This window comes from Cyprinus carpio, chromosome B12 (assembly GCF_018340385.1).
Source record: "Cyprinus carpio isolate SPL01 chromosome B12, ASM1834038v1, whole genome shotgun sequence".
NCBI classification, from domain to species: Eukaryota; Metazoa; Chordata; class Actinopteri; order Cypriniformes; family Cyprinidae; genus Cyprinus; species Cyprinus carpio.
This window is the reverse complement of record NC_056608.1, coordinates 8,187,888-8,764,603: the sequence shown is the minus strand read 5'-3', so window position 1 is coordinate 8,764,603 and position 576,716 is coordinate 8,187,888. Positions and strand designations below refer to the sequence as shown.

The window sequence follows — 576,716 nt, the reverse complement described above, 5'->3', positions numbered from 1 at the left end:
CATCGACTGCATTTGTTCAACTAGTGTGTATTCATGTATAGCTATGTCACAACAAAAATTAAATTTAGCTTGTTTTACTAAAATGTAATTTTAAGTAAAAAAAAAAAGTAATATAATTATTGGTTAGCATTTATCATTATTATTGTTCGTAAGTGTTGGGGTGGGGAAACGATGCAATTCATTCTGCGATAATCTGAATTTTTAAGCAGTAATACTTACATTTTTAGAGTATAAAATCAACAGTCTTCTCCAAAGTCGAGATCTTTGAGCAGCTGCCCGACATATCCTTTGTCCAGGCATTGCAAACGCTGAGGAAAACCTTACTAGATTGTTGAGTTAGTGATGCTATGAGCGCACCTGTCCCTCTTTATTCTCTAATTATATCTTTCAGACTTGCATCCTCGGTAGTGACTAATGATTGGAAGTTTGGATCATTTCACCGACTTGGACCTTTGAGTCTCATTCAGCAAAATGAACAAATCTTTTTTTTTTGAGTCATTTCGTTCATTTTAGCAAAATGTAATTAAAATGTTACGTGTTACTTCCCTAACACGTCTACTATTTACGCAAACGTTGATCAAACTACAAACAATACAAAACTATAATGGTATAATAAACAGAAAAGATGAATTAATTATTTACCTGGGTCTTTAGCCTATGATTAGCCCACCTCACCTCTTATCTGACAAGTCTTCGTATTTGAGTCGTTCGTTCATCACGTGACAGCCCCAGAAACTTAACCAATGCAGTCTGAGCCGGAAAGAAAATTGATTAGTTCACGATTTGATTCTTCTGGTTTGAGTCATTCATTCATCACGTGACAGCCTCATAAGCTAAAGCTATGCTGTCTGAGCCGGAAATAGAACTGATTAGTTCATCTTTCGAATCGTTCAAATCGTTTGTTCTTTTGTCACGTGATGTGCCAGCATTGGATAGAGATATTAATTTCCTTACAAACGGGTGCATAGTTATTATTATTATTATTATTATTATTTTTTTTTTACATTTACAGTTACATGATTCATTTCTGGTCTCAAATTGTATCTTTTTATTTCTTACAGTTTCTGTAATTTCTATTGATGGTTTTTTCCATAACACTGAATGTGGTAACAAGGTAATAAAGAGTTGGTTTTTATTATTAAGTCTCTTTCTGGCTCAGACTGCATAGGTTAAGCTTATGGGGCTGTCACGTGATGAACGAACAACTCGAAAAACCCAAAGACTCGAAACAGGGCTGCGTTCAGCCCCGACAAAACGTTGGAAAACGTTTTTTAAAACGGAAACGGTGGCGTGTTGAACACCCTGTTGTGATGACGAAAGCGTTGCAACTATGGCAGCTGAGAAGGCCATTCTCTGTGTTCTTTTTGAAGAATTTTCGGAGCCTGATGATATTGATATAAATACTTGTTTAATACTGCAAAGTACCCTCTATGTTACAGTCACTGCCCTTGCCGTCCAGAATGAAAGAGAACATCTTACCAAATTCTGACTGAAAACAAATCTATTTTATCTCCTGGTAGCTAATCAATTCTAATTTAAATTATTTTATTTCTAGTTCTTAATTTTTAAATACCTTGTATTAAATATCATTCTCATTTTTTGTAAAGCACTTCATTACCACTGTGTATGAAATTTGGTATATAAATAAACTTTGCCTTGAAATGAAGTTAAAAATATAAACAACTACATCATCATGGTGATATGCTATATTTTACTATAAAACTCTTACGGCAAACATGTCTTCTAATGTCTTCAATTGTTGCATATACCGAGCTGCAGCGGACACATTTGTAAACTACTTTACTAGGACCCATTGTGCGAGGTGTCTCTTTAATACCGCGTGGTTTATATACATGCTGCCGCTGATTGGGCCGACATTTCTGACACACACCACCAAACAAGAGAAAACGCATCTCAAACCCGTTGCACACCGTTGCACACCGTTTCCAGGAAACGTGTCGTTCAACCCGGAAAACGTAGCAAAACGTTGCGCACCGGTGTGAGCTTGAACGTGCCCCAGGTGAACTAATTTCATTACAGAACCAATAGGATGTTGCGCATTTTGACTGAACGAATCACTCCCCGAGATGACTCGTTCGTCCCGAGTCACATTAATGATTCGTTCAAAATGAATGAATCATTCAAGATTGACACATCACTAGTTCAGACTTCGCAAGTTCGACTCGGGAGTGTGAACTCCCACGTACGGGATGACGCAAGTCCGGTAATTCTGCAAACAGCAGCGTACTTGATAACGTCAGTCAGCTCGCCTTGGTTACTGCAATTTTCCTCACTGTGTACTTACAATAAGTAAAATTATATTAAACACCACTGCCTCTTTTCGGTTTCATTTAAACAGCAGAAATGTAGTTCAGGGATAGCTTACATACATTACAAAGAAACTAAATATTATATCAAACAGTATTGCCTTTTCATTTTAAATTTGTTTTCTTTTCAATTTAACATATTAATAGATTAATAGAATAAAGACCAAAGATTACCTGTTAGATATACCCAAAACAAATGATATCTTATGTTTAACCACTACAGTATGGTGCCCATGAGCTGACATTATAACTTCTGGGAATGTGATAATATGTAGTGGCCACGAGATATTAATTTGTGAGAACGTCATATTAACTTGTGGGAACGTGATATTATGTCATGGCCACAAGATCATTTTGTCAAGGTTTTGTTGACTTATGTTGAGGGAAGGACATATTTTTCTTGTGACCACGAGGACAATACCAAAACAAACCATTGTGACTGTAAAGGGTGTTAAAATGTTTATTCAATAATTAATTGAAAACTGATACCTCCCTATTTTTTTTTTATGTGAACACCAATAGTTCAGAATCAGTTAACCGCCATGCCAGCGGATGGCGCTTGAGCGCTCCTGTGAAGCACACTATAGAGACTAGTTTTTTCCCGGGTGCGACCTCAGAAGTAAACTGACGCACCAAAGGAACGACACTCATTTTGTCTGTCTCTTTATTTATTCACAGGTAAAATAATATGCACTTTAAACATTCTTCTGATTGTTCACATGACTATAGGAAGGTTTAGGAACGTAATTGTGAAGTGTTTTGAGTAACTTTGTCATGCTCTAATGTGTTTTATGCAAATTGAATTAACTCAAGGGTCTTAAATGCAAACGATTTATTGTTTAGTAAATGCATTCAAAAGTATTGTTATACAGCATTGTGGTGATGTTGGAGTGCATTGGCAGTGCAAGGGTGTGTGTTATTTTTGTGTTTTAATTGAGTAGTTGAGTATATCTGTTGCATTAACAATTCAATCGCCATTTTGAGTGCTTTGCGCACAAGCTTAATGAATGACACGAGTCAATCTGGGAGAAGTGGTGTATGTAAAATGGTGTTGGATTTTAGTTTACACATTCTGTGTGTTTAAGTGACACATTTGTCATCTTTCTAGTAATAAGTGACATTTATGTGAGTCTTTATTGATTTATTTTGTACACACTCTTCTTTCCACATAATATGTAAATTATATATTGCCCTTATGTGAAACAGGCTATGGAATGCAGGTGTGTATGTATTCATATATCTTATGTGTACACCACAAGTTAATGTGCAGATGAAGTTATTTTTGTATGTAACTAAAGAAGTGTTTACAATTACTAAAGTTCTAAGATCTCAGAAGTAAACTGACGCACCAAAGGAACGACACTCATTTTGTCTGTCTCTTTATTTATTCACAGTGTTTTCACAGATACACAGTGCTTCACTGCCTGTGTGTCCTTTGTTGCCAGCCCAGATATCCCCTAGGTCTTTGGCCGGTAACATGACCATAGCAACCCTGGATTATCAGAAATGCATTCATTAATATTTTATTTTTAATTAAGAAATTATTATATTATCTATTATAGAAATTATTACATTGTTAAATTATTATATGAACTATAGGTCTTGGCTAGCGGACTGTATTATGTGTGATAATTGAAGTTTATCATGAATAAATGTTACATAAAGCACATTACATACATTACACATTACATACATACAGCAATTAATTTACGTCTCTATGATGATTGGTTGATATACCATAAGGGAGGCTAGCCTCCCCTACGAGGGTTTCTTTTCTCAGCACTCCTCAGCGCTGAAAGTGAACCCCCCGGCCTCCCCCTCCCCTTCTCTAAAACCTAGCGGTTGTAATTACATCAGCAGATTCGACACATTCGCAAATAGAAAAGCAGCGCTTTCCAACTTCAGCAATATGTTATGGTATTATAGTTGTGAAATTACAAACAAAAAATACACATTCTGAGACATGAGCTGAAATGAATTGTGAATTTTATCAACATTAAATCGTCCTCCTCCCATTTTCACCTCATAATTTTGGGGAAGCTGTGCCACCTGTGCGTCCCCTGATGAGGCGCCATTGAATATTTGTATATTATTATTATTATTATTATTAGCCTATTATTATTCGTTATATTTTTATATTCGTTTATATCATTTTTTTCCCTTCACTTCAATCTCTTTACTTAACGTTCTGGACACTTTTGTAAATAATAGCCTACTGTAAATGCTTGAAATTTTTGCTGGATTGCAATTTAAATTTAAAGGGGTGGTTGATTGCGATTTAACTTTTTTAACGTTAGTGTGTAATGTTGCTGTTTGAGCATAAACAATATCTGTAAAGTTACGAAGCTGAAAGTTCAGTGCAAACAGAGAGTCTTTTAAAATTCTGGCTACAAAAACTTGTTTAATGCTTGCAAAAACGACTGGTAGGGACTACAACAAGTTACTTCCCGGTTTCATGACATAACAAACCCAGATAAACCATGCCCTCGGGAAAATACAGCAAAGGGACAAGGCCATGCTGTGCTGCTTTAGAGAAGAGGAAGAGAAAACTAGAGGTGCACATAAAAATCTATTCATATATGAAACACGATTCTGTCTTCTAACGATTCTAATGGATTCACAAGTTTCAAAATCAATGTTCTAAAGCAGTGGTTCTTAATACTGTTCCTCGCGTCCCCCTGCTCTGCAAACACTCTGCATCTCTCTCTCTCTCTCTCTCTCTCTACACACTTAAAACACAACACGCTTATTTATCATCACACATGGGCATAAATACAATCATAAAGTCAAAACTTTATTGGCATAATTGTCAGGTGTTTATTTGCAAAATATATGGTGTGCTAGCAAATACTAGCATAATTACACAAAACGTTAACTAGGTAAAGTGATACACAAATTGAAAGGGGAAATAAGTATATATAACAATAAATATAAAAATATATCTCTAATAAGTTAATGTAGTAATAATAATAATAATAATAATATACAAATCGGGGACAAGCGATTAGTCAACAGAATAGACTGATGGATGGGCGTAAGTGTTTTGTGTAATACTTGTTTATAGAGCTGCTGTTTGAATTACATTATTACTTGCTGCTAGGAAGGAATATTTCATTTCCTGCCTATTTCTACTTTGCATTTTCATTGGCATTTGTATTTTTGATTGCACTTACTGGTAATTATAATAATTGCCCTTGCTAAGAAGGAGCCTGTGTAATTTGCATTGGACCCTTCCAGCATTAAAGTGTGAACTGTAGCTTCGATTTGAGGAATTGCCCTGCTATAGGCTATTGGCTGCGATAATTAGAAGGCGGACACAGCTGTTTTCACTTTAGTGTCTTAGACTGTGGAATTATCTGATGTCTGTGCGCTGACACGGAAGCATCAGCGGAAGCATTCAGCCCTATTTGTGTGAAGACCAACGAGTGTAAAGACCTGCGACTTCACCGAGCAACCAAACCAGCAAGGCACTTAAGTATATTTTTATCTTCCCTATACACACTCTTCTCTCCTGTCCTCGCTTTTCCACCTCTATCATATGTTTCCAAAATATCCCGATTGTCTTTTGACAACGCTCTAATGTCACACGCAGACGGCAATGCAATCTTGCTAACCTGCATCCTATCTCTACATCCTCTACTGCACATCTTTCTTTCTCTGTGGGTTTCTGGAATTGTCAGTCAGTTGTCAACAAAGCAGACTTCATTTCTGCTTTTTCTTTAAACTCCACACTCAGCATCTTGGGCAACCACAGCTGCTCTCTCTAACAATTTCTCTTTCTCTCACACACCCCGTCAGGTTTGCCCTCCTGGGCAAAATCTATCCACCTTCCTAGAGGAGCTGGATGGGCTGCTGTCCTCTTTCCTGGAGGATGGCAGTCCACTTTTAGTCTTTGGTGACTTCAACATTCATCCGGACAAGCCTTATGCTACAGATTTCCATTCACTCCTGGCTTCATTCGATCTCAAATGACTTACCACTACAAGCACGTACAAATCAGGCAACCAACTTGACTTAATTTACACACACAATTGTATTGCAGACAACATTCTGGTAAAACCCCTACATATCTCTGAGCATTTCTTCATTACATTTAAACAAAATTTTGCTACCTGTGTGCCACCAACCCCTATACCAGTTACTTTTAGACAAAACTTATGCTCCGATTCCCCCTGCCATATTTCCTCCGTAGTATCCTCCTCTTTTCCCTCACCTACCCATTTCTCATCTCTGGATGTGAATGCAGCAACTGACACTTTATGCTCTACTTTAATCTCTTGTCTAGATGATATTTGTCCTCTCTCCTCCGGGCCAGCAAAGGGCTGCCCCTTCTAACCCCTGGTTATCCGATGTTCTTTATGAGCATCGGACCAAACTAAGGGCTGCAGAGAGAAAATGGTGCAAATCAAAATATCCTTCAGACCTGCGTATGTATCAGTCTCTGATTTTTTATCTTTCTCTGCTGAAGTCCATACTGCCAAATCTTCATACTTCCACAACAAAATCAACAGTGCCCAAGACACATTTAATCTCTTCAAAACATTAAATTCTCTCCTCTGTCCCCCTCCACAACCTTCCACCACTTCTATAACAGCCGATGATTTCACCACATTCTTCACAGACAAAACCAGAACAATCAGTAGTCAATTCACACACAAGACATCAAACCAACCACACCCACTGCTAAAACTCCCATCTTCTCCTTCTGTCCCCTCACTGAGGTAGAAGTATCAAAACTCCTCTCTAGCCACCCTACAACATGCCCTCTAGACCCAATCCCTTCACACCTCCTCCAAGCATTCTCTCCTACAATATTACCAGCACTCACACACATTATCAACACATCTCTCCACACAGGCACCTTCCCCACTGCATTCAAGCAGGCTCGGGTAACCCCACTGCTCAAAAAAACCTACATTAAACACTTCACTTACAGCTACAGACCTGTCTCTCTCTCCTTCCAGTTTTCAAGCAGGTATCATTGTTTCTCCGTCTCATTGGTAGGTCTTTCATGGTGGCCTGGGGAGGGGAGGTATCCAAAGCACATCAACTGATCACTGGGGTTTGTCAGGGATCAGTTCTTGGACCACTCCTCTTCTCCACATACACAACATCACTGGGTCCCATCATACAGGCACATGGCTCCTCCTACCATTGCTATGCTGATGACACACAGCTTTATCTCTCATTTCAACCAGATGACCTAACGGTAGCTGCACGGATCTCAGGCTGCCTGGCAGAAATCTCGGCATGGATAAAAGAATATCACCTACAGCTTAACCTGGCAAAGACTGAGCTTCTTGTCTTTCCTGCCACTCCAACTCTACAGTATGATTTCTCCATCCACCTTGCAGGTTTGCATTGCACTAAATCAGAAAGATCAGGCCCTTTCTAATGGAGCAGGCTGCACAACTTCTTGTCCAGGCCCTTATCATTTCTAGGCTGGACTACTGCAATGCTCTTCTGGCTGGACTTCCATCAAGCACAATCAAACCTCCACAAATGATTCAGAATGCAGTGGCACAACTGGTCTTCAACGAGCCCAAAAGAGCCCATATTACACCTCTATTTGTCTTCTTGCACTGGCTACCGGTTGCGGCTCGCATCAAGTTCAAAACATTGATGCTTGCATATAGAACAGCGACAGGCTCAGCACCTGCCTACTTCCACCCACTACTACGTATCTACATCCCCTCCAGAAGTCTGAGATCCGCTAGTGAGAGATGCCCCGTGGTACAATCACAGAGAGGGTCAAAATCACTTTCCAGAACATTCTCATTCACCATTACTGGCTGGTGGAATGATCTTCCCACCCCTATCCAGAACGCGGAATCCCTGAAAATTTTCAAGCAATAGCTGAAAACTCATTTCTTTCAAATCTACTTGACTTAATCATAAAAAACAAAACAAAACAAAACAAAACAACTGTCTTTCTCTTTATTTATTCCTTCTCTTTCTACTTTGTAGTTATTTGAACAATGTCTAAAACTTGGTATTAGACTGAAATACTTTTAAAACTACATTTCATGACACAATAACAGTAGTATTTTTAAAAAAATATGCAAATAAATGGTGGTTGAAATACAATGCTATGTGAAATCAACCAATCTGCATGTTCAGTGCCCAAGTCCCACCGAAAATTCCAGACCTTTGAAAAAGAACTACTTCGCGAACAGGGCCTTTCTGAGGTGCAATGTTTTTACCCGGAACTTTATTTAGATCCTGGTTCCTGCCCTGGAAACACATTGTACACTCCCCTAGTTCCTGGGGAAAGTTCTTGCGGTGGAAACGGGGCTATAGTCAATAACCTTTAAATGTACATCACAAATGACAAAAGCTTGATTTTTTTCTTTGAGAAACATTTTAATAACATATTTTAGAGGTTCAGCAGTGCAACAATGTTATTTTGTTGCATGACAAAACAATGTGTAATACAAGTTATCTTTTCCATGTTGTTGTCCTAAACCAGTAGTTCTCAGCCACCTGAATTAGGTATATTTGATTAAGGAAACATGCAAAACGTGACCCTGACGAGTGACACTGTATGTTGTTTATTTTTTATTTTCTGTTTCTGTGCCCTAGCATTGGACCCAGCCAACACAGAAATCTCAGTGGACCAAAGTATCACTCTTCATGTGTATTAAACAGCAAACGTCGACTTGGAGAGACTGACCAATGAGATTTTCTAGCAGGATAAAACTTGAATTGCTTTATGGCGTTACACTTTAGTGAAAATATGTGGACTTAATATCTGACTTTGTAGTAATCCTTTTATAAAAGTAATAAGATATTTGAGGCTGTGCTAAAAATAGCAAGTATACTTTTTGTCTAATAATGTCCTTTAGCAGAAAATGTATTCACAAAATAGTACAACCTTTTATTTCTTAATTGATGGTTTCTTAAGTGCTATTTTCAGAATTTTGTTAGGTCAGGAAATTATAGCAGACTGTTTTGTCTTGAAATATTTTTTAGTATACGTATAAGAAGAAAAGTAATGACTTGAGTGAAGAAATGAGAAGTGAAGACGAAAACAGGCTAAGTGTTCGTGTCAGATAAAGTCATGAGGTTTGTAATAGTTTCATCATTCTAAAAGACTCTTTGAGGCCTCCACTGATCTGAACTTTGACAGGGAGTGAGGGCTACATCACTGAAAGAGAGAGAAAGCGACAGAGAGAGAATTAGAGGGTCTCAGCAGGGGAAGAGAGATTCTCAGCATGGCAGGGACAGCTCTAATTGAGAATAATTACTGTGTTTGTTGCTCTGTGGTAAACATTAGAATATCACTAAATGAACTGTGAACATGTTTGAGCATTTTCATGTTTGTACTGCCTCTGCCAAAAGGCGTGAAAAGATGAATATATTTAATAAGCATTCAGAAATGGGAAAATATGCATAATTCCATTTATTTGTCCTCATAACAGAAATCTACATCTAAAATTTATTTTATTAATGCATTAACTACATGCCTAACGACGTGTCTCATGAGCTATGTTATAAAACAGTGGTTCTCAAAAAGGGGGCATCTTCGTGTTGTGAATGTTTTTCCTGTGTACACAGGTTGTAAATAAAAAAGTTAAAATTTATATAAATGTTTAAGGAACAGTGTTCATTTTAGGTTCGATGACTACACAATTAAATATGTTTTTCATGATTATTCAGCTTTTAACAGTAATGTATTAAATAATGACGTGACAAATAATTACTGAAAGTACAAATAAATCAAAAAATGAAAGAAAAGTGTGGAATGTTGGTCACTTCATGCACATAACTGTTGCAGCTTTAATTATGTACTAATTATGTACTTTATCAATATAAAAGGGACTGTACTGAATTGCATTCTGTCTTTCTCAATACAGAGCTTCTCTGTGTTGGATAGACCATTCTTGTAAGAAGTAAAGGACCAAAGACAAACCCTAGGACTGGCTTTTCACTCTCTGTCTCACATTTAGTAACAGATTTAGAATTTTTCCACAACACAATATTGTCACGATTCACTGGGAGGAACGAGGAGAACACTACAACTAGATTTTAATTCAACAAACAAAGGGATACAAACACAAGCACTTCAGAATGACGTTTAACAGCAGACACAGACTCAGGAGGGAAACACAGGGTTTAAATGCAAGGGGCAAACGAGATAATCAAACACAGCTGGATACAAATTAACACAATGTATACAGGAACAGAAAATATGACCAAAAAAGGAAAAACAGGAACTAAGACAGGGTAAAACAAGTAAACACAAGTCCACAACATTACTCCCCCCTCCCGGAAGGCGTATCCAAAAGGCGCGTCTCCTTCTGAGGGGACAGAAGGAGAACACAGGGAATACCTCCAGGGCGGATCAGGCAGTCCAGGTTGCCATGATGGCACAGGGAGCTCGGGGAGCCATGGTGGAGCAGGCAACTCAGAAGGCCATGGCCGAGCAGGTGACCCGGGAGGCCATGGCGAAGCAGGCTCCGTGGCCTTGACCTCGTCCCTCAGTCTGGCCACTATGACTGGAGCCATACTACCCCCGACTAAAAAAATAATTGGGGGGGACTCCGAAGCCCTCCTTAAGATGGATGTGGGAACAGGATTGGGCTCTGAAGGAGAGGGTTCTGGAGGGCGCTTTCAAGGAGCGGGGACTGTAGCCCTCTCTAGGCTGGATTTGGGGACTGGAGCCCTCTCTAGGCTCAGCGGGGGATCAGGAGCGCTCCCTGGGCTCAATGGGGGATCAGGAGCCCTTCCTTGGGCTTAACTGGGGATCTGGAGCGAGCTCTGGGGCTGGAGCCGACAACCTTTTCCTCCTCAGGTTTCTTCTTTTATTGATGGTGAGGTAAGCAGTTGCTGAGGGCTTGACATCCGCACTGCCATTGGGCTTGACATCTGCGCGGCCATTGGGCTTGAGTCAGTGGCGGCAGGAGGGCTTGACTGATGGGCATTTTTGGGCTGAGGACAGGGACGGTGCTAGGAGGAGACGGGTGGTCAGAACATTTGGCTGGGTATGTGGAGGGTCCTGGCGAGGGGTGAGCTGGTGAGTCCCAGTGGTTTTCGGGAGGGACTGGATGATGATCGCTCTGAACCCTTTCTACCTCTAGATTAACACAAGTACTTCAGAATGTTGTTTAACAGCAGACACAGGAAAACACAGGGTTTAAATGCAAGGGGCAAACGAGATAATTAATCAAACACAGCTGGATACAAATTAACAAAATGAGGACAGGAACAGGAAACATGACCACAAAAGGAAAACAGGAACTAAGACAGGGTAAAACAAAGAAACACAAGTCCACAGCATTGACAAATATATAAGTCAATAATAAATGGAATGACTCAATTCTCTTGCGGTATCTGCTCGTCTCTGGATTACAGTAGTAAGGAAAGTATGTTAAGCTTATTTGAACCCAAGTATTATTCTTTCTCCATTAAACCCCTTTAAGAGCACATCAATTCTGTTAAAGCTTGAATTTACTCTGAATCAATCGTGAAAGTATAATGTTGGTCCATTACCTTGTTTGGGGTTTCTTTAACACTATTACCGTAGTGGCATAAAAGATAGTGAACACCAGCGAACTCCATGTTCCTTAATGAACTCATGTTACACTTAACTGCCCCTTTTAACCATAAAATACAAAGAAACAAATTAACTGTTACTCTTTACAATTTATTTTGCGTAGATCTTTGCTCATTGTGCACAATAATAATACTTCACAAGTAATTAAAACCCTGTTTTGGTGATCAAAACAACATCAAAGTGCAAATGAGAAATGTTCATGGATGCTTTAACTTGTAATGTATTGACTTAGTCTTACTTGTAAGAAAATATATAACAACATAAAGTGAACAACAAACGAAGCATCTCAATTATTTGCGTTATCTGCTTGTCTCTGCATTAACTGTAGTATCAAGTATGTTCTTGAAAAGGCCTAGCAGTGAGAGCTCCCCCTAGCAGTTTGGATATATAACATCACTGTATACACATATATAGATGTATTCCTGCAGACCTCTACTGAAATAATAAACAGGAGCCCATGACACTTTTCAAATCTTTTCAGTCTAGGTAGATTATCACTTCTAAATGGAATTGTATATAGCTTTCACATTTTAAATGGGAGGTCTGCCATTTTCAGTACACTAGTGCCAACAAAGTGTGTCATTTGGGACACAACTTGTATCTGTATCTGTAGCAATCTCAACATTATTTGTGTTTGTATTTGGACAAGACTGGAAATGGAATTATATGAATTTTTTTTTTTTTAAATATAACTTTGTGACACTGTCACACAGGACACTTGTTTTAACCTGCTCAATATATTATAATGATTTTATGTATATTTGAGTTTTAATAGGTTTTCATGTTGTCTTAGCCATTTTATTCCTCTTAACTATTTAAATATGTGTATGTCTTTAAGTGACTCTGAGTCTGCCTGTCATGTGACTGATAACATGGCAGGAAACAGGAAATGGAAAGTATAAAGGAGGCAGCATGTCACGCAAACATGGTCGTTGCTCACATTACAATCAAGTGATGATCACTTGCAAACTGGAATAGTGGAGATACCCTTATGGACTTACCTTTCCAGCACTTTGGATTATCACTACTGTGGACTTTTGTATATACACCGGTGGACACTTCTGGGACACTTTCACATTGGGACTTACAGCATGCTAGGATTCATAAGGAATGTTTTATGGTTTTATGGTTCACTTCTCGAGGCTTCATTTGCTAACAAAACCACCAGGTGGCCAAAGAGTATAAAACATGCAGATACATTACAGATGACCTGATACACTGTTTTTTTTTTCTGTTTTACTTAGAAATAATGGTGAAGGAAAAAAAATCTATTTCCACATCTATTTATGTGAATATAATGTGTACTTTATAATGATTGTATAACATAACACAACATAATTGTGTAATAAACTTATTGGCTTGAAATGAATGGAGCTATCAAATGTGTGTAAATCAAGTTTTTGCTTATAATAGGCAGGAGGGGCAATATTATTAGTCTAAAACTGGAAAATGGCTGGATTTAACAGGGCAGAGGATTGTGAATTTACAAAATTCAAACCGCTTCCTGAACAAGTCAGGCCAAGCGAGGCTTTGGATGTAATCAATGATGTCATTGCTCTAAAGCGATACAAGCCTCGATATGCACTTCACTGAAAGCTGCCGGGATTTCTTGACACACGCTCTGAAGCCTTGGCACAGAACGTAACATTACTAGTATGGGAGTGAAAGACTCTGTGCTTTTGACAGCCTAGGTTTTCTAGTTTTATTGTGTTGTTTAAAGTTCCATGTGGAAATTGTAAATTCAGTTTATTTAACTGTTGTACATCTTCTCTTTTTAAACACTCAATGTTCCCAAACAGTATAATGACCCCATTTTAACAACCGTAACATCATCCAATAAGGCCAATTGTTACTTTTTAATTTTTTTTTTTTTTTTTTAAATAATGTTTATATAATTATAAAATTTCCTTAAATCTTATCTTGTTACAACCACAACCTCAAATAAGAGGACTTTATAGAACATGGAAGCTGAAAGAAAGTATTCATTGGTTGAAACCTGATAAATCGTTTTTTTAGTTTACTTTATTCTAAACAAAATATTCTGTCAGGATCCACATGACCTTTGAATCTTGCACACTTTTTTGAAATCACAGTCTCACTTACTACATGTTTATTTAAATATATAGATATTTTTCTTGTTTGTGAGAATTCAGAATTAATTTATCTGCAGAGAACAATTGGTACTGCTAGACAATATCCTTATTTTGCAACTTGGAAGTTGTGAAAGTGAAAAAGATCTGCAGTATTGTTCAAGTACTGTTGTATTAACAAATACTTGGATAATCTCTTTTTCGTGGCATGGGAGAATTGTACAATAAACAGTATTGAAAATGGATTGTCATGCTTTGATGTAATAAAACTGTCTTCCTGTAAATTTGGAGTTATGTTATACTGCTGTACTACTCATACCCTTCTCAGACTTTTCTTTTGGGTCTGGATTTCCAAGATGCAGCATCTATTATACAAACACATGATCTTTTGTAATCAGAGCTAGTTACTTTTGAAGGAAGTAATGTTGAAATGTTATCGAAGTCTTAAATGTTATCAAAATTTTTTTGTATATCTGTTTACCCCTTTTGTTCCCACATCTTATGTCTGAAAAAAAATACCTTGCCTAAGATGAGAGAGGTAATTACCATATAAAACATCAATTTTTCTCACCCCCCCCCCCCCCCGACCCTTATTCTCGAACCCCCACTTCAGCATACTGCTACCCCCAGGCAAGAATCTCACTTTTAATATTTTAGTAGTATTAAAATGAGCCATATGCTCTTTAAGCATTCACCCAAAACACAAAAAAGCTCACAGAAGGAGATTGTTTTTAATGTTTTAGGATCTAATGACTTTTAATTACAGGCACACTACCATTTTAATGCGTGCTGTGACATTTACATTTTGCCTGAAGTGTCCCTGAGATCAATAAACAGGTTCTAAAAAAATATTTTGTGACACCAAACAATGCAATCTTCATTTGCAATTTTCATTCATCTTTAAAAAATCAGTTCACATGATTCTGTTGAAATTTACAAACTCACAATTGTCATCCTTAATGATAGTCATATAAGGAATCTGCCAATTTTCACATCATGGTAATATACAAATGTATGTATGTGTCTCAGTGATTTTCTTTTTTTAGAGAAAGGCAGTGACTGTCATTGGGGATAATATTGCGAAAGGCTTGGAAGACTTGTGGGAGTCTGGCTTAATTATCATTATAGTTTCTTTTTACCAAGCACAACATGGGTGTCTACCCAAAGGATCTGACAGAAAATGGCTGAAAACTTTTCACAGGAACAGAGCCAGGAGCAGACCTGAACTTGATAGATATGTGGTCTGTGGATCCAGTTTTCACCCATGTCACCACCCTCGAAACCACTGTCTTCTTCACTGCTCCCGTCCAGATATTTAGATGCTCCAGTCCTGTCTGGAGATCTTCCTCCTTCGATGTTCCTGTATGATTTCCTGGTTCCATCTCCTCTGTAAGTTTCGGCCAGTTCTCTGGATCCATTGGTCCTGCTGGCCCCACTTGGCTCTGCCCTCACTACTAGCTCCATGCAGCTCTGCAACTTCACATTGGGTATCATGTCCACCTGGTCAGCAAGAGGCTGACCATCTCCACGTCAGTCACACAAGCCAGCAGCTGCACCTTGGAATTCTAGGCCATCGATGTCGCCCTGATCCATCTGCTGCTCTGCTTCATGGTTCCAGCCAGGTTCCACCCAGCCTTTCAGCCAAAGCTACACCATGTTTTCTCCTCCTTTCAGCTCCACTGTGGCCTGCTCCTTCTAGTTGCTGTCCATCACCAGCGCCACGCTCTCCTTCTCCTGGTGGACAGACTTGTTACATGGTTCACATACTTTGAATATCAAATTTATTTGTGTATTTTTATTTATTTATTTAATCAGGGACAATACACATTAATAGTACATAAATATGTAAAATGTGCCAGATTTAGCCAACACTAGCTAATTTTCTTCCGTAGTCCCTTTTGGCAGGTTGATGTTAAGGACAGGAAGAAAATATAAACAAAGAATATTAATACACCAAATTAAGAATAAGGAGAAAATAGTAAAGCAGAAGATCTTAAAAATAAGTAGCAAATTAGTTAATATGCTACAATGGTGAAAACTTTTTGAATTTTTATCCAAAACCTTAAGAGTTTGTTTATAAATAATTTCTGGTTTAAGAAAATTTAATTATTTAATTATGTATGTAATACATACAATTATGTATTAATTTAGATATTTGATTATTCTGGAAATCTCATACTTTCAAGTATTTGTTCATTAAGGACCTGGCCCCATTGGTACTTCGGTATGATCTATCCTAGGCACAGATTGGAGGAGAGTTCAGAATAAAACAAATATAACATTTTATTTGTCAGGTAAAAAAAAAATATTATGCCAGTTACATAAAGCAGCAGAACAGAATTCTTCAAAAGTTTTTAGACTTTCTCATAATATAAGTGACTACTGTGAAACCATTTTACCAATCACACAGATACCTTTACAATGATACTAAACATGAAGGGGAAAAACAACACATTCACAAGAAACATCATGTGTGGTACATAGATATTCTTAGTGAGTGTTCAGTGAAGCCTTTTGGTGGAGAAGAGGGAGAGGGGAGAGGGGGACATAAATGAGCAAGGAGGGAAGTTTGGGCAAGATGGTATAATTTGCTTTCTTTGGAGATCTCTTCTCCAGATTAGTTTTATTGTTTTGTTGCATGAAGTTTGGTTTCATGGGGAGATCATTTTGGACCTTACACATAAAGAGTATACAAAACAAAACACAACATACAAAACAGTGATTGAACACACAATGTCCTGGGGATATGCATGTTCATTCATTGAGGAGGTTGTCTATGAATTAATGAAGTAACCAAAGGAAATAAGAGCGCTATAAATGCAGGGCTATGTGGATCACATGTTAAAAATCAACCAACAGACAACGAAGACAGAACTGATAACACGTGTGGCCCTCTGGGACTGATTGACCACAAAGTCAAACAAACAATTTGAAATAATTTATATGTTGACTACACCACCTAGGGCCTATTACCCCAGGAATTTATCAGATTAAATTTTCTGTAAAGATCACACAGGTTTGTTATCGGAGAAACAAACGTTAAAAAAATCGACTTCACCATCCATCACAGTAAAAACTCCTCATCCTCAACTAACTCCTCCTGACCTATCATCCCGGGGAATACATCAGAGGAAGAATCCTCTAAAGGAACATCCTGCCCCAAACAGACCTTCAACAATGAATGGTGCACACGCCTTACCTTCCCAAGATCATCTCTCGGATCAATGGTATACAGTGTATGATTTCGCACTGGGGTAAACAGGAAACCCAGTCATTCTTCCTCGGGGTAGGCAGGGTTCGCACGAGGTTATGAAGAGTACGATTAAAGCTCTCGCACTGGCCATTTTCAGTGGGGTGATTTGGGGTCATCCTGGATTTCTCAATTTGATATAAACTGCAAAACTGTCGTATGAGTGGCGACTTAAAGTTATGCCCCTGGTCAGAATGTATACTACATGACACACCAAACCTAAAGAACCAGTCAGCCACCAACACCTGAGCTACGGTTTCCGCCCGCTGGTCCCTTGTTGGCACGGCTAGGGTGTATTTACTAAATACATCTATCATGACCAACACATTTTTGGGTCCCTAACGGGCTGGCTCCAATACCCTTTAGTCAATATCCACATCCTCATTGGGTTTCGCTGCCAACACGTGTCCTATAAATCCCTGTGCTAATGCCTGAATGTTCTTGGCTACATGACAGTGCTCACATTATTGGCACCATTGCCACTGCAGATGTCATTCCTGGCCAATAACACCTTTGGCATACTAATTCTGTTGTGCACGCCATGCCCTGGTGCTCATGTTGTTGATGGAGTTATATTAGGACCTCTGCCCTTAAGGCAGCTGGCAAAACCAACTGTAAACTTTCCTCACCCCCATAAGGGCGAAACACCCTATGGTACAGCACCCCATCCTGCTTCACCAGCCGATCCTTGGATGAATAGTACTTCCTGCTGCCAGCTGCCCCCCCCCCCATCATCACCCCCCCCCATGCTAACACCCTGGTTTTGCCTAGAAAGCACATCTGCATTTTGATTGTTATGACCCAAGAGGTATTTCACCTCAAAATTGAACGAGGCCAATTGAGCAGCCCACCACTATTTTGTTGCACCCAGTTTAGCAGAAGTTAAAAGGCTGAGAGGGTTGTCTGTGTACACCACGCACTGCTTGCCCAGCAAATACTTATGAAATTTTTCAGCCATGGCCTACTTGAGCGCCAAAAACTCCAACTTTATAGAGCTATAATTACTCATATTGTGCTCAGTGGGCCTGAGGCTATGGCTGGAACAGGCAACCGGCCAGACCCTCCCTTCCTGTTCCTTGGACAGAACAGCCCCTAACCTCCCATGACTAGCATCCACTACAAGAATAAACGGTAGAGAAAAATCTGTGTATGCTAGCACAGGGGCCGTAGTCAGCTTATACTTCAGATCCTCAAAACTTACTTGGCACTGCTCAGTCCATGTATCACCAAACTCCTGCTTTGTTCACATTCCAGGCCTTGTCCTAGTCCACTCCACCTGCAGCCTATATAGAGAAGCTGCCAACTTGGCAAAGCTCTCTACAAAACGGTGGTAATAACTAGAGAAGCCTAGGAAAGAATGCAATTGATTGATTGATTGATTTATATTTTATTGATCCTTTACAGGAAATAAAATTTTCACGGCAGCTTCAACACACAAAACACATCACCACACATAACAAACAAGTCATTTCTAACTCTATAAATATGTGCTATAAAAGCGAGAGAATAGAGTGCAAACAATAATATAATTAGAAAACTAGACTGTACTAGATCTTTACTATATATACACAGTACCAGTAATTAATGTTATTATCACAACACAGGCCTCTGCTGCACTCAGACTTGGTGCAACTTTGGTGAAATAATTCTGTGACTGAACGTGCTACTATTGATCACCCCCAGAGCATGAAGTGGATGTGAGGGATTATTCATTATCGATCTCAGCTTAGAGTGTGTTCTCAGTTCTGCCACCTGCTGGACCGTGTCAAATTCCACACCGACAACAGAGCCAGCCTTCTTGATGTTTGTTGACTCTGCTTAGATCTCCCATGTGGGCACCCTCTCCTCAGCACACCACAGCAAAGAACAGAGCAATAGCCACCACTGTCTGATAGATGTTGAACAATAGGGAATGGCTGATGTAAAATGACCTAAGCCTCCTTACAAAAGAAAGTCGGCTTTAACCCTACATGTACACCATCTCCATATGTCTCATCCAGTCTAGCTTGCTGTCAAACTGCACACCAAGTTATCTGTGGCTGGAGACCTTGTCCACCTCGATGACCCGGATGGTGATGGAAATTGATTGTGTCCTTCTCTTCCTCCTGAAATCTACAACCATCTCCTTGGCTTTTATGGTGTTAAGATGGAGATAGTTGTGGTCACTCCAGTCCACAAAGTCCTTAAACATTCTCCTGTACTCCTCCTCCTCATCCCACTTAACCTGTTAACCAGACCCCCCCATTATGGGACTCACAGCTGAAAGTGCCCTACCTAACTTAAAATTGCAACAGTTCCTTCAGTGTTTTACACACATCATTTTGGTGTATTTGGAAAGAAGACCCTTTGGGCTTTACTTTTTATCAACCAGAGTTGATAATGCTCAAAAATATTAAAAGTTATAGACACTGAAGTGCTTTGAAAAAAATTGTACCACACTGATTTATATACATACATATATATATATATATTAAATCAGTCCTAGAGCAATCTAGAAAAGAAATGGGTTGGAAGTTACATGTCTCATGAGTTTCTTTTTCAAATCTGAAGATGATACCATGAAAAATTAGATTCCTGCAACCATTTTTCTGATACTATGTCTACCCCCACCCCCAATATAAAAAAAATTTACCAACTGTATTGAAGGGTTCTACAAACTATTTTAGTCATTAAACATACCACTGCATAGTTTTTCCAATTATTAAACAATAGACAGAAACTCATAAAACAAATAATTTATTTAATCAATAAAAAAAAAAATACAATAAGAATAATTTGAGTAATAAAAATAAAAAAAGATTTAACTATGTATGCCAATTACAGTACATCCTGAGATTACTAGAAATGCAGCACTTACAATGATTTCTGCTCATATAGTCAATTATCACGTGCTGACATGCTGATGGCCAGTTATAGAGATGGTAATCATACAGATGCGCCATAAAGTCAGTAATCACACTTTATTCATATAGACGGCGCTCATATTGATAGTTACACAGCAATAGCGTGCTGATTTGCGCTCAAACAGATGGTAATCGTGCAGATACATCCACATTCCCCACAAATCACACAACCTCAATTTTACTGAGGTCAGTAGAAACCCCTGACGTTTATTTATGTGTGCCAAAGCCCGATCACTAAGTTACGCCTCTATCAGATGACAGGTGCATCACAGCTCACGTCACAAGCCGTCACGAGAGAGCACCAGAATTCAAATAAACAATCTTCCGCCTATCTTTGACTTTTTTTTTTGTGGATCATCTCATTCTGTTTGGGACACTGTATGCTACAAAACCATGCTGTTTTTTACTACCAAGAAACAGTTTTCGGAGCGTGAGTTATTCCATAACGGACACAAACAATACTGTCCCCGAAGAACTGAAACGTAAACAAAGGAATTATCATCATATTACAATGTTATTGCTTCGTTGGACTAAACATGCACTAAGAGATGTCGTTCAGTGGGCCCTTACCTTTCTAACTAAACCAGGATTTACAGCTGTGGATGTGTTTATGACTCGCTATTACGACGAATCTGGTATGTACTGCGTTTTGATTCTTCATATTTTGATGTGTACTGCTTACACAAATTTAGCAAATACATTCTTTATAAGCTTTCCATTGAAAATACAGCATTCTGTCGTCGATGCTTGAGGCTTAGATCTTTATAATGATAAATAGTTTGTCAAGATTAATTTTGTCTCGTTTCATTTAATCTGTTCGTAAACATTGACACGTGCAAACAAAGAGGGTTCAGTGCACCCGCGTCCAGGTGTGGGTTAACAGGTTAATTAAGCCGACAACTACTGTATCGTCAAAGAATTTCTGAAGGAAACAGCTATCAGTATTATACTGGAAGTCTGCAGTGTAGATGGAAAACAAAAAAGAGGCCAAAACAGTTCCTTGTGGCACTCCTGTGCTACTCAGAATAGTATTAGAGACACTATTCTGTAGACGCACATACTGTGGTCTGAAGGATAGAGAGTCCATACACCATAGGACCAGTGATGAATCCACCTGCATTCTCCTCATCTTTTCACACAACAGTTGAGGCTGAATTGCATTGAAGGTGCTTGAGAAGTCAAAGCATGTGAACCTCACAGATGCATCAGGAGTGTCCAGATGTGCATAGGTCCTCTCTAGCATGTAAATGAGAGCATCATCTACAGCAATATAAGCTGTATCTGTAAAGCTGTAAGCTGTAAACTGTAAAGGATCCATGTAAGTTGACACGCTAGCCTTGATGTAAGAGAGGACCTGTCCCTCAAACATCTTCATAATATGTGAAGTGAGTGCTACAGGTCTACAATCGTTGAAGTCAGTAGGGTGTCTCTTCTTGGGAACAGGGACCAGACAAGATGTTTTCCACAGTCCAGGGACCTTCTGTAAATACAGGCTCAGATTAAACAGGTATGTGAAAATACCACACAACTGTGCAGAGCAGGTCTTCAGCAGTCTGGGACTAATACCATCTGGCCCCACTGGTTTCAGTTGGTCCAGTTCCCTCTTGACGAGAGATGGTTGAAGAATTATAGGTGGAACTACTGACAGAGAAGTGATAGAGGAGAGAGGACTCTGGGGAGATAATATTATGAGTAAGTTGGTGGGAGGAGGGGCAACAGCCACAGACTGGATAAGGCAGGCTGGGGTAATATGGGGTTGTCAAATTTATTAAAGAACTCCCCCCACTTCATACCCGTGATCTTCCTCATGCCAGCCCAAACCCGCTTCGCTCCATCCTGCTGCAGTTGGTGTTCTAATTTGGACCTGTATGCTTCTTTCCCCTCCTGAGTCTTCACCCTCAATTCTCTTCGAATTGTTTTTAATTTTTCCCTGTACCCCTCTCTAAAAGCCCCTTTCTTCTCATTTAACAGGGTCTTCAGGCTACTAGTTACCCATGGTTTATTATTTCGGAAACAGCGAATTTTTTCTTGAGGGCATGATATCATCACTACAAAAATTTATATAATGGGTAATGGGTTAGTCCATCAATATCATCCCCATAAACCTCACAGAAAACAGTCTGTTGTTTCAGAACAGTACTTCAGGGCTTCATCTTTCCCCAGGGGCCAGTATTTTAATGTTCTGTTGGTGACAGGCAGCCTCTTAACCAATGGAATATAGGAGGGAGAAAGATGTACCATGTCATGGTCTGATTGACCAAGATGGGGCAGAACAGTGCATTTATATGCATCGTTCCCATTACCATACAAGAGATCCAAGATCTTATCTCCCCTTGTTGTACAGTAAACAAACAGCTTAAATGTAGGCAAAGTCTTAGAGAGAAAGACATGGTTATAATCACCAGAAAGGAAAATGAACTTCAGTCACTCTACCTGGCTGCTTCCATTTTACCACAGCGTCAATTTTACTGAGGTCAGTAGAAACCCCTGCTGCCGATATTATACGCCCTAAATAAGTTACCGCACACTAGAAAAAAGCACACTTTGATAACTTAACCTTCAACCCCTCTTGTTGCAATCGACTCAGCCCCACTTCAAGATGTTCTATATGTTGGGTGACCGAGGATGAAAGCACCACCACATCATCCAGATAGAGCAACAATGGATGATACTGCTGGTCCCTGAACAACCTCTTCATTAAGCATTGGAAGGTGCTCGGGGCATTGCAAAACCCAAAGGGCATGCGATTACACTCGAATAGCCCGAATGGAGTACAAAAGGTAGTCTTAGGGTGATCGCTTTCCATGACGGGGACCTGGTTATACCCACTGGCCAAATCCAGTGTGGAAAACCAACAGGCCCCCGTCAGGGAATTCAAGGTCTCCTCAACATGGGGCAAATGGGAAAGCGTCCTTCCGAGTCTTTGCATTTAATTGATGGTAGTCCATGCCCATGCAGAGACTACCATCATTTTTCTTGACCAAAACAATCAATGAAGCATATGGGCTACAGCTTTGCCTTATAACCTGTGCCTTCAACAGCTAAATGATATGGGCCTAAACTACCTCGTACTCCATTGGGGGTATCCGCCAATGACATTGCTGAACTGGGATATCATCTAGTAGGGGTATCTCATGTGATATCAGGTTCGTGCAACCCAAATCCCCCTCATAGCTCGAAAATACTGAACTTAACCTGTGTAACAATGCCCTTACCTGACTCCACTCTTCAGTGGCTAGGATGGACAGATCCACAGCCTCAATCTGCTCTTGCATCTCTAAACTCTCCTCAGTACCATGTGAATTAACCGTGGCCACCACTGGTGCCTCTGTAACCCCAGTCGGCAAACTCACCACACACACATTAACCAAGGTACCTATAATAGAAAGAGGGTAAAGCATTACATCAGTAACCTCAACATTAACACTCTGGAGTCTAAGGGTATTTTTGGGGCCTGGAGAAGTTTTGTCATGCCCTGACATTTGTGCTTTTTTCAGTTTCTTATAAATATCTAAATGGCTAAAGTCTAATCTCACTGTAATCAGCACAAACTAGGCTATAATAATATGTGAGCAGCATGTATGTACATGATTGTGTTTTTGAGAAAAAAAATGTTATGCGTGGTTAGTGAAAAACTAAAAATGTTAAATCACTTGAAAAAGGCAATAAAACACATACAGAAAATTGGTTCCCAGGAATTTTGAGAACTGGAGCTTGTAGCCTAGAATTTTTTTTTTCTAAATGATGTGAAAATCATCTTGTTTACTCACTTACAGAAAACAATATATTGATTTAAATTTTCTAAGACACTTTTTGTTGGTAAAAGTCATATGCGAGTAGGCGTCAACTATCATGAATTCACACCTGAGAAGACAAAGACCTGCATAATGAGCTGCATAATGAGCCATTCAGTCAGCTCTGTCACTGAGAGGGATGAGTTACAAGAAAGAATGTGAGGACAAAATAAATCTATTTAATTTTATGTTTGTAGTTTATTTAGAATATATTTAATTATCCAACAACATAATTTAATATTCACTTGTGAGTGCAGTTAAACAGTTTATTAGGAACAATCAAAGCTGACTTTCAAACTGAATTTTTTGCATCATTACTCCAGTCACACAATCCTTCAGAAATCCTTTTAACAATCTTATTTTCTACAAAAAAACATTTATTGTTATTATTATCATTATTATTATTATTATTATTATTATTATTAATGTTGAAAAGAGCTGAGAATATTTTTTTTTTTAGGTTTTTTAGGGGGGATAAATTGAAAGAACAGCAATGATTGTTACATTTGTTACAGTTACATTTATTGGTACATTTATATTATTTACATCAAGCTTTTGAATGGTATAGTAGTGTATATTGTTATTGAAACTTCATAATATTTCACTTGATTATACATTTAGTCAGGAATTATAGTTTGGAAAAAGTCTTTGGAAAAAGTCTAACTAGTAAAATGTTTACACGTTATGTGAAAAACTAGTACAAGTATATAAATCAATAAAAAGAGACTTACTCATGTTTATGATCTCTGCTGAATAAAGTGCTTCATTCTTTTTTTCTGAGGAAATCCAAATCTCAAATCCTCAACCACATCACATCTTTTTGGGGTGAATTACGTCTTATTCCTCTCATCGCGAAGCAAACAGTAAAATAATAAAAACTTGAAGAACAGTCTTGCTGCGTTGTCTTCTGTTGTGTGGGCGTATTCAAAAGCCGCGCGCTTCAGTGAAACATTTGAATCTCAAAAGCGCGCTCGGCGCGGGGGCGTGGTCGCATTAGAAGATAATGAATGGAGACGTGAAAAACGGACATCGCGTTGTTTTCATATGGATTACTTTATCACAGAATATTTGTTTTCAGCAGCACTTGTTTAGTCTAAAAGTAGACATGTCAGGCTTTCTATAGATATCTCTCTCATGTCTCTGTGTTGAGTATTCACTGAGTTACAGTTCATTTTAATGACGCATTTGTATCTGAAGATCAGCGCAGACAAAGGCTGCAGACAGCACTCATTGTTTGTTATCTTTATTTTATAAGTGCACAAAGTTTTGTTGTTATTATGTCTGTATACAAAAAAAAGTAGACCCTTTACAGATTCGATTGATGTATTGCACTTATCTGTACGATCAAAACTGAAAGTGTAATTTAAGTTCTTTTCGGGGTTATCAGGAGAAAATACCCCAAAACGCCCATACACAATAATCAAATCCATAATCCCAACAACAAGATGTAACAGTTACCCTGTTACAAGGATGAAAGTTTTCATCCCTGCCTCAAGAGGGCAACAAAGAGAGGAAATGGTTAAGGTTGAGGTAGCATAGAGGGAGAAAAAAGGAAGCATGGTGATGGTTTGGGGAATGAGGATGGATAGAGGCTGGAACATATTGTGTTAAAGATGTTTGCAGAGAAGCTCACAGAGGACTCTGTAATGGGGCTTTAGAGGAGAAAACGAGAGTTGTGATGATATATACTTTTTACCTGTGTTGGAGTATACTACCTGTGTCAGCTTACACCAGTGGACTTATTTGAAGTAATTGCCTATCTTCACTGCCTGCTGGGACATTGCAAAGACTGGGACTTTCTACAACATTCAGATAAGAAGATTTGCATTACAGACTGTATTTCTTTTCTCATACTGCAGTTACACCTTCCAAACCCCATTTAGCTTGTTTTCTTTTATTTGTGTTTTGAGTTTGAGTGTGATATGTTTATTTGTTTGTTTTCAGTATTGAGCTTGGTTACGTGAAATGTGGTTTTGGGTTTCATCAGTATGTTTATTGTTATTGGTATTACTCAGTTTCAATATATATACTATGTGTTTTCACTCCCTTTTTGAGACTCTTAATTAATTTGAACACAACTATTGGCAAAAGTGAATTCCTTTTTTTTGTAACTTATAGTCTAGGAAATAAAAGGCGAGATGGTTACATGGTACATTAACAGTCCCCCTTACTACCTGTACTAAGGCTGAAGGAGCTAATATCCCAACAGGGAGCCCAAACTCAGGGGTTTCAAAAAGTACTACTTGGCAAGCATACTGACCCGAGCAGGTAGCTGGAACAAAGTTCATTGTACCTCCTGGAATACAGCATGACTGATGGCCTTGCACCTTCACCCTACCTCTACTATCTCCTTCAGATGAAATGGTAGCTGCTTGGCAATGCTTGTGAAACAAAACTCGGAGCTGTAGACAGAGCAGGTCCATGTTGACCGAAGAGTCCCCGATAGCACTGGCTTAGGACATTCATTCCTAAAACACCTGGCACTTGATCACGCAGATCTCGACCAACCAACACCCCACATCGTGGAACCAACCATCCACATAATATGACATCCAGCTCCATATACCCAATATAGGGAATCGGGAGGTCATTCGCCACTCGAAATTGCAACCACTGACAAAAGCAAACACACACATTGGCAATGAAACAGTGGGACGAAACAATGGTTTAGGCTTAGTGGGATAAGCCAAACATGGTGGTTATAGAAGCAACAGGACAAAACAGTCACGCAAGATTATCAGAAGCAGCCAAACACATTAAAGATGAAAGCAGCAGGCCGGAACAGCAGCGCTGCCCAGACACTGCGTACCCTGGTGATCACATTAGATATGCAATAGGTATGCTCCGCTGGATCAAGGGACACAACTGCATGTTATTTCACATGAAAATGTATTACCTCATAACAGGACCAAAAGGAGCTACCCATATCCACCATGAGACAGATAATTTCCTCACATAACGAATGCACTGGCGCGGCGACATCTCCAAATTCCAAACGCCACTGACTCTGCAATCATACACCTTGTGAGTACACATGCACTGCCAAACATGCCACAATCATTGGTAAACACTCACCAGAACGAGCAACCAGCCAACCCCAACTTAACCAGTCCTTTAGGCTCGAATGGTTAGCATGCTACCTCCTAATCTGTACTAATATAAACACAGATAACAGTTACAACTTTCACACAAACAAACAAACAAACAAACAAATACTTACATATACCTTTTCCTGCAACTACTGAGTCCAAACACACAAACCAAGATGGGTGGGTGTTACAATCACTCATGTCCTGCAGCATGCACAAATCCTTTAAATACCCTCTTCCGCTTCATGATAGGTCCGCCTAACACTTGAAATCAATGAGTGACCACTAAGCTATATCTCAAGCTAAGGCTAAAAGAAGCTCATACATTTACGAATTTAGCAGACGCTTTTATCCAAAGCGACTTACAGTGCATTCAGGCTAACATTTTTTACCTAACACGTGTTCCCCTGGGAATCGAACCCACAACTTTTTGTGCTGCTAACACAATGCTCTACCACTGAGCCACTGGAACACATAACTCGTCTATTTAGGAGTAAATTTTAAAAATAATGGGCGTGTCAGTCCTAGATTTAGGAATCCTAAATTTTTGCTCTAAGAGTTTTTAACAAAGTGTTTTAGCACTAAAACTAGCTCCTAAATCTATGAAACATTAGGAGTAGTGAAGAAGACTCCTAAATCACTAAGACTAATCACAAACTATCCTAAAATTGCTGTTGCCGGCAATCTACCTTGGAATGTAAATATTTTAGAAACGTTTGATGATAAGGAACTTTTAAAAAAGTAAGGCCTATCACCTTTGGTTTTGGTGGTTATCCCAACTCCAAATTTTCCTTTGATTATATCCTTGTTTTCATTAACCAGCTGGGCAAGAAGTAAAAGCTGTTCTTGAATCCAGTTTGGTTTTCTTTTGCGACTGCATGTCTTACTTTCAGCCATGATTATTCTACTCTGTTAATTAAAAGGCTGTTTGTATAAATATTAACTAATTGTTTACGAGAAGCATACATGTAAGAGGCTGACAATTAGCTTAATACTTGTTTAATAAATGACACATAGCCTGCATTTTAAAGTCTTTATTTGAATGTGGTAATTAACATTTTTATTTTTAAATCTTTTTTTTGATGTGGCAATTAAGATTTGTATTTTTAAATTGTTGTTTGAATATGGCAACATAATATCGCGCTCTACAATATTTCTATAAATAAATCTCTGACAGAGACTATGAGCCAATCACTGTATACATAGTTAGTAATGACATCATCCATAGCAACAAGGTCAACCCGCACTTACTCTTAGCTTAAGACCTCTCTCTATTCCTTTGTAAAGTTTGACTCAGCAGCTTTGTGAATAGGATATAAGAGAAAAATCTTAGCTAAAAAACTTTTACTGCTATTTAGGAGAACTCGTAGTGGTAAGATAAAAAGTTTTTTGAATATAGGCCCTGAAGTACAAGACACATGACTAGAACAGGAAGTCACATGACACTGTAAGACAGGAGTCTCTTTATTCATGAGTTCATGCTTACATATAATTAGCTGAAGTATGGTAATGCATATTTGGCGTGCTGTCCGGGGAAGGGCTCCGAGTTTGAGAATGGCCCGAACCTAGAGTACCCCCCGCCCAGCAGCGTGATTGTATAGCCCTACCAGGAGGGCCCGAGTTGCCTCGACTGGAACAGCTCGCGGTTTCTGTGTACAGGCCCTACTGGCTGACAGGCCCCTGCTAATCAGTGGGCAGAGCGCAAAATGGCTGACTGTGAGGGCCCATGAAGCCTCAGACTGGATATCAAGACTCAGGATGACGGACGTGTGGGTCCTCTCAGTTTGGCAGATAAAAAGGCTTTGGGTCATCCGGCATGGAGGACTCTTGCGACATCCGACGGGAGATCAAGACTCACGGCATTGGATGGATAAGTCTCACTTGCAGGCGGCAAGTATCGAAGCCCAACTGGGAGTACTCTCGGAGACACCGGACGCAAGATCAAGACTCAAAGCATCATAATGCTAAGACACATAAAACTAAAACACAAAAAAGAAAAATCCCCCACCATCCGATGGGTTATCAGACCCAATCGACTATCTGACTCAGAACACAGAATGGGTAAGCCTCACCAGGTGGGGGAAAAAGACGTGAGGCTAGCTGAGAGGGCTTGGACAGCGTTCTGCAGGAGGTCGAGACTCATGGCATCGGACAGCTGAGCCTCGCCAACCGTCAAACGGAAAGGTAAAGTTATGTGGCCGGGAGACTCTCACCGACATCCGACGGGAGCTCAATACTCACGGCATCGAACGGGTAAGCCTTGCCAACCGTAGCATGGAAAAGGTAAAGTTGTCTGGCCAGGAGACTCTCGCCGACATCCGACGGGAGCTCAATACTCACGGCATCAAATGGGTAAGCCTCTCCGAATGAAGAACGGAAAGGTAAAGTTGTATGGCCAGGAGGCTCACGCCGGCATCTGACAGGAGCTCAATACTCACGGCATCAGACGGATAAGCCTCGCTGACTGTAGAAAGGAAAAGGTAAGGTTGTAGTTGAAAGAAAACATTCACTCTACCGGGAAAGCTCTCGCAGCATCTGACGGGAGTTCAATACTCGCGGCATCAGACGGGTAAGCTTCGTCGGTAGTTGGACATAAAAGGTAATGTATGCTCGACTGGGGGGCTCTCGCTGCATCTGATGGGAGTTCAATACTCATGGCATCAGATGGGTGAGCCTCGCAAGAGCCTCGCAAGAGTCAAAAGAGAAAAATTTTTGCTCTACTGGGAGCACTCTTGCAGGACCTAACAGGAAGTTCAATACTCAGAACAATTTGAATTGTCTAAAAGGGTAGATGCTATGAGAATTACTTTGCATAATTGTTTGACAAATCCAATAAGCTGCTTCCGATAATATGTCAGAAAATCTTTGTGCTGCTTTGCATTCAAAAGTTAAGCGTACAACAAATTTCCTGAGCCAGTGTACCCCAAATAAGTGCCATGAATCTGGATGGATAGACATAGCTTTGAAAGCTGAGGTGATGTCGTGCTAAGATCCATGATGATTTTTTTTTTTTATTATTGATTTTTTATATTGATTGCATGAGCAGTGTCCTACTATTGAGAGAGAGATTTCATCAAGAGCAATTGAGGTGATTATGCTTGAAACGGAGAGTTATGCGGAGCTGACAGATCGATTAGAAGGTGTTTTCTTACCCGAGAAATTTCCTAGTGCAAAACTGAGAAGGCGAGGCATCAAAAGGGCTGATCATGATCCCTTGTTTAATTCACGCTGCCTATAGATAACTCTGTTACCCAATAAAACATTAGTGACGGCCTTAGATAAGGGGTCTATGTCCACACCTGCCACGATTTGTGTTTGGATGTTGTGAACCACTAGAGGTGGCTCCGAGGCAACAGCATTTGGTGGAACGGGCAGTGATGTTGCAATAAAAAGAGAATATTGTGATTTTAAATGAAGTAGAGAGCTGTGAGGGAGAGGAGCAGGGGCCGCAATTGTCAGGGGAGGCAGCCTCATGCTTAATATCGGCCTCTGGGGCTTGAGGTGGGAAACAGAGAAGCGTAAGAGAAAACTGAAGGAAAATAAAGAGATGTGTTGTCTGTGTTGCAAGCAGAGGCAGCCTCACGCTAATGTCTGCTATGGGAGCTGGAGGCCACTGAAAAGGAAAAGAAGGGTTATTAGTAGCGGAAGGAAAAAAGACTGAGATGTGTGGGCCTGTGCTGCATGCGGATGCAGCCAAAGTATTGAAAAGCTAGCCAAGCGGCACGTCGGCTAGAGACTTTGAGAGAGGTGCCTAGTAATACTCAAGTCACATGTGAATTAGGTTGCTAATTTTGATGATTAGAGCTTTCATCTCATGAAAGTCAAAAATCCAGTATCTCAAAATATTAGAATATTTCCTAGTGAGGTGTGGCATGGTAGCGACCAAACAGAAAAATTCAAGTTCTTTAAAGTATGTTAATTTATGCACTTAATACTTGGCTGGGTCTCCTTTAGCACAAATGACAGCATCAGTGAGGTGTGGCATGGTAGCGATCAGCCTCGGGCACTGCTGAGGCACTATTGAGCCTTCAGTTCGTCTGTATTGTTGGATCGACTGTTTCTCATCTTTCTCTTAAAAATATACCATATATTTCATATGGGGTTCAGGTCAGGCATGTTGGCTGGCCAATCAAGCACAGTAATATCATGGCCAGGAAGTGGTTCTGGCACTGTGGGCAGGTGCTAAAGTCCTGCTGGAAAAGGAAATCAGCATCTCCATAAAGCTTGTCAGCAGATGGAAGCATAAAGAGCTCCAAAATCTCCTGGTAGACAGATGCATTGACTTTGGACTTGATAAAAAAACAATGGTCAAACACCAGCAGACGTCACAGCAATCATTACTGACTTTGGAAACATCACACTGCACTTCAAGCTGCTTGGATTCTGTGCCTCTACAGTCTTTCTCCAGACCTTGATTTCCAAATGAAATGCAAAATTTACTTTTATCTGAAAAGTTTCTTTGGACTACTGGGCAACAGTCCAGTTATTTTTCTCCTTAGCCCAGGTAAGATGCTTCTGACGTTGTTTCTGTTTCAGTAGTGGCTTTTCCTGAAGACGTCTGAGCATGGTGACTCTTGATGCACTGACTCCAGCTTCAGTCCACTCCTTGTTAAGCTCTCCCAAGTGTTTGAATCGGCTTTGCTTGACAGTATTTTCAAGCTTGCTGTCATCCCTGTTGCTTGTGCACCTTTTCCTAACCCAAATTCTTCCTTCTAGTCAACTTTGCATTTAATATGCTTTGATACAGCACTCTGTGAACAGCCACCCCTTTCAGTAATGACCTTCTGTGAATTACCCTCTTTGTGGAGGGTGGCAATGCTGACCATTGCCGAGTTAGCAGTCTTCCCCATTATTGTGGTTTCAAAGAACAAGAGATACCTGGTATTTATACTGTAGGGATGGTCACTGAATAATGGTCATAATGAAACTCAAATGTAAATATTCTAATATTTTGAGATACTGGATTTTTGACTTTCATGAGCTGTAAGCTCTAATACAAAATAAAAAAATAATAATAAAAAAAAACATTTTCAAATGAATTAATGAATTTAGAATACATGAAAAAAAAAATAGATATTCTAATTTATTGAGATGCACCTTCTAAGCATGTTATGGTGGACTGTGTTAGTCCCTTACCTCATACAAGTCTGGTAAACAGAATCTCTTAGAATCAATAATGTGTACATGTACACATTTTCCAGAGGCAATTCCTCTGTTGTAAATTGCTGAACCTGTGATTGTGAAATTGCTTCTTAATTTTTTATCAGTTGTTCTCCTTTAGGGGGCCCTTTGATTTCCAGGGGAAGACTTGGCAGATCCTTTCATCAGAGATGGTGCCAAATTCGTAGGAATGCACCGAATGTTCGATTATCGAAATGATTCGGAAATAAAAGACCTAATAAACTGTAATGAACAATGACGTGACGCAATCAAATAGCAACCAGCGTAGCGTGAGAGGCAAAATGCAATAAACATGTCAGCAGTGTGGAAGCATTTAAAACTGCACAAAACTACGTCTTTGATGAGAAGAGGAAGGGGTGATTGTTGCTGGTTACTGTATGATGACTGAAATCACGAAATGGCCTTAAACAATTAGTAAATAAACTGCAGAACATTATGTTTTCTAATACATGCACAAATTTTATGTGTTCAAACAGCGCTGCATGAGCTCGTGGCGGATCTGCTTGTTAACCAGGGTTCAAAGTTCAAAACGCGAGGAAAATCTGCGCTGAAACATTGTTACTTGTCAGTTGCATTTTATGATTTTTGAAGGCACGTGACAATGCGATACGTACAACATATTCGTAATGAGACTCATTTATAAATCTGCTGTTGTCAACAAAAAGAAACGCTGAGGTCTTCCTACGCGTTTCCGCCAAAGTAAAAGTTGAGAAAAAGCAAGAACTACATCACCATTCATAAATGTTAGTATTGTAATTTTACTGTTTTTCTGTAAAATAAAATAAAAAGTAAGACAATAATAATGATAATGTCAACAGCTCTGATAATACATTTATTATAACATTCACACATAGTGTTCAAATTGTTAGCTTTTAGTTGTATAGTAAAAAATACATGCCTGATTCAAGAAGGGGTCTGATTGCCAAAAAAAACTTTTTAATTTTATGTTAAATTGTGCTTTGCTGGTTTAATGTCTGCTAGAATGTTAAAAAATGTCAGTGTTAAATATTTTTAAATTGTTGTTTTGTCCAGGTCTCTGATCCTAAGGAAGGGTAAAGTGTCCGACCGTTTCCGCTTTGCCCTGGGAGAGACCATGATTCCATCAGTGACTGAAAAACCAGTCAAGAGCTTGGGGAAGTTCTTTGATAGCTCCCTGAAGGACTCAGCTGCCATAAAACAAACCAAGTGAGACCTGACTACCTGGCTCACAGCGATTGACAGATGTGGCCTCCCCGGAAAATTCAAAACCTGGATCTACCAGCATGGAGTCTTGCCAAGAATACTCTGGCCCCTGTTAGTCTACGAGGTACCAACATCAACAGTCGAGGTTCTAGAGAAGTCTATCAGCCAGTTCCTCAGAAAATGGCTGGGGCTCCCTCGGTCCTTGAGCAGCATTGCCCTTTACGGCCATTCCACCAAGTTGCATCTTCCTTTGAGTGGACTATCAGAGGAGTTCAAAGTCACCCGCTCCAGAGAGGTATTGATGTACAGGGACTCCAAAGACACAAAAGTCGCAGCAGCAGGAATCCTTGTGAAGACCGGGAGAAAATGGAAGGCGCAAGAAGCCGTCACTAAAGCTGAGGCACGACTAAGGCACAAAACGCTGGTGGGCTCCGTGGCAATGGGACGAGCAGGTCTTGGTTGTTTTCCCAAGCCACGTTATGATCTGGCTCGTAGAAAAGAGAGGCGCAAACTGATTCAGGACGAGATACGATCAGAGGTGGAGGAAGAACGCTACACCAAAATGGCCAGCATGTCCAAACAAGGAGCGTGGACCAGGTGGGAACATGCAGATCCACGCAGAATAACCTGGGCAGAGCTCTGGAAAGCAGCAGCCATTTCGGATCAAGTTTCTTGTCCAATCCGTCTATGACGTCCTCCCAAGCCCAGCTAACCTGCACACCTGGGGCCTGGCAGACACTCCTGAGTGCAAGCTGTGCAAGAAAAGGGGCACACTGGAGCACATTTTGAGCAGCTGCTCAAGAGCGCTAGGGGAAGGGCGGTACCGCTGGCGCCACGACCAGGTGCTAAAGGCTTTAGCGGACTCCATCTGCACAGCGATCCAGCTCAGCAAGACCCAGGCAGCCCCCAAACAAACAATCACCTTCATTAGAGCTGGGCAGAAGGAACAATTCCATCGGCCTAGCTCTACGGGGGGGCTCCTCTCCACTGCTCGTGATTGGCAGCTTCAGGTTGACCTTGGAAGACAGCTTAAGTTCCCAGGCAACATCACAGCCACTTCTCTCCGCCCAGACATGGTGCTAACGTCTGAATCTACCAAGCAAGTGCTTATCCTGGAACTAACTGTCCCCTGGGAAGACCGTATTGAAGAGGCCCATGAGCGTAAGAGGGCTAAGTACGCAGGGCTCAGCTCGGAGTGCCAGAACAACGGCTGGAAAACTCGCTGCGAGCCAGTCGAGGTCGGGTGCCGAGGCTTCGCTGGCCACTCACTGCTGCGAACCCTCGAACTCCTTGGAGTGAAAGGACTGCAATTGAAAAAAGCCACCGCAAACATCTTAGAGGCCGCAGAGAGGGCTTCTCGGTGGCTGTGGATCCGTAGGGGGGATCCGTGGAGCAACATGCCACTTGGACACAAGCCGGGGACTGATCACCCCCGGTTGGGTCGCCCGGGTGAGGGTGTATGAAGATTAAAGACCCGAAACACCCTATGACCCCGGGATTTTCACTGATGACATGTCCAAGTAGCACCAGAAGGTGTATTCAAACTCTTTGTAATTGATTTTTTCTTTGAAAAGCAAGACAAAACAGTAAAAAGTACATTTTGCCTATTTAATTTGTGCAATAGTGGAAAGAATTGGCAAAATACACAGAGAAAAAATAAAAAAAAACTTGAAAAACCATGTTTGGCCTTCGGCCTAGTGTTTAATTTTGTACCCTTCTTGAGTTTAAAGTGTAGCCCTATCATCATTGTCCCAAAGAAAGATGAAACCCTGCAAATCTAAAATAATTTTTGTACAAGCCTAATTGATTCTTACAAAGTCTGATGCATACCTGTTGCCACAAATCACAAAAGACCTGCTAGAGAGAATTGGCCAGTCCTAGTATATGACACCAGTGGAACTCTGTAAGGGTTACTGGCAGGTTCCCGTTGAGGAGGCATACACTGCATTCAGGACCCTCGCTGGGACAATCCCAAGATTCTTCTATTCGGGTTACAAAGGGCATAGGTCACTTACAAGATAATAAACAACCACTGTTATAAAAGATCTTCACCACATCATCATGATGATGCGACCAACAAACTAATCAACCAGAAAGAAACATCTCAAACACTTTAGCAGTTTAATTGTTCTGTTGAAGTAAAGACAATGGCCTGATATTAAACCTGGAAAAATATGAATGGGCGAAGCAAGAGCTACATTAGTTATTAGCTAGGCAATGGAGAACTAAGACTGCAAGTAGATAACGTGAAGGCAATATCCCACAGCTCAAGACCAAAGATGAAGATGGATATCAGAACCTTTTTGGGACTGGGACCTTTTGATTAAGGACCCAATTCACTGGACTGAAGACTGTGAGACAGCATTTAACCCTCTGGGGTCGACAAAAGCGCTGACACATTTTATTGCTTTTTTGAAAGCCGCTACATGAACTTAAATTGTTCCTTTAGTTTTGATCATAAAGATAAGAGCAATACATCAATCAAATCTGTAAAGGGTCTACTTTTATTTATATAAGCACATAATAACAACAAAACTTTGTTCTTTAGTAAAATAAAGAATACAAACAGGGTGCACTGTCTGTCCCCTTTGTTTCCATGATCTTCATTATAAACTCCTTAATAAAATGAACTGAAACTCAGTAAATACTCGACAGACAGACATGAGAAATATATCTAAATAAAGCTTGACATGTCTACTTTTAAACAAAGCAAGTCGTATCAAAATCAAATATTCTGTGATAAAGTAATCCTTATGAAACCAATACTCAGAAAAAGACGCGCTGAGATGAATAAGCTTTGGATTACCTCAGAAAAAGAAAAACATGGCGGCTTGATCCAGCGGAGATCATTTACATGAGTAAGTCTTTTTTATTAACCTACTTGCATGTTGTCACATAATCTACACATTTTACTAGTTAGACTTTTTTCAAACTATAATTCCTGACAAAATGTATAATCAAGTGAAACATTATTAAGTTTCATTCACAGCATCTAAATATCTCATGATACCAGGATGTTTATTATTTTTTTTTATATTTTATTTTATGTTCTATAAAATAGACAACAATACGATATAAAAGTAATAAGAGTTATAATGTTAATGGCCTAATGTTAGGGTAACAATGATTAGACTAAACTTTACTTTTACTTTTATAGTTTCCCATATATAAAATGTTTTTGTATTGTATAATAGGCCGACAAAGCATGCTTGTGTTTGTGCCTATAACTAAGCTTCTGTTCGTGAATATCTGCTCTGGTGTAAATGTTTTGAATGTTTTATTCCTGGTCATTGTTTTTTTTTTCTTCTTCTATAAATTAGTACTAGTATCAGTGACCATCACAATAATGTTAATAATGTAGTTTATTTGTGTAAACAGCATGCTTACTTTTTTATGTCAGATGTGAGAATAGCAGTGCAAAAGCAGTGCAGCCCACTCGGTCATGGAAAACAGTAGAGCTGAAACAACTAATCGATTTAATCGATTAAAATCGATTATTAAAATAGTTGTCAACTAATTTAGTAATCGATTCGTTGCTAAATAATTTTTATTTGCCTTAAGCGGCTCATTTCGTGCATATTTTAAATCTGCGGTGACCAAAGTGTGGCAGTAATGAGCCACCGGAGGTTTTACTCAGCCAGTACAGCAGGAGAAGTAGCGAATAGCCAATAGCTGGCCTCGTTTTATGTCACGTGCTTCCCGCACAGCGTCTCTCTGCAGCATTCAGCGTGATGGGTGAGGCAGGCGGCAGTGGAGTAAGCTCGAGAAAGAAAAAAGCGGAAGATAAAACTAATCGGACGAAGTCATCCAAAGTGTGGGAGCAAAAAGAGAGCAAGCCTCACTGTTAAGCCCTGAACATTTGGACATGTTGACCTTTTTGCACTGCAATGCAAAGTTTTTCTCAAATAATGAGTGAATAGTGTTCTGCCTCATTTCCCACAGGTAGTCGAATTCCTGTCAGTTCAGGCATAAGCTGTTTTGTTAACATTTTATCGCTTTATTACATTTTTGAATTTTGCACTGTTATAAGGACCACTACATATTTAAATCCGATGAAAATCACAGTGTGCAAAGACTTTTATTTGTGCAGATTCTGCAGTACAATGTTGTTTGCAAATGTTTAGTCGTAAAAGCTGATAACATTGCTTTTTAACAATTAACATTTAAAGCTTTGTCGTTTACCAGTTCATAATTCAGTCTTGCAGCCTAATTATGACTGACTGAGAGAGGTTAATGTTTAAATGTATTTGAAATGCAAGTATTTACTGCTCTTTTTCACACAGCAGGTTTTTTGTGTGTGTCCAATTTTTTTTCTGGACAACCTTCTGATGGATTTAACTTTAAATTTTACTTTAAAATGTGAGTTCCATTCAGGTTTCATGCCATTGGCACTTTATTGAAAGGATTGTTTACAATTTCACAGCATAAGCTATAAAGCTGTTTCCCTGGTATAAGCTGTGTGTTTTACAGGAAAAAAAATAAAATAAAATGCAATTTACTGCAATTTTAATTCTGTTTTATTCTTATTCTTCCTGATAATATGTTCTGAAAGATTCCTTAATAAGCTTTGTTCGGGTTGTTAAACTACTTTAGGAGCCCTAAGGACTGCCACGGTGAAAACATTATTTGAAACCTCCTTGTGAAATTTGCTAGAGTATGTATGGGTCAGTGTTTTGATTGCAGAAGAGTTCGACAAAGGATAACTAACACATAATAAAACACAACTCCAGGTATGTTTCTGATGAGGATATGACAATGCAAAATGGTTAAAATCTCTAAAAAGTCTATGTTGAATGATAAAGACCCTTTGTTAATAATTTACTTGGGGAAAAAATGGGCAAAACTAAAATATAAGTACATAAACCGATTCATCAATTAATCGTAAAAATAATCGACCGAAAAATCAATAATCAAATTTTTTTTTAATACCAAAATTACAAAACAGAGACTGATGTTAACATGTTCAACAGGCTCTGAGTTTCCTGCCTAGACAGGAACCTGGACCACAGCTAAGACCATGTGATGCACACAATCCTTTTTTTTCTTCAGAGCACATAAATATTATACACTTTGGAAATGGCAGATATGTGATGTTCATTTATATATTTCAACATGACAAACACTACCAGTAAAAAGTTTTTGAACAGTAAGTTTTTTAATATCTTTGTAAAGAATTCTCTTCTGCTCATCAAGTCTGCATTTATTTGATCCAGAATACAGCAAAAGTAGTAATACTGTGAAATATTTTAACTATTTAAAATAACTGCTATTAATATATTTTAAAATGTAATTTGTTCCTGTGATCAAAGCTATATATATAAATTAAAACTTTTATTTAGCACAAAAGTGATGATAAAGACATTTATAATGTTACAAAAGATGCTGTTCCTATGAACTTTCTATTCATCAAAGAAACCTGAAAAAATTATACTCTGCTGTTTTCAGCATATTAATAATAATAATACTAATAATACATGTTTTTTGAGCAGCAAATGAGAATATTAGAATGATTCCTGAAGGTTCATGTGACTGGAGTAATGTTACTAAAAAAATGATGCTTTGAAATTCAGCTTTGATTGTTCTTAATAAACTGTGTAACTGAACTTGCAAGTGAATCTCAAGTTATTTTGTGTGATAGTTAAATATATTCAAAATAAACTACAAACAAAAATATATAAATTTATTTTTCTTGTAAGTCTCCCCTTTCAGTTACATACCTGACTGAAAGGCTCATTATGCAGCTCATTATGTGGGCCTTTGTCTTCTCAGGTGTGAATCACACTAATATTCATGATCATTCACACCTCCTCGCATATGCCCTTTCAAAACAAAAAGTATCTTAGATAATTTAAATCAATATTTTGTTTTCTGTGAGCGAGTAAAACAAGATTATTTTCACATAATTTTTAAGCAAAAACGTCTCAGGTTACGAATGTAACCATGGTTCCCTGAGTAGGGAACGAGACACTGCGTCCTCTAGGGGTCGCTATGGGGAACACCTCGTCGTGACCCATGTCTGAAGCATACAAATGAAAAAACACCAACGAGTTGGCCGGCGACAGCCTCTGACGTCACTACCGGTGCGACTATAAAACAGGCACCGGGAAAACACGTCATTCACTTCTTCGTCTGAAGCTTGCGTCCGAAGCATGGTAGGGAGCTAGAGGACGCAGTGTCTCGTTACCTACTAAGGGAACCATGGTTACATTCGTAACCTGAGACGTTCCCTTTCAAGGGAACTTCAAACTGCGTCCTCTAGGGGTCGCTATGGGGAACAGTATACCCACGCCGCCATGCTGAGGGGAGTGCAGGCCAGAATCATGGCGAGCACTAAGTACCAACTCTACCATTTCAATGGGAGTTGCCCCCGGGACGTTTAGACGCCCTTCATTGACAATACCCCTTACGGCCAAAGGCCTAAGCTACATACCCAACTTAATTGTTAGGGCCTCGGCCCGGTGGTAGAGCTAAAGGCTTAGAATCAGGAAAGATTCCTTTAAAGGGATACGGCTAGGAACCTAGCATTTTATACTAAGTCTAGCCTGTCACACAGGGGCTACAGCTTGCTTCCGCAAAAGCTTGCTGAAGGAGCTGTCTCAACAGATCTCCAGTAGCAACACCCTGTTTAGATAGGTATCCGAGGATACATGGGTGGAGTGGCGCCCAAGATGAACGGGGCTTTTACCAGCTCAAGAAAGGGCACGAAGCAACCGCGCGAAGCCCTAACCATATAGGATTTTATAAAGAACGCAGAGTACTAGCGTGCGAACTTACCACAGTGTGGATTTCAGAAAGTGTGCAAAGACTTCACGTGCACACTTACCATATCATGGATTTTCAAATACTGTTCTAAGGAAGGGCTCTCGTCGCACTCTGATAGAGCAGCTCATAGATGGAATGGTCCATCTCAAAAAAGTATGTTTGAGAGTCATCAACTCGATCTGTGGAAATAATGCTGGAGCGCTCTGGGAAAAACAGTGAACTCAGTCTCATATGAGAGGAGAACTCCTGAATCCAGAGTAGCACGCTCATAGGCGACCCTTCTTGGAAAAGGGGAGCGCTGCTAAACTACCACGAGAATCGCCCGAATAGCCCCTCGTGTTGAGGGAAGCGATGCTTGAAGTGTATAAACAAATACACACTGGCTGAATGGAGCCCAAGGAACCAAGGTCTAATCATCTCAAGAAAGGGAACGAGGCGGAGCGCGTAACCCTTACCATACAGGATTTCAGAAAGTGCGCAGAGTCTTGCGTGCACACTTACCAATACGTGGATTTTTAGAAAGTGCGCAAAGTGTTCACGTGCACACTGACCAACATGTGGTTTTCAGAAAGTACACAGAGCTTAGTGTAGCCGCATTGGGTAGTACGTTAACGTTAGCTCAAATGATATATAGGGAATTTTAATAATTAATCAGGAATATGATTAATATATATATCTCGCGTAACAGTTACATTAAAATTATTGAAGATGAAAAATAGGTCAATTGTATATATCAATAACTCATTACAAGGCACTGTAATTTACTCATTAATATGTCAGTATTCCATTCTTCATATCAATTAACGTGATATCTTTTACTGGGAATTAATGCAAATCAAACAGTGGTTTGTCCAGCAAACGGCCGTAAGATTAACCCTCTGGAGTCTAAGGGTATTTTTGGGGCCTGGAGAAGTTTTGTCATGCCCTGACATTTGTGCTTTTTTCAGTTTCTTATAAATATCTAAATGGCTAAAGTCTAATCTCACTGTAATCAGCACAAACTGGGCTATAATAATAATAATAATATGTGAGCAGCATGTATGTACATGATTGTGTTTTTGAGAAAAAAAATGTTATGCGTGGTTAGTGAAAAACTAAAAATGTTAAATCACTTGAAAAAGGCAATAAAACACATACAGAAAATTGGTTCCCAGGAATTTTGAGAACTGGAGCTTGTAGCCTAGAATTTTTTTTTTCTAAATGATGTGAAAATCATCTTGTTTACTCACTTACAGAAAACAATATATTGATTTGAATTTTCTAAGACACTTTTTGTTGGTAAAAGTCATATGCGAGTAGGCGTCAACTATCATGAATTCACACCTGAGAAGACAAAGGCCTGCATAATGAGCTGCATAATGAGCCATTCAGTCAGCTGTGTCACTGAGAGGGATGAGTTACAAGAAAGAATGTGAGGACAAAATAAATCTATATAATTTTATGTTTGTAGTTTATTTAGAATATATTTAATTATCCCACAACATAACTTAATATTCACTTGTGAGTGCAGTTAAAACAGTTTATTAGGAACAATCAAAGCTGACTTTCAAACTGAATTTTTTGCTATCATTACTCCAGTCACACAATCCTTCAGAAATCCTTTTAACAATCTTATTTTCTACAAAAAAACATTTATTGTTATTATTATCATTATTATTATTATTATTATTATTATTATTATTATTATTATTATTATTATTATTGTTGAAAAGAGCTAAGAATATTTTTTTTTAGGTTTTTTAGGGGGGATAAATTGAAAGAACAGCAATGATTGTTACATTTGTTACAGTTACATTTATTGTTACATTTATATTATTTACATCAAGCTTTTGAATGGTATAGTAGTGTATATTGTTATTGAAACTTCATAATATTTCACTTGATTATACATTTAGTCAGGAATTATAGTTTGGAAAAAGTCTTTGGAAAAAGTCTAACTAGTAAAATGTTTACACGTTATGTGAAATCTAGTACAAGTATATAAATAAATAAAAAGAGACTTACTCATGTTTATGATCTCTGCTGAATAAAGTGCTTCATTCTTTTTTCTGAGGAAATCCAAATCTCAAATCCTCAACCACATGACATCTTTTTGGGGTGATTTATGTCTTATTCCTCTCATCGCGAAGCAAACAGTAAAATAATAAAAACTTAAAGAACAATCTCGCTGCGTTGTCTTCTGTTGTGTGGGCGTATTCAAAAGCCGCGCGCTTCAGTGAAACATTTGAATCTCAAAAGCGCGCTCGGCGCGGGGGGCGTGGTCGCATTATAAGATAATGAAGGGAGACGTGAAAAACGGACATCGCGTGGTTTTCATATGGATTACTTTATCACAGAATATTTGTTTTCAGCAGCACTTGTTTAGTTTAAAAGTAGACATGTCAGGCTTTCTATAGATATCTCTCTCATGTCTCTTCGTTGAGTATTCACTGAGTTACAGTTCATTTTAATGACGCATTTGTATCTGAAGATCAGCGCAGACAAAGGCTGCAGACAGCACTCCTTGTTTGTTATCTTTATTTTATAAGTGCACAAAGTTTTGTTGTTATTATGTCTGTATACAAAAAAAAGTAGACCCTTTACAGATTCGATTGATGTATTGCACTTATCTGTACGATCAAAACTGAAAGTGTAATTTAAGTTCTTTTCGGGGTTATCAGGAGAAAATACCCCAAAACGCGTATACGCGTTAATCGACTCCAGAGGGTTAACTTATCAACTTCAATAAAGTTATCACTTCTTATAATTCCAGGAAAAATAGTTTCTGGCCATGAAACCATTCTCCCGTCCTTATAAAATTTAGGTTACTGAAAAGTAACAAATAAGCTTTGCAGCTAAGATCAAACATTTCATTGACTTCGTAATGTGAGCATTTTAGACAGAAGCAATCATGAATATATTGGCTTTTAATAATTGAACTAATAATACATCAAACTACGATTCACACAGAGTAAATATGCGTATAACAATACAAACAGTAAAAACAAATACAATACAAAACGAATAACAAAATGAGAGAGAGAGAGAGAGAGAGAGAGAGAGTGAGTGAGTGAGTGAGTGAAAGAGTGAGCGAGAGAAGAGGTGAGAGAGAGAGATAGGCAGAATCATGCAGAATGATCGCGCAGTATGGCAAAATCACATACAGTAACCTTTTTGAAAGACAACAAGGAATCAGATCACCTTGAAAAGGGAATAGACAACCTTAAGCAGCGTTTAAATCTCTATAGAAAATAATACTTGCATGTGGGGATCTTTGTGCCTGCTAAGAGGAGCGTGCGTCGTTCTTTTAGAGCTGGGCGTGTTCTCTCGTGTCTTCCGGGGCGAGCAGACTCGCGCGAAGTTTCAAAGGTTCAACGAACGTGGAGTTACCAAAGAAATGATTCAGAGTTCATCTCCCTCGTGTAGGGAGAGGCAAATATGAGAATAAAACTTAGTAAAGAAAAGAAAAGAAAAGAAAAACGGAGATGAAAGCTTCCTAAGGAGCCATCGCGACAGACGTTCTCTCCGACGAAGTGATGAAACAAAAGTGCCACGAGAAAGTTCTGTGTCAGTCTCTTATGGAGCAACTGGGTTCACGCCTCTGTTCGCGCGAACAACCAATGAACGTCCACGATCTGAAGCGGGAAAAAGTTCCTTTGTCTCTGGGGGAGACACCCACTCGAGTGAGTTATGGTGTTGTCAGAATTCAGCAATTATATACCAGCAAGATGGTAATTCCAGAATAATACATTTTACTGTAATTTCCTATGTATGAGTGGTTCGGTCAAAGCAAGACGGTTAAACAGATACCAAAAATGACAGGCAAAGGTAAGGAGAAACATAAAGTTACATTCATATGCAGAATTACACACATTTAAAGTTTGATTAACACAATAAAAATTGTAGATACTCCAATTTGATATGGAAGACATCTAAGCACAAAAAGGAAATACAGTCAATACATTTAGAAAAATTTACTTTCCTTTTTCCTTACAAGAATTCCTAGTGAGCTGGGCTTTTTCTGTTTCTCCCAGTTGGGGTAATAAAGTTTTACGATCTGGTCAGGAATTTAAACCCAGCCATGCTGGCACCAGGCCGGCCATTTAGCTTGCAGAGAGTTTGATTTACCTGCATGAGTTCAGGGGCTAAAAGCTTTGGGTTTTAGCCAAGGAATGTGCATTGTTTTAGATTCAACGAGCCATGATTCATTAATTCAGAACCAATGAATGAATGAACTGCTCATACGCTACATTAGCGTGTGTACCTAAAGGTTCCTAAGCATCGCAGAGGCGCTGAACCACACGGGAGAGGCAAGCTCGAATTTTATAAACCTCTAGCGAGGGGAGCATCACCTGAGGCAGCATATACAAGAAGACTTCTGTAACTGCCACCTTCACTTCCCGCTGGATGCGACAGCACCTAAGCGGCCAGGAGACCCCTCAGGGTGACCTGGCCGGACATCCATGAAATTCCCTGCAATGCTGTGCCAGGCCTGATGATCAAGGAGGCTCCCGCAGAAACCTGTGATCTCAGCCGCCTAAAACCGGAACATGAAGCCGGATGGCTGGTGCTGACGAGTGTTTAGTAAACACTGTAACTGAGCACTTCAAAGGAAACTCACAGAGTTTATTAGAAGACATATAACCACCAGCAATTTACACATAAGTATATACAGAAAGGGTTATTTTTATACTCCCACCCTCCTGCGCTGGAGCCCCGCTCAAGGGGCGCCTCCTTTTAGTCCGGACCATCAGTAAGGTGGTTGCTATGAACATAGAACCAGCCAAAAACATTATAGGTCCAGCATAGGAGACTGTTATGCGTTAGAGGTTTCCACCTAACCTCGATCAGGTGGAGAGCTGGTGGTTACAGGGGAATTAGGAAGGGGAGGATAAAAGCAGAAGTTAAAAATCCCTAAAGGGAACGAGTAGATACCTCAGTATCACTCTGACTCAGACGAGAACGCTGCCTCGTCTGGATCACATCCCTTAGGTTCTGCTTACCCCCTTGTGACCCACAATTCCTCTTAACCCTGCCCGCAGGTGGGGGAGGAGCGTGAGTCGCGACACTAGCCTTCTGTGCCCGTCTTTGATCCTCAGATCGAGACAGGCCAGGACCCCTATGTTGTTCGGGCTCAGACGAAGGATCTGAAAGCAGCAGAGTGCGCCTTCGTCTCCCCGAACTTCTCGATCACTGTCTCAACGGAAATACCGAAAAGTTCAAAAGGCGAAACCTGAGCATCAAGAAGAAAGCCTTTTCTTTCTTCCCGATGTCTGCCAGGTTCATCCACAGATGTCTCTCCGCCACCACCATGGCCGCCATAGTCCTGCGCTTGGCAGAGGCGGCCTGCTTGGTAGCCCGGAGAGAGAGGCCTGTGGTGCGGCGCAGCTCGGCTACCTGATCAGGAAAAAGGCCTTCGCCTCTATCCAGGTCTCTTAGCAGATCAGTCTGATATGCTTGAAGCATTATTTTGTAATAAAGCCACAGCCTGACCTGCTGCTGCATATGCCTTGCCATTTAAGCAAGATGCATTGCTTGAAGGGGCTTAGATGGCAAGGAGGGAGATTAAGAGAGGATGTCTCCGCCCGCAGAATGAAAGCTCTTTCTGCAGGGGGCATCTTCTCATAGCCGTTTTCGCGCATCGCCTCGATGTCGGCAAAACTCTTATGCTGAAACCGATGGATGCGAGAAGAAAACGGCCTCTTTCATTTCCTTTCGATCTCTGTATGGAGATCAGGCAGAAATGGAAGGCTCACCTGAGCTGGAGGGCTATGGTCGGAAAGATAACGCTCATCGAGGCGCGATCCATAAACTCCAACAGCTCTACATACGCAGGGCAGGAGAATTGAGAAGGCTCAGCCTCAGCTTCTTCACCATCCTCAAATATCTCCTGCTTTTCCTGGGTAAAAACCCAGCAGAGCACTAACCTCAGTATCAGAAAGTGTTAAATATATAACATCATCCTCCCGAGGCTCTCTCTCGTCCTCCGCCATTTTGATCGCGAAAGGGAAAGTCCCTCTTTAAACCATTCAGACAGATCCACCTGAAATTCTCACGAGCTCATTCTCCTCCGTGCCTCAGCAGCGGCGGGCAGATGGCTGCCTTTTTTTTTTTCGGAAAGAGAGACGAACGAGAGCGGAGCTTTTTCCTTGAAAAAATGCTCGCAATGCACGCAGATTGCCTCCTCAAAGACATCGCGTACGTGCTCTTTACCCAAACAAATCACGTAAAGATCGTGTGTGTCATCGGGTGTCAAATAACGCCGACACGGATGCACACATTGTCTAAACGCTTGCTAGTAGTCACCATGATAGATAGAGAAAGAGCACTCTTACCGGTTCTTTCAGATGCATGCTTCAAACAAAACAGTCAGTGAAGACGAAGAAGAGAATGACGTGTTTTCCCGGTGCCTGTTTTATAGTCGCACCGGTAGTGACGTCAGAGGCTGTCGCCGGCCAACTTGTTGGTGATTTTTCATTTGTATGCTTCAGACACAGGTCACAATGAGGTGTTCCCCATAGCGACCCCTAGAGGACGCAGTTCGAAGTTCCCTTGAAAGGGAACTCTAGGCTACATGATCCAGATCTCAAAAGTCTTGTGAACAAATGATCTATATATTTTTTATGGCCTTATTTCAGTGACTTCATTTTTTTTTTCAAGTTTTCCACTAACCACGCATAAACGTTGCTTTCTCAAAAACATGTTCAGAGATGTCCAAACCTGCTCCTGGAGGGACAATATCCTACAGAATTTAACTCCAACTTGCCCCAAAACACCTGCCTGGAAATTTCTGTAGTTGCCAGAAGACATTGATTAACTGGCTCAGAAGTGTTTAATTGGGATTGAAGATAATCTTTGCTTGACAGTGGCCCTCCAGGAGCAGGATTGAACACCTGGGAGGAGGCTCAATTAAGTTTTGGGGCTGCTTTGTTGTATCCGGCACAAGATGTCTCGGATCTGTATGGGGAACAATTAAATCTCAACAGTATCAAAGCATTGTGGAGCAGGTGCATCTCATAGGTCCTCCAAAACAATAATGAAACGACACATACAACTGAAAGTACCCAGAATTCTTAGAATCACTAAGAACCATATTACTGGACTATTTTTAAGTGATCTGAATCTGATCTGAAGCCCATCAAACATGTATGAAAAACCTTGTAGACTTAAGAGGGCATAAAGTTCTTCGAACCAGAGAAAGCTGGAACAGTTTACTCACAAATAACAAACCAAACAATAATCAAAATCAACAGAAAAATGTAAAAAATCTACATGACGATTGCTTCTAAAGCCACATATAATCTACAAAAGATTGCCTCTTTTTATTATTATATTAACCGTTGTATTATGTCCTGGGCCAATTTGACCCATTTAGATTTTCGAGCTGTCTGAAATTCCAGTTAATCTGTTATTTTATCCTTGATATTTTGTGACTTTTTCTCATTTAGGGCCATGAACATGCATCCAAAGTGAGGATTACACTGATGTGTTTTGAAATGCACAAACATAAATTTGTTAAGATTTTCATGTTTGCTGTTCAATTTGATCCACTTTTTTTTTCAAAGCAACTATACAGATCCATATAAAGTATATTTATTGGGTATATGTTGTTGTGTTGGTGTTTTACTACCCTGGAAAGGGAAACAAATTGTTTTTTCTCATTTTCAGTACTGAAAAATACTTTATTTCTGTTTATATTTTCAATGCAGAAGTCTTAGGGCATTAGTATTTTCACCAAAAAAAAAGACCTATATATCTTATGCTGTAATGTGTCAATATCAGTTCACATTTCCAAATATTCCTTTTGCCATTAATTGTAATAGTCCAGTTAATTTTTCCTATGCACAAGGAGGCAGCCAGTGCTCCACGCAGAGGTCTGATCTCACCATCATCCAGTCTGTCTGGAATGACATGAAGAAACAGAACAAACTGAGATAGACTTAATCCAGAAGAACTGTGGCAATGTCTCCAAGATGTTTGAAAAAACCTACCTGCAAAGCTACAGTACTGTGAAAAGTTTTAGGCACTTGTGCACAAATGCTGTAAACTGAGGATGCTTTCAAAAATAATGTCATAAATAGATCTTATTTATCAATTAACTTCAGTTAACTAAATCAAATCAACAGTTGGTGCGACCACCCTTTTTGTTTAAAACAGCTTTTGTCTTAGGTACACTTGCACATAGTTTTTCAGGTAGCTTTTCCGGTCGGTTTCTTGAAGTGAAGTGTTTTGGAGATGTTGCCACAGTTCTTCTAGATTTAGTCTCTCTCAGTTTGTTTTGTTTCTTCATGTAATTCCAGACAGACTGGATCATGGTGAGATCAGACCTCTGTGTGGAGCACTGGCTGTTGTCAAAAATTTCAATAGATTATTACAATTAATGGCAAAATGAATGTTATTTCCTACTAACACCCTACAGCAAAAGATAGATATAACAGGTGTTTTTTTTTGTTTTGTTTTTTGTTTTTGGTGGCCTAAGACTTTTGCACAGTACTGTATATGAAATACTATTTGACTTATCCTTTTCTTCCATATATATATATATTTAGGGCCATGAACGTGTCTAAAGTTGTGTTCCAAATTTGAAACTAAAAAAAAAAAAAAATCCTATGCAATTTTTCCTATGCAATTTTGTTTAGGAGTTATACCAAAACTAGCCACTGGGTGCCATTCAAACTCCAATGAATTTTTTTTGATGCAGTTTTTGTCTCACAAATGTATACATTTCTCTCTCATTTTTCTCAATATTCAAGATTTCTATCACAAATAACTACCAATTTATTATCACAATTTAAAATAACAGTTTTCAGTTTAAGATTTTTTTTTTTTTTTTTTTTTTTTTGATGAACAAACAGTTACAAAGATCAGCATTTAAGTAAGAAGCTTTGTTGCTTGGTACCCAAGAATAGGCCTCAGGTTACGTATGTAACCATGGTTTCCTGAGAAGGGAAAGAGACACTGCGTCCTCTAGAGGTTGCTATGGGAAATGCCTTCAGCGTGACCGGTGTCTAAAGCATACATCTAAACACGACAATAACATTGGCACCAAACAACAAAAGATCTAATCAAAATTACATACAAAAGTAAAAAATTACGCTGTGAGAACACGTCATCTGCTTCTTCATCTAAAGCTTATGTCCGAAGCATGGCAAGAGAACTAGAGGACACAGTGTCTCGTTCCCCTCTTAGGAAACCATGGTTACATACGTAACCTGAGATGTTCCCTTTCGAGGGAACTTTGAACTGTGTCCTCTAGAGGTTGATATGGGGAATGGTATACCCATGCTGCCATGCTGAGGGGAGTGCATGCCAGAAACCACGGCGAGCACTAAGTACCAACTCTACTATAGCCATGGGAGTTGCCTCAAGGACACCTTGATGGCTGTGAGTGACATTATCCTCTTCGGCCAAGGGCCTGAGCTGCATACCCTAAAAGAACTTACCTGTTCAGGACTGGGCTAGGAAGCCCAAGCCTAGGGCAGAGTTCAGGGCTTGGAATCAGAAGAAAGAGATTCCTTTAAGGGGATATGGCCAGGTATCTAAAAAACCATACCAGACCCTGGCCTGCCACCCAGCGGGGTGACTCAACAGATCTTTGGTAGCAACACCCTGCTCAGAAATGTATCAACTGAGATACATAGAACCGGGGCCTAAACCAACTCAGAGAAAGGGAATGTGGCTGACAGTGCATAACCCTTACCATACAGGATATCAGAAAGTGTGCAGAATGCTTAGTGTGCACACTTACCACAATGTGGATTTTAGAAAGTGCACAGAAGCTCAGCATGTGCACTTACCATAGCATGGATTTAGAAACACCATTGCTTAAGGGGTAACCAAAGTTGTATTAAACCATCCTAGGAACTGTACGTGACTGTGGCATGCTTACAGAACAGACTCTGAAGCATCTGTTCACAGATGCCCAGAAGGGAGTGATTCGCTATCAGAAAATCCTTCAGAAATCCTTCTAATATTCTGAAAAAAAACCCCCCCCCCCCAAAAAAACAAACAAAACAAAACAAAACAAACAAAAAAAAAAAACATTTATTGTTATTATTATTATTAATGTTGAAAAAAATTTTTTTCATGTTTTTTCAATAAATTGAAAGAACAGCATTGTTTGTAAGATTTATTGTATTAATCGTTTTTATTTATCATCACGTGTGTGCTAAATAAAAGGTTTAATTTCTATATATACTGACTCCAAGCTTTTGAATGGTATAGTGTATGTTGTTAAACTTGGAGTAAGACTGGATCGTGAAAATTTAGCTTTGATCACAGGAATAAATTAAATTGTAAAATATATTCAAATAGAAAGCAGTTATTTTAAATAGTAAAAATATTGAACAATATTACTGCTTTAGCAAACTGGTATTGACTGGTATATAAATGAACATCACATAACTAGCATTTCCAAACTGTATATTGTTTATGAGCTCTTAAATGAACTTAAATGATAAACTACATTATTAACATTATTGTAATGGTCACTGATACTAGTAGTACAGTAGAACATTTAGATGATAGCTAAATGTGGTAGCACTTGCTTAGTTTAAAAAAAGTAGACATGTCAAGCTTTCTATAGACATATCACTCATGTCTCTTCGTTGAGTATTCACTGAGTTACAGTTCATTTTAATAATGCATTTCTAAGTGAAGATCACCGCAGACCAAGGCTGCAGACAGCACACCTTGGTGTTTTCTTTCTTTTATAAATGCACAAAGTTTTGTTGTTATTACGTGTGGATACAAATAAAAGTAAACCCTTTACAGATTCGACTGATGTATTGCTCTTATCTGTACAATCAAACTGGAAGTGTAATTTAAGTTATTTTTGGGGTTATCAGGAGAAGATGCCTCAGTAGCTAAACCCCAGCCAGACAATGGTGAAGCGTACTGATATTTCAAAAAGCTTTTATTTTCTTACATCCTTTTCTTCTTGAAACACCGTAAGAGCTACAAAACAGATAAATAGCATAAATTAGCTCTTACGAACCCAAACATTAGCCGAAGGCCACATTAAACAGTATATTATATATATATATATATATATATATATATAACAATATATAACAACATTACAAATAGCCATTTATAAAACCCTTTTTATGACGTTACTGCAATCAGTATTAACAATGCTGAAAGGCTTATGTTAACATAACTTCACATGACAAGTGATACACATTTAAACACTTCTTCAAGTTGAATAAATTAACCTACATATTAATGCACATAAACATTAAACAAACTAAACACAATACCTTGTTCCCGTTCCAGCTAGGTGCTTAATTATCCCCTCCTTTTCTTTAGAACTTTACGATTTCAGAGTGTTTTAAAGCAACACGATATTTTCCTTCTTTTTTCCGTGTGTCCGTCTCACTAACCAGTACCACCTTTTCTAGATGCGAAAATAAGGTTCCACTATAGAGGCGGAAATAAAGGACTCATTACATTAACAGAGGAGACTAATAAAATAAAGTTCAAAAGTAATTATTACTTATTTACTCTTTCCTTTGAGTTCGTTACACTCCCACCAATCATGAGTGTATAATGGGATGGTACACAGACTACCTTAGACACGAATGATTTTAACTGAAAATTGCCTTCCCTGAGCCCATATAGGAACAAAGACAACTTATGCCAATGTTGAAAACATAACTATAACTATGTAATATTTTGCACTATGGAGGGAAGGAGCAGATTTATTTAGTCTCCAGCAGCAGAACAAGCTTCTGGACTGGGCGCTCAACTTCGGACACCTTGTGAAGACGCTCACCCTTCTTGCCAAGTTTACTGTCACCAAGCTGGATTTTAACTCTCCGTACAAGTCCATCTTTGTCAATAGTGGTTTCTGAAACCCTAACCAATCTCCACTCATTCCTGTGCACATCCTCTCCTTTCATGATTACAATATCTCCAACTTGTAAATTTCTTCTTGGAGCATGCCAGCGCTGTCTTAGAGCAATGTTGGCAAGATATTCCTTTCGCCATCGACTCCAAAACTGTTCTGCGAGGTATTGAATATGTCTCCACCTTTTTTTTCCATACACATCTTCTCTGATGAATTCACCAGGGGGAGGCAAGGCCTGGACAGATTTCATCGTCAGAAGATGATTAGGGGTGAGTGGTTCAAGGCTATGGGGGTCACTGAGATTATCAACAGTCAAAGGACGACTGTTGACTATAGCCATGGCCTCATAGAAAAAGGCCCGTAGCGAAGCATCATTTAATCTACCAGAGGAAAGGGCAAGAGTGGACCTTAGAACGCTTCTCACTGTCCTTATTTGTCTTTCCCACACTCCTCCAGCATGGCTAGAATGGGGTGCGTTCATGCTGAAGTCGCACTGCTTCTCTGCAAGAAATACAGCCAGACGGTCTGCATCGACTTCCTTTAGAGCTTCTCTAAACTCATTTTTGGCTCCTACGAAGTTGCTTCCTTGATCAGACTTGATCTGACGAACAGTACCACGGATGGCAATGAAACATCGAAGGACATTTATGAGGGCATCTGTCGTCATGTCTTCAAAAATTTCAATATGAACAGCACGGGAACTAAGGCAAGTAAAAAGAAGACCGTACCTCTTGTTCTCTCTCTCTCTTGTTCTCCAACCGATCAGGGGGTAGATCGGCCATCCTTTGCTCTTCCATAGGTTTGCGTTGCCGTCTACAGATGACACATTGACGAATGTAGGATGCAACCGCCCGGTTGATTCCTGTAATCCAGTAGCCGCTGCGCCTTATTTCATTAATGGTAAAACCTTTACCTTGATGTTTCATCTTCTCGTGATGATAGGCAATAATCATCCTCGTGATGTGATGATCTTTGGGAATGATTGCAGGGTGCTTGATGAAGTTGGGAAGAGAGGAGTAGCATAGCCGTCCTCCCACCCTGAGGACACCGTCGTCGTGGAGAAAAGCGTCAAGGGCATGTAACGGATTGTGATGTGGTAGAGGGATCCCTTTGCTCAGCAGTTTCAACTCTTCATAATACACATTTTTCTGCAGATCTTTGATTAAGCAATGTTCTGCCTCTTCTCGTTCTGTTACAGAGGTGAGCTGTTTGATCTGTTCTTGCTTATGCGCCTGAGAATGCGTGCAACTGCTCGCGTAGCTAGCGACCAAGATGAGAACTTAGACAAGCGATCAATGAGGCTCACGCATTCAGTGGTTTTGGTACTGAGCGCTAGAGCACTCCTGACCTCTGGATCTCCGATGGTTAACTCTGATATTTCATCTGTAGCCAGCTTTATTTCCTTGTTCCATAGGAACTTGGGTCCAGTGAGCCAGGTAGACGACAAAAGCTCACTGGCAGTTAAGCCTGGAGAAGCATGTTCAGCAGGATTCTCACTTGTCGGGACATATCGCCACTGTTGCGGGGCTGAACTGAGCTGAATCTTCTGAACCTGGTTAGCCACAAACGTGTGAAATCGTCGTGCTTCGTTTCTTATATAACCTAAGACCATTTTAGAGTCAGTCCAGAAGAACTCCTCGGCATTAATACATCCCAATTCCTCCTTAAGCATGTTGCTTATCTTCACGGAAACAACTGCTGCTGTCAATTCTAATCTTGGGATGGTTGTTACCTTGGTTGGAGAGACACGTGATTTTCCTACAACTAAGGCACAATGAATATCACCCTCTTCGTTTTGGAGTCGTAGGTATGAACACTGGCCGTAACCCTTCATACTGGCATCAGAGAAATGATGCAGCTCTGTCTTTGAGACCCTTCCAAATCCAGCAGGTGAGTAGGTACGATGATATGGTGAAATTATCTAAGTGGGCTAGATCACTTCTCCATTGTTCCCATTTTGGGCGAAGCTCGTCAGTGAGAGGATCATCCCAGCCAGTGCCCTGTCTGCACATCTCCTGGAGAATGATCTTCGCTTTGAGGACGACTGGCGCCACAAACCCAAGAGGATCGTACAGAGAAGCCACTGTAGATAAAATGCCACGTCGTGTCGCTGGCTGTTCCTTGAGGCTGACGTTAAGCCTGAAGCGGTCAGACTCCACATCCCATTGAATCCCGAGAGCTCTCTCAAGTGGCAAATCATCAAATGCGAGATCCATATCCTTCAGGTTGGTTGCTCGTTCGGAGGGTGGTATACTCTCTAATACCTTTCTGTCATTAGACACAAACTTATGTAGTCGGAGACCACCCATGGCGCAAAGTTCACGAGCTTCCCTGGCAAGCTGAATAGCATCTTCAGTGTTTTCAACACTCGCAAGCCCATCATCTACATAAAAATCCCTCATAACAAATCTCGAGCCTTGAGTGTAGATGTCGCGATTCTCCTTAGCTAGATGTTTCCTCCCATAGTTTGCACACCCCGGAGAGGAAGCTGCACCGAACAGATGCACTTTCATGCGAAACTCGCTGGGCTGTGAGTTCAAATCTCCTTGCTTCCACCAAAGAAAGCGCAGGAAGTTGCAATCAGCTTCGACCACATGAAACTGATGGAACATTTTCTGAATGTCGCACATCAATGCAATGGGGTGCTGTCTCGGAAATGGATGAGAACTCCACTTAAGTTGTTCAACATGTCAGGCCCAGAGAGGAGGTGATCATTCAAGCTTGTTCCTTTGTATCTGGCTGAGCAATCGAACACTACACGAAGTTTATCTGGCTTCTTCGCATGATGCACACCATGATGGGGAATGTACCATATCTCTCCTTCACTCCCACCGTCCCTGACCTGCTCAGCATCTCCGTTTCCAATGACTTCCTCCATGAACTCAACATAAAGCTTCTTAAACCTTTCATCCCGTTGCAATTTCCTTTTAAGGTGAAGGAGGCGTGTCATAGCTGAGCCCTTGTTGTCAGGCAAGCTGGGTCTGGTTTTGAAGGGCAGAGGCATCTCAAAATGGCCATGTATATTTTTCCTTATTCCCTCATCCAGTATGTTGAGGAATGTGATGTCGTCTTGTGACACAATTTTGCTGTCGTCACTGCCATCTTTGAAGTCAGACTCTAAAACGCGAATGACGTCGGTAGGAGTTATCGGAGGTAGCTCCTTAACTGTAATTCTGTGACACAAATGATATGTGCTCAACGCATCATGGGTTTGTAGTGAGCGCCCTACAATACTCCATCCTAAATCCGTCCTTACAGCGTAGGGTTCCTCGTCTTCTCCTAAAAGGACTTGCCTTGGTGCCATAGCTCTTGAGCAGTTGTAGCCGATCAAAAGACCTACTACACTGTCCTTCAGTGGTTGGATTTCATCCACTATTTCTGCAAGATGACTCCATTGTTTAGCAGTCTCACAAGTGGGAATGTGAGAGCGGTTAACAGGTATGCAGTCCTTTGTATAGGCGACCGGAAGATCAACTTGAACTGCGAAACTATATCCTCTAACACGAAGTCCAGAAACACCTTTGCTTGTGAGCACTGTATCTTTACCACTCATAGTCGTCAACTTCAATTTCACTGGATACTTGTCAGCATTAAGACCATCACTCACTTCTTGGTCAATAAACGTAGTGTCGCTTTGAGTGTCGAGTAGTGCATAGACAAGTTTCTCAGTCGTTGGATCATTTTTAGATGAAACCCAGACTGGTATCACCATTGATGTGTTGGATGAGCCTTCACCTGCTACACTGAGTGATGTTGCAGCAGCGCCTCGATTTGTCTCTGGTTCTGATGTAGACCTTTCTCTTTTATAGTTGTCATCATGCAGGGCTGTAGGATGCTTTCCCTTACAGTGGTCACAAAAATGACAATGAAGACAGTTTCTCACACTGTGGCCGGGTTTCAGGCATCCGTAGCAGAGTTTCTTCTCCTTTATGTAGTTGCGTCGCTCAACCAACACCATCTCAGTGAACTTGGAGCATGCATGAAGCTGGTGTCTATTATTTTGACAAAGAATACATGAAGTCTTAACCTTCCTCTGTACTGACTTGTGGTTTTCATTGTCAGTGACTGTTTGAGTGGTAAGAACACTAGCCTTGTTTTTCTTCACGTCTCTAAGATTTCTCTTCTCAGTGATAGAATCTGATGAACGAAGGGCATGAAAGGAAGTAATGGAATCCCATTAGCAATCTCGGCTTCGTTTGACATGAATCTAGCAAACTCTTTGAAACTTGGGAATTCTTGATTTTCATTTAGGCTTTGCGTGACTTGTCGGTTCCAACTTAAAGCTGCCCAGTCTGGCAATTTGTGAACGAGCTTCCGATTCTCCTCCCAGTCATTTAATATGTCGAGACCCTTGACATAAGGCATAGCATCTTGACAAGCATTCAGAAAATCTGAGAAGCGTCTCAGTCCTTCAGCATCCTTTGATGGAATTCTCGGCCAGTTGGTGAGCTTCTCTCTGAATGCTCTCTGAATGGTGAATGGCTGGCCAAAGCGACGATTTAGTTTGTCCCATGCGTCTTGGTATGCTTCATCGTCATTTCGGTAGAAGTTGCCATCTAAAACCTGCCGTGCTGGGCCACCAACATATTTTTTCAGATAGTATAGTTTTTCAGCTGGTGTGATTGCCCTTTGGTCAATGAGTGAGATGAATGCTGCCTTCCATTCAATGAATTGTATGGGATCGCCATTAAAGACAAATGGCTCAGGAACAGGAAGCCTATTTAAGGCTATGTTGTCTTGCAGGATCTGAGTAAGAGAGGGAATGTCTGTACAACGGGGCAATGCAACTTGAGAGAGAGACACCGTAGATCCAGGCACATTCTTTACTTCCATGTTCCTTTCCTTTTTAACATAGGTAGCATCCTTGTGTTCTGTCTCCTTTTCATAGATCTTCAACTTGGCTTGAGCTGCCCGTATCTCTTTTTTTCTCCCTGCAATCGCTCCAACTCACGCCTTTGTGCCTCTAGAGCCTTGCGTTGTTGTTCCTCTAACTCTCTTATGGATTCCTTTTGCCTTTCTTCCTCTAGCAGCATTTGATAATTTGCTTCTTTCACTGCTAGTTCAGCTGCTGCATCTGTGCGTTTTGCTGTCATGACTGAAGTTATGGAGTAGTGGTCAGACTGGCTGTGACTTATCAAAGAAGCTGCGGATCCATAGACAGACTTTGCATAGTCATGGCGGAGCAGTTCATGAAGGCGGTGTCTTTCCTGCTGCTCATTAAACCCGCTTTCATCATCTATAGCTCTGCTGTAGGCAATGTTGATGATTTCTGTGGTCACCGATTCACACGTATCAACTCTTCTTCTTACGTCGGTGGAAGGTGTAGTGAGATTTCGAATTTCATAATAAATGTTCATTACGTCTTCTTTATCTTTCTTAAGCTCTTCAATGAGAGGTCAGAGCTGACTCTCTGACATATAAGTCTTTAGCTGATCTCTTGCCTTCCGTGTGTGGAGCTTCCACCGCTCGTACATGGCATACAGCCTTTTCTCTTTTTTCTTGGGCTCTTCATATTGATGTGCGCGCATCTTCTCTGTAGCATGGCGTGGTGCGTTCAGAGCGTCTTGGACCTTCAAGAGCATTATCATCCTTGTTAAGCTTGCCTTGGAGATCAGTTGGACTTTGTTGTTTAGCTTCATTTGTTTCCTTCAGACACGGTCTCTCTGATGAGTCTACCATTATGTGGGCTCCACCTTGTAAATCTTCATGCTGATAACCAGCCATCTGCTCCTCCACCTCTATCTCATTACCTGACTCTGACATTATCACCTAAAATTTTTAAACTCTAATGGCAGAAGAAGACCCCTTAGCAGATATAATAAAGCCCTCGTTATGAACTGAATAAGCATAAAATACCAGAACATCAGTTTAAAAGTGGCTAACACATATGCATTTACATATAGACACTCAAATAACTGTAATAACTATCAGTGTAAATACCACAATAAACAAAGTTATCAAAGTTCTTAAATCCAAAATGCAAGAAATGAAAAAAGTGAAATCCTCCAAAAAAAAAAAAAAAAAAAACAGTTCACTAAGTCGATAAATGCAAAGTCCAAAAAATAATAATAATAAAAAAAGGTCTATGTGTCCTTAATTAGAAAGAGTCCATGTGGATGCACACAAGCATGAGTGCAAATGTAAACACAGTTTTTTGTTGCTCTAGTTGACGAGCCGGTAAGTATTAAATGTTCAGTCCGAGAAGCCGTTAATCCGTTGTTCGCCTTATTGCAGTATTATAGACTGTATTAGTGGGTTAATACTCACAGACCTGCATCAATGTCCATGAATGAGGCTGTACTTGACCATTGCACCGAATCCGTGAGACCGCTGTCAAACGTAGGTCAGGCGCGAGGCGTGTAGATGCAGCTTGATGAGTCCATGATGACACGATATAGCAGAAGCTGTAGCCGGCGCCGTGAAGACCCTCCGTGGCCCGTCGTAGACAACACGTCGTCAGTATCGATGCGGGTCAAGCTCTTACTATAGCTAAACCCCAGCCAGACAATGGTGAAGCGTACTGATATTTCAAAAAGCTTTTATTTTCTTACATCCTTTTCTTCTTGAAACACCGTAAGAGCTACAGGACAGATAAATAGCATAAATAAGCTCTTACGAACCCAAACATTAGCCGAAGGCCACATTAAACAGTATATTATATATATATATAACAATATACAACAACATTACAAATAGCCATTTATAAAACCCTTTTTATGACGTTACTTCAATCAGTATTAACAATGCTGAAAGGCTTATGTTAACATAACTTCACATGACAAGTGATACACATTTAAACACTTCTTCAAGTTGAATAAATTAACCTACATATTAATGCACATAAACATTAAACAAACTAAACACAATACCTTGTTCCCGTTCCAGCTAGGTGCTTAATTATCCCCTCCTTTTCTTTAGAACTTTACGATTTCAGAGTGTTTTAAAGCGACATGATATTTTCCTTCTTTTTTCCGTGTGTCCGTCTCACTAACCAGTCCCACCTTTTCTAGATGCGAAATTTACGTTCCACTATAGAGGCGGAAATAAAGGACTCATTACATTAACAGAGGAGACTAATAAAATAAAGTTCAAAAGTAATTATTACTTATTTACTCTTTCCTTTGAGTTCGTTACAGCCTCATAACGCGTATATGCCGGGATCGACTCCAGAGGGTTAACAATCAACCTGACGGGGGGTAGGAGATTGCCAGCTGCCTGGCATGACAGTTATCTGGAGCTCAAAAAATAGAAGGGGGACTCAGATGCTCAAATTGAAAGGGGAGTGCTCATATGAAACCTCCAAGGGTACTGCTAAGCTTGACTCACAAAGAGAGCAGCTCAACAGAGAGGCGGAGAGGGGCCTAACAACCTGAGGCCGCTACTCAATGGCGCTCAAACGAGCAGAGGACTCGATGAGAGAAGTCCTCAGACACTCAATCGGTCCCATGTAACCAGACCCGAAGAAATAGCAGGACTAAATAACCATTCATGCGTACAGAGCCTACTGGTCCTCAGAGCAGAAGCATACAAGAGGGGTTTTCGCAGAAACACAAATTCCCCATACCTCAGGGAATGCAGTGTACTCAAGCCCACTCCACAGAGGGTGATTACTGGTTCGACCATAAGGGCAATGTGACAGTGAGGACCCTCAGGCCTGACTGTCTATGGAGTGTTGATCCCCTCAACGCCTCAGTGAGAGGAGCTCTAGCTCAGAGAACGTCCATAATGGTTAAGGAAATACTCAAATCTTAGCAGACCCCTCAGAGTGAGAGATGAGTAGCGCACCCTGGCCAGTTTAGGATAGGGAGCATGTCACGAAGCCTGTACTCAAGAGTACCAGCCTGCAAAAAGGACCCATGGGTCCTTAGGTTGCAGCGTTATACTGGAGACCTGATGCTGGGAGGCTTCTGCAGAAGCCCAGGCTGCGTGTCCAAACCAAAGATGAGGGCTATCACCAGCCTGGATCCAGTACTGATGAGTAACACCATCACTATAATCGGTCAACAGCAGGAGGTCCTGACTTAGCGATTTTACTCACCAACCAAGGCATGACTCAGGCTCATGGATATAGACTGGAGATGAAGTCAGAAGAGCACTTGGGTCTGGACCATATAGATGTAGAAACTAGCCAATACATCATAGGCACTGCATAAGAGACTGCAATGCAAGCACAGGAGGCTCCTGCCTAGCCTCAGTTAGTAGGAAAGATTTTTAGGGGAATTAAGTGGAGGATGAAGAGAGCAGATGTAAATACTCTCAGTGGGAGGTGAGTAGATAGCTCAGGTTTTACTCTGGTCCAGACAAGAGTGTTGAGAATGCCTAGTTTGGACCACCTCACTTAAATCTTGCCTGTCACCCTTTGACAGGCCCCTTTTGAGCCGTACCCGCAGGTGAGGGTGGTGCGCATGTCGCAACACTAGTCTTCTGAGCCCGCCACTGATCCTTAGATTGAGACGGGCCAGGACCTCTTTGTTGTTTGGGCTCAGACCTGGACCTTCGTGGAATGAAGGAATTAAAGGCAGCCGAGCATATCCTTAAACTTCTTGACCACCATCTCGACGGAAGTGCCGAAAAACTCAGAAGAGGAAACTGGCGAATCAAAAAGAAAGCCCTTCTCTTTTGACCCGATATCCAACCGATTCACCCACAGCTGTCTCTCTGTAACCACCATGGCCGCCATGAATCTGCCAATGGCAGTGGTGACCTACTTAATGGCATGGAGAGCAATATCTGTGGTGCGACGCAACTCAGCAACCTCATCAGGATAGATCCTGACCTTCATCCAGGTCTTTCAGCAGATCAGCCTGATAAACCTGAAGCACTGCCATGGTATGCAATGAGGCTGCAGCCTGACCTGCTGCCGCATATGCCCTCCCATTCAAACGAGATGTATCCTGACGTCACTTTCTTGGCCTGCTTCCACGGCAACCCATAACCATGTGACTCATAACCTCAAGCAGCTCATCATGTGCAGGGCAGGAGAACTGGGAGGACTCAGTCTCAACTTCTTCATTCTCATCTGACATCAAAACAAAAACAAATCCACGAGCCAGCAGAGCACTAGCAGCTGGATTAGACGATATAAGGTCAAAAAAACAAGCAAAAACCCAAAACCAGAGAGCACAATCCAACAACGTTAAACAAAGATAAATGCACAGGAAAAAGAAATGATCAAAAATGTACTAAAGAGCTACAAGACTTTGCTAAGATAGAGAAGAACTCCAGTGCTGTGTTCGAAATCATTCTTATACCCTCATTCACTATTCCCTGCTTCCAAAAATATAGTTCAGCTGAAGGAGTGAATATAAATGAGTGAGTGAATTCAGACGCTAAGTGAACCGGAAGGGATGCCACTTGTGCAAGCTGTTTAATAACCATTTGAAACTTAGCTCACTAGCAGCTCCAGTAGAAATTATTTATCTTGAACTCATGAAAACTAGCATGTATAAACCCCCATTAACTCTTTCCCCGCCATTGACAAGTTATCTTGTCATTTAGAACACTTTCCCGCCAAAGATGAGTTTTTAAGGCTTTTCGTGTTTTCACTGTTATACACTCGGGGGCACTATTACACATCTTTTAGATGAGTATAAAACCTCCTGAACAAAAAACACACGTGAACAGGATGGAAAAACTAGCAATCTCTTATTTGCATATAAATGAAAACTTCATAATGTTATGGAGTAAAATGATGATCCAGGAAGTGGTATATGGCTGTGCAAGCTTTGAAGGTGTTTTACCATGTGAGGGTGTTTTTTGAAGGTGTTTTCCAGTGATTTACTATGCTTTGATAATCGTATTGAATATTATCCAGATGTACTTTTTGATAAAAATATGATTTTCTCACCTTTTTGCTCAAAATTATATTTTTTATGAAACCTAGCTATATAAGTGTTGATAAAAAAAAAGAATGCTTTAAGCTAGAATAAAACTTATTTATTATGTTTAAAAGTAGAGGCTTTGATCTTTATTTTGGCGTATTGCATGTTCAAATATTCATACAGCAAAATATACTGCAGGCTATCAAATTTTAGTAAAAATCATCAAAATCGCAGGTGGTGGCTGGCAACTTTTTTTAAAATACTGGCGGGGAAAGAATTAAAATTATTCAATAATCAATTAAAACTAAATTCATATCTGTATAATATTAAGCTGTGCTCCCATTGGACCAGCTGTTTGGAAATGTATGTGTCACACCCTTGGACTGTTTTTTTTTGTGTGTGTGTGTGTGTTTTCTCCCTCATGTGCCTGTGACCTAGTTCAGTATTCCAAATATGGCTCCTTTTATGTGGCAAGTGAGTGGTATGACCGGCAGGTGCAGATGTTACACATATGTGTGAAACTTGTGCTCATCTGATCAAAATTGTCATTGATATGTAAATTATTATTGTAAAAAATGTATTCTAAATATAGAAAATAGTATAAGCATACTAAGATTAAGATTTACACCTAAATAAAATAAAATAAAATAAAAAATAAAAATAAATAATAATAATAATAATAAAAATAAATAAATAAATAGAAAGATGCCTTTCATAATCCTTCTAAGTAACAAAATCTCGGCTTTTGCACTGTCTGCCACTGATTTTAATTTTTTTTCCTTTTTAAATACTTCAGTCTATGTCAGGGGTGCCCATTCTATTCCTGGAGATCTACCTACCTACAGAGTTCAGCTCCAACCCTTTTCCAGCACACCTGTCTGTAATTATCAAGTCCTCCTGAAGATCTTAATTAGCTGGTTCAGTTGTGTTTGATTAGGGTTGGAAATTAACTTCACAGTTAGGCAGATTTACAGGAACAGGATTGGGCACCCACGGTCTATGTGAATCATGTTTCTTTTTTCATAACTACATCATTTGGGACCAAAAGGGATATTTCTCTATTGAAGGCTATTCCAAAGCAGCTATGTATTCTGAAGAAACTGAATTTTGTCCCAAACAGTTATAAATGTTTTTCCCTGTCTGATGTCCCATGGCTGCAATTATTAAAGCAGGGGTCTCCAACCCTGTTCCTGAAGAGCTACCAACCTGCAGATTTCGTATGTTGTTTAGTTGTTTTCTGGCACACTTGTTATCAAATGTGTTCACATCATGAGCAGCAGGTCAGAGTGAAGCAGGAGCACTGTGTGAGCACCAGTGCAGGGAGTGTTTCAGAGCAGAGTCTATTTTTGCTCTGCTACTCATGTTCAATTAAAGAGACATTGTTTGCACAAGTTGACATTGTTTGCACATTGTCAATGGATTAAATGAATACAATTTGAATCTAAAAAGTAAAAACTGCACGAAATGTATGCATTTATTTGTAGTTTAATGTGTTTTGATATGAATTAGAGAAATTAATGTCAGTTATTTAGTTACCATGGTAACTATTCAGGTTCATATTTGCTCCTCTTATAAGTAAGATTTCACAATAATTAAGTTTGTAATACTTATCAATGACCCACTTCTGCTATCAATTTTATGTCATTATGGTTGTTTTAAATTTTGCAGAAGGCAGAGAAAATAATAATGATTAAAAAAGAGAAAAAAGAAAAAAGAAAGGTAAACAGCCATTTTTCCAGTCTAAACTAATTTTGTGCCTCAGTGAAGTAGAATTCAATAAGCTTTGAATTGTGTAGAGAAAAACACAAATTTGCACAAAAGTATGAATGAATGTGATAAGAAAAGAGGGAGAAGATAAATCTGTGACAAAGGCAGAGAAGACAGAACAAAAATAACAAAATTAATGTGTGTGAATATTACACTAATTTGCAGAGGCTGCAAAGACAGATGAGGCTCAGTGACAAAGTGGAAATCTGGTGGACTGCAAGTCTACAGCATGCTGGAGATTTCAATTTTAAACAATTAGATAAAAATAAAATGTTTCTGTGACTGCAGAAAGGATCTCTGTCCTGTGTATCTTGTGTGCTAGTGGCTTTATGTAATTATTTAACATTGTCAAATAAACTGTAGCCTACTTATTTGCAGAGGCAGAGCTTTTTCAAGTGTCTGTACTTTGTCAGTGTTTTTTCTTTAGAAAACTTTTACTTAGCATAATATTGTTCTTTTTACTGCACTATGTTTCATATCAGATATCATTTAATACTTAATTACATTGAAAATCTAGTACTTTCTTACTTTTACTGAAGTAAAAGTAATTACACATGTTTACATGAGTACAACAAAATGCTACATTTTTAATGTTTTTAAGTTTAAAAGGTTAAAAAAAATATTTTTTAAATGTAGTGCAGTAAAAAGTACAACATTAAGCTTTGGAATGAGGAAAGCAAAAGTTTTCCAAATAAACACACTCTGATAACAGATAATTTTTAAATTTACTTTTCACAGCTGTGTACTGTGTTATATGTATTGTTCTGCTTTATTACATTAGAGGTATTAATTATTTATAAGGGGCCATATGGTTTCAGTGATTAAAACAGCAAGTTATGATTGCTAGTCATTTGTTAAGACATGCACTAAAGCGTATGAAGATGTTTTTATGCTTGCTCCTATTAGTTGCTCTTAATGTTAGTGTCACTTACTGGATTCAACCTGAAATGCAATATCTTGTAGAGAATTAATCTTGCCTGTGTACATATTTGAGAACCTCTGCTGTATTGGGCCCACTTTCCAAAGGTGCTTCACCCTGCTGTTGTATTGGCCATTTTTTCATAATATTTAGACCCACAGACATTTATTGTATAAAAGACTCAAAACTGATAATTTTTGTGATAGTTAGGTGCAGAATATATATATATATATATATATATATATATATATATATATATATATATATATATATATATATATATATATATATTAGTAGAGTAGAAATTTTTCTGGTTCACCAGAAAACAAGATGAACAAGATGTGATTTGATATGGTATATCCAAGCTTGAAACTGTGGTAAAGACATTAGAATTCTTCTGTTTGACAGCTGTATCTGGTTTCTTTGTGACAGGGATAGAGAGCTCCAGAATGCTAATGTTACAACCATCTGGCTCTGAGTGAAGTAACATTACCAAAAAGGGGAGGCTACACAGAAGGCTAAGTTTAACAAATAAATATTTAATCAAGAATAAATCAAATAATATAAAAAATTAAGTATAAGTAGAAAGAAAGAAACAAAGAAAGAAACAAAAATAAAACAATCCAGGGCTTGAAAGGGAAGATGAACGGCAGCCCAGTCCAGAACACACTCTGCTCTCTGAATCTCCATCATTTAAACCCAAGTGCCAATCACAGGTAACACTCCACACCTGTACCTGATGCTCTCTCTGAAAGAGAGGCAAAATCACGGAACACCACCACCTAGTGGACAAATATTAAAAAGAGAACAATCTGGCCAGTAACACCTCCCCTCTTGAAACAGAGGCCCCTAAAAGGGAACTCTGCATACCCCAATGATACTATAAACCAATAAATAAATAAATAAATAATAAATAAAAATACACAATCACACAAGTTTACCCCCAACAGTCACAATCTGTGGGCTGTCATACAAATGCCACTTACCCTCTGTTCTTTTCCTCACCTACCCCAACCTTATTGTTCAGTATCTTCAGGCACCTTGAAAACACTAAACAAAGAACTAAGGTCAAGGGCAAACAACATTTAACAACAGTTTATTTTACTCATCAACCGGAGAAAAGCGACAAGGCATCCGCCATAAGATTATCTTGCCCTCCAATATGGCGAATATCTAAACTGTATGGCTGTAATAATAGAGCCCAACAGATAAGTCACTGATTAGGACTTTTTTCAAAGATTATAAAAACGTGAGTGGATTGTGATCTGAAAATATGACTACAGGCATTGAACCACCTCCCACCTCCCACATACACATCGAAGTGCTGCAACACCCAGTGTTTCTTTCTCAATTGTAGAGTAATTTAGTTGATACGAGTTAAACTTCTTAGAAATAAAACTAACTGGTCGATCAACTCCATTGTCATCTTTTTGTAATAATACTGCTCCTGCACCCACCCGGCTTGCATCTACTTGGATCTGAAACACTGGATCCTACCGAGGTGCAACTAGGACAGGAGCAGTGCCCAGCAGAAGTTTCGCATTTTCAAACACCTCTCAAACTTACATTTAGCCTTCAATAGATCAGTATGCGGCACAACTACAGTCGAGAAATTTGCACAAAAATTGTGATGATATCCAATCATCCACAAAAATCTCATCAGCCTCCTTTTTAGTAGTAGATCTTTTTTTTTTGTTACAAAAATCTCATATCACAATATAAGTCATATCATATACCGATAACAATATATATCATGATACAGTACCTTTTCTGTAAATCCAATCAATTAATAGTTTATATAGTGACCACATGGAAAGGACTATTTCTTTTTTTACATTTTATATACTCAAAAATGTATTCATATGTGATTATTTTTCTCACTTTATTTAGAACTTCTGGGCAAAGGATTAAGTATTATTATTACTGATTAAGAATGTAGAAATATAAAATAAATATTAATGAAATATAAAACACTTTTCAAAAACTAATGATTACAGCCCCAACATAAAATATTGCTAAATAAAATGCAGTATGTGACATTGTACTTTCACAATTTTAAAATGTATCAGCAATATAAGGCTCACAACATAAATAAAATATAACAAGAAAACAAACACACCTTTAAGTGTAAATTATCAAATAAAGGGCCAATGTATTGGTGTATAAAATACCAAATGTAAACACTGTACTTTCAAGTTTAAACTATAGCAGCAGTTTAAGTTTCACAACACAAAAATAATAAATATAACAAGAAAACAAACCACACCTTTAAAGGAGCTGTATGTAAGAAATCTATTTCAATTAATCATAAAATGGCCCTGATGTGTCACTAGACATTAAGAAATCATGTTCATTTCAAATACTTATATCACTGACAACAGTAGTCCGGCCAGGATATTGTCATTTAAAAAGTGGACCTGCAGCCCTCAACTGATGTTGATGTTGTCATTTTGTGTTTTGGCCTGACGCGCCTCCCTCCACCTATCCACCAATCACGAAGTCAGTAGTTGTTCGGCATCCGTGTTGCCAGCTTTGCTGTAACCTGCCCTAACTCCAGTCGGATAAAAATGTTCTAATGTTACTAAATCAAAAAGACCTTGTTATAATTCAGAAAATTCGTCATGACAAAGTCCGAAATAAAACCAGAATTTGTATTGGAGATGCTTTTGAAAGATGGAGACGGCTGAAAACGGAGAAGAATTTGAACACAGACGCCAACGTTGCTAATTTTCTCCTGGACAGATAAGATTCATCTATGCTTGGCTAACTTGTACTTGATGTCAATGGACATTTCATATATTCATGACAGTCGAACAAAGTTATGCATGTTTTGTGCAAAGTAACATAACGTTAGCTCACATGGACGTACTGTACTTATACTTGCCATTGGAAGCTCATTGAAGCAGCCTACGTTTCTGCTGAATCCTGCAGCTCATCTGGCAACCTCGAGTCAGGGGGTAGGGGGAGGGGAGACACCGCTCTACAGTATTTTTATAGTGATTGCAGTACCAGTTTAGGCCACAATCAAACATAAAACACCTTTAAGTGTAAATTATCAAATAAAGGCCCAACGTACAAAATTGGTGTATAAAATACCAAATGTAAACATTGTACTTTCAAGTTTAAAATATAGCAGCAAATTAAGGCTCACAAGTAAACAATACACTCTAAATTAGAATTATAGCATCAAATAACTAAAGTCCCACAACCAACATCGGTATTTGACAACAATGCTTCAGCATGTTTGGCCTGTCTTGCCGAAAATCAGGGAGCTATTTTTATAGGTTAAGAGCCAGGAATATGTTGGTCAACACTTTCTGGTAAGTGCTGACCTTTGACACGTTACAATGTTCCCACTTGTACTAAATGTTCGCTCTGAAGGGGCACTTGTGGCAGGGATGCACAGGTATATTTTAGCAAGCTGGGCCACTTGTGGGAAATGTGCCTCGTGCTGCCTCCACCATTCGGGTTTGTTTCTGGACAAGCCTCCAAGGTCTGGAGACAGAGATTGAGCTCCTTTTCAACTGAATTTCTAATTGACAGAGGGGCTGTTTGCCATTGTGTGTGTGTGTGTGTGTATGTGTGTGTGTGTGTGTGTGTGTATATATATATACAGAGCTGGGTAGATTACTTATGAATTGTAATCAGTTACAGATTACAGATTACATGACAAAATTTGTAGTCAGTAATATAATCTCTTAGATTACACATTTTTGGTAACGTAATCTGATTACTTTTGGATTACATTTAGATTACATTTGTGCTAATCCTTATTTGATATCACATAACACTAACTAACTAACACTAACTTGCTCTATTCTTTTTCTATTCTATCTGTTTTCTTTTTATTTATCATATTATTTAAAAGCCCTTGCTACGTGTACTGCGTTTAAGATAACTGAGTCTTGTTATAACACTTGTATATCATTGCTCTTTTGTTGTTTTTGATTGCTTCCATTGTCCTCATTTGTAAGTCGCTTTGGATAAAACGATATCGCATTTGGTCTCGTTCTGTATCGCGTATCTTGTATTGTCTGCGCTTGCTTGGCCATTTGTTATGGAGAAAATAAGGAAAGTGTGTCCAGCTGAATTAATGTAGTATTTTGTAAGACTGGTATAAAAAAAAGCTTATTTTACCACGGCAGCCGACGCGTGAAGACCGAAGAGTGTAAAGACCATCGACTCTACCGTCCAACTCCACCGGGCAGGGACACCGGCAAAGGATAAGTATTGCTTTCCTATTACTTGTTTTGCTTCAGTTTTTAGTTTTTTTTAACCATTTCTTACTATGTGTAAGTTGTTTTTTTAGCATGTGTGTTTGGCAGTGTTATTTTTTAGGATTACTGTAAACTATTGTCGTTTCATTTGTATTATTTGTATTTGTTATTTATTTGAATTTTAGTTAAATTATCTCTGAATTGTGTGTGTGTGTGTGTGTGTGTGTGTGTGTGTGTGTGTGTGTGTGTGTATGTGTGTATGTATGTATGTTTGTATGTATGTGTGTGTGGTTGTACATACACGTATGTAGCTGTTTTTTTGGTGTTTGGCTTAGTGTTATGTTAGAATCATTATTATATTCTTATACCCTTTGTTCTTTAATATTTTTAATTTTTTTTTAGCTTTATTTTTTTTTCCATTTAAATGTTAAGTTTTTAAATTTTGTATGCATTTGTCATTTTTGTATTTCTTTATTTTTAAAATTTGTATAAGTAGTATTTATAAAGTTTTAGCTTTTAGTTTTGAAACTGTTTGTTTTAATACTACAATTGATTGCTTCTGTTGTCCTCATTTGTAAGTCGCTTTGGATAAAAGCGTCTGATAAATGACTAAATATAAATATATATATATAAATATATAAAAGCGTCTGCTAAATGACTAAATGTAAATGTAATGTAATATATTGAATTAGCCTAATCTTGTACTATTTTGACAGATACAACGAAAAAAATATATTCCAAAAAATATATTAAATATTTATTAAACATAAATATATATTTTAAAGACCATTTCTAGGTCAAATACTTCATCTCAAAACACTTGGAAGTGCATAAGGTAGTAACAATGAAGAAAAATCAACATTACAAAAAATATATTAAAGAACATGAATAACATATAACATAAATAACTTTGCTAGGTCAGAGATTTCCATGGACAGCAAATTAATCCGTGGTAGGCAGAGCTTACACTGAACAGTGACATTTTTCCCGTGTCTTTCTTTAAAAATTAAATCATGTATGTACATCCAGTGATTAAAGGCTGCGTTTTCCATTATCATGTTGCTGATTTCTTCTGAGCGCGATTCTGACACCCCCTCCCCCTCTCCGCCGGAAAAACTCGAAGAATCACGAACGTATATAAGCGGGAGGTTTAATAGGAAAAATATAAACGTAAAATTTTTTTTTTTTTTTAGGAGAATCAATGCATTTTGAACGACTTATTACCATTGTGTAAATAATATGTAATCATGTAATCCATAAAAAAAGTAACTGTAGTTTGATTACGAGTATTTTAAAAAGTAGTTTACTCTAATTACAAGTACTTGAGTTTTGGAATCTGATTACATAATCAAAAATGCATGTAATCAGTTACTACCCAGCTCTGTATATATATATATATATATATATATATATATATATATATATATATATATATAGTAGCTGCTCTAACTCTTCTTTTGTCTTTTAGCACAAACCTCTGGTTAACTGTAGCAGCTGCATCTGATGGAAGGGGGCCGCCTCTGCTAATCATGTACTCAAACCCACCATCTTCAACATATCTCAGATATTTTGAAATGATCTTCAACAACTCAACCCACTTCTAAAAACTAAATGTCAAGCAGCTCCTCTGTGGCTTGGTCATCATATTTGTCAACTGAAATATTTCAGGATGCCCTCTTTGATAATAATGGTCAGCTGCGTGTCGTCATCCTGCTATCCAGACAAGGCATCTGTAAATTCCATGAGAGAACTCAGTGCCTTATTCGTGGAATCAAAAACATCCATGTCCTTCCAAGTTAAGACTAGATGTCTCATTTTTTTTGTCTGCACGGAGGACCTGTGAGAGCGCTTTCTCCTGCTCTATAACCCTCTCAATCATCTGTTGTAGGGAGCCCCACCTGGTAGGGGTGTCTGTGATTAACAGATGAACGGGCAAGCCTAGTTCAGCTTGAGCCTTGGCCAGTTCACGTCTTCTCTTCCAAGAATTAGAGAAGGCACTCATCAATCTCTTGCAGACACCAACCTCTCGTTCCACCTGGGGTAGTTTCCCAACCCTATCTGTGTAAAAAAAAAAAAGTAAGATAAATTTAAGATACAGTATATGGGTTTATTTATTACACTTTACAGCACAGGCTCAGTGTTTTGCTAACCAGGAGTCACTCTCACTTTACTCCACCTCAAACCTCATACAGACATAAAACATGTTAAAGTAGTGACTAAACCCATTAATACTGACCCATTAATACTGCATGCTAACCAGGAGTCACTCTCACTTTACTCTCGCTTTACCGCTCACTGCAGATTAGATGCAGAGAGAGGCGATCCTGTGCCGGCAAAATCAGACCTCACGCTCGCGGAACATACTTAAATAAAAGCTATGTTTTATTCAAAAAGTCATTAGATTTGTCACTATGTACTTTTTATGCTAAAAATAAAATAATAATAATAATAAATCACTAAAAGGTTCTAAAAATTGCCCCAGTGTGAGAAAGACGCTGGAGCAGATGGCAGGGGGCGGTGGCCACAAATCAATGTATGGGAGACAATGCAGGCTGCTTAATAATAAATTGTTAGTTTGTACAATGTTACTGTATAGAGGCATGCACAAGCTGGTGGGAAAATTAAGACATAACATTAAAACTTGAAAATTTTTTGGTAACAATTATCTTAAAATGAAATTTAATACACTACCATTCATCCAAGCTTATAACATGTTTAACTAGCATCATCAAAACCGTAAAAATTCCAGGCCTACTATGTTTATTTATTCATTTTTTATTACTGAAATTTTTTTTTATACTTAATATATTAAGACACTCACCGATGGCTAGATGGAGGCGGTGGCCAAAACACTGTAAGCATGTCCATTCATTCAGCTGAAGTGCAAGGATGTTGTTTGTTGTGTTATCCGTAGTAACGCATACTGGATCCTCACACAGCCCCATGAGTCAAGAGCTTCCTTAAGACCTCTGGCTATCATTTCTCAGATGATGCCAACCCTGAACAACATACAGAACTACCCAATTTTGCTATAGTTTTGATTGCTCCATATAATAATTGCTGTTAATAGCAATTCGTCTGTTTGATTACATCTTTAATTGATTTTTCTGTACATTTCTACCATATGTACATTAACTGACAGTCACCTCTGATAAACGAATACTAAATATGGTAGAAACTTAATTTTTTGTAAAGTTGTTTTGCAACGATTTGTATCGTGTAAAGCACTATACAAATAAACTTGAATTGAATTGAATTGTATTTCTGCTGTATGGTCATCAGGAAAATACCCTGTCTGCAAACATCAATTTCACAGTGTCCAGTCTTGGATATAGGGATGTGTTGTTTGGCTCGTTCAAATATCTTTTGTCATAGCTTAGTATGCTACCTGGTGGATTTCCTCCTCTACTTTGGCCTGACACTCATATAATATAAACAAGGCAACTCAACTGTGTTTTTGGCTTGGCATTGTGTACCTGGAGTCGAGTGTTTTCATCAATGCACCAAACTCCTGTTTCTCGACTGTGTAAATTGCTAACATGTCTTTGCAGATGTAAGTTGCAATGGCTTCTGTAATCTCCTTCCATTTTCATGAGTCTCTGTTATAAGGAGTGTCGTGGGCAAAAGCCTGCTCTATCATTTTACTCTGTGGTTTATTTTGAGCAACTGATAGTTCTTTTGTGCTCTCATTCATAAACTTTGTCCATACTCTTTCACATGGTTCTTGCGTAGGTGGTAGAAGAGGTTAGTGGTGTTTGAGCCTGTTATGGGAACGGGCGTCCAACATAATTTGCAAAGTACAGTTTTTTGGTCTGTGTCAGACTTTTCATAACCAAACCATGTCTGGGCTAAAGAGGTAGCTACTCATCTAGGAACGAGCTCCTCGATTTGTGCTGGCTGGTTCTTCTCATGCACGGAGTCACCCAGTTCTTTCTCCCTTTCACTCGCCATGCAGTTATTCACGTTTCTGCCTGCATCCTCATGGTGGCGTGTAAGATTGCGGACATCCAAATGATGAAAAAATATTACTGTAAACAATGTATTTTGCAACACCATGAAATAAACAATAGAGCATAATATGAAACGACTGACTTTTTAGTTTGCCCATCCGATTTATATCGTCATATCACACAGCCCTATTAGATACAGATACATTTTATACTAGGCTTACATGTTTGCTTCTTTATCTTTTGCTGGTTTGCATGGCACACACACATTTGTTTAGTGAAGTTAAAAAAAAGACTGCTTAAAGAATTCTGCATAATGATAAAGTGCACCTTGAATTACTTCAGTAGTGTTCAGATCTGTCATGGTGTGGTGTGGGAGAGAAGCACGTAACGAGGAAGATGATGATACAAAGTCTTTAATAATCTACATGGGGTAATCCATAGGGAGAAGGCAGAAACACACATACACATTGACAAGACCCGACAACCAAACACTGAACTGAATGCAACTTATAAGGCGAACATAAATGAGGGTAATGACAAGACACACCTGAACATAATGACACTATAAACATGAGACACGGAACACATGGAGCGGAAACACAACATAATGAGTCCAGGGGCATGACATTACTACCTCCTACCGGAAGGTGTGACCTCGCACCGTGGAATAACCGGGGGATGGGGGGTGGACTGGGTGGAAACCAAGGAGGAGGTTCCGGTGGAGGACGGACCCCCGGTAGGGTGCCAGCAGACAGAGACCACAGAGGGAGGAACCAGTGAGGAGACGACGGAGGGAGGAGCCAGGGAGGAGACAGGAGGAACCCGGGGCAGGAGGAGCCAGACGGGACCCAGGCCACAGCCATGATGGTGGTCCCATGGGTCATTTTTCATGACCAGTCTGCCTGCCAAATATAACCTACGTTGAAATCCATTGATATAATCCAAGAGATTTTCAGGAGTTTCAGACTCAGTCACGTTGTCCATCAAAAGAGACAAGGACCCTCTTACCTTACGACTGAACACTAAATCGTTAGGGCTGAAACCAAGACTCTCTTGAACAACTTTGCGTGCTGCTATCATCAACCACGGGAGTCCATCTTTCCAGTCTTTATTCAGTTTGTTACAGTATGCTCTCAATAACTGTTTTAACGTCTGATGAAAACGTTCATTATCATCCTGGTTTTCAGGATGATACAAGCTGATTTTATGATGATTCACCCACAGTTTTTGTAAAACTTGAGCAAACATATGAGAAGTGAAGTTTGTTCCTCTATCAGTTTGAATAATTTTTGGAATACCAAAGACTGAAATAAACTGGGACAAGGCTTTTACCACCAACTTTGTGGTGATTGTTTGTAAAGGATACGCAGCAGGTTAGCAAGTCGTCTGACACATGATAGAACTTGCTTTAGATGGTATAGTCAGAATCATTTTCATATATTCAAAAGGGCTACTCACAGCAGGAATGGGATACAATGGCACCGCCACCAAGACTTCATTAGGTTTACCTACCAGTTGACAAGTGTGGCATGTCTTTATAAAGCTTGACACATATCTTTTAAATCAAGGCCAAAAAATAAAATAAAATAAAAACAAATAGAGCATTATGCTATTGTAAGTTTTCTTTACCCCTAAATGCCTAGCTATGTCACTGTGAGCAACTTTCAACACCAAATCACACAACCCTTCTGGAATCACAATTTGAAATATGGGTTCACTAACAACATGATCGTTACAAGGCTTCCATTTACAGACTAAAACGGCATTATTCAGAAAATAACCAGAAGCCGCGCTTTCAGTTTCATCATTCGACTTAACAGCCTTGAACAATGTTGTCTACCCAGCATCTTTTCTCTGAGTCAAAATTAACTCATCATGGGAAATTGGTGAAGAAAGCATAGACAAGTTGGCCAAAGGTTCAACCAAAGATTTTTCTACTTCACTTTTATTCTGGGACACGCTTATTTCGGTACTCATAGCTTGAGTTACCACACAGGAGACAAAAACATCAGGAAAATCTTGCTCGTATCCCCCTCTGCAGACAAAGTTGGAGTTGTTTTCACAACAGGAGGTATAACAGCACGCCACTCTGGGTTTCTGGCCAAATTATTACCCAAGATTAAATCCACAGCTTCCATAGATAACGGAGGTCGTAAAGTAATCTCAACTTCTCCATGCACAAGTTCAGACTCCAACTGAATTGAATGAATGAATGATGCATTTACATACCAATTTACTGTGTATTGCTGTACACCCAAAGTGCTTTACAATCATGTGGGGAGGGTCTCTCCTCAACCATCAGTGTTTAGCATCCACATGAATGACGCGATGGCAGCCACACTACAACGGTGCCAGTGTGCTCACCACACACCAGCTACAGGTGGAGAGAGAGTCATAGAGCCAATCAAGTGGATTGGGATTATTAGGATTCTATAATTCTATGCAAAGGAGCAGAGAACACTTCCAACCCAATTCCTCAGATCAGAACACTATTCCCTGTACAAAATTCAGAAGAGAAATTCAATTTTGAATCCAAAATAAAGAATTCTGAAGACCCTGTGATGTGCAAAATCTTGACAGGTACTTTAACAGGACAGTTAACTAAAGAAACAGATCCCGTAATAAAAGGACCACAATCTGCCGGATACCCCACATACTCATCTGCGTTTAGATTTTTCACTCAATCAAGGATTCCCCCAATGCACAATCTTTTATTACGAGTATAAGCTGATGCAAGTCAACAGGTTTAATAGTGGACTTATACTTGCCTATTAACACTGGACATTCTTTTTTCCAGTGACCCTTTTTTAGGCAGTACCTACAAGAGGAATTTGGATCTATTTTCCTATTAGGCCTATACTCTACCTTTGACATCGGTCAGTCTAGATTTTCATAGTTGTGCTCTTTTTTTTTATAACACCGGGAATTTAACACAAATTTGTCAGCTAAAACCACCACTTCAGCCGCTATTTTTACCTTTTGTTTGTTTGTGTACACCGCAATCCGTTCAGGAACAATATTTCTGAACTGCTCCAAAATCACCAAGTCACAAAGACTCTCAAAATAATCTACTCCTAACGAAGCACATCGATGATTAAAGTGACTTGTGAGCTCTCTCGCAACTTCTCTCCATTTCTCCCTAATGTAAGCTCCAGTAATAAAAAAGTAGGATCAAGGACAAGTTAACGACAAAACTTTTGGCCATTCTATTACCAATTAATTTTGAAAGCTACAGATGTTAGAATTTTGTATACAATGGGCTTGTTTAGTTGTTCTGTTGAAACCAAATTGAAAGTCAGGTCACAAAGTTGCAGAAAGTAAACTTTTTACTTTGCAAGTAAACATCTTGAAAAGAGCCATTCTACTGGACTGTTAACTACATTGATTAATTTCAGTTTCATTGACCATCATTTTCTGGACCAGATTTGAGAACCATTGAGCTAAAACAATTGGAAGTTGTTGACACATTCAGTTCATTTAAAAAATTGTAGTGCCAACTCTTACATTTAAAAATTAGATGGATTTAAGGGAAACAGGTCAATTTAGCTCAAAGGGAATCATTTAAGATTTTAAAGGGAATTTGAACAGAATCACTGTTTCACGGCTGATCACTGAAAAGGCCAGCGATTCACTGAATGAGCCGTTTAACATCAAATCTGCGCTGAATATTAATATCCAAAGTATAGTGAAAACACTATTAATTAGCACAGTAACAAGATCGTCAGTTTAAGACATTAACTTGTAAGCATAAAACACAAGATACTTCTCTTTTCAATACGAATAAGGCTTTATTAGATAAATCTAAGACATATAAACTAATCTAACACATAAGCACACGCACTCACACATTCACACAAGTTGCAGGAAGATAGAAAGTAAGGAAAGAACGAGTTTAAGAGAATGCAAATATGAAATCCCAAGTTTACAGCAATACGTGAAATTGCATAGACACGAACAACCATCAATCACTTAATTAACCCTCGCATTGAGTTCATCAATTAGGTTAAAATTATATTAGATAACACCAGTACAGATCAGAGTCTGGAACGGGGTTCCCTTTGTTGTCGCTGAAAAGGGGGTTTCCCGATGTTGCTGATTGGCTGGAAGTTCAGTAGTTGTTGAAGTGACGTCTTGGGAAGCCCGTGGTTGGGCGTAGGCTGAAGATGCGGAGTTGTGGGCTGGTTGAAGTTTCAGACGGGCACGCGTGGTCAGACTCGGAGACACGGCGTTACAAAACTTAACTCAGAACACAAACTCTCAAACGGAAAAGAAAAGAAACTAAAGTAAAAGAATAGAAGTAAAGTTTGACGAGACTAGGTGGTGTTTCTTCTCATCGTGGCTAAGTAGCAGGCGTGCAGGCCGAAGCACGCTGGAACGGTGCTCGAAGAATGCTAAAAGTGATGACAAAGCATGACTAAAAGCAAAGGCTAAAAGCCGGCATGACTGATAGCAAAAGCTAAACGCAAGCTAAAAGCTAAAAGCTAAAAAGCAAAGGCTAAAAAACAAAGGCTAAAAGCAAAGTTTGATGGTGTCCTGAGTATTTAAACTGGCCTTTTGGCCACACCTCAAATGTTGTCTTGACCAATTAGATATTGTCTTTTCACGGTGTGTTGCGATGTTTGTCCCACCCATTCATAAATCATATGTTATCTTATCAAGCACGAGGTCCGAATTTTCCCCGCTCTTGCAGGGTATAATTTGGACATGATTCCTATAACAAGAATATGATACATTTGACAAATAACTGATGGTCAGAAACTTTTCAAGCAAGAAGATTCGAACACACACATACTAAACATGAATATGATCACTTAAGCTATTCAAGAGTTATTTAAAAAAGACATATACAATAAGTGATTAGAAACATTAAAGTCAAATGTGTGGGTTACATGTATGATATGGAGTTAAGCAATGGACTGATATCCATTTAGAATTCTTTTTTGAGTTTCATTTTGGTGCATATATGCATTGGAAGGCATTCTCTGTGCCATTCTGTGGAGTAAGGATATGTCCTGTGAAGACCAGAGAGGTTAACAGATCTCCTTAGGAATTTCAGTCTGGTTTCCTTCTAGGTGGGGGAAGTCAATCCAAAGAGCTTGTGATCATGATTACTATCATGGATTTACATGTGAAGGTCATGCTGTGCATCTCTTTGACCATCAATCTGGATTACTTGCCCCAAATTTGACAATCTCTTCTCCGAATTTAAATTGTCAATAATTGTTCTAATGGTGTTAATTGTTCTAATGGTGTTAATGTTGAAAGCAGGATTTACAACATCCTGCCTTTCTGTGGAATTCGGCTCATGTTTCAACCAGGCTCCTGATCGAATCTTTAATTTGTCTGGTTCAGGCCTGATACGCTACATGGACAACCCAAAATTTCTGTTCTTGCTCTGTTCTACTCTGTTCAACTAATTGACTACTGCTGACTGTTTCTTAAGAAAGCCAGCTATGTCCGCTCCAGGACTTGCAACCAGAGAAAAAAATAAGAAAATAAATAAAAAACGTGAGACCACTCCTGCAGAAGTGGTCATTAGTTTGGTTGGAGTCTAGGGGAATCACCGACATTTTATTAAGATCCTGCTGAAAGAGGAAGTTCCAGTTCCATAAAGAATCTTCAAAATATCACCATAGAAACGAGATCATCTTGGAACACATTCAGAAGATGATTAAAGAAGGTGTCACAGAACCCTCTTCTTTGGCTCAGGCATCTCCAGCAGTCTTGGTGTCCAGGAAAGATGGCACATTCCAATTATTTATAAAGTATTAGGTCAATGCAAAAACTTAAAGGGATAGTTCACCCAAAAATCAAAATTATGTCATTAATGACTCACCCACATGTCGTTCCAAACCCGTGAGACCTCCCTTCATCTTCGGAACACAGTATAAGATATTTTAGATTTAGTCCGAGAGCTTTCTGTCCCTCCATTGAGAATGTATGTACGGTATACTGTCCACGTCCAGAAAGGTAATAAAAACATCTTCAAAGTAGTCCATGTGACATCAGAGGGTCCGTTAGAATTTTTTGAAGCATCGAAAATACATTTTGGTCCAAAAATATCAAAAACTTACGATTTTATTCAGCATTGACTTCTCTCCCGGGTCTGTTATTAGCGCGTTCACAGCACATCCGGTTCGCGAACGAATCACTCGATGTAACCGGATCTTCTTGAACCAGTTCACCAAATCGAACTGAATCGTTTGAAACGGTTCGCGTCAACAATAAACATTAATCCACAAATGACTTAAGCTGTTAACTTTTTTAACATGGCTGACACTCCCTCTGAGTTCAAATAAACCAATATCCCGGAGTAATTCATTTACTCAAACAGTACACTGACTGAACCGAGCCAGATAACGAACGAAACATTGACTCGTTCTCGAGTCAAGAACCGTTTCTGTCGGACGCGTCCGATTCGAGAACCGAGGAGCTGATGATACTGCACATGCATGATTCAGACTGACACACAGCGCGTCTGAACCGAACTGGTTCTTTTAATGATTGATTCTGAACTGATTCCGTGCTAATGTTATGAGCGCGGGTAAACCGAAGGCTTGAATCAAGGGCAATCATCGCCAATGAAGTCATTACGTCGAGCGCAAAAGAACTGGTGAACCGTTTTCGGCAACCGGTTTATTGAATCAAACTGTCCGAAAGAACCGGTTCGCGAGAGAAAGAACAGAACTTCCCATCACTACCGGTGATCCGAAAACCGATGCAACCGGTTCTTGACTCGAGAACGAGTCAATGTTTCGTTCGTTATCAGGCTCGGTCATCAGTTCAGTCAGTGTACTGTTTGAGTAAATGAATTACTCTGGGATATTGATTTATTTGAACTCAGAGGGAGTGTCAGCCATGTTAAAAAAGTTAACAGCTTAAGTCATTTGTGGATTAATGCTTATTGTTGACGCGAACCGTTTCAAACGATTCAGTTCGATTTGGTGAACTGGTTCAAGAAGATCCGGTTACATCGAGTGATTCGTTCGCGAACCGGATGTGCTGTGAACGCACTCCTAACAGACCCGGGAGAGAAGTCAATGCTGAATAAAGTCGTAGTTTTTGATATTTTTGGACCAAAATGTATTTTCGATGCTTCAAAAAATTCTAACGGACCCTCTGATCTCACATGGACTAATTTGAAGATGAATTTATCACCTTTCTGGACATGGACAGTATACCGTACATACATTCTCAATGGAGGGACAGAAAGCTCTCGGACTAAATCTAAAATATCTTATACTGTGTTCCGAAGATGAACGGAGGTCTCACGGGTTTGGAACGACATGAGGGTGAATCATCAATAAAATAATCTCAATAAACCTAAAAACTAAATACTTAACTCAATGTATACCCCATGCCTCTGGTGCACATTTTTTTTTTGAGCCCATGGAAGGAGCCCTAAATTCAGCTCATTAAACCTAAAGTGTGGATACTGGCAGGTTGTGTCATGACTCAAAAACTGGAGGGTTAAGAGAGTAACTGCTATTTCCTTAATATCACTGAGAGGGGCAAAGATAAGACATAAAAAAAAAAGGCCTAGCAGTTGTGTGGGCAGTAGAAAAATGGCATCACTACCGTGACACAAGCAACCTTCAATGTGTACACAGATCATACTGTAGCTCTGTCTTATGGGAATTTAGCTGTCTAAAACTTAACCTAGACTAAACAGATGGATCCCAAGACTGCAGTCATTCTCATTCCGAATACATTACAGGAAAAGTTGTTGCAATGTAGTAACAAATGCAATGTCCTGATCACTGATATTATCAGTAGGTGATGTGTGCTCTAATCAAAAGGCATCTTGGGCATCTTATAACCTAGCATTACACGCCAGATGAAATCATAACAAATGCATGTGAGCATCTTTACCTGAAATGATATGAACATCAGCTACACTAATCCTTCTCATTTGCTTTCCTTTTTCTATCTTCGGATGTTCTTCGTCTGTGCAACTAAACACCTCACAAACAATGGATATTTATTTTTTATTTTTGACATGGTCATGACTGCTCACTGGGCCCCAAAAAGATGAGGAAAATTCTTTATTTAATAATAGATTTCCTGGTCACTATCCACCTTTTTCTTCAGTGCGGAAGTAAGCCTATTTGTGTTCATTAGCCGCTATAGGTAAATAACGAGGAGAATAACAACGTGCATTAAATGTTAAAACTGTTTGCACTACAAACCAGTGTGTTCATAATTAAGATAATACATTAAAATAATATAAGACACACCAACTTTCAATATCAAGCAGCAAAACGAACTGTTTTGTTCAGCTAAAAATAGCTGGATGGAGTGGACGCAGATGAGACCGGAAGCCAGACTCATAGAATTTACAAATGGCCGCGCCTACTTTTAAAACAAGAAAAAGGTGGATAGGGCCTAGTGACATTGTATCAGTGAAAAATGCATCTCCTATAAAATCTTCTTCAAATTACAGAAATGTAGAGCATTTTAGAAAACCAGATTCAAATATCCACAATTATTATAATGACGACTTTGCACATTTTTTTTTGCACCTCATGCATAGGGTTTTAGTCAGTGATCCAAATTGTGAAGCATATTTGGATGATGTTGTTTATTTGTCCAGATTTGCAGAACATCTCTCCATACTTGGCAAAGTGTGAGTTTTGAACTTGGCAAAGTGTGAGTCTGTCCTGTTGCTTCGGAGATTCAGGCAATTTTGTTGCGTCTTGAACTAAATGTGATCTTAGAGATTTCTTAGGGATGTTGGGTTATTATAAAATTTTGTAAGAATTTTTCTTTTGTAGTTTTGTGTGTAAGCAGTTTCCTTTCAGAAATGTTTGTGGACTGTTGACTGTCATTTGCTTTTGAGAAAGTAAAGATACTTTATGTACCACTCCAGTTTTATCCCCTCCTGATTATTTGCATCATTCTGATTATTATCATCAAGTCACTATGAAATCAATTCACTATGATTATTATTTTTTCCTGCAATGTTTAAACAACGTTCCAACAATCTATTATATTCCCAGTGGTCAATCCCCAAGTCTTACCCAACATTTTTTTTTTTTATGATCCAAAAGCTGTTTCACATGGATATGTCACAATGAGGAAAAGAAAAGACAATCAAGATCTTTCTGTTTAATTCCAACTTTAGGGTTATTATTATGTTGATATCAGTGCTACTGATCAGAATCAGAAAGAGCTTTATTGCTGGTGCTGTCCTCTTGGAAGATAATGTCCATTGTGCTGAAAATCCTGAATAATATTTTTCAGTAACCCAGCTGAATTACAGCGCCAGGATCAGGATGTATGTTGTATCCAGTTATTTGCCTGTTGGAGTGTTTACTGATCACATTCTTTGATTTCAGATGTGCATTTCCAGCTAGCGCATTGCCAAGGGGAGAATGGTATAAGCTGATTTGTTGGCATGTGCCTTAAGAAAAGAACATTGTTGTTATTAAATGATTTTTAGATGAGTTTTTTCCAGCTTTGTTCACATTGAATTGGGGGCCCCATGGACAACGACTCCTTTCGACAGACCAAAAGTATTTTATATGCAAGTTAGATAGTGATGCCCTTTGTCCATGTTACCTTCTATTGTAAATTCTATTAGAAGCTGGAGTGTAGGGGCTGACCTGACTGCTATTTTGGTTACTTTGATTTGTTTAGTTATTGTTGTGTTCATGTAATTGTTCTGACTATACTGATTGTGTCCAGTAGGGGGAACTCTAATGTAACAGAGTCAAGAAGGGAGAATAAAGAAAGCGTAGTAATTCATCATGCGGTTTCTGTGCTTTATTTGCTTGCTGATGTTAAAAACATAACAAATTGGTGACGAGGATAGCGGTTTTTGTCCCTGCTCCTGTTCTGTTTTTACCCTGTCTGGGTGAACCTGCATTGCCCTTTCCAATTTGATGAAAGATTTGTGAAAATTACCTGGCAGTAATAAATGGTTCTTGGGAAGGTTCTGGACTGATGCTAGATGCCAAGCAATCCTAAAAGGGATCACTGTCTTGGGATGGAAGGACAGAGACTCTTTTACACTTTGCCTTATACTGGAACAATAATGGCAGAAGCTATTACAGCACTTGAGTTACATTTTGTCCCAAAAGTCAATGTTCTATCCTCATTGAAGTAGCTGTGGCAGCTTCAGTCCATAAAATTCACAAGTCTAAGTCACGACATCAGCAGAAATTCCAATCTGGAAAACAGACGAATAAGCCCTCACCACAGTCTGATGGAATACAGGAATATAAACAGGAAAAATTCTTGCTTTAGGTGCGGTTCACAATACCATCTTGCAAATGCAAAAAATCGTCCAGCTGCTTCTGAGACCTGTAATTCATGTGGAAAAATCCATGACAAAAGAAGTGTGTAAACTTGTGGTTCCTGAGCTAAATATCTGTTGCATGAGTGATGTACTGATGTCTGACAAGATTCGATGTAAAGTCCAGATAGAAGCACCACCTGGAAATACAAAGTGTGTTGAATTAAAAGTATATACTGGATCGTCTGTGTCTATTTTGCCACAACAAGGAATGTTTTGCTGAATGTTCCTTGACTGACCCAATAGCTCTTCTTGTCACCTATTCAAAAGATAGCATCCCAGTGGTTGCATGCCCGCTTTGGTGATGCACTTGATTCATTTGCACTTACACATTGTTGCTCTTTTGTTAGTTTTGATTGCTTCTATTGCTTCTGTTGTCCTCATTTGTAAGTCGCTTTGGATAAAAGCATCTGCTAAATGACTAAATGTAATATGTAATGAAAATATGATGCTTATGTATATTTTACATTGTTTAGGCAGGTTCAGCTCTATTAGACATGGACTTGATTAAAGCCTTGAATTACCAGTTCGATGGGAGAGCAGTGGCTACTTTACCACCCAAACCAGTGTGCAAAATGGAGAAAGTAACACCTGTAATGGTCGGATGCATGAAAGGATTTGTTCATGAAGTGAAAGTGAATCCTAATGTTCCACCGGTGCAACAAAAGCTGAGACAACTCCCATTGTGTGTACGAGATGAGCTGTCCAGTTAACTTCAGTGGCTGTTGCAAGCTTGAGTTATAGAAAATCACCTTGGGCATCACCCATAGTGGTAACCCGAAAGAAACAAGGGGGCATTAGACTCTGTGTGGATTTACGCAAATTGATCTGGCCAACGCATATTATCAGTTTTCCGCTACATGAAGAGAGTAGAAATTTAACGCCATTTATTACACATGATGGTCTATTCAGATATAAGCGAGTTCCATTCGGGCTGGCGTCCGCACCGTCCACATTTTAAAAAACGACGCAGACGGTGCTGAAAGATTTGCGGGGCGGACAGAATTACCTGGATGACATAGTTGTCTGGGGCAGCTCAAAAGATGAACTTGACGAATGCCTCAGAGCAGTGCTTTGTCGACTCATAGATGATGGCCTTCAGCTCAACTTTGAGAAAAGCTCAGATTTTTGGGTTTAACCCTCTGGAGTCGATTAACGCGTATACGCGTTTTGGGGCATTTTCTCCTGATAACCCCGAAAAGAACTTAAATTACACTTTCAGTTTTGATCGTACAGATAAGTGCAATACATCAATCGAATCTGTAAAGGGTCTACTTTTTTTTGTATACAGACATAATAACAACAAAACTTTGTGCACTTATAAAATAAAGATAACAAACAAGGGGTGCTGTCTGCAGCCTTTGTCTGCGCTGATCTTCAGATACAAATGCGTCATTAAAATGAACTGTAAACTCAGTGAATACTCAACGAAGAGACATGAGAGAGATATCTATAGAAAGCCTGACATGTCTACTTTTAAACTAAACAAGTGCTGCTGAAAACAAATATTCTGTGATAAAGTAATCCATATGAAAACAACGCGATGTCCGTTTTTCACGTCTCCCTTCATTATCTTCTAATGCGACCACGCCCCCGCGCCGAGCGCGCTTTTGAGATTCAAATGTTTCACTGAAGCGCGCGGCTTTTGAATACGCCCACACAACAGAAGACAACGCAGCGAGAATGTTCTTCAAGTTTTTATTATTTTACTGTTTGCTTCGCGATGAGAGGAATAAGACATAATTCACCCCAAAAAGATGTCATGTGGTTGAGGATTTGAGATTTGGATTTCCTCAGAAAAAAGAATGAAGCACTTTATTCAGCAGAGATCATAAACATGAGTAAGTCTCTTTTTATTTATTTATATACTTGTACTAGTTTTCACATAACGTGTAAACATTTTACTAGTTAGACTTTTTCCTAAGACTTTTTCCAAACTATAATTCCTGACTTAATGTATAATCAAATTAAATATTATGAAGTTTCAATAACAATATACACTACTATACCATTCAAAAGCTTGATGTAAATAATATAAATGTAACAATAAATGTAACTGTAACAAATGTAACAATCATTGCTGTTCTTTCAATTTACCCCCCCTAAAAAACCTAAAAAAAAATATTCTCAGCTCTTTTCAACATTAATAATAATAATAATAATAATAATAATAATAATAATAATAATAATAATAATAATAATAATGATGATAATAATAACAATAAATGTTTTTTTGTAGAAAATAAGATTGTTAAAAGGATTTCTGAAGGATCGTGTGACTGGAGTAATGATGCAAAAAATTCAGTTTGAAAGTCAGCTTTGATTGTTCCTAATAAACTGTTTAACTGCACTCACAAGTGAATATTAAATTATGTTGTGGGATAATTAAATATATTCTAAATAAACTACAAACATAAAAATATATACACTTATTTTGTCCTCACATTCTTTCTTGTAACTCATCCCTCTCAGTGACACACCTGGTTGAAAGGCTCATTATGCAGCTCATTATGCGGGCCTTTGTCTTCTCAGGTGTGAATTCATGATAGTTGACGCGCCTACTCGCATATGACTTCTACCAACAAAAAAGTGTCTTAGAAAATTTAAATCAATATATTGTTTTCTGTAAGTGAGTAAACAAGATGATTTTCACATCATTTAGAAAAAAAGAAAATTCTAGGCTACAAGCTCCAGTTCTCAAAATTCCTGAGAACCAATTTTCTGTATGTGTTTTATTGCCTTATTCAAGTGATTTAACATTTTTAGTTTTTCACTAACCACGCATAACATTTTTTTCTCAAAAACACAATCATGTACATACATGCTGCTCACATATTATTATAGCCCAGTTTGTGCTGATTACAGTGAGATTAGACTTTAGCCATTTAGATATTTATAAGAAACTGAAAAAAGCACAAATGTCAGGGCATGACAAAACTTCTCCAGGCCCCAAAAATACACTTAGACACCAGAAGGTCAACTTCTTGGTTCAGTAAATTCATTCCTAACTACATGACAGTAATAGAACCACTGAGAGTGTTTTTGCTATCTGATACACTCACACTTGAAAGGAGATCGGAAGCTTTCTCTGCTTCCAATGTCCATTCAAGTGTGAGTGTATCAGATCAATCAGACAAAAAAAGTTTCAAAGACCTGAAAGAAATACAGGTTACCAGCGCACCGCTGACCCTATTTGATCAGAATTTGCCTATACTTGTGTCCACGGACACCTTCAATTCTGGATCTCAATTGCAGCCTGACAACACCAAGCGTATTGTTGCTCTTGCTTCTTGTACACTCTCAGCTGCGGAGAGAAAAGATTCAATAGTTGAGACAGAAGCACTTGCTTGCATGTGGGCTGTTGAGCGATGGAGAACTTATCTGTGTGTTTGTCGATTCACGCTGAGAACAGATCATCAAGCCCTAACTACATTACTGCAGACGAAAGGTATGACCAGGGCTGATATGAGGATTGCATCTGGGCGGCCAGACTGTTTTCGTTCCAGTATGATGTCTTTTACAGGCCTGGAAAAAAGAATGTTGCAGCTGGTGTACTGTCAAGGAATCCTTTTCCTTACTCTGGAGTGGTTGTTACAGAACATGAATTAGTGAAGATTTCACCCCTGCACATTGCTTTGGCAATTGAGGAATTCAAAACTGCTTGCGAGTCTTGTCCAGAACTTTCACAATTATGCACACAAACTCAGCTAGGATTGCCAAGATCAAAGAATGCTACGTCCCCATTCATGTCATTGTACACCCTATACGTAATGAACATGCAGTTGACTCAGCTGTTGTGTTTCGGGGCCCCCGGTTGGTGGTGCCAGGTTTGCTGAGAGAAAGTATTGTTCGTCTCGCACATGACACACACCCCAGACTTGTGCAGACTAAACAAAGATTGAGGGAACTTTATTGGTGGCCGCGCATGGACGTGCTGGTACATTCAATTATTGCATCCTGTACCACCTGTCAGTCATCCGACAAAACTGCCAGTATGCATCCTGCTCCAATGAAACTGGTTGAGCTCCCTAACGGCCCCTTTCAGAAGGTTATTATGGGACCGTTTGAGAAAGGGAGACAGGATTGCAGTTTTGCTATATGCTTGGTGGATTACTTTAGCAGATGGCCCGAAGTTGTATTTGCTGGGAGTGTCACTACAACATCTGTAGCAACATTCTTGGCTAGTGTTTTCTCGCATGAAGGGAATCCTTGTACGATTGTGACTGATAATAGTCTACAGTTTTTTTCATCAGTTTTTACTGATTTCCTGAAGGAACATGGAATCAAGCACATTCGCTTCAGTGTCTATCACCCGCAGGCTAATGACTGTTCGGAGCACTTCAACAGTGTCCTGAAAAATAGTATCCAGTTAGCAGAATTGCAGCAGAAACCCTATCAATGTCACTATCAATGTGACTCCTTTTCAGCTGATGAGAGGTCAATCAATGCCTACCAAGCTGAATATATTGCTGGTCCACAATAAGGACGACAACAGCAAACATCAGAGAAAGAGTTGCATAGATGCAAAAGAAGAGCAAGGAACATACTGATAAAAGAAGCGGTGCCAAATGGCTGTGGCTTAAACCAGGAGATATGGTTTTCCAGTCCTGTGCCAGTGAAATGGCAAGTTGGCCCGAGTACCTACAGTCTTGCTGATGGGAAAGTGTGGAACATTGCAAATGTAGCTGTCTGCCCAGAAAATAGACAAACGCCTATTAATGAGCCGAATGTAGAGACTGATAGTCCCAGTTGTTAATTCATTTCAGCTGATGGGCAAGCATTAGAAAACCCCCAAAACAGGAATGGTTTTACAGGTTGAGGCCACTGACATTTTTTTCCAGACTCATCTTTTCTGATTGTTTTTCACTAGTTTTGCATTTGGCTCGGGTCAGTGTCACTACTGGTAGCATGAGGCGATACCTTGACCCTACAAAGGTTGCACAGGCAGTCCAACTCCTCCAGGATGGCGCCTCAATATGTGCCATTGCCAGAAGGTTTGCTGTGTCTGCCAGCACAGTCTCAAGAGCATGTAGGAGATTCCAGGAGAAAGGGCAGTTACTCTAGGAGAGCTGGACAGGGCAGTAGAAGGTCCTTAACCCATCAGCAGGACCTGTATCTGCTCCTTTGTGTACAAGGAGGAACAGGATGACCACTGCCAGGGCCCTGCAAAATGACCTCCAGCAGGCCACTGGTGTGAATGCCTCTGAGAAAACAATCAGAAACAGACTTCATAAGGGTGGTCTGAAGGCCTGACGTCCTCTAGTGGGCTCTGTGCTCACTGCCTGGCACCGTGTAGCTTGATTGGCATTTGCCATTGAACACCTGAATTGGCAGGTCCGCCTCTAGTGCTCTGTGCTTTTCACAGATGAGAGCAGGTTCACCCTGAGCACGTGTGACAGATGTAAAAGTGTCTGGAAAAGCGGTGGTGAATGATATGCTGCCTGTAACATTGTTCAGGATGACCAGTTTGGTGGTGGGTCAGTGATGGTCTGGGAAGGCATATCCATGGAGGAACACAGAGACCTCTACAGGCTAGATAATGGCACACTTACTGCCATTAGGTATCGGATGGAATCCTTGGACCCGTTGTCAGACCCTACGCTGGTGCATTGGGTCCTTGTTCCTCCTGGTGGACGACAATGCTCGGCCTCATGTGGCGAGAGTATGCAGTTAGTTCCAGGAGGATAAAGAAATTGATACCATTGATTGTCCCCCAAGCTTGCCTGACCTAAATCCAATAGAACACCTCTGGGACATTATGTTTCGGTCCATCTGACGTCGCCATGTTGCACCTCAGACTGTCCAGGAGCTCAGTGATGCCCTGGACCAGATCTGGGAGGGAATACCCCAGGACACCATCCTTCGTACCATTAGGAGCATGCCCTAACGTTGTCAGGTTGTGTAGGTTGATAATTTTCATTTCCATTAAACAATGTGGCATCTTTTCATTCCTAACAAATTACCCAGTCCATATCAATATAGATATCCTGCATGATATTTTTCCCCATTGTGATCTGATGTGTTTTCAAAGTGTTCCTTTAATTTTTAGTAGTAGTAGTAGTTGTTTACTTTCAGTTATGTTACTAGTGATTGAGTAACCTATTAACGTGAGAGTACATGTGTGCAGAATTTAATTAAGTGTTATTGATATTGAGATATGTGTTATTTCAGGTTTAACCTATTGTTTATTTTCTAATACATACATGGGTTTTGTTGGAATAGCGAAAGTTTTGATTTAATTCCAAAAACAACGGGTAAATGCTTTTCAGAAAAGGGTAAATATGTAACAGTTATGAAGTCTGATAAGGTCTCTGCATTTTTTAGGTTATTTTGTATACCTTTTGTTTTGATTGAGATTTCTTTTGATTATTGTTTTGGCCTTTGGTCACCCTGAAGTGATGCACCCTGAATACTTGCTGTGACATGTAAAGTAATGTTTATTTTCAGTGCTTGATAGGTAATAACCTATAGTCCCAAAACTATACAAAGTAATAAAGACAAAGCAAAAGCAAACAAAAACTATAGGAAAAATTATAGGAACTTCAGGAATAATAAATTACTCACAACACCACAACTGCAGGCCTGCCAGGTCAGCTGACCAACTGACAATGATTTGGGTTGACAATTAGGGCTCGAATTGGGGGGGGGGGGGGGGGGGGGGTTGGCATTCCCCTGGTGGAAAAAAAAATGGAAAAAAATTCAACACAACCAAATAAACAACCATCCCCCCTAACCATCCCCTTTAGATTAATAATGTTGAGTATTATGTAAAATTTATAGTGCAAATTATATGTTAAAATTCTTTACTTATGATAATTCACTATAACTAAATAATGATGACTGGCCAATCAGAACTTGGTACTGTAACAAGCTGCGCACAAGCTGAAGCAAGTTTCCGTCATTTTTCGTGCAAAATGGTTCAAGCGCAACTTTTGAAGTTCTTTAAACAGAAGACAACAGAAGGTAAGTTTTTTCCTTGATTAGAATTTAAAGACATTCCCCTGACATAATGTCATTGTGCTGTATGTGTGACTATGAGGGACTGAGAGACGATAGGAGAGCTGAAGAGTGTCACCGACTTTTCAAAAACACGTCTTGAGGGTCCAGAAGCATTCACTGTGCAACAGTGTGTAGAGCAAAGTGGTGTTTCATTCCTTGAATGAATCTGTTTTTGAATGAATCATGTGAGCCAGTGATTCAATGGTCCATTCACTTGTTTAGTTTCTAACTGAATCAGCCATTTTGAGCGAATCGTTTGATTTGAATGATTCAATAAAGCATTTATTAAAACAGGGATTTGCTGCCACCTACGGGCGGTTTTATTGGTTTAAAGGTTTTTATTTTTATTTATTTTTTTACGGTTTTACAGCTATTTTATTGGTTTTATCTTTTTTTTTAGTTTTTTTATATAAAGCAAATTTTTCATTAAATAAAAACCTTTTTAGACAAATTTTATAATCATTGTGTAAAATTAGCTAACCCCCAAACAATTCGACCACTGTTGATAATGGTATTATATTTTAATTTGGGCGAAATTAAGTGATGGACAGCTCTGATGATAAAGGGATCATTCTTTGCTCGTTTCTGTATACTGTATAATGTAATCACATTTTATATAACATGATTTTCAAGCTACTAAATGAAACATTGTAAAGTTGCTTTTGTAGTCACTGGGTTGATTTATTGATGCATAAACAGCAACAAATGAATAAAATTAAGATGGTTACCTAAATGTTGTTACATTAGTAGTTGATCCATTTCTTTCTGTAAAAGTCTGTTTGCAAAGCCTGGATCAAAATGTGACTGGTTTACCAAATAATTCACAATTAAATGTACAAAACAAACAATTAATGCTTTACTGAGACATTCACATATTGAAATAAGTGTAGTATTTCTCCTTCTAATAGTTAAGTGCTTGTAGAAGTGTGTCTTTTGTGAAATATGTGACATCTCAGCAGATATATTAACCCGTTGAGCGGTACGGTCCGACATATGTGATTTTTATTTCCATGCCCCTGGGAGTACAGTACCACATATGGGATTTAGAACGTTCGGTGACGTCACATAACTGCAAAATTCAAGCTGCGTTTTCACGCGTTGAGCCAGAGACAGACGTGCACTGCTCTTGTCATATTATGACAACTATGCAGTGTTCTTAACCACATAATGCATATTTTAGGTTTCAGACATTTAAATACACATAAGTACTAGTAAAATAATACATTTAGAGTTTAAAAAAATACACACATATGTCTATGGAAGAAACAATAACAATCCATTTAAATGTAATTTGCAGATGTGTTTTACTCATATTAGTGCACATAGTGCAAGTAACTATAAAGTTCACTCTATTCTTCACCCAGTTCACCGGCTACTTATTACTTGTATTTCGGAAGAAACTGATTAATTCACATGCTGTAAATCCGACTGACTCGCTGAACTGCAGAGCGAACAAACATGGCGGTGCCCATCTCACATTACAGATCATGATCAAGATCACTTAGAAAGATTTTTAAACTCACATTAAATGTTGAAATGTGTCATCCTTTCCTATCCCAATTAATAATCAATGTCTGTAAATGGAATTAAGGTCGACCCAGATAAAGACCATTATGAAGTATCCCACTCCCTGAGACTTAAAAAGCCTTTGGCATTTTCTAGGAATGGTTTCTAAGAGGTTTGTTGCCCACCTAGCAAACACTGTCAGAAGCTGTCATGACCTAAAACCTAGAGGGTGAAGAGAAAGTAACTGCTTTTTACACAAGGGAATTAAGAGGGGCAAAGATAAGACATAAAAAAGGCCTAGCAGTTGTGTGGGCAGTAGGAAATAGCAGCTTGAAGCAAGCACCTTTGATGTGTACACAGATCATACTGTAGCTCTATCTCATGGGAATTTAACTGTCCAAAACTTAATCTAAACTAAACAGATGGATCCCAAGGCTGCAGTCATTCTCATTCTGAACACATTACAGGAAAGGCTGTTGCAACATAGTCCCAGATGCAATGCCCTGATCACCGATATTATCAGCAGGTGATGTGTGCGTTGCTTTAGTCAAAACCTTGTGGGTGGACTTTAATGCATCTCATAACCTAGCATTACAGTTATGTCCATTGAAATCATAACACATGCAAATGATTATCGGGTAACACTTTATAATAACGTTCTGTTATAAGTCATTTATAAATTATTAGTTAATGATGAACTAGTCATTTACAAAACATGACTATACATTCATAAATGATTAATACTTAATAAGTTAACATTTTAGTTATGTTTTATTAATTCAGTTATAAGTCACTTATAAGTTATTGGTTAATGATGAACGAATCATTTACAAAACATGACTATATGTTCATAAATGATTAATAAGTGGTATGCTAACGATTTACAAATGTGTTGTAAGTTATCTTAAAAAAAGTTCAAATCATGAAATAAATCAAACGGATCATTAGTAGATGGTTTATAAGTTATTAGTTGATACATTATTTATCACTTATAAATCATTGAAGTATTTCTGTCAAAATTGTTTTGTATAATTATCTCATGCACAAATGATGAATAAACCATTAGTAAATGATCAGTATATGATTTATTGGCAAATTTGTTAGCTGGTCCGTGTTAAAAAGCACAAACATGCAGGTATGCTAAAGCACTATTTTTAAGAAGAGTAATTCATTTGTTTTGAAGTTGATAAACATTTATAAATGCCTTAGTCAGGTGATTCCAGTGGCTTGTGTTAAATCCCTTCACTCATCGGCACAGACTTGTTCTGTGTGTGGGATCTAGTGATGAAGTGACCCTCAACCGCTTTTACCTTCCACTGAAGCTCACATCAGGTGCACAGAGGTGTGTCAGAGAAGACAGCTGTCTATACCCTCACCAGTCAGTACTTACAGTAGTACACACTACAAAGTTGTTTAACAACTGTTATAGATAATGTGTAAACGCATGAATAAATCATTTACAAAGCTTTCTGCATCCCCTAATCTAAAGTGTAAAACTATTCATCACTTGTAAATGTGTTACATATAATTTGTAGACCTTTCTTACCTGTTACACATTATTTGTATATGAACACAAGTCATTTATAACACTTTCTGCATCCCCTAATCTAAAGTGTAAACTATTCATCACTTCTAAATGTGTTACATATCATTTGCAGATCTTTATAAATTATGTACAAACTGCAGTTTGTAAATTTACCATGTATTTGCCATATGCAAAGGTTCTGGTATACATTTCAGTTACAGGATATACAAATCTATACAAATCCCTTATATGATATTTAAATTATAAATATTTTTTTATGCAAATATATTTTACTATTATATAGATATCTTTGAGCCTCTAACTCACTCCTCATAGACGACGTTTTAGCCACTTCACAAAAATAAAAACGCAATATAGATATATTGACAGTGACTGTTATCTTAGTTAATATACTATTGTATAAAAAAGATCATTTTAAGCTCCCTACTCCACCCTATAATCTTAAACATAACCATTTTGACAATAAAAAAGTGTAACAGACAGATAAATGTACGTTAGTCACAATAATTTATTTAAAAACATTACAAAAAGCAGTATAAAGAACAGATAAAAACGACGCGTGTGCTACATTACCAGTGTTCTGACGGCAAAACAATTTTGTGTGAGTTACAGAATGAAATTAAAGTGTTTAATCGCTGCAAACATTCTCTGGATCTGCATTTCCATCCTTCAAAGCGTCGCGCTGCATCTCACTCAACACAATTTGGCATGTCGCAAACAATCTATGGTGGTCGCAAATCACAAGTGACAGCCAATAAGGAGCGAGGTTTGACATCAATGCCGCAAACCAGTGTCGTTGTGTAGAAGCGCCAATTTTGAAAAGTTTTAACGGATGAGACGGCAGCTATGTACTGTTATTAATGTATAATGATTATATTACGGAAAACAAATCTTTTTCTCACACGGTGGTATCGTACGACTTCTGAAGACTTGGAATAAAATGCACAAAATAATGGACTACGTTTATGGTGCGTTTTCATGTTATGGTGAGCAGTTGTCCCATGGGAAATAAAATAGAAAATACACAATTAAGTGCTGATTAAATGGTGACAGAGTGTTCATTTATTTATTTAAAAAAAATTAAGTTCAAGCTTGGGTAAAGTGATGGAATGAGATCATGGATCATGTAACAGGAAGATCTGCAAATGATATGTAACACATTTACAAGTGATGAATAGTTTTCACTTTAGATTAGGGGATGCAGAAAGCTTTGTAAATGATTTATTCATGCGTTTACACATTATCTATAACAGATGTTAAACAACTTTGTAGTGTGTACTACTGTAAGTACTGACTGGTGAGGGTATAGACAGCTGTCTTCTCTGACACACCTCTGTGCACCTGATGTGAGCTTCAGTGGAAGGTAAAAGCGGTTGAGGGTCACTTCATCACTAGATCCCACACACAGAACAAGTCTGTGCCGATGAGTGAAGGGATTTAACACAAGCCACTGGAATCACCTGACTAAGGCATTTATAAATGGTTATCCACTTCAAAACAAATGAATTACTCTTCTTAAAAATAGTGCTTTAGCATACCTGCATGTTTTTGCTTTTGAACACGGACCAGCTAACAAATTTGCCAATAAATCATATACTGATCATTTACTAATGGTTTATTCATCATGAGATAATTATACAAAACAATTTTGACGGAAATACTTTAATGATTTATAAGTGATAAATAATGTATCAACTAATAACTTATAAACCATCTACTAATGATCCGTTTGATTTATTTCATGATTTGAACTTTTTTTAAGATAACTTACAACACATTTGTAAATCGTTAGCATATCACTCATTAATCATTTATGAACATATAGTCATGTTTTGTAAATGATTCATTAACCAATAACTTATAAGTGACTTATAACTGAATTAATAAAACATTACTAAAATGTTAACTTATTACTTATTAATCATTTATGAATGTATAGCCATGTTTTGTAAATGATTAGCTCATCATTAACTAATAATTTATAAATGACTTATAACAGAACGTTATTATAAAGTGTTACCGATTATCTTTACCTGAAATAATATGAACATCAGCTACACTAATCCTTCTCATTTGCTTTCCCTCCTCTGTCTTGGGATGCACCTTCGTGACTGCTCACTGGGCCTCAGAACCATAAGGGAACTTTTTTTATTTAATGATAGATTTCCTGTTCACTATAGGACCAAATGACACTATATCAATGAAAGATGCATCTTCTGTAAAACTGCTTTGAAACAATCTTGAAACAATGAATTAAATTAATGGAATTTCACATTGTTTATTATGAATAATTGCAGTAATTAGCAAACAACAATGTCCCAACAATCCATTCCCAGTGGAAGAAAATATAATCTTTGATAAAATGATAAGCTTTTTCACATGGATATAAGTCGCATAAGTTAAAAATAGGTAAGAAAAGACAATCACAATTTTTCTGTTTCATTTTCTTAAGTTCGATGTTGAAGTGTGTGCTACTGATGCTGGTGCTGTCCTCCTGCATGATGATGTCCATGATGTTGAAAATCCTGTACGATATTTTTCAGCTAATCAGCTGACATCCATGTTGGATCCAATTCTTTGCCCGTCTGAGTGTTTACTGATCACACCCTTTAATTTTCAAGATCCAGATAGCATATAGCCATTTGGAAGAATGGTATAAGCTTATCTGTTGGTGTGTGCCTTAAGAAAAGGGCATTGTTGTTATTAGATGACTATTACATGAGTTCATTCCAGATTTGCTCGCATTGCATTGAAGGCTCCATGGACGACGACTCCTTTGACAGATCAAAAGTATTTTATATCAAACGCGAGTTAGATAGCAATGACCATTGTCCATGTTACCTTCTATTGTAAATTTTATTAGAAGTTGAATTGTAGGGGTGACCTGCGTGATATTTTGGTTACTTTAATTTATTCAGTTAGGAAGTCAGGCAAGTTCTCTGCATTTTTATTTGTGTAGGTTATTTTTTATACCCTTTGTTTTATTTGAGATTTCTTTTGTTGATTGTTTTGGCCTTTGGCCACCCTGAAGCTATGGCTTCTACATTTTTGAACAATTGAAATAAAAATAACATTTGATTATATTTTTATTTTTTCTGTTAGTCTGTAAAATATTTTTATTGTGCCCCTATGGGATGTAATTATGTGAAAGAGAATAATGAAAAATGGATTGACATTCAATTATTTGTGGTAATTATTAGTATACATTTCTATATTTGAGAAGATGTTCAGCTGCTTAATTTTTCCATCTATCCCTATATATTAATACAATAACTCTCAAAAAATGTGAGGTGTTCATTATTCATACACAAATCCAATCACAATGAGTCATGAGGACACACATAGAACCTTTTTACTGAGAATGAGCCTTACAGCTTCATCTGTTTATGAAATTGTAATTGGTAACACTTTAGTATAGGGACCAATTCTCGCTATTTACTAATTGCTTATTTGCATGGCTATTATTAATAACTGTTGGCTAATTGCCTGTTTCGTAGTGTTTATAAAGCATATAATCTGCATGACCTTAAATCTACATCTCTAATCCTACCTAATACCTAAATTTAACAACTACCTTACGAACTATTAATAAGCAACACAGTAGGAGTTTATTGAGGCAAATGTCATAGTTAATGGTTTGTTAATGGTGAGAATTAGACTTTAAAATAAACTGTGACCAAATAATTAAAGGGTAGTAGTTTACATTCTAAATGGTCTTGCAATTTTATTTAAAAAAATTGTAATAGTCACCTGTTCTGTCGGCATTGTACAGTTTTTTGAGGTGATGATAAGCATGCTTTGTGGCATTGGTTTTTGTCTTCATGTGTAAAATGAGAGAACTGTATATCAGATGCCTGTGGCGTAATCACGGACTGTTATAAGGACTTTTATTTGTTTTGTTTTTGGTCCTCCCATTATGGTTTTGTCACGCAATATGTTTTAAGGAGAAGGGGAAGTGACGGACGGGGAGGAGGAACTTCGGAGTTCAATCGGGAAAGCGGCCTGAGTCTAGCGGGCTCTGTGTAATAGTTGCTGGAGGAATTCATCAAAGGGACTAAAAGAAAAAAAACTTTTTTGGTGGATGAGATGCCAATTTTTTTCCCTTGGACTACTACAGCTTCTCATCGGCTAAATGGACTGTGGCAAGATTGCGTAAGTTCACGGGGAATACATTGACTGCGGCTTCTCGCCACGCTTGTCCTGGTATTTTTGTTGGGTTGTTTTTTCTTCTCCCTGCGACAGACAATTTATGTGAGTTGAATGAACTTTCAGTCAGTTGGCCAAGGCCTTGGGACATTGGGGTTTTGAGGGTTAAATGTGTGTGGGATATTGTGATAAAGTTTGCAACTGCTTCGTTTGATGTATCGGAGTGTGCCCGTGTCTCCATCACTGAAATATCTGCATGTTGCCGACGGGGTATTAATATGATATATCTTTCAATACAATTGGTGGAATTTGTGTCTTACTGATTTTTCGTTAAGGTACAATTAATTCAAGTGTACATATGGGCATATTGAGTGTATATTTTTTCTCCTTTAGTGGTTGTTTAACGAAAGTAAGCTGCTACTGACTTTAATTATCGCAGTAGGGATTTGATCTGCCCGTTACCTTAACCAAGATAGAAGCACTTCCACACTCATCTTATAATCTAAGTCAAAACAAAAAAAAACCAAGATGGCGGCGCGTCCACACGCAGCGGCTTCTCTCTGTCCCGACAGAACGGTGTTTTCGTGTTTTTTGTCTTGTGAGTCGCAGTGTTTTTGTACGTCGTCATCGCGTCTATCTGTCTTTAAAAGCGCGCATACAGTCGTGAGTTTCTGCTGGATGTCGGCAGAGCCGCATTTTTAGAGTTAAAACTCCGCGCACGTGGAACAGCTGCGGGCCCTCGGACTGCTCCGGAGGCCTACATCATCACCGACCCCCACTACTGCATCTCGCCCACAGCGGAGGCGCCACAAGCGGCGTGAGAGGAAGCAGAAGAGGGGTAAGCGCGGAGGTATCCGGGCTAGGCTAACGGCTAACCACACAAGCCATCTATCCCCACCATCGTACTGGCTAACGTATGATCTTTGGACAATAAACTGGACTAAATCCGATTACTACGTTCAACTCAGAGGACTGTAAGAGACTGTTGTGTGTTTGTATTCACGGAAACATGGCTCAGCGACAGCATTCCGGACTGCGCCATTCAGCTCGACCAGCTGACGTGCTATCGAGCAGACAGAGCTCGCATCGCGGGAGGAAAAACCCGCGGCGGCGGGCTTTGTGTTTACATCAATGACGCGTGGTGCCGCGATGCTGTTGTGATCTGCAAACACTGCTCACCCCTGGTGGAGTTTATGATTATTAAGTGCCGGCCGTTCTATCTGCCGAGGGAATATACTGCCATACTGCTCGTTTCGGTTTACATTCCCCCGAACAACAACAACAGCAACAGGAAACGATGCACTAAATGAACTGTACCAGCACATCAGCGAGCAGCAGACAGCACACCCCGATGCTTTTCTCATCATAGCTGGGGATTTCAACCATGCTGACTTAAAGAGTGTGTTTCCAAATATACACCAACACATTAACTTTCCAACACGAGGTAATAACATTTTAGACTTTGTTTACACCACACAGAGAGGAGCTTACAAAGCCCTCCCCCTCCCCCACCTCGGTGCCTCAGACCACATCACTGTCATGCTAATGCCTGCATATAGACCGCTCATTAAAGTCGCTAAACCAGTTCAGAAACAGATTCAAGTGTGGCCAGAAGGGTCGTCTGACGCTCTTCAGGACTGCTTTGATACAACTGACTGGAATATGTTTAAGCAGGCTGCCACTTACAATAACTCCACTGACCTCCAGGAGTACTCGGAGACTGTCACTGCCTACATCATCAAGTGTATTGAGGATGTAACAGTCACAAAAACCATCACTGTCCGGGCAAACCAGAAGCCGTGGATGACAGGGGAAGTCTACAGACTCCTGGAGACGCGGAACGCTGCCTTCAGAGCTGGAGACGAGGGGGGCCTGAGAACAGCCAGGGCCAACCTATCCCGCGGCATCAGAGAGGCTAAGAGACAGTACTCCAGGAGGATAGCCCATCAATTCAGTGACAGCAGAGACACTCGGAGCCTGTGGCAGGGGATACAGACCATTACGGACTACAAGCCCCCACAGCGGACCTGTGACAGCAACATCTCTCTGCTGAACGAGCTGAACACCTTCCTTCGCTCGATTTGAGGCACAAAACAGCTCCACTGCACAGAAGACTCCACCTCCTCCTAGTGACCATGTGATGATGCTGACCCCGGACAGCGTGAGGAGATCCTTCAGCAGGATCAAAGCACGCAAAGCTCCGGGTCCTGACAACATTCCTGTACTGAGAGACTGTGCAGCAGAACTCACTGATGTCTTCACAGACATTTTCAACATCTCACTTAGTCAGGCTGTTGTTCCCACATGCTTTAAAGCTACCACCATCATTCCAGTCCCGAAGAAGCCATCTCCATCCTGCTTCAATGACTACCGTCCTGTTGCACTTACTCCCATCCTCATGAAGTGCTTCGAACGGCTAGTCATGCACCACATCAAGTCTGCCCTCCCCCCCCTACCTGGACCCATTCCAGTTTGCATATCGGTCCAACCGGTCGACCGATGATGCCATCTCAACTACCCTCCACTCAGCACTCACACATCTAGAGAAGAAAAGACTCATACGTCAGAATGCTGTTCATAGACTTCAGTTCAGCATTCAACACAATCATCCCTCAACAGCTCATTCACAAACTGGTCGAGCTGGGGCTCAACAGTTCGCTGTGCAACTGGCTGTTGGACTTTCTGACTGGAAGACCTCAGGCAGTACGTGTCGGCAGCAACACATCCAGCACCATCACACTGAACACTGGGGCCCCCCAAGGATGTGTGCTGAGCCGCCTCCTCTTCACTCTGCTGACCCACGACTGCACACCGTCACACAACTCCAACCTCTTCATTAAGTTTGCGGATGACACGACTGTGGTCGGGTCTCATTAGCAAAAGAGATGAGACAAACTACAGGAGCGAGGTGAGCCGCCTGGCCGGGTGGTGCAGTGACAACAATCTCTCTCTGAACGTGGAGAAGACGAAGGAGATTGTTGTTGACTTCAGGAGAGAGCACACACTCAGCATGTTCCTCCTGACCACCAACGGTGCGACTGTGGAGAGAGTGAGCAGCACCCAAGTTCCTGGGCGTGCACATCACACATCAACACACCCACAACCAAGAGCATTCTGACTAGGCCAAGAAATCACAACAGCGTCTCTACTTCCTCCGCAAACTGAGGAGAGCCAGAGCCCCAGCCCCCATCATGTACACCTTCTACAGAGGCACCATCGAGAGCATTCTGACTAGCTGCATCACTGTGTGGTATGGCGCCTGCAACGCGTCCTGCCGGAAGACTCTGCAACGCATAGTGAGAGCAGCTGAGAAGATCATTGGTGTCTCTCTCCCCTCCCTCCAGGACATTTATGGAACCCGTCTCACTCGAAAAGCCCTCTGCATTGCAGGTGATCCCACTCACCCCGTCACACAGCTTCTTCAGTCTGCTGCCATCAGGGAGGAGACTGCGAAGTCTCCAGGCCAGGACCAGCAGACTGAAGGACAGCTTCATCCATCAGGCTGTCAGGAAGCTGAACTCGCTCCCGAACTTGTCCCCCCGTCCCTCTCCTGCCTCAGGCACCACTGAACTATAAACCCCCCCCCCCCCCCCCCCCCCCCAAACAGGTCCCACATCCCCAGGTCCTTCCACCCCCCCCCCCTCTAACATACGATGTCATGCACCAGTCACTTTGTGCAGCAGTGGTCTGCTCACTACCTCATTCACCATGGAACTGAAATCATTCTACCACCTCATCAGTCAGTTTAATAAAATAACTGCTCCTTGAGCCCTTTGCCACTTTGTCACTTTTAATCAGACTGAATAAGGTATTTTTTTATGCACTAAAAATCTTTTTATCTGCACTGTTTGTTCACTGGTTTGCACTCTATCTGCCATGTGCCCTTGCGCTGCTTTTATTTAACCTTATTTTTATTTTATTTTTTCTATTATGTCTTTTTTTACATTCCCTTATTGTATAGTTTTATCTCATATTTTATATTTGATCTAGATTTTTAGGATCTACTGTTAGTGTTATCTGTATGCACCGGGGATCTGAGAGTAACGCAATTTCGATTCTCTGTATGTATGTACTGTACATGTGGAAGAATTGACAATAAAGCAGACTTGACTTGACTTGACTTGTTACAGAGTGGTGGCCCTTACGGGGCCCTGAGATTAATTAGTTTTGGTATTGTTGTTAATGCATACCTGGTTGTTCTACTGTAAAATAGTGCTAAGCAGTTTATTCTGGGTTTTCATTACAATTACTGTTGGTGCCTAATAAGGAAAAAAAAAATATAAAGAAAAATAATAATAGCAAGGAAACACACACAGGTTTTGTATATATACAGTATAACAGGCATTGCACATTCACTCAAAGCAGGTTAATTACTTTGTAGGAGGTCATCCTAAGCTACCCTATCTTATTTATACACCCTTGGTGGCGTAGTTGTTCATACTATTAATGGCTGACCCAAGCCAGCAGGGGACCGATGTGGTAAGTGATGTGCACCAAGAGAATGTTACCTCTCTTATAGACTGGGAACCAATAACCAGCCTTTCTGAGGAAGCTGACCCATACTGTCACATCACCACTAGACACAACTAAAGTGGCATCACAGAGATAACCACCCTGTTGACCTCTTTGTATCTAGATCCACGGGGAGAAGAACAGCGGCCACTGCTGGATGAGGATGCTGAAGGAATCTCGATGGTGGAACAAATCCAGGAACTTCAGTTAAAGATGGAGACCTTGGAAAACCGGCTCAAAGACACAATTGACAGCACACTCAATAGGGAGGAGGGGCTCAGAGCATCTATTGAGACAATGGTTAAGGAGGCTAAAGAGTGTGTTGACATTAAATTGCAGAGATTTGATCAGGTGTTGGTGGACTGCTTAAAGCGAAGAGATAAGCGGTGGGGTGTAGAACTGGAAAAGACGCGCAACAAAAATCGTTCTTCTTGGAGGCCAGCTAGTTTCTCAACTGGGAAGAATTCAAAAGAGCTTTCCTTGAGGCTTTCCTGCCCACTGATTACCAGACAGAGATTGAGGATCAGCTCCGCTCACAGGTGCAGTCACCCACCCATTGCATTCAGGATTTTGCCTACGATCATCGAGCACTTTGTCTTAGGTGGAGACCAGACATGGTGGAAGACGAGATTGTGCGGCGCATCCTTAGTGCATGTAACCCAAGGTTGGCCAGTGGTCTGCGAGGCATTGTGTCTACCGTGGAACAGGTGGTCAAGGTGGGGTCGCTTATTAAGAAGGATTGGAGTAACTCTAAGGATTATTGGAGTCGTGTACAGCAGTCCCACCCTTCAGACCGCTCTTCTAAAGGATCTAGCAAAAAACCTGAACATGTTCAAGGCCGGGGACATAGTGCGGATGTGGCCACCGTTTTCGATATTCCAACTCTCCTAGTGGTGCCAATAGCCATCCGAGGCTCCAGTGGTGATGCTGTCCTTGATTCAGGGTGCACATACTCCTTGATGAGTAAAACTCTGTGGCACAACATAAAGAAGACAGGTGAGTCACTGAGTGCGAGTGAAATTCCAAGGTTCATAATGGCAAATGGGCAAGAGAGTAAAGCTATAGGGACGACCACCTTGCTCCTCTCCCTTCATGATGCCAATGTCACCGTCAGTATACATGTACTCAGTGATGACCAACTTTGCATGCCCTTACTGCTGGGCTTAGATTTCATGTGTGCCAGCCAAACTGTCCTGAAGCCCCACCTGAGGAAATATGTGCTGCCAGGGGGAAAAGAGTATTGGTTCTTGCCTAAGGGGCGTGAAGCCCTGTGGTGGAGACATGTAGAGCCTACAATCAATTTTTACATGGCAGTGATGAATGAGGCCAGTGTTAAGCTTCCTCCAGTTCCGCTTTTTGATGCACAGCCTGAGCTGGTTAGACCACTGCTGCAGAAGTGGCCTACAGTTTGGACAGATTCCACCGGTGCTACAGATGTCATAAAGCATAAGATCTTGACTACAGACGAGCTGCCAGTACGGAAGAGAGCATATAGAGTGTCACCACAAAAGCAAGCGGTTATTGAGGAACAGATTAAGAAAATGCTAAAAAATGGTGTTATAGAGCCTTCCACTTCAGCTTGGGCCTCCCCAGTGGTTTTGACACCTAAGAAGGATGGAACGCTCCGTTTCTGCGTGGACTTCAGGGGACTCAATGCTAAAACACATCATGATGCTTACCCAATGCCACTGATTCATGAAATCTTAGAGTCACTGCACGGAGCACAATATTTTAGCTCACTTGACCTTCAGAGTGGGTATTGGCAGGTGGCCATGGATGAGGAAAGCAAACAAAAAAACAGCTATTATCACACACTTAGGCCTATTTCAATTTAAGGTCATGCCTTTCGGTCTGAGAAATGCTGGTGCCACCTTTCAGCGGTTGATGGAGAAGGTTCTGGGGGAGTTGAAGGGCAGAACCTGTTTCATGTACATAGATGACATTAGTGTCTTTTCCAAGACTCATGAGCAGCACCTGAGTGACCTGAAGGCAGTGTTTAAGAAGCTTCATCAGGCCCACCTAACGCTAAATGTTGCGAAATGCCACCTCTTGCAAACTCAACTTACCTTCCTAGAACATGTAGTCTCAGGTAAAGTCGTGGAGATGGAAACAGCAAAGGTGGAGGCAATTACAGCTTACACAGCCCCAACACATCTGAAAAGTCTCCAGAGATTCCTGGGGTTGGTGGGCTGGTATCATAAGTTCATTCCCCGGATGGCAGATATTGTCCACCCCCCTTAATAACCTCAAGAAAAAGGGGGTCAGGTGGGAGTGGAATGCACAGTGTCAGGCCGCCTTTGAACGCCTTAATGTAGTACCTGATACTGCAGTCCCCACCGGTGTTGGCTCAGCCAGAGCCATACTCCAGCTTTCAGGTGCACTGTGACTCCAGTGATGTGGGTTTGGGGGCTGTTTTGATGCAGACAATTGAGGGTGAAGACAGAGCCATCGCATTTGCCTCAAGAGCCCTCCATGGCGCTGAACTGAGGTACTCTACCTCAGAAAAGGAGCGCTTGGCTGTTGTATGCGCGGTGGAAAAGTGGCGTCATTACCTCGAAGGAGAGGCCTTAGATGTATACACAGACCACAGTGCACTGGCCTGGGCATTCAACTGTCCCAAAACGTCATCACATCTCACAAGATGGACTTTGCATCTACAGGCGTTCACCTTCCGAGTGCATTATAAAAAAGGGTGCTGTAATGTAGTACCTGATGCTCTGTCCCGAGGCCATCTTCCACAGGACGGGAGGGTATGTGTGGCAGTTGTAAAATCTTAGTGGTCTGACCTACCCAAGTCGCTTCAGGACATCGGAAAAGCTCAGCAGATTGACATCTTATGCCAAGATCTTGGTTACACCATTGGTCAGCACTCACCTGATCGCCTCCATTACCAACAGCAGCAGGGGGTGTTATACCGGGGTGTACCGTCTAAGTATGGCGGATTTAATTACCAGCTGGTTGTTCCCGCTAACCTAGTTCCGGAGTTTCTGTCTTACTTCCACGACAGTCCGTTGGGGGGTCACCTGGGAAGGATGAAGACCCTCTTGAAGTGGCCTGGTGGCCCACAGTTCGCAAGGATGTTTGGAGTCATGTCCGAGCTTGCCATATCTGTCAACAGTACAAGGGGTCGAATGAAAAGCCAGCTGGTTTTCTTCAATCTACAGAAGTCAAAGCACCAGGGGAGATGATAGGAGTAGACTTTATGGGGCCATTCCCTCTTAGGAAAGCCTGGAATTCAGTTTTAATGGTGGTTGTCGATTATTTCAGTAAGTGGGTGGAACTGTTTGCATTGAAGGATGCCAAGACATCAAAGGTCTGCCAGATCCTGAAGAATGACATCTTTACACGCTGGGGGGTACCTGCCTTCCTGGTGTCTGACCGGGGGCCCCAATTCACTAGTCATTTATTATCCAGTCTGTGTGAGTCGTGGGGTGTTACCCAAAAACTCACGACAGCATACCATCCCCAGACGAATCTTACAGAGAGGGTCAATAGGACATTAAAGACCATGATTGCCTCCTTTGTAGGGGAACATCATCAGGACTGGGATCGGTGGCTGCCTGAGTTCCGGTTGGCTATCAACACAGCCGTGCATGAGACCACTGGTGTGCCCCCTGCTGTGCTGGCTTTGGGGCGCCCCCTTAAAGGCCCGTTAGAGCGCCTTATTCACCTATCTCCTTAACCCAGCACAACTACATACCACACCGTACACTCACATACATGGTCTGGGTTAGGTCACATCCGCTGTCTAAAGCCTCAGCCAAATTCTCTGCCAAGTTTACACCAAAACCGCCATCTAAAGCCACATCAAATTCTGCCAGCATTGTACAGTTTTTTGAGGTGATGATAAGCTTGCTTTGTGGCATTGGTTTTTGTCTCCACGTGTAAAATGAGATAACTGTATATCAGATGCCTGTGGCGTAATCATGGACTGTTATAAGGACTTTTAGTTTTTTTTTTTTTTGGTCCTCCCATCATGGTTTTGTCACGCAATATGTTTTAAGGAGAAGGGGAAGTGACGGACCGGGGAGGAGGAACTTCGGAGTTCAATCGGGAAAGCGGCCTGAGTCTAGTGGGCTCTGTGTAATAGTTGCTGGAGGAATTCATCAAAGGGACTAAAAGAAAAAACCCTTTTTTGGTGGATGAGATGCCGATTTTTGGACTACTACAGCTTCTCATCGGCTAAATGGACTGTGGCGAGATTGCGTAAGTTCACGGGGAATGCATTGACTGCGGCTTCTCGCCACGCTTGGCCTGGTATTTTTGTTGGGTTGTTTTTTCTTCTCCCTGCGACGGACAATTTATGTGGGTTGAATGAACTTTCGGTCTGTTGGCCAAGGCCTTGGGACATTGGGGTTTTGAGGGTTAAATATATGTGGGATATTGTGATAAAGTTTGCAACTGCTTCGTTTGATGTATCGGAGTGTGGCCGTGTCTCCATCACTGAAATATCTGCATGTTGCCGACGGGGTATTAATATGATATATCTTTCAATACAGTTGGTGGAATTTGTGTCTTACTGATTTTTCGTTAAGGTAATTAAGTTAATTAATTCAAGTGTACATATGGGCATATTGAGTGTATATTTTTTCTCCTTTAGTGGTTGTTTAATGAAAGTAAGCTGCTACTGACTTTAATTATCGCAGTAGGGATTTGATTCGCCCGTTACCTTATTGTTGCGAGAAGTACTTTTCCCTTGCTGTTATAATGTAAGGGAAATTGTTAAAAAATGTAAAAACAATGGGTCACCACCATACATTCCATTCTCAGAGAACAATCCTTATCATTTGATAATATGTCTAACAATGTATAACCATACATTTTGCTCCCAACACATTCCTTGGATGCAGTAGATCAATCATTATGTTGGGCTTCATATTTTTTCAATGTGTCATATTGATGGATCTGCTGTGCCATATCTCATTTCAGCTTGGCTGTAATGAATGAGTGTGTGTACCCAATGCTGTGCATGAATGCGTCTGGATAATTACTATTCCCTGATCATGCTCCTCATGGCAGCATCCCACTAATGATCAATCACCAGATGAGCTTGCATTGCCTTTAAAGCATTACGTCCTTCCACTGTGCTCAAATGCTTGTTTAGCCACACAATGTGGACACACATAATGATGAAAAGGGCATGTTTCAAGACTACTGGGTAGTCAAATATTACAATTTATGCATAGCAATACATATTTATGTGCATAGAGTGCGTTGGATGATGCTGAAGGGTGTGCCTACTAAACAATGGCAACTCCATACTGAATATAATGCATAATACAAAAACAATCTGTAAATGTATAGTAGTTTGAAATTGGTGTGTAGGGCAAAAGAGATATTCATAATGTGCAATATTTGAGGGGTACAAAATGATATTTTTGCCTTGAAGAAAAAAAAATGTGCAATGCCTACATTGACCAACTGAAACTTAATTCGCTATTGGGTTGGCACAGGTTAGGCAGTAGTCAATGTTTAGCAACACAGTGTGGCACATCTAACTGGGCTTAAACTGGATCTGACAATCTTTGGTATTATTAGAAATATAACAAAGATGAACAAAAAAATATTAGATTCCATGTACTCCAAATATTATTGTAGATTCCATTCACTAAACATCCTTCAATTCATTCATTCATTCATTCATTCATTCTCAAAACCACTTGTCTGACATACTGTAGGTTTGCAGGAATGCTGGAGCCTTTTCCAGCAAATTTCATGTTCAATAGATGTTTGAGCTACATAATGTTCAGTACTCTCTCTACTGAAAGAGTGAACAAAAGAAATTGCTTAGCTTGTGAACTAAGCTTAATACTGAGCTCACCTATTGTGTTGTGTGAGATCTACAGTGTAACTAACTGGTCTGCATCACTAGTGCAATACTGTACTAGCTACTGAGTTACTAAGCTTAGTGTATCAGAAAATATATGTATTGAGCTTGTTTTGTGATGTAAACAATAAAATGCCTAATTTTTCTTAAGTCTTGCACAATGGTAAAAGTGTTTTGAGGTTTTAAAGGACTGTGCGAAAAGTAAGTCTTTACTAATCATTAAGTTGCTCCTGTAATTATAATTGGTGTGAAAAGAAGTACCAGTTACCATTGTTTTCAACCATACTTTTCAGCTGGAAACTGCAGTGAACTATATGTGTAGGTACGTTTTTGGAAAGTGTCAGATTTTTGCCAATGAGACTGTGTTGCCACATTCGTTTAGCTCATGAAGAGAGAATTACTGAGCTAATACCACATGTCTGGGCATCTAATTGTCTCACTGAAATAAGACTTTGTTTTCATTTTGTGTTAACCCCAAAGCATCATTTAGGTCACAACCCTAATTTAGTGGCTATTGCATAGTTTTCAGTAAATTATCTAAATGACATAGCCAATTGTACAGCCTAATAGTGAAGAAAAGCCAGAGGCTCCTCCAGTCCTTGAGATGATTTGATTAAATATTTTATATATATATATATATATATATATATATATATATATATAAACATATATATATATATATATATATATATATATATACATATATATATATATACTGATATATTTATATTTACAGGCTGTCAAAGGAAATTGTCAAATGCCAAATGCACATGCATCAGACACAGATTTAGACCATTTAACCATGGAATGCAAGTCTAGATTTCTTTCTCTGAACAGGTTGCTGCAGATTTACTTGACTTGTGACGGATGTCTTTGCAAAAAGGCTACAGTGAATGATAATTTCAGCGATCCAGCCATGCACACTTAGCATTTTTTGACAAGATCTATTTTTTTTTCAGCTGAAAGAGAATCAATAAAGCAAGTTAAAAAGTTATTTTAATCTACAAACACAGCACCTGATTTAAAATATCATTAAGCTTTGTTGTAGCACTTCCTGAGTTGTCTAAAATACTGTAAGGAGCGGCATGCTAATAAAGTCTATCCTCTGTTGTCCTCTCGAATCAAAATCTCTCCATTTTTAGACAAGACAACTTTTTCACTGGAGAAAGCAATATTATGAATGTTTTAGTCAGATGCAATGGTTTAAAGTTGACCTCTTAATGGATTTATATATATTATAAAATTGTAGCTTTTCACCTCACAGGATGTTAACTGATGGAGTGGTGTCGTGTGGATTATTGTGATGTTTTCATTAGTGGTTTAAACTCTTATTCTAATGGCACCCTTTTACTGGAAAAGATCAGTTGGTCAGCAAATGATGCTAAATTTCTCCAAATATGTTGTGATGTGCCATCTACATCTTGGATGGACTGAAGGGGAGTACATTTTCAGCATATTTATATTTAGGGGGAAATTATTCCTTTAATTATTACTGAAAGTGTGAGAGTATCTGGATCATCTGTCTGCTCGAAAGACTCAAGTGCTGATTCAAATGATTGTGTCATCCACAGATTACTCTTTTATTGGATGTGATGGTTTCAATATTAACCCAGATCACTACAGGGAGCTGTTAGACAGCTCATAAATGCATTGCACGTGAACGTGCATGTCTTTCTTGCAGTCTGTATGAGAAGAATGAGAAACAGAACTGCTGTGGTGTTCTGCACACACAGCTCTTCACAGACCTATAAAAATTCACTTCATCTGATTTCTGCCAAACAGCTATTCTCCAGGCAAATATTGATCCACCAAATTACTTCTCAAGGTCAGCTCCTCACTGGAGCCATGCTGTCAGAGATAAGGTTGCGGATGGCTTGTGTCAGTCATGCTACTTGCCAGCTGGTTGCAGAATGAAGCTGTACAGATGACACTAAAGACTTATCAAGTACTTGACCAGCAGGAGGGATAGAACATGAGATGTCATTATGTTCATGCCATATTCACCTTGTCTCCGTCACATTCACCTTTTCAGTTTTCATATTCACTTTTCAAGCTTTTAAACCTGCTGTTTGTGAAAGCTTGAAAAATGAATAATTCAATCAACAACAAATCATGTTCTAGGGCATTTTATTCTGAAAGATCATAAAATATATATATATATTTTTTAATATTTATTACATGACATACTCAAATCACAAATCATCACCTGGGAGACAGGGATCAACCAGAAAGCAAGTACTGTAAGTTCTTCCACATGTTCAATCCATCAACATTTCTTTTTTTACAAAAACTTAAAAGATCCAAAAAGGTCATAAAGGTATTGTGAAAATCAATCCATATGAATTCACCAGTTTAATCCAAGTCTTGTCAAGAGGTTTGATAATTTCATATGACGAAAATATTTAATTTAGGCTTTGATTAACATTTAATCACTCATATGGAGTATATCACAAATAGTAAACATGGAAGTTCATGTTTGTGCCACATACTAGAACCAGCCTCATTGGTTCTTGTGCATTACATTCCCACTTGACCTTCCTTGTTAAACATATGTGACGTAAACTATGTGTGTCTATCATTGTTTAACTGTAAATAAATGCCTAAATGAAATCTGTTCATCTTCACAAGACTTGGTTTCAAATGCTCGATTCATACGAATTTGTTTTATGATGATTTTATGACCTTTTTGGATCTTCCAAATTTTGGATCCTTATAGCACGTAAAGCAAAATACACACTGAAGTTAATTTGTATGCTTTATCAATAGACAGAAAAACTTATAACAGACCAGAATGCCAAGATCTGAGTTCCAAGAAAACAGCAAGGTATGTATAGAAATAATTTATGCAGAAGCTACCAATGGTTTTCAATCTGTTTACATGTAATGGTTCTCATGTTTACCATGCTGTGATCTTTACGTAGACGTCAAAGTTACATTAAGGTTAGTGTAAAAGTGTCAGATGTCCTTTTCTCCTTTTACTTCAGGGGACAAGCTAATAATTACTCCCTAACAGTAAAACAACAACAACAGCAACAACAATATATTTAAAATAAATAGCATGTCACTAGCATGTTTCTAGCATGATTAGCATGTTACTAGCATGTTTTTAGCTTGATTAGCATGTTACTAGCATGTTCGTAGCATGATTAGCAAGTGACTAGCATGTCACTAGCATGTTTCTAGCATGATTAGCAAGTGATTAGCATGTCACTAGCATGATTCTAGCATGATTAGCATGTTATTAGCATGTCACTAGCATGTTTCTAGCATGATTAGCAAGTGACTAGCATGTCACTAACATGTTTCTAGCATGATTAGCATGTTACTAGCATATTTTTAACATGATTAGCATGTCACTAGCATGTCACTAGCATGTTTCTAGCATGATTAGCATGTTACTAGCATGTCACTACCATGTTTCTAGCATGATTAGCATGTCACTAGCATGTTTTTAACATGATAAGCATGTTACTAGCATGTCACTAGCATGTTTCGAGCATGATTAGCATGTTACTAGCATGTTTTTAGCATGATTAGCATTGTACTAGCATGTTCGTAGCATGATTAGTAAGTGACTAGCATGTCACTAGCATGTTTCTAGCATGATTAGCAAGTGCACTAGAATGTCTCTAGCATGTTTCTAGCATGATTAGCATGTTACTGGCATGTTTCTAGCATTATTAGCATGTTGCTAGGATAGATAGATATATAGATAGATAGATAGATAGATAGATAGAAACAGTCAGACAGACAGATAGATAGATAGATAGATAGATAGATAGATAGATAGATAGATAGATAGATGAGTCTGAATGAGTTTGAATGGGTTAGTAATAGTACATAGAAGGTAAGTCTGATTGAGTCTAATAGGCTTCAGGCTTTTCAATATAAGTCTATGGGATTTTTATGATTTTTAATCTTCATTTATATGAAAACTGTAAGTCCAATCAGTCTAAAAAGATATAGCAACTAACTTCAGATCAGTCTGAAGATCTGGGCTGAGTTTGGAGTCTGTAGAGTTAAAGCTCTAGGAGGAGTAGCAGTTGAAAATTTTGGGTCAGAAGAATAAGAAGAAGAAGAAGAAGAAGTTTGAATAGGATTTCAGTAAGTTGGCTTTCTCAGGCCAACTTAATTAAGGACTTCTGTATGTTTTACTTTTACTTTGTTTGTCTGTGCAAATCTTGCTGCCATAAATCAGTTGGCTTGACAGATTTCCCATTATATATTGCCAAAGGTTTTCAGAAAATATGTTTGTCTGAGTGCACAGAAAATGTTTAGAGAAGTGTTTGTGCAATTTTGATTGGCAGTTAATAGCATGACGTTACTAATGTTCTGTAATGATAAATATTCAGCCCATGTTACTTAATAATAACGTTCAGCTATAGCCCTTGATAAATGCTCTTTTACCATAAAATAATGTTAGTACAGATCCTACAAAATTATTAACACTTCAAGTTTAAGTCACACTCTATGCATCACAAATATGCATAATTAATACTTGATTAAAGATAACTCATGTTGAAAAAAAGCCAAAAAATTAGTAACACATCAGTTGATTTTCACATGGTTCTCACTTTACAGTGAAGTTCACACACATACATACACACACGTTTTTGTACATAATTTTCAAGCTGATAAAACATCACAATAATCCGCAGGTAATCCACACTGCTCCAGTCCATCAATTATGACTTGTGAAGTTAAAAATAAAAAAATAAAAAAATAAAAACAACACAAATCCATCATTAAAGAGTTTAACTTTAAACCATAGATTCTGGCAAAAATACATTTGAATTGGTGTCTGTAAGACTAATTTCTGATATTTTTGAATGAGGTAAAAGATGAAAATAAGATTCAGCCACTGAAAAACATTTGTCAAAATAAATGAATAAATAAAATAAAATAAAAAATGTTGACAACTAACCTGACTACTCAAACATTCTGGGACAAATGGCAGGTTTCCCAAGAAGGGCCCATAAATAAATTGAAGAGGGTTGTCATTAGAATGATTGTAGTTAATTAAAGTTTTCCATCTTCCATTCACCCACTAAGCTCTCTAATGGAATCAATGGAACCGGGTGAATGGACACATCTGCGGTAAGGCTGAACAGAGTGCAGCTGTATGTGAAACTGAAGATTGCTCTGAAGCCTGACAGCAAGACAAAATCTTCTGTTAAGATGTTTCTCTTTATCAACCTTCCCCACAGGTATGCTTAGTCTGTAAGGGGAAGTGTTTTAAATTTTTCCCTGTTCTTTCAGCGTGCTGCTAGAACTCCTGACACTTTGGAGTGCCATTATGGAGATGTTTCATTGTGAGTCAGAGAATCTGTCAGCAGTGGGATTTGTTTTTAAATCCTTTTGACAGGTGGAAGATGAGAGACTACTGCCAATTAACTGTTACCTGCCAGTCTCGCCACTTTAAATTTCTTATTATCCCCAAGTCTGTGTCACCAGGTACAGACATTCAGGACCTCTGAGGTCAGAAAGGCCAGTATGTGTCCACAAAAAGGAGTTACCAAATCGCCAGATGAACCTTGGCACCCTGCAATTGCATATTCCCAAAAAGTACCAGAATATTTCTCTCAAAATGATTTCATTACAAACACAGTACAAAAAATACTATACATTAAAAAATATTAAATAGCTACCTTTTAACATATAACACTTTAGATTAGGGAACATTATACACTATTAACTAGTTGCTTATTAGCATGCATACTACTAGCATATTGGCTATTTAATAGTACTTATAAAGCACATTAATACATGACCATATTCTAGATCCTTAACCCTACCAAATATGTAAACATAACTTCTACTAACAACCAATTTCTACCAATAAGCAGAAAATTATGTCTGAAGCATGTGTGAAACAGCTCCAGTCCCATTGGCCCACATTGCCTGTGATGTCACAGGTAGGTCCTCAGAAGTATAAGAGGGCGCTTGCCGAACACATCACTACCTTTTGTTGTCTTCAGGAGCCATTTATTTGACAGTGCGTGTGAAGGCGTCATGGAAAAAACCAAGGTAAGTAAGCATTTTAGAAAGTGTGTGTCTCCATGTTCTAGGCTTCTGATATTCAAGGACACACATAATCTATGCGTTATGTGTCTCGGTGAGGCGCAATTTCACATTTGGTGCTCAATGGCTCTGAATGCACTCATTGGGCCTCATTCAAGAAACAATAATAAATATAGGAGTACATTTTGAGTAAATTTGCATGTAAAACAGACCTTCCCGAAAACTCTCCTCTGGATTCACAAATGCTTTGTAAACATCAGATTTGATAGTTAAACTTGTATATAAATGAAATCCATCATTTGTAAATAGGGAGAGTGTAGATGCTTAGATCTTGGGGTTCACAGGTTGAGCTTGCAGAAAAGTTTGAGAAGGGTATGGACCTTCAGAATCTTCCCAACCTAGCTCCAGTCCCACATACAGGGAAATGTTAGAGGTAATGGTACGCACTACTAAGAGGCTTGATTGAGTCTGGTCATGCGAAAGACAGAAGCCTGCCTGTGGCGGATTAGACAAGCACTTTCTGGCCTGTCATGACCTCCCCTTCTTCAGAAGTCTCCCCTTTCTTTCTGACCTCTACATGGAGTTAGTAAGATCATGGGACAATCCATATTCAGCTCGGCTGCATCTTTTTCAGCATGAGGATTATGCTAATGTTGAGGGTGACTAAGCTTGGATTCCCCTGTAGAGGAGATGCTCATTGAGCTGTCTCTACCAGGGTGGAGTCTTGCACATAATGGCTTTGTTGCAAGCTTAAGGAACTGACAGAGATCTAGATCAAGACAAGAGCAAGACCCTATCCACTCAAGCAGTCAAGGATAAGGATCATGTGACACTAAAGACTGGAGTAAATTTTAATAGTATTTCACTTTTACATTTTTTTTCTTCATCATAACAAATTCTGCTTTGGTGAGAATAAGCTTCTTTCAAAAAAAAAAATAAATAAAAATTATAGCAATTCCTTATGTATGACCACATTTTAGATCCAATCCAACCTGACCCTTAATCTTAACAACTATCTTACTAACTAAAAATAAAGAGCAAAGTGGGAGTTTATTGAGGCAAAATTCATAGTAAATAGTAAGAATTGGACCTTAAAATTAAGTGTGACCAAAATCAAACTTTTGACAGGTAACGTCTGCTTGTTATCTGTGAGTGTGTCTCTCATAGGTTGTCTCCCAGACTCTGCTTTTATGTTATTCTGCCTTTATTAAATATAATAAAGTAAAAAGAGAACATTTGGTATTAATGATTTAATTAATTAATATTTATAAAAAAAATAAAATAAAAAAAAAAAACACACAACACAAAAAGAAAAATAAAATAATTAAAAATAATAATTGTAATAAATGATCAAAGAAGTAGTAATTTAAATTGACTACGGTACAGGCATTATTGGAAAATGTAATTATCTACATTAACTGTGTGATTCAGTCTTTATTTAATCATATTTCATTTGATTAAAATTTAGTTCCAAAAGTAGTTTGTGGAGGAACATAATCATTTAGTCCTGTCAATCATCATTACGAACCTATATAAGAAGTAGTCAATGAACCATGCCAGCTACAATCATTGTTCTGGCATCCCACCACCTCCCCATTAACTCCTCAATTATATTCTTCTTCTCTCTATTTCAATGCTGTTATACGGAGGGTTAATTTGGAGCTCAAGCTGAATCCAGGACAGCTAACCAAATTTGTTTGCCATTAGGACTGAACGGGCAGGTGAACTTATGAATCTGTAACACTGTGCATTAAGGATCCACTTATTAACATAGTTAATTATGTTAGTTAACATGAAGTAACAATGAAAACAAAAAAAAAACAATCCTATTTATCTAGGTCAATGTTCTTTTGGTTACACTTTATTTTAAGATGTCCTTGTTACAGTGAATTTTTACATTTAATTACTATACTTACATTTAATTACTGTACTTACTATATGGTTAGGGTTAGGATTAGGGTTTGGCTCAGGGTTACTTGAATAATGTCATAATTGAACTTGAATAATGTTAACTACCTTACTGGGACCTTGGGGCCTCACTGTTAAATGTTACAGTTGAATCCCTTGTATTTAATAGACGGAGAGCCTTTGCTACATCCTTATTATTTTGACATTTAAAGGGATAGATCACCCACAAATGAAAATTAACACATTATTTACTCACCCTCAAGCCATCCTAGGCGTATGACTTACTTTTATTATTATTATTATTATTATTATTATTATTATTATTACTATTATTATTATTATTATTATTTCTGTTGTTTCTAGAAGTAGTGATTTTGATAATAGTCAATAGAAAAAAACATAACCACACACACATTGTTTGCCCACAGAATAATTACACATTATTAAATGATATGTGTCCACGCATGTTAAGAATTTCTATGCATCTATGGCCTTTAAAATGGCCTATGATGAAGTAGTTTGCAAGAGGCAGAATGGCAGCATTAGCGCCTCTTGAAGATATTAAAAACCGTGCAATGAGAAGACAGCATGTCTTTAGAGATTGGGCAGATTTCTTTGCATATGGTGACGAATGGTTGATAAGCAGGTACTGTTTGCCAAGAGCTGCACTGTTGCATCTTTGTACCCAGATAGGCCATAATATACAGAGACGCACTAACTGCAACCAGGCCATACCTTTGTCTGCTTCAAGGCATCATCCGATTGTCCACTTGGTACATAAAGTTCTCATACACTGCAGAGGAGCAGCAGCATGTTATGGATGATTTTGTGCACGAAACAGGATTCCCCAATGCCCCAGGTGCAGTAGATCGCACTCACATTTCCATATGAGCTCCTCAAGCACATGAATAAGTGTATGTTAATAGGAAAAATTTCCATTCAATTAATGTACAGCTCATTTGCAATGCTCGTATGGCAATTCTTAATGCAGTTGCAGCGTGGGCAATTGTCTAGAGGCAGGAGCAGGTAGAGATGGATGGCTTCTAGGTAAATGACTGTATGTATTTAGCTGTAATTCCATTTTCGTATTTAAACATGATTCTCTTTATAATTATAGGTGACAGAGGTTATCCTCTGAAGCCATGGCTTCCTAGTGCACCCACAGACAGCTGAAGAAGCCCACTATAACATGTCACATGCCTGCGCCGGGTCTGTTGTGGCGCACACAGTTGTGGAGTGCACAGCACAGCCCGGTCAGTTGTCTGGATGCATCGGGAGGGAGACTCCTATGATCCAGGCAAAGTGTGCCAAATTATTTTGGCTTGTTGTGTTCTGCACAATATCTGCTTGAGTTATGGGGTTGGGTTGCCAGAAGAGGAAATGCGCATGGATATTCCAGAGGATACCCCTCCACTACCCGCTGACTGGAATGCACATGCTGTTAATCCACAGGTTATATTCAACAGGTAAGACCACCCGTTTTATAAACATGTACATACATACACATATACATATATATATATATATATATATATATATAAATATATATATATATATATATATATAAGAATACCACACCATGCAAGTAATAACTTGCATTACATAATCTAATAGGCTACATTACATTATTTATGCTTTATATTTTCATACCAATTTGTGTAGTTCTATACAGCTGCTTTGCAACAATGCAAAATTATAAGAAGCAGTAGAGAAACAAACTTTAATGTATTTAAAACTCAAAACTTTTATTCACACACACCGTTTTTTTAAACAATCAACAAGAGCACACAGAGTCTGGTTCATCTGACCATCGCACCTGGCACAGTTAAGTCACATCACAAACTGACTGATTCAGCTCTTTCTGTGACTGCAGGATGGCAACATATTGCACACTCCCCTGGCTAGGACAGCTCGAGGTGGATGTTGATGGCCTGGAAGATTCCTCCTGAACAGGAGTGTTGCTTGACGCTGTCGCAGTTTTGGAGACAAATCTACTAGGGGCTGTTTTCCTTTGTAAATTGTTCATTTGTTCATCAACTACAGTAATAAAATTGAACAAACAAAAAACATTTGGTTTCGATAATCTATAACGCATCACATGCCAGCAATCACTACTGAAGCTGGTGCAGACAAAAGATCTGTATCACCTTCTGCACAAACTCCAACAACAGCAGTCTCACCCATGATGGGAGCTATACGGTTTTCCTCCGGTGTGAGGGGTACAGTGCCACTTCCACCTCCTGTGGCCTGCACATTGCTTCTGTGTCGTGCAACACGCTTTTTGGACTGTAATTTCAAGTCAGACCATTTTTTTTACTTCTTTTAGGGACCTTTGCTTCCCCCCCGCCACCTTGTTCACAGTCTGGGCTTCACACTGCCATGCTACAAATTTTCCCCTCATCCCCACATGAACCTCTACCTCCGCCAACAGGACCTCAATTTCAGACTCAGTAAAGTGTTTTTTTTTGTTTGCTTTTCGTCCTCTTTGTGCTTGTCATTCTCAAGCATAGAAATTCGGATATTGGTGTATGTGCTTTTATATGGTAATGATATTAATTAGGGGGCATTTACAAGGCGGCGATCTGACACCAGTCAGCTGTGCACAATTTCAAGATCATTTGCGATTTATAAATATCACATCTGGAAGAGAGGCATATGCATGTGTTTTTATGCGCACGTTTGTTTTCTCTGAATCACACTTACACACTTTGAGAAATGATCTTATAACAAATTTAGGACAGTTTATACGCAACATTTTATAAATGAGGCTCCAGGTCTTCAAAGTTCTTGTCTTTGAATGTGAATGTGAATGTGAGCTGTTGATATTTCCATAGAAATAATGTCGAGCAAAGATAAGCCCCATACATGTTTGGGGCCTCATTTATAACCATTGCATACGCACAAAACCTGACCTGACAGAGGCGTATACCACTTCCTACGCAAAAGGTGGGATTTATAAAAAACAAACTTCACAGGAATATTTGCACAAAACTCTGACCCATGCGTACAGATTATTTTCCTGGAGAGAGAAAAGTAATGAAGTAAACAACTATTTTAAACTCTTAATTTCATCATATACGTTTACATGAAATATTCCACTCTCATTAATGGAGATAAACACTGAAATTACAAAGTCATTACACAGAAGTTAAAACAAAATTATATGATTTTAGACATAGCCTATTTGTAGTGGTTGCACTTGATTACTTTTCCTGTGGTATGTTATGTTTTAATGACAGCGAGGGGTGCTATAGGTGCACAATAATTTATCTTTTAAGTAAACTGCACATCTCATGTTATGAGAAAATATTTTTAGCAAGAACAATGATCAATGATGCGCACTTACTTCGATATTGTGGCAGACACTGCTGGATTCGGTGGAACGGTCTATTTTCCAGTTTGAATAGGACCAGTGATAATAGCTTACAGTACAACCACAGCTGCACGGAAGTGTTGATGTCGTGTAAAGGCATCTCAACAAAATGATGAAACAACACTATATTTGAAGGATACAACTTGAAGAAAATGGTAAGATTAGCACGTTTCCTTTTTAAAATAATTTGTTGATGCGCAGAGTCAGATAATTGTATTTACACTGCAATAAATATAGGTCTATATTTTTTTTCCACAAAAAATAGCTAAAAGATGTTCACCTTATCAGCAAAACTATTTTTTTAAACTGAATTTTATAAAACAATTGAAATATTATTGGGCCAAACTAAATTAAACAGATCAACACTGATATAAATAAATATTCAGATAAAAAACATAAACAAACTGCATAATTATAATCAAAAAAAATTAGAAAGTCGTGACATTTGCCAAGTATGGTAACCCATACTCGGAATTGGTGCTCTGCATTTAACCCATCCAAGTGCACACACACAGCAGTGAGAAGTGAACACACACCCAGAGCAGTGGGCAGCTATATCCAGTGCCCGGGGAGCAACTGGAGGCTCAAGGGCACTTTAGCCATGGGTATTGAGGGTGGAAGAGAGCGCTGTTCATTCACTCCCTCCCACCTACAACTCCTGCCAGCACCAAGACTCGAACCTGCAACCTTCAAGTCCAACTCTCTAACCATTAGGCCACAGCTGCCCCCATATTTATTCTAAAACATAAGGAAACTGGATGATTTTTAGCAATACAAATGAATTTGTATGGCACAAATGGCATTTATAGTCCATAGCTCATATTTCTTTAATGTCTTGTACCTTTGACGGGATTAAACATGGTGTCATGTGGATGGGAATATGCATAGAAATGATATGCAGATGAGGCTATGTATTGTACAGATGACACCATGAGGTTGACACATTTGGTTTAAACCAGGCTGACAATGGACAAAGAGTAAAGGAGTCAGTGTATAATTTAAAAATTGAAAAGGACCAGCCCCAATCTGATCTGCAATGCTGTAAAGTAGGTAATCTAATTTGGGGCCGTTTACCATTCCAAATATAATGAGAGATTACTGAATTTTTTTTTTTTTTTTTTTTTTCAGTAGCCAGCAGGTGGGGGTAAAGGAATCATAGAGGAATAGAAATGGAAGGATGTTCATTTTAACAACAGATATTCTTGAATGGAAAGAAGTAGGAAGATGCGTCCAATTTGTAAGATCTGAGGTGACTCTAGCCAAGTTGTTATTCAAATGTTTGAGACAATATCCTGCAGGGACGGATAGATATCTATACCTAAGTATTTGTAGGAATGCACCATCAGAATAAAATGTCACAGACCCAACACAAAAATTTAGAGAGAGCAGATATGACTTTGTCCAATTAATTTTATACCCTGATAGGTTACTAAACTGATTAAATAAATTTAAAACGTGGGTTGCTGTCCGATGAAAACCACGTATGTAAACAATACCTAATATGCAAATAAAGATATTTTATCTAAATTATATATAAATTATAAATTAAGACTAACTTACAACTTAAGCAAAACTTTATAAAGATAAACCAAAAATAAAAAATAAAAAAAAGGAAAAAAAAAAGGACTACAATCACATCAGCCTCTTCCAATTGGAAATTATTGTGAACTTACCTGGCCAGTAAGAATTGTAGCTGAGGGATTAAAACAGGATTTTAATCATATTTATAAAGTTAGAGCTTAAACCTAGGTGACCTAGCACTGCCCACAAATAGTTCCACTCCAAATGGTTGAATGATTTCATTGCATCTAAAGAGAGTATTGAGAGGGATAAATCAATTGTTCAGATGAGGAAATTATGTGAAGTAGTCTTCGCAGATTGTCTGAAGCAGAGCGAGATTTAATAAACCCTGTTTGATCACGATTAACAAGTTTGGTCATAAAGCTTTCTAGGGGGCAGCCTAGAGAGAGGCTGTACCAATTAGAGAGAGTGAGTGGTAACTAGAACATAATGTAGAAAATTTGGGCTTGAGAACGGCGCGGCCGGCGGATTCTACGAAGGACCTTGAGGCAACCACATGTGACGACCCCAGGCTGGACTTTGTCCATGGTGAAAGCCGATCTGGCGATCCACAGTGCAAAGTTGATGTATTTCCTCAGCAACCAGCACGGATCAGCTCTAGGCATGATGAAGCGGATATCGTCCTCTTTTGGAAGGCCAAACTAAGTAGTTTCGTTTTCACAGTGAAACACACAACATCTATACGACATGGCGGTGGCGGCAACAATGATACTACAACGAGAATAAAAGGTACGCTTTCTTTCTTTGCGTGAACATCTAGGCGGCATTATGCAAATCTTCCCACATAGTGATGTAGAGATGTGGGGGCGTGTTAGAGCGAGCCATTTTAGGGGGGTGTGGACGAGTCTTAACTTTTATAAAGAATATCTCTTTGGATTTGAGACTTTAGTCTTTGCAACTTTACAGATCTTCTTTATGCACCAAGAGCTTGTAACACTCCAAAGATTTAAATTGTATCATATGATCATATGAGTAGATAAAGAGTAGATAAACAAGAAGAATAGGATGTGGGTTCACATTTAGAGCTGGAGCTATATAGTTCACAACAGAAGGAATGAAAAGTGTCATTTATACTCTTCTGGTCAGTCAGAACGCCACCAGTTTGAGATTTCACCGCTGTAATATTAGCAAATCTTTCACTATTACGTAGTCTTAGAGCCAATAAATGGCTAGGTCTGCTACCTAGGTCTGGATCTTTTTAATAAAGATTTTGGCTCTGTATCTAAATGTAACAGATGTATTTTTTTAAAAATTGACTTTTATTTTGACGGGTTGCCCCGTTTTCAGTATGTTCACGGGAGATGCAAAGATGTCTGGAAAGAAGAAGAGTGGAGATCAGTTTTTTTTTACTGCTGTGTGAGAGATCAACAGTTTTTCAGCTGAAAACGTGAAAGAAGATAGTAATACACAGTTAATTTGAGTTTTTGTGAGTTAAGTTAACATTTACTTGTTAGTGGGCGAGAAGGTGTAATTGAACTGGAAGTGTGTTTTTTTTGTGTGTTTTTTTTGTGTGTTTTTTTCACAGTATTTTTTTTTTTCAGCTCTCTTGAGTATTTTTACATTTTTGCATCCATCGCCTTAGATCAGTTTTGCTTTTGGGAAACAATTTCTTTTGAGACAAAGTCAGTGCATGCTGAGTTTTTCCTGGGCCACGCTGAGTTTTTGCTCGCTTTTTTTTATTATTAACCTGCCGTCCTGATGACATATCCTCACTGTCCTGCCCCAGCAGTTTATTTCATTATTACAAGTCATCTCAAGTCATCTCTTCAATTTTTTTTTGTTTCTACAGACTGGTACAAATGTTCATTGCACATATACACACATGAACTCTTTACTGATATAGACTGAACTGAGAACATGAACTAGGTAATTGAACAGGGTTTGGTGTGAAAATTTAATCATTTGTTAAATCACAAGAGTCATTTTAGAGTTCATTTGAACTGAGTCAAAAGTTATTTGAGTTTATTTGAAGTGAATAATTTGTGAACTGATTGTTATTCCAGAGGGGCTATACACAGGTTTGATGGCTAAACACCTGGTGGTGACAACTTTATTTGAGTAACACTGTTTTATTTGATTTTTTACCTTTATTTCATGTCTTGTTCTGATCTTCTTTATCCTGCTGAAACACTGAAAAAAAAACAAAAAAACAAAAAAAAAAAAAACAGACATCCTAGAAAAGTGAAAAATAAATCTGATTAAATGTTAAAGTAAATCTTAAGAATATTATTATTGTTGAACTTACCTTGGAGTGGGGGCAGCTCACTTGCTCTTTAGGTACCGGGGGTGGGAATGTGAATTATTACTGTTATATTGCCTCATATATTTAAACTTCAGTCAGCCACCAAATTAATACAAGTATTTGCAAACTTACTGTACCTGATGCTACACTCTCTGGTCCCTTCAGTATATTATACAACAGAGTAAGGTAACACGTATACATAACATATACATTGAGACTCCCCTTAAAGCACTGGGGTGGGGGACCAAGATCTTTTCCTCCTTAAGTCTTCAAAGGTAACATTAATTTCCCCTACTAAGCGGGCCCTAACACTCCCGTTACATATATAATAAATTAAGTTCTTTCCTAACAGATTTAATTTAGCTGCCTTACCATCAGAAAAAAAAAGTATGTTGGTTTACCTGTTCTCATGATCAGAGATTGGATTCCAGGTTAGGGATTTTCTTACAGTGAATTTTCTTGCAAAAGGAAGCATATGAAATTGAAAAATTCCATATGAATATGGAATTACATTTGCTTCTATAAAAATGAACGAAACTTTATAAAACTGAACGTAACTTTTTCAGAAACTATCAAAAATATGCCATTACAAAAGAAGAAAAACACAATGAAAATGAAAAAATGCACAAATTTAACAGGCTCTTCAAATATGCTTCATTCTTTGTTCATGTTTTTCAAAGATTCATTTTCGCTAATCATGGATTCTGAATTCATTGCCACAGATTTCGCTTACGCTTCGCAGCTTTTCGTTTGGTGTTTTGACACAAACCTCTCATGGGGGCGGGCTTAACAGTGATCTACTCTGATTGGATAGTGAGCTTTTGATGGACAGGTGCTCTCTGACCGGGAAGTGCAGACGCCACTCAGTGGCACGCATATTGAAACCCACGAGAGGTTTGTGTCAAAACACCAAAACGAAAAGCTACGAAGCGTAAACGAAATCTGTGGCAATGCATTCAGAATCCACGATTAGCGAAAACGAATCTTTGAAAAACATTAACAAAGAATGAAGCATATTTGAAGAACCTGTTAAATTTGTGCGACTGAGTTCATTTTTTTCATTTTCATCGTGTTTTTCTTCTTTTGTAATGGCATATTTTTGATAGTTCTGAAAAAGTTACGTTCAGTTTTATAAAATTACGTTCATTTTTATTGAACCAAATGTAATTCCATATATGAAGCCCTTTGTCACCTCCCACAAAATCTGTGGGTCATTTTTCGAACCTTTATTGATGTAAATAAATTCACATTCACATTACTTCTGAATTGATCACAAAAAATAAATAAATAAATAAATAAAAAATAATCTTTTAATGCATTCATTTTAAAGCACCATCTGGGGGGTCTCGAAGGTCGCCAGGTAATTGAAAGCTTCAAAAAATTACTGCTATGGCATGAAAGAAAAAGGGAAAGGATGTCAACTTCAAGTAGCATTGAGGTCAAGGAAGTGGAGGCAAAAATGTAGTCAGTCTATGAATATGAATTGTGTCTAGCTGAGAAAAATGTGTATGATTTTTATTAAGCCATAGTCAATCATAATCTTTATACAAGATATTCTGCAAGCATTATCAGCATTTCTGTCTAAAACAGAAATATTGAAATTCCTTCTAACTGTTTTCAATGCACCTTTAGTTTTATTGTCAGTCGCAGCAAAAGTGACCACCTCATAATATTTATTGTTGCATCTATGTACATCACCCTTCTGCAAATGAGATTCTTGGATTAAAGCAATGTCAACCTTTCCTCGTTGCAGTGATTCTAAAAAAAAGTGTTATGTTTATAGGGGCTGTTTAAACCATTGGCATTACAACTTAGTATATTCATTTCAGTCATAACTATCAAACAAATAAGTGAATTGAACAAATGAGACAAATTAATACCACTGCAAATGAATTATCTCAAGTCTACCTTTAACCCATCTCTCCCTCACCGAAAAACCATTTAACACAAAGGAAGCCCATCCCATAGAACTTTTACAGACTGGGTGGAAACAAACCCTAAGCTGCAACCCTCCCCTGTCTTCGTCAGTGACAGTAACATGATAGCCTGTACAACACTCTGGTCTAGAACACTGCCATTAGCCCTATTATAAGAGAACAGAATAACTCAGAGTTCACACGAGTAATAAAGTGGGGTTAAAAAAGTATGTATATTCTCTGAGGAAATAAATATAAATAATTACATCATGTACATTGAATACTGTACATTAATGACATCATGTCTCCTAGCTTACATGAAGATACTGCCAGTAGACGACTGTCACATGTATTTCTAGATTATTACATCAGAAGTCGAGTCACTCAGTGGTATTATCAAACCCTTGTGCCATGTCCATACTAGGAGAGTGAGGACCGGGAATCAAGCTTAGGAATTGATGCGCTTCATCCAGAGAGTACATTAGAAACTTGATGCGCAGGCTCAATCTTGATATCTTTGCCCGCAAGTGATGGGATCCAGGTTGGTAGTGACTGTTTCAGAAAGCCAATTGGGTCATCTTTCTCTGCTGCTTTAGGTAGTTGAAACACTCACTGCTGTCTGAAAGTGAGTTTAGACATAAACCTATTTTAAAAGTCTTCCATCCTGCCGGATCAAGTTATTTGAAACACTCACTGCTGTCTGAAAGTGAGTTTAGAGCTCAACTTATTTTAAAAGTCTTTCATGCTGGTGTTATAGCTGTTAACTTTATGAAATGATCTGCGGCGCCGACATGCTCCAGACGTGGAGAAACTCGCCTTTGTTCATAACTACTCCTCTAGCCGCAGCTGGCCTGCTTTGGCCCAAGGTTTTCGTCGGGCCAAAAAACCCGGGCCGTTGGCCCTGAGGAACCACTGACGAGGCACGATCAAGACCCAGAAGTGACAGTGGAAACGTGACTGGCCCTGGCATGCACTAGCACGCCCTGATTTGGCCCGACAGTGGAAACGCGGCTATGGCTGACCCAGTACTATCAAGCATTCCGAGGTCACCGTAGCCACCAGATCCAGTCTGTATCCAGATCAGATTGTCACTGAAGTCACCCGGATCCAGTACGTATCCAGCCCAGATGGTGAATCAGCACCTAGAGAGGACCTTTACAACCCCAAAGTCAGCGCAGACTAGGATAACTAGATGAGCCCCAGATACCCTGTAAAGACCTTGTCTCAGACGGCCACAATGTGACTTTGCTGCAGCCTGGAATTGAACTGCTGGTTTCGTCTGGCCAGATGAGAACTGGCCTCCCGACTGAGCCTGGTTTCTCCAAGGTTTTCTCCAAGGTTCTCCGATGGAGCTGTCGTCTCTGGCTTGCTTAATTGAGGACACTTTATTTCCAGCGATATCGCTGACTTGATTGCACAGAAACTATATAAACTGAACTGAGCTGGATGATTAAATCACTGAATTCAATGATGAACTGCCTTTAACTCAAAAATGAGTGTTTACTATTGTCATTTTGCATTATTGACACACTGTTTTCCTAATTAATGCTGTATCGTTGCTTTGACACAATCCGTATTGTTAAAAGCGCTATATAAATTAAGGTGACTTGACTTGACTTATTGTCAACAGCAAATGGTGTGACACAATCAATGCTGTGACTTTATCTGCACACTTCTGCTTAATCCCTTAAGAGCCACCTGCTGTACTCACTTTACACACGACTCTATGGCCACTTTCTGCTCCAACCACATTTTAAAATTGCTTATGATGTATTGGTGGGCCTGACCACTGACAATACAGCACAATACGAATTAACCATCACACACATACCAAACATCATATACAAATATGAAACAATTCAGTGGTAAATCTTAATGGAATTAATAATGAGTAGAAAGACTGAAGCATAATAGTCAAACATAATATGCCATTTTTAAATGTAAAGATGACATCTGCACCATTCTCAGTCTCAGTCTTATGTCTAAGAGTGAGTTCAAAAGGTCTCATTCCATAAGAGGGTGAATCTCGGGTCCCGAGGTTCTCAACTTTGGCTCTCAAGGTCCACTTTCCGCCATAGTTTTTCTCCAGCCTTGATTACCTGTGTGTAACTTTCTAGTAACCCTGAAGACCTTGATTGGCTTGTTCACATGTGTTTGATCAGGGTTGGATCTGAACTCTGCAGGAAAGTTGACCTCAACTACCAAAGTTGAGAATACCTGCTTTAGTTGGCGTTATCTTCAAATTGACTTTTGTCCTTAAAGCAGTGGTTCCCAGCCATCCTCCCTACTGTCTACTACTGTCCTGCAGAGTTCATCTCAAAACCTTAATCAAACAAACCTGAACCAACTAATCAAGGTGTTCAGGGTTACTTAAAAACAGATGATTTTATGGCTCACATGGGAGAAGATTAGAGTTTCCCTGCATGGTTGGTACAACAACGGGTGAACTAAGAAACAGGAGAGCAGGATTCAGATGCAATATTTTAATATTTTAAGCACTAAACACTTTAGTATAAAGACACTATAAACAATCTATGAGAAGAAAAAAAGAAACAGGAACCGAGCACTGTCAAGGTGGGACAGGACCTGACAAAGAACACTATCAACACAGGTGGTAAAACCAAGAAACAAACATGACACAGCAAACAGGAAACAAGATAGAAGTCAACACAACAAAAGCCGGAGGCACAACTGCGCCATATGTCAGAAGGCTTTGGGGCCAAACAAGTTTTCTCTTTCTAAGCTCAGATTCTAAGCCTTTTTTCTTTTTTGGTGAAAGGCAAAATGTCGATAGCTTATGGCTTTAGTCATCCTTATGCCAATCAAAAATGTACTGTATATGACTTTCTTTCTTCAAATGAACACAAACAATTTAAATAAATTAATGCAACCCCAGTTGGTGAATCATTGTCTTCTGAATCAAAACAGTGGTGTGTCTAAGAAAATTACTAATATTTTAAACTGTACCTATAAACCATCACTTCTAGCTAACTGGGAGAAACTGGGACAGGTGTGCCACCTTTGATGTCAACTATCAATCACAGCACTGGAATGGAAAAGCTCCAAAATGTAATCTCCTCATTGCAGTGCCTTTCAGTAAACACTCCTTTTTCTGAAACTCCAGCTGAGAGGTACTAGGAGGCAGCAACAGATACAACCACACTCTGAGTCTCCGTTCATTGCATGTACTAGGATTGTGTTCCAAGCATTGTCCTTACAATTTTGATTCATTTGTGTAGCTTTTTTTGAGACAAGATCACTACTGGAGTGTATTACTACTCCTCTCTATTGCTGTCAGGAACATATTAAAGGAAGGATAGTATTTACAGTGCAATGTTGTCACATGCATTTCCATATTTAGGGCCCGAGCACCGATGGTGTGAGGACCCTCTTGTATCTGCTTTGTTTATTATTAGGGCCCGAGCACCGATGGTGTGAGGACCCTCTTGTATCTGCTTTGTTTATTCTTCTTCTTCTTCTTCTTCTTCTTCTTCTTCTTCTTCTTCTTCTTCTTCTTCTTCTTCTTCTTCTTCAAAATGAATCGCATTTTTGAGGGCCTAAACATGCTCGAAAAGTCCTGAAACTTTGCACACGCGTCAGACCTGGTGAAAATTTACGGATGATATAGGTTTCAGAAGAGGGTGTGGCAAAATGGCTCGACAGCGCCACCTATCGTAAAAAAATCAACAGCCCTCGAGCTGTGTTTCACGTACATGCACGAAAATTGGCACACATATGTAAAGCATCAGTACCTACAAAAAAGACTCTTGGAGCAATATCCGAAACCCAACAGGAAGTCGGTTATTTTTAATTTTATGGGCAAATTTTGCATCATTTTTGTCATTTGCATGCCTTGTATTTTAACGAACTCCTCCTAGAGATTTATTCAGATCAACACCAAATTTGGTATGCCTAATCTAAAGGCCTTTGCGATGTTAAATTGCGAAGATCTTGAGTTTTCGTTGAAGGGCGTGTCCGTGGCGGCCTGACGAATTTCGATGATTCGCCATGAAAAATGAAGTTGCTGTAACTCAGACATACAATGTCCAATCTGCCACAAACTTCACATGTTTGATAATACTCCTGACCTGAACAGATTGACATGCCCATATTCAGTTATAGTCATAGCGCCACCTACTGGCAACAGGAAGTGACGTATTTTACGCTGTAACAAACTACCCCAAGAAATTTTATGACATAATTCTTTTTTTAAAATTCACTCTATTCTAAAGGCCTGTACGATGTTAAATTGTGAAGATCTTGAGTTTTCGTTAAAGGGCGTGTCCATGGCGCCATGACAAAGTTCGATGTCTCGCCATGGGAATAGAAGTTGTTGTAACTCAGGCATAAGATATCCGATCTTCCCCAAACTTCACATGTTCGAAAAGAGTCTAGGCCTGAACACATCTGAAGGCCAATATTCCATTGGGTGTGGCAAAATGCCTCGATAGCGCCACCTATACATTTTCAACAGAGTGCGCCTCGAGCTATGTTTCACGTACATGTACAAAAATCGGTACACACATGTAACACACCAATACCTACAAAAAAGTCTCTTGGTACGACATTCGAATCCCAACAGGAAGTCGGTTATTTTGAATTTTCTCTGCAGAATTTGTGTCGTTTTTGCCATTTTCAGGGGTTGTACTTTAACGAACTCCTCCTAGAGATTTATTCAGATCAACACCAAACTTTGTCAGTGTAATCTAAAGGCCTTTGCGATCTTAAATTGCAAAGATCTTGAGGTTTCGTTGAAGGGCGTGTCTCTGGCAGCCTTACAAATATCGATGTTTCGCCATGAGAAAGGAAGTTGTTTTAACTCAGACATACAATGTCCAATCTGCCCCAAACTTCACATGTTTGAGAAGACTCCTGACCTAAATATATCTACATGCCAATATTCAGATATCGCTATAGCGCCACCTGCTGGCAACAGGAAGTGACATGTTTTACGCCGTAACAAACTACTCCTAGAAATTTTATGACATTTTATTATTTTTTTTGGTCAGTCTAATCTACAGGCCTTTGCGATGTTAAATTGTGAACATCTTGAGGTTTCATTAAAGGGTGTGGCCATGGCGCCGTGACAAAGTTCGATGTCTCGCCATGGGAATAGAAGTTGTTGTAACTCAGGCATAAGATGTCCGATTCTTCCCCAAACTTCACATGTTCGAAAAGAGTCTTGGCCTGAACACATCTGAAGGTCATTATTCCACTATAATCATAGCGCCACCTGCTGACAACAGAAAATGGCTTGTTTCACACTAACTTAAACATGCAATGTCCAATCTGCACCAAACTTCAGATATTTGATAAGAGTCATGGCCTGAAGATATCTAAAGGCCAATGTTCAGTTATAATCATAGCGCCACCTGTCGGCAATAGGACACAACATGCTTTATACTAACTCAAACATTCCATGTTCAATCTGCACTAAATTTTATATGCTTGATAAAAGTGCTGGACTGAAGAAATCTACATGACAAAATCCAGTTATAGTCATAGCGCCACCAGCTGGCAGCAGGAAGATTGGCACATATAAATGACTTTGACATATTCCTCTTATATTTACCGCATTAAAAGCATATTTCTCGCCGTTCGCTGTTTTACAAAAGCCACCCGGTGGTGGTGAGCCCGTGTTCGAGGGCCCGTTCATCGCTGCTTGCAGCTTTAATTATTCTTCTTCTTCTTCTTCTTCTTCTTCTTCTTCTCCAAAATGAATCGCATTTTTGAGGGCCTAAACATGCTCGAAAAGTCCTGAAACTTTGCACACGCGTCAGACCTGGTGAAAAATTTACGTCTGATATAGGTTTCAGAAGAGGGTGTGGCAAAATGGCTCGACAGCGCCACCTATCGTAAAAAAAAATCAACAGCCCTCGAGCTGTGTTTCAAGTACATGCACGAAAATTGGCACACATATGTAAAGCATCAGTACCTACAAAAAAGACTCTTGGAGCAATATCCGAAACCCAACAGGAAGTCGGTTATTTTTAATTTTATGAGCAAATTTTGCATCATTTTTGTCATTTGCATGCCTTGTATTTTAACGAACTCCTCCTAGAGATTTATTCAGATCAACACCAAATTTGGTATGCCTAATCTAAAGGCCTTTGCGATGTTAAATTGCGAAGATCTTGAGTTTTCGTTGAAGGGCGTGTCCGTGGCGGCCTGACGAATTTCGATGATTCGCCATGAAAAATGAAGTTGCTATAACTCAGACATACAATGTCCAATCTGCCACAAACTTCACATGTTTGATAAGACTCCTGACCTGAACAGATTGATATGCTCATATTCAGTTATAGTCATAGCGCCACCTACTGGCAACAGGAAGTGACATATTTTACGCTGTAACAAACTACCCCGAGAAATTTCATGACATAATTCTTTTTTTTTCAGTCACTCTATTCTAAAGGCATGTGCGATGTTAAATTGTGAAGATCTTGAGTTTTCGTTAAAGGGCGTGTCCATGGCACCGTGACAAAGTTCAATGTCTCGCCATGGGAATGAAAGTTATTGTAACTCAGGCATAAAATGTCCGATCTTGCCCAAACTTCACATGTTTGATAATAGTCCTGTCCTGAACACATCTGAAGGCCAATATTCCATTGGGTGTGGCAAAATGCCTCGATACCGCCACCTATACATATTCAACGGAGTGCGCCTCGAGCTACGTTTCACGTACATGTACAAAAATCGGTACACACATGTAACACACCAATACCTACAAAAAAGTATCTTGGTACGAAATTCGAATCCCAACAGGAAGTCAGTTATTTTGAATTTTCTATGCAAAATTTGTGTCTTTTTTGCCATTTTCAGGGGTTGTACTTTAACGAACTCCTCCTTGAGATTTATTCAGATCAACACCAAACTTTGTCAGTGTAATCTAAAGGCCTTTGCGATGTTAAATTGCGAAGATCTTGAGGTTTCGTTTAAGGGCGTGTCTGTGGCGGCCTTACAAATTTCGATGTTTCGCCATGAGAAAGGAAGTTGCTATAACTCAGACATACAATGTCCAATCTGCCCCAAACTTCACATGTTTGAGAAGGCTCCTGGCCTGAATATATCTACATGCCAATATTCAGATATCGCTATAGCGCCACCTGCTGGCAACAGGAAGTGACATGTTTTACGCTGTAACAAACTACTCCTAGAAATTTTATGACATTTTATAATTTTTTTTGGTCAGTCTAATCTAAAGGCCTTTGCAATGTTAAATTGTGAACATCTTGGGTTTCCATTAAAGGGCGTGTCCATAGCGTGGTGACAAAATTTTGATGTCTCGCCATAGGAAGAGAAGTTGTTATAACTCAGGCATAAAATGTTCGATCTTCCCCAAACTTTACATGTTCGATAAGAATCCTGTCCTGAACACATCTAAAGGCCAATATTCCATTATAATGATAGCGCCACCTGATGGCAACAGGAAGATTGGCACATATAAATTACTTTGACACATTCCACTTATATTTACAAATTTAAATGCATATTTCTCGCCGTTTACTTCTTTACTAAAGCTACTCACTGGCGGTGAGCCCGGGTGCGACAGCCATACAATCACTCATTTCAAATCAAATTGGTTTTAGTAATCCATTTTAGACCCCATTTCCACCTGTATTTAGCAGTGATACATGCCTTCATTTTTTATCAATGAGTGACATTATTGCAATATACTATAAATTTAGATTACATGATTTCACTCAATTAACAAGATGAAAAATAAAGATGTTTGAAATTTACACCTAATTCATGCAATAACTTATAAAAAATTATTTAAATTTGATAACAATAATTAAAGTTTCACATACATAGCACAAACTGATGAGACCTCGGCTTGTAATTTGCAGCCAATGATTGCTTGATCCATCTGCTCTCACATTTAAATAGTCTGCTTCAGTACATGCTACAAGCAAGCATCTCACTGCATCAGAGTTCTCTTATTGATTTTTTTTTCTCTTCCCCTGCACCACCTGTCTACATCTGCTTAGAAGGACTATGATGTATATCTGTTAGTGCAGCTGCAGGTCATACATGTTCACTACAGTGTGTATTAGCAGTAGAAAGTTTACAGCAAAAGCAGCAGCTTTACTTTCCATTCCAGATCTGTTAATAGTAAAATATTTTCTGAGAGTCGTCATGACTTAACTTAAATTTAGCATTTTAAACAATGCAGCTCTAATTATCTAATATAAGTTACTACCCAGCAACATTCTGATGACTTCACTAGATGACATCATCCTTTCATCTGCAACACATTATTTTATGAAAACATTGCAACAATGTCTTGGTAAAGTCTCTTTTTGAAGAATGCTTTCTAAAGTTCCAGACATGCCTCAAAATTTCCTCAAAAAATGCAGCTAATTATTCCCATGGAGAACATTATGACAAGATGCTGATCTCCAGATACCTTTCAGTTGTTTGCTTGTGTTTGTTAAGGTACATTATAGCAAATTGGATATTGTTTGGAAATGCACAACATTTATCAAACATTTTACTTAAACTGATGTTGTTTTCAATTTATCTTTGTAGTACGGAAGTTCTAAGCAGCTATACATTATTATTGTTTTCCTTGTTTTCTTGTGATCACAACTTAATTTTCTCGCAATCAGGACATAACAAGAGTTGTTTTCTTGTTATCACGATTTTTCTCATGATCTCAACATAACAAGGGTTGTTTTCTCCTTATCACAACTTATTTTTCTCATGATCTTGACATAATAACAGTTCCATTTCAGTCGGTCACTCTCGATGTCATGTCAGTGACCGACGAATTGGGATTATCGCTTCGATAGACCAATCTACTTCGAGTGTAAACTAAACGAGCCAATGCACATTGGCATGCAATTATTGGATCCAGCTGCAGCTGATCAGAGTGTGAGTATAAATTAAATTAAATTAAATTAAATTAAATATAAGAAGTATAAGAATAAGAGTATAAGAAGGCAGCAGGTGCAATGCATACCAGGTTTCACTTCAGAGCTGAGCAACAACATTGTTCTGCTCCATCCAAGTGTCTTCAGTGAGCTACGAGTTCATCACACTCTTGGAAGCTTTTGGTGTTGGAGGTACAGTGCTTCAGCAGTGGTTGTTCCTGTGTTGAGTGGGCTGTGCACTTCAAGCGGCCATTCCCCTGTGCGCCTCAGCCCCTAAAAGAGCATTTACCTAAAAGAGCAATTTCTCTAAAAGAGCTATAAATGAGTGCGTCTTTGTAAAGATGACGGATAGTCTTTTTAAAGATGCCGTTTCACCAGTGCATTTCTGGATGCAGTCGGTACCTGTGCTGGGTGATGGTCACGATTGCTGCCTCACGTGTCTGGGCAAACACGCCAAGGAGGTGTTTGTGGATGAGTCATGTTCCCATCGAGGGAAGATAGCCATCTCGGAGCTGTGGGCCAGGCTCCGTTTCCTCAAGGGAGGCAGAGCTCTGTTGCCGCTGCCATTATCTAAGGCTCGTTCTGGTGGCTGACAGGCAAGTACTATATCCAGCGGTGGCACAGGTGGTTTCGAGGATCACAGCGCTGGCAAACTCCTCAGGGAACCAACCCTCGGTGGCCCACTGTTCCTCTAATGCTCCGATCCAGTTGAGCTGCCAAAGGAATGTGCTGGGCCCTCTTCAAAGAGCATACCAGCGGTATCCATCAGTGCTCCTCCCGATGACTGGATGTCGATCGCTGCATTGGAGGAAGAGCTCTCTGAGGAAGAGTTGACTGTGCTGCCGCCCTCTGGGATGGTGGCAATGCTTGAATCAGATCCAGAGATGACACCTAGCTTTGCGTAAATTTCATCTAACAGTTGGGGGGGGGGGTCAATAAACATAATTTCTCAAGATCGATTTTTACGGGGACACAAATAATACAGCTAAAAATGTACTTGTAGGATATGTATATACAGAGGAAAGCCTTACTACTATTAGTGCAGCAGGGAGACCATGCCAAAATTTATCCCGATCTCATGAAAGTGCGTATAAATAAATACTGTAGTACGTCAAATAAGCATTTTCATGAGACTGTGCTCGCCAGCTGTTGTGGTCACGCCGCGAACGTGTCCATTGTATCTGTCACAGTGCTGCCAAGTCCACGGTTTTCCCCTGAAATTGGGCTACTTTATCACTGTCGCTCCGGGTTGTTTTTCATGTCCGTGGGTTGAAGCGACCCCAATAAAGTGTATTTTAGCCCCCAGAGTGTGATTTTTACCGGGGTACCCCTCGAAACGCGGTTCGTTTGGGCTAGTTGTGGGTGGCAGTTGGGAGGGTTTTGTTGTAAAAAAACAAAACAAACAAACAACAACAACAAAAAACAACAACATGGAAACCCTTTCCGTCAAGCAGGTAAAGTTATTATTGCTAGCATAGCAACTCCATTGGCATCATCTGTATTAAAGGGAAAATTTCTCGTGATCACGACTTAGGCTATTTTTCTTGTGTGCTCGACATAACAAGAGTTGTTTTCTCGTTATCACAACTTATTTTTCTCGTGATCTCGACATAACAAGAGTTGTTTTCTCGTTATCACAACTTATTTTTCTCGTGATCTCGACATAACAAGAGTTGTTCTCTAAATTACACAACTGCGCCAACAGATGGCAGTATAGAACTATTGATGTGGAGTTTATAGGCTACTCTATCAAATAGAGATGCACCAATGTATCGGCCAACAATCGGTATCGGCCAATAGAAGCAATTTTTTGCACTATCGGCCATCGGCCGATTGTTTAAAAACATCCGATGATCAGGGACGATATCATGTCGATCAAAATTGGCGGGAATGCGCATCAAATACGTGCTGTGTGTAAAGATGTCTTTTGTGTGGAATTACTTTAAAGTGGGTGACAATGATGACAAAACTGCAGTTTGTAAGCTTCAGTAAAATTTTTTAACACAACTAATTTGATAACACACCTTAAATGCTGACATGCCAAGGAATATGAGGAGTCGCAGAGGCTGCTTTAGCTACAAAAGCTAAATGCCAAACAAAGGCTAGCGTGACTAAAGGCTAGCGTCTATCGCACAAGTGTTTAACAGCACCAGAAAATTACAACCTGTCCTCCAACTAATACGCTCGTATATGTCGTTTGTCCAATTCCCTGAAATACGACCCATCAGAGCGTATACTACAATTGCCCCCTATCGGCAAAAGGTCATTTTCATATTAATGTTTGTGTACTCTTTTATTTGCAATGTGATTTGTGTTTCGTGTAGCTCAGTTGGTAGATTATTGCGTTATACCTTGATATGCAATCATGCTATCGTGGGTTCGATCCCAGAGAACGGATGTGCACGTAAAATGTATATGCTCAATAAATCATAATTAAGTTGGCTTGAGAAAGCCAACTTACTGAAATTGTATTTAAACTTATTATTATTCTTCTTCTTCTTATTCTTCTGACCCAAAATTTTCAACTGCTACTCCTCCTAGAGCTTTAACTCTACAGACTCCAAACTCAGCCCAGATCTTCAGACTGATCTGAAGTTAGTTGCTATATCTTTTTAGACTGATTGGACTTACAGTTTTCATAAAAATGAAGATTAAAAATCATAAAAATCCCACAGACTTATATTGAAAAGCCTGAAGCCCATTAGACTCAATCAGACTTACCTTCTATGTACTATTACTAACCCATTCAAACTCATCTATCTATCTATCATCTGACCATTTCTATCTATCTATCTATCTATCTATCTATCTATCTATCTATCTATCTATCTATCTATCTATCTATCTATCCTAGTAACATGCTAGTAACATGCTAATCATGCTAGAAACATGCTAGAGACATGCTAGTCACTTGCTAGAAACATGCTAGTGACATGCTAGTCACTTACTAATCATGCTACGAACATGCTAGTACAATGCTAATCATGCTAGTAACATGCTAACCATGCTAGAAACATGCTAGTGACATGCTAGTAACATGCTAATCATGTTAAAAACATGCTAGCGACATGCTAATCATGCTAGCGACATGCTAGTAACTTACTAATCATGCTAGAAACATGCTAGTCACTTGCTAATAATGTTAGCGACATTCTAGTCACTTGCTAATAATGCTAGAAACATGCTAGCGACATGCTAATCATGCTAGAAACATGCTAGCAACATGCTTATCATGCTAGAAACATGCTAACGACATGTTAATAACTTGATAATCATGCTAGGAACATGCTAGTAACATGCTAATCATGCTAGAAACATGCTAGTGACATGCTAGTAACTACCAAATCATTATAAAAACACTAAACAAACAAGCTAATCATTAATCATAGATGCTAGCGACATGCTAGTAACATGCTAATAATGCTAGCGACATGCTAGTAACTTGCTAATCATGCTAGAAACATGCTAGTCACTTGTTAATCATGCTAGAAACATGCTAGTAACTTGCTAATAATGCTAGCGACATGCTAGTAACATCTTAATCATGCTAGAAACATGCTAGTGACATGCTAGTAACATGCTAATCATGCTAGAAACATGCTAACTACATGCTAGTCACATGTTAATCATTAAACTTCTTAAACTTTTCAAACTTTTAAACTTTTTAAAATTTCTAAACTTTTCAAACTTTCTGTTCAGGCTTTCTCAAGCCAACTTAAAGTTTGTGGTTGCTGCTTACCATACAAAATTAAGCATGATTTCTGTGAGGATTAGGGTTAGGGGGTGGGGTTAGGTGTTGTCATTCGAACGAATAAGCCACCTAGTTAAATTTGTACGAATTACTGTGAGATCGGTGTAAAAAGTCCACACATTGCATTTAAATAAACATGCGTTTTGATTGGTAATGACGTTATACGTCATTTCATGACGACAGAAGGAACGCGATACTGTCATTATTTTTACGCTCGCTAGAGGCCGCTTAACTTTAAAACATAAATATAGGTCGCAATAATTTTCTTACAAAAACCACCCATATCGACATATATACATATAGAAATATATACAAAATTAAAATCTGACAGCACGAAAGCTCGTGAAATTACTCAGAAAGTAATGGAATTTATGGTGCTTGATGATCAGCCATTCTCTATAGTGGAAGACACTGGATTTCAGCAACTGGTAAGACATCTTGGACCTTGCTACACTTTGCAGAGTCTGCGTTATTTTGCGAACGTGTGCTTACCAGAGATATACATCTGTGTGGCAGATCATGTTCACAAGCTTCTTCATAACGACTCCGCGATAAGCTTCACCACAGATATTTGGTCTTCAGATGTAAGCCCTACGAGCATGCTTAGTCTCACTGCTCAGTGGATCAATTGTGATTTTAAACTTAAGAAAGTCTTGCTTCATTCACAAGAATTTACCGGTTCTCACACTTCATTGGCAATCTCTCAAGCATTCACTGACATGTTAGACAAATGGAAAATCGACAGATCAAGAGTGCACGCTGTTGTACGACAATGCGAGGAACATGGCTATAGCCATGACGGACAGTGAGATTATGAGTTTGCCCTGTTTGGCTCATTTCCTCCAGCTGGCTGTCAACGAAGGCATATTAAGCCGGAGAAGTGTGACAGAATTGGTCAGTATGTGCCGAAAGATTGTAGGCCACTTTAAGCACTCGCAGCTTGCATCTTCACGTCTACAGTCCATTCAGTCACAGATGGATCTTTCACTAAAGAGACTTAAGCAGGATGTAAATACGAGGTGGAATAGCACCTTCTATATGATGCAACATTTTTTTGGAACAGAAAAGAGCACTTGCTGCTTACGCTGCAGATTACGAGCTACCTGTCACACTTACTGCGCAGCAGTGGGCACTAATGGAAAGCATAACTACACTTCTCTCTCCCTTTGAACAAGTAACCAGAGAGATTAGCAAAGAAGATGCGTCCACTGCTGACATTATCCCCCTGCTTGAGACTCTAAAAAGGTTACTCAGCAAAGAAGCCGACAGTGACCACTGAGTTAAAACAATGAAAAAAGCATAACTGGAGGCAGTGCAAAAACAGTTCAGGAACACTACTTCCAACCATATGTGCTGTATTGCAATGGTCCTTGACCCGTGATATAAAGACAAGTTTTGTGATGCTGACACGAAACTGCAAATGCACGAAATGATAGTTGCGGAGATTAAGAAACTCGGACATCCTGGAGACAGAGAAGATGTTCAGAATCTAGAAGGTAAGTTTCCATCTAAAGAAATATAATATTATATATAATAAGCTATTCAATAGTTCAGAAGTCTTTTAAAACACAGTGGACCTCATTATTTATTTATGCATTTATTTGTTAGATATCGTACAGCAAAAGAAGGCTCACATAGAAAAAAGAGAATCAACAACAGTATCTTTCTCTGCCATATTCAACGAAATTGTTCAAGAAAACGGGACTGTGGCGGAGAATGCGAGTGTGTCAACACAAGTTGCCAGTTACCTAGCAGAGCCGGTGATTCCCAGGCACGAGGGCGCATTAACGTACTGGGCCACTAATTAAGGCCGTCTGCCTGAGCTTGTGCATTTGGCGAAAAAAAGCCTGTACGCGCCTTGTACGAGTGTTGATAGTGAAAGAACCTTTAGCTCAGCATCTAATTTTCTAAACGAGAAAAGAAATCGTCTAAGCTGTGATAAAGCAGAAATGGTTTTATTTGTGAAGAAGAACTTACCCCTTACCCTTAAATAAGGGAATTGAATAAGAGGTTGTGAGCAGATGTTCAGAATCGTTAATGTTAATGTCACTTAAGAACGTTCAAAAAAGTTAAAGTCACCAGTTTGATGTTCGATGATGCAGAAACATTAACCACTTATTTGAAACAAATGCTGATTGATTCTGAGAACATAATGCTTTTTGTATCCAGTTAATGTTAGTGAATATCATCAAAAAAGTTTAGATTAAAATTACCATTTTGATGTTTAGTGATAAAACAGCAATGTCTGTTCGTAAAGAAAGTTTTACCTTAGACATGTATTTGAGGGAAATGCTTTGTGAAGAACAGGATGCTTTTCATATCCAATTAATATTAATGTTATGAGTTATGAGTTAATATGATCAAAACAGTTTATATTAAATATTACCAGCTAGACATACAATAATAATGCAAAGATTTAAATTTTTATTAATAAAAAATGCTTTTACTTTTTTATAAAAAAGGCTTTTTTTTATTTATTTTTTTAGAATTTTTAGTAAGTTAATATTAATTAATAACATAGACAAGGTTAAAAGTCAAAATGTTGAAATTTTGTTAATGTGTTAATGTTAATTTGAGCAATGTGTTTTCAGTTTATGAGACCAGTCACTGTGAAACAACTGTTAAAATGGAGATAATAAAGTTTTATATGCATTGTGTTCAGAATTATGGAATTATTATGGATTACTATTAATTTAAAAGAAGATATAAAATGCATGTAGCCCCCTTATCACTTTACTGCTGGACACGATAAAGGGCCTGAGTTCAAGATTCTAACTGATCCTTTGTCTAACTTTTTCCGAGGGAAATGTATTATGAAATTAAAGGTATGATGAAATGAATTCTAGTTAACTTGGGTTCACTTTTTTGTACTCATTAAATTCAATCCCAGCAATGAAACATAACACACTACACAATTAAGTGAGTGACTTCAGCAATGTATTAAAGTTAGAGTAGGCAAATGATATAAATGCTGCATATGTATAGTTTTTGACAAGTAAATTCAAAACAACAAAAGAAAAGAAATACAACACAAAATATACCAATAAATGGATTAATGCAACCTGTGTCAGTCTTTTAGGCTTTTGACTAAACTATTTTCTTTCTCTTCGACAGTTTGCTTTTAACTATAATGCTCTAGTTTTTCCCTCTTCCCTGTCGTTCACTTTAAATTATCTCACAAACTGAAATTTACCTTTCCACATCAAGTGAATACTTTTCTATAGCATTAACTTATAACACTTCAACTTATACTAACAACTTGTGTTCCTCTTGGTACAAAACTTTAACAACCCTTAACTTTAACAGTATAAATCAGCTCAAATAAGAAAATCACAGTGAAATACTTAAGACCGGTCAGATTAACTAATTTTGTGGATCCACACTCACTCATACACACACACACACGAATCCCTTTAAAACCCACCCCGTTGCAGGCCTGATTTGAGATTAGCGATCGTTGTGACCAGTAAACAAAGGCCCCTTCGCTCAGCCGAGCAATTTAAAAAGTCTGTGTTACCTCGCTGATCAGATTGTTTGGGTTGGTGCACGATGATTCAGCTCTTCAGGTGAAACGCGACGTCCTGCGATGCCAGAGGACCTGTTGAGCTCACGGCGCTCACAGGGCTATCTGGTGATGCGTCAAATTGGTCATCCAACGATGCCAGAGGACCTGTTGAGTTCACGGTACTCACAGGGCTATCTGGTGACGTCCTCCATCCATCTTCTCGTGTTGAAACACGTCAAACGATAAACTATCAGTTCACTTCAATGAATCATTCAAAATCACGAATCTTTATAATCTTTCTCCTTCCTTTCTCTCTAGCAGCACGAGTAGTATCACTAGACAAATGCATTCTTGAATATCGATAGAAACAATAAAAGATTTTATGGCTTAAAATCCTGAGTTTCTCCAAACTAAATACTGCGTCACACTCTTCGCTCGCTTCACTCTATAAAGGCACGAGTAATACCTCTATGTTGACGAAATACTGACTATACTCAAGAAACTTATACGTTTTATGGTCTAAAACACTGTTTCTTATATATTCCTTCAGGATAATCGCTGGAACCGTTTTGGATTTTATGGCCTAAAATCCTTGGCTGTCTAAAAAAATACAATATCCTGCTTCTCTCACGTCTCTCTCTCGACTGATTTTCAATCTTCCTCGCTCTCTTCCAAATCCCGCCTCCTTTCCATCCTGATTGGAAGAATGAACTCAGACACTTGACTTTGACCAAAGTGATAACAGCAACATACAAACATGCTGTTAAGCACGTTCAACCAAGTGCATTACACTCTTAAAGCAGCAATACACATTCCCAAATACACACACCTGCACACTAAAAATAAAAAAAAGGTTTTCTAGTAACAGGGTTACATTCTCCCCCTTCTGACGGTCTGCATGCCCCCATGAGACCAAGCACTACCTCCAATCGACTACTGTCATATTACTATTTTGGAGGAACCTTTATACGTTTTCCAACCATATGACTTTCCTCAACATCAAAAGCTTTAGAACTGATCCTAATGACCAGCCCACGATGAACTAATGTAATAGATCGATCTGTGGGTTTTCCTGGTGCATCATAACTGAGACGATTGGCCGGTTCTACCCTACTTCTCAGTCTGTATGGATGACTACGTTGATTTCCTTTATCAGAATCTTTTGAAACAGGATAGTCTCCCCCTTCTGACTCTGACTCAGCCGGGTCATTCACAACTGCCCCCGAATGCTCCCCTTCCTCTCCAGGCAGCACAACCAGTAATTCGTCCCCTACATCACCCTGCTCATACACAGAAAAGACATCCTCTTCGGGCTCTGCTGTATCACCACATATCTGTTCAAGCTCTCTTCTAGGAAGATCCAATACTGTGTCCCGACCATCAACATAGCCATAACACATCTCACTTTCTGAGCTAGATGAGGAGTTGGGTAAGTCACCGGGACTACTGGAATGAAAAACGGATCTCCTTACACCTCTGTCAGATCGGGTAACTGGTTTTCGAGAGGACTTCTCCTTATCATATACCTGGGGGAACCTGACAGACTCACCTATTGCCAGTAAATGGTCCCTATGTAATGTTTTTTCCCGTTCTGCCCCACCCTCAGATTTCAAACGGTACACTGGCACATTGGGAAGCTTTGCTACCACTATATGAGGCACTGAACTCCACCGATCTTGAAGTTTATGCTTTCCGGTAAGTCCCAAATTTTTGACCAATACCCTGTCTCCTTCTTTCAACACCTGATACTTCACCCTACTGTCATAACGGGCTTTGTTCTTTTGGTGATTTTTGAAAGCTGCTTCCGATGCCAGCTTGTACGCCGCCTGTAAATCAGCCTTCAACTTTTGTACATACTGCATTTGACTGCTACTAGCATCGTCAGACAAGGACAACCCAAAACAAATGTCTATAGGCAAACGGGCCTCCCTACCAAATAACAAAAAATATGGTGAGTATCCTGTAGCCTCATTGTGGGTACAATTATAGGCGTGCACAAGTTACATACTGACTCCACTTTTGTTTCTTCTCATCATCCAGGGTGCCCAGCATGGACAACAGGGTCCGATTAAATCGCTCCGTCTGAGGGTCACCCTGGGGATGGTACGGGATAGTTCTGGATTTTCGAATGCCTAACATCCTGCATAGCTCCTGTATCAACTTACTCTCGAAATCTCGCCCCTGATCGGAGTGGATTCGAGCTGGTAAACCATAGTGGATGAAAAATTTCTCAAATAATACTTTGGCCACCGTTATTGCTTTCTGATCCCTGGTTGGATATGCCTGGGCATAACGAGTAAAGTGGTCTGTTACAACCAACACATTTGCAAAACCTTTGCTATCTGGCTCCAGGGATAGAAAGTCAATACAAACTAAGTCAAGTGACCCACCACTAGTAAGCTGATTCAGTGTTGCAGCTTTCCGTGGGATGGTCTTCCTTGTAATGCAACGCCCACAGTTTTTCACATAGGTTTCCACGTCTAGACCCATTTTTGGCCAGTAAAACCTATCTTTCAGGAGCTCCAGAGTCTTCTCAACTCCTAGATGACCATTATCATCATGGAGGGACCTCAAGACCAGCGGCCGGTATTTCTTAGGTAAAACCAACTGACAACGCTTCTTGCCGTTTTGTGTGTTAACTACCCGGTAAAGCACATTATCTTTGATCATTAATTTTGACCACTGCTGTCTTAGGGTTGCAATCATTGGATCAGAATCTCTTCCAACAGGCATTTCCTGGCCGGTCTCTAAGGCCCTTTTTATGACACTAATAATGGAATCCTGGTCTTGAGTTTCCCTTAAATCAGCCGGGGTCAACTGTTCTAAATCACCAACCTCTAACCGCGACAGCCCAGAGAAAACGTCAGGGATCCCATCTGGATGAACTCCCAGTTGATCTACAAATCGAGGCGGAGTACTGGAAGAGCTCTCATCTCGGGTGAGTTGGCAAATCGCTTTGACACCTGACTGAGGGATCTCCACCCACTCACCTAATAAGTCAGCATCATGGGGATGACGGGACAATATGTCAGCATCAATGTTGCTGCGACCCGGTCTATATTGTATATCAAATTCATAGGTGGCTAATGCCGCCAACCACCGATGTCCAGTAGCATTTAGTTTGGCACTGCTTAGCACATAAGTTAGAGGATTGTTGTCCGTTCTAACTGTGAACCTTGCCCCATATAAGTAATCGTGGAACTTGTCTACCACGGCCCATTTAAGGGCAAGAAACTCAAGTTGATGTATCGGATAGCGATGTTCTGCCTCACTTAACTTACGGCTAGCATACGCAACCGGACGCAACCCATCCTGATGTTCTTGATTAAGTACCGCACCAAGACCATTCAAACTTGCGTCAACATGGAGTACGTATAACTTGGATGGATCTGCAAAGGCTAAAACTGGGGTGTGTGTCAGTCGGTATACAATCTCTTTAAAAGCACTTGTACAGGCTGGCGTCCATCGGTCCCCAAAAGGTTCTGACTCTCTGAAGTACTCTTTGGGATTTCTTGACTTGGGTGACGGCTTACTTTTAATGGTGGGAGGAAAACCCTTAGTCAGGTCAGTAAGTGGTCTCACGATGGACGAATAATCTTTTATAAATCTGCGGTAGTATCCGCAGAAACCCAAAAATGATCTAAGAGACTTTAGATCATGAGGTTGTTTCCAACGAGAGACAGCCTCAATCTTGGCACAATCGGCAGATACACCAGCGGCAGACACGATGTGTCCCACGTACCGTACCTCTGGCTGACACAATTGGCATTTATCGATCGACACTTTAAGACCGCATTCTTCCAATCTATCAAGAACTTTAAGAAGGCGTTCTTCATGTTGTTCCAACGTCTGACCGAACACTATAATATCATCAAGATAGACAATAGCTTCGAGGAAGTGCATGTCCCCCACAGCCCTTTCCATGAGCCTCTGGAAAGTGGCTGGGGCTCCAGTGATGCCTTGAAGCATGCGTTCGAATTGAAAGAACCCTAACGGGCATATAAAAGCTGTTTTTTCTTTGTCCTCCTCGGCCATTGCTATCTGATAATACCCGCTCCTTAAATCCAGGACAGAGAACCATTGGCTACCCGCCAAGCAGTCCAATGCATCCTCTACCCTAGGAGTTATGTACTGGTCAGGTATGGTCCGACTGTTAAGGGTGCGGTAGTCCACACACATCCTTACATCCCCGTTTTTTTTCCGGGCAACAACTATAGGTGAGGCGTAGGGACTCCTGGACTCCTTAACGATTCCCGCCGCCATCAAGCCCTTTAAATGACGCCGAACGTCCTCTATGTCAGCTGGAGCTAACCGTCGAGAGCGTTCACGGAACGGTTTTTCATCACGCAACCGTATGTGATGTTCAACTCCCGTCGCTAACCCAACATCCCAGTCAGATAAAGAGAACACATTAACCCTCTGTGACAGTTTCTGACTGAGCCGGTCTTTCCACTCCTGTGGAACCGGGGAGTCTCCAAAATCAAATAACTTGGGATCAATAACCGGATGGACGTTTGAGACACTTCTTGTCTCTCTAACCGTGTCAGTAGCATAGACTCTAGCTAGCACGGTACCTGTTGGTATGGACTTTTCCTTCAACGTGTCATTCCGTATCAGTACTCGAAAATGGTTAGCCTCGATGGCAGAAAAAGGTACGACCACGGGAGGAACTAACACCCCTTCTGGCAGAACATTGCCCTCTGGAGCTTCCACCAGGTAAATATCTTTACCCAAAAGGTCTGTCCTGACCAACTGCCCAGACACGCATGTCTCAGTCTGTGGAGGTATAACAAGAGGACTGGGGTCTACCCACTTCACCTCTCCAACAGGCTTATCCTCAGTTACCCCTCTATGATGGGGTGAAACCAACTGCTCACTCACAATCTGTGGCTGTATCCGCATTGCATGGAGGGCCTTGGTACCAGAATTTCCCTGGCAAATGCCAACCAGCCTCTGAAAAAGGCTTGAATTTGTTCCGACAATTACAGGCACCTGTTCTGGCCCACTGGGCTCAGGACAGACCAAAGCAAGCACTGTGAGGGTTTCGGTGACACCCATAAGAGCAGATGGAAATTCCATGTTCACCACAATATAACCTCTATAAGGGTAACTGGATGAACTTAAACCCCAGATGGCCAAACCATCGATAGGCTGTAGCGGCACCTGTGGTAGATAGGTCAAGTACCACTTCTCAAAAACAATGGTCACTTGAGACCCACTATCCAACAAAGCGACACAGGGGTGGCCATTTACCTTTACTTCAAATGTGGATGAGGGCCCTACCAAGCCTTTGGGTAAGCGACTAGGTTCTGATGATTCCACATGGCTTTTCTTAGAGAAACAGTCACTCTTCTTTATTTCAGGAATTTTTGGGTTCGAAACAGAGTTTGAATCTTTAGGTTTACGGATCAACTGAAGTAATTTCTGAATCACAAGAGAGGAATTTTCAGTGGCCCTACATTTTGGGGCTATGTGCCCATCCTCCCCACAGCGATAGCAGAAAAATCCTTCACTACTTCTATTTGGGGATCTACCTGAGGCAACGGGGGTCGGGTTCACTCGCGGAGACTCTTGCCCACTAGCGACATGGGGCCCTACAGTCAACACAGACAACTGCTTTTGTAGTTGTTGCACCTGGGCTTTCAGAGCTTGCACCTCAGAAGTTAAAGGTGTTACATGATTTTTTTCTTTCTCAACTACTCCTTCAGGAAGACAAGACTGCTTGTGATCCCCTAAATGAAGTCGCAACTCCTTTACCTCAACCTTTGAACCATCCCGGCTTGCTACAGTGCCTCTTGTACGGTCTTTCGTTTGTGTCTCCCTTACATTAGTGGTGAGTTTACGTCTAATTGCCTCAGTTTCCTCCTCCTCTCTTATTTCATTGAGGAGCTTCAAAAAGGTAGGAGGGCTTTCTCTTCTCTCCCGCAGCCGCAACTTTAACATCATCATGTCTGACTCCACAGCACCCCTTAGCAGTTGCTCAACCCGAGCTCTATCAGCTCGCTGTGGCATCAACCCTCCTCGTTTCACTACTAGGGTCAGAGACCGCTCGAGTCTACGCAGGAAATCAGAGAGGGCCTCCCCCGGCTCTTGCCGGAGCAGGCGGAAAGCAAAATATAAGTCTTCCCCAGATTCTGAGGTACTAAAAACACTCTCCAAAGCCTCAAGATACTCTAACGCAGTGGCTTCAGGGTTGTCGCCCCTCACTGCCTTGACAACGTCTAAAGCTGGCCCCTTAAGGCTTTCAACTATTCGCTTTCGTTTCTCTTTAGTTGAACAATCACACTCCATGATCATTAGCCTTGCTTGTTCCAGCCAGTTCTCACTACTTTCTTCACCCACAGGCGTAGGAACTACTCCAGAAAAAATTCTCAAGCGCCTATAAGCCTGGCCATCACTCACAGGCTTGGAGGTTTTCTCTAGCAGTTCCCCTACTGCCCGAATGATGGCTTCAGGAGAAGTCATGCCTGATACCAAGGGATTAACTAAACCATGTAGGTCACTCATGGTTTTGCCTTCCTGAGACAGAAACCGATTAAGTTTCTCTTGAAACACATCACCAACGGGTTCATCATCTGCTGCTACAAGGATGTTCCAGGCATTCCCCGATGATGGGAATACTTCAGTAGGAACCTGGGTAGGACAAAATTTTTCTCGACACTCACACAAAACCTGGAGTGTGTCTGGTGTCAAGCCTTCTTTGGTAGCGCGAGCCCGCACTCTTCCAAAAATCTTAACGGCTTGTACGGTGTCTTCTATGAAAGCAACATCGGTGTCAGATGGCACCCCAAGAAGAAGAATGGCATGTTGGGGGTCAATTTGTTCAGTCTCACACCAACAGCGAAACGCATGTGACATTTGTTTCTCTTTCAAGGACATTTTTTTTTCCTCACCTAAGTTTTCTTTTTTTTTCTGCAGCTGATCAGAAGAAAAAGGATCCCAGCGGTGCCTCCATTTTATGAAGCCCCCTTATCACTTTACCGCTGGACACAATAAAGGGCCTGAGTTCAAGATTCTAACTGATCCTTTGTCTAACTGTTTCCGAGGGAAATGTATTATGAAATTAAAGGTATGATGAAATGAATTCTAGTTAACTTGGGTTCACTTTTTGTACTCATTAAATTCAATCCCAGCAATGAAACATAACACACTACACAATTAAGTGAGTGACTTCAGCAATGTATTAAAGTTAGAGTAGGCAAATTATATAAATGCTGCATATGTATAGTTTTGACAAGTAAATTCAAAACAACAAAAGAAAAGAAATACAACACAAAATATACCAATAAATGGATTAATGCAACCTGTGTCAGTCTTTAAGGCTTTTGACTAAACTATTTTCTTTCTCTTCGACAGTTTGCTTTTAACTATAATGCTCTAGTTTTTTTCCCTCTTCCCTGTCGTTCACTTTAAATTATCTCACAAACTGAAATTTACCTTTCCACATCAAGTGAATACTTTTCTATAGCATTAGCTTATAACACTTCAACTTATACTAACAACTTGTGTTCCTCTTAGTACAAAACTTTAACAACCCTTAACTTTAACAGTATAAATCAGCTCAAATAAGAAAATCACAGTGAAATACTTAAGACCGGTCAGATTAACTAATTTTGTGGATCCACACTCACACGAATCCCTTTAAAACCCACCCCGTTGCAGGCCTGATTTGAGATTAGCGATCGTTGTGACCAGTAAACAAAGGCCCCTTCGCTCAGCCGAGCAATTTAAAAAAGTCTGTGTTACCCACCGCTGATCAGATTGTTTGGGTTGGTGCACGATGATTCAGCTCTTCAGGTGAAACGCGACGTCCTGCGATGCCAGAGGACCTGTTGAGCTCACGGCGCTCACAGGGCTATCTGGTGATGCGTCGAATTGGTCATCCAACGATGCCAGAGGACCTGTTGAGTTCACGGTAGCCTACTCACAGGGCTATCTGGTGACGTCCTCCATCCATCTTCTCGTGTTGAAACAGTCAAACGATAAACTATCAGTTCACTTCAATGAATCATTCAAAATCACGAATCTTTATAATCTTTCTCCTTCCTTTCTCTCTAGCAGCACGAGTAGTATCGCTAGACAAATGCATGCATGAATATCGATAGAAACAATAAAAGATTTTATGACTTAAAATCCCGAGTTTCTCCAAACTAAATACTGCGTCACACTCTTCGCTCGTTCACTCTATAAAGGCACGAGTAATACCTCTATGTTGACGAAATACTGACTATACTCAAGAAACTTATACGTTTTATGGTCTAAAACACTGTTTCTTATATTTCCTTCAGGATAATCGCTGGAACCGTTTTGGATTTTATGGCCTAAAATCCTTGGCTGTCTAAACAATATCCTGCTTCTCTCACGTCTCTCTCTCGACTGATTTTCAATCTTCCTCGCTCTCTTCCAAATCCCGCCTCCTTTCCATCCTGATTGGAAGAATGAACTCAGACACTTGACTTTGACCAAAGTGATAACAGCAACATACAAACATGCTGTTAAGCACGTTCAACCAAGTGCATTACACTCTTAAACAACAAAAAAAAATAACAAAAAACAAAAACCTGCACACTAAAAATAAAAAAAAGGTTTTCTAGTAACAGGGTTACATGCAGAACCACCAAACTATTGGTATCAGTATCGGCTGATAGCACTCTAAACAATTGTCTATCGGTATCGGCTGAGAAATTTACCATTGGTGCATCTCTACTATCAACTATAGCCTGCTGTAAACATTTGGGACAGATTACCTTCTTCATGATAGGCTATCTATAATTTGTGCCGTTCATTACTGACATTTAATTAACTTATATATGTTAAATGCTTGAATGAAAATGATCGTTTTGCTTGAAATTTTATGTCATTACTGCTGCACGAGTCGACTCATCTTTATCTTATTTACAACGACGTACAGCCCATTTGTAATGTGCATCTTTCTTATTTTTAATCTTTATTGTTAATAAATGTATATTAATTTTCATATGTGTATTATTTAGTTCATTGATTGTATACTGTGTTGTATAATCTTTTATATTTCATACAATCATCCATAAACCAAACAAACACAAAAACAGAACCAATCTACATTACTAATAAAAATCAAAAACAAATTATAATATATATATTATAACCTACCCCTAAACCTAACCCTAACCCATATATATATATATATATATATATATTATATATATATATATATATATATATATATATATATATTTCAAACGAACGAGGAGTTTTTCCTCTGCATTATTTTAAGGCGTTCCGCCTGCGCTTGCGATGTTGAATGCTTTGTTGCTGGACCATTCAAAATGTTGATAACACAAATAAAATGTTAAGTGTAGCCTAACTCTGGACAAAATCAGCAGTGTTTAATAAGCCTATTTAGCCTATTTTTATTGTAGACGTCATTTTTAAGTGAAGCAACATTTGTTGAAATATCCACGATGCATTATAAGAGCGCACGGTTATATGTCCATCATTTGCGCCTCAAAGGAGGCATTCCAAAACGCTTAAAGGCTGATTTATACTTCTGCTTCAAAACTACGCTGTAGCTACATCGTAGTTTGTGCGTAGCACACATAGCCTTAGGCGCAGCCTGACGTGCACCTCTAAAGAAATGTAACAACGTGTCAATTCTACGCGGACCACAAGCACTGTGATTGGTCTGCTAGAACCCCTTCCTCCGTATGTACTTGAGTTTGGTGTGTGTTTATAATGTGCAGTTTAATATATTTTTTTATTGTTACACTTTCTTATATAAAATAAAACAAAGCAAAGAACAAGTGTCAAGTTGTGTAAATTTACTCTATGGGTAAAACTCTTAACGCGTTAAATGCATTGCGTTCTTATTGTGGGCTAATTTGCTTGTCTGTACATAGAATTCTTTATTAATGATGTGCTTACTGAGTTTGGTATTTTAAAAACACTGCCTTAACGCATTAATAGGCTTGTTGTCCATAAGGTATTCTATGGGAGGAAAACGCTTAATGCGTAATTAAACACATTGTGTTCTTATTATGGGCTCATCTTCTTATCTGTACATAAAGAGCAGAACTTGATGCTAAGTGTTTGCGTAGTTTAAATATATCACAAAAACCTTAATAAACAGCCCTTAAAATCAAAAACAAAGCACTTTATTTTACAGTCCTGTTCCTCATGTACATACTATGTACTTATTATAGTAATTACAATAACTATGTAATAACTAGATACTAACCCTGAACCTACCCCTAAACCTAACCCTAACCTATGTAGTTACCTTGTATTACCAGAACTTTCTTAAATAAATACACTGTAAGTACACTATAAGTACATGTAAGTACACGTACTGTAAAATAAAGTGCAACCAGGAAAACTCTCCTCCGGATTCACAAACTCTTTGGAAACATCCAATTTGATAGTTAAACGTGTATGTTAATGAATTCCAATCATTTGAAAATAGGAGCGCCCATGCACGCTCATTCACAATTAGCATAACCCCGCCTATTAATGACAGCTACACAATTTGTGTGTTCAGGAATGCAGTGGAATATTCTGGTCTACTTTTTCAGGTTTGGCTCCAGTATATTGCATTAATGCAAAAAAGACTAGGCCATATGCCTATCAATAAATATTTAATAATGTGTGACCACCAAAGTGTTTAGCCAGCTGAAAAAATGTCAGGCGTTATTCTTAAAACGACCAGCTGGTGGCACTTGAGAACGCTTTGGTAGCACAGCATTTTTCCAGCTGAGACGCTTTAGTTGCCGAGGTATAGAATACTAACGGTGGCAACGTATTAGCCTACTAGTATCTAATTTTTAAGAATTTTACTGAATCCAATATAACATTAACAACTAATAATGACATTCAAATCACAATAAGCATTCATAGTAAAATTACCATGTCTATGCATATCCCCCGCCTCTCCTCTATTTACGGCTGGGTAAAAAATAAATTAATGAATTAATGAATTATTTAAAAATAAATTATTTTTAAATAATTTACACGTGGTAGGGAGCAGGTGTACATTTCTTTCATATCAACTAACATTTTGAAAATACGAACATTTTCAAGAATTCAAAAGTTTACGTCAGAACAGCTTTAACAATTTACACAAAAATTATTCTCATGTTTTATGAATGAGGTTCGTGTAGTAACAATAATAAAAACTCCATAATGACGTGAAGAAGGAGGCGGGAACCGGCGAACATTCAAATAAAACTTTAATGCCAAAATAAATACAAAACAGCGCGACAGCCCCTCACGGGCGACTGCCGCGCATAAACAAAAACCAAACACAAAATAAAACCCAGGCCTGGTCCTCTCTCGTCCTTCACTGTCGTCGCTCCTCTTTTGTATCCTCCCGATCTCCTCCGTGGGACTCGAGACCGGTGAGTGGAGCAGGTGTCGCTCATTTCCCAATCACTCCACCGGCCTCGCTCCGTTCCCACGGCTCTCGGCCCCGCCCCACTCGTCACATACCCCCATCGCCCCTCGCAGGCCGGGGGGAACCCACGAGACTGCGCTCTACTCCCCCCCCCTTCCCTCCGGGGGGACCGCTCACGGTGGCTGCGGGGACCCGGGGGTAGGACAGACAGACGAGGCGAGAGAAAAGGAGATGGAAGGATGACTAGAGAAAGACACCATAGATTTGAGAGAAAAAATCCGGTTCCCAGACACGCTGCCGCTCGGGCCCTCCACCGGCTGTGTGAAGTCCTCCGCGGTGCCTGGCGGTGGCACTGGATGGCCCTCGGTGGACGGCACGACACTCCTCCGCCGCCTGGTGGACGGCGACGGCTCCTCCGGTGTCGGGCAGCCGGCAGGAGTCCCCCGTTCCCTGCTCCTCCCCATTCTTGGCGGATGGCAGCAGGCTCCGGCCACCTGGCGAACGGCGCCGACTCCTCCGCTCCCTTACGGACGGCAGCCGCCCCTCCACATCACGGGCGGCCGGCAGCGAGTTCGTCCGTCCACGGCAACCCACTCCAGCACACCGCCTCGAGCGTCCCCGGTGCCAGACTGCTACGCCCTGCTCGATGGCACCGCGGATTCACCCCAGCGGCGAGGGATCTTCGGCAGCGCGTCCCTCCTTCCTCCCGAATAACGACGCGGGAACCGGCGAAATAAAAAAAACTCCATAATTATGGGAAGAAGGAGGCGGGAACCGGCCAACACTCAAATAAAACTTTAATGACAAAATAAATACAAAACAGCGCGACAGCCCCTCACGGGCGACTGCCGCGCACAAATAAAAACCAAACCACAAAATAAAGCCCAGGCCTGGTCCTCTCTCGTCCTTCACTGTCGTCGCTCCTCTTTTGTATCCTCCCGATCTCCTCCGTGGGACTCGAGACCGGTGAGTGGAGCAGGTGTCGCTCATTTCCCAATCACTCCACCGGCCTCGCTCCGTTCCCACGGCTCTCGGCCCCTACCCACTCGTCACAGTGTATATTAAGTTTTGTCTTTTAAAAACACTCTCAATTAATGCATTAAGCCAGATTAAGCATTTTAGAATGGCACCGTCAAGGATGGCACTCACAATATCGAAACTGACCGATTTTCCAAAAGACTTCGTTGAATTAACATAAGCACATACTGCATGTTTAAAATTCAAAACAAGGCGCAGGTGTTTTTATATCACTGTATTTCTGAAGGAAGACTATCTTTATTTAATTAAATTTTCGATGTCATTTTCATTTCATCTTGCATGTTATGTAAGGGATAATGTACATCCAGCCGGTTGTTCTCGCAGAATAAACCCCGACATGGTGATCAGGACCCCGACGCGAAGCGGAGTTCAAGCAAGAGTACAGCGCCGACTGCTGTTACCCGGATGAGCCTGTGTTATTAGCTTTTACAGGTTGTTATCCAGGGATAACATACCTCGGAATGTCGGGACTGACCAGAATCAAGTATTCCACAGAGCCATGAAATAAATGCCTGATAAAGCAGTGTTTGTGAGCTCAGTGCTGCTTTATGTACAGCAGTTACTGGGGAAACCTCTGTTTCTCCCGCTTTAAAGCACCTCCTACTGGCAGAGAATGAATTTGCATTTTCAGTAAGTCTGATTTACGCAACAAACATATTTTGCTTGTTATCAAAAATGATCTAGAAGGACTACTTAGCTGTTGTTATTGATTCTATTTGGAAGTCTACCGGAAGTTAAGTTAGGGCCACAAAAGTGCGCATGCGCAGTTACGTTTATGTTGTTGCCGTTGAAACCGTCTAAACAGTATAGAACTCCACATCAATAGTTCTATACTGCCATCTGTTGGCGCAGTTGTGTAACTTAGAGAACAACATTTGGTCACAAGAAAAATAAGTCATGATAATGAGAAAACAACTTTTGTTATGTCGAGATCACAAAAAAAATAAGTTGTGATAACGAGAAAACAAGAAAGAAAAATATATACTAATGCATGGCCACTTTGAACTTCTGTATTGTAGAGATACTTGCCTCAGTAACAAAATTATTTTTTTCTTTGTGAACCGGGCACAAGACAAATCTCTCTTCATAAAAAAGGATAGTGCTGGTCTTTGATTATGATTTGGTAAGCCACATTCAAAGCCGCTGTAAAATACTCTATAAACACAGACCTGTGATCTCTTTACATCAGTCTTGCATTGTATAAAAGCAATAAGCCTTGTGAAACTGTGATTTATAGTTACAGTTAAACTGGTGTTCCATTCTGTGCTTAACAATGCCCCTAAACTGTTTTAAAATCATTATAAATCACAACTTATTGCTTCATTACACAATTTGTAAACTGTGTATGTGTGTGTGTGTATTTATGGTTTTCAGTGATAAAATGCACTGTTTAGTTAATTTGCATATGAACAGTATCTCATGACGTGGCTTCAGGTTAATTTTGCAATACATATTTATATTTATTTTAAATTTGGTTAAAGTTACTAACATCACCACAATGAATATGGGAATAACATATGCTGTTGAGAAGATATTTGGTATGTCACTGCAACAAATACAGTATGGTCTGACTACATCCAACAACTATTTCAGGGAATTTTCCTCATCACACTGTGAACTGTCCTACTACATCTGATGAGCCTTGAACTAATTTAATTTCTGATGTTCTTAGACAGGTCCAAAAATATGAAACACAATACTCTGGAACACAAATGGTACAAAAGTATGAAGAAAGAAAAGATACTTAGGTACAAAATTTTGGCAATTATAATGATGATTATGTACTTTATCTTCATTTTTATCCAACAAACATCAGTATTTCACCAAATTACAACTGAAAAATTACTGAAGCATCAATCAAACAATGTAAACCATATTTCTTTATTAAAGATTAATAAACTCCAAGCAGCATATTCATAAATAAAATAAGAGTCTCCCTTAGATGTAATGTTACAGACTATGCTATGATACTGTTATATTTCATGAAATATTGGATGTTTTTTTCTGAAATCAAAGGGGCACAAGTGTAAGGCAGTGAAGACACTTAACCCTACAAATTACACATCCTTACCACCACTGTCGGCATCTCAAAGCCACAGGTTGTGTTACACGGTGAAATATATCACTTTGGTTCACATTAGTAACTACTTGGACTTGTACAAAATATACAGGACACAACCTTATGAGTTATGACTGACAAGCATGTGCAGGGTGAAATCTTCTTGGAAACTGGTCTATGTGCTCCACACTGACAAATGTCCTTTTCTTTGTGAGCTGATGAATGGCAGATTTCAGAGGGTCTGTGGAATGGCAACAGGTAAATACATACAGGTAGCTATAAATGGAGTAAGTGTATAAGGTTATTCTGGTTTAGGTCACTAACATAACACAGTTGAGATTCATAATTGGTCCGAACCTCCTGAAAAATGATCAAAAAACAGCATGTAAAAAGAAATGTAAAGTTTAATTGTACAGTAAAAATAATTCTTATGTGTGTTTGGACTATTTAGAATTGCCTACAAGAGATGTTTGTCCAGTTGTGGGCATACCAACATGGCTTCATTTACACCAATCACATACAGTATCCCCTTGCAGCTCATTAGGAAAAACAAAATCACAACATGTAAATTATGAAAATCATTTCATATACAAGTTTTTTTTTTTGTCTACATACTCTGTGTGAGGTGTTGTACAGTTGTACAAAAAAAGAAAAAAAAAAAGTTTTGGCAGAATATCAGAAAAGCAATGATAATACAGCTGTTTTACAAATGACAGCATGAACTGGTGTAAAATGTCTTTGATGTGCGACAAATAAAAGTGACGCTGTTATGTTTCTGGAATTTGAATGTTCTCTCTTGGCTGGTTGTGCTCACAGATTCATAGTCTCAAAATTGTCTGAGAACACAGTTAAAACTAAAAAAAAAAACAAAAAAAAAAAACATCAAAGCAAAACAAAATAATAAACTTTTGTCAGTGCTGTTGCCATGATTGCAAAGTTTTAACTTGTCTGACTAGCCATTTCTGAATAAGTCACTGCTATACTATTTTGAAGGGTTAGCCTTTGCTTGTTCAGTAAACCTATAAACAACATCAACTCATTGCAAGCACATAAATCTATATCAGAAATCAGAAAAGGAAGCAAAATTAAAATGGCCTCACTGTTTGCAGGTTGAAGAAGGTTTATGACTGAAAAGGGGTGCATAATTATCAGCATTCAGTTTTTGAGTTCCTTCAGCCGTGTATGATCATCTAGTAACAAAACATGGAGAGACATCTTTTATTTCGGCACTTAGAAAACAATCACAATGAATTTGAGTCTTTACCCATAGAGAACAAAATTCACAAAGCCATTCAAACAGTCGTTTTGAACTATTTTTATATATGTCCTTTTTTGTTGTTCATTTGTTTTTGTAACTCAACTTCAAAAAATTGAGAATATTCAAAATACACTTTTACTTACTTTTCTCTTTCAGTATTTACAAATATGTACAAGAAAAAAATGATTTCTCATGTTTTCATTTTTTTTTTCATAATAAAAATCTCTACATACAACCAACCCTCCCCCTTCCCCTTCTTTTTACACTGCCACAGTTTCCAAAGCTTCAACTGCACCTCGGCTTTCTTCCTTTGAAAAGCAATTGAGGCAGCCCATGGTGACGATGGCCTTAGATGGATGTACTATGCTCAATAGCTTCTGGGATGGGTCCTCCTGGTACTGACTGGTAGGACATTGGCATGGGCGTCTTGGCGGGACTCTGTCGGAACAGGCCCCCGTTGGGAGCCCTGTGTTTGCATTGGATGGAGGGCATGGTGGAGCTGCTGAGAGGAAGGGTTAGGGTGCTGCCAGGACCCTGGGCCAGTGTCCGGCCCACCCCATGAGCTTGCTCCGGGAGGAAGGTGCTCACAGACAGGCCCGTGCCCGGGTAGTCTCGCACAGCCTCCCGCTGCTGGCTGGGCGGCATGCTGCCGATGTCCAGGGCAGAGATCTCGATAGATGGTGCGGGGATCTGCTTGTGTGCCATGTCCTCGTCCAAAAGACTGTTCATACGCCGATGCACCTGTTCCAGGTTCACCTCCTTGTCCTAGAGAGGGTGAGAGAAGAAAGGAGGGACAGAGAGGCTGAGATCTGCTGGTTCCAGGATCGGATTTTTGCTTTTAAGCTCCATGCAAGTAAGGCTTATTTGAGTAACTGCAGGGTGTGTTGCGAATTTACTAAGAAGAACCAATTGGAAAGTTCAGAGAGCAGAAAAGTGTTTGAAAGAGAAGTTTTATAGAATGTGCACCTTGAAATCAAATTTGGCCAGTGGTCATGTAAAATTATAATACTCGAGTGACACTAAACCTGCCATTACAATTAACATCCAAAACAAATCAAGCACTTTAAAAAACCTTAATTTGAATTTAATAATTTAAAATAGTATGTACAGGAATTATGATTGAAGTTTTTTTTTTTTTTGGGGGGGGCTTATATTGTAATGTAAGTATATGCTGCATTCTGTGGTAAAATTACTTACGATTTTTATTAGTTTATTTATCGTTGTTTATTTATTTATTTATTATTTTTTAAAATACCATAATTATTCTCTTGTACCACAATGTAAAACATAAAAATGTTAAACCACTGCATTATGAAAATAAAAACTATGAGAAAATTAGGTCCAGGTGAAAAGCTAATGTTGCTTCCATAAATGATCCTCCCCACAGATCCAGATTTTATATAAATTACACTGGTATTATTATTATTATTATTATTATTAGTAGTAGTAGTAGTAGTAGTAGTAGTAATAGTATAGATTTATATGAATTCAGAAGACTTGAAATCCATGAATTTGCAATATATTTCTATAAAGATGTATTTAATTAATTAATCAATGAATTAATTTGCAATTATTTTTGTTATAAATGAATTATTATTACAGTACATTTATGTGCCTGATACATGCTTTATATTGTTGAGAATTGGTTAGGTTTTCGGTAGGTGTGAGCTTATGAGCTCAGATAATGTATATGCAAATAATTTATTATTCTTTACAAAAATACAAGGTGTACATTTTAACAAGCAAAATAAATATATTTTAAGAAACTAGCTTGGTGAGCATAAACAAATATTGATGCCCTTTGTGTAGAGAATGGCTGACAGTGGTTAAGAGCAGTTGCTTATCAACATGTGTTAAATAAGACAAATGACCTGAAAACAGCAACTTCATCTGTAAATGTTTCCTCTAGGAATTAAGTTCAGAGTATATATGGACCAAACAATAAAACTATTACATTGTAGGAAAAAAAAAATGAAAATAGAGAGAAGATTAGTCCATTGCTTGAAAACTATTTGAACTTATTAAACTGAGTAATTCAAAGCCTAGGTGGAGAGACCTAACTAGCCCATAGGTCTCACTTAATCTACAGTTTATTTTGAATATTTATTTTTTAGAATTACGCAGAAGAAATACAGATTGGCTCCAGAGTCCACCATTGTTATAGTAAGGTCACAATCTGTTACAAAAATATTATGTTAAGATCTCACAGCATCCTCAAATATGTAGATTAATGAAGCTTTGCAGCATCAAATGCAAAGGCACATTAGAGAGTAATGAAGCTTTAGGGAGGGATAGGTCAGGAGTTTTTAGGGAGGAGAATTGCAAATCAATTGCACTGGGTAAATTTGTCTGTCATGTTAGGTTGAAGCAGACTACAAATATTTCCAAGGGGATACATGCTTCCACAAATTTCCCACAATCTCATCACTGTTCAGTAATCCTATTTGTCTTAACTAATGAAGAGAGTTGGGTTACAATTTAAGGTATAATGACGCAAGATGTGTATGTATGTATGTATATATATATATATATATATATATATATATATATATATATATATATATATATATATATATATATATATATATGCAGATTTTTGCTGAAAAAAAGTGAACAAGGAAACTAAAATAAAAAATAAATAAAATAATAATAAAATAAATAAATAAAAAATAACTGAACTGCAGGAAAGTGTTTCTTTCAGACTACAGCCACCTTTTCATTGATTCCAGTGGAGAGTTGCGTAGGTACTTCAATGACTTTAGACTTTTTAGGGGTGCAGTATTTTCAGATCTGATTAGTGTATTTGAATGTGCTGAAATATGCGGGACTGGGCATTATTTGTCTAACCGGATGCAATTACTCCCAAACTAAACATGTGCACCAAGTAAGAAATTACCAATTTACTCCTCTTGTCCTACAAATAGTGTATCTATTAATTCAGTAATTTTATCATAGTCATTCAACAGATGGTAAACTGTGACTTGTAAATTGTACCCACAGTTTGCCGAAAGGAAAAGAACACAGGTTCAGAGACCTAGCTTTATCACTGCAAACATATAACAGGTGGTGAAACTACTCAAACTCAGCTTTCATGTCAACCATCATGATAATGAACAGGTTAATTTTTAAACCAAAACCTGAGCATCAAGCTTTCCAATCACCTATAAGGAGAGTGCATTATATATTTGCTTCAGGGCATGCAATAATTTCCAGCTAACCTTCTTACTTGCGTATCTTGTTAAGAATCTTAATGATTATAAAGTGTAAATCTGAGTCCTATTCTGATTGTGATATTGTGATTTTCCTTCTTGTTACAGAAGAGGAGGAAAAAAGACTGAGATGTGAAATCCAGGGCATCTGCTGCCAAACCAATGATATTTGCAATGACATTTATCCTTATGGAATCTTGTTGCTTCTATCATTGTCATGTACGCCACTAAGCAAGCACTTGATTGAATTTGATGTATCCTCACCTTTGTTTGAAGGTATGCAAATGAATCATGCATCATTTTTAACACAATTACGAGATTTCTTTAGTGTTTAGTCATTTAAATTATAGGACAATTACATAAATGCACATCACTGATTCATGAAAGAGATCCAGACTAATTAAGTCATCACTGCCACAAGTAGTGGAACTCTTATTGAAATATGTTCATAATCATGTTGCAATAGCTTACTGTCTTAACAAATAAATGCCACCAATTAAACAGCAGAAATGTGCTTAACCCTGTTTTTGATTGAACTGGAAAATCATTTATCATCATTATGTGATATTGTGCTGATCGTTTAAAAAAAAAAAAAAGAAAAGAAAAAAGAAATGCAGGAAAAGCAGAGGCGTCATTCTAAACCCAACACAATTTGGAAGATGAATCTGCTAAATGAGGCACCTAAAACACAAAATAAAGAAATAAATCTTCAATGTTAGATGGCTTCTGCATCTGGTCCAGTTAAATCCCAGCCGATCAAAAAAGAGGCCTACAATTCTATTCTGACCTGTGTCAATAGCTTCTGCTTCATCCCAGTCTCTTTCTCTGTCTGTCCAAATGTCCTTGCTCCCCTCCGATGAAGCAGTAGCAATATCATTATATGTCAATGGACCAGAAACCCTTTCCAGTCTGTAATCCTTAGCAACCTGCATGAGATCATAAACAAATGAAGAATAAATGTAAAATCGAAAATATAGAGATTAATAATTCCAATAATGAAATCCAAAAAACCTGTCCACATTGACATATAATTGCAACAGGATGTCACCCAGTAAATCACTAGGGATTATTGACTGTTTGGGGTTTGAGTTATGTTTTTGCGGTGGCTCTTTTTTTTTAAGAATATCTGAGCAGACAGAATCATGCAAGCACCCAATTTGCGCACACTTTAGTTTACGGATCCACAAAAACCCTAGTCCAGTCTATTACATACAGTTTCATTGGCAGTGGATGAGGATTTAGAAAGGCTTATAAAAAAGGTTATAAAGTCAAGAAATTATTCAGATATTTAGAAGTAGGTGATTTGAAGACTAAACACTAAAGTTAGACACATAATTGCATCATGAAGCACAATATATAACGTGTATAAAGTGGGAAGAAAGAATAAATTAAAGAGATGACCATTGCAAAGTTACCAAAGATCTAAGGAAATTTTTGGTACAGATTACTGGAAAAACATTTCTAATATTTTGCCACTGCCAAGGTGCAAGTTGCTCTGAAACAATTTTGTATTTGAGGTCTTTTTTCAGCTGAAAATGTCTGATAATCATTTGGATAATATATATATATATATATATATATATATATATATATATATATATATATATATATATATATATATATATATATATATATATATATATATAAGAGTAATATGATTTAATATGATTTAGCCTCCATAGAGAACTTCAGAATTAAAATCTTTGGATTCAAAGGAAAAAATTAATTGGTGGAATAGAGTAACTCTGTTCTAAAAGTCAGCCTAGACACTCTTCAAGGCATCATAGTCACGTCACAATGTAAAAGCCCACACAGAAGTAAGATTAGATACCTTATTTTGGTAAAAATGTAAAGCATTACTGCATTTTTTTTTTTAGAGAGAGAGAGTAGATATTTCTGAATGCAGTGCAATGAGCTCAAAAAACAAACAAACAAAAAATAACAAATTATTCCAAGCAAGTGCTGATTATGCATTCAATACTGAAAGGTGTCAATAAAATAACTTGTGTACCATGTATTTTTTGAGTATCACATTTTAACATACCAATATGCTAATTACAATATTGGAATTTAGCTCACCAAGCAGAACTATACAAGTTGCTGTCTATGTAGTGAGGTTCCATTTCAGTTAGAATGCTACCTTGGAAGGTAGCTGCCTGTTGTAGACAGTACACAGCAACTTACTAGGTTCTGAAGCAGAGCTGTTGTGTTCTAAAATGTTCTAAAATCACAGCTTATTAGTAAATGTGGCATTCTAAATTGTAAAACCTGCTTCATCAAGGGCACTGTGCACACCCCAAGCACAAATACTGTTGTTAGGTTAAGTAGGCGGGGAGACCAATTTTGATTTCATCAGGGCACACCTATAACTGTGTATACTGGAGCTCGACTAAATCGGGGCTCGCGTCTGCTGCGGGATCCTTAAAGTAGAGTGTGGCAGTGTCCTCTCCCTGCTCTGTCTTCCGTGCCCTGAGCTCGGTCACCTCTTTGGGCTGCTCTTGCCGGCAGCGATTGCTGTTCCACCACATTTCCAGGGCAGCCACTAGACAGGCCAGCAGGAGCCCCGCTGCTAGGATGCAGAAAACGCCGGCGAAGCTATGCAGCTTGAGCGACCGACCATCGGGTTGGGCGTTACTGTGGTTGTTGAGGTCACAGCGGCCAGTCCGAGGCCACCACTTCTGTTTCAAGACATCCAGGTCTCCTTTCTCCTGCAACTCCAGAATCCTGTGAAGGATGACATGGAATGCATTTACTTTATGTGAAGTTTTACATATGGTTGCTTCCTTTCCTTATTTATTTATTTTTAATGCAGCATGTGCATGTTAACCAGTAAGTAAATGTGTGTGTATGTTTGGGCAGGGCTGTTTGTTTGTTGACCAATGGGAGTGTTTGAGAAACTGTTTGGATGTTTTAAATTATTAGTAGTTTCCCAAAGCAAGCATTTACCCAGAACAACCAACACAATCTTACAGAAAAAAAATAATGTCTCAGTTACATATATAACCCTCATTCCCCAAAGGAGGGAATGGAGACATCACATTGGTGTCTGACAAATTGGGGATATCAATTCTTCGGCCACCAACATGACATCGAAAGTGACTGACTGAAAGAGAATGTCTCGACTACGTATGCTCCCTTTCAGTCAGTCACTCACGATGTCACTTCGGTTGACCGACAAATTGGGATATCGCTTAGATAGACCAATCTACTTCGTGCGTAAACTAAACGAGCCAATGCACATTGGCATGCAATTTTTGCATCCAGCTAACGCTGGTCTCAGCGTGATTATAAGTAGGCGGCAGGTGCACCGCATATTCAGCTTTTCACTTTGGAGCCAAGCGGTTCTATCGCTCTGTTCCTGCTTTGAGTCTGCAAGATGAATCAAACACACTCTTTGAGGGTTCTCGTGTTGGTGGTACAGCGCTTCAGCTCTGGTGGTTTTCCCGTGTCGAGTGGGTTGCACACAGCAGACTGCACTATCCTCTGTGCGCTTCAGCACACTAAAAGAGCAATTTTTCTATAAAAGCATTCATGGGTGGAACGTCTTTTTAAAGATGCCTTTCCATCTGTGCATTTCTGGATGCAGTCGATACCTTGCGCGGGGTGGTGGTCACGATTGCTGCTTCACCTGTCTGGTGAGCATGCTGAGGTGGCTTTCCCGGATGAATCATGCTCCAATTGCGGAGTTGCGGACCTGACTCCATTTCCTGCAAAGGGGCAGAGTGCCCGTGCCAATGCCTAGATCAGGGGTTCCCTCTGGTGGCAGCCGGGGGCACCCTATTTCTGTCACCGGCCGGACTGGTCTTACGGTGACGGTGAGGAATTCCCCTTCGAGGTGAACCCCTCCATCCGCAAGCGGTTCGAAACCAGTGGAGCTGTCAAGAGAGCAGACTGGACCAACCGTGAGGGTACCGCCTGTACCTTCTGCAGCTCCCCCTGATGATTGGATGTTGATCGCTGCATTGGAGGGTGAGCCAGACTTTTCTGGGGAGGAAGATCCGTCAGCACTGCCACCCTCTGGGTGGCCAGCGGTGCCGGATTCGGATCTGGAAATGATGGTTGACGAGGTTGGACGATTGGTATCTCGGGGTGATTCGCTCTGGTTCTCAGGGCTCCATCCCAGTGCCTTTCTTCCCGGAGGTGCATGATGAGCTCACTGGGTCGTGGATGGCACGTTTCACTGCCAGAAACCGCCCCACTCTCGATAGTGGTGCAGCGAGGGGGTACATGGGAGTCCCCAATGTGGAGCGGTCGGTAGCGATGCAATTGTATCCAAATGCTGCTACTACCGTTGCTTCCCTTCCGGGCTTGTAGGCATTCATCGGCTCTGATCGGCAGTGCTTATATGGCCTGTGGAGAAGCTGCCTCCACCTTACATGCTATGGCATTGTTGCAAGTGCACCATTCTAAGGCACTGAGGGACTTGCACAAGGGTGGTAACGACCCGGAAGTTCTCAAAGAACTCTGTACCGCTATGGACCTCGCACTACGATTGATGAAGGTTACGTTGTGGTCTCTGGGTCTTGCGATGTCCACTATGGTGGTCCAGGAGCACCATCTCTGGTTGTGTCTGGCCGACATGTGGGAAACGGACAAGTCACGATTCTTGAACACCCCCTTGTCCCAGACCAGCCTTTTCAGCAACACGGTGGAGAACTTTGCCCATCAGTTCTCCGCTGCCCAAAAGCAGAATCATGCCATCAACCAAATCCTGCCCCCTTGCGCAGCCCCTGTCTCCACCTGGCCACTGCAGCTGCCCCTACTCACAAAAAGCAAAAGCCTTCACCAAAACCAAATCGAGCCAGTGAAACACACACACACCAAAACCAAACCCAATCCCAAGACCAAGAGCAACCCACACTCACAATCCAGATACAGAGATAAATGTAATCCGTTCATAGGGAGATGGTGAACGCACCACTCCCTCCCCTGGAGGTGGACCGGGTGGAGAATCTCAGACCTCGCCTCGGACCGGCAACAAGATGCCTGGGCCGGGTACCTGCGTTCTTCCTCACTGCCCCACTGCAGGTGCACCTGTTGTTCCATTGGTGCCACTTGCGCAGTATCTTCTAGACTGCTTCTTTGGACTTTCAGGCTCAGCTATGTGATTTAGTTCACCTGACACCTTACCAAGTTCAAGGGCATCCACTTTTTACTTCAGTGAACATGTCAGATGCCCCACACCCCCAACCACATTGTACCCGCCCCTGTCTTGCGTGTAGAGATCACAGTCCTGCTGGTGAAGGATGCGATAGAGCTGGTTCCTCCAGCCGATATGAGGATGGGGTTTTACAGCCCCTACTTCATTGTACCTAAGAAAGGTGGTGGGTTGAGACCCATCTTGGATCTGTACCTTTTGAACCGGGCCCTTCAGAGGCTCCCTTTCAAGATGCTCACGCAGAAGTGCATCTTCAGGTGCATCCGTCCCCAAGATTGGTATGCAGCGATCGACCTGAAGGATGAGTACTTCCAAGTGTCGATCCTTCCATGCCACAGGCCATTCCCACGGTTTGCATTCGAAAGATGGGCATATCAGTACAAGGTCCTGCCCTTCGGGCTGTTCCTGTCACCCTGTGTCTTCATGAAAGTTGCGAAGCCAACATTCCTCTGAGAGAACAGGGCATTCGCATTCTCAACTACCTCGATGACTGGCTTATACTCACTCAGTCTCAGGATCAGTTGTGCGAACACAGGGACTTGGTGCTCTCATGCCTCAGCCTGTTGGGCCTTCAGGTCAACTGGGAAAAGAGCAAACTCTCTCCGATGCAGAGGATCTCTTTACTTGGTATGGAGTCGGACTTGGTGGAACAGAACAGACAGCACGCCTCACTCAGGAACGTGCTCAGTTGGTGTTGGACTGCTTGAATACGTTCAGGAGGAGCAGGATGATGGCCCCACTGAAACAATCCCAGAGGCTCTTGGGGCATATGGCAGCTGCAGCAGCAGTCACGGCATTGGGGCTGCTCCATATGAGACCACTTCAGCCCCGAGGTGGGCGTGGCAAAGCGGCACTCACCAGGTCCATATTTAGAGACATAAGTGGATCCCATATGTGTAGTACACGGTATTGCCTCAGAGCCTGTGTTTCCCCGGCAGACTTCTGCCAATTCTAAGAGGGTTACAATCACCTCCTATTTTCCATATGCACCTAACGGTTGTTCATATGTATAATAGCTTTCAGAAACCTGCTTCGGAAAGGCTGGGCTTCCACAGCGTTCCTGTTCCAAGTGGAGCGGGTGCATTTTCCCAGTGTTATCCAGTCTTACTGAGAAGGTAGTGCCATAGTAGCGGTGGCGGGTCTTCTTGTGATGAGTCCTGGCCTGCACCAGAAAATAGGGGCACAGGTGGCTTTCACAGGACACTGGAAGGGGCAGTCGCCATGGCCCTTTGGTAGGGATCCCAATTCATCGGTCATCCGACATGACATCAAGAGTGACAGACTGAAAGGGAACGTCCCGTCGCCACAGCTCCTGTACCACAGCTGAGCGGCTGGGTCACCAGCTCGGTTCCTCAGTGAAAACCTTAATATGCGGTGCACCTGTTTCCTACTTATACTCACGCTGTGATGAGTGGTAGCTGGATGCAATAATCGCATGCCAATGTGCGTTGATAGCAATCTTTCCTTAGAAAGCCACGTTTCTAGCATTTTTAAAACTGCATTTTTCCATCTCCATGTGTTTATGACCTCAAGGTTAGATTATTGTAATGCTTTATTGGGTGGTTGTTCTGCAGGCTTAATAAACAAACTCCAGCTAGTCCAAAGTGCAGCAGCTAAAGTTCTTACTAGAACCAGGAAGTATGACCATATTAGCCCAGTTCTGTCAACACTGCACTGGCTCCCTATTAAACATCGTATAGATTTTAAAATATTGCTTATTACTTATAAAGCCCTGAATGGTTTAGCACGTCAGTATTTGAACAAGCTCTTGTTACATTATAGTCCCCCACGTCCACTGTGTTCTCAAAAGTCTGGCAATTTGATAATACCTAGAATATGAAAATCAACTGCGGGCGGCAGATCCTTTTCCTATTTAACTCCTAAATGCTGGAATAACCTACCTAACATTGTTTGGGAGGCAGACACACTCTTGCAGTTTAAATCTAGATTAAAGACCCATCTCTTTAACCTGGCTTACACATAACACACTAATACGCTACTAATATCCAAATCCGTTAAAGGATTTTTAGGCTGCATTAATTAGGTAAACCGGAACCGGGAACACCTCCCATAACACCTGATGTACTTGCTACATCGTTAGAAGAATGGCATCTACGCTAATATTAGTTTTTTTGTTGTTTAAAGTGCTATATAAATAAAGGTTTACCACTTTGGTCCATGTATCTTTTGGTCATTTGATTTTTAATTTAATATTGAGTGTAGAAAATGAGAAAAAGACTTTTTTTTTATTTCTTTGCGAAAAACGAAAAACAAGAATTCAGCTTAATTTTTTGTTTTTCGTTCAGGGGTAGAAAAATGAATAAACAGCTTGAATATTCATTTTCTACACGTGGGCGGGAGTTAAATGTCCCTTTCTGCTGATTGGTCATCCAAAGATCAAACCATGCTGTCATCGGTCCTTCTGCAGTTCTGCATGGCAGAATACTAGTCCTCTGCTGCTGCAGTTGTAGGGATCCTTAACCTGTTTTATTGCAACTACATTAACTCTTTTTTTGCCTCTGTAGTGGACATTAAATTTTAGCGAATTTCTCTGAAACTGTACATGCCACATTTTTCAGCCTGGATGTCATGTACAGAGCACATTCAGGGCTTTCCAGAAATACAAAATGATTGGCTGTTTCACTATGAACACTCCCTCTCCTTGGTTTTTACCTGTACCTGACTGTACATCCTTATAGAAATATGATAATATTTTGTAATTATAATTTAAATCTGATTAACTTTCAAATAGTTTGTCATAAATCAACAGGACATCATTTTACACATGAAGAGTTCGGTTGCAAAACGCGATAAACGCCATTTTTTGACATTTGGATTTTATTATTGGAAATCACTGTTCAGATGTACCTTAATCTATGTGTGAATTGCTGCCATAAATAAGATTTAAGAATATACATTTTAAGCCTACTACAAAATGTATTTTTTCACAAAATGCGATATCCGCCAGCCCAGTTTCATTACAAAGTGCGATATAACGGTTAAGCTATAGAACCTTCAGGATGCTGCGCAAGCTCAGGATGTCACGCGAGGAGAGAGTCACCGCCGGTGAAGTGCTCCGAGTTTGCTCAGTGATTTAACGATAATATCAAAACAAAAAAACATATATTTTTAAAAAGAGGATTCAATAGGCTAACTAAAAAACGTTTACCATTTTATTGTTTATACTGTAGGCGAGCTGTCAGTCACGTAGGCTACGTCACTGATCAGACCCAAGAAAATACACACACACACACACACACACACACACACACACACACACACACGCACACACACAAAAAAAAAAAAAAAAAAAAAACATTGATTCACTAGCTTTTCTAAATGGTATTACAGTAGTAGAATATAGCCTAAGGTGGATATATAGCGTTTTGCAAAAAAATAATAATAATAAAAAAAAAAATGTTATGTTGTGTATGTTCTGGCCAAAACTAACTCAGAATCGTATTATTATTAATCAATCTTTGTATATACTATTCCATATATTTATGATGTATTGTTTTTTTTAACCAATTTAAGATGTTTGACAATATTAAGATAAATATGTTGCATTTTGGCACGGTTTTTGACTTATTTATGAACTATTTATGGACATAAAATTAAATAAAAAATATCCTGGATTTGAAGAATATTGTGTCCCTGGCCTTCACTGAGCTCAAGTAATAGTTTAATGTACAAAAAATTGTGAATGAACTTGACTGTTGATGTCTTAAATAATAATGCCAAATAACCAACATTTCTCAAAATGGATATATCTCGTTTTGCAACGAAACTCTACACATGTTGACTGTAGAGGACACCAGGACTAAAAGCATGTTTACTGAATTATGCATTTTGGGAGACAAAAGAATTGCATAGGAAAACAAATTATATAGCAATATTCTTATGAAATAGTAGATATTCTTATGAAAATCTGGCCAATTACTCCTATTATTACACTTCTTTTTTCAACATGCTGTTCCAACAAGCACTTTAATGTGCAAATTAGATACAGTGTATAGATAACGTTGTGCTTAATGGAAAACCAGTTTATGGACTTTTTGAACACATATTGTATAAAGCAAAATGGTATATCAAATCATTTTGTTATATATTTTATAACATAGTTGAGAACCATCCTTAAAGTTTGGTATAAACAAAATCCTGAAACCTAAAAATTGATTGATTTACAAAAACAAAAAAACAAAACAAAAAAAATCCCATTGTTTTTGCCTTTTCATGTCTATTCTTGTCATTTTATTTTTTTAGAAAAACTCAGTTCTGGTGTTCTCTACAGAGGATATAGCGTAACATGAATAAAATATCTTTTTTCAAAAATTTTCTTTTACCCTTTTTTTCTCTCTTAAACTCTAAACAATGTAATGACATAAAAAATACAAAATTGACAAAGCTTTTTATTTCTGGTTCTCAGGAGGATAAGGGTAAAAATTTAACTATAATAAAATATAAAAGTAAATAAATAAATAAATTGTATTATTTACAAATTACAAATTGAGACAGTTACCTATGGCTATGAAATAAATTATACAGTTGTCTGATTGATTTTATAGTCTCAAGCATTCAGAAATCATGCAAAAGAAAATTAAGTAGTTTTACTATGATAAAACCAGGCCTTTGAATCACTTTGCAGGCATTTGTAATAACATGTAATGTACAAAAATTGTTTATTTTTTATTAGCCTACATTATGTATTTTAACAGCCTTATTAACCAATCATTATTGCCTCATTGTTTTTATATTTTAAGTCATTTGAAAGGCTATTGTTGGCTTAGGTCTGTTTTTAATAACCACAAAAAATGATCATCTTAATACTTCTTTGTAAATTATTATATTAAAGTAACAAAACGTTGGTTAATTTGCGGTTACCAAGGCTACAAGAATGATTTTTGGTGTTATTTGTGTTAAAACCATGGCTGATTTTCATAAAGGAACATGGAAACACAGAGAGAACATTAGATGCATTGGTGATGGTGAAAGTATTTCCAACATTAAAACATGTTATTAACGTCAACGGCCAACACGTTTCACAGGATTATGAATGTTATACACGGGCTTCGTTTTCATCTTTTCTTTCTTTCTTTCCTTTTTTTGTTTTGTTTTGTTTTGTTTGTTTTCTCTGCAGCGGATTGCTTATGTCTTTTCACTGGCATAGATGTCCATCCATCAGTTATGATCATTTGCATTCAGCAGCAAACATGAGGTGCGAGCGGTCGCGAGCGCGGATGGGGGAATGGCGCGTCAAGTTCTTTTTGTTTTGAGCAACTGGGATGGTACCCCCCCCGGGAGTTGGTGCCCTACGCAGACTGCATACAGGGAGTGGTGGTACTGAAGCTGTTTTTTCTATATATTATTCTATATATTTTATATTTCTACCCCTGTATGAAAAACGAAAATTTAAGCCTAATTCTTGAGAAATTAAAGATCAAATGACCAAAAGATACACGGATCCACTTTAAATTGCCATAAGATTGGACCAACTTGCAACCACCTAGCAACCTATCCATAACACCACTGAAAGTGCAGGGCAATGCCTCACTAAACACCCAGTGTTTTGCACAGGCAAACACTACATACTTATTCTTTAGAAAATCTAGTTATTTTTGTAGTTCTATTTGTTGCCACTAGATGCACAGAAATCATTTAAAGTAGCTAACCTTAAGCAGAAATGTTACTTGGTTAAATGTTTTATACATTTTATACCTTTGCTGGGGGAAAAAAAGAGGAGAGTAAATACATTTAAGAAAAAAAAAGTATATGTATGTATGTATGTATGTATGTATGTATGTATGGTATATATATATATATATATATATATATATATATATATATATATATATATATATATATATCATATATATATATTATCTGAAGTAATATATATATATATATATATATATATATATATATATTGTAACTGAAGTAATACAGGTTTTTTAGACTCTTCAGTGTAAAATGTCACATACAGAAACATGCAATATGACAAAAATATGACAGTGGTATAGAGAACAGATAATGATGGGCCACAAAGCAAAATAGTAAGATGAATTCTTCACTTAAGAGGATATGACATTACGGTTCACTGTGTAATAACCTGCTAGCTCCCTTAGAATGCATTTTCCCATTTGCCCGAATGATTTTTCTTTCTTTCTTTTCTTTTTTTTTTTTTTTAGATTTTTGCCATTCTTTTCTAAGAAGACAGAGTGTAGATAGGAAAGTAGAGGTGAGTATGGGGGAGTGGGATCACGGCCTAATTTCACAATATTGTTAGCCTACCTTGAGCTAAAATAAATATTTTATATATATATATTAATTAATTAATTAAATTAAATATTGTTTATAATTACAACTAATTACATTAGAATATTTACATTTACATTACATTTACATTACATTTTTTTCTTGTGTTTGGACATGAGTTTGTAGTTTGTTGTAACCATTTGTACAGTTTGTAGTCTTTTTTAGTTTCATTTCTGTTTTGTTGCCCTTGATTGTGTCCCATGTCTCCTCGTTTATCTTGTGTATTTAAGCCCTGCCCTGTGTTCAAAATCACCCCCTATAACCTTATTAACTATTCCATATATTAATCCACTAATACAGTCCAGCTGAAGGAGTGAATAAAAACCACTGTGAGAATTTGGATACTGAGTGTGATGGAAGGGCTGCTGCTATTGCATAGTTTGTGCTTGCTGTTTAATAATCATTAGAAAACTTTGTAAACTGGCACCTCCAGTAGTAATAAAAATATTTTGAAATCTTGAAATCGGTCATGGAAACTAGCATGTATAAACCTCTATTAAATTACGCTGTACAGTTACAATTATATCAGTAATTGGACCAGCAATTTGGAAAGTGTGGATGGATGGATGATTCAGCTGCATGCACCATCTTCTGGCGAGGCGAAGGAATTAATTCGTCACAACCCTCACAGTGCATTATGGGTATTGTCTAGCTGTTGAGTTGTACACTCGTTATTGTGTTGCATTATGGGATTGAATGAGTGCACTCGATAATATCCACTATGGTTTCAGACACCACTACAAATGGTTTTCCCCTCAAATAGTGATTTACCTATTTAGAGGTATAGGTGGTGTTTCATGGTCACCTGTTCTGTAACACTAGACAAGAGCTATGTCCAAACACAAGGCAAAACATTTGACGCTGGGTATTGCTGGTGGTTGGGTCATGCTTATATATTCTAGATAGATCAATACAGAGTAAGTGAGAAGGCAACCAAAGACCATTACCCAGCTTAAGAAAATCCAAAGGCAATGCAATTCAACAATCTTAATTGGTTACAAGTGATTATGTAGAGCTTTAAACAGTCTGCTGGCATCTGTTACATTCACAAAGGGATCAATTTGTAATGCATGTAAAGCTAAACATAAAAAACAACTGGTAATGTTAAATCAAGGCTTTGTGGGTAATAAAGAATGGTTGTGAACTGTGGGAGATTCAAAGTTCCTGTGACATTGTGAGTCATTTATGTGGTAACTGAAGCAGGTTAATGAAAAACATTTGAAACATGTCTGCAGAATCTTAAATGGTTTTGCATGTTATTACTACAGGCATCTCTTGAAATCACACACCAAACAACAAAATATATATTACATAGGAAATACATGAAATTCAGATAAATATTTTGCCTCATTCACTTTTTGTATGACACATGGATTTTTGCAGTAGCTAGAGTACTCTACACCATACAGCTTCCCTAAAGGACGGTCAACTTAAAATAATTATGACAATAGCTTTTGCCTGAACAACAGATAATCCTTACACCAGCTGCATGTTATTTTTTAAGAGGTGAAACATATGTTTTAGCTGGGAGACAAGCAATACACACTTTTGGGAGATGAGGTCTCGGTAAGGACTCCCATGCTGCATGGCGATGCCGTAGCCTTTGCTGCTCATGCTGTTGCCAGCTACAGTGATGGTGCAGTCATCATCTGTCAGTGCTGCATACTCCACCACGGCCATGTCCCACAAAAACGCGTAAGGTCCTTTTTTGGCCTGCAAAAAAAAAAAAAAAAAAAAGAATTATAAAAATAAATAAATAAATCTTAAGATTCAATTTAAGAGAGTTTTCTGACCAACACGCTTGAATAATTATCTTTTAATGTGTGTTGTGATTGCAGTATAAAGGCCAGTTCACACCTTAAACAATAAATATACAGTATTAGTGTTAAAGGGGTCATATGATAAAAAGAACATTATTTTGTGTATTTGGTGTAATAAAATGTGTCTATGTGGTTTAAGGTTCAAAAAACACATTATTTTCCACATAATGTACATTATTGTTTCTCCTCTGAAACGCATCGTTTTTTACAAAGCTCATCGGTCTGAAAAGCGAGGTGTGCTCTGATTGGCCAGCTATCCAGTGCGTTGTGATTGGCCAAATGTTTCAAGCGTCTGAATGTTACATCCCTCAGCATATACTGTTATGGCGTGTCCTGGTCAGAACACTGGCATGACAGGACAAAAACAATAAAACCCCTTACAAACGAGGCAGTTGTTGCATCCAGTGGGGACATTATTATTGATTATAATGACTTATACTGTCTTTTTACGCGTTGCATTGCATATTGCGCTGTGTAAACATAAAACAATGTCTGCATTTGTGATCGGAGAAACGACAAACAATAAGTGCTACTCTCCACTGCTCAAAATTCGCGTTTGAATTTTTAGTAGCAAATCCTTTACATATGTAAACCTACTTACATATCATGAGTCAGAAGCACCAGACTGTCCTTGCAAAGAGAGAGGAATGGACAGGGGCTTGAGTGAGGAACAACTGGGGGCTTGAGTAAGGAAAGGCCCGCGGCTTGAGTGAGCGGCAACCAGCAGCTATATCAAACAAGGAGCAGAGTAATCCACGAATCAAAAACCGGGAGTTGCGGCAACCACATGTGACTACCCCATACTGAACTAAACAAAACAGAGCTTCTCCATGAAATGGCAGCAGTGGCAAAAGCGAGAATAAAAGGTACACCTTTTTTCTTTGCATGAAGATTTGGGCGGCGTTATGCAAATATTCGCACATAGTGACGTAGAGATGTGGGGGCGTGTTAGAACGAGCCGTTTTAGGGGGGCGTGGACAATTATTAACTTTTATAAAGAATATCTCTATGGATTTGAGACTTTAGTCTTTGCAGCTTCACAGATCTTCTTCATGCACCAAGAGATTTTAACACTCCAAAGAGAAAGGAAAAATTGAAATCGCATCATATGACCCCTTTAATTGTTTAATATAAATGTGTGTTGTAGCTCTCTAGTCTGCCGCTTTAAATGCTCAAGCTAGATTGCAGAGTGGATTCTGATTAGCTGTGAATATTTATGTCCTTCAAAAATAAATAAATAAATAAATAATAAACAATAATGATAATAATAATAATAATAATAATGATAATAATAAAATATTCTAATAATATCATTCTTTTGTGTCATTATCGCCATAGCTGTGTGGACATCCCAGTTCTCATAGGATTAGAATGATTATCAAAATTGCATAACCATTGTGACAGGTAGCAATAAAATGGACCATTATTTATCCTCTACAGTTATTATTGTTTCAGTGTTTTATCATTGCAATCACACTCTGGAGGCTAATCTTGACTAATCTATTAAGTTCTTTCTCGTTAAAAGGAGCTTCATTGATCAAAACCGGCCTCATTGGCCGATTCAAAGGATTTCACATCCTTAACTCATTATGCACTCTAAAAGTTTCTTCACAAACTCCTTTAGTCTTCCTCTTTGATCTTTTCAAAGTTGTTTCTTTGATTTTCTCAAGAACTGACACTGAATGTCCGTTGTTCATTTCAAAAGGGTACATTAAGAACTTTTAAAAGATGACTTGAGAGAAAAGCATCTTTTATAGACAATCTGTCATCAATGCTAAATGTTAACAACCGATACTAAATGGAAAATAATTCCCCTGCAGTCTACAAGGTAATGCTAGTGCTAGTCAACTAAAAATATAAAATGTATAAAAAGTAATTAAGACAAAAGTTAACCAGTAATTAACTAAATTAGCAATGCTTCTTTAGCCAATGTCTTCTATAAAAAATGTCAGTATAGAACACAGCAGTGGTGGAAAGAGTACTAAAAATTTGTACTTAAGTACAAGTCCTGTTACATTGCTAAATAATACTCAATTACAAGTAAAAGTACTGGTGTCAAAAAAGTACTTAAGTAAAAGTACAAAGTACTCCTCTCAAAAATTACTCAGAGTACTAATTACTAGTTACTTTTTAGACAGTGATATTTAATTACCAAAAAATATTCATATCAAAGACCTATGTGGATAATAGCAACTTTGAACAAAAACCAACTTTTATCTTATTGTCAAAGTATGTGAATTAGTGGTCATGATACAGGAATTTCTAACTTCAGTACCTTGGTTGAATAGGAGTGGTAAAAGGGGTCCTATCATGCTCTTTTATAAAGTCTTGATTTCATTTTGGCAGATGTACTAGAACATGCTCTCATGCTTGATGGTTCGAAAAACGCATCATTTTTCACAATTTACATTATTACAATACCCTTCTCCCCAGCCTGGCACAAACAGCTCGATTAGTTCTGGGTTTGATGAAGGCCCACCTTCCAAAAAACGAAACGTGTTGTAATTGGTTAGCTGTCCCAGTGCGTAGTAATTGGCGAACAGCTCAGACGGTGTTTCAGTACTGCCCCGCCCCTTGCCAAAGCAGCAAGTTCTGTCTGCTCCAGTATAGTTATGATGGCATCAATATTGTCATATCAATTTGAGCCGGATTCAGACCCTGAGAATATTAAACAAGAGGATCACACAGAACCTTTGCACGCACGGATATTGCAGGACATATTAGAGTGGTAACATTATTGTTATTTTTTTTGGCTAAATCACGTTTTAGATAGGATGTCAAAAACTGCTTAAAAACAACTGCATTGACTATGTACAGATAAACCAGCACTGTAATGTCTCATGACTCCCCTAAAAACTTGACACTACAGCAGCACTTTCTTTGTCGTCGTCTTGTCTGATCCACTCAGCCAAGGATTCGAACCATGACCTCACCCCTCCCCCCCAACCAACCATTTCCATAGGTTTATTTTAATGATATTCTAATGGGTTGTTTTGTGACATCACAAACCCCGGAAAACAACGTTGTAGTTCAAACTAGCATCTTTAAAAAGTACTTTAAAAGGGAAAAATTAAAAATGAAATATCTCCCTTTGTAGTCAACTTTGAGATTTATAACTTTGTAGATCTTTTTTATGCCCAAACATACACACTACACACTGACTAAAATAAAAAATACAAATAAAAAGCAAAATAGGACCCCTTTAAGAATATCTGCTTGTTACGACTGCCATCTTGCTTCACCACTTCTGGGTCCTAACGCTCTGCCAGACGCCCCCTCAGAAAACAACAAACTGTGTGCATATACACACTCATGATGTCATGTAATACTGAAAAATTATAACCCTAACCTTTTTCTCCATACTGAAATCTCAGATGGCCTGACAGTGATTCAGCTAAAATATTAGTGTCTAAAGACACTGTGAGTACGGAGACTGTAGTGTGCACAGCGAAGTTTTAAACGCTTAGCTTAAATATGTAATATTAATTAAAAAAGTGCTCATAAATGCTGCTGAGATAGTATTCTCAAGTGAAATGAGTAGAGGCTTGGAACCGGAAACAGCAGTCCTAACATCATGACTTAACAAGAGGATTCTCCCAAGCCATCAAACTGACTTCATCAGAGCAAGAACGCCATTCCAGAGCCGCAAGCGATGGCAGACTATTTTTTCTCAGTCTATTGGCTTGCATGGTTCAATTGTTCGCCACAAGACTAGTACTGTGCACTAAAAAAAGCAAAGCAAGTAGGGTTATTTTTGATTTCATAATGTACAATCATTTTCAATACAATTGGCAAAACTATCACATACTGTATATTGCCATATAGACATTTTAATATGTTTTTGTCCATCCATTTTTTTTTCAAGGCACTCATTATTTTCAAGATTTGAAATTGGTTTAATCCAAGTCCAAGTATTTTTGGATCAATTACCATTACAAAAATCTCAATCTTAAACATTTGCTCATTCTGTGTATTTGTGTCTTTAAAAATAGGGTAACTTACAGCACAAGGAAGCTTGATTGCAAACGGAATTTACAAAAAAAAAAAAAAAAAAAAAAAAAAACAAAAAGACAAGTAGGCCTACACAGTCAGTAATAAAATTATTAAACAAATGACCTCAATTCAGTTGAGGTATTCAAAATATGACAACACTGAATTTTGATAAGCAGTGATTTAAGAGCCATATACAGTAGGCCTATTTTTGTAGATAAATTGAACATCAGATGGCTTTGACCTGTAATGACTGTACAATGAAGTGATGCAGTTAGGCAGACTACGATATTAATATGTAGCCTACAAATCAGACAAATATCCTATTCAAAACACATTTCTAGCACAAATGTACGTGGTAAAGAAATTAAAGTTTCATCTTTGTTTAAAGACTTTCTGGTGCATTCCACTTACAACCAATAACATTTCTAGAAGGATATTCATCAGTCAGGTGTGGATCTATTCTGAATGTTTGATAACTTTTGACAAAGTTTAATCCAGGAGCACAGAGAAATAAATTCTACTTTAAAAGCACAGAGAGATCGCGACTGCACACAGTCTGCGCACAAGCAGTTCATTTGTATAAGTTAGTCCTATTTTGAGATATCGCATCCAGTTTTCTGCGGATTACATGACAGCGTTCTCATGTTACAAAAAGCGCTCGCCACATTTGCGCGGGAATTACTAAAATTATGCGGAATACCTGCAATCCCGCGCAGATATTCAGACTGTAATTGACAGGAGACGGATGACCGTCAAACTCACTCGGAGAGGAGAGAGAGACGCAGATTGTATCTGTGTATATTCAGATACTGTGGAAAATGAGTAATGGAACCGTGTCAGATATTTCAGTATCGGTATCAAAATATAGATATTTATGATGACACTACCATGTAGTTTGTTTCTCCAAGCTCTGAGTCCATAAATGACGCTGAGCTCCGTCACTGTCTGATCAGCTCTTCACCTGACACCTGCTGCAGCGGCGCTATTCCAGGTTCAGATATCAGCGCTTTTATTGGTCCCTTTACGATCGGATATCTTTATTGGCTGCTGAAGTGCCTTCAAAAGTTTGAATATCAATTCAAATTGTGGGCGTACTCAGTAACGAACTGTGATTTAAAAGTAATGAAGTAGATTATTTTGCTTAATTTGTACTTTAAGTACAAGTAAAAGTACAGCTTTAAAAATATACTCAAAAAAGTACAAGTACCCGAATAAACTACTTTAGCATTTACTTGGTTTTAGTTTCTGTATACTGAGATTTGTGACAAAAAATGTCAGTATAGAACACAGAAAAAATAGTTGCCTATAATAGCATTTACTTGGTTTTAGTTTCTGTATACTGAGATTTGTGATTGGATGATGAAATAAAAAATAAATAAAATAATCATTGGGAATCAAAGACCTAAAAAATCAGACCTACATCCAGTGGTGCAGTAATTACTCAAGAGCATACTGTGAATTTATCAAAATACAATTGTCAGTTAGTCCTGTTTAATGCTGAAGCAAACTACTGGCAGAGGCATATGCTTGCTCTTAAAAGGTTTTTTTTCAGAGAATGGCTATATCTGAAAATCAACTGTATAGCATATAACTACAAAATTTAATTATTTTTCATGAATTTAATTAAAATTTTTCATTATTGTGCTTTTAAAAACTTAATAAATTGCCTAGATGTCACACCTGGTTTTAGGAGCAATGAGGATTTGATAAATGGATAATAAATGGCCTAGATGTCACACCTGGTTTAAGGAGCAATGAGGATTTTGAGGTAGGATATAATCACAGCGGTTTATTTATTGAAACAAAATTCAAAAACCAAACACGTAGGAGAACAGGAAAGAAAAACAATACTTAGATGCTGTAAACCATAATAAAGAAGAAGACGGACAATACACAACTGGAACAGAGGGTTAGAAATGCACAGGTAGAAACAAAGAAGAAAATAAGGGCCAGACGGAGCAAATAAATTAACTAATAACAAGTAAGGACCAGGATTAGCTCATCAACATGTCCTGAAGACACCATTGCCTAAGCCCAAGAGGAGGCCATACCCTTTAATGGGTGGAATTTTACTCCAATAGAGCACAATAAACCCTGTGATTCATGGGTGCTGGAAATATGTGAGGATGTACCTATTGCACATCCTGAAAAAAAAATAAATAAAATAAAATAAAAATAAATAAATAAAAAAATAAAAATAAAAAAAGCTCTCTGACAGCCTGAACCTGTGGGTGCGCTTCACATAAATACGCAATGCCTGCACCAGACATTATATATGAAGTGTTTGTTCTAAATGGTGGAGGAAAGATTGCTTGCACACTAGCCTGAGCACTAAAGGGCATGATAGCACCTTTGGAACATAACTAGCTCTGAAAGCATCTGATCAGAACTCCAGGTAGGAGCAATTGGCCGTTAGCAATTTCTATAATTAAGTCATGCCTACCCACAGACGAGCCAGCTACAAAGACATGATTTGGTGAAATGCAGCAACATATCCTCAGAGCTCCAATTGACACTCACTTTCCATTTTCAGAACATCAGGTAAGTACCCCTATTCATACCCCTTCAACACTGCTTGTAAAATTCAAATCTTTTTACTGATTTTGACAGCAAGCTTGCAGCCTTTGCTGAACTACCAAACATGCAGGTTCCATAGCTCCAGTTGTTAGGATTTCAGATTGTCTCATCTATGGTGAGATCTTCGGTCCCACTTTATATTAAGTGGCCTTAACTACTATGTACTTGCATCAAAAAATAAGTACAATGTACTTATTGTGTTCATACTGTATTGCAAAACACTTTTGCTGCTATTGAAGTGGAATATGTAGTAAGGTTAGTGACAGGTTTGGTGGTATGGGTAGGTTTAAGAGTTGGAGGTGTAAGAGATGGGTCAACAGTGTAATTATAAATGTAACTATAGAAATTAATTACAGATGTAATTACATGCAGGTATTTTTTAAAAAATATAAGTACAATGTAAAAAACATGTATGTACACAATAAGTACATTGTACCAAATGATTAATTAAAATGTAAGTACATAGTAGTTAAGGCCACTTAATATAAAGTGGGACCAGATCTTCTATAGTGGAAATCACAAATTCAGGGGCATGTCCCAACAATTACAACTATTGTAACAGACTAAATTTGGACAAAAAATAAGATATTAGAAAAGATTGAAGGATTATCCCAAAATATTATGCCAAAAACACAGTCCTCACAATATCTTTCTGTTTTTATAAATCTCTGAAATCATATAGCAAATAGGTGAGCAACCATCATACCTTGCGTATGCCTTCAGAAGGGCTAGAAACTGAGAAGTCCTGTCCATTGTTTTTGCTGATTGTCCTCCACAGCTCTGCATACGTGCTGTCCTGCTCCAGCGGGTTTGTACCTTTGGCTCTGAAGTAATCATACACTGCTGAGTCCCTAACAGTGCCATAGGCATATTCCATCTGTTTTGCAAGATCCTGAAACGTTCTGTTGGATAGATAGACAAGATCAGGTTAAAAAATAAATAAATAAATAAACCTTTAAAAAAGATCAGGTGAAAATGTTTAATAATCATGGTGAGGGTTTGTTCTAATCTCTCACCTTAAATATGAGTAATAGAAATAATGGACTTTTAAAGACTGAGAGACACTTGAAGTGTACATGGTATGTTTACAGTTTAAGTGTTCTCTGTCTCACAAGAATTCTTATGTTTGGTGACACATCTTCATTTCATGCACACTTCCATTTGTTTAGATTCTATAGTGTTTTTTCAAGAAATTAAAAAAAGTGGAGTAGTACACCAAATTAGTGAAAATATACATCTTGTAGTTTAAATGTGCTCATGTGAACAGCCTGTTGTATTTTTTTATGTTTGTTCTGAGAATCAAATCTTTTGAACTTGTGTCATTCTAAATCAACATCTAATTATAATAAAATGCGATGGTCAATTCATTTTTAGCAGAAACATTGCAACAACTGTTTTATTTAATATCCGTAAAATATTTAAGTAGCTATTATACTTCTTGCCAGCCAGTGCAGCAATACAATAAACAACAACATTGTTTTAAAAAAATTACTTGTTTTTATTTATTTATTTACTTACTTACTTTTTCTGGGCAAGGAAAGGGAAAGTTGATTGGTTTTGTTTAGTGTTTTGTAAACATTATAAAGACCATAAAGTTTTTTCTTTCTTTTTTTTTTTTTGGAACCTTTAATACTAGAATAAGTAATTAAACATGTAATGTGATGTACTATTCATTATGAAACTCTGTTTAATGAAGCCAAAATTTATACAAATAGCCCAACACTGTTATATATATAAGCTTAAAACAAGCATAAATGGCTTGACTGACTCAGTCTAAAGTTGGTCTGTTTAATATTTTCAGGTTAGAATTTATTCATTTATCATGTTTATGGTGCCACAGGATTCATCCAGATTTCAGACAGCATACATCAACATGACAGGGACCTAACTTGGCAAGAGCTAACTTTAAAGTCCAAAGACAACTCTGTAAGTAATGTGAGATGTCGGGCAATCTGTACTGCTAATGGAGCTGTCAGGCCCAGTCGATGAAACATAAGCCAGTGAAAGAAAACGTTTCACTCTTTAATGCCAGTTTTCTTGTCAGTCTACTGTGAGTAAATCAGGAAAACGCTTACCAGGAGATGGTACTGCAACCAGGTACATATATATAAAGCACAATTTTTATTTATATATTTTGATGACATTTAGCTCAGGAGCATTCCTATTGCTTGTAGATGTTACTACGCTTCAAGTGAAGTTAACCTGTGGCAAATTCAATTGAAAGGGTATGATTTGGAAAGGCATACCCTTATTAAAAGGTCTAACAGCTGGAAATGCATATCCTAGAAAAAAAAAAAAAAGTCCTGAGGTCAAAAGAACTGTAGAGTTTAGAAACAGGATCGAGTCAAGACACAGATCTGGGGAAGAGTTAAGAAAAACAAACTTGCTGCATTGAAGGTTCACAGAATCATGTAGCCTCCATTATCCATAACTGAAGACGTTTGGAACAACTAGAACTCTTCCTAGAGCTGGCCTCCTGGCCAAACTGAGCAATTGATGGAGAAGGGCCTTGGTTAGTGTGGTGACCAAGAAGCTGATGGTCACTCTAGATCAGGGTTCCTCGAATCTTACCCTGCGAGGACCAGTGCACTGCAGAGTTTAGTGCCAACCCTGATCAAACTCACCTACCTGTGATTTTCTAATGATCCTGAAGACTCTGATTAGCATGCTCAGGTGTGTTTGATTAGGGTTAGAGCTAAATTCTGTAGGAAAGTGGATCTTGTGGGCCAGATTTGAGGATCCCTGCTCTAGATGATCATATGTGGAGACAGGAGCAATCTACAGAAGAACAAACATCACTGCAACACTCCACCGATCTGGGCTTTATGGTGGAGTGGCAAGACTCAATCCTTGATTCAGTGAAGACACATGAAAACACAATTGAAATTTGCAAAAACGCACCTAAAGGACCCTCAGACTCTGAGAAACAAGATTCTTTGGTCTGATGGAGCTCAATTCCAAGCATCATGTTTGAAGGAAAACAAAGCACTGCTCATCACCAGCAGAGTATACCATTCCAAAAGTAAAGTGTGCTGGTAGCAGCCTCATGCTGTGGGGCTGTTTTTCAGTGGCAGGGCTGAGCGATTCGTCAGAGTAGAAGAAAAGCTCAATGCACCAAAATATTGAGATGAAAACCCAGTCCAGAGCATTCAGAACCTTAGACTGGGCAGAAGGTTTCACCTTCCAACAGGACAATGACCCTAAGCACACAGCAAGAGTGGCTTATAGACAACTCTGTGAATGTCCTTGAGTTGCCTAGCCAGAGCCTGGGCTTGAACCCAATTAAATATTTCTGGAGTTATTGCGTTGTCATTATGGTGTATGGAGTATAGATTGTTGTGTAAAACAAAAAATAAATAAAATAAAAAATAAAGCAAAAAAACCCTAAAAACCCACTCCAAATAAAAATATATAAATATAAACAATTAGAAATTTTTTGTACTTTTCTCATCCCCTACAATCCCTTTCCTAGTGACACTATTGGACTGTGAACATGTAGAGTGCATCGAGCTTGTGCAGAAGACAAGCAAGTGTATTGATGGCTCTCCTGTAGTATATCCATCCAACAAGCAGCACTGGGACATTTGATTCACTGAATTGAATTTGTTCATTCGGCTGTTTCAATGACAGAGAGAGAGAGAGAGAGAGAGAGAGAGAGAGAGAGAGAGAGAGAGAGAGAGAGAGAGAGAGAGAAATCATAGCCTTCCTAATGCTACTTGAAAGAGAGGACACAGATGAAATCTCGTGCTTAAAACACTCCCTGCCTCTGCAGGTTCATAAAGGTTCATGCGCTCAATCAGAATCTGCTCACTCAGCACTCACATGGCCTTCAACCAAATGGAAAGCAGTACACTCATTTTATCAAAAGCTAAAATATAGTTTTATATAACTACTGAAAAGTATGTGCAATTACTGAAAAAAAATAAAATAAAAATAGACAGTACATCTTATTACTATAACTGCACAGGTCAGCATTATACGCGTAATGACAAAATGTTTCTGAGTGAACTATCCCTTTAATTGATACCAACTTTGGCAATATCAATACAAAATAAAAATAACAAGTACAACAAAAACAAAAATCTAGATATTCAGTGAAACAAGAAGATGCCACAGCAAACAGGGATGGGGTGAAAAATGAGTGTGTACTACGAAGTTAAAAAATAAGTACATGAGTGAATGAATGAATGAATTAATTAATTAATATAATAAAAAAATTAATAATAATTAAGTATTAACACATTAAAAATATTATATTTATATTAATGTTTTATATAAAATTGTACCTATAATAAACTATGAGACCAGGCTGAACATGATTCAGTAACATTTGATTATGTAACATTTGGCTTTCAACAAAACTCGCGCAAATGAACATGCTAATATGTTTGTCTGAGAGCAAAGGTCTGTTCACACTCTGACGTGACACAGTTTGCTCAACATCAGCATAATCAAATGCAGTCAAACATCAGAGGCACACAGGCTGGGTAAATAACTGTCATCATACCTGAGCGCTAGATAACATTCACAGATGTAAACGAAAACTAGCACAACACAGCAAAGGGAGCACACAGTATAGAAACTCATTCTAGCACTGAATAAGAAAGGCCAATAATAATAATAATAATAATAATAATAATAATAATAATAATAATAATTATTATTATTATTATTATTATTATTATTATTATTTCTTCACAGTAGAGAAGAGAATTAGAGTAATTTGCTGGTCAAGTGAATTTACTTATTGTAGAGTTGACGAAAGTTATCACGTGTGCTGTAATGCTCAAAGCAGATGTCATAAAAAAATGTCAGTAGACCTGAAAGTTTTTAAAACAAGTGGTACATACATAAGTTAGTATGAACTTATCTTCACAATATATAAACAGAAGGAGGACAACAAGCACAGAATTTTGAAGCCAACTTATGTAATTTATGTAATTTGTGAAGGAGTTCTGGCATGACGGTAGCTGGGGGAATCAATCTAACATTTTACAAAACATTAATTTGTCAGTCACATCCTATAGAGTTTTAGCATTTAATGAGATATGTATTATATATCTATTTAAATGTCAGCCTTTTATGAAAATGACTTCTGCCAACTGTCTGAACTCAAGGAACCTATGCTGAAGATGTGACTCCATTCACTGGCTATAGAAAACAATCCCTGGATCACCAAACACAGATATAAGCATAGCAGTGCATAAAACTGATGATATAAATGCAATCGTCACAATAAGCTATAAAATACGTGAAAGACTGAATCAGTACTGGACTTGTTCTGGAACCATGACAGTAAACATTAATAATGTATGATCTTGCTACAGATCATAATTCAGAATGAGTTAAAAAAATATAAATTTGGGCCTGAACACCTTTGGGCCTTTTGTTTTTCAATTATGTCTTTGAAATAATTGGTACTTATTACTTTTGGATAGATAGTATTTTTGAAAATCTTTATATTTTTCACTATTTCTTTTGAATTCCCAATATACTGAGTTGCCTGCTTGCCTTCTATTGCTACTCAAAGCCAGTGTTTAACTGTACAATACTGCATAAATTTTCAGCATATTGCCTGCCATGTGGCCAAACTATGTTTGAAGCTTCCTGAACATAAGGATGCACCAGTTATGAGGACAAACAGGATAGAAAAGCTTTTAATAGACATAGATCAACTCTGTACCATATGGTTCATCAAGTGGTATACTATTTGTGAAATGGTAATTTACCTTATAGTGTTGTCCATGCGGGACACAGTTAGGAATGCAGCCAGGTTAGCAGTGTAAGACGAACACACAATCAATGTGAACAACCACCAGCTGCCCATGACTATCCTCAATGCCACAGACCCCACCACTGAATCGCCACCTGTGACAGATAACACAAAAATGCTTTAGATTGTGTAAATGTACTGTGAAATGCAAATAAATAAACAAATAAATGTAGTGTAAGAAGGGACTTTGATTCCTATTATACTTCTTGTAAATATATGCATTTGAAATCACCCCATTTTTTTTAAACCGTTTTTTTTTTAATCCTTTCATAAAAGTTTTTACATAATCCAGCTTTTATACTCAAGAAATGGAGGCCTACCACAACAAATAGATGAGCAGACATCTACCAAAGGTAATTAAAAGATTATCATATGGCAATTTCATCACAAATGTGCATAATCTATAAAATACAAACGCACATTCACATTATTAACCCTAGTCATTAGAATAAGTCAGGAGCTGCATCAATATTAACATGCCATAAGCATAGCTAATTCCTCATGTTTAAGATATGAGCAGTGAAACAAGTGACTGTTTTAACTGCTGCTGAAGTTTTATTGTGTTTTGTACAATCAGCTGTAAATTTCATATGGTGGCAAGCTACAGAAATATGGCAAAGAAACAGGCCAGATTTAATAACTAGTTGTTAGGTTTAAAAAGGCTGGTAGGCAGTAAGCCAGGCATTAATAGAGAGCGCTGGGGGTTTAGGGTGTTATTTGCTGAGGTACTGTAGCTATTTATTTAATTTTGTCACTTGGATGAGAACCAGCATATATGCCTTATTCAAAGGCACCTTTAAACTGTTTTAGCGCACTTGTCTGTATGCTCTATGTATGTATGCAGGTTTTGAAATTGGAATTCAAATATGCAGTTTACCATTCCAGTGACACAAGAATAGGTATCTCTGATGAAAAAAAGTAGATCACAACTATTAAAATTTAATATGCTCAATAGAACACTATTTACAACTGCTTTTAAACCTTAAAGGGATAGTTCACCAGTTTAACTTAACTTTATAGGATCTAAAGGCAGACCTTAAAGGAAAATGTACTTTTTGTGAATGATTGCAACTTTTAAATAAACACTGATGAAGCAACACATTTTTTTGCTAAAAGAAATCATAGAAGTTTGTTTCGGCTGTATCTTGCTTGCTCAATATTTTAATAGTCTGGTTCAGGGTTCACTGTAAGCCAGTCCTGCAGCATGCTATCAGTTACTCTGAAACCCTCCTCCTCCCCAAGCTCCACCTGTCTAAATCAGAGGGATATTTTGTATGTTTATTTGTGCAGCAGAAACGTTTATGTGTATGGTAGTAGCAATTCACCATACAGCAGCAGCAGCAGCAACAGCTTGTGTAGCAGATCTATTCTGCCAAGACCAAAGAAATTAAAAGTCATACCAATTAACACACTAAAACTACACAAAGAGCGGTAGTGACTAAATTGCTGAAATTATATTTTAATGGTGCTTTGTTGTCACCTGAACCAAAAAAGAAAAGACAAGACAATAAACAAAATGTTTGTACAACAAAATTTTACAAAATATCTCCTTTTGTGTTCCACGGGTGTGGGATGGGTGAATAAATGAGATTTTCATATTAAGATAAAGTATTCTCTGATTATTTGCAAACACAAAATGTTTTAAGATGCTAAAGAATGCTTGCATTAGCAGTTCAGATGCTTAAATGTCTTAGAGGGAGTGATGTATTGACACCCCAATATCACCAGACACCAGCTTTATTCTTTTCATGTTTCTATTCCCTGAGTCAAATCTTCACCTGATACCCTGGCTGCTCTTAAAAGCATACTAAGCTGATAAGTCATTTCTGAAGGTGCCTTTAAATGGATGCTTGGGAGAGGAATTCATTGAAGTACCTTGTTGTACAAAGGCTCCATAGACAATCCATATAGCACTACGCAATGAGTTAGACATCGATGAAGTGTGATGGGCTCCTGGAGGATTCTGGGAGCGGAGCATCTGCATCCTTGTCAGCAGGAAGATCAGAACGCCCACCACAGGAATGGCAGCTGCGATACAGGCCCACACAGCCAGGTCAAAAGGGGCAAACAAAGAAAAAATGTTGATCTTTTCCTCGGGTTTGCGATGTAGGATCCCTACAGAGTAGTCCATATATATCTCACACAATTCCAAAATGTTCTCTCGCAAAGACAAAAATATTAATAAAAAACACACAAAAATAAACACTCACTAAATACAAAAATAAATGGTACAATTAAATTGTACAAATAAATTGTACAATTTAAAAATGGTACAATCATAGAGATTTACTCTTTAGGTAATAAAGGCCTTACAAAAATGCACAAAAAAATAATTTTATAATCAGTATTTTTTCTTGTTTTTCTAAACATCCTGAAAACAAGCAAAATTGTGTAAGATTTTAAGACTGTCCAATGCATCTAAAATTACAAAGTTTATTTTATTTCCCAACTGGCATTTTTTTAAGCAAAGTCTCATTATATATGGTTATATTTATACTGGGTTGTCCTGCACCCCTGCTAAAATCAATAAATAAAAATTGCCAGTGGGATAAGAAATTATAGATATATTTTCTAAAAAAAAAAAATAAGTCATAGTATGTTACTAGTACCTCTTTTCATTTTGAGTTAATTTAAATAGTAATGATGTTTACTGTATATATCTTAACTGAAAAACAAAACAAAAATGCTGAATAAGAAAAAAGTGTTTTGCAGTAAACTCTGCATATTTGATAATAACAAGACAACAAATGCAAACAAAACTCAGAAGGGCAAAAAAAAAAAAAAAAAAATCAAAGTATGACATTAGCTTTATAGCTACAGTCAGTGGTAACTCGTCAGGGGAGGCCAAAATTTTGAGGTGAAAATGGGAGGAGAACTATTTAATGTTAATAAAATTCACAATTAATTTCAGTTCATGTCACAGAATGTGTATTTTTTGTTTGTAATTTCACAGTTGTAATACCGTAAAGTCACAAATAACAACCAAAACGCTACATATAAATCGCTAATGTGCCAAATCTGCTGATATAATTACAACCGCTAGGTGATAGAGAAGGGGAGGGCAGAGGCCGGAGGCCGGGGCAGAGCTGAGCTCTCATGCCTCCGTTGGTAAAATAAAAAATAGCCAATCACCATCAAGTGTTCACTTTCAGCACTGAGGAGGGTTGAGAAAAGAAACCTCGTAGAGGAGGCTAGCCTCTCTTCTGGTATCAACCAATCATCATAGAGATGTAAATTACGTGATATTCGTTTGAACATCTCGTGCTGCACTGATAATGCACCAAGTACTTATGATGAGCAGCGATATTGAATATTTGATCACCAACAGATTTACCAACATCACATACAAACAAAAAAAAAACAAAAAAAAAAAAAAGAAAAAAATACAAATAACAATAATAAAAATAAATAGACGGCAAGTGAAATTGTTGTATGTGTAACGTTTTCTTTAGGTTTTCTGACTAAAAGCAACCAAAAAGCCATTTTAAAGCGGTTAAGTAAATAATAATAATAATTATAATAATAATCGGCAGGGATCCCAGACCAATACAATTAGTGTGCCTCCTCTATTTAAAACCCACGAGCCGCCACTGGCTACAGTGCACAAGCATTGCTAAAAGGCCCAACGTTGATCAATTCACCTCTTGCTGTTTTTTTTTTCTGTTTAATTTAGTTGAACTCAATCTAGCTGTATGAACACTACAATACTGTCCAAGCAAAGTGCTGAGTAGTTTAAAAAATTGCACGTTATAGTTCATAACTCAATAATAATCTCTTAGAGTGCAAGGTATGTGCCAAAATGCCACTGCAACCAATCACAGAATTAAAAGTTCAAGTCACACAATTATTGTTTTCTTGACTGATCATTGCTGTAACTCCTAAAATACTCATGCCTATCCCCAGAACAAACAAGCACACAAGGATCTAAAACACAATATATTCTAGTGACCTTTTCAGCAGGGTAATTTGAGAAAATAACAGGCAAGTATTAGTTGAGTAACATTTAATGGCTTTGGACATGTAAATATAATGTTTAGAGAACTTGCCTTGTTTATGAGTTCCCCAATCATGCCATTCCAAGAGCCATTGGGTAGCTGGGAGCCATATTTGCTGTCTGCCACCTGGTAGATATCATACTTGAATCCTAGGATCTTGGCCAAGGCATCCAGGACATCAATTGAGAACCCTTTGTATCTTTTGGGCTGTCCGAGGATGTTCTCTGCCACCATCACAAATGGATCCTCCTTTGAAGAGAAATATTGATTACAAAAAGTAACAGACACATTTTAAATGGTTGTTAAAACATGCTTCAAGACTTCCTATGGCTCCCTGGAGAACCTTTCTGTAGTGGATGCTTACTGGCCTGGGAGAATGATTACAATTAGACCATGAGGAATAAGCACATTAGAAGCAGAATGTTTCTCCCACCCATGCCGGAAATATTTATTTCAGTCAAATGAAAAATATGTTTTTAAAATACAGCATGTCTACTCAAAATCATTAAAAATGGAGAACAGTTGTATGAACAATATAATATTTAACATGCTGTAACAGTTTCAAACAGTGTTATAATAATGTTAGCCAAAAGAATGTGTAAACAAACATGAAAGAGCTTAGGGGTGTTTAGAACTTTATGAATGAGAAACGTTCCAATTCTATTGAATTCTGCAGAGTTTGAGGGTTGCAGATTCTGTGCTCTGCTAAGTACAAGAATATCAACACCAACAAAACATAAATATTTTAAATGTTACAATGATAAAAGTAAGCATTACCAACAACGTCACAACTTTAACGGTAACCCCTTGCATGCCATTCTCGATGCGGCTCTCCTTTAGACTTCCATTTAAGCCATGGACAGAATCCCATGTAGCTAACTGCAGGACAAAAAACAAAAACAAAAACAAAACAAAAACAGAAACAGGTCAACATTAGCTCTTCTAACTTGGACAGCACAGTACTGTAAGGGTTTACCATAAGATGTATTTCCAAGTGAATCAGGGTATTTATATTTACAGGAAATAAATACATAAAGCAGGACTTGATCCATTAGACATTGATCCACTGGTAAAAAGTGGTTCCATTTTCATCTTCAGAACTGTTGTTGTTAATTTTGTTATTTTTTTTGTTTGTTTTTATTATGTATTTATTGGTTATTATTATGTTATTATTTGGCCACTTAAATTCTAAAACATTTCTGATACTTGAAAGATGGAACCAGTCATAATGTATGTAAAACCATTACAACAACACCTCAATATTATGAATAGTACAAGAAAACATTTAGTTGTCTTGAGTGGGGGGCTAAACTGAAGATTATTAAATTAAACTCAATTATGATTCAGCTAAATACATTAACATGGGTCACATATAAAAATCAATATACATAATCCACAATGACACTTAGTTATCAGTATCAATGATGCTACATTTAATGACCTGATTTAGAAGACTAATCTCATTAATCATTAATTTACTCAAAGAAACAGGTGACGATGAAGTTTAATTACATCATTTAACAATAAGGCCTAAACTTATTTCAATGTAATGAGTGTTTTATTTTGAGGTGTTTGCATTAGCTGAAAGCACATCAAATTTGTTGCTATAGAACGTAGACAGAATTAAAAAAAAAAAAAAAAAATTTTGCATGCATGTATGAAGTAGCAGGCATATCCCTTTAGGTGGCACAGCATTTTCTCTTCATTACTCTTCCATGAGGACAAGTGCCCATGCTGGTCTGGTTCCAGGTGGTGGATCTGGATCAAATTACAAAATGCATCTGATGACTGGATACTGCATCATCACTTGCCTTTGGACCCAAAATCATTTTTAAGCCAACGCTTGGCGTCCTTAGCCATAAGGGATTTCTTCATTACAGTATGTACACAAACAGCCCTACAGCAGTTGCACAGGGGAAAGCTTGTAATGTTGAAAAATGTATGAATTTTCTCATTTCCTTACAAAGCAACACTCTGAACAGTCACAAAGTTAAAATAAAGACAAATGAAAGCGTCTATGACTGTGTGTGGAGGTGTTGGTGGGTGTGCTAGGAGCACTGTCTGAAAACATACCCTAAATTGAGAAATATACTGCCTCAGCAAGAACATTATCTGCTTATTCTGTTTTAAATAATGGGATGGAACTCATAGTTGTTAAAGATTTGCTACACTGATTACATTGGAACACATTTTGAAGTGTTTCACAGAAGGGTATGCAAGTTTTGGGACGTACTACCAATTCATTACATTGCTTCTTGAAACCATGGACAAACACTGTCACAGTTAACATCAATATTTATTAATAATGTGTCGGAGAGAAAAGAACTGCATTTGCATATATGTGACCATGAGCCACAAAACCAGTCATATGGGTCTATGTCTTGAAATTGAGATTTATACATCATGTGAAAGCTGAATAAAAAAGCTTTTAATTGATGTGTGGTTTGCTAGGATAGGACAATATTTGGTCAAGATACAGCCATTTGAAAATCAGGAATTTGAGGGTGCAAAACAAAACAAAAAAAATAAATAAAAAAATAGCCTTTAAAGTTTTCCAACTGTAGTCCTTAGCAATGCATATTACTTAGGGTGACCAAACGTGCCATTTTCCAAGGACATGTCCTGGCCAGGATTTCTATATTGCCTAAAATATCCATGTTTTGGCTTTGTTTGTGCTGCGCAGACCAATTGTTGTATGACAAAGTACCGTGAGAGCTCTGGAGAGCAGACAGCTTCTTGTGTTTTTGAATCACTCTCACGGTACTTTGATGTCATACACCGATCGGTATGCTCAGTGTAGTGTTGTTTTTGGTGGCCTGTTTTAATTTTAGTCTAGTCTTTGTGTGAAGCTGTCATTTTAGTTGTTATTAGTTTTAGTCACGTTCATACTCTTTTTAGTCTAGTCTAGTTTTAGTCAATGAAAATGGTATTTTAGTCTCTTTTTAGTAATGCAATTCTATTTAACCCAGTCAATATAGTTAGTACAAGTACCTAGAAGTATAGACGAAACCAAAATGTTCTTTTAGCCAAACCCATTTCAAACAAAGTTATCTTATTATATTATTGTTACCTTATAGACTCAATAATACATCCATTCCAGACACGGAAGACTCTCTGATTTGAATTTACAACATTTATTTTACCAACCAAACATGTTAGAAGTACACACACATACATTTAAATAAGATATATAAAAACAATAAATAAAATAAAATAAAAATAAAAAAATCTGCTAATTTTTCTCCCAAAGACGAACCCCGGCTGGCCGGCCATCAGTCCCTTTCTCTGTGTCAAGGCTGATTTATACTCGACGCGTCCGCAATTTCGCTTGGGTGAGCGCGGAAAATATGACGTCATCGCGGTGTTGCCGGAAGTTCGCTTTGAGTGTCCGCGAACTATTCACGTGGCGGAGTGCACGGCATTTTTTGTAACTTTCCGCATAACTCCGCATCCGAACATGCATGAGTTCAGGGCGATTCTAGCCGAACATGCACATCTGTGCCGGCGTTTTTGTGAAACAGAAGCAGTTTAATGTGAAGTTCAAACTCCATCAGGTGCTTTTTGATTTTTTTGCATAGTTTGTCCAAGGCTTCTTATTTGAAGTATGTTTTATTGTATAAAATAGAATTAGAATTAATTTAGATATTAATTATACACTATTTGCTTAAAGTTGTCTTGTGTTTGATGCATAATACAGCCAATAGTTTAAGATTGTTTTAAGTTTGTACATAAAGAAATTATTAATCTATCAACTCATTCATCACAAAACTTGTACTGGCAAATGACTTCTTCTCACCGGGGATTCCCAATGATTTTAGAGGACAATTACTCCTCGTCGCTCCCCTGTCGTTTCAAAGAATAGTACAACGGCGAACGCGACAAGTATAAAAGCCTCGTCCATTTGGGAAGGTGCGCTCACAGTCAGCGGAGCCAGGCGAAAGTATAAATCCTGCTTAACTTTGTTTGTTCTCATCTTCTAAATAATGCCGCGAGTGGGACTTGAGGAAGTGACGTCGGTCGCGTCTGCGCAGTGAGACACAGGAAACAGAGATACTGCAAAATAATAATAATAATAACGACTAAACGTTTTGGTCAACGAAAATGAAGAGACATTTTAGCATAGTTTTTATTTTGTAAACCACATTTAGTCTCGTTTTTATTCGTCAACGATATTGCATTATACATTTAATTATAGTCATCGTCACATGACCAGCATTTACATTGCATCCCATCTCATTTTCGTCACATGATAAAGGTTCGTTGATGACGATATTTAGTCATAATTTTCATTGACGAAAGCAACAGTAGCTCAGTGCTGCTTCAAGTCGAACACTAATATGTACACATAATTGCATCGCTTTGACCGTTCTCTGTAGATCCCACCTTCTCACACACCACGATTAGTCGATTACATACAATGTCTGCATGTTACTGGTCAAACGGTCATTGCCTTCATTAGGTATGAAAACAGGAAACCAAAGCCAAAACCTGGATATTTAAGGCAATATAGAAATCCTGGCCAGGACGTGTCCTGGGAAAATGGCACATTTGGTCACCCTAATATTACTAATCAATAATTAAGTTTTGATATATATATATATGTTAGGAAATTTACAAAATATTTTCAGGGAACGTGATCTTTTGAGTTTGACTCCTAACCCTAAGATTGTGGGTTCGAGTCTCGGGCCAGCAATACTACGACTGAGATGCCCTTGAGCAAGGCACCGAACCCCAAACTGCTTCCCGGGCACCGCAGCATAAATGGCTGCCCACTGCTCCAGGTGTGTGTTCATGGTGTGTGAGTGTGTTCACTGCTGTGTGTGTGGACTTTGGATGGGTTAAATGCAGAGCATGAATTCTGAGTATGGGTCACCATACTTGGCTGTATGTCACATCACTTTTTTTTACATTTTTTTTTTTATATATACTTTATGGTCTAAAAGTCAAAAAGCTCTATTTTGTTGTCATTTTGTAGTGACATTTTCAATCTTAAAATATTTATATCCCAGAGTATATGCAGAGACAAATAATAAGTTATTCATGCGTTGATTTTCCTGAAAAGTGTAAAAACGCTTTGGTTACTTAACGTAACCTCGGTTCCCTGAGATAAGGGAACAAGCATTATGTATGGGAAAACTAATTTTTTCCTTTCTGCTGAAGGGGGCGGGGCCGACCGCTATATAAATCATCAGATCATTCGACTGAAGCGACGATCATCGATTCATGCAGCTTGTAGTGCGGCAAGTGACATAACGCTCGTTCCTTTATCTCAGGGAACTGAGGTTACGTTAAGTAACCGAAGCTTTCCCTTTCGAACGCTCACTCACGTTATGTATTGGAATGAATCCAATCACTCCACACTACGAGCAACAATTATATGCTGCTCTGCGAGCCCAGTGTTAGAGCACTAATAAGGGCCCTAAGAGACCTAGGCATTATCTCGCCCTGTGCTTAGCTGAGGGCATGAGAAATTACTATCCACATGGGAGGGTTAAACAGATAGAATCCGCGGCTGCAGGGTGGGGATGTCTAAGTTATAGAATCTGGCAAAAGTGGACGGCAATGACCAGCTGGCGGCCGCACAGATCTCACTGATAGAAATGCCGCTGGACCATGGCCATGAGGAGTCCATTCCCCTTGTGGAGTGGGCTCTCACACCAATAGGGCATTCCAGTCCTGCTGATGCATAAGCCAGAGCTATTGCATCAACAATCCAGCGAGACAGTCTTTGCTTAGTAACCGGCAGATCCTTCTGGCGGCCTCCAAAGCAAATAAACAGCTGTTCAGACTGCCTAAACAGTTTTGAACGTTCCACATAGACTCTCAGAGCCCTAACAGGGCAGAGAGCATTCGGTCCCTTCTCGCTGTCAGCAGCAGGGAGCGCCAATAGGGATATTACCTGCACTCTAAAGGGAGTATAGAGCACTTTAGGAACATAGCCGTGTCTCTGTTTCAAAATGACCTTGCAGTCATTGAGCCCAAACTCCAGACACAAAGTGCTGACCGAGAGCGCTTGTAAGTCACCCAGGCGCTTAACCGACGCCAAAGCAAGGAGAAGGGCCATTTTAAGCGTTAAGGGCAGCAAGTCAGCTGGACTGAGCGGCTCAAATGGGGGCCTTTTTAGGGCCCCTAGGACAATGGATAAGTCCCAACATGGCACAGTCTGAGGGCGAGGAGGATTCAATCTCCTTGAGCCCTTCAGAAATTTGATGACCAAGTCGTTTCTGCCTATTGAATGGCCAGCCTCGAGAGAATAATTCACTATGATGGATGCCACATATACTTTGAGTGTGGATGGGGCACACCCCTTATCCAGCAGCTCTTGCAGAAAAGTCAGCACGCAGGACACGTCACATGAAACCGGGTCCACTTGATGTGCAGAGCACCAATTTAGGAATACTGACCATTTCTGGTCATAGAGCCGTCTTGTGGAGCTGTCGAGGCACCAGACATGAAGGCTCCACAAGTCTGGGTGGGGATGCCAAATCATGCCTTTCACATACTAGAGAAGGTCCCTCCTCAACAGGATGGGCCATGGGGCCCTCGTCACCAGCTGCATCAGCTCCGGAAACCAAGCCTAGTTCTAACAGAGCGGAGCTACTAGGAGGAGGGAGCATTTGGTTTCCTTGACTCGTCTGATGATCTGGGGAATTAGGGTGATAGGAGAAAATGCATACAATCGTGGCCAAAAGTTTTGAGAATTACATAAATATTGGAAATTGGAAAAGTTGCTGCTTAAGTTTTTATAATAGCAATTTGCATATACTCCAGAATGTTATGAAGAGTGATCAGATGAACTGCATAGTCCTTCTTTGCCATGAAAATTAACTTAATCCCAAAAAAAAAACCCTTTCCACTGCATTTCATTGCTGTCATTAAAGGACCTGCTGAGATCATTTCAGTAATCATCTTGTTAACTCAGGTGAGAATGTTGACGAGCACATGGCTGGAGATCATTATGTCAGGCTGATTGGGTTAGAATGGCAGATTTGACATGTTAAAAGGAAACACTAAGAAACGTAACGTAAAGAAACGCGTGCAGCCATCATTGCGTTGCATAAAAATGGCTTCACAGGCAAGGATATTGTGGCTACTAAGATTGCACCTAAATCAACAATTTAGAGGTTCATCAAGAACTTCAAGGAAAGAGGTTCAATTCTTGTAAAGAAGGCTTCAGGGCGTCCAAGAAAGTCCAACAAGCGCCAGGATCGTCTCCTAAAGAGGATTCAGCTGCGGGATCAGAGTGCCACCAGTGCAGAGCTTGCTCAGGAATGGCAGCAGGCAGGTGTGAGCGCATCTGCACACACAGTGAGGCGAAGACTTTTGGAAGATGGCCTGGTGTCAAGAAGGGCAGCAAAGAAGCCACTTCTCTCCAAAAAAAACATCAGGGAAAGATTGATCTTCTGAAGAAAGTATAGTGAATGGACTGCTGAGGACTGGGGGGCAAAGTCATATTCTCCGATGAAGCCCCTTTCCGATTGTTTGGGGCATCTGGAAAAAAAGGCTTGTCCGGAGAAGAAAAAGGTGAGCGCTACCATCAGTCCTGTGTCATGCCAACAGTAAAGCATCCTGACACCATTCATGTGTGGGGTTGCTTCTCATCCAAGGGAGTGGGCTCACTCACAATTCTGCCCAAAAAAACACAGCCATGAATAAAGAATGGTACCAAAACACCCTCCAACAGCAACTCCTTCCAACAACCCAACAACAGTTTGGTGCAGAAGAACAATGCATTTTCCAGCACGATGGAGCACCGTGCCATAAGGCAAAAGTGATAACTAATTGGCTCGGGGACCAGAATGTTGAAATTTTGGGTCCATGGCCTGGAAACTCCCCAGATCTTAATCCCATGGAGAACTTGTGGTCAATCCTCAAGAGGCGGGTGGACAAACAAAAACCCACTAATTCTGACAAACTCCAAGAAGTTATTATGAAAGAATGGGTTGCTATCAGTCAGGATTTGGCCCAGAAGTTGATTGAGAGCATGCCCAGTCGAATTGCAGAGGTCCTGAAAAAGAAGGGCCAACACTGCAAATACTGACTCTTTGCATAAATGTCATGTAATTGTCGATAAAAGCCTTTGAAACGTATGAAGTGCTTGTAATTATATTTCAGTACATCACAGAAACAACTGAAACAAAGATCTAAAAGCAGTTTAGCAGCAAACTTTTTGAAAACTAATATTTATGTATGTAATTCTCAAAACTTTTGGCCACGACTATACAATCTCTCTGTATTGAGAAAAATGTTGGGCAATGAGAGTTGTCTTCCGAGGCAAAGAGGTCGACCTCTGCCTTCCCAAAGACCGCCCAAATTCACTGTACCATCTGAGGGTGCAGCGCCCAATCACCCGGGGCTACCTTGCCTTTGGACAGCATGTCCGCTCCCAGGTTCATCTTGCCCAGCACATGAACCGCCCTTAGCGAGAGGAGTTCTTTCTGTGCCCAGAGAAGGAGGTGATGAACCAATCTGTATAAGGCGTGAGACCTGAGACCGCCTTGAAGATTGATATAAGACACCACTGTTGTGCTGTCCGAACGGACCAGGACGTGGTGGCCTTTGATGGCTGGAAGGAAGAATTGCAGGGCTAAGAAGACTGCCAACATTTCCAGGCAGTTGATATGTAGGCATCGAATGGAAAACAACATCCCAACTGTCCACCACACAAGTATTAACAATCCCTCTGAAGCGGGGCGGTCTTCAAGCAGGCCACGTCCATCCTCACTCCTGTCTGAAACAGACGAGTGGTCTTCCAGGGGGCCACAGCTTCGATACAGCGGTGGTCCACCCTGACCGGAAATCTCTTCAACCGCCAAGCATGGGGCGGGACTCGGGCTTTTACTGAATACTGCATACTGATAGGCCACTCCCTCGAATGTGAATTTCAAGAACGGTCTGTGACGGGGGGCTATGTGGATGTGAAAGTAAGCATCTTTCAAAACCACTGTCAAAAACCAATCCTCAGGGGCAAATATGCGTGATAATTTTCTTGACCGTCATCATCTTGAACGACCGGCGCATAAGCAAGCTGTTCAGATGTCTGAGATCTAAAATGAGTCTGAGCCCGCCATCTCTCTTTGGGATGAGGAAATAGCGACTGAAAAAGCCTGACTCGCTGTTCGCTGGGGGCACTATTTCCACAGCGCCTTTAGCAAGCAGTGCTTGCACCTCCTGCTGGAGAACAATAGCTTTGTTGTCCAGGACAGAAGTTTGAACAATGCCTCTGAAGCAGGGCGGTCTGCAAGCATTAGTTTCCAAAACCCATCTCGAGATTCCCGGAATGGCTGCCCAAGCCGTGTAATGGGAGGCAAGAGGTTTAATTTTCTCGAACGAGAGCTCGTCTTGAAAAAGTGGGGAGTCTACGTTCGTATAAGTGATTGAGAGAGGATGAGGAATTTTGCTCTTTAAAGTATGTGGGTCCGCTGAACCTGCAGGATGTGACCCGCTGAAAACGAAACTCCGTCTCTGAGTTCGAAGAGGTGAGGAGTGAAGGCGAGCTGTTTTGGGGGGTGTTCCGGCTGAGACGAGAACGAGGCCCCTCCTTTTCCTCTCTAGCGCCTCAGGATGGCTTCGGCGGCTCAGGGTCCAGCACAACTCGTGGGCAGGACCTTGACGCTTCGGGAAGGGCAAGAACTCTGCCTCACCCCATTCCCCTTTCAGCCCAGGCTCATTCTTCCCCTGAGGCTGAGCCCTATCCTGCGCTGGCTTTGCAGGCTGAGCAGTGGGACTCTTCTGGCGGCCCATAGCCGTGGTGCCAGGGTGTTTAGGGAGGAAGTGACACAGCGCCTGCGACGTCTTCTGAGCCTCTGAAAACCGTTCAGTGAACCCATGAACAGCGGAGCCGAATAGCGAGACTGGCGAGTTGAGGAAGGCCATTTTCTCAATGTCCCTGATCTCTGTCAGCGTTAGCCTGAAGGTGGCGCTCCAGCATCACCAGGCTGGCCATGATCTTGCCAATCACTTGCGATGTGGCATTTGTTGCGCGCAGAGTGAGATCCATTGCTGTGCGCACCTCCTTAAAGGCCTCCTGGTGCTCTTGGCCAGACTCATCCATATTACGGAGAAGTTTAGCTTAAAACACTTGAAGGATTGCCATTGTGTGCAGCACTGAACCGGCCTGTCCAGCTGCTAAATAAGCCCTATTCGATAAACCCGAATACGCCCTTCAGGGCATATACTCATTATAACCACGACCCTTTAACCCTCTGGAGTCGATTAACGCGTATACGCGTTTTGGGGTATTTTCTCCTGATAACCCCGAAAAGAACTTAAATTACACTTTCAGTTTTGATCGTACAGATAAGTGCAATACATCAATCGAATCTGTAAAGGGTCTACTTTTTTTGTATACAGACATAATAACAACAAAACTTTGTGCACTTATAAAATAAAGATAACAAACAAGGAGTGCTGTCTGCAGCCTTTGTCTGCGCTGATCTTCAGATACAAATGCGTCATTAAAATGAACTGTAACTCAGTGAATACTCAACGAAGAGACATGAGAGAGATATCTATAGAAAGCCTGACATGTCTACTTTTAAACTAAACAAGTGCTGCTGAAAAACAAATATTCTGTGATAAAGTAATCCATATGAAAACAACGCGATGTCCGTTTTTTCACGTCTCCCTTCATTATCTTCTAATGCGACCACGCCCCCCGCGCCGAGCGCGCTTTTGAGATTCAAATGTTTCACTGAAGCGCGCGGCTTTTGAATACGCCCACACAACAGAAGACAACGCAGCGAGACTGTTCTTCAAGTTTTTATTATTTTACTGTTTGCTTCGCGATGAGAGGAATAGGACATAATTCACCCCAAAAAGATGTGATGTGGTTGAGGATTTGAGATTTGGATTTCCTCAGAAAAAAGAATGAAGCACTTTATTCAGCAGAGATCATAAACATGAGTAAGTCTCTTTTTATTTATTTATATACTTGTACTAGTTTTCACATAACGTGTAAACATTTTACTAGTTAGACTTTTTCCAAAGACTTTTCCAAACTATAATTCCTGACTAAATGTATAATCAAGTGAAATATTATGAAGTTTCAATAACAATATACACTACTATACCATTCAAAATCTTGATGCAAATAATATAAATGTAACAATAAATGTAACTGTAACAAATGTAACAATCATTGCTGTTCTTTCAATTTATCCCCCCTAAAAAACACCTAAAAAAAAAATATTCTCAGCTCTTTTCAACATTAATAATAATAATAATAATAATAATAATAATAATAATAATAATAATAATGATGATGATGATGATAATAACAATAAATGTTTTTTTGTAGAAAATAAGATTGTTAAAAGGATTTCTGAAGGATTGTGTGACTGGAGTAATGATGCAAAAAATTCAGTTTGAAAGTCAGCTTTGATTTTTCCTAATAAACTGTTTAACTGCACTCACAAGTGAATATTAATTTATGTTGTGGGGTAATTAAATATATTCTAAATAAACTACAAACATAAAAATTATATACATTTATTTTGTCCTCACATTCTTTCTTGTAACTCATCCCTCTCAGTGACACAGCTGACTGAATGGCTCATTATGCAGCTCATTATGCAGGTCTTTGTCTTCTCAGGTGTGAATTCATGATAGTTGACGCCCTACTCGCATATGACTTTTACCAACAAAAAGTGTCTTAGAAAATTTAAAAATCAATATATTGTTTTCTGTAAGTGAGTAAACAAGATGATTTTCACATCATTTAGAAAAAAAAAAATTCTAGGCTACAAGCTCCAGTTCTCAAAATTCCTGGGAACCAATTTTCTTTATGTGTTTTTATTGCCTTATTCAAGTGATTTAACATTTTTAGTTTTTCACTAACCACGCATAACATTTTTTTTCTCAAAAACACAATCATGTACATACATGCTGCTCACATATTATTATAGCCTAGTTTGTGCTGATTACAGTGAGATTAGACTTTAGCCATTTAGATATTTATAACAAACTGAAAAAAGCACAAATGTCAGGGCATGACAAAACTTCTCCAGGCCCCAAAAATACCCTTAGACTCCAGAGGGTTAAGCTGAGGGCAGATGGTGGGCACATATGTGAGGCGATCGCTTCCTCCGGGGGGCGAAATTTGGTGTATCCCCTTTCGTCAGGGCCGTCAATGGTGGTGAGAACCGCTGCAGTAGAGGGGTTCACCCGTGCTGAGAAGGGACCTCGCCAATCCGCTAGAAAAGATCCACTGCCCTGCAGTTTTTTCCTCTTAGGGGAGGGAAAAAGATGTTGCTGGCGGATCTCTGGCAGGAACCATTCATCCAATAAGCCGTGGGCAGGCTATTCCGAAAACCACCACTTGAGGCCCAGATCCTCCACGACCTTCGCGAGGGCGCGGATTAGCACGGCGTCTGGCTTGAGGGGGAGGGGCTGCTTCGGGCTCCTCACCAGAATCAGTCCAATCCTCCGTTCCTGACACCGCCAAGGATACAGAGTTGTCGGTGGTGATGTCATCAATGACGATGTCCTCCTCAGACACGCCGATTGAGACCAGCCCAATCGCAGCTTAAGAGGGGCGCTGGTCCTCATTCGAGAAGCACACTGGCGTGAGAGGACGCGGGGAGGGCAGGGCATGCAGGCGCTGAGCCAACGTGACACTGCCCGAGCCCGCTAGAAAAGATCCACTGCCCTGCAGTTTTTTCCTCTTAGGGGAGGGAAAAAGACGAGAGGGCCTGGCAGAGGGGATCGCCTTGATGGAACAAGGCGATCCGTGAGCATAGATGGGAAAGACTCATGTTATCGCAAAAAGAGCACGAGCAACCAGCGAGAGCAGCTTCTGCTCGAACCACACTCGTGACGCGACATTTAAAGCAATGCGTGCTGAAAATTTGCTCTTACCCGGATGCCGGATGCCTGCAGTGATGCTTCTGTCGCTGCTTTCAGCTTCTTCCACAGCAGTGAGCAGAGCTGGAGCTTCTTCTAAGGCTTCTTCTTGCAGAAGAGTCAGCGAAGAGATGATCCTCATCACTGAAGGAGAATAATCTGATGAATGGGGCTACGGACTGATTTATATAGTGGTTGGCCCCGCTCCTTTTAGCGAGCTGAAGTGCCATTGGTTTATGCAGCTACACAAACGTGAACAAATCAGGCTTCTGCAGAAAGGAAAAAATGAGTTTTCCCATACATAACGTGAGTGAACGTTTGAAAGGGAACTGTGGTGCTATCGCACAGCAACATGACTGCACAATCGCTGTTTGATGAAGCCAGTGGCACAGAAATTACACACCCTAATATGTCCCTTAGCAAATTGGCTATATAGTAAATGAGTCATTGAGCTTTTTCCCAGCATATGAGCTTTTTCCAAATGTATGACTGAAAATACTACTGCTTCCTGTAGACAGCAGTGTTAAACACAAATGTCTGGCAACGCTTCACCCTGTCCGTGTCTGTCATGGCTCTGCTTAGAATGATGATCTAAAAGAGCACGGATGAGAATGAGGAGGCCACCAATTCATCAAACACTGTCAGATTTTTCCGCTTTCTGCCAAAGTTTTCTCTTGGATGACAAATTAAATTGAAGACTTGATGGATGGCCATCTTATGCAGCGGCTCAAGAGACTCAACGAACAAACAAAAGCATATCTTTCATCTTCTATTTGATGTCTTATCAGTCTTGACCCCAAACTAGACAAGCATTTATCTGTTTGCTCAGACCTCGATGACTTTGGGATAAAAGTTTTTAAATAATAAATGGCTGGGTAAAAGCATACGGGACTCTGTAGACATCCACTGTTTTTGCCAATCTGTGTTGTATGAAACAAGAATTTAAAATTCTACACTATGACTAAGACAGACTCCGACTACACTAATACGGCTAAATTTAGCAGAACAGGCATTTTTTCTTTTCATTTTGATGTGGTGAGTCAGTGTTGTGCTTTATGCTTGCCATTCAAAGATAAAACAAGTAATAAAGTATTAACACAAATGCTGCAGAAGACTGAATAGAGGACAAAATTGACTACTTTTTATTACTCATATGGTCTACTTTTATTTTTTTTGTGTTTTTGGGAGCTTAGAGCTGTGTGTATGTCTTTATGACCAAATTTCAGTAAACTTCAATAAACATATTTAAGAATTTAAGAAAAAATGTTGCATCGTTTATGAAATACAGTCAAAGTTAGAAAAAATGTATGTTTTGCAAGAAAATGCTATTTTAGTCTTTTTACTTCAAAATGATTATTATTATATTATCATTTTTTAAGATTTACTAGCATTTTCTGTGTGAAAATTCTGATTTTCAAACTAAATCTTTTTTCAGTGTAGTAATAGTCTGCTCTAGTGAAAAGTCAGTAACATGTCCTGTTTCCCATTCTAAGCTAAGTGGAGTGATATTCCACTCAGCATCAGAAACATCTGTGTTTTTGTGTGCTGCATTCATGGCACCAGGGCATCTAATAGCCTGCTAATTCAATAGCGAGAACGGGTGAGCGCTTCTCTTTTGTTTGGTGGCAAAGCCTGATATGTGACTGGTACCAAGCCAGAGCTCCAGAAGCTTATCTGGGCTTTGCTATATTGAGATTTGCCATAGAATCTCTTAAACGACAGCTGTAGAATTTCATTTGGACAGCATTAGACACAACAGCTGGCCCAGCAAACTCTCTGATGTTTATCACCACCTTGTGTTTCTCTTTATACCGAAAACCTGAAAAGCTAAGCAAGCACACATGCCTTGAGGGGTCCTTACTAGGTATGTGCATTTCAGTCATTTTGACCACTCGAGTAATCAGGAGGGTTGGTGCGAGTTCTGTTCCATTTTGGTACATTTGTGTTTCATTACTGGACTTCGATCAGTGTGAAATGTTTTGAAGAATCAAATCACACAAAAATCAAGCAATGCAATCAATGTGTATTCATTGCTACCACATTCGAATAGTTCAAACAACTCTCAGTAATCTGTCATGTTGCACATATTTATATGTTTCTGGTAAACACTGCTTAATGTAGAATGGTAACCAACTATAGTTAGTGAACTCTATTAACACAGCTTAAAATAAGGACATTAACAATTGGTATTACTGTGGATTTTCAGACATGGTAATGTCAACAGCATTAAATAATATTGCAATAATTCAGTTTCATGGTTTATATAAAAGAACAGTGGTATTACCATATGATTCCACCACAGTAGTGATTTGAATCCTCAAATATGTGTGAAATATAATAAAACCAAACCCAAAATAAAATCTGACACATATTAAAATATAACACAATTTCAACTATATTAGAAACACTAACATAAAACACACACACAAAAAACACCTATTTTGTTGCTCTTTTGACCAATTTTAGCAATTTCATTAATAACTCAGGATTGTTCCATCACATTGTCAATTTTTGTTGTTTCCTATCAGCCTTTGATTCCAAAGTAGTAATAACAAAGTCTGCTGCAAGTTGTTACATTATGAAATGAGATTTTGATTACCCTAAAATTTTGTCTTTGTGAGAAAACAAAGACAAAATAGGCTAACTGGCTTATTATAATAGAGAAAAATGAAAATTAAATAGGGATATATTTGAATGCAATAGTGTGGTACATGGGAAAAAGAAGAATAAAAGCAAAATAGTTGGAATAGTAGCCTTGCTGTTTACTGTCCACGTACACAGCTACCTTTTGCCATCCTAACTGGTATGGACTTTAATAAGTCAATGATTCAGCATAGCTAACAAGTTAGAATGTTGCAAAGCTAATGACAGTACAGAATATGCTTAAAAATACACAGTATCTCCGAACACTTTATTTTGGTGGTCCTAAGTGCACATTCTACTGACTATACAGTAAGTAACATTTTACAAGTATTTGGTTAGCTATGTGAACGCCTTCATCATGACCATGCTCTGAATCGTGTGTGTAATCAGTCCAATGGATGGGCGAGACGTCACGGGCGGGGTGATGTAGCAGAGTCTATATAAAAATGGTCCACTGAGATAGCCTGCAGATCCCCAACTCTCTTAAGAGAAGAAATCGCCAGAAGGAAGGTAGTCTTAATAGTGAGATGGTGATCAGATATCTCCTCTATAGGCCTCCTCAGTGCACCGCAGTGGAAACGTGTAACTAGGGGTTGTCTGCCCATTGACCAGCCACCGAGAGGGGGGTAGGCCGCAATGGCCACCACTTAGACCTTCAAGGTGGAATCGATCATCCCTGTGGAATATTGGGCCCAGCAGCCCCCAGAGCTAGAGAGGAGTGAGGAAGGAACTGATGAAACGTCACCACTTGTTTACGAGCCTCCTGGTACCTGTCAACGACGGAATTGACGGCATAGTTCAACAGGCCAGAAGGTGCAAGCAGGGCATCCATGAGGAAGACCCTATATCCTCTCTTTCAGATCAAACAGGGTCAACCACAAGTATCTCTCTGCCGCTACCGGTGCTGCCATAGACCTGCCGATGGTGCAGGCAGTTTCTTTGGTGGCACGGAGAGACAGACCAGCGGTTTGTCCTCAGACTTACAGTAATCTGCTCGCCTTCATCCAGCTCTTTTAGCACGTCGGCTTGGTAAGCCTGTAACACTGCCATGGTATGCAAGCAAGTGCCAGCCTGACCCGCTGCCATGTACCCCTTGCCCACTAGGAGGGCAATGCTGGAGCCTTCAGGGACGATGCCGCACCAGGGGACAGATAGCTCGCAAGCATCTGCTCAAGCTGGGGCATCGCCCTGTAACCATGATCACTCAGCCCCACCACATTGGCATAATGACTGGAGACGGGACTCAAGATATGGGCCAATAATGGTCTAGCCCACAACCATCGGGTAAGAAAGGCAGGCTCTGGCATAACTATGCATGCTTCACTCCCAAGCAGACACAGGCTGAAACACTGTCTTCTCTCTCCCATGTGTTTAGTCTTATCGCTCGCTTTTGGCATTTTGATAGCTTATAGTGAGGGACAGACAACACTAAATAAGACTCACAACCGTATAGTTAGACTGACACAGAGCACTTGCTGAATGACAGAAAGCTGCCACTGTATCCACTGTACATGCTTTTAAGCTTCCTTGTCACTACGTCACCCCATCCATGATGTCTCACCCATCCATTGGATTGATTACACACGTGATTCAGAGCATGGTCATGCTGAAGGTGTTCCCATAGCATTTTGATGTAGCTCAAGTTCCTGAAAAGGAACTCATTTCTGTTGTAGATTTACAGCGGACAAATCTGCAATGAAATTAGCAATGAAAAATGTGGACAGTTATTTTTGTTAACCTTATTGCAAGTGCATTTGTAGGAGTTTCCCATTCAGATTCAAAATTGTATGGGAGGAGAATATCTAAATAAATCATGCAATGTGGTTTACTAAATGTTGCAGTAGTCAATGGCATTTGGGGTCTCACAATAATTTGTCCTGGTTAGTAAATCTGGCCCATAGACATCTGTTACAACCATCCCCAGCCTCCCCTATATTTATAACCCACTTATATCCTGTTTCATCTGACTTGATGGATTTTTGTTTACTGAGCTTGTTTCAATACATTGTGGAGTTTCTTAAAGTGTCATGAAACCTCCCTGTTTCAGCAGTGTTTTTTTCACACCTCTGATTTGAAAAACGTTCCAAAAAGGGGCAGTGTCAGCTGTGATAAACTGGGAGGGTAAGAAAGAGGAAAGACGATTTTTAAAAGAAGGCGATCAGCAAACCCAGATTCCAAATATTTTTCTTTGGTGTAAGTACTCCACGGCAAGCCAACCGCTTACACACAAATTTCAGCTCTTGTTGTGTCACTTCGAAACACAATCACATTTTTTGTGTTGTCGCACTTAGGAAACAAACATTAACAGCTCATGTATCTGAATGATGACAATGGGGGATGACAAGAGTCAGAAGTGATATTTTATAATGCAGTTATTATTCATTCATAATAGTCTGCAGTGATCAGATTGAACAAGCTCTTTCTCATGAATAATTGCGGAGAAACTGTAGACGCATACTCTCCAGTCACGGGAGCCAATCACCACTGAATTAACATATATACATCATATGTCTTAATTCTTTCCTCATCCATTTTGTCCTGCTCTTGGAAGTATGAAAAAAGTACAGAAATCAGAAATAGAACTGGGTATTCGTCTGCTGTTGGTGTGCCAGAGTCAACAGTAGTATTATTATAAAGTTTTTTATTTTATTTTTTTATTTGCTTTTGACCTGACACGACACAATGCCCCATTCCCATCCGGTGTAACCAAAGTGTTAGTGATGGGAGTGCATCACAAACATTTTAAAATGCTGTCTTGGTAGGCAACTTAGTAGTTTTTTGTACATAGCTAATATAGAAGCAGTCAGAGAAAAGACATTTAGACAGACAGAAAGACTAAACACTGAGACAGAACAAAAGAGGACACTAAAACAGGGTACTGAATCACCCCTGAAGAAACCACTTGAAACTTTCCAGCCTTCTTTCACCTCCAAAGGGTTTCTTGTTTAGTCAAGAAATGTATTTGCCTCTGCTTTCAATCCATGACATATGTCAAATTAACAGCACGGCTCGCTATTTGTCTCCATAGCAGGGTGGAAATGCGGTTGGCTATATTAATCTCTTCTTGGGCGGCACTGCTTAGAAGACTAAAGCTGGTGCTCTAATAATGAACAACAACAGGACTGAGTACACTTGACGTACCATTTGCTGTCCCTTCCTTTCATTATAGCTAATAAATTTGCTTCGTATGAGGGGGAGCCGGTACTGCCAGGGCCTGTGTGCGGGCAGGGAGTAAATGGTTGTGGCACTGTGGATCCTAATGGCTATAATGTGATACAGTGGGTTCATAATTCAGGTTGGGATGCAGGGTGATTAAATCTTCATTACCAGCAGACTGTTTCCTCTCCTGTAATTTATATTACTCTTTCTTTTAAATGATGGATGGAGCCAAGCTGTTTATGGCCACAAAAACAAAGCATGAGAATCAGCAAATCCAGCTAAAAAGAGAAAAGAGGACAGAATATCTGTAATGAAAATTACTTGTGATTGTTCTAGGAAAAGCACAACAAAAGCTAGGGAAAATATCCAACTATTCTAGTTTATATGGAATTGAATAAACAGTGTGTAAGGAACACTTAGCTCATACTGTTTAAACAGGACAATAGGCACATGTCATAAAGTTCACATTACAGCACGTTTGGCCTGGCCTGTCAAGCCTGCCAAAGCTTGACTCCTCACTGCTGTTTACACATGCCTCTTAGCTGTTTGACACAGAGGTGAGGTGTCAAAATGGCAGTCTGGGTACACAATCTGCACAGATGACATCGTCAAGTTGTTCTCATTGGCAAGTTTTTCAAAAAAGCAGATTACTGGAAAACAAGGAACTCAATTTAAGTTTTAATTTTACCAAAAGTGACTGGTAATGGAAAAAAAAAATAATGAAAAATAATGACAAAAGAGAGCTTTTACATCAGGTACTAAAAATAATCCTGAACTATTGAACTCACTCGCTTTATGTCTTTTCCAAACGTCTCACTGAAGCTGGTCCCCAAAATCTCAAACTGAACATGGGAATTTGATCCATTTTCCATGAAGTCCATAATTCCTGTGAGACCAGTTATACGGCCCTGTGGGAACAAAACTGTCTGAATCAATAAAGCATCACAGTAAAAAGAACTGGGCCAGATCAAAGTGCAATGTGCTGTACCCTTTATACACTGAATTTTACCAATTACAATTTCAAACCTTTAGACTTCCTTGGGCTTGACCATTAAGAATCACCATATGGCCTGGGGACACTGGGAGAGAGGTTTGGCGCAGCTGCCATATCACCATTTTCCCAATGGGGCCAATGCTGTATTATAAATGTGGTCATACATCTAGAATAAGTTCTGGTTTTAAGAAACAGCTGTATCTCAAGTTATTTTATATATATTAATTAATTAAAAATGTTAATTTACTGATTTAAGTTGCACAAACTACATTTCATAATGTGCTTCATAGAATATACAGCATGTCACAGTAAAAGTTTAATTTGCATTGGACATGAAGAGGACACATGATAACCTTCAGTATGCTAGTCAGATAATAATAGATAATAATTAGTTACTGTGTCCAATGGATGATTTATTAGTATGATTCAAACCAAAACCTCTCTTTTTTTCTGAATTGGTTTCTGCAACCTTAGTGCAACCTTATTCGTTTTTTGAATTGAAGTACACTGGTCAAACAGTTGTTGCTGTTTAGATTCATACCTCAACATATGATGTCACAATGACAAAACTTTACCACATATACAGTAATTCCATGATGACCATGACAACACTTTTCTGTTTAGTGATGTGATACGCATAAGTATTAGACACCTTGGGAGAGAATGGGTTTAAGTGCAAAACAATATACTATATACAATATAAACAACAACATTGACGTTAATGGGACTGCATTAATCTTTTTTTTTTTACTTTGTGAATTTAAAAAAAATAGTGACAATTCATAATCAATGGCTTTCCATCATTTTGACAGATACAAATATATCTTGCATGCTGTGCTTTCTTCACACATTAAATGTTGACGGGGAATAGAAAAGGTGAGGTAAAACACCTCTATGGAAACAGACAGGGGGAGACACATTATTGAGGATTTGGGGAGAGAAAGAGGAGATTCAAGACGCAGTGCAATGGAATAATGCTCATAAACTTCTCAGGCAACCTAGACTCTGAGCATGCAAAATTTATTTTCATTCATTCATTCATTCATTTAACAAATTAATAAACATTTATAAATTCAAAATTCTAAATATGTTAAAATATATATTTTAACATTTACAAAGTCAAAATACTTTAAATTCAGTAAAGAGGTGACCTTGTGACACATATTTAACTTCCATTGGCCACGTCTTCTCATCATACAAATTCAAAGGTATTTGGAGTTCACCAACCATGCATTTTTACACAAAGTGATACACAAAACATGTATGCATTTTGTGTAGATTCTATTAATCCAAATTATTAATTGTGATTACATTATTAAGTGAAATAATCATAAACTGTATGTAAAATTAGATATAATCATTAAGTCCTGATTGGCATGGATTAATCAGCAAATAAATTGGTCGACAAATAGCTATGCAACAAGCAGTTTTTATTGCAACTTATAAACTGGTGTTAATATTGTTAACAAAAGCTATTTAAATGTTAAATGAAATAAAGCTGAAAAGAAAAGGGGGGGAAACATGAAAACCTAAAAATATGGACTTTGCAGCAAATGGCAATTAAAACTGTATACAAAGAATAATAATAAATAAATAAATAAATACTTCTTAAACAACACTGTTAAACCCATATATTTTGGTGTATTAGCCTTTTTAATAAAAGTTATTTGAAGCTAATTTATCTTGGAAAGAAATCTTAATGTTTTTGGTCACACTTTATTTTAAGGTCAAATTTTTGCTACTAACAAACTATGAATTTTGCCTCAATAAACTCCTAATTTGCTGCTTATTAATAGTTGTTAAATTTAGGTATTCCGTAAGATTAAGGCCATGCAGAATATGTGCTTTAGAAGTACTAACAACAGCCAATATGTTAATAATAAGCCTGCTAATAAGCCACTAGTAAATTGGTCCCTATACTAAAGTGTTACCATGTTTTCTTTACTGGTCTAGAGTGGTGTGAGTCACTCAAAACTTCACATGAGTCGCTCAACACTAAAAAAAACAGCAAAAAAAAAAAAAAAAAAATTAAATAAAACCTTCATCATGAAAGGCTTACAGCTTTGACTTCAGATCAACCAATGACGACTGTATAGGGGCCACAGAAGGTTCAGAGACAAATCTATCAGTGGCATGTCCCTCTCAGGGCCGATTAGAAGCTTTCTGCAGTTCTGTGTGGCTCATATAACGTTAAAAGGCCGTGAAATTGAGGAACACACACTAGACAGTTTGCTGCCCCTGGGAGCTCACAGAGACGAATCAGCTGCTGCGGCCACCACATCAACTATTGCACAGCTTTCAGTGGCCACTAAGAGAGCTCTGTGTGAGGGCAACCAACAGCTATCTCAGCTTGACCGCTGTGCTGGTGTTCACGAGAAATGTGATTGCAGCCGTGAGAGGGGAAGACAGGAAACAACCTAGATGAAAGCAATTTGCATTTCAAAAAGCCATATGTCTGGGAGCTGATGTAAAGCAAAGGAAACTATCATCTTGTCACAGTTGCTTTTATACAACTACTCTCCATCTTGCCACTTCTAGTCTTGCATGCTAGATGTGATATCCCCCCAACAGTGTGACACGCAGCTCTGAAAAATTCCTAACATCAAACACATCGTACCTTTTGGATCGTCTCCAGCATGGACCAGCCTCCGTTCCAGGGCTTGGTTGACTTCCTGATGCAGTTGAGGCTGGCCATACTGTGCCACTTCCGATCTTCTAATTTCCGGTAGAATGCATTGGCCAGCATCAACACGCTATCATAAAGGTACAAATTGGACACCTGAAATCAAAATAAAAAATAAAATTAAATTGTGATGCATTCAAATTATTTTTTACAAAAAACTAAATGTTTTTAATAATAGTATTTAAGTATTTAATAATAATTTAATCACAATAATTTAATAATTTAATCACAATCAACACAAATAAAAGAGATGATCACACATATTTCCTTGATGTCCTCAAGGGGCTGTTTAGCTAAACCCGCAACAGGTGTTTGAGGAAGGCGTCAGTTCCTACCTGATGTTTTGCTGCTACTGCATGCAAAATGGCTTTCAGAGTGCAGTACCTGTCCCTTCTTTAGAGGGTGTTAGGACACAAGAGGTTGTTAGCAGAGGCTGCCCCCCCCCCATAGAATGGCTGGATACCTACTACATAACAGTCCCCTTGCTTCCAGTGTTCAGCCTCTCCCTGCTGTTGAGACATTCCAGGGTGCCGAAAGGAGAATTTTAACCCCCAATCAGTTTAACACCCATTTCCAACCATCTTGCTATGTAGCGGCTTCTGCCAAATGTGTTGCCCTGGGATCTTCGGACCACGGACAAATGATACAGGAGCCAGTTTTAGGGTTGTGCACCACTCATTGGTCTCTCATTTTATGCTTGGGGCTGGGATTGGATGAATTTCTGACCGTTAAGGTGGTTCTTTTTATTGACCTTAATGGGTCTTATAGGCCAGATTATTTACCAAAACTATATTTAACAAAATTATATTTCATATTTCCATATATACAGTATATATGTGTGTGTGTGTCTGTGTGTGTGTGTGTGTGTGTGTGTGTGTGACCCTGTGTGTGACCCTGGACCACAAAACCAGTCATAAGGGTCAATTTCTCATTTATACATTATATGAAAGCTGAATAAATAAGCTTTCCTTTGATGCTGAGCGTGCAAAAAAATCAAAATACTGAGAAAATCTTAAAAAAAAAAAAACTTTAAAATTGTCCAAATGAAGTTCTTAGCAATGCATATTATTAATCAAAAATTAGGTTTTGATATATTTGAGGTAGGAAATTTACAAAATGTCTTCATGGAACATGATCTTTACTTAATATTCTAATGATTTTTGGCATAAAATAAAAATCCATATTTTTGTCTATTGCTAAAAATATATCCCAGCGATGCATATTACTAATACATATTACTAATCAAAAATTGGGTTTTGATATATTTGAGGTAGGAAATTTACAAAATATCTTCATGGAACATGATCTTTACTTAATATTATAATGATTTTTGGCATAAAAATTGATAATTATTATTATTATTATTATTATTATTTTGTCTATTGCTAAAAATATATCCATATATATATGTGTGTGTGTGTGTGTGTGTTTTCAAGAAATGACCTTCAAAATGTAATTCAAGTTATGAGCTGTATGCTTCAACGATGCATATTCCCTCCAGCACACTGTCTGCTGAACGTGCATCAGAAGTGTCATCTGTCCATGACCCACCGGATTCAAATCAAACTTTTATGGCCATTTCTCATCCAAGTATGACATTTGCTGAGTGTTACAACCTGCTAGGTGTCAGTCATCATTCCAGCTGATGTATAAAACATAGTACCAGTTCCTACTGTACAGACAACCGCTTCCTGATCAATGAATGACAGGCACACTAGTTGAGCTGACAGGTCCATACAGGAAGACATTTGTCACACTTTACTGGAACTGACCATCAGCTAAGGGACGTTGGAGGTATTAGCAAAAGCTGTGTGAATGACTCCAGTGATTGCTTGTTTCTTGAGTGACAGGGAAAGGCACACAAAGGTGGATGCTTGTGCTGACAATGCAAATTTGCAGATGAAAAGCTGACAGGTTTGTCACTGCTGTGAACTAGTGGTTTGCTTGTCAAGGTGATTAAACATCAAAAAACATTAACCCTCATTTTCATGAATAATTGAGGTGTAAGCCCCCAGAGTATGTGCAGTGCAAAGCTCAGCCATCTGTTCCATACTGTGAAACTAGTGTTCATGTAGGTTCAAGGGATTCAAGCAGATATCTGGACATCACAGCAAAGGAGGAAAACACTTGGACACAATAACTGGGTTTGTGTATAATTGTATAATAAAAGGTTATCGCAAATGAAAATGAAATCTATTTCATTTCAAATCTATTTCAAATCTATGAAATCTGTTTCAATTGGGTTACACTTTATAACAACTTTCATTAATAAATCATTAACAAACATTATAGAATGTTTAACTAATCATTACTTAATGCATATTCACATATCTAGAAATATGAGAGAATGTGCTTGTTTATGTTAACTAATGAACTTATTAAACATTACCAAATGATTAACAGATCATTGTTTAATGTAAACTGAAATGCTTTCAATTCATATGATCATGCGTTAAAAAAAAATAAATAAATAAAAAAAATCTTCAAATGATTTTGACAGATGGTTTACAATGATTTAAAGTTTCATTAATAAATTGTTAACAAACATTATATAATGCTTAATGGAACATTAGTTAATGCTTACAAATGTCATTAAACTTCAGTTTAAATATTATCTAATGCTCATTTTTACATTTACAAATGTTGTGAAAATATATATTAATTAGTCATTTTAAGCACTTAACAAACTATTCATCTTAATAGATTCATTAGTCATATATTTGGCCTTTGTTTGTTGTGTTGACTTCTACTATTTGCACATCTTAAATCATTTATTAATTATTTGTTCATGTTTTTGCAGTACCCAATCTAAAGTGGAGACTATTCATCATTTGTAAATGTTTATGAACATTTACTAATCATTAGTATCTTTATGAGCAGTCATTTTGATGGCAAAAATTGTCCCAAATTACCAGATTTCAACTGATTTTCACATCTTTACAAAACATTTATTAATTATTTGTTCATGTTTTTGAAGTACCCAATCTAAAGTGGAGACTATTCATCTTTTGTAAATGTTTATAATCAATTATTAATCATTAATACCTTTATGAGCAGTCATTTTGATGGCAAAAATTGTCCCACAATTACCAGATTTCACCCGATTTTCACATCTTTACAAATCATTTATTAATCATTTGGTCATGTTTTTGCAGTACCCGATCTAAAGTGGAGACTATCATTTATAAATGTTTATAAACATTTACCTTTTTTTTTTTTTTTTTTTTTATTTTTTTATATATATATATATCTTTATTGGCACAGGACTTTAAGCTACTTTAAAAATGTTTGTGTAAAAGATGATTAGTTAAGTTGAGCTAAATGCTTGGTAGAGACATATCACACATTGTAATATCATTAAACAGTATATTTATTGACTCATGTGTTAACGGGGTGGGGTGGAAAATACTTCATCAAAACAATGCAATATAAACAGATTAAATCGTGTTCCCTTTTAGGGGGGTGGGGGTAATTTGCAATATAAACAGATTAAATCGTGTTCCCTTTTAGTAATCAAACTGACCCCTGTACACTTTTTGACACCTTACCCAACCCTTAAACCTACTCATACACCAAACCTGAGCCTAACCTTACCTGTATCACACCCAACAACAGCAGCAAGTGTTGTGCATTAACACAAGCTTTTAATCATTGTATAGCATCTGTTAAAAACATTTGTAGATCGTCAAGATGTATATGATCATATGAATAAGAAGTTTAATAACATTTGAAAGCATTTTAATTTACGTGAAATGTTAATTATTAGGTAATATTTAATACATTTATTATTAAACATTAACAGGCACATTATTTCACATTTCTAGATATGTGACTATATATGAACTAATGATCCATTAAGCCCTTATTACATGTTTGTTAATGATTTATTAATGAAAGTTATTATAAAGTGTTACCTTCAATTGTTACACACACACACACACATACATATATACAGTATATATATATATATATACAGTATATATATATATATATATATATATATATATATATATATATTAAAATCTTTCAGTACCAAGCTACACCCATGTTTATACCTGATGAAAATTCAGCTTACCCATTACAGAAATCATTTCACAATTTTACCATTTTTACTGTATTTTTATTGAATAAATGCAGCCTTGGTGATCATGAGATACTTCTTTTAAAATTAATTAAATAACAACATCTCAGAATGCATAAAAACAAACCATTGTGGAAAAACAACAACAACAACAAACTATATATAAAACACACTATAAAACACTTTTAACTAAAACTAAAATGATAAAACCCTGCATAAAGGTAAAAAACAACAACAACAACAACAACAACAAAAAAAAACAACAACACTGTTTTAGATTCTGTGTCCCCATGTCTTTAAAGGTTGAAAATCCCTGATCTTAACTTTGCTTGTTTAAAGATGTTGGTTTGAGACTGCATATGGATTTGATCTCCTAAAAGCATCAGCAACCTGATGATGATGCTGTTTCTATGGCTACTGACCTCCAGTGACTGCAGATAGCCCTCCTGAGGGTCGCAGAGCAGTGAGGAGATACGGTGGTTGTTCCTCATACAGCTCACACTGCTATCCTTCCACAGAGGGAAAATCTGCCTGACGACGGTCATCCTTCCCAAGGAACTGTGGGCCAGCTCCATAATCTCAGTATCACTGATCTCCTAAACTCACACAGAAACAAAATAGAAAGAAATAATAAGTTAAGTTTAGATAGGGGATTGGGTTAAGAGATCTAGAACATGGTCATGCGGGATAAGGCATTTAATATGTTTTATAAGTACTAATAAACAGCCGATTTGCTACTAAAATGCATGCTAATTAACTAGTTAATAGTGAGAATCGGACTTGCTACCATTAAAAATAACATGCTACCAATAAAAAAATGCCATTTGTTTTTCAGATCTACTGTAAAATATATATATATATATATATATATATATATTTCCCCCTGAAATGTGTTTTTCAGATCTACTGTAAATAAATAAACAAAGTAGAGTTTAATTGGGTTTAAACTGTCTAGGGAGCTGTCTACCTAGATAGTATTTTAAGTGATCATACTTCTGGATAAGATACCTAATTTTAGACAAATTCAAAGGCAACATTGCATTTAGCCTTCAAGAGTCAAGAAATGATGATTTTAAATATTAACATTTCTTTCTTTAAAAATGAAGGGGGAAAAAATCATCATAATTAAATTAAAGGGGTCATATGATGCGATTTCAATTTTTACTTTCACTTTGGAGTGTTACAAGCTCTTGGTGCATAAAGAAGATCTGTAAAGTTGCAAAGACTAAAGTCTCATACCCAAAGAGATATTCTTTATAAAAGTTAAGAGTCAACCACACCCCCCTAAAACGCCTCATTCTAACACTCTCCCATATGTTTACGTTATGATGTGGAAAGATTTGCATAACACCATCCAAATGTTCACACAAAGAAAGAAGGCGTAACTTTGATTCTTGCTGTTGCCGTCGGTGCCATGTTGTGGAGATGCTGTTTTGTTGTGAAAGCAAAAATTCTTGGCCTTCCAAAAGAGGACACAACTAGAAATCAGTGGTTAAGTTGTATTTACAACACTGTTCCAGAACAGTTCAACCCAAATATTTAGTGTGCAGCACATTTTATGGAGAACTGTTTTCTGATACTGGTAGAGAAGACTACATGTATGTTGTATGTTTCTCTTATGGCTTCAGACGTTTGTTCTATATGATGAAGTGGACATCATAGGATATTCCAAAATGTTTCCAGTTCAAAGTGAACGTTTATGTTCCATTCAACGTGCATTGAAGTGTGCAAGATGTGAATTTAAGTTGTATTTATATACAGAGGTATATGAAGTCACACTTGTCCGTGTGTGAAGACGTTGCGCAGTGCAAATCCTTGAATGAGTTTTTCAAAGTGAGATAAACTTCAACATATTTCCCCTGCTCAGGGAGTAGGGAGCAATGAACACTGTGTAGGGACCATGTCAATGGGAACATAGTTCATGCACTGAGCTCAATTCTAATGAGCTGATTATCTGAGTCCGGTGTGTTAACAAAGAGAGATGTGCAAAATATGCAGAGCTGGGGGGTGCGAGGACTGGAATTGAGAACCGCTGGTGTAGAGTAAAGCTTGTTGTTTGTCGTTTCTCCAATCACAAGTGCAGACATGGTTTTATGTTTACACGGCGTGGTGCGATGTAACTCGTAAAAACACAGTATAAGTCATTATAATCCCCAATCAATTCAACAAATGACTCAACAAAAATCTTATTTATAATTTTTTTTATTGTTTTTGTCTTATCTGGCCGCTGTTCTGACTGGGACACGCATCACAGTATGGCAAGGGGCTTAACATTTCTGCCACACGCTTGAGGCATTCGGCCAATCATAAAGCACTGAATAGCTGGCCAATCAGAGCACACCTCACTGATGAGCTTTTTAAAAAACTATGCATTTCAGAAAGGCAGGGCATAGAGGAGAAACAATAATGTACAGTATAAACCGCATAAACACATTTAATTACCAAATACACAAAATAATGTTCTTTTTAGCAACATCATATGACCCCTTTAAATCTTGCCAAATATTTGAGTGTGCTATATATGGTTTGCCTGTATTATGCTGTTAGTGTAGCAGAATGCTAACATCAAACTCATTTAAAAAACTAACTGAAGATCAAAACTCATGTGCTTAACATGAGAAGTGCTGTTTGTCTGGTGCACACCAATATAGAAGGTTTCATATCAGTCTCTTATAAAGTTCCATTCCTTTTAGGATGTTGCCTGTGGATGACAGGGGAGGGGACATGTTCGGTTCACTTAGTTTTGTTGTGGCCACAACATTTTAACTCATGGGAACGTGATAATATGTCGTGGCCACGAGATATTAATTTGTGGGAACATGATAATACTGTATGTCAAGGGCACGAGATCATTTTGTAGAGGAAACAACATCCTTATGTTGTCGCCACATGAAGTGAAGTCATGGCCTCGAAATGCTATGCTGAGGGAACAACATATTTTTCTCATGGCCAAGAGTTTAATGCGTAAAACCTGCATGACCATATCAATCCGAGATTATCAGAGATGGATTTATAAATATTTTATTTTGAATTAAGAAATTGTTATATTAATAATGATAGAAATTATAACATTACTAAATTATTATATTAACCATAGGCTACAGGACTGTATTGCGTGCGATGTAGACAGCATTCAAATTAGGTTTATCATGAATTAATGTTAAAGTACATAAAATAAAACAGGCCTACAAGAAAACATTTTTATCCATCCCACAGTCTTGTAAGTCCATTAAGTAATCGTCTTTTCCCAGTATTATTTGTATATTATTGTTATTATTATTATTATTATTAGCCTATATTATTGATTATATTTTTATAATATTTTTTTTTTCCCTTTATTTTGATCTCTTTACTTTTTTACGTTCTGGATAGTTTTGTAAATAATAGCCTACTGTAAATGCTTGACATGCTAATAAAGCTTTTAAAAACCACACTGTAATTTTTACTAAAATGCAGTTTAAATATTTTAATTTAACATATATTTAATTTTATTTCGTCTCATTAATAGACTATAATTATAAATACTACAGTGTTTCGTTGAGGAATTAATCATTCACATAGTTTCATGTGTAAATGAAAACGGAACATGCTCATTTATCCTCACACATGGGCATAAATACAATCATAAAGTCAAAACTTTATTTGCATAATTGCCAGGTGTTTAGTATTTGCAAAATATATGGTAGGAAATACTAGCATAATTATACAGAATGTTAATTAGGTAAAAAGAAGTCATGGCAACGAGAAATGGATGTCGTTCCCTCAACATAGCATCGACTTAACATCGCATGGCCATGACATAAGGATGAACATATCCTCTCCTGGTCACCATAAATGACATATATCAACATCAACAGCTCTATATGTTTTTGAAAATGAAGTTTATATATATATATATATATATATATATATATATATATAGATATATATATATATATATATATATATATATATATATATATATATATATATATATATATAAACCTTTTCACAGCACTGTGTATATATATATATATATATATATATATATATATATATATATATATATATATATATATATTATATATATATATATATATACACACGCACACACACACACACACACACACACACACACACACACACACAGTGCTGTGAAAAGGTTTTTGCCCCCTTCCTTTTATTTATTTATTTATTTATTTATTGCATATTTGTCGCACTTGAATGATTCAGATCAAACAAATTTTAATATTATACAAAGATAACCCGGGTAAATACAAAATGCAGTTTTGAAATAATGATTTAATTCATTAAGAGAAAAAAAGTGGTCCAAACCTGCATTGCACTATGTGAAAAAGTAATTGCCCCCTAAATCTAATAACTGGTTGTGCCACCCTTTGCATCAACTACTGTACTACAATCAGTCTCTCACATTGCTTTGGCACCCCTCTTCTTTGCAGGATTGTTTTAATTCAGCCACATTGTGGGCTTTTCGAGCATGAATGGACTGTTTAAGGTCATGCCATAGCATCTCAATCGGATTTAAGTCCAGACTTTGACTTAGCCACTCCAAAACCTTAATTTTGTTTTTCTTGAGCTATTCAGAGGTCTTTTTGATCATTGTCCCTGCTGCATAACCCAAGTGCACTTGAGCTTGAGGTCACAAACTGACCGCCGGACATTGTCCTTCAGGATTTTCTTTTAGAGGACAGAATTCATTGTTCCAACAATTATGGCAAGTCGTCCAGGAGGGGGCAATTAATTCACTCACATAGGGCCATCATGATCATTTAAAAACTGCATTTTTTATTTATTTGCATTATCTTTGTGTAATATTACAATTTGTTTGATGATCTGAATCTTATAAGTGTGACATATGCAAAAACAAATAAAAAAAGGAAGGGGGCAAAAACCTTTTCATGGCACTGTATATGTTGAGTTACAATTGTCTTTTAAAAAGACTTCAGGGCACACAGAAAAGGAAGTGGCAAAAGAAAATGGAGCAGCTCATTTGCATTAAAATTCGACAAAACCCAATACATATACATTTACACACACACCAGAAAACAAAACACAACCAACACTTATAACAAGAAAGGCCTACTAGAATCCAAAACACAATGTATACTGGTGACCAGGAAGGCTGGTCATTTCTATCTAAGCTAAAGATTCCCAAACTTCCAACTCAGCCTCACTGGAAAACATCTCTGTGAAAAATAGCATACCACCTACACTAATCCTAACTGAAAGTGTTAACATATGCAAATGTAAAAGAAAAATGCATTTGCTCTTTTCACATGACTGATATCTAGGTTGCAAATGTATTGCTGTACCATTAGAGCCAGAGTCCCCCCAAGTTCAGCGGGATCCACTTTAAATCATTGAAGGCAGCCGATGATCAGGATGCAATATATCCGGTCCCGTCAGCTGATATAAATACAGGGTTTTACAGCCCCTACTTCACTGTAACCAAAAAAGGCAGTGGGTTATGGCCAGTCTTGGACCTGCGTGTCTTGAACTGTGCACTTCACAGGCTAGCGTTCAAGATGCTGACACAGAAACATATCTTCGGATTAGGGCTGTCAAATGATTAATCACGATTAATCACATCCAAAATAAAAGTTTTGTTTACATAATATATGTATGTGTACAGGGTATATTTATTATGTATATATAAATACACACACATAAATTATATATTTAGAAAATATTTACATGTATATACATTTATATATTTATATTCTTATATTTTATATTATATATAAATATATTTAATATATAAACATAACATATTCTTCTTAAATATATACTTGCATGTGTGTGTATTTATATATACATAATAAATATACACAGTATACACACATATATTATGTAAAGAAAACTTTTATTTTGGATGTGATTAATCGTGATTAATCATTTGACAGCCCTACTTCGGATACATCCATCACCAACATTGGTTTGCAGCGATCGACCTGAAGGACACATACTTTCATGTCTTGATCCTGCTGCACCACAGACAATTTCTGAAGTTTGTATTCGAAGGACCTGCATATCAGTCTCCCCGTCTCTTCACAAAATTTGCAGAGGGGGCTCTTGTTCCCCTGAGAGAGCAAGGTGTCTCGACGACTAGCTTATACTAGCACAGTCTCAGGATCAGTTGACCTGGTGCTCAGGCACCTCAGCCAGTTGGACCTACGGGTCAACTGGGAAAAGTCTAAGTCACACCGGCTTGCCGCCAAACATTCAGCCTTTGATCAGACCGTATGTTTCTCCAGGCCAGAGTGCCCCTACAACAGGTCTCCAGGCATGCTGTGGTACACACGGATGCCTCCACCACTTACTGGGATGCCACGTACCATGGGCAAGCAGTCTCGGGGGTGTGGATGGGCCCTCAGCTGCAGTGGCATATCAGTTGCCCAGAGTTGTTAGTGGGTCACCTTGCCTTGAACTAACTCAAAGGGCGCTTATGAAGCAAGCTCATACTGGTCCATACGGACAACACTGCCACTGTTGTCTACATCAACCAACAAGGTGGCCTGCACGCCTGTTTTCCGGAGAGTGGAGATTGCATCACCAGACAGTCCAGCTGATTTGGAGACATTTCAGGATGGCTCAGGTAGACCTGTTTGCCACTCCAGAAATGTCCCACTGCCCAGGAGATGAACCCCTGAGATGCCAAATCAGAGTTGTGCTCTCCTTTCTGCAGCAAGGTTTGGAATAGAGGCTGTCTCCCTCCACCCTTAAAGTCTACATTGCTGCTATTTCGACAAATCATGACCCTGTGGAGGGGATGACAGCTGGGAAGCACAACCTGGTCATCAGGTTCTTTAGGGGGGTGAGAAGGACCCTCAACACGTTTGATAGATTCTACAGCCTTCGTGTTGAGACGGTATTCTCCTGTGTTCTCAGCTCAAATGGGTAGAAGCACCGAGAGCTGCTTCTAAACTGTCGACTTGTTAAACTGCTACTGTAGGCCCTGTTGAGCTCCTCCATCCCCTCTGCAGCCAGACGTGGTGGAGTGTCTTGTGCCAGACCTTCACTTAATGAATCCATGAGAACCGATAGAGGGCTTGGTGCCATATGTAGTGACCTAAGTAGATCCCATATGTGTATTGGGTAGTAATTTCCCAATTCGTCGGTCGACATGATGTTGAAAGTGACCAACTGAAAGGGAATGGCTTGGTTAAGTATGTGCCTGAAGGAGGAAACGGAGACGTCATGTCCCCTCACCACATCTGCTGTACCACCACTGAGTGGCCGGGTCCCCATTGAAAACCTGAGTATGTGTTGCACTTGCTGCTTATTTATACCTGCGCTGTGATCAGAGACAGCTGGATGCAATCATTGCATGCAAATGTGCATTGGCTCATTTAGTTTACACTCTAAGTAGATTGGTTTCTCTAGCGAGATCCCCAGTTTATCGGTCAATGAGACATCTCCGTTCCCTCCTTCAGGGAATGAAGGTTACATACATAACCAAGACATTATGTGATGGCCAATGTCCAAATGCAGTAGTTTACAAATACACTATGGTAAAAGTGTTCTGAGATAATAACATTGTATTGTACTCTGAGATAATAACATTGTATTGTACAAACAACAGCATGAAAATAAGTCTTTATTAATGAATAATCTAATAAGTTATTGATTTATTAATTGTATGCAATGTTGGTGGAATAAATAGCCATCATGGAATAAATTATTGTGACTTTATCTTCTTTCATTAGAAATAAAAAAAATAAATATACTTCAAATAAAAAAAAAAAAAATAAAAAAAATATATATATATATATTGAAAACAATGGACTTGACAGCAGTCGTTAAACAGGTGTTATATGACACTTCTGACATCTGTATAGTGACATGAGGTGATATTTAATGTTTTGGGAGTGAGAACAGATTGGTATTAGACTATTCAATCGACAATATAGTATGACGCAATAAATAAATACAAATCTGACAGTTACTCTTGACCCTGAGTTAAAATTTGACAAACAAATAAATTATGTAGTTAGAGACAGTTTTCTGCAGCTTAGGGGACTTCGCAAGCTTAAAAATATTCTGAGCTTTAGTGATTTGGAGACTGTTATTTGTGCATTCATCTCAACCAGGTTGGACTATTGCAATGCTCTATATGCTGGAATAAATCAGTCCTTGCTCTCGCGCTTGCAACTAGTACAGAACACTGCGGCTCGTTTTTTAACAGGGACAAAAAAGAGAGAACATATTACACCTGTGTTAGCGTCACTTCATTGGTTACCTGTTAAATTCAGAGTTGATTTTAAGGTTAGTATTTGTATTTAAATCACTTCATGGTCTTGCCCCTACTTATATCTCAGATCTCCTCCATTCCTACTCTCCTGAGAGAACACTTAGATTTTACACCCAGATTTTATTAAATGTTCCAAAATCTCGACCTAAATCCAAAGGTGACAGGGCCTTCTCAGTTCTTGGCCCAAAGCTCTGGAATTTCCTACCAATGTCTATTAGACTATCCCCAACTCTATTCATATTTACAGTGTCTCACAGAAGTGAGTACACCCCTCACATATTTGTAAACATTTTATTATATCTTTTCATGTGACAACACTGAAGAAATGACACTTTGCTACAATGTAAAGTAGTGAGTGTAAAGCTTGTATAACAGATGCACAAGAAAGCCCGCAAACAGTTTGCTGAAGACAAGCACACTAAGGACATGGATTACTGGAACCATGTCCTGTGGTCTGATGAGACCAAGATCAACTTATTCGTTCAGATGGTGTCAAGCGTGTGTGGCGTCAACCAGGTGAGGAGTACAAAGACAAGTGTGTCTGGCCTACAGTCAAGCATGGTGGTGGGAGTGTCATGGTCTGGGGTTGCATGAGTGAACCATGAACCATGAATGCCAACATTTACTGTGACATACTTAAACAGAGCATGATCCCCTCCCTTCGGAGACTGGGCCGGAGGGCACTATTCCAACATGATAACAACCCCAAACACACCTCCAAGATGACCACTGCCTTGCTAAAGAAGCTGAGGGTAAAGGTGATGGACTGGTCAAGCATGTCTCCAGACCTAAACCCTATTAAGCATCTGTGGGGCATCCTCAAATGGAAGGTGGAGGAGTGCAAGGTCTCTAACATCCACCAACTCTGTGATGTAGGTTAATGCAGTTCTGGAAGATAATGGTGGCCACACAAAATATTGACACTTTGGGCCCAATTTGGACATTTTCACTTAGGGGTGTACTCACTTTTGTGGCCAGCGGTTTAGACATTAATGGCTGTGTGTTGAGTTATTTTGAGGGGAAAGCATATTTGCACTGTTATACAAGCTGTACACTCACTACTTTGCATTGTAGCAAAGTGTAATTTCTTCACATGAAAAGATATAATAAAATATTTACAAAAATGTGAGGGGTGTACTCACTTCTGTGAGATACTGTAAATCTTCTCTTAAAACATTTTTTTTCTCCTTTGGCGTATGCTTAATTTGATAATATTTTAGTTTTAATTTTGTTTTATTTTACATGGTGATGTTTTGTTTTAACTTTATTAATTTTGTTTTATTTAGATTTATTTTATTAGTATTTAAATTTTATTGTATGAGGATGTTTTTGTCTCATATGTTATGCAGCACTTTGGTCAGCATTTATGTTGTTTTAAAGGGCTATATAAATAAACTTGACCTTGACCTTGACATGCATTGTTATTATCATACTGAAATATATAATTATGTTTTAATGTGGTTGTTATGCACACTACATTAAAATATAATTCCATAACAACCAAAACATGTACATGTAGAAATATACTATGCTGACAAATTGTGGAACTGTATCAGCAAGGCATAATAATAAAAATAATTTAATTACTATAGAATTCTTGTAATAAGTTTTAGCAGCAGATAGGAAATGTAATCTGTGTATTTAATTTCTCATGGGACAATATAATTTTGTTTGTCCTTATTTAGCTTTTTGCATTTACAATCATCGCTTGCAAAGTCAAGATGGCAGATACTGTGTAAATAATTTACGCTTAACAGCTCTGTTGCTGAAATATTTATTGTGAAGATGTTGTTCAGCCATTTATAGTCTAGCCTGAAAACTTTTACAGGTACACTCTAAAAAAATGCAGGGTAATAATAATAATAATTATTATTATTATTATTATTATTATTATTATTATTATAACCAAAATTCTGTGTTCTGCTTTTTAGGTCATTTTATTGGGTTATTTTTATTTATTTATTTATTTTATTTACTCAGGTGATAGGTAGGTTTTCTGTAGCTGCTTGGTCTTTTTTATTGTCAATAAAAAATTATGAACCCCCTCATATACCTACCCAGCACTGGGTCAGTGTAACCCAATGTTGGGTAAACTGTAATAAACCGGTTAAAACTGGATTTGTCAGCAGTCATTTTGTGTTCTGTTCTGAGAGAAAACTTGACTGATGGGAAACTTCCTGAATGAAATTAAGGTATGTATTACATTGTATCCCTATCAAATTATTTCTGTATAAATAGGAAAATGTCTGTAGTCTATTTTTCCTTTTTTTGTGTTTAAATGTACATCAAAGTGAACATCACGCCGGGCCAGTGCCACTGGGGAAGTTTCACCTCCCGCCAAATGTGTGACCAGGGCTGAAACACACTGCAATTTTGCTGTTATATGTAGAAAGAATTCTGTGCGCTCCACTTATTACAATATGAGCGCTACTGATCCAGGGGTCGCGCTATGCGTTTGATGGGTTGAAACTTAAATGTCTGATGGACGTATAAAGATTTTAGAGTGCATTTTTATTAAAAAAATAAATAAAAATAAAGAGGAAAATAGAGAAGTGACCCAGCACTAAGTCAAAAAACAACCAAGGCAAATGGGTTAATAAAACCCAGCAAGCTGGGTCAAAATAACCCAGCATGTGTTCTGTCCAATTTTACCCAGCTCTAGGTTGCCAAATATCCCCAAAATGGTTGTTTTTAACCCAGCATTTTTAGAGTGTAGATGAAATTGTGTGAGAGAGACATTTTTTTTTTGTTCAAAAGAACTTGAGCTAACTTTCCTGCAAAATAAGTTAAAAAAATAAGTCAGTACGAAAAGAGACCTTAAAATCTAACATCCTTTTCCCATTCCAATGTATGTCCTCTTATATTCCCCATGTGACTCTTGGTTCAAAGGATATATGTTTACGCTAAAAGCCTACTAGTGTTCTCTCTGCACTGATGGGTTTGCGATGCTCCTTGTAATTTCACAGTCTGCTGTTTTAATCATCTGGGGAGAAAGCAGTACCTTCTGCCAACATGTTCTCACTCCCAACTTATGTTCTCACGTCATGTATGGACGCTTGGTCAGGACCCCTTGGAGTCACTTTTTTAGCACACTAGATACCCCTTTAGCATGATTTTCCTTCGTGCAGGGAACCCTATTGCTTTCAACTGCAACAGATCCAGATGCATTTCATTCTTTGTATGCATTTGTAAAAGTATAAATTATTTATATAAAAAGGTATTCATATGAATTGGTGGTTAATTCAAAATAAAATATATTGGCCACTAGGGGACTGTGATAAATGGGATTTATAAATATAAAGTCATTTGCACTAGTGGAAATGTGTGGGATAATGATCATCAAGCTCAGAAAGTACAAAATAAAAGTAAAACATTGTCAATATTATTCTATTCTGGCCAGTAGTGATGTCTGATTCATGAGCAAATTGTTATTTTGAACTAGTTCTTGTCAGTAAACAGGGTGATCCCAGTTGGACTGAATTGTTTGAAACTGTATCCCGAGTCAGCACTGATCCACAAGCCACTCCATAAATTAACTTTCTAAACCAAACTGAGCTGACACTACAACTCAAGAGGAAACAATAAAAATGTAGTCACAAGTGACTAAAACCTATCAGTATCCATCAGTCATTCAATGTGCAGAAGCATCACTGAAAGTAACAGTGATAGTAATAAGCACCTGTATTATTATGACTTATTAGGTAAAGGTGATTATGCCTGCATTTACACTGCAGTCTTTGATGCCCATTTCCAGTTTGTATACTATATCAGATTTTTTTTTTTTTTTTAACATCTTCTGGATCATTTGAACAATGCAATATAAATACGGCCTATAAGGCCCGCAACTGTAACAGAACTGCTGAACTTATTCAGGTTAACTAGATTATGCTTTGGTATCCCAGTAAGTTATTTAAAAACATTATAATTTCTGTTTCATGTTGTTTTTATATCATGAATAGCTTACTGTAACATCACAAAACCAGAAAGTAAGTCAAGTCATAAGGCAATGTATCATTAAAACCCCATGTTCAGTGCAAAATCTATGTTCGGCTAATGAGAAAAACTATGTCTACTTTAGACAGGGGTTAGGGGTTCAAGCACGAAGATTTTATATTTATTTTTATTTTATTTTTTTTTTTTTTTAAGGAAGATTATGACAGATTTTGTTCTTGGCTCCAACATAAACAGAGAGGAAAAAAAAAAAAAAAAAAAAAACATAATGTACTGTAAGATTTCTGAGATAAATGTGCTCTACGCACATGTATTCTTAGAATAGCTCTGTTTTCTTTTTTTAAGGTCAACTACTATCATTGCAGAGAAACAGAAGAGAATATTCATAAAGAAATTAATTATTTGAAGTTTTAGTCTCACTGTTTGTCAGATGAGTGGCAATGGGAAAGAATTCGACAATATTACCTAGTGTCTCCTTATTCAAATTCAATCACACCTATGCATTTTGTAGTCAGGAGGAGGAGACGTTAATATTATACAGCAACGTGTGGTGCTTCACAGCATGTTTAACAGGAAGGCATCATCCTTCACAACTAACATAAACAAAACTTGTGCCTTCCACAGCTCACAGATTGACTTACTGAATTTTCAATCCCATTTGATCGATTAAACACCATCTGCCTTTGTGTAATTTGCTTATAACATTTATCAAAGATGATTGTTGAATGTTTTTGTGCAGGTTACAATGGCTGCAATACACCACCATTTCTAAGTCATACTAACCTCTTCCTATACTATTTTATTAGTTTGCTTTCATGTCCAGGCGTCAATTATTCATGATACTGCTTAAATGACCATATAATGATTATGCAATCAACTACATCACACAATAAACAAACACATTGATTTACTACAGATTCATGCAAACGTGATAGCATTCACAAAAAATAAATAAATAAATAAATAAATAAATAAATAAATAAAAATAAAAATAAAAAAACCCTGATATACTAATGTGGTCTACTGAGGATTACTGCTTTTTGACAATAACAAAAATACACACCATACAATGGTTGTAACATTATAATAAAACTGTTATAATGCTGTTTTCTCTTTACATGAAAAAAAATCTCTTACCTCAACACATTTAATGGATGGCTATGCTCCTTAATTTTATCATGTCATCTGAATATCAGCATTTGTGAGATTTAATTAGTTGAAACAGTTTTTAAGTTAATTTATCTAATTTTGTGTCTCTGGAAATTAGTTATCTGTGACACTGTACTACTGTATGTTGAATATATTTGTTAATGAGGAATTGGTGGACTGATGTTTGTTTGTTTGTTTGTTTGTTTATTTGTTTATTTTTCATGGTGTTATTGTTCAATAATTCCATGGGTTAGACAATAAATTTTAGGAATCTTTGCTATTCCTTAAGCTCTACAGGATAATTGCATATGATTGAAATATGATTTCATAGTACTGTTATCACGACATATATTGAAATAAAACATGGAAAACTTAAACTGCAATATCCCCTTTAAAAAATATCACAAATCACAGGAATAAATATAAAGATTATTTTTGACAGCTGTTACTAAACATTTTTTTTTTTTTTTTTTTTTTTTACAATAAATATTCAGATTTGACCTATATTATAGATTCAATATTTGAACACTATTTATGATAATACTCGGTTACAGTGACACCAATAGTTGTCATTTCTGCCAGGAATATGCAAAATCAATGTAGAGTTAATGATATTTTGATCAGAATAACGAGACACTGTACATATTCAATTGCATTTGTCTCCATTTATTTTGGATTAGTGCTTCGCTACACAACATATTAATTTTTACTCCAAAAGTACACACATTATGTATTCACACATTTATCTAATATTTCTTTAAATAGAATAGACACCCTGCTTGCGCCCATCTCATCTCCAGAGCAGAATAATACTTTATTATTATTATTATTATTATTATTATTATTATTATTATACTTTTTTTACATTTTATTTTATTTTATTTTATTTTATTTTATTTTATTTCTAAATTTAAATGATGCTTTACAATTGCAGTATTATGTCACCTTACCATTTTTTTTTTTTTAATTTAATCTAATTATTAAATGAAATACAAATACTTATTTCAAGCTATAAGTGATTTGTAGGGTTATATTTCATCCAGTTACCACACACATGGATTTAATGAGGGGACTTTTTTGTTGAAATGGGGCATGATGCCTGTTTCACTTCAGCAGGAAGTACTTTTATTGTGTAAATGAACTTGCTGATATAAGGCAGAGAGTGGCCATTTTATGGTGAGTGCCTCAGGGGTGTGGCACACTCTCTCCTGTAGCAAAACAGTGGACTATAGGCAATTTTTTTTGCATCCCTTCATATGTTTTCCAGTGAATTATGCTGTTATTTACTCCTTCTAGGATCATATATGGATTACTTTTTGTGCTTTTGTAGAATATACAGTAGTCCAGAGTAATTGATGTGAGTGAGACCGTTTTTTTTTTTTTTTTTTTTTGTGTGTAGCTATGGATTATTGGGATTTATCCAATAGCTCTTCACTTGCCTTATGGACTGAATTGTTCTTTGTTTATTAAAAAAATATAAGGTTTTTTTTTTCTTTCTTTCTTTTTCTTTCTCTTTATATTTTAAAAATCTTCTAAAACAAATCAAGTACAAATATATGTTAAGCCTGCCAGAACCCAGTAACGGTAAAACTTGCATCTGTTGAAACTGTTACAACCTAGAGATTGGAAATCGTTTCATGCTAATTTCGTTTGACACAGATTTTTGTGGGTGTCTGATCTGCATAATTCCAACTGTTGGTTGCATATTGTAGTAAATTTTAAGCTGCCATGAGCAGAAATAATCTATTACTGCATACAAACAGAAATGACATAAAAAATTAAGACTGAAATAGAGTGCAATTAATAGAAGAAATCAGATGAACATAAATAAGATATTTCCTTACCTCATTCACAAACACCCAGTGACTGTCTTTAGAGGCCAGGTTAGTCTCCACAGCCTACAGAGACACAAATATAGAATAAATCAATGTGAGCTGTTTGTGGCAGGAGTAAATGAGCTACCTGACATTAAAGAGATGGCTTGAAGAAAGATGAGAGAAAAGGCATCTATATCTGCTGGATGGACAAAGTAAACAATACTAGACATAGTAATGTTTATCTTTATACTGGTCACTGTGCAAAAAAAAAAAAAAAAAAAAATATTTTAGTCTAAACTTTTCAGTCAATCAGTGCAATTAGTCTTCAAAAAGCAAAGCCAAAGCACACATCGATACCACTCAACACAATAATATGCTGTGTGTGAAGAACTTTACTAATACTCCCTTAATATCTAACATTGGAGAAGCTGATATAAAAAAGGAACAAAATGAGCATTACAAAGGAAACCACAAAGAAATTTACAAGGAGGGGAAGCATTTTAAATTTTGTAATTTTATTATTATTATTATTATTATTTATTTGAACAAGGGAAGGAGCTAAGCTGGTAATATTTTCACAGAACACAGAAAATAAAGAAAAGACCCCTAAAATTCCCAAAAGCTGTTCTTTCTTCTTCTTAATAACCTAAAAAGAACCGATTACAGGATGTTCATTAATGGTTTATTTATTTATTTGAGATTAATTAAACTTTTAATGCATTAATGTTTAATTCATCATAACCATAAACTACATAATTGCATGACTAGATTTAGTGGGATACAACATTTATCAATGCGTTATACTCAGCAGATAAATCTAACTTTAGATAAATGCTGTAGTCAGACCATTTTGTGTAAGGGGTTTAGGGGGACGAAATGTTATTAAACTCTTTGAAGACTATCAATATAGCACTGCCTTGCAATCACTGCAATTATCCAATTAAAATGTTGTGCTGCTTTTTGTCTTGTAGAGCATATGAATATACATTAATGTTTTGACTGCGTTTGTGTAAAGCATTGTGCTTTCTCTCAATACAGGCTGTTGTGTTGCTTCAAACTGACTTTAAAATGCAGACAGCTGTCTTGTCTTTATCACATTCTTTCTTTTTGTATTTAGCATGTATGACAGAACAGAATATATTACTTTCAATTAAAGTCGCCATGGAACAGGCAGCCTGTCAAATATCATCTTCTGCTAAGAAACAAAGTGACGATAATGTAGGGAGTGTTTATCAACAAAGTATGTTCATTGTCTTTAGCATGGCTTAGCGCTGTCTGAAAGCATAATGAATTTAAGGGAAAATTCATGGTATTAGGCAAAATATGCAAAGCCATGTACACTTAAAGTGCTAAACATGACAACATGACAAAATAAATTAAATGTGAGCTGCACAATAAGGAAAATATACAAAAACTTGATGCTTGATGATCTGGGATTACCCAGATTGTTGCATCATAATTCAAACAAGTGCATTAAATATTTGGAACTGTATATTATAAAAGGTAAATAATAGATAATTTGTGTAAGGTCATGAGAAAGTTGTAAATACATTTGAAGTAGGTAAGTAGGTAGAAAGAGAGAGAGAAAAAAAGACTGAAAATCTGAACTGAAAATTAAACTGTTGGGTAACCTTAGAAGCCTATCCAAATTTAGTTTCAGGAGGTACCTTTGGACACAAACACTGCTTGAGATGTTGTTGGCTTATTTTTATTTATTTATTTTTGTATGTTTTAGCAAGTTGCTATCATTTGTTAACATTTTAGTGTGTTGCTAGGTGTGTTTAGCATATTCCTAGTCATTGTTAACAAGCTGCAAGTATGATTTCACATGCTCAAGGGTATTGTTAGCACGTTGTTAGAATGTGTCAGCATGTTGCTGGGGATTGTTAATTACTTATGTTTATCAGGCATTGTTACTACATTGCTGACATTCTTTACCATGTTCCGAGTCATTGTTACCATGTTGTTAACATTCTAGCATGTTGCTAGGCATAGCTATAATGCTGCTAACATGCATGGATGTGTTGCTGTCAGCTCAGCTGCCTAAGTTTTCTGACGCAGTTTGCTAGAATTTGTGTGTATGCTGTATTTGTGTTTTAGCACGTTCTTAATATATTAAACATGCTTAATATGCTAGGAATTTCTTACAGGTTGCTATACATTTCTTGCATGATTTGGCATTTTTTAAAGACATCTGCAAGATCTAAAAAAAAACAAAAAAAAAACTTCCCTACTATATATATATGCGAAAAACAGTATGCCAAAAGATTAGCATGTCTAAATTCACAGTATTCGAAAAATAGTAGGCAAGTACACGGGAAACCTACTACTTCCACCCACATTCTGAAATGTGTATGAGATGGACACTTTACTTTCCCATGAGGCCACAGGAGAAGATTTATGAACTTATGCTGGTAGGTCACGTGACAGTAACAACATGGCTAATGTAGTAGCCTATGTCCAAATTGCATTCACACTACCTATATTCATATACAACATACTTTTTTAATGGTCGTGAAGTAAGTTCAAATTTAAATTCAGTACCTACTCAGTATAGGATTTTCGGTGCTCTGATTGTAACATATTTTAACATGCTTCTAGGTAGAAAATAAAAGTATGCTTTTAAAATGTGATGTACAAAAAGTATTATAATTTAGAATGTAAAAAATAAATACAAATAAAAATGATACTCTTGGAATTCATATGTCAGGCAAAAATATAATTTTATACAAAATCTAACAGCCACCTTGACTTTATATCCTAGTTATAGGTCTTGGTTCTTGGCCTCATTAAAAACATTGAATACCCCTGAGCAAAGCAAAACTAGGAAAGAGAGAGAGAGAGAGAGAGAGAGAGAGAGAGAGAGAGAGAGAGAGAGAGAGAGAGAGAGAGAGAGAGAGAGAGAGAGAGAAAGAGAGACAGAGAGAAAAAGTATATTCACTATAGGATTCCCCTTAACTATCATATTCCTAATTTTTATAACTTTTATAATCAGATGATTATACTATATAATACAAACTAGTACTCACTGGCAGTCAATCTTATTTGCAAAAACATTTGTATTATTTTCACGTGCCATCTTAATCTACACTAATCCACAATGATGTGCATTATGTCTCAGTTATAACCTATAGGTCTTTTTTTAAAGACTAAAGAAAAAATTATCTTTTGGCCACCACTATTCTCTTTATGTCCTTCAATTTCCGTTCATTACATGCTGATATAATGAGCCTGACCTTCTGCTCAAATGTCAAGCAAATATTAAAAATGAAATTGACAGTGGAATATGGAGGAGGACTTTCATGTTTTAGTCTAATTAAAAAAAAAAAAAAAAAGAATATTAATCTAATGTAAAACATGCCCTCTGATCCTTTGTAAATCACAGTGTGACAATAGATAGGACATACAACTTGTGCAGGCATTTGGAATTATTAATTAAACTTTGCCTATTTGAACAACCCAACATCACATTTAGTTTAATATTTTAATTTAATTAGCTTTACCAGTGTACGAGAATAATATTTGAGAAAGGAGGAGAAAAAAAAAGACTTTTTTTTCTGCATTTTGGTCAATTTAAGCTGCTTTAACACAGTAGCAGTTGAGCTGATTTATCTACTTCAAAAAAAAAAAAAATTTTTATTGTGATGCATTTCTGTTGACAACATACAAGCTAAATACTTCACTGATGGTTGCAGTGTTTCTGAAAAGGCCACTGGAGTATTGTTGCAACATCAATAAAACAAAACGGCTTTCCCCCTCACCTTTCTCTTTCCCTACAAGGGCAAATAAATGCATTAAAACAAAATGAACTACTTTAAATACAAACAAAGACAGTATTCATACAGGTTTCAGAACTCAATGACACACACAGACAGCTTTTAGCTTCTTTGTGGACTCACAGTACACAAACTGTAATACAAGCTTGTATCTGGAAATACCCCCCCTCACCCCACCACCACCTTTTTTTAACATTCATGAACCAAATCAACCATCTCCAAATTCACATTGCAAACTTTTATTTGAAGTTTGTCAATATTTCAGCATTTATTGTATTATACTTTACTATACAATACTATTTAGTTATCATTCTATACTATACAATAATATACTATACTACAACTATTGTATTATAGTACATTATAGTCAATAATATAATTGTGTAAGTGTAAAGATTTTAAATGTAATATATATATATATATATATATATATATATATATATATATATATATATATATATATATATATATATATATATATATATATATAGTGCGAAGTGCATTCAGTTTTAGCTAAAATGGATAAACATGAATCTGACAACATTTCATTACATTAGCTGTTGTATGTATCGCGGAAAATCGGAAATGAAATGCTGTTTCCTGTTTTAAAATAACATATACCTACACAAAACCCTGTACCCTAAACATAAACGATACTGTTAACAAAAGTAAACATGAGATAATAATGCTTTTGCTGACATCTTTGATCTCTTTTATTGTGACTCAAACTTCATGAGATTTGTACCCAAATGCTCTGCATTGCAAGTGCTCTGCATCACAGTGCTGCACCAAGTGAGTAACTGAGCAAGTTTACAAAGTAAGGAAAATCATACTTGTAATAGTTTACAAATCATGCACTCTGGTAAAAGTGTTCTGAAGTCATTACAAAGTATTGTGTTAAGAACCACATAAAATAAGTCTTTATTAATTATTAATCTACCTCTGTAATTATAAAAATGGTTGGAAACTGCAATGAAATTTACATAAAGGTAAATTTTGCAGTTTCGAAGTATAGAATGATGATTTATTATACCTTTAAAAATCAGGTTCTCTATAGAGAAAAATCAATGTCAGATTCACTTGCAAAAACCAACTACTGACCACTATTCTTTTTTGAGATACATACACTGCCATAGCTATGCTGTACGCGGCATTGTCATTAGTACGACACAATTGAAAGAAAATGTGTTGAATGGTAAGGCTTCTAGACATCCTTACACATACTGTACATGGTGATTTTACACCCCCGTAAGCTCCTTCAAACACTCCAGACCAACAATTCTTCTTGAGTTCAACAAGCTACCTTACACCTCTTCAATATCTGAAGGCCCTTTATTTTTCTAGCTAGATGAAGGTTTGTAGAGTTTAAATGAATTCTATTATGTATTATTAGATGTGAAGCATGTAAAGCCTGAGGTTACATATTCCAATATAGCCATATTCACAGTAACACATGAAGCACTCTTGAAACACACACACACACACACACACACACACACACACACACACACACACAAACACACTCACACACACACGCGCACACACGCACACACACACACACACACACACACACACACACACACACACACACACACACACACACACACAAACACAATGGTTTCCATGTTTTATGGGTACATTCCATAGACATAATACTGTACAGACTTTATTTTCTATTCCCTTACCCTAAACCTACCCCTCACCCAAAAATTATTTTACTGCATTTTTAGATTATCAAAAGTCTCATTCTGTATGATTTATAAGCTGTTTTCCTCATGGTGACAAAAAAAAAAAAAAAAAAAATGCATCCCCACAAGGTATTACTGTTATTATTATCCTTGTAGGGACATTTGGTCTCCTTAAGGAATACCAGGTACACAAAAACACACATACACATTCACTCATCATTGTAATCCCCTCAGATTTACATTTTAACAGAATTACATGTTGTAAGGATCAAAACCGAACAAATTATAATACTGTGTTTTTAGCAATATTTTGCTTCCACAGATCTAGAAATGCAATAGTGAAAATAGTGCTAAAATTTCTTGGTCTTGTCATTTAAACATGGCATAATTCAGTTAAATGTCCATTCCATGAGATTCTTTGATCCAATACACATTGCTCATTCTATCATTGTTGTTTGTCACTGTGGAGTTGACGTTTGTATGCCCATCCCTCCCTCAGACACCTGCATACTTTGTGGTGTGTAGTGTTTTATAGAAGAGGCAATAAAGGTGATCTGGAGTGACAGCATTGAAATTATGTGTTTATGATAAGCTTGCTGTTTGTGTATGGAAAAGGGTAAAATCATACCTTTAATTGGATGTCGATGATTCCTGAGGCACAAATCAAGATAACGCACCCATATCCAATTGCATATACAGTCATGGCCAAAAGTATTGGCAGTGACATAAATTTTGTGTTTTGCAAAATTTGCTAATTAAGATGTCGTGGTGTTTATTCAAATTGTTTCTACAAGTATTGGCAGAGACATAATCTAGAAACAATGTGAATGAATAGCTTAAGCAGCAATTTTTGCAAAACACAAAATTTATGTCACTGCCAATACTTTTGGCCACGACTGTACAGAGAGAGCCCTTCACCTCTAGATGTCATTCACACACCACACACACTGTGGAGTCCACTACTAGATGGCCTGTTTCAGATCCTAACCATTGTGGAAAGAAACAATGAAACTGAACAAAGAAAACTGCAAACATAGGCCCATTCTAATGAATGTGTGTGTATGTGTTTAGGGTTTAAAGCTCTGTCTGTATATATCTTGTGACAAAACTGGTGTAGTATTTATTTATTTATTTTTTTTAAACAATTTTTAACTTGGAAATTGCTTGTAAATTTCATAAACAATTAATGGCAAGTGACAAACAGTAGGGTACAATGGGGATAAAGGCGCCCCGGGGTAAAAGGCACCTTTGATATTATTTCCCTCTAACCACTAGATGGCACAAAAATGTGGCGCGGCACTTTCCAAAACATCTGCATTTCAAGATGCATTTGCAAATTTGTCGGATCCTTGACGCGATCACAGGCAGCAGTGCAAAATTGATTCTGTGCTTATTTGATCTAACATGTGACCCTGGACCACAAAACCAGTCTTTTAGCCAAAAATTAAAATTATTTATTCAAATGAATGTATATATTTTGAGCCAAATGTCTTCTTTTTGGGTTTCAGTTTTAAAGATAATTAAAGCAACAGTTTTTAAGTAACGAAAGAATATGTAAAAGTTTGGTATTTGGGGTAAAAAGCACCTACTGTTGGGGCTAAAGGTACAGTATTTAACATAATTAATAGATGGCTGGCTGATTAAATTAACATTTCAATGACAGTATATTTACTGAACAACAATTAATTATTTTATTGTTCAAAATAATCAGAAAATAGTACAAACTTTGCTAACGTGATTATTTTGAACAAGTATCAACTTATTTATTCAATATAAAAAAAAAATATATATATATATATATTTTAGCTGAAGTATGTGTATCAATACTGTGTGCTTTACCCCATGCTGGTGAACTTTTTACCCCGTGTGTGGGGTAAAAGGCCCCCCTTGCCACCCCATACATTTATACGATTTTTAAAATAAAATAAACAACTTGTATGATTTATTTTCACACAAAATCTGCTGCTCCATTAATGTTCAATACAAACGTATATATTCTACAATTATACATTTAGGCGCAGTGAAAAAAATAATAATAATTATTATGGTGTGCCTTTAACCTAGTTGTACCTATTTCTATTTATTTATTTTTGTAAACCTTGTGAATTCTTGTTTTATTTTTTTTTTCTTTGAAAAAAAAAGTGTTCTATCCTTTTATCATTTATCCCTAACAGTATACATAGTAACAGAGACATTTAAGACATGAACAGCACTGTTAAAGAATGAGTGTGAATGCATCTTCTATACACGCTAAAGTTACTCTGATGCTTTGCCACAACTTCTGGAGTTGGTTTGAATGAGCAGAGTTCCCTGGAGTAATCACTTTTGGTTTATCGCTTCTATAATCAACTTTTCTCTGTCTGCAATAACATGCAATTATCTAAAGGACTGTCATTACATACAGGAATAAACTTATACAACTGAATTTAGAATGATATTTTGTGATGTACCTGTGGCTTATCTTTCCAAAACGAGCTTATTTCCACTCCACCTATAAGATATTTATTGCTTTATCGCAACCTATTATTTTTCCCTTGCAATGCATGCACCACTGTGGATGCTGTTCAAAGAGGACAAGGATAGGAAGGACTCCCGCTGGAATCGCTTCAAGTTTTGATTGGAAAGTTACCAGCCCTGGCATTTTATAAACAACAAAACGGATCTCATGGAAGGGGATGCCTAAAATGCAAAAGAGAAAAGAAATAACACAGATAGAGACAACAGGAGAGTGAGTTAATACTCAATGAATTGGCACTCACTGAACAGCTGCAACTGATGCGTTTAAACGGTTGCCAAGAAGTGAATAGTGGTGTGGGGAAAAATAATAAAAAAAAAAAAAAAAAAAAAAAAAAAAAAAAAAAACGAAGAGAGAGATTACACATGAAAAACTGGATGAGAGATGGGGACTGACCTCAATTACAGTATGCAGATTTAAGGGTGTTCATCCAGGTATATGCCATCAGTCTTGGATGGCAACAGAATAAATTCACAGTGATACAAATTCTCTTTCGAAATGTGTGTGGAGAGCGCATTTGGGTATGAATTGGTTTGTTTGAATATATGCTAACCCTGAAAACTGACTGTAGGACATAGATTCATCATCATCATCATCATCATCATCATCATTGTGTATCTGACAGCTGAAGGACTTGCAATGGTTCATATCACTGAGGAGACCTCCATTAAGCTACTGGAGAGAATTATTAGCGATAAGGATGCTATGAATTATCTAAAAGGACAGGCTATCGCTTTTGTGCATATAAATAGAGATTTCCACTAAAAGAGACAGTGGCCCCTTATTTGAGATCGCTATCCAGGGAAGGCTTCTTGTTGTGGGGACTCGTGGGCCCAATAATTTTCAACCCCTGACAAAATGCAACAAAATTAATCAGAAATCACAGCCAATCAGAAAGTCGTGTAGCTGAGAGTTCACTGTCTTGTACTCTTAACAAAATAGATGAGTACAAAATCAAATTAATAAAAAATTAAAACATTATAAACCTTGATTACTCTTAATTAGCTAAAAATGTGTGTGGCCATGCAAACATGTTAAACTACTTTCCTTTATCAGCCTAAGGTCATTAATGGCTTAAGCATAAATTAGATGTTTAGCTTAGATGTTTGCTCATGACTCGATTTCACCCAACATCTAAACCTGCATTCTTTCAGCTTACTGAAGTATGCACATTTGATGAGGAACAGTAGAGCATCCTTACTGCAGATGTTAACGCATCCAACCAGAGCAAATGTGTTTTTTTTTTGGTTTGTTTTTTTTTATATGAGGAAATATATCATACACTCTGGTTCTTTCTTGACCCAAGACATTCTAAAAATGTGTTATCTCGTGTAGCACAAAAATGGTACAGAATATGAGTCTGTACTTGTCTTCCACTGACATTTTGAAATACTCTGGGTTTTTAATGCTTTAACATCACAGCTTACATAATAAAGAGAATAGCCTAATGGAATACATGGATGATTACTTTCTGTTGTCACTTCCAGAGTTTTAAAATGTCTTTTAAACATGGTTTTCTTATGTTGGCAGACTATTGGCTTGCATTTAAACTGGTAAAACAGGTTATTTCAGGTTATTTTAATTTTTTACTTATTTATTTTTTTGGCATATTGGTGTCCACACTATATAAATATGGTTACTGTCATTAAGCCCATTGTTTCTATGTTCTTTTCCAAGTCAGTACATTTCAGTACAGAGGAAACCATTTCAAATATGGAATCCTCTGTAATTGGTCAATATGTAAGTTTTGTCAATACTCGTTAACATAATTGAACAGATGTGCTGTCACAGGTGTGCCTATATTGGCTATGTTGCAACAGCTTTAAAAGTAGAAAGTGTAAGAGAAATAGCTGTGTGGGGAGTGTTCTGATATATGGCATGGTTGTATTTATGGCAACCTGAGTTCAACTCTCTGCTCTAGGCTCTTTCCTGGTCCAATTCCAGTCTCTCTGCTGCCATGGTTTCCTGTATGTCCTCTTATTGTGCTATCTAAATAAAGGGGAAAACGCCCAAGCATATATTACCATTCGAAGTTTGAGTTTCACAGATGTTTTAATGTTTTTGAAAGACTAAGTCTGCATTTATTTCATTCGAAATAAGTAAAAAAACAGTACATTGTGAAATATTATTACAGTTTGAAATAACTGTGTGCTATTTTAATGTAAGCTGGGATTTCTGAATTTTTAGCAGCCATTTATTTCAACCTGTCACATGATGCTTCATAAATTATTATATTATTCTGATGTAGTGCTCAAGAAACATTTCTTATCATTATAAAGGTTGAAAATGGTTGTAATGCTTAATATTTTAATATCATGTAAACCATGACACATTTGATCAGTATTCTTCATGGAATAGCCAAAAGGTTTACAAGAACAGCATTTATCTGAAATAGATTTGTTTTTGTATTAATATAAGTCTTTTCTGCAGCTTTTGATCAAGGTAATGTGCCCTTGCTTAATATAAGTATTAAATAATAATAATAATAATAATAATAATTTTTAGCATACATTAAGCAGACAGTCTACTAACAATGAATGGTAGTTGACATATAGTTGTGATATTATTTATAGTTAGTAAAACTTAGTTAAAATCTAATACGGACTATCAAAATAAAGTGTTACCCAAGTTCTGTATTTTAGATGAGAAATATCAACAGCTTCTCCTCAGTGAGCCAGGTCAGTCTGACTCCTGACTTTCTGCGTAACATGCAATTGAACTAAGGTGAAGAAACCCCAACAGAAAGCACACAAGGGGAGGAATACCAAATAATACTGCGATCTGGCTTTAATGATTGATTAGGGAGCAGCTCAGAGCAGGTTTGGGTTGGACCTGCTGGGAAAGAGGCTAGGGGTGAGCTAATCGTGAATTGCTTATTGCTTGACAGAGCCAGTGTGGAAAACATAACAGATTTGTGGGTAGTGTTAAGACTCTCTGCAGAGAGCTGCTTTGTGCACTGGCCTGTATCTATATTAGACGAAATAAACACATCATTCTGTGGTCCAGACCCTCAGGAGGCACGCTGCTGGATATCAAACCCACACTACTTGTGACTGTTATCTTCATCTTGTTTGACAGCTACACTCTTAATTCAAACATGCATTGCTTGTCATTTCACAGTAACCAATTGAAAACAAATAAAAACAGATATAGATAGAGAGAAAAAAAAATAAAGTATATTTTAATCTTTGTAAAAATCTCCAAAAATGTAAAAATCAGGTGTAGGTAGTATTTCAGCCCAAAATTAAAAGAAAGAAACTAAAATATGTTGCATAAAATAAAATTAAGTATATTTTAAGGACCATTAATATTTGCTTTTCTACATAATTTTTGTCCCAATTCTCATTACTTTAAAACAAAAGAAAAAGAAAAATGCCAGTGTTGATGCATGATTTATTAGGATGAATATCATTTTCTATTTGTTTTTAATTTCATGTAATTTCATTTTAATATAATATAATATAATATAATATAATATAATAGGTTCAACAAACTCCTGCTAGAAAAATTTAAACCCAATAGACCTAACATACGTTATAAAATAATACAATATAATATGTTGATTTTGGCATGGCAAAATTTGAGTCAAGCATTTCTTAATGAGATTCACCCCTTTACTTTTATTCACAAATAATTGTCTTATGATGGCTTTTTCTTCTCTATGTGTATAGGGATGCAGACTGAATGGCTTGAATTACGTGGGTGCAGGAAAACATGATTAAAGCTTATATTTCAGATCACTTACTTCTCCATTAAGGGCCGTACACACCGGGACGAATATCGGCGCGCGTTATTCGCCAGCGTTTTTCAACGCGTTTTTTGTGTTCAAACCCCAAGCGATTTTCGCTGCGACGATGAGCCGAGTGAACATGCAAATTCATTCCCTGACATTAGATGGCGCTTAATGTAAAACCGAAATACTAGAAATACTAGTTCTCTTTTATCAAGATTTTTGTAATCGCTGTCGCTTTTTGTCATATAGTTTCTTTGTGTTCCGACACCAACGAGACCAGCAACTCTACATTCATCTTGCCTTGCATCTTCTTCCGTCTTATTTCTTCCCGGCAGTGTAGACGCTACTTGGCGTATATCTTCTCTCGCCGTTACGTATGTGTGCTCAGCAAGACAGTTTTGTGTTTGAGCGCCCCCAAGTTGTGTTTTACTGTAACTTCAGAAGCTCCAGACACGTGTGCAAAAGCGCCATTCTCATTGGTCGTATAGTTTTTTGACGCGGTGCGTCAAACCAAAAAAAACGAACCCGAGGCGTTTTTTAAAAAATGACGCTTTTACGCGTGGCGTTTTTCGCGTCGGTGTGCACACTCACATTGGCGCCCTTTGTTTAGTCACGAGGCGTTAAACGTCGGCGAATATCGCGCGCGAAATTCGTCCCGGTGTGAACAGGCCTTTAGTGTGATTAATGTGGCCAGCTTATGTCCCAGGCGGGGGCCCTGCTTGAAAAATGATGCAATTACCCCTTTTTGAATAGGAGAGGGAAGCCCTCCTCATGATGGCAAAGAGAGTGATGCTTGTGGGGCATTTGGGAGTTAAATTGCTCTTGCTGTTTCAGTCTCTCACTTTCTCATTCAACCAGAGATGAAGCACTTCATGAACATTGTCTTGCACTGACTACTCATTACGTCACAACCATGCATATGGGATTAGCTTGCGTCAGGGGTTTTCTTTGGCCATTATATTTAAAGCACAAACTTTGCTAATATATAGGGCTATGAACAATAACATTAATTTCTGTGATTAATATTTGGTGTTTAACACATCTGAAAAAATTAATGCAATTAGCATTTTTTTTTTTTTTAATTAGTATAGTAACTATCCTATTTAAAACTCTCTGTGTTTAAAATACTGTTGTACATTAATTTGGAGTCTCTATGTAAAAATATATAATTGATTACAATTTTTGTACAATATGAGGAACAATATACTCTGGTTCTTTCTTGACTTCTTTCTTGATTCAAACTGTATGCTTTCTTGTTGTGATGAATATTGTGTAAAACGCAATACAAATAAATTTGACTTGATGTTAAAGCATAAAGTGACTGCCTGCAAGTCTATGCATGCATATGTTATAAAACAACACACAGCCCAACTACTTTTCAAAGCTACCTGTCATACTGCAAAGCAGCTAGCAGCGGGTGCTTCATTATGGGAGATGCAAGTCTATTTTTAGCGTGCAGGTAAAAGCTTTCGTCTAAGTACTGCAGTTGCAAGAAATACAGCATGATGACATCATCACTGCAGTCTGAATGACGTCTCGTTGTGACTTATGTGCCATCTCATCAAGATTGTTTTGATAATTATTGAGAAAATGAACAAACCAGGTCACATGAACAATTGGCAGGCAGCAGGGTTGCATGATAGAAAAAAGTGCAAAGTAAGTTTGCATCAAAATAAAACACGTACACGCACCCTATAGACTTTTTGTTTGTTTGTTTGTTTGTTTTCTCAGTTTTGATTTTTACATTTTGTACAGATTCATTCACCTGGCCTACTGAAAGAGGCTCTGGCTGTGTAACCAATATACAGGTGCATCTCAATAAATTAGAATGTCATGGAAAAGTTCATTTATTTCAGTAATTCAACTTAAATTGTGAAACTCTTGTATTAAATAAATTCAATGCACACAGACTCAAGTAGTTTAAGTATTTTGTTCTTTTAATTGTGATGATTTTGGCTCACATTTAACAAAATCTCAACAAATTAGAAAATAGTGACATGCCAATCAGCTAATCAACTCAAAACACCTGCAAAGGTTTCCTGAGCCTTCAAAATGGTCGCTCAGTTTGGTTCACTAGGCTACACAATCATGGGGAAGACTGCTGATCTGACAGTTGTCCAGAAGACAATCATTGACAACCCTTCACAAGAAGGGTAAGTCACAAACATTCATTGCCAAAGAAGCTGGCTGTTTCACAGAGTGCTGTATCCAAGCATGTTAAAAAGGTTGAGTGGAAGGAAAAAGTGTTGAAGAAAAAGATGCAAAACCAACATAGAGAACCGCAGCCTTATGTGGATTGTCAAGCAAAATCGATTTGAAGAATCTGAGTGAACTTCACAAGGAATGGTTTGAGGCTTGGGTCAAGGCATCAAGAGCCACCACACACAGACGTGTCAAGGAATTTGGCTACAGTTGTCATATTCCTCTTGTTAAGTTACTCCTAAACCACAGAAAACATCAGAGGCGTCTTACCTGGGCCAAGGAGAAGAAAAACTGGACTGTTGCCCAGTGGTCCAAAGTTATTTTTTCAGATGAGAGCAAGTTTTGTATTTCATTTAGAAACCAAGATCCAAGTCTGGAGGAAGGGTGGAGAAGCTCATAGACCAAGTTGCTTGAAGTATAGTGTTAAGTTTCCACAGTCTGTGATGACTTGGGTTGCAATGTCATCTGCTGGTGTTGGGCCATTGTGTTTTTTGAAAACCAAAGTCACTGCACCTATTTACCAAGACATTTTGGAGCGCTTCATGCTTTCTTTTGCTGACCAGCTTTTTGAAGATGCTGATTTAATTTTCCAGCAGGATTTGTCATCTGCCCACACTGCCAAAAGCACCAAAAGTTGGTTAAATGACCATGGTGTTGGTGTGCTTGACTGGCCAGCAAACTCCCCAGACCTGAACCCCATAGAGAATCTATGGGGTATTGTCAATAGGAAAATGAGAAACAAGAGAGATGCAAAAAATGCAGATGAGCTGAAGGCCACTGTCAAAGAAACCTGGGCTTCCATACCACCTCAGCAGTGCCACAAACTGATCACCTCCATGCACGCCGAATTGAGGCAGTAATTAAAGCAAAAGGAGCCCCTACCAAGTATTGAGTATATGTACAGTAAATGAACATACTTTCCAGAAGGCCAACAATTCACAATTCTTTTTTTTTTTTTTTAATTGGTCTTATGAAGTATTCTAATTTGTTGAGATTGAATTAAAAGAACCAAAGACTTAAACTACTTCAGTCTGTGTGCATTGAATTTATTTAATACACGAGTTTCACAATTTGAGTTGAATTACTGAAATAAATGAACTTTTCCATGACATTCTAATTTATTGAGATGCACCTGTATATTTTGCTGAATACTTTTGCAATGGGGCTTTTTATCAACAGCCTTTTCAGCTGCAGAAAAAAAGAGTAGTGATTACACTTGTTGCTTTTTGAAATCTTATTTTAAAGACTCCAAGTTAAAAGCTTACAGTTTTGTACTTGCAAGCCTGCATTAGAAGTGTCAGGCGATGTTGCTTTAGCATTAGTTTGTTAGTAGTTTCAGTCATCAGACACTTTTGCTTTGGTCTTTGTTTGCTATACTTTTGTTTTGCTCTCACTCAAGTGCCAAAACACTTGAAAACATGAATTATGGATCCAAACAAAATGTATACTCTACACTTTCAGCAACAAATCTCAAAAAAATAAAAAATATACACTTTCAACAATAAAATTTTTAAACATTAAAAAAAAACCTGTTTCAGAGAAACCAAGACAAGTTATTAAATCAGCTGTATTTGAAGGAAAAAGAAAACAAACATTACATTTATTACATGCAGATTTGAGGTGCTGATTTTTGTCTCGCTGTCTTAAGATGAAAATTGCCAGTCAGCTTTAAGAATTTGAAAACATTCATTACAGTAGTTAGCATTTCACAAACTCCTATTCTTTTGAATTGCACACATTAATGGTTACAAGCTTAAAGGATATAAACTGCAGAATCCTAGCTGTAATTATTTTTATTTATTTTTTAATATTTTTTTTATGGTTGATTCTACTGAAACAGCTGGAGAAACAGTCACTCTTGAGGTGTCAGCCCAAGCCTGAGGTGCTTAATTTAGTGGAACACTGCAGAGTAGAAACTGCAGTAACATGTCCATCATTCTATATGGGAAGCTCATATAAAGCACGAAGAGAGAGAGAGAGAGAGAGAGAGAGAAAGAGAGAGAGAGAAAGCGAGAGAGAGAGAGAGCACAGAAAACCACCTGCTGTTTTTCTTTCTCCTTAGAAACTTTGCTCTAGATTTAATGGTTACTGTTGCAACGGCCATCTGGTCGTTTGTGAGTTTCTCAGTAATTCAGACTTGCACATTTCCTGTTTTGCTCTTCGTCGGGCTTCTTCCTAATTGTGCAATTAAATTAAAGGCTCAAATAAACTAATCGTTAATACAAAATGGAAGTCTCTGATCTGGGAATGCATTTCCCATAAGACTTATTATCCAACTATGGTTCTAAGTTTTTGCCAAGACAGTTGATGATTCTACGTTTTCCAACAAACATTTCCAAACAGCACAACAAACTTGGAACAAACTGTCTGGAACAGTTCTTGACCAGTGGTTAGAAGCATAGTTTCTAGATTGTATGACAACAGAATATGTGCTTTGGCACATTAAGCAAGCTAACATGCAGTACATTGTATATATTAAATTACAATTAATACTAGGCAAGGCAAGGCAAGTTTATTTATATAACAAATTTCGTACACAATGGTAATTCAAAGTGCTTTACATAAAAGAAAGTAAAATAAACATAAAAAAAGTAATAAAATAATCACAAAAATAAAACAAGGAATTTAAAACATTTTGAAAATAACATTTTAAACATTTTAATCTATATATTTAATGTCAACAATTCGCTGCATTTTTCAAGTGTGTGCATGTACCAAAATACGTAATGGAACCTCAAAGTATGACATAGGAGGGAACCAGCAATGAATCAAATATCAAATGAAGCAAAATGACAGGGAGCAGCAATAGTGAATCAGCTTTCAGATAGGCCTACCATGTTCATTACAGAGATATTATGAACTGCATGTACACAGGAGTGAATTGTACAGCAATTACATACTGCTTGTTAACGTGATAAAAAAAAGAAAAGAAACACCCTTATGTTGTTTGCGTAAATGGACTATAATAATCGGAGATTAATTGTGATCTTGAATCAGTTGATTATCAGAAGTTATTACTCCCCAATTTGTGTGTGAAGTCATTAACAACAGTCCTATATTGATGAGTTACTGTAACATGGTTCAAACGACAAAATATGCAACCAACTTGCTACGATTTCATGAAATAGTTAATTTTTTACAATGATGCAAGTTATGTCAGTGTACAGGAAGCATACCCCCAATTTGCTGTTGTGTGCCTGAGATAACCAAACCTATTGACAGACCAATCTACCTGATATATCTATCATTGTTCCATGTCTTATTGTGAACTATTTGTTATTCCAAAAAAAAAAAAAAAAAAAAAAAAATTTAGTAATCAATCATTCCTTTTCTGGAAATGTCACCATTCTCAACATTCTCATTTATCTCAATGCCTGTTGCATACACCTCCCACATATATGTAATGTGTCTTATTCCCAAATCAAAACCAGCTAAACTTTGACCCATCAGTTCACTCCAACAACCTGTTAAAAAAGGCCACCAATCAAGACATCCAATCAACTCTCAATGCATAAAATCAATCCACACTTGTTTGTCTTGATGTGTAGCTTTCCTAACACTGAATTGCAAACTACACAAACATTTTTATTTTATTAAATTTTTTATGGCACATCCAACACATTCAAACTCTGACTTTGTAAAGAGCACTGGAACTGTGAATCATACCGACATTAAAAACTCATGGACGGTTTTCGTTGCACGTCACGTCTGTGCTTATAGTTGTGCTATTCCTCAGATGTGTGTGTGCAATTCTGGGGACAGCGGGGCCCATCACACGATTCTTGACAGGCAGATGCAGACTTTTGTATTAAACATGCACTCACTCCATTTCCATTTATATCACTGAAATGCATGTGGCAGGAAATCGGGATTCTTTGAGTTGACTGGTTAAGACATATTGGTGTACCAGAGAGGCACAGAGTGGAGAAACTGGTTAAGAAAAATACAGGTGAAGGGGGATGGGGATGGATTGGCAGCACAGGGAAATGAAGTGGCGGAGCGTCTCGCTGGAGGCACAGGCAATGGATTGGATGAGTGCGCTGGGCTCAGGAGAAGAAGGCCAGAACACCACCAGTTTAACACTGTGACGAGGCTTCAAATCTGAGGCTCAGCTGCCGGCGCAGCAGGGGGTCTGCTTCATTCCAGCTTCTTGTGTTTAGAATAGAACGCGTTTATCAAGACTCGTACTAGACAAGCCAACGGGAGAGAGGACTGAATGGCCCTGAGTTCTGAGGTGAATACTTACTAGCCCATCTGTCCTTGTCTTATTTTCAAAATTCAGTTTTCTCCTCACGTTTGCGTCTGCTTCCTGCTACAGACTGGGGCAGCGTGAGGAAGTGATTATATTGTCATGCCTCTTAATACGACACAACTTACCGCTCGCTGTGTCTGTGCGGGAGATATTGCTCTTGTCCTGATTGCCCTGATCTGTAATAAATACTTAACAAAGGCGTCTGCTTTGACTAAATAAAGATGTCAGAAAATAGCATAGGGCACAAGGGGGTTTTTGGAGTTAACGTTTTTATAGATGGTGGTTTGTTTCAGTGTGGAAAGGGGGGGGGGGTTCTTTGAAAAAGTTATTTAAAAAAGGAACTAAGAATTGTAAAATCTTATGGATAGACATGAGAGAGGATAACCAACAAATTATTCAATGCATGAGTGAACTGTCCTTATGAATTAAACTGAATCACAGACAATTTCAGACTGTTCCAGAAAGTCTATGTCTATGTCTATGCCCCTAGCATACCATTTTCAGTCACACTTTATTTTAAGATCCAATTTTCACTCTTGACTAACTAATAACCATGACTTTTGCCTCAATAAACTGCTAATTTGCTGTTTATTAATAGCTATGAAGGTAGTTGGTAGGATTAAGGGACCTAAAATATGGTAATCCAGAATAAGGCACTAATATGTGCTTAATAAGTACTAGCCAATGCTAGTAATATGAATGCTAGTTAATAGTAAGAACTGGTCCTTAAAATAAAGTGTTATCAATATTCTGTACAGTACTATATGTGCTACAGAAATAGTTTGAGTAATATGCTTATTGTGAAAATAGCTTCAGAGACAGAGACAGTGATAGTGGCAGAGAAAAATAGTGTGAGTGGCACATCAGTGATATGCTCTCTAAACTCCCCAAAACATGCATTTGAAATATAACAACTCTAAAAATGACAACTGCTAATGTCATTACAGACACGTGGTAGAACTGCTGTGTACAGCATCTGCTATTTGGTGCAGCTTCCTTATGTGTCCTAATCAGTGTGTGTGGAAGAACATATCCTTGAAGGGAGAAGCATCTGTACTGAATTCAGGTGTGAGAATGCATGCATACATAATATAGAATTAAATGCATTTATCTCAAGCAAAAATACCCCAAAAGGAAACATAATGTCTTCCTGTAAATTATTTATCTATATAATAAACTGAAATTTTAATTCAGAACAACAGAGGAAATGCTAAACTGAAACAATTAGCTGCTTTACTAAGCCAGCATATTTGTAAATCCTTCCAATGCCATAAGCTTGTCGAGGCAAACAGGAACAACAATGCATTCAGGTTTTCATCTGACAATTAGTCACAAGTTACATTTACATTTTGAACATTCTATATATCTATATATATATATATATATATATATATATATATATATATATATATATATATATAATATAACACTTTCTATGAAGCCCATGTTTATAATACATTATAAGGGTATTCCTAAGGCATTATAATGAATTCATCATGCATTATCTTACAAATAATCATAACAACAAATATAATACATTATAATGCTTACGCATTTATGGTTATAACTTTTAATATTATGATTAGGCCTATTTATAACACACAATGAACACCATATTAAATCTACTTTTACATTTATAATGGACTATATATCTTGACATTGTTTATCTGAGATCTGCACAGTATCTTACTACATCTTGTAAGTGGTTAGATCTGGAGTATTATTTGAGTGTTCCCTGTAAGGGTAATATTAATTTTGATGTGAGCTAGATAATAATTTCAGCTGAAAAAAAAAAAAAAAAAAAAAAAATTTATTTTAATGGTTCCCTTAGTCTATTGACTAAAAGCAACTTTGCAACTACATGTCAACTAACTCAGCAGAGTATTTGTAGGCTTAGGTTTAGGTTAGGTTAGGTAGAATGTTGAAGTACTTGCAAAGTTATTTACAGTCAGGGAACCATCAAAGTAAAGTGTTAGCATATATTTAGCCATAATTCGATATATATATATATATATATATATATATATATATATATATATATATATATATATATATATATATATATATATATATATATATACAGTACAGACCAAAAGTTTGGAAACATTACTATTTTTAATGTTTTTGAAAGAAGTTTCTTCTGCTCATAAAGACTGCATTTATTTGATAAAAAATACAGAAAAAAATGTAATATTGTGATATATTATTACAATTTAAAATAATTGTTTTTAAATTCATTATACTTTAAATTATCATTTATTTCTGTGATGCAAAGCTGAATTTTTAGGATCATTATCACATGATCATTTAGAAATCATTCTAATATGATGATTCATTATCGAAGTTGGAAACAGTTCTGCTGCTTAATATTTTTTCAGAACATGTGATACTTTTTTAGGATACTTTGATGAATAAAAAGTAAAAAAAATAAAAAAAATAAAAAAAAGAAGCTATGTTTTAAAATATACATATTTTGTAATAACAATATACACTACTGGTCATTAATTTGTGGTTAGTAATTTTTTTCTTTCTTTCTTTTTTTTTAAATAAAATCAATACTTTTATTCAGCAAGGATGTGTTAAATTGATAAAAAGTGATAGTAAAGAAAATATATTATTAGAATATATATTATTAGAATCTTTTTATTTTATTTTGAATAAATGCAGTTCTTTTTAACCTTTTATTCATCAAATATATTAGACAGCAGAACTGTTTCCAACACTCATAATAAATCAGAATATTAGAATGATTTCTAAATGATCATGTGATAGACTGGATGTTACATGTGACACTGAAGGCTGGAGTAATGATGCTGAAAATTCAGCTTTGCATCACAGGAATAAATGATTTTTTTTTAAAAGTATATTCAAATAGAAAACTATTATTTTAAGTTGTAATAATATTTCACAATATTACTGTTTTTTTTCTGTATTTTTGATCAAATAAATGCAGGCTTGATAAGGAGAAGAAAACTTCTTTCAAAAACATTAAAAATAGTAAGGTTTCCAAACTTTTGGTCTGTACTGTATATATATATATATATATATAAACACTGTGACAAGGCTTCAAATCTGAGGCTCAGCTGCCTCAGATATATATATATCTGAGAAATATAAATATGAGAAAACCCTGTTTTTGTTATTATTGTTATTATTATTATATATTTTTTCAATGCAAATATTAAAGGAATATTCCATTTTAAAATTTTGCTAATTTTTTGGGAACATTACTTTTGAATGGTGTGAAACAATAACATAAAAAGAAAATATAAATGTCCAAATAAAGTGTTTCAGTAATAAAATACTTTTATTTATAATTTTATTTATTTATTTATATTTTTGCGTTAACATTTTGAGACCACTATTAAAGACCATGATAACTTAACTGTTAAAGGGATACTCCACCCCAAAATTAAAATTTTGTCATTAATCACTTACCCCCATGTCGTTCTAAACCCGTAAAAGCTTTGTTCTTCTTCGGAACACAATTTAAGATATTTTGGAAGAAAACCGGGCAGCCTGTGACTGTCCCAAATACTGCCAAGTAAGTCAAGGTCCAGAAAAGTATGAAAGACATCGTCAGAATAGTCCATCTGCCATCAGTGGTTCAACCGTAACGTTATGAAGTGACAAGAACAAATAAAACAAAAAAAAAAAACAAAAATAACAACTCCATTTAAAAAATCCTCCTCCAAAACTCTCAACAACAACACTCCACATAACCTCATCCTCATCATCCTCTTCTGTATCAGCCGCGCCACAAGGATGCGCTGTTTTCTTTCAAATCAAAGCTAAATACACGTAGAAACAGTGCATCCTTGTGGCACAGCTGATACAGGAGAGAATACGCAGCATACAGTGCGATGTCTTTCATACTTTTCTGGACCTTGACAGTGTATATTACTTGGCAGTCTATGGGACAGTCACAGGCCTCCCGGTTTTCATCCAAAATATCTTAAATAGTGTTCTGAAGACGAACGAAGCTTTTACAGGTTTGGAACGACATGGGGGTAAGTGATTAATGACAAAATTTTCATTTTGGGGTGGAGTATCCCTTTAACATTCCTGGAAGAATGTTTCTTCATAACTTTGAGATAACTTCTAAGAATGTTGCTTGTTAGTTGGGTATGCATTGGATTTAGAACCACATCTGAAGTGGCTCAAACTAGATACCAAAAAAAAAAAAAAAATCTGCTCTCATAATTGTTTGTACACTTATGCAACAATATCTGATCTGATGAGATACTGGTGAGAAAATAAGACTGGTTGACTGTAAATTTAGACAATGATATTCTGGTCTCTCTGGCTTCTTCAGTGTAAGTCTGTTGGTTTCTTTCTCTTTTACATTTGCATTTTACATTTACAGTAGCAGATGCTTTTATCCAAATCAACTTACAATAGGGAAGCATAAGCAATCCATCACAGTATTGTCTGCAAATCTAATTAGAGACTCATGAAACTGAAAAACACATTTAGGTCAAGCCTTTTTAAAGGAACTTTCAGAGAATTGTTTTCATGATATTTAAACACAATTGAGCAAACCAGTAATAGTAATTCTTGACTTTGCCAACACCACTCTTAATGCAGTAGCCACCCAAGTGATTTCACATGCACACCACCACCCCACCCCACCCCACCAGCCATGTACTCCAGCCTTGTACTCTAGCCTTGTAGCCAGGAAATTTTATAAAGACATTTTCCTGCCCAGCACTGTAATCCAAAACCCATTTACACGCCTTTATTTCATTCTGATATACTGTCTTGGCTAATGTTGGTTTCTATTATATCCACAGAGTATAAAGTGTGAAGAAATGATTAGAGCCCAACAAGTGTCAACCAACAACACATATAGGGCATTTACAACTGTGAATAGGCACAGCAAACAGGTTTGTAATGGGCCTCGAGTTTTGGAACACGAACTGAACAAACCCTCGTTAGGGATGAAGACAAGGCCAGTGTATTGACAGAGCCTGTGGATTTAGCAATGAACAGCACCGCAACTCTCACTAACACAGATTAATTCAATAATACTGCAAGACCTTAAATGAAACATGAACGGAGTGATAGTGTAGACAATTAGAGCCCATGGGAAGACATGGAACTGGACAGGAATATGAACGGTATATCAGACTCTGAAGCTAGCCTTGACTGAAATACTAATGTTTCATTATCTTAGAAGAAAATGTAAATGCTAATTTTTGCTTCTTTGCTTTTAATGCTAAATGCATGACCTGTACTGCTTTTCAAAATTATTCTTTCCCCCTGACATTATGATCCTGGCAGCATTAAAGATTCAACAAAATAATCATCAATATATATACATTGGTGATCCTTTTGTGTTCTGTTTTTGGCTTTTAATAGGTTTCTGTTTTTCTCAATAGCCACTGCTTAGACAACCAAGTTTTGTCACTGTTGTATCCTTGTGACATGAATGCTTTCAAAATAGCATTACACTGCACTTTTAAATAAAAGTTATCTTAAGAACTGTTGACTGAAAACTACTTTAGGGAATCAAAAATGGTTATTTTGGTTCTTTCTCAACCTTTATTTTTTTGGAGTGTGGAAGAAAAACTTCTAACCAAGACACAAAGTAGAAACTAGCATTTTACATTTACATGTTTCATAAATAGGACAACATTAATAATAATAATAAAAAAAATGTTTTAACTGTGAAACACTAACGAAAATAACAACATCCTTGTGCTAGATGTGGTGAGATGAAGACATCCTGTAGAATCAGTATTTTGAGTTTTAGTAAAGGAGTAGCATGGGTAAATACAATGCTTCTTCACAAACCCAGCCCAGATCACTGTGTTTCATGTCTGGAGGGGCATGAGAATTCAATGACCTCCCAGTTATTCATTGCACACTGATGTGTTATTGCAGGCAGGGCCGAGAGGGGGTAGAATTCAAAAAAAAAAAAAAAAAAAAATAAAAAAAACCCTTATTTTCCATCCTCTCTGATTTCCTACACCTCTTTTATTGATCAGCTGAGAGAATGCAACCCTGGATCACTCCAGAACCCTGACACAGCCAGTTGAAATAAGCCAACGGAGATGGAAATAAGATCAGATACAGCTTCCAAAGTTTGATGTTCTGATTCCCTAGGCAACAACTGATAACTACAGATGGGGTAGGATTCCCAACATATAGTATATAGCATATATATGTGATCATATGAACTCACATAGATAGATAGATAGATAGATAGATAGATAGATAGATAGAATAATCTCTCTAACTACAAGCAACAGCAAACATAAGTATAATATAATAAAGATACAAATAAAATAAACAGTGATTTTCAGTTGTTTTTTTTAGGTCTACAATTAGTTTTCAGGTACAGAAATTTAATAAAGTAATGAAATATAAAACAGCATTGCATATTTGACTGTATAAATTAAATATTCATCTTTATTAAAGTTATAAAAGCTATACAATCAAGAGCAAAGAGTGATTTCTGTGTTGTTGCCATTTGATTAATATTGAGAAAGTGCTGTCACTTTAAGACACTGTACGTTCAGCTGGTTATGTCTGCTATAGGATACTTACCAAGATGGGCATTTTGACAATTTTTTGTGTGAATTTGTGCATTAAAACACAATACTTAAGAGAGAGCGTAATAGTTGCATGCATTCTGAGGTGCGGGTTTGCACATTTCAGATGAGCACACATACAAATCTTCTCACTACACATGAGCTCGCGTCCTCTTAAATGTTTAAACTGGCAAAACTTACATGAGTTAAGTTTAAACACACATATCAAAGTGTGCTGTTCTGGTCTCATCTTTCCCCATCGCTGTAGTTGTAATGTACTGAGAAGCCAGAATGCACATCCATCAACAGAAACATGCATTAGCCAAACACTGTTTGTTTTACGTGTTAATTATAGCAAACCATTACAGATGCGTTGTCAGTTTTAAGATAGATAGATAGATAGATAGATAGAAAGATAGATAGATAGATAGATAGATAGATAGATAGATAGATAGATAGATAGATGATAAAATAAAGCTTATTCAGTTCACTCAATTAAAATCAGTGCAACAAAGTTTTTAGTTTTGTTCTTTAGTTTATGCTAATACTACATTTAATACTACCTTTTATATTTAATACATTAGTTAATCAAATCCTTTTGTGCTGAAACTATATGAATATGTATTATTATTATTATTATTATTATTATTATTATTATTATTATTATTATTATTATTATTATTATTATTATTATTATTATTATAGATAACTGAAACTGAACAGTGATTTTTTTTCTTCCTGTCATGATTTGCTCTGGACTGGAAGAGTAAATGCTGGAATTAAGTGTTTTTGAGTAAAGGTTAATGGTTTAATGTTCAGTTATTTTGGAGTTTTAGAAGACTTTCTGTTATGCTGGAGTTTTTCATGTTACTATTTTGCTGAAGTGTGAAGCTTGTGCTTAGGATGTAGGTTTTTTTTTTTTTTTTTCAGAGCAGTCTAAAATCATTTTCTACATGTCCATCAAATTCATTACATTCATTTTTTACTATGCAAGAACTTCAGTTAAGTTTGTTACTTTATTATTATTATTTTTTTATTGACTTTTATGGGAATTTGTCTTTTTTAATGAGATTAATGAAATATTATACAATGATAGTCATTTAACTTTTTTTATTTATTTTTTTTTTTTTATTGATTTTCAATATTAATTTAGTTGTGCCATACAAAGGCCACACATGACATTTATTAAATTAAAAGTCTCATCTGGATTGCTCATCTGTGTATTTAAATAAGTGTGCCATTAGAAATGTATTCTTCAGACAAAGTTTCTTCACCTTTAACTAACAAAAGAAAGTTCTGTTGGGGATTGTATGTAAGTAATTAATTCAGTCACCTGTGTTCATACCCTTTCAAAAATTCTACTAATTCCAGTTCTAGCTGGTATTTAGAAAGAAGACATGGTTTCAGTGTCTATACAAACTTGTGAAACAAATTCCTACAAAAAAGAAAGAGATCACCCTGTATAATCAAATTTCTTTTAAAATTTTGACAAATTGACCTGGATAAGGCTAAACCTGTCTGGCTTCACAAAGAGAAGAGCAAAGGCTGCGGTGTGTTTGTGTGTGTGTGTGTGTGTGTGTGTGTGTGTGTTTGTGTGTGTGTGTGTCTTTCACAGGCGCTGTGAATGCTGATGGTGCCATCTCATTAGTATTCCACCTCCATGCCGTCTCTTATAATGAAGACTTCTGCAGTGGCCAGTCAATGGAGACATTACAAACAGCAAACAACATCGGAACAAAAAGAAAGGGGAGAAATTTTAACATCACCTCCAAGCAGTGATTTACTGATGGAAAGCAGCCATAAGGCGAATGTTGGGAAGATGTTGCTAATGTGTGAAATGCGAAGAAAAAAAGATGTAACCGGCGAAGTGAACTCAGATAGAACTAATGCAGGGGTTTGTGTGAAACAAAAGTGCATTTGTTACTTGCGCATTTGCACGTCTACATGGTGAAATGTGGTGAGAACTGCAGTTGTAGTAATGTAAAATCCATGCAGTGTGAAGGTTGCATGAACGTCAAGTGTTTAGTACCAGCCATTGATTTTCAGTCGCTTCAAGTGGAGGTTTATCCAGTAGATCTATCTCATTATTATGTAGTATATAACATACATTTTTAGCACACTGGAGAATGTTTAACAAACTGTGAAAACAATGCATATTATGCACTGTGAGATAAGGATCATTGTACTATTATATGGGGTGCAAATATCATATTGCCATATGAGAACCTTCTAAAGTAAGAATGGTTTTGACTGTGATTCCCTTCCATCAAATATACTACCAACTTAAAAAAAAGTAAAAAATAAAAAATACATTATATTTATTGACAGCTACACTAATAATCCTTCCATGAATTGCAGTCCCAATCTCTGTGCTGCATACCCATCAATATCTGCTACACACAGGTATCTAATAACCTCCTGAAAATTAATAAAGCTCTTTGGTTAGATACTTTAGTTTCATGGACACATAACTCAGACTCAGGGTGATTATTGCCACCTCATTATAACATGACATCTCAATACAGATGCTTAATGAGAACTGTAAGGTTTATTGTGCCTACATAACTGTGGCTTGTTTTTCTGTCCGAATCCATTTCTATGATACACATACAAAGAATAAGCAATAACAACTATTCAAGGGTGGGCATGTGGTGAAGTTTTGGCAAAATGACATTACACTGCATCTTGCACATTCTCTAAAAACTTTGAAAGTAATATATCCAGTGAGTGGCACTAATAAAAAAAAGCAAGTTCAGTTTTATTCAAAACAGACAAACATCAATCTGGCATTTTATGATACTGGTTGTTGTATTTTGGCAGTTCATAAATGAAATTTCCATTGAGTGGTGCAAAAAGGTTAATGTTCTATCACGGCGAGGTAAAAAATGTAGTCCACCACATACACTGTGCACTGACACAGAGATGTGGTACTAAAATGACTTGCGTTATGACTTGTGAACATTCCTCTTTTTATTTCCTTTCTGCTCTCTTCTTCCCTTTCAATAAACAGTGGTATAATGCCTAAAAATAATAACTGAATGATTTTCTGTTTCCATACAGTATCTTTCTATACTGCTTCCTATAATGCTATACTGCAGCACCACTATAGCAACACTGAAAGAAAGAAAATAGTTTTATCTGAGTTGTGAGTTTACAGTCTGAAAAAGACCCCACAAATAATACAAAGACAACTGCAACTGCAAACTCAGAATTTAGAGAAAATAAGTCAGAATTGTGAGATAAAACTCGCAATTACCTTTTTTTTAATTTATATATATATATATATATATATATATATATATTCTTATTCCATAAAAATGAGCTCACATGCATTTCTGTTCTGGAGTGACTAATGGGGTACTTGGGCCTTAATGACAAAAAGGCTAGAAAGCCTTTAGAGTACCACAAAAAATATATTTCCATTCATTTTTACCTAATAAAGAGCTATATAGTACTGATATATACTGTATTTATGACTGTTTTACATATGATGGAAAAATGTGATATATATTTTTGCACTAGAGAGCAAGAGACAAAGATAGAATAAACTTTTCCTGCATCTGTCCTGTGATGTTTTAAAAAAAAAAAAAAAAATCTGGCTTGGTTGCATTGTGTGCATTCTGCAGAGTGAACAACAGGTGAGTAGACTATATAAAGCACATGAACTCTGGGCTCCTGTGTCAGCGTTAAGCACAGTAAACTTTCCATGACAAGCTGTATTCATGAGAGAGAGAGTCTAACAACTCATCTTCATGACAGCTCCAATGCAAAACAGCTTTCCTGTCCTCTTGTGGTTCTCCCTGTCTCTGTCTCTCGCTCTCTCTCCATGTGAAGGTGGCCCAGACGCCCGAGCAGACTGAGTGCATACAGGGCAGGTCAGTGTGGAGAGATAAATGGTGATTTATCATAGAGATGTGCTGTAAATGTCCTTGTGCAACCACAGCGCTCCGGTGGGAAGCGAGTGAGGAGAGCACAGGGCCAGAGCGATTAATGTCAAGCAGAAGAGAGGTGTGACAGGGGATCAAAATCACAATCAACTTTACTACCTGTGTCCCTTTAAAGCGGGAGGAAAGAGAAAAGAATGGATAACAATGAGATGAGATGAGATGAGATGAGATGAGATGAGATGAGATGAGATGAGATGAGATGAGATGAGATGAAGAGGGTTCAGAAGACAAAGGGATAGTGAAGTTACATTTGTGCTTGACATGTCACATAACCAGACTTTATGAGAATCAGTATTGTTACACTCTTGTCCGTTCAAAACAATCCACCTTATTTTGATTCACTAGATTCATTAGATGCTATAGGTAAATAACTAGAAGTGCAGTAAGAGCAAAACTATTTATGTTCCAAACCTCCACCCAAAAAGAGGTCAAATAGCATAGTTGCTTCAGAAAATGTTTTTATCTCTAAATGTTTTACTATTAGTGTAAAAAAAAAAAGGTTTAGTGTAGGTGGTACGTTATTTTCAAAGGCGAAAGAGCATTAACTTTTTAGTGCCACTCACTTCAAAATTTTCATTTCCATTCCCATAAATTGTTGTCACAGTCACATTTATGTTTCAGAGAAACATGAACACTCATTTTAGTTTCACTCACTGGACATTTCACTTTGCAAGTGTTGCAAAACATGCAAAAAGCAAAGCAATATTATTTTTGCTAAATTATTACCACAGCCATGCATTTTTATTTTATTTATTTATTTATGTATTTATTATTATTAATATCATTATTATTTACTTGGGTGAATTTGTATGATGTGAAAACAAAAAAAAAAAAAAAAAAAGCAAACATGAATGCCCACCCCTAACCTCACCCCTACACATAACCATAATTGGTGGAATAAGCATATCTTTTGAAAACACACAAATCATGGATTGTACAAATTCATATTAATTTGCCACCAATTCGCCAAAATGTATAGTTGCAAATTGCCATTGGAATGTGTTAGCACAGAACACTACAAAATTTATCAACACTTGCAGTGTGGCTCAACGTTTATATGCAGATCACAGCCTAAGTTCTTCATAACACGAACCATTACCATTTATGTGAACATATTCCATTGCAACTACTTCAAATGCAAGTTATGATCCTCCAATCTGACAGGACAAGAGTCCAAGAGTGCTGAAATATGTCTTCTTCTATATTTCTGTCATTTAGAAAGTACAAATCTGCTGAGCTATAGCAAGTTATTAGCATGGGTGATTTTAAACATAAACATTTGAGAGTGGCATAAATAAGAAGGGGCATTTCAATGATGCTAGGATGCAGATCTAAAAATAATTTTCTTCATATCACAGGAAAGCAGTCGGACTAGCAGATGTTTCGACTTCATACACTACTGCTCTGTCATGTCAGTCAGTGCACATCTTTAAACCACTATGCATTTGAATCAATAACTCAATTTTTGGGCATGTGATTTGATGTATGTACATCGAGTCACGTCCACCCCCTACACCACTTGAAATGCAAGCTGTCCAGTTTATACAGTGAGTCACGAACGTACTGGTTCTTTTAATGAACTGGTCATGAAGACTCATTAACTGTTCAAATAAACCTGGGAGAACGCTGTACAATTGTTGCTTTTTAGACTGAACATGATCCCAATTATGAGCCATGACTCATGGGATCTTAGTGGTTATTGATGTCAGACTGTAGAAACTTTCACTTGATGCTACTAATTTTAATAATTTTCGACCCATCTCAAATCTCCCTTTTATTACCATAGCACTGGAGAAAACTGTGTTTATTAAGCTACAGTCTTTCCTTAGTGCAAATCAGATTTTTGAAACTTTCCAGTCTGGTTTTAAGCCTCTACATAGCACAGAGTCTGCTTTATTACGGGTCTTTAATGATACTTTGTTAGCAACTGACTCTGGTGACTCTGTTATCCTAATTCTGTTAGACTTAACCTCGGCTTTTGATACAGTTTGATCTCGACTAGAATATTTTGTGGGCATCCCAGGAACTGTTCTTAGCTGGTTCAAATCATATTTAACTAATAGAAGTTTCTCTGTCCGATTGGGTAATTTTTCTTCATCGCCTACAAAACTTTCCTGTGGAGTGCCGCAGGGTTCTATTCTTGCACCTATTCTTTTTTCTTTGTATTTACTTCCATCGTGCTCTATTTTCAGAAAGCATAGTGTATAATTTCACTGCTATGCAAATTTATTTTACCTCTGAAAAGAAAATAAACATGCCGCTCTAGAATCTCTTTTTGCATGCCTTGATAAAGTGAAAACATGGTTCTCTCAAAATTTCTTATTTCTGAATGAATCAAAAAGTTAGTTATTTCGGCATTTCTAAATCTTCTGAGGTCTGGTGATCAAAGACTTCTCTCTGTCTCTATCAAGGTTAAAGCATAGAGGGGATAGAGCCTTTGCAGTTGCTGGACCTAGGCTGTGGAACATCCTTCCAGCCTATATTAGATCGGCACAGTCTTTAACTGTTTTTAAATCATCTCTTAATACTTATACCTAGTCAAACTAGTGATCAGAGATTGTAGATTTTGGTCTAAGATGAGTGGAATCTTTTAGGATTCACAGATTATGTCTCAGATGGCAAATCATGGTCAAATCATACAGTGTGCACCAGTTGTAGTCAAACAAATCTTTCACTAAAAGAAAATCCTTGTAGATTTTCAGAAAACATTTTTTGTAATTATATATATATTTTTTTTTCACTAGTAAATATGTGCACTAATAACGTCAAACTGTGTATATACATACATCACAGTGTCATTTACACCACACCCCAAATTATTTATTGTTTTTAATAGCATTCTGTAAATCAGGCAGTAATCACACAGGGAATAGTGTGATTCCAGCTGTGGGGTTTTCATGAAAAGCACAGCAGATGTACAGGTGAGCAAATAGCAGATGATAACAGGCAGTCATACATTATAATGGAATGCAGACAATGGATGAGTGTTACAGAAGAGGAAAGTATAGAGCACACAGAGTGGAGCTGGTATGTGGAGATAATCCCAGAGTGAAGACAAAGAAGTAATCCATAACCTGTGGCACAAGAAGAACACTGAGGGAAGCCAGCAGAATCTTAACAGTTCTGGTTTATGATTATTCAATGAGCATTTGAGCATGCTTGATAAGGGAACAGCTGTGCATGATAAGGCTAATTTCAGAGCTGGCATTCTATTTGTGTACATATATATTAGGACTGTCAATCGATTAAAATATTTATTGCATGATTGTCATGAGTTAACTCGTGATTAATCACAACTTAATCACACATTTGTTCCAAATGTACCTTAAATTAATATTTTCAAGTGTTTAATACTCTAATCAACATGGGCATAGACAAATATTGATGCTTTATGCAAATGTATGTTTATTATTAGTGAAACCATACTCAACATGGAGCGTGAAGACTAGACATGTTTCAAAGATGGTAGACATGTTTTTCAAAGAACTTGTTCATGTCTATTAAACACATGGAGTAAAAAAAACATAGAAATGCCAGGTTTCCATTACTTCTCTTTCTTTAAACTGAGCAATTTACTTAAACCTGTTTACATTTTCACATGATAGGGCAGCTAATTTCTTCTGAACATGCAAAATGGACATTTATTATTACAAGTGTTTGCATCTCTGTGCTCACATTCTGTATTTTGATGCAGCCAAATTCTCAATAAAATTGTTTTCAATGATATATTTGAGTGTTTCTGTTGTCAGACAACAGAATGAATATGAAATGGTGACTGAAACGCGACCCTTTAAGACTATATCGCCGGCTCTCACTTCCAAGATGTTAATATGCACAAAAATCCTGATGTATAATCGAGCCATCGTCTGATGAAATCAAATACACATAAGATAAAGACAATAGCTGTGTTACTATTTCTAATGTAAAATTAGAGAAGCAACATAATATTTGTTTTAATTGAAAGCACTGCTCCTCTCTGCCTTTCGCAGAACAACTGAAACTAAATAAGTCGCTAGATTTGTCATTAGGCGCTTTAAAAAAAATAAAATAAATAAAAAAAGTCAGTAAATGCTGTGCATCTCTATTTCTCCAACTACGGGCTAGGCCATGGGTCAATGCTCACTGCATTAATCACACGTTAATAAAATTAGTGTCAGTAAAATTAATTTGCATTAATGCATTAATTTTGACAGCCTAATATATAAACTGACGCGACATGCAGCCAAGTATGGTGACCCATACTCGTGTTCTGCATTTAAACCATCCAAAGTGCACACACACACACCATGAACACACACCCGGAGCAGTGGGCAGCCATTTATGCTGCGGCACCCGGGGAGCAGTTGAGTGTTCGGTGCCTTGCTCAAGGGCACCTCAGTCGTGGTATATATATATATATATATATATATATATATATATATATATATAGGGCTGTCAAATGATTAATCACAATTAATTGTATCGAAATAAAAGTTTTTGTTTACATAAAATATGTATGTGTACTGTGTGTATTTATTATGTATATGTAAATACACAAACATACAGTATATACTTGGAAAGTATTAATGTCATGAGCTGGGTTTGCCTTGTTTTTTTTTTCCTTTTTCTATTTTGTGCTGTCCCATCCTAGTCTCAGCTGTCCGCTATCACAATCAGCACTTGCTCTAATTGGGACAGCACCTGTTCCCTCTCTAAGCTGATTTTCCTCCCTATTTCTCTCTGTGTTTTTTCAAGGTCTTTTGCCAGATTATTGTGCTTTGATGTCAGTTTCTTTGCAAGTCTTTACTGTCAGTTTTTTGTGACTAATCGTGTCCAGCCCTGTATTGTCAAAGTCGAATCCCGTCGTGTGACCTACACGGATTTCTGCCCAGACTCCCAGTTACCCGCTGCCAGCAGTTCACTCTCGTCCGGACACAGTCATCTGGTCCAAACAGCCAGTGAGGTAGTCTGTCCTCACCCTGCAGCCCAGGGTGGCGCCCGAACTCACAAGTCAAGCCAACCCTTAAGTTCCAGTTCTCCTTTGTTAATGTCCAGTTCTGCCATCTCCGATTACGGCCAGTGAACAGCAGACTGCCTAAGTTTGTTTTTGTGGACAATAAATCCTTTGTTTGACTTGCCTTTGCTTCTGGGTCCTTTTATTCTGACAGAATAATCTGGCACAAAGGATGGACCCAGCGAAGGAGACTCCAATTCGTTCAGCAGTGGAGCTGCAGGGTGTAATGCTGGGCCGACACGAGGAGGAACTCGCCACTGCCGGGTACACTTTGGAGTGCTTGTCAGCCCAGGTGATGGATTTGACCAATCTACTGCAGAACCTGCGCCATGAGCAGCTGGCCGTGCCTCAGCCACTTAACTCTCCAGAACCTCGCATAAACAATTCTCCTTGCTATTCTGGACAGCCCACAGAGTGCCGAGCCTTTTTGACGCAGTGTGAGGTGTTTTTTTTTCTCTCCATTCTACTACATATGACGAGGATCGCTCCAGAGTAGCTTTTGTGCTCTCTCTCTCCTGACTGGGCGGGCTCGAGACTGGGGAATGGGAGTCGGAGGCAGACTGCTGCATGCTTTTTTCTTTGTTTAAGGAGGAGATGATAAAGGTGTTTGACCACTCCGTTTATGGTCTTGAGGCATCTTGACAACTTGCAACACTTCGCCAGGGAAGGCGGTCTGCTGCCGATTACGCAATGGAGTTCCGCACCCTAGCAGCCGCTTGCGAGCGGAATGAGCAGGCCCTCACTGCTCGCTTCTTGGAGGGTCTCTCTGGGGAGATAATGGAGGAGATTGGAGTGATCTGCCTTCCTGCTTGGACCAGCTGGTTGAACTGGCCATCCGGATCGACAAGCGCTTTGAGATATGCCTCCGGGCTCGCACTCTCGCTCCTGAGCAACGCACGGTTTTGTCTGCCGTTTCACCTCCAGTAATGACCTCATTTGAACCCAAGCCCATGCAGCTAGGGGGTCTCCGTATTTCTGCTGCGGAGCGCCAGTGCCGCATTACGCGGGGTCTCTGCATGTATTGTGGTGCTCACAGGCATTTCAACGCAGGATGTCCAGTAAAAGAGAGAGCTCGCCAGTAGATCGGGGAGTACTGGCGAGCATGACTACCTTTTCCCCATCCACCAAGACTCGTACCTCCGTGGAGGCCTGCCTACACTGTTGGGGCTCCATAATTCCCTGTGCTGCCCTGGTAGATTCAGGGGCTGAGGGGAATTTCATGGATGAGAGCTGGACTATCGAGCATGACATTCCCTTCCTTGAAATAAGTGATCCTCCCACCATCTATGCCCTGGATGGTCGCATCCTCTCCAAGATCCTTCGAGCCACCATTTCGGTGAGTCTCACCATTTCCGGCAATCACCAAGAGACAATTGCATTTTTTATTTTTCAGTCTCCCCTAATGCTAAACTAAATCGTTTTAGGGCATCCCTGGTTAACTCAGCATAATCTCCAAATTAACTGGGTAGATGGGACCATAATGTCTTGGAGCTTATCTTGTCATGTTAAGTGTCTTGTCTCTGCTGTGCATGCTGTGTCCTCTGTTTCTGTGTTTCAGGAGGAACCCGGGGATGTATCTGGCGTTCCGAAGGAGTAGCATGATCTCCGAATGGTATTCAGTTGCTCCCTGGCTGCTTCTCTACCTCCCCATCGACCTTATGGCTGCAGCATCAATCTTGTCCCAGGTAGTACGCCACCTTGTGATAGACTTTATTCCTTGTCCGCTCCCGAACGCAAAGTGCTTGAGAAATACCTTGCAGACTTGCTGGCCATTGGTACCATTGTTCCCTACTCCTCGCCCGCCGGAGCAGGGTTTTTTTTACATGAAAAAGAAGGACAGTTCTTTGTGTCCCTGCATAGATTATCGTGGGTTGAACGACATAACTGTTAAGAACCAGTACCTGTTGCCATTTGTCGTCTGCTTTCGAGATCTTGCAGGGAGCAAGGATTTTCACGAAATTAGACCTTCGCAATGCCTATCATTTGGTGTGCATCAAGGAGGGAAATGAATGGAAGACAGCCTTTAATACACCCTTAGCTACTTTGAATACCGGGTGTTACTGTTCAGGCTCGTCAACGCTCCAGATGTTTTCCAAGCACTCGTTAACGATGTCCTTAGGAACATGCTCAATGTCTTTGTTTTCATGTATCTGGATTATATTCTATTTTTTTTTTCATTCTCACCCCAGGAACACGTTCTGCATGTGCGTTGTATGCTACAATGCCTGTTAGAGAATCGCCTTTTTGTTAAGGCCAGGAAGTGTGTTTTCCATGCTGATTCTGTTTCATTTTTGGGTTTTGTCATATCGGCCGAGGGCATAAGTATAGATCCGACCAAGACGCACGCCGTTATCGATTGGCCCATTCCTGACTTGCGCACTGCTTTCCAAAGATTTTTGGGGTTTGCAAACTTTTCCAGTCGCTTTATTCAGTATTTCAGTCAAGTGGCCATACCCCTTACCACCCTCTCTTTGACCAAGTCTTGTTTCTCTTGGTCTGAAGCTGCTCAAGTAGCCTTCGATCAACTTAAGAGATTATTTATGACCGCTTCTGTTCTAATCATGCCTGATACTACAAGACAATTCATAGTGGAGGTTGACATCTCGGTGTGGGAGCGGTGCTGTCGCAGCGCTCTCCCCAGGACGACCGGGTCCACCCATGTGCTTTTCTTTTCTCACCATCTCTCGGCGGCAGAAAGCAACTACGACGTAGGTAACCACGAATTCCTGGCCATTTGGTTTGATCTAGGCAAGTGGCGCCACTGGCTCGAGGGGGGCACCCATCCATTCGTAGTTTGGACTGATCACCGTAATCTCAAATATATCCATTCGGTTAAGAGTAAATGCTAGACAGGCACGGTGGGCTCTATTCTTTGCATGATTTGACTTTACCATTTCCTACAGGCTGGGCTCTAAGAATACAAAACTCGATGCCCTGTCTCATCAGTTCGGTTCTTTGGAGGATGACTCATCCACAGAGGCTCTTCTGATCATCCTTGAGATGGTTCTACACCTTCATTTGAGTCCAGCTGTGTTTGATTATACTGATTGGACTTGATTTGGATCGTCCCTTATTTTCTTAAAGAATAAACACTTATTTTCTACAAGAATAAACACTATTTTCTTAAAGAATAAAAGAGAAAGAATCACAATTAGCCCTTATTTTCCATTTCTGAAGTTAATTGGCAACCCTAATGATAACTGACAGTGGCACCTTCCACAAAAAACAAAAACCTTAGTTGTAGGAGATATGCGAGCGAATCATAGATTTAAAAAAAGAATAAAGTGGGTGCTTGATTTCCGAAATGGAAAAAAAAAATGATATGATAAAGTCATGATAACATACTTTTAAGTTAGGCTGTTCTAATTCATAGAAATAATTTAAGCAATTTAAAGCTTTTTTATACATATATATATATATATACTAGACTCAACTTGAATCTCAATACTATTAAACTGACTTTAAAATCTCAAGGAGTATATAAGTTGAAATGGGTAAAATGTCACAGTGCATGTTAATAGCCTAAATGAACTTGTATCTTGTATAGTATACAAAGAACTTGATTGTGTGTTACCATGAAACTAACAATATAATTAGATTTTTTTTTTTAATTAACAATTCCTGTATAAAATGGGACTGCAACCTTTACATCAAGTAATTTTCAGATGCAATGAAAAAAAAAAGGATAAAAACATACACAAAACTTGCAAACATTAACAACATAGCCTATATTAGACCCAGACTCTGTTGCTAAGTACTGTATACTATAATGTAAATTTGTTAACCCACAGTAACACATTTTAACCGATTAATCGCCTATTTTTGCTTGCTGCATGTTTTTAAAAACATGCTGAAAATAGTTTTTGAGAGGAAAAACTATATATGTCATGTATAGGTCACATTTTATTACATTCAGAAATAACGGCAGGCCTAAAAATGTTATAATGTACCAACAGGATATTTTTAGTTCCCTTCACTTTCCAACAAATCCTTTAAATTTAACTATCAGAACAGAACAAGAATTAAAAATATATAATTCTAATGGATAAATATAATTGCAGTATATAATAATAATATAGGCTTAGCTATAAAAATAAAATAAAAAATATATAATAAAGCGAAACATAAGGTTGGACTTACCTCTCTCATTCGGGACAAATCGAAACGTTTCCATATTCGTGATGTTGCCCATTTGAAGCTAAACTATTATTCATTAGGGAAAATAGGCTTTGTAGATCATGCGTGTTTCAGTATCGACGAAAAAATAATCATAATTAGCAAAAAATATGCCAAAGTGGACTGCTGCTCACCCCAAATGGCACGGTGAATGGCTGCACTGTTTCCAGTGAATATGAGGCACCAGCACGATCAAACAGCTGAAACGGATAATACTCTATTTTTGGTCACACAGTAAAGGCATAATTCAAAACTGCAAAGTGTTAGCAGTTTGAAAAACCAAGAATAATACCAGAGTCAATAAGAATTATTTCTAAATGCTGGACCGTTCTCATTTTGTTCTGCATATGGAACCTGAAGGAATTTGTTTTTTTTTTTTTTTTTTTTACCAAGAACGAACCGAAATGAATATATTTAGCTTTTAATCCGTATATGTGTATGTATGTGTGTGTGTGTGTGTGTGTGTGTGTGTGTGTGTGTGTGTGTGTGTATGTATGTATGTATGTATGTGTGTATATATATATATATATACATACATACATATATATATATATATATATATATATATATATATATATTATAGGCCTATATATGTAATGACTGTTAAATAACAATAGCATGCATAAGAGCCTTTGTATAAAGGGCTTTCTTTAAATTTTTGCTGCGTAGACTATAGCCTAAGACTATCCCACGTCTTGAAACTAACTCACTGTAAATTTTCTAATGGTTTTTAAGGATGTTACAATGTTATATTATAATGTTATTGTTGTTTTACTTCATCCTTTCATCTCCGTTTAGAAACCAGTTTGCAATCCGTCCCTTTGTGCCACCTGGCGGCAGTTTCGCAAATGATTTTAACATGCGACTGACTTGCAGTTAATGCCACGGCCCTGCGGCGGCAGTACACGCGGCGGTATTGCCCATTCTGGTTGTCCACCTACTGTATATATGGAGCACCTAAATAAAAAAAAACGTACGGGGTGAGTGGAAAAAATTCGGGTGGGAGGAAAAAAATATTTTTCTAATGTTTTGCATTAATTGCATTAATTAGTTGCATTAATTATTATTATTATTAATAATAATAATAATAATAATAAATAGTGTCCAATTCTTAGTACCCCGTAGAACTGGGCTTGCATTTACCTAAAGCAGTGGTTCTCAACCTTTTTTTACTCCAAGAGTAAACTCTCAACCCTCCTCTCCAAATCAATACTGCAAGCCAAACCTTTTCTATTCACAAAAACCTTTGTATTTTAGTGTTATTACTTTTCACATACTTTGCAAAAATGTCACCACAGATAATCTATACAACTTAAAAGTACGTAAAGCTCAATTATACAGTAACAAATAAGCACAAGCCAACCTGCATTACCAAACAAGACCACAGAGAGATGCCAAAGGAGTGCATATAAACTACTACAAATCAGAACAATTCAGAAAAATTAAACACCAAAATATAAATGAAAATTAAACCATTCTGAATGTGCGGAAACTGAAGGCGGCTCGACGTCATCAGTGAATAGTTCCTCTGTCAGAACAAGCAATAGTGTCTGTGATTGGAACATCTGATGCCCATACGTACATAACCCCCTGATCCTCACAAACTTCTCCAAAACACACGAGCATCTGTTATAAAACACTAACGGTATACAACTACGTGAATATACTGAGCTGTGTTCAAGCATTAATATGGTGTTTTAGTAAACAGTGTGCCAAGAGCACACATATGTGACCCTGGACCACAAAACCCACACAGTGTTTGCCCGAGATACAACTATTTGAAAATCTGGAATCCGTGGTTGCAAAAAAAATAAAAAAAATAAAAATCTAAATATTGAGAAAGCTGTCTTTAAAGTTGTCCAAATGAAATCCTTAGCAATGCGTATTACTAATCAAAAATTACATTTTAATATATTTATGGTAAGAAATTTACAAAATTTCTTCATGGAACATGATCTTTACTTAACATCCTAAAGATTTTTGCCATAAATTAAAAATCTATGATTTTGATCCATACAATGTATTTTTGGCTATTGCTACAAATATACCCGTGCTACTTATGACTTATTTACTTATGGATTTGTGGTCCAGGGTCACATATAAGGTTAGTTTGGTATAGGTCAATTCATAGGCCATCCAGCTGATTTGCTTCTACAAAGGGGAAAATATTTGATTTTGTAAGTTTGCCCACTTACAAAGAAATGAAGAGTCTGTAATTTGTATAATAGGTTTATTTTAATGGATATAAACAGAATACTTACCAAAAAAAAAAAAAAAAACACATATAAAGGTTAGAAATTGATTTTCATTTCAGTGAGTGAAATAAGTATTTGATCCCCTACCAACCAGCAAGAATTCTGGCTCCTACAGATTGGTTTTGTACCCATGTGGAACATAGATTAGTCCTGACACTTTAAGAAGTTACTCCTAATGTCAGCTCGTTAGGTGTATAAAACACCTATCCACACAATCTGTATCTTCCATTCCAACCTCTTCCACCACCATGGGCAAGACCAAAGAACTGTCAAAGGATGTCAGAGATAAGATTGTAGATCTGCACAAGGCTGGAATGGGCTACAAGACCATCAGCAAGAAGCTTGGTGAGAAAGAGACAACTGTTGGTGCAATTATTCGGAAATGGACGAAATACAAAATAACCATCAAACGGCCTCGACTGATGTGGCCAAATGCCTTATAATTAATTTTCTAAAAACTGTGCAAACCATTGTAAAACATATAATTAATTAAGTTTAAAATAATTTAACTGTTTAAAAACATTCATATTAATTAAGGAAAACCTGGCTCACACAAATTGAACGTAGATATAGTAAATGTTAGATAGATATTAGTAAAAATAATTAATAATTGGCATGCATGGGTTGAAGTATGGAAATTTTGTTAATGGGAGATGTTTGAATTATGTCGAAATCTTTCTATGGAATTAGCTTGCTTATGGTTAATCTGATCACTGACAAGCACAATCACTTCAAAGCCAAGTGACAAATATAATTCAACTTTTTGTTAACCTTTCCTTTATCTCCTGAACCTGTCTACAAATGCATACCTTCAGGCTGTTCTAGAAAGGACCTTAACATTTATATGAACAGATCTTGGAGCATGTGGAACATGAAGAACATGAGGAGCTCATTACATTTTCATCTCTGCAAAAGCACATGCCAGCTTCAATAAGTCGAACCTGCTTCACAATGCCTGCCTGCCCATGTATGACAGTCATTGCTTTCACTTGCTTTTCCTGCCCAACTCTCCCAGCATCCAAATCTTGCTGACAGCAGCTATGCATTCTACATCAATGTTTCAGCAGTGACACAGATGAAGTGGATGGAATGGGCAACTTATACCACTGTCAAGTGTGCCATTTTGACCTCTATGTCACCATGACATTATGCCATGTGTTCATAACTTCTAGAAAGTGATACAAGTTTAATTAGGATGTAAATGAGGATGTTTTGCTTAATGGCAGCTCTTTTAAATGTTTCAAGAATTCACTTTGAAAATGTCAGAATCTGCTGTGTGATGTGAACAGCAATTCTTATCAAACTATGCATATTACAAAATAAATATTTAATAGGGCTCTGAAGATTCATACAATAAAACATGTACAAAATTAAATTTAGCCTTTTGTTATGAAGACAGAGCATAGAGAAGTATGTTGTAATAACACTGCATTCAGTGGATGCATGGATGTGTTTGCGTACGTGTGCTGTTGTTTTTACTGCCTCCTTTTTTTTTGTGCAAGTCACCATCACACCTTCTCCTGGTGTCCCCTTGTCATCTCATCTCCCTTGATGCTGAGCTCTATGAGACATAAATAAAGAAATACATCCCAAAAAAGTGCATGCCGTACACGAAATCCTCTCAATTCAGCCAGTAAAGGGCATCGCTTTCCATTATGAGTGACATGTTTATCACTGGGAATATACAAATCCTGATGAAGTGGAAAGCATGAATAGAGGATAGCTGATTTACATTGAACACAGTCCGCATGTAAAGTGACCTTGAGCAGGCATTCGATATGAGGTGACAGCAGGTTCCTTCTATGTCTATTTGACTCTCCCTCTTGGGTACAGTGCCCCTGGGAGTGCCACAGGGGTTGATGTTGGGCCCTTTCATAATCTTTCTTGGTAATTCCTCCTTCAGTAAGCAATACTTAAATGATCCATTATAAATTCTTCCTATTTTCAAAGCATTGATTCATTTATTAATTAAATTTGCTAGAGATGCACAAGTAAAAAGACTTTCTTTCATTTCATTTCATTTCATTTCCTTTTTTTTTTCTTTTCCTTAAAGGGGTCATCGGATATGATTATCGGGGTCATTGATATGATTCTTTGGGGTCTTAATGAAAAGTCTTTAACATAGTTTGGTTAAAATTTACCAATGGTAGTGTAAAAAAAACACCTTTTTTACCCTGTCAAAAACAGGTCTTTTCGGAGCAAGCCGTTTTGTGGCATTTCCCTTTAAATGTTAATGAGCTCTGCTCGCCCCGCCCCGCCCCTCTCTTCTTAGCCACTCTCAGAGAGACTATTTCTGTTATAAGCATTCATTGTGCAGCATTCAAAGCATTCAGCATTCAAACTTATACTCACTTTTTCTGTAGGTGAAGCTGGACCACGAATGATTCGTACAAAGATAGACACATTTAGGTAGATCTGGGGCACATTCCCTTCAGAAACAAATGTAATCCACTGCGTCTTCAGCAGCTCAGATGTCGGGAGTAAATGACGAATGCTATGTTCATTATTACATCCAACAACAAAACACCTCAATTGCTTAGGAGACATCCTTGTCTACATCTGCTCCGGTGGTGAAACAATGGTGGACTGATGACAGCTCACTCAGGGCGGGTCTAAGGTAAGATGCCAGTCCAGTCTGTGCTGAAACGTTACTGTCAATAAACTATCATGGGAGGGGCCTGTCTGTGTGACGTCATAAAGACAGGCATCTGAGATCTATTTGACAAAGGGGTAAAGATTTTAGTAGATTTAAAAATGAAAAAAAAAATAAAACAAAACAAACACTTGGTGGATTTTTATCATATATATAGTGAAAGAAAGTGAAAGTCATGACATTTGCCAAGTATGGTAACCCATACTCAGAATTGGTGCTCCGCATTTAACCCATCCAAGTGAACACATACAGCAGTGAACATACACCCGGAGCAGTGGGCAGCTATATATCCAGCGCCTGTATATTTCAGTGTCTTGCTCAAGGGCACTTCAGCCATGGGTATTGAGGGTGGAAGAGAGCACTGTTCATTCACTCCCCACCCACCTACAACTCCTGCCAGCACCGAGTCTCGAACCTGCGACCATCGGGTTACAAGTCCAACTCTCGAACCATTAGGCCACAGCTTATATATATAAAGTCTGTGACCCCATTGAAACCCTTTTTTTCCTTTGTTTTTTCTGAGACAAACATTTGCCTGTGTCCCAATGTGCATACTATCCATCCTAAATCCTATGTGACAGTAGTGATTTTCAATACTATTTAAGGCAGATAGGGTGGATAACTATGCACATTGGGACACAGGGATTGTTTTAGGATTTTACAAAGTATCACTCCCAGTCACCAGAGGGCAGCATCAACAGGATATTGAACTGTTTTACTTTCTGTCTATTGCAAAAGTAGTTTTATAGTTCATTCTGTAGTTGCAGAGTATTGTTAGTTCACCTGCTGTCCTACTACATGTTCCTTCTTTGATTTATTTTCTAAGTTATTGGCTGGTTATTTGTTTGGATTATTCTTTTTGTACTGATCATAGGTTTGATATTTTGTTTGGACTTCTTTGCTTTTCACATTTCTGAAAATGGAACCTGACATTCTTAACAGTCTCAGGTGTTACACTACAGTTAAACAAATAGAGGACAAATCATCATATTCTCGCTACACTAAAAAACTGGGATGACAAGTAGAACTTCAGTAATTATTTGAGCAAAGGATGAATTCAAAAAATTCTTCAGTATCATGTTAACATTATAATAAAAGGACATTATAATATATATATATATATATATATATATATATATATATATATATATATATATATATATATATATATATATATATATATATATATAGTTTTAACAGTATGGAGTATCAACTCAATTTGATGCCCAAGTGCTATCTGACTGGCAGGCAGCTACTTTCGAAAATATATGCTTCTGTGCTCCATATAGAGCACTCATGGCTCACAACTGTACAGGATGTACAGATTCTGAGGTCATTCTTTGGATGTGGCCAATATTCACAGGTTTATGCTTTTGCTGTAGCAACAGAATTTATAACCCAATAAATGATAAAGATATAAACCCAAAGATTTAATAGCTCTTGAGAGAAAGTGTGTTTTTGTGTGTGCATGAGAAACTGAATGGGAGAGAGAGAGAGGACTTCCGAAAAAATAGAGAAACGAAGTTAAAGGAGCAGACAGAGATAGATGATCTGTTGGCAGCCACAATTTTCTGGAAGAATATGGCGGAAAATGGAAGAGAAGGGATGTATAATGAGGTCAAGGAAAGAAAGAGGAAGAGAAAGACCTTCAGGCCAGTGCACACCGATAAGAAAGGACAGCTAACTAGATAAACTTCACACCACACAGCCACATTCTCTATTATAGCCACTGGGACCTCTGACCTCAATGCCCTTTCTGACTTAGCATTGTGCTCCAAGACCACTTCAACATTGAACCACTCGAGTATAAAAATAAGCATTATGTCAATTACACTGAGAGTATAGGATATTACAATGTAATTACATCATAAAAAAAATAGTGAGAGAATGAGCAACGGGCAATGCCCTTCCAACTATACTCTTGCTATTCATCTTGTTTTCCAACATATTCAATTCTCAGCACCACAGACTCACAAAGACCCATCGCTTACATGCAAATCTATGCCCTCTTTTTCTTTCCTCTAAACACTGCTAAACGTCTTATATCTCCAGTCACTCTTGCCAACTTGACCCCATTCCCTTCTGAATTCTACAAGCCACTTCTTCTCAGTACTTATTCAAGACACTCCCAGACACATATTTAGCACATCTATCCTCTTGGGCAGTTCTTTCATTACATTAAAGGAGGCTTATGTTGCTCTTCTATCAAACAACAACAACAAAAAAGACACTATATGATACACAAACAAAAAATTAGAAATAGATCTCTCTCCTCTGTGAAAACACTGCAGAAGTTGTTTTTAACCAAGTCTTATTTACTCTGACAGAAAAACCTGCAACAACAGTCTACCTTTGCATCACTAAAGACTGTGGCTTGCGAGAACTGCCTCCAGATCATCCATCCTCATTCTGCTGGACATATCTGATTTCTTTGACACAGTAAATCAGATCCTCCTATCCAGCCCCTTGACACTGCAAAGTAAACATCCCTGGTTTGAGTCTTAACCCACAGGCAGACCCTTCTAGGTATCTTGGAGACACATCAGCTAACTGGTGCACTGGGGTACCTCGGGGTTCGCTGCTTGGCTCTTTCCTCTTCTTGATATGAGTGCATGTTATACCTCTCTTTCTCTCACAGCACTGTCTGCCAAATGTTGCATACATCAAGTTGAAGTACCTGAAGCCAGCTACAGTAAACCCCTTATCCTAAATGTATAACGTGGATATTTCACCAAAAAAAGAAACTTCTCCCATCATTTATTTATGCTCATGTTTTTCAAATGACTTTCTTCTATGTTTAAAAAGGATGAAATAATGTTCATTTGTGAGTGAACTATACCTTGAAGTATTGCCAGGTTTTTATTTTAGGGATAATACACCCTTTAAGGGTGACACAGGCGGACACAGTGCAATTTAGAAATTGTAGGAGCATTTTTTTTCAATGGGAGAAATGGCATGGAAATTTTTGATGCTGAAGTGGTTGGGTCTCACATCGTATGAGAAAAATTTCGAGCCAGGCAGAGTACCAGGCAACTTACAAGCTCTTGGTTATATTTAAACATGCTGAAAAAACTTAAATGCATCCAGTGTACAAGTCTTTTCTTATTCCCAAATCATACACAACCATGTTAAATGAGCTACTCTAGGACACTAAACAGCCCTATAGTATGCAGATAAAGAAATACACCAACATAAACACACACTGTAGTTATTTTTGTTGAACGTAATGGTTTCTGCTTTTAAACCAAATTCTTTGTGCAACCATTGTTTAAGGTTTATTTATTTATAAATATTATTATTATTAATATATATATTTTTTTATCTGAAGTTAAGGCAACAACAATAAAAGCTCCAATCTTCTCCTCTGGCTCCACAGTCATGTTGTATATTTACTACATTTGCACAGTTGTAAGGCAAACTGATTTTTAACATACTGTATTCAAGGAATCACAACCTCCTAAGCATATGCACCTGGACTGCGTAATGGATCATGCAACTAGGAAGTAATGCTACACCTACAAACTAGGAGTTGCACCAAATAATCGATTAGTTGATTTCACTGCTCTGCCATGACACTTTAAGCTTGACGTCGACTAGTCACTGGTCCTATAGAGGGCACTACAGGATAATAAATCTTTGAAGGACTTCAGCATTTACGCTCTGTTTCCAAACAGATAAAATTACAAATAAATACATACTCCGAAAGTGCTCCACAAGTCATGTGTGATTATATTACTGGATGCTCAAAATTGAATGGGAGAATGCACGTTTTAAACTGCTTATTGTACAGGTAAGTTAATCACCGTTCTAATCTAATATGATGCTGCACTGTAATGCACACACATAGGCTACAGACAGTAGCTCGTACATCACCCCCATATCGTGCCCACACATAATCAATCAGCGTGGAAATGTATTGTCAGCACTGTTCTGTGATTTCTCAATAAAATAACTTAGTAACTGAAAAGTTCTATAATTTATTTCTTAATGACTAAATCCCACAGCTTCCCTACTAGTAGAGAAACGCTGCCAGGTAGAATTAATTCACACACGCAATCACTCTCACTAATGCATTCATATGAATGTAATCTTTACTGTGCTACTTCATCGTTAACGTTATCTGATTTAGAATGAGCAGAAATCTGTGATAAATATAAGGACCAAAAGACAAAAGAACTGATAAAAATGAGCTGTTATAACAATGTGGGCAGCGCTGTGTCATATGCCATAGCTGTGCACAAGGTGTTTTTTATAGCTCCAGGCTTATGTTTATTAATGACGTCATCAGTTACTCATCCTACCCTTCCCCTGCAGTACCCAGTGGCTGGTCAGTGAGCTTCTCATGGAACCAAAACAAACAGTGAAATAACTTATTTTTATATTTTTCAGGGCCAGCCCTGACCAATTTGGTGCCCTAGGCAAGATTTTAGATGGTGCCCCTTGCATCACAACCAATTCTACCACCGATCATTCACACAGAAATGGTATACTTTAATATTATGGCAAAAACAAATTATAAATATTCATTTGATCCCCTGCTGATTTTGTAAGTTTGGCCACTTACAAAAAATAAAGGGTCTGTGATTTTTATGGTAGGTTAATTTTAATGTATAGAGACAGAATACCAACCAAAAAATTCAGAGAGAGAAAAAAAAAAAAAAAAACCTATATAAAGGTTAGAATTTGTTTTGCATTTCAGTGCGTGAAATAAGTATTTGAAGTATGCACACATCTCAGGAGGGATTTTGATACCCTCCTCTTTACAGATTCTCTCTAAATCCTTAAGGTTTCTTGGATGTTTGAAGTTTCAGCTCCCTCCACAGATTTTCTATAGGATTGAGGTCTGGAGACTGGCTAGGCCACTCCATGACCTTAATGTGCTTCTTCTTGAGCCACTCCTTTGTTGCCTTGGCGGTATGTTTTGGGTCATTGTAATCCTTGAAGTCTAATTCATGACCTATCTTCAGTGTTCTGGCTGAGGGAAGGAGGTTCTCATCCAAAATTTTACAGTACATGACCCCGTCCATTTACCCCTCAATGTGGTGAAGTTGTCCTGTACCCTTAGCAGAAAAACAGCCCCAAAGCATAATGTTTCTACCTTCATGCTTGACTGTAGGGATGGTGTTCTTGGGGTCATAGTCAGCATTTCTCTCCCTCCAAACACAGCGAGTCGAGTTAATGTCAAAGAGCTAAATTTTTCTCCCAAGCCTTCTCTGAATCATTTAGATGTTCACTGGCAAACTTTAAACGGGCCTGTACTTGTGCCTTCTTGAGCAGGAGGACCTTGCGGGTGAAGTAGGATTTCAGTCCATTGCGGTGTACTGTAGTGTTACCAATAGTTTGCTTGGTGACTGTGGTCCCAGCTGCCTTAAGATCGTTAACAAGCTCCTCCCGTGTAGTTCTGGGCGGATCCCTCACCTTTCTCATGATCATCCTTACCCCATGAGGCGGAACTTGCACGGAGCTCCAGACAGAGGCTGATTTTGTGTTTCTTCCATTTGCGAATAATCACACCAACAGTTGTCTCTTCCTTACCAAGCTTCTAGATGATGGTCTTATTGCCCATTTCAGCCTTGTGCAGATCTACAATCTTGTTTTTGTCATCCTTTGACAGCTCTTTGGTCTTGCCCATGGTGGTGGGAGAGGTTGAAATGGAAGATACAGATTGTGTGGACAGGTGTCTTTGATACACCTAATGAGCTGACATTAGAAGTGACTTCTTAAAGTGACAGGACTAATCTGAGTTCCACATGGGCACATAACCAGTCTGTGGGAGCTAGAATTCTTTCTGGCTGGTAGGGGATCAAATACGTAGTGTAATCACTGAAATGCAAATCAATCTTATATATTTATTTATTTATTTATTTATTTATTTATTTATTTTTGTATATATTTATTTATTTATTTATTTATTTATTTATTTTATTTTTTTGTGTGTTTTTTTTTTTTTTTTTTTTTTTTTACGTCGGTATTCTGTCTCTATCAATTAAAATAAACCTACCATAAAAATTACAGACCCTTAACTTCTTTATAAGTGGGCAAACTTACAAAATCAGTAGGGGATCACATAAATATTTTCCCCAATGTATACAACAAATAAGAGTATTGCAAAAAAAAAAAAAAAAAAAACTACCTACATTAAGTCAGCTATCTATCTATCTATCTATCTATCTATGAATATATGATTCCTATTTTTAATTATCTATTTTTTAAACAAGAGATAAGAAATAATAAAAAAAAAATATATATGTGTACATGAATAAGATGTTTATTTGTTCTTTTTTGCAATTACAGTCTCTTGCTGCTTTCAGGCCCTTCACAGCAGCATGGCCCCGCTCTTCGGGAATTTGTTGATTGGTGTCAAAATTCCTGTTTGGAACTAAATGTGAGCATGAGTAAGGAGATGATAGTAACCTTTTCTTATTAGCAGAGGCAGATGGTTTTGGCAGTCATTCATGAAAAGCCTATTGAGATTGTTGTGGTATACAAGTACCCGGGTACAATGTTAGATAATTTGTTGAAATTTACTTCCAACACAGAGAAGATACTGTGCTGAGATACTTAGGGCTCACCGCAAGCTCTCTGTGGGCAGCCTACACTATGCGACTGCCCATATCAATCCAATGACGTCCCAGTGTGGGCCAGACATGAGCCTATTAATAAGAATTTTGTGGGCAGTTTTCTTCCTTACCACTAGAGATGATTGGGTGTCTTAGGTTTCCTTAAGTAAAGCCATGTGGTAGAGACAGTTAGAAATAGCAAGCAGCAGTAGCCAGCATGGCTTACCTGCTGAAAATATTGTGCAGTGTCCAGGTTGGGAAATGTGCCATTTTGAGACCAGTCTAAAGGATTTTTTTTTCTCTCTCTATTTAAAAGTGTATATTGCTAATGTTTTTTTGCAGAGATGGTGCATGTATGTATGGCCTATGTTTGGACTGATGCTGAGAATTTCAGAATAAAGTGTATTTGTATGCATTTTAGAAGGACTCTTTATTAGTGAGGTTACCACATTATGGTCAAGTTTGAATATGGATTTAAAGTTCTTTTCTATGTGACACCATAGTCTGGACTATTTTTGACTGTTCTTAGTTAGGAAGAGTCTGGTGTTTGAGAGCCGTGGTGTGTTTTCATTACAGCTTGAGGTTGGAATATTAAGAGGTTGGATTATTAATTTGCTATCAGCCAACTTCAGCTATGGACAGTGTTTGGACTTTGATGTACTACAGATAAGATTTTCGCACACATCACCTTTCACATGACAAAATCCTACAATTTTACATGTTTTTTTTTTTTTCTTTTGTGTATTTACATTTTTGGCTATATGTAGCTGTATTAACCTGAATTGATTTTTTTCTATTTTGTATTTAATTAATCCATTGATTTGCAATCCCATTGACTGCTGTACATTTTTGACAATATATACATTAGTTATGTGGTGTCTGCATCCATTTCAAATGTATAATAACTGTTTTTCCCAAAGACTTAAGTTATAGTAGCTGGAAAGTATCTAGAAACATGTATTGTTATAGATCAGGAGTGTGTCCTGTTCCTGGAGATCTACCTTCCTACAGAGTTCAGTTCCAACCCTGATTAAACAAACCTGTCTGTAATTATCAAGTGCACCTTCAGATCCTAATTAGTTGGTCCAGATGTGTTTGATCAGGACCAGGGTTCTTCTTCTTGCTTTACAGTGGATCACAGACTTATAAGTGCATTACCGCCACCTATCTCTCAAATGGGGTTGGGCACCCCTGTTGTAGATTAACAGTATGGGCTAAGTGAGGTCTGCTCATGCAGGGACAGCACTAAGGGTCCAACGTTTTGCCAATGAGCAAAATCTCAGAGGCCCTGCACTGGCAGCCTGCTGGGAGCTAGGCTAGCCCTAAGTGGGCCTGTAAAGGATCAGTGCAGGCTTGTTTGCAGGGCTACTACTCTTACACAGGAAGTGTCATTACATCCTCCAGTGTCTGCTGTCTTCAAAATAGAAAGCATCTGGACTGTACAGTTGAAGTCTGCTCTAAAATGATTGGACTTCCTATCAGGACTCTTTCTACTGTGAGTGGACAGCACATGCTGAGGTTAGCTAGGAGAATCTTTCAAGACCCTTCACATGTCTTGTTTTCTGTTTTTGAGTGGTTCTTCTCAGGACGATGACTTTGCTGTCTAGGCTCCAGAACACAAAGGAGAAAGGCAACCTTTGTCCCTGAAGTGGCCCAGCTAACAGGGAACGTTCCCATTACTTTCACTAACGTTATGTAAAAGTTATGTAAATGTAAAAAAAAAAAAAAAAAAAAAAAAAACCTTTCTGACATAGTGTTTCTGAAACAGTCTTATAATGTTTTCATAGTTAAAATACATTGTCGTAACGTTGAGCGAAAATGTTCTCATAACAACGTTCTTGTAACGTCTTTATGATGTTATTTTTACTTGACTGATGTTCACATAATGTTGAGCGAAAACGTTCTCATAACAACGTTTTTGTAACGTCTTCATGATGTTATTTTTACTCGACTGATGTTCACATAATGTTGAGCGAAAACGTTCCCATAACAACGTTTTTGTAACGTCTTCATGATGTTATTTTTACTCGACTGATGTTCACATAATGTTGAGCGAAAACGTTCTCTTAACAATGTTCTTGTAACATCTTCATGATGTTATTTTTACTTGACTGATGTTCTCATAATGTTGAACAAATACATTCTTAAAACACCATTCTTGGAATGCCTTCATTTTATAAATGATGGGAACAGAAATTACGAGTGTGACCAGTCCCAGTCCCAGACAGCATGTAGTAATCGGCCCGAGCTCGGCTAGCCCTCGGCTCAGACACAGCATCAGCGAGTGTTATCCGGGCCGAGTGTGGCCCACAGCTCGCTTTCGTGCATGTGGTTGTGATTGCGGCTGTAAAGCACTGGCCCGATTCCTGTTCACCGTAACTGGCCCACTTCTGGCAATGACTCGGCTCGGTTCAGTAGATGGTTACATTAATATAGCAATAATTAACATAAAACTGTTTTAAACTTGACCTAAGGTCTTTACAGTATCTTATAATGTTAATTACACGTCTACTGTCATGAATTTGTCAACAAATTATCTGTGGTAAAATGTAAAAAAATAAAAAAAATAAAATAGTGCTTTATAGGACAGAACATTCTCTGATATTTTTAACGAGAGCAAATCTATATTTATGTAACACAGGTCATTCTTATATATGCTTGCTTGTATGTATTTTGAACACGCTTCATTGTGCTCTCAGATGATACACCTTCACTCGTGCAGCGTGGGTGGAGTCTTGTACCTGTGCTCTCAAGTGCTGTCTGCCATGTTTGTGCAGTTTGGATGCAAACAAAACAATGGATTATTTACCAAGAGATATGGATGGATGGACTCATTTTGATAAAACACTTCTGGTAAGCATTGTTGAGCATTTCTTTTTAGTATTTTACTAGCGTAGGCGCTTAAATCTCATAAATGAACTCGCAAAACTTCACCTCACGTGAAGCAGCGAATGCGGCTTTGTGCGAAACCGAAGTTAAAAAATAAATAAACAATATATTTTCCATTTTTGATCGAATTGTTATGTGGGTCTAGAATTTTTACTCTGCAGAAAACTGACGAACAACCCAACCCACCAACAGACGAGAAAGATGAGGTATGATAATCATAGTGGTCCAGCATATACAAAGAGAAAGGTTTGTTTGTATTTTTAGCTTCCACATTCTTATTTTTGTAAATGCAGTTGCAATAAGAAAACATTGTTTTTTACCCATATTTCTTAAAGTATGTAAGAGAAAAGATTTGTTTAAGTGGGTCGTTGTTTTCAAATAACCTCAACTAAATGCATTAATTATCTAGTTTCAGCTATTTTTATGATGAGAATGTACTGCAGTCATATATGCATCAGTTTGTCTGAGGTCATCTGAAATATCTCTGTCCTGCTTTTACAGATGCTAAATATAAGCAGACTGTACATGTAGACATGCTCATCTCTGCCAAAACACACGTGACTACAACACAACACAACACAGCATCACAGTTCATGACTTTACTTTAATTGTGTCTTTACTCAGGATGTAGAGACACACAGGAGTAACTGATTATTTATTTTATCATGCTACACATTTCTTTTAATATTTCTATGTTTTGTAGTAACCAATAGAAGCTGAAGGAATGGCAGATGTTACTCAGACACTTGTGAACACCCAGCAGTGTTTGGAGTCCAAGACAGTGAAATCTTCTCTATTGTACTTCTGACTGAACTAGCAAGTAACATTAGGGGCAATGAGAAAGTAAGTTCAAGTAAAATGTTTGCATTGACAATTTCACCATGTTATTTTCTGCAGTAACTGCGGGGAATATTAACTGAAGAGACCTGATCAACAGCAAGCTTTGGATCTACTGAATATGTATTTTTCAAGCATTTTATTGCAGGGTTTACTGTTATTTTTCTGCATAGCGATGAGTGGTGAAAAGTTATTATTTATTTACTTCAACATATAGTTAACCAGAATTCTGTCATTTACGCTTTACCAAACTTCTGACTTTTGTTTTTCTGCAGAACTCAAAAGAACATACTTTGACGAATGCTGGCAATCAAACCCAACAAGTTTGTCAGGTATGGACCTTATGAAGGAGAAGGAGACTTAATGATTTAAATTTTTGGGGTAAACTCTCTTTAATTAGCATGCTACACACTAAATATTAATCATGCTGGGCACAGCCACTTAATGTGCTGTCATTGCAGTTAGTACTTTAAATAGTCTGTCAAACAACAGGTTCATTGCTACAACATAAATTTTATGTAGTTCACAATGATGCATTACGTTAAACCATTACTAATAGATACTTGTATATTATTTGCTCTTTACAGGTGCAGAAATAAAAGCTCCCAAACAAAGATGTCACCGGATTAAGAAGTGGAAATATATGTTACACCACAACAACCATAAATCCTCAGCGATTTAAAAATTAATAAGAACCAAGGAAAATTACAAATTATAAAAAAAAAAAATTAAAAAATTAAATAAATCCATGAAATAGTACGAATTGCTGGACATTCGGCTCCACACATCTCCCAATATATTACCGGTTTCGACTATTCTGATGTTTTGCTGGACATTTTCGTCAGCGGAGCAGCTGCACTGATCACGCACTTCAGGACGCAAAGATGGGGAAAGAGAGATGGGGTGCTTGTGAAATTCAGAAAACGCGCATTTTGAACGCCATTGCCTAGCATCCATCTGCCAAATTTCCGCTCTCTACCCATTAAAATGGTCGAACTCCTTCTGCTCTCCCAGACAAATAAGGATTTCTCACACTCTGCTGCTCTGTGTTTCATGAAAACTTGGCTAAATGACGGCATTCCAGACATCGTGCTCCATCTGCCGGGCTTTCAACTGTTCAGAGTGGACCGCGGCACAGAATCAACGGGGAAATCGCACGGCAGCGGGAGATGCTTTTACATCAACGAAAGGTGGAGTAAAGTGTAACAGTGTTAAAGAAGATGGACTGTTCTGATCTAGAAACACTCTTCATTAACTGCAAGCCATTTTATTCACTGCGGGAGTTTCACTCGTTCATTCTGGTGAGTGTTTACATCCCTCCGCAAGCTCACATGAGCCTGGCTTTACAGAAACTCGCTGATCAGATCACAAAGACAGAACAACAACACCCGGACTCTGTTTTAATCATTCTCTGGGACTTTAATGAAGCAAATCTCTCCTGTGAACTGCCAAAATATAGACAGCACATCACATGTCCCACCAGAGACGGTAATATACTGGATCACTGTTACACCACAATAAAGGATGCATATCACTCTGTTCCACGAGCAGCTTTGGGATGCTCTGATCACTGTTTGGTTCATCTTATACCGACCTACAGGCAGAAACTAAAATCAGCTAAACCTGTATTAAGGACTGTAAAAAGATGGACTAATGAAGCAAATCAGGAATTACAATCTTGTTTTGACCTCACTGATTGGAGTGTTTTTGAAGCTGCTGCCACCGATCTGGACGAGCTCACAGAGACTGTAACGTCTGTCATCAACGTCTATATCAGTTTCTGTGAGGATACCTGTATTCCTACCAGGACTCATCTAACTTACAACAATGACAAACCGTGGTTCACTGCAAAACCCAAACAGCTCCGTCAGGCCAAAGAAGATGCTTACAGGAAGGGGGACAATGTCTTGTATAAACAGGCTAAATACACACTGGAAAAGGAGATCTGAGTGGTAAAGAGGAATTATTCTGAAAAAAATAAGGACTCAGTTCACTTCCAGCGACTCAGCATCAGTGTGCAAAAGTCTCAAGGAGATCACCAATTACAAGACACCTTCCCCCAACAGTGTGTAGAATCAACAACTGGCAGACGATCTGAATGAGTTTTACTGAAGGTTTGAAAGAACACCCGTCAACTGCTCTGAACACCTCTCCACACAACCGCTCACACCATTCACACCTACTGCAACCCCTCTCTCCCCCACACCTGCAATTCAGATCAGCGAAGAGGAGGCCTACCAGGTCTTCCGGAAGTATTCAAGGAAAAAAGCACCAGGTCCAGATTGTGTTACATCAGTCTGTCTGAAATCCTGTGCTGACCAGCTGGCCCCTATCTTCACACAGATCTTCAACAGATCACTGGAGCTGTGCGAAGTCCCTTCATGCTTCAAACGCTCCACCATCCTCCCCATCCCAAAAAAAAATCCAAATTACAGGACTAAATGACTACAGGCCTGTGGCTCTAATGTCTGTGGTCATGAAGTCATTTGAAAAACTGGTGCTGGCCAACCTGAAGGACATTACTGGACCCTTACTGGATCCTCTTCAGTTTGCCTACAGAGCAAACAGGTCTGTGGACGATGCAGTAAACATTGGACTGCATTATGTTCTACAACATCTAGACAGACCAGGGACTTATGTGAGGATCCTATTTGTGGACTTCAGCTTGGCCTTTAACACTGTCATCCCAAACCTTCTCCTGCCCAAACTAACTCAGCTCTCCATGCCCACCTCCATCTGTCAGTGGATCAACAGCTTCCTGACAGACAGGCAGCAGCTAGTGAGGCTGGAAAAATACACATCCAGCACCATATAACCAGCACTGGAGCTCCTCAGGGCTGCGTTCTCTCCCCACTGCTCTTCTCACCGTACAACAACTAATTAACATGTCAATACCACTCCCACAAGCTACTGAAGTTTGCAGACGACACCACACTCATCGGCCTCATTCAGGACAGTGTCGAGTCTGCTTACAGACAGGAGGTTAAAGAGCTGGCTGTCTGGTGCAGTCTCAACAACCTGGAGCTCAACACACTCAAAAACAGTGGAGATGATAGTGGACTTCAGGAGAAACCCCCCCCTGCCCCCCCCCCCCCCCCCCACTCACCATCATGAACAGCACTGTGACTGCAGTGGAGTCATTCAGGTTCCTGGGCACCACAATCTCTCAGGACCTAAAGTGGGACATTCACATTGACTCCATTGTGAAAAAGGCCCAGCAGAGGTTGCACTTCCTTCACCAGCTGAGGAAATTCAGCCTACCACAAAAGCTGCCGAAACAGTTCTACTCTGCCATCATTAAATTCGTCCTCTGCACTTCAGTATCTGTCTGGTTCAGCTCAGCTACCAAATCTGACCTCAGAAAAGTGAAAGTGAAAAAAGTGACGTGACATTCAGCCAAGTAAGGTGACCCATACTCAGAATTCATGCTCTGCATTTAACCCATCCAAAGTGCACACACACAGAGCAGTGAACACACACACACACACACACTGTGAACACACACCCGGAGCAGTGGGCAGCCATTTTATGCTGCAGCACCCGGGGAGCAGTTGGGGGTTCGATGCCTTGCTCAAGGTGCACCTAAGTCATGGTATTGAAGGTGGAGAGAGAACTGTACATGCACTCCCCCCACCCACAATTCCTGCCGGCCCGAGACTCGAACTCACAACCCTTCGATTGGGGAGTCCGACTCTCTAACCATTAGGCCACGACTTCCCCTAAGAAGTCGAAGAAGAATACAGAGGGTAGTCCGGACTGCTGAGCAAATCATTGGTACAACCCTCCCTTCTATTCAAGAACTGTACTTATCCAGAGTGAGCAAAAGGGCTGGAAAAATCACTCTGGACCCCTCACATCCAGCACACTTCCTCTTTGAACTGTTGCCATCTGGTCGACGCTACAGAGCTCTGATCACCATAACGACCAGACACAGGAACAGTTTCTTCCCTCAGGCAATCCATCTCATGAACACTTGACAATAACTGTGGAACACACAACACTATTTATACACACATACACTTATTTATCTAACACATTTTATTAGTCCACACTTCAAATTTGCACATAATATACCTGTACAAACTGCCTATTGTAATATACCTGCACATACAATTGTCAGTTTGTATATTGTTATTCCTTACCTACTTATTTGTATTTTTTATTCTTTTATTATGTTTTTTGTTCTGTCGCTGTCATTCTGTTGCACTGCGGAAGCTTTTGTCACAAAAACAAATTCCTCATATGTGTAAACATACTTGGCAATAAAGCTCATTCTAATTCTGATTCTAATTTTTACCCCTCGTTAAGTCTTGTATTTAAAGTGTTGGCCGTTACTTTGTCAGGTGTCGTCTATACTATGTGCTCCGTGTGTTCTTGCCTGCCCTGTGTTACCCCTATTTGGATGATTAAAGACTGTAATTCTTGAATCACCTGCATCTCTGCGTTCTCCGCTCCTGCACAGCAGAGTCCACTGACAGAACACCGGACCTACTAAAAGAAGTATAGTTGCGTTTCCCCTCCGTTTGGTTTCCGCATTTTGTTCAGTGTTTTGTTTTCTGGTTTTCCCTCATGGATCCCTTAGACGCCTTCCTTCATCCTGAATGCCTCCTCCTGCTGGAGCAGTGGGAGAGATCTATCGAGGGCCATACCGGACTGTTCCTGGATATCGCTCATCACACCAGCTACCCAGATGATGCGCTCTGCGCATTCTGTGATGCCAGCTTAACCTTTTCAGTGGTGAGTTTTAAATATTCTAGTGGTCCTCCCAGAGTGAGTTTTTTTAAGGCAACCATTATTTTAGAACGTTCCCCTTACTGTTTCCATGGTGACGTGTCAGACTTGTCGCGTGACACACTGCATCTACAATAACACTGTATGACAGATAGATCACTTTTATTTTATTTTTCCTTTTTTTATTTAAAATATTCACAAACTTGCCTACCATTTCATGAACAATCTGATATTCCGATTCAAAAATATGTGTAAATGAGTGTTTTGTCATTTAAAAACCTTACTAACTGATCTTGATTTTGATCTGTAATGTGAGATGGGCGCCGCCATGTTTGTTCGCGCTACAGTTCAGAGAGTCCTGTCAGTCGGATTTACAGCATGTGAATTCATCAATCTCTCCCGAAATACAAGTAATAAGTGGTGGGTAAACTGGGTGAAGAATAGAGTGAACTTTATAGTTACTTACACTATGTGTATCTGATATGAATAAAACACATCTGCAAATTAAATTTGAATGGATTGTTATTGTTGCTTCCATAGACATATGTGTGTATTTTTCAAACTCTAAATGTATTGTTTTACTAGTATTTATGTGTATTTAAATGTCTGAAACCTAAAATATACATTACGTGGTTAATAACACTGCATAGTTGTGATAATATGACAAGAGCAGTGCATGTCTCTCTCTGGCTCAGCGCCAGCCAAAGCACGAAAACGCAGTTTGAACTTGGCAGTTATGCAACGTCACCGAACGCTCTAAATCCCGTATGTGGGACCATACTCCCAGGGGCACGCAAATAAGAATCCCATGCGTGGGACCGTACCGTTCAAAGGTTAAACACTGTGTGCAGAAGGCCATTGTCCAAACATGGCCCTCTGGAGAAACCTCGGGACATCGGAACCTCGGGAGAGCCAGTTCCATTCCAGGACCAGCCCACCATAACCTTGCTGCGCGGAGCTCAGAAATGACCACCCACCCTCCCTCTCCTGCCTCCTCCACCGCTGTCGTCTGGCAGCCCCTCTGCTCACCCTCAGCCCACCATCTGTGTGATGCGAGCACCACAGGTCTGCCAGTCTCCATCTTGGCGTGGCTAGAGAATCCCTTGTCTCCGCCTCCAGCCTCTGAGTCCCAAAGGGATATCAAATGAAAATGAAAGATAAGGATAATGCTTTCAAAAACCAACAAGATGAAGGTGAAGGTTCATGAGGATCCTCAATGCAGCTTGTGTGTGTTTGAACTTCCTCATGATGATGATGATCATTATCCTCAAGATCCTTCAAAGGTATCTCTGGCAGGAAGTTAAGCTAACCTTGTATTCAAATGTTCCTTAATGCCTTCCAACCAGGGGGCAAGGAAGTCGACCGGAAGTTGAAGTCGGCCGCGTGCCGCCATCTTGTAGCAGAACTTCACTTGCGTTAGCATCCCATTGACTCCCATTCATTTTTGCGTCACTTTGACAGCGAATAACTTTACATCTGAGGCGTTTAAAGACTCCATATGTCCATTATTTATTTCTAAAGATACACGACAATGTATAAAGGGCTCCATTACCTTCTATGTTACATTATGGCCCCGTAGAAACAGTTTTTGTTTGTAAAAATAGGCTAACGATTGCGTCATAACCACTCGACTCTCTGTCGCACAGTAGAGAAATTACCGTACAGACAGGAGGAAGAGCTCGCAGGCAATCGGGGAGACGTCAAGAGATATGGCGTACTGGCGTTACATTTTAAAATACTATACAAAATAATTAATCAGAATACTTACTCCTGCTCACTCACGCCAAAGAACTCCCCGCTCAAACTCGCCGTCTCTGCAAGATTAACGATGGCAGTTTGAACGCACAGCTACTAGAAGATTTACATCTGTCAGACAGGTTGCTGACGTCATCAAGCTTAGTTTGAGTCTGCGCGTCAGAAACGGAAGTTCTAAAAATCGCTATAAACGGGCTTCACTCATCCAAATCTAGTTCCAATGGGGTCGCTGTGTCCATTTCTTTTACTCCATATACTTCCAACCTTGAAATAAGTCCTTCAAAGTTTTTGGACGCATCCACTGCTTCTTGTGCATCAAGCACACACATTTGAGCATCTTTTCCTTTTAAGGGCAGCTGGCAAAACCACTTAAAGGCATTGAAAGTTACACATTAAAACTTAAAACTTGCACATTAATTGTGAGGAAAAATACAGCCTGTACATAGGTATGGAATGAAATAAAGGGGATATAGTAAGGACAGAGTTTGGGTTAACCATTGTTTTAACTTCCATTGCTTTATCAAATAGACGTGGCTGAGCAGCTAATGTTATTATTAGTGCTGTCAAATGATTAATTGCATCCAAAATAAAAGTTTTTGTTTACATAAGATATGTATGTGTATTATGTGTATTATTATTATTATTATTACAATGTTTATATAAATACACACACATGCATGTATACAGTATATTTCATTAAAATGTTATTTTTATATATTAAATATATTTATAATATAAATATAGACATGTAAATATTTTCAAAATATATACTGTATGTGCATGTATTAATATATACATAATAGGGGTGGAATGGTTTAACTTACGGTTTGGTTTGTATCACGGTTTTAGAGTCACGGTTTTGGCATGGTTCAGTATGTGCTATGTTTAGGGAAATACTGTCAAATAAAAACAAAAATAAGAATAATATATCTAACTACAAGCAACAGCAAAAATAAATACAATAGAGTAAAGATACAAATAAAATAAACAGTGATTTTCTTTCTTTCTTTTTTTTTTTTTTTTTTTTTTAATTGCAAGTCAGTCTCGTTCAGCCGGCTACAGTAGGTGGCCAACAAAAATGCCTATTACTGCCGCGTGTACTGCCATCGCAGGGCCACAGTGTTAATTGCAAGTCAGTCGCATGTTGAAGTTGTTTACAAAATTACCGCCAGGTGGCACAAAGGGACAGTTTGCAAACTGACTGAAATTTATATTTTGTTTTGTGGATTGAGATCAAATAAGGAAATAAAACAACAATAACATTATGATATAACATTATAACATCCTTAAAAATCTAAAAATTATTTTAAAATAAGTTTTTAGAAAGTTAATTTCAAAATGTGTGATAGTCGTAGGCTGCAGCCTAATCCATAAAAAAAATAAAAATAAAAAATACATAAAGGCTCTTAATGCATGTTATAGTTATAAAACAGTCATTATGAAAACCATTAAAACTATTTCCTTACCACTGAACCATTGAAACCATTTCCTTATGTTGTATTAAGGGGCTGTCATTTCAATCTAAGTTTTTTGAACTAAAAATCACAACATAAAACAAATAAACACAAATAAAAATAAATAAATAAAATAAGTTGTGAGAAATCAATATTAATAGGCTAAAACTGCGACATTAAAAACGCCTAGAAATCATACAAAAAGTAGAATATTAACTTGGAATGTTTAGATTACATTTAAGGAGGTGTGCATTAGCCTATGCCATGAAAAAAATAAAAATAAATAAAAAATTAAAATGTGGCTTATTGATGAGTGTTATAGGCTAGGCCTTGTTCTAACACATATGTTGGCACTAACATTAATGCCACAAATTATGAAAGGCTTGAAACGTACATTTAATAATTCACTGATGTATTTCACCAGGTCACACATACTTATTCGTTATCTGCCCTTTTTTATCACATTTATTCCAGTATACAGAGCCCATGACATGCCGAAAATTATGTCCCTGAATTAAGAAATGTATCACTTCTTATCATTCCTTTGTATTAATTAAAACGTGTTTAAATAATATATATATATATATATATATATATATATATATATATATATATATATATATATATATATATATATATATATATATTTAAATAATAATAACAATAATTTACAAATGCATAAATCTGGTATAGAGCTGCACGGGCCTCTAATCTAGGGCTTATAGCAGTCCTTGGCCAACAGCTTACCAGTACCCTGGGCTGAGTCTGACTGGAGCCCGTGTCTTTTCTCTCTCTTTTTTGCTTCCTAATTACACTGCTGTTGCAGCCATTAAAATAGGTCAGTTTTGTTTTTAATTGCAAAGTTATATTTCTTATAGTTTTATAATTAATTAATTTAGAATGTTTGGAACATTTTTGATTCCAGTTGTTGTTGTTTTAAGTGATGACCAAGCAGATAGCAGCAGACAGCAGAGTTGATCACATTTGATCAATTTAGCATTCTCAAGTAATCACGACTTGCTTAAAATAAAATCTGTAGATATTAAACACTTAAAGTAATGGAAGAATATTGACATTTAAAATCCATGTATGTATGCTTTTAATGCTCTGATGCAAAATAAACCACAATTTCTTTAAAAGGTAATATAACACATGATTTATAATATATAAATAATGCTGCACACCTGTTAAATGTTTTAAATCTAAAATATGGTGTAATACTTAGCTTAGCATAAATATAAGCACAGGCTCATAAACTTGCCATTTATCCTATTTGAAATTGTTCTAAAGGAGAAATGCACATAACTTCATAAGTACTAAATTTGCATCAGTGAATATGAAATATTTTATCTAGGCCTACAGTGTTTTTCTTTCATTTTCCGCCGACTGCAGACATCAAATGTAACTGGCAAAGCTTACATAAGTTTAGTTTAAACACAGATATCAACGTGTGCTGTGCAGGGGTGCGTTTCCCAAAACCATAGTTGCTAAGTTAGCAACTTTGTTGGTTGCAATGCAATTTCCCATTGCCAACCAACTAAGTTGCTAGCAGGTTAGCAACTATGGTTTTGGGAAACGCACCCCAGGTCTCACCTATGCACATGTGCTATCAGCACCTGGGTGATGACGGAATAAATGACTGCTCATATTCCAGCATATGGCATTTGCATTGAACAAGAGTGAATGGTTTGTCCACATTTTATTTTATTTATTTATTTTTTCTCACAGTTGTTGTAATGTACTGGGAAGCCAGAATGCGCATCCATCAACAAAAGCATACATTAGCCGAAACCTGTCTGTTTTACATGTTATTTATGGCAAACCATATAACAGATGCATTGTCAGATTTAAGTTGAACCGCGGTCCTAGTGTGTGCCGAACTGTGTGTGGAGAACTGTATGGTTAATTTTTCTTTTTCTGTGAACCGCTCCACCCCAATACATAATTAATATACACAGAACACACACATATATTATGCAAACAAAAACATGTATTTTAGATCGCGATTAATCTTTTGACAGCACTAGTCTAATGAATGACTAATGAATCATTGGGAATTTATGTATAATAACTGTCTGAACTGGAGCAACTACCCATGCATTTAATAAGAGATAAATCTCCATGTGAGGGAGCCATAGAACCTGCTAGTCCAGAGTGACGCTGCCTTCATTGGCGTCCACCCTGTGTAGAGGTGACAGCACAGTAAATCATCAACATCTTGTCTGACACTGCTCTTTCTAGCATGGCAGTTTGTCTGCTTGCTCAGCAAAAATACCTAACTTCAAACACCCACTCTAGTTCCACTTTATTTCCAATCAGCTACCCCTAATGGAAGCTATTGAAGATGAAACTGCAGAACTGGTCTCAGAGGAGCGTGAAGGTTCTACCAGCAGCTACTTGAAGACATCATCTGTTTATCTTATGTTTCAAGTTTGTTTCTTATTCCGGGACTAGGTATCCTTCTCTTTCAGCAGTAGTTAACTTAGTAATTGAAATCCAATGTGGCTTCACTGGGCCATGGCTTACCAAGATAAGCTTGTCAAAGTTGTTAGAAAAAAATCTGCAATACTCATTTGTTCCTCAGTTGAGCATAGAATGATGAATGAATAAAACATGCAGAGTACTATGTAATATTAATTGTTGAGTGATTTTGTTGTAAAGTTTAAATAAATAAACAAACAACCAAACAAACTAACAATCTGGGAAGGGGTCTAACACATTTGTTTGTGCAAGATTTATCACTTGGATTGATATTTCATTTCTGAATGACATTTAGACTACTTTAAGTGTGGCTTAAGTGTCCAAATCCTGGGGATGCTAAATAATGTTGGGCCACCCTTCTGTGCATAATGAAAGTGAATGTGCATAGATATTACTAAGCTCCAGAATGACAAATATGTATCAAAGTATCAATGCATTGTGTGCTATACTCAAATTCTTATGAAACCATATAATAGTGTTGTGTGAGTAACAAATCTATATGTGCACTTTGTAATTTTATTTATTTATTTATTTATTTATTTATTTATTCATTTTTTGTTATAGTTAATGAAATGAATGGTACATTCAAATTATGTTCACACACATTACAAGACTGTAGTAAAATCTGGGGCCTAAAAACAGCAATTTTATTTTACATGTGTGTAGTATGAATGTAATCTGGACATATTACATTCATCATGTTGTCATTGTTATATGACCTACCAGCATCAGTTGCTTCAGTTCACTGGCATTTACAAATCCATGTACTTTTCGATTTGGGAAATAGCATACTAGTCCTATTGACTACTATTACATCTTTACAGCCTGATTATTGTATGCAAGTGTGACCAGAAAGGTTAATCCATGCATTTATGACCTCAAGGTTAGATTATTGTAATGCTTTATTGGGTGGTTGTTCTCCACACTTAGTAAACAAACTTCAGTTAGTCCAAAATGCAGCAGCTAGAGTTCTTACTAGAACCATGATCATATTACCCCGGTTCTGTCATCACTGCACTGGCTCCCTATCAAACATCGTATAGATTTTAAAATCTTGCTTATTACTTATAAAGCCCTGAATGGTTTAGCACCTCAGTATTTGAATGAGCTCTTGTTACATTATAGTCCTCCACGTTCTCTCCGTTCTCAAAACTCTGGCAATTTGATAATACCTAGAATATCAAAGTCAACTGCGGGCGGCAGATCCTTTTCCTATTTAGCGCCCAAACTCTGGAATAACCTACCTAACATTCTTCGGGAGGCAGACACACTCTTGCGGTTTAAATCTAGATTAAATACCCATCTCTTTAACCTGGCTTACACATAACACATTAATATGCTTCTAATATCCAAACCCGTTAAAGGATTTTTAGGCTGCATTAATTAGGTAAACCGGAACCGGGAACACTTCCCATAACACCCGATGTACTTGCTACATCATTAGAAGAATGGCATCTACGCTAATATTAGTCTGTTTCTCTCTTATTCCGAAGTCACCATAGCCACCAGATCCAGTCTGTATCCAAGTCAGAGGGTCACTGCAGTCACCCGGATCCAGTATGTATCCAGCCCAGATGGTGGATCAGCACCTAGAAAGGACCTCTACAGCCCTGAAAGAGACCAGGACAACTAGAGCCCCAGAGACCGATCCCCTGTAAAGACCTTGTCTCAGACGACCACTGGGACAAGACCACAGGAAACAGATGATTCTTCTGCACAATCTGACTTTGCTGCAGCCTGAAATTGTACTGCTGGTTTCGTCTGGTCAGAGGAGAACTGCCCCCCCGACTGAGCCTGGTTTCTCCCAAGGTTTTTTCTCCATTCTGTCACCGATGAAGTTTTGGTTCCTTGCCGCTGTCGCCTCTGGCTTGCTTAGTTGGGGACACTTCATTTACAGCGATATCATTGACTAGATTGCAAATTATTGCACAGATACGATTTAAACTGAACTGAGCTGCATGACGACATCACTGAATTCAATGTCATTTTTCATTATTGACGCACTGTTTTCCTAATGTTGTTCAGTTGCTTTGACACAATCTTTTTTGTTTAAAGCGCTAATTAAATAAAGGTGACTTGACTTGACCAGTATACTCTTAAACATTTCTGTTTTTATGTTTAACAAAAGAGAGTCACCCATCAGGAGCAATATTGGACACCCATGTCCGGTGTTTAAATATGATATGAGGGTGAGTAAATGAAGATGACAGAATTTTCATTACTTTATGAATTATTCCTTTAATTTACCTTGTCAAAGTCAGTATTTTCCTTGTACCTATTAACTGAAATGATAACGCTGGTGTCTCTTTGAACTCTTTGAATTAAAAAATTGTTCAGACACCACCATTTTTTTTCTCTCGCCTTAAGCAGAAAACTACTTATCTTAGAGATACTGTATACTGACTCCCTTCACTATGATCATACTGTCCCACAGGAACACACTCCACTATCCCTTTCTGGATGATGCCATTATTCTTGATGCAATCAATGTCTGTACAGAAGACATTATTATACCAAAAGGCTCTGATGTGGTAGAAGCCTGTCCTTTTTTAATCAGAATGGAAAGACTTTTCTCTGTATTTAAAATTCAGCTGGAAAAACAATGTCGGACATGGTTAATTATCCCTGGCCCAGCTCGTTTGCTTCTGGGGAGGGAGTGGCTGTCAGTGATGGATGTTAGGGAATGGTGGGGCAGGCGGTAGCCAAGAGAGTTTGTGCTCAAAACGCTAGTGTCCCACTGTAAATAATTCTGGACAATGGCATTAGAACAACTGAGCTTTTTCATGCTGTTCATCTGTACAACAAAAAGTCAGTAAACTACCATATCACCATTTAACACTTGGAGGAGAGAAACAAATCCAAAGATGCAGAGAAGCAATAAGTACTCCAAAGTGGCATACTTTGCTGTCTAACCTGTGATCAGGTGGTGCTCAACATTGATAGTCCAAATTAAACCATAAACCCCCATGAAATCTATCCATATCATTTATTAAAAAGCAATAATAATTTGCTCTGAAAAGCCTTGGGTGTTAGCTGAGGTTAATTATGCAGTCAGTTGTTGGGCTGTGAGGATTTTATAGCTCGATCCCACGCTCCACAAACAAGAATAAATAGTTATTTATTTTAATCCCCTCATACTTCTACACTGAACTGATGTTTAGCTATTTAGGATTTCATAAATTGTCATGGGTTTGCTTTTGTCAGCACTCAGAGTTTGAATTTTGGCTTTTCACCCGACAGCATCTTCTTTATACACAAGCCAGCTGCTAGTGTTCTGCCTTATTGCTTTTTATTGATCACTTAAAGTTTGTTGTTTTGGGTTAGGGAAAAAAAGTTTTGCTCTCGTCAAGAATATGATGATGGCAGAGAAAAGAACAAAATTAGTGAATGCCCCCTGCTCACTCAGAGTGCCTGACTTTTGTCATGCGGTTTTACATTTATAGTCATGAGTAAAAAGAGTAAAAAAAAAACTTTTTTTTTTGGATACCTTTATGCCCATTTTGCCGCAGTGTCCAACTTTTCAGGTGGCAAGATTAGACATGTCAGGCAGGTGACTGATAGCAGATAGTACAACAATGTCTTTTATCAGCAGCATATCCAATGGCAATATAAATGGCACATTCTCTCCACAAGACAAATGATCCCATTTGCCAGTCCAACATCCATCTCAAATTTACGTCAAGGTGACTGGCATACAAATGCCCAAGGAGAATCACACAGACAAAACTAGCATGAGATGTCAATTTACTAATTGAATCAACTTTCAAAACAACGCAATCGCCTCAAAACCTTTCCCTCAACAGTGAAACTGTTCATCTGTTTTGTATTCACCTCTAAGTACTGTAAATATGCTAATTTAACAGCAATGGGACATTAAAACTCTCTGAGGTATAGCATTAGCTGGAACTAGCCTCATTAGCATTCGACCCGGGAATGAGGGGACGTCTCTCAATGACAACACAGTGCATCTTGTAAAACCAGAAACCAAGATTAAAAGACTTTTAAGACAGGGCACTTCCCACATTTTTATCCCTCTCGTGCTGATGTTAATCATTGTTAATCACCAGGATTTGTTTCTCATCAAATAAGTCCTTGCTGGTGCAGTAGGACAGCATCTCTGATTAGACAGGAAGAGCACAATGTGGTGAACAATGCAGATGTCTTGAGGGTGGTTAATGTGGAATTTAATGTCTAAATGGTGTCTGGAACATTGCACTATATGAGGTCAAGGGCATTAGAGAGATGATTCATTTTGTAAATGAATAAAATGAAGGAGGAGTTGGTTTAACCTGTCACATCCATCAGAACACTTTTTTTCTTCTTTATTTCCCTTCTAAGTTAAATTATGCAGTCTTGAGGGCTGCTAACACAGGCTGTGTCTGAGTTGGACAATGTACATACATAAACATAATTTATGGTGAGAATGGAGGAGACATGGGAGAGTGTTTTTTTTTTTTATATTTGATTTTGTCCCATGAATTTATGTATGTAGGGCTCATGAATAGCTGTCAAATTGGGATTAAAACCAGAGCCAATCCTCCCTATTGCAAAATACGCAAGCTGCGTAGGTCCCCTGAAACACCAGGGGGCCTACTTGCTCTCAAAGATGATTTAATTTTAGTTTCGTTTTTGAATTTGGCCAGCGGGTTATGAATACATGAATGATCATTTCTTTTAATGCAGTGCACTGTCGCCCATTCTACGTAAAAATCAGTCAAATCATGTTAAAGTGCCCCTATTATGGATTTTTGAATATGACCTTTCATGCAGTGTGTAACACAGCTCTAAGTGAATGAAAACATCCTGCAAAGTTTTAAATCTAAAAGTGCACCATGTATAAAGTTATTGTCTTTCAAAATAAAGAGACGACACCGAGTCATGAAAACAAGTCAATTTTAAAATGACTCTTTAGCTGTTTCAACGTGACGTCAAACTGAAACATTAGCATATTTATGCCTGCCCACTTGTTGTGCGCACAGACCCAGGAAAACTTGAACCTCCCCTCCCTCAAAAACCTCCACGTCCCCCAAACGCTGTGACGGTTTCCTGTGGAAAAGACGCTGTGAGGGGAAATCAGTTAAGGTACAGTTAGGGTATGTAGAAAAACTCCCAACTCATTTTCTCCTCCAGCTCCAAAATCATCCGAAATCGCTGCAGAAGCACCGACCCAGTGTCTACAAAGTGAACGTGCAAGGATGGTCAAACACTCTTTCCAAAAAAATAATAAATAAATAAATAAATAAATAAATAAATAAATAAAATTTAAACAACGTTGTAGGACGATTTTGAAGTTGTAGGAAAAAATTGTTGGGAGTTTTTAGACATGCCCTGTCTTGAATCGTTGTACACAGAGTATGCATGCACATCGCAGAGCTAGACAAGGCAAGCAAAAAGTGTATAATTTATTTTATTTATTTTTTTAAAGAAAATGACCGATCGTTTCATTATGTAAGTTGCAACTGATAAATTATTTGTGACTGAAGAAAGGTAGACATGAACATCTTGGATGACATGGGGGTGAGTAAATTATCAGGATATTTTTATTCTGAAATTGGAGTAATTATTTTAAAAACTTGCCGTCATGTACTCTGAAGCCTACTGTAGCATGCAAAATACGCATTTCGTTGTGTGTGTTGTGCAGCTTGTAGGTCTCTGTCTAACAACAATATCTGTTCACTCGCAATTGTCTAGAAATGTATGGATGAATAGTGAATGTTTGACGTTGTTATTACTTGTAGTTCTGATAAAGTTGCTTTATCAATAAGTTTCTGCACTAGGCTAACACATATAACATGGCGGTTTGGGTGTTTACCGTGGAGCTGGTGGCTAAGTAATGGTGATGGGCATTCTGTTATTGACAGTAGACCAATCACAACTGACTGGGTCATCAGACCAATCACCGCAGTTTAGCGTCACGCAGAGGAGGAGTTTGGAAAAATGAATTGTTAAACGAATCGTTTGGGAATCATTGAGCAAAAAAGGAAAAAATTGAATGCATATTTTAAGACAACGAAAGTGTTCTTTTGACCTTGTATGCATGTCAATCTGTTGTTGGGGACTCCCAAAACCAAAATATGAACCTTTCATTACCCATTATAGGGGCACTTTAATGTGAATGTCATATAGTATTGCTCGAGACTAGAGTTGAAAGCATACCGAGCCGCGGAAGCGACACTGTTTCAGGAGCGCGATTCGAGATGGCGTGAAACAAGGACAAATGCATTTCATTAATTCGTTCATAACCACTCATAATCACAGCCCCCCTCATCAAAGTATGTTTCTCATCTGGCCATACAGCGGTGGGATGTGTTGACAATCTGTTTAGCCTGTACTTCACACAACGTGATGTGTGAGGGCTCGCGCTCTTCAGAGACAATCACTATGACAGAGCTCTGCAATCTCTGATATAATCAGCCTGGTTTCCTTTATATTAGCGCTGTTTTGGGCAAATTTTTTGAACACATTCATTTCCTGGATCATTGGACTGAAAACTTTCCCGGAGTTTACCAGCTTAAAATGATCTGATTGCAAGCACAGAAGCAAAATTGGGTAAAAGGGTTAGAATAGAAATTGTGCTTCAGTAATTTTGCGTTAACTGCGTTAAATTATTTTAACTTGTTAAGGATTGTAAATTTTTTTTATTGTTTTTATTGTCTTAACGTTTCAGTATATTCTTCTTTTTATTCAGCTTAGCTTCAGATATAGCCTGGCATGTCTTAAGTTCTATAAGTGCGAGATCACTTCTCTCATTTTCATTTTCATAAAATAAAACTTCATCTCATTTTCATAAAATAAAATGCTATAGTATTTAACTTTTCCTCTCTATCGGCAAATGGTGATTCTGAAAGAAAGCGCTCGATGTCTGTTTGCTATAGCAACAAACGCTACTTTCCTGCATCTGATTATCAGATAAACCTTGCGCTCTTATTTCAAGGTTGTTGTTAATACTGTGGTCATTTTTACAGTTTCCTTGTACATTCGGTTCAACGACATTGTTAAAACACATTTATCATTCAGTAGAACTGTGCGTGTGCTTTAGAACCTTACATTTTTGCTCCATCCATGCGATAAATGTGCAGCCTACGACTGCTCAGGTAATGACGTCGGTATGACCGAGAGCCATTGAAAAACTACAGAAAAGCAAAACTACTTCACTTTAGCATTACTGGCCACAAGTAGGCTACTAAGGAGAGATCACACATCAGCTGCTCAAAAAAAGTGTTAGTGAGACGAACGGAGCGCGAGCGCAATCCTGTGACAGGCACAGGCATTGTTGCCAAGTCCGCTGTTTTCCCGCGGAACACTGTTGCCGCGGTTTGCTTTTCATGTCTGCAGGTTGAAGTCACCCCAATAGCGTGATATTTAGCCCCTGGAATGTGAATTTTACTGGAGGATCCCCGGCAAAAAATGTGTATTTTACCCCCCTCGAAACGCGATTGGGCTAGTTTTGGGCTAGTTTTGACCAGAAATTGGGCAGGTTTTGTTGTGAAAACCTGGCAACCCTGCAGTGGAGCGCGTGAAGGAGAGATGCAAGGCACAAACACTGTTCAATGTTTCCATTAATTCCTGCTGGTAGCAATTTAATGTGTATATATTTTGAAACCATTTCTATAGCGATTCATTCGATTCTTAGCATTTTGAATCGATTACTGTCCGAAATTGTCGATTCACGATTCAAACATCCATGTTTCAAGATCGATGCATCAAGAAAACCAGTGAATAGTTATTAGAAGGTAACTTACAAAGCTACAATAATAATAATAATAATAATATGTCAACTGACATACATCAGGTAGATTAGAACCTAGTATTCTTCTCACTTAAAATGGAAACATTACTACTACACCAAGGAGGCATCCTTGGCTTTTGATTGTTGATTAGTGATTAATCAATGGCCTATTTAACCCCTTTGGGGCCTGAGGGTGTTTTGGGGGCCTAGAAAAGTTTTGACATGCCCTGATATTTGTGTTTTTTTTTCAGTTGCTTATAAACATATAAAGTTTAAGTCTAATAACACTGTAATCAACATAAACTGGGCTACAATAATATGTGCAACGTTTATGGGTGGTTAGTGAAAAACTAAAATTCTGAAGTCACTGAAATAAGACAATAAAACACCTAGAGAACATTTGTTCACAAGACTTTTGAGAACAGATTTTGAAGCCTAGACTTTTTGCTTTAAAATGATGTGAAAATCATCTTGATTACTGGCTCACAGAAAACAATATATTGATTTAAATTTAAGACAATTTTTGTGTAGGAAAGGTATATGTGAGAAGGTGTCAACTATCATGCATAATGATGTGATTCACACCTGGGAAGACAAAGGCCCGCATAATGAGCTGCATAATGAGCCTTTCAGACAGGTGTGTGACTGAGAGAGAAGAGTTACAAGAAAGACTCTGAGGACAAAATATATATATATTTTTTAAACTACATTATAAACATTATTGTGATGGTCACTGATACTAATACTAATTTATAGAAAAAAAGAAAACAATTACCACATAGCACACATATTATCAGTGATATTTACAGCTTACTTAATACATTTACACCTCAGAGGATCCCGGGTATAACACATTCAAAATACTTACACCAGAGCCTATACAATATATATAGTTATAAACATTTGTGGCTATATTCGTGAACAGAGAATAGCCTATCTCAGTAAAGTTTTGTCTAACCATTCTTACTGACATTAGGCTAGCAACAATATATATCCTATTGCTGTTTATGTTTCCTTTGATGTTTATATATATATATATATAAATATATATATATAAATTTACTCATGTTTAGGATCTCTGCTTGATCAAGCCGCTGCTTCAATAATCCAAAGATAATCCAAAGCTTCTTGAAGTGAATTCTTTCTTATTTGTCACAGCAAGTCTTTTCTGCGGTGAATTCAGTCTCATTCATCTCAGCGTGAAGTGCAAAGTAAAATGTAAAAAACTCGCTGCTTTGTTTGTTGTTATGGGGCGTTTACCCACCGTGAGCTTCACACGGATGATTATAATGCCAATAGCGCGATCGGCGCGTGGGCGTGGTCGCATTAGATATAATGAAGGGAGACGTGAAAGACTGGACATCGCGTTGGTTTCATATGGATTACTTTATCACAGAATATTTGTTCTTGGTAGCACTTCAAATGTTCAAAAGTTCCAGTTCAAAAGTAGACATTTCAAGCTTTCTATAGATATCTCTCTCATGTCTCTGTGTTGAGTATTCACTGAGTTACAGTACATTTTAATGACGCATTTCTAAATGAAGATCACCGCAGACCAAGGCTGCAGACAGCGCACCTTGTATGTTTTCTTTATTTCATAAATGCACAAAGTTTTGTTGTTATTAGGAGTGTATACAAATAAAAGTAGACCCTTTACAAATTCGATTGATGTATTGCTTTTATCTGTAGGATCAAAACTGAAAGTGTAATTTAAGTTCTTTTTGGTGTTATCAGGAGAAGATGCCTCAAAATGCATATTTGCGTTAGTCGGCCTCAGAGAGTTAATGAACATTTCCTGACATTTCCTGACAACAACAACAACTGTCAGCTGTGTCTCGTGTAATCCCTCCAGCTGTCCAAAGCACTACTTAATATGGTCACTAATCATTGGGAAGGTTTTTTTTTTATTTTTTTTATTTTATTTTTGTTCTCTGCTCTACCCCACAGGGAGCTCCCATTTCTAGAGTTCACCCGGGAATTCTGCGGGCTCGCCGTGGTGACGGCATTGGACGATGCCACAATCAATTCTCTGATCTGGATCAGGGCCAACTATCATTGCCCCGTTTTCCTTCCAGACACCAAAGGGCTAAGCTGGAGGGAAGGGATCCTCCATTGTCTGAAGAGCGTCAGGCCCCAATTCAGAACCAGCTCGCCGTCAAGCCCGCCGGCCGCTTCAAAGTCAGGCCTGGCATGGCATCCTAGTCTACCTGCCGTCCTGTGTAAGCCTGTCCTGAGGGGCCTCCAGAGTGCCCAACCCCCCTCCCCATTAGATTAGATTCGGGGAGGGGGGAGTAATGTCAGCCCTGTGTTCCCGTGTCTTGTGTTTTTCTTCACACGTTCTCCCCATGACCTAGTTTCTCCCTCATGTCTGATTATGTTCATTAGTTCCAAGTGTGTCTTGTTATTTCCGTGATTTAATCCCTGTGTGTTTCCATGTCCAACGTCGGGTATTGTTCGCCTATTCCCAGCAATGTGTGTGTTCCTTGTTCCTTATTCCTTATCCTTATTCTCTTCCATTATATGACTGACAGACTACACCAGTTTGAGTTAAAAATCTTTGTTGGTGTTCTACTGAAGAAACAAAGTCGCCTAGATCTTGGATGCCCTGGGGGTAAGCAGATAAACATTAAATTTAAATTTTAAATTAATTAATTAAATTTTTGGGCGAACTATCCCTTCAAGCGGATAGACAAGCAACACTCAAATTTACTGCAGAAACAGTAAAAATCTAGTTGACATTTGCCATTTCTGGCTTTGCTTAAATTACTGTATATGCAAAGCACCTTGCCTGACACCCATCAGCTCTTATCTTTTATTTTGTGAAATATCAACACTCATTCAAGCAATCAAGAGCAGAAGGCAAGTAATACAAAAGCACTAGCAACACCTGAAAAGTATCTCTCTTTCATGCCTCTGGAGTAACACATCCTTCCCACTGAGTATCATCCATCATGCTTGATAACTCATGCCACTCAATCCTTCTCCCGGTGCGACAGCAGCAGCGGTATAGCCTCTATGTCTATGAGCAGCTGGTGCAGAGAATATAACTAAACGAGGAGAAATCCTAGCAAAAAAACGAGAATTGATGGAACACCCATAACAGGTCAGACCCACACATACACACCAGCACACAGCAGAGCAGGAGGAAATATGACAATTCTGAAGTCAGAGTTGAAGAGCCTCTAAAGAAAGAGTTTTTAGGCTTTAAAAAATTGCAGTCATCATGGATTGCAGAGAAAAAGAAACAATACTTGCAGAGAAAAAGAAACAATACCACAAAGACATGACTGAGAGCAATGTGGCCTACCTAGGGCTCAGATATTTTCATTTAAACTACATAGAAGGGGAATGAAGGTTCTGCATGGTTCCTTCCTTGATTACTTCCTTGTTTAGTCAAGGTTTAAAATGAGCATTAACACACTTGTCTGCTACTTCTGCCTTAATCCGTTTTTTCTTCTTCTTCTTTCTTTCTTTTTTTTTTTTTAAGGAACGGAACAGTTTGTCAAAGACAGTCACAGAAAAAGACCTATTTAACCACAGTTACATCCTTACAGTGCATGGGCTAGTTAAAAGAGGATTTAAAAACTTCAAAATGGAGTAACTTTCTAAAATTCAGATATCAGAATCTGTTTAAGCAGTAGGAGCTATAAATATTTCAATACAAGGTTATCAGATGCCTAAAACTATGAGAACTAAGAGTTCTAAAATAGAAAAGCTTAATGTGCTAAAAAAAGAAAGCCTTTGGAGATATCTACAGATCAAGTATCTTTTCAAAATGCTGATATTATGTCGAAAACTAAAAGGCTGAGATGAAAAAGAGACATCAGGTAAGCTTTCTGGAACTTTGGCATATTGACATCTCAACATCAAGCGGTTTATTTAATCTAAGCATCTGTTGTTTTATTTAAGCATCTGTTTTGTCAACTGCAGAGGGCAAAATTCTATTGAAACTTGACAGCAAGATGGATTTGTGTCAATACAGAACTTTTAATAGTCCTGTGAAACGACTGCTGCTTAAACATTGACTGTAATTTTGGCAAGAGTATGTGTTTCTGGATCAGCATATTTTGTATAGTAAACATACAAATCAGCATATTTTGTATAGCATCAGTATGTCTAAACTTTTGCTAAAATAAATAGGAGAAGATTATTTTTCCATCTTTACTTACATCCTAAATTAAAGTCAAAATGTGTGACAAAACTTAAAGTCAGATGTGGAATATTCCTATTTGATGACGGAAGGACGGAAGGACGGACGGACGGACGGACAGACAGACAGACAGACAGACAGACAGACAGATAGACGGACAGACAGATGGACAGATAGACAGACAGATAGATAGATAGATAGATAGATAGATAGATAGATAGATAGATAGATAGATAGATAGATAGATAGATAGATAGATATGTGACAGGTTAGGCGTCTTTAATATTTTTTATTTATTTATTTTAAATTATAATTAGTTTCCATTTTAGTGGTTGTGTATATTTTAAATGGGAAGACACGCCCACTGGCATGGAGCTGGGTTTTAACATTGCGCAAACCTGTGCAGCGCAATCACTGAGGTGTGTTAGTGGCTTTAGTAGTGTTTTGATTTTTCTTCTGTGTGCATGTTTTGTGGGCAGAAAAGATCTATGGGCTTATATTTCCTGTCGCTTTCCCCTGGTGAGTCACCTGATTTATTTATTTTAATTTTTTAGAGTCGCAGGTCTAAATATGTGTTCGTTATTAGGGATGTGTGTGCGTGAAGGAGGAGCGCAGGTAGCATAAAGTTACAATAGCCCAAGAAACTCGCTTCGCAGCCAAGGAACTTTTATTGTGGGTTCTTTTTTTTTTTTTTTTTTTTTTTTTGCTTTTTTTTTGGGGGGAGGGGGAAATAGTTTGAAACTGTTGCACTATTTATGTTTTTTTTTTTTTGTATATATATATATATATATATATATATATATATATATATATATATATATATATATATATATATATTTGTAATTTAGGTAGGGATGCACCGAAATGAAAATTCTTGGCCGAAACCGAAAACCGAAAAAGAGGAAACCAAGGCCGAAAACCGAAACACCGAAAGAAATTATGCCAATTATTAGTACCATTGCATTTATGGCTATGACTGTGTACTAACTTTACTAAAATCAAGGCATTGCAATTGCATAAATTAATATTAAAGTTTCAAAAAATAAATCAATTACAAATTATGCAAATATTTATTTAGCACATTGCAACAATGCACAGTATAAAATAAAATACAAACTAAAATGTTTAACTTGACCCCACTCATGTGTACATTGAAAAATAATGTACAGGCCTACTGGCCTGCAGAAAGGTTTTAAAATTAAACGTTCTCTCATAAAAACAAAGTGCATTTAGGTCAAGTGCATTTGAAATTTTCATCTGTAGGACTACTACAAGAAAGTGCATTACTTCTCCAGTAGGCAAGAGGGTTATCACTTCTGGGGATGAGGGCTTCAGACAGATAACCATCTATCTGTTGAGCGGTTGAGCTTGTCATCTGCCTGACATTTGAGAAAGATTTGAGAGAGTGTATTTAAATAGGGCCAGGGCATAAATAAACATTTATATCAAATAAAAAAAAAAATTCTAGCACAAACATGCATAAAACCACATACCAAAATATATAGTAGCCTAAGAACAAAATAGCCAACGTATTATTATTATTTGAGGCACTTTCTTGCAGAATTCCACGGAACATATCAGACAACGAGGGTGCAGAGAGACGAGTCTTTTTTTCTGCGCTCTGATCTCCTTCTCCGTGCAATACTCCGTGCGCTTCTCCGTCTCCACGCGGGTTCTCCACATCCATCGCGGCCTGGATCATTTCTCGTGCGCGCTGCTTTATTTCCCCATCCAAGTAATGGTCTTTATAAGGCGGATAAAGTACAGCCACGACGAAGTGCAGAGGATCCGAATAGATCTTATTGAAACGTGTGCTGACAGACTTAAAGAGTGTACGTTTCTTTGTTTTCACTCCGTGGTCCGTCTCAACCTCTTTGCTTAGGAGACGCTTTAGTGTTGCGATTAAAGGAATAACGTCCGCTACAGATGCATCAGAGGTGTTCAAAGGGGGCAAGAAGAGAGAGAATGTTCTCTATTAAGACCCACTGGTTAGAAGTGAATGTCGCGGGGAGCTCGTGGTCTGCGCTATGCAGGTGCACGTGCAGGTCATGGTTTCTGTTTGCGTCTGTTTCCGTCATCACAACATTTCGGCCATATTTTTTCGGTGATAAAATTATTTCGGCCGAAAACCGAAAATGCACTTTTGGGCCATTTTCGCCCGAAAATTTTCGGTGGCCGAATATTCGGTGCATCCCTAATTTCAGGTGTGGCCTGGTTTCATAGACCTGTTTCATAGACCTGGTTCATATACCCGTTTTATGTGGCTGTTTCACCGTCCTGTGTACGGCTGAATGTGTGGACATCGCAGTTTTGAACTGCTGATTTACAGAGAGTTTTTAAGACCAATTGATCTGTACGATATGTTTGAGTAAGTGTTGGACATGTTTTTTTTTTATTATTATTATTATTTTATTTTATTTTTTTGTCTGTGGTACAAGTATATTAAACTAACATGCTTTGTATTCTGGTTTAGTAAAGCTACTTGGATGATTTTTAAATCTTAATTGATTTATTTATTCTGTTTTGGCTGGTTTAGTTTTTCCTTTTTTAACAGTGTTTTTTTTTTTTTTTACCATGTATATATCCACATGTGAACACCTGATGAGCTGTAACATTGAGGTTTAACAGGTATTTGTATTGTTTTTTTTTTTTTTCTTTGGTTTATCTCTTGCTTCAAGAATTGTGGTGCACTGATGTGTTTTTTTTTTTTTAAGAATGTTTTAGGGTTGTTTAGGGGTTTTTTTTGACATTTGTATTTTGGAAAGTCATGTCTCTGTCTTTAACCCCATCTGAACCAGCAGGGTGCTTCATATTATTGTAATTTCTTTTGGTTTAATTCTTTTTGGGTGTTTTTATTTTCCTAGGTGGAGAAATAACCTAGACGGTGTGTTTTTTTTTTTATTTTATTTTTTAGGCAAGGGTTACAGATAGATAGATAGATAGATAGATAGATAGATAGATAGATAGATAGATAGATAGATAGATAGATAGATAGATAGATAGATAGATAGATAGATAGATTCAAAGTTTAGTGGATCATAATACAAACCATATGTTAAAGTTCGATATCGATAGAACATTTTAAATCTTGACCGGATTATCGTTTCAGGAAGTTGATTTAGAAATGTGTCCTGCTTATAGAACTCATGGTATGCATGGTAGCCTATCTGTGTGATATGAGAAGCAAAGCAAGTGAAGAGACTGGATGGATAGAAAGAAATTGTGTGCAACTGAAAGAAAGGGAGATGTCAACACTTAAGGTCTCAGAGATGGTTTTGTCAGCAGTATGTCCAGGCACCCGGGAGGCGTTCTGTCCATGGCTCACCACTCTTCTGTTTAACAACTCTCAATTGGTCAGCACAGCCTCTGCAGATGATGCAGTGCCACAAATTACACCTCTTGTGTGCAGCACAAGTCATCTGAGTATTTCCTATCAACCACTTCCTTTAGGAATGACAGAGAACAACAATACAGGCACAACACAAGGCCTAACAGCCAGAACATGATGGCACACAGTGATTTGCACAAATAGGGCAAGTTCTAGGAACAATCCTGCATCAAGCAATCATAGTCCCAACCCTAAAATCAGAAAACTGTGATTGGTTGAAAGGTATTATAAAGTATTTTCTAACATGTTGTTTGCAGAGATGGCCATGCCAAAATTCACTGTGAGACAAAATACATTTTGAAATATATTGATTAAAAATAACTCACTGAGTATTCAGTATCTCATATGTCTTGTGATTATTGAAGTCGCATGCCACTAGCTTAGCATGCTTTTATGTCATTAAGCCACATAAAAGAGACCAACTCAGGTGGGTCCTCTTTTGTGAGACACCTGGATCTGCTCAGTATGTAGTCACCTATAAGTTCCCATTTCTGTTGAAGATGCTTCCTATGAAAACAGACAACAAGACAGCTAAGTTACACATTTTATTTTAAGGTGTCCTTATTACAGTGTAATTATACATTGAAGTACTGAGTAATATTAATTAACTACATGTATTTACAATATGGTTAGGGTTAGGATTATGTTTTGATTTAGGTTTATTTGCCTTTTAGGTTTATTTAGCTTACTAGTGTATGGAACAGTGCTTCTGTAAGATGCTTCACATCATAAGCGTACTAGTTCCTATTTAAAGATCGAAGTCTGCATCATCCTGCTTTCTAGTCAGTGGCACACCCCATCATAGCTGACAAAGGGCAGAAATGTTTGGCAAGCAGTGCCATGCTATACCTAGTTTTCACAATTGTTAAATTTTTCCTGTCCACATGCTCTTGCATGCCTTTCCAGTGAAATTACAAAATCAGCTACAACCAAATTTGCCATTGTTATTGAACAAACGCATGCAAGAAAGATTGAACTTGTGACTTCTTACACTTAGGACAATGATTATTTTTGAGCCACAAAAGCTCATCTGCTGCTAGGGGTTTTCAAATTATAAAATGGAGCATTGTAAACTAACTTTGCTGCATAAATCCTTATTCTGCATAATCTTAGAAAATAATTTTACAGAACTGTTCCCTGTTCAACATGTTGCTGTAATGACAAGAACTCAGTCGGGTCCAAACAGATCTGAGCTCACCTTGAAAGAGTTGACAAATAACACTAGAAAAAGGGCTGACTAATATAACACATTTTTACAGACAATCAGGGACTAACGTGGGGAAACAGGAAATGGGAACAAAACAGCTACGAACTAAAAGCAAATGAATACACTACTGTTGCATGCATTAATAGAACCTCAATGCACATGTATCAGTGGAAACTGTACAATTGGAGCTTATCATAATATGCGTTAATAAAGAAACTTTCAATTTGGCTAAAAACAATGAAAATATTGGTTTTCTCTGTTTTCTTAGACTACAATAATCTCCAAGAAGCACAGAAAGGCAACACTAAAATATAATTACATATACCAAACATACATGTATGCATACATTTCTCACACCATTATTGTGTGTATTATTTTGATCAATGTATTTGTGATTTTGTACATTCTGTTTGTATGCAGTTTCCAGTTGAAATAAACATTAGTGGCAGTAAAACACATTTCTTTTCTCATTTTCACCTTTTCATATGATTAAAGGGGCAGTGTGTTGATTTAATAAATCTTATTTTTGTGTGGTTTCTTTGCACAATACTACACTATGACCTTAAAACATCATTAGCACAGTGGATGAACTAATGTTAGCATCACATAATCAGCTCTATATGAGTTTTCTGACATAGGTTTCTCACCTAAGTAGCGCATTGCACTTGTGATGCTGAGTGCTTGGGTATGAGTCAGTAAAAGAGTTCAAAGACTTTTAGAAGTTAAGTTAAAAATGGCATGGTTGCTTCAGCGAATGTGTTTTTATTTCACTTTTGCTTTTGTTAATGCTTTCTGATAGTTTTAGTGTTGTTGGTACATTATAGAGCATTAATCTTTTAGAGCCACTCACCTGACATTTCACTTCTGAACACCTGAGATACATACAAAACCAATGTAATAAAACATTGCCAGATTCACATATATATTAGTTTCATTAGTTACAGATAACAATAATAAGCTGAACAAGCTTTACATGCCACTTACTGCACATTTCACTTCGAAAGTGCCATGAAACGTGCAAGAATAAATGTAATAGAATTTTAAAGAAATGTTGCCACATCCAGGCTTGTTTTTCCAAAGAGTCTGCTATCAGTGGCAGTGAATGCATTTCTTTTCACCTATCCATGAAATTCAAGGCACATTGCACTACATTGTTTGCAGACATAATTGTAAAGAGTACTGAAATGCAGTCCCAGATTAAGAGCAATCTTCCATTGATCTTACAAGATCAAAACGAAGGAAAAGTAGAGCAATTTTCACACTTAGTGATAATATAAAGTGTCATCCCCCATCAAAAAAGCCTCACACAATACATTACACAGTAGAAGAAAGGTAATGTGAAGAGTTTTAGATTCAGAACAATCTATGATCAGTGTCCCAGATGATAAACTGAACTAATAAGCCACTTTACTTAGTCACCGAGCTCAGTGAACTTCCAGTTATTTGTCCTGGGATGCCATGTTGTGCTGTTGTGGGATAAACTGAAGAAGTGAGTTATCAGCTAAGGAACCAAACAGGAAAAACCTCAAGTGGCATCTGTGTGCTGATGGCTGGGAAGCACAACCTGTCACGGATGACAGGAGAACATGACAACAGGCTCAGCCATAGTACACACCGGTAAAAACACACTCAGAAATAAACTGATAGCTGAAACTTATAATATTATGTACAATTTTATGCATTATCCTTTGAAACGTTACTGGCTAAAAATGATATATATTCTAACTGAATTTAGAATTTGACCATGTTGGGGTTAAAACTTGTTAGTACTGATGCTAACAAGTTAACTTATTTGTCAGTTTATTTTTGGGTTTTTGTTTTGTTCATCCACCCATCCACACTTACAGATTCCCTAAACTCATTCTTTACTTGATTCTTTGTTGTTTTTAAGAATTCCCATTAGACTTGTGGAACGGCGAAACCATCCGAATTGCAATGTCTAATCTGTATTTCGTTCATCTTTACAGTTAAAAGGATGCAACATCAAAGGCTAATCAAGCTGATACTCATTTCAAATAAAAATCACATTTCCCATGAGCGGGGGAGATTACAGGGAGCTGACCATTGTCTTATGGCATATCCATATGCATGAGAAAGTCATACTCTTGCTCTTGGCAGTAACGGGCATCCCGCCAGCATGAGTGACTGATTCGAGTTCAGATCCCACAGAGCTTGTTAAGGCCAATGTGTGATGTTAACGGATGAGTGTGACCTCAGATCAGTGGAGGAGTGTGCTTAAGATGCTGGGATAATGAGAGTAAAGGTGTGCGGTCCTGTCAGGTCATTTGCCATTATGGAGGGATGCAACAAAAGTGACAGGTTTTGTAGGGCATAATGAGCCAGTTTTTACTCAAGTTGTCCTCTAGGCAGAGACAAAATTTCATATGGCGGGAGATTACCCCACACACACCATTTGGAAAATCAGGATTAATCTTTAGCTAAATCATGAATTGGATCAGATCTGTCACAAACATCTAGGTGAATTGGCTTTGACAAATTTGTTATGACTTTCTTTATGGAAACTGTAAATGAGCGTGCAATATGGCAATTATGTGGTCATATGTAGGGTTGTGACTCTTTGTGTAGTCAGCAAATCAATAAAATTCACGATTCATAGGTTTTTGATCAGATTCAGATAATCAATAATGCATTGAGAAATTTGTGAAACTACATCATTTGCATGACAACTAGTTGCCAGAAGTGGCTAAACACATACCTGATGGATAAAGACCTGTGCTCCACGTGGGCTCAGGAGCAAGATAGCTCTTCTGAGAGTGTCCCTGTAGCGGTTGAGCTCCTCTGTGCGCATGGAGGTGAACAAACTGGAAAACACCCCACTGATGTTCCTATCCACTCGCTGCAGAGACACATCCAAACCCTGTCTTGATGTCTGGTCCAAAAAGACTTGCAGTCCACGGATATCTGCAAGACAAAGTCATGTACAAATTAAAATCAGTCTTGTTCAAGCCTGTCAAAGTGAGCTCTATATATATATATATATATATATATATATATATATATATATATATATATATATATATAATTCTCAGGTTTCCAACTGTCAATGACATTCAGAAATGTAGAATTGAAAATAAAGTCATCTTCAGAGGATGACACTTACAAAAAAATCAATCTTCATTTTGATGTAAGACCTCAAAGATGATCTATAATAGGGAAGTAATTAAAACACTATTCCGTCTGCTGTAAATCTGCTAGTTTCAGGAAGTATTTGAATGCTCTGTGCCTGGCTATTGTGCCTCACCCTGAGAAACAAATTGCCCATCACACCCTCTCAGCAGCAACTAATTGACAGAAAGAAAAGCTTTTATGGGAGTAAATGAATGGCAATCTCACACATAGTCTGCAGCAGGCCACACAGATTTCCGCCAAATTAACTCTTTCCCCGCCACTGACGAGTTATTTCATCATTTAGAAGACAACGCTTCCCCGCCATTGACGAGTTTTTAACGGCTTTTTGTGTTTACATTCAGGGGCGCTGATACACATTTTTTGAATGAGTACAAAACCTTCCGAACAAAAACACACGTGAACAGGACGGAAAAACTAGCGATCTCCTATGTAAACAGATGCATATGATACATAATGCGATCATCCGCAATAGACAGCATATAAATAAAAACTGCATAATGTTATGGAGTAAAATGATGATCCAGGTAGTGGTATATGGCTGTGCAATCTTTGGAGGTATTGATGGAAGCGATTTATTGGATTTACTTTGATAATCGTGTTATCCAGCTGTAGATTTTGATAAAATGTGATTTTCTCACCTTTTTGCACAAAATTATAAATTTTTATGAAACCTACCTATATTCAAGTGTTGATAAAAAAAAGAATGCTTTAAATGATTTAACTGATTTTTTTGGTTTAAAAGTAGAGGCTTTGATCTTTATTTTGTTGAATTGCATATTAAAATATTCATACAGCAAAATATACTATAGGCCATCAAATTTTAGTGAAAATCATCAAAATCGCTGGCGGTGGCTGGCAACTTTTTTCAAAAATGCTGACGGGGAAAGAGTTAAAACACCTGTCATTCACAAAGTTTTTCACATCCCTGTTCATTTATCTAATATTTTGCTAATTTGATTATTTCTTCTACCAATAAGAGTCTAGTACCCTCACCTCTGTTTATAGCATTTACATGTTTAAACCCATTCCGTATCATTTTGCAGATGTTTTTAGTGTTAAAAAATAAAAAAAGTGGTTTCAAAGTTTTAATGCTTGGTTTACATAATGTAAAAAGCCCAGTGCACTAATAGCAAATGGTAAATGTGAGCTGCCTGCTGCTCTCATATACATTGACCGATTTATGTTTTGAACCATTCAAAGTATTGCTACTTGATGTATTTTTCTTCTCAAAATAAAGCATTAAATAAAATAAAAAAAGATGGTCAGCATTGTTTTGCTCCATCACCAGAGTAGATCATGTCCCATGTTAACACACCAGTTCCTGCTGAACAAGTAATGTATGACCTGAAGCAAATTCACTAACATAATATAATTAACTGTGAACATCCACCTAAGTGGTAGAATCTTTTATTTATTTATTTATTTTTGCACGTACAATGAAAGCCTATAGTGAATGTGTTCCATTCCATTCCAAGTTTTACAATAAAGACATGTTGTAGCAAGACTGATGTTGTCAGTGATGTTAAATTTACTCACACAATTCAGAATATAGTGCAGTGGTTCTCAAAGTGTGGTACGAGTACGCAGAGGAATCACTAAGTTAAATATAAATTAATGTTAAAACAATACATTTTAATTTCATCTTTCAGTAATCTTTTTTTTTTCTTTTACATTTAAGTACATTATGGTTTTTGTTTAACTTTTAGATATAACACAATTTAATTTGATCATTATGTAAGTTTTTTTTTTTTTTTTTTTATTTTTTTTTTTTTTTTACCTATATGTAAGCACGGTTCAGTGTTAATGTTTAAACATAAAACTACCTCTTAAAGTGGCGGACAACAATAGGTATTCTTATCAGGAATAAAACTAGCTCGTTTTTGAACTGCGCAGATCTGCAGCTGAATAGTTAGGGTAACTACACCAATGTATTTTAATGATGGTCATTATGGTGGTACTCAGAGAGAGAAATAATTTCTGAGGTGGTACTTGGTATAAAAAGTTTGAGAACCACTGATATACAGCAGTGCATGTATGTACTACTTTTATGGGGCCTTTTGTCCTTCTTGCATGAGATAAATAGCCACTTAAATGAGCCACTTATTTATTTATTTTTTCTCCCTGCAAATAAATAAATAATGCTGTTGAAAAAACAAACAAACAAACAAACAAACAAACCAAAAAAAAAAAAAAAAAAAAAAAACGGTAAAATGCCTTTACAGGCATTATTCTACAAATTAATAAAAAACGTGGATTTATTATTTTTTTTTTAACATCTGAAGTGTTCAGCAATGTAAATAAAAACTGCCATCTGGGCATCAACAAAGATGTTTATGGTACAATTGTCTCTCCTCTCTCTGCAGTTTTATCTGCAGTACAAATTGGTGGGTTTTCTGTCTAGTAAAGCCTTCATTACATTGCATGCAGAAATATTTGTGCACGGTGAAGGAGGATGGATTTGACAGGCGAGAGAGTGCCGTCTGCTTTAGCTCAGAACTTAAGTACCAGCTGTTGAAATCCCAGTGAAATTTAGCAAAGACACTTGTGGGAAAATGATAATGAGCAGGATAATCAAAGAACTGAACCACAGAACAAATCCCAGCAAACATGGTCTCCAAGGGATCATTCTCAAAGGAGAGGAAGTCAAATGACGTCCTCACTCCATTCCCTCTCAGTCCTTTTTTCCCCTTATACAATATTTAAAGAAAAAATCATAGTAATTTTCCCCCTGCAGCCCTCAGCACTTGACACACACAAACACAGTGTGAGTCATCATGGATAATGCCATAGTGTACACACACACACACACACACACACACACACACACACACACACACACACACACACACACACACACACACACACACACACACACACACACACAAACACACATGCACACACAGTTTGCCCTCACCATCAAAAAAAGGGCTGTAGGATAGAAAGTGATAAAATAGGAACTAGCATAACGATGAACACACGATAGAGACTGCCAACTGAAGTGCATTCCATACAGTAGAGACACACTTCACTATGGAATTATATTTGTGCCACAATTCTGGCAAAATCATATATATTTTTTTTCACATAATGATAAAATTAGCAAAAATTTTCTTGCAAAGAAGAAAACATTTTGGCAAAAAAATTAAATATAATAATAATAATAATAATAATAATAATAATAATTCTGCAAATGTAGGACCTAGTTTAATATCATTTATTTTGAAATGACTTGGACAGCCAATTTCATTATACTTAAAAAATAATAATAATAATAATAATAATAAATAAAAAATAAGACAGCAACTAAATTTACATTTTTAAAGTGAATTAAAATTAATTAAAATAATTAGTGATTTGGGGAGAAAAAAAGGTAACATTTATATATATATATATATATATATATATATATATATATATATATATATATCTTAACTCGACAGCATGAACTTTTATCATTATAATAATTTGTGATTTGGGGAGAAAAAAAGGTAACATTTATTATGAATAAAGATGCAGAAATCTTAACTCGACAGCATGAACTTTTATCATTTAAAACATGCATATTTTTCCTAGTCTTGCAACCTCTTTAACATATTCAATATTGTTGTAGTGATCATAGTTTTTTCTTTTTTTTTTTTTTTTTTTTTTCTTCCAGAGTGGCTACTTGAGACCAAACCAGATATTAGTATGGTCTTGGTCTTGGTCTTTTCATGGAAAAAAATAAAAATAAAATAAAAATAATAATAATAATTAAATCAGGGCTGGCTTGAAATATTGATTACCTGATTTAATCAATCTTCATTTTATTGATCTATATTGATACTTAAATTACAAGATTGTTAAGATCATTAAGTGTTGGAAGTCAACAATAAAACAGCATTATTTTGCACAGTTGCTGTAGTTATAAAACTAATATCTAGAAAAGAGCATCAAACTTAAAGATGTCTTAATTATTTAACGCATGCTTGAATAAATCTGTCATGAAAACCTTCAACCCTCATGGTCTCGGCCTTGATTTGGACACAACATACTCAGGCCTTGAATAAGCTGGATTCAACAACAACACTGCCTATTGGCTGGTGCCTTATGAACAGTAACATGGACTGTGACCCAAAAGTCCTGACATGTGCCTTAAATGCAATTGATCTGCTATTGGTGAGAATGTCATACAATGAAATCCAGCTAGCAACTCCAAGGTCATACAGTAGGTAAATTCCCAAGGAACACACATACTGAAAAATATACCCAAAAAGCACTGCAAGTCACTTTGGATAAAAGCATCTGCCAAATGAACAGGTGACACTTTACTGTGAGCGGTCAAAGGCTAAGGTCCCCCAAACATGAAAACGATATTTTGTGTTGTTTGCTGCCAGAAGATCTAGTGTGCAGGGAATTGTGGACAAGCGGAAAGCTCAATAAACTTTAGTAGCATTGCAAAACACAGTGGCTAGCAGGGAAGAAGAGAAGATTAGTCCAAAGAGGAAGGTGTTCAGTTTCCACTCTGGGGATGCCACAGGTTTGACTGCCAGAGGCCGTTTTATCCTGCAACTCTTATGTTTTATAAATTTGTATTATGTGGTACAGTAAAGAGTTGATTGTTGTAATGTAGTGACTATGCTGATTAAAAATAAATAAATAAAATAAATAACACTAATAAAATAGAAGAGACATGTTTTGGCAGCATATTGTGTTCACATAGTAAAATTTATGCAAGTGAATGTTGCACTAACAGATTATTTTCATTCTGCACTCACCCAAATGGCAGTTCAATTATGATAAGTTTTTTTTTTTATTTTATTTTTTTTACCCAAGATGCTTTTGTGTATCAAAATGTTTTGAATCATTTGTCTCTGTTCAGAGCAATAATTGAGCACACTTCAGAAGTGACATTTCCTCGAATCAACACTGACAGTTTTTCACAAACTACTATTCAAAATATTTAGTTGCATTACATGTGTTATGCTATTATATTGTAATAATAGCTGTACTGAGAGCCTAAATTTAGCTTGAAGAATGTCGGCAGAGAAAATGAAGCTTCATCTCATAAATGGTTGTACTAAAGCAAGGCTTAAGTTTAAATTGTAGAGACATGTAGTCCTACATTGGACAAGCTGTCAGGACCATCTGGCTGAAAGAGAGTAGTCTGAGGGACACATGTAGTCTCGCTGTGATGTCATCTGTCTGTCTGTGATGCCAGTTTGATAGACAGTCTTGGGCTTACATGGCCAGAACAACATCTGCTACTCCACAATGAATGAGTAAGAGTTAAAAAATCTATGTTGATTTAAATCTTTTAGACATCTGATGAGGAAACATATTGTGCTAATACAGTTCAAGTATTATTAATGTTTGTATCAATATACAAAAAACGTTTGAAGATATAGCAACCAATCAACTGATCTCATTTCAGGAGGAAGGGTGGGTTATAAGGAGAGTTTAGCTATGGTGAGTTAAATTATAGTCACACTAAACTTTGTGTTCCATCAGTGGGAAAGCAAGAACACAGACATACAATTTAGATGTTTTGTCATTTGCTGCTTATTTCATGATCTCTGACCTGCAAATGCGTGCAGTGAAAAGACTTGTGATCAATAGAAGATCTAAATGTCACAGACTGACCCTTTTGACTGGATACAAAGAATATAAACTTCAGAGCTCCATGGTTTGCAGTGTTGTGGGAAAGTGCAATCAATATTTTTTACATTTTATACGATTTGCTAGTATTTATTAAAAGCATTACCCCAGAGTATATCATCATATCATGTTGTCTATCATTCTGCAATTTTGCGTGCTTAAAATTAAGTGTGACTGCATCTAGGTGGATGGACTATAGTTAATTGTTTGGACAAAGGTGGGGCTCGTTGAATTAGATTGCTGCCATTTGTACAGTATAGAGTACATTCTTTATACTCTGCATGTACCTACAATGACCTACAGGATGTCTGGCTGACATATAAAACATGGACAGGCCAAGGGCAATGGCCATATGTAATAACATCACAGGCAGGAAAAAATGTGAAAATAAATAAATAAATGCACCTCTACATTTTTGCATACATCCCTGTTTTTGTGCTGTTCCTTGCACAATACTATGACCTTAAAACACCTTTACCATAGTGCATGATTTGTAAACAAATATATTTTTGATGTTTGCAGTAAAAAAAAGAAAGAAAGAAAAAAAAAAACGCTCCATATGGCCTTTTGGATATAGTAAACTTACTCTGTAGCTCACCTGGTAGCTCACTTAGCAGCATTGCACTACTATGAACCTATGAGTCCTATGAACCACAAGTCATAATAAAATAAGTCAAATACTAAAATGGCATGGTTGCTTTTGAAAATGTATTTTTATGCCATGTTTGCTTTAGTTAACAACCTGGTTTATGTTTAGGGTAGTGTTTAGTGTAGGTTGTACACCAAACACTGACATGATTGCGCATTAAGCTTTTAGTGTCACTCACCAGGAATTTCTGAATTGCTGCAATAGTACAACAACCAACATTAATAAAACATTGAAAAATTCAGGTTCATCCATTTTGGATAAACCTGTATGTGCTTATGCACCGCTCACTGGGCCTTTCTCCTCGAAAGTGTTGTGAAATGTGCAAGAAGCAACATAATATCATTTTGCAAGAATGTCGCCACAGGCATGTTTTTCCACTGAGTCTGGATTGCATAATAGGATTAGTAGGGTTTATATGCCAGCGCTTTGTTTTAGTGCATCTACTGTAGGTGACACTGAATTCTTTATTGCCTGTGGAAACTTTAATGACCCCTGTGGCTGTCTCTCTGGGAAAGACCCATCTGAGAGCAGATAATCCACAGCTGTATCCTCCACAGGAGGCTCTGAGCTAAGACTTTTGTGCCCATCTTGCACTTTGCACTTTAGCGACGTCAGTTTGGAGGAGACACCAGTGGCTGTCTGCTGAAATCTATTTCTGTTCTCTCTGTTGTCTCAGGCTTCCGCGGTGCCCTTTAAAGATGAACAATGACGTACCGTTGGCACCTTGTTTCATTACGCCATGGCCCTGCAGATATTTCCTGTTTAAGATGCAGTGCAGTGTTGACTCACTCTGAGGAAAAAAGAGCCTCTCCTCACTCAGGTCTCGGCTGCCCTTTTCTTCAACGCCAGCAGGATCCTATAGTTTAGATAATCCCAGCTTTGAACACACACTGAGCTGTCCCCATCTGACAGAATAGACATGGCTTTGTCTGATCTCTAAGCATGTTTTAAAAAAATAATAATAAATAAAAAAATCTTGAAGTAACTTTTAAACTGGTACACTACAGAGGATGAATTATTTAGGTATATAAAATCCACGAAAGAGCTGTGCTAAAGCCTAACAGAAAAACTTCTTCTGCAAGCAATTTTATGTCTTAGACAGGATGATATTGATAAAGCGCCCATAATTCTATAGTGTCTAAAAAAAGTCAGTTGAAGAATGGCGCAGAAACCATTAATATTCCAAACTGCTTGTCCTATGTCGGTTCACAGGGATGTTGGAGACTATCCCAGCATTTTGGGACACAGGGAGGGAAACAACCTGGACCAGGGGAACCCAACCCTGCTCCTTCAGAGCTAACATTCTGCAGACTTAAATTCAAACCCTGCTCCAATACACCTGACTGTTGTTTTCAGTTAATCCAGAAGACTTTAATTAGCAGGTCCAGCTGTTAAACTCTAGCTTTGCTTGAAGGCTGAAAATAGGGAGATACGAAGGCAAAAAGGCATGTCTGAATCCGGTGATCACGTCACATGCTATCCCCTAAAATACCTTCTTCTGATTGATTTTTGAGGGCAAGACATTATAGATCAGGGCTGGGCAAATCTGGTCCTCAAGGTCCACTTTGACCAAAATCACCTGCTGCCTATGATATTCCATTATCCTGTGATTCCATGAAAGTTGAGCTAAAGAATAAAATACCACCTGAAAGCTGCAGCTGGTGGTCACTTTGTGTGTAGATGTATGTCTTTGAACATCTTTTCAACTTTTGATCACATTTCTAACAAGGAATTAGTATTATAGTAATTAAACATTTGCTTAGTTAACGCCAGAGATCTCTCTTTTTGTTGTTTTGTTGTTCTCTCCATAGATCATTAGACTGTTATGCTGCCTCAGAAGGCTGTCCGAGATCAGTTTTGGGAGGTACCTTCATGTGCAAATGTTGCTTGTGAAGTCTTTGCCTGATAAGGCAGCAAGGCAACAAGTCTAAGCTTTTTGACACAGTCTCTGCTGTTGGCTAACCCTGCCTTGAGAAAAAGGCCAGTCCATCACTAGACCAGTACACACTCATTGAGGAAAATACAGTATCTCCAATTCACCTACAGTATATGAAATACTGCAGAAACCAAAGGAAACCTATATGCTGGTTTAGGAAAAAAACATGGCAACTTCACATACTGTAGAAAGGCCTCCTGGCTCAGCCAGGACTTGAAGTGGGGACTTTCTTGCTGTGATGTGACATTACCACTCACTGAGCCAACGGCCGATGTGAGCACTGCTTGCTAATGCAAAACAAGCTTGAAGTTGCTAGGTAGTTGATTGTTTTTGCACCTATCATATATTTGGGTGACATTTTTTTAAGCCCCCATTAATTTCTGACCCTGGTGCCAACCAACATTATAAGTCCTGCTAGAGGTGTGAGATATTGGCAAAAAAAATAAATAAAATAAAATAAAAATATCTTGATATTTTCTGGGATTTTACTAATAACAATAATTAGACAATATTTTGCTGAGAGTGTTATTATGCGGGTATCTTAAAGATTGCCCTTGACAGCTGACTCTTAAAGTTTTTGATATACTACTTATTCTGTGTGGTCATTTCATAGCAGGGATACAAATTAATCATAACTAATAATTTATAATTAACTTTTACCTTCAATTTTAACTTTATAAATATATAAAGATTTTTTTATTTTTTTTCTAAAAGTGTTCATCATCCTTTGAGCCAAATTCTTACATTTTATCAGTCATTTAGAATAATAAAACATTTAGGCAGTTACCAAGCAAATTAAATCAGAATCAACAAAATTCATCTTTGCAATGCAGAAAAAACACAGAAGCTTTGTCTGAAGTGGCATTTAGATGCATCCACACACTGTTCAATGCAGGACATTAATTAAATTAACCTGCAGTTACAAATGCAGAAATAATGTTTTGATATATAAGACATAAAACGTTGAATGCTCATAATTTAAATTGTAACTATATATATATATATGTCACAATATATCGGTATTGACGATAACCGTGATATTCAAATCATGAAATATCAACATCGTGTTAATTTAGGGTGTGACGATAGTGACGTATTGGCAATAACCACAATATTTAAAATGAACAGGACACTTATGATAACAACACGCAAACAGCCTACTCCAGCGCCAGTACCTGGTTGACCTCCCAGGTGGCAGTATTGCACCTTAACGCTGACACCCATTTTCAACAAGAAGAAGACGCAGCGCATGGACACGCTACTCCGAGAAGAACCATGTTCAAACAGTAAGTTGCCATTATTTTACTAGTAATGGAATGGGAAACGATACATTAACCTGTTAACAGCGGTTTCCTGTGTTCATGTATTTAAATAAAGGGGTGATTATTTTAATAATAACTGTGTTTTCTTTACTCGTCTAATTTTTGTATTTGTAATAAAGTCATGGCCAATATGTGCATTGCACTTGATTTCTTTGTTCAAATCTATTATGCGATTAAAAAAAAAAAAAATCTAAATATCTGAGTGACCACATTGCTATATTAAACTCTGTAAAATTTAAAGTTGGTTACAGTGAAATGCACTTAATGCCTCATCTGCAGCCATTCTAAATGCACATTAAAACTGAAGTAGAAGTGTGTTAACTGCATGACTTCATTGGCCCCGGCCCAACTATAGGTTAAAGAGATTAAAATACAGTTATGCAAGTTAACAGGTTAAAGTATCAGTTTTGATGTTAATATTTATTCATCATACTGTTGAACTTGACAATATTTTGTCTCTTGTTATTTCATAGGGAGTTTCAAAGAAGACAGAGGAAGCCAGATTCTCAGGTCAGCTGTGCCCTGAAGAAGAAGAATAAGTGAAAATGCATGTGCACTGTGTTTATCAGTATCCTTATGTTAATTGGGTAAAACGAAAAACTAAATAACGTAAAAATTAATTTGGCTGATTCCCCAAGTTTTCTACAGATATTGCGATAAATCGATATTGTGAGTTCTTCTGACCACAATAACCGTGGTGTGAAAAATCTAATATCATGACAGCCCCAATATATATATATATATATATATATATATATATATATATATATATATATATATATATATATATATATATATATATATATATATATATATATATACATACACTCACTGACCACTTTATTAGGTACACCTTGCTAGTACCGGGTTGGACCCACTTTTGCCTTCAGAACTGCCTTAATTCTTCGTGGCATAGATTCAACAAGGTGTTGGAAACATTCCTCCAAGATTTTGGTCCGTATCGACATGATAGCATCACGCAGTTGCTGCAGATTTGTCGGCTGCACATCCATGATGCAAATCTCCCATTCCACCACATCCCAAAGCTGCTCTATTGGACTGAGATCTGGTTACTGTGGAGGCCATTTGAGTAAAGTGAACTCATTGTCATGTTCAAGAAACCAGTCTGAGATGATTTGAGCTTTGTGACATGGTGCAGTATCCATCAGAAGATGGGTACACTGTAGTCATAAAGGGATGGACATGGTCAGCCACAATACTCAGGTAGACTGTGGCATTTAAACGATGCTCAATTGGTTTCCAAGGGGCCCAAAGTGTGCCAAGAAAATATCCCCACACCATTACACCACCACCAGCAGGGTTGAGCCGTTGAGACAAGCAGGATGGATCCATGCTTTCATGTTCTTTAATTTGTGCAAAGCCTTTTACTAAACTGTCAAGCTTAATTTTAACCACCAATGCAACAATGGAAGCTACCTTACTTCTACATGCTTGTGAAGAGTTGATGCAGAACCGGAACCAGAAAATTTCTAACGATTAATGGCACAAGTCACTACGTCCCCACGTGATGCTGTCCGATGTCCCCTCCAAAATTTCACGTATAAACATATAGTTTGTCTTCATGATGATGCCATATACAGTTGTGGGTGTTTCATTTATTTATTTATTTATTTTATTATTATTATTATTTTTTTTTTTATGAAAGCTTCAAGTGCAGTTAATTATTTGTACGTGCATAAAGATGACGGCGGGTGTTGAAGCTCTTTTATTTTCCATCAAACGGTTGACCACTGCCTTGTGTGTATCCTGTTGCAAAAAGGCCTACACAACAGTAATATTGTGATTAAGGTGTGTACATGTCTATGCTGCACTTCAATAATGCAACTAAAATAGTGACACTCCACATGTCTTAATTTGATTTGTGTTTACTTCGACTATGACTTTAGCCAGATTAAGGTAATCAAAAATTTCTGTTAACGTGGTAGATTCTTAATCAGAGTATTGTCTTAATTGTGTTAAAATTGGAATATTGTTGTCCATGTAAACATACTCATTGTCATTGCTTCCCGGAGCTGAATTTATTTTCACCCATTAACAAGAGGGAAGCATGCACCAGCCAAGCAACTGTCATTGAAATTAATTGGAATGAGAACAGATAGCTTTCTCATACTGTTGTAGACTTCCTTGTTTCCACATGTTTGTGTGTTTTGACAAGGGCATCAGCAAAATAACAGAAATCCTTTTCTGAGTCTTGCAGCAAGTGACCTATTATCCAACGAATGAAACAGATGTGAAAAAAAGAGCAAAGGGGAATGCCAAATATGAGGGGAATTCGGGTTTGTGGCCAGCTGTTTTAAGAGAGGCTGTATGTCTCTATTTATTGTAGTGTCACATGAATGCTAGGGGAATCATGGCACATTGTTAAAAGGGTGAAGAGACTGAAGTTGCTTCACAGCTTCATCCTCCTCCTCTCGAATGCCCACAGAACCTTGACTGCAAGAAGCTCCTCTAATGAGCCACTGCTAATGGCAGTCACTGGTGCCTTCGCCATGATTGCAAGCTTTTTAACACAACCTGCCTCCCAATCAAACTCTGTGCATCAACTGAATAATTAGCTGTAGACGTCTAATCACATATTGGGTAATGATGTTATCAATGTCTGTGTGTGACACTGTAAAAAAAAATAATTTATGACTGATTGTAAAACAAAATGGACAATGAAATACGCCAAAAAATTTCAAAAAAGTACTACTGTACTACTGAATGTCTTCTGTTCTATGCCATATGATGTAATGATATTGACTACTTTTCATGTTTTTTTTTTTTTTTTTTTTCTTCCATTAATTCTGTCATCAATAAAGCCCCTCCAGCATAATTTCACTAGTGATTTTTGTTTTCATCTCAACACACTTTCTTTCATTTTTAGCCCAGGAATGTATAAAAAACCATCCCCTGTCTTTGCTTATCTATAATCAATTCCACTCCAGCTATTTCAAAACATCAACAGAGGCAGAGATGGCAGACATTTCTTCATTTGCTATCCATTTTGCAGACAGTTGCCAAATGGGTTTGATTCTGCTTTGCCACAATTTGAGATTGGAAACTGTGCAGAAATTGTCTTCAGGCAGTAATTGAGGCTAAAGTGGTATGATAGGCCTTTAAATGACATGTTTTGTTGATTTGTAAGAGAAGTGCAGTGAGCACAATCTCTGCAACAAACAAAGTTTCTGCACATTTTTCTATGCTTTTTAATTTAGACTTCCATTAGTTTGAAAGCAAAAGGAAAAGCATGTCATCTTTCAGTGATGTATTGACATAGAACAACATCAAAAATGCATTGGACATGGGTAATTCTTTACATTAGTCATCAGGGGCACTTCTGACTATATATATATATATATATATATATATATATATATATATATATATATATATATATATATACAGGTCCTTCTCAAAAAATTAGCATATTGTGAAAAAGTTCATTATTTTCCATAATGTAATGATAGCTACAAATTAAACTTTCATATATTTTAGATTCATTGCACACCAACTGAAAAATTTCAGGTCTTTTATTGTTTTAATACTGATGATTTTGGCATACAGCTCATGAAAACCCAAAATTCCTATCTCAAAAAATAACCTAATCATCTGAATCAAGTAATTAAGTCTACACACCTGCAAAAGATTCCTGAGGCTTTTAAAAACTCCCAGCCTGGTTCATTACTCAAAACCGCAATCATGGGTAAGAGGTTAACCCAGAAGGCCATCATTGACACCCTCAAGCGAGAGGGTAAGACACAGAAAGAAATTTCTGAACGAATAGGCTGTTCCCAGAGTGCTGTATCAAGGCACCTCAGTGGGAAGTCTGTGGGAAGGAAAAAGTGTGGCAAAAAACGCTGCACAACGAGAAGAGGTGTTCGGACCCTGAGGAAGATTGTGGAGAAGGACCGATTCCAGACCTTGGGGGACCTGCGGAAGCAGTGGACTGAGTCTGGAGTAGAAACATCCAGAGCCACCGTGCACAGGCGTGTGCTTTTGAACCAGAAACCAGCAGCAGAAGCGCCTGACCTGGGCTACAGAGAAGCAGCACTGGACTGTTGCTCAGTGGTCCAAAGTACTTTTTTCGGATGAAAGCAAATTTTGCATGTCATTCGGAAATCAAGGTGCCAGAGTCTGGAGGAAGACTGGGGAGAAGGAAATGCCAAAATGCCTGAAGTCCAGTGTCAAGTACCCACAGTCAGTGATGGTCTGGGGTGCCATGTCAGCTGCTGGTGTTGGTCCACTGTGTTTTATCAAGGGCAGGGTCAATGCAGCTAGCTATCAGGAGATTTTGGAGCACTTCATGCTTCCATCTGCTGAAAAGCTTTATGGAGATGAAGATTTCGTTTTTCAGCACGACCTGGCACCTGCTCACAGTGCCAAAACCACTGGTAAATGGTTTACTGACCATGGTATTACTGTGCTCAATTGGCCTGCCAACTCTCCTGACCTGAACCCCATAGAGAATCTGTGGGATATTGTGAAGAGAAAGTTGAGAGATGCAAGACCCAACACTCTGGATGAGCTTAAGGCCACTATCGAAGCATCCTGGGCCTCCATAACACCTCAGCAGTGCCACAGGCTGATTGCCTCCATGCCACGCCGCATTGAAGCAGTCATTTCTGCAAAAGGATTCCCGACCAAGTATTGAGTGCATAACTGAACATAATTATTTGAAGGTTGACTTTTTTTGTATTAAAAACACTTTTCTTTTATTGGTCGGATGAAATATGCTAATTTTTTGAGATTATGGAAATTTTTTTGGGTTTTCATGAGCTGTATGCCAAAATCATCAGTATTAAAACAATAAAAGACCTGAAATATTTCAGTTGGTGTGCAATGAATCTAAAATATATGAAAGTTTAATTTGTATCATTACATTATGGAAAATAATGAACTTTTTCACAATATGCTAATTTTTTGAGAAGGACCTGTATATAAATAATAAAAAAAAAACTATATTGCAGTCTTTATCATTAGTCACAAAATCATTAAAGGGAGATTATATGAATGCAATAAATACCAATAAGAAATGAGGATTTAAGATATGACAGTTCAGTCTTAACCTTTAAGCTCTTTCATTGGATAAACAACAGGACATTTTTGGGAGACTGGACAGGCTGTCCCACAATCAGAGAGTACAATAGTTCCATCCCCATGCTCAACAGGAAGCTCTTTTTTTATTCTATTCCTTTTTGTATCTTATCTGTATGTTACTTGTGTATTTTAGGCTGTGCCTTTGCTAAAATGTCATGCCTGCCCTTTCGCAGCAGTGTGGGTCCCTGCTTTTCTAACAAGTAAAAGCTTTCTTCTTGGTCTTACAGATCTTTTCTTCAGTAGTAACATTTAAATTGCACAATGATTGTGAAAGGAAGGCAGTATCTAGTTATCTTATTCTGCTTAAAAAAAAAAAAAAATTCAAACCATTCTCAAAGCTTCCTCAGTGTGGCCATTTTGGATGTTTTTTTCATGAAAGGGAGGCATCAAAAGTATGCAGGAAGAATGGTTTGAAACCCCAACCCCCAAAAAAGTCTGCTGATGCTTCTTTGACTACTTCACTCAGAGAAGCAGTCAATCACAGCTGTCAATCACGATGGCACACCCTGTTTTTTATAGCATCAAATTCAAAATCAAAAACCAATTTTAGTAGAAAAACAAACACTTAAAAATACATAACAAGTGATAAGAGCGACCTAAATTTACAGAAACTATCATGGGGTAAGATTTTTTGTTTGATTCACATACATGCAGAGGGTAGGTTTTATGCAGCCAGCTACCAGGGGCTGATTACATTAGCTTTGCTTCATTTTTTTCAGGACGTCTGAAGCTGGCCTCACATTACAGTACTTTTAAAATCCTATCAGATTATGAAATCTTCTTGCAGCACACACATAAGGAGAATATTCACAGATTTTCTTCCCTCAAATCTTAAACATGCACCACTACAAGATTCGAAAAATCTTCGCGCATCACACACAAGATATTATTAAGATTACCATGCCAGAGAGTGCCTCACGTGAACTCACGCATCATTGACATTTCAGCAATTAATGTTTATATATGTACAGTAGGCTAGCAGCTTTCCGCACTTGCACGGTGCATTCAAAACTGAGGCAATTTTCCCCTAGCTCTTCTCTTTGTCCTTACAGTTGTGGTACATTTTCGACACATTATACAGTCAGTCATGTTAATGCATAATGGCCACAAGCAGTTTCCTCCATCTCCACTATCCAACGGACCCATACAGCAGCTTGTTTTGCAGCACTGATATAATCACAGCCGTCATCCCGATTTAAAACCCTAAATATCAAAGCACACCAAAGCACACAATATTATGTTGCTTCTTTCATATTGTGCGACACTTTCAAAGTGAAATCATACATCCTATAAGTTGAATATGAATCTGGCAACATTTTATTACTTAGGTTGTTGTACATATCGCAGCAGTTTGTCTGTAATCATAATTTGTGTGAAAAGAAACGAACCTTTTGTGCTTTACTGCTACTAGTGTTCATTTCAGCTGAACATGACAGTGAACTATAATCTTATATCAGCTGATTTTGTTAATTAAAGTCACACAGTAAAAATGTTTGACGTAACACAATGCACCAACCTAACAATGAGCGTCCAATAAAATAAATTTACTTGATTATAAATACTATAATAATATTCAGATTGCAATCCTATTTTCATTGATAGAATTACTAATTCTTCCATAAACACTACCACAATAAACAGATTGAATCTAACCAAAATGAAACCACACTCCAAATTTAATTAGTAAATAATCATTGTCAGAGCAATTACTTATACTACTAATGGGAAATATAAACAAACAAAAACAGACAGTTTGCCAACCAATACAGTGCTGTAGAATTTATATGCAGCAGCATACACTGCAATATTTTCAGTAGTGGATGATGATCCAGCTTAAACAGCAACTTGATGAATGCAGTGGAGAAACGGCTCATCAGTCTGCAGTGAAATCAGATCTCCTCAGAAGGAACACATAATGAATTCACCTATCCATCAGCCGTGGAGGTGCACTCGTGTGCCAGACGCGCTAGCTCGAGTGCAATCATCCACACAGCACACGTGTTGATGAGATGAACTGCAGAATCAACAGGTAATGTGAGCACTCAGACTACATGATCTCCCTCAGTATTTCTTTCTTTTCTTTTTTTTTCTTCTATATATATATATATATATATATATATATATATATATATATATATATATATATATATATATATATATATATATATATACTTAAAATGTTTTGTGTGCTGGGATAAAAGCATTAAATATGGAGTACTGAAAATGTTCGTGTGATCATGAGCATGTCTAAGGCAGCCCGACACATCAATACACTATTACAATTTACAGCCTGAGAGGAGCAGTGATGTCAAGGGAAGACCTAAGCTTTTGCTAATTGCAATGATCTGTCTGCCTTCTATGGCCATTGGAAGACAGTGAATCGCCTCTCTTGCTCCTCTTGGTGGCACTGCATGCTACCACAGAATGATGGGTTTGAAGGACACATCTATTCTTAGACTGGAGCACTGGAGCAGCCTGACAATGCATTCACTACTTTCTCATAAGACAGCGAAAACAGTAACACTTTATTTTACACAGTGTCCTTGTTCACATATTACATGTACTTACTGTAGTAACAGAAGTAAATAATGCATAACCAATAACTCTAAACCAAACCAAACCAAACCCTAAACCTATAGTTAGTAGCATTATCATATCAATCATATAAATCATGAGTATCATAACTGTTACAACATGCTTTAATTGTTCTTATTGTATAATATAGGAGAATATGGAGCTCATACACAAGCAGGGATAAAATAAAAAAATAAAAAAAATCACTCTAAAGGCCCAAACAGAGCAAATACTGTATATGGTCAAAAAGTAAGATGAAATTCTGATAGTGTGTAATGTAAATAAATGAGACCTTTATAGTAGACTACTTACATAAAATGCTTATAAATGCCACTCTATTTCTCCCAATATTATGTCAAAATATGTAATGCAATGCAATACAGTGATAGTACAAGCACCAATTAAACATTCCTCAAGAGCCTGATTCACACATAGAAATTTGATGCAGAAGGCTTTACAGGATTAATATTACTCAATATTAATATTACTCAATAGCACATCTTAAAATAATGGGTTACACTTTATTTTCTGTCTTTGTTGCAGCACAATTATACAATTAAGATCTGAATAATATTAATTAACAACACATACTTACTATAGGGTTCGGATTTGGGGTTAGTTGGTTGTAATAATGCTTAATTTACAGTTATAATAAGTATATTTTCAACATAAACATACCAATACACATTAATTGCTGCAGTTTCCATTTGAAATGAACACTAGAGGCAGTTAAACTCTGACAAATTTTATTCCTTTTCACACAAAATATGATTTGCAGTTCCACAGTTTCGATAATTAAAGCCTAATTTTTGCATACATGAGGAACATAATGTTATGAATTCAAAACAATTTTAACATGCTGCAAGATTTGAAAACTGATAGTTTTGAACATTGTCATCACATATCCAGCTTCATATGCATGAGTTTTCTAATTCAGTAGGTTTGCTCGGTAGCGCACTTGAATGATGAAGAGCTCTGGTACAAACCCTGTGAAACTACGGTTCAACAAAACAGTTCAAATCCACAGGAAGTTAAAATAGCACGGTATCTTCATCAACAAATGCATTTTTATATCACTTTTGCATTTGTTATCACTATCAGGTAGGTTTAGAGTTGGGTTTGGTGTAGGGGATATTTCCAACATGATAGAACATTAACTTTTAGAGAACATTTGAATTATGAACCACCGCAATACGTACCTGAAGCAATGTAATACAAACACAGCAATATGTGCCTATATCAACATAATAAAAACATGCCAGGGTAACGTATTGAACCCACGTTTAAGCGCCACTCACTGGACGTTTCACTTTGAAACTGCTACAAAACGTGCACATAATAACGGTGTTGCAGAAATATATTTAGAGGCACGTATTTCAAATGAGCCTGAGTTGTATATTGTACATATTAAACTGTAAAATAACATGTTTTATGTTACATTTATGTGTCATGAATGTGTCATCAGTGGTTTGACACTAAATGTCAAATCACCCCCCACCAAATATTTCTTAGAACAACAGTAAAATCAAATAGTTAAAAAAAAAATGTCACTGGGCTATTTTGTCATTCAAGTTTCACACCACAACTTTAGAGGCAATGAAGGTTATTTTCTAGTGTCAAGACATCAGAGACATGCATTTGATTTTATACTTCTGCTGAGCTGAAAAAAAAAAAAAAGGCTCAGTGTGTATATCAGCAATCGCAGTAAAAATTCATTGGCTGTTTCTGTGAAGCACAGCCATGCGGTCCACGGCGATTTATATAGTGTAATATATCTGGTCAGACAGTTGACTTCCAATGAAGACATCAGCTCAAAGGCCAAGAGACATCCCTACATACACAGACTATGAAAAGCACAGCTTGTTTTAGTAATAGACACAGATATGATGATGTTTTGACAACTAGCTTACCCCAGCAACATGATGTTTGGCAGCACTGCCTGTTCCCTGTGGTTTATGAGATGAGATTGAAGAAATGATAAGCTATCACAAGATATAATGACAAATCTAATGGACCATGAGTGTGAGTATTAATATGCTGCATGGACAGAGCATGTCTAGAGATGCTACAAATGATTTCCTGTGTCAGGCATCAAAAAAACAGAGAAGTCAGTGAACCTGTTATATTTACTCTCTGACCATGAGATGCCCGCTCAATGGGCCTAATACATGAAACATTCGTAAATATATGAGTAAATTCATAGAAGAGCAAACCTCCCTGAAAACTTTCTTCCGGATTCACAAACATTTGGAAACGTCCGATTTGTTAGTTATACAAGTGTATGTTAATGAATTCCAATCATTGGTAAATGGGGCGCTTGTCCACGCTCATTTACAATTAGCATAATCCCCACCTATAAATTACAGCTATATAAATTGCATATCCAGGAACACAGTGGAATATTCTGGTCTACTTTCTCAGGTTTGGCTCCAGTATATTGCATAAATGCAAAAAAAAAAAAAAAAACTAATAGGCCATATCCCTAACAATAAATATTCAATAACGTGTGTCCACCAAAGAGTTTTTAGCCAGCTGAAAAAAATGTCAGACACTCTTCCGTAAACGACCAGCTGGTGGAGCTTGAGAATGCTTTGTGTTTTTAATTGCTATGATTTGGAATATCCAAGGCGACAACGTATTACTATAGTATCTCATTTAAAAGAATTTTACTAAATATAAAAAAGCAGTAACCAGTAATATTGAAATCTTCATTGTTGTAGGCAGTCGTTGTACAAGCAGGATGGTTGGTCACTATTTGTCCCACCCTTCCTCTATTTACGGCTGGGTAAACAGTGACAGTGACGAGAGCTGCGTTTTACAGTTATCAACTAAAAAATAAAAAATAAAAAAAGGGGGGGGGCAGGGCAATTATTATGGCAGTGCATACAAATTCAGTGTCATCAGTTTGACAAAAAGAACACAGAACGTTCTACGCACCATTTACACGTGGTAGGGAGCAGGTGTACTTTTCTTTCATACCAACTAATATTTTGAAAATAATATAACATTTTCATGAATTTGAAAGTTTACGTCAGAATAGCTTTACAAACGATTTACACAAAAAATCGTTCAGCTCGTGTTTTAATGAATGAGGCCCACTACCTTTGGTTCTAGGCTAAAATAATTGAAAAATAAAATAAAATGATCAAGTATGAAATTTTGCTTTGGAAAGCCATGTTCTACAGTGCATGACTGATTAATGCAAGTCAACATTCATTAACAAGAGGTAGTTTTCTTCGGGTGAGAAATATCATTGTCAGTCAGCAGAGCACTAAGCACATGCACACTTCAGTCAAAGCAACTGCTCCAAAGAGATAAATGTGCCATAAAGTATTCTCAGCCTTTTTTTAAGCTTTGCAGATGTTGTTTGCATAGAAGAGCACGGCACTGTAGCATGAAGAAGTTTAAACAATCAGCCATCACCCTTTTTATTCCCTTGACAGTCCTCTTATAATCACTTTGAAAGACATCCACAGTTTGTGATATGCATATTGAATTGCTTAAGGTTTTATGTAACCTAAAAAAACTAGAGAAATAGTCAGAGTGGGGCCAGAAAATACTTAATTGTATTTAATGTTTCGCTTTCTTCTCCATTACATTTGGATTGATACATTATGAAATTATTCTGTATTTATATCTGTGTGAAAACTTTGATAAAAGTTACTAGAGTCGTGTAGTGATATCTATAACATCAGGGAAATCAAAACTACTGGGCAAACTTCAAAAACCAAAACAAGTTTAGAGCAGATCTATGCAGCGCAAACTTACAGCTCATCTGTCCTTCTGGATTTAAGTCGGCAGTCAACACCAGATGCATTTAGAAAGTAAAGTAATGACAGATAAAAAAAAGAAAGCAAAGAAATTCTGTTTCTTATAAAAGTCCCCAGGAACAGAGCTATGACTTACTGGGTATAAAACACAGATAACTAGATAAAATGTATATCAACATTATAGGGGAGATTACTGTATACTGGACAAAATAGAACAAGCACACATTTTCAAATGTGACCCTGGACCACAAAACCAGTCTTAAGTGTCAGTTTTTTTTAAAATTTAGATTTATACATAATATGAAAGCTGAATAAATATGCTTTCCATTGATGTATGGTTTGTTAGGATAAGACAATATTTGGCCGATATACAACTATTTGAAAATCTGGAATCTGACTGTGCAAAAAAAAAAAAAAAAAAAATCCTGAGAAAATCACCTTTAAAGTTATCCAAATGAAGTTCTTAGCAATGCATATTACAAATCAAAAATTTAGTTTTTATATATTTATGGCAGGAAATTTACAAAATATCTTTACATAATATCCTAATGATTTTTGGCATAAAAGAAAAATCGATCATTTTGATCCATACAATGTTTTTTGGCTATTGCTACAAATATACCCCAGCGACTTACAGTAAGACTGGTTTTGTGGTCCAGGGTCACAAATGTGCTGAGAGCATAAAGAAACTAGTTCATAGTTTTGTGGTGTTTGTTAGCATCACTATTAAAATTAATTATACTTTGGGTTAGTGATTCGAGAATAATCTTAAATGTTAAAATTTTGTATGTAACCGCTTGTGCTATATATGAGTAATGTATCTGATGAGCATAATATATACTGAATATAAATAATTGTGCATTCACTAAAAGCATATAAATTAGTACCTTTTGAAAGGGTAAGGTCCCCAGTGACAGACTCACTGACATCATATATCTTTAAAACACACTATTTTAATATTATAAGAATGGTATTTTCTATGCAATTTGGCAGCAAAGCCATAAGAATTCCTCATAAAAAAGTAATGTGTATAAAGAAGTAAAACCGAAGGCCTTTAGGTCCTCCAAATGACATACTGCAATACACCTAAGCTGGGGTGCATTTCCCAAAAGCAACTATTGTCGCAAGTTTTGTTGTAACCAATGGAGTTCAATGGAACTAACGACCATAGTTAGCTAACGATGGTTTTGGGAAACGCACTTCAGAGCAATCAGCATGGATACACTGCCTCTCACAATGGGCAACATAATTTCAATATCAGTGTGAGTTAAAAGAAAACTAAAAGATTTAATTAAAATCTCTGAAAATAGTCATAATGTAACTAGCACTGAGAAAAATAAATAAATAATAAAAATATTTTTTTTTAAACAATACTAGCATATTCACTTCCCATCAATGTGAATACATTAATTTAAATTAATTCATATGTGAGAATATGAGAGAGTTTCAGGTGTTCCAGCAAACATCTAGGTACTATGTTGTATTGGTCCCAATGGATTCATCAAGAAAACACTTCACTTCAAAAAGCTAAGAGGATGTGCCTAAAGATGTATTTAATTTCCTGTGCAAGTACTTCTAATCCAGTTTCATTCTGACCTGCCTGCTCACACATATTGTACTCTACTTGTTCCAGCTTTCCATTTATTCAACAAGAGATTTAATAGGTCATTAATTAATCATAAATTAATAATAATAATAAAAAAAAAATCTAATTTGAACCTTTATCTCTTTTTTTCTCACATACCAATGACTTCCATCAGAAAGAGTATTTGAGAATGTGGTGGAGGAGGGATTTTGAACTTTGCATTCTCAAACTATATATATATAAACATATATATCTATATATATATATATATATTATATCATTATTAAATAAAAAAACAAATACAATAATAATAACTAAAAAAAAAATCAATATATATATATCTTTCTTAATGAAAGGTACATATACAATTTGTAGTATTAAATTAAAAATGCATTTCTTGAATATTAACTTTTAAGTTGCTCAATATGTGCACAGTGAATGACTGCTCCAAAATCCAGCCACAAAATTATATGAAGGGAGAGGATGTATGTGAGCACATCTGATTATTTAAAAGGACAGGATGAATCACTGAACCAGAATTTTGAACCAATTTACTGGAAAAAACATAGAATAGATTAGCAAAAATGTGTTACACTTCCCAAATGGGAATTGAGAAAAGTTTCATATACAGCATGCATATGGCCAAAAGTATGTGGACAACTCTTTCTAATTAATATATTTGACTATTCCAGTCATTTTTGTGTGATAAATCCTAATCCAATCCTACATCTTACAATGACATTCTAAAGAATTATGCGATTTCATTGTTTTTGTAATAATTCTGAAGCATATTTTCTGTTCCAGCATGACAATATTCTTGTGCACAAAGCAAAGTCCATGTAAGAAATGGTTTTCAATGAAAGGGTGAAATTCACTGGCCTGCACAAAAGCCCAGACCTGAATCTGACTAAACATCTTTGGGATTAATTGGAATAATGACTTAGGCTCCGAAACCCCCACACCAGTGCCCTGATATGCTCTTGTATCTGAATAGAAGTGAATTCCTGCATCCACATTCTTATATCTAATGGAAAACTTCCATTCCCGCTTCTCACAGCACAGGGAGGGAGTGGTATTCGCGATTTTAAAATTAAATGTTCCTATATTGGTTATGTGCAATTAATAAAACATTACAAGCATAGCAACTTGTCTCAAACTGTCCAGTCCTGGGGACAACTCTTAAAAAACAAACAAACAAACATATATATATATATATATATATATATATATATATATATATATATATATATATATATATATATAGTTTGAGAATGCAAAGTTCAAAATCCCTCAGAAAAACTGAAGTCCCTCCTCCACTACATTCTCAAATACTCTTTCTGATGGAAGTCATGGGTATGTGAGAAAAAAAAAGAAAGAGATAAAGGTTCAAATTATAACAAGTTTTAATTGCTGAATGTAGGATGGAAGATACTGATATGTTGTGTCATATTGATATATTGTCTGCAGTGACAATATATGAAACAAGGTGAGGTCTGAATAGTTGTGTGTGTGGAGGAGGAGGCTGGAAAAAGGAGACAGAATCTTATGGGAGAGGTACTGAAAATCCATTAGACTTCTACCTGTGGGATTTTATGGACAGGAGCAGGACCAAATGTCAAAGTTGCGGGGAGGAGCGGGACACAATCTTGCAGGACAAAATCTATCCTGTGCAGACCTCTAGTTCAAATGACAAGGAAAACATGGCAGCTCCTTCATGCTCCAATGGGATATATGAGGATATTTGCACCGTGCATCTTACAAACCCTGTCTAGACAGAAGTGATATAACTTTCAGCCTGAACTCATCTGGTGTCTGACTAAAAGGGACAATCTGTGGATACAATATATGCCACATAAATATGTTAGTCCCTGAAGAGCAATGTAAGGTTAACATCTGCAGATGCCTTATTCATTCGGAGCATCAAAAGTTGTTGAAATGATGGACATTTCCTTCCATGCCGTGGTGGAGTGTATCAGTTCTGCTGTGGTCCCTCTTTGAATAATGTAACCTTTCTTCTTAGTTTATTCTCTACCTCCCCTTTCTCATTTCCTTTTCATTTCAGATCTTACACCCAAATGGAATGTACACACTGTGTCCTTTCCATACTTATGGAAACGTATAGCTTACCCTTTCCTGAATGCCAAGGGAATGCCAGGGTAAGGTATCTCACTTGCCATTCATTTGCTCTGCCTCACACAATTGGAAGACAGCAAAGGACAGAGCGGATGATAAACGATATAGCTGGTATAGTGATGGAAATTGGCCTTTTCCAAAGCCATGATCTGAAGTGATTTTGTGCTTTCTTGTCTAAAGCTGAAGACCAAGCTTTGGGATTTGAATTTATTCAAGGATGCCATCGTGGAAAATAGAACTTCATCGATTTCTATGAACATACATTTTATTGTGTACATAGGCATCAGACAGATGTCTTTTGCTATTGAACTACATCTTGAGAATGCATCCTTATGTCTTCTTAATTTCTACATACAGTGTTTAGTGTTACTGCCATACACTAAACTCAAAGTCTGATGAATTGGATAAGTAGTATGATTCCAACCATGATGTACCATTGAAAATTGACGCTTCCTGCTCTGAAGATGTTGTATTTATTGTTTCAAAAAGTCCTGCCTCTTCTTTCAGATATGGCCAATAATAGTTTAGAATTTTGCTTAGGTGGATGAACATGCCCCTGTAGATCAAGGAAGAAGTCATGTTTATCAGCACAAGTCAGAGACACCATCTGCTGAATGACAGTTTGGGTGGAGTTGAGGTGAGATATTGCAAACACACACTGGGTCATACAGAGCAAGAGAGATGCAAGATTAATATGCACACCACGTGGTCAGTGCACAATGCAGAGGTCATTCAGAGCCCTGTATTCAAACCATTGAAATATTTTGCAATGTCAGTTTTTACTGCAGGTTACAAAACAAATGTAATTTTTTTTTGCATTTTATGAGGGTTTTAATAATTTTTGAAACAAGACATCATGTTTGTAACTAGGTACCATTATATAGAATTACATGTGCATATGAAGTTTGTAGCATCAGCGAACTAAGTAGTAAGTAAACTACATACTGATGAGCAGAACGTACAAAGTTCTTTGTTCTCTGGGCTATGTCTGTGAAATTACAGACAGACGTATGGAAGTCTGCACACAATTTTCTGTGATTTTTTTTTGTTTTCCATTGTGTTTGTGTTATTATTTTAATGTTGTGTTTTGTTCCATTTCAGTCTATTATCATGGTATAAATTATTTAAAATTTACCAATGGATTAAAAGAACTTAAATGATGAAACAGATGCTTTACTGTTAGGTCTGAAAGTCTCAGTGTTTATAATGTCTGGAATACACTTTTATGGATTTTAAAAACCATAAACATGGCAATCAGAACTGGGGCATCAACTCGTCTTAACTGCAAATTGAAACACAAATTTGGGCAGAATTTGTGTAGAATATTCCAACCTTAAATAGGCTACGCAGAGGAACATATGGAGGATAAGCTCTGGGGAGGTTGTCTGTAACTATATAAGTATCAGATTAGGACAAAAGACAGATCCAACACTGTTTCTTTCATGTTCACAGGTCTTAGAATGAAGTCGAGACAACAACATGTGATATTTCCATTTTCACATTGCAGAAATTAATCCAGGTGCAGGAATAGGACATCTCTGAAGGCTGAGAAGTGAAGAGAACTCTACAGAAAGGTTAGTTGAGAAATTCTGTATTCCAGGTGTGAGATAAACAAGGAAAGTGAGAAGAGTTGGTTAGTCACTTCCTGCCAGGAAGAAAAACAAACAAAAAAAAACAAAACACTGTTTTTGTGTTGAGATCACGCTTCTTACCCTGGACTGTTACTTTTGTACTAATTTTTGATCTTTCTTAATTTGGTGCAGGTGTCCACTTGCTTGCATAGTTGGTGAACTGCCGTTGCTTGTGGTGATGTTGATCAGTGCACAAATGGTATATCATTATAACCACTAAAAAGATTATGGAATTTTGCTCAATTTTTTAAACTGTCTTTTTGGCCTTGTGACTCTTTATTAGTCGAATAGGATGGGCAAGAGAAGACAACCTAGAATGAAGTTTTATAACATTCTGCTTATTTGTTACCAGACAGGTTGCTCTATATAGACTTAATTCAGTTTTCAGTTATATTTCATTTAGCATAAACGTTGTCACTGATTTTTCTCCTAAAAATTACAATAGATACAAATGAGACACGCAATAGTTGACACACAGTAAGAGAATCTGGATAGCGGCTTGATCATTTAATCTGGGGAGTAGTTGATGGGAAATATTAATTTTAAAATCTTTCCTGAATCTCTTACAAATCCAAACACAGTTTGAGACATAATTTTTCCTACAACACCCTGTAACATGAATACCATATGTATTGTTCAAACTGTCCTGTTCTACACTTATAGTATGTCACAATGTGGAAGTGAAATATTTACAAAACACTGTTTCTTAATTACTTTAAGATGGATTCACCTTCTCAAGGTGAATGTCAGCTCCACGTTGTCATCTATTCCCAGCATGCAGCATAGTTGCATGCAAGCATACTGTATATTATGTTTCATATATTCACCCATGTATACTATGTCAATTGCCTTTGAAATAGGCATTTCTTGCAAGAACAAGAGTTTGCTGAACAAGTGTAGCATCAAGGATCTCCTGTTCTTCCAGGAAGGGAACAATCCATATATCTGGATTTTCGGGATTATCTTTGAGGTGTCTCACAAGGTTATATCTATTATAAAAAACCGAAAAAAGCTCCAAAGCAAGGGCAGTTTGAAGCAATTCAACAATAGAAAGTGTAAGGCTGCAATTATCTGAAGATGATTTAAACTATATATTTGAACAATCATAATGTAGCTAATTCTATCTTTGAAAAAGGCTGTTTTGAAGGATGCAATACTGCAAACCACAGCATCCATAGGCCTTAACCAATCAAAACATTAGTCATATGAGCTGCATAATGAGCCATTCAGTCAGCTGTGTCACTGAGAGGGATGAGTTACAAGAAAGAATGTGAGGACAAAATAAATGTATATAATTGTATGTTTGTAGTTTATTTAGAATATAATTAATTATCCCCACAACATAATTTAATATTCACTTGTGAGTGCAGTTAAACAGTTTATTAGGAACAATCAAAGCTGACTTTCAAACTGAATTTTTTGCATCATTACTCCAGTCACACAATCCTTCAGAAATCCCTTTAACAATCTTATTTTCTACAAAAAAAACATTTATTGTTATTATTATAATTATTATTATTATTAATATTATTATTATTATTATTAATGTTGAAAAGAGCTGAGAATATTTTTTTTAAGGTTTTTTAGGGGGGATAAATGGAAAGAACAGCAATGATTGTTACATTTGTTACAGTTACATTTATTGTTACATTTATATTATTTCCTTCAAGCTTTTGAATGGTATAGTAGTGTATATTGTTATTGAAACTTCATAATATTTCACTTGAGTATACATTTAGTCAGGAATTATAGTTTGGAAAAAGTCTTTGGAAAAAGTCTAACTAGTAAAATGTTTACACGTTATGTGAAAACTAGTACAAGTATATAAATAAATAAAAAGAGACTTACTCATGTTTATGATCTCTGCTGAATAAAGTGCTTCATTCTTTTTTCTGAGGAAATCCAAATCTCAAATCCTCAAACACATCACATCTTTTTGGGGTGAATTATGTCTTATTCCTCTCATCGCGAAGCAAAACAGTAAAATAAAAAAAAAACTTGAAGAACAATCTCGCTGCGTTGTCTTCTGTTGTGTGGGCGTATTCAAAAGCCGCGCGCTTCAGTGAAAATTTGAATCTCAATAGCGCGCTCGGCGCGGGGGCGTGGTCGCATTAGAAGATAATGAAGGGAGACGTGAAAAACGGATATCGCGTTGTTTTCATATGGATTACTTTATCACAGAATATTTGTTTTCAGCAGCACTTGTTTAGTTTAAAAGTAGACTTGTCAGGCTTTCTATAGATATCTCTCTCATGTCTCTTCGGTTGAGTATTCACTGAGTTACAGTTCATTTTAATGACGCATTTGTAACTGAAGATCAGCGCAGATAAAGGCTGCAGACAGCACTCCTTGTTTGTTATCTTTATTTTATAAGTGCACAAAGTTTTGTTGTTATTATGTCTGTATACAAAAAAAAGTATACCCTTTACAGATTCGATTGATGTATTGCTCTTATCTGTACGATCAAAACTGAAAGTGTAATTTAAGTTCTTTTCGGGGTTATCAGGAGAAAATACCCCAAAAACGCGTATACGCGTTAATCGACTCCAGAGGGTTAAACATACTGTACAAGTCTTAAAAGCATGAAACATAAGTGAAATTTTATAGCTATTTAAAATCAATGCTTCTACAATGTATTATAATCCATTGGGACATAATTTGAAATGTATTAATACTTGTATATTCTAAAACCCTGAATAACTAGTTATTAACTACAATGGCAATGTATTTCAAGGACTATGACATTGCACCATTTTGCATGATTGCAGTGATGTGGCCTGTATTTGCTGTGGTAGAGTGATAACCATTTTAACCATATCCTACCCACAGCGACAATAAAAAAGGGGGCTGTTTGGTCCCTCTTAGTGAGACAAAAAGCAATCACGCACCTAATACCAGTCTATTGTTGCTGTTTCAATTTAATGAGCCAAAGAAACAAGAGACCAGGCCTTTCTTCACACTCCCTACTATATCTAGCTGTGGCAGAAAAGAAACCAAAGCACTGCAATTGCATTAAAAGTGGCTCCCTGGAAGATGCCTGACAGTCAGTAATGGAGAATCAAGGCCTGTGCCATTAATCAGTGATGCTCAGTTTAGGAGGATGAGTCAGACATCTTGGTGAGGTGCATTTGTGCTGGATATGTGACAGACAAAGTTAAGAAGTAAGCAGGGATATGTGCAATGAACAATATCAGTTATGTTTGTGGTTTTTACTGGTGCAGTTTATCAACATACAAATTCAAATGAGTGGTACTTTTGAGTGGTACTCTTTGAGAGAGAGAGAAAAAAAATCCAGATTAAATATGCTTAAGGGGTTTCTTAAAATTCTTAAACCTTTGCATGAATAGTGATGCTTGCCTCAGGAAACACCACCAATGAACTGAAAAGTAAGTAGTCTGACCTTCAGTCATGTTCAGAGTGTTGACTTTGTTCTCTATCCAAGGTCAAACCAATGATGCAAAAGCAATTAATACTAAATAGGTGCATAAGCTAATATTTTCTCCAGAAATTTTCCCTGGTATAATGGCTTTCGTGTTACAGTAGATGCTTTCTACATGACAGCTAAACTATAATAAAGTTTGGATGAAATTGCATTTACATCACTGTGTCAAGGAATACAAAGGAAACAATCCCTTGCATTATCTTGGATGGTATAAAGATGTGTCTAGACAGTCAGAACTCACCTCAGCTCAAGATGATGAAGGGGAAAGCGAAAGATTTCAAAGGGAAGAAGTGTGCAGGATTCTTGGCAGAAGTTGAAACAGACAGAAACTACAAAGAGGTATCTGAGTCACTTTTTTGAAGAAGAAGTACAATCATTTCTATTATGTTCAGTAGAGTCAAGTGTTTTTTTTTTTTTTTTTTGCATTATGTATACAGTATATGCATATTTTGGACAATTTGACTACTCAAATTCTGGAGGTGGGACTGGGAGAATGCTCCTTTTTTGGGCAGTGTACATCAGAGTTGGGTACAACGCGTTACACAGTAACACTTTACTGTATTCTAATTACTTTTCCTGGTAACGCAGTAATGAGTTGCATTTTAAATTTATGTAATTTGATTACAGTTACTAATGTCAATAAAATTACATTACTTAAGATATAAATGCAGTGTTATAAAAATATGAAGTAAAAACCATGTTTTGCGTGTCAGTATGTCCTTTAATAAATCATCAGAGAATGCGAGCTAAAATGCAGAAGAGTCCTACAACATTTAGATGCAATGAAATGTTGCCTGTCATATTTCAAAATGTTACAACATTTTTAGTCTGGCATTATAGTTTGGGAAAAGTTCAACAAGTGAATGTGTACAAGTTTATGTCACAGTAACACTAATATAATTTCAAATAAATGATTCCTCAGAATGAGTTCCTCCTCTGGATTAAGTAGTGTCGCATCACATTCTTCCTCTGAGGTAAATTCAAGGCTTATTCCTCACAGCGTGTCTTCTTCCAAAAATGTAAAGAAGCTGAGATGAACTTGAATCTTGCTTTGTTTACAGTGGTGATGTGGACATTTACATATCCATGTGTCTCAAGCCTGGTTTCGCGTGTCTGGTTATCTTATAGTGCACGATGTGCGTGGATGTGATCACATTATTGGTGAGCTCAGATGGGAAAGACTGTACCTCGTGTTAGTTTCATACAGATTATTTTATCAGAGAATATTTGTTTTCGGCACGAATTACTTCATTTAATAATAGACACTTTAAGCTTTCTTTAGATATTTTATTTAAAGTCATTTTCATTTATTTTAGTGACTCGTTTCAGGAAGATGTAGACTGAGAATGCAGAAAGCGCACCCTATTTGGTTTATTTATTTTACAAAACCTCAATAGCATATTGAAAGGACTAAGAGTTTCTCTATGTAGTGTTTTTATTTATTTTTTTGATAACTTAAACTTAAAGTAAACTTGAAATTGTAATTGTAATTAGTAATCTGATTACTTTTTAAATGCAGTAATCAGTAATGTTATCAAATTACAGTTTTAAAGAAGCAATAAGTAATTTGTAGTGGATATCCTTTTTTTTTTTTTTTTTGAGCATCTTACCCAACGCTAGCATACATACAGTCAGTTCTGGAAGTATTCGGACACTGACTGAGATTGTGTGCTTTTGCCTTTATACACCGCTACAATGGATTTGAAATAATACAATTAAGATGTGATTGAAATGCAGACTTTAAGCTGTAATTTAAGGGGTTGAACAAAAATATAACATAAAATGCTTAGGAATTACAACCATTTTTATACACAGCCCCCCTCCCCGTTTTCAGGGGCTCATATGTAATTGGACAAATAAATGTAATCAAAAATAAAATGTTCATTTTCAAAGTTTTGTTAAGAATCTTTGGCAGGAATTGACTGCCTTAAGCCTGGAACACATGGACATCACCATAGACTGGGTTTCCTCCTTTATGATGCTTTGCCAGGCCTTTACTGCTGCTGACTTCAGTTGTTGTTTGGTTGTGGGTCTTTCTGCTTTTAGTTTTGTTTTAGCAAGTGAAATGCATTCTCAATCGAGTTGAGATCAGGAAATTGACTTGGCCATTGCAGAATATTCCACTTTTTTTACCTTTAAAAACTCCTGGGTTGCTTTCGCTGTATGTTTTTTTTTTTTTTTTTCATTGTCCATTTGTACTATGAAGCACCATCTGGGCAGAGAGTATATCCCTATACACTTCAGAATTCTTATGGCTGCTTTGTCCTCTGATATCCTCTGTCAGTCATCACTAAACACCAGTAACCCAGTGCCATTACACCACTCCACCATGTTTCACAGATGACGTTGTGTGCTTTGGATCATGAGCTGTTCCAAGCCTTCTCCATATTTTTTTCTTCCCATCATTCTGGTACAGGTTGATCGTAATTTCAGCCATCCAAAGAATGCTTTTCCAGAAGTGGTCTTGCTTTTTTAGATGCTTTTTTGTCAAAGTCTGAAAGTCAAAAAGCTGAATGGTGTGAAAGGGTTTTTCTTTACTATGGAGAGGATCCTCTGATCATCCACCACTGTTGTCCTCTTTGTTGCCCTTTCACATTTTTTAGTTTATTTTTTTTTCTCAGAATGTACCAAACTGTTGATTTGGCCACTCTGAAAGTTCCTGCTATCTCTCTGATGAATTTGTTTTGTTTTTGAAGCCTAACAATTATCTGTTCCACTTGCATGGAGAGCTCCTTTGACAGCATAACGTGGGTTCACAGCAACAACTACCAAATGAAAATGGGACATTTAGAATCAACTCAAGGCCTTTTGCCTGCTTAATTGATGTAGAAATAATGAAGGAATAGCCCACATCTATCCATGAAATGGCTTTTGAGTCAACTGTCCAATTAAATATTGTCCCTTGAAAAAGGGTGGAGGTACATATTAAAGAGTTTTAATTCCTTAACCTTTCCTTCAATTGTGATGAGAATACCTTCAAATTAAAGCACAGATTGAGCACTTTAACATCATATTCATAATATAACTGCAAATTGAACATGTTTTGGTCAGCAGCTAAAGTAATAAAAATTGTGCCTGTGTCCAAATATATATGGACCTGACTGTATGTGGCAGATTGACATCTGTGGCCATCTCATGATGTCTTGCTGTTCTGCCTATGTCCGGCACAATGAGTCACAACAAATTTAAAACAGAATTTCAAGGCAATAGTAAGATGTTACATTCTGTATCTTTAGAATCTAGTAGTGAATTGCAAAAGCACTGTCTGCACCACTTCAGTCATATTTAAATTTCCTGTTCTCATCTAATCTAACGCAAATGTCCATGTTGATACCGCTCCTTCTTTTGACAAGCATCTGACTTTCACAATAATCCAGGGTCATTCACAAACAGCCCTTCATCTCACTGTTGTCTTCTACACACAGTGTTCCCTGGCCAATTAGATCTGGAAAAATAAGAAAAAGACTTCAAAGGGTGAAAGAGAACACTAAGATACAATAAACAGGCCAGATACTGGAGCTGCAGGTGTCCACACAATGTCACTCGCAGGCTCATTGAACACTTAATTAGAGACAACAAATTACCTCCGGAATTATAAGACCACACCGGAGCCCTTCTCTAATGCTCTTCCCTTGCACTCATCTCATTTATGGTCATGCGTTGGGGATGTTACATTGTATTAAGAGAGTCTTGAAAAACATATTTAAGTATGTAAAAAGTTGTCTATCCTGGTAATAATTAGGAGTTCATTGCTACCTCAAAGTGAATGTTAAGGAGGACCCTTCATGTGACTAGAAGGAGGAAGTAGACCAGGGGTGTCCAGTCCACTTACTGTGAAAGTGGTACAGAAAATCAACATGGAGAGAGAGAGAGAGAGAGGGAGAGAGAGAGGAAGCATTCCAAGAAAATCTGAATAACGTTGCTGTTTCAAAGGAAAATGTTGAGAACAAGGTCATAGATTGAACATGTTGGAGGAGGCTTGCCGACCAGTGCACCCAACACAGAACCTGATGAAAATTCACCAGGTAATCAAGGTTTTTGCTATAACTAAAAACTTCCAGAAGGAGTGTTGGGGATAAATTCTGCAGGACAGTGGCCCAACAGAACCTGGATTGGACAGGCACTCAAAGAACATCATGGTCTGATGACTGTGACTTTTTCAAGTAAGATATTGCTGGATAAAATCTTTTGATGGTCCACTGACTACCTCTAAAGAGGTTGATTAGAATTTTATAAAACTATTAACTCTAGCTTTAACCCTAACCTTAGACATAAACCTGATTGGCTGATAGATAAGTTCTTCCAGGACAAGGAAGGCTGAATAAAAAATATAGTGAAATCCTAGGAAACTAGAGGATCCATGAATTTGAGTGAATAGACTGTAGAAGAGTCAGAGAAAGAGGTCATGCGAAATGAGACAATGAAGAGTTCTGACAGTTGTATAAGTGTAGCAGAGATCATGAATGGAGCAAGGTTGCAGTTGAAAACAAGATCAAGATGTATCACTGTCTGTTGAGTCACTGGGAACTTGGAGCATCAATCTGAACATGACATCACCTGGAGGGACAGATGGAACACTGTTTTCCAAAAAAGAATTCCCAGTTCAACCAAGAATGTGTCTGAAGGACTAGAGGAGAGATCTGAAAAAGACAAGATCCGATTTGAAGTAATGAGTGACAGTGAGAGAATATAACTTAAACATTTGTTCGAAACATCCAGAAGTGAGAAAAAAAGTTGGCATGATTGTCAGATGGGCAAGCTTGTACCTCTTCCACAGAACACGGCCATGAGGACAAAGAGAAAAATGAAAGATGAGCAGTGTTGCAGTAGTGCTTTCCAATGTAATCCATTAAACACTAAGATGAGAAGAGACATATTAAGATATCTGTGGGGGTTGACAACTACAACCATTGTAGTTACAAAACTCAATAAAAAATCAGCATATAACCACAGAATCCTTTACTTAGTCACTCAGTCAAAACATCTTAGTCACTCGGCCTTAGTGGTATAACTGCTTAGGTATGCATTCCTGTAAAAAAATCCCCAACCCCAGGTATTATATTTCAGGGTAAAACTTATGCATCTACTGTCCTACCAACATGAATGATACAATACCTCAAATCATACAGCTTGTTGAGGCCTCTCCTGTGCTATTATTCTTCTATGGGATCAGTGACTTATGATTTTCAGTAAAGTGAAAAGAAAAACACATATTTGCATCTAGAGACATTAATATCATAGAGACTTGAGGGTGTTTTTTTTTTTTTTTTACTTGAACCAGTAAGCAACCACCTATAGCCACATGTTAGCAACAACCATGTGATTATGTGGACATATAAAATAAAACAGTCTATTTCAGTATGGAAAGATTAAGCCATTTTAAATATGCATAAAAGCTTGTCGATGTCAGTGCACTGAGCTGTGGCTCATCCTGCATAATTGATTCATTTTATATGTACTGATTTTTTGTATGTTAATTTGCCCTTATACATATTTGCCTAAATATGCATGAGCTGTCAAACAATACTTAAGTGGATTCTGAAATAGCTCCTAATTAAGAATTAAAGATGAGGAAAAGTGAGGGGTGTCAATGAGCAATTCATTCATTTACATTGTGAGCAATGCCTTCATTTACAAGTAATTAGAGCATTTTAGTAGCAAAGAACGCCCTGCTAGTGGAATTACCATCAGCCTACTAAAATTGCTGAAACTTCACCCCATTCATAGTGATAAACTGTTGAGACAAATCAAATCATAAACTGTATTATGCAAACTCAAACAAAACCTAAACAAACCTCCCATGCAGGGGAAACAGCATTAAACTGCTACAACAAATTAGGAACAAGCTAATGACAAGCTCTTTCTGCACATTTCCATTTGATGCACAGTGCTGTTTTATGCCATAATTATGCCAACATCTTTGAGAATGATTTACATAATCTTTAAAATGTCCTGCACTGTCAGGTAAAATGTCCACAAGAGGTATTTTTCTCTCTCCATTTCAGATGTGGGTTTATTAAAGGAGTCATATGATGCGATTTCAATGTTTCCTTTCTCTTTGCAGTGTTACAAGCTCTTGGTGCATAAGGGAGATCTGTAAAGTTGCAAAGACTTAAGTCTCAAATCCAAAGAGATATTCTTTATAAATGTTAAGAGTCAACCACGCCCTCTTAAACAGCTCATTCTAACACGCCCCCACATGTCTACTCACAAGGTGCAGTTCACCTTTATTCCTTAAGGTGGCATTGTTTGATAGACAATGATGATGTGATGTATCACTCATAATTATCACATGGCATAAAACAAAAGAATATTATCAGGAAAAAATTAAATGGCTTGAATGGCTTTACTGTACAATACACAATAAAATGACTTGAGTCATCAAATATTTAATTATTGTTGCACAGGAAAAATATGCACTATTACACTATTACATACCTCAGGTCACTAGCAACTCTATACACTTTTTACAAAAGTTTATCAGAACACACCGTTATCGGTTAGTGGTTGGCCGTTATCGGTGATATATATATATATATATATATTATATATATATATATATATATATATATATATATATATATATATATATATATATATATATATATATATTAGTGGTGGGCCGTCATCGGCATTAACGTGCTGCGTTAACGTGAGACTCTTATCGGGCGATAAAAAAAATTATCGCCGTTAATCTATTCCAAAGTTGGGTTGGGAGCTGGGTCTATACTACGCAAGCTATGATGACTTTTACAGTGATAGTTTAGCGCAGATGTATACCTAGACGAATTGCACTGTAGGGGGCAAGAACGAGTCTTCGAACCTGTGTGTATGCCTACTGTGAAATTACCAAGCTTCCCCAAAAAAACCTCGACAAGACTCACGCCTGTTTCACATATACTCCGTCTGCAGTGCGTATGCAGTGCGTATGCAGTCCGTCTGCGTTACGTATGTGGTGCAGAAGCAGCACGGACTCATTGTGCTTTCACACAGGACGCGTTTGCAGTCCGCTACTGATCCACGGCTGTTTAGTCCACAAACACAATTTTTTTTCATTATTCTATATTTAAAACCATGTACAAAAAAAATAAATAAATAAAAAAAAAAAATCTTGTGACTCTTATCACAGAACAGTAACAATCTTTCATAATCATAGACATTAGTTTAAACTTAATAAATATAAACAACATATTATTCATGCATTTGACTTCTAGGTTTGTATAAAGCTCAAGCAAGCGGCAAAACATTTGAAAACAAAAATTAGCCTACTTTTCTTGTTGGGATATCGCAAATATTTAAAATTAAAGCACCACTGACAGAAACAGTCGACTCTCGTGCCTTTTGCATTTAAATCTTTATTATAAGCAATCGCACGGTTCTTAATGAACTTTGTTTTTTTTGCTTCCATAAAAGTGCATAGGCCTATATCATGTTGCCTCGTTTATCTAAAGGTGCTCTTTTTCTTGTTTTAAACCTAGCCAAAAACCCATGTGTTGCGTGTATAACACAGAAGCCTTTAATAAGTATTCATTTATTGTGAAATTACTGCATCTCCGTGTCAATCCATGTTAATTTTTACCGCGAACAATGCGCTGTCATTTTAATTCAGCGCATGCAGCACAGCAAAAATAGACTCGGTAAATTGCTGCAGACGCACCGCTCCTGGAATGCACTGACGGTCCACAACCGCGTGAACGCTGGAATCCGTTAACATGGGTGCATTAAAAAAAAATGCTACGCATACGCACTGCAGACGGAGTATGTGTGAAACAGGCGTAAGGTTGTTTGCACCTTGTGCAATGCAGAATTAGTTTACTGTAGGAGTTCTTCCAGTCTCAAGTACCACCTAAACGCAAAGCATCCCTTAGCTAATGTGGAAGATGCCGGGCCAAGCAATGTAGCGCAGGGGAAGAGTCGTCGTCAAACTACTACTATGCCTTCGGGAGAATTCAAATGAGCCATTTTAATCTAGATTAATCTAGATTAATTCCAAGATTACAGTGAGATTAATCTAGATTAAAAAAAATTTTATCTATGCCCACCACTAATATATATACTACATATATTAAAATATATTTATATATTAAAAAAAGAAGAAAGCATTATGGAAAGCAAACATCAAAATGTAGTAGCTTGTAATAAAATGCACTATGATAAAAGTGTTTTGAGGTTATAACTGTCACGATCATCAGCTGGAGTGCCCACGAACTCCAGCAGAGGGCACTCCACTCAGGACTCTCGCATTTGGTGTCCATTTCCATTCCCAACTCCATTTCCCATAATCCTGTGCTTAGGTCTAATCACCACCAGGTGTTCCCCATTAACACTCCCCTATATAAACTGTGTTTGGACTCTCAATGATTGCGAAGTCTTGTTTAGCCTGTCTTACATTTCTGAGCGTTTTTCCCAGTGTTTGTTCCTTCCGTGTTTGACTTTGGATTGTTTATACCGACTGTGATTCTCTGCTGCCTGCCCCGACCTCTGCTTGTTTCTGTTGTTGATTTTGGATATCCCTGTACATACCTGACGCTGTTCCCCGATCATTGCCTGTTTGACCATTCTGATATTAAACTATTGCAAATGGATCCGAACGTCTCTGACTCCACGTTACAGAAGACTTCGCCCAACCAGGATCCAGCAGCCTTAAGGAATACATCAAGGTCAGTCATGCATCCAGTAGCACAACTTATGTGCCCACGTCAAGGAGATCGGCCCATCAAGGACTATGTGATGGACTTTGTTGAACTGGCTCATTTAACATCTATGGACGAGATGTGCCACATGATATTTTTCAGAGGAGGCCTAGCTGAACCGCTGCAATCGATCATGCCATTGCACGATCCAGCTGGACACTGGAGTTTTACATAGATCTGGCACTTCAACTAAGTGGCTCTCCGTTCACTGTGAGAGAGGCAGAGGACAGCGTTGAAGCCCCAGAGAACTCTTTCCTTCTCCACTGCAGGGGGGGGACAACATTGTCAAGCGCAGTCGGCAGCGGAGCTTGAACCACTAGCGCCCCTGCACGAGATGGCCGCCAGCCCGGCGCCACTGCACGAGATGGCCGCCAGCCAGGCGCCACTGCACAAGATGGCCGCCAACCCAAAACCACTGCACGAGATGGTCTCCAACCCAAAACCACTGCACGAGATGGCAGCCACAGGTGATCTTCCAGAGTCAGGTCAGGTCGCCGCTGATGTTCCAGAGTCAGGTCAGGTCGCCGCTGATGTTCCAGAGTCAGGTCAGGTCGCCGCTGATCTTCCAGAGTCAGGTCAGGTCGCCGCTGATCTTCCAGAGTCAAGTCAGGTCGCCGCTGATCTTCCAGAGTCAGGTCAAGTCGCCGCTGATCTTCACAAATCAGGTCAGGTTGCCGCTGATCTTCCAGAGTCAGGTCAAGTCGCTGCTGATCTTCCAGAGTCAGGTCAAGTGGCCGCTGATCTTCCAGAGTCAGGTCAAGTGGCCGCTGATCTTCCAGAGTCAGGTCAAGTGGCCGCTGATCTTCCAGAGTCAGGTCAAGTGGCCGCTAATCTTCCAGAGTCAGGTCAGGTTGCCGCTGATCTTCCAGAGTCAGGTCAAGTCGCTGCTGATCTTCACAAATCAGGTCAAGTCACTACTGAGCTTCCAGAGCCTCGTCACGTCTCAGCTGAACTTCCAGAGCCTCTTCACATCTCAGCTGATCATCCAGAGCCTCATCTCATCCTGTCTGTTGCGCCAAGCAATGTTCTCTCAGCCTGTTGTGTTGCTGTCAAGGAGACGGTTACTGCTGTGGAACCTCCAGAGGTGGCGGCAACTGCTGCAGAACCTTCGGAGGTGTCAGTAGTATCCATTCACAAACTCACGGCCTGTCCTGTCACGGCCACGGAGGACGTCCACGAACTCACTGCCTGTGTTTCAGTCCTACCTTAACAAACTTGCAACTCACGGCCTGTCCTGTCACGGCCACAGAGGCCGTCATTAACCTGTTTATGTTCTCTGTTTCAGTCCTACCTGACCAAACTTGCTCTCCTGTGGCTCCTTCTCCTAAATGCCCTCCCTCCCACCCCGCTCCTGCCTCCTCCACCGCTGTCGTCTGGCAGTCCCTCTGCTCGCCCTCAGCCCATCATCATTGCTGTGCGAGCTCCGTGGGACTTCCATCCTCCAGCATGGCCGGAGTCTCCCTCACCTACACCATCACCCCCAAATCCCTCCACTCCGCCTCGGCCCGTCAACCCGTCGGCTCCACCATGGCTCCTAGCTCCCTCCTCTCCGCCGTGGCCTGGCAGTCCACAAGCTCCGCCTGGCTCCCTCGTCCCTCCGGCTCCACCTTGGGCTGGAGTCGTCCATCCTACACCTCAGTACTCCACTCCTCTGGCTTCGCCTCGTCCCTCCGTACCTCTGGCTCCGTCAGGTTCTTTCATCCCCTCGGCTTCACCTCAGTCCTCTGTCACTCTGGCTCCACCGCGGCCTTCCAGATCCACATCTCCGCGTCAGTCGCCAGAGTCATCTGTTCCACCTAGGACCTCCGGATCCTCCCTGTCACCCTGGCTCTGGCACTCTCCGTCTCCGCCTCGGGCTCCTCCTCCACCTGCTCCGCCACCGTTGCTCGGCCCCCTGGAGTCAGCGGTCATTCCTCCTCCATGGCTCCTCCCACCATCTGCTCCACCTTGGGTCATTAAGGCTGTGGCCTGGGTCCAGCTAGACTCCTCTTGCTCCAGGTCCCTCCTGGCTCCTCCCTCCATCCCTCCCTCCCCCTGTTCCACCTCCGCTCCACCTCCAGCCTGAACTCTGGTCTACTCTCAGTTAGGAGCGTCTGGAAGCCACTCCTTAGGAGGGGGGCTATGTCACGATCATCAGCTGGAGAGCCCATGAACTCCAGCAGAGGGCACTCCACTCAGGACTCTTGCATTTGGTGTCCATTTCCATTCCCAACTCCATTTCCCATAATCCTGTGCTTAGGTCTAATCACCACCAGGTGTTCCCCATTACCATTCCCCTATATAAACTGTGTTTGGACTCTCAATGATTGCGAAGTCTTGTTTAGCCTGTCTTACATTTCCGAGTTTTTTCCCCAGTGTTTGTTCCTTCTGTGTTTGACTTCGGATTGTTTATACCGACTGTGATTCTCTGCTGCCTGCCCCGACCTCTGCTTGTTTCTGTTGTTGATTTTGGATATCCCTGTACATACCTGACGCTGTTCCCCGATCATTGCCTGTTTGACCATTCTGCAAATGGATCCGAACGTCTCTGACTCCACATTACAATAACATTGCATAGTGCAAGGAACAGTGTAAAAAAATGAATAAATAAAATCCCTAATTGATCCTATCATTTATCATTTGACCCTGTAATCAGTGTGAGAGGAATCAGAATTGAATAAATTTAAAATATACAGTAAGCTTCATTAATGACATATCAGCATCATAATCAAATACACAATTTCCCAAATATTACTCTTATAAGTTAATAGTTTAATTTATTTTGCACTGTACTGCAAAGGTCCAGCACAGACACAGGTTTTTGTTTTGTTACCAATTGGCCATTTCTTACGAATTTGGTGGGTGAATCATTTGAACTCAGTCCAGTGGTTACAAATGACAATCCACTGTTGTCCTGGACTCTAGAAAATTACATCAGGCTTCTGGTTTGGAAAATCTGGAGTGTTTCCCTTAAGTGAATTTGGGGAGCTTCTCTCCCCTGCATATTAGAGTTTAGAGTGTAGATTTAATTGTGCGGGAGTCACAGTGTACCTCACACAATGGATTGTCACATGACGAACACTTCACATTGTGTTCAAATAGGCAATATAATTTAGAAAAAAAAACTAAAAGATCGTAATTAGTAATGTAAAACATTGTATCGAATTTCAGCTGTCATTTTGTTATCAGTAAAATGGAAAGAACAGTATTAAACTCTGGAGAATATTTTAAGTTCAAAACCACAAGTACAATGAAATAGGCGAAGGGTACAGGGCACTGATATTTTCTTGCTGGTGTTCTATTATGTCACACTATTCTGGTTGCTATGGATAGTTTAATGAAACCAAAAGCAGAAAACAACTGAGGAGAACATGTCCGTGCCTAACTGTGTTCAAAAAAGACCATTGTTACCTTAACCCTCTGAAGTCGATTAACGCGTATACGCGTTTTGGGGTATTTTCTCCTGATAACCCCGAAAAGAACTTAAATTACACTTTCAGTTTTGATCGTACAGATAAGAGCAATACATCAATCGAATCTGTAAAGGGTCTACTTTTTTTTGTATACAGACATAATAACAACAAAACTTTGTGCACTTATAAAATAAAGATAACAAACAAGGAGTGCTGTCTGCAGCCTTTGTCTGCGCTGATCTTCAGTTACAAATGCTTCATTAAAATGAACTGTAACTCAATGAATACTCAACACAGAGACATGAGAGAGATATCTATAGAAAGCCTGATATGTCTACTTTTAAACTAAACAAGTACTGCTGAAAACAAATATTCTGTGATAAAGTAATCCATATGAAAACAACGCGATGTCCGTTTTTCACGTCTCCCTTCATTATCTTCTAATGCGACCACCGCCCCCGCGCCCGAGCGCACTTTTGAGATTCAAAATGTTTCACTGAAGCGCGCGGGCTTTTGAATACGCCCACACAACAGAAGACAACGCAGCGAGACTGTTCTTCAAGTTTTTTTTTATTTTACTGTTTGCTTCGCGATGAGAGGAATAAGAGATAATTCACCCCAAAAAGATGTGATGTGGTTGAGGATTTGAAATTTGGATTTCCTCAGAAAAAAAGAATGAATCACTTTATTCAGCAGAGATCATAAACATGAGTAAGTCTCTTTTTATTTATTTATATACTTGTATTAGTTTTCACATAACGTGTAAACATTTTACTAGTTAGACTTTGTCCAAAGACTTTTTCCAAACTACAATTCCTGACTAAATGTATAATCAAGTGAAATATTATTAAGTTTCAATAACAATATACACTACTATACCATTCAAAAGCTTGATGTAAATAATATAAATGTACCAATAAATGTAACTAACAAATGTAACAATCATTGCTGTTCTTTCAATTTATCCCCCCTAAAAAAACCTGAAAAAAAAAATATTATCAGCTCTTTTCAACATTAATAATAATAATAATAATAATAATAATAATAATAATAATGATAATAACAATAAATGTTTTTTTTTTTTTTGTAGAAAATAAGATTGTTAAAAGGATTTCTGAAGGATTGCGTGACTGGAGTAATGATGCAAAAAAATTCAGTTTGAAAGTCAGCTTTGATTGTTCCTAATAAACTGTTTAACTGCACTCACATGTGAATATTAAATTATGTTGTGGGATAATTAAATATATTCTAAATAAACTACAAACATAAAATTATATACATTTATTTTGTCCTTACATTCTTTCTTGTAACTCATCCCTCTCAGTCACACAGCTGACTGAATGGCTCATTATGCAGCTCATTATGCAGGCCTTTGTCTTCTCAGGTGTGAATTCATGATAGTTGACGCCTACTCGCATATGACTTTTACCAACAAAAAAAGTGTCTTAGAAAATTTAAATCAATATATTGTTTTCTGTAAGTGAGTAAACAAGATGATTTTTCACATCATTTAGAAAAAAAAAAAATTCTAGGCTACAAGCTCCAGTTCTCAAAATTCCTGGGAACCAATGTTCTGTATGTGTTTTATTGCCTTTTTCAGGTGATTTAATATTTTTAGTTTTTCACTAACCACGCATAACATTTTTTTTTATCAAAAACACAATCATGTACATACATGCTGCTCACATATCATTATAGCCTAGTTTGTGCTGATTACAGTGAGATTAGACTTTAGCCATTTAGATATTTATAAGAAACTGAAAAAAGCACAAATGTCAGGGCATGACAAAACTTCTCCAGGCCCCAAAAATACCCTTAGACTCCAGAGGGTTAAGATCCAACAGTTAAAAAAGTACTTTTTGTTGGTGTAACCAAATGTAGTCAGGCTGGAAGTAAATCATATTTTTCATCTTTCACCTTAGAAAGTGGTAGCCTGTAAGTCACCAGTGATCACCATATGAGTGGAACTGTCATGCTGCACCAGTGTCCACTTACAGGAGAATTTTCAACAACAACAAACAACATATAGTTTTATATCTATCAGTGTGATTCGAATCCTGGTTAGGCAAAGGCTCTACCACTTTCCCTTTGTGACTGCAGTCTCCTTAGCAACCACACAGGTGGTATAGCTTATACATACAAGAACAAAAGACATTTTCCACAAAATCCAACCTAACCTGTTATGTATTATCTAAGATCAATTAATTTAGATTTGGATGTTACCACACAAAGCCTCTCTCTCTCTCTCTCTCTCTCAGGTGATAAATTAGAGCTCACAAGCATCTTCCCACTCAGCTTGATGGAAAGAGAAATGATTAAAAAAAAAACCCTCAAACTCAACTACCTGCATTTTTCTAGTAAATGCTTCTAAATTGGAAGGCTGCATTCTAGTAAGGCTGAATATCCCGGGAGCCACATATGTATCCAAGCGCCATGGGATGCCGTCTCAATTTAAGAGATTTTTGGAAGGCAGCCCTTTTGTGCCATTTTGAAGTATGCATCAAGTGTACAATCCTTTGCAAACATTTCAATATAAAAAAAGGGTTAATGCTATACTGCTGTTACGCAAACCACTGGGAGACTATAGACACTTGTCATTATTGTGCATTAATGGAAAATAATCATTAGGTATTTTAAGCATTACCACAACTTAATTTCATGCATAGTTGCAAAATAAAAATTCTAATTTACTGATCCATTATTGATTAAAAATGTTTAATTTATTAACATTATTTTGATCTGTTCTGTTCACATAATAATATTGATCATTACATCAACGTATGCATATTGTAATTATTATTAAGCTGTAGTAACTTAATTAAACTGTCTTGATAACTTTATACAGGAAATTAGGCAGTGGAATTTTACTTCCAGCAGAAGACTGGATAAGGAGAATAAATGTTGAAACTAAGTGTTATTTTATGGGTTTTTTTAGGAAAGGAAAAGGCCTATTAGTGTTTAATGCTGTTATATGTGACATTTTACAGATACTGTTTTGAAGTTTTTATGGTTACCATTGTGCTGAAAGTAGAGCTTGTGGTTAGTTTGTGTGTGATAGGTGATTATTTAAAACGTGATGTTTCCATGCTTATCACTAGACCTTCTCATTCTAGCATTTAATGCTGCAGGAACTCTAGTCTAGAAGTCTCAGAAGGACTGGACTAGGTATAGGAAGGATGCAGTCATTTTGCCTCCCATAGTGATGATTGCACTATGTTTGCATGCTTTGTCAGAGATGAAATGGATTATATGCAATATTTCTAAAATATAAAGACATTTCAGACTTCTTCATGTAACAAAAGAAACACTTTTCATTCTGTACTTTATGTACTGCTTAATACAGCACCTTTATGTACAAGAATAAAGTTCAACATAATACCATGAGACCTATACCATGTTCTTATCAGTTTTATTTTGATAATCATGAAAGAGTAAGCCTGGCCTACATTAAATTTTTAACTGGCATGCATGGCTTCAATTCAGACAATGATCGGTCTGCTCAAAGCCGTTGAAGTCGAACACACACAGTAACTCTAAAGACCTTGATTAGCTTGCTAAGACATCTTTAATTAGGGCTGGACCAGAATTCTGCAAGGCAGTGGCCAGATTTGAAGAACACTGCTGTAACCCGTCAGTCCTTTTGGGTCTGGCATTGATACACTACTGCAAAATATTCAGGAACTGTAGGCCATGTGAATAGAAAATGCAGTTTCTGGCGGTCTCTGCTTTTCTGGTTACATAAAGACCATGGTGCACCTCGGAAATAGGCTGCAGGCTACAAAACAATGGGGTATCTCAATGTTGGCTGCACAAAGAATACAAGAGGAGCGTTTCAGCAGGAAATGGGACTTCGTACAGGAGGTGTCTATGAGGACAGTATTCATCCACTCCAAAGGGAGTGCAAAAGCCAACTAGTGAATGACAGCAATTGAAAAAAAAGGGCCCTACTGTGAAGAAAGTGCAAAGAAGTCATGTGTGAGAGAAAGTGTTGGAATACATCAACAACAAACTGTGAGGGTTATGGCAGTGTGGATGGCTGAGCGACTTTGGTTAGACCTTCATTCTGTTAGTATTTCTCTTTTCTTATTCATTCCTAGGTGATGAAGCAAACCAAAAAATAATTAAATAGAGATACATGAATAAAAAATTGGACAGAGGTTTGACTTGGGCCAGCCTGCTGTGCTGTAGTGTGGAAGGGACATTGTGTGAACTCACACAACAGAGCAGATCGCAGCATCACAGGAAGTGAGCGGGACACATTTCCGAGGCCTGGCTTTGTGCATTTGTTCTTGAATGTGTTTGATGTTTCAGAGTAAAGGACAGTGTGTGTGTGTGTGTGAGAGAGAGAGAGAAAGAGAGAGAGAGAGGGAAATGGCGTGTGACAATGATACGAGAGCTTGAGAAGAGAAAGAGCATAAGAGAGATGCAGGCGAGAGATGGAAAACAGCACGGAAATCCAAGGTCTCTCCTCAATCATTATCATTCAGCTGTCAGTGGGAGTCCGGTCTGAGCTTGGCCCTGGACCGCCAGACCACAGCCCCATCTGCTCCCAATAAAACCCAACAAAAGTCTTAATTTGAATAAATTTCCCATATCTTTTAAATGCTTCAGCTCATAAGAGACAGCAACATTAAGATGGCTTTGGAGGACAATGTTAAAAAGAGTATGTATGTGCACACAATGGCGGAATCGCTCATTGTGGCGCTTCTGAATATAGAGGTCTGTGCAGGATAAATTTTTCAGTCCTGCAGAAATTTGTCTAGCTCTCACTTAAAATAAAACTGTATTTCTTCCTGCTCCCACCCACAATGTTTATGTTTTGTCTTGTTCCCGCCCCCAAAATCCCACAGGTAGACATCTACAGTACGTGGATTTTTCAGTCCAGTTTCAGTATGATTCTTTCTTGCTCTGGTGCCATAAGCTACTTTTTTCAAATCCCATACATAAATGGCACTTCTGACTTCACTTGGTACATTTGTCACAGCAAGCAGAAATGTATTTTCCTTTGCTGTTGCATACAAACAAAAAACAGAGAATATCCAACCCTGCACCTGTAAACTGATTATTTTGCTTGTGCAGTAGATGAATAACGTTTCGTACCTTGAAACCTGAAATAAATTGATGTAACTTTTACTTTATTTTTAGATAATTAGAATTGTGGATTTACCTATTAAGAAGATACCACCCCTGTGACAGCTTTTTTTTTTACCTTTTCCTGAGAGAGTAAAGAATTACAAACGTCAGCTAATAATTCAAAATGTGTCAAATTCAAGTGCTGAATGAAAAGGCTCAAATTAACAGGAAAAAAATATCCACAGGAAATGATTCAGGTTTTATCATGTTTCATGTAAATGCCAGCTGATGGTGACATCTTGCTGGAAAGAGCTTTCGTTGATGTGACATCATATCAGCTTCTCTGGTGTGACTGAGACTGAGAATAAGTGTGACTATACATCAGTCTTGCTGAAGGCTATGGAGGCACATTGTGATTAAAATAAAAAGGTGATTGCAAAATTACGTAAAACTGCATTACTAGTGCATTACTGTTAATCAGTATCTCATGTAAAACAATGTAAAGATGTATCAAAAATCATTTTGAGAGTTCTTTTGAGGTCATTGTGTTCTGTTTTCTGCACATCGTAACAGTGTCACAAAGTAATCTAAATGAGTTTGTTAAAAGTCAGCATGGATTGAAAAGTGACATGCATAACAATACTTGATTTAATGTTATTTTTTTTTTTAAATGTTGAAACCTATATGTTATTTAAATTCACACCTAATGAGAGAAGTTAATCATTTAAACTTACTTAATACTTAATTTTCTTGTGATCTCAACATAACAAGAGTTGTTTTCTCATGATCACAACTTAATTTTCCCATGATCACGACATAATGAGTTGTTTTCTCGCTATCGCAAATACATTACAAAAGTTGTTTTCTCATGATAGCGCCTTTATTTTTTTCGTGATCACAACATAACAAGAGTTGATTTAGCGGAGGGATCCGAGACAGGCTCGTCCTTTTCTCGGTCCTCACCCACTAGATCCATGGCTCCCTCACAAGTATCGGAAGCCTGTGCTGCGGTCACCACAGTCCCTCGTATATGAGGAGCTTGTGGAGATTGTGACACGTGCCGTAGCCAAATTAAATATCGATTGGCCAGCTGAGAAACAGGATGCTCGTCCAAAGAGTAAATTAGATGAGCGTTTTCTGAGATCCAGATCACAGCCTTCAGGACGGGGCCTTCCGTTTTTCCCCGATCCCCATGTTGAGGTGTCAAGATCGTGGGAGAAACCGTACTCATCCCGTATTTACAGCCCCACAGTCGCAAACTATTCCAACATCGTGGGGCTGAATGATAAGGCATATAGTGCGATGCCAGAAGTGGAGCAGACGCTTGTGAGCTATCTCTCCCCATCCTTAGCACCCTGAAGGCCCCGAAGCTTTCCTCCAGGCCCGTTACACTGACATTGAGTTTGATTGGGAAAGCTTATACGGCAGCAGGTCAGGCTGGCGCATGTTTGCACACTATGGCGATGTTACAAGCATACCAGACTGACCTGCTCAGGGACCTAGATGACGGGGGGAGGAGGAATCTGACATAGTAGCTGAAATGCATCGGGCCACAGATTTCTCCCTCCGGACCACCAAAGAAATGGCCAGAGCTATCGGCTGTTCTATAGCAGCTATGGTGGCCACGGAATGGCACCTATGGTTGAATCTGTCTGAAATGCAAGATAAGGACAGATTATTCCTCCTAGACACCCTGCTCTCGCCCTCTGGCCTTTTCGGCAACGCAGTTAACACTGTTGTCGATAGGTTTCAGGAGGCGACGAAGCAAGCGGCAGCGTTCCAACGTTTCCTTGCTCGTCGCTCCTAGGCCCGTCAAGCTCCTCATACCGCCAGTCTCAAAAGCAGAGTGTTGCAACCCGCACCCCTTCACAGAAAGATTGGGGGTCGGGGCGATGCTCTCAGTCGGGTTCTTCTAGACCGAAAATGGATCTGCGGATTGTTTTTTTGTCTTAGAGGACCTCGGCTAAGCGGTCCTGATGCCACCATCGTCAGGTCCTTGAGGGCAGGCCCACCTGGGGAAGAAAGGATGACACCTCAGTATATGGTGCCCAATCCTCCTCAGTGCCCTCACAGAGGCTCGTTGACACCCCTGCCACCCTCGGTGCTTCAGGGCTCACCCTTGAGTGAGGGTGCTACAGCAGTCAGGTCGGTCATTCCCTACCAGTCAACCACTTCAGGGCACCGAACTGGCTCCTCTAATAACACCAGAGGCCAGCCTTGAGAGGCTGGTTCCCTTAGTAGATTTTTTGGCAGCGTGGAAACTTAGATTGCAAACATAGAACGCCTGTCTCTCGAGAGAGCTTCCGGGTTTTACAGCCTTTATTTCATCTTTCCGAAGAAGGATGGAGGGTTGCATCTGATCATAGATCTAAGTCTTTTGAACCACACTTTCAAATGGTTTCATTTCAAGATGCTCACTATCAGGCAGATAGTATCTCAAATCCAGTCTGAGGACTGGTTTGTTACGATAGATCTCAAAGATGCTTATTTCCATGTTTCCATCCTTCCTCAACACTGGAAGTTCCTGAGGTTTGCTTTCGGGGGCGAAGCATACCAATATCGAGTTCTTCCCTTTGGCCTATCACTCTCACCCCGCACTTTCATGAAGTGTGTGGATGCAGCTCTGGCTCCTCTGCGACTCCATGGCATCCGCATACTCAATTATATCGACGATTGGATAATACTAGCTCAATTGGAGCAGATGGCAGCTCAGCATCCTCGCCCATATGAGAGAGCTGGGGTCAAGACTAAACATCAAGAAAAGTGTGCTTTCTCCACTACAGAGAACCACTTGTTTAAGCGTGGTGTGGGATTCAATCCAAAGGCTGTTGGGTCTGATGGCAGCGGCATCCAACGTGATACCTTTTGGCCTGCTGTACATGAGACCCTTGCAGTGGTGGCTCAGAACAAAGGGATTTTCCCCGAGGGGGAATCCACTTCGCATGATCATGGTCACACGGCGATGCTTACGTTACGTTGGTTCCTAGCTCAAGGCCCGATGTTAGAGGCTCCTTGTTGTCGTGTAATGCTTATGACAGATGCCTCTCTCACGGGTTGGGGGGCAGTCATGAGTGGCCACTCTGCCCAGGGTCTGCGGGAAGGCTATCATCTCACGTGGCACATAAACTGCCTGGAGATGCTGGCCGAGATTCAATCTCCTACACACCACATACAACACATAAGGAGACATCATGTGCTTGTCTGCACAGACAACACATCAGTGGTCTCCTACATCAATTGGCAGGGGGGTCTGCGTTCACGCCCCTTGTACAAGCTGGCGCGCCAGATCCTTCTGTGGGCTATGGGGAAGCTCCTCTCACTAAGAGCAGTGTATATTCCTGGGTATCTCAATCAGGGGGCAGACATCCTGTCGAGGCAGGGGCTGATGCCCGGGGGATGGAGACTCCATCCAGAGGTCGTGGAGCTCCTTTGGAAGGAGTTTGGCCAGGCGGAAGTGGATCTATTTGTGGATCAACTGAGGTTGTCGAGACCATTCTCCAATCCAGAGCTCCATCCACTTGTCACTCGTTTCCCCGGTGGCTCTCTGAGGCTGAGGCCAGTACAGCACACTAAGGTGCCTTGATGGGACCTGTCTGTGGTTCTGGAGGGCTTGGGCATTGCCCCCTTTGAACCCATAGAAGAAGTTCCAGTCAATTTTCTCATGCTCAAGACTGTTTTCTTTCCTCGCTATTTCCTCACTTAAAAGGATCAGGGATCTCCAGGCACTTTCTATTCCGTGCCTGGAATTTGCTCCAGGCATGGTTAGGGCATTCTTTTACCCGAGGGTCGGGTATGTCCCTAAGGTGCCCACTTCTTCACCAGGGCCCATAGTACTTCAGACATTCTGTCCTCCTCCGTTCCAGGAAGTAGGCCAAGAAGGCTTAATCTGCTCTGTCCAGTTTGAGCACTGGACACTTACGCACACAGAACTGCCCCACAGTTTGTTTGTTTTGGTCCACCAAAGAAAGGATCTCTGGCAACCAAGCAGACTATGAGTAGTCTGGCCTCCCGTCCCCTATGGGGGTCAGAGTGCACTCGACCAGGAGTATGGTGGCCTCCAAGGCTTTCAACTTGGGTGTAGCCTTGCAGGACATTTGTGCTGCAGCGGGGTGATCCTCTCCTCACACCTTTGTCCGCTTCTATATCCTAGACCTGCCATCTACCCCAGGGTCCAAAGTTCTCTCTTCGTGATGTGCTCAAGAAATACACCCAAAGGCAGGGACATGTTCGTATGGTGCAGTGGGTATTCTCGTTCCCAAAGTGTTTCTCGACACAGCTCGAGTTCCTGAAGGGGAACGTCCAGGTTATGTATGTAACCATGGTTCCCCGAGGGAACGAGATGCTGCGTCTCTTTGCCATACTCCCTGCATCCCTGAAGGCGCTACTTTATCGAATCTAACTTGCGCGCCTGCCAGAAGCGCTTTTATACTTCCTGGTTGCTCACGTCACCCCGCTCGTAATGTCCCGTTTTTTCCCGTTTTTACACGTACTTCAAAACGCGGTCACAGGGGCGTTCCCAAAGAGTTTCTCAATGCAGCATCTCATTCCCTCTGGGAACCATGGTTACATATGTAACCTGGATGATTTGGATTACCTCAGAAAGAAGAATGAAGCAGCTTGATCCAGCAGAGATCATAAACATGAGTAAGTCTTTTTTATTATTAATCTACTTTTATTAGTTTTCATATAACTTGTACACATTTTCCTAGTTAGACTTTTTCCAAACTATAATTCCTGACTAAATGTATAATCAAGTAAAACATTATGAAGTTTCATTTACATCATCTCAATGTTTCACGATGCTAGGATGTTTTTTATTATTATTATTATTTTTTTTATGTTCTATTACATAGACAGCAATACGATACGTAATATGAGTTATAATGTTGCTAGCTTAATGTCAGTAAGAATGATTTGACAAAACTTTGCTGTGATAGGCTATTCTCTGTTCACAAATATATCCACATATGTTTATAACTATATATACTGTATAGGCCCACATACAAAGCATGCTTGTGTTTTTAAGAATGTAACTAAGCTTCTGTTCATGGATATCTGCTCTGGTGCAAATATTTTGAATGTTTTATACCTCGTTATTGGTGTTTGCAATCGTCTGAGGTAAAAAAGTGTAATAGCTGCCAAATTGTCTACTAAGGGAATCAGCCTCTTGAGACTGATCTCTGGAGTCATCAGAGCAGTTAGCTTGGTGCCCTGAAACGGTGCACCGGCAGGAGACGGCCGACTAGCTGCTCTGGAAACCTCCATGGAGGTCGCGAGCCTAATATATTACATCATTTTCAGTTTTTGATGTGAATCTTACCACAACAAACCGTGTTTACTCGTTTGTTTGTTTGGCTCCATTTAATTCTGAGGAATTCATTTAAGTATTTATCTGACTACGATAAGTTAGATTTATCACTTTCGGTTTTTGATATGAATCTTACCACACCAGACTGTGTTTACTCATCTGGTTGTTTAGCTGCATTTAATTCTGAGGAATTAAATTAATTATTTATCTGACTATGAGAAGTTAGATATACAGGGGCTCTTGGGATAAAAATTTCTTGAGTGAGAGCATGTGTTTATCTCTCTTCTGAGGAGAAGATTGAGGCGGTCAGCAGGGGCTGCTGGGTGGGAGCAGTCCCAACCTACCGTGTTCCAGCTCCTCATTCTGGGGGCATCACTTCTCATACTCCGCAGAGTCTAGAGTCAAATGGCACTCCCAGGCCGAAGGCTTCTAGCGGAAGGCGGTTCTGCGTACTGTCATTCTCGCTGGATAGTCTTCGTCGTAAACGTCCTGACGCCTAAGACCTAGGACTTTTTGAGGGCCAGCTCCCTCTGGGGAAGAGCAGTGTATACCGCATTACATGGTGCCCGTCTTTCCTCTGTGCCCTCATCACATTTTCAGTCTGCCAACCCTGCCTGTGTCCCAGGGCGCAGCAGTCTCCAGTGAGCGCTTCTCTCAGTTACCACCCGGAAATGTAGCGGTACTAAAAGGCTCGCGACCTCCATGGAGTTCTCTGGAGCAGCTAGTACGGGCATCCCCTGCCGGTCTGCCGCTTCGGTGTACCCAGCTAGCCACTCTGGTTACACCAGAGGTCAGTCTCGAGAGACCGATTCCCTTAGAAGACTATCTGGCAGTGTGAAAACTACTACTAAAACATGTGGGTCCTGCACACTGTAGTGAGAGGCCACAGAATCCAGTTCGGTTCTCCTCCGCTTCAGTTCAAAGGAGGCCTTTCCCACCCTGGTGGGCCCTGAGCAGGCTCTGGTAATGGAACAGAAGTAGACACTCTCTGAGGATGGAGGCCATCAAGGTGGTCCCTCCTCGTGTAGCAGAGTTCAGGTCATGTAGCCGGTACTTCACCATTCCAAGGAAGGATGAAGGGTTGCGTCCTATTTTAGACCTACATCTGATGAACCACTCAGTCAGGGGACTGGAGCAGCATGCTCGCACTCAAACAGGTTGTGTCTCAGACCAAGTCTGAGGACTGGTGTGTCACAATCAATCTAAAAGATGCACATATCTTCATCCTTCCTCATCATAGGAAGTTCCTGAGGTTTGCTTTTGGAGGCAAAAGCCTACCAATACTGGTTCTTCCTTTTGGCCTTGGACTCTCACCCCACACTTTCACGAATCAAGCACATCGATGATTGGTTGATATTAACTCAATCAGAGCAGATGGCGGTTTGACATCAAGATGTCATTCTCGCTCACATGAAAGAGCTGGGGTTAAAGCTTAACTCCAAGAAAAGTGTGCTTTCTCCAGTACAGAGAACCACTTATCTGGGTGTGGTGTGGCATTCGACCAGGCATATATGTCTGCTGCTCGAATCGAATCGATTCTCACCGCAGTCGCGAGAGTAAGAGAAGGCCAGTCACTCACTGTCAAGCAGTTCCAGACTGCTGGGTCTGATGGCAGCTGCATCCAATGTGATAACTCTTGGCCTCCTGTACATGAGACCCCTACAGTGGTGGCTCAAGACCAAGGGGTTCTCTTATAACAACCACCATTGAGATGGCAGAGGCTTAAAACAACATGCCTAGAAACGGTATGTTTAACAGGCAGAGATATGGAGGTCTAATCAGACCTCAATTTTGCAACATGATTTCTTAACTGCCACAGATACTGTCTAAACAAAATACAGATTTTTTGCACTTTTTACTGTATAAATATTTTAAGTTGGCCTTTAAACTTTATTGCATGGCAAAAAAAAAAAAAAATAATAATAAAATCTTATGATCTTATGGTGTTTTGAGTGCTCCAAATGCAAACTCTGCATGCGACAATCAGGAAGCAATTGACAGTGCTCTGATCCAGTGTGCATACAGGCACTCTAGTGAGTCTAGCCCAATGATGTTGGAGGATCCAGTGTGGGCGGCAATCATATTTCAGGGTGGCCACTCTTTATCACAACCCGGATAAATATAGTGCCAGTGTGTGCACTCATTGACACCCCCTCCAGCTGGTGGTGCCCTAGGCAACAGCCTACAGTAGTTTGCCTATGCCTAGAAATGGTACTGTTTAACAGGCAGAGATATGGAGGTCTAATCAGACCTCAAGATAAAGTCAGCTCTCTAGTTTAAATATATTACCTGCATCTGTCTTTTGACCTGGAAATAGATTTATTTTTTGACTGAAGTTCTGGAAATAAGGTATTACAGATCAGGTGAAAAAATTTAAAGAGGGAACCTAAAGGTAAATGTTATTGTTAAGAGATTCCACTTTCATATCTTAGAAATTTAAAGGGCATTTTCAATTATGTTTCATGTAAGTAATAACTTCATCTCAGATGTTTCTCAAAAAAAACCCTACAGGGAGAGATAAAGAATCACTTGTTCAAGGTGAGAATATTGCGCTATTAAATGGATCTCTATAGAATAACTCAGATCATGCATTCTTTGAAGAATTTGATGAGAAATTTTTCAGTCTATACTGAGATATCTGAATCCTATTTCGGACTTTGGCACAGCACAGACACCTCTTTTTGAGAGATCACTTCTGAAAGACATTAGATGTCTGGAAGCAGGGTACAAATTGCAATCAAGTTAAGGCAAACCCCAAACCTTCATTCCTTCAGTATGTGTAAGTTTATCTGTTGTTATAGAAATTGATTTTAAACATGGCATTACGTACTTAGTGACTTAAAGTACTTGGTTTATTCAGAATTATTATTTCAAACATCTAAACCATTATGTTCAAATACTTAAGTAGAATAATAACTATGTAGTTTATCTTTTATTTACTCTAGGTACTCTTTGGAATACCTGACTCTGATTGGTCAACTGTGGCATTTAGCAGTCTGATAATTCCTAATACTGCCCTTATGCATCAGAGAAACAGGTGTACAGCCATCTTTAGGGTCTGTGTATGTTTGCGTCCATTAATTTTTAGTTTTTTAACCAAGACGACGAAAAAATAAATAGATAAAAAAAATAAACAAGAACGGTTGTTGTATTTTTTAATACAAATTGATATGCTGAAAGCCAACATTGAACTTAGAACCATACACACAAAATGCTACCCAAAAATACAACTTTGACTTCTTTTCAGATTTTTGTCTATAATATAATATAGAAAAATGTTGATTTTAACAAGTTTTCTTTTGGCAAATTAGAAGTAATGCTTCTCCCGCACATTCAGTTGAGAACTAGAGTCATCTCTGAAACAATACAGAGGCTTAATACAAATATGATTTTTAACTCTTAAATGCATACAGTCACACCGGTTAGATCACTCTATGCTGGTTTCTGGAGTGTACGATCACACTGGTGTGATTAGAATGCTTAGTGTGTCACATGATCAACTGCTGAATTCAGTTCTGCTTTTGCACTTTGGCTGGTGCTGAGACAGATCGGACACGCTGAGCTCTTGTCATATTATCACAACTATTCAGTGTTTTCAACCATATGCTTATTTTAGGTTTCATACATTTAAATAAACAAACATAAGTACTAGCAAAACTTTATTGTCATTAAATTATACTGGGATATAAGTTTGTCATCATTTTGTGTGCTATCTGGGTCACAATATCGGAGAGAACCATGCATGTTTGCTCAAAGCACAAACAATACATCATGTTAGAGTGCTACACACAGCTTTAATATATGGGATAAATATAGAAATATAATATAGAAATACACTCACCAGCCACTTTATTAGGTACACCTATTAAATTGCTTGGCAACACAAATTGCTAATCAGCTAATCACATGGCAAAAATTCAATGCATTTAAGCATCTAGATGTGGTGAAGATGGCTCGCTGAAATTTAAACCAAGCATCAGACGAAAAAAGGGGATTTAAGTGACTTTGAACGTGGAATGGTTGTTGGTGCCAGACGGGCTGGTCTGAGTATTTCAGAAACTGCTGAACTCCTGGGATTTTCATGCACAACCATCTCTAGGGTTAACAGAGAATGGTCCAAAAAAGAGAAAATATCCAGTGAGCGGCAGTTGTTTGGACGAAAATACCTTGTTGATGTTAGAGGTCAGAGGAGAATGGGCCGACTGGTTAGAAATGATAGAAAGGCAACAGTAACTCAAATAACCACTCGTTACAACCAAGGTATGCAGAATATCATCTCTGAATGCACAACATGTCGAACCCTGAAGCAGATGGGCTAAAGCAGCAGAAGACCACACCAGGTGCCACTTCTGTCAGCTAAGAACAAGAAACGGAGGCTTCAATTTGCACAGGCTCACCAAAATTGGACAACAGAAGATTGGAAAAATGTTGCCTGGTCTGATGAGTCTCAATTTCTGCTGCGACATTCAGATGGTAGGGTCAGAATTTGGTGTAAAGATTATGAAAGCATGGATCCATCCTGCCTTCTCTCAATGGTTCAGGCTGGTGGTGGTGTAATGATGTGGGGGATATTTTCTTGGATAACTTCGGGCTCCTTAGTGGCCAACAAATCTGCAGCAACTGCATGATGCTGTCTTTTCAATATGGACCAAAATCTCTGAGGAATGTTTCCAACAACTTGTTGAATCTATGCCACAAAGAATTAAGGCAGTTCTGAAGGCAAAAGGGGGTCCAACCCGGTACTAGCTAGGTGTACCTAATAAAGTGGCCAGTGAGTGCATATACAACTATAATCTCCAGATACAAGAAGGCCCAGTTCCAGAATCAAATCACTGAGGGTGCTTCTGAAATTAGTGAGGGTTCTTTAGCCTTAATGTACAACTATGTTGACATATTTTTGCCCTGTCCATTGATAGTAACGTGGTAAATGGTGCATTTATATGTGGATGTCACTCCCGAACCTTTGCAGCATGTAACCTGTCACTGGTCCTCTTAGCATCATGAAAAACAAAACTTATTCAAATTCTGAATGGATTGCACTGTCTTTGAACTGACATGGCTTTTTCAAATCAAGCCGTTCTCAGTTTCTTGTCTGTGTGATGTCATACAGACCAAGGCCCCTCCCACGATTGTTGATTGACACGGCCGTCTTACCTTAGAGCCGCCCTGAGTGATCTGTGAACAGTCCGACTGCCATTGTTTAAAGGGGTGACATAAAAGAGGGGTGGGGTGAGCAGAACTCATTAGCATTAAAAGGAACATGCAACAAAACAGGTTGCTCTGAAAAGAGATAATTTTGACAAGGTAAAAAGGGTGTTTTTTACACTACTCATATCATATCAATAATCATATCAACCTGTGGAAAATGGGTATCCGATGACCCCTTTAAGAAACAACACAGGTTGTGTTGTTTTTAACACATACTATTTAAGATTGTACTTACTGTAGCATTAACAAAAGTTATCATATGCACTGTAGTGTTCGAAGTGGATGCCATAAATGTCAGTAGACCGGGAAGATTTTAAAACATGCAGTTCTTTCATTATTTCGCACAACCTTACCTTCAAACTATAGAAGACTGAAAAATGGCTAAAAAATGGGTTTGTAGCTAGACAATGGGTTTGTGTGGGACACTTTAAGTGTGCTGGACACGAGCCAAGTGTTTGCGTGTCATTCTCATTTCATTGGGCTGACCACCCATGTGGGCACTTGAGGAAAAGACTGAATTCCATGTAATTTTCTTCTACTTCTCTGCTAACATCTTATGATCAAAGCCTCAAACAAATGGCATTTCTGAATCTGTGTTCCATATGCTAGTATTCCATTTTAAAGTTCAGAACTGTGCAGCTGCTCTGACAGGATAAGTTCTAACATCTATTGCCCTCACATTGCCATTATTCCATGGCTGTGAAGTAAAATCAAGGTTTGTAAAGCAGTCATCTCAACCAGTTCTTCACGCTGCACCTGTGTGGAGCCCTTACAGGTCATCCTGCAATGCTTTGAGAACACTGCATGCTGATTCACAATGAGCATGCTGTCCTAAAACACAATGCTTTGCACAAAGTATTAAGGCAGATTCTGTCTTATGAAAAATCTTATGAAAAACTTCTACCAGTGATATAATGCTAAAAAATATTATTCTCATATATATTGTTGATTAGATAGATAGATAGATAGATAGATAGATAGATAGATAGATAAAAAAATCTATACAAGTATATATACAAATAAAAAGATAGATAGATAGATAGATAGATAGATAGATAGATAGATAGATAATTAAATCTTTATGCAAGTGAGCAGCAAAGCAATGCTACTACAAAAACCAACAGCTCAGAGATTCCAACAAATTAATCATTGTTAGTGTGAACACAGGTTTAACCAAGTCAGTAATTCTCACATGAAATCACACCACAATAAATACCCAGCATTAACAGTTCGTCAAAATGTAACCTGTAAAGTTTGGTAAGATTTTTTTTCTTTTTCCCAAAAGCAGGATTTGCTCTGTATTGCAATCAATCACTCACTCACCATAGTCACTGTCATAGAAGACGATGAACTTCTGCCAGCGCAGCTCACCAACTAACGTCAACATGACATCACTTAGACGGACGGGCGGTCGTGCTGCGAGGGTGTATCTCTCTCCGTCGGGGCTTGGATTGAGTTGGCATGCAGTACGAGGTGATCCTTCAGTGTTTCTCTGCACGTAAAGGTGAGGTATGTGCATGGCATCTGTCAGGGACTGCAGAGCACTGGCTGAGGCACAACCTGTAGACGTGACCAAGGCCAGGATCCCCTGCGTCATCAATTCACATGCTGCAAAATTAAAGAAAAGATGGAGAACTGATGAGCTTGGATAGTTTAAGAGTCGCCTGAGCAGAAACAATGGACATCTAAACACTCACATGGATCTGCTGTTAATGGTGTTGATACACATCACATCTGTTAGAGTACAGTGTATACCTAAGTATAAGAAACATATAACAAAAAAAAGAAAAAAAAAAGGAAAGAAAAAGTGTGGTAATTCCTGTAGAGTGGTTACCTTCCCTTTATCATCTTATTAACTTTGACAAAAAGCACAATATTCAGTGAAGAGCAGTTAGCATAAAATATTCCCCACATTTTTATTTTATTTCATTTATTTCTATAAAAGAGGGTAAGCATGGGCAGACAATATTTTTGAAAAGGTTATTAAATTTTAATGACTCTTTTAAGTTGTGTGAAGTCAGTAAGAGGTCTGTTCTGTGGGTAAGACAAATTTTGGCTCTAAAATGTAGCTTTAGAAATAATTTGGTTATGTTCTTGGCAGCTCCAGCAAACAGAAAACGTTTTGTGCCTGGTTAAAAGCATTTTAAATGCAGAATCACCATTTACTTCTAGTTTTGAAAATCAGAATCAGTATTGGGAGACATCACACTTCAGTTCTCTCTGTTTCATAATGTCAAGTCAATAGCCACTAAAATTTTGAGGAGGAATTTGAATAATAATAATAATAATAATAATAATTTCAACTGTGCATTGTGATACACCAGTGTACAAAAGTTACAAAAGTACAAGAGTAAATTGAGTATTTAGGCATATAAACAACATAATAAAGTAAGTAGATCGGGGCAGTATGCAGGTAGCAATGTATAATTCGGTAAAGATTTTGTACCAGCACAAAATATTGGTCAAGCAACGTCGCAACTTGGTTCAATAATATACAGTAGAACATTTTGATTTAATTCCATCAAGTTACAATACCTGTAAATTGTAAGGTGTGTAACTGTTTTTTTTTTTGTTGTTGTTGTTGTTGTTGTTTTTTTTCAATAATTTGAAAGCCATTTAATTCAACCAGTTATTAATCTTTAGATTAAAACCTAGAACAGTAAATCATAAAGGATTTTTTTTTTTTTTTTGAGCATGAAAGGACACTACTTCAGCATGGTTTCAATGCTTAATTGCTGAAACACATTATAAAGGGACAGACTCTTTGTCTGCCTTTATATTAATCAAAGCCAATTGAGTTTTAATTTGACCTCGTCTTAATTAAAATCATTGGCTTTGTGTAAAGCGAGCTCAGTGGCCCCAAAAGTGACCTTTTTATCAACCATACATTAATAAAAATAAATTAAATTAAATTAAAAAAAAAAAAAAATACAGCCTCAAATAGCTGACTGAATTTAATTTGTTTTGGGCTCTGAAATGAGATATGTGCATTTTATTCAGCTACAGAAGCCATGCCAAGAAACAAGCCTTTTTTTGGCATTGGCATTCATTTCGCTCCTATTTAATCAACGTGTTATAATGGGGTGATACCAGTCTTTCTGCGTATTATAGGATAATGCTTAGTCCAGCAAAATAACAAGTCTCATACGATCGTACACATAGTGCATGCTTTAAAATCAGTTGAGAAGTCATTATGTCTTAAACATTAGTCTTATATTGTTGGTCCCAAAATCAATGTGGTCCTTGAGGCTGAGACCCAGCTTACGGCTCAAACTCCAATTAGAGTCTAATCAGTTGTCTAGACTGCCCTTTAATTTATTACTGCTTTAGTTACAATACTGTTAGCGATGTATTTTCATTCCCTGGTATCTGGTAACCTCAAAATTTTGGCTTTAGTGTTGCATTTTTTAATACAAAAAGACTTAAAGGTTGTTGCCTTATCAGACATACACTGGTTGTGATCTTCATAATTATATTATTAATCTCACAAATCTGATTTCAGAGTTAAATCAAGAAAAAAAAAAAAAAAAACATTAAGGTTCTTTGTTCTTTAAAACACAATTTTAAACCCATTTGCCTCAGAAAACTAATTCTTACTGAAACAGGATATTCAATGAGGAAAAAGGTAGGGCAGGTCTCGATTTTTATCCATTTGGAATTCATTGGACCATGAAAACTGGCCATTCGATATGAGAAAGGAGGCAGTCGATTGGACAGAAGGGGCTGAAAACTAAGAGGGATTTGTGGCTTTGGCTAAAAAGGAAAGTAGTTTTAGAGACAAAGTTATTATATTTTGTTGAAAGATTATAGAGACAAACTTATCTTTTTCTTTGGAATATCATGCACTGATGGACTGAGCTCAGTAAGATCAGGTAAGGTTTATTAAAAAAGTTAATACGGTAAATTTAGATCCTGTGTTTTTCAGTGGTTCTCGAGAAGCATATAGAAGAGATAGTTTTATTTTTGTAAAACCTCTCTGACAGCATGGAGGAAAAAGGAAGAAAAATGTAATACAATGCCAATCAATAGATGGATGTATCTCAGAGAAACTCAGTTCTTAGTAGAGAGATATTGAAATGTCATTTTGAGGCACTGGCTAGAGAAGAAATCATGGCAGATAATCAACTTGCAGAGACTATTGATGTGACAAATACCAAACACTGAGAGCTCATTAAGTGCAAGACTGCAATGCAACTAAAAATCCAACTTTAAAAATTAGCTTTTTTTTTTGTAGAAGTATTCATTCATTCATTCATTCATTCATTCATATCACAGAATAATGTCACAGTGCATAATAATCTAAATGTACCTTTCTCAGGTTTATTTCACATTTTACCATTATTAAGCTCATTACACTGATTGAAGTACATTCAGTAGCTGTTGAGGTGCATCTACTGATTCCAAGCAGTGTGGGGTATTTTAATATGTGAAAAAAATGTAATGTCCGCACCACTGCTTTTAACTCCCATATTTAATAAAAGGCAACGTTTCGACCCTGCTGGATCTTCTTCAGGCCTACTTTAGTAGTTTATTTTGTCCTGCACCTGCCAGAAGGTGGGATATGCACACAATTACTTGTTTTACATATTTTAATATGTAGCACTTAGGCCATACATACAAACATAAGTTGTTCTAGTTCACACAAGCTCAATTTCACATATCACACATTTTAAAATGTCACAATTAAAATGCAAAGGAAGTATGTGCTGCATTCTCTTAGTTGTCTAAAGGGACATTAGCATTAGCATAAACAATTATCTTCAAGAGTCAGTTTTCCTTAGTAAGTCAGCTCCTGACATGGAGGCATAACAGTCTGAATCTTACTGAACAAGTTAAACTGTAGCCTCAGATGGCATGCCCATGGACCAATCACATTCGACCAACAATCCATTTACTGAGCACCAAAACTGTGAAGCACTTTCTAGATCAGGCAAGCTCTAATCTGGGTTTACGCACTTCTGGAAATTATGACACATGATTTTTTTAGCACATAGAAACCAAGTCATGTTTATAAAGTACTGAGTGGTTTTGAGCAATAACTAATTAATGGATTTCTTACATAGTTTACAGAGTTAATGGATAGAGGCCTCACAAATGTTTTGTAATGTAATTTACATTATTGGCACAGGCGGCATTTACATTCCTTATTTTCTTGTTTATTGAACCAGCAAACATGGGAATATCACATGTCTGGATGACAATATGCATTTGAAAATTATATGCAGATAAAGTATATGCATAGTAATATGTCTCATTTATGTATGAGTTCTGGTTCTTTGAATAAAGAATGAGCTGATTTAGCATCCACACTAATGCATGATAGCACTTTGCTGCTTTAAAGGGGTCATGAACTGAGAAACCAGCAACATAGGCTCACTGGAAATACATACCTCTATACACATTTCTGCAAAACAGAAACAAAGTACCTCTATGTACGAATCACTGTAGTTTCCAGTTGAAATGAACAGTACAATTCAGACAACTTCCATTCCTTTTCATACAAAGTATGATTTACAGGTACAGAGTTTTCATTTATAATGGCTAATTTTCACACAATTGCTTGTAGAATATTATGTTATGACTTCAAAACAATTTTAACACCCTGCCCAATATGAAAAATCATACTTTTGAATGTTGTCGTCACACAGCTTCATATGCATGAGAATGCAGGTCTGCGCAGAAACCAAACGATATAGATCTCTCTGAATACAACAAGAGGTTATGCATTGCTGAACTGTGTAAAAGCACTCTTTGCATTGCCTTCCTTCTGATCCAAACAGACATTAAACATTTAATCATTTACAAACAAGGAACAATTCATCCACCACACCAAAAAAGATTGAAAAAAAAAGTAAATACATGGATCACAAAAGATTGAAACTAAAAGACGATGCTGTGCTGGCTATATTGAATTCGACAGAAATGCCCCACCATACAAGTGTGAGTAACTGAGTAACTATCTGTTACAGATCGTTTGATATGTATTTATGCATATTTGACTGAATTCACAACAGGATGAGGAATGTACAGTAGGCTGTCAAACATACATAACTGTAAGCCAATTATAGCAGTGGGTGTTTACTTCAGAGTCTACAATCTGCCACGCCTATTCAGAAAGAGTGTACTAATAAGGGAGGTTAAAAACAGGACAGACAATTGCCTATTCTAAATTATTTATTATGTAAAAATCTTGATAACATTTTAAGGGGACCTCAGAGAACAGTACAAATAATAATAATAATAATAAAAAAATTGTGAAAAAGATTCCAATGAGATCTTTCCTCTGTGTCATTATGGTTACTGTTGTGGTTCTATATCGTTATCATTACTGTAACAGTTATTGTCCTTGGTGTGAACAGAACTCCCTCGCAGTACAAAGCCTATGCAGTCTCTTAGCCTCCTGTGACTGCTAAATGCAACAACACAACTTGAGAGTGAAATTAAGTGAAAGCAACCTTAAATAGGTAACCCAGCTTTTGGCTGCAAAAATCCATACAGCATATAGGCTCACTGATAAGGTCTGTAAGTCACCAATGACCAATCCTTTTAAGGGATTTCAAGGATGAAAGCAGGACAGGAATTCTTGAAACAAGACTTAAGTGAATGTGTCCCTAAAGAAACACCATCTCCTGAAGCATGTTTAGAAGCAATTGCCCCCGCATACACCTTAAATGTTGCTGGGGCTGAGTCTGCAGGAAAAAAAAATATATATATTAAGGATGGAATGCCAGTACTGAACCAACAGGGCAGTAAACTGGATTCAAATTGCACTCTCACTTAAAATTACCATTGGAAAACAGTCATCAGCGCTGATAGCCTCATGGTTAGTGCATCAACATAGAAAAAATAACATATCAAGATTACCAACATTCAAAAGCATAGAGAATCATTGTAGAAAGAGCTCTTGCATTCAAAATGTTTTTTTGTAATCTCTGGCGAAAGACCTGAAGTAATTGAAGAATCCCATCTAAAGGGCAAACCCACAAAAGTTTCCACATTTCATGCCGGTGATGTCACATGGGCCCCCGAGCCTGCAAAAGTTGATCTACTCTGATTGGGATCTCCCAAGGAAGAGCTAAATGTGGGACAGACAACAGGTTCTACCAGCAGAAGATGCTTTTTTATTTTCCCCCACTCTTGCAAGTACTAGCGGAAGTAGACTTAATAGTGGGAAAGAATACATGTGGACCCTCGTCCAAGCATGAGCCAGACTGTCCATCACTAAAGGCAACTGAAGAAACAGAGAAAACCAAATAAGGAGCTGATCATTCAGCAGAACAGATTTACCTCTGCCCCACCAAAACTCAAGATCTGAGGATGCAACCTTCATTTTCTGGGCCTCAACCCATGCCTCAAAATAATATCTGCTTACAGTTTCAACTGACCTGGCAAGTGCACTGACCTTAACGACCTTAGGTGCCCAAAGCAGAATGTGCCATGCTGAGCTCTACATGTGGCGTGAATGTATTCTTCCTTGACGGTTTATGCATGAGACAATCATCCTGTTGTCTGTCCAAATGACTACATGACAGTCTTGTATATCAGGAAGGATGTGGGTCAAAGCCAGAATTGTCACCATCATCTCAGGCCAATTCATATGACACATAAATGATCACCCCAGGCTCTGTAGACTGGGCGACCATTGAAAACTGCATCCCAGCCTTTTGACAGCATCAGCTGTAACCATCTTGCAGTGACAGACTCTGGGGTTGTTTCCATTTAACAGTCTGATAGCATCTGGATGACCCTTAAGGTCATTGCACAGTCCGAAATTTTTCGTATGTGTTTTTCATTTTTTGTATTTGTCATCCTTTCCTATCAAACTGCTTGCTACGGATGTGAAAATGCAGAAAATATAACCTGGTTTGAATTTTTTTTTTATGATGGACGAAAGTTTCGGAGGCAGTGTGTAAACGTGATTGACACAATGTGAGGTCGTATTTATTTTTTTACGTGTGAAAATTTTGGATGAGAATTTCAGACTCAGTGTGCAAAGACCTTAAGTAAGGTTCAAATGGACAAACTCCTTTGCTGTTGACCCACCAATAAAATAGTCCCATATGAATCAGGTGCAATGGTACAAGAAGCCACTGCCATGAGACCCAAAAGTCAGACCTACAGGAATGTTTTGCCCTATTCTTAACTGATTCAGAAGCAAAGCAAAGGGTTAGGAGCAGTAGACAAAAGTGCATGCAATGTGCATAAGTTCTGTTTGACTGGCATACATTATTTACCCACAGCAACAAAACACTCTTATGAAGGTAATTGAGAACTCAATGCCAAAAAATACAGAAGCCTCAAACTGAGTCAAAATCAGCTAATCATTGTGTACCAAGACACGTTTGCCCTGGAGCCACAATGGAGCCAGCTCTCATCCACGCACTTTGTGAAGGTACAAAGTGCTAAGACAAGACCAAAAAGAAGAACCCAGAATTTTTAAGTTTTGTCCCTAAAAGCAAATCCCATGATTGTGCATAAACCATTGTCCTTCTTTGGTGTCTCCTGACAACCAACCAAAATGGGGAGTATTTCTGTTGAAAAGATGTGGGCAGGGCTCCTGTGCTCTGATGGCTTTGTTGCACAATGTGTAACTGAGTAAACTATGAACTGCTGTTGTCTGAAACACGTCAGAACTGGTAGAGCAGAATCTCAAGGAAAGCAATAAAAAAGGCAGATATGCTTCATTGGTCTGACACATTTCTTGAAAATTAGCCTTTTACAAAAAATGAACAATAACTTTGTAGTTGTGTAAACTCCAAATTGTGCAGAGCATGAGCGAGAAAATAAATTAATTTTCATTAATTTTCATTCAAAACACGAAATGCAACTGACAAAGTAGAAATTCAAGAACAGCTAGGACAAAGGCAGATAAGCTTAAACAGTCTGATATTGTTTCTGATTAAGCTGGTCCCTAAATTCCAAAGTAGTGCAGCGCATGAATGAGAAAAATGTTGATCAAAAAAGCAAAGCTGAACTTTTGTCAGAAAGGAACTAACATAATGTCCAAATGTTCAGTAGCTAGATGAACCAGTTTTCCTATTTTTATTTATTTTTATTTTTTTCAAAAAGAAGGCTAGCCTTAGACAAACAGTATTTTGCTAGTTAAATTGTTAGGTTTATGTTTGGTTTTATGAATTGTAAAACTTTTGAGCATTCAAACACTTTTAGGATGAAATCTATGCAAAGTTGAGGCCCCATGTTACAGTTCTACTCTACTTAATTAACATAATACCCAACCAAAACAATAAATTTAAATATAATACAATTAATTAAAAAAAAAAAAAAAAAAAAAAAAAATACACAAATTAATTTATCTCTATCACTTTTTTTTGATTTTTTAGTTTGGGTATTTGAAACGATGCCTTGAGAATCCATATCAGTCTGTGTCCTTAAGTTCTGCAAGCTCAATAAAGACATCTGCTGAGTGGACATGCAAAATGCTCCAGCAGCATTTGAAATGCTGAAACTGAAGAACAATTTGAAGAGCTAAATGGTCCAAGGAGAATGTATTTTGCCGTTTGGGCACAGAGAGGCAAAAAAAGAGAGTGTCATAAATTTATAGTTCAGTCACATCGTATACTGTACATACTGAGCAGATGAAAATTATGAATTGCAATAGGAGTGAAAAGATGATTTTCTTTTGCCATCACACTAGAGATGGATGAGCTCCTCTTAAGCTGTAGACCAAAAAGAAAGACCAGGTGGTTCTGAAGTGGTTTGTGCTTTGGGGAGAAACTTGATAACTGTACAACTATTGTACCAAGACTGAAGACATCAAGACATAAAACTTAATATGTTTCAAGGGGAAGAAAAGTTTCCTCTGTAGATTTTGACTTTGCCAAAGTCAACTTTTAGAAATATATTGGTTACAAAGTTGGAATTGATCTATTTTATTTATTTTTGTTTCATGAAGTTGTATTATTTTAATATTATTCATTTTATATACAGTATTTTTGCTACATATATTATTTAATTAATAAAGTTACAAATTTATATTATAAATGGATAAAGAATAAAGTAATGAATAAAGTTACACACACACACACACACACACACACACACACACACATATATATATATATATATATATATATATATATATATATATACATATATGTGTGTGTGTGTGTGTGTAGCAGTCAACATTTGAAGTGGATCAAAACCTTTCATCAAAGTTGTCCTAAAACCTAAAAGCAACATGTGTTCTTGTCTTAGGACATCTTTGTTGAACTTTTTTGATCCACTTCAAATGTTGATTACTGTATATATGTATATATATATATATGTACCAAAACCATACCGAACCATGGCGTCAAAACTGAGGTATGTACCGAACCGTCATGTTTGTGTACCCTTACACCTCTAGTAAATACATAACGATGAGCTGATTCTCGGTCTCGAGTCAAGAACCGGTTGCATCGGTTGTTGGATCATCAGTACACTGAATCGAGAACCATTTATTTCGGACACAGCCAATTTGAGAACCGATGAGCTGATGCTACTGCCCATGTGTGTGTTTCAAGAGGATGAAAAGCATGTTATCCAAGTATTTTGCTAAACATCAGAAAGTGTGATAATATCAGTATATTTTATTTTACTTTTTAAAAAAAGATGAATGTATCTAATCTGTGTACTTTGATGAAGTGTGTTTTTTGAACTGGTTCATTGAAACAAACTGTCCGAAAGAACCGGTTTGCGGAAAAGAACCAGACTTCCCATTACTATTAGCATGCATATTACTCAGGGACTGATTAATGCACAGGGCTACCGGGGACGTGCCCAGGGCACTAGACCAAAGGGGGGTCCAGCTGAAATACTGCTCCTCCAGGAACACGATTTCAACCGTGCCCCCTCAGGATTTAAAGCAAAGTGGATTTTGAATGCAGCTTTTAAAAGACCAAAAAATTGCTGAATAATGTTTTTTATATATTTGATATGATTAGAAGGTTCAGTGCGGCACAGCATCAGCTGCCATGTTCAGATCTGCCTTCGTGCTTTGGTTGGCGCTGAGCCAGACGCGTTTTTACGGTGCTGCGCATTATAACCAATCACACAGGATTCTGTTGAGCTTATGAATGCAATGACCAATCAGAGGCATTCAGACGAGTCATCGCTGAAAAGCCCGTGTTTTGTTTATTGCGCACGCACATTGACTGAATGCTGCTCTCTGGCGAATTATCTCATCATAAACAAAGTGCAGATGTATGTACGATGTAAGATATTCATTTCACAGTATAAACCGCTTCTGTGATTAAAATGGGACTTGTTGAGAGTGCTTGGACTCTGTCTAGACTGAAGTTAATATTCTTTGATAATGCCAATATTTTTTGCTCTCTTTATGTACAATGAAAGTGTTATAATTAGTATCTTACAATGTTTTTATTAAATTTACGTTAAATAAAAAGTCAGTTAAAAATATTCTATGAAATGACACCCATATCTAGTACAAGTTAAAAGATGGGCTAGTTAATAAATTACAATAATATTAGGCTACTTTTCCCATAGCCCATTATAGATAAACTAACATGACCTATAAATGTGCAAAATGTATTTACTTCTATTTGAGAATCGTCATATTTTATGAAATAGTTAACAGGTTTGGGAAAATTCTGAATAAAAAAGGAATGAAATTTCAACTGAGGGGGGCCTTTAATCAGTCCGTGCCCAGGGCACCGCTGTGTCATAATCTGTCCCTGATATTACTATAATATTATTATATATTAGCCATTTATTAGTACTAATTAAGCACATATCGATGCCTTATTCTACATGACCTTATTCTACATCCCTAATCCTACCCAATACCTTAACATAACAACTACCTTACTAACTATTAATAAGCAGCAAATTAGGAATTTATTGGGGGAAAAGTCATATTTAATAGTGAATAAGTGTTCCCTATTCTAAAGTGTTACCAATTATATTCAATAAACAACAACATCCATCATAAAAGTTGCTAGACAATTCAGTTAAAAGTACAAAGGCAGTGATATACAGCATTAAATTTACATAAAATATAACATGATGAGATTTTGCCCTCTGCCAAATCTGTTGGCTCTAGAACAAATAACAGATATATTAAATTGTTTAACCACTATAGAGACATCTGAACCAGTGGCAAATTACAGAAGAACTGGCCGAGGTAAGGCTGCTCTCAAAGGGTTCATTAACACTGAATGACTGCTGACGCACTGGAGCTCACCTCTCCCAAAACATCAAAGCAAATTTTCAAATATGTATTATATTTATTAACAAACCACATTTGTGAAGTCTAAACAAGTACATTCTCGCCAAAAAAAAAAAAAAAAAAAAAACTCTTAAAACTGCATTCCATGATACAAAAATTATTTATAAAACGACAGTAGATTTAAGCATCCGCAGTGACTATCATTGAGAAATACTGCAAGTGGAGCAGTACAAATGGTGAAATAGTTGGAGCTAAGATATCACTAGAATGTCACACTCCTCTCAACCAGTCAGATTCGAGGACCAGAAAGAACTGTTCTATAAAAATGCCAAACCTGAAAGTATTGATATTGCACTTGCCATGGAAAAACATGTGGTATCAGAACCAGGGTTGCCAACTAAATGTCGCTAGATGACATCATATGCTAATTAGAATATTCACAACATCATTGTGTCATATTGTCTTTTACATTTGTTTGCATCTCTGTGCTTACATACTGTATTTTAATGCAGCCAAATTCTCAATAAAACTGTTTTCATCCTACTGTTCCTGTTGTCAGACAATGGGATGAATATGAAATAGTGACTGAAATGCAGCCCATTAAGACCATATAACCAGTTCTCTCTTCAAGATGTTAATCTGCACAAATTTTTTTATTTATAATTGAGCCATCATCTGATGAAATCAAATACACATAAGATAAGATAAGACAAAGACCATTCCTGTGCTCTGATTCCGGCTATATTTTCATGTAAAATCAGATAAGCATATCTATTTGAAAGGAAAGTGCTACTCCTCTTAGTTTAGTCCTGTCATTCTTTCAGCTCACTTCTGTCACACTTTTAAAGCATCATGTTGCTTGCTGCTTCTTTTTTCTGTATTATTGAGTCAAAATCTGTAGAGGAGGTATCCACTGTGATCACAGTTTTACAGGGTTAAAAGGTTAGCACTGGGCATAGCAGTGTGAAAAGGAGTTAATGGACAGGTAGCAGGATATCAAGGATGCTCTCAACTTTCTCACCCCTTAAATACAAGCATCACATCCTCCTCAAAGAAGGGCATGTTCAGGAAAACACTTCTTCCCTTCTGTATAAGAGAGAAAACTGCTAAAGGAACCTGCACATTTGTTATTATGTTGCATGTATTTCCTAAAACACCTCAAAAATTCCACATACTTAGGAGCAGACCTTTATATATCTTTACAGTCCTTTATTGAAGTTAACTCAAATTACTAAGTTTAATCAGGAAATCTCACTGCATTTGTGTCAAACCTTACAGTGTTTTTTATTCACAAATCTTGATGGAAAGCTGAATTGTCTGAAATTACCACCTTTCATGAATGAGATTTTACAACCCCGCACACCAAATGTTTCCAGGGTTTAGTCAGCAGACCAGATCCATTTGAATGGCGTGAGCTTTTGCCACAAGAACAGAAGCCATCCTTATCTCAAGAGACAAGCATGACTATGCATACATTTTTGCAAAAGCCAAAATACATACAAACCAATGTTCTCTTCAAATATGACTAGGATAAGATAAGGCTTAAAAACAGACAGGCTTAAAAGGGATAATAATGCTGAATGCTCCAATTAATGTTCTGATGACTTTTAAATCGACCAAGAGGATATATGTTTTGCTACAGCCTTGACCAAAAACCCTACACTGATTTATTTATTTTATTATTATTATTATTATTATTATTTCTTAAATACAAAATCTTAAACAGATGTAATTTTAAATAAATACCATTACTAGGTTTAAAATGACATTTTGGAATTAACAACGGAGGCATTGGATGAGATGCGTAAGAAATTAATCCTACTCACAATAGCGTTTTAAGTACAAAAAACAGACAAATGCCTTAAATATATCATCTGATCAATGTCTTGAAGTGTGGTAACCGTAGTATAAGCAGAATAATTGACTTTTTTCTGTTTTATGGAAGAAAAAAAAAAAAACTGTGTTTAAAGTCCCCACATTTTTGTTTATTTATAAATGACAAACCTTAATGGATACATTCTAATATGTAGACAACATTGTCTTTGCTTGTAAAACAACTTACAAGACTAAGATATCCAGAAAAAGTGATATAAGTGGTTGAACATAATATCTCAAAAGTTAAATTTAAGCAAAACAATTTAAGCAATTGTTAAAAAGACTAGCTATTTACATTACAACAAATAACTAACAAATATAGCTTGTTAAATAATGACAAAACAATAACAAAAAAAAAGTTTCCTATAACATTAACTTAAATGCTGGAATGCATGCTGGGAACTCACAAAGCCTTAACATTTCAACAATATGAAATTCTTTGTTTTCAACAAATGTGTTTGACAAGTTGGGGCTACATTTGGGGTAATTTTGTTGGTCTGACAATGGTTTTATGTAGTTAAAAATAGCATTTGAGCATTTGAGTCTCAAAATGTGCAGTTGCATTTTTTACAGTCTTCCATATATATATATATATATATATATATATATATATATAATTTGATAGACCACTTTAGAGACTACTTTTTGACATTTGGTGGGACAATCATAGTAATATATATATTTTTTTTTGTATTTATAATTTTTTTCAATTGCCTTCATTGGAATCCTTTTAAATATTCTTGCTTCATTTCACTATAACAATTCATCCATATCCACAGAGGTAAGGGTTACTGGTGCTGATACACAGACACAGCAAATCAAAAGACTTCTTTTTTAATTTGCTTCCTTTTTTCTTGCATTTATTTCTGTCTCTTGTATTCAAATCCACTTCACGGAACAGTTGCCACAGATCGCAAGCAATAGTCTGATTACAGCAAGAGTAAATGGCCATTTGAATAGCAAGCTCTTCATGCTAATATGATGCCGAGATGAAACATCATGCTGATCTCTGTGAGGATATGTCATCTACCCTGTTGAGTTTCTTCAGTTAGTGTGGGCAGTGGTAGAGGGGGTGGCAGCACCAGCAGATCCAAAGCAAAGGCACACACGGCCACAATGTGGTGAGATGATGAGTTTTACCACACAAAGGCACATATTATCTGGATAAAACAGGCAGAGACAGCCATGAGAAGCCGCATTGTGAACTCGGTCACAAAGCACCGAGATAGTTGGCCCTCAACCTCCATGTCGATACAGAGGCCTAATTAAGGGTATTAATTACATCAGCGACACAGTTGGGCTACAAAAGAAAGTTCAAAATCTTCTCTTTGTGTTTCTCTTTGTTGCCAATGTGTTTGTCATTTCCAGGTCTCTATAGTGTAGTAACAAAAGAAATAATAAAGACAGTCATTGCGCTACAGTGTAAGCATTTGTAAATAATGTGAGCTAATGTGAGCTGTAATTTGTTGCTTTCCAAGTCATCAATAGAAAACGTGCAAAATACATCTTTGATCACTGCATCCCACCTAGTCTCAGCCTCAGATTTCACGGCCATGGACCGTTGACTGAATGTCTGATGCAAATGGCACACAAAAGTGTAAGCACTTCAGGAATTTCAAAATCGTTATCGGATTGGTTGAATTATACAGGATTTCCGGGAAATGTGTGTGTCGCGTTCTTTAACGTTCCACCTGACATCATATGTGGTGCCGACATCATATGTGGTGCCGTGGTGCCAAACCCCCTCATGTCGCTTACAACTGTGACGACGAGCGCTTATCAGGATCAACTAAATGCTGGATTCTCAAAAGTATTTAAAAAATTTTATGTTTAGGGCATAAGAGTTTTAAAATATGTACGAGAGTTTTATTATAGACTCTGTTATTGTGGCAACATTTCCACGCCCTGAAACGTGACGCTGGAACAAACAAACTGTGATTGGTTGTTTGACATGTCTGAAGGTCTGGCTATGTCCCACCTCACTTCAAGATAGTAGATTGTGTTTGTAAAATGGATTGTAAAGTTAAAAACTTGATTTCAAGAATGTCTTAGGAGTGTTCTGAGACCGGCCAGAACCTAAACTTTGGAGAACGTGTTTGGAGACTGTTTCATTCAGCTCCATCTACAATATTTCTGAAAGCAAATTACATTTACATCAAATTACATCTCAATGCAAAATATTGAAGGTATACTACATGAATATTAAGTGGATCATGCACATGTTGCTTGGCAACTACTGTTTGGTCCATTTAAGTCTCTTATTATATATGTATGATATTCATGTTTGGTTAATCTGCCTGCTGATTAACACATGACTTGTAAAATGTTAGACTATCAGCCAAAAAATGATGCCTACTAGGCAAACATCACACAAAATTAATATTGAAGATCAAAGCTTTCATCTTAGTAGGATTTAATGTGTAGCTCATAATACTAACAAACTTTATATTGTGTTGAGCTGTTAATTTGTTAAAATACATTTAAAATGTTTAATGAATGTCATAGTTAACGAATGTCATAGTTATGATGTTTGATTCATATATTTTCATAATTATTTAAATATATATATATATATATATATATATATATATATATATATATATATATATATATATATATATATATATATATATATATATATATAAAACAAACTGATATTTGCTTGTGTTTCTTAAAACCTAAACTTGGGTAAAATATCAAATATATTTTGGTGTTGTTTTTTAGAACTCAAAAGCAATCCATTGTAGTCTTTTCATGGTAAACAATTACACAGAAGTCTACAGACAGAAAACAGCAGTCAGAATGCTGAGAATAAATAGTAAAATATTGATCAGTTATTGCCCATAGCTTTTTGTTGTTGTTTGTTTGTTTTACAGACTTAATTTGATGTTCTGCACATAAAAGTCTGGTGGTAATTAAAAAAATAAAAAATACATTGCTATGATGGAACAAGTAAAAATAAACTGACACTTTTTTCTTTCCCTTACTAGAGAAACTTGAAGAAGTTTCATCATGTAGTAAAAAAAGAAGAATATATTAGATGACATGAAAGTAACAAAATAAGTAAATAAATAAATCACTTTATAGACAGATAACAGCTCGAGGTGGTGTAGTGTAAATAAAACTTTATGGAGGCCAGATATATTTCAGAACCTCCTGAAATGTTTTGCTGTCTACTGTCCACACTGGCAGTGTAATCATTATGAAACAATATAAGAGACTGTTAATAATTCACTGAACATTTGCATCACTTTTGCACATATTAATATCAGTAATATCACCTGTGTGCTATTCACTAATCACTTGCAATGCAGTTTATCAGAGTGCTGTAATTTTTGTTTTCGCTTCCAAGGGTTGGAAAGATATACAGTGCAATATGCCATTGCTACACCTAGCGCAAATGGTTTGAAGGTCTAGGACTGTAATAAAGCCCATGGGTTTCCAGGGCTTCCGTGGGGTTGCTCTACATGTGCGTAACAGCCTGGTCAAATCAATATTTATGTAAGTAAAGTATACAGATGTCCTCCAATGCACTCCACACAAGTCAATTCGAGTTTGATATCTTTGGGAAATTAATTAAATCACAACAGACCCAAGAGGCTTTCAGTTATGTTTTATGTATTTATGCAGGTAGGAATGAAGAGGTAATGCAAAACTCACTAAAAAAGTTTAGTGAAATTTTATTTTTTAAAACAATGTTCAGGATTCAGTGCCTCAAAACATTTGAGAAGAGGGGTAATAGCAGTTTCATTTTAACAAACAGACTAGACATAAATGGATTATTCCATAAAAGTGCCCAACCGTGTTCAAAACATACTATGTGTTGATACAGTGCTGTGAGCAGTAATGCTTTTACAATTCTTTTAAAAAGCTTTAAAACCTGCACTAGGTTACAGACTCTATACAAGTACCTGTCTCCGAAAGCAACACAAATCCAGTTCATTACACATATTATTTGTCCTTGCTCACTCATAATAGTGTCCAAACAAATGACTTGGATTGTCGACTTTGTGGATTGTTCACCTGCAAATGCAAATTCTGTCATCATTAAATCACTGTCATGTCGTTCCAAACAAACATGACTTGTGAACAGCGGTAAATGTTCACTAAGTGTAAAAAAATCAATTCATTCCAAAGGTTAAAGGTTAGTTTACCCAAAATGACAATTATGTCATCATTTACTCACCCTCACATTGTTTGGTTAATCACCCCCAAGTCTTTGGTTAACCTTTGAAACCATAGGCATAATTTATGGGTGGAACATGTCCCCATTACTTTTTGCCAGGGTCGATATTGTCCCTACCACTTTTTGAAATTAATTGAAAAATATCTTGCGGAAGATATGTATTAAAGGGAAAACAAGATCCACAAATCTTTCTTCATAATCTAATTAGGGTGATAAAAAAACAAACAAACAAAAAAAAACCTTTGACTCCTTACGCATGCATAACTCGTGAAATCAATATTTTAAAAAGTCCCTTACATTCTTTTCACTCAAACACACCTCCTTTCTATGTAAATTAGGCTCATTATTGCGCTTCATTCACAAAAGAAACCGGCAGTAAATGAAGGTAGCCTAGGCTATATATAAAAGATGAAAAGAGTGCACTTTGTAGTGATCATGGTGGCATTAGCCTAATAATAGCAAAGTGAAGACATAAAAAGTATGTTCCAAACAAGAATTTCATTGTTTTATCCCAAAATTATTGTTTAAATGAGACCAAAATAATAGGCCACAAAGTCAAACTGCTAATTTTATGTGTTTGCGCCTGATCTATATAAATCCTTTATTGAATTGAGTGTCAGTATTTGCCAGCAGCTTTTTAGAGCACATAAAGAATGTCTATCAGATGAAGCACATGTTTGTCATTAGCATGAAAAAGGTGCATTCACAGTGCCCCTTTCAGAACTGGAGAAGAAGCCATATTCAAATCTTCACATGCATTTATTTTTATTTTTTCAAAATAATTTGAAGACAGCGTAATGTCACTAAACAGCCCCAGAAGTACAGCTATGATGTCCCTTTTATGTAAGGAACAGTAAGAGTTACTGTGGAATGACATGAACATACTGTAACATATCAAGGAGTGTGTCAATATAAAGTCCTGCCACTATTGCTATTTGCTGTGGCAGATACATGCTTTGGCTCTTTGTAAAAGCCACATTAGTGAGTATAAAGGACACAAGAGCAGACTTTAAAAAGGCCACAGTCGGTCTGGCCAGTCTGATAAGAACAGAAAGAGGTCAGGGAGTATCAGAAAACAAACTCAACATAGAGATAGTGCTTTTCTACCGGACTGAAAGACACTTTCTCTGTTGACTATTCGCTGCCCATCTGTGACTCCAGGAGATGTCAGCATACATACTCTTGGTTAATTTATGTTTCCTATGCTTGTGGCTAGTGTTCTGACTGGAGAAGCAGCTTAAATTGAACCCATGTGTAAGGCCTTTTCTCATGAGATGGTGTCTCATTAAACGTTGATGCCAAGGGCGTAAACTTCATTAATGTTTGCTTTAAAGCACACACTTGCTCCTGTCACAGCAACTACTCCATACTGGTTTCCATAGTGTGGTCTCATACTTTGTTTACACAACTGAATCTATGTCTATGTGGCACAGTGTAACTTATGTATTTTTCGTATTTACTTTGTTTTAATGAACAATTGAACACAGACATTATTTCTGTTCATAATTACTGAACGAGACCTAAAACAACAGTAGTCTAGCATCAAACTCACAGTTGAATGGTCCATAATTAGTCAAAATTCAGAGGTAAAATTCAGCTTTAAGGCTTCCAGGGGTGAAAAGATATACAGTGCAATATGCCATTGCTATACCTATAAAGGGGTGTGAAGGTCTAGGACTGTAATAAAGCTCATGGGTTTCCAGGGCTTCCGTGGGGTTGCTCTACATGTGCGTAACAGCCTGGTCAAATCAATATTCATGTAAGTACAGTATACAGATGTCCTCGGAGGCACTGTGCACAAGTCAATTCGAGTTTGATATCTTTGGGAAATAAATTAAATAACAACAGACCCAAGAGGCTTTCAGTTATGTTTTATGTATTTATGCAGGTAGGAATGAAGAGGTAATGCAAAACTCACTAAACAAGTTTAGTGAAATTTAATTTTTAATAACAATGTTCAGGATTCAGTGCCTCAAAACATTTGAGAAGAGGGGTAATAGCAGTTTCATTTTAGCAAACAGACTAGACATAAATGGATTATTCCATAAAAGTGTCCAACCGTGTTCAAAACATACTATGTGTTGATACAGTGCTGTGAGCAGTAATGCTTTTACAATTCTTTTAAAAAGCTTTAAAACCTGCACTAGGTTACAGACTCTATACAAGTACCTGTCTCTGAAAGCAACACAAATCCAGTTCATTACACATATTATTTGTCCTTGCTCACTCATAATAGTGTCCAAACAAATAACTTGGATTGTTGACTTTGTGATATTCGATATTGTCCCTACCACTTTTTGAAATTAATTGAAAAATATCTTGTGGAAGGTATGTATTAAAGGGAAAACAAGATCAACAAATCATTCTTCATAATCTAATTAGGGTGATTAAAAAAAAAACCTAAAAAAAACTTTGACTCCTTATGCATGCATAACTCGTGCAATGCAATAATGATGTGATTTGCATTTTTTTTATTTTAAAAATGGAGCGCTTCCTTGTGCTAAGTAGGCCTGCCCTCTACTAAAGATTTTTCTAGTCAACTAATCGGACGTTATATTAAATTGATTAATATAATAATATATAAACCATACTTTAATATATAGGCAAGCGTATTTGTCTAGAGCCTATTCCACACTCAAGCTTCCGCATAAAGCAATTGCTTTAAAGCCCCGGCAAAGTGATTATGAACGTATCGGGGAAATCAAGGCATTTTAACTATTTATTAATAAACTAGTGCTTTCGGAGTCAGTGTCGGGTGCAAAGATGAGGCTGCCGAATGCCGATGCTGGCTCGCCATTTCCACATGGACGTGCCTTTAATAGAAAGGCACCTTTTCATACGTACTACAAAATTAAAGAATATTACAAAATCGAGTGCGAGTTTTCCTTATATTTATTTTATTGTTCATATAAAAATAATAATAACCTGTTTTCTTTATATTTACTATTAATTGCAGGTCTCCAGACTGCGAACAACTAAATTTTGTGAGCGGTCGCACTGGCGCGACCACCGCATTGTTCAACGCATAAAATCTGCCATTTATGTTGCAAACATCAAAGGATAACTCGTTTGAACTATGCAGCGCTTCTAGTGTAGAGCCTGGTTTATACTCACCATGTCAGCAGGAGCATGAAGGTGCCCTCAGCACAAATGACGTGAATATTGATGGTTTTATATATAAGTTAGTTTCTTATTGACTCTTACTGTTTTATTGTTGTTGTGCATTTTAATTAAAAATAACAATGAATCTTTTTTTTTAGTCTTAAAAGATGAAAGGTGTATAGATGTAAGCAAAACAGACAATTATCTTTTATTGTAGAACCTGACAAGAAATCGCAAAATCGAAAGTGAAAGCATCATAAGCCGGGCTTATAACATAGCAAAAGAGGAACTCCCATTCACAAAATTCAAATCACAAATAATACTACTGATGAAAAAGAACGGGTTGAATGTTAACCACTTTCGTTTCCATATAACTTTAAACTATGATAAAAGTTCATCAGCGTACATCGATTAATAGCATGTTGTAAAAAAAAAAAGAAAAAAAAAGTGCTCTTGCCACCAACTGAGAAAGTTAGTCGCAAAAGAGCGACCAGAGGGAAGAATGAGTTTGGAGCCCTGAATTGCCCAGCTCCCCTTGTCAATGATCTAACACCCCCTCAGCACCTGCGTTCAAAATGCTCTGGCGCCGCCCCAGGTACTGTACTTCGATGTATTTCTAAAAAACGAAAATTAAGTTTTTCCAACTCCAAACCCAGTCCCCTAGTAAATTAGGTTATTAAAAAAAATAATAATAATAATAACCTAGCAAAACGAGTTGTGTGGTGTCCCCACCACTTTTCAAAGCAAAGTTATGCCACAGTTTGAAACACAAATTAAGATATTTTTAATGAAACTGAAATTTGTTGGATCTTCTAAGTTTTGGTTACCTGCACCCCTTTGCCAAGGGGCAGAAACAGTTCAGGTTTCATTATAAATGTCTTTTTTTGTGTGCGTGTGTTTATCTCTAGTAAAACTATTGTATTAAACCAGAGTGAATTTTACTGCGACTTTTGTCAGGCCTATTTTCACCCTGATGTTACCTTGAATAGCGCTGCATGGAGATTCATGCCTTGCACCACAGAGCCCATTCAATCGCTGTGATTATTCTGTGTTCAGGTGCTGAGATTAAACGCAGGCCATGTGATGCAATTGACCCCAGCGGCCACATCTCGGTAATGATTTGGTATATCATCACGAATGAAACTATAAAAAAACTTGTCCTTGCCTTTCCGTTCCGCTGTCTTTTGGTCGGGGTCTCAGAGGAGAGTGATTACACCTAGGCTCAATGTGCCCATTTGCTTGGATAAACAATGCTGTCACCATTGCTACATCAAACCCATAGAAGCCATCAGAGCAGAGTAATGGGGTCATTAACAGTGGCCCAGATATTGGATCTGGTGTCGGCCAGTGGAAACAACAGGGTTGCTCTTCTCAAAGATCAGCAGAGCATAATCCCCACATTCATTATTAAATAGCACAAAGACAGCAAAATGTCACTTCTTCTGTCTACGCTTCTACCATAAGACAAATTTTATTGATTTTTCTGATCTATAAAGTATGAATATGAGTGGAACTGCACTATTATTCTCATTAAAAAACATCAGGAGCAATTAGTTTATATTTTCAAAATACTGTGATCTGCTACAGTAAATGTTCTAAGCACAATTTATTTTAATATTGCTAGAACTGGACATACACTTTGTGTGCCCACACAGAAGTCTGAATTGTAGACTGATCTACAGTTAACACAAAATACTTATCATTAAACTCAATATGAAGCAGTGTTAATAAATATGATGGATAAATATGGATAATTCAACAAGGAAAAATATAAGGCAGGACTTTAGTCATTTCAGAGGTGAAGCAATTTATTACAAAATCCATATTTTGAATGTATCCACACCTGAAGTCTAGTACAAGAAAGACTCTGAATGATGATAGCGTCTGAAGATGTAAGGGAAGATTTTCATTCTGCTGTGCTATTGATTAGTGGTTATAATCGCACAGGCATTTAAAATCCACCTGTTTTTTTTTTTTTTTTTTCTTTTTTTCTCAAAACACTGTTTTGAATAAGCACCTGTATTGGCAGCTTGTGACATTTGTTAAGTCAACTTCCTGAGCTCAACAATTAATCTCAATTACTCAGCTATAGATAACTGTGTTTTTGCTGCAGGCAGGATTGTATAGGGTGAACATATATCCTCTTTTTTCCTGAGATTTCCTGGCCGGGATATCTACATTAAAATGTCACAGATTTGGCTCTTGATCTCAAAGAAAATTATTTTACAAGGTGATGCGTTTTACATGATATCAACTGTATGAAAAGTAATTTTTTTAAAGAAAAAAAGTAGCAAAAAAGGTCCACGTCTAACCCCGCTAAGTATCACTAGGCCGATCAAACAAAAACGGATGAATGAGACCATACAAATTCATATGAATTAGCCCACCAATTCCCCAAAAACATGAGACTGTGTTGTATCAAGCAAATGTAAGCATCCTAGCAACCACCCAGGACACTTCGGGAACATGCTAGCAACAGCTCTTAACACTGCAGTGCTGCCCACACACAAGATGGGCAGGTTTTGCACAAGCAAACATCACTCAAAAAAAAAAAAAAAAAAAAAAAATCACCATTGCTTTTACACTTTATGCTGCATTGATAAGTTTATTCATTAAATTGTAAGTATCATATCAACTGCCAAAAGCAAGTTTTCCAAGTAACAATGTAAATACACATTCTTATTAACTTGGTCAGTGTTAAAGTGATTAAAGAGCAAATTAATTTTAGTTTCATGAGAATACTAAACTTTAGCTTAAAGAATAAAGATAAAAATCCATGCAATTTTAGCCTGTGATTATTTACACACCCAGGACAGTGGTCTGTCCATGGTAAAATGTTTAAAATAAAGAAACGTTTTAAATAAAGAACGCAAAAGCATAATGAATGCCTATTTACAGACAAACTCTCTGGATTCTCTACATTAACTCGTGTCAAACATATTGGTATTGTGCTGCTATCATGGCCTTCTCTGGTTGGAACAGATCACGGGGAACTAAATTTATTTTATTCACAATAAATGATTCAATCATTTCGAATGCAGCAGCCTTCCATGCATTCAGGACGTGTTTCTATTGGCAGGGGGTACTGAAGGTCCAGGCAGCAGCCTTCCATGCATTATTACTGTGTCCTTGGTGTGAATGCAATCTCCATTTTCAGTCTTTCATTATCAATCCAGTGATCCGCCAAAGGTCTAATGTCCACTGAATGCTGATGACAGATTGAGCAGTGATACGGAAAGTCGTAGCAGAAATAGATGCACCAACAGGCAGAGATGTATTGGACTTTCATTGAGTCATTCTTCGAGTCTAGGAAGTGAATGTTTAACTCTTTAAAGCTTGGCTCATATGATATAGGACAATATGAGGCGTATACATGAGGAGGAGGACAAAACACCTTGGTTTTATTTAGCAAAAATGTGCAGTTGTTGATATTTATATGGCCAAACATTAAGATTAAATTCTGATAATAAACCTGTGAGATCTTTATAACAGTACATCAGAATTCTTAAATGCATATAAATGTCACTCTATATCTCTAAGTCTTAGTATATAAGATGATATTTAAATTCTTAGTTTTATAATCAAAGCTCAAATCCAATGCAATGATGATTGAGAGATGGACAAATAAATGTTCCTCAAAACCCTTGTGTATCATATTTAATACTCAGACATTAACATGATTCTAAAAATTATATATGAATAATTAACTAAATATAAGTTTATTCAGTCCAGTAAAAGGGTTCATCTTGAAATTTTACTAATAATAAACAATCATTCTTATTTTTACTTAAGAGTTAAATCATGCAATATTCAATGTACAATATTATTTCCATCCTATAATACCAGCTCTCTCTCATTCAGTGGAAAGTCAGGATTCTGAAGTAAACCCAGACCAGATCCTGGAAATACCTGGATGTGTCCTGTCAGATACCTCTTATCACTGGAATTTTAAAGACAGGGAAACATTTGGTGTTTAAGGCTCCACAGAATCTTTCCCCAGCAGCACAAGATGGTCTCTGTCACTTCAATTCATTACATGTGCCCACATCCATGCCAATTTGAGTAGGAGAGAAGAAAATGCTTGCCAGGCTTCCATGCCATTGACAACACGGTGCTCAAAATAACGCACAAAATATATCTCAAACACAGCCCCACACATGCAGTGCCCATACAGTGCTGTAGGAGATGTCATCTCACCTTCAACAGTGTCCTCAAGGATCACAGCAGGCTGGTACTTGAGCCGTAGAAATCTCTTTAATGCGTATTTCACCACAACCGTCATGCAACACTTGAACTTGTAGCGGATTGTTTAACGGCAAAATATGTACTACAACTTAACAATTTGCACTAAGTTTAGTGTAGAGTTTTATATAATAAATAAATAAATAAATAAATAAATGTATATGCATGAACATGATGAGTTACCTTTATAAAAAGCAGTTTGTGGATGTGTGGATCAGTTTAAACATATTCCCATCTCCTCCCCAAAATAAAAATGCATTATTTATTATTATTATTATTATTATTATTATTATTATTATTATTATTATTATTATTATTCTAATTAACTAATTAGTTATTATTAATATCCTCTTGGACTTATAATTTTACATCCATAATGTCTTGTAGACACATGGCCAACAAGAGGCAATACACACTGAAGAAGAAAAAAAAAAGTCACAGGATAGGTCACAGCAATTTTTATTATGCTATTTTTACAGCCTACATTTTAAATATTTTTTTGATTACTTAGATACATTTAATATGTTATAATGACTGGATGACAATTGCTAATTAATTGAGTGCTAACTGTACACATGAGGGTATCATTTTAATTTTAAATGATAGATAAGATTTTACCATGTGTCACTGACAAATGAGAGGTGATTTATTGCTGTTTAAAAAAAAAAAAACCTTTTGACATTTGAAAAACATTCATTAAAAACAATATAATGAAAAAGTAACACTTCATTTTGAAAGTCCACTTTAGAAATTCTGCTAACTAAAAGTAACATGCCAACTAACCCTAACAGGCTACTAATACTCTATTAAGTTCTGAAGGACTTATAGTTAGTAGAAAGTCTAAAGTGAACTAAAAAAAATAAAGTCAACCAAAGAACATAATACTCACTGTCAGTCCAATTACCTTTTTTTTTTCCTCATGTAGAAATAATTGTGATTTTCATTTATTGATTGATTGATTGATTGTTAATTTTAGTAGCAATCTCTTACATGGAATCTAAAATGTAAGATTTACAGAAATGACCTCATTTAGAGAAGCTGCATGTTTTAGCTGAAGCAGCAGCAGCCTTTGTTGCTCTTGCATTGACGTTTTTCACACTGCCTGCATGTAAAATGGCTGTACACAAGAGAGGCAGCCTATCGGACACCGTGTAAAATATCCTTTACTTGGCTGCTGGAGTCATCAGTTCCCACACAGCATAAAAAAGCGAGTTCATGGTCAAAGAGGGATGGCATGCACATTTTCATGTTTCAAGTTTATTTTTTATAAATCTGACTGTTTGTGAGCCATTGTCTACAATCAACATTTCCCAACGTGCCGGCAAGTCAACAAACACCCCAGAACATTTTTACTGACCACCCAACGATACAGTAAAATGGCAGATGATGACAGTTACGCTGTAGAGTATAAAAAATCATACGAAACTTGTCATAGTTATCGTTATTTGATCCGCTGGAGAAAAACGTTTGTATTCATGAGCCAGAGGGTATGAAAGCTTGTGCTTTTTTAATATCTGAAGAAGCAAAGTAGCATGACGGCACAAAATCAAAGGTAGGAATCTGTTGTTGAGATCATCTTTGAACCTCTGGAGTCCATGAAATAGCAAAAGCATCTGTGGGCTTGAATATTTAGACGGAGTTTATTGCCGTGCCTTTGAGCGACGCTGAAATTACCTGCTGTAAAGCTGAGTGCTGCACCACGATGCAGCCTTTTGTTCCACTGCAGATATGGCCTGCAGAGTATTGACAACATACCCCAAAACAAAAATAAAAGCACCTCCCATCTGGTAACTGGGGAATCCAGTAGTTCTAAAAGTGTGCGTGGGAGAAACACTCTCCTGCCTTCAGGTTTCAAGAAGTGCTGCTGTTTGACAACAAAAGAGTGTCTGTACTTGAACTCCTACAAGAATGTTATAACACTCTATGATGATATAATACTCAGGTAAATAATCAAAAGAAAATGGAAAAGGTGAAAGACAAAAGAAAAAAAAAAGAAAAATGTGTCCAAGTTAACACAATGCGAAAAGTCATATTTCACCTGTCTTGACAAACACAGAACAAGCTCATTTCATGAAAAGCAGAAGAGCTAGGTTTGCTTCATATAAGAGCACAACAGATGATATGCAAAAATGCGGTCATCATATACTCTTTCCAATCCCATTTCACTTTTATCGTCTGTGCCAAAGTTTAATTTATATTTTACCAGTCTTGTCAAAAACATTTCACGAAAAGTAGCAGATCTACAGTATTTGCCTCTAATAAAAAAGAATATTTGAAATATGAAAAATCAGTTATAATTTACTCAGACTAAAAACTCTTTTTTTGCCTAAACTGAACATATTTCCAATATTTTGACATCATGTGCCCCTCTGAGAAGTTTGCTGAGCCCCCAGGTTGAGAAACACTGATCTAATCTGCTCACAACAGCATCCTCTGTTTGCAGAAAATATCAGCACTGTTCTGATCATGAGAGATGATTTATATCTACCAAAACAGGCTGTCAATGTCTGATTGCAACTGAAATGGATTCAAAAATGTTGCTCACGGGATTTGAAAAGCAAGGGGAGGGGATGCTTCATTGCTTACAGAGAGAGATACATCAATTATTTACATGATATTAAAATGCAAACTGTTTATGTCTATATTGGCTGTTGTGAAATTCATGTTAATGTCAAGACTGAATGAGTTCAAAAGATTACACTGAGCAGTCTTTCCAAATAACACAGAAGCTATGTGTTTTTACCTCAGTTCCAAGTCTTAATGAGTTGTCTGTTTAGATGATATTATTAAAGCATCATAGGCTTTTTGTTCAATGAATTCTAGTTTAATTATACTCAATATTTGTGCATGCAGTGTTTTCCAGTGGTTATTAGAGCATTGCTTCGTTAGTTTAGCAACATGCTAATGCCAAACTCAGTTGGAATCAATTCTCATTTTGCATAGAGTTACATACTCTAAAGTCCATACGTCCCTGCACATCCCAACCAAAAAGTATGTGATTTTTAATCTACCATGTTTCCCATGTGTACAACTGTTTTTGAGTCAATCATCTGAACTGTATCTCTAGAGCCAAAGGCAAATCATGTCATACAAACATGTCATGGCATAATTGGCTGAACAAAACCTATATAGTTCCAGACCTATACTAGTTACTATCCTGAAGCGTGTTTCCCATGTAATGAAGTACTGCTTAATTATTGTAGTATGATGTATCGTTGGAGAAATTAACTAGCTGATGCCAACTGTTTCTTAAAATCACAGTCATACCTCCATCATTTAAACATACTAACAAGTAATTGTGCTTCTAACCACAGGTTGAGATCTGTTGTTCCAGTCGCACATCTTTTCATGCTGTTTGTGAATGTTCATTGGAATTACTGTATGGTTTCAGTAAATGCAGAGTTGTCAAACTATGTTGTTAATGATGGAACTTGCAACCACAGTTTGGCTGACAATGTTTTTGAGAAACGCAAACCTGATAATTGTGTGGCTCTTCTAGCAAAACCGATCAAACCTTGACCTCCTGATGAGGGCCGTTTTTTGTGGAGGGTTCTTCTTTGAGTTCTAAAAGAGTCACAATCAAATTGTTAAGCTGAATTTGAATCCACACTAGAATATTTAAATTAATTATGATTCAGACTCTTAGTAATTCTGGAATGACTAGGAATCTGCTTTTAGCTCCCAAATGTGAGCCATCATTATAATAATCCTGATCAAGACTCTTAACTCTTGATTACTCCAGGAATGAGTGAACTGTGAGGCACTTGGGATAAAAGTGCAAAATTACTTATTAGTAGTAGTAGTAAAATCGGTGCCAAAGGTGAAAACTCATTATTACATGTCCTGAAAGCCATCAAATGTATGTTTAATTTAATAACAGCCATTAAACAATCTCTAGACATATTGTCTAAGAGCTTACTGCTTGTCTTAATGTCTTGAAATGTCCCTTTCTATACTGCTGGTTCATTTCTCACATGATAATCAATGAAATTGTTTCGCTTTGAAAAAAAGAGCTGATTGAAGAAAGGAAGTCAGCTGTGCCTCATCAACTAGTGGCTTTAGACGGGAGGCATGGAGGGCTAATGGAGGCTTTTCTCACTGCTGGAGGCTTTTGGCCATCAGGTAGGCCTTTTAGCCAAGCTTTATGTTCATGCGCATCTCCCTTTACATTAGTCTGAGGTTGAATTCGGAGCATTTCTCAACACATGTATGGCTTTGTTCACAATGCACACAAATTCAAGTCATACAGTTTTGGAACAACATATGTAAATGATGACAGAATCATTTTGGGGTAAATTATTCTTTAAATATCTGGTGTATGTACATCAGTTGCTGTAGTAATGCTGAAAGCATCAGCACAGTGCCAATGCCATCTAATACAACAGCTGAAAGAGGAAAAACATGTCAGAAAAATTTGCCTCTGCTTATGTCTATCAAGACATCTCATCATGGTTTTGAACTTTCAAGGGGCATAAGAGAATTACGTGTCAGAGACATTTTACACATTCATACATATGTTCTGTCTGAAACCGCTGACTCATTTAATACATAGTGAATGTCACATAGTTTGCTAAATGAGTGAAAAAAAAAAGGAAAAAAAAAATGTTCAGACACCACTCTAGACAATATAACACGTTGTATGTTGTCATTTTTAAAATTATTTTAAAAACCTTGAACGTATGCATTCTGGTTCATCAAACATCTAAACAGAATTTAGTCAAATATGCTTGACTAGGCTGCAAAAATTCAGGTGCTATGATATTGAAAAGGCCAGAGTTATATAATTAATTGAGTGACATTAAATAAAAACGATGTGACAGTAATCAGACTCAATGTGGCTTAATAGCCTGAGGCAATTTCTGCTAAAAAGAATATTGGAAAGTTCAAATCAATCCATCATTATAGACCACCCACTGAATTCTCACCCTGAATGAGCATTCATAAAAAGCATAAATATAATGTCCCTGAAAATGTACTTTAAACTGTTTCAGTTATTTACTATATACATTTAAATATATATATATATATATATATATATATATATATATATATATATATATATATATATATATAAAATTCGTTTATATATATATATATATATATTTTTTAAGTTGGAACCTGTTTAGTGGAATTACTGTGATACATTCGAACATCGTAGCTACAGCAGAAAATCCATGAGCAGACTGACAGTTGACATTAGCAAAGAGTTGTTGACTCGTTGTTTCTGATGATAGATGATGATGTTTAAGCTTTTTTTTTTCTCACCAGTGATAAATGAAGAGGCACTTGGATCCTTTCCTAGCTAGGGCTTTCTTATGGGTTAAAGCCAAAATAAATGGTGGTAACGCTTACCACAAATTAGGTATGGGAGTTTCGAGTAATACTAGAGATACAGTAGTCTGATACCAGAGCAGGTGGAGAAGACTGAATGGGAGAAATTTTAACATTCAGAGATGGCTTTTTTTATTTATCCAACAAACAAACAAAGAAACAAAAAAAAAAACAATTGAATTCAAAATGTAAAAGAAATTGACAACTTCTGTTTCCTACAAGCCAGCCATGAAACAAAATTAAAAACAAGTTTGTTTAACACTAGTTAAACACATTTGACTCTTTTCAGTCTCTTTCCAACACTTTTCTTAAACTTTTTTTTTAAAAAAAAAAATCTTAAAAAAGATAAATAAAAAAAAAAAATAAATAATATATTATGTCAAAATAAAAAAACCAAAAAGATATATAATTAGAAACAGTATAGTCTTAGAAATTTTTAATGATAAAATCTTAGAAATTTTTAATGATAATTAAAAAAAATAATCCATAATTTAATAACTGTGGAAACGGGCAATCACAGGTTCTGAATAGGGTCCATAAGCATTCTCACGCTGCCAAAGACAAAGATAGGAAATGTAATTTTGTCACACAAGACTGCCAAGCTCTGTCTATGTTCTTTATCTACAGTATAGAAAATGTGCACGAAATAGAGTCAACATTCATAGTGAAAAGTTAATTATGAACAATTACAATTTGCTTCTACCACGATCTCTTAATCATCATGCACCCAGCTCAGACATTCCGACTTTGGGCGAGTTTCCCACTGGTAATTACATCATTGTGGTGGCGTTCATGTGCACTCGCCTTGTAAATACAATTATTCCAACATGACTTGAACAGGGCATTTGTTCACTCAACACTCTGTTGAGTAACGTTAAGTAAGTTAACTCTGCATATTGCTCACCTGTTGTGGCATATATAATATATAGAAAAAAATACAATGAATAACACATAGGCTTTCTTCCATTCAGAGAGAATTATAGTTATAAATATGACACTTCGGTGAGTAAATGGGTCTACATTTCCCCAGTCCTTCACATTTTTCTAGTTTTCTCATACTCTCAGATGGAGGGTGAGATGGCCAGTGCCACAAGACAGCATCATCTAATTAGCTACTATTTGAGCACTGACATTTCCCCCCGCTGCTGGGATAAAGTGAATGAGTCAGATATTTGTGCAGCTTGGAGGCACGCAGATAGAAAAAGGAAATGGAGTTTACCTAACGGGGAAAGACTTCAGAAGCAGCCATTTTAATATCAGCAGTGGAGCTGTCTTCTGCTTGTCAGGGATATGATATTCACACCCGTGCTGGAGGATGACATTAGCACCTCAGTACCTGACTAAAAGTGAGTGTTGCAACAGTAAGACCAGGGAGGATAGAACATACTTAATCATTTTAATTGGACCAGCAAGCAGTATAAAAGGATTAAATTAACATGTTACCACTGTTGAAGCCATTTCAACACCAGACGTCAGTGTTTGGGTCTGTCTCGAATACATGCATGGATAGTCATTAGGACTACAGGTGCAAAAACCATGCTTAAAGGGATTTGAACAAACATTAAACTTGAGTATGTTGCACCAATCTTATAAACATGAATTATAACTCAAATCCCGCAGCTTGTTAAGGAGAAGTGTGCTATTACAGACTTCGCGTTGGGGTCTTGATCATCCTGTCGGGGTTTATTCTGTGAGATCAACCGTCTGGATGTACATTATCCCTTACTTATTACAGACTCAGATGCATGATTTTTAATGAAAAGAAAAAGAAAAAAAAAACAGGCAAATAAATCTCTTGAACACCCTTGTGAAAAAGAAGTACACTTCAACATTTGCAAATTGCAATTGCAAATATTTCATATTTAAAGCAGTTTAGTGATTAGAGGATATGACCACAAACTGAAACATTTACTTCTTAAGATTGCCTTTTAGTTTCTAATTTGTATCATCAGGTTGCATTCTTTACCACTATTGATATAATTATGAAAGACAATTCATACACAAAGAAAATGACGAGCCTTTGTTTTCTGAATACTCTACAGTGTTGAAACAATGTGAAATCTAACATTAATAGATAGGCACCTTCCTCTGAGAGCATTCAAGTATAATCTGTGCAACAACTCTGTCCAAATCAATCTTTCTGACACCTAAACAGGCAAAACAAATGGCACCTTTCTCCCAAGCTCTGCCAGACTTGAATTAGCCCATTACGTGCTTAATATTCGTTAACCACCTTGTCATATTAGCATCCACGTACACTTGTAGATTGGTGCGCTAATGGTTTTGGGAAAAGTGCCCTTGAATGTCCATGTGATTTCCATCCCTAAACCTCCCAGCTCATGAAAATAGGCAGTCCAAAAAATTATTCAGAAAGAGAGGATTGGTTATGGGTGCAAAACAAGGTTAAGCGAATGTGACAGTATCACCGCTAATCTCATGATTGTGATTATGGGAGCTGGCGAGGTGGGCAGCAGTGATGTCAACATCAGGGGGCCTGGTGTGCACAGTCTGAATGGCATTTTAAGGAGCTATAATGGCAAATGCAGGGTGCACACTCTGGCACTCAACAATAGAGTTTGGATTTGCATTCACTCTGTGATTTCTATTTATCAGGTGTGCTATTCATGACTGGAAGCGGTTTAGTAAAACAATGGAGCTTTAGTACTCTAGCTGACTGCAGTATACAAGGTGTTCTGTACAAATCAGTTTGATGCAAGACAGTGTAATGATTCACTAAAACAAGTGTGAAAGCTAATATTTTAATGGAGAAATTTAAATGGCAACGCCAGCAACTACAGTTATATAAATTCTGAAATGTGCAAATCTTGCTGCTATAATGGTGGAGGAAGCCTTGACAATTTTTGGTCAGGTGTTCTTATTCTCACAGAGCAAATTAGCATTATGTCTGGTCCACTTTGCAGTTAATTCCAGCCACAAACTTCTCACTTTAATAGGAAAAGAGTGCACTGTAACACATGATGAACATTTTAATGTTAAAATACTGTAACAATTATATGGTAAAAATCTGTTAAATGATTAACACTAAATTTCCTTACTCTCTACGGTGGAAAAATTCAATACTGTAGATCTAATGTGAAATTTCATGTGCTTTTACAGTAAAATGCTGTTACATTTCCAATTAAAGCACATTTATTATGTGCAAGTGTTATAATTCTAACTGTAGCCTTATTTCAAGTTAATACACTATAAAGATACTAAACTGCAACTAAATGCTAAACCATAATGCAGTCATGTAAGCCTAAATAAAATTAAGTGTCCAAAAACATCACATACAGTTTGCACTAGTTGCAAGTATTTTACTTCTGTAATTATTACTCCTTTTCAAAGACTGGCAAAGTGTACTTCTTTTTAAAAGACATAGCAATAAGCCAGCATGAACTAAACAGTTTTTACATTCACCATGAAAGCAGTAAATCAAATGACTTTGAAAATAAATAGTATTTCTCACTTAATGATATAAGGTATCCTTCTTGCCCATTGCATGAGTTAGAGGCCATGTTTGTCTGATTTTTGTTGACATGAGCAACATTGACTATTGGCAATGCAATGTGGGCTTGTTCAGCCATGTAACAAAGCTAAGAAAATGTTGATATTTTTAATTTTTAATTTATTTTTTTATTTTTTATTTTTATTTTTGCAAATAAGCAGTGATGCAGCTACTATCAATAAGGGGGAAAATATTGGCAAAAACTTGCTCCATCTCTTGTGAGATTCCATGTAGGCAAGAGGGAGGTAATTGCAGCAATTTCACTATTGTATATGACACAGCGATATGATAAAAAAAAAAAGGCATTTCAGAAATTTTTGAAATCCATGCACTGATAATTTTTTGCATGATATTATTTATTATGCACTGCATTGCATAACCCACATTTAAATGCACTCACTCCAAGGATTATTTTTAAGCAGCTAAAAAACTGAATCCATGTCAAATTAAGAATATATGAGAATTACAATAACAATACATTGTTAATAGACAATACATGCCTAGATTGTATTTATTTTATTTTTATTTTTCGCTTGCTTGCAGTTTTGATGTCCATCAATATAGTCAGGGCATTTATGTGTGAGAAAAACCCAGTATGACCAACAGTACCACTATATATGTGAAGCACAACTAATTATATATGTAAGGGATTAAAAATAAATAATGACGTTAATAAGATGAACTACTTTTTTCTAACATATTTCTATTATATTCACAGAAACAAAAATAAAGAGCTTCAGTTGATTTGACTTTAGTTAAATCTGCCATTTCAGTGTGATTGTCTGTGTTTGTGAGTAAAAATTATCTGAAAGTGTAGCAGGTGCATGGTATGAAAAAAATTATGAACCTAGAATACATTATATGAGATCAGGTTAATGATTATTAATCAGGTGACGTAAAATTCCCACAATAATCCTAACTGATTTATAAGACAAACTTTGGCACCACTCACTTCTGCTCAGCTGTGAATGCATGGAGTGACACAGTACAGTGAAACAGTTGCATTTCATATTAGCATTCCTGGAATGCTCCTCAGCCAATCAAATTTGAGAACCGAAACAAATTATATAATGGGCACTGCTCATGAAGTGAGAGAGAAATCAGAATTGAGGTGGATGATATCTTCAAAGACAACTAAAAAGTGAAAAAAGAAGAAAAAATGGCCCTCAAATGCAATTACATTTTCAATAATGAATTGAAATTGAGAAAATTGATTAATTAATTTAGCTAAATAAAGACCCTTGTGTTAAACAAAGCATTTTAATTCCATGTAGCAAAAAAAACTAATCACTTTCTCACCTTCATTATTGAGATATCTTCATCAGAGAGTTACCTTGAATAGAAGATGCTTGAAGCCATTGTTCATGCTTTCATATCTCCGTTCCCTCACCCTTAGAGTAAAAGACAGACACTGCTTCTTTATTACAAGCCCAACAAACTGAGCTTTTGTTTATTTTCCTGTCTGAAAGACAGACAGATGCAGGTGTGTAGCCCATTAGCTGTCTACTGAACCATGCCGGGATTTTTCACTGGCTCTTACGAGCGAGATGTGATCGGTAGAGGGTCACCGCATCATTACCTCTCATCCCTGCCTCCAAAATCTCACCATCCCTGAGGGGCATCAGCGGCAGATAGAGAGTGCGTCAAAGAAAAGAAAATGACACTGTTCAAGATGACGGAGCCTTTAATTTCTCCTATTACAGGTGTGTCACCCGAGCGCTCTTTTTCCCAGGGAACTTCTCACTTCAGGAAACATGATAAAATTCTAATGAAATTGGGGACTGTTCCTCTGATTCGTTGAGAATATTATCCTCCTTGGTATAATGTGTAATTCCTGGTGATTTATTTTTGCAAATATTGAAACCAAATCTTGCCCTGACTGCTAAATTAATTGAATTATGGGAGGAAGTCAAGGAGAAAGTGTGATATACACTATTCTAAATGGCAAAGCAGGTAATAATCAGTATGTAAGCACTGGCTAATTAAAAAGTCCCAGCTGGTGTCGTTCACCGTGCTCTGCCTGAGAGCCATCATCTCCATTAAACAAATTACACTCGGACTGTCAACTTGACATGATATAGCTTTTGATCATGCTGTCTGTCAAATCAAATGTCCCTCTAGTGTGAGAAACCCGAAGCAAGAAGAGGTCATGGCCATTTCTGCTTAAAAAAAAAAAAAAGAGACACACACACACACACACACACACACACACACACACACACACACACACACACACACACACACACGCACACACACACACACACACATGCACACCATGAGATTAAACTGACTTTTTTTAATTTATTTAATTTATTTATTTCTTTTGGGTGGTATGACTGAAATCTAATTATCCTACTATGAATAGAAAAACACCAACGACTTTGGTAACACTTTTGAGAACACATACTCACTAGTTTATACAGGTATGTCAGATACACAGGGATGTAATGACTACCGGTTTGACGATAAATCATAATAAAATTCCCCACGGGTAGTATTACTGTTTCATATTTTAATTATCATTATAACCTTATTTGATTACAGCGACTTGAACAACCCAGGATGAATAACTACTGAATAAAGGCTGAAATGTGAGGTTTACCTTTTTATGGAACTTTGTCAAAGCTATATTTGAACATATACATTAGATATTTGAACATGCTATAAGATAAACTGTTGTCATTTAAAATCCGGAAATCACTGGAAATGCTATTGTTTTAGTGATTATGCAAACAGTCATTATGCAAAAAGTCATTTTATTTGTCGTTTGTTGATTTTAAATATAAAACTTTAAAAAAAAGTACTTTTTGAACATTTCAAACACATTTTAACAATGCTGTGATAATACTGATAACCATGATCACTTTGGTCACCATAATCGTGATATGAAATTTTCATACCGTAACATCCCTACAGATAAATGTGGTAATTCCTATTTTCAGGTTTTTCTTAACAAATAGATAAGTGTCCTTCACCTTATGTAGGACTATAAAGAAAACAGACTCCACATATTGCATATATATATTAATTTTGTGAGGGTGGCAAGACATTTATGAGTTAACATCTTAGGACTGATTCAATTTATATAAAAGTCTTTGTTTTTAAGTGGATAAATATTCTGAACTGTCTTTATAATCAGAAAAATAAAAGGTACTGTAATGATCTCTTCTGAAAAAAAAAAAAAAAAACCTACAACAGCAACAACAACAACAACAACAACAACAAAAAACATCCTACTAATCACTGATCCATATAATCATCCACAATAACCTTGCAAGCGTTGACATCTTGCCATGATGAGGATGGCTCTTATGTTAATGGTAAACATGGTCTCGGTTGTTATGACTAAGCTGTCTGTCATCATACAGAGCCATGCAGGGAGAATGGATAATTTAGTGTGCAGGGAGTAAAATGCATGACCAGTAAATGCTTCGTTCAGCTATCAATTTGAAAGCTAAGTGACTCAGCAGTAGAGCAACTACTGTTTGGATGGGAAATACAAACTATAAACCATTGTGCTCTGTAATGTTCTGTTTACAGAACATAAGTTATAAAAGGCTTGTTTTCTTCCCTGAAAATATTTCACTGGCAATAGGGAATTGCATTATTAGTAAGCTGTTAAGATGTTATTAAGACATATGATAAAATAATAAATATAGAACAGTGATTTTATTAATGTTTTGGGATATGGAGATTAATAAAACAATTGGAGATGTCTTTAGTATGTAGAGAAGTGTGATTTCGTTGTCACTGCACAAAACTAATATATATATATATATATATATATTTATATATATATATATATATATATATATATATATATATATATATATATATATTTTGTTAATGAAACATAATACAATTTATATATTTATAAATATATATGTATATATGTCTATATATATATATATATATATATATATATATATATATATATATATATACATACATATAAACATATAAATATATATATATATATATATATATATATATATATATATATAATGTATGTGTGTGTGTGTGTGTGTGTATGTATATATGTATGTATATATATATATATAAACAGTTGGTTCATTTAGTCTAGAAGAGTTGAACAAAGACACACAAATGACAATCCCAGTCAAAGTCATATATCTAAATTATACTAAATTATATATATAGGCGTACATTTTTGAGCCATAATAGCAATAGATTAGGGCCATAACAGCAATAGATTAATTCATAGTAAGCTTATGGCTTATTATGAATAATGAAAATGTTTGACATGTAATTCATAGAACTGTTAAATAATTACTCCATTAACCATAATAATTCTTAAATGTAATTATTTCCACTGGGGTCATTCTTACCCCATAATCCTTAAAGGGTTAGTTCAGCCAAAAATGAAAATTATGTCATTAATGACTCACCCTCATGTCGTTTTTCTGTCCCTCCATTGAAAATGTATGTACGGTATACTGTCCACGCCCAGAAAGGTAATAAAAACATCATCAAAGTAGTCCATGTGACATCAGAGGGTCCGTTAGAATTTATTGAAGCATCGAAAATATATTTTGCTCCAAAAATAATAAAAAATATGACTTTATTAAGCATTTTCTTCTATTCCGTGTCTGTTGTGAACGCGACTGCTGTGACTGTTGATGTACGACGCTGCTGACGTGTTTTCTGGTGCGCCCAATAACAAAGAAAACACGTCAGACATAATAATAATAATAATAATAATAATAATAATAATAATAAACTAACATATACTTTTTTCAGTAAGAAAATTAACTAAACTACATGACATAATTCAGCAAAAATTTGAAACAGATTGTAGCATGCTGTTTTTTGACACTTGGATCCCTAATAAACATATTTACTGAACATTATCACGATTAATAGCTCATTTTAGATCCTGTCAAAACAAAACATCTTCTAAGTGTTAGAATATTAAAAATGCACAAGAAAACATGTAGGTACACATCAGATGTCTTAGCAACAGATGTTTGAACATACTGGCCACAATTATTGACTCTGTCCTAGAGGCATGTTTCACATAGGAAACACAAACAACTACCACAGCCACTGCATCCTTGGACCTGTGGACCCCTTCTTTGTGCTCCTGTTCCTGACATGAGCCAGACATCAATCAGTCTGTGGAGGCTGTAACAGAGGGCTTCATTATCTCAACCCCTCTCATCTTTATTTCATCGTTGGCAGGCATAAAAGGGCTGTGTGCTGGCATATGGAAGGGTGAATTTCCACATGAATTATTTTCCACCTCAACTGCTCGAGGCTCTGTATGTGCAACGTGATGCCGAGGCCGGCTTACCCGCTCTGCCGCAGGTCCCTTGGAGGGAAAGATATGGCACGTCTAAATGAGTTTGGTGGCGATGATACGGCACAAAAGGTGAAAAGTGGGAAAATCTGCATCTTGGGAAACATGATTAATGGCGTGAGAGATCTGAATATGGAAATTCTGATTTTGATGGCAATATGTAGCTATGGCGTGGAGCCAGAGGACAAACAAATACAAATGAGATGCCTGACAGTGCCAATAAACCAGGCATTGCCATTCACCCCCCTCACTGTCACTGATATCTCTTTATTGTATGCTTCAAAATATTCCTTGGGCTTCTTTCAATCATATCTTCCAATATCAAATAGGGTCTTCATCCATAAGTATATCTGAGCTATTCCCCAGGCAGTTTTCAATGATTCTAAAACAAATTATTTCCAAAGATTTGGTAGTTGTAAATATCATACTCTATCTGCATAAAATATGTATTGTCTCTTTTATGGATTTCTGGACAGCTAATTGCAAAGCTAACATTCCTTCAGTCACTAGCAAAAACCTCTCGCCTGTCATTTTAAGAGCTCAGTGGCCAATAACCAATTCATGGCTTATTGCCTTTAGTAAAAACCTGGAGGATCAATAGATCTTGTCCAATGATATCACCCTAGACACCCGTTTCTGTCTAATACAACGACCTCTGGACTCAATACTTAGTACATCAATACTCAGAGCAGCACCAATTCTCAAATTTAAGCATCTAATAGACCTTCATAAGACCTGTTTTTGGTAATGACAAAATGGATTTATCAAGAATCTCTTAACTAATAGTTTGGAACCACTTAGTCATATACCTCAGAAATGGCTCTCAAAACAAAGCAGCTCCAGCCATTTTGAACTTGCGATTCTGCATTCAGGGCATCTCTTCATGATGATCATCCTTCCCAGCACCATTTGTGTGGTCCAGTCATCTTTGGGATTACTTTCTATTGGATGACAGACATCTGATGAAGACTGGCCATTTCTGAAGTTGATCTTTATCAGCGTGGCTACATTTTCAAGAGTTCAGAGCTGAATATAAATTCCCTCAAAGACTTTAAATGGATCAACAGTCTCTCTATAGAAAAATGATGCATAGTGTAACTTCATTTAACAAGGAAGACAATTTAGTATAACAACCATTTGGTTCAAATTTAAGTACAATTTCTTGGCATTTACATTTTTTCAATAAAAGCAAATTAGTATTTCATCTAAATGTGCATATTAAACTCTCCATCTACAGTTAGATAAAATATGTTCATAAAGTTTCATTTGCAATCATTTTCAAAAATGAGTAAGCAATGTAAATAACTGAAAACCAATTTGCTTCAAATGATTAGCTTAAAAATATTCATAATTGTTTGCTGTGAAGATGTGACTGGCGCAGCTATAAACTGTCTGATCAAAGTGCATTTCAGCTTCTGTCTCCTACAGAGTCTGCATTATCCATATTACCAAGGAGACTTCCCATAGCCATAATTAAGTGGTACTGTGGCTGAGCTTTTGGCACACAACAAGGACACCGTTAGTTTACCGTAACTACTGCAGTACTGCAGAGCAACAGTTGACAACACAATAAAGTATCCATTTTTAATTTGAGGTTCTGCTTTAGTACTTAATTTACAGCGATATCGTTGACTTGATTGCAAATGATTGCACAGATACTATTTAAACTGAACTGAGCTGCATGATGACATCACTGAATTCAGTGATGAACTGCCTTTAACTGTAATTTTGCATTATTGACACACTTTTTTTCTAATTAATGTTATTCAGTTGCTTTGACACAATCTGTTTTGTTTAAAGCGCTATATAAATAAAGGTGACTTGACTTGACTAGTGCACAAAGACACCATAATTGTATAATCATCAGTGCCCTCTTGCACGCTGACATTAATGTGTTATGCATTAGTGTGTATTTACTCCATCAACAGGTTGTACAGCGGAGTATAAGATACTAATGGGCATATGGAATGTTGACTATAAAACTGTCTGCTGGATACAAGATTAGAGTGTTTGTCATCCCGTTTTCTGACTGTCAGGTTTGGCAGTAAGCTTATGGTAAGAACTAGCATTAGCCACCAATTATAGGCAAAAAATAAGCTTACACATTTAGTCTAATATTATGACATATTAACAGGCATGCTTGGTGTATACAGATAAGTTTAAACTCTGGGAAAGGATGGACAGGAATGGACTAACCATACAGAGCATTGGGAAAATGTTAAACGGAAAGACAAATTCAGACATGAGGCCCATTTGAGTGACGAACAGGATATGGTCCTAAAACAGAAAGATATTGAAGCTTAATGTTTGCTTAATACTTGGAGTTGGCATGCCTTTGTTTTCATTTAATTGTCAATATTCTGATTTATAGTCATTTAATAAAGGAGTAGCATGAAATTTCACTTATATTCATATGGACAACTGAAATTTTGGTATCACCATAACCCTATTACCAAACTACCGGGTGGGCTATCCAGCACTGATGCTCTAAGAGACCCTCGTACCACACGCAGGTTTACAAAACACAAGTAGAAATCAGCCAATTGTGACACCAACAGATTGTATGACAAAACAAGCCATCTATTTTCCTCGGAGCATGCTGATAGAACACGACATTTTAATTCACTGGAGGTCAGAATGTACACTCTACAACTATACACTGGAAACACATTTTAAAGTCTTCACGTCTCCTCCTATTAAATCTTGTTCCCACAAATGATTCACTAGAATAGTTCAGAAAAAAATCCCATAAAGCATAAAATCCAGGCTAACAGTTCCCTGCTTGGGTGATCTGATTCACAGTGTAACTGATTCGAACCACTTTGTCATCCATCACTTCCTGATACAATTCTTTGTATTGAATCTAGTGTGTTTATGTGCAAATAGGATGTATCTGTGGAAACATCTTATATGTCAATGTGAAATTATGAGAGATTTTACACCACACATGCACTGAAAGTCACCTGAAAGGTTAGTGTTTAAAAAAAAAAAAAAATGAGTTTGCTTGCTGCATATTACTATCTGAGAGGAGTTCATTCATCTAAATGAAATATGAACGCATATAAGCCAGACCACAAAATCTCTATGCCTTGTTTTCACTTTCATTCCAGGTTTTATCCAGAAACTGAGACATGGCTGCCATTCAACAACAATTCCATTTCACAAGCCATAGACATGTAATATATAAACCATTATGTCATCTATCAAATGAAGAAATCCTGTTTACTATAGTTCAAGTTTAAAGGAATAATTGACCCCAAAATTTGAATTCTTTAAATTCTACTCATGACTCCTCATGTCTTTCCAAACCCTTATGACTTACTTTCTTCTATGTAAGACAACACTGTTCTCTTCTATACAGTGATGGTGGTCTATACCGGAAATTTATAGAGAATCAAATTTAAATACAGACCTCTACTTTTAAATCTCATTTATGCATGTGCATATTCAAACTTGAAGCCTGAAGATATGGTTTGATATCAATGATAACAAACTTTGGCTCTTTTGTGACATATGGCTGATCACATGAAACTTCAGAATATATTTTAAATTAACACATGCGCAAATGATATTTGCAACTTAGACTCATCACAAACATGTGCCTCTGCCTATAATTTTGCAATACTCCAAAATCGTACATATACTTCCCTGTAGCGTTGAGCACTAGTGGCAATAACCAACACACACACACGATTATGGATTTAATAAAGACATTTTTGCGATGTTCCGATTCTAATACCATGATCATGTTGCATAATTTGTAAGCAAATACATTTTTGGTGCTTTCTGATGTAGTACACTTGCTCAGTAGCACACCTGGTACTTTTCCATTGCGATGCAGAGTATTTGGGTACAAGTACCATGAAACACAGGTCACAACACTCCATAAAATATCTCAAAGACTTGTAAAAGCCAGTTAAAATGTCATGGTTGCTTCAGAGAATTTTTTTTTTTTTTTTTTTTTTAATTGCTTTTGTTAACACTATTAACACAGTTAGGTTTAGAACAGGATACAATGTGAATGGTACATTATTTTCAAACACAATGGAGCATTAACCTTTTTTGTGCCACTCATGGGGCATTTCATTTCCAAACTGCTGCGATGCAACAATCTACAAAATAAAACACTGACAGATCTATTTCAGATAAAACTGAACGTGCTTTTAGCACCACTCACTGGACATTTCATTGTGAAAGTGTCATGAAACGTGCAACATGATATCAATTTGCATAAAGATTGCCACAGGCACATTTTTCTAATGAGCATGGGCCTCAAGTAAAACAGCATTTTAAAGGATGCTGATCCAGGAAAGTGTCCTACTTGTGTAAGCCATGTTGTGCCTTATCTATAGTTGAAAAGAAGATGAAAGGGGTGTTTAAAGCAGGTTATGTGCGATTGTATTGTTCTCTTCTACCTGTGCTCAGTGATGAAGACACCTCCGCTCACCTGCCAGTTTGTTTAGGCCTCTGAGGAAAATCTCAAACACACCTTGGCAAGTGCTCATTAGATATTGTTTGGTGATTTTCTGCTTTGGGTTCTTGTGAGAGAGTGTTGGTACAAAAGCGTGACACAAGCAAATGCGACTGCATTAAGTGTCTGCTTAAGATGAGACGGTGAGCATTGATCCAGCACACATCAAAGCCAGCTATCAAAAACACCCCAGCAAGACTGTCATGTAATTACATGTGATGAGGGGCTTGGTGGGGCTACTGCTGTCTCTGCCTCTGTCTGTGTGTGTGTGTTTATTCATGTCACTAATAATACAGGGACCCAGAAGAAAGTAATTACTGTTCCCTACACAGGATGGGGATGAATGAATCCACCATGCTGTTTTAAACACAGTAAGACACAAATCTACAGCCAAACACTTCTGATATCTTAATACAGTGCTTGAAAATATAACAAAGAAGACAGTGTTAGAGAATTGCTTGCACTCACTATGGCGGAAACGCGCAACATTGTTCCATGAAAAGATTTAGTTGCATGTATTAAAAAGACAAAGGTAAAATATTTCAATAATGTTCAAAGCCACTTGTTAGCAACTAGTTCCCTTGTGGAAGCTTTGCGTTTAGTAAAGAAATAAAATGTTTTAACTCAAATCAATATTTTGTGTTCAATCATTTACTTATGCGGAAAGTAGCTGGGTAATAAGCGGGATAATGTGTGTCCGTCTGGTTGCTATCGCAAAATAAAGGGTGATACAATTGGATCCTAATCACCCTGTCAGTGTTTATTCTGACAGAACAACTAGAGGGATATACATTAACCATACTTAATCCATAAGGTTTCATAGGTAACATCAAACAACATTTAGACCATTTGTTTAGTTGAATGTTAATAAATAGTGATAAAAATAGATTATATATATATATATATATATATATATATATATATATATATATATATATATATATATATATTTATATAGATAGATAGATAGATAGATAGATAATATTAACATAAACTTTTATATATATATATATATATATAACAACAATATATATATATATATATATATATATATATATATATATATATATATATATACATATATATATATAAAATAAAATCTGAATTCCATTCCATTGTCTATGTATTTGTACTTTGCACAATGATGATCTAATCTAATTATCAGTTGACAGTGTTATGATGGTTGAATCTCATTGAGTTTTAAAGCCTATGTAAACTCATAAAACAGATTTCCAACAAAGCAAAACAGAAAAAAAAAAAAAAAAACACTTGTTTAGACAAATTTATTATAAACAGAATCTTTTTCATCTTTAAAAGTCTATGTTGCTCACAAGGAACTCCATTCCCCAGATATAGATAGATGGAAATAAATGCTGTAATTAGGGCGGGAAGTCTTAACTGCTATCGACTGGGGATGTAAATATTGCTCGGATGCAGAATAACCCAGGGAACTGCAGAGCTGAGAAATTCCTCCTGATACTCAATGATGCATGACTCAATCATACTGCCAAAACTACAGAGGGCGCCCTGGTTGAGGCCACTTACAATGGCAAGCTGCTCATTAACCCTGACTGAAGAGACAATCACAGGTGATAAAGGACAAGATGTGCTGTTTGTTCCAGCTGTATAATTGTATGTATATGGTTCATTTAAAACGATTGCCTTGACTCAGTGCAGTTCTCTTGTTTAACTGCATCATCTGTGTCAATTGTATTGTTTACTGCAAAGCTAGACAACAGTTCTTCTAAAAACAGTAGAATAAATTTATCAGAACCCAAGATTATTTAGTTTTGATGTTTATTTAGCCAAACCAGCCAAAATTGCAGAAAGGAAATCAATTAAATTATTACAACAACAAAAAAAAAAATAACTTAATGTTGAAACACGTTTAAAGTCAGCAGTGTTTCAGTAAAATGTACATATTTCTGCTGATGTCACATAGGTTGTACAGACTATTAGATAACATTAACCAAAAGCCAAACAGCTACTGGGCCATTGCTTAAGCAAACCATCATGAGGTCTTGATCCATTCTGGTAGAGAAAGCCAACTTTAAACAAGCTAATTGATTTTTGCCCTAAATCAACTGCAGATCACACCAACTTTAAGTATTTATGTATTTATTTATTTTTACCTATACATTTTTAAAGAACTTATACAGGCATATACAGTAGGAATGTCACAGAAAACCAAGAATAATCATTTAATGGTTGCAGTGAGGATAAGTGGACAGGGCTGCTTCACTAAACTCAATTACGTAAGGCAGAGAGGGCAGGCATATTCCCAAATTAAAAGCACAAGAGAGACAAATCAGTAAATCACTCTGATGGATGGGCGCTTAGTGTGATTGTACATGAGCAATGCCAAATTGACCCCAACTACTTGATGTGGGTTTAATAAAGAAAAATGAATAAAGTATCTATGATGGGATAATTCTTTGTTGACAAAAAAAAAAGTTGCCAGCCGAGAGGTAAGACCACAACAATCTCTTGTTTTCTTTCCGTAAGGAAGGCTGCCTGAAGAAAAACTCACTCTGTCTAATTATTTCATATCTACTGAAAACAATATACCAGCGATGTCTTCCGGCAGTTATTCTCTCACTGTTGTAGTTTTGTGAAACTTTCCACCATGTGACCTCCTTCTGCATACATCCTTTTAGAAATTCTCAGATTTTTGTTTACCACATTTATGCACAGCTTTAAACTACCAGAGGCCACTGCTGTTTGCCAATTTCAGCTCCAACTGACAATTTTGTACTTTCTCTTCTCTCCTTCATATGTTCAAACAAACACAATGTCAACAGATGCTAGTGCAACCCTGCAACTGAAAAATAGCTACATTTTTATATTTTCTAAAGAAATCCATTGCAAGTCAAAAGAGCCTCTTCAGATCTCTATGATATTCTGGTCTCTAGATATAGCTTAGGTGGAATAGAATGACTTTCGCCTATTTTATCATCCACCACAAAAATAAATAAATAAATAAAAAATATATATGTATATATATATATATATATATATATATATATATATATATATATATATATATATATAAATAAATAAATAAATAAATAAAATTTAGTTAGAAAAGTGATAGAAAAGTGTAACTCTCTTCAAGAAGTACTATCTGAAGTACCATTCACATCAGTATTCTTGCTTGGTGAATTTACACGGCAAAACCTAGTCATCTCAATAGGTATCCACGTGATCTGGAATTTTGCATGTGGGAGACAGATTTCACATCTGGTTTGGTTGGTTGTGGGAATTTGCTGCATTGACCAACAGAAAACTGCTTGGTTTGAAAGAGACTATTGTGTGAGCTGTGCTTCACATATTGCACAACTGATCATTTTTGTCTGCAAACTTTTGACAAAATTATGCTAATGTGACCATAGCTTTAGAGGTTTATTCAAATCACTACCCATGCTTGACCAATTAAATGCTATACTAACAATGGTTGTCCTTTTCCTGAAAACATAGTCTGTAAATCCATGGCATCTGTTTTATGAATGCACAACAGATTGGATTAGCTTGACCTAAGAAGGACAAGCATTACTGAGTCGTAGTTCCAAGGTCAGTGTTAAACAGCCTTACCGATTTTCACCATCCACCCATCTGACTCACACTAACTCAATCAACACTATTCCAGCTGCCAGAGACATAGAAAAACAAAAAAAAAAAAAACTAAGGATATGAAAATAACTGTGCTTCAGCACATATAATGACAATAGAAGAAGGCTTTTTGCCTATTTTTTTTTTACGAGAAAAATGGCATACTGTGTTCAGTAGAGGACCTCCTTTCAGAGGAAGACGGAGGCTTTTAAAGTATAAAATTGCAAATGAAGGCAGGAAAGAGGGAACATATGTATTAAAGTGAAAATATAGGCTAGGTCCGCATAAGATGGAGTGCATTGGCATAGCATGTTCACAAATGCATACTAATACACTCGACAATGGCATGATTGCTGGTGCCCGCAGGCGATGAAAAGGTGGACATCTTCATTCATGTTAAAATGAAAGGCCACCACTATCACTCACCAAATGGTGTGATGGTGGAGATAGATGCTGTCAGATGCAAGATTTTAATAGAGAGGAAATGAATGCATGTGACATGCTTTTGAGTACGGCCCCCTGATGGCACTCAGAATCAATGTTAAAGTGTGTTCTAAATGCATACAAGTCTGTCCCACTCTACATTCATGGCAACATTCTTTTCATCATTTCACATTCTGGATGTGTTTGTCTGGTTGTAATGCCTGAGCAAAAACTTCACTTGAACATCCCAGATATTTTCAAATGGGTATGCAACAAACATTTGTACCTTAGAAAAACGCTTGGTGGAAAATTTACACTGCAGATTAATTTGGAACATAATGTCTAATCTGTTTAAAAGTGTAAACTGTAAAAATCCCATTCAGTCTCACATTTTCAATTTTCAATCCAAACAGATGCATATGCTATTTTTCATAATTTACTCTTGGCTTGAATCAAATATTTTATTTAATATTTTATTTAATATTTAATATTTATTTCACTAAATTAATTCCAAGTACAAAAAGCTATAATTTGTAAGACATGTATATGTCTGTACACTAGGCCTGATAAAGACTTAATATTGGAAGTCCATTTTTCATATAAATTACAATGATTTTCTAAAACTTTGTCTGTGATGAATATGTCAGGTTAGGGTGTTTCATATATGCCAATCAGATTAGACTGTTTAGACCAGAGGGCCACATTTAAAAGGTCACTGTGCATAACCTCACTAAAAATCGGATTTGAGTAGAAAATTGAAATCGGGCTCTCTGGCTTGCGGCATGAATGTAGCCAAATAAATTCAAATATCAAATACCATGCACACTATTTTCCAAACCTATGTTAATACTAATGTTGCCTACACAAAATGGTCTTTATCAAAGTCGTATCGCACATTTCAAGCCTTTTTTATAATAACCTGCATTCAGGGAAAGAAAAGAAAGAAATGTAATTACGTTTCTCGCACGTGCCTCGTGAGTATAAGAGTGGCACGGGTGATGTGAGAGAACAAGTGAAGGAGTGACAGGGATAAAGAAAAGGCTATAGAAGGATAGAGGAAAACAATTTCAAGCCGAGTATAATTGGAGATTTGAAAGACAGCCGTCGAGTTATGATAGGTGGATATAATGTGATTACAGGCATGCTCCCTATGGCCTGCTCAGGTTTAATCATATTGCAGGCCTGTACTGCGCACGCTCGAGCTCCATGGCTCTCTGATGCTTGTTCGCCTGCCAGCCAGATTCATCCTGTTACATACACTGGGTAAAGATATAGCCTATAACCTGATATTAGCCAGACCATGCTGAAATGCAGACACACTGTTTCAATGCATAAGGGATGTACAGTATTTTGCAAAAATTGCCTCATTAATATTTAGAAGTAAAGCACAAACAAAAACAAGTTAAATATTTTGATCGCTATTATGTATAGGTTAAGTGACAGATTAACTATCAGTCAATACAAATGGATTTATCAGCTGTTTAAACCACAGAGCGCTGGAGGCTTTGAAAACATGGTTAGGGTTAGCATTCAGTGTTACAGGTTAATTCAAGCAAAAACAATCCACAATATGCAGCACCAAGAACAATTTTTGTCTAATTTGATAGTCAAAAATGAAATACTGTCCTGCAGAAATAAACATACAAAACTGTGCACATTAAAATGAATTACCTCAGGTCAGTGACCTGTAGTTGTGGCTAAAAAGATGCAGACAATGCAAGAATTCTAATAAGCCTTTCCTCCTCCATACACATTTCAAGAACAGGGCTCTATAAGCACTAAATATTTTACTTTGTTTAAATAGCCCAAATAACAGTAAAACACTAGCTTTATAAGGTCAGCTGAAAAATATGAGACATTAACAATTTACACCAGTGTACAATTCATGAACTATTTACAACCAGCCCTGGACTGTCCTTCACTACGTGCCACAGAGATATATAAACACAGAGCAAATTTCACAACAGAAACTCAATACTCGCAACTCCTCTTTAGCCAACATGGCTGTGAAGAGGATAAGAAAATATTTTACATTTATTTTGCTCCTTGCATATTTTTTATGGCGCCAGCGTGAAATGTCCAGTGAATGAGACCATTTTAACAAAATCAAATCCTTATAAATGGATTAATACTTTGCCCCTGGTTTATGGGATGAAATTAGACTCAAAATCCATGTACTAAATACATTTCATCCATTTAAACAAATAAACACAAACAAACTAATAAAAAAATTAAGTTTGTGGAATTCAGGATTGAATGATTGTGCAGCGATTTAAACAAATACAGACATGTTTGCGAATAAAAATGTTCTGTTCTGCATTAATATATCATAAAATTCCCAAATCAAAAAACAATCCGTGCATTTGTGGATCAGGTGACACACGTGCATTTATTGCCATCTGCTTCAAGTCAATCTTGTTCGGTTCATTTGGATTTTGAGACTTAATTTTTGCAGTTTGCAGCATTTCACAATGCTCTCACACACAACTACCAATGGACAAGGCCCAGTGCAATTCATTAATGTGTACACGATTTGAAAAATTTGCAAATGTGCGTCACTACACTGAAACAAATGCTTTTCAACCGGTGTCTGCAGAGTTAAGAATTACATTAATGTGCAGCATTTTGTTCAAATAGAGACATATTTGTGAATACAAATGTTATAGTTTGCATTAAAGTATCATAATTTGTGAACGTAGCGATTAAAATGTGCATTCATTTATATCTCTTCTGAGTCGATCCTATTTGATTCATTTGAATTTTGTGACTTTCGTTCCGCCCTTTTAGCCTTGCCCAAACCACACAGCTCACAATCCACACGCAGCTGAGCCACAGAAAATCAGTGACTACTAAATGGCACTAGCCCCAGTCACATGTTTGTCACATGATTGTCCAAGATGGCGGCGCGTCCACACGCAGCGGCTTCTCTCTGTCCCGACAGAACGGTGTTTTTTCGTGTTTTTTGTCTTGTGAGTCGCAGTGTTTTTGTACGTCGTCATCGCGTCTATCTGTCTTTAAGCGCGCATACAGTCGTGAGTTTCTGCTGGATGTCGGCAGAGCCGCATTTTTAGAGTTAAACTCCGCGCACGCGGAACTGCTGCGAGATCTCGAACTGCTCCGGAGGCCTACATCATCACCGACCCCCCTCTACTGCATCTCGCCCACAGCGGAGGCGCCACAAGCGGCGTGAGAGGAAGCAGAAGAGGGGTAAGCGCGGAGGTATCCGGGCTAGGCTAACGGCTAACCCACACAAGCCATCCATCCCCACCGTCGTACTGGCTAACGTACGCTCTTTGGACAATAAACTGGACTACATCCGATTACTACGTTCAACTCAGAGGACTGTAAGAGACTGTTGTGTGTTTGTATTCACGGAAACATGGCTCAGCGACAGCGTTCCGGACTGCGCCATTCAGCTCGACCAGCTGACGTGCTATCGAGCAGACAGAGCTCGCGTCGCGGGAGGAAAAACCCGCGGCGGCGGGCTTTGTGTTTACATCAATGACGCGTGGTGCCGCGATGCTGTTGTGATCTGCAAACACTGCTCAGCCCTGGTGGAGTTTATGATTATTAAGTGCCGGCCGTTCTATCTGCCGAGGGAATATACTGCCATACTGCTCGTTTCGGTTTACATTCCCCCGAACAACGCCAACAGCAACCGGAACGATGCACTAAATGAACTGTACCAGCACATCAGTGAGCAGCAGACAGCACACCCCGATGCTTTTCTCATCATAGCTGGGGATTTCAACCATGCTGACTTAAAGAGTGTATTTCCTAAAATACACCAACACATTAACTTTCCAACAAGAGGTAAAAACATTTTAGACTTTGTTTACACCACACAGAGAGGAGCTTACAAAGCCCTCCCCCTCCCCCACCTCGGTGCCTCAGACCACATCACTGTCATGCTAATGCCCGCATACAGACCGCTCGTTAAAGTCGCCAAACCAGTTCAGAAACAGATTCAAGTGTGGCCAGAAGGATCGTCTGAGGCTCTTCAGGACTGCTTTGATACAACTGACTGGAATATGTTTAAGCAGGCTGCCACTTATAATAACTCCACTGACCTCCAGGAGTACTCGGAGACTGTCACTACCTACATCACCAAGTGTATTGAGGATGTAACAGTCACAAAAACCATTACTGTCCGGGCCAACCAGAAGCCGTGGATGACAGGGGAAGTCTACAGACTCCCTGGAGACGCGGAACGCTGCCTTCAGAGCTGGAGACGAGGGGGGCCTGAGAACAGCCAGGGCCAACCTATCCCGCGGCATCAGAGAGGCTAAGAGACAGTACTCCAGGAGGATAGCCCATCAATTCAGCGACAGCAGAGACACTCGGAGCCTGTGGCAGGGGATACAGACCATTACGGACTACAAGCCCCCACAGCGGACCTGTGACAGCAACATCTCTCTGCTGAACGAGCTGAACACCTTCTTCGCTCGCTTTGAGGCACAAAACAGCTCCACTGCACAGAAGACTCCACCTCCTCCCAGTGACCAGGTGATGATGCTGAACCCCAGACAGCGTGAGGAGATCCTTCAGCAGGATCAATGCACGCAAAGCTCCGGGTCCTGACAACATTCCTGGGCGTGTACTGAGAGACTGTACAGCAGAACTCACTGATGTCTTCACAGACATTTTCAACATCTCACTTAGTCAAGCTGTTGTTCCCACATGCTTCAAAGCTACCACCATCATTCCAGTCCCGAAGAAGCCATCTCCATCATGCTTCAATGACTACCGTCCTGTTGCACTTACTCCCATCCTCATGAAGTGCTTCGAACGGCTAGTCATGCACCACATCAAGTCTGCCCTCCCCCCCTCCCTGGACCCATTCCAGTTTGCATATCGGTCCAACCGCTCGACCGATGATGCCATCTCAACTACCCTCCACTCAGCACTCACACATCTAGAGGAAAAAGACTCATACGTCAGAATGCTGTTCATAGACTTCAGTTCAGCATTCAACACAATCATCCCTCAACAGCTCATTCACAAACTGGTCGAGCTGGGGCTCAACACTTCGCTGTGCAACTGGCTGTTGGACTTTCTGACTGGAAGACCTCAGGCAGTACGTGTCGGCAGCAACACATCCAGCACCATCACACTGAACACTGGGGCCCCCCAAGGATGTGTGCTGAGCCCCCTCCTCTTCACTCTGCTGACACACGACTGCACACCGTCACACACACTCCAACCTCTCCATTAAGTTTGCGGATGACACGACTGTGGTGGGTCTCATTAGCAACAGAGATGAGACAAACTACAGGAGCGAGGTGAGCCGCCTGGCCGGGTGGTGCAGTGACAACAATCTCTCTCTGAACGTGGAGAAGACGAAGGAGATTGTTGTGGACTTCAGGAGAGCGCACACTCAGCATGTTCCTCTGACCATCAACGGTGCGACTGTGGAGAGAGTGAGCAGCACCAAGTTCCTGGGTGTGCACATCACAGAGGACCTCTCCTGGACCGACAACACCGCAGCACTGGCCAAGAAATCACAGCAGCGTCTCTACTTCCTCCGCAAACTGAGGAGAGCCAGAGCCCCACCCCCCATCATGTACACCTTCTACAGAGGCACCATCGAGAGCATTCTGACCAGCTGCATCACTGTGTGGTATGGCGCCTGCAACGCGTCCTGCCGGAAGACTCTGCAACGCATAGTGAGAGCAGCTGAGAAGATCATTGGTGTCTCTCTCCCCTCCCTCCAGGACATTTATGGAACCCGTCTCACTCGAAAAGCCCTCTGCATTGCAGGTGATCCCACTCACCCGTCACACAGCTTCTTCAGTCTGCTGCCATCAGGGAGGAGGCTGCGGAGTCTCCAGGCCAGGACCAGCAGACTGAAGGACAGCTTCATCCATCAGGCTGTCAGGAAGCTGAACTCGCTCCCGAACTTACCCCCCCGTCCCTCTTCTGCCTCAGGCACCACTGAACTATGAAACCCACCCCCCCCCCCCCCAGGTCCCCCACATCCCCAGGTCCTTCCACCCCCCCCTCCCTCTAACATACGAATGTCATGCACCAGTCACTTTGTGCAGCAGTGGTCTGCTCACTACCTCATTCACCATGGATCTGACATCATTCTACCTCCTCATCAGTCAGTTTAATAAAATAACTGCTCTGAGCCCTTTGTCACTTTGTCACTTTTAATCAGACTGAATAAGCTATTTTTTTATGCACTAAAAATCTTTTTATCTGCACTGTTTGTTCACTGGTTTGCACTCTATCTGCCATGTGCCTTGCGCTGCTTTTATTTAACCTTATTTTTATTTTATTTATTTTTTTTAATGTCTTTTTTACATTCCCTTATTGTATAGTTATATCTTATATTTTATATTTGATCTAGATTTTTAGGCTCTACTGTTAGTGTTATCTGTATGCACCGGGGGTCTGAGAGTAACGCAATTTCGATTCTCTGTATGTATGTACTGTACATGTGCAAAAAATAACAAAATATGCTTTGTTTTATCATTTTGTAATTGTTCTGCATTCCAGTGTGTACAGTTTTATGAATGATACATTGTGTTTTATTTGTTACGTTTTGGTTTGGTTGTTCCCCTCTAACCATAGAAATACAATAAAGATGTTTTATCAAACTTGTTTTAACTTAACTTGTCTTAAGACACAGAATAGCTTATATTAATTTTGCCAAAAAAGAACTTTGTGATTGTACCTTGTTTTTTTTTTCTTTTCTTTAATTCAATGACATGTTGTCAGTTATTCCTTCCTTGTATTATTATTATTATTATTATTATTATTATTATTAGCCTATTTAGTTAGTAAGATACATGCATAAAATTTATGCAGTACATGGATAATTGTGCATGCATCTATTAATCATTTTGAGTCTAATATCATCCCATACTGGTTGCCCCAGTAATCATAATTTGTGTGAAAAGGAAAAATAGTTGCTGTTTTACTGACACTACCCCGCTGTTGAAAAAAGGCTAATATGCTAAGACTAGCCTGACCAGCTAAAGAAGTGGTCAAAACAATCCTGCTAACCCATTTATGACCAGACTGGAAGACCAGCTAAAACTAGTTAATTTTGCTTCAAGGGTCAAAGGAGATATACCATTGAAGAATATCATCAAATTTTTATCAGATAAAAGAACCAAGACCTAATCTCATATCCTGCTGTAGCATGTCTAATCCTAATTTTAGCTGAGTTTAATTCTTCCACACAAGGTTTCCTTTCTTACAAATGCACAACAGGAAGGGCACAGCTGCCAGCCCATGGACACGAGACAATTAATCTCCTTCCCTTCATCCTCATCAAACACAAGCGATTTGTGTTGGGGGGAAGGGTGGCTTCTGATATCCCCATTACTGAAACGGTAATTAGAAAAGAAATCATAGGGCTTTCTGCATATTATGATATGGCCAGCAACTGGCCTATTCCTCTTTTCTTTAATGAGATCCAGAACAGTAGGGGAAAAAATAGATCTCTCCTCAGTCTTTCACAGAAAACATAATTCAATTATTATAGCTAAAGGTAAAAAACATATTCTTTCATTATTGCGGCTAATATGCAAGTGTATGGTATTGCCCTCTGACTTTGTGGTGTTATATATGGTGTTTCTCTGGTGTTAATATGTCTGTTGTGTTACTTTATAATTGTTGTGTTTTGTCTGTGACATTTAACCATTTAGTTCATACCTTAATATAACTGATGCTGACTTATTTGTTTACAAAGTTAAAGTACCTGTAAACGAAACAATTGCAGCACAATATTATACATGTTTTGTGAAGAGGCTCATAAATTTACATTGTCATTAAAATTTTGTTGTTGTGTGAATAGTGCTTCAGCATGGTTTGCCAAACCTCTTGGTGCCAATCAGCGAAAAAGGAGATGTTCTCCTTTGTGGTAAACGAGTCCATTGTGGGAACTGCATAATTTTGATGGCGCACAAACTCAGTGAAAAATGCCCCGTGTGTTAAAAGCATTCTTATGGAGCTTTCTTGCTAAAAAAATAAAAAAATAAAAATAAAATAAAATAAAATAAAATAAAATAAAATAAAATGTACGTGTGCAGACATTTTAATGGCACAGATTCAGATTATAATTTTGATTTATCAGAGTACTTATAAATGGTTTGGAATATGAGAAGAAAAAAGAACAGTTGACATCAGCACCATAAATCTCAGTAAGGCACTTAAAGCTCCGCTAGCAGCATCTACAGTATATCAATACCAAAAGAGAAGACAAAGACTTTACAGTTGTGTTAAGCATGGCAATTATCTTATATGTTGATAAATTATTATGTTTGCCTTTGATATGATATGCTAATATGCCCTATTTATACACCATAGGTTAAAAGAAGCAAACTACTACTATCTGCTATCTGTCTTTACTTTTACTACTAACACCACCGGTTGGTTCACTAAGAGTTAACTGCATTTCTTAACAGCAGCTGTGCTTTTAGATCTCATTTAAAATGGCTACTGTGCACATTTTCTTTTCCACCTGTGATTTTCAGTAACAAAAAGGACATAAATGTAATGCAGAAATGGATGAAAAGGCTAGCGTTATATCTTAATGTGAAGATGTAGCTCATTTAATTACATATGAAATGTAGAGAGGTGAGTTTGGATGTATGGAATGTGATATCCAGATTCAACTGCCATGCAAATGCTCTGTGGCCATGAAGAATTGATGAGCACCCCTAGCAGGCCAACGGTGATTAACAGAGCTAAGAGCTATGGTAATGTACACAGACGTGTCTTTATTGATGACTTAGCTTGCAGCAATGCATTATGTAAAGTGTCAAAGTCACAAGAGGCATTGCTCTGCGCTGTAAGGACAAGCACAAACACAAACACACTCAAGCTTGAATGCATAAATACAAACCTAACTGAGCAAGTGTCCCAGATAATGAATTCTCACTGATACTGTCCAACTAGTACACTTCTTGCCCTATGGGAGCACTTAGCACTGAGCAAAACAGCCCTAAAGTCCAACCCTACAACAGTACTCTAACCAGCACATACCCAACATCCATTATGAACTCCAAAAACTCATTTAGAGGAGACATTGCACAGAAATAACATGTTCTTGTGATTTAAAAGACCATATGTCAGAATATATGCCATATTCATGGCTTCAATTAAAAAGTACCAGTGCATCATTCCCCATTAAAGTGTTGGTATTTATTACTGACATTTTGGTAGGCCTATATCAAAGAGTAGGGTTTTATACAGTACAAGATATTGTAGGAGTGGATTCTAGTACTTGCATAAAAAGTTCATAACAGTAGGACACAATACTAACATGAAGGAATTTGCTGTATTGATTTTTGACAAGTGTTTCACAAGTACCTGCATTTTGAATTATGTATTGCATTGTGTTGTGTTTTTAGGGTTAAATAAAATATCTGCAAACTTAACAGATAATGTTCTGGTGGAAATTTCCAGTGCATTTTCCAATTTTCTACAGATTTGTTTTCTTACAGTCATACAGATATTCTTACAGATATATCTGCTTTGACTTTAAGAAAACAAATACAGTATATATATGTTGACTAGCTGCCTTGAAAGTGTTTGCTTAATTAAATTATGTGAACTGAATGTCTTTTATCATTGCCACTTTAGTCAACCCAACTGAAAATTGTCAAAAGAGCAAGTCAACATATAATTTTGAGTCTTAAATTCAAACTCATTGTATAATTTTGCATCCTAACTTCATTAAAATTCAGACATTCTCAGTTCAATTCTGAATAGCACATGGCTATGATTCCTGAGCTCCTTCCTTACAAATAATAAGAAAGAAGATGCACTTGGAAAGAACATAGGAATAAATACAGAGCCGATGACTATGGAACAATTTCAGTCGAGAATCACTGGATTGAAAAATCACCCATTAACTTAAAAATAACAAAACTTATTATAAAATAAAAAAAAATTAACACAGCAATAAATCTTTAGCACAGTTTTGCTTTTTTGGTCCTTCTAGCATCTGCTTTAGGAAAGAGAAATGGTAATAAATATTTTGCACAAGTTATAAGAAACCAAACATTACAGTCTTTTTTTAATTGGTGCCTTACACCTCAAGACACTCTTGATATATAAAGTTCTTAGATGATCCTCTGCATTATTTTATCATCAGTGAACACTTGTTCATGGAGATAAATGAAGCCCTACCCCTTCTCTAATTAGTCGAGAATGCTCTCATGACCTTGAGCTGATTGGCTGGGATTAATAGGCCCCGCCTGGAGAGGACTTCTCTGGTTCGTTTGTCGACATGCGGGAGGACTCAGAAGAGTAGAACCTTGTTAATGCTAAGGAAACACTATGTAATGTAATTAACTAAGGGGGTATAAACCTCAACAAGAAGCCATCCTTCTATTAATTTGCAATCTGAAGCAGAAACAAATGAGTAATAACTAACTGAGATCAGATGACATGTGAAACGTACTGTACATGAAAGTCAAGCTTCTGTCCTGTGCCAACAGAAATACAGTATATTCCTCCAGGAACACATTTCTAACCTTGTCCGTGTCCAATGAATAAGGCTTCCATTACAAAGCATTTCTCTCTCTCTTTATTTCCCATTCCTCCACCTTTCTACCTGAGAATGGTAATGTGTTGAAGGTGACACTTGCACCGGATCACTTCCATTGGCACATGGAAGTGCAATAACTTGTTCCTTTTATTTTGTGATTGATAGCGCTTCTCCAGAATCTGCAGAGCTTTTGTTAAACACACAAGCCGCTTCAAAGACCTTAATATGAGCAGCAGTCCTAATTCTTCTCAGACAGAAACTACAGCAGTCAAGTAATTACCATTTCCTATAAAGGAGCCATCAAGGCATATGTTGATGTCATTTCATTACCTTTGGAATATGAATGGCACATAAAGCAGTAGAGTAATAAAGACATGTCAGGAGCAGAGATCCTCTTTTTGCCAAGTAGGTTAGGCCTATCAGTTTCACCCAGTATGGATCTGGAAACATGCCCTTCACGCGTTGACATGCTTTATTTCCTTTCCTACATAGAGCACACACTGTTGATCAAGTCTCTTCAGAGAACAGACAGGACCTTGGTGTTTATGTTAGAAGAACAGAAAATTCTGGTAATATTAAATGGCGGAGAGGTGACCTGGTGTACCAATAATATGATTTTTGGGTAGTTCTCATGTACCAAGCTGCATTAGATGCAGTAGTATAGTGTAATTTTTGTTTAACTTTCTATGTCAAATGCCTTATTTTAGTTTTTAGAATATTTTGTCAACCTATTTTGTCATCCTAGTTTAGTTTACTGTAATAAAGTTTTAGTGGACTAAATGTCTGGGAATTTTAATAGTACAGTACATGAAGTAGAGATAGATTAGTCATAAAACAATGACCAAAATACATTTCAACACTCAATATGACAGCTGTAAGAATGCTGTTTCACAGGCAAACAAGCCAATCATCTTTCTGATTGAGGCATCTGCATTTGTTACTATTGAATTTGTATTGTATAGTGAGAATTGGTAGTTTTACTATATTGTAGTGTAAGGTTTTTTTTTTTTTTTTTTTTTTTTTTTTTTTTTTGCTTTATGTTGATTTTAAAGACAATTTGGTTCCTGAAAGATGTCTACTACGTGCAGTGGCATGGAGCATAATTTCTGAATGTTTTACAGAAATGACAAAAGCAATGAAATTATACTCATTCCCAAAGGATGCAACAGAGAGAAGAAGAAATATGTCAGAACAGAGTGAAATGGAGCATGTTAAAGATTATAAAATTGCAGAGAACCTCTCAAAATAAAATAAAGTGTCTGCCTTTCATGTAAGCACTTTTAAGAGACTTCGAAGGAGTACTCCACTTTAGAGTTGTCCCTCTCTCTCTCTGCATTTACCTTCTGCTGCAAAAGCTTTCTGATAGATGCCTCCGGTAAAATCCAGTCATCATTCTAGCATGCTATTGTGTGGCTTTTAAAATATCCTCTAAAATTCAATTCGGTATGTCTAGCTCTTTGTCATTTATGTCATACATTTTTTTTTCTATCTAATCTTGCAATAATAGCCATATATATATATATATATATATATATATATATATATATATATATATAGTGTCTTTATGTGAAGTGTGCTTCCTTGCAATGGGGAAAATAATGCACACCTCTTACATCCATTCAGTATTTAGGTTAAAAAAAAAAATCCTAATATCACTCACCAATAAATACTTGTGTTTTCCCTGGAAAGCACTTTAGTTCTGAGATAACAGGGATTTCGGTATCTGCAGTGTAACCACGTTCAACACAAGTCAAGAGATTAAAAATGTTTTCTAGCTATGCTGTTGTGATTTTCACAAAAGCCACATACATACCGCACAGCTTTAAAAATAACTGTATTTAAATTCAGGTGTGAATCCCCTGAATTACTGGTGTGGGTATATATGTGTTTGTTTCAGGAAGCCATGAAATTATAGCGACGACTGACAAACTGTCAGTGTACAAAAAAGACTAGTTTCTCTGTGTTAACAACTAGTTCTGTTCTGTGCACACTACAAAGATTTGTTTAAAAATTAATTTGTCACTGCCTGAAATTTTCAGTAAATTCAGTTATTAACAGGACTGACAACTAAATCTGCTGTGTAAAGAATGGAATTCATTGCCTAGAAGTGGAGTGTCAACCATATTTAGCTGCAATATCTATGTGTACTAGAGGAACAGTAGACATTTATTAACAACATGCAGCTAATGAGCATGTTTAAGCCTTTTCTGTCCATAGTTCAGCTTCACTAGTTTGACATGAGCAGTTTAGATGTACAGTACGTACAGGTACTAAATCCATACTGAAGGTATTTTCCAGTTTTTAGGGAAAACAAAATGCATGTAATTGCACAGCATAGTATCTTATTAAATAAAACAGAACAAGACGATGAAAACCTAATGGAAATAAAAGTTTACCTTTATTGCACTGCTTCAATAAACAAACCAATGCTTCTTGTGTCTCGAGCCACAACTGATAACTGAAAACTGATCATGTGTACCACTATGAATCTGCATATATGCAAACATCCTTACAAAGTTTGGTTCATGCATTGTAAGATGCATGCATACAGGTTACCATATCTGTAGGACTAAGGTAGACTCTCCTTCTTATCGAATAACCTTCTTTTTTAAATAAATAAAGTTAGTTGTCTTCATCAGTTCTCTTGACACAGAAGTTCACACAAGCAAACAAACAAACTCTGGAACAATGTCTTAATGTCCTCATTTATATAATAAATGGTCCCTCAAAAGTCTTGTGATTGCAATTGGATGACATCGGTAATGTGTTTCCTGTTCTAATTATCCAGAATGCTTTGGAGAAGTGTGAACAAGCTCAACAATTGAGACTCCAGCAAAGTCTTCCAACAAAGTGTCACTTAATGTATGTTGTTTTGTCTGATTGACCATCTTTTTTGAAAAGAATGTACTAAAGACAAAAAAAAAAATAAATAATAATAATAATTGAAGTTGGTTTGGGCAGAACACATTGATTTGCATTTAATAATATAAAAATGCCTTACTTCTGCCAAATCTCGTGCAATCTTTTGTACATTGATCTAAATTTGAGCAGTTGCCAGCATCTTTGAAAAGTCCTGGGAAATGTCCCAGTATTACTGCATTTATTTATGGGTTACTGTCAACAATCTGAGCCTTGGCCAGTGAAACTGAGGGAGTTTAATGTTTGAGCATGGGCTTTTTAACATCCACTTGCACTTTCAGCATGGCTTCATAAGCTGGTTAAATCCCCTTGATTCAATCACCTCTTCCATACCAATCAGGAAGTATGTTCGTGTTCTCGCTAGTCATAGGTGCAAACCAAAGACTAATATTAAAATGTCCTTGTGCTATATCCTCAGATTGACACCAAGTTGTTTGCAGAAGAAAGAGAGGCAAATGTCAGGGAGAACACGGACATTGCCAAGTGGTCGATACAAGAGCCGCCATCTTGGCTCCCTGGTGCTCCCACCCAGATAAGAAGAACAGACGGTGTGCTGAATGCATCGATAGCAATCACAGGAGCCAAACTCACTGGTAAGAATTTGAGATGCCCCCTGCACAGAGCTTGATAAGGTTCATCTAAAGCATTTGAACATGGACTATCCATTAGGGTAACTTGGACATAAGCCATTGACTTGAAACTTCAGAAAAGAAGATCACAAAACAAATTGTTGACAGAGCCTCTTAAAGGCAAGTTGGTACATTTGGAAGCCATCTTGGCAACACCCTCAGGAAGGTAAACATATAAACATATTTAACACTGGGAATTTATAATCTGTCTCCTCATCCCCATCTCTGTCATGGCTCACTTCAAAACAAAGCATCTGTATATAGCTATCCTTACGGCTCCCTGAGGTATGAGTCTTACAGAGAAGACATTTGCTCAAAGCTCTTGTCCAAGCTGCCTTTAGCGTAGCATGAGTCAGTCCATCCTTAACTAACCTGTCGCCCAAGTCATAACACATGAGTTAGAATCCAGCATGAAGCTCTCATAGTTTCTGGGTGTGAAGCTTTTCCCCCTGGCCATTACGAGTTCATTTACATCACAAGAGAGACATGAAACATTGCAATTTAGCCTCAGATTTGTTTTTGTCTTGGCTTCAATGGATTTAATTTGTAGTGATAACAAATACTGTAATCCAGAGGGCTTTTGTGCAAGCAGATAAATGCTGCTTTTAAGTTCCCTGTGTTAAGAAAGTAGAAGAAAAGGTAAAATGAGCAAAAGGCATTTGAATAGCATTGCATTCGATAGTCATTATAACCTAAGAAATGATTAAATTGATATGTGTGGGCTCAAATTTGCTTTTATTATTTTGCTTTATTGTCCTTGGCTGATGAGTCCTGTGGAGTGCCGTCAACAATATGAATGTCACTGAAGGGTGTTGAGGGAAACACAGCTGGGAGACAAGAAAATCAGTTGCACTCAACAAAGCAAACTGTCATCAACAAGCTTTGTTTGCTTGTTTTCTAAAAGCTGATTTCATGCCAGTGATGTTTGGATTCTAATAGCACAGCAACGACATGGGCCTGTTTGAGATATTTAAATATGTAAGTCCAACCAAGGCTCATTGGTAAAATATGCCTGTGGCAACATGCAAAATATTATGTTGCTTCTTGCATGTTTCACTGCACTTAAAAAAAAAAAAAATGTCCGGTGAGTAGTGCAAACACCATTCTTAATGTGGAATTAGAAATATCCACAATAATGCACAAATATTATTCCGTAGGAACACTTGAACAGTTTGCATTGGATGTTCATTTGCCCAGCAGTTTGGGTGCCTGAAAACACAAACTTTTGAAAGAGGTTGGTCACACTTTATTTTAAGGTCCAAATTGCACTATTAACAAACCATTAATGATGACTTTTGCCTCAGTAAACTCCTAATTCACTACTTATTAATAGCTAGTAAGGCAGTTGTTACATTTAGCTATTGGGTAGTATTAGGGATGTAGAATATGGTCATGCAGGTTATGTGCTTTATAAGTACTAATAAACAGCCAATATGTTCATAATAGTGAAAACATTTTGAAAATGATACCATTATCTTATCTGTGTAAACTGTGAAAACATGAATTTGTGAAAACGGTATTGTCATGCGTATAACATGTTTAGTCTACAAGAGTGCATATTTGTAGAGACGCATTGTATTTCTTTACAAAATGTTATAAACAGCACTTCTGTCAAAAAAAAAAAAGAACACAGTTTGAAAGCAGTTGGACAGAGTATAGTTAAGACACGCTTGCTGTTAAAACAAACTGTTTGAGAGATAGAAACAGCCATATTGATTCCAGTTCATAATATTTACATAATTTTGAATCCATTGGAAATTAATATATTAGATGCTTGCTTGTCTAAAGCTTCTAATGAAAGTAATGAGACCAAACACACAAAACAAAATTAAACAAACAATGAATCAATATATAAAAAAAAAAAACAACATAATTTTTTTTTTTTTTTACCACTTTTTCAGTTTTTACTTTCAAGTCAGCTGCTGTTAAGGAGGAGCAACAATTTGAAAAGAAACTGTTTCCCCCCCTGCTTCAGTACTAAGGGTTGTTACCACTTCAGAACACCAGAAATAGCAATGCATGCAATGTGCTGGTAAAACATTTGTGACTGCATTTACATAGCGAGTATTTTTCTGGCCTAAGGGTTATGAATGTACTACGTCTAGGATTATGGTGACAGAATATTGCACTTAGTCTTATTACTAGCTTGACTAATAAACATGTCACATAACTGGCATTTACTGTAAAGTGCCAGGTTTGAATACATAAGCAGACCATTAAGGATACGCAGTTTTGCTTTTGAATGGTTTTGTTTGCAAATTAACTAAATTCAGTTTTGAACACAGCTTAGTCTGTTTGTTTCATTATCTATGACATGAGATGCAGCCAGGGTCCAAATTGAGAACACTTTCAGGCATAAATATTTCATAAAATGAAAATGCATTTTCCAGTGATAGTTTTGCAAAATTATATTGCTTTGCCTCTTGAACATTTCACAATGGTGTCAATGTAAAATGTCAACTGAACATGCTAAAAGCATATACAATTTTCAGTGGAACTTGGTAACATTTTATTACACTGGTTCTTGCACATCTCTGCAATTCAGAAATAATCATCAAACCATACCCTAAAACGAACCAATAGCATAAACAAAAGAAAACATGAGATTAAAACACATTTGTTAAAACAACAATACCATTTTACATTGCTTTCACAATAATTCCAGCTGCAAGTGTTGTGACTTGTGTTTTACGGAACTTAGGGCCCAACTGCTGAGCAAATTGACTACATCAGAAAAGCCATACATATGCAAATGTTAAAACTTATTAGTTTACCAATCATGCACTATGGTAAAGGTGTTTTGAAGGGATAACATGGTACTGTGTAAGAAAGTCTACCTTTTATGTATTTATCAGAGATATACTTAAAATTGTGCAAGTAACATAAGATAAAGTACGCTTGACTTGGAAAAGAATGCTTAACACTTTAGTAGAGGGACCAACTCTCACTATTAACTAGTTTCTTATTAGCATGCCTATTATTAACATATTGGCTGTTTATTAGTACTTATAAAGCACATATTCTGCATGACCATATTCTACATCCCTAATCCTACCCAATACCTAAACTTAACAACTACCTTACTAACTATTAATAAGCAGCAAATTTGGAATTTATATTGAGGCAGAAGATGTAGTTAATGTTCGTTTGTTAACAAGACCTCAAAATAAAGTGTGACCACACTCCTATTATAATAACCCTGCACTTTGGATCAAAATACTTAAGTCTAATTACATATTTTAAGTGTTGTAGTTGTTTTTACTCTTTTGATAGTGTAGCCTATTAAATACTTTTTTAAGAATAGTATTTTAGAGAATATTATAACAGACTTTATACTGGCTTCAATAAAAAATCCATTATAAAAATAAATGATTTAAATCTAATCACAAAACAGAGAGTCAAATAGGAGTTTATTTATGTAATACATAAATCATTGGCAGTGTCAGTATCATGTCTACTTGTTAAAGTACAGTTAAAAGTACATGTGTAGAAAATTAATTTCCAAAAAAACGGGAATCTTGCAGTATACTTAGAGTACAACAATATTTTGCAAATAGTCACTAAAAGTATGATTTTAAGTCCACTTAAAGAAAACTTACAACTATACTTGCAGTATAGTAAGTATTAAACTAGTAGTTTGCTGAGATTATAATTTAAAGTGTGCTTTAATAAACTAAAAAGTGAAAAAGAAATAAGTCAACTACACCTATAAGTTCCCTTGTTATATGTGACCCTGGACCACAAAATCAATTTTCAAAATTGAGATTTATACAGCATCTGAAAGCTGAATAAATAAGCGTTCCATTAATGTATGGTTTATTAGGATCGGACAATATTTGGCTGAGATACAACTACTTGAAAATCTGAAATCTGAGGGTTAAAAAAAAAAAAAAAAAAAATCTAAATATTGAGAAAATTGCCTTTAAAGTTGTCTAAATGAAATTCTTAGCAATGCATATTACTCAATGCATTTTATCAAAAATTACATTTTAATATATTTAAAGTAGGAAATTTACAAAATGTCTTCATGGAACATGATCTTTACTTAATATCCTAATGATTTTTGGCAAAGAAAAATCAATAATCAATCATTTTGACCCATATTTTTGGCTATTGCTTCAAATATACCCCAGAGACTTAAGACTGCTTTTGTGGTCCAGGGTCACATATATTACACAATAGAAGGGGGAGATATAAATAATATAATTAATAATAATAAAAAGCTTATATGTAAACTAGTGTACTCAAAATCCATAAACTGTCAATAAGTAAACTTCTCAAATATACTTCAGGTTCATTGTGCAGCTATGTAAATTTGAAGTATAGCCTACTAGATTTTTTGAAAGGGATCTGTGTATTACTAAATCAAATCCAAGAGAATCATCTGTTTGCCATTGTTCCTTTGAACCTCAACATTTGGTGATATTCTGATATGTAATAAAACAGATCACAGTACTGCATATTTGCCATTTATTGTATTAGAGTCAGCGCTAGACTCAAATAAAAGATTACACAACATGGATGACTCACACTGCTGTTCATATGCTTACTTGGTGATCAAACCGAAGAGATTAGACAGTCATTTTGTCAACATGCGCTCCAGCATTTTTTCTGCATGCATCAATATAAGAGTGATGCAAGATTTAAAATGAATATCACTGCTTGCTGTTTCCTTTCAGCAAGAATACCAGTTGGGAAAAAAGTGGGGAGTAAAAGATATTCTCGAATAGTGTAATAGTGTCTCAAAACCAAAATATTAATGGCAGTGTATTAACAGAAATGTGTAAGAAGCTGTTGTTTGTATTGATTATTGTGACATTATAAGCATAACACATTCTGAACTAATGATTTTTTTTCTGATTAATTTCTTGAAAATTGGACTCTGGAGGGAGCTTTAGGTTTTAAACGTCAGATGTCTTCCCAGTATCTCAAAGAAATCATTTAAAGACCAAAGAAAATCCAGTTTTCCATGCCATGCGCCCTTTAAATTATGCTAATTGCCCGGAGATGATGGGCTGTACAGTATGTTAATTCTGAATGCAAAACTCCTTCCCCTGCTGTTGGGCTCATTAACACATCTGGCCACTCTACAAAACCCTAGAAATGATTCCAGAACACTGATGGCAGCACCACATATTAGGTGTTTGAGAGGAAGTGAAATCGTTGAGCTGTAAGAGAACAGCCCACATGGCAGATCAAATGCGGTTGGTGAAGAGCTTTTAGCTGGCAGGCTGAGTTTGGGACTGTGTCATCAGCTGTCTATCTCCAGTGCAATAACAACAAATGTGTTAATTAAATGAGCTCTGTTGTATACTTCACACAGATGGACAACAGACACATTATGAGCCAGAAGCAAGAATCCACACATTTAAAAAATAATAATAATAATAATAAAAATAATTAAAACAGAGGCAGAAGAAGAGGAATTCAAACTTTACAGTTTTACAGTATCTGCATAACCTTTTGTGTGTGTGTGTGTGTGTGTGTGCATAATATCCCTAGTAAAAAAAAGTAAGATATTTAAAATGCATTTATCGCATACTAAGTATAGTTCAAATCTATTACAAATATTTACTGACAGATAACTCAAGACATCCACATGCTCTTTGTGTACATAAACCATATAGCCATCTTCACAGAGACGAGTGAAGAGTGCTTTCTTTCTGTGTGCATCATTACAGTAGGGTTCTAAGCTTGTGAGTTTATATGAATTCACAAAGAAAATAAGGCTGGATGAAAACAATTTCTCCTGAAGGTCTCGGGGCGTGTAGACTGACAAAACAGTACAAATGCAGGGAGGCAGGAGAAGGTAAAGGTCTAATCTTTAAGGTGCTGCATTTGTCAGAAACGCAGAAAGAATGTGGTCATGGTATTATTGTGGCTGTCTCCCTTTTCTTTATATTTTGGCATTTGCTAGCGAGGTTTACACTTTCAGCAAGCACATGGCTCTGTTCAAGCATATCAGCTTGTAAAAAAAAAAAAAACAAAACAAAAAAAAAAAAACATAAAGCAGGTTAAAAAAACAAAAAACAAAAAAACAATTGGCTTAGTAAGTTGTACTAATGCACACTGAATTTGCAAGAGACAGAAAACATGAGTTCCAATTTGACTGGTTTGTCCCTTTGCAACTATAATAGGATGTGTGTTTTGAAACTTACCAGGTTTCAACAATAAACACTTCTGTCACTCCTGTCACTGATTTTTTTTTTTTTTTTTTTTTCTGAAAAGTTATTTCAAGGCATCAAACCTTTGAGAGATATTCAAAGGAAGCAAGTAAAGCAGGCAAATGAGATCTCCTCAAGCACAATTGTCTGTTCCGCTTTGTCTGAAATAAATTATTCACTTAAACAGCATAACTGTGATGGATATACTTTGGGACAGAAAGAAATTCGGAAGGAAGTCAGTATACATTTTCCTCCTTCGGTTTTGTCCTCACAATTTTTTGCCGATGCCGTTGCCCTTTATTTTAATTAGCTACTATTGACCTGCGTGCAGGTCTGTCATTGTGGAAGTATTGATTTTAGAATTAAATTGCATATATTGGCCAAAGTGGCTAGTCCATGGCTGAAATAAGCTGGAATAATGCTTGTGGAAAATTTGAAACTCTTTCCCCGCCAGTGATTTTTAAGAAAAATAAATAAATAAATAAATAACTTGCTAGCTTGCACCAGCGTTTTTGATCATTTTCATAAAAAATGTCATGGCCTGTAGAATATTTTGTTGTATGAATATATGAACATGCATTCCATTTTATTCAAGCTTCATGCATTTCATGTATGTTTCATAAAAAAAAAATAAAAAAAAAACTCCTTTTGAGCACAATGCTGCTTGATGATTTTGTTATTTTACATATGCATCTGCTTACATATGCGATCACTTGTTTCTGCTTCTTTTTCGCCTGTTTCAATCTAGAGACTCAGTACTCTTTCACAAGATGTGTAATAGCATTGCCTCCCATATAACAGTGAAAACATGGAAAGACAGAAAATTCTGTCAATTGCAGGGAAGTGCTGTCTTTTAAATGACATCCAAATTTTCAATGGTGGGGAAAGAGTTCAGTTCCACTGTAAACTTGCGCATTCTATATGTTCATGTGTTTTTTATGTTTATTTGTATGAAGCAGTTTGGTTATAACAAAAAAAAATGGCACAAAGCAGAAATGTGGGTTGAACAAATAGTATACTTACTTCATTTACAACTGGCCTATATCTCTTTTGAAATTAATTCTACAAGAAATTGGTCTGCAATGGAAAATTGTAGCTAGTTCTGTGCTGATCTTCAAATGAACAGATCAAAAATTGGAGCTCAGGCGTAGTGAATCCATTTTTATTTTATTTTTTTTCTAGGTTCGGTTTGCTTGTACCCTGCAGCTTGCAGACAGAGAGGGGAAGGACGTTCATTCTTTGTCTGATCTTGTCCTTGTATGACAAATAAATAAATACAACAAAGAACTAAATGGAGGTTTTGAGACTGAATGTCATGATCTGCAGAATTCAACTGAAAACATCCCCTCTGGCCTCGGTGAGGCTTTACTCTTTAACTATTATTTGAACAAGAGTCCAGTGAAACATTTTGTACCTCTCTGCTGAAAGTTAAAAAAAAAAAAAAAAAAAAACAACTGCTGCTTTAGCACAGACCTGGGTTCTGCTAGAGTGACCATATAATGTAAATGCACCAATTTATAAGTGATATGTATATTGCCATCAGAAATGTAGCATCTAAGCTAGAATGAATCTGAATTGTTTTTCTTTTGCCATGTTCTTTTTGTTTTGTTTTCCTTTTATTAATTTCCTTTTTTTTTCGCTTCATACCAAACAAGATTTAGCAACAAGCCCATTACAGCAGTGTGCGTTCTGTCCTCTGAACTGTGAAATAAAATGGATTCAGTTCACAAGCAAAGTCCTGGGATGAAAAATTAAACACTTACCATAGCAACACGCTTCATTTGGCCTCCAAAAAGGGCCTGCTGGGACTTGTGATGACGCTTTGACTCAAAAAAAAAAAAAAAAAAAAAAATCGTAATTTCATTTATTTGCTTTAATCTGTACATTGAATTTTTGCAATACAGGAAGTACACAAAACGGTAAGGCAGCAGAAATGTGAAATGCATAAATCCCGTAACATAATAAATAAATAAATAAATAAATAAATAAATACAGTCGTTTATATTTCTGAGCTGAATTGGTGGACAGAAAAGTGGTCTTGATTGATAAGGGTTGACGTAAAGTGAGGTAGATTCTTCTGTTGTTCTGAAATGAGAGTGCTTTAGAGACCAAACCACAACAATATGCACTAATATGGATGATATGTAATTATGAAAAGGCGGATGATTTGCATAGTGATTTCAGGCATGCTGTGGATAAGATGTGAGGTAGTCTGTCAAACTGGAGGGTCTTTTTAATCATGCTGGATGGCCCTTTTAATCACACTAAGCTGTTAGGCCAATGCAGCAAGATTCATGGCAGGCTAGGCAACAGTTTATTCTAAGAAGATCTCAAAAACCTGAAAAACACAGATAAACCTCTAATCTCTTTTGTTCTTTACAAAAAGTCAGTTAAAGGAATTGTTCAATAAATATCAAATTAACTGAGGTGGTCTTTGGAAAATAACATTAGTTATAAAATGCTGTTGAGCCAGTGCAGATTGGTAAGTGAAGTTTAGCGTTTCAAGCCTTTGTCTGAGGCACTTGCCATTTTAGGATGATCTAGTTTAATTGGAGCAATCAAACACACTTTGTGTGTATTGATCATGTATTAAGAGTCCTCACCCTCAGATTAAATAAGACATTTATGAGATTTAGTTTTATGTTTACAATTAGCTCATGAGAATTGACCACCATTTTGTTCCTCCAGTGTAAGTTGCTTTGGATGAAAGCATCTGCTAAAATCCTAAATGTGAATTTAATAATACTGGAACATGTTATAACTAGGGCTGTTAACACTAACATACTGTATGCAATTAATTAAATAACACTATTTATATACTGTAAATCTACATTATAAACTTAATTTTGTGTTGTGTGATTTTTAAAAAATTATAGGAAGATTCAAAGCTAATTTAAACTGATCAAAGAAACAGCACTGTGATTCTCTGTAAAATGGAAAGAGACCTTCACTCTTGAGAATTTTAATTATTATCAGAACTGACCAAATGAAATATCACTCACTGCCATTCATACTGTAGAAATGGTCATGTAAACACCAGCAGAGTACTAATGAGCAGGTCATTGTAGTGCCAAATACATTTTTACATATGTAAAATAAAATTACCTTAATAAAGTGCGGGGGAATATACTTAAATACGGAATTACTGCAGATTTGCATTAACATGTTTTGTCTATTTTGAGAAATATGTTTGTTGTGTAAAAGAGAGAGAGAGAGACACAGAGAGAGAGATTAAATTAAATGTTTTAATGAATCAACATTCTTAAGTGTCATGAAAAATATTAACTGCTTACAGTATGTAATTTTAGCACATATCTATAAACTCTGCAAATCTGTTCATATGCACACATAAACATTTTAGTCTTTTACTAAAAGATGATTTCTTTTGATTTGATTTGATATATATATATAAAATCATTTCTATACATGGCATTGTTCTCTTCTTTATCTTTGACTACTCAGTTATGAGAATGTATAGTGCACGTACTTTCCATGATTATCATAACTGATAATGCTTTAAATTAACAGTTTAATGAGAAAAGTACTGTGTCAACTAATTATAGTCCATTCCTTACTGTAACATTGATACAGTCAAAAACTGTATTGTCTCATGTAGACTTTTAACATAATTCATTTTCTGGCCAAGAACAATGATTCATTCTTCTTCAAAAGCACCCATTGTGCCCTCAACTCGGGAAGTTGCATAAAGCCAGCAAATCAGATTAGAGTTTGCCAGATCAAGAAAGTGCTTTCTTGTTTCTGTGCAGCATTCAGTCAGTGAACAGTCTGCAGTGACTGATGTCGGAGACTGAGGTTAGTTTTGCAGTATAAATATTGATTCCCCACACCATCTGAAGTCAAATTCAAATTACATCAATACTTAAACGCAGAAGCATCATGGGCCACTTTGAGCATTGTGTAGAATATGCATTCAAAAGTCTTTTATGTTATGATTCTTGCATGCACACCTCCCACATAATGCGAATTGTCTGGTAATAATTTGCAGTACTCTAAAAAGTCAGCAGCCAAAAAAGGTCAAAGCTGTATGTGACCTGAGGTTAATACTGTAGCTTAGCATCTTTCTATACGATTCAAGGCATGCATGAGGCTGATTAAACATGCTCTTTTCAGCAACAGCACAAGCCTCTGAAGAAGATAGCGGCTAATTCTTTCTCCTCTTCTCACATGAGAAAGGCAGATGCCTCTGAATCCGAGTAAAACATGGCTATTCCATTTTCATCATGTTAGACACTTCTGCTTTCATCCACATTGGGCCGTGATCATCAATCTCTCCGTGACAAGAGCCCCTCTGCCTAATGAATGCTGATGCTGAATTGATTTGTGGATGGGATGAGTTAATTTTAGATCTCCGTCAGGGTCCCTCATAATCCTGATGGCCCCACAAGTGCCTTGGATGGGCAAGGATACATCACTTCCTGTCTCTGATGATCTGCTGCCATGAGAGACAAAATGAGATGGACAGGGCGTTCCCTTTACTGGAAATTTGCCTGAACTCTTAGTCATCTAGAATACCATAGATCCAGAATGTGCATATGCCCTGCTAATTCCCCATCTTCATGTGTACTTCATAATAGATGGCTCCTTACAACTTTTTTAAAGCTGCAGTATAATTTCTGTGAGAGTAGCAGCACCAAACAGAATTGTCAAAATAACCGTTTCTCACAAACAAATGCAGGCAAATGTCAGGCAGCAAATGCGAAATAAATAATTTAGCCTTGTTTTAACTAGAAACACATTATAGTCTGAGGGACTTTACATTGTCACCCCAAAAGCAGCGCTATAAATTCTGCTGCTTCACTTCTGTGAAGGTAAAAACATGGCCTTGTGGAATGCAAAGTCATTCTAGTGAATAGCAGACATTATAAAACAAGTCATAAAATGCCTGAAATGGCTTCATTTTATGATAACTTTCTCGGAACTGAATAAATAATATGGTCGATGAGAAAAATCATTTTGGGTTTAATTCACTTTTTCTTTTTTTTCCAACAAATTTCCAAACAATAGTTTTCCTTAAGTGTAATCTCAGAAATATTGATGCACAAGGAAGCGCACATCACACACACACACACACACACACACACACACACACACACACACACACACACACACACACACACACACACACACACACACACACACACACACACATGCACACAAAACTCTTACAACACTGGGAATTTTATTATCCTTATTTTTGCTTGTTATTTTTCGGTCTTGTTCCTACTTCATTCATCTTAATTTATTCAGCATAAACACAGATGATCTTCTGTTTTCATCCCTACACTCGAGGCACTAGACCCTGCATTATCGTTGAGAAACACAAGTTAGTATGAGCCAGAATCTGTCTTGAGACCTGTTTTGATGTTTCCCGCTCCATATTAGAGTGATTCCAGCTACTCAGCAGCACCATTACCCGAGCCCCAAATGTTCTACTTTTCCTTTTGGACACAGTGATACAATGGACGGATTAAATTGTAGGATTCTGAGATGGTTAAAAGTTCACACCGGTAAAAAAAGTAAAAAATAATAACAATAAATAAATAAATAAATAAAAACCTTTTAAGAGAGGAATGTTTGTGTAGAACCATCCTTGTCCTATGGAACCCCTCCAATTATTTGCCCTTTTCCAGTGCTCCACTAAAGTAGTGAAAGCCAGCTGTAATTGAATTAGAGTTACAAACTCAATAATCATGACATCATATTTGTTTGGTTTGTAAAAGAAGGATTGCACTCGTCAAAGTGCTCAGAAAAAGCAAGGTTGTAGTGTTGCACATTACTTATTTACTCATATGTCATAATGTAATGTATTTTGGATATTTATCATTTAAGGGCTTTTTTATGTAAAATATGTGTGAAATATGTTATTCATTTGATTAATCTGTAAGCATATCATATAAATGAATTCCATTATTTTCATATTGACAATCTTACTTTAAACACATTGTTCACATTTGACCAACCCAGGCTCCATGGAAAAGCTTGTCTGTGGCAACATTCTGCAAATGAGATTACATTGCTTCTTTTTTAATTTTATCCAAAACAAATGAGGGTGAATCTGACAATGTTTTATTATGTTGGTTGTTGTATTTCGGCAGTTTAGAAATGAAATGTCCCATAAATGGTGTTAAAAGGTTTATAGTCTACTACAAAAATTAGATATTACCTACACTAAAACGAATCAATAATATTTACAAAAGCAACACATTTGCTGAAGCAACTCTCACACTTGCTTGTTTTTGAGCTCTTTTATTTTACTCTGCAGAACAATCAGTATTCTAAAGTGAAGATCATGATAAAGCAATAGAAATGACTGAAATCATTGTAAACGTTTGAGGTTTTTGTATGGTTCTGGTTAGTAATTTGTTTTGCTAGATTTGGTAACACTTCAATTATTACTAGTGGGTTACCATGATCTTCACTTTAGAATACTGATACAAATAATTAGTAATTTTTTCAGAAGGATGTAGTAACACTTGAGTCATTACTTTCCAAAAACCTTTCATATATCTCAAAAGCTTACAATAACGTCAACCAATGTTAGGGAGATATCATGCTTTTCATATGAGAATAGTGATCCTTCTTCTTCTTCACCATCATTTATGTAGCACTTTTTACAAAACAGATTGTGTCAAAGCAGCTTTACAGTATTAAACAGGGAAATAGTGTTTCAAAATAGTGTGCCGTTCTCCTCTGGCCAGACGAAACCAGCAGTTTAATTCTAAGTAGTTATCCAACATTACTAGTGTTTTACCATAATCTTCACTTCAGAATTAATTATACATTATGCATAATTCAAATTAATTATGAACCTGTATACTTAGTAGTTCTCCAGGAGATATATATATATATATATATATAAAATAGTCGTTTTTGACTAGCTAATAGTGAACTACCAGTTTCAGCTGAGCGCTATTACTTAATAAATTGTTAATCAGAGTTTCTTGTTAGTTAATAGTAGCAACTAGAATGTTTATAGTGTATAAGTATGTTTTTGGAGCTTTGCAAAATCTAGGTAGAGACAGGGATTTCCAACGAGCCTATGTTGGATGTGACACACATGTAGCACAATCCTTGTGCATGCTGGCAGTGAAGTGTTCTGGTGCAGCACTGGCTCTGGCCATCTATGTCTTTCCTAGAGCATGCAATTGATTTACGCAGAGTCAACAAGCTTCTCATTGAAATGGAAAGTGATTTATCGCACACATGTTGTGCAGTAAGCGCTTTTGTGGATTTACTTATGCCATACGGCCGTTGAACATATTAGGTAGCCAAACCAGCAATCACAAAACAAACCCCTCTGTGCTCTGCATTACGTACTCTTTTTAGAGATCATAGACTCCCTGTGGAAAAGTCATAATTTATCTAAAGAACGTTTATTCTGAGGATTGTTTATAAGTGCTCAGGGAGCTACAAATCTGTAATTCTCTGCATGCGCTTGCATGATGATGGAAAAGAAAAAGAATGGTAGCATAGTGAGTGGTTCTGAAAGAAAAGGTTTGTATCTGCAAAAGGGTGCGTCAGTAGTATACCGAAGGGCGTCTCGATCAATAGCTGTGTTTACCGTTCAAATGTCTGGCCTTCATTGGCCCAGGATTTGTCTAATTGTCTGAAAGCATCTAAAACCCAATTTCCCCATTCAATAATGCCAGTTGCTCTAGATCTCCAGATTTCTAAAGCAGTGTTCTAAAATAAGTATACTTCAAGTTCATTTTATTAAGTTAATTCAAATATAGTTTCCTAGTATGCACAGAAACAAAACCTAAACCTAAACTCTAAACACTAAACTTTTGCTGCCTTCTATGTACTAATATTTCCTTCATAAAATGCAATATGATAAATTCTCTCTAGTTTATAGGAGGCTATATGAAATGCAGCAAATCACTATTAAATAGTCAGAACAGAACACTATTAAATAGTCAGAGGACAGTATGAAGCGGCTCTGTTATGGGAGCAAGTCTTAATTTGCCGCACCTCTAAGGCACATACATATTGCAGTTCTTTAGATTAGTGGAGAGAGAATTTTGCACTACAGAGAGTTAGACGATAGTAAAGAGAAGCGTTTAATGTAGATGGAGGTCGTTGGTCTCTTCATGGGGGGCCGCCAAGGTGCGCTGAACAATATTTCATTAAATGATAAGCACAAATGTGAACTACTTAATTTCCTTTGAGTTATCGCAATGTACCATTAGCAATTCTGTGCTGTGAAAATGATAAAAATGTAACCAAGGGACAGCAGTCATTTTAGAGAGAGAGAATATAAGGCAGATAGAGCATGTATTCCATTGTGGTACATCTGCCCCTCATGTTCAGTCGGAAATAGCCACAATCCTGTGCTTGAATGGGTGCAGACAAGTTCAGCAAAGTTAGGATCTTTAACCGATGAACATTAAAAACACTTCTCAAGAGTTTGGGCTATTCAAAGGGCATTTATTGCAAACTACACTGAACCTTTCAAAGTCCTTGTTTCGAGACACAATGGAACAAAAATGTCTTGTGGCCTCTGAGATGAAAACCATACACAAAAACTTCACATATCCAATTCAATCCATTCTATATGAATTCATTCTATAACTATTAAATAAAAATCAAATAAAAAAATAAATAAAACTAATTACTATCAAAATTATCTAATAAAGTAAAAAAATAGAAAAAAAATAAAAAATAATAATAATAAAAAAAAAAAAAACACAATACCAAGTTATGGTGACCAGGTCTGTCTTAAATTAGAGAAAAAAAAATAAAATAAAATTAGAAACAGTGTAAATTAAAAAGTGTCACAAATCCATGTCGCTTGTGCTATATTTTAAGTCTTTTAAAGTCATATGATATCTTTGTGTAAGGAACTGACAAGTGTAATTTAATTTTATTTTATTTTATTTTATTTTATTTTATTTTATTTTATTTATTTTATGTTCAGACATGTATGAGCTTTGGCTGTAGGAAAGATAATCCAAACCAGTCTCACAGGAAAATTTAAATATTTTATGAGGTGGAGAATTTAGGAAAAAAACAAGAAGAAGAAACACACACACACACACACACACACACACACACACACACACACACACACACACACACACAAAAAAAAACACACACACACACAAAAAAAAAACAAAAAAAAATTGAAGACACCTCTATCTCCACCCTTAAACACAACCATCACTGTGCCATAAACAGATCATACAAAATGTACAAATGTGATTGTACAAATTCAAATGAATTAGCCACCAATTTGCCAAAACACTGATTCAAATTCACATGAGACTGTTTTTGAGATTATCAATGAATCTCAAGTTCTTTTTGGAGCTTACATTTTGTTGTTGCATGTAAAATGCCTTTGTTGTTGTTATATGTAAAGATTCTTCAAAAGTCTCCTTTACTTTCAGATATACTTTCAGACTTTACTTTAAGACACTTCTGAAGCAAATCTAGTTGAACATTGCAGTTCAGAGATATGTAGTCAAGAACAGTGATAAACGGGCTGGTGATCAGTAATTGCTGGTCTCAATCCCCCGAGGTCTACTCTGTGTTCTCCACAGCCCCCAACAATGCTGCTCTTAATGGGCCATTATAGACCTATGGATTGTCATCCATAACCACTGCCGGTGTCTGCCGCTCAGGGGAATGATGGGATTGCTGTAAAAACTGCTGTAGAAGACTGAAGCTTAGACACACTGAAACAGTGAGGGGCAACGGCTATGACTAAGGTGTCACTGAGAGCGCTCAGTGTCAGAAGTTTGCTCAGTTAGTGATTTTGAATATGTCCTCTGGGTGGAAATGTACTATTTGCTGTTTTCAAAATGGCATACATGCATACTAGATATACTGTTATTTTAAATGGGATATATGTGCATATAGTATAACTCTAAAAGTTTTAGCTTGCAATAAAATATTATTGCTTACAAGAATGCTACCATAGGTGGCAAGTTTACATCTGGAACTATGAGGAGAAGGTTGCAATTGCAAGAAAAGAGGGTGAACATATATATAAACTTGCAATTTTTATATATAGAGTCACACTATAAGATAAATAAACAATTCTGAGAAAAATAGTCAGAATTTTATAGTTTTTTGAATTTTGAATCGTTTGAGTGTGCGTGCTGCACCTTCGGACACCAGCTGCAGAGCGAACCAAGTATCTTATGCTGACAAGTGCAACCCAGATTCAAATTATTCCATAAACATCCAAGTATTACAATCACCATTCAAACTCGAGCGGCAACCTCGCGCTCTCTCTCGTGAAGCCAATAAGGAAGTGACTAAAACTGTAATTCATCGACTGGCCGCTTGAGGCTGGCTGCAAAAGGGAGTCAGTCCCATAGACTCCCCATGTTAAAATGCCCAACTTTACAGCAGAAAAAAACATGTTTACAGCCTGGTTCAAAAAATGATTTTGGTCTATATTGCTAATTTTTGCCCTTCATGACAACTGTGAGGGCGGTGAATGAATTTTTTTATAACTCATCCGTTTAAATTATATTAAGCCTTAAAGTTCTGCATAATTAAGGGCGTGGCCACTTGAGTGACAGGTGGATTGCCGCCCCTCACAATTCCCCAGCGCTAGTTGGGCGTGGCTTCAGCAACCAGCTCCCGCCTTTTTGCCCAATTTTCGATTATCCGGGAGAGTCGCGCGGTGACGCGCTGCCAAGATGGCGACGGCCCGCTCTGCACACTTTGAGCTTCAAAACCCGCTATTGAGGAGTCTATGGGTGACGTCACGGACACTACGTCCATATTTTTTTACAGTCTATGGTCATACTGCAACCTCAGAGGCACCTTCTTCCATTTTTATTCAAGTATTATTATTTCCTTGTCATTGTTGGACTACACAATCGGTGGAAAACTATAATGGAACTTAGACACAAAGCTAATTTTTTTTTTTTTTTTTGACTTTGGTGGATTGTTGAAAAGTTTTCTGTTTGATTCCATATTGATTGTTGAAAATATCACTGTGAAATTGAAGTTCCACTTGAACTTGAAACAGAATGCAAAGTTTTTTTCTGTTATTTATTTATTATTATTATTATTATTATTATTATTATTATTATGATTATTATTATTATTATTATTATTATTATAAATTGTTAAATACAACTTTGAAACTATGAACCTAAACTTACTTTGTGTGGGAATTTTCATTCAATTTCATTGGCTATTCTGGGTAGAAACAGTTATATTTGACAAATCTGAGCTTGTCCGGCGCCCGAACTAATCAGATCAGATTTTTTTTTTTTTTTTAATAGTTAATATTCTCTCCTTAATCTGCTATAAATTTTCTTAGTGCCCACCTCCACTACAACTTATTCTACAGAATATGTGTATAATGTGTACAGTATGTATATTGCATGTTACATTCTTCTCAGTGTGCAGTATGAGAGTGTGCTATTTCAAACACACACTATGTGGCTAAACTACTCAAGAAACTCAATGGCAGGGTTCATAATTTAAATTCTTAGAAATCTGTGACAGATTCAATTACTACCTTGAAGCAAACATTAGTCTATACTTATAAGTAAGGGCGGACTGGGGATAAAAAGTGGACCTGGACTTTTTGGCACAGAGCGGGCCACCACACCCTGTCCTCAACACACCACAACATAAACCCACCAGCTCATTAACACCACTTACTAACATTAAAATATAACACAATACAGAAATAAAATGCTATCTATCTATCTATCTATCTATCTATCTATCTATCTATCTATCTGTCTATCTATCTATCTATCTATCTATCTATCTATCTATCTATCTGTCTGTCTGTCTGTCTGTCTGTCTGTCTATCTATTTAATTTTATTTTTCTTGTTCTTATTCTTATTAACATTAATGAATAACTGGTATACTTCTTTACATTATAATTGGTTGTTCATGGTGTATATGACAAATAGTAAATAATTAAGAAGAATTTTTACACATCTCTTTTAATCTCGTTTAATATCACTAAAAGTAAATGTCTACCATAATATCAGTCCAAATGACACAATGCTCTGCTCTGCTCTAGAAGACTTGGAATGTAGTGCAGAATGTGGACTGTTTTTATGGTGCCTTTCTAATGGTCCTATATATATATAACAGACTAATTTCGAATAAGTGTTGTTCTTTAACTTTGTATTCATCAAATAATCCTGAAAAAGTTAAAGTATCACAGTTTCCACATTTTTTTTTTTAAACAGCACCAGTATTGATAATCCTAAGAACCATTAGTAATAACTGATCACAAATAATAGCTGATAATAATTAAGCAGCAAAACAACATATTAGATTAATTTCTGAAGAACCATGTGACACTGAAGACTGAAGTAATGATGCTAAAAATTCAGCTTTAATCACAGAAAAAAAAAAAAAATGTAAAAATATTTTTAACAGGAAACGATTATTTTTAAGTGTAATATTTCATATTATTATTTTTACTGTATTTCTGAACACATGATTTTTGCATTCTGTCAAAAAATAAATAAATAAAAAATTAATTATTTCCAACATTTGACCGTGTGTATAAAATAAGCTAATGCGTGTGAAATAGCAAACTATATTTTTATTATATCCTATATGTCACTTTCCTAATCATGGCACTTGAAAGTGAAAGTCTTTAGATTTACAATGTTCTAGAGTAAGTTTGAGAATTACATATATATTTTTTAAAAATTTCTTAGACACATTAAGTTACAGAAGAAAGCCTGGATAGATATTTACAAACAGTCACTCTCATCTTATGTTGTGACGAATAACGTAAATGGCCTTAAAAAATTATTAATTTTTTATCGTAAATAGTTGGCAAATATTGCTGAATTGTCTCGTCATGTTTAGCTGCTTACATCTCGAGCTTGCTTTCAAGTGCCGCGCAACTCAGCGTCTGTGAACAGAAAATCCCGCCTTCTTAGATTTGATTGGCTATTTCAAACATTTTCACATCGTTTGACTTTTGAGCCGCTGCACTAAGCCAGAGCGTGCTAAATTGATTAAAATTGTTGACTCAAGTGGGCCGCGTGGGCCATTCGTCTGTGCCGATTACACTACGTACTTTTAGTATCTTTATATATAATTACGCAATGGGCCTGCCCACATTGTACAGCGGCCCACCAGGAAAACTACCGGTGCTCCATATGGCCAGTCCGCCAAATCGTGCAAGCGATAAAAACCCATCCTATGCGCTGTTGGCCTGTAAAAACTATTTATCTAAAAAATAAAATAAATAATAATAAAAAAATAATAATAATAAAAGATCTGAACAGCACACATTAAAGAAAATGGTCCTGCCCCTCTGGCATTTGTCAGAATTGCCAGATGGCCAATCCGCCCATGCTTATAAGTGTCATTTCTTCAGAGCGTAACACATGCAGTATGAACTGAAAATTTCATATCCTCACTGTTTGTGAACTCAATCAAAGCAGGACATAATTTTCTCTGTGAGGGTGATTGGGAGGATGCAAGTTGAGCAAAGCACAACTTCAAAGTCTCTGTCATGCCATATGGCTGCATAGAAGAAAATCCAAAAAACTGACCTGAAAAAGACCATTAAAATGCATTTGTATTGGAAACAAAGCACATATACAGATATACTAAAATGATTTTGAGAAAGCCGTCTCACAGAAGGACCAGGCACACTAGAATTTTGGTATGTAGGAGTTAAGTAGTGTTCACACTGACAATGACTGAATCACTGGAGGTCAGCAATCTCTGTGCTGTTGGTTGCTGTTGTAGGCTTTTGTACTTGACTTCTGTATCCAAGTGTATTAGGATCACTATCCACACTCCTTTTCACATACCAAATTGCTCTTTTTTTTGCAACAAATCACTCACAGTGCTATATGTAATAAACTATTAATTAACAGATGATACAATCTAGAATTTTGGAACAAAATTTGGAAAGATTTTGAACAAATACTTATGTATGGTCAACAAAACATATTCTTATTTAGGTCACATAAAAAATAAGTCTGAACAGATGTGTGTAAGTGCATGAATTGTATCTTACAACACTGTATCACAGTATAAAAGGAAAAGTGAATTTTTCACTTCAAGTCGAGCATTTGACTCTATTGCTCATAACCTCTCTGCTCATGCTTTCATTTGCTAGCAGTTTCTCAATATTTCATCGCAAATGCTTCCTCTCACAGCAAGTTCTTATACTGTATATGAGGGAGACTTTCACAAAGCCTCCAATGAACACTATAATCAAATAAATTCACCATGAACTACTTCCGGTGATCAAAACTTTCTCCATTAAACCCAGCTTATGAAAAGAAACAGAATGTATGGCAGTAATTACAGCTCAAACAAAATGGTTTCAAATGTGCTTAAAAGTGAAATTTGAACAGAAAGGAACAAATGTTCAAAGATTAAGTATAATATGTGCAGACAATAACAGACTGAGAATCTGATTTATCATGGAAACAATCATGCATTTCTGACATATGCTGAAGAAATGTATCTCCATACGGCACAAAGACTGTCAATGCTACTCAATAGTCAATGTTCTTCCTGCATTATTAAATAGTTTTTGGAGTCAAGTCAATATAAAAACACTTGACTAAGTCGAGCGCCTACACAAACTCCTTATAAGTGAGACCACATGGACCGTGATGTCATTTACAAGCATGTATTAATATTGATGATGTCTGAAGTCGACTCCAAATGTCAGATGGAGACTAATCTAGTTTCTGCGTACAATGGGTGCTCATAAATAATGCATGTGACCGCTAATGAGGGCGACATGGATTTCTCCTTCTTTTGCAAAACGAAATCCACTTTTGACACCAAGGCAACTTTGTGACCTGTCAGTCTGGTTTCATTAGACCCCATATTTAACCTCTTTTATGTCTGGTAAATGTATGTTAAAATAAAATGCCCAAGTAACATGTTTTATATGAAGGGCACATGATGAAGTTGACCTCAGGTAGCTGTACGCAGAACTGTAAGCTCTGATTGTGTGTGGGGTGACAGTGTCATGCATTAAATATAGTATTTGAAAGACATGCAGAATAAGCACTTTTGATTTACTTGTCTTTAATGATGGAACTTTTTTGAGCTCTTTTCTAGTAGTTTGTGAGCTGCCTTGTAAGGCATTATCAACAAACTTATTATTATTATTATTACAGGGCTCTAGATTGCGACCTAATTTTTCAATGGTCTGAGTAAAAAAAATCAGAGGTCGCACTGGTGCGACCAGCCATTCGAGGGAAAAAAAGTCTCCACGTCTCCACGAAAGTCTCACTATGGTTCAACAACAGACACTAGAGCCCTGCATTTCAGCCTGAGCCCTACAGGCCCCGACTTTCGAGCCGGCCTTCGGGATAATTTTCATGTCATAGTTCAGACGCGGGCCGGGCCTCCCGCCTGTTTTAGACTTCTCCTTACTTTTATATTTTAGACATCCATCAATTAGTGATGAAAAAAATGTTGCCACGCTGGTGGAAACAACACAAGACCGTGCTACCGCGACTGTCAAGTGCGACTCGACGGTGTTTAGTGTCCTGCCAGCAGCAGCGCAGCTGAACAGTTCTGCATTCAAATACACGCAATAGGCTCAAGATTGCAGCAAAGCACCGGCAAAATTAATTACCATAAATGTGCCAGGGGGAAATGGTAAGGAGATATTTGAATTATTTACTAATAAACAAGTGTTTTCTGAGTCTGTGTCGCAAGGATGAAGTTGCTGATCCTGACTCGCCATCTCATTAGACGCGCCTTTAGAGAGAAGTGCATCTTTACGGATTATGATTATAATGAAAGAGTATTTGTTTTTTATTTCTTTTATTTCATTAAGTATTCATTTAAAGCTTTTTATAGATATATTTATCATGTCTGTGAGGTATGTTTTCACTTAGTTTCGGTTTATTTTTGTACTCCTGTTAAAGACGAGATGCAGAAACCGCATCATGTTTGTTTTCTTTATTTCATAAAAGCACAACGTTTTGTTGAGATTGTGAGTGCACACAAATAAAAGACCCTTTGCAGTTACGAATGATGTATTACTCTTACCTTTATGTGCAAAAATGACGGCATACCCACTGAAAATAAAATGCAGGTGATCACTCTGGTGTCTCCATGTCCTGAAGCGTCTCTGCACAAACTATGGGTCTAAACTTTAAACATTGTTATACGCTTGAACTGTTTTATATCTATAGATTTTATTTTAGGCGAGTCGTGATGATTTGAGAAGGATAAATTGATCAAACATAGGCTCACTGTCTAACGCTGGCCGCTTAGTCATTACTTAAAAAAAAACAAAAAACTAAAACTTATATTTAACAAACAAAAATTGCTCCAAACGTTTTTCTAAATCAACAACAAAAAAAACAAAAAAACAAAATATAATTACTTTGCTATTACATACAAAACGGAACTATTTTAATAGCTGAGACAGTAGTATAAGCTGTTTAGATACTGTTCAGCTGTTCAAATCAGACACTAGAGCATTCCTTCATTCAGACACAGTGGAAGATCTGATAAGAATCAGTGTAGAGGGGCTAAGTCTGGAAGATTTTGATGCTAAAGAGGGTGTGGCCAGCTGGTTTAGCTAAGGCCAAAGATCAAGAAGGCCAAACTACAGGAGTTGGCCATCCGCAAGTGACTGCAATTGAGGATAGTCCATGAGACACTGAGCCATGAGATTTTCAGTTTGAAGCCCTTAAAACACTTAATTTAGATTTTCTTTTTATTCCATTTATCTTGAGATGTTCTAGATAAGATGAGATATTGGGGGAAGTCGTGGCCTTGTGGTTAGAGAGTTTCACTCCTAACCCTAAGGTTGTGGGTTCGAGTCTCGGGCCGGCAATACCACGACTGAGGTGCCCTTGAGCAAGGCACCGTACCCCCGACTGCTCCCCAGGCGCCGCAGCATAAATGGCTGGCCACTGCTTTGGGTATGTGTTTACAGTGTGTGTCTGTGTGTGTGTTCACTGCTGTGTGTGTTCACTTTGGATGATAAAAGCAGAGCATGAATTCAGAGTATGGGCTGCCATACTTGGCTGTATGTCACGTCACTTCTAAGCATACCTGTCAACATTCGGATACTGAAATCCGGGAGACTCCGGGGGCGGGGAGGGGCGGGGCGGGGGGGTTGGGGGGGTTTGCGGGGGCGGGACTCGACAGATGGGGGGAGGGTTTGGGACGGGTCAGAGGCAAGTTAAATACACATAAGTAAATACATAATACATAATTAATTATATATTCATATAAACATTTCACGTTTCATTAATATCACAATAATTCTATAAAAGAATTATTGTGATAATAATGACACTTATTCATGTTTCTTTTTTCTTTATCTTTATTATAACAAATTTTATATTACATAAAAGGAAACAATGTGGTGCATGTGGAACATGTAACAAGAAATTTCATGTACTTGAAGTACATGGAAACACCTTCATGTTAAATACATGAGGTAAAGTACTTTATGTATTTAACATGAAGGCGTTTCCTAGTGTTTCTTAGGTCCAGAATTATAATTGTAAGTAGCAGACTTTGATAAAGTTTGAAATCGCGGGTGTGCCCCTTTGTGCCTCCACAGCGCGATTGTGCCATTGGCATTTATTGTGCTGCGTTACGTCGTTTTTCCCACCGTGTCCGATACTGAAATCACAGCGACATACTTTGCAAAAAGCGTGGGAATTGTCGATGCTGCTTCGTGATAAGAAATTAAATTCCTCCGACCAGCTGTTGTTATATTTGCAGCTATATTAAGTTTTTTTCGCCGTAGCACTACCTGAGCTTTGTAATGGCATTTTTAGTGACGCTTGATTCAAATTCCCCCGTCTACCTGCGCAGATATCCACTGCGCAACAGAGCTGTAGGTTGCCAGGTTGAGGTCACAAATGGGTTCAAAATTGTATGATGTATCTATTGTGTGAGAAGGGTGTGTTTCATAAAAGGTCTGGCAACTGGACAACCTTGAAATAATGTATTGATGTGATTATTCATATAACGAGGTAGGGCCATTCAAATTACGGGAGTTTCCCAGGAGAAATAACAAAATGGGAGGTGGGCGGGAGATGGGTGTGAAATACGGGAGACTCCCGGGAAAAACGGGAGTGTTGACAGGTATGCTTCTAAGTTTAAATTTCAGCTCAGTGAAGCACTTTAAGCACCAACATTTTTTCAGTAAGTTACCTTTCTTGTAGAATTGTGCTTCAAATAAAGAACTATATGTTGACCAGATTGTTAGTTAATCATTTACAAGTCAATATTGCCTATATGGACAGTGATAAAAAAAAAAAATAATAAAAAAATGAACTTGTAAAACTGCGGTGTTAAATGTGATGCGGTCGAAAATTTGGGTGCACATAACTTTGTGCTGGTGCACCTAAGAAAAATATTTAGGCGCACAAGTGCAACCAGTGCAAAAAGTTAGTCTAGAGCCCTGTATTATTATTATTATTATTATTATTATTATTTAATACAATGTGCATATTTATTTTGTGTCAATGATTTTCTTATCTGTTGAAAGTACTAGATTCTGTTAAAATTTTTAGACACATTTTCTAGTATTTTCTCTTTCAGCCAAACAAAAATGGCATCCCTACCAACTGCCTCAAGCAAAACAACATTTGATGCCATGAACCTGGTAAATTTGTCAAATCCAGCAAGTGTTCTTCATACCCCTGGAAACCTGTACATCTTGCGTAATGATTTGTGTATGCAATATGAAAAAGACTGCAGTTGTGCGTAGCTTAAACTTATGACAAAACTGCTGTGGCTCTGCAAAACAACTAAATATGGTGATGATAAACTATAAGTGACAATAGCTGGGCTTCCATCTGCAGTTGCGAATTTAACTTATACGCAAAATTGGAATATCGCACAAAACATTTGCGAACAAGCACCGTTTCCATCCAACGAGCCACATTTCCTGATAAACTGGCACTATACATCACTAAGAAAAGTAGGAGAAGCCACTGAATATAATCATTTTCCTATATAATAAATTACTTGCACCTCAGAACGAGCAGACATAACACAATGATCGCGGTTATTGCTTTCGGAGGTGGATGCTGCTGTTTGGGAACGCAGTCGTTTTACAGTTCAGGGAGGCAATTATACAGAAATACTTTGATGGCAGACTTTGCTCGGGCATTTCCAAATGGCAGTACAACAACATTTCAGATGCTGTGGAACAAGATAGGTCCACTGGTTAGTCAGGATTCACCATCCTATAGCACAAAGTCACATTACTTTTTTGATGCGCTTGGAGGAATTTATACGCAAAATGCATTTCCATCTCCCATTATTCGTATTAACCCTTTTTCGCACAAGTCAAAAACCACCTCAAGCGAGCGTAAAAACATTTTTGAGAATTAAGGCATTTTGATTCAAAATTCAGCGTTTCCATCACTCGATTCTGATGCAAAACTTCAAAATACACATAAAAACAGCGTGATGGAAACCCAGCTAATGTGACTGCAATCAGCTCTTGTTTAGTCACACTGTTACATGGACATAGTGTATTGTGTTTTTTCATTGTTTAAGAACAATGTGGAAAAAAAAGTGATTAGATTCAACTAATGGATTCTAGTCTAATGTATAATAACATAAACAGTTCCTTTTGAAATGACTGATTAATGTATCTCTTTGCAATCACCTAAAAATAGAGCCAGCATGACCAATTACCCTCTATTTGCCACCTGGGAAGGCTGAACTCATGCCAACAGCCGCTCTTCATGCCATACAGGGAATGAGCTAAGCGATCGGTCAGAATCCACACACTTCTACCAACTGTGCATTGCACATTGCAGAAAAATAAGGATACAGATGTTTTCCGGTTATCTGCAGTTATCGCATCAGCCTTTTCAGCAAATGTGACTTTCGACCAAGACTTATTCATCCACCAGAGATAAGAGGCCACCGACTATTTTCTATTTCCTTTGACAGCGCAGTGATTAATTTTCCAAAGGCCTTGTGTAAAACAAAGAGTGTGCTGTGAGAATAAATGCAGTTAGGATGTTTCATTACAGCAGTGTTTAATTCATTTAAAAAAAACTTCTAATTAGCATAAATTGCTCATTAGTGTAGCTAAAAACTGTAGTGATACAAAAGAGCTAAATATAACAGATCGTTTTAAGGCAAAAAAAAAAAAACACCTCAAACTGGGTATTATCTGTTTATCATTTAGAGAGATTCAACCACTATGTGCATGACAGAATGGACAACATAAACACAAGAAGAAAAAATGTGATGTCTAGACCTGTTAATGTGGCAGTTATTCTGTAAGGAGAGTGCCAGTAAGTAGATGCATCTTAATTAACTGTGTTAAGACTGTAAAGGCACAGTGTGTAATTTGCTGGATGCTAAAATGTGTTTTCCTCTTTCAGCTTAATATGCTGAGATATAATGAATATAATGAGTCTCTGAATCTTTTTAAATGACCATAAAACAGTATCATTGTCTCAACCAAATAGCATGAAATGTCAACATGTTTTTTTTATTTATTTTTATTTATTTTTCTGTCACAGTTTCAGATGACCAGAGTCTATTAAAATAGAAATGAACCTAAAATCAGTAACAACATAGCGCTGATATACATTTCACGTTTCTGTTCAATTTCATGCTTCCTTGAGTGTCTTCTCTTTCTTCCCTGTCCTTTTTTACAACAGACCTTTGTCAACAAAACAATAAAGGGACAACTCTTAAAAGGGGAGGTTACAAAAAAAAAATAAAAATGTACAGCAAAAGCACATGACTTGAGAATCTGTATAAATGGTAGTTAATTAATTACATATAGCGGAAATAAATAAAGGTGAGAAGGGGGTAGCACAATAATCTCAGTTTATTTAGTACTAACTTTGGTTATCTGAGGACATGGACTAGAGATAGCATGTATTCTGGCTGCATTCATGAAAGTCAACATTATGCAACCACAGATGCTATAAACCTGTTACAGGTGTTTTTTTTTTTTTTTTTTTTTTTTTTTTTTTTTTTCAACTATTATAGTGCACTTGGGTTATTAAGTAGAAACAAAATGGAAATCCAAGACATAATTATTTCCACATGCACTGATGCTATTCTGGTTGCAATCATTCAGTTTCTGTCTGTGGCTGCAGAGCTGATTGACGTAATTAGCGATAATGTGATAACTGTTCCTGAAAATCTGTCGAATGCCCTCTGATGCCAGCTGTGTGCTCATGTAACAGAGACCAGCTGGTATGAGATAGCTGTGCAGGTAAGCCTCACAGCCCTGGCTTCAAGAATCTCATGCTGGTTCAAGTCCTGCTCCGAGCAGGCCAAGTATTTAATCTTGCATGTCATTGAAAACTTAAATTCACACTGCAGGGCTCCTGTTCCTTATCGCTGTCCATTTAACTCCAGGCTAGGTCAACATTTGATCCAAAAAATAACAATACTCAAAATAAAATGCTCTCATATTTACTACTATGACACAAAAAAAAAAAAAAAAAAAAAAAAAAAATACAAGCAGAAAAAACACTCTCTTTTGGAACAATCTGCTTAAGGGAAATGTGACATCTAGTTGCCGGTCCCTCTGAAACCTGGACAGACCTAATGAGGCATGTGTTTATCTCAGCCTTCCTCCTCATATGTATATGAGCTTACACACCACTGTCTGCATCTATCATAGCTGTAAATATACAGCAGTTTACTGTTTTTAGCAAGCTTCATTTGTAATACAGTATCATGTGGAGACAATCTGGGATTGTTTTTTTTTTTTTTTTTTTTTTGATTTTAAGTCTTAAAAAAATGCATTTTAACTTTTCACTTTTGACTAATATAATAATGCAATTTAAAGTCTTTGAGGGGGACCTTCATTGGGGGTCTGAAATACTAAGCGGGTGTGCATTATTTTCTAAGAATTCAACAGACTAAAGTCAATTATTCTGTTTATACCTCAGGACATCGATCAGATGATATATTTCAAGGCATTTGTCTGAAACTTTAAGTTAATTTTCTTGAACAGCATCATTGTTGTTACCTTGCTTGTGAGAAGTCATGTAGTTTTTAAGTTGTTAAACCATACTAATAAAATCGCCAGAGTAGCGCTAACAACATTAGTGCGTATGTTAACGTGTGCAAACTTTATGAGTGTGCGTCTGTGAGGGAGATAGAGAAGGAGGGATAGAGTATGTGCTTTCCGTACATAATAAAGCTTTTGAAAATTTTGCGGCAAAAACATGTGAAATGGTCTGTCGTTTTTACCCTATGTTTACTATATTTATTTGTTTGGCTAGTGTTGTTGTGGATTTTGGTTATTTTGCTGTTTTAAGCTTTAAGGACCTTTGAAATTACTGAAATCATTTGGTGAAGTGATATGGACATGTAATACGGTTCTTTAAGTTCATTTTTTTCCTCATTAATGTACACAGCACCCCATATTGACAGAAAAACACATAATTTTTGACATTTTTGCAGATTTATTAAAAAAAAGAAAAACTGAAATATTGCATGCTCCTAAGTATTCAGACCCTCTGCTGTGACACTCATATATTTAAATCAGGTGCTGTCCATTTCTTCTGATCATGCTTGAGATGGTTCTACACCTTCATTTGAGTCCAGCTGTGTTTGATTATACTGATTGGACTTGATTAGGAAAGCCACACCACCTGTCTATATAAGACCTTACAGCTCACAGTGCATGTCAGAGCAAATGAGAATCATGAGGTCAAAGGCACTGCCTGAAGTGCACAGAGACAGAATTGTGGCAAGGCACAGATCTGGCCAAGGTTACAAAAAAAAAAATTCTGCTGCACTTAAGGTTCCTAAGAGCACAGTGGCCTCCATAATCCTTAAATGGAAGACGTTTGGGACGACCAGACGCCTTCCTAGAGCTGGCCGTCCAGCCAAACAGAGCTATGGGGGAGAAGAGCCTTGGTGAGAGAGGTAAAGAAGAACCCAAAGATCACTCTGGCTGAGCTCCAGAGATGCAGTCTGGAGAGATGGGAGAAAAGTTGTAGAAAGTCAACCATCACAGCAGCCCTTCACCAGTCGGGGCTTTATGGCAGAGTGGCCCGACGGAAGCCTCTCCTCAGTGCAAGACACATGAAAGCCCGCATGGAGTTTGCTAAAAAAAACAGAGAAATAAGATTCTCTGGTCTGATGAGACCAAGATAGAACTTTGGAGAAAACCAGGCACTGCTCATCACCTGTCCAATACAGTCCCAACAGTGAAGCATGGTGGTGGCAGCATCATGCTGTGGGGGTGTTTTTCAGCTCCAGGGACAGGACGACTGGTTGCAATCGAGGGAAAGATGAATGCGGCCGAGTACAGGGATATCCTGGACGAAAACCTTCTCCAGAGTGCTCAGAACCTCAGACTGGGCCGACGGTTCGCCTTCCAACAAGACAATGACCCTAAGCACACAGCTAAAATAACGAAGGAGTGGCTTCACAACAACTCCGTGACTGTTCTTGAATGGCCCAGCCAGAGCCCTGACTTAAACCCAACTGAGCATCTCTGGAGAGACCTGAAAATGGCTTTCCACCAACATGTCATTTACCATTCAACCTGACAGAACTGGAGAGGATCTGCAAGGAGGAATGGCAGAGGATCCCCAAATCCAGGTGTGAAAAACTTGTTGCATCTTTCCCAGAAAGACTCATGGCTGTATTAGATCAAAAGGGTGCTTCTACTAAATACTAAGCAAAGGGTCTGAATACTTAGGACCATGTGATATTTCAGTTTTTCCTTTTTTAATAAATGTGCAAAAATGTCAACAATTCTGTGTTTTTTCTGTCAATATGAGGTGCTGTGTGTACATTAATGAGGAAAAAAAAAATGAACTTAAATGATTTTAGCAAATGGCTGCAATATAACAAAAAGTGAAAAATTTAAGGGGGTCTGAAAACTTTCCGTACCCACTGTATATATTATTTATTTATGTTCAAAGAGAATACTGCCATTTTCACTTAGTGATTTTTGTTGTTATTTGCACTTGCTGTAAATAGCATAGATCCCTAAGAAAATACTTCTATTTTCACTTAGTGTAAATAGCATCTTATTGTTTTTTGCACTTAGTGCAAATAGCCTCTGATATTCCTATATATTCCTATTTATATGATTATATGATATTGTTACATTAATTTGAGAATGATTTTATAGCAGAAGACAATAATCACCTCAGTTCACAAACCACAAAGAGAATACGCAGCAAGTCCTTTATCAGAATTTCAGACCGCACTTTACTACGGTTCAAAGCCATTGCACAACCAGGCCCATCAAACCTCTAAGTGCACACTGGGGAAGAGATATGCACCAGAGAGGCACAGAAACTACGAAAGAGAATAGCAATGTTGAAAAGACTGAAAAAAGAAATACATTTGCTAGGTAGTATGCTGTATATATTTCAATATAAGTTCACTTATAATTTTGTGTGCTAAAAATAATTTTCAATAAAACAATGGTTATTTTCTATTATATTATGTGTGTGTCAGCATGGGGCACATTTGTGTGCACTGTCTTTTCAATGTCTTTGTTTTGGCACAATGGCCATTAATTAATATCTGCTTATCTCTGATATTCATTTGCACTTTAATTTGTAGTTTCTAAAATTACTTTGATAAATCATTCATTTTTATTCATTTCGCACCACAGCTCAACATATCCGTTAACCAGTGTTATTTTATTATGATTGATACACTATTATTGCCATAATATTTTTTAATTAGATTTTATTTTAATATTTTTTTATTTTAGAATATATTTAATCATATTATAATTGATAGTATTTGATTTAATAAAATAAAATTAATTAAATTAAATTTTAGAAATTTTACTTCAGGTTTTTATTTTAATTAGTTATTTTACTGATTTAAGTAAACTTTTATGTTAAGTAACTTAACAGGCATATATATATATATATATATATATATATATATATATATATATATATATATATATATATATATATATGACATCTTATTATTATTATTATAACTATTTAAAACTGGAGGTAATTTAAAAATAAATAAATAAATAAACAAATAAATAAAATGGAGAACTGTTTGTAGCACACCAATCCCTGCTGTGTCCAGAACCACAGAAGAACGGATGCATTAGTGTTGCATCTGCCAAAGGCCTGTCTGCTTATATTTCACAGCCAAGGTGCAGAGATCTCACAACCAGCTTGAAATGACGAATGAGGATTAATCAAGCCGTTCTGGGACCATGTCTAAACCGGCAGTAATTTACACCGGCTAGACGCTGAGAGATCCCACGAGCATATCAGGCATCAAAAGAAAGGCCGGCTACATCACTGTCATAATCTCTCGGATGCTCAGCCTGCTGAAATCACTGCAGGGGATCCAAACTGCCCAAAACCTGTGTCAAAACAGACCTGAAGTGACACTTTACAGCCCAGAGAGACACTTTTAACATGTCGGTATCAATATTTTGTTTGGCCAATTATTCACAGTCCAATGCTAAACTCCTCAGAGGAATAATGCCCATTTTGTCATTTTGAACCAATAGCACGAGGCCCACAGCGTCGCTGCCCTGCATTACAACAAAGTGCAAAGCCCATGACCTTGCCACCCGCTGCTATCTCTGAACCTCAGTCGCTCGTGTGTTTTCAAAGACTCAGCCAGAACGCCGCAGGGAGTGAAACATATCACTCACGCTGTGCAAAGTTAGCTGACCCTGTAAGTTTTTGTGGCTATCTGCTCTTACACATACACACAGAGATTCCCTCACACGTATACTGACAAAAATACCCATTCTCTTCCACCTCTGCACTGGACTGATAAGCATATGATGAGGTCTGTCAAGAAAAACCATGAATGTTTTTTTTTCACTCATTATCTGAATTACCACTCTGTCTCTCTCTCACACACAGACACAGACACAAATAAATCATTAAGCTAACAGTATGCGTCCTAAATATAATGCCAGATCATTTGTGGATTAGCAATTTTAGCCATTGTCCTGACAAATTCACATTTCTCCTTTATGATGTAATGTGACCTACTACAGTACATTATCTGCAGAAAATACGGTGCTTGCCTGTGCAAAACTAACCACAACTATATGCTTGGTTTTTTCTGTGTAGTTGATTTGATATTTTTGGTAATTACTTTAAGGCAGTGCTATGCTCAACAATGCCTGACATTGTAAGCTTCCCGTTTTTGAGAATAAAAAAGCATATCAAGAAGCACAGAATTAATACCCATGCCTCCTGATGATATATCAAGTTCTTAAGAAGTGAAATGATTGGTCTGTGCAAGATTATGATAAATTGAAGATTATTTATAGCATTATTACCTGTAATCCATTGCCTCATGCAAATGGTCTGGAGTGATATCGTAAATAAATCATTCTTACGATTTTTTTTTTGTTTGTTTGTTTTTTAAAGAACTAGTTGAACCAGGTCACCAAATTGAAGAAAGCCATCTGAAACAATTCGCAGCTCAAGCAGCACAGATCTACAAGCTACTCAAATAAAAATCACTTTCAGGTTGTTTCGCTTCATAAGAGCTCAATATATGGTTTGGAGCCATGGGTATTAAGTTTATGCACCTTGATATGCCTTTTTATTCTCAGAAAAGGCAGCTGCTAACTTGCATTTTATGAATCACTAAAGACCACAGTTTTAGCTAAAATGTCACCTACATCTTGGATGAACTGAGGGTGAGTAAATTAAAATGCTAATTTTTAGTTTTAGAAGTATCCCTTTAAAGTGCATCATTTATATTGAGTCACGTTTATTTTATATAATGCTTTATAAAAATGCAGATTGTTTGAAAGCATCATCATAGTAATAAACAGGATAAATAACACTTTGTGTCACTGAAATGCATTAATTATGAAACAATTTAAATTTACAGCAAATTCACAGAAGACAGTCATGGCATTATTCAGCTCAGTTCATTTAAACTGAACATATCCATAGTACAAATGGTTACACACATGGAAGTTATGGTTATGGGGTTTGTTCTAATCAATAAGCATTTGCAATAGCAATAGTGATGCTTGCATTAGCAACCAGATGAGTAGTGCATACATGCTCTTGTTGTCATGGCAGCCAGGCAATAATATCCCTTGCTCAGCACCTGCTTGGTGGAAATGAGTTTGAGAGTCTTTCTACTTCTCTCTTCTCTCTCAACTTAGTATGCATCTATACAATGTCATTTTTTTAATAATCTGAAAAACTCTTTTCACTTAAAAGAGTTTTCTGTGCAATGGAAAGGTTCCATCGATGTTTAAGGTTCTTCAGGGAACCAAAGATAAACGTATTTGTAGGGGTCCAAGTAATGTTGATACCCTTGAAAAGTGTAACAATTTAACACAGCATCAATGGCTTTATGATAAATGTTAAGATAGATATATCTGTTCCACAATGCACAGTTAAAGCATGACATTCACACCTTCTTCTCTTGATCAATATACCAGTATACATCTTGCCCTCCATAGATTTATGTGTGTATAAAATCTTGGAAGGTTTCTTTTTCCATGGCAAACACTGCACTCAGTAGTGCTGAGACATAAACTGGTACATTAAACCCTATAAAATATGTCAAACTATAGCCAGAGAGAGGTGGAGTGGGACATCCATTAGTTATGGGTGTATTTTACAGAACAGAAACTACAGTATATGAGCCCAGGTACGAAAATGTGATGACCTGATCATCACTCCAAAATACTGTAATTTGTTTCTGTTGATGATATAAAGTCAGGTGTAGTCTCAGGCTCAGACAAAATATGCTCTAGTATATTCGCTGCCTCACTGGTACGCAACTTCTAGGTGTCACAGTGCCAATTGTTAAGAGTCTGCTAGGAACAAAATGGCTGATAATATGAGCACAATTTGTGGAATCGAACTTTTTAAATTCCCAGACTTTATTTTGATGCACTTCGTAGCAGGTAATCTAGATATTCATTGCAGATCTGCATATGCTGCATTGTTTTCTCAATTTATGAGTCTACACACATTTCCTCTGGTTTCTTTTTTTGCAGAGACTGCCGCACCACCAGGTTCCAAAATTAACTTATCTCCTGCATGCACCTGCCAATGGTGAGAGAACTGAAAGAATTACTATCCAAAAATGTTTCTTACTGTGCAAACTTGTATTTTCGTCTTGAATCTATAGTGCCAAGAATGTGTCAGTAGATTTAAATATAAGAAAAACAAACTTTCAGGCTTACTAGCTCAGTGTTCGATGGGAAAAATGGTTGGAACAAGGCAACAGTCACTGAGTTTTACGAGACTTTTTGAATTTCTTATTTGCGTATGTCAGTGAGAATCAGTCTATTGTTCATTTATTGCCATTTGAATCATATATTTCGCTGAAGTGTCTAAAACAAAGTTACCCGCCAACATTTCAAATTGTTCAAGTCCAATAGGTCTAATACTGTATGTATGTATGTATGTATTTTCACACATTTTGAACATAACAAAAACACTGGCTGGTCCCTTTACATGTCAGACATATGGTCTCTTTTTGTCTCCCCAAAATGCCCAGTCCAGAATAAGCTGCAAAGTGGACCAGACTTCATGCTGATAGTCAAAAGACCAGTCATGACTACTACAGATGGAAATGTAGCATTAATATATCTCGTGATCAAAGTATATGTGGCTTTTCCATTGCATCAAGGGGATATATATGTATATATTTTTGTTGTTATTGTTGTTGTATTCATTAAATGGTTGTTTTTATCCATTTGTGTGGTTATATGAATTGCTTTTCCATTACTTTGTCCTTGAAATCAAAGGCTGGACAGTGAATTGTAATCTCATTTTTGTTATGCCCCCTCAGACACAGTTAGTTCCAAATTTTCTGAGGAAGTGCTGGTCGCTGTGGCCTCATCTCTGTATTTATGCAAGTCCCTCGTGCATTGAAGAAGGCGCTGTAACCAATTTAATGCATGACTCAGTTTCACTATTTACTTGGCTTTGAGCGAAAATAAAGCCCTCAGAAAAATCTCTCCACACATTTGAAAGTCATGTAAATGTGTGTGTGTTTGTGTCGGTGTGAGAGAGAGAAAGAAGCACCAGCCGTGCGTTGTAAAGGTCAACAGATGGCATGAGCGATACTTGACTCTCATTTAGTTGCTGTTTTTACATAAATCAACATTCCTCAGCAGCATGACACAATGATGCATTAATGAAGAACACTTTCACTGAACAAAACAGCCAACAGCAAGACTTTACAATCACTACGCAAAGCAGGCACAAATGTTTGGGCAATGCATTGTAAGCACACAGCCCCATTATACATACTTAACAAACATTGACTCATCCATCAAAAAATCTTTCCGATATTTTTCACTACTAATAATTATGAGGGAAACATTGCTGTGGCCAGCAAAACATCTTTCTGATTTTGTTTTCTCCTCATTTTAGGGGCTCTGTGAAACTCTGCAATTTCAAGGTGTTGCAACGTTTTTGACACAGGCAATATTATTACATGTTTGAATGATGTAAAACAGGTGCAGCTACTATTGCAGCAGAGAGTTAAAATATGAAAAACAAAAACTGATGTGATCACTGTGTACATGTCACAGAGGAATATGAAAATAACATACATGATGCAACACACGTTACCAGTAATCACACCAGGACTGCAACTGTCATTCATTTTAAAAATATACCTTAAAACATATGTATATTTTTTTTGATATACTTGAACAATCAAACATTTGATTCTCTTTAAAATGATGCCTAATAATATAGTTGATATGCTTGAACAAAACCACAAGGGCAACTGGGTTTTTCGTTAATGTATTTAAAAGAAATGATGAGATTTGGTAAGTAAAAGTACAGTAAGTACACCCTGGATCTCAGTAACTGGTATTGCCCACTTTAGCAGAAATAACTTCTTGTAGGTGTTTTGCTATAATTGTACGTAATTGTTATCTCTGGCATGTGCTTGCTGTAATGTTTGACCTCTGTTTTATGCAATATTCTTTCAGCTGCAAGATGTTTGAGAGTCGTCTTGCATACTCCCCGATTAAAACCCCCAAAACATCTCAACTGCTTTCAAATTCCGGCTTTGACTAGACTATTCCATAACCCTTTATTTTTTATTTTTTTTTTTCCTTTCAAGCCAGTCCTTGGTGGATTTGTGAGCGTGTGTTGAATCATTATCTTGTTGAAAGGTCTACTTTCATTTTAACTTTCGGATAGTTGCCGTCACATTATGTTCAAGCACTCTTTATTATGATGAAAATTTCATAGTTGAAACAATGAATTTAAGCAGTCCAGTCCCTGAGGACAAGACATTTCAACCACTAAACTTCACAGTTGGTATAAGATTCCTTTCCAGAAAAGCTGTTGTTGGTCTGCGCCAAACAAGTCTGCTGTTATTGTGGCCAAACAAATTTGATTTGTCTATCCAAAGCATATTATTCCAAAAATCTCTGGTCTTTTACTATATGTTCATTTAGTCTTGCTCTAATGTTCTTTTTAGACAGCAAAGGCACCCCTGGGACACCCCTAATGCAGGTCAAATTTGTGCAATTACTTTATGAATGTAGAAGCATGTAGTTTGCTCAAAAATTTCCATGGGTGAACTTTAAATTTAAAGTCAGAACCAATGTTCCCTTAATTCCAAACTGGGATTTTTTTTTTTGTTTATGACCAAAAACCTATAGTACAGTATAGTCATTTTCATATGGATTTAAATAATTTATAAATCCATTATTGTAAAACAATTAAATATCACTAATAACAAATCTTGTTTTAAGATTATAGTTAGTATATAGATAATAGTTAACGATTAAAATCAGTCTGTTTTTCTCAATATAAAACTCAGCATTTCACAACAAAGAAAAATAATAATGCTGTTTTCCTTATCTTATGAATAAGGAATTGTGTATTTCAGCAAAGATTTCAAATCGCTTCAGTTCTATACATGTACTGTATATATATTAATTAGCTCTAACACAAGAAATTGTTTGCTGTTCCTACATTTTTCCGAATCTGTCTTGAATTAGTCTGAATTTCACTATCTGCATAGTCGTCTAAAAGCTTAGAGGGAACGCTGCTCATGACTGTAATGCGTGAAGAAAAAAAGAAAAAAATAAAGATAAACATTTGGAAAGCTACAGCCGTTTGAAAGACTGAACATAACCAAGGCTTTACAGAATCCAGAATCCAGACAAGCAAGATCTGATGATAACAAAAACTGAATTGAATTGAGACATCATGCTGTTGCACTGAGAAATGTTCATGAAAGCATGTTGAGACTACGTAAAACACTGTTCTTTCCCCTTTAAAAAAGAAATAAAACAAATAAAAGATCAAAATGAAAGAAAGAAGTCTAATTAAATTTAAAAATTGGAATATTTTTTTCTGTTTTATTTAGAGTGACGTCTGAAGAGCGTTTCACTGAAGCGCCTGCCAGGCTGTAAAACAATGGCAAATTAATGACAAAGATGGACTTACTTGTCGGCTCACTCTTTTCTGTTTTGTATTGTAATTTGTTTTCCCTATCATGTCATAGTGCATTTCAGCACACCTCAACAGCTCCTATTCATCTATTTGATGTCTATTTATTTGGAGGAAATAGCAAATCTGTCCCGTCGAGCCAGTGCGGGCCATCATACAGCAGAAGAGGTGGGAGGAGCGGCCAGGTGTTATCTCTGTTGTGACTGAGAAAACGAGGTGTGATAAAAAGAGGACGCCAACCTCTCTATCCATAATTTATCTACTTTTTCTTTTATCGGTTATTTATATCATCACAAAGATGGATGTGATTTACTGGAGCACCCCAAGGCAGACAGACCTCACCTGTGATGTGAAACGGATCATTAGAAAACTGCCTGGTCACTAAACCAAGAGATTCAGTGTTGTAGAGTACAGTGGTGGAGGAGATGTATATGTGTGCATGACTCAGTGAATAGCACAATAAAACAGACACATGACTGTATAACAGAGGACTTTGATGCTGCGCTGTCCCTGCTGTGCTGATCCGCTGAGTAAAATGACCTCATTAGATGGACAGTCTATAGCAGGAATGATCAGTTGTTCAGGCTGTGATGAGAAGGACCCGACACACACAGGCTGACTCAGAGACATAAAGGTGAACAGGAGTGAGCTTGACTTGAATAGGATGTAAAACAAGCAGAACTTTTGATTTATCAGCAGTCGTGCATCACCTCATTTGAGTTATAAAGTATTAATAAAACTAAAATAATCATGTACTAATGCCTAAATTAATACTTAATTCATCAAATACTAATGATTATTAAAGTTGTTAACTAATCATGAATTAATGAAGAGCTATCCTAAACTACAACTGGAGTCATATTGATTTCCTATTGAGTCACATGGATTTACGTATGAATAACAGCAGCCTTAATTACAACTGTTGTTAAAAATAAATAAATAAATAAGAGCTTTTTACATCTTCAGCTTTGCCATTAACATTACTGGGTGGGAAAAGATTAGTTAATCCTCCTCGTCAAATGTAGAAAATACTAAATACACTAATAACTGACTTTTTTTGTGTGTTGTTCTCATTTCCTTTAAACTCGCCATGCTGTGACTTATATAACAGCTAAATAACCTCAAAATCCACAAAGGACATTTGTAGAACAATCCACACCACATATCTCAACCCATCTACTGTAAATACTCGCTGTGTTAGTACATGTGTATTTCATAGTAAGTATAAAATAAATCATAAGCTTAGTTTAGTAGGTAGTTAACAGTGAATTAATTGTAATTGGGCCCCTCAAGTAAAGTCATGTCAAAATAATGCATTAACAAGCCACGAGTTAATGTTAGTGTATGGGTAGTTAATAATGAGTTAGTTAAGATGGGCCCCTCAAAGCAAACTCATGACACAAATATGCATTAGCAAATCATCAAATAAAAACAATTTAACATGCTGTAAGGGTCATCTTTATTCCTTTACACCACCAGTACAACAAACAACGATAAAGGTTATTTATAGTCCTTTTTTATTTTTATTTTTATTTACATCATATATGGACTCCACAGAAAGTCCAAACATACATGTAAAGCCACACATAAGGCTCAGTATGGCACCTCCAGAAGCTAATGTTAACGGAAGCATACGCAGTTAAATGACAAAAATAATACCATTAATTACTTTACATAACTTCCAATAAATCACAGATGCAAACATGAATTTAATTATTAATTCAGATTACAAAAGCAGCCAACATTTATTAGTTTAAAATGCCAGCAAACTGCGAGCACCAAGAGTGTGACACTAATAAGTGTCTCACCAGAAACAAACCTTAAATACTGACGTTAAGACTAAACATAATTTAATAATACAACATATTAGTGATAGTTATTAGTCTGTTTTCCATGTTTGATCTAACGGATCAGTTTAATTAATGGCACTAATTTTTCAATATTAAAGCAATAATTTAATATTTTCGAATAAATGGGACTACAGTATGTACGGTTTGTTTCTGGTGAGACACTCATTAGTGTCACACTCTAGGCGCTGCTCGGCATGTAAGGTTTGTTGTTATGGTAATGTAGCCATTTTAATCTAATAAATGTAGGCTGCTTTTTTAAAACTGAATTAATCATTAAGTTAATTAATCTTTTGAAAGTTATGTACAATAATTAGCAGCATTTTCCTGTCATTTGATCATATGTTTCGATTAGCATTAGCTATTGGATGTCCAATATTTTACCTTATGTGTGTCTTCTTTACAGGTATGTTTGGACTTTGGACTTTGGGCCCACAATAATTAACTCATTATTAACTACCCTTACACTAACATTAACTCATGGCTTGTTAATGCATTATTTTGACATGGATTATATTGACATTATTTGACAATCTTAGTCAGGGGGTGGGATGGGTTCTAAATTTGCACAGTTGCTTTTTGTTTTATACTACTGTTCACAGAAGAAAATTCAATAAACAGTTGTTAACAAAAAAAAAAAATAATAATAAAAAAATGCATAAGGCCTTATTTAAGCCTTTTTTTCTTTTATTTTTGTGGTATATGATGCATTTCCAGTCATAAACATCCTACTCTCTCTGATTTAATTCAGCATTTGACTCAATGCCAGAACTATTTTTTTTTTTCAAAATCCTGCAGCTCTTACAATGATCCTGCATTAACACCATTTTCTAAATGTAACTTGTTTTCCCCCGCTTCCCCACATGTGCGCAGCATTACATGATAGATGCACTTTATTTTGTAGAGTTACTGTAATCTTTAATGAATCTTACATTTGAACTTAATTTGGCGTTTGTGTGTCCTTTCTTGTTCCTTCCCTTGAGCCATGGGGAGTAACAAAATGGGGGCTCGTCCGGGATCTTTCACATATTTCCTCCAAAAATACAGTTGTTTATCTGTCATAATACAAAAACCATTTGAATAATGAAATTCACATCATGAAGCAGAAATTAATATTAATAAATGAGGAGTGAAACAAAAAAGAGGAGTGAAAAAAGGCCATCTGTGCCCTGCCCAGGCGATGCTTAGTTAAAAATTAAACACACTTGATATGACTGTCTGTCACATACATATAAACGTAAACCATCCCATCAGACAGAAATTATCCTCTTTACATGCTGTTATTAAGACCCGCCTTTTTAAGTCAGGTTCACATTCACCTGAAGCTCCATTAGCCAGTTCCGCACCGCTGAACTGTATGGTGAGATTGGTAAGTGCGGAGCTCATTATGACATCACCAACCATGACAGGCTGATGAAAAACTCAGATTCCACTACACTTTGCCCTTCTGCAGCTCCTCAGATCAATGGAGGGAATAATGGTCCTTGAGACAATTTTCAAAATATCCAGTCAGCTGGCAAGAACGTAATTGAAAAGATGGCAGTATGAACCACATGGAGGCTAGCATATGTATCTAAGCATTAGATGTGATGTACAGAAAAAGGCATGAATATTAAATCAAGACATGGCAGCAGTGTACAAAAAAAGTAAACTTATAAAGTGACACATTTGGTTTTGATTTTATATATTTTGTTTCTCATGGTACTCACAAATTTAGTGACAAAAGCATTTTGTAAATACACTGCAATGTTTTTTTTTTTTAATACATTAATAAATTACCATAATAATAAAATACTTATTTTTCCAGTGAATCCAATGCCAGAAGAAAATAATAGTAATAATGGTCCCAAACTACTCTTTATGCAAAATAACATTTCTAATTTATTACTTTTGGTTTTGGGGTGAAACATGACCTGGAAATGTTTTGGTGAAATTTGTCCTCATAGCAATCATAGTAATTTGGCAGGAGATATCTTGCCTAAAACCAGCCTAACATTCATAATTAAGTTAAAATGTCAAACAGGGTCACTCGTTCTTTAAGCACCAACTGCAAATCTAACGTGGTTTTTCTCAGGCGAACACAAGATAGTTTGTCCATAGCAGCAGACAAGATTTGACTCCAAAACCCTAGAAGCAGAAAGAGAAAAATCTAACCATGTTAACACCCAGAACGTGTGAAAGCTATGACAAACCCAGACTGCTAGCTGTGGTGGAACTCTACATGGTCTTCATATCTGTCACTTCCATAATTGCAGCAGCATAAGAAGTGATAAACTTCCTATAACTCACTAAGGCCCCTGAATTCAAACTAGACTCTTCACAATAACCAATGCATTCACTAATGTCAACAAATTTAATCTTGCAAAGTGTTTCCAACACTCTTCATAGTCAGCACCATTGATTCTGGTACAGTCTGACAATAGCCTGTTGCTAACAACCTGATACTGTTGATAATACTGTTGAGAAAACATGACAAAAAAAAATAAAATAAGTAAAAATAAAAACCTTAGCACTCATAGATCATTTTATTAGATTAAACAATAATTATCAATACTTTTCAGTACTCAATGAAACATAAGTACTTTTTGTGCTGAGCGTGTTGCAAAGCATTATATGATTGCCGTCTTTGCTCAGTATAAATAAGATCCCTCTGTAGATTGTGCTGCCTTAAAATGTTCTCTAGGTAGGCAGCTTGTAATGTTTTGTTTTCAAAAGACTTCGGAAGGAAGACAAGTAGCGTAAAAGTGAAGTTCTCCTACAGCATTAATTGTACGCAGGGCTAAAGCGACAATAATTGAAATTAGCACAATGATAGCACAGCACTTTTAGCTCTGCTAAATTGATTGAATTTCTACATTTGTCAGGAAGTGCCGGCAAAGGCGAGCAAAATTGGTTTCCTTGCAGTAAGCTCACTTTAATATATTTCAAATTAGCCTGGTGTGGAAATCCTTTATGGCACCAGCTACAGCGAAAATAAAGTAATCAAGTGTGGAAAAATTACCCTTTCTTCTCTTTCTCACTTCTTTCCTAAACAAGTTTGCAAATTGACATTTATAAGCAAGGAAAACTGAATTACTAAGATTTACAATGCAGTGGACATATTTTAGGATGCCTTTGACAATGAATAAGTATGGAATAGAAGCTTTCAACATTTAGGTGTAAAATAATATCTGTTTCACCTTTCCACTACTCAGCTGAATTCACCTTCAAATACCAATGTGTGTGCAAATGTCTGACAGGATACATTCAACAATTGCTTATGGCACAGCAGGCTACAGAAAGTGAGAAGTGTGTAATGTATTATGAGCAGTTAATTGGCTTCGTCAGTGGCATCCAGGTTCTGCTCTCGCATGGGAGGGCAGATCGGCACCCAGCTGTTGTCGAGATGGAGGACGTGGTATGGTCGACCCGGTAAATAAGCTCTGGGACTTCATCATCCTTCCTGATGATGGCTTAGAAGACCCACGAGCTGTCGGTAGATTAATGCAGATGCATTCATGATATGCGCACGGCTGTTTATGGCAATAACGATGTGCTTTGGGGGAGAAGCAGCGAGCTTGGCATGTATGCATGGTGGATCATTACTGAAACTCTGTGTGTGCCCGTCTTCCCAGTTGCTTCAATAGAATACTGTCAATCTTCCATTTGCCTCCGTGTCATTTCCAAAATCCCTGTTCCTGCTGTTATTTAGCGCTCAAGGAAAATACTTCAGAAACCATTATTCTTCAGGTTTGTGACTCAGAAAAGGGAGTCAAATAGCAAGAGTAAACATATTGCTGCTGGTTAAACGTGATATATTGTTTCATGCAGTCACTCTAAGCTATCAGTTTGATCTGCAGTACATAGACAATGCTGTTGACACTCGCTCTTCCGATTCTTCGTCAAACACACATACGCACACCCCATTGATCTAGTGTTTGATGAAGTGTAGCAAACCTCTCCTGACTCTCCTTTGTCTCGTTGTCACCTTCCATGTAATAAGAGGCACATCACACATCTCCACATAGACAAATGTAGGGCAGCCATCAAATCAGATGTATGCACTGTGCCCAGTTATGCATTAGTGAGGTCTCACTTTTGAGAACAGTCAAGGTGGTTCTTATCCCTTAGATTCATATCAGCCCAACAGATTATGTATGCACTCCAAATGGCTTGCTTTCTTCAACACACTGCCATGCGGAGACAGCAATGTTTAATTGGTTCAGCATGTTTACAAAGGGGCTTACGAAGAAAACAAACCAAGAGGTCCAAGTAGCACAGGTGCAAAGATCTAGTGCCATGTTGTGTGTCCATGCAAGCCACTGTTACTAGTCCGAGCGCAAACATCAAGCCAAGACTATATAATTAGCATGAAAGAGCTCCCGCAGTGTCATATTTGGGATTTGGTGATTTCATGCAAGCATGTTAAGCTATATTAATCAGCAATGGCAAGATAATTACAGCAGACAAGAAAACAGCAGTGTATAACAGCAAACTATTAATCAGACGTTTTGCATTCACAGGGCTAAAAGCATTAACTAATAAAAAATGATAAATCCTACATGTTTGAAGAATAGATAATTGCAAGCAGCATAGCTTGAGTATGTCTAAAAGATGTCTATGAGCATTAGTCTCACACTGTGTGTGTTTATGTGTGTCTTCCTGTTTGCAGATTCAGAGGGCGGAAACCTTTCAGATCATTGTCCTCACAAGTGTCTTGCCTGGTTGCGCCATGGCCCACCCCTTTCATTATGGTGGCCCTGCTGCAGGATCTAGGGTTCCACAAGGAACGTTCTGCAACCTGCCAATAGCTAGTCTCTAAATTTACAGGCCAAAAACAATTCTTACTGGTAATGAAACAATATTTACTGTATATTACTTACATTAAAAATACATTTTGTCCCTATGACAACTGAATTACTTAGCTATTTTTCTTGCAAGGAATGCAACAGATGTTTCCTTTAGTAGTGGGTCAGTATATATTTGATCTGAATTGTTCACATCACTTAGTTACCAGCCAGCTGGCAAGTGGCTCAGTTTTATTTACTTGGCAAAGCTAATTTTCACTTGCATTTGGCATGTGTTAATTCTGGACCTAGGATATGACCGCTGGGTCTGCTGCTCGCTCTCTACCCTCCTCCTTGTTCTCAGAGGAGCCAGTGCTGATTAATCGAGAGGGCTCCACTGCTCCAGGAACAGTTCCAGTTTCTTGCTGGTGTTCGGTGTAAATGTTTAGACAGCCCCTTGTGGTATGATGGAATACAGAGAGGAGGACCACAGCACTACTGGGGTGAAAGTGAATACTAAAGAGAGAAGAAGGAACTCTTATCATGCGAGAGGTTAGACAGCAGCTATAATGCCGCCTGTGGACAATCATGCATGACGCTGCAGCCCTTTACAAGGACGAATAGCTATGGGCCAAAGTCTGCTAGCACAAGAGCATTTTAATACTTGACAACACCACTATTTAGTAGCCATCACAGAACTCCAGTTAACATAAAATATTGGGATAAACTATGTTAATATAACAGGCCACGCATCTAGGGTGTTTCCCTGCCTTAAAGGTGCGGTAAGCAAATTTTCAAAATCGCTTTAGAAAACTGATTCGGGCCGAATAGCAAAACAAACTTGTAGCCAATCAGCAGTAAGAGGCGAGTCTACTCATGATGTGGTATTGAGTTTTCAGTGCACAGGATGGACATTAGCCATAGCCTTAGCCATTAGCTGAAAAAGAGGAAAACGTCTGCGGAACAAAAGAAGGCTTAAGGCAATAAGGCAAGAAGTAGGACCTGTGTAAATATCGGATCAGCTTTCCAGCACTGAAGAGAACTCAAGGAAGGCCTACGATTAGATGCCGAGGTTACTTTGTTTCTACTCGATAGGTGAGTAACACTGTGTCTACTAAAGTCTGTCTAGTACACTGGATGTGACAAAGCGACCAAAATCATTTAAAATTTGTGTCAATACATCATAAATAGAACGCAGCAACAGTTTTCCGTCAGGGATTTGTCATGTCGTGCCGCGCCGCATCCAGTGTAGACCATAGATATGTGTATATATCTATGGCGTAGACAGCATAACTGATTATAATGACTTGCATACGTATGTGTGGGGCGGAGCTATCAAAATAGGGGCAAGACCCTTTTGGGGTAGGGACGTGTTTGTTTTGGTGATTTCAAATGTCCTCATTGGCTACCAGGAATCACTTACCCCTCATTTAATCTTGAGACCTTACATGGGGAAAGTGGTTTGATGGATGGATGAATATTACACACAAATACACTCTCAAAAAAAAGGTAGAAAACCTGGGGTGGTACCCTTTCGAAATGTACTACTATCCACCATTTAGGTTCTAACATGAACATTTTAGGTAGTAATGTACTCTTGTATGTACTCTTTTGGGATAAATAATGTACAAAAGCATATATTACCTTTTAAAAGGGTCCTGCCCCAGTGATCGCTTTTGCAGACCTACCTTTTTGTCTGAGAGTATTTGGTATTTTTTGTTTATTTAAATAAGTATATTATTTCATAAGACCTCAAGGTAAGTTGACAAGATATTATCATGCTCAGAGAATAGGGAGCAGTAAACACAGAGCAGGAACCCCATGGATTGTAACACAGCACTAGTAGTACCAGAAGAGACTGATTAGCTTGTTCAAGTGCGTTTGGTTAGGATTAGAGGTAAACTCTGCAGGACAGTGAACCTCAAAGGCTGGATTTGAAGAACCATGCTGTATATCAACTGCCGGGACGGTGAGCCAGGCCATGTCTTGATCCTTTTGATAATGTAGTAGATTTAATAGCACATTGCCGCTGACACACTACACAGAAAAGTGTGTATAAAATACATTTATTTAGCACAGTCAATATAATCACCATATCTATAGATTATTACAGTTGGAAAGATACAAGCTTTGATTCCGAAAGCCTATGGTAAAGATGCAGAGTTAGTTAAATAAACCTCTGTAAACACAGTCAGTCTATTCACATTGAAAGCTTGCAAGAAGCAATATTTAACATACCGTATACATAGCAACTGCAATGCATCAATGTGCAATGTTTTCCAATCCTCATTTGCAAAATCTATTTGACACTCTCGGACATTCTCATTGCTTTCTGCTGTCCACTGTCAATCTGACAATTCCTTGCATGAGCGTGAAACTCGTCTTGAATTAACTGAAAATGTCCACTCTGCTCTATCAGCTTCAGTGTGAATGCACAGTTAAAGCGTCTGTTATTGTGGTGCCAGCTTCTAAACAGCATTGATTTTTTTAAATGTTTTGAATCAGTTTTCAATAAACAGTGTGAACAATTTTCGCCCACCACTACTGTCTTCAATACAGAATAATATTTTGGACTAATTTGATGCATTCAGCCACAATGTAAAACAGCTGCATATCTGTTTTTCTCTTCTCATGATAGAACACTTGCCTCATCTGGAGAACAGAGCGAGTGGGTGGATGATAAGAGGGCCAGGGGGTGTTCGTCAGGAGAAAACATAGAGGTTATCCATACCCTTAGAGGCTAATTGAAGGGTGTAAAACACTCAACCCGCTGGAAGTACCCTGGCCCCTTGCTCCACTTGCCCCTCGTTGACACCCTGAAGAGGGAAATTGTACACTGCTACTCAAAGGAACTGTTAGAAGGTCATGCAGTCATGGAGCTAACACCCACATCAGATCTATTTCTTCACACATAATTAGCAGAATGCATATTTCATGTGTTTTGTCATAATCCATAAAAAATGTAATACCCCAATCAAATATTCAAACCAACTTTTTGTATAAAAGGACTTAAAGTATAATAGAAACTAATCTAATTTGGTTTATGTATTATAAAACAGTGGACACTAACTGTTTAAATAACTTTATTTTATAAGAAGCCTTTATTCCATTTGTTCAGTTCCCCTTTTTAAGCCATGTAGAAAAGTCCGCCTGCTGTATTTCTGACATCCAGCCCGAGGCTGTGCTTTGGGAAGCCCCACCACATTGAGAGGACCTAATATTCCTCCCTGGAGGCAAGTCTGTTCACATCCATGGCTGGACTTCACAGAGTGTGATTTTGGCCACGGTACTAAAGGATTCCTACTGTCAAAATCCTGAGACTTTGGTCACTTTGAGTGATATGTTCATAATACTACACAACCTCTCCTTACAAAAGGATGTTGAAGAAAAAAATGCTACAGATTGCACATCATATTTTGTGAGAAAGTCTGGCGTGACACTATTTTTGGAATCAGCACCCTAAAATTAGTAAGAAACAAGTACCTAATTTTAAACTCATCAAAGCTACTTTGTTCATTCTTTAAGTGATCTTTTGAGTTGATGGTGATTAAATTCACAGTTTTGGACTACCGCCTTGAACTTGAGAACAGAATGATGCATCCGGTGTTTGATACCGCAATGCTTTTTCAGCCAGTGTGTTCAACTCTGAATCATGCTAGATGTCTTGGCTACAGTTTTTTGTACAGTCTGGCATGAAATACTGTACACATTGCAAAGTCTGCCTTGTTTACCAGTTTGTTTCTTGATAGTCATTCACAGAGAAACATTACAGCAAATTTATTAAGTTTTTCTTTTAACACTTTTATAAAATTAACTAAATATCAAGTTAGTTTTAGTTTCTGCAATAGACTGTTAGTTTTTATTTCATGGACATATTCACTTTTTACATAGTTTCATAATGGTTAGCAAAATGTTTTGAATTTCAATTACATTAATAATCACGATAACAACATCAAAGGAAAATAATCACCAAATTCTGGATAATCACGCAGACCTTTACAATAATAACCCTGCATTAAGTGTCCTCTCCACTTTCTGAAAGCAGTGGGCTGATCTTTTCCCGTGACATTTACTAAACTTTAAGTGCCAGTAATGAACAGGTCATCAAAGTAGCCTATTAAGCCATAAGATCCTTACACGGTTAGCCTGGCCATTATAGTGGTGAAAAACAGGATGATGTGTGTCATCAAAAACAGGCCCATTGAAGTAAAACATATCAGTGCTTTTATTTCTAAGCCCAAATTTAGTTTGCATGTTCAGTTATGCGAGCTCTGACAAATGAAAGCTGATTAGACAAAGCTTGTGACCTCATGGCCCTCACTGCCACTGCTATGCAAAATTCTCCAACTGAAGTTTTGTTGCAAAACTATTAACACTGAGGACGGCTACAGAAGATTATATTTTCTTTATGCTATCAGAGGGGTGACAAAACATCTACAGTGCTTAATTTGCTTTATGTTTTGCATTTACTGGAACACTCCAAAATCCAATCAGCATATACATAACTGAAGTGTGGAAAATGCTTACTATGGCATAATGTGACCAAAGGCAATGACCAAATGTCACAGATTTCTTGATCAGCCAAAGCACAAGAGTCTTTCAGCTGCCAATCCTTTGTGCATGATTTGTATAACTGAAACAACTTTCCCTGGCAATGTAAAACTTTTCATTTTGGTTGCTGCAAAACTCAATCCAGGTTCCAGTTAGAAGGTGGGTGTGAACCTGAAATGATATTCACTACCCATTTAACTTCTGTAATGTGACTTGATTGTATCCATTGAGAAATGAGTGAAGAGTGAAAAGTGGACATTTCATATCAAAAATGGAAAGGAAATTTACATTTTGATTAAAGTTTACAAAGGCATTCTTTTTCTGTGGTATAACATGCCCTTGTGAATCATGCACAATAAGACCAGTAAAGTATATAATAAATGTAAAGGTCAAAATTGACCTCATGTGACCGGTTATAATAACTAAGCTATTTTGCGAAGGTTTCTCATCTCCAGAAAATCAATATATATCAGCAAGCTAACATGCAATAGTAGATTACTGTAATTGTAGATTACTCTAAGTTTTAACTCATTAGTGTTTCTTAAAATTTATAACGTTTAAATTACTTGTAACTTGAATACTGCAACAGTTCCCCTGAAAATTATAGAAAGCATATCTTTTAGCTTCATATTGACTCTGTTTAAAAAGTCATATCAACACCATGGAAGTCAGAGGATGCAGCACCCCATCCAAGGTTTTATTTCTTTCTTTATTTATTTATTTATTTTTGTAAAGAAACATGCACAATCGTACATTTTTTTATCAGAACATATCTGCAGCAGTGAAGTGAAAAAGAAATCGCACTGCACCCATCACTGCAGCTCAACAACATACACATCTCAATCATCTGCAGTATCAACAAAATTAAAGACACCAAAATTTCATCACACAGCACGACTCCATTATGTGTCATAGGAGGTTCAGGATCTATCATAACTATGACATATTTAGGGGAGGTTGGGGAAAAAAATCAATACAGTAGAGTATTGCAATACTCTTTTGTTCTTGTGCTGAGTTGCTTAACTGAAGCCAAGTATTGATTTTTAATTGTTATTAATATATATTTCAAGGCTTTGACATTTTGAGTATATAAAAATGCATTGCTTTTTAGGTTTGAGGGGGTAATATTTGACAGCAGAATTATGAAATGCTTATACATTTAAATGCAAGTAAACTCATTATTATTTACACTATAAAGCAATTTGCAATAATTCTTTTTTTTTAAACTATCATTTATTTACAACATATTAATAAATAAACAGACAAATATATATATATATATATATATATATATATATATATATTACCATTTACGCCAATGATATAATTTACGCGAGATCTTATTTATACATGCAAATTGATTGTGACAGTAAACCTTTTCCATCTGAAACATACAATGAGAATATTCTAATCCTCTGGATTGAGTTATTAATTATTAACCTTAATTTATGTAATAGTGTTGATTAAGGTAAAGGCCAATCTTTAGTCCTCTGGATATTTACCAACTCTTGAGGAAAAAAAATAATAAATAAAAAATAACTGTGTGTGAAACCATTAACCTCAAATCCCACTGGAATAGTCCTTGTGGGTATGAGCTAAAGCAATATGAAAATACAGCATGTATAAAGCTTACTACCGAGGCTAATCTCTACATTTTGTTGCTCATGCATCTCCTGGGGCAACCAGAAGAGGACAGGGCCTATGCCATAGGGTTGTTATCTTCATTTATATAATTAACTAAAAATAATTAATGAAAAATGAGTGTAAACTCTGAAACTGTCTTTTCTCTGCGTACTCTGAACCATTTATATATATATAGTTTTTTTTTTTTTTTGCACATTTGAATTCATAATTAAAATCTAATTATGATATAATCAAAGTATTATCCTGATGAACTGTAATGTATTAAACTGTAACATACGTGTTACAATATATACTGTCAGCTGGAGTAAACAGTGTGACCCAAAAGCTTGGTATTTCACAGAAAGAGACATTTTATTGTCTTCATTTATTTCACTTTATTATATACCTGAATTAAAATTTTAACATGGTAATAAGTAGAAATAGACCAAATAATGCAAAAAAAGAAAAGAAAGAAAAAAAAGAAAGGGCCCAGCCTTGAAAAACCCCAATCCATTGGCAACTTATTTAGGGTTACACAGGAAACATAGCTTCTCCTATGATTTCAGAGATAATCTCTCTATGAACACAATTAGTCCTAGATCTGTCTTAGATCAACGTTTCAGTTTACAAAATGTGCAATACAGTAGCATGCAATGCTCTGTTTGTTCTGTTGATGATATCTGATTATATCCGTTGAAGTCAGTAAATGCAGAGCCCATAGAATCCCACTGAAGCAATGGAGTGAAAAATGTATGTTCATTGGAAAGTAAGCTTTAAATGCATCATTTTGGATCCTGTCCGGAGGCAAAATCTATGGGAGCTTCGTCCGTGCTGGGAAAATTATATTTCTGTTGAGTGGACAATAGGTTTTTAGTCAGTGTATTCTGCCCCACCCAGGTGTGAAAAGCACCAGCCGCCACTGCCCCATCTAACATTTCATGAAGAAAACATTTAACTCATACAGTGTGCAGAAAAAACAACCAAATCCACACTGAAACAAAACTCAAGAGTACAAGGAAAAGGTAGCCACGCGCTCAACCAAAAGATGCTTAGACTCAGATTAATATGTCAGATAAACACCTGCTACGTTCCTGTTGAGCAACACACCCTTTATCAACTGTCAAGAGGAGTTTTTTATTTATTTATTTATTTTTTTATTATTATTATATTTAGAGCTTGGGACCACCAGTCTCGGTTTAGGATCCACTTGACTTTTTCGGGAAAGGGGATTTGAATTCGATTAGCTCCCCTGACTCCTTCACACAGCCCGCCAGAGCAATGGCACAAAGAGGTGATAAATGGGATATGGAGAGAGAGAGAGAGAGAGAGAGAGAGAGTGAGTTGGGGGGACCTGGAAACCATTCTGGCATGTCTTTTATCTTCCACAGAACAAGCATCTACTCCACTCCTGCCCTATTTTTTTTATCCTCAGCTGTTTCTGTCAATATTACAGGTATGAATATGTTTGTTTAATTTTATTTGCATGCTGTCATTTACAGATACTCCTAGATCCAGGTTACCATCGGTCCAAAAAAAAATAGCTTCACAATACACTGTTAAACGATTGTAGTGTAAGCAATGTTAAATGCTGTGTGTTGCCCTAATTGAACAATCTTTGCTTATATTTCAGTTATTATTAGGCACATTGACAAGCAGCTTTGGCACGGTTGGTCATTCAGTAAATTTGGTTAGAGAGATACTGTACTGATTTAGTTTTTCAGTTGCTCCAGCCTGAGTTGAAATTATTATTTTAATTATAATTATTTTTCCCCATTTCTTTGCAATGGTGTGATTCATCTATGGAATTAGATGACGGTCATGATCGTTGTATATCTTGTTTGGAACCTAAGCACCTTAAACAGGCCCTTTCAGATCCTTGTCCTAGCTGTAGTTTTTTGTGAATTCGTGAAAACCGCCTTGCCTGTTGAAATGATAAAATTATTCATTACTCATCAACCTCTTCAGAACGCAGCGTTAAGAGGATAGCATTGGCGGTTGTTTCACCACCTAAGAAAAAAAAAGGTGAAGACCTCCTCTGCGTTGGAGCTCAGGGTGAATCAGCTGAATATAAACTTTTTTCGTAAATTGTACAGTGCTGTGGTAAATGTTGGATGCATCTCAAATATGCTAGCACAGTTGCTGTTGGCACTCAATGCTTCACTACCTTCAATGGACAATTTAGGATGTGCTGAAATACTACAAGCTTCTCTCTAAGCAGTTGGAGCAGCTGCATCAAAATGTGGCAGATCTCTGGGTCTTCTGACACAGCTAAGGAAACAGGTATGGTTGGCCTAGACTCTGTTGCCAGAATCTGTTAAGAACATTGTGCGCCAACTTCCCCTAGTTCCGGAAAAGGTATTTGGTGCACAGGCTCAAGAAGTATTAGACAGACGTCTCCTTGTGTCTGAAATGTGTTTGAAGCATTTAAGGCAACAAACTACCTTCCAGCATCCTGCACAGTATTTTCAGTATTCCCATAGAGGTCATTATCCTCATCATCAACAACGCGGTACTGGCTTTGTGCAAAGCAGAATGCAGGAGGTTTTGGCACCACCATGGCAGCCCAGAGCAGTCTCACGTTTTTATGTTTCATCCAGATGCAACTCTACATCCAGAGCACAGCCAACTACCAGCTCTGGGGCTCTTCAGTTTCGTACCTGAGGGTACACAGTCGGCGGTGGTCCATTTCCTTGATCAACAAAGTGTTGGAAAGCAATAACAGCAGATACATAGCTGTTAAACACCTTATCAACAGGATACAAGTTGCAGTTTCACCGTCAACCACCTCCAAATACTGGGGTTCACCCTACATTGATACAAAATCCAAAGCATCTGATCACATTGACAGCAGAAATAGAGTCATTACAGGCCATAGAAGTGGTACATGGCCCAGAACAGTTAAAGATTCAGTTCCAGTTACTTCCTCATTCTATATTATACTTCTATACCTGATTCTATACTACCTATTCTAGACTTAAGGGACATCATTGTCTTTCTAAAGCGTCTACCTTTTCACATGCTACGAATAGCAGATGTTATACATGCAGTGAACAGAAATGATTGGTTCGTTACTATAGACTATAGTTACTATAGACCTGTGAAATGCCTACTACCACATCCCAGTTGCAGCATACCACAGGAGATTCCTTTGGTTTCATGTCAATGGAGTGACATACCAATTCTGAGTTCTTCCTTTTGGGTTAGCCCTGGCACCAAGAACTTTTACCAAATGTGTGCGAGTTGCACTAGAACCTTTACAGTGCCAAACCATGCATATTCTTCCTTACCTCGGTGAAGAGCTGTCTAAGGCTGCATTTACACTGCAGGTCTTGATGCCCAAATCCGATTTTCTGACTATATCCGACGACCCGCTTACATTATCTTTTAAAAGTGACCCGTATCCGATTTTTGCATTTACACTATACACTGCTGAAACTACCAAACGTAGACGTTCTGACCCGGAAAAGGAAGTAAAACAGCACGAAATACAATGGATGCAGATGCAAATAAAATTACACAGTGTTTTGCTTTCCACAATATTTTGAAAAGTCAACAAAAAAATCAGCAAAACATTGGTCTCGTACGGCGGAGAAAAAAGCACTTAAACCGTGCCTCCCCATATCTCGTGAAATGTCTTCAAACACGGATTTATTTCTGTAACAACCCTGCATTTTTGCCTGCACTGTCTCTTCGCCCCAAAACTTAAAAGACATGAAACCTCCGCATTGCTCCACTGTGTGTATCCTTCGTCCTCCATCGCGCTTATAATAAGTCATGTGATCTCAGTTGGTGGTGTCCACCTGAGTTGACGTCATTTTTTTAATGACGTACGACTCACATTTACTGGGGAATATCCGATTTGTCTGCTTACATGGCAAACGCAAATGAACGTATCTGATTCATATCCGATTTATTACCACATATGAAAGAGGCCTGAATCCGATCTGAGAAAATCGGAATCCATGAGGTTTTTTCGTGCTTACACGTTCACCGGTCATATCAGATCTGTGCCACATGAGAGGAAAAATCGGAATTGGGTCACTTGAACCATGCAGTGTAAATAGGGCCTAATTCCTGCTCAGAAAGTTCAGTTCATTGGCATGAGGCTTGACTCATGCACCATGCAAGCCACTTTGACAGAAGCCAGATTTCAGGCAATTGCAAAGACAGTTGCAAAATTTCAAATAGGCAGTTGCCAACCATATGCAGATTTTCTCAATCTAGCTGGAATGGTGGTGGAAGTAACACCAGTGGTGTGGCTCGGGATGCTGCAACTCAGACCTTTCCAATGTTAGCTGAATTCACAACGCCCATCATCCATGACCCAAAACATGTTTTGGTAACAGTGACTGTAGCATGTGTTAGCACTATGAAACAGTGGCCCCACAAAGATCATCTTCTCAGGGGTGTTCCCTTGAGAGTCCTTCCTGTAAAGAGAGAACTTGTAAAAACCGATGCATCTCTACATGGCTGGGGAGCTGTGTTTGAGACACCAGAAATTGAGGGGTATGTGGCACAGCATGCTACAGCACATCAACATTCTCAAGATGAAGGCAGTATGGCTAGCGCTGCAACATTTCAACATCAGTTAAAGGACAAACATGTCCTTATAAGAACAGACAATACCACAGTGGTGTTTTATATCATCCACCAAGGGGGGACAAGATCTCAGAGCCTGTTAAAATTGGAACAAAGGCTTTGGAAATAGGCGGATGTCCATCTCCTCTCTCTGAGAGTCATGTATCTTCCTGGTCGTTACAGTCAAATAGTGGACTCTCTGTATCAGGCCATTCCCACATCCTGGGACTGACATATTCACAAGGAAGTGATTCAGTCAATTTGGGAAACCTAAGGCAGTGCAGAGGTGGACTTATTTGCAGACAGGCAGACAACTCACTGTCCAATGTAGTTTTCAGACAAGGACGAGCCACATGCTCTAGGCCAGGAAGCGTTGGCACACAGCTGGCCAAAATTCTTGTATGCGTTTCCACCCCTACCATTACTATGGATGACGTTGGGACAATTTCCTTTTTTTTCACACCACTGAGAAAAAGCTCTCCATTTATCTGCATACGCATGACGGGTAGTAGGTGCCCGTACATTCAGTAGTGTGTGATTGACTACTTGTGAGCATTCCAATATGACTGGGTTGCCCCTAGGGGCCACACCCATAACTTTAAGGCAACGGTTTTGAATTCCAATCCTCGTGCCCCCCTGCTCTGCTCTTTGTCAGTGGTGTGAAAAAAAGGAAATTGTCCCTCATGATTGCACTTTAAGAAACCTCTTGGACTTTCTGCAGAGCCTTTTAGAGCATGGTTTGTCTTGCTCCACAATTAAAGTGTATGTGGCAGCATTGTCTGCATACAGAGGACCGGTGGAAGGTATGTCCTTAGGTATGCATAATTTATTTAGAGCGTTTCTTAAAGGTGTTAGCTGACTGCGACCCAGTCGCAAAGTAATGGTTTCACACCGGGATCTGAATTTGGTTTTGAGTAGCCTCTCCTGTGCACCTTTTGAGCCTTTAATGAATGCAGCTATTAAGTGGCTTTCCCTCAAGTCAGCTTTTTTGTTGGCCATAGCCACCACATGACATGTTAGTTAGTTGCATGCACTGTCAGTCATCCCACAGTGTTTTGTGATGGGTACCTGAATGTAAACAGGTTTTTACAAACAACCATAGATCAGTCCTGTGTCCAGTCATACCTCTTCGGCAGTATGTGCAAGTGACCACAGCCTGGAGGGCCACTGATCAGTGGTTTGTGTGTTATGTTGATCACCGAAAGGGTACAGCTGTGTCTAAGGATAGACTTTGCTGTGCAAAGATAGATCTCACTGGGTGACAAAGGTCATTTTATTCTAATGTAGGTCATGAAGTTCCAGCCTCTGTGAAATGCCATTCGGTGTGTGCAGTTGCCACCTCCTGGGCAGCTCTGTGTGGTGTGCAGCTATCTGACATCTGTAATGGAGCAACATGGAAGACACCATCTACTTTTACCAGATTTTACAAGCTTAATGTGGCTTCAGTTCCTCCAGTGTGTTCTGTGATGCTTACAAATGATTCCTTATTTGAATAAAGATAAATTCAACACTGACAAAGTGTCTGTTGCATATTTTACTCTGAGACATTGAAATTACAATAAATTACAGACATTTCTTGTTGTTGCCATGTTGCAACATGCAAATTCTACTTGATAAGTGTGGAAACCCTCATGACTGCTTTAGTAAGCAGCCTTCACTAGGTAACTTAGGATACCTCTTTGGCGGTCCGGAATGAAAGGAAGTAGAACAGGAGTTTACATAGGTTACCATGGTTTTACGACTGAGTGGAGGACCAGACTTCTGGTCACTCGGGTAGATGAGAATGGACAGAGAACGTGCATGATGTAATGACGTGCCTTTATAGGCTGTCCATTTGAGCGTCATGTTCATGGGGGTGACGACTTTGATATTTATACTCTGCAAAGAGATGCACTAGGTAACTCCACTAGGTAACTCCACTAGGTAACTCCACTAGGTAACGTAGGATACCACTCTGGTGGTCCTCCACTCAGTCGTAGAACCACAGTTACCTATGTAACCACCAGCTCTGCCATCACAAGATTAAATCACATTTCACTAGTTCACGCTTACATATTATTAGCTGAGGTATGGAATGTGTATTAGGCGTGCTGTCTGGGGAAGGGCTCCAAGCTCGGGAATGGCCCGAACCTAGAGTACCCCCCCTTCCCCGTCTAGTTGTAAAGTGAACTTGAAGTGAGGAGTTGGGGTGGAGGAGGGATGCTGATAAACCATCAATGGATAGAGGTAAGACAGCGGCATTTATGCTGTGGTATTGATTACTTGATTGTGGTCCACAGGTGTTGATTAGGCTAATTATCTGACGCGCTCCTCCCGAATCTTGTTAATAAAACATAATTTAAAAATATATATTAAGATATAAAACAGTTATTTTAGATTGCAATAATATTGCAGTTTTTAATGAATATTTGATAAATAATAATAATAAAAAAAAAAAAAAAACATCCTTGGTAAGTATAACAGACTTCTTGGTCACACTTTAGTTTGGGGACTAATTCTCACTATTAAATAACTAGTAACCATGACTCTTGCCCAACATACTCCTTACTGACTTCTTTCACAAACATAAATAAATAAATAAATAAATAAATAAATAAATAAATAAATCCAAACTTTGACCGCAAATGCAATAAACAACTGGAAAGAAAGAGCAATGAAATAAGTGAATGAAGACAGGGCAGAGGAAGACGAGGAAATTGACAGAAAATTATGGGAAACCACTGAGAGTGATTGAGCAACCACCCAGAAATACTCCCAACAGCCTTCATGCCCCACCCCTCATTTATAAGCTTTTCTGTTAATTGATACTAATGAGCGGTGTGAGCTGTTGACAAGTATAAAGAGTTCAGAGCCATGATTGATGTGAAGTTTCACGCCTGTCGGATCCTGATTCTCTAACATGCTGATCTCAACTATTTTACTCCACTGACAATAATTATTTGATCATGCTTTATTTTCAAGATGAATTGTTGCTGATTTTCAATTATCAAGATTTTAATTAATAAACAGTTTCACAATCCCTCATCTTATGTCTTACACTTCATTTCCACTTGGCATATAGCCTACATGTATTAACAATCTTTAGCAAACTTTTACAAGTACCCTTGAAAACAATAATTTTTTCCAAGGCTTAACAAAGCATGCAAATGTCACCTATAGCAGGATGGTTTAGAAATCATAATACACTTCCTCTACATACAGTATATGCAGTGTATATTTGGGATAATATTTTGCTAAATGTTGTATTTGTACATTGTACAATTTGCAATTCTATTGTTCAACACGGAATAAAGCTACTTCATGTGAATTTGTGAGCTATTAGTAAATTACTAAATTAACTAGAAGAAGAAAGTAAATAAATTAGTGCAGAAAACTATAAAACTATTTGCACTACGAACCTGGGCTGCGTTTCCCAAAAGCATCATAAGCTTAACCCTTTAGGCGCCAGGTTTTTTTGGAAAAAATGTTGTATTTTTACATCAAGATTTCAAAAGCTTGTGGCTTGAAAGGGCTTAAAGATAGAAATCCACTGTGAATTAGAAAAATGTTGGGCATGACTGAAAGTTTATGTGGGTTGTAAATATACTCATCTAATTTGCATATTATGACGTCACCGGGGGGGGGGGACATCTCAAATTTCATAATATTCTGGAAATATTAGATATTGAATTGATGTTTGAACTTATTTGCATGTTTTTTTGTGTGTGTGTGTGTGTGTGTGTGTGTGTGTGTGTGTGTGTCTTTTTATCCCCGTTCCAAAGGATCAGAAAAGAGGAAGCCAACAATAAAACAGGAGAAAGTACTAAATTATTACTATATTACTACTATATATAGTAGTAAAACGTATGTGAACAGTAGCCTACTTTTTGATCAGTTCATCATTAATATTCAGGAAATAATATATATATTGAATGGATGTTTGAAAATATTTGCAAGGGTTTTTTTGTTTGTTTTTTGTTTGTTTTTTTGTTTTTTGTCTTTTTATTCTCATTCCAAATGATCAGGAAAAAAAAGAAAAGAAAAAAGAACGGAAAAAGTAGTAAATTATTACTATATTACTGTCCCATAGTAAAATGCATGTGCCTATTTTTTGATCAGTTGACCAGCTATCTGCCCAATCAGGTATCTAGTTGACACAGTTTATAGTTCTTGAGAGTATGGTACCTCTCATTGTATGGCACAGCGCAGAGCGCACCTGCTCCACACTGACTGCACCTGTACTGTCTGCCAGCGGCCCTTAGAGTGTGCGCGATCAGCAACAGCTATCCTATGGACACTATGACAATGTTCACCCCTGCCACCCCCATCCCCATTGGCCAAAGGGTCGAGATGATCATTTGTTTGTGCTTCGTGAACACTCTCGCCTTGTATGGCGGCACCATTGTGCTGCAAAGATGTACCGGGAGAAGCGCTACTATTAGACGACCGATCGTCATTTCCAAAAAGCAAATATTCCCCTTCAGAGTCAGAATCGGCGAATAACATTTGCAACACATCCTCACGGTACAACTTTGTATTAGCCATTTGGTGATTTTCTGTCATAAATCTCACCATTTACTCGCACGCTATGAACTGAACTGCTTCTGCATCGATGACACGAGTCTCGGTTATGTATGGTAACCCTCGCACCCTGAAGAATAGGAACAAGAGGTAATGATGGTCTAGAATCGAAGTACTACAGGTCTGCCATCTAGTGGTAGGGAATACAAATTAGATATTACACCATATTAGTAACTACAGTCTATTTTATTAAGTATGAAGTCTTTTCGCAATTTTGCGACTTTGGCGCTTAGAGGGATAAGTACATCATAGACTCATTGAAACCAATGGAGCTACGAATGACTTAGGCTAATGATGCTTTTGGAAATACAGCCCAGTGCATTTATGATAACTAATTATAATATGGCTACATTAGAAACTTGATTGATTGATTGATTAATTGAATGAAAAATAAATACTAATACAATGAATAATTAATACTCATACAGATATTCGGGGATATCAAAGTTGTTTAAGGAAGATATGGTTGCCTTACATCAAGAAAGTCCACAAGAGGCCTTTCAGTGTGGAATTTGCATGTGTTTTCCCCATGCTGGCGTGGGATTCCTCTGAGTGCTCTACTTATCCCCACAATCCAAAATATCTTCATCATAGATGAATTGGACACAATAAATTGACTGTAGATGTGAATCTGTGTATGAGCCCTGTGATGCATAGCCCATCCATCCAGGGTGACCCATGCCAATGGCCTGAGATGCTGGTCTCCAGCATCCCTGTGATCCTACAGAATATAAGAGGTTTGAAGAGTTTATGTATGGAGTTCATTGAGCAACATTAACCGGTTAACCTGCACCCCCCCATTTTGGGACTCACAGCTGAAAATGACCTACTTATCTCAAAATTGTAACAGTTCCTGACTTCAGTGTACAACTCACACAATTTGGTGTCTTTGGAAAGAAGACCCTTTGGGCTGTACTATCCATCATCCAGGGTTGATAATGCTCTAAAAGATAAAAAGTTATTTATTTATTTATTTTTTATTATTATTATTCATATAAAAATACATTAAATCATTCCTGGAGCAATCCAAAGCAATTGGTTTAAAGTCACATATCTCATGACTTTATATTTTAAATCTGAAGAAGATACCATGAAAAACGAAATTCCTGCAACCATTTTTCTGAGACTATGTCTAGTCCACACCCACCCCAACCCAACCAACATCCACCCCCCACCCCATTTGATGAAAAATATTTACCAAATGTATTGAAGGGTTCTACAAACTATTTTAGTCATTACACATACCACTGCATAGTTTTTTCAATTATAAAACAATAGACAGAATCTTAGACATCATATAAGAGATTTATTTGAGCACTAGAAAATACACTAAGAATATTTTGAGTAATAAAAAAAGAAAAAGAAAAAAAAAAACAAGAATTAACTATGTATGCCAGGTACATACTGTGATTGCTAGACATACAGCAGTCACACTGATAGCTGCTCATACAGTCAGTAATCACATGCTGATGGCTGGTCATACAGATGGTAATCATACAAATGGCCGGTCATATAGTCAATAATCACACTCTATGGCCATTCATATAGACCACATTCACAATAATAGCTGTCATACAGACAGTAATCACACACTGATGTGCAGTCATACAGATGGTAATCTTGCAGATACAGCCACATTCCCCACAAAACACACACACATATATGAAAAATCTTGAAGAAGAAGAAAGCCGATCTCTAAGTTATGCTCCCAACAGATGACAGGTGCATCACAGCATGCGTCATGAGCCGTCACGAGAGAGGGCCAGAATTCGAATAAACAATATTCTGCGTATCTTTGACTTTTTTTAGTGGATGGTCTCATTCTGTTTCTGACACTATATGCTACAAAACCATGTTGCTTTTTACTACCAATATGCAGTTTTTTTGAGCATAAGTTATTCCATGACGGATACAAACAATAACTGCCCCCGAAGAAATGAGACGTAAACAAAGGAATTACCATCCATATTACAACGTAGTTGTTTCGTTACACTAAAAATGCTCTATGGGATGTTGTTCAGAGGACCCTTACCTTTTTAACTAAACTGGGATTTACAGCTGTGGATGCATTTACGACACTATTACGATGAATCTGGTGCGTACTGCATTTTGATAATGCATTTGTTGTTGTGTACAGCTTACACAAATTTACGTAAATACATTCTTTATAAGCTTTCCATTAAAAAAAAAAAACAGTGATCTATCATCGTTGCTTGACACTTAGACCTTTAGAATGATATATAGTTTGTCAAGATTTATTATGTCCCGTTTCATTTAATCTATTCGTAACACTGACACATGCAAACAAAGAGCGTTCAGTGCGCCGGCATCCAGGTGCGGGTTAACCGGTTAAAATTGGTATTTCACTGGGATTGGTAAGAACATCACTGGTAGAAATACCAGATTTTTTAACTTGCTCTCTATTTTCTTTCAGCTCATTTCAGACTGCCGCACAGTCTCTGCAGACTGAGATGAGGTCACCACTCAGGGAACTGGGGATCAGCCCCCTCCTGACAGAGTAACAACCCATTCAAAGTTGTCTGTCCAAATGCAGGAGAAATGCCAGTGCGATGGATGTAAAGGGAAAAGGAGAGTTTAAAGCAATGCCCATAAAGCTGTCCCTCCAAGTCAGGGGTCATTCAAAAGAGTCAAGACCAATTTATTTGTGGGAAATCTTGGGCAGACTATATATATATATATATATATATATATATATATATACACTTCATTCAGTAGCTTTCCTCTCCGTGACAACAAAAACAGACTTTTATTATGTTGTTAGCAGTTAGTAGAGTAGGCGGGGGAGGAGCTTAGTCACACATTTATTCTGATGTCACACAAGAGCAATTCGACTAGGAGCAATTGCAATTCAGATATCTTAAACTATAATTGTGACTAGTCAAAATTGAATTAGAGATATCTCTAATTACATTTGCGGATGTATGACGCGTCTATTGAAGATATATATAAAGTAATTACAGATATCTTAAATGGAGTTTTGACTAGTCATAGAGTATTCAAATAAAAATCAAAACCGATTTCTTACTAGTGCAATTATAATTGCAGATATCTCTAATTGTCATTGTGACTAGTCGAATTAGAATTATGACTATCCGAATTACAATTGTGACTATCTGAAATTATATTTATGGATAGTCAAACCAAGTTTTAAATGCTAAAACGGCTTGCGATAGGAGTTGCTTGTAGAGCACAAAACCTGAAGCATGACTTTTTCATTTGTTGGTGCCAGATGGAATTGGGCTCCATCCAACAAAGCAAGACTTGACAGTCAAGTGCTGGCTTGTGAGTAGGAAGCCCACCTTAGCTTCCATCACTGTTGACCCCTCTGTGCACTGACACAGATAAAACCATGTACCATAATTTTCTGGATGTACACCATCAGAAAAACATATTTAAAAAAATATACTACGGGTAACACATGGTATTATATAAGATAACAAAGTATGTTGCTTTGATGAGTGAGAAATTACTATGCTAATGTCGGTGCCCTGACTGGTCTCCTCTTCTTTGTTCTTTCATTGTGTTTTTAAATATAGTAAAAAGGTAAATTTTATTTTTTCTCATTTGTGCTTGCTAGCTTATAGAAAATAATAATAATTAAGTAAGGTGCTTAAATAATAATCATGTCAGTGACATAAAATCACTTTGACACTACTTAATAAAATGAGTAACTTAATGATATTATGTTATTATTTTTATTATTATTTATTGGGGCTTGAACAACATAACTTCCCTCTGAGTTTAGTAATGGTTTGATTTAAGAGAATATAATTCTAAAAAATAAATAACTAACTAAATAAATCAAATAAATAAATCCATCAGTTAATGGCTTGTGAAAGTGAAAAGCTGTGTGTTGTAATAAACAAATCCATCAAGGCATTATAAAAATGTAATAAAAAATAAATAAATAAATCTGGCCAAAACAGAAGTCCATAATCCATAAAAGCATCTCCTCTGGTGAAAAAGTCCATGCCATATTGTCCTCTTACATTAAAATAAATTTGTTTAGAACTCTTTTGTCTCCTGATTCAGATGAGACAACTTTTTTTTTTTTTCTTATGGCGAAAGAAATATTATGGATAGATGACTATTTTAACCTGAAGCAAGAGTATGAAATGGTGAATTTGTTTGTTATCACTTCACAAGTCATTAATTGATGGACTGAAGTCCTGCGTTTATTAGCTGTTTGGACTCTCATTCTGTCAGCACCTATTCACTGCAGAGGATCTAGCAATTGATGCAATGCTAAATTTTTCCAAATCTGTTCCGAAGAACATGAAACCTCATCTACATCTTTAATGGCTTGAATTTGTTTGTTTGACTAAATGTTTTAGGTTTTTTTTTTGTTTTGTTTTTTTATGACCATCAAAAAAACATTGATCCAGTAAATTCTCTCATGGCAAAATCACATTCACCTGGTATTCGGAATCCTACTATGATACTTCAGCACTTTAATGGTAATTACAGAAAAACACTGTCAACTGGCATTTTGAGGCAGAAAGATCCCTAAACTGAAGCAGTGGATGAATGTCACCAGTAGATAAATGCAGTTCTGGTGATTGCTAATGTCTCCCCTTGGGTCTGGAGGCTGGAGAGTTTATGCTTCAGTGGAAACTATTCCACTTCAGAATGTTGCTTTTCACTGCAGTATATGTAATGTCTTCTATAGTTCTCTCACATTCTCTGCAGGCACTAAAGGAGGAGCAGCTGTCATGAATAAATCATTGAGGGGCAGGCAAAACACATGATTAATATGCAGAAATCCCCCACACGCCCTCTTATCTATTCCATCCACTTTTATGCCCCTTCCCTATTATCGCAGTACTCTGTCCATCTCTCCGTGGCATGCACCACATATTGAATGCTTACAAATGTGATGTTGATTGGATATCAGGGAGCATTAAAGTTGTTGCTTACACTGCTGACTGCTGCCGCACAGAGACCGCTGTTGTAAAGAAGCACAACTTGCTGGGTCATATCCACATTTCATGAGTAAACAAAACAGCTGGGGGCTAAGAACACAAGACACACAGATCATAATGGCACAATAGAGCTGTCACTACCAGCTGTTAACCCCGTTCTCTTCTAAAACTTTTGCCCACTCCTTGACCTGCTCCCTGCTAGGACCCTTCAAAGGGAGTGGCACTGGAGAGCGATTTAATAATACTTTTTATGGTGTGAAAAAAAAAAAAAAAAAAAAAAAAAAAAAAAAACAGTACACAGTTGTGTGGTGACAATAAGCATTTTGGTTGTTCTGCTGTGTTACAGAACTGTCTGCACATGGATTTCTATGTGACCTAATTTGAATGTACCACGCTGGCAGCAGTATTAGTGCTGATTCAAATCTCATTGAGGCAACGTCCACCTTATTATGGGTAAAAAAATTTTTTTATACATTTTACCGTTTTGTCCACACTGAGATGCTTTTTTTTTCGTTGTTGTTGTTGTTGATGAGTGAAAATGGAGCTTTTTGAAAACCCTCTTCCAATATATTAAAGCCATGATCAATATAGTATAATCAATATAATAATAATAATAATAATTATTATTATTATTATTATTATTATGATCATGGCTTGTCTTTAAAAGCCAAATGGAGAAGATTGTGTGTGGAGCAAGTGAACTGCGTCATCAGGTTCTGTGCTCCTAATGGTTCTTGATTTGATACTCATTGTAGGAGAAGCCACTTCAGGACTGCGGCTTACAACTTCTGACATTGTCAGAATTTTATTGGAGGTAAAATTTAATCGCAATGGTCATTAATCATCTGTTGGTGAACATTTCAAACTAGTGATCAAATACTACAGATTTGGCCTAGGATCAAAGAAATCTTTTAGGTACACAGTGCGTACCAAAATCAGTAACTTTTGGAAAACTCTTAAAAAGTGTGGACAGAAAACATTTTGAAACAAAAACACCGTTTTTAAATATATCTGAATCTAAAAGGGTGTTCCCTTTCAGTCGGTAACGTTCAACATCATGTAATGTCTCCAATCCCTTCTTCAGGGAACAAGGATTACATACGTAACCGAGACGTTTTCACAACTTTGCCATAGAAGACCCATTTTTGGTTCCCCTAAGAAACTTTCAGTGTTCTCAGCGCGAATATATATATATATTTTTTTTTATCTAAAGAACATTTTGTTTTCTGCTACAAAGAGCCTTTCGTTCAATGGAACATGGGTGTTAAAAGTTCTTAATGTAACCATAGATGCCATTAAAGGACCTATAGTTTTTATACAAGTGTTGTCTGCCTTCTAAAGTAGCATAACAACCTAAATAGAACCTGATAAGTCACTCTTCGCTCTTTATGAGCAGCCACTCTTTTAAAACTCCTTAAAGAACACTGTGTAAATTGTGGTACTTACAAGTGCCAAAGAGACTCAAGTAACAGAGTTTGACTTTAGCATACTAATAAGCTCAACAACTCAATACTGTAATATAGGGGTAGCTAACAATGTTCCTGGAGGGCTATCATCCTGCAGAGCACCAACCCTAATCAAGCACACCTGAACCAGTTAATAAAGGTGTTCAGGATTACTTGATAATAACAGGCAGGTGTGTGGGAGTGGGTTTGAATTTGAATTCTGTAGGAAAATAGAACACTGTGATAAAACAGTCACATTTGGTTTTTGTATATTGTGCGTTTCTCAGAAATCAAAACTTGTCAAGAGTAAGATAACGCATTAAACATATTTTGTGTTATTTGGCTTGTCTGTTTTGATGTTTCCAAGAGAGATAGTATTGGTGAAGGATTGTTAACCTTGAAAAAAAGAAATGAATAGTCCTTGTTAAAAGAAATGTGCACATTGTATTGAATGTGCAGTTGTAGTTTACTTTAAATCTTACAAGTGTAAAAATCAAACAATAATTAAAAAAAAAAAAATCTTACTTGTAGATAATATAACATTAATGAAATAAAAGGCCACTTAAGTGTACTTAAACAACTATTACAACTCTTACTCACTTGTCACATTAAACGTTTTTTTTCTTTCTTCTTCTATCTATTCTTTAAAGAAGTACACTTTGATTTGTTTACCAAATACTAAAGCACATGTAAAATACATATTATAATTATCATTTTAAGTGTAGTGTGTAATTTGATTTTAACATTTAACTGAAGCAGTTATGACATATATATATATATATATATATATATATATATATATATATATATATATATATATATATATATATATATATATATATATATATATATATACACACGTGTATGTGGGCCAAAAACAATATTAAGTTCAAATAATTTAATATAAATATAAATCACAATACATTTAATTGTAAAAAAAAAAAGAAAATTTTTTTTTTAAAGTGCATTCTTCTACTTCGATTTCTACTTCTGCTTTGTAATGTAGACTTCTTTCTTTTTCACAAGGAAGAACATCGAAAGCTTAAACAAATACAATTATAAAAAAAATAATCTGATGATGAAATCTAAAATAATTAAAACTATATATAAATATAAAAGTGCATCAGAGCAGCTGCAAGTGCATGAAGCTATCATGAGAACTAGGCACATTGCATGCTGATTTCAAGGGATATTCTGAAATGGTGGCTAGAAGCATAAAAATAGCATCAAATTATGTCAGGACTACATCAGGATCAGTTTCGAGCCCTCTGGCTGCTTATTCACATCACACATTTGTGTGACAACAGTTGTACAGTACTGTGTCATTGCATCAGTTTAATTAGGCCAATCAACTGTTCGACCCCCGAATGAGTTTGGCACAAGTATATTTTGTGTTACATGTCATACATTTTTAGTTTATTTATTATTTAGTATTACTGTTTGAAGATATTTACAGATTTTTTTTTTTTTTTTTTTTGTAGTTAAAAAGAAGACTATTAATGATTCAAGGCTTATTTGCTATATGGAAATTATTAACCTGTTGAGTGGTACTGTCCCACATATGGGATTTTTATCTCCATGCCCCTGGGAGTACGGTCCCACATATGGGATTTAGAACGTTCAGTGACGTCACATAACTGCCAAATTCAAACTGTGCTTTCGCGCTTTGGCTGACGCTGAGACGCTGCTCCACTTGTCATGTAATCACAACTAAGTGTTTTTAACCACATAATGTTTACTTTAGGTTTCAGACATTTAAATACATATAAATACTAGTAAAACAGTTAATTTAGAGTTCGTAAAATACACACGGATGTTTATGGAAGCAGCAATAACAATCCATTCAAATTTAATTTGGCAATATGTTTTATTCATATCAGATACACATAGTGTAAGTAACTATAGAGTTCACTCTATTCTTCACCCAGTTCACCGGCCACTTAACAATTAATGAATCATGATTAAAATTAAAATGCTTTTAATGTTTTCACAATCATCCAGTTTAAGTTTTGCTCACATTCTATTTTAACTGAGTGCAGATACAGATACAAATACGTTTACCACTGCTAGGTACAGACATTGAATTCTACTGCATACTGTACAGAATATCATCGGGTGTGTGTGTGATGTTTAAAATGTTGCCTGCAGAAGGGGGGCAGTTTACTAGATTTTGGAACAAAGCGTATTTATGCCTCAATTCAAAGCAACATCAAAAGAACATCAGCTTTAATGGCTTCCTGTTTAAGTACAAATCAGCTAACATCCTGCATCTACTTGCATCAGTTCCTTCTTTTGTATTGTTCCTCCTGGGTTAACGTCTCCTTTCCTTTCCATTTGTTAATCAATGCATTAATGACTGTGCAATAATTAGAGAAATTATTCTGCATGCAATTATTGCACTATATTAGCATCAGGTAACACAGAGGGCAGCTACAAGGAGATGAAACGCTTGTTGGTTTTAAAGATAAATTCACCTCACTGATCTGACAAGAATGATCTTTAGGACACTGTTTGATTGTTCCCTACGCCTGCACATTTTCTGTGTGTAGAGGAGTTAAAAGTCACTGGCTGTAAGCAATTAAACATCTCCCTGGTGGAAGATAATATGACGCACCTTTATTCTCACACCGTGACGACAAGCAACAGTAAGAGGAGGAGACACACTTTGTCCTCATAAAACATGACCTAAAACCTCACAAAGAGACAACTAAGCATATCAGTAAACTGCTATAATCAGATACATTTAGAAATGCAGAATGGCTTGGAGCAAGCAACTAAAATTAATCATTACTAACTCACATTTTTAAGTAGTCCAGAAATAGTAGCTTGGCTGATTAGCTTGTAGCATCTCCAGGTTTTTCTAAAAAAGTAATGATGTAGTATAATAAAACTACACAGTTTTATTCTGTGCCTGCAGCTCTACATTTAGTGGAACTGGAGCAATAATGTCTCGTGTAGGGAAATCGGATTAATTTTACAGCATTTTACTTCTGTGTAAGAACTGAAATGAATCTGAGTGAACCTTTTTTTTTCTTGCTGACCCATTTCAGTCCCTATGGAAGTCCTCAATTGAATAGCAACACATTTTCTTAAATACTGCAATTCATCATTTTATTTGATGTATTTAGTGTAAATTTGGGTCTTTTTTTTTACCTTGCAACATTTTAAATTAAATTATACATTTTTTTGTATATTTCTATTCTGCAGGGTGAAAACAACTTGTACACTGTTAAATGTACACAAGCTGTCGTATCCCTAAAGTTACATTTTGTGCACCTTTTTTTTTCTTCTTGTAGCTTGTAGCTTTTCAAACTACAGATAGCAGATTTCCTCACATTGTACTGTGCTTTTGTCAGGTAAAACTCTTTCACTGCACTTGCAGTAAGAATAAACCTCTGCAAATGGGCAAACCAGTCATCCAACAAGTTAACTGACATACAACAAATGACAAAAAAAAAAAGAAAAAAAAAAACACATTCCCTGGGGCTGGTCTGGTTATCCAATCATGCTAAAGTATGCTGATGTCCATTAAAGCTGTGCAGCGCTTTGCTGACTTCAGCAGCAGACTGCAAAGTTGGAACCCCAGAGATACCCTTGAAGGTGTCACATGACTACAGGGGTGAGAACACACATTTCATTTGCCATATCTACAGACACCCATTTAAAACACTCACTGTCATGGAACCAAAACCATAAAGTTGCATGTAAAGCACTATATGACTGTAGTCTCATACTTCTGCCCTCTCTGAGGATGCGTTTCAATAAAGATTTGCAGATAATTGACCGTGCTAAGATGAGAGCATACATGCATGCATAAACATGCTTTCTCTCTTTGTTTCTAGGGTCATTCAAGGATACTTACACTCATATCTCTCTCCAGTCGTCTTTAGTGTGCTGGTATTTAAGAGGATCAGTGAGCAGTGATGAAGGATTTAGCCAGGAGTAATTAAACACTGACCTGCAATGATGCGTCTTATGGGGGTTTAAAGGTTGACGAGCACATATTTTCTACTGAAACAGGAAGTTAGGATAGGACAAGTCAATTTAAGGTGCTAGGATTCTTCGACTTGAGAAAATGTGTTCTATTGATAGAAAATAGCAATTAACTGCTAGGCTTTTTCCCATCACTGAATTTGATTATATCTAGAAATGGGCAAATACAATTGTAATATATGTAAATACACACAAATACACAAAAATTTTTCAAAAGTAAGATTTTTAAAAATTTTTAAAAAAAGTATCACCGATGCTGCATTTATTTGATCAAAAATACAGTACAGAGATTTGTTCTGTGGAATGTTACAATTAAAAAATAACTGCTTTCTATTTTAATACATTTTAAAATGACATTTATTCATACAATGGCGAAGTTGAATTTTCAGCAGCCATTATTCCAGTCTTCAGTGTCACATGATCCCTCAGAAATCATTCTATATGCTGATTTGGTGCACGAGAAACAATTATTATTAAAAATGAAATGAAAACAATGATAATGTATTTATTTATTTATTTTCAGAATGTTTGATGAATAGAAAAGAAAACACTTAGAAAAACAACACTTATTTTCAATAGACTTTTTTCTTTTCTTTTTTTTGTAATAATGTAAGACTTTACTTTTGCTTTTTATCAACATAATGCACCCTTGCTGAATAATTATTATAATTATAATAATTGCATGGTCATATTGCTCCCCCATTAGAACTCTCAGCTATGTTTAACCCCATTCACCATGTTTTAAATCCAATCCTGTAAAACAGTTTAGTAATTCAGTTTACAGTACAGTTCCATATGTTAACTAAATATTCCATTTGTAAACCAACAGTGAAAAAGGTTACACTTTATTTTAAGGTGTCCTTATTACAGTGTAATTATACATTTAAGTACTGTGTAATTACTGTTAACTACATGCACTTACAATATAGTTAGGGTTAGGGTTAGTGTTTAGTTTAGGGTTACTTACATTATTGTACAAATAGCATTTTTGTAATTAAAAAAAAGTATCCATTAATATTATTTAATGTACCTGAGCTAACCTGAACTAACAATGAATGAAGTTGTATTTTATATTAACTAATGTTAACAAAGATTAATAAACACTGTAACAAATGCATAGTTTTATGCTTCAACTAACATTAACAAATGTCACCTTTTTCCTGTAAGTGTCACCAACATTTTTTTTCATCTGGGCTTGTACAGTAGATAGAAAGCTAACATGCTGCAAAACTCCAATTCTGATTTCATGGCATCTTTAATAGCGCACTTTCCTCTCACACTTTACTACCATCAACATCACCATCACAGTCTGAGCCAGCTGCAGCAGTAATTCAGGCCATGTGTCTGAACGCTCGTTGTGTGTGTATGACAAAACGAGGTGCTGGGGATTGTGAGAGTGATCAAAAAGGTTGCTTAAATGTATGTAATTATCTCTGAACCATAAATCATATTCATATGACAGTATCACTGTGCAAGTAGCAGCTCAGATACACTATCAGATCTTGTTGTAATGCGTTTTCTGTTGGTAAAGAAAATCCAGAACCACCGTCTCAGCACATACAGATCTGTTCAGTGTGCTCTGTTCAGATTACACTTGCTCAATGGAAGCTCAGACGAGGGTTTTCTTAATAACATGTGGTAACACAGCCCCACCTGCCCAACACATGCATTAAAGTAGAGCAAATTACATTTCCCACATGCTGTTTTGCTCTCCACTCTACTGCTCACGCTTTATTTGTCAGAAGCTGCTTCACACACAGGGACACATTATTGCTCCGGCAGGAACTGCATCTCTGTCACCTACACTCTCTCTTGTCTCAGTCTCACATACAGAGTCTCTACTTCTCTCTGTCTTGTTCTCCCCTGTGTGTGAATTCAAGGAGGTCAGCTGTCTGAAGGGGTTCTATAGGTAATTCAGTTTCAAGCCAGTCTAAATGTTGCCACATGCCCCTGTGATCCTCCTCAGAGACCACACTTTGGTGATGTAACGTCACATGGACTGCTGGGTAGTAGTGCACTGTGAAGTGCTCAGCAGTGCAGGCTCAGCAAACGGATGAATCACATCTTTAAATTGGGTGCTCAAGAGCACACTTCTGAATCATATAAATAACAACTGGGACATTCTAGGGCAGGTTTCAAAATCCAATTCAATTAAACTCCATACTTTCAATCTATATTCATATATTGGCTGTTTAATATAGTACTTATAAAGCACATATTCTGCATGACCATATTCAACATCCATAATCCTTAATAAGCAGCGAGAAGCAGTCAATAGCGAGAATTGGACTTTAAAATAAAGTGTGACCATTATTATTATTATTGTTATTATTATTATTATTATTATTATTATTATTATTATGCTTATACCACAGTTACCACACCTCAAGACATTAAGATGTTTTATTTAAATACATTTGTCAGGTTTTATTCTTAAAACCAGGGTTTTTATAGTTAAGTTAAGAACTACTTTCTGAGGAATCTTCATTATAAAGAACACCAACTGTCTCTTACTAATTCTTAAGCATCATTTTAGAACTAGGAATTGTGAATTACCTGTGTCTGTGCAGCTCTCAGCAGTGTTGGGAAGCATGCAGCATCTCTAATAGCAAAATAGTAAGATATCATCACTACCATCACAACCGATCAAAATGTCATGTGACTTTTTAAAAAATTAGATTTCACCTAGAAGGTCATCACTGGCAACAGGTGTGTGTTTTTCATAGATACTAAAAAAAGTATAATTTAAAAACACAGAAATGTGTAATTTTTAATCATACTTTTTTTGTCATATTTGTTAGCTTGGCCAGTGTCTTTTTGGATTTTATTTACTTTGCTGTTGAAAGGCTGTAAGGCCCATTGAAGTAAAGTGATATTAAACTGCAATCCGGTCAAAACCTATTACTTCTTCATAGCTGTGCATTGGGTATATCAACCAGTCAAACTCTGTGCACCTTTTAAATTTGTGATATATAAATTAAATAAAAACAACTTTCTTTTCTGCTACAATGGCAGTACTTTTGTTTAGAAGATGTGATGCACAAAATGAAAAGAGCTTTAAACAGTGTTGCTATGGTTACTTCCTCAGGCAAATGTGACTTTATTCACAAGCATCTATTTGGTGGCAGGGGAATATGTCCACTGCGCCTAACTAAGGGTTTCTCTGTCTGACAGGGCAGTGGTCAGTACATTTTACTCTGAAGACAGGTCAAACAGCACTGATAGGTTAAGCATTCTGCCAATATCCATTCCCTGCCGAGCTCCAGTCGTTCAGTGACATGATCTCTCTCTGTTGTGGACAATTACTCTATTACTGAAACCACAGAAATCATCAAGAGATGTGCACTGAAGAGCTGGGATCAGATTCTTCGGAAACATCCTTAAGAATAAAATTCTTTTTAACTGCTATTTTCTTCTTATCCATTTAAGAATAAAGATAACAATATTTGGTCCCAATTTAAATTAGGAGGTCTTAACTGCTATGTACTTACATGTAAATTAATCACATACAATGCTCTTATTGTGTGCATTACTTTGTACTTATATTTATTAAAAATACCTGCATGTAATAGCATATGTAAATAATTTATGTAATTACATTACTAGTTACACTGTTGACCCATCCCTTATACCTTAAACCTACCCAATACTACCAAACCTGTGCATAACCTTACCCTTATCCCACCCCAACCAGCAAATTGTTTTGCAATATAATATGAACAAAATAAGTGCATTATACTATGACTTTTTGCTGATTTTAAAATTCAGTAACAACTTTACTAAAACAAGTCATAGAGGGACCTTGTTTTAAGAGCACCCAAATGCACGACGTTCACTTTAGCAATGCAGAAGAAAGATGCAAAAAAAAAAAAATAATAATAATTTCAACAGACATTTTCATACAGGCTCTTATACAAAAGAACACAATGCTGAACTCCCCTCAAGGCAGTCATGACAAAAATGCCACAAGTTCCATAATTATCAACATAGTTCAATGATTTGGTGTTTCATGAATCCATAGTTCTAACAAATAGCATCGCAAAATTTTGTGGTTGGAACTACAGTTTACGACCTGTGGTTAGAAGCACAGTTTTTTGATAGTATGACATATGGACTAGATCATGCATTTGAGCAGAGATCAAACAAGCTAACAGGTAATACAATCTGTATCTTTCTTTCTATGCATACAAGTTTCATTCTATGTCTTTTAGTTTGTTGAGAGAATTAAAGCCCATTTTTTAAAGAGTGTGTATATGCTAGTTCCACTGGAGAACCAACATTGTTCGAAAGAATGTGTGTGTTCCTATATTTTCAGGAAATGAAAATAGTTATATTTCATTTTGATGTAACTTTTTGCTGCAATGAGCTGGGCAGTGCAGATCTTCTGAAAAATTCATGATCACAAAAAGCCTGGGTGACTATGTTAAAAAAAAAAAAAAAATCCATCTCAAATATACCCTCACAGAATTAACACTTCTCAGACACGGCCAATTATAATACCATTTCATTTCAGTTGAAATCGGTCAAAGAAAGGTTACTGTGACTGCTCAGGCTTTAGGGCTGTTGTTAAACACTGGCTCATGAGATGACTGCTCATCACTTCAGTCAATCACGATGGGACGTCAACAACTCCATGTCAAAACACACATTAAGAGGAGGCGGATGCGCCCCCAGGTGCGTGTAATCTTACGAAAGAGCAGCTGGTAGATGCAGAGTGTGTTCCATCATGCAGGTTTGACAGATCAAAGAGGACAGCTTCCACCCGCCATCCTCAAGCTGTCACAGGCATTGCACAGAGCCATGGCCGCTTCCCCTACTGCAGTAACTGCTGCTCTTTGCCCCAATAAATGATCCGAGACAGACAAGAAATGCTTGTCTATTAAAATGACAATCCCCTGCGAGTATGACCCCACATCGGCCCTTGTGTCGCACAAGCGTCCGCAATGACAGATGCCATCAACATCCCACATCATGTTTCTCTCCGTGCTGTTCGACGTCTGAGAAAGAGATCGATTTCCCACTCTTATTCGTGTGCTGTTTTCCAATGCCTGGCAGTTTATTTCCCAACTGCACCAAGATCGTTGAAATTGTAGAGTCTATTGGATAGAGACCAATAACTGACATTGCTTTTGGTTTGGATTTCATAAGAAACCGTCATCTGAGGAGACACTTGGAGAATTAGGAAGCAAATTATCCCCCATACTGCATTTCTGCAAAGCAATATCATAAACATTTCCCAATTTATATTCAACATTATTCTCAGGGTTTCCGCTTTCTAAAGATGAAAATCAAAATAACAAGTGAGTTTCAAAATGTGATAAAATAGTAAGGGAGACTTAGAGAGGGTTGTAACACTGGTGGAGTAACACTGTCAGATACTGCACTTAAAAATCTGATACAGAGATGATATCCTACGTGACCACCGCCCACACTTTCATTATCACTGTCATCTCTGGGTAAAATATATAGAGGATGACAAAAAGTGTATCATCTAAATCAGCAGTTTCTCTTTTATTTTCAATGTTCACCTTAATTAGGGGTCAGTTGTGGCGTGATGGTTAGAGAGTCAGACTTGTAGCCCATAGGTCATGGTTTGAGTCTCAGTACTGGCAGCATATGTAGGTAGGGAGAATGAATGCCCAGAACTCTCTTCCACCCTCATTACCCACAACGGAGATGTCCTTGAGCAAGTCACTGAACCTCCAGTTCCTCCCTGAGTGCCGCAGCAAAAATGGCTGCCACAGCTCTGGGTGTGTGAAATGCAAAGCACAAATTCTGAGTATGGGACACCATACTTGGCGACATGACACGTCACATCACTTAAATTAAATTAAAATTCAAAAATGCAATAATTTGACATAAAATGTGAATAAGTGGACATTTGACATAGTTATGACTTCAAATGAAAAGTTTCTTAAGATCACCTGCCCATATCTAATGGTAAGCAAATCTGTCTTGCTGATGTTGAAGCAGGAGCTCAGTCCCAAGAGTGGACTTGATCTCTGAGCTAACCCTCCATAAAACACTACTAAAACAAAGAGATAAAATAGAGTAGAGGAGGCTGTGGGGAGGTAAAGGAATGCTTGAAGAAATGTTATTGGGACAGTTTAATGACTGCTGATTATTTAGGCTCGTAATAATGATTGACAGGACTGAATGATTAGGCTCCTCCAAAGAACCTATATTTGGAACTTCATTTAAATATTAATTTACACACTTTAGAGGTAACTTGTAGTTTTTGTTTTTTTATTTTTTTTAAAAAAAGAAAAAAAAAAAAAGAAAAACCCATAACAGATAACAAAAGCACTGAGTCACAGAGAGCATAGGAAAAAGAGTTACAAAGTTACAAAGTTCTCTGGTCTCTCTTACTCTATAAGCTGAATGTAAATGTTCAGCTTTCCAGAGAGGATGAGGTTGAAAGGTCCTTGAATGCTCTTCAGGTCTGTTGGCGACTGAAGTGCTGTGGTATAAACACACTTCTTTCTTCCTCCGACTGGATACCATCCAGTGATATTAGCCACACATTTGGTCCCATTTGGGTAGTGGAAGGATCGAGCTACACATCAAACAGAGTAAGTCAGATGAACCCAGTCTGGGTGATCTACATGAAAAAGAACATATCTACATGCCCACTTTCTGATCTTCTGTGAGTGTTCATATCCCACACAGGCAAAAGCATGCAGTTGGGAGGATGATATGTAATGAATCCTGACATCTAAGCTGAGATGTGGAATCCTCAGGACTGACGCAGATCTAATTTAAGGCAATCGTCTGGTTAGGTCAGTGATGCTAATGCAAGCAATGAAGAACAAGACAAGCATATTGAGGAGGTTGAAGTTGAAATGGGAATTTTCCAACACAGCAAATAAAGGCAAAGTCATCTACCAGCATCAAGTCATAAGCACAGGATATATCTTAGGGATGCAAAAGGATATATATTATGAGTGTTGGCTGATATGCAATATTGGTCAATATTGGATATTTAATTATGTCAGTTACACCTATTAAAGTGACTAATAAAACCCTTTTAAAACCTAATGCTGATGTAAAGGATTGGCAATAGATTGTGTTGGTACGTGCATCTAATAATAGCACATCTATCACGCGTGTAAGAGTTGTGTGTTTGTGTGTGTGAAGATGGTATGCTGTAGATACACAACCCTCACTTTGCATCAGAAAATGATGAGCAAATGAATCAGCATATATACTTTATAGCATTAAAATGAGTCACTGTATACTTCTATTCGCTCAGCTGGATAATCATTAAATTTTCTACTTTTGTGTTCCGCATTAAAAATTCAAACAGATTATTAATGGCATAAGGGTGAGAAAATGATGACAGAATTTTTTATTTTTAAGTGAAACATTCCTTTAGAGCTGCACAGTTGGCTATCTTTTGGGGTCCTTTTGCACAAAGTCTAGTGTGATCACAGGATAAACAGCATTTTTCAAGGACTTTATAACCTAGAGGCATCCCTGATTATTTTGTATGGTATTTTAGCATGGCTGAAAAACAGTTTAAACCAATATAGTAAAAAAAAAAAAAAAAAAGTAATTTTGTGAAATATTATTACAATTTACACTTTCATTACATTTACAACATTTTTATTATTATTTTACTTTTTTTAAAATCGCCATGGTTGGCAAAGATGAATTTCCACCATCATTACTCCAGTCTTCAGTGACACGTGATCCTTCAGAAATCATTCCATTATGCTGGTTTGGTACAGTATACCTTGCTATTATAAATGTTAAAAATGTTCTATTCATCAAAGAATTCTGGAAAACAGGTTCCACAATAATATTAATCAGCATAACTGTTTTCATCATTGATAATATTAAATAACCATTAACTGATAATATTAAAGAATCAATAATAATTTATAATATCCAAGCACCAAATCAGCTTATTAGAATGATTTCTGAAAGATAATGTGATACTGATGTAGTATTAATGACTGCTAAAAATTCAGCTTTACCATCACATGAATAATAACATTTTAAAATATATTACATTAGAAAACAGTTCTTTCATTTCTAACAATATTTTACAATTTTACAGTTTTCACAGGATTTTTTTTGTTCTTTACAAAACTTTTAGGATATTGTAAATGCAAATGTACTTCTAGAATATACATGTTTATAATATATTCTTATTTTCTTTGTTTGGGAAAATTGTATACATTTCATTATTGACCAGGGGTGCGTTTCCCAAAACCATAGTTGCTAAGTTAACTAAGTTAGCAACTTGGTTGGTTGCAATGCAATTTCCCATTCCCAACCAACTAACAGGTTAGCAACTATTGTTTTGGGAAACGCACCCCTGGATGTGAAAATAATCATCCGTTTTTTTTTTAGTTTTGGGTAAAGTTTTCCTAGTCTGTGGTGAAGCATCATTGTGAAGATCACAGCCCTTACATCTATCAAAAGCCATCTGCTGTATCCCATAACTCTTTCATTCCACACACCCTAATTGATTTATAAGGACACGCACATCCTGGCTTTACGATTATATGACCTATATGTATTATTATATATGTCTTTATTCAAAAGCTCCCTACTGTGATGGCTGCTCTTTACCTAAATGTCACACCAATCCCTTCATCCGCACCTCCACACTGCTACCGGGCAGATAAGAAGCCTCTGTGAAGAAAATGATGCCACTACACGGGAAAATTGGACTGTCTAAACAATGATTAGTAGGCGTGAGCGATGGTAGCGCATTCCGTAAGGACTCCACCGTCATTAAGGCTCAATTTTGAACACAACTGCAGGTTTGCTCTGCTAACATTTTGTTTTTGCGCCTTTTATTCCAGGTTGTGCCAGGACTAATGGAGTCATTCCCTCGAATGCTGACGCTAGAGCATTTTAGTCTTGGGTCATGCTAATGGTGAATGTGAATGATGCAATAAGCAGCTCTTGTTATGATGATGTGTGCTCTTGTTTCTGCTTTATTAGTTTGTTATGAGTTATGCTTCAAATAGCAAACGTAAACTAGATTTTTACTTTTTCTGAAGAAACTGTTTTACCATGTAAAAACATCACGCTTCTTAGTGGTTTTCAGTGCACTTCCAGGTGGTTCTGGTAAGTATATCCAAAAATAACAGTAGGCCTTTTCAAACACCACTTGACTAAATCTGTCAATTTTTTGTGTTAAAGCTGGCTAAATTCATCTCTGAATGAAAAAATAGAGTCCTATCCCCAGTACGCTTCTACAGTCCAGTCTGCAACAGGTTAATCCTGGTAAACACGGTCATCTAGCAGATTACTGGAGCAGGCAGAATCAATCGATAAGAGAGTGGATGACCCAGCGGCAGATCTCAGCTTAGAGTTATAGTGCTTATGGCTCTGGACCCACAGGGGCCATTGGGAATATCAGAGTGGCCAATATTGTGTTTGTCAGGAGGAGCTAAACCAACCAAAGAGACTTAACTGATCACAATCTAAAAGGGCAAAAAACGAGAAGGTAGATGAACCAGACGTTTGCAAATCATGGCTGCAGAGCTGATAACCAGGAAGTGAGAGGTGTTTGTATGTGTGTGCCGGGGAGAACAGACAGGACTGATGGACTGATATTTCTCATGGAAATGTATCGTAATTTCAACATTTACAAGGGCTAGTCAGTGATTCCATTGCTGTCTGAATCCAAAATAATAGTCTTTTTCTCCCACCACCTGCATACAAATCCCCAGCCATATAACCTACTGTAATGTGTGATAATGTGTGATAAAAGACACTTTTATTACTGAAATGCTGCAAATTGCCTACAAGAATAATATTGCGTCACTGCATCACATCATGAATCATGTAAACTTTGTGCCACTAAAGGTACACAATCAATTTTTAACTCTTCCCCTGCCATTGATGAGTTATTCCTGCAATCCTTGTTTCACTGTTAAATGGTAGTGGGACCTTCTAAAAATATTGCATCTCCGGATCCAAAAAACATGTGTAGAAGAAGATATGTGTAAATCAGAAAAAGTGGATAGAAATTAAGTAAGCATACTCACCAAACGTTCAGCAACATAAAAATCAAAACTACTTAGCATTACTGAAAAAAAAATAAAATAAATTGATGTCAATGAAGAGGTATAAGACTGCACAAGCTTTTCAGGGGTTGATGGACTTGATCTCTAATTATGTGTGTTTGATTTTCATTTTGAATCTGATCCTGAAGAAATACAATTTTCTCAGGTTTTTGTTCACAACGTTATTTATTATATATATATATATTCTCTGTCTACATACTTATTCAACAAAATACTCTGGGGGTCAAGAAACATGGTGATATTAATTGATATGATCTAAAAAATATGAACTATAGAATTTCAATTTCCTGTTTATAAATAGGATATTTACATATCAAATAACAAATATGATATTATTTAATTAATATTAAATTAAATATGAATTTATACATTTTCAAAACAATAACAGACATTTTGCTTTCAGCTGGCTTTCGTATGACTGACCATACCTTAACTGGGTAGGATCACAGAAATCGCTCCTTCACCATAAATAAATTGCCATCCAAATACATGAGTTTTATTATGTCATGCAAAATAAGTATATTGTTTCTCATAAGCCTTATTTGGGAGGTAATGATTTCTATTGGGGAAGTAAGGTAATTTTCACATTTACAAGGACTAGTCAGTGATTTTTATTGCAGCCCAGAATCCAGTGTGTTAAACAGCTTTCTCTTATCCGTTTGAATGGTATAAAGAAAACTGTGTTTATTTTGCTTTCACATTTTAATGGCCTTATAGTCACAGGAACAGTAAGTGAAACAATCTCTGAGCAATACAGTTTTCATGAAGGAAAACACTAGCGAGTTTAGAAAAAAAACAGAAGTATGAAACAGCTGCTTTCCATCAGCCGAGTACATCCCAGAATTCTCGGTGAGAATTCAGCAGGTCGTACAGCCTGGATTACTCACAACTCACCTCTCGCATAATTCACACTGCAATATGCACAGCCACAATCACAACTGAGATTTGGCACAGAAGGCCAGCAGTAACACAAGCTCTTCCTTTCTCTCTTTCCCCCCAGTCTCTCACACTCACACACAACACACTTTCATTCAAACAGAGTTACTCCATGAATTCAATTCCTCTCACATACAAAGACCTCAGAACTGAAAGGAATTGTATCCTTCCTTCCTATCTCTATATAATCAGGCATGAAGACATATGCATGCAGAAGCACTGCCTCAGCTGGATCCAACTGAATATAAAGTCTCTTTTTATTTTTATCATTGTGTCGTTGGTTATAGTAGAGTCATATGGACCATTTCTATGGCAGCTGGATCATAATTTTATGTACACTTTGTTATTTTACAGACCCCGGTCACTGGAAAAGAGCAACTAAGACAATCTGACAACAATCCTAACAACTCGCCAGAAGAAATTATGGTCATACAGTCTAGGAATAGCATTAGGTTAATAAAATGATGACTAAAGGTTTTGTTGTTGTTGTTGTTGTTGTTTTGCAAATAAACTGTTGTAAGAAAAAAAAAACAAAAAAAAAAACAAGATGTGTGCATAATTGTGTGTTATTTATCCTTGTAGTGTATTTAAAATCTTAAAAGTATATTATATAGTAGATGGTACTTGCAGATAATAAAATAAAAGGCCACTTAAGTGTATTTAAAGAAAGTACATATCATGACTGTTATTTTAACAGTCTCTGTACTTATATTAAGTACACTTTTAAGTACACCAATAATGTCAAAAAAAAATGTTTTACTTTAAGAACATTTATAAATTCTCAGGTTTTAATAATCTTATTTCTTATTTTGATGTGTTGACAAACATACTAAAGCACTCGAAAAGTACTTGATTACAGTTTTAACTGTAAAGTTATTTGATATTGCATTTAAAGTTAATATATTTTCAAAGTACTAAATAATAACTTTATTATAAATATGTAATTATTATATATATTTGAATACAAACACAAATTTCAACACACATTACATTAAAGTTATTTTATTTTGACAACAAAAGGAATTGTGAAATAACATGCATTTAAGTGTTCAAAAAATATGACAATCAGTTCACACTTTTCAATATTATTTTCAATTAAATTATACTTATTTTTCACAAGCTTTACAAAGTGAAAATTTTCACACTGGTTATTTGCTTTTTGGAAAAAAAAAATATTTATTGAGATTAAGTACTTTGTGTTCTAGTTACAAATGTAATATCTTGGCAAATAAAAGATTGAGAAATTTTGAGTCGATCTGTTTCTCAAGAGAAAAACTAGTAAAAAACTCCATTGGTGACCCTGGAACACAAAACCAGTCATAAGGGTTTATACATCATCTGAAAGCTTTCCTTTGATGTATGATTTGTTATGATAGGACAATATTTGGCCAAGATACAACTATTTGAAAATTGGGAATCTAAGGGTGCAATAAATAAATAAATAAATAAATAAATAAAAAAATTTGTCCAAATGAAGTTCTTAGCAATGCTTATTACTAATCAATTAGGTTTTGATATATTTACACTATAAATTTACAAAATATCTTAATGGAACATGATCTTTACTTAATATCCTAATGATTTTTGGCATAAAAGAAAAAATTATACTTTTGACCCATACAATGTTTTTTTGGGTATTGCTAAAAATATACCCCAGCGACTTAAGACTGGTTTTGTGGTCCAGGGTCACATTTGCTCTACAATTTATCTCAGTCCTGTCTTGTGGGACCTATTGAGATATTAAAGAGATGTCAGTGATGATTTTTCTTTTCTTTACTACAGGTAGAATCCATTTAAAAGCCTAACAGTGTATTATCCAGCCACCTAAACTTGAATTGGCTGAATGTACACACAGGATTGTGGGGCTGAATAATATATAAGCAGCTTCTGAAGATGTGTGTGAGTGTGCATGCTGACACTGGTGAAATCTCCAGCCAACAGGGCACTGCTGCAGCTGAAAAACTGCCACCGCATCAAAAAAGATGACATAAAAAAAGAATTAATGATCAGCCGATCAGTGTGGAGTGCTGCTGCTCAAAGTCAGCAAGTGTTTGAAAAAAACTACACTAGAGGGAGAGAGTTCCTCTATCACACCGCAGAATTGAACAGCCCTTCACAGCAGTCACAAAACAGTCAGGCCTCTCTGTGTACAATAAAAAGCAGCTCTCTCTGCATCCTTAGTATGTCTTAACAGGTGTTAATGTTTAAGGAAGAGCTGCGCATATGGTAAAGATTGTGTGAGGTGCATCGATATTCATCACACATGTACAAACAAACACATACATACACACAGAGGAAAGGTCTGTGTGTATGCTGACATTTGGACGCTCGGCAGGACTGGCTTTAAAGGCCAAGCGCAGCAGCTGACCCAGAGACTGCGAATGGAACGGTCCGCTGTGACTCAGCAGCAGACTTAAACTAAAGACCACCACAAGAGAAAACAATGAGCCGATTATGGAGATGATATGACTGTTTGCTGGGACTCCGGATCAGCTCTGACTGAGACTGTGGGTCAAAGCAATGGCCTGCTGTTATTTAGAACTAGAATAGAAGCTCATCTATGAATTTGTTGCTAAATCAATGGGCAGAAATGAGAAGGGTGGTTTGATGAATAAGATACAGGGGCTTGATAAACAGAAGATGAGATCACTGTGCTATGCTCATTGTTCCATAGAGGCTGTTCATTATAATGCGTTTTCATATTTGTCCTCATGGTTGATGGGCTTAATTAAATGACATATTAGGACATGGCACTAGGGGATATTTTAGTTCACTGACAGTATCCCTACAATGGCCATAAAGCTACAATTCTAGCCTGTATCTCTGTTAGTGTCAGGAATATGGACCCGTTTTGTTGTGTTTTCTCCCATGTGCTCCCTGTGACCCAGTTTTTTTTTTTTTTTCCTCTCGTTGATTTGTCTTTGTATTCACCTGTGTCTTGTAATTACCCCTCATTAAGCCCTGTATTGTTGTACTGTTGTTGTAAAGTGTTGTCTGTCCCATGTTTCCTTGTCTGGTATTAAACGTCATTCTGTACCTGAATGTCTCTCTGTGTGGTACTACGTTTGTCTCCTGCCTGCCCTGTGTTACCCTGGTTATTGATTATTAAGCCAGAGACAGACTGCATGATTGTCAGCTGTCCCAGACAAAAGATTGGCATTGTGAAACAATCGTGGAGATTTCTGAGATCGTGGCTCCTAATCGGTGGTCCTATGTTGTACAGTGAGAGAGGTTCAAAGACAGGCGTTGTCACAGTCTTGCTTCCAAAGATATCCTATGATAATTTTCTGGCAGTGACAGATGCAACAGTAACATTACACTCTAACTAAAGTAAAAAAATAAAATAAAAAATAAAATGTAAAGTCACAATTAACCACACCTTTATTAAGGTGTGTGTGGTTCTTTGCACAATACTATGTTATGACTTCAAAACTATTTTAGTGAATCTCAAAACCAGATCCATATGCATAGCATTTCTCACATAGCAAACTTGCTTGGTAGCTCACCTGGTACATGTCACCCTTGAGTTCCACATGAAACACAAATCACAACGCTTGTTAAAATCAATCAAAGACTTTGGTTGGTTGCTTTGTTTAGGCTTTTGTTAACACTGTCGATTATGTTTAGGATAGGTTTTAGTGTAGGTGGTATGTTATTTCCAAGCGTAATACAGCATTAACATTTTTAGCGCTGCTCACCAGACATTTAATTTCCAAACTTACATGATACATACAAAACAAACAAATATATTTAAATGTTGTTTGGATAAAATTAAATGTGCTTTAGTTAAATTAATTGGTCATTTTACTTTTGAAAATGTGAATGAAGTAATGTAAAATCATTTTGCAGAGCAAGGCTTGTGTTCCAGTGAGCCTGGATCAATTAAATTATATGATGGTGGTATAAGACACTACTTTACACACATAAAATGCAATTCTCACAGTTTGCTCTTTAGTAGACTAGGATACATTGTAGTAAGTCAAGATCTTCAGTGGATATTTTCATCTGTTCCTTACACAAAGCTGCCATTCAGAAGACTAAATATAGCAGTTAGGTCATATGGACCATATGATACACTAATGGCATTTCATAGTGTTTTATCTGCCTTTTTTTATTTTGTGTTTATTCCAAAGAAGAAATGTGTGCAATATGAGGATATGTAAATCATGACAGAATGACTATTCTGTTATTAATATGGTCTCAGATTCCTTATGAAAGCTTAAAAATGAAAAACACAAATGAGTCAGCCGTCGACATACAGTAATATTATAGAGCTATAAAATTCTTGTGAATAGCAGCTCATATGAATTAATCTTGAAAGAATGCAATGAGACACGTCAGTTCATACTGAGTTGCAGACTTCATGATGTCCTCACACAGTTTGATACATTATTGAGATCTCTTCTGAAACTCTAGAGAAGAAATGTATTGAATGTGCGCTTGTGGTGTACTTTAAATCTTAAAAGTATAGTCTTAAAAGTGTAGATTAAGGCAGGTTTAGGCCTTAATATGTAGGCTAGTTAACTTGGTACATTTAAGTAGCTTTTAAAACCTATGCTTAAATTTGGCTTAGTTAGATAGAACCTAAATGAGTATACCTGGGTTATAAACAAATCAAATTTTGGCAAACCATTTAGAGAGTATCATACTATTGCTACTAAGTGAAGGAAAAAAGACAGTTAGGGTTACAATTTGAAGAGAATTCAGTGCAAATGAAAATTTAACCACAAGAACAGTGAGATATCTTCATTATTATTACTGAACATTTCTCATATTCATCTTTTTGTGACACCTCTTATATTGAATGATACTGTATTTGCCTTTCTAGATTGTGAGGGAAAAATCTTAAACTGGCTTTAAAGATAAAATGCAGGTATCAGAACAGAGTGATTTACTACTGGTGGTGGACCATCAATAAAAGGACAAGACTGATGAATTGAGTGACTTGCTGTATTGAATAATAACACAGTGGTAACCTTAGGATGGTATACCAGAGGATGACCACTTGAACAGAACTACAAAGATGGAGTACAAATGGTATATAGACGTGTTACTATTTATTTCATAAATATATTCCAATGTCCATGCCAATCTTTATTTTCTTTCATTCTAAGGACCCTATCAGTTTATTCATGCTTTTGCAGAGGGAATGGATCTGAACAGGTGAGAAAAGATGCTGTCATTACCTTTCACCAAGAACAAACAGCATGACAGTGAATGAAAAATTAACCAGAGAATTGTATGTGCATTAAAAAAAAAAAAAATTCTCAAAGAAAATTGAAATTAAAAATTAACACTTAAATTAGAAAAGCTGGAAGAGAGTTGTATAACCCAAAATTGATACAGTTGGAGCCACTTGTGATTACCAGCTATGGTAAACAATATATGTATAAAACATTTTTGTTAAACCATAATGGATACATTCCAAATTGAAATGCACCTTACCTGGCTCAAATGCTGTATTGTGAAAGCAACTTTGTTTGCAAGTCCTCATGGTCATTGCTTGCCTCAGCTATAGGCACATCTGCTTGATAGTGATCTTCCACTGAAGGCTATGCTAGTTGTGCAGCACTCCTGTAGCAATGATGACCTTGCAGCATCTTCTTGGCTTGAAACAAAGTGTATTGTGTAACACTAAAATCGATTTTTCCATACTCCAAGCATGCGCTCGACCATTCCTCTCATACAGATATGAGCTCTGTTGTATCTTAGTAGCTCAGCTGTTGTGGGATTTATGTACAGAGCAAATAAAAGGTTACTCTGACCATATCTACTGTCTCCTAGTAGTGATCCACTATGTTGTCTTCTGAAATTAAGCACACAATGAAGAGTTTGGATAGTGAGTTAAACCTCGCTAATGGGTAATCTCTATAAAATAGGAGTGCATATACACTGAACAATAATAGAAAACCATATCTTACAGTTCTTGTATTTAGCATCAGAACTGATGGACACTTGATGGGAACATCATCCATCTACGTATATAGCCAATCAATTCTGTGAACGCAAGTTCACAGAATTGCACTTTATAGTTGATTTGGCCAGCAGTATCAGGAAACTCTGCAAGCAGCGATTACCGGGGTTCAAGCACTTTAAGGCCTTTGGGGTGGTCTCGGCCAGCCTGGATGTATGGCTGACAAACTTTGACTCAATGAGATTTTAAATGTTATAACAGTGGTTTTATAATGTTTTGACATGAATCCATAAAACCTTTGAACAGTACTATTTAAGTTAGTTGAATTAGCCCATTAGTGATCTTCTGCTGCCATCTAGTGGTTAAAAATGGCAATTTCTCATACAACACTGTGTTTTTTTTTTAATTTATAACTATTAGAGTGTTATTTCTTGCCCAATCCCTCTTAAATTTTGCATGCTACTCTAGAATGAAAATATGCATTATTTTACATAGTTTTGATCATTTGTGGGCTGTCTGTTTGTATTAATATGCCTTTGGGTACACTATGTTAAGAACATATTATAAAATGACTGGTTTACAGTTGTCCAAATGCAATTGTTTAAAATTTTTTTTTTTTTTTGATAATTATTGACCTACAGAGTCTAGAGAATTGTACTTCAGTGGTTTTATTGATTTTCATCTAAAATAACCTTGAATATTTTGCAAAAGTAGCTTTTTAAAAAAAAACTTAAATATTTAATTAACAGTTTTATTGACAACATTGGTCCAAAAGTTTTTCAGAATGAGGTGCTCTATCATATGATATGAAGATCTAGTGTTTGCGTGAATATATGAGCATTTTCAACTAATTTGAGGCTATTTACCACATAAATCTTGAGTTTTGAGGCCTTTGTAACCGTTTTTAGCACCACCTATGATCCGATCTCTATGAAACTTTGTATAATTGTTAAGAGTCATCTGACACATGTTGTCATCAAGTTTCGTAAAGTTTTGAGTTTTTCTTTTAGGTTTTATAGGCTTTTGGGTATTTTGGCCACACCCCTTTTCTAAATTAACCTGTTATAGCTAACCAAAGGACAAAATTCAACAATTTTTTGATAATTATTGATCTAAAGAGTCCAGAGAATTGTTCTGTAGTAGTTTGATCGAGATTAAGTGGAAAACCTAGGACTAGTTCGCGAAAATACGTTTTTAACATATTTGTGAATATTTAATGAACGATTTAATTGACAGCACTGGTCCCAGAGGCAATGTTGTTCAGAGTGAGGAGATCTATCATATGGCATAAAGATCAAGTGTTTGTGTGAAAATATGAGCATGTTCTACAATTTGAGGTCATTTTCCATTGAAATCTTGTGTTTTTGAGGACTTTTTTTTAATGTTATAGCGCCAGCTATGGTCCGATCACCATGAAACTTTGCATGCTTCTTAAGAGTCATTTGAGATATGTTTTCACCAAGTTTCGTAAAGTTTTGAGTTTTCGTCTAGGTTTTATAGGCTTTTTAGTATATTTGGCCACACCCCTTTAATAAATGATCCTTTTACAAGTAACCAAAGGACAAATTTCAACATGTTTTGGATAATTATTGATCTAGAGAGTCCAGAGAATATTACTGCAGTGGTTTGGTTCCGATCGGGTAAAAAACCTAGGACTAGTTCGCAAAAGTAGGTTTTTAACATATCTATGAATAATTATTGAACGATTTGATTGACAGCAATGGTTCTTGAGGCAAAGTTGTGCATTATGTGGAGATCTATCAAATGATATGCATATTGCGTTGATATGTGAAACACCACGTGATTACAGAGCCATAAAACTCGTTAGCGCCAACTAGTGGCCGATTTCTTTCAAAATTCTTACAGACCTTAAGGTCCATGAGTCGAACATGCCCACCGAGTTTCGTTTCGATTGACCTTCGTTAACCCCTTCAAATAGGTGCTTAAATTTGTTTGGCCAATAGCGGCCATGTTTTTTGAGATATGCGAATGTCCTCAAAGAAACTTGTGCCCCTTCATACAAAGACAATGCATACCAATTTTCAAGTCGATCGGACCAACGGTTGCCTAGTTATAGCCATTTATGTGTTTGTTGTGTCTTATAGCACCCCCAAGTGGCAGAGGTGCCCAATTTTTTTTTATTTGACAACAGAATGAGCTTATACATATATGTACCAAGTTTGGTGAAGATATCTCATTCGTTTCAAGAGTTATAGCTAAAATAACATTTGGCTAACGTTAGCATAGACGCTTCTTGGCATACCGTTTTGCGCTAAAATCAAAATTTCAACATGTTTTGGATAATTATTGATCTAGAGTGTCCAGAGAATATTTCTGCAGTGGTTTGGTTCCGATCGGTTGAAAATCCTAGGACTAGTTCGCGAAAGTAGGTTTCGGATATAACACAATTTTGCGGAAAAACCGTGCGTCGTAGAGCAAAAATTTCGGACTCCACTTTTGTTCGGACTGACCCAAGGATTACAACGATGTAAAGTTTTTGAGTCTACGTCAAACGGTTTACGACTGCGGGCCAAAAATGTCTGAAATTTTTGTAATTTGCGCTGTAGCGCCCCCGTTAGGCCGATTGGGTCGAGACTTTGATAGGTTCTCCCCAAATTGAGCTCTACAATCTGGCCAAATTTCAAGTCTCTAGGCCTTACGGTTTGGTCTGCACAATCAGTTTTAGGGCAGAAGAATAATAATAATAATAATATAATAATAATAATAATAAATATAGCTGCAAGCAGCGATTACCGGGGTTCAAGCACTTTAAGACCTTTGGGGTGGTCTCAGCCAACCTGGATGTATAGCTGACAAACTTTGACTCAATGAGATTTTAAATGTTATAACAGTGGTTTTAAAATGTTTTGACATGAATCCATAAAACCTTTGAACAGTACTGTTTAAGTTAGTTGAATTAGCCCATTAGTGATCTTCCGCTGCCATCTAGTGGTTAAAAATGGCTATTTCTCATACAACACTGTGTTTTTAAAATTTATAACTATTAGAGTGTTATTTTTTGCCCAATCCCTCTTAAATTTTTGCATGCTTCTCTACAATGAAAATATGCATTATTTTACACAGTTTTGATAATTTGTGGGTTGTCTGTTTGTATTAATAGGCCTTTGGGTACACTATGTAAAGGACATATTATAAAATGATTGCTTTTATAATTGTCCAAATGCAATTGTTCAACTTTTTTTTTTTTTTTTTTTTTTTGATAATTATTGACCTACAGAGTCTAGAGAATTGTACTTCAGTGGTTTTATTGATTTTCAGCTTAAACCATTGGACTAGTTTGCAAAAGTAGCTTTTTTAAATAATTTTGAATATTTAATTAACAGTTTTATTGACAACATTGGTCCAAAAGTTTTTCAGAATGAGGTGCTCTATCATATGACATGAAGATCTAGTGTTTGTATGAATATATGAGCATTTTAACTAATTTGAGGCTATTTACCATATAAATCTTGAGTTTTTGAGGCTTTTGTAACTGTTTTTAGCACCACCTATGATCAGATCTCTATGAAACTTTGCATAATTGTTAAGAGTCATCTGACACATGTTGTCCTCAAGTTTCATAAGGTTTTGAGTTTTCGTTTAGGTTTTATAGGCTATTGTGTATTTTGGCCACACCCCTTTTCTAAATTAACCCGTTATAGCTAACCAAAGGACAAAATTCAACATTTTTTTTTGATAATTATTGATCTGAAGAGTCCAGAGAATTGTTCTGTAGTAGTTTGATCGAGATTAAGTGGAAAACCTAGGACCAGTTCGCGAAAGTATGTTTTTTAACATATTTGTGAATATTTAATGAACGATTTGATTGACAACATTAGTCCCAGAGGCAAAGTTGTTCAGAATGAGGAGATCTGTCATATGACATGAAGATCTAGTGTTTGTGTAAAACTATGAACCAGTTCTACAATTTCAGGTCATTTTCCGTTGAAATCTTGTGTTTTTGAGGACTTTTTTTAATGTTATAGCGCCAGCTATGGTCCGATCACCATGAAACTTTGCATGCTTCTTAAGAGACATATGAGATATGTTTTCACCAAGTTTCGTAAAGTTTTGAGATTTCGTTTAGGTTTTATAGGCTTTTTAGTATATTTGGCCACACCCCTTTAATATATGACACTGTAACAAGTAACCAAAGTACAAAATTTCAACATGTTTTGGATAATTATTGATGTAGAGAGTCCAGAGAATATTACTGCAGTAGTTTGGTTCCGATCAGGGCGAAAAACCTAGGACTAGTTCGCAAAAGTAGGTTTTTAACATATCTATGAATAATTATTGAACGATTTGATTGACAGCAATGGTTCTTGAGGCAAAGTTGTGCATTATGTGGAGATCTATCAAATGATATGCATATTGTGTTCATATGTGAAACACCACGTGATTACAGAGCCATAAAACTCGTTAGCGCCAACTAGTGGCCGATTTCTTTCAAATTTCTTACAGACCTTAAGGTCCATGAGTCGAACATGCCCACCGAGTTTCGTTCCGATTGACCTCCGTTAACCCCTTCAAATAGGTTCTTAAATTTGTTTGGCCAATGGCGGCCATGTTTTTTGAGATATGCGAATGTCCTCAAAGATACTTGTGCCCCTTCAGACAAAGACAATGCATACCAATTTTCAAGTTGATCGGACCAACGGTTGACTAGTTATAGCCATTTATGTGTTTATTGTGTCTTATAGCGCCCCCAAGTGGCAGAGGTGTGCAATTTTTTTTATCTGACCAAAAATTGAGCTTATACATATATGTAGCAAGTTTGGTGAAGATATCTCATTCTGTTCAAGAGTTATAGCTAAAATAACATTTGGCTAACGTTAGCATAGACGCTTCTTGGCATACCGGTTTTGCGCTAAAATCAAAATTTCAACATGTTTTTCGATAATTATTGATCTAGAGTGTCCAGAGAATATTTCTGCAGTGGTTTGGTTCCGATCGGTTGAAAATCCTAGGACTAGTTCGCAAAAGTAGGTTTCGGATATAACACAATTTTGCGGAAAAACCGTGCGTCGTAGAGCAACAATATTCGGACTCCACTTTTGTTCGGACTGACCCAAGGATTACAACGATGTAAAGTTTTTGAGTCTACGTCAAACGGTTTACGACTGCGGGCCCAAAATGTCTGAAATTTTAGTGTTTTTGCGCTGTAGCGCCCCCGTTAGGCCGATTGGGTCGAGACTTTGATAGGTTCTCCCCAAATTGAGCTCTACAATCTGGCCAAATTTCAAGTCTCTAGGCCTTACGGTTTGGTCTGCACGATCAGTTCAGTTTTAGGGCAGAAGAATAATAATAATAATAATAATAATAATAATTATAGCATAAACCCCTAAATAAATATAGCTGCAAGCAGCAATTACCGGGGTTCAAGCACTTTAAGGCCTTTGAGGTGGTCTTGGCAACCTGGATGTATGGATGACAGTTAAACACATCCAAAATGGAGAATAGGCTCACAGACAGACACACACAGACTGAAATTAATTGATTAAACTAGTTTATTAATACTCTATAAGCAAATTCAAACACAGACACACACACACACACACACAGACACACACACATACACAGATATATATGCAAACACATTTTGTTGCAGATATAGATATTTGAAATAATTGATAAGTGACACAAAAATTATTGTAAGTCTTCTCTTTTAAAGAGTTTAGATGTCATTTTCAGGTTTCACTGTAATCATAATCTGGCAAAACTGTAAAAACTGATGTGTCTGTATGAACAAATCGTGATTAACTTTGACTCAATGAGATTTAAAATGTTATAAACAGTGATTTTATAATGTTTAAGCATGAATCGATCAAACGTTATTTTTTGCCCAATCTCTCTTAAAGAATGAGCACATTAGTGTACTTCCTCTGCCATCTAGTGGTTATAAATGGCAAATACTCATATAAAACTTTATAAAAATTATATATAAATATTATACCCAAACTCTCTTAAAAATCTCACTTAAATTTATTATAATATAAGAATGAAATTTTGCATTATTTTACAGAGTTTTGAGAATTTGTGGGCTTTCTGTTTGTATTAATAGGCTTTTGGGTACACTATGTAAAGAGCATATTATAAAATGACCAGTTTATAGTTGTCCGAATGCAAATGTTCAACATTTTTTTGATAATTATTGATCTAGAGAGTCCAGAGAATATTACTGCAGTGGTTTTATTGATTTTCAACTAAAACCCTTTGACTAGTTTGTTAAAGTAGCTTATTTAATTTATTTTATATATATATTTAATTAACAGTTTTATTGACAACATTGGTCCCAGAGGCAAAGTTGTTCAGAATGAGGAGATCTATCATATGATATGAAGATCTAGTGTTTGTGTGAATATATGAGCATTTTCAACCAATTTGAGGCCATTTACCATATAAATCTTGTGTTTTTGAGCCCTTTTCTACTGTTATAGCGCCACCTATGGTCCGATCTCCATGAAACTTTGCATGCTTGTTCAGACTAATCTGACACATGTTTTCACCAAGTTTCGTAAAGTTTTGAGTTTTTCGTTTAGGTTTTATAGGCTTTTGGGTATTATAGCCACACCCCTTTTAAAATTAAACCCTGTTATAGCTAACCAAAGGACAAAATACAAAAATATTCCAAAAAATATTAATCCAGAGATTCGATTAAGATTAAGCAAAAAAACTAGGACTAGTTCGCAAAAGTAGGTTTTTAACATAATTGAGAATATTTGATGGACTTCATTTGTGAATATTTAATGAACGATTTGATTGATAGCATTAGTCCCAGAGGCAAAGTTGTTCAGAATGAGGACATCTATCATATGATATGAAGATCCAGTATTTGTGTGAATATATGAACATGTTCTAAAAATTTCAGGTCATTTTCTATTGAAATCTTGTGTTTTTTGAGTCCCTTTTTTTACTGTTATAGCGCCACCTAAAGTCCAATCATCATGAAACTTTATATGACTCCTAAGAGTCATCTGATATATGTTTTCACCAAGTTTCGTAAAGTTTTGAGTTTTCGTTTAGGTTTTATAGGCTATTGGGTATATTTGGCCACGCCCCTTTAATAAAATGACACTGTTAAAAGAAACCAAAGGACAAATTTCAACATTTTTTTGATAATTATTGATCTAGAGTGTGCAGAGAATGTTACTGCAGTGGTTTGGTTCCGATCAGGTAAAAAACCTAGGACTAGTTCGCAAAAGTATGTTTTTAACATATTTGTGAATAATTATTGAACGATTTGATTGACAGCAATGGTTCTTGAGGCAAAGTTGTGCATTATGTGGAGATCTATCAAATGATATGCATATTGTGTTGATTTGTAAAACACCACGTGATTACTGAGCCATAAAACTCGTTAGCGCCAACTAGTGGCCGATTTCTTTCAAAATTCTTAGAGACCTTTAGGGCCATGAGTTGAACAGGCCCACCGAGTTTCGTTCCGATCGTCCTCTGTTAACCTTGTCAAATAGGTGCTCAAATTTCATTGGCCAATGGCGTCCATGTTTTTTTAGATACGCGAATGTCCTCATAGATACTCGTGCCATTTTGGACAAGGACACTGTATACACAATTTCAGGTCGATCGGTCCAACGGTTTTCTAGTTACAGTTTTTTCAATCTTATAGCGCCACCAAGTGGCAAATCTGCATATTTTTTTTTATTTGACCAAAGTTTGTGCTCATACATATGTGTAGCAAGTTTGGTGGAGATATCTCATTTCGTTCATGAGTTTTAGCTTTTTTTTTTGTAAAATTGGTCCTCGACTTCTGAAGGTTTGGTGCCCCATTGCGACAGTGAGTTGAAAGTTCAACTTTTTTTTGATAATTATTCATAACCAGTATCCAGGGAATATTTCAGTAGTGGTTTAGTTCTGGTCGGGCGAAAAACCTTGGACTAGTTCGCAAAATTATCTTTATTAATTAATCTTGAATATTTAATTAAGAGTTTTATTGAGAACATTGTTCCCAGAGGCAAAGTTGTTCTCCATGAGGAGATCTATCTTATGATATGAAGATATAGTGTATGTGTGAATATATGAACCATTTTTTGTACAATTTATTTCTGTTATAATTGAAATATTGTGTTTTTGGAGACTTTATTTACTGGTATAGCGCCACCTATGCTCCAATATTAATGAATCTTGGCATGCTTGTTAAGAGTCATTGGACACATGTTTTCACTGTGTTTCGTAAAGTTTTGAGTTTTTGTTTAGATTTTATAGGCATTTGGGTATATTTTGGCCACGCCCCTTCTCTAAATGACAGCGTTACAAGTAACCAAAGGACAAAATTCAACATTTTTTTGATAATTATTAATCTAGAGCATCCAGAGAATTGCACTGCAGTGGTTTGATCGAGATTGAGCAAAAAACCTAGGACTAGTTCGCAAAAGTATGTTTTTAACATAATTGAGAATATTTAATGAACAATTTGATTGACAGCAATGGATCTTGAGACAAAGTTGCTTGGTATAAGGAGGTCTATCGAATGATATGCATATTTTGTTGATGTGTGAAAAATTGTACAATATACAATTGTTTACGTACTTGAAAAACGCAATTTCGCCCCCTAGTGGCCGATTTCTTTCAAAATTCTTACAGACCTTAAGGGCCATAAGTCGAACATGCCTACTGAGTTTCGTTCCGATCGACCTCCGTTAACCCTGTCAAATAGGTGCTTAAAGTTTTTTGGCCAATGGCGGCCATGTTTTTTGAGATACGTGAATGTCCTCATAGATACTTGTGGCCACTTCAGACAAAGACACTGCATACCAATTTTCAGTCGATCGGACTAACATTTGCCTAGTTATAACCATTTATATGTTTTTTTGGTCTTATAGCGCCCCCAAGTGGCAAAGGAGCGCGATTCTTTTTGTTTGACCAAAGATTGAGCTTATACACATGTGTATCAAGTTTGGTGAAGATATCTCATTTCGTTCACAAGTTATAGCCTTTTGTGTAAAATTGGTCCTTCACTTTCGAACGTTTTGGGGCCCCATTGCGACAGTGAGTTGAAATTTCAACTTTTTTTTGATAATTATTGATATTCAGTGTGCAGAGAATATTTTTCTGCTGTGGTTTGATTCCGATGATCGGGCGAAAAAAACCTAGGACTACTTCGCAAAAGTAGGTTTCGGATATAACTCAATTTTGCGGAAAAACCGTGCGTCGTAGAGAAAAAAAGTTGATTGTGCACTTTTGTTCGCACTGACCCAAGGATCGCAAAGATGTACAGTTTTTGAGTCTACGATAAACGGTCTACGAGCTACGGCCAAAATCGTCAAAATTTTTAGTTTTTTGCGCTGTAGCGCCCCGTTAGGCCGTTTGTGACGAAACTTTGTCAACCTCTCCCCAAATTGAGCTCTACGATCTGGCCAAGTTTCAAGTCTCTAGGCCATACGGTTTGGTCTGCACGATCAGTTTTACGGCGGAAAAATAATAATAATAATAAAAATCTTAACAGATACAAGAGGGTTTCAGCACTGCGTGCTTGAACCCCTAATAATAAAAATCCTAACAATTACAAGAGGGTTTCAGCACTTCGTGCTTGAACCCCTAAAAATTACTCCTATCCACAAACACTCATCTGACTGGCCTGTGTTGTGCATGATGGTCTTCCATCCCAAACAGTCCATGCAGGAGTTAAACATGCCTCTTTGAAGGATTAAGTTTCAGTTTTGTCCTAGACTAGCTGTAATCTTCCTTCTTGCAATCAGCTTTGTTTAATACAAAACAGGCTAAATCTATGACTACTTTAAAATATGTCTGTGCAAGTCATGTTAAGACAGCTCAAACAGACATTTTAGTCTAAGACTAGGCTCATAACTATAATACATTTCCATTTAAACTTAAGGACTCTTTTAAAGTATTTTATTTACACATTAAGTGTTCTATTCATTTGTTTTTTTTTGTTTTTTTCACAAGGGAAGGTGAAAATACGAGAAGACGCAGACTTCAGCAAAAGCCTTTGTTTATACCTATTTACCCACACTGCTGTCTAGGAGAAATAAATAAACCAAGATCTCATTTGTGATGTTGCTTTCCTTTAGGAATTGTCCATAAATGCTGCCTTAATGCTGTCAAGATCAAATCAGAACAAACCAATGACAAAACACTTCCTTTTCATAACCCACCTTGAAAACAAAACCAGAAAGCATCAGACCCGATGGACAGGCAGGGCATTGTTTGGAGTAGAACCAAACCAGGGGCCCTGAAATTGACCATTATTAATATTGACACCGGCATATTTCACATTAACTGCATGCCTCCACTGAGCAGTACTAGCATACAGCCTGCCTGTCATTCTATGTTGGCCAGTCTCCATCCCACGAGTCTCTTTGAGTTAATTAATCTGTCTGAAGCTCTCTGTAAAGCACATGCCTGAATGCATACACTTTCCCCCAGGCGTGTGTTCAAACACAGTGGGATGGAAGTTGATATAACAAACCTGTCAAACACTGCTGAGATCGTAACTTGTGCATGACAAGCCATCAATCTATGTAAACATGAAGAATCTTTTGTCAGGCCAGATGTTAATGGCCATTTTAATTTCTCTGAAGAATAACCCAATAACAATTTGACTATGCACTGATCTACATAATTATAAGCAAAATATAGAAGAAAAATGGCAACATTTTTGAAACTCTCACATAGACTCTTAACAATAAAGGTTCCAAAAGTTTTGAGTTACTCAGACAACCTTTCAGTGATCACTTCTTAGAAGAACTGTTTTATTTTTTCTTAGCGTGAAGAAATTGTCTACCTTCTGTGCATTGCAAAGTAGGGCTGCTCGATTATGGCAAAAATCATAATCACGATTATTTTGGTCAATATTGTAATCACGATTATTTAACACTATTATGAGGGGGCCATATGACCAAAACTTTATATGAGTGATTTCTTTAAAGAAAGTGATACATATTGAATATGTGTTTTCTGTAAATAAGTTTGCTGTGACATCTACATTGTAAAGACCAGTGGAATTTCAAACAAACAAACAAACAAACAAACAAACAAAAAGTCCTCAAATTTATTGAAAATTATTGAAAATAATTAAACTGTCAGCAATAAAAAAGCAAAGGACAAATACAATAGAATAAAAAGTTACAAATGAAACAAACTGTGCTTTATTTTTTTATTTATTTTTTTTAATGCAAGTCTCAAGCAGTTTACAACCTACTACAGAAATAAATAATCAAATGCAAGTGTCTTCACTGTAAGAATTAAACTTTGTTTTATTCTTAAAGCTACAAAAGTCCTTCACTCAAGAGCAGTGTGTGATTATGAATTTGTCTTTTCTTGTTTGATTAATAAGCACACAGTTGCAGCAAGAAAATAGCCTGCTGTCACTTTAAGAGCTGCACGGATCCAATTTACCGTTACACACATATTTTCATTCTCAACTCTTTACATTCATTTATTACATGACCGACGAAGGTATACATAAATAATCACTAAGCGGCACATTTTTGACACATTTTTGTGTCTATTTGACCGTTTAGGCGCGCACCTTGAGCTAAAAGATGACATTACATGTCCGTGTTCTGTTCTGTCTCTGAGTGCATATCTCTTCCTGAGGAGCAGCGCAAGTTCTCTTTCATGCTTTTAAAAACATGAATAAATATACTTTGATAAATCAAGCACGTCCCATTTTGCAAATGTCATGTTACATGATTTTACTGATTTGCATGGGAAATTGGGCTTTTATTGAGGAAAGAAAGCACAGCACTGCAAAAGGGGGCGGAATGGGGTGAAATAATCGTTTCATCTCGATTATTGGATTTTCATAATTGTTGGTGGCCAAAATCGAAATCGAACTTTTTTTTTTTTGATTAATTGCACAGCCCTATTGCATAGTAAAAGTTCTTCATGGAACCATGGATTCCAATAAATATCCACAGGAAAATGACATTGTGGCAGTGCTGATTGACTGATGGGCCAAGAGGAAGTGGTTCAAATGGGACCACAGTAATGTGCACAGTCCCAAATTCTTCAGTATAGCAACTATCCTGAGCTGTGACGTTCAAGGCAGCACATGCTTTTAAGAGTCCACCAAAAAACTTTTTGGGCACTGCTTAAATGAATGTACTATAATATATGAAACATTTATGAAATACAGGGCTGCTTTAAAATGAAAATCAATGAAGAAACAGAATGGAGGCTTTTTGCTCGCAGAATGCTGTTATGGCATCTACCAGCAGGAAGCTAACAGCCCATGCTAACCCGACAAATCTTGATCTAGTATGCAGTGAAATCTCATAAATCCCAAATCTACTTAACTATATACAACATCAACTATCTTATTTGATGGTGTTCCATCACACACGGTTTTCACCTTCACTGTGGACAGACAATTTATTTGTCACTGCAAACACATTGGTTTTTTTTTTTTTGTCCAAAATTAATTATAAATATAGGCTATGTTTTAAATATATGTGAAACTCAATTAAAAATATGTTTGAAACTGAACATATATGTACTTATTTATAATAGTGATAATCAGGGCTTGACATTAACACCCGCCAACCCGCCAGATGTGGGTGGATTTTGCTCATGTCTGGTAACACAGTGACTCCAACTAGCCACTTTGGCGGGTTGAATAATTGTAGTGTTTTTAAAAGGCATCTGAAATAAGCCATATTGCAGTATGACACTATGACGCTACAACTCCCATGAGTATTACACGCACACTAGTGATGCACGGGTCAGTGTTTTTTTCCAACCCACGGGTCCCGCTTTTATGAAATTATTTGGCCCGCCCCCCAAATAAAGTAAAATTTCCTTACCCGCCCCAACCCGACCCGCAGGTTATGAGGCGGCCTATTATAATTCAGCTATCAAACTGCCCAGCTATTTCACTTCAGCACCACATTTCACATACGCGTGCGCAAATGAGGATTAGCACATGTAGCCGGTGAAGTCTCTATCCACAAACAGACGTACATCGTCTGCAGATATAAGGTATTTCATTGCACTTTAACAAGTAATCTGAACGGCCTATATGTGTGCAATATATTAAACGAGCCATCACTAACTGAGTTTAATGCCACAGTTATGTTAGAATGCACCTCCTTCTCGTTTCTGTGGCCGTGCGTCGGTCTCGTCGTGAGGCGCGTGGTCCTGACTGATGCATCAGTTCAATTTAACTTTACTCCAAATATATGAACTTACCTGTTTTGAATAGCCTACTTTATATTTAACATGTTTGTTTATGTCTAATATTAGTGTAAAACTGTTGGACTTTAAATTAAATCTACTATTGATTTTCACTGTTGACTGATTTTGCAGAACATTTAGACTGATAAATTCCATGCGCAGATGAGGCAAATTTGTCACAAGACGCGCGATATGACAGTTGCGTCCGAATATATATGAACTAGCTGTTTTAAATACAGTATTTTTAGTATTTAACGTTAGTTTATCAGTATGTTTGAAAGTATATTTTTTAAATTATTGGTGATTCCATTGGCTCTCTCTCGGGCACCTGCGCAGTTTAAAACACCAAATAGTTATGCTATGACAAGAACAAAGAGTCTCTCTCTTGTTCCACACATGCACAATAATATCGTGTATCGTCGATCTGATCTGATTTGAAAAATGACCATATTGCCCAACACTACAACATATAAGAATTTTTTTGTTTTGTTTTTAATGACCCGCCCCGCAAATAAAGTGACAATTTCTTTACCCGCCCTAACCCGACCCACGGGTAACCCGCGCATCACTAATGCACACAGTGTTGCCTTGCGCTTGCGCGCTAGTGACAGAAACGAAGAGACAGCTAGCTGCCCTGCTGGAGTTACGTCATTGGACGCCGGTGGAGCTATGTGGCGACATATAAACGGTGTAACAAAACCCGGTGAGCAGACAACACACAAGAGAAAACCTGATGATGAAACCAAAAAAGAAGAAGAGACAAAGGAAAACAAAAGACTTTTCAACAAAAAGTAGAAGTCAGGTCGAGAATGGCTGGTATATGATATGAGAGTATATTCACAAAAACAAAAATGTGGCTAGTAACTTTGGAAAACCACTAGCCACATAGGCTAGTGAGCAAAAAAGTTAATGTCAAGCCCTGGTGATAATATATATTTAGTCAACTATTATATATATATATATATATATATATATATATATATATATATATATATATATATATATATATATATATATATATATATATATATATATATATATATACTGTATATATATATCAAAATCACACAGTCACTGTTGGAAAGGGTTCAAATATGCAGAAGATGCTGGAAAACCAAAGAATATGCAAGAGCATATAATTTTTCTAAACTGCTCAGGACCAAAGAGGGACTCATGAACAACTACCACAACACAGAATATCAGTTGTGAATCATCGAGGAAACAACACAGATTATTTAGATTCAAGGGTACCAAGGGTACTTTATTAGGTACACCTGTTCAATTGCTTGGTAAAACAAATTGCTAAAAAGCCAATCACATGGCAGCCACTCAATGCATTAAGGCATCTAGATGTGGTAAAGACGACTTGCTGAAGTTCAAACCGAGCATCAGAATGTGACTTTGAACGTGGAATGGTTGTTGGTGCCAGACGGGCTGGTCTGAGTATTTCAAAAAATGTTGATCTACTGGGATTTTCATGCACAACCATCTCTAGGGATTACAGAGAATGGTCCGAAAAAGAGAAAATATCCAGTGAGCGGCAGTTGTGTGGACAAAAATGCCTTGATGATGTCAGAGGTTAGAGGAGAATGGGCAGACTGGTTAGAGATGATAGAAAGGCAACAGTACCTCAAAGAACCACTCATTACAAACAAGGTATGCAGAATATCATCTCTGAATGCACAACACGTCGACACCCTGAAGCAGATGGGCTACAGCAGCAGAAGACCACACTGGGTGCCGCTCCTGTCAGCTAAGAACAGGACACAGAGGCTACAATTTGCAAAGGCTCACCAAAATTGGACAATAGAAGATTGGAAAAACGTTGCCTTGTCTGATGAGTCTTGATTTCTGCTGCGACATTCAGATGGTAGGGTCAGAATTTGGCGTAAAGAACATTAAAGCATGGATCCATTCTGCCTTGTCTAAATGGTTCAGGCTGCTGGTGGTGTAATGGTGTGGGGGATATTTTCTTGGCACACTTTGGGCCCCTTAGTACCAATTGAGCATCATTTAAACGCAACAGCCTACCTGAGTGTTGTTGCTGACCATGTCCATCCCTTTATGACTACAGTGGACCATCTTCTGATGGCTACTTCCTGCAGGATAATGCACCATGTCACAAAGCTCAAATCATCCTCAGACTGGTTTCTTGAACATGACAATGAGTTCACTTTACTGAAATGGCCTCCACAGTCACCAGATCTCAATCCAATAGAGCAGCTTTGGGATGTGGTGGAACGGGAAATTCGCATTATGGATCTGCAGCCGACAAATCTGCAGCAACTGTGTGATGCTATCATGTCAGTATGGACCAAAATCTCTGAGGAATGTTTCCAACTCCTTGTTGAATCTATGCCACAGAGAATTAAGGCAGTTCTGAAGGCAAAAGTTGGTCCAACCCGGTACTAGCAAAGTGTACCTAATAAAGTGGCCAGTGAGTTTATAAACAAATATATTATTTAGGGCAGTATTAAATAAAGAATAACATGCAATTTTCATGATCCCTCTAATTTTGTTTAAAGTATTAACATTTTGCACATGCTGTAAGGGACATTTAAATTTATGAGCACAACTGTGTGTGTGTGTGTGTGTATGTGTGTATAAATATATATATATATATATAAACCATATATATATATATATATATATATATATATATATAAAATGTATTTATGCCTGCAATGTAATATTCAATGATAAATGCAATTTTTAACTCTTTCCAAAAATGTTTAGCCTTTCTTCTCATACTGTAGCTATTGAGTATCTCTCCAAAACTACAGATCTGAGCAAATTTAATCATTTACTAACACCAGTTTGTTTGCCAGTCGTAGGTGCAATTTTATCTTTGCATCCACTGCTCCTGACAAAACTGAAGGTCACAAGGGCCCTTAACATCTCTTAGCAGTATATGCCATAGTGCACTACACCGAAAAGATATGGACAAGATCTATGAGTTTGAGTGGATTTAGAGTTCTTGGAGCTTACAGGTGATTAGTCTCACTCCTCGTGAGACAGAGACAGAGATGATCCAGATAAGAGGCTGTCAGAAGAGGAAGGATCATGTCAACCACACACTATGCAAAGCTCTTGTGTGTGGCATAATGAATATCTAAGTAATCCAGCAGCATGATGTAAACCACAGAATGTCAATTTGAATAGTGTGCTGTTGTCTACTGGTGCAGTTACATCTCAGCACTGGCTTATTAAAGAGTTTTATGATGCTTGTTTCTCCTGTCCAATTTTAAAAACAGTTAATAATGTGTTACAAAACAACAAAAGCCATTTGTGCAAACACTTGCAAAAATAAAGAATGAATGTTGCCTCATTGGCTTCTTAAACATTGATCTATTTTTATCAGTTTTTTGTTTTGTTTTGTTTTTGCATGAATTGCATGAACACACAGGAGTACTGATATTTGAAAGAAGCAATTATTAAAGTATATTTTTACATTTTCTGGAGAAAAAGTGAGTGGTGCTTGGCAATGCCGGGGTGTTGATAGTGGTTGCCAGGATGTTGCTACGCAACTGCTAGGTTGTTCTGGATGGTCGCTCACTGGTCCAAGTCAAAGAGCCTAGCCCAAAGGTACAGTATTCTGGATTTTAAAATGGTTTAGGTTCATTTTTCATTGTAAGTATATATGGGATTTTGTGTTTTTTGTTGTTAAGAGAAACAGGAGACTGATTGCTTAGAAATGGGAAAATATTAAAAAATAAATTTGGCCATGGTTTTAAAGTCTGAATGAATTATGCACCAGCTTTTCTGTTTTCAGTGCTTTCCACTGTACAGAGGGAAAGGGGGAAATGGGGAAAACAAAAACATTGTTTTATTTGGGTCCATTTTATATTATGTGTCTTTTGTACTAGCATTTCAAATAATTTGATACAATGCACTTATTACTAGGGCTGTGCGATTAATCGAAATCGTAATAAAATCACGATTTGAGCGTGTGCGATTTCTAAATCGCTTTATAGCACGATTTTCCGTGGTCCCGACCTCCCGCAGTATGCTATCCGATCCAGTCAGAATGCAGTGCACCTAAGCGGTGCGCGAGAACAGAACAGAGAACTCCAGGTTCACACACTCTGTCTAACAGAAAAGGTTAGAAATCGAGAGGTGTGAAAAGAATGAATATCTAGTGCATGAGCATAGAGAGAGTTGTGAGTGAGTGAGTGAGAAGGACACGTGTTTTAAGTGCGCGCATTCTCTCCGGACGAGAGCAGCGTGTATCTGAGCACGCGTGTCTGGTTTTGTGACAAAGCAAAGGAAATCTGCGTGCGAGCTGAGAGATTTGCGCTCGTGCATTATTTTAATGTGCTTTCGCAATACAATAACGTGCTCTCGCTGCTGCTTCTGAACCGCATACACATACTGTATATGCACTGCAGACGGAGTACGTGTTAACCTTGGGCAATAAATATATTTCAGCACCTGAGGCACCGCTACAATGAGCTCTATGACCAATTCATGGCAAAAAAATAAATAAATAAATAACAGCCCTGGACATGGGTTTTATTTATTTATTTATTTATTTATTTTTTTTTTTTGCCATATGTCTGTCTAGACATTTTGTTTGACATCTTTACTTAGTGATTATTTTGACATGTCTGTTCTAGAGGCATGTTACAACTTTTTGATAAAGCTCTCATTGGTTTTCTTTTGAAAATATTTTTCAAATTTATACTGAATGCATTTATGACTGTAAAGCATGTCTGTGTGTGTCAAAATTGTGATTAAAATCGAAATCGCAAAATTGATCAAAAAATCGTGATAGGTTTTTATTGTCCATATCGCACAGCCCTACTTATTACATGCACTATTTGCAGCGATGTCCAAAACCATAGTGGACATTATCGAGTAAACTCGTTCGATCTTACAATTGCACCTCAGTAACAGTGTACAACCGATGTACACTTCAAAAGCAAGATATTCTAGCAGTGGTTCCCAACCACATTCCTGGAGGCCCCCCAACACTGCATATTTTGCATCTCTCCTTTGTCTGACAAAGCCATTTCAGGTCTTGGAGTCTCTACTAATGAGCTGATGAACTGAATCAGTAGGGGTGGGAGAAAAAAATAGATTCTCTGATACATCGCGATTCTCTCTTCAACGATTCTTAATCGATTCTGAACATTTCAATATCGATTCTGAGATTGTTTATTATCCCTGCATATGGCATGTGTGCTCGCTAGAGACGCGGAGGGCTTCATTGAAAATAATTTGCGCTGTGAGACACGTGCACATTGCTTGACAGTCTGTGCTTCCACCCAAAGCCTTTTACTTTAGATATGCTTTCATTTATGCCGTTTGGAATGCAGTACTATTAGATGCATGAAACTCGCGCACTGACAGACTTTCACATGCGCTTTGTTATTTTTTTGTCCTGAAGCTCAATTGCGGCTGCGGTTAAATGCACTTGCATTTTCTAATACTTTTATACGAAATTGATGTATTTCAATTTTGATTATTTTGATCAGTTATGTTTTCAGAGCAGGACAAAACATCTGATATCGAAATAGATCTGTGCATTAGTGTGAATGCAGCCTGTTAAAGCTGCCACTGTCTGTGATCTCATCAGTAATAATAAAACGGCAATAATGCTGAGGAAAAAAAGAAAAATCCTCAACTATTGTCTGTAAACTTTCGGACATTTAAAGAACACTTATTTTAAATTTAAAAAATAGCCTGCTGTGCTTATATAATAATCATACGCACAAAATAAATTTAATATAAAATTTGTATGAAAATGTAGCCATGTGCAGTAATATTGAAAACTGAGAATGTGACATTGTGATATTGAGTTGATAATGATAATCGTAACTGAATTGAATTGTGAAACCAGTAAAGATTCACACCCCTATTTTAAGATGGAAGTACTGACATACAGAGATTCCAACTATAAACAAAAAGCATATAACTGCAATTTTGTTTATGACGTAAAGTTGTAAAGATGTATTTGCACAGCAGAAGAATTAATTGAGGAAAAAATGTAGATCAAGAATCGTTTTGGAATGATTGTGACTCCCAGAATAGGAATCGGATTGGATCGTGAAGTGCCTGAAGATTCCCACCCCAATAGATGTACAGGATGTGTGACAACATTGTGATGCATCGATGCATCGTTAATCGTAATTGAATCGAATCGAATCTTGGGCCTCTGAATCGTTATCGAATCGAATCGTGAGATACCCATAGAATCCCACCCCTATGAATCAGGTGTGTTTGATTAAGGAGACATGGAAAACATGCAGTGTAGGGGGGCCTCCAGGGATGTGGTTGGGAACCACTGTATTATAGAAAACTTATGCGTTGTGAGTGTTAAACCAAATGAAATTCAGAATCCAGAACGAATGATTCCCACATCTTGTCCAAAGAAAATGGAATAGTTTATGAGAGGCAGTTTCAGATAAAGTTGTCAATTCACATTGGAATTGTGTATCTTTCATTTACTTCTGGTTTGTCTGTTTATCTCTGTCTCAACACGTTCAGTATAAAGGACATTCTTGGATTGAATCCTAACAAAGTTTTACAAGTTGATGGTGGCTGCTACCGCAATCTCTCTCCTTAATAACTCAGTGCAGTGTTGACAGCAGCGCTGCTGTTTGCACCTGTGTGTTCACACTCAACGCCGTATGTAACAAATGCTGATCCACATTATAAAATAAACTTAATTTATTTGTAATTATCAGTTATAATAACTATTACTACCTCAGGCGAACAGCAAGGTATGTCTGGTCATGTGATCAAAATATGGTGGCACCCATGAGAGTGCTCCAAGTAACATATAATAGCTTTTATAAGGCAATTGATATAACTTCAGTGTACATAGGGGTGAACGTAGGGGGGTTGTTCCCTTAGCAAACTCCATGTAAACTCAAAAAATCTACAAGTCTCATATGATGATAACAAGACACTGATGAAAAGAGAAAGCAGTGAGGCACTGAGTAAAAAAAAATAAAAATAAAAAAATAAGCACAGTAGCAAGCCCATCTGTGACACCAGGTTCTAGTATTTAGGAGACATAAGCAAACTTCCTGTTCCAACAGGAACAAAGTCCCACTCCAATTCCTGCACCCTCCAATACTCCAGTCACTCTGCTTTTCAATAACACAATTAAAGCCAAGCAACTGTGTGTTCATTGGGACAAATGTGGGACTTGAAGGGAAACTAAGCATCGATTTTAAGTCCAGCAGAGACAATTAGTTCCGCTTGATGCCAAGAGACAGGGAAAGTTTCCAGAGGGGCGGGGAGAACTGGGAATGCGACACATCTGCACAAGTGTTAGTTCACAGAGACTCTCACATCACAAAAACACACACACACAAACACTGTACTCACAAGTCTGTACTTGCAATCTGACTGCAACACTGGCAAAACAGGGGTTATGTGCCTACTATGCTTTGTTATAGTGGCACAGGAGCTTACATACATGATCATCAACATATGCATAGTTGTTTGATTTCAAATAAATAAATAAATATATAAATATCATAATCAGATATTTGTAATTTAAGTTAACATAAGACATGCTATTATTATTCTGATTTTTACAATTATACCCTTGTGAAAATTAAATATAATTAACTGTACTTACTGCATATTTGCAGATAATAAGACAATAAACTTTCTTGACTTTGTTTCTTAACACACTTAAGAAAACTTTTAAAAATGACCCCTGTAACAATTTAGAAGCTTTATTTTAAAGTGCATTTTTAAATGACTATGCTTTAGTAAGCTTTTGTTATGCTTCAATTCTAATGTTTTGGCTAACATAAGCGTATCTATTTAAAATTACTAAACTGCAACATCACCATAACAAATACATAATTACAAATACATTTAAATTCATGATATACATGTTTCAACAGAAATTACATTAAAATACAGTTTAGATTACAATACATGCTTATCAGTACATTTGGCAGTACACTATCCTTATTTCAAAGACAAAATAATTAATTATGAAATTACATAAAGATGTTCTTAAGTCCTACTTAAGTGGGTCAAAAACCACTCTAAAGTTCAAATAGTGGAACTGAATATAATTTTAAAGTATATCCTTTTAGGGTATATTATTTCTGTAATAAGTTCTATTTTAAATGTATGCTTAAAGTTTAGTTGATGGCAAATTAATTGTTCTTGCTCTGGTTGGTGTGTGCACGCTTTCTTCCATTCATGAAGAGCCATGCTCAAAAAAAAAAAAAAAAAAAAAAAATTTTTTTTTTTTAAACTAAACTGTAAATACGAATGCACAAGGAGTGTATTTGGCATAGAAACACTCTGTTATGTTTAGCATGAGAATCCCCTTCAAAGATGTGAGCTCATGTCAAAACCAGTCCAGGAACAGCTGTGTGTTTCATAGCAGCATGATTTATTTGAACTACAGGAAATATGATTTAAATCAAAATGTGGTATTATATGTTGCTAAATGTCCTTAAGCCTGTGCTGACTTAGGTGGTTCTTGGATGCTCGGATTTGATGGCCTGAAATATCTGAGAATTGCTGTTCTGATAACTTCAGTCATTACATAGGAACATAACATAGGAAGCAGAAAATTTAATCAAGGCACAGTATAATTGCCAGTCAGATTAATTTAGCATAATATGCAGCTACTAGGTTTTTAGGGCATTTAGGACAAGAACTTGAGAACATTCAAGCGACATTCAAGCATGCTATAAAACAGAACATTATTTGTTTGAATATGGGTTTTCTGATTGATTTTTAACAACTGCTCTTTTGCTTCAGTTGTAAGGAAAATTCTTTTTTACATTTAAAGTATTTCATTCTCAGCTAAGCAGAACTGGAATGTCAGATTTTTCATTGTGCTTTGAAGTAGAGAATTATCTGTCAAATCGAATGGGTCATGCAGGTTTTGTGGTTTTTGTGGAAACAGGTCTATGGCTTGCTGTCAAGTGGGCTGTGCAGATATTTGCTCCACTCCACTTGGATCAGATGGATAGCTCAGTTTTGGAGTGTTTGGCTTCTCATAAAAGCAGAGAGAGGGAGATGATGTCACTGACATGTCAGGAGAGAGAAAAAAAAATGTGTGAATTATTACATTTACCACAAAATGTGTGGTGCTGGAAAACTCCTCTAATAGAAAAGTGAGCCACTGAAATTCGTGGTGAAACACAATTAGATTAGTTTAGGCTGTTTGTTCTGCTCCCAATTGATTTGTGAAACATAAAACTTTTGATGCAACAATATGTCATTCCTTACGGCTACTGGACTATTTTCCCATACCCACGGTTTCTATGAAAATGCACATAATTGAATTAAACCCCAGGAGCTCCAATAGCCCATATTTAGCGTAGGAGTATCCCAACACCCCCGCTCCTCCTCTGCAGCTTTCCATCTCCAAAGACTATGTCCCTCTGGACCGCACTGCTGTGAGCAAAACCCAGTCCCCTTCATTATGCCAAATTTGACGTTTTTCAATAATGTCATTATTTTATTATTTGCTACTGCTGTTCATTTTGTGCTGAAGTGCCCATTGCATTGATAATAGCCAGTAATGGAGATGATTTTCAGCCAGTGGAGAGTTTTAATGGCCAATTCTGATACAGATTGTCTTCTGTCAGCGTAGTCGTAATTAGAATTTAAGGTTTCAAACTGGAGTTTTAAATCAACTAGAAATGTAGCTAAAATCGTTCATGGATATGCACATAGTGCACCTATAGTAGAGCTGTAGTCAAGTCCAGCTTTGTCGAGCCCAAGTCAAGTCCAAAAGTTTCGAGTCCAAGTCAAGACCGAGTCCAAAGAGGTCTTGAGTCCGGACTTGAGTCCGAGTAAAAGTTTTGAGTCCAAGTCAAGACCGAGTCCAAATGAGAGAAAAAAAGGATCCTCTTCAAGACCACATACTTAACTAATGTATGTGATGCGAGAGACAACATATCTCCTATACTAAGAAAATAATTTTACATTATTATTTGTAATGATCAAAAAGCATGTGCAAAGTAACAACTCTGTAGGACAGGGGTCTCCTAACTAGATCCTGGAGGGCCAGCGCCCTGCAGAGTTTAGCTCCAACTGGCCTTAACACTATCTGGATGTTTCTAGTATGTCTAGTATGAGCTTGATTAGCTGGTTCAAGTGTGTTTAATTAGGGTTGGAGCTAAACTCTAAAGGACGCCGGCCCTCTAGGACCGAGTTTGGAGCTGTAGGGTCAAATTATTTTTATGTACTTTATTTAAATTTTATTTACTTTATAATGTTGCTGTTGCTGACATTATGTCTGTGGTCAAAAATTAAAATGACTGATGCCTTGGCGCAGCACACACACATGCAAAGCTCTGGATATGACAAATGCGCGCAGTTAAGGCTAGAAGGGATACGTTTGGCTCTACTGTGCATGCGCACATAAATACAACAAAATTTTTGTCATACTGTTCTAGCAGGGCTTGCATAGACTAATAGAGCGCTGTCGGAAACATTCGACTACTCGAGCATGTATTAACCATAATGCATACAAAGATTTTGCAAGTGCGTGAATTTTAGGATTACAATATTGCGTGGAGCTGTTACTTTCTATGACCTTATCTATGTTGCATGTAAAAATAAAATATGTAATGTAATAATTAGGGGTGTGCCTGAAGCCGAATACCTTATTCGGAATGGCACGGATAATGGCTTCAAAACGAATAACGGACAAGGAATAATTCTGCCTGAACATTCGGCTGAAGCTGGCACAGTCTGGTGTTTGCTAGATAACAGTTGAGTCATGGGATCAGCACAATATTATACACAGACCTCTAAAGTCACGCAATAGAGTGTGAATGAATGATTGTAAACTTTATGAGTGAAAAGAGCGCAAATCAAACACCGCATTGCTGTTGCCTCTCCGTGCATCTCTCAGAAATCAGAGCTTGGCAGGAGTAATATCACCTATAATAATACATCATACATGTTATATTATTTGTATATATTTAAAAGGCAATGACTTAAACCACTGGACCGCAAGCATAGAGCGCAGGCTACAGAGTGCTCTGGAAAAAAGGAGAAAGCGGCGCGCCTAGCGTTTTCCACACGTTTTCAGTCACGACATGCAAATGTGCTTTTGTTTTGAAGGAGATTTTTTTTTTTTTTGCTGGACTCGGTCGAGACCAACGAGAACTTTTGGCGAGTCCAATGACCAAGTCCGAGACAAGTCCGAGTGCAAACACCAACGAGTCCGAGACGATAGAAAAATGTCTTGAGTCCGGACTTGAGTCCGAGTCCGGACTCGAGTAATACAGCCCTAACCTATAGTGTGGCTTTGAAAGAATAGAAAACAATTTTCCTGACATGGATTACATTGTAAAATACTCAGATTTGGTTAGAATAAAATGACAGTTCCATGTTTGTTTGGCAAGAACTTATTTTGTAATCTGGTTAGAAATGAAAAAAAAAAAAAACAAAACAAAACAAATTTGTCAAAGTTAGCATAAATTAATCAAATCAAATCTCCATATGGACCAGTATCTGTAAATGTTAAGCCGCAAAAGTTGGCTGAGTCTCTGTGTGACTTGGACTCAAAGTTCGCGTCTCTGTGTGAATGAATGAATGCCAGAGACATGCAGGTTTGTTTACTACATAGACTGAAGCGCGTGACGCTTGCAGTAATTTCAGCATCTGCCATCACAATGAGGACATAAATACAAAAACAACATCAACAGAACTGTTCTGAGTCACTTCACAAGCATTTTACTGTCAATTTAAAGGTATTCACGGCAACCTGTCAAAATAAAAGTTAATTTTTAAATAAAGGCATTGTGCTAGAAATATTACTATTATTTAGTAGAATGTATGTGATACTGCTACTACTGTTGAAAAAATTAAAACTTTGTTTTTTAAAGAAATAAATCACACAATATTTCTTCCATGTTTTAATTTTAATAGCAAATCCCCTTTATTTACCAAAAAATAAAATGTGTTTAAATTTCATTAATAAAAAAACAAATTAAATTTGGGTGAAACTTGTTTACTGTTTTTCATAATTATATTACTTGTAGAAAAACTTTAAACATAATTGTAAATAAGTATAAAGAATGGCATTGGTTTTATTTTTAGTGATAAAAAGTGTGTATTTTTTTTTCTTAATTAGCATATTTTTTTGTTTTGCTTTGGTACCGAAATTGGTTTCTGAGAACCGTGGATTTTCACTGGTATCAGTACCGAATACTTAAATTTTGGTACCGTGACAAATTTATATATATATATATATATATATATATATATATATGTGTGTGTGTGTGTGTGTGTGTGTGTGTGTGTGTGTGTGTGTGTGTGTGTGTGTGTGTGTGTGTGTGTGTGTGTGTGTGTGTGTGTGCTGAGGATAATTTTTCACATACTTGAAATTAAACTTTAATGCCAGCTTAATAGAGACTTTGCATTAATGCTTCAATACTCTTCATTTGTAGTAGTCATGCAAAAGTGGAAGCATGTGGCATATGTGACAAGACTTGATTGCTCCCATTTTAATGAATGACCCTGTCTACATTACAAGTGTATAGTAATGTTGGCACATGACAGCTTCATGGATCATCTAGTGTTGTCGCATTGTGACATGCCATTTGCCGAACTCTATTAACAATGATAGACATGTTTGTAATCTACTAAGAAATTGCAATTTTTTCTCACTGCAGAACCAGTATTGTACATAGAATTTTTTGATAAATAAACAATTTAATTTTAATCCTAAAAATTGTAATTAATATCAGTTTGTTCTCTGATATCTTGGAAGCTCATGGAAACATTCGTTTGAGGATATTACAGTGGTTGTAAGAAAAGTACATTTCAAATTGCCTGTTTTTGACTAAATTGTTTTTCACTTCATTAGGAGGAAAGAGCTGTTTTTATTTCAAGACTCTGCTCAGGCCCATAGTTATGTTGCACTGTGTGACAGCTCTCTTTCCACCCCCACACACACACAGAGTCTCACAGTGTGTCATGAGTCTGCCTGTGGAAAGTAGCGCTACTTCTAATACACTGCAATAATAACCTGAGGCACTTTAGCACATAGTCATTCAGTAAAAGAAAAGCATTTGACTGCATTAGAAATAAACTCCAGCTATGGATCATTTGAAGCACTGCACAGTTCCTAATTTTCCATCTCCTGTCTGCCATTATATGTTCTTATAGTGAGAATCTTTAATTTGACCAGAAGAAAATATTGACTACTAAATTACTCGCTCAGCTTCGTGTTATGAAGCTGTTGCTGGGAGGGCTAATATACATGTTAAACTGTTTTTAGTGCAAAACCTAATCTAGAAATGAAGACAGCTATTTAGACGATTTATATATCCTTTCTATAAATACGATTATATATCCTGCAATAATAATAATAATAATAATAAACACCATATGAAAAATGTGATATTCTGTAGATACTGCCACTCAATACTACAACTGGAATATCATATATATATATATATATATATATATATATATATATATATATATATATATATATATATATATATATATATATATATATATATATATATATACTGCTCTGGATGTGTTCACTACTGTGTGTTCACTTGGATGGGTTAATTGCAGAGCACAAATTCTAAGTATGGGACACCTTACTTGGCCACACGTTGCTTCACTTTAATATACACTATTCAGCTGAATTGTAATTGATTGAGTCTGTCAACACTGGATGCACCAAAGGCAAAGGTTCCAAATCCATTAACTGTTTAATGTCGACAACTATGCACTATTCAGTGGCATGCATTTAGTGTAGACAACAACACTGCTCATATCCGGTGTAGACATATTAGTCCATGGTTCAGTTTTGATTAAATGTGTGGTTACTGTGTTTCTCCTTGCATGACAGTATATTTCTGATATAAAACTTCTACAGACATTTAAGAGTCTAGTCATACCACCCACCTCTACTGTACATTAAACACAAAAAAATATTAAACCTTTGACAATCATCATACCATTTATTTAGTTAGTTAGTTACTTAGTTAGGTAGTTAATGTATGTATGTATTATTGCTTATTGCTTGTACCCTTAAAAGACTCACAGCTTACAACTAAACAGCTTTGTGGTTATTTCATTACCAATGTATGCTGTTATAGGAAATGCACAAAACCTTGTCATTTATTATTAATTCAACATTCTAAATAAATAAATACACATATTGACAGACACCAACAGATCTATTGAGTATATGGTAATCCTTTCTGGAAACTTTCAGCTCAGAATTGAGTTCCAAAAGTGTCTAAGGTAAGACTAAATGTGTCACGTTTTCTTTAAAAAATAAAATCTACTTTGATTCAGTCCTGAAGACAGTATTATGCCAAACAGCCTCTCACTTTTCTCTCTACTTCCTTTGTATTATTCCATAAGTGACCCTTTCACCTTTCATGCTTTACTCAACAGCTAAAATAACACTGACAGGTTTTGAGCAGATTCTTGTGAGAATATTCTGTACAAATACATACAAATTATCATAAAATATCACTCATAAAAAAGCAAACAAAACAAAAGAGCTGCAGATATAGAGGTTCCGATCAATACTGCTGCAGAAGAAAGCAGAATACCCAGAATTCAGTCTGTCACAATCTTGTGAAGCAGCAACAGCTTTGTTGTATCACCATTTACTTGTGAAAAGAAGATCTTTTTTTGTACATTTTCTAAGAGAGAGAGAGAGAGAAAAAAAAAATCTAAACAATTCTAGGGTCTTCTGGGTGATTACCAGGATGTTGCTGTGTAGTTAATAAGGTGCTCTGGGTAGTTGCAGGGGCACTGCCATGGTTTCCAAGTCAAAAGAGCCACCCCCAAGTCTCTAAATATGGCTCTTCAAAGTATTTTTTGCCTGTTTAATCCTACTTGTGGTACGGGTTTGTGCAAATCCCTAACCTGCTTTATGAGTAACAGTAATAGGGATTTGGAGGGTTTAGTGTCTTTAGGTTCATTTATTTGTGTTCCATCGTTGAAAGGGGGATCTGTTCTTGCAAACTATCAATGTAAAAGCTAACCATCAAAGCTGCTGGTGCATTTAAAACCTAAATCCAACCTCTTGAAAAAACAGCTATGGCTTAAAATCCAACAGATTAAATCTTTAGAGACAATCATGCCTTCACTGTCCTGTCTGAGTTAAAGTGGAGACTTTCTTGTCCACGTATTCTTATTCTTTCTTCATATGAAGAAAAAGGCAAAAGGTCTTCTTTTTTTTCTTTCTTCCAGTAAGAGGTTATTTAAGGCTTTGGAAAGCTTTTTGTTTTGGGCAGTCTAGTCATGCGGTGTGTCCCCATGCATTCAGAGGAGACCTTTTTGTACCCAGGGTCCCTCACTGCTGTCAGACCAACTAAAAGAGTGAACGAGTTCTGCTGTTTGCAACATCACTAGACTTCCATCTGTTCGTCCACAGACAACTTGAAGAAAAACATCTTCTAATACAGCATTTCATGGACTATGTTTGTTTAATGGCAAACTTAAATGCAAGTTAAATTCTGCCACATTAATAGTTACATTAATTAGTTTCCTTTTCTCTCTCTTTCATCCTCCCCTCCCCGTTTGAGCATCCGCGTACGTGGGTTGAGTCTTCAGAGTTCAACAAGTTTTCTCAACATGAATATTCATGCTCTCTGTCCTTGCGTGAATGTCATCTTTATTCTTTAAAGTGGCTCATGAAGAAATTACTCTCTGCCTCTTTTGTAATATTCACAACATGACCTAATAATCAACCTGTTGATTTTCATGTTAGCAATTCCAGCAGTCAAAAAGTATTAATTGCCCCGCCCAAGGATTAATTAACGCAAATACTCTAAAAGACATGTTCATTGCAAAGCCCAAAGGTTGTATAATTTCAACGAACAACAATTTTCCCAATGCAGGATATTAACAGGCCACTGGTTTGTGTTTGTCTGGTTGAACATCAGTTTGCTAATACGTAGTTTCTGAGTGTTAGTGTGTAATCAGCTGAGGGCACGTCCCTATAGCACCGTGCCAAAACATGCTCGCGAGTTTGGAGAGATGCTCATTTTCATCATCAAATCAAGAGAGGCATCTCAAATGACTTAGCATTAGGCAGTTTACTATGCTAATCGAGACAATTAGCATAAATAGGGAGAGAAAAAGAAAGAAAGAAAAAAACTTCTAGGATACATAAAACGAGAGCAAACATCATAGGCATTAGACAGTGAACAATTATGAATCATTCAACACCATGCCAGCACTTAAAAGGCTTTGATAGCTTTATGTGCTTTGTGAACTTACAGGTTGCTCTTTCTTTTCCATCACAAGTCCTTCATAATTCATGTCATTTTTTTACAGCAGGAGGTTTTGCCATGTTTCTGTTCTGTGCCAGAGCACTTGCTAAAAGCTCTGTATAGAGAGGTAATAGCTACCCGCTGATATGATGAGACAATTGGTGCTTAATTGCACAGTTTAATAGTTAAGCCGTGTAACTGATAATTGAAGGCATTGTGCCTCCTACAGAGACCAATGGTATTCTTAGCCACTTTGTCATGTGCTCTTTAAGAGGACATTGCTGCCATAGCTCGTAGATTTTTCATAATAAATTATTTATTAATTATAATGGCATGATATTAATTTGGCTCATAAACTAATCAAACATGTTGATGGCATATTTTGTAAATTGTAATAATCGTAAAATTTACTAATACCTATTAAGATGAGTAACTTATTGTTTTTTGTTTTTGTTTTCATATATAAACGATCCGCCACCTGCAGGATCTTCACATGCGATAGCCTAGTAGCTGGGACAACTTCTTTATGTTTATAGACATGACATAATGACGTGGCAGCATACTCAAATTTCCCACGAAAACCTACCCATACAACTCAAATTAGAAAACATTATTATAAGCTAACCGTTGTGAATCGGGCTAATGTAAGGTGATAGTTATGAACACTGGCTGGTTATGTACTTGCACAAATATTGATTTAATTTTTTTATTTATTTTTTTAAATGTTACGGACTAAAGCTTTAATTAAAAATGTGTGCATGTTTTATATTTTTATTCTTATTCATGTTAGCACCTTGTTGTAAGCTTAGCAACTTTAGCATACTGCCTTTAAAACTGCCAGTGCAGACAACACTTAATATTGAACTTAAAATATTGTTTTGTAAATCATGCAGACTACGATAGAGTAAATTTTATTGGAAATAACAATTTTGCAGCAGTAAAACATACAGCCCACAATTCCAAAGAAGAATAAATGCTCTCCCAGCACAAACTATTATGTACAATATATATGTAAAACAACAAACTGAACAATTTGGGGAACTATGCCCTAGTCATTTCTTAAATCTACTGTGGAATGCTGGTGACATGAAAGAAGAACTGTGTACTTCTCCCACAGTAATCCCCTCAGGCATCCCCTCCTTCAGTTCTCTCTTCTTTTGTGTTCCCTCTCTCTCTTTGGATGCCAGAACCGCTGCCGAATGTTCTGCCATCTTTCTGTTTCCACAACGTTCATGAGAATTCCCTCTCTCAACCATATGCCCTCACACTTTCAGAATTTAATCCACTACAGTCAGTCAAACAGATTTATCAGTCCCTCCAGGATTTGTGTCTTGTGAATGCTAGAATGAATGCAAATTCAACCAATCCTGTATTATTTGCCAAAGCTTTCAACTCAGTCTTTTTTTTTTTTTCAAATAGAGTGTAAACTTTAAGGGAAAATGTAGACAGTATTAGCAAGTTCCATGAATTGCAGGTCAGTGTTCAACACATCATTTGCGTGTTAAACCATCCTACTGCTTGATTTATATTGATTTATATACTGCATTATTGTTTCATATGTGTGTTTAGTACACCCTGTTTGAAAAATCGGTAACACTTTGGCCAAATTTTAGATCTCTTAATCCTACCGCATACCTAAACTTAACAACTACCTTGCTAAATATTAATAAGGAGCAAATTAGGAGTTTATTGATGAAAAAGTTGTAGGCATAGTTAATATTTGTTAAAAGTGAACAATTTAAGTGAAAAATGTATAAAGACCTGAATATTTATATCATTGCCACTTTATTTGGAATCTGAATATTGCTGTGTGGATGGGATGGATGGATGGATGGATGAATGGATAGATGATTGATTCATATTTATAACTGTTACATATCTAAAAATGAAAATTCATTTACTCACTATAATCACTATGCTATGACTTCACAACACATATTTTAGAGAATGTTTGGATTCATGCAGTATTGTTTGGACAAATATATATATATATATATATATATATATATATATATATATATATATATATATATATATATATATATATATATTTTTTTTTTTTTTTTTTTTTTTTTTATATCTTTCCCTGTGATTCCCATAAAAAGTCATACAGTATAGGTGTGTTTCTTATTCAACAATATAACTCGTTGCTTACCTGTCGTACACTCTAAAAAACACTGGGTTAAAAACAACCCAATTTGGATTAACAGATTAATTTAAATCCTCTAAATTTTTGTAAAATACTCCACACAACCACTGGTTTGCAAGATAACTTCCTTTATTTTACGTTGTTTATATCATTTACAGCATTGTTTATATCATTTTTAATACGTATACATATTGCCTATATTTAAACTCATTTAACAAACATTATAAGTACAAATTAAACATTAAACAGAAGTAATTCACGTGTAATCAACCAGTCTCTGTTATTCTGTTTCCACCGTAACGGCGCTGGTTCTCGTGCCAGAGCTGGAATCGTGTTCTATGGGGAACTGCTAATGGACTAATGCCCTGCGTTTAACTCTTAGCTGAAACATGCCATGACTGACTCCATAACCTGCCCATAAACAGTAAACAGCCCTAAGGACATATTTTAACATCCAAACTATTTATATTCTGTATCTTTATGAATAAAACAGTTTATTTTATGCAAAGCACCAGGCTTTTCCATCATGCGTTTAGGTGATTCACACTGCGCGCCTGTATGATGCTTCGCATAAAATTTAACTATATACAGCACAGTAACGATTTTCTATATAAAAAAAAAATATAAATACAAACCTGTATTTTACTGAAGAAATGCATCAATTCGATGGTGCTTAGAACTGCTCTCTCGTGAAGAGGACACAAAATCTCTGCGATAAATAACTCAACCTCTGGGTTTCGACGGACTCAGGATCTGAGTAACACAAAAACTACCCAATCACTGGAAAAAAATAAATAAATAATAAAATAAATAATAATAATAATAATAATAATAAAAATTACCCAAAAGACTAAAATAATGCATTTTGGAGAATTAACTAGCTAGTCACGACTGTTACCCGAAACTGTAATTATATTGTTCCACCTCCATTGTTTGAGCCACCTTGACTGTGGTTAATGATGTTACATACAGTTGTTGAAGTAATAATTCCTGCTAATTAATCATTTTAAGGTTGCAAATAATGTCAGATTGTTACAATGTATGTACTTTTAATTGAATGTACTGTTATTTTACTCCTGTGTGGTTTAATCATTCAGCAGCTTTATATAGCTTATATATATTAAAGAAATGAAGAATATAAAATGTACTCCATGTTAACTTGCTTACTGTGCACAAGAGCAATATCTGTTTAAATCTGTCATGAAAAAAAAAAAAAACTATTATATTTGTCAATTGAAATGTTTTCATAATTAAATAACTTGCTACCATAGTTGGTTACCTATGATTTTTGGAAACACAGCCTAGGTTGACACAGCCCATGAAGGTGAGTATTTTTTTTTTTTTTTAATCTTTTCAGTTAGTTGTGGTAAATATAATGCTTTAAATAAATACATATTATATTACTATACTTACTGGTTAGGAAATTTTACTGACACCAGTTGCATGATTAAATAATGATAACTGGCAGATTTTCCCTGAAAGACAACAAATAATACTGCAAACAGCAAATTCTGTCATGTGTGATCCTGGTAGGAATGATTTATATTTTTTCTTCAGCCTCCGCCTCCAGCCCAAAACTAGTCATGTTGCAAAGTCATGCACTGTGTTTAATAGCAGGGATCCTAGTAAATACGGCTCACCAGACTCTGATATTATAAACGCATGGCCCTTGCGGGAAAGCTATGTATCATTGCTAATTAGCTTAGCAGCAGGAGTCTTAACGTGGGTGACTAAATATTCCAAAACAGGGTAATACCAAAGGGCATGGTACTATAACAACAACTCCGCAGGTTACAGAGAGGCTTTTCACATGATTTATTTTCCAAATATACTGTTAGGCTGATGTGATTAAGTGTCGCATTAGTCTCATGCAGTGTTTTAACAGTTCCATGTTGGACCGGAGATTATTGACCTGAGAGCAGTGTAAATGATTCATGTGTCCATCACAGTATGAAATCATAGAATAAAAGGTCACATGTGACATCACCATAAACCTGGCCAGTCGGTACTCAGAAATCAGTAGAACGTAAAAAACAATTTCCTCAGATCACAGATGGAAGGAACATTTGTCAAGATGTTGTTGTTCCTTCCAAAAGTGGTCTGAATTAAATCAAGATGTCTGCAAATCTTATCAGCCGTACAACGTCCCACACAAATATGTCACATTTGTTTCATAATGGTATTGACATCAGACTTTTTTTTTTCTTGAATGAGCACATTCAAGAGAATTTCTTGAATCTGAAAGAAATTAGTGAACAAACACGCATAAACCAAACAAGAAATAAATATAAAATCAACAGGTTCAGTAAAACTATCACTGCAGATGTACATTCAAAGAACAACTGTGCCACTGTAAATCAGTCAATATCAGGATGAAGCACACTTATAAAACTATAAAGAAAATCACACCTATTGACATATTGTATAAAGCGTTTCACTCAAGAATGCACTGCAAACCAGCATGGTGACCTTTCATTGTAATAAATAAATTATGATACCTATTTATGTGCATTTGCAGAGTCATCTGCCACAAGAAAAATACAATTTGTTTGATGTGTGTAATGTTTTGAATGTTAAAACTCACTTATATCCTTCAGAGATAAGTAAATCATAAGTAAGCTGACTTTCTGATAAGTGTAAACACTCTTATTCTATCAAAACCCTGCTGATTTGAGCTGCCTGGATTTGTAGGGCCCTAGGTCAGACTATGGAAATGGTCCCCACTCGTATAAAACCTGCAGTGTTTATCATTAATTACCTAGACTGTGGCAGCCTGTTACACTCATTATAACAGCATAAAAGGTCTCTAACATTGTGCTTTGCTCCATTGCTTTGGCAAAGCATCTGTCAAGCGAACTAAAATCGAAAGCGAGATATGGTTTAGTACCCTTATCAAATCGCAAAAGGCTTTGATTTAATTCAATAGGTTTACATTATGTTGTGCTGTGTTTCAAAGCTAAACTTTGCACACACGGTCAGCTCATGATCTGATGTTTTCAGCTTCTCAGAGTGGCTCACAGCAAACACCATCTCTGCAGTTTAACGTGCTTTTGGGCAATGTGCAATACAATGTGCACCAGTTTTGTGTAATCTTCACATTTGCATCTTTTTCTACATTTTGGTGGACACAGTGATTACAGCATTTCATTAGATTTGTAATGAGATGCATTCATAAGCCTGTTTTCACAGAAAATGCAGTTCTCCTCAAAAATAAAAGCTTTAAAGCTAAAAAATGTAAACAAAAGTATTGCATTTTTTTCACCTATGATGTAAAATAATGTACTTATGAATTATTCACTTTTCATTGTTTAATTCATTCATTCATTCTTCCTAAAACACCAGTGTGAATGTAATGCATTCTGAGACAAAATATCACAACAACAACAACAAAAAGAGGTTTGACTCCAGTTTATGTACACTTACAAGTTAGTGCAAAGTGGTTCCCTTTCGATACTACACTCGTACTGCATCTTGCTAGATGTATATGGGAAAAAGCCTTTTTTCTCCTGAACTGAAGCCTTTTTCAATCACGCAGTGAAACTGCACAGCCATTGGTTCGTGCAGTGTATTAAAAATTAACCAATGGATAGGCAGCAGAGCTGCACTATGACAATGAAGCCCACCAAGCCTGCCAAAGTCTGCCAGAATTGACACTGAATACTGCAATAAAAAAATTCATTCTCCACAAGAAACACCAAACCTCAACCCTTTCAGCAACGACTCTACACTCATCGCTGATCCTGAAAACCTGCTCGCCATTGACACGCCTTAGCAGCTGGAATCAGTACTGGTCCCCTGCCGCCATCCGGCAATACTAAAAGAGCTTTACTAAAAGAGATGGCATTGTTGCAAATGCCACACCGTTACTGTGGTTCATGCAGGTCTCCACTGCACGCCGATGACGGCCACTTGGAGTGTGTTTCCTGCTTGGGGAAATCCCATGCGGAAGCTGCGGTCACGAGAACTGATTGTTCTCACTGTGAGAACTTCAGTCTTACCTCTCTCCGTTCACGTATCACTTTCTTTTCAGAAAGTGGTTCCACCCCTCGCGCCCTCCTGTTTTCTTCTTCACAGGGACCTGTGAGGAAAAAAACAGAGGGGCAGAGGACTCGAGCAACTGGCTGCGAGCAAGCTTACGTCGGCCCAGATCCTGCATGCCTTGCCCTCACCACAGAGAGAGTGTTCTCCCGTCCTTTTCTCTCAGTCTGATCAGCATCCCTCTGCTGCTGGTGTGAGCGACCTGATCTCATTTGGGGAAAGTGAGGACGAGCTGCTTGATGACAGCATGTCATTGACAGCATCGGACGCAGAGGAGCTGTTGGGCTCTGTGACTGACCCCACCCCCTCGCCATCATCTGCACCCAGCGCTGCCAAGGATGGGCTGGATGCCGAGCTTCTTCACATACTCTCGAAAGTGGTTCAAGAGCTGTGTTTAGAGTGGTCTCCGCCAGATGAGCCCTCCCGCAGACGTCTGGACGAATGGTTCCTGCCGGGGTGCCGTCAAGCCCCTTGTCAGCGTCTCTCTCCATTCTTCCCGGAGGTCCACGACGAGCTCACCAAATCGTGGTGTGCTCCCTACTCCTCCATGCGACCCTCAGGGACCTGAGGAGCGCAACCGACCTGGCTCTGCGCGCCACCAAGACCACCGTTCAGGCAATTGGAAGATCAATGGCCAGCCTCGTGGTGCTCGAGCGTCATTTGTGGCTGACAGCAAAAGAGATCAAGGACGCGGATAAAGTCCCCTTCCTCGATGCTTCTGTCTCTCCAAAAAGCCTCTTCAGACCGGCTGATGAAGGATTCGCCTTTACGGAGGCATAGAAATCATCCCAGGCTATGCGACATTTCCCGCCTAAGCGCTCCAGCTCTGCTGCTGCCTCTACTCGCCAACTCAGCAGCACGTGAAGCAAGCACCTGCCACTCCCACCGTTCAGCCCGCTAAGATGCAGCAGACATGGGGACGGGACGCTCTCACTCGGCCAAACGCTACCCTCTTCCTAACCGCCAGGGACCCCGACCCAAGATTGTGTTGGACCCAGGGCCTCAGGCGTCATCCTAATTTGCGAAACAGGAAGAGGATGGGGCCAGATCTCGCTACACCCGGACCGCCCCCCAAGCAGCCTCTCTTAGACCTCTTGACACCCTGTTCAACTCCAGGTACAGAGGGAGATGGGTCCATTTATGCACCCAAGCATTCAGCCGCTGTTATAGCAGGAAAAATAAAACACAAACATTTTCAAAAAGAGATCAAACTTTCTCTTCCATTCCATTCCATTCGATTTCTGCCTTGTGTGGCCAGTCACTCGAGTTGATTCAACCCCTCGCCACGTGGGCCGAGGCCTGGCAGGCCATCCCCGGAGTGTCAAGATGGGTTATAGGGATAATAAAACAAGAATATTCACTCCAATTCACTTGAAGACCCCCACGCTTCAGCGACATGGTCCCTTAGTGCAAAGCAGGGTCACTCACGCCCTGCGCTCAGAGGTGATGAATCTGCTGGCAAAAGGAGCTGTGGAAATAGTTCCTTCAGCCCAGAGCGAATATCGTTCCTAGGAACAGTTTTCGACTCATCCCAAATGAGAGCTTTAGTCATGCCGGAACGGCTCTGGTCATATGGAGGCTGGCGACCTCCTTCAAGATGTACCACTCGCCCTCTCAAAGCATTTCAGAGGATGCTGGGCATCATGGCAGCAGCATCGCCAGTGCTACAGTTGGGTCTGCTTTGTATGCGCCCCCTTCAGTGCTGGTTGAAACCACGGGTTCCATCTCATGCGTGGCGTCACGGATGCCTGCACATCAAGGTGAGTCAGGCCTGTGTAACAGCCCTGGACCCCTGAAAGATCTCCTGTTGGATGGAACAGGGAGTGGCCATGGGGATGGTTTGCAGAAGAACAGTCGTCACAACAGATGCCTCCAACTTGGGTTGGGGGGCACTGTGCAAGGGCATACCAACTTTCGGCCACTGATCAGAAGAAGAAAAAGGCATCCACATCAACTGTCTGGAAATGCTAGCAGTATGTTGAGCCTGTCAGTTCTCCCTGCCAGTCCTAAAAGGACATCATGTGGTAATCCAATTGGACAACATGTCATTGGCCGTGCAGTTGCACTGCGTGATTGAAAAAGGCTTTCTTTTTAAGAGAAAGCACTACAAAAACAATCACACTGTAAAACACTGCAAACCTCAAGTGTAATTAATCTAAAATTGAATTAAATTTTGAGTAACAACCGACAGTGATAAGTTTTTTAGACTACTTAGTATTTACTTATTTGTGAAGAAAATCAAATTAAAATTACATACTTTCCTGTGACAAGTTAAATGGAAGGAAACAGATTTTGAATGATACAAATATTTTGCAGTGTAACAGATTTGCAGAAATCCTTTGCAAATTCATATTTTCACTTTACATCTTGACATACATTACATTTTCATTTATGCATTTGACAGATACTGTTATCCAAAGTGACTTACAGTACATTCAGGGGCGGACTTACCCATTAGGCAAAGGTAGGCGATTGTCTTGGGCCCCCAAAAGCCAAGGGCCCCCTAAACTGCTTTTCATATACAAGATGCGCATTAAGTGCTGACATGCGAACGGTTGCTGTTTACAGTGTTTATTACAACAACAATTGTCTGCGTGTCTGAGTTGAATGTGCTTCTTGTGTATCCTGTTTGTAGCAAATGAAAATTTTATGCATCTGAAGCTGACTGCCGCATGAGCGCAAGGTCTTTCTCTGCGTCTGCTCTGTTCAGCAAGCGGGTGAAAGAAGCTGCACTTTCAGTTAAAGCACAGATATGTTGCTTCTCTAATTTTACATGCAAGTATTGCCGAAATCCCAGCACAGCTATTGTCTTTATCTTATGTGTAGCCTATTTGATTTTATCAGATGACGGCACGATATAAATCAAGATTTTTGTGCAGATTAACATCTTGGAAGGGAGAGCTGGTTAATCTTAATGGGTCGCGTTTCAGTCACTATTTCATATTCATCCCGTTGTCTGACAACAGAAACAGTCAAATATATAAATGAAAACAGTTTTGAGAATTTAGCTGAATCAAAATACAGTATGTGGCACAGAGAGGCAAACAAATGGAATAACAAATAATAAATGTACATTTTGCATGTTAAGAAGTGAGCTGCCCTTGTCATGTGAAAATGCAAACAGGTTTGTGTAAGTAAATTGCTCAGTGCAAAGAAAGAGAAGTAATAGGAACTTTTCTATGTATTATTTTTTTTTATGTGTCTAATAGACATGAACAAGTTCTTTGAAAAACACCTATGATCTATGAAACATGTCTACTCTTCATGCTCTATGTTATCTATGGTTTCACTAATAATAAACATATATTACATAAAGCATCCATATTTGTCCATGCCCATGTTGATTAGATTAATAACTTGAAGGCCCGGTTTCACAAATGGGGCTTAGCTGAAACCAGGATTAGGCCTTAGTTAATTAAGATATTTAAGCAACTTTTACAAAAATGCAGTAGAAGCAAATGTTACAGGTGTGCATCTTCACATAGAACAATGATTTTTAAGATATGTCAATGCAAGATATTTTCAGTTGAGACAGCTCAAACATGCATTTTAGTCTGGGACTAGCTTAAGCATTGTCTGTGAAACCATGGGGAAAAGTATTAATTTAAGGTACATTTAGATTAGATAAAAATGTGTGATTAAATTGCGATTATTCAGTTAACTTATGACAATCATGCCATTAATTGCGATTAAATATTTTAATCGATTGACAGCCCAAAGTTAAAATGACTAAAATAAAATGTAGGCTTATGCTGGTAACTCATCAGTGGAATTTCCTCGTCAATATAGGCTATATTTTTTTTACACTTTTCTCATTCTCACTAATTCAAGTTTTTATATGAATGAACCTCTGAAGGGAACTGACTGTCTTCAGAAAAGTTTTGATCGCATTTTCATTTTACCTGATAAAGTATCATTTATGAGCTGAGCTGCTTTGTTTACAGCCATTACTGGGAAAACCATTATATTTCTGACATTCCAAAAGCTCTTCCTACTGGCAGAGAATGAATGTACATTTTCAATAATCCAGTCTGCAGTTTTTGTTCAGACCAATGCGAAAATTCACCCACATAAATCCATTTTAAATAATATAATAATTTATACTTCTGACTCATCCCTTTTCTTAAAAAAAAATGGTTTAAAGGTTCAATTGTGAGGCTTATCATTTTATAATTTATTTTGTTTTTTTCTTAAAACTAAAAAATGGTAAATCAATTGCTATTTCGTAGTGTAAAACATGAAATAATAAAAGTGTCCGCTAAATTAATAAATGTGAATGTAAATGAAAGAATCCCATTATAACATGTACATAGAAAATGTAGAAACATTGGACACAACAATGTGGCACCATTGTGCAGCAGCAAGGATCATAACAAAAAAAGGAACCTCAAGGATGATCTAGGTAAATGTGTCCAAATGTATAGGGCCCCATTCCTGTATTTGCCTGGGGCCCCCAATTCACTAAATCCACCCCTGAGTACATTCAAGCTACATCTTATCAGTATGCTGTCAGTTTTTTGTTCATTATTTATAAGGCCTTATGCCTTGACAGACTCTGTTTCTGCCATGCAAACATTAAACAGCAAGCACACCAAAGACTCAAATAGTCATTAAGTATGCTTTTTCATTATTTTCTTCCTGTCAAGTGTGAGGATATTTGAGCAAGGTGTGCAATTTGTGGATAATAATACGATGATATCCACAAACCATGATAATAGTTGGGGTACTGGAGTTCCCAGCAGTGCACTGCGGCATGAATAAATTATGTTGTGATAATGATTGTTGAACTGTTTGCTGATTTTATTTATACTGTTTTTGTGTTTGCTGTCACTTTCACAGAGCTCATCTTTCTCACTCTTATTATGGCTAAATGTGGTGGTACATGTGTTTGGATGTTAAGATTAGCATTATAGCTGTTCTATATTGACTACATGCAGGATTTTGTTGATTGGTGGAACACATAATGGAACACTTTTGGCCCCTATAGTAAACCATATACTGAAAACCCTGATATATATAAAATTAGCATTAATCTGTTAATGATGAAAACAAAATTAGTTAAAAAGCATAAGCATGAATTATATGTGGCTTTACATGAACTTAATTTATTGCTGATCAATATATAAACCTTGTTATTGGGTATTTTAAATACTTAAATTCTAAATTATAATTATATCAGTCTCATTCCTGATTTACGTATGACTGACAAATACGCACTACATTACCTTTATTAGTTCATATAATAAGGTTATTTGTTAACATTAACTATATGTAAATAAATTCCATGTAAATGTAAATTAACTGAAAGTACAGTAGTAAAAAGTAAAACTAAAACGTACAGAGAATGAAATTTTCTATGCATACTATTCGGAGTCAGCTAAAATTAGATATTGTGGAAAATGAAGCTCAGGCTGATCCATAGGTTATTTAGAGTTCTCAGGTCTATTTTTAAAGATTTTATATCATATGGTTTCACAATGTGTGTAATGCAAGACACATGGATTATTTTATATATGCATTTCATGGATTCATGAGTAAAAATGGATGGATTCTATTTTCCCTTTCTTGCTACCAGTAGAGCAAGTGTTGGCAGAAATCAGGACTAATGAAGCTGTAGTGTTAACATTATCTGGAATTAAGTGTCACAAAATATGAACAATATTTTATAACCTTTATGCCAAATTCTTGTGTTACTAGGTTTGTACAGTCAGCACCTAACTTATTAAGTAACATTTTCTTAGGAGAAGTAAGTTAAAATAGCTGTCTTCTGCAATACTTAGCATTTCTTATTTCATATTATTATTATTATTATTATTATTATTATTATTATTATTATTATTATTATTATTATTTATTTATTTTTTTTATTTTTTTTTTTTTTTATGTTTTATTTGGTTTTCTTCTTGCTGCTTGGAAAACAGGGCATCCCACAGGGGTGATGTTGCACCTCCCTGACTTTTAAGTGTGTTTAGTCCAGAGTGGAATCATACATCAAGAAGGCTCTCAATAAAAGCTATGGTCCCTGTGAGACCCTTTTCCTCGACACACCCTCTGAAAAGGGCCTGAGATTCCTTTCCCTCTGGTCTTTTAAGTGCACTCACAAGAAGACATGAAAATCCTTGAAACAAATGTGTGCAAGCATGTTTTGATAACTTACATCAAGTTAGATTCATGGTACAAACATGGCTGGATTATAGATCGATATGTTGTCAGTACTTGAAAGAAAGTGTGAAAATTTTTTATTTTTTTTTATTTTATTTGTATTTTTTATTTTTTTACTTGAAAATGTAATGTAATTTAATGCATTGCTTATTAGTCATGTTTATAAACCATGTGACTTTATTTGGGCAGGTAATCTGACTTCAAAACTGACTTTTAAAACTTTGATTTGAAGCTAAAATTTCTGAAAAGATAAGGTACAAAACAAGAGAGAATGTACACTAATATGTTTTATGTGAATGAACTACTAAGCAATTACTAATAAGCAATTTAATAAGGGATAAATAAATAATATCAATACAACATATAAAGTATCCATGCAATATTGTGAGAAAACAATTGATCTATAGCTCTATCAACACAGCTTCAAAGTAAAACCACTGTTACTGGCCTCTTGTGGCTTATTACTTTGTTTAAAACTTCAACTAACTGAAAAAAGAACATTTTTAGCAACAAACTAAATATAGGAAAGCAGCCGTTGTTGAAGCCAGACAGCTTGTCATCATAGATGCCACTAGTTGTTTCATTTTTAAAAATATTATTCACTAGGGGACTGAACAGTTTTTTTGATCTAGTGATCAAAGTCCCTAAATTGGCCACCATGGTTGCTATCAAACAGGTCCAGACATGATTAATGTTTTTATCTTCACACAGGCGGATGGCAAAGAGTTGGTTTCAGTGATATCACTGGCTGATCGGATTTTTTATCCAAATACATTTGAAGCTCTCTCAACAAATCACTACACACTGGATCCATTTAAACGAAGAAAAGGTGAAGCTTAAGATTTGTCTCAGGTCAACAGGTCAAGTATGAGTCAATTCGCAAGAAACTGCGAAAAAGTCCAAGTTACGTCTCAAATATTTGTGGAGCCACATTTCAAGTTCTCAAAATTTTGACTCAGTGCTACCTAAAGAGCCATCAGCCTTTTCTCACAGAAGTGTTTTATCAGGTACCATGCCTGACATGTTGTCTCTCCATTATAAAGCTGTACTGCACACAGATTAGATGCACTGCAGTGGAAACTAGGAAAAGTTTGCAAATTAATTATTTCGGCAACTCTGCTTCAAAGCACCGGCTGGGCTAATGGATGAAGCTGTGGCACAGTCACAGCAGTATATCTCTCTTCAGATAGGCCTAGGCTTGCACTTTCAGATGTTTATCCCTTCCTCAGCGATGCTTCTGGCTGTTTAAACTCTAGCCGCCATAGATGGATCAATGAATCTTTCGCAGCCTGATTAATTCCCCCACATTGTTTCCTCTCCCATGCAATGGACATCTTTCACATGAAGTGTCAACCAGCACTGACTGTAACGGCGTAGGGACGCGGTTCGATTGCCCAGGAGAGAGAGCTCAATCACCTTATGCCATGATCCTGTGCATCCCTCTGCACCTCTGCTGCATTTGATCTTCAGAGGGAACACTTGAAGAGAGCGATGCTAAGCTCAGGCTTTGGATACTATTTACACTTATGCATTGGGCAGACTCTTTTATCCAAAGCAACATGCATTGCATTTTTAAGGTGGTAATTATTTATTTTATTTTTTTTATCAGTTAATGCATTCCTCGGGAATCAAACCAAAGCTTGGTGTTGCTAGTGCTATGTTCTACTGCTTGAGCTAGAGGAATGCAGATGTTATGATTGCTGAATGCTAGATACTGTACTTATTTTCACTGTGACATGATAATGTTGCAAAAAAGCAAAAGCAAGTTGTGTCTCAATTTTAGTTGTATTTATTGTAAATCCTATCCATCACAGTTTTATAATGTAGTTACAGGTACAACTGCAGGCATTTCTGATGACGCTCAAAATGAAAAAGAAAAGGCGCTTGGGTCCTGCAGCAGTTTTGGTTCATTTTAAAGAAGAGGTCACCATGATTTTGACAGAAAGGATGCATCAGGATATTTTAATATAGTTTAAGGTACATCCGGAGGCATTTCAGTTGATACTCAAAATGAAAAATAAAACGTTGTTGGGTTTTGAAATGGTTTTGGTTCATTTTAAAATCACAGTTATTTTGACAGAAAAGGATGCGTTCCAGGACCAAAACCTTTTGTTAATTCCGGTAGGAATATTCTAATCAAAAGCAAACAATAATAACAAGGGTTGGGTGATAAACTGAATATTCACAATAGATTTGCAATGTTTTGCTGACAATATAAAATAAAGCAACATTTTAAATTTATGATTTTAATTCACCTTTTATTTCCAAAGGCTTTATAATTAGAATAATTTCTCTCCTTATCTTCAGAGTCTGGAAACATTGGAATATTTTAATAGCATTATTTTTTTAACCTTCAGTAGCAAACTGTCATAGCATTAAGTGCAACTTTTTTCATAGTAATATAAAAATTACCATATGACATTATTTTGTTAATTTATTGAAAAACTGTTGAAAACATTACTTTAATTCAGTGTGCCTATTTTAATTACAATGTTCCTGTATTGTACTGTACTTAAAAATAATTGTAATAATTTATTTATATATATATAACACCTAACATAATTTAAACATCTTTGTTGCTCCCTAGGAAAGCTGTTCAAGGACCTATAAAGATGGTGATCCAGGAACATGTCCTACTTGGCAAAATCACAATTTTGTAATTGTGAGTGATCCATGTAGAGAGATTCTGACAGCGATTAAAAATGTCTTAATCAGCCAGCTTTCAAACACAGAACTGAGCCAAGTAATGAAGGCAATATCTGCAAATGACAGACAAATTCAAATTATGTTTCTGCATGAATAATGCAGTTAGGCATCAACACATTTTACTCACAGAAATACGCAGGGTGCTGCCCAGGGTGGACAGATATGTTGTTTTTACAGGAACACTGTGCAATTTGGCAATCAAATGGCTAGCCTTGGTAATAAGGTAATTAACCTCATTTATTTGTGTTGAAAGTGCATTTAAGGTCTCATACTGGGCAATTTAATTCAAGTGTGAATCACAGAATCAGGGACCCTCACTAAAACAGCCCAGCAGCCATCCAGTGTCATTCTCTCTATGGTCAGCGGAGGATTGATGCTCGGCCCACACATCCCAGAATAAGGGTCCATATGTTAGTTTGTCTCAAGTGTGTGTGGGCTGTTGATGTGTGTGTGCGAATACACACTTCTTCTTCATTTGTATGCATCCCACACACTCATGCCGATGTCTGCACACCGAATGGTTTAAAACTGAGCAGTACAGGCCAAAAATATATGTGCAGGTCATTCCTCAAACCTCTAACATTAGCATCTTCTAATGGAGAGAAAGGTCCAAGGACTCATCTTTCTCAGTGGCATCCAAATAACTCCATTACAACTCCACTGGGGCTGTGCAAGTCATCTCAGAAGCATGGGCAAGTACAGCAGGGAAGCCAACATGAATGTTTGGAGGACTCTGTCCTCTCTCTATTAAGTATGAGCATCCATGGCTAGACACATGATATCAACCCCTGCTATTAGTATGAGCTATCAACCGCTGTATGTGTCGATCTGAATATACAAGTGTAACACCCATAAGATGTTTCACAGAGATTGCAGAGGATGATATCATCTCAATTAATAATTCACAAAAACAGTGTTATTTACACACTAAGTCAATAGCAGTGTTTTAAAAAAGAGCATCATATTTGACACATCAGGCATTACAGTATGCTATTGGAGAATATGGAGAATATGGAGCTCATATTATATCGGGCCCTATATAAACATTCTTCAAAACCTGATGTATAATTATCAGTTGCTTTATTGTTCATCTTGATACAAACCCGATTCCAAAAAAGTTGGGACACTGTACAAATTGTGAATAAAAACAGAATGCAATGATGTGGAAGTTTCAAATTTCAATATTTTATTCAGAATACAACATAGATGACATATCAAATGTTTAAACTGAGAAAATGTATAATTTTAAGGGAAAAAATAAGTTGATTTTAAATTTCATGGAATCAACACATCTCAAAAAAGTTGGGACAAGGCCATGTTTACCACTGTGTGGCATCCTCTCTTCTTTTTATAACAGTCTGCAAACGTCTGGGGACTGAGGAGACAAGTTGCTCAACTTTAGGAATAGGAATGTTGTCCCATTCTTGTCTAATACAGGCTTCTAGTTGCTCAACTGTCTTAGGTCTTCTTTGTCACATCTTCCTCTTTATGATGAGCCAAATGTTTTCTATGGGTGAAAGATCTGGACTGCAGGCTGGGCATTTCAGTACCCGGATCCTTCTTCTACGCAGCCATGATGTTGTAATTGATGCAGTATGTGGTCTGGCATTGTCATGTTGGAAAATCCAAGGTCTTCCCTGAAAGAGACAACGTCTGGATGGGAGCATATGTTTTTCTAGAACTTGGATATACCTTTCAGCATTGATGGTGCCTTTCCAGATGTGTAAGCTGCCCATGCCACACGCACTCATGCAACCCCATACCATCAGAGATGCAGGCTTCTGAACTGAACGCTGATAACAACTTGGGTTGTCCTTGTCCTCTTTAGTCCAGATGACATGGCATCTCAGTTTTCCAAAAAGAACTTCAAATTTTGATTTGTCTGACCACAGAACAGTTTTCCACTTTGCCACAGTCCATTTTAAATGAGCCTTGTCCCAGAGAAAACGCCTGCGCTTCTGGATCATGTTTAGATATGGCTTCTTTTTTGACCTATAGAGTTTTAGCCGGTAACGGCGAATGGCACGGTGGATTGTGTTCACCGATAATGTTTTCTGGAAGTATTCCTGAGCCCATGTTTTGATTTCCATTACAGTAGCATTCCTGTATGTGATGCAGTGCTGTCTAAGGGCCCGAAGATCACAGGCATCCAGTATGGTTTTCCGGCCTTGACCCTTACGCACAGAGATTGTTCAAGATTCTCTGAATCTTTGGATGATATTATGCACCGTAGATGATGATAACTTCAAACTCTTTGCAATTTTTCTCTGAGAAACTCCTTTTTGATATTGCTTCACTATTTTTTGCCACAGCATTGGGGGAATTGGTGATCCTCTGCCCATCTTGACTTCTGAGAGACACTGCCACTCTGAGAGGCTCTTTTTATACCCAATCATGTTGCCAATTGACCTAATAAGTTGCAAATTGGTCCTCCAGCTGTTCCTTATATGTACATTTAACTTTTCTGGCCTCTTATTGCTACCTGTTCCCTTTTCCACTTTTTTTGGAATGTGTAGCTCTCATGAAATCCAAAATGAGCCAATATTTGGCATGACATTTCAAAATGTCTCACTTTCAACATTTGATATGTTATCTACATTCTATTGTGAATAAAATATAAGTTTATGAGATTTGTAAATTATTCCAATCCTTTTTTACTCACAATTTGTACAGTGTCCCAACTTTTTTGGAATCGGGTTTGTATTTTACTATCAACTAACCTTTTACTTGCTACAAAGTATAAACAAATCAGATGGAAGAAGTTTGTAGAGGAATGTATACAACAGGTTCCTTCGGTTTCAAGGCTTTTTTTTAATTTTATTTTTTTTGCATCTGATATGATACAGTCAGATTTACAGGATTAATATGGTGTATTTCTAATGTATTGTTCGTTTATAAGTCTCCATTTTGCCACAGTATTAATAGCATAATTAAAAATAGTATACTAATACATTTGAACTTGTTTTTATTCTAACTAACCTTTAGTAAATGAGGGCATACATGCCTTATTACGTTTGATTAAATCTGCTCTCTGCATAATTGCTTGATAAATATGACAATATTAAGGCTTACATAAAGAAACTAGGTAAGATGTTATGGCTTTAATAGTCACAGGAGCATATTGCATGTTAGATGTATTTGTGCTGGTTAGCAGGAATTAAAGGAGAACCTCAGTCTCAGAATAACCATCATCCAGTGAATTTGTATAAAGAAAAAATAAGACAAAATGGCAAAGTCCAAGCTTAAGAAGCAATAAACTAGCCCTCTAATAATCATATGACATAAAAAAGTGCAGTTTTGTAAGTGGCAGCTGCACTTAAATGTAGGAGTGATTTACTTAAAAACAATAGAAACTCTGAACTCATGGTTTCAAGCTAGAAACATGGTTGCCGACAGCTTAAACTTTGATTTTGACTGTTTTTCTTTTTCTTGTGTGTTAAGGGTTTCCCTTGGCTTAGACCTTAAGGCTGGTGGGAGCAACGATGGTAAAGAAAGACACTAATACAATTTGTGAATGATTAAAGACATGTATCACTTTCCATATGACTTACTTTCACCGGACCAGACGAATAGAGATAGAGCTGTCTGGTCTGCTTTTAATGATGTCTTTAACAACTAATTGGTAAATTTGATTGTGTACACCGTACATAGATTATTTCAACTGAATTGTCTGTAAGTCACTCCAAGAAGGAATCAAATGTGTGAAATAATTAAATTAAAAGATAAGTTCACCCAAATAAAAGATACATATAGATAAGTTTGTTTCTCCATCAGAACAGATTTGGGGAAATGTAGCATTGCATCACTTGCTCACCAATGGATCCTCTGCAGTGAATGGGTGCCGTCAAAATGAGAGTCCAAACAGCTGATAAAAAACATCACAATAATCCACAAGTAATCCACACAGCTCCAGTCAATCAATTAACTCATCAACCTTTCTTGTGAAAGTGAAAAGCTGCTTATTTGTAAAAAACAAAGCCTTTATTAAGACATTCTTCTGGACAAAATACAATTGCATAATCCATAATAACATTTATTTCAGAAAAAGTCCATCCCTTTTTATCCTCTCACATAAAAATCCACTGGCAAATTTGTTCAGAACATTTGGACTGTTTTCGTGTGCAAATGGTGCTTGAGCTGTGCATTTTTCTATTTTTATTTAGATTAGATGACTTTTTCACAAGAAAAAATGCAATAATATGGATAGAGGAACTGTATTTGAAGCAGAAGCAATGTAAAGTTAAAATATATCATAATGATAGATTTGAAAACATGCAGGTTTTTGATTTATAAGACGTTAATTGATGGACTGGATTTGCACTTTTATCAGCTGTTTGGACTCTCATTCTGACGGCACCTTCAATATTCATTGCAGAAGATCCATTGTTGTGCAAGTGATGTAATGCTAAATTTCTACAAATTTGTTCCGATGAAGAAACAAACTCATCTACATCTTGAATGGCCTGAGGAAGAGAATCTTTTCAGGAAATTTTAATTTGGGGTTGAACTACTCCTTTAAGCACTTAGCCACAACCATATTTAGATGCAGTTGTGACACAAATCAGAAGACATAAAGAAGATATAATTCCACGCATTGCTATTCCAATAATAAAGCTATTTGGAGTGCTATCACACAGTTAACTAACAAAGAAAGAAAGACTATGAAAACAGCAGCTATGCTATAATAAGTAAAAGATCTGGCTCCATTTAGGGAGCCTGAAGAGGTTTGGGGCATTTCACACTCTTTTGTGAGAACAGGCAGTTTAGGAAAGCTCCAAATCTTTATTGACATCCCGACACCACGAAAAACCTTGTGGGATTCATCTAGTGGGTTTCATTACACCTTCTCCATTTGTTTCTGTAGTAGGTTTTACATTTGGTGTTGAGTATAAAATGAGAGCCTGAGGATACAGCATGAAAGTATAACACATTTGTCAATTATAAAGAAACATGGAGCAAGTAATAAAAATTCAAAAAGGGTTAAAGTAAGATCTAAGATCAACTTCAGGCAATAGAATCAGGCAATAGGCAGCGATGTAATGAACAATTCACAGGATTTTTTTGTATTATTGATGTGAAGCTCATAGTCATACCAGCAGACGATTCTCTAGCAGGCTTTTTGACTAGGCCTACATCACAATATTCTGTATTGTGCATACAGAAAGTAAAATCTTGAGGAGTGAAAATTCAATAATGTTACTTTCTCGAGTTAAAAATTAGTAAAGTGAATCTCAGGAAAGCATGTCTGCATCATATTTCATCCCAAATGCAACAGAAATTGTAATATGTGTTAATATGTGTTACAGTGGTTATCATGGTAATATTTGTTGTGTTGCCTTTAAGATTATTTAAATGAGAACTTGTATTACAGTAATTTTTGAGAGTCCAATCAAAATCATCATTACTACCAATGCTGAGTATATGCATGATTTAATTTTTTTTTCTACTCTACACAAAAGAAGATATTTTTAAGAAAGTTTGTAACCAAACAGTTGCTTTTGTGTTTGACTTCCATAGCATTCAAGGGCAACCAGCAAATGTCTGATTACCAACATTCTTCAAAATAGAATTTGTTTGTTTAACAGAAAAAATTATATACATTTATTATTTTGAATATTTTGGGTGAACTATCCCTTTACCCCTTTTTGAATAGAAATGCATCTGCATTATTTACATTACATCAGCATTTATTTGAAAAAATATATATATATTAAATAAAATATTTGAGAATTTATTAATTTATTTAAAAATTTTTGCAACACACTTTTGATGAATTTAATGTGTCCTTACTGAATGAAAGTTTTAATTTATTTTCAGTATTACATATAAACACATATAAACAAAATTATATTCTGTATTTTATAGGACCATTAATAGTTTTTGCATTGTGGTGATATTTCTTTCTGCTAATTTGGTGACCCAGACACATGCTTGACAGATTTCGTAAGAGTCACCCTTTAACACCACTAAATGGAAAAGTTGCTCCGCTGCTTAATAAAAGGAGCCCCAATGCTTTCCTCCAGCACATCCCAACATACAATGTGGGCTACTGTTACCATTTTGAGATGGCAACTGTGACCACTAAAAAGAACTTCCTTGGCTGTCTTGAATGGCCTGGAATCTATTCACAGAGCCAAAATCAACAGGGCATTCAGTCAAGAGAGCACAGTATCACTGTGCTTAGGTACTTACACACTGTCCTGCATTTCAAACACACCACCATGACAGCACATTCATGCAGAAGATCACACATATCCGGATATTGCCAGATGAACCAGAGGTCCAGTGGCAAAAAATTTGGAGCATTTGAGTGGTAACTCCAAATAGATAAAGCCGAACATTCCCTGAACATTTCAAGCACCAGTGAGACGCTATAAAGGTTTATCTCTGGTGTGTGAAACAAATCAACATACAATGAGACAGTTTCATTCTAGATGTTAACACCAGCTATATTAAAAAAAGTTAAGTCCCCCTGTGCCATTTGCAATGTCATACGGCTTTGTCAGAATAAGGATGTTCTACTAGCGTGCTCGTGTTATTCCTCAGGTTGACATGGTGACATGTGGGAAATAAAACAGCTCACCAAACCAACCTGAAAGACATCTATTAAACTGAAAGCAAAGAACTGTAGAACGTAGACTTGACAAAACAGTGAGTACTTTATGATTGCAGACTAATTGATAAAGGTCCAAGTAATAGCAGAGGAAGAAGAATGACAAATGAAACCTTAGCAAAGATTGCACTATACCAGTGTCAATAGCTCACTTAGATTGATCCCAGTGATATATGTCCAAAACCAATCACAGAATATTGTTATGGAGGATATTTTCTAACGGAAATAATCATTGCCATCATCATCACCATCGTCTTCGTTGTCAATCCCAGCATCATTAACTGCCATTAGCCCATTCAGAAGAAGACATTCTCTTTTTCCTCGCTTTTCAAAATGATCTTTCGGAAAGCTCAGGCTTCAGAGCACCCATCCTCAACTGCAATTATGTGGAAAATTGTTATTGAGTCCAGCTTGACTCAATACCTCCACCTAGCTCTTCTTTCACAGAAGACACTAGACTGTGGGGAAGCTTTAGGTGGAAGTCTTTGAAACCAAACGTCACCTTTCATGCTGGCATTAAACAAGCACACATACATTTTCAAGACATCTTGGCTTGCCGTAAGCACGCTCTGAACAAAAGCAGAAACCCTGGCGATGTGTGTCATTTTGACTTGATGTCTTGTTGGAGGGTTACACAAACTGCCAGACAACAACTTGCATGTAAAAATTTTTAGCATGTACACACAGACGTCAGGGAATGATGCAGTTCGAGAGTCAAGAGACATAACATGATGATTCACTCACCTTCCTGGACTGCCTGAAAGGGGTTGTTGGGTTCGATATATTTTATGGAGTGGGTGATTTTCTCGCTCTGCAAAATGTCATCGTTGAGGCTGAGGTCAGAGATCGCCAACTGAAACACCTCATCATCCCGTGCTGCGTTCTCCTCAAAAATGGCACCTGCGGGCATGTGTAGATAGTTATCTGGGTCTTAGTGAAGCGTACAAAGAAACCGAAGCAATTGCTAATTTGCATACAGAGGGCAACCGACTTGCTTGGCTCATTTTGCTCACAGGCCTATTATTTTACAAACATTTACATTTATCCATTTGGCAGATGCTTTTATCCAAAGCCACTTAAAAGTGCAGTCAAGGTACTTATTATTATTATTTATTTTATTTTTATTTATTTTTTATCAGTGTGTATATTCTCTCAGATTAAACACATGACCTTGACATTGCTATCGCTATGCTGTATAGGTTGAGCTATGGAAACCCATCCTACAGAGAGCTCAGGGCAAAAATAAGATTGTTGTTTGTTTCACTGAAAACTATTATGTAATTATGTACTATTCTGTAATAAAACATGAACACAATAAGTATGCCAAAACAAAGAAAATTGCATACAGTACTAGTTAAAGGAAGCTAATATAAAGAGGGAATAACAATCCTTACTGTTAAGTATTTACATTCCAAGCAGGTGCTAATCAAAGCAACCCACAAAAAAGTTGTGTATCAAGTTGCATGTAGATTAATTGATATTATGGCAGTGTAACGTATTTAAGTTTAAGCATGATATCTGAAATGGGTTTTAGAGAGATTGAGAAGCCTCATTTATGTTTGGCCAAAATGTACCCTTCTTCTCTACCTGTGTTAGAGGAGCCCAATAGGATGGGCAGGTAGACAGGTAGAATCTGGTTGATGTATCACTGCAGTGTTCATCTTATTTAGCAGAAATAGGGGTGTCGCATCTGTTCATTCCAGTTGCCAGTGTAAGCAGCCCAGATCCACACTGCCTGTACTAGCCTTCCAATTACCAGTTTTGGATGGCCATTGCCTCTGTAAATCACCACACCACCCTGAAAATCACTTCATGTCACCCTCTCCATTCAATGGACAGCCCTATTTTTCTTTTGCCCTTCGGAGCCGAATTTGGTCTGGATGATAACGTGAGCGGATGTGACAAAGTGGAAGTATTGTGCACTGGAGAGGATGGAATTTGTTATTTTACCTGCGCTGTGCACCTTTGAGTCCTGCCTATTACACGGCCACAGATACGCCCTCGTCTGCACTTAAAGGTAAGAGCTGGATGAAAATGTTGTAAGACCTCATTTTCTGATCTAGACCCATGCAACTGGTAGGTAAACTGAATTATCTGAGAACAACCTGTAGAAATATTTCTGTGTGCATAGGGATATAGCATCATTTGACTCTGCATATTGCATCCACTACAGTTCAATACATGTCAAATGCATTCAATACAGGTGATTTCAATGCCTGATCTATCTAAAACTGCTTTCTTGAATCATTTCCAATGTCTTGGTCAAATGTACTGGGGAGCAAAATACTACCTAAGACATAGATTGCATAAAACAAGCCAAAATCTGATTTGTTAAAGCTACTGTAGTTGAGGTTAATATACTGTATGATAACCGACTCCACTGGGTCAGTTTTGGCCACACGAAACGATCTGTTTTTTAAATTAAAGGTTAGAACGATAAGTAGCTTTGTTGAAGGCCAAACAGAATTTAGAGACAAAACTACTTCAGAATCTCCAATGACAAATACGGCGGCTTTTTTTTTCACAGATTCCAATAAATCTTCTTTCCAATGAGCCAACAGCTGATTCGATACGATAAATGAGTGTTTGGATCTGACTTCTTCATGACAACTGCCCTCCTACAGCTGCCCTCCCCAGCAGCCCCTCTTCCTCCTCTTTGCTGCTGTTGGAGAGCCAAAATCTTTCTTTCCTCACATTTGGTGAGATAATCAGAATGCACAGGGTGTCCAGTTCATGCAAAGGGGATTGGTTAAGATGACATTTACGGCCTGGGGTAGTCAAGAATAAGCATTTGTCCTCTTGTCATTTATTTACTTCAGCATCCTTTATTAAGATTTACCTCACGTTCCATACAAAGTTCAATCTTATAGATGGGAGGGGGAGAGCAACCCACACACATTGGCTTACTCTGCCTTATGACAGACGCCTCCTGTTTTTCCAACTTACCTGAAATCTGTGATTTACACAATTAAGCGTTCCTAGTGAACAACCTGCTAAGACTGGAATTAGATTAGTCTTGTCCATGCATCTGTCAGTGCAATGGATCTATCGGCAATCTGAACAAGAGAGACGTTATCATCACAAGTGGTCTGCTCAATTGATATTCAGCCCGATGAGCAGGGCACATTTTCAATGCTTATTAACAATGGATATTTCACGCCGACCCCTACAACACTTCCCTCAGAGTCCTCATTCTGGATGGCGCATTTATTATCATTTGCAACAAATAAAGGCTTTGAACAGCTCACTCCTTACCGATGTGAATGATGGAGTCGGCTCCCACCGAACTGCATTGCAATATCCCAAAAGAAAGGCATATTATCAACAATTCCATCTCAGCTTCTCTCCAAAGCCGCGCATCCACACGATCCTCAGATGTCCGCAAATTCCCAGTGAGTGAGAAAAGTACGTCAAAGGATCGCAAATGCACCTGTGATAAACCAAAAAGTGCGCCGGCGCTGAAAGAAAGCGCTAGTGCAAGGGACACTGTGAGGGAATACGGGGGAAATCAGGAAGGAGAAAGGCAGGTCGCCTGTTGGAGGGTAACGGTCGCTTCAGGATCCGGCGCGTTCGCTCCGCAGGTCTCGCTCTCGCGCGGCGCTCACGGAGTCTGAGACACATCACAAACTCCAAACTGCGGAGGAGGGACACCCCCGCGCGCGCGCGCCCTCGCTGGCTTGTTCGCTCGTTCGAGAGGGCGAGCGCGAGCGCGCACGCGGAGAGATGGAATTCGGCGCCAAGCCGGAGAAGAGGACAGCGCTAAACATACATGCAGCTGCCTTAAGAAGACATTACTGCTTTTGCGCTGTGTCTGAGCAAATTCTTTGTTCTCTGTAAACATGTATCATGACTGGTTAAAATCGCGTCTTCACCATCTTTACGCGATTTTCGCCATACGCGTAGCGTTTTCAAGAACAGTTCAACTTTTAAGAACGAGACCCCTGCGTTCTTCTCCATTCATGAGCTTGGTCTTTTTAAACGCGGCATGTTTACATAGATTTCCAACAGTGAAAGCATGGGAAAAGCGAACGTGGGGAGAGAAATGTGGAAAGCCGGCGGTTCACCGAGTCATCGAACAAAGCGGTAACTTTCTTTTTAGTGTTCAAGTGTGCTGTTGATTCAATCTGTTTTTATTATTATTATTATTATTATTAATCGTTGATTTTACTGGACGTTGAATAACAGTTCGTGAACATACATGTAGCTGTCAATGAGGACGCTATAGATGGTATATTCGTAGAAATTTCCACCTGGGAGAAATGAATGTGGAGATGGTTCTTCATGTTTCGTTGCGCGCAAAAGGAAACGATAACTTTATTTCGAGTGTTAAAGTGTGCTTTAGATCATGTCTTGCTTGTTTTACCGGATATTGCAGCACAGATAATCGCTGTGCAATGTCACGAAGATGAATCGTCCTTCCCGCGGCGCGAGACGGAGCACCGCTGTCAGAAGTCCGTGGAAATTCTCCACTTAAGACGCATTTCTCCCTGTGAACAAGGTTGCATTCAGACACGGTGTTTAGATATGGTAAGGACGTGTTGCAGAGACGATCGTGCAGGTGAAGACTGGATCTGTGGGCTGTGTACAACATGCTGTTTTTATGATAGCATGTTATTTGTATCTTTGTTCTTATGTATATACGGGTTTTTAAATATAACACAGTAAAGGGAGGTTTGTTAGGTTGTAACACAAATGATCCATTTTCATTTATGTCAAAACATTATTTAGCTCTTTAAGGTAATAACTGCACAGTTTTACTTTTTATAATGTAAGACGTGCGGCATTTTAACACAATGCACTTGTGTTGGTCTCATATATGTTTTTGTACGGTCCAAATTTTATTTGATTTTAACCTTTCATTTGAGGTTTCATTATGTCATGTATCTTCTTAACTTTTAACATGTTGATATCAAACGGCATTAGAATTAAAAACAGATTTATGGAGAGCGGAAAGTGAACCGAAGAAATTGAACTTCAGAGAGAGAGAAATGAAGAGCAGCCCTGGATTGACTCATCCACATGACTGAAGACTTCATCAGCAGAGACGAAACATTATATTCTTATTCTTACAATTAAAGGATATTTCTTGCGGTTGAATATAAGAACAGAAATGTCCCTTAATTGTTTGGTTAAGTATATGTAATGTCTTTCAGCACCACACACCGGCGGACAGCTCCCGTAAGCTCTGTCGGTCACGAACAGAATTACAATGGATCAATCATCAAGCTCCAAGCACTGAGCCCTCTCCTTTCATGTTCATATCTGCATCGAGCACAGTGTCTCAGCTGTACGTAAACCAGTTTTTCTAATCTAATTATTCTTGCAAACTCTTGCATGATTCTAAGGAAATATATTATAGCAATGTGATGCTA

General features: G+C 37.5%; 1 protein-coding gene, 1 long non-coding RNA gene and 1 pseudogene across 2 annotated transcripts; 1 reads left to right on the top strand and 2 right to left on the bottom strand.

The window, feature by feature from the left end:
- Positions 1-32,115: 32,115 nt before the first annotated feature.
- On the top strand, positions 32,116-34,905 carry LOC122139035 (annotated as a pseudogene).
- A 105,388-nt stretch (positions 34,906-140,293) lies between these two features.
- LOC122139179 lies at positions 140,294-149,165 on the bottom strand. The gene is made up of 2 exons (XR_006156052.1): positions 148,474-149,165; positions 140,294-140,809 (listed from the first exon to the last, which is right to left on the bottom strand). It is a non-coding gene; the product is annotated as an uncharacterized LOC122139179 (long non-coding RNA).
- Positions 149,166-154,912: 5,747 nt separating this feature from the next.
- Positions 154,913-575,088, bottom strand: LOC109062250 (glutamate receptor ionotropic, delta-1-like). The gene is made up of 16 exons (XM_042735188.1): positions 574,600-575,088; positions 572,089-572,244; positions 372,606-372,890; positions 313,399-313,604; positions 230,803-230,856; positions 216,030-216,203; positions 211,461-211,622; positions 208,638-208,757; positions 189,982-190,083; positions 189,204-189,453; positions 187,085-187,378; positions 185,166-185,304; positions 180,143-180,338; positions 172,593-172,759; positions 162,060-162,300; positions 154,913-157,132 (listed from the first exon to the last, which is right to left on the bottom strand). Exons 1-16 carry the CDS (start codon positions 574,676-574,678, stop codon positions 156,716-156,718), a joined length of 3,042 nt encoding a protein of 1,013 aa, XP_042591122.1. The 5' UTR covers positions 574,679-575,088; the 3' UTR covers positions 154,913-156,715.
- Positions 575,089-576,716: the final 1,628 nt, after the last annotated feature.

Excerpts from the sequence above, each read along its gene's own strand:
- LOC109062250 (XM_042735188.1), bottom strand. The coding sequence starts at position 574,678 with ATGGAATTGTTGATAATATGCCTTTCTTTTGGGATATTGCAATGCAGT. Across the intron at positions 372,891-572,088 it reads CTTTCAGGCAGTCCAGGAAG|CATGTGAATTGATGACGCAG; the intron begins GTGAGTGAATCA and ends TTAATTTTGCAG. Across the intron at positions 185,305-187,084 it reads TGGAGCCTTTGTACAACAAG|GTGGCGATTCAGTGGTGGGG; the intron begins GTACTTCAATGA and ends TATCTGTCACAG.